The sequence below is a fragment of the Rhinatrema bivittatum genome, chromosome 2 (assembly GCF_901001135.1).
Source record: "Rhinatrema bivittatum chromosome 2, aRhiBiv1.1, whole genome shotgun sequence".
Lineage (NCBI taxonomy): Eukaryota > Metazoa > Chordata > Amphibia > Gymnophiona > Rhinatrematidae > Rhinatrema > Rhinatrema bivittatum.
Genome location: NC_042616.1, coordinates 248,715,628 through 249,156,635, shown reverse-complemented (window position 1 = coordinate 249,156,635; position 441,008 = coordinate 248,715,628). Strand labels below are relative to the sequence as shown.

Below are 441,008 nucleotides of genomic sequence, written 5' to 3'. Positions count from 1 at the left end.
ATGAAAAATGTATCTATTACAGAAAGTTTGCTTCCTCCTATATCAAAAGCTTATTATATCCTGGTAAATTGAAAAGATACTCAAGTGAGAGAAGATCCTGTTGTTGCTGGTCCATTAGATTCTTCACATCTCTCTTCATTTCTTGAAAGATCTGTGGATGGAGAAGTTGAATCCTCTACTTTACTTGTTACATTTGCTTTAGATTCTGATCGAGACTTTATTCTGAAGCTGTTTTTCCATAAGAGATATATTCCTTTTTTTAGAATTTAAATTTCGTATGTTTCCAGATGTAGCTAAGGTGACCCAATCTAAGGGAAACATTTTCTACTGTTGCTGTTTTGAACTTGGGGGTTTTGTTTTGTTTGTACTTCCCTTGTTAAGTATGTTGTTAAATTTCAGGGAGTTAAATATGTTTTTCCAGCTAAATGTTTTCCTTAATGATAGATGCAGGCAGGATGCTGTACCCTTAGCAGCTAGTCAATAGCCTCCACGACATAGGGTGCTCAAATAATATGAAGATTCTCTCCCTCAGTGTTCGGCTGATTTAGTTTATTGCAATATATTTCCTCTCTCATTCTGTATTGGATTTCCCACTTTGTAGTTTAACAAAGTACTTGAGATCTTATATTTCTTCAAATGTATTTTCTTATTTTATATTTTGATCTCTATGTACTATTTCTCATCAAGTTTGATTAACTTAACATTTAACAAATTGCATCAATAAAGACAGAAAAAAAAAAGAAAGAAAGGCAGTCAGAAGTGGTATAGTGAAACTGAAAGATAAGGAACAATGTGTAGAGAGTAACAAAGAAATGGCAGAAATATTAAACAAATACTTCAGTTTGGTATTCAATAAAGACAACCCTGGAGAACCAGCAACGGTCCTGGAGAAGGACCGTTGCTGGTTAAAAAGACTGTAGATGGGGATGGAGTAGACGAAAAGAATATATGGAAGGAGCTAGGCAAACAAAGTGGACAAGACCATGGGACTGGATGAGATACACCCCAGAATACTGAGAGAGCTCAAAGATGTGCTGACAGATCCCCTGAAGGACATGTCAATAGATCCCTGGAAATGGGAGTGGTGCCGTGGGATTGGAGAAGAGCGATGGTGGTCCTGCTTCACAAGTGTGGTAGCAGAGAAGAGGTCAGAAACTACAGACCTGTTAGCCTCACCTCGGTGGTGGGAAAAAATGGAGACTCTGCTGAAGGAAAGGATAGTGAACTATTTACAATCTGGTGGGTTGCTGGACCTGAGGTAGCATGGAGTCACCAGGGGAAGGTCCTGTCAGACAAATCTGATTTTTTTGATTGGGTGAGTAGAGAATTGGATCTAGGAAGAGCATTCCATGTGATCTACTTGGATTTTAGCAAAGCTTTTGATACGGTCCAACATAGGAGGCTTGTGAATAAAATAAGCTTGGAGTGAGCACCAAGGTGGTGGCGTGGATTACAAACTGGCTGACTGATAGGAGACAATGTAATGGTAAATGGAACCTACTCTAAAGAAAAAACCACAGGGTTCGGTTTTGGGATCCATTTTGTTCACTATCCTTTGTGAGCAACATTGCGGAAGGGATAGAAGGTAAAATTTGTCTATTTGCAGATGATACTAAGATCTGCAATAGAGTGGACATGCCTGAAGGAGTAGAGAGAATGAAATGGGTTTTAAGAAAGCTGGAACAGGGATCGAAGATTTGACAGCTGGGATTCAAAGCCAAGAAGTGCAGAGTCATGCATCTGGAGTACAGTAATCCAAAAGAGCTGTATGTGATGGGGGATGAAAAATTGATATGCACGGACCAAGAGGGGGATCTTGGGGTAATAGTATCTGGAAATCTGAAGATGGCAAAGCAATTTAACAAGGTGATAGCTAAAGCCAGAAGAATTCTGGGCTGCGTAGAGAGAGGAATAACCAGTAAGAAAAAGGAGGTGATAATGTCTTTGTATAGGTCCTTGGTGTGGCCTCACTTGGAGTACTGTGTTCAATTCTAGAGTCCATATCTCATAAGGGACAAAGTCAGGATGGAGGCAGTCCAGAGAAGAGCAACCAAAATGGTGTGGAGTCTATGAATAGACCTATGAGGAAAGACTGAAGGCTCTGAATATGTATACCCTGGAAGAGAGGAGGTGCAGGGGAGATATGAAACAGACCTTTAGATACCTGAAAGGTTTTAAAGATGCATATTCTACAAACCTTTTCTATTGGAAAGAAATCAGTAGAACTAGGGGGAAATGAAACTCCAGGAAAGATGATTCAGAACAAACATCAGGAAATATTTCTTCACAGAAAGGGTGGTGGATGCCTAAAATGCCCTTCTAGAAGAGGTGAAGATGAAAACAGTGAAAGAATTCAAAGGGGCATGGGATCAACATTGTGGATCCCTAAATGCTACAGGATGGAAATGCAGAAAAGAATACATGGGGGTAACTTGCTGGTGCGGCAGTTACTACTCAACCAATAAGCCTTCATATTCTTGATGCAACTCCATCATGGCTCTGTGCTTCAACAGTAGGAGGAAAGGGGGAATTGGATTTGAACAGCAACCAATGTGGGCTCAGACTTTCTTGGTCTGGGGAAACAAGTATGGGAGGTAACTTGCTGATACAGCAGTTACTACCCTTAGGGGCGGATTTTAAAAGGAGCGCGAATAGCCTACTTTTGTTTGCGCTCCAGGCGCAAACAAAAGTACGCTGGATTTTAGTAGATATGCGCGGAGCCGCGCGTATCTGCTAAAAACCTGGATCGGCGCGCGCAAGGCTATGGATTTTGTATAGCCGGCGCATGCCGAGCCGCGCAGCCTACCCCCGTTCCCTCCAAGGCTGCTCCGAAATCGGAGCGGCCTCGGAGGGAACTTTCCTTTGCCCTCCCCTCACCTTCCTCTCCCTTCCCCTACCTAACCCACCCGCCCGGCCCTGTCTAAACCCCCCCCTTACCTTTGTCGGGGGATTTACGCCTCCCAGAGGGAGGCGTAAATCCCCGCGCGTCAGCGGGCCTCCTGCGCGCCGGGACGCGACCTGGGGGCGGGTCTGGAGGGCGCGGCCACGCCCCCGGGCCCGCCCCCGGAACGCTCCTGACACGCCCTGAAAACGCCGCGCGGTTCGGGCCCGCCCCCCGACACGCCCCCTCCGAAAACCCCGGGACTTACGCGAGTCCCGGGGCTCTGCGCGCGCCAGTAGGCCTATGTAAAATAGGCTTACCGGCGCGCAGGGCCCTGCTCACCTAAATCCGCCCGGTTTTGGGCAGATTTAGGCGAGCAGGGCTCTGAAAATCCACCCCTCAACCAATAAGCCTGATACTTTGATGCAACTCCAACTTTGCTCTTTGCTTGAACGGCAAGATGTAATGGGGAATTGGATTCAAAGAGCAACCAACAAGGGCTCTGATTTGTACAGTCTGCAAAACTGATAAGCAAGGGGGTTTACCTATATGGCACAGCAGATACTACCATAAGCTGGTTGGGCAGACTGGATGGACTATTTGTTTGTTTTCTGTTGTCATTTCTATGTTTCATCAATGGTTAAACACAAAAGATGAATATAAAATTCATGAATAAATATAATCATGATAGGGTATTCTTTTTTCGGACATTTATGTTTGAAAACCAGACAAATAATTTGTTGAAATTTTATAGTGTTCACTCAATGTAGTTGAAGAGGAGTTTACCCATGTTATTTCTAAGGATCTGACATATCTTCAGATGATATGAATTTAAGATAGAGGCGCATGGTGTAGGCTCGTTATTTGGCTATGAGTTATCCGTTACAATGTGTAAGGAGGGCATTTTTTGAGACCTCTGTTTTCCATTAAAGCTCTACTTTTACAGCTATCATCTAGACAGAAGAATTCTAAACCAGGAGTAGTCAACGTCAGTCAGGTAAACTTGGATATCTTTAAAGAATATACATGAGATGCATTTGTATACAGTGGAGGCCACAAATACAAATGCATCTTTAGCAAATTCAATGTTGATATCTTAAAAAACTGACACATGCAGTACTCAAGACCTGTATTTATCAATAGTCCTTATTTTCTCACCCAGCAAATTATACAGACACAAGCAAGGTTGGAAAATTACTTTATTTTTATAATATAAAAGATGGACATGTTTTCTAAATTGCTTCATAATTTTCTAAGTCTTGCCACATAATCTATCTCTGAAGTGCTATAGGAAACTGTGGCCCGTGCCTTAGACCTTCTACTCTCTATTATCTGACCCTACTGGGGGGGGCCACACACATCAGCACCATTAACATCTAGGAGGGACAAAATCCTAAATCCGTCATTGGCAGCGATGAAAGAGTTGCCTATCTCAAGTCTAGACAGATGTGTGTCTCATAGTATTTGATACTCACCCCAATATTATCAGAAGGTATTTGTCGAGTTGGGTATTTATAATTTTGCACAGGGTCCCTTGTATAGCCTTTTCAAGGGGCAGTAATGTTAAGGAGAGCTTCAAGGACTGTTCAGATCACCATGTCTACCAACTGGGATACTGCTCTGAAGGGATATTTTAAAAGTGGCAGTTGCTGTTTCAGACCCTTAGAGATACAGACTAATCATTCTGTAAATCAATCCACAGATAAAAAGGTATGATTTTTTTTTTTTTTTAACATTGCAAATCCACTTTTGTAGTGCATTTGATCACTTGTCATGTGGATTGGATGATGTTGACAATGGTGTGCATCAGGTTGACAGAACATTGCAACTGTCTTCATATGAAGAAAGTCGAGGCTCCGGTTGATGGCTGTGCTGCAAACAAAGTTCAACTATTTGAGGATTTCTGTTTGTCAGGTTTGGATCAAGCGCATCTAGAATGGAGAAGTGGTAATTGTGAGCCATTATTGAGCACAATGGAATAATAATGGATACTCCATCTTCAGATGCTGGCTCCACATAGATTAAATGTTGACAGTGAAAGACATTTTTAATTTTTGTTTGCACTTCTTGGGTCTCAAAGAGTATGATATAAAGAATAAACTTCATTCCTTTTTTGAATTTAATTTTTGGTTGTGTAGTTATGTTGGTTTAGCCTTTTCCTGTGGCTGTGAAATGCATCACTCAAATGTTTTATAAAGAACCAATCATAATTAACCTGATGACATTTTGAAGTTGGTGTGATGATCAGGGAGAGGATAGAGAGGAGGTATCCACTCAGGAGGAAGCTGACCTCCACAATCCACAAGAATTTTTTTCTTTGAGCTATAATACAGATTCAATTTAGCTTTTGTTAATTTTGCAGGGCATGACTGTCTTTTTAGTTTTGTATTTTTTATGATTCTATTTTCTTATTCGATTGATTTATTATGTATGTTTGTTGTGAACCTTTTTGATTAATTTTTGAATTGTAAAGGCGGTATATAAACATTTTTAAATAAATAAATAAAATAAAAATCAATCCCAGGAGCGTATAGGCAGAGCAGAAAAAAAAGATTAGAAGTCCCAGGAAGCCCCTTAAAACACGGAGTACTAGATTTTTCAGGAGGCTGAGCTCCATTGAGGAGTACTGGGAGCCTAAACAGGAAGCAAGGGGAGGCGGTACTCGGGCTTCAATGTCCCATCTGTAAAGCAAACTCGTCTCAGTGAAACAAGGTATCGTGCCTTCCCATGAAGTCTGAAATTACACACTTAGGGATGTTGCAAATTAATAAGACTGACTCTTTATGTAGTGGAAACTCTCTTTACTGATTTTTTCTGCATTTATGTAACAATGATTATTTAACTGTCCTGAAAAAAAAGTTCTTCTGCCAACTAAACTTACTGAAAAAGCCAGACTTTTCCAGCCCACTTCATGTTCTCTTTTAGCCATTTTAAAGCAGCAAAATGGTCCAAAATATAGACTTGCTCCATAGCAGCATTCACTGTCATGTGCTTAATGAAGAGCTTAGGGGTTGATATCCGGACAGCTAGCATCAGCCTCTCTGTTGCCGCACGATAATCATCTTTACTCCGCAATTTATCTTCTTCACATCTGCAAGTACAAAAAGAAAAGCAGTGAAAAGCACTGTATACATCTGTCCCTCTGTAAACTGTAGATCACCTAAGCATAGAGACCTTATCTTCCTTTACTACTATTACGATTTGACAAATAAAGGATAACATATAGTACCATAAGTGGTTCTGAATGACACAGAGGACAGGTTTATTGAAATATTGCCACAATTCTTCTAAAATTGTGTTGAATTAGAAATATTTATGGCTAAAAATGCCAACCATACTCTAAAATGAAATATAAATTGTGAACAGGGACTAGGACAATGGAATGAATGGCTGACCTTAAAAAGAGAATACCAGGAAGACATAGTTGGGAAAAGGCATGGAGATTATGCGCAAGAAAAAAAGATCAGCAGTAAGAAAGGAAGAAAACCTCAGATTCATAAGAACATAATATATGACATGCTGGGTTAGATTATTGAGCCCAGCATCACTTTGTGATTTGGATCCAAAATGCATCTTGAGTTCCTCCTTTCAACCAAGAAACAGGTTTGACTGTATTTGAGCATGGAAACTAGTAGTCAGGACTTCCACTCCTTGAAAGTCCTGGACTTCATGGAAAGCATTATAGAAAAATTTGGCCTTATCTGGTAATTTTCTTTTCTTGAGGGTTACGCTCCCCTACCAGCAGATGGAAACAGAACTAGAATACTATTATTTCTCCTTTTAGAGACCTGTGCATCTTGCAGCCTTCCACTCTTTCTATATCAAGCAAACAATTAACTTTCCCACTCTCTCCTAAATGAGCAAGCGGTACATAAACTCTGACATGAATCCCCAAACAACTGGAGAGATTTTTCTGTCCAGAAGTTTTTATCAGTTGAATGGATATAGTATATACTGGGTGGGTTCCTGGACTGGTTTGATAGAATTCAGGGAAAAAAATTACTAGGTAAGACCAATTTTTTCCTTCCTTATTGTCCCACTGACCAGTTCAAATGCATGGAATATACCCAAGCAACCCTCAGACTGGCCAGGACTCTGCTAAGGTTGCCCTTAAGATGCCATCACTAAAGATTACAGAGTCCCTAGCATAAATGTCTAAGTGGTAATGTCTTGAGAAAGGATACAAGGAGGACCATCTTGCAAATTTCCCTTGATGGAATAAAATTATGTTCTCCCCAGGAAGTTACTTAAGCATTAAAATTTCATCTTTTGAAGCAGAAGAAATACTGGAAGGCTGCAGATTGCATAGGTTCCTATAAGGGGGGGGGGGGGGGATGACAATAATCTATTGGCAAGTAACTTAAACACAATTTTGCAATCCACTGTGGAAAATTTCAACTGGAATTAGACCTACATGACTATTGCAAGAATACATTATCGTAAATAAATGCCATTATATTTGTATACCCCCCTTAGTCCCGTCCCTCCCCTGAGAGGTTGACAGCTTGTACAGACACTAGAGTTGGTATGGAGTATAAAAGATAGATCATAGCAATAATGCATGCCTGCCAAACAGTCCGAAGGCAGTAGTGAGCCACCTAATATATCTGGGTTCACTGCAAAATATAGGATCTAGTTCAGGACACTGAGATAGGTTAGAGCACCAGAAGAACGCACCCCCGAGTTAACCAGTATTAGTTTGTAACCATTGTTCATAGCGCCCCCATACTTTATGAAAATTATGGATCGATTTATTCTTATAAGCAGTGATTCGACCAAGAGTATGCATGTTCATGACTGAGGCTTACATGATTTGCAATGTGGGTACCCGTATGTCTTTCCAACTACGTGCTATTGCACATCTCATCGCACTTAATAAAATAATTCTGAAATTTCGATCTGTCTTTAAGTTCATCGTTCAGCAATGCTTGTGACGAAGTGAGTAATATGCGAGCACCCAGTATTGTTGAAATCCAGGCAGAGATTGAACTCCAAAGCTGTTGGATTTTGGGGCACAACCACCATAAATGGAAAAAAGTTCCCCTTTCCTGACATAATTTCCAGCACAATCCTGTGGTGCTCGGCAAAATATGTAAATATGTACCAGCTAAAACAAGTCATATCAGAAGCCCACCAATGCTATGCCAGTAGATTTTGGTAATCTGCAATCAATATCAACTTTTGGATCCTATGTATATGCTTATGTATGAAGTACTGATTAAGAAAAGACTTTGGACTTATACATTCACTACTGTTCAAGCAAACTTCACCCTCATGAACTTTCCAACTGAGACTATTCACAAAGCTCAAGCCTAAGCTTCAAAACTGGCCTCTCTGCTCAGCCCAGTCCTCTTCCATTAACTTTGAAGTATTTGCCAATCTCATCCTTGCCTAAGCCTTTGGAAGCCAAGTCAATCTGTGCTCCTGGTCCCCTGCCTGCATAGCTCACAGAGGTTTCTCTACCCTTTTGGTCTGCTGCCCTGAGATGGTAGTGTTAACCTATCGTTTGCCTGCCAGAGGTCCAGCTGGCTGGCATCCAAGATAAGACAGGACCCTGATTCTCCAAAAAGGATGACCTGACTGCAGCAAAGAGTAAGAGAGCCTGAGTCTGTCCCTGAGACATCTTCATGCATTCTTTATCAGCATAAGACTACCTGGCTAAATTACTACTTTAGGCTTGGTAGTTTGCTGGCAATGCATTTGAAATGTGCAAGTTAATTTTGAGCTAGATGTAGGGGATTTCATAACTTTGTGACAAAAATGATTTACTCTGTTAAACCATAAACCATAAAACAACATCTACATTATATATAAAACCATTGTATATTTTGTGCTACTATAATAAAGGAGCCAACTCACTCTATCTCAGGGGGAGGCCACATCTGGCACAGGTGCTCCACCTCTGGAGCAAGGGAGGAGGCAGAAGCTGGGTGGCTGGCTGGCAAGCCTGATTTAAAGGAGCTTCAGCCCACCCACCAGCCTCTTCTTTCAGCATGTTTGCAGGTAAGGTCTTCCTTCCTATGTACCCATTCTCTTCTACCAGGGATCACCCTCTATTGGGCCTGCCATTACCAGAGTAGAGGACCTTGCTCCAAGGGACTAAATGGTGAACAGTGCACCTGTTTAGATTCTGTGGTGGTCCTCTGTTCACTCAAGCATGCTTTCCCTTGACAGAGCATGAGTTATCATTGGTAGCATGTACCCCTTCTCCCGCCTCAATCCCCACAGTAGCTCCGGGCACCCTGCAGTGCTTCCCTGTGGGGGAGATCACTGCCTTGAATGGGCTGCTTACTTACATGCTCTTGGCCTCTTCCTGGCTTTTGGTTCGCGGCTTGATTGCAGCCCATGGTCGACCTGATTTCAGGTCATGCAGAGATGGACCTCCACAGCAGTGCAGCAAAAAGAATGGCAGAAGAAGTAGGATTTGATGTCCTGGCTGGCATGACATCCAACCGTGGCAGGCCTCAGTCTGGGTGGAAGGTTGGGCGTACATCAGTGGAGAGAGGGGTGCAATGGGACATGCAGCCAGCTCTGTGAGAATCTCATACTACCCATAGCATCAGGAAAAGGGGTTGCTTGCAAATCATCTCAAGATGAATCATACCTGTCCCATCTCCTGCGGCAGCTATGAGGCTGGTGGTCAATGGTGTCAGGGGGAATAAAGCAGCAGGATGGCGTCCAGGTTATATTTGAGCCAGAGTCGATCAGCCCCTGCGGTTCTGGCAAAACTTGCACTCAAAGATGGACCCATCATTATCCATTTATCTTTAAGGTCTCCTTAGCGCATGAATTTCTGCATGAGTTCACTTTAGTCCCTTAGCGACATGTGTTACTCAGCTAAATTGGTAGAAGTGTGCTTGGTGAATCCCTTATGGGTCAGGCAATTCAGAATACCATATTCCCTTTGATTATTACTGCATGCAGCGCATCTGTGTAATATATACCCCTTGAGTTTCGGGATAGAGCTTGGACAGGTATGGAGCAATATACAGCATTTCCTAGCATTCCAGAATGGAGGAAATAGCATATCTTGGTAATAATCTGCAATTTTCCTCCTTTGGTTGCTGAGGCTCTGTGCTATCTCTGCAGTAGTATGGCAATGTTGTTACTATTCTTGAATGACAATTGCATACGTTGGCACAAATTCGCAGTTTCCTCCTTTAGTTTTCCATCTCAACAGCAATATGCAGCTGCAGCAGTCTTCTGGCTTCCCAAGTTGTTGACCATGAGCCTTGTTGGACCTTACAGCTTAGACAGCATTACACATGTTCATGACATGCCACAGCTAGGTTTTTGGGTTTCCCATGGCAAGTGAGGTATCACTACTGAGGGGCTTGTGGCAGGGTTGACCCCATCCTCTGGTACATGGCATATGCAATGTTTGAAAGGTGGCTGGGCAGAAAATACCAGACAAAGTGATATTCTGCTTATACGTTGCATCGGTGGGTAGGAGCGAGACAAGTTGCATGTTGAGTCTTCGGCTTTGACGGGCGGGATTGGCCTGTGTACCAACCTAAAATTTTGTTGGCAAGCTAAATGAACAACTCTTGCTCTTTTACGGACCAGGGCCTTGTTTCACTGCAGAGAACTTCGTTGGTGATCAAGGATCAAAGAGCAGGATAGCCTGAGGGGCAAGGCTTTGATGGCCCTGCATCCCTAACAGCACTACACTGCTGTAGCATGATACTGTGGGGCATATGTAAAATTGGGTGAGGCTTTGACAGCCCTGTCCTCCCGATGGCATTACATTACTGTAACATGAGCCTATGGAATATTTGGCAAATTGAAATTTAGCTGGCAAGGGCGTGGTCTTCCTAGGGATTGAGAATGTTAGCTATTGGTAATTGATGTTTTGTAATTGAATGGTTGTATGCAATTAAGTTGTATCTATTGACCTATGCTGCAGCCATATCCATCCAATAAAGGTCTTCTTTGCGAATACTGGTGGGACAGCTATCTCTTACAAACACTGTAGGAGCAGTTGGGGTTGGGGGGATGGGGGTGGTGGTAAATTAATGGGTAGGCAAAAGTCATCCACACCTGGGACGGTTGAGTTATTATCTACCTCTAAAATGTGTAGACATTTTGCTTCCTTACATGAACTTGAGACGCAATCTATCTTGTTTAAATAAGTCAGGTAATCTGTAACTGTAGGAAAACCCTTAAAATATCCACAATAAATATGCATCAGATATAGCTGCATACAATGGAAGCAGCAAACTACTTTTGTGCGAAGTCCACAGGTATTTTTCTAATTGGAGAACTTTGCACCAAATTTCAAACGGAATGTACACGCACACTCTCTTTGAAACTTATTACAGGTACAAAGAACCCATGAGGGTATAATTTGTAGGGAAAATAACATGCATAGACTTGTTCCTGCCCAAAATATATCCAGAGGAATGCCGCTGCTACGCATGGTCAACACTACATGCACTGTAGCACACTGGATGAGAGAAAGCAAATGTTGCTTACCTATAACAGGTGTTCTCACAGGACAGCAGGATGTTAGTCCTCACACATGGGTGACATCATCAGGATGGAGCCCAATCACGGAAAACTTCTGTCAACGTTTCCAGAACTTTGACTGGCCACTACTGGGCATGCCCAGCATGGCACTAACCCTGCAGCCAGCAGGGGTCCCCCTTCAGTCTTATTTGAAAGCTACAGGCAGTGCCGAAAAATAAAACAACAAAACGTTACGAACCCAACACTGCGGGGCGGCGGGCGGGTTTTGTGAGGACTAACATCATGCTGTCCTGTGAGAACACCTGTTACAGGTAAGCAACATTTGCTTTCTCACAGGACAAGCAGGATGGTAGTCCTCACATATGGGTGAGTACCGAGCTGAGGATGTCAGAACATGCACCAAATGTACCCAAAGACGTGCCACAGGCACAACAACTGGGGTGGGATTTGGTAGAGGGCATCCTGAACCCCACCGGGCAGGCAGAAGGGTGTTGGTACGTCACGTTGTAAATAGGTTACGAAGGACAGACTGGCCAAAGATGGAATCTTGTCTTCCGGCTTTGTCCAAGCAATAGTGGGCTGCAAAAGTGTGGAGGGAACTCCAGGTGGCAGCCCTGCAGATGTCAGGAAGCGGCACCGATCGTAGGTGTGCTACTGAAGTCGCCATGGCCCTCACAGAGTGTGCTTTAACACGGTCTTGAAATGGAATGCCCGCTTGCTGGTAGCAAAAGAATATGCAGTCTGCCAACCAGGAGGAGAGAGTCTGCTTACCCACAGGCTTCCCTAACTTGTTTGGGTGGAAACAGACAAACAATTGAGTGTTTTCCCTGTGGGTCACTGTACGGTCTAGGTAAAACGCTAGAGCTCGTTTACAGTCAAGGGTATGCAGAGCCTGTTCTCCTGGGTTGGCATGGGGCCTGGGAAAAAAGGTAGGTAGTATGATGGAATGATTTAGATGAAAATCCAGAACTACCTTAGGTAAGAATTTCGGGTGAGTGCGGAGTACTGCCCGGTCCTGCAGAAGTTTAGTGCAAGGCGGAGAGGTAACTAGGGCCTGCAATTCACTAACTCTGTGAGCTGAAGTGATAGCCAAAAGGAAAATCACTTTCCATGTGAGATATCGAAGTTCACAAGAGTGAAGAGGCTCGAATGGTGGTTTAATGAGCCGACCCAGAACTAGATTAAGGTCCCAAGAAGGGGCCGGAGAACGCAACAGGGGCTTGATGTGGAGCAAGCCCTTCATAAAACGTGTTACAAGGGGGTGTACGGATATAGATATATCTCTGCTACCTTTATGGAAGGCGGCTACCACATTGACATGCATTCTAATGGAGAAGTCTTAAGACCTGACTCTGATAGTTGCCAGAGATAGTCCAGAAATTTCAGAATTGGACAGGAAAAGGGGTCAAGGGACTGAGAAGAGCACCATGACGTGAACCTTTTCCATTTGTAAAAGTAAGCTTTTCTCGTGGAAGGCTTCCATGAAGCAATCAAGACACGGGAAACTGGCTCAGAAAGGTTAAGTGGTTGAAGGATTAACCTTTCAACATCCATACCGTCAGGGACAAGGCTTGAAGATTGGGATGTCGTAGGCACCCGTCGTTTTGAGTGATCAGAAGCGGGTCCTTTCCCAATGGAATGTACCTGCGGATGGAGAGGTCCTGAAGTATTGGAAATCACACTTGGTGTGGCCAGTGAGGAACTATCAGGATCATGGTTCCCTTGTCCTGACGTAGTTTCACGAGAGTCTTCGAGAGAAGAGGAAGTGGAGGGAATGCGTAAAGCAGACCGGTTGCCCAAGAGAGGGAGAATGCGTCTCTGGGTTGAGAGTGTTTGCTGCGAATGAGACAGCAGTAGTTCTCTACTTTGTGGTTTTGTGGGGACGCAAAGAGGTCTATCCGAGGATATCCCCATTGTTGGAAGATAGAGTTCGCTACCGAGGGGTTGAGAGACCACTTGTGCAGTTGAAAGACGCGACTCCCGTTAACCAGGTGGCCCTGAGGGACATTGAATGGGAGAGAGCTTCCTCCCAAATCTGCGGAGCTTCCTGACACAGAAGGAAGGGAGCCTGTGTTTCCCTGTTTGTTGATGTACCACATGGCCACCTGGTTGTCCGTCTGAATCAGGATGACTTGATTTGAGAGGCAATCCTGAAAGGCCCTGAGAGCATATCTGACTGCTTGAAGTTCTAGGAAATTTATTTGGTGTTTGGCTTCCTCTGGAGACCAAGAGCCTTGTGTCTGCAGATTGGCTACATGGGCTCCCCACCCGAGGTTGGAAGCGTCGGTGGTGGGAATGATTTGAGGATTTGCAGCCTGGAAGGGCAATCCCTGGAGGAGATTGCTCTGATTTTTCCACCAGGCGAGAGACAGACAGAGTGAGTCGGTTATGCGGACAATGGCTGAATAGCTTGAGTCCACTGAGACCTCAGAGTCCAGTGCATGAGTCTCATGGCCAAGCGAGCCATTGGTGTGACATGGACTGAGGACACCATGTGTCCGAGGAGAACAAGAAATTGGCGTGCAGTCGCGGAGTGCTGAGACTGCAGCTGGTGAGCAAGGGATGCAAGAGTCAATGCTCGTTGTCGAGGTAGGAAAGCCTTTGCCTGTAAGGTTCCAAGTCTGCCCTAATGAATGATAAGGTTTGAGATGGGACTAAGTAGGATTTGTCGTAATTGACGAGAAATCCTAGCGAAATTAGTGTGTAAGGTTAGATTGAGGGACAACAGAGCAGATTGCTGATTGGGAGCCCTGATTAACCAATTGTCCAGGTAGGGGTAGCCGTGAACACCTTGGGTTCTGAGGAAGGCTGCGACAACTACAAGGCATTTGGTAAAGATTTGTGGCTCAGACGCTAGGCCGAATGGGAGCACTCGATATTGATAGTGCTTGGGGCCTATTAGAAACCTCAGGTACTTGCTATGTGCTGGAGTTATCGCAATGTGGGTGTATGCGTCCTGGAGGTCCAGAAAGCAGAGCCAGTCTCCTCTTTGTAGAAGAGGTAGAAGCGATCCCAAGGTGACCATCTTGAACTTTTCTCGTTTAAGGTACTTGTTGAGGGCCCGTAGGTCTAAAATAGGACGAACATCTCCCGATTTTTTGGGGATTAGGAAGTAGCGGGAATGGAACCCTAGGACTCACTGAGAGTATGGAATGGGTTCTATTGTTCTTGACTGGAGAAGGAGGGAAACCTCTTGATCCAGAAGAATGGAGTGGTCGGACGTTCTCCACGTCTGTAGAGGTGGGAAGTCCAGTGGCAGGGCGAGAATGTTCAGATGGTAACCCTGAGCAATGATTGCCAATACCCATTGGTCGGATGTGATTGGATGCCACATGTTGTGGAAGTGGCACAATCGACCTCCCACTGGTATGTGCGACAGAGGAATGTGGCTGCTGCTCTTTAAGTGGAAGTCAAAAACCTGAAGCAGGTCCTGGTTGAGGAGCTGCTTGTGGTTTTTGTTTACGGGCTTGACGAGACTGCAGTTTTTGATAAGGTCTCGTGGCATGGGATCTGGATGGTGGCGGGTAAGACTTCTTTGGACGGAAGAACGACTTCTTAGAGTCCTTTCTGAAGGGCTGTTTTGAGGAGAAGTCAGAAGGCATCAAAGAGAGCTGTCTTAGGGTCTCATGATGGTCTTTTAATTCTGCTACCGTCTGTTGACTCTGCTCACCAAACACATTATCTCCGACACAAGGCAGGTCGGATAACCGGTCTTGTACTTCCGGGCGAAGGTCAGAGGATTTGAGCCAGGCCCACCGCCTCGCCGAGATGGCAGCTGCAGACACTCTGGTAGAAGTGTCAAAAATGTCATAAAATGTTCTAATTTCATGCTTGCCTGCCTCAAAACCCTTGTTGACTAGGGTTTGTAATTGTTCTTGAAATTGTTGAGGCAGGGAGTCTGAGAAGTCCTGTATCTGCTTAAAAATGACCGTTATATTGGGTCATATAAAGCTGATAGGCAGCAATTCGGGAGATGAGCATGGCCCCTTGGAATACTCGGCGACCAATGTTGTCTAGGAACTTCTGTTCCTTTCCAGGAGGAACAGATGAGTGAGGCTTTGACCTCTTTGCCCTTTTTTGTGCAGACTTTACAACGACCGAGTGGTGATGAAGCTGAGATTTTTGAAAACCTGGGGCTGATTGTACCAAATAGGTAGTGTCAGCTTTCCTGTGTACTGGAGCAACTGATCCAGGATGTTCCCAGTTCTTCTTGAGGAGATCAAGAAGGACCTGATGGATGGGTATAGATGTGATTACCTTGGGGGCATCCAGGAATTGGAGCAATTCCATCATCTGGTGCCTATCATCCTGTTCAGTCTGCAATTGGAAGGGGACCAATTCAGACATTTCCTTCACAAAGTTTATAAAGGAGAGGTCCTCTGGAGGGGAACGCTTCCTACTCTTAGTGTGTGAAGGTGGTGAAGGTAAATCATCGGTGTCTGATGAAGTGTCATCATCCCAAGTGTCATAAGGATCAGCACCTGCTCCTCTAGGAACTAGAGGGGGTCAGAGTGGTTGTAAACCTGAAGGTCCCAGTCTAGGCTCCGAGGGAATTGGAGGAATTATCGGAGGTACCGATGATGGCTTCAAAGGCACCGGTGCAGGCATCGATGGATGACTCGGTGGCGCTGATGGACGTATCGGCATCGATGGATGGGTCGGTGGCAAGGGACGTATTGGCATAGATGGCTGAGGCAGAACTCCCGATGGAGATAAACGGAACGGTGTTTCTCCTCCCGATGACACAGTCAATGGGGAGGGCATCGGAGCCCCGGGAACCATCAGAGGAAAAGTACTCATAAGCACTTCCATCCTGGATAGCAGCGGTGCCAGTGCTGCCGGAATCGGGTCGATGATCGGTTCCACAGATAGTGCCGGTGTAGGAGGAACCTGAAGACGTTGCATCGCCTTGTCGATGGCCTCCTGAACCATACGGTCCAGTTCTTCTTGGAGACCTGGAGCAATCAACCCCGGCTCCGGACAGAAGAAGGAGGCAGAGGCACAGCCGGAGGGACCACCGTTAAAGGCGGAGTCGCGGCTCCCGATGCCCGATCAGGTGAGGGTTGCCTCAGGGACTCTGTCACAGGAATGGTCGGTGCCTTTCCTGGATGGGGTCTCTTCGACAGCGGCTCAGACGATGGCGAGGTCGATGATTTCGCTCCCTCGATGGTCCAAGTCTTACGGTGTTGATGGCGATGTTTCTCCCTGCGATCCCCTCGATCCTGAGGGGGAGTGGAGGGTGTCGATGGCCGAGAAGTCATCGATGGCGGTCTGTCACCGGGAGGTGGTTGATGCTGGCGCGAAGTTGACGTGCCGGTTGCGACGACGTCAATGCGATAGATGGAGTCGGGGTTTGAGCATGGAAGAGAAGTTCCATCTTCTCCATTCTGCCTTGCGACTCTTTGGTGTCATTAAGGCACATTTGGTGCAGGTCAAGACATCATGCTCACGTCCTAGGCACATTACACAGACTTTATGGGGGTCTGTGATAGGCATGGTGTGGGTACAGTCCAGGCACAGACGAAATCCCAACGCCATGGCAAAAAATCGAGCCGCGGTATGGTCGACAGCCAGTAGGCCGCGAGGGTCAAACTCGACAGTAATCGATGGAAAAACAGGTATAAACTTACCGGAGTACCGCGGACTGAGAAAATTTAGAGGGGGGACCCCTGTGGGGCAATTAACTTTTAGTAATTCCGTGCTGGCTGCAGGGTTAGTGCCATGCTGGGCATGCTCAGAAGGGGCAGTCAAAGTTCTGGAAACTTTGACGGAAGTTTTTCGTGATTGGGCTACATCCTGATGTCACCCATTTGTGAGGATTACCATCCTGCTTGTCCTGTGAGAAGCCAGTTTTCAAATAGCTATTTATCTACATAAATGGTTTTGAAAGTTGTACTCCAAGTAGCTTGCCTTCCTTAGAGACTAAATTTGAAGAGCATATTAAAACAGAAATGAGTCCTCAAAGGATGAAGGAATATATTCTGAAACAAATCATAGAATCTGAGTCAGGAATTAAACAATTCTAGTAGAGGTAGCATCTGTTTCAGTAGAATCAATTATAACTAAGAAATGCCTACTGTATGTATCCTCAGACCATCTTGAATCAGAAGGCATAAAGAAACATATCCAAAAACAGAACTATCAGCCAGGACAAATGCACACAAAAGCTTTCTTCTCATTAAAAAAATAAGCAGCAAACATCTATACAAATACACATCTGGATGAATGCAAATTTATGAAAAACAATATACAAAGATCTCACACTAACCTTTTCAGAACAATTTGAAATGTCTGACTGGAACCACCAGGACTCTGTATATTACTTGCATTTGAAACCATGAAAATTTCAGTTGCCAGCAGCATCTCAATCTCAGACATGTAAGAAGGAATATGTAAAATTTTACGGTACAAATTTCCCTCCAGTGGTGGATAGATTCCCAATGATAGAGCACCTGAAAGAAAATCAGGTAAAGTGCACTGACTAAATGAGTTTGCTTTTTAAATTATGACCCTCACAAATAGCAAATATAGAACATTAACATGATGGAAAGTTAAACCATTCCATGTAGGATTCCAACCCATCTTTTTCTATGACTTTCCTTTTCTCCTCCCCAATAACCCCATGCTATAGGCGCCCAGAACTGCACTTGACAGAGCTAAAACAACTTCATCCAAGAATGTAGCAACATTCCACACTTAGCCACTGAAAAATGTAGAATATTAATGTAGACTGCATTATTTCCTCCCAATCATCAAACTTATCTACCATCTTGACATTCCATGAGGCAATTTCCAAAACTGCGTTTTGATGCAAAGCAGGCTTTGCACCAGTTTTCAATGGAAAAGTAGGAATATTATCTCTCTTTGAAGACTGTCCTGGGAGAAAGTACTCACAACCATCTGCACCTGCCTTTACTGAAAAAAACATACACAGAGTTTTGAAAATGCAAAAACTATGCATGATGATGCATTCCCGCCTGATTCCTGCCATAGGGCAATACATCCACTCAATGCAGACAAAAGTAAATGTATTGAGGAACAATGTGCATACTTTTATCTAGGTGAACCGTTTTTGTAAATTGCTCCAATAATTAATAGATTCCAAACAATTAAGGAACATTCTGTTCCTCCTTTGGTTACATGTGGAAGAGGTTTAATGGTACAGACAGGACTATTACAGCATTCCTTAAAGGATTTATTTATTCTTTTATTAAGTTGTTTTTTTTTTTAGACTTGATTTCTGCATTGCAGTCAGACTCTCAAGGTAGGTATAATACATGTGTAATAAATCTGCTGTTAGTTAGGCTGCTGAGTTAGCAATCTGTAGTGAAAGCTCCGTGAGGAGTAGCAATCTGTTATATATGTTAAGAAAGCTGGGCGTAGATGGGAAGAGCAATCTGAATGAATGGCTCCTAAGAAGAAGGAGTCAGCTATCTTGTAGTGTCTCAGATTCTGTTATATTCCGCTATGCTGGTAGTTAGCAAACTGTTATGAATCTGAGATAGTAGTGGTGAATCCCTGGGCCGGTGGCAGATGACCACGCCCCCGGGAGGATATCCCGAGAGGGACCACCGGCTAGGCTTGAGTATGGAGACAGACACACATTAGTTATTTTATTAAACAGGTTTTGGAAACCACCAGAGGTGGCAGTAGTGAGCTGATGTGCCCGGCAGGGCTGCAGGCCCTCAGGCACTGGAACCGCGATCCAGGATGGCTGAGCTGTTGAGAAACTGTAGAAAGTGAGTAGGTAGAGTAGACAAGGTTCATGAATAGAACTAGATGACAAAACTCACATAAGGTCTCAAGGAAGCTCAGGAGCTGGAAAGGTTTAGGCCCTCAAGGAGCGAGTACCTGTTTCCAGGAAAAGCTCCGAGAGAGCGATGGTAACTCACAATTGTTTATAGCAGCGATAGCTTCCAGGCAGTAGAGAATCTTCAGAATGTCCAGGAACATGGGCCCTCGAGGAGCGAGTACCAGTTCCTATCTGTAATCTGAAAGTAAAGAAAAGTGCGAGGCCCCTGAGGAGCGGGTACCTCTGGTAAGTCCAAGGAGGCAGAGTAGCTTGGGAGTAAAGCCAAAGCAATCCCCTTGCTAACTCGATTAGATAGTGATTTAGAGACCTTTAAATATTGGAAGCGGGTGACGTCATCTTAGGGGGACGCCCCTGAGGTTTGCGCCTTTGCTGGTACTTAAGAACATAAGAACATAAGAAAATGCCATACTGGGTCAGACCAAGGGTCCATGAAGCCCAGCATCCTGTTTCCAACAGTGGCCAATCCAGGCCATAAGAACCTGGCAAGTACCCAAAAACTAAGTCTATTCCATGTAACCATTGCTAATGGCAGTGGCTATTCTCTAAGTGAACTTAAGAGCAGGTAATGGACTTCTCCTCCAAGAACTTATCCAATCCTTTTTTAAACACCGCTATACTAACTGCACTAACCACATCCTCTGGCAACAAATTCCAGAGTTTAATTGTGCGTTAAGTAAAAAAGAACTTTCTCTGATTAGTTTTAAATGTGCCCCATGCTAACTTCATGGAGTGCCCCCTAGGTCATCAGGCAACATGGCGGATCTGCAACATTGATCCGGTCCGGGGACGCCGGAGGGAAACGGCATGGAGAAGCCGCGGCAGCCAGCCGTCCATAAGACCCGGAGGGAGTCGCCACAGAGGTAAAGAGGGCGGAGTGAGGGCGTCGAGCAGCGACGGACGCAGCATGCTTTGATGCCTCTTGTTTCACTTTTAATCCTTCATAATTTGGCTCATCTGCCTCATTAAGTGAACCATGGTATAAAGTATTTCATGTTTCTTCTACATCTTCTCATTTATATATCTATTAAGGAATGTACTGAACATTTGATGAAGAGGATGTTCTTTGACTACGCACTGGATTTTGCAGCATGAGCTGTTATTGGCTTCAGAAGGAATGCTACTTTTTTAGCAGGTCTGTCTCGATTTGTATCATCAATCTCACAACTCTCCACCAACTAGGAGTGTTATCTGAATTACAAAAAACTTACTCCACGCCCCTCAACTTTAAAAATCTTGAAAATATTAAAGAAAAAAAGTTTAAAGCAGAAGGTGGTAGTTTCATACACTGCCCAAATCAGTACCATCCAGGTTACTGTGGCTTTCACACTAATAAACCACCAACCACCTACTTTCAAACAGTTAAATTTTATGTATTTTTGAGGAAAAACTTTGAGAGGTTTTTTTTAGAGAAAAAATTGTTATGCATATTAAAATATACTTGATAGGGGTCGAGAGGGGAGGACTGCCTATCACATTTGCCGGGGTAAGAGAAGCCTCAGTGCCCCGAAGCTTTTCTTCAGTCACGTGACCTTCCTGATGCTGAGGGCAGACCCGGAAACAGCCCTATAACATCGGGCTGTTAACACTCTCCCTATGGGTCGAGAGGGGAGGACTGCCTATTACATTTGCCGGGGTAAGAGGAGCCTCAGTGCCCCGAAGCTTTTCTTCAGTCACGTGACCTTCCTGACGCTGAGGGCAGACCCGGAAACAGCCCTATAACATCGGGCTGTTTGCGGCGCGCAGCCGACGCCGGCGCGTGCCTAAGGGGCGCGCGGTTTTCAGGCTTTGCCGGGCTTCGCAGGGAATCCAGGAACATTTCTTTTGTTGATAAAAGGCTCTTTATCCTCAAAGACCCCACGTGAGGAAACAGGAGAGACGATCAACTCAGCTAAGTCCCCTCCTTTTTTCCTTTTGATTGTCTTCTTTAATTATTATGCCCCACTCCGCCCAGAAACGAAGGGCGAGAGAGAGAATTGTTACTGAAGGGGAACTAGCTAGTCCGATACTGGGCCCTATGGATACCCATATCAGAAGGATTCCCTTAATTCCGGGTGGATTATCGCTTGAGGGAATGCAAGAAGGCAATGCAAACCTTCGTGACCTTGAAATCTCTTTATCCCCGGATTGTAGAGTACCTCCCGAAAACCCTGCTACTTCAAGATCTGAATCTACAGAGAACTCTATGTTATTCATGAGAAAGTGTGACGACGTAAAGGTTACTCTGTAAACATCTGAGGTTCCCGTAGCAGAAGAAACTAGGAACTCTAGTGGGTTAGAAGAAGCAGCTATGAGAGGGGAGTTATCTCAAGAATCTGTTTTTGAAAGTGAGAAATTTGAAATGATACCTATTGTGAGACCACAAACATTTTCATTAGAGGTCATATGGGAAACGCTTGTTGTCCTAGATAAAAATGTTTCTCTCCAACTAAAACCAATAGTTAAAAATATGGAAAAGATAGAAATAAAAGTGAATAAAATAATCAGTGATGATAAAAAGAGAGATTTAGTAATTGGAAGGAATTTTCAAGAAATAAAAAAATTAACCAATCAAAATGGGTTAATAATGAAAGAAAATCAATTCTTGACGAGAAAAATGGAGAACTTGGAAAACCAATTAAGGAGTAACAATTTAAGATTGATAAATTTTCCTAAATTGGCAAGTTTGTCAGCTAAGGAAATGTGGAACAAATTTGCATTAGAGTTTTTAAAAATTCCACAACAAGCGTTACCCCCATTATCTCAAGTATATTATTTACCTTCTATGAAAAAATCACCTGTAAAAGAAGATCATTATCAATCTTTGAAACCGTTGAATATTACTGATATTCTTGAATCTACTGGTGTAGAAGAAGCTCAACCTGCTACTATGATATTATCTTTTTTATTGAAAACGGATAAAGAGTGGGTTCAGAAACTCTTTTTTCGTAATATTAAAGAAAACTTTTGCCAGATGGAAGTGAGAATGTTTCCTGATGTAACAAAGGAAACTCAGAATAGGAGGAAGGAATTTCTCACATTTAAGTTAAGGTAACCATGTAAGTGTGATATTTTATATAATAAGGTGAAATATTGTTTTTTTCAACCATCCCACTTGCATAGATTTATAATGGAAAAACAAGTTACAGAAACTAATGATGGCTCCCCAAGTGAAATAGCTGAAACTCTAAACAATAATTAATAGGGTTATCCTGGTTGATCGTCTGTTATTACTTAGTTCTATTATATGTGTTAGATTGAAATGCCTTCAATATGTATAAACCTTTCCTCACGTTTTGTGGACTTAGAATTGGCTGTTGCCAGTATTTCTATCAAGGATTGAAAATTTCGAAAAATTAAAAATTAAAAAAAAAAAAAATACTTGACAACGCCATCATTAGTTGCTTCCCAAATATAAAGGCAATCAAGTTCATGCATAATCCCTTGCCAACATATAAAAAAATACTTAAGTGAAAATTTCTTGCGCTGTCCCATTCATGAATGAGATAACATGTTCACATATTGTCCCCGCTCATGCTGGAGTGATTTGCACTCGCCATTGATAATCAAGGAGTTTTCCCCTGATAAAGGATTTATTTTTGAAATATGGCCATGTTGGGATTCACTTTTGTGAGCAGGACAATAATGTTTGCGTGTGATTATGCGTGAACCTGATTGCCTTTAAAATTGGGAAGCAACTTATAATGGTGTCAAGTATATTTTAATATGCATAACAAATTTTTTTTCTCTAAAAGAATTGCAAAATTTGTCTTCAAAAATATATAAAAATTAACTGTTTGAAAGAAGGTGGTTGGTTGGTGGTTAATTAGTGTGAAAGCCACAGTAACATGGATGGTACTGATTTGGGTGGTGTATGAAACTACCACCTTCTACTTTAAAAATATTTTCATTCAGTTAATGTTTTCAAGATTTTTAAAGCTGAGGGTGTGGAGTAAGTGTCTTTTTGATTTGTATTATAACTAGTAACCCATAAAATAACTGCTGTGAAAACTAATTACTAATACACATAGACGGTAGTTTTCAGATCTGCTTGCATGTGCAAGTAGATTTACTTTTGAAAATCATATGCACGGAAATATCCACTCCTCTTTCTAGTGCACATAAAAGTATGCATCTGCATGTACTTTTACACGCATAACTCCATAGACAATTTTCCCTAGTCCATTTACATACATAAAATTGAGTTTTATATTTGTAAATCCTTTTGAAAACCTAGCCCATAAGAGGTCATGTTTATTATTTCATGCACTCAATACAAGCAAAAGGACATGTGTTGTTCAACAGAGTTCATAATTTTACCTGCATTACTCTGTGGCATTCACGGGGGGGGGGGGGAGGGGGTGTTTCTGGGGACGGAAACAACCCATGGACTTTTGTATAATCAAAACTTACATGTGGTTTCCAAATGAAAAATTACCTGCAGAGAAAGCAGGTATATAAATCTCTGTGGGTAAGTTTTCAATAAGTCATAATGAAAACAAACTACGCACATATTTAGTTTTGCTTTTTGTTACTGGGGCAAACTGTGGATTAAAATTATCCATGGCATTTGGAAGACATAGCAGAAATCAATTATTGGCCTCAAAATGATTTCTGAAATAGTATAAAAAAATGTCTAGGGTATATACGAGTAGAACCGATGCAAGTATTTCCTTAAGATGTCTTAGTTCATTCATTCATTAGCTGTAAAAAAAAAATATCCATTTGCCTTTTATAATTTGGAGCATTAGACATAAAATAATAATTGGGGAACACTTGTCATTTATACAGTACCTTTCTGGAACACTGCAGCTGTAAGAATACAAACGCTGAGTAGTTTTTGTGGAAGCAGGACTTTGTAAATATTAAATAGTGTCAGTTAGGCACAAAGGACTTTTTATGCACTTGAAATGATAGGTTCAGTTACAGCCCTTTCCTACCCTCTACTTGGGCATTAGCTACCGAATGTGTCTGCATGGAAAATCAAAGGCATATAACACAAAGGATAAACCCAGTCTTTCTGGAGGGGAGTGTCATTCTTGGTTTATGTCATTTAAAAGCAGCAAAAAAGCAGCAAAAGTGTACCTTATCATAAAGAAAAAAAATCAATGAGAGAGACTTTTATGGACATTTTAAATATTTGTGAACATTTTTTTAAATCAAATTTATGTACAGAGCTAGAGTTACTAAGGGCCTTATATACTAAGCATTTTCCCCATAGCCATAAAAATGGGAAAAAAACTTTAGTTTACAGGTAGGGTGACCAACTGCCTGATTTTTGACCGGACAGCCCGGTTTTCCAGCCTGTTGTACAGTATCCGATTACAACAGTAACTGGGTACTGTAAAACTCGGTCAGGAAAGGCCAGGGGCCAATCAGTGGTGGCAGCAGTGGCGTACTGGGGGGGGGGGGGGGGGGGCGCCGGGCTAAGAGGTGACGCAGCAGCTCCCAGTCTTCTCCAATCTCCATGTATAATTGTAAGCCAGAAGCTTAAGATATTATTCTTGCTCTGACTAGCAAAGGTGAATTACATTGCAAAGGGGAGAACCATAAAGGCAAATGGTGACATGTGAATTTCTTGGCAGTACCTTTGTTGGTCAAGACAGAGAGGGGCCAATGCAAATTCTTTCCTGTGAAGCCTACAGAAGTCCTTCTCACCTATTCTCATGTTAAATTACCCTCTGGCTCCACTACAAGGGCGGGGTGGGGGTGGGGGGGAGGAGGGTGGTGTGCCATGTCTGGAAGCCAGTGGTATTACCCCTGAACTGCAGTGACACCAAATGGACCTGGCTACAACTGCTAGGATTAAATGGATATTTCTGTAGAAGGAACATTTTGAGTTGAATGGACCTATGGCAGTTCTTGGAATCAGAACTTGGGGTGTAATCCCAGACCAGAGCCAATGAGGAGCAAGGGATAGAAAGCTAATGAAATTTTTAAATTAGGTATAAAATACTATTAGGCAAAAGGAGAGACAATGGCGTAAGGACCCGACCTCGCAAAGACCCAAAAGACCCCTCCAACTTCCGCCCCATCTCTAACCTCCCTTTCATTGCCAAGCTATTGGAAAGAGTTGTTAACTCACAACTCATGGACTATCTCGAAAATCATGCGATCCTCCATGCCTCTCAATTTGGTTTCCGGAAACATTTCAATACCGAATCGCTACTCCTCTCCCTATCCGACCACCTCCTCAGAGGCATGGGCCAAGGCCACAGCTACCTCCTTGCCCTCCTTGATATCTCAGCAGCTTTTGACACCATTAGCCACCAGCACCTACTGACACGCCTGGAAAGCATCGGCATCTCAGGCCTTGCCTTTGCCTGGTTCAAATCCTTCCTCTCAAACAGAAAGTTCTCCATTAAAATTGGTATCTCCACATCCGCCCCACAGCCCTTACAGCAAGGAGTCCCTCAAGGCTCATCACTCTCTTCCACCCTCTTCAACGTCTACATCACCCCACTCTGCCAACTCCTCTCGGATCTCAAACTTAAGTTCTATCTCTACGCTGATGTCCAGATCATCATCCCCATACACAACTCTATCTCAGATGCCCTAGAGAACTGGGAAAATTGCCTCACAGCCATCAATTCCCTGCTCACCGACCTCCATCTTGCCCTCAATACAAACAAAACGGAACTCCTACTTATCTACCCCCATTCTTCCCCCTCCCTCTCACTGTCTAACAACCCCAAGCTCAACCTTCTCTCAACGCAACCTTTTGTGAAGGACCTTGGAGTGCTCCTCGACCACCAATTAAGCATGAAGAATTATGTTAACTCTATACTTAAAGCTGGCTTCTTTAAACTCAAGTACTTAAACTCAGACCCCTCCTACACACCCAAGACTTCCGTACAGTGATCCAAGCCACCATCTCTTCCAAATTTGATTACTGCAATGCTCTCCTCCTAAGGCTCCCACACTCCACGATAAAACCACTACAAATGTTACAAAATGCCACAGCAAGACTTATTGCAAATTCCCGTAACATGAACACATCACTCCCATCCTCAGAGACCTCCACTGGCTCCCCATACCCTCCCGCATACACTACAAAACCCTTACCATAGTACATAAAGCCATTCACACCCACAACTCCAAATGGTTAGACCTTCCTTTCACTGCTCCCCAGTCCACTTGGCCTACCAGAACTGCCAACAAAGGCACCCTTCTAGTGCCTTCACTTAAAATAGCCCATCTCTCCTCTGCACGCGACCGTGCCCTCTCGATCGCTGGTCCCGCTCTTTGGAACACCCTGCGCCTTGAACCATGTGTGATCAAATTCAAAAAGAAATTAAAAACTCTGTTATTTAAACAAGCTTATCCAGAATAGACGGCCCTCAAACCTGTCATCCTATGTACCACCACATGGTGTTTATGCCTTCCTCATATTGAGGACCCAGCTGTTTTGTTAATCTTTTTCTTCATAGCTGCTTCTTGTTACCCCCCCCCCCCCCCAGTTCTGTCTTCCTTGTTAACATGTAATTTCCAAACCTAATTCGTTCAATGTAAACCGGTATGATGTCCAAAACTAATACCGGTATATAAAAATGTTTAAATAAATAAATAAAGGCTATCTTTAGTGTACAGTCAGATAGGCAGAGCAAGGAAAAACAGAAGGACATAGCAATGAGGTGAGGTTACTACCCCAGCCACATGGCTGATCCACAAAGGAAAGAGCAGTTGCAAATAGATGGTAGCATTCCTCATAGCTATACTCTCTAGAATAGTAAGTATATAGCAGTGCCGAGAAAGCAGTGGTTTGTTATTTTGTAGTAAGGAAAATAGTGTGATTTTCAAGTATTTCCTGACCTTGTTTCATTTATAGCTAGAACGACAGTATTTAGAATAGTAACTATCTGCAAACATTCAGTATCAGGTTGACTTAGTTGCAGGGAAATTCAGAAGATTTGTCATGATTTTATATACATTAGAGAGGGAATTTATGTTTTTTGTGAGAACCGGGACTTCCAATCTCCTGCGACTATGTGAGAGAGAGAGGATAAGGTTTGTGCATTTCCCCCTAATCCTCATCAATCTCAGGGTGACTGTAAATCAAGATTTCCCAAGTATGGACAGAAGGGGCTTTTTTTTTTTTTTAATCCTTATTAGTTTTAATTATTGGATGTTATTTGATATATGTGCTGTTTTGAAATATTTTATGGTGCTTGGGAATTTAAAAAAAATGTATATGATTTTAATTAATAGAAGTTATTCTATTTGTCACTAGTTTTAAAATATTTTTTTTATTAATATGGTTTTATTATTATAATTGCTGTTTTGTGTTAATTGTATTTGTTTTTTGAGGAATGGTGGATCTGTTTTTCCATTGTTTCACTCAGACAGGCTTCTTGGGGTTTCCATTTCAGTTTTTGTCCGCATATTGCTGGTTCTAATTTGTCATCCTTTATTCTGTATTTGGTGAGGGTATGTCTCTGCTCTGTGTGTGTGACCAAGGGGAGAGATTCTGCTAGTGTGTAGTGTCTGTGTAGGGATCAATAGCAATTGGGTTTGTTTTGTTTCCTCAGTAGGTGGTGTATTGGTATTCTGGGACTAGTATAATATTTACCTGTGCTTTTTTACAGGTAGTGTTCTTGTTGTTTGAGCCCTTGGTATTACTATTTTTGCATTATGATAGGCTTGCTGTATAGATTTTGATTTGTGGGGTTTTGTATTCACATGTCTGGCAGTAGAAGATGTTTGTGCTGCTATTATTGTGACATGATACCAGAATTTGAAGATACTTTTTTGTATGATAAGCTGTAAGGGAAACATCCAAGCTCTATTGTTGGGGGGAATTTCTGTGAATGCATAGAACTGGAGGAACAGGATTTATATTGACATTCTTTCCCTTCCTGTATACACTCCAGACTTCATTCTCATAGCCATGTATAATTAGTTGAATGAAGTTATCAAATAATTTTAATAGTAGTTTTACTAGAAGTGTGAAACTAGTCAGGTTTTTAAAATTATGCAGAAGACCTTTTAGACTTTCTTATTGAGACTTTTTAATAGCCAATTTAAAAGCAGGGGGCCATGCTATGGAGGTGGGTGTGATATGAAGAAATGTCATTTTGGCTCCCCCCAAATTCTTCTGTCTAGAGATGCCACTGATTTTCTGTGACCTTAAGCATTAGTACAAGGATTGGGGGGGGCGGGGGGCACGCGCTGGAGAGGCACACAAATGTATTGACCCCTGGGCGCTGGAGACCCTCGGTATGCCACCGGGTGGCAGCCTGCCTGTTTTCGGGGCTTGGTTTGACTCTCCTTCTCCTCTGCTGCTCCCACATCTGTGCCATACTTGTTGCTGCTTCGCGCTGTTCTTCGGTGAGTCGCAGAGGAAGAAGAGAGTCGAACCTCAGCCCGAAAGACAAGCAGGCAGAATCCGCCTAGGAAAAAATAAATGTTCCATTTGAAAGGGAAAAAGGGGGGGGGGGGGCTGCTGCCACCCCCCCCCCCCCAAGTCTCTGGTCCTGTTGCATGGAAAAGTTGGAAACCCTATTTACAGAGCCCTTACCTAGATTAACAGTGACCACATTATTTTTATCCAGTAACTTTAGCACTTACTTTTGTAATGTGACCTTGCTCTGAGCCAAAAACAGCTTCTTCCCAATGCTGTTATCAGTCCCCTGAAGAATGAAAAGTTGATAGGGATATTCTTTAAAATCATGAAGTCCACCACAGACGAGGACATACCTAAGCTATTGTTCTCAATACAGGAATCTAAAAGTTGGTTGAAAAGTGCACTGTACTGAGAAACATCAAGGGCATCTGAAATGAAATAAATTTTAAAGATTTTAAAAACTATAAAAATTATTAGCTTTTCTAATTAAAGAAGATGGCAGTAAACAACAGTGAATTTTCTTTCTGGTCTTTAATTTCCCCAAACAAAATATGTTTCTGAAGTCTCTGAAAAACTCCCTTATTTTATCAGTCCTATTGCAGAGCTAATTGTGCTAAAAAGATCAGTTATCCTTTCCCGGTTGCCTGTGGCAGATTTTTCAAGATTGTGAGACAACAGTTAGCAAATTCTGTGGCATATTTTAAAAATTCAGTGGTAATTGTAAATTTGCATAAAACGTCACACCTCTGATTATGCAAAAAAAATTGTTTTGAATATAAAACCAATCATTTTTAAACATTTAAACCTTATGTAATACAAAATTTATCAGGTACAAAAATCAATAATTTATCAAGACATGTAAGTTATAAACTTAACTGTGATATGTCACTTTTGTTTTGAACTGAAATAATGCAACCATCATTTTATATTCTCTTGAAAATTCCTTACTATTTTTACAATAATGAGCTTCTGTTTGCTAAAATCTCCTCAAAATCAGCAGTTTGTCAGGCACAAAAAACTACATACACGAATATTGGGCACATGGTACCAGACCTGAAAATGGGTTGAATTAACACAAGTCTGAAACTTGTTAGCAGTTGTGTCAGTTATCAAGGCTTCTATGAATTGAAATTAACACCCACTCTTATCAGCTGTGGGACATCAGTAGTTGCAGACTTCCAAAAATACACCCAGGTCTTTGAAAATAGTGCATGATTGGCCACACAGGCAGGTGCAAGAACCTTTGTATAAAGATGAAATTCTTCTAAAGGGATATCACTCCATCCCAGAATGATATAAAAATCATCTATGGTCTAATTTAAGAGATATTTGAGGGATCAAACAGTCAGACTACTTTCTCTGTCCACTCAACCTTCATCCTCCCCTCTTATTCCCCTCAAGACAAGAGTAAAGGGGTGAGGAACAACAGAAAGAGAGAGGCTGGATTAGGAAGCAGTGACTCTTTTTTTTATATGCTTTGTCAGCTCTATCCTCACTCTTACTCCCATCCTGTTCCCTGCAGGCTATTTACAAGAGAAAGGGCAGACAGCAGAGACAGTCCCAAGACTGAAGGCAGCAGGCACCCTGTAACTTTTTTCAAAAAACAGAATTAAGAGATGGGAAAGCTTCAGGAATGTTGATTGAGTGGCAGGTTATAAATTATGTATTTTCTTCAGTGACATTTCATAGTTAAAAGTTGTTGATTTTTGTACTTGGTAAATTTTGTATTTGTATATAATTTAAATATTTAAAAATATTAGTATATAACTAAAATAGTTCTTTTTAATAAAAAGAGTATTTTTCATGATCAACTGTGTGAATCTTTATGCAAAATTATGCAAATTATGCATAGGAGCCTAGGGGTACTTGTTATATTTTACGGTCAATTAGAGGTGAAGTTACTTGCTAGTGTGTGGAAATAACTTACTATTTCCTCTTGAGCTGAACAGCACAAGTCATAATACAATGATCTTCACAGGGAAGATAAATATTTGAAACTCTCCATCTCCTGAAATCATTGCACTGATACAGCTGATATATGTATGGGCACAAGGAGCAGTAGAGGTGGATGAGATCAAGCTGGATAAAAGATGGTCACAGTAGGGCTATGGACATCCACCATCACACCATTTTACATTTTTTTTACTTCTTACCCTATTGTCCTCAATCTATGATTTCTATCAAGATGTCATAACATCTACAACAGTATTACTTATATATATTTTTATAAAATATTTGTGTTGCAATATTATTCTAATTGCACTCATCCTATTTACAAACACATACACAGTACATATCTATATACTGTATATCTATTTGTAAATGTGTATGTATGCATATACATATATACAAACACAGCAATTTCTATGTTTTCATTTGCGTTCACTGTTTTATTTCTCTCTTTTGTCTTTTTCCTGGCTTTCTAAACATGAAATATTTTTTTATAACATCTAAAATATTTTAATTTAAATACTAAATGCTGAAAACAATATATATTGGCTTACATATGTCCTGAATCTACCCTAAATAGGGTAGAAACAGCAAATATAACCAAGCAACTAACTGAAAACACTGGGCTATACCAATAAAATATCACTACTTCCAAAGAAGCATAGTCTCTTAAACCAGCACATTTGCCATTTAGGCTTGCCTTGAGGTTCTTGTAATCCTGGTAAATTCTGTAGAACTTCAAACGCCTGCCTGTATAAACTTTTTTTCAGTGCTTCACTTGCAATTGTGCAGAGCAGATTGTGTCGATTAAGGACATCCATTCTGTCACAAGGCCACAGGGAAGTGTTTATTATCCATTCTGATTCTAAACAGAAGAGGAAAAGACAATTAAAGTCATAGTTAATTAGCATGAAAAAAAATACAGGTTTTGATGTCTTCCTTTTAGCCATACCCAGAATTCTGCTTCCCTTAAACATAACATAGGCCAAACTGGGTCAGACCAAGGGTCCATTCAAGCCCAGTATCCTGTTTCCAACAGTGGCCAATCCAAGTCACAAGTACGTGGCAAGTACCCAAACATTAAATAAATCTCAAGCTACTATTGCTTATTAATTAATAGCAGTTTATGGATTTTTCCTCTAGGAACTTATCCAAACCTTTTTTAAACCCAGTTACACTAACTGATGTAACCGTATCCTCTGGCAACGAATTCCAGAACTTAACTATGTGCTAAGTGAAAAATAATTTTCTCCTATTTGTTTTAAATGAGCTAGTTGCTAACTTCATGGAGTGCCTCCTAGTCTATTATCAAAGAGAGTAAATAAAATTGTTCAAGTCCTTTCATGATTTTGTAGATCTATATCATATCCCCCCCTCAGCCATCTCTTCTCCAAACCAAACAGTCCTAACTTCCTTAGCCTTTCCTCATAGGGCAGCCATTCCATGCTACTTATTTTGGTCACTCTTCTCTGCACTTTATCCAGTGCAACTATAAGCTGAGACAACCAAAATTGCACACAGTATTCGGTCGCAACAGAGGCATTATGACATACATCGGTTTTTTTGCCATTCCCTTCTTAATAATTCATAGAATTCTGTTTGATTTTTTGATCGCCACAGCACACTGAGCCAATGATTTCAATGTATTATCCACTATGATGCCTAGATCTCTTTCCTGGGTGGTAACTCCTAAGACAGAACTTAACATTGTGTAATTACAGCAAGGGTTATTTTTCCCTAAAGGCATCACTTTGCACTTGTCCATGTTAAATTTCATCTGCCATTTAGAAGCCCAATCTTCCAGTCTTGCAAGGTCCTCCTGTAATGTATCACAATCTGCTTGAGATTTAAACTACTCTGAATAATTTTGTGTCATTCACAAATTTGATCACCTCACTCGTCGTACCCCTTTCCAGATCATTTATAAATATATTAAAAAGCACCAGTACAAGTAGAGATCCCTGAGGCTCTCCACTGTTTACCTTTTTCCACTGTGAAAATAGACCATTTAATCCTACTCTCTGTTTCCTGTCTTTTAACCAGTTTGCAATCCACAAAAGGACATGGCCTCCTATCCCATGACTTTCTAGGTTTTTTTTAGATGCCTCTTCATGAGGGACTTTGTTGAACGCCTTCTGAAAATCCAAATATACCACATCTACCAGTTCACCTTTATCTACATGTTTATTCACCCCTTCAATTACAGTGTGCATTACCTTGGGAATTTAGAATATTTATTTAGCACTATGATGGAACAAAAGTGAGGTTCAAGATACATTTGTATTTATTTTTTAATTTGGCTCATGTCTTTTCGTGGGTAGCTCTAGATGAGTTGCATTCAGGTACTGTAGCTATTTCCCTCCCCCCCCACCCCGAAGTCTGTACTTGAGGTAATGGAAAGAAGTGAGTTGCTCAAGGTCACAAGGAACAGCAGCAAGATTCAAACCCTGGCTTCCCTAGCTCTCAGCCTGCTGCTCTAACCACTAGGCTACTCCTCATGGGGACAACAGTTTATGCATAGAGACTATAGGAAAATTAGTTCTTACCTGATAATTTTCGTTCCTGTAGTACTACGGATCAGTCCAGACTGCTGGGTTTTGCCTCCCTTCCAGCAGATGGAGAGAGAGAAAAACTTGTAAAGCACCCCCTCTTAATCTGGTGTTCTGCCTGCATCTCCTCAGTATAATCACTATCAAAGCAGATAACATGTAGGAAAGTGGCAAAAAATAGCATCAAAAATTGCAGATCATGCAAAAAACCAACCCAAGAACTGTCAAATTGAACAATAACACAGAATAACCCTGTAGCCTTCTTTTGGTTTCTTCAGCAAAAACTTCAACATCAAAGCAGACTCTCACCAGAAATCTCACAAGGGAGGGCATCTGGACTGATCCGTAGTACTACAGGAACGAAAATTATCAGGTAAGAACTAATTTTCCTTTCCCTGTATGTACCTGGATCAGTCCAGACTGCTGGGATGTACCAAAGCTTCCCTATACTGGGTGGGACGTAGAAAGCCCCGCCTGAAGAACACCACTGCTGAAACTACCATCCCCTGGAGTCTGAACATCCAAACAGTAGTGATGAGCAAAAGTATGCAATGTTTTCCAGGTTGCCGCCCTGCAAATCTCTTGTGGAGACACCAAAAAGCAGCCTGAGAGCATAGCGAATGAGCTTTCAATCCCTCAGGAATAGGCCAGCCCCGACACAAGTAAGCCGACGAGATAGCTTCTTTTAACCATTGTGCTATAGTCGTCTTGGACGCCTGTTGACCTTTCTGAGCTCCATTCCACAATACAAACAAATGATCCGAAACCCGGAAAGAATTTGTGACCTCCAAATAGTGCAGGAAAGCCCTCCAGACATCCAAACGCTTCAATTCCTTAGCATGCAGTGTGTCTGAATCGATGTGAGAAAAGGCAAGAAGTTCCACACACTGATTCAAATGGAACGACGAGACCACCTTCGGCAAGAAAGAGGGAACGGTTCTAAGAGAGACCCCCCCCCCCCCCCCCCCCCCCCGAATCTGAAATACGTAAAAAGGGTTCCCTACAAGAAAGGGCTTGAAGTTCTGATACCCTGCGAGCCGAGCAAATGGCCACCAAAAACACAGTCTTAAGAGAGAGGTCCTTTAAGGTAGACCGTTTAAGAGGCTCAAAATGAGCATCACACAAGGCCTTAAGCACCAAATTCAGGTTCCAAGACGGGCAGAGCGGATGGATTAGAGGATTCAAATGCTTCGCCCCATGCAAAAAACGGACAACATCCGGATGGGATGCGAGAGAACTACCATCCAGCTTTCCCAAAAAACATCCCAAGGCTTCCACCTGAACTCGAAGGGAATTAAAGGACAAGCCTTTAGCCAAGCCTTTCTGCAAAAACGCAAGAATCTGCGGCACTGAAGAGCGGTGAGGAAGGACTCCCTGCCCCTTGCACCATACCTTGAACATCTTCCATACTCTAACATATGTCAACGAGGTAGAAGGTTTGCGTGCTTGTTGAAGGGTAGTAATAACATCCTCCTGATAACCCTTCTTTCTCAGTCGCCTCCTTTCAAAAGCCAAGCCGCTAGACAAAAGCGATCCGCCTTATCGAAAAATAAGGGCCTTGACGAAGAAGATGAGGAAGCTGACCCAACCTCAGGGGACCGTCCACTGCGAGACTGACTAGGTCCGTGAACCACGGGCACCATAGCCATTCCGGAGCCACCAGGATTACTCTGCCTGGGTGAACCTCTATGTGATGGAGAATTTTCCCGACGAGAGGCCACGGCGGAAAAACAGAGGAGCACCATGTCCAGCCACGGAAGAACCAACGCATCTACCCCTTCCGCTCTGAGCGACTGAAGAAGCGAGGAGCCTTGGCATTCCTTTGAGTTGCCATCAAATCCAGATGAGGAACTCCCCACCTGCGAATGATGATGTCCATCGCCTCTTTGGAGAGTTCCCACTCTCCGGGATCGATGCATTGTCGACTCAAGTAATTGGCTTGTACGTTGTCTGTGCCCACAATGTGCGATGCTGCCAGAATGGCGAGATGCTTTTCCGCCCAAACCATGAGTTGCTCCGCTTCTGCGGCCACCAGCTGGCTTTTGGTGCCGCCCTGGCGGTTGATGTAAGCCACTGTGGTTGCATTGTCAGACAGGACCCGAACCGCCCAACTGTGCACCATCAGGAGGAAGAGCTACAGCGCTAAACGAACTGCTTTTGCCTCTATGCGATTGATGGACCATTGGCTCTCCTCCGGCGTCCAGAGATCTTGAACTACCCGGGATTGGCAAACGGCCCCCCCAACCAGAGAAGCTGGCGTTCATGGTGACTACCACCCACTGGGGAACCTCAACATCAACTCCGCGACTCAGATGCTCTGGAATCAGCCACCAGCCAAGAATGGATTTGGCAGACTCTGTGAGCGGTAACAGGATTTGGAACTCCTCCGACTTCGGATCCAAACGAGAAAGCAATGCTCTCTGTAACAGTCTCATATGAGCAAACGCCCAAGGGACCAACTCCAGAGTTGAGGCCATGGAACCAAGGACCTGCAAGTAATCCCATATCTTGGGCAGAGGAAGAGACGACAGCTGGCAGATTTGCCTCATCAACTTGGAGATCCGATCCGCTTGGAGGAATACCTTCCCCATCTGGGTATCGAAGCGGGCTCCCAAGAAGTCCAGAACCTGGGACAGATGAAGATTACTCTTCACCTGATTGACCACCCATCCCAGAGACTCTAGGAGACCCACAACCCTGCTGTTCACTGCCTCACAAAGTACCTTCGACTTTGCCCGGATGAGCCAGTCGTCCAGATACGGGTGGACTAGCATTCCCTCTTTCCGAAGAGCTGCTGCGACTACTATCATGACCTTGGTGAAACTGAGAGGCGCCATCGCCAAACCGAACGGCAGGGCACAAAACTGGAAATGGTTGCAGAGGATTTGAATCAAAGGAACCTCTGATGATCCCTGTGAATGGTTATGTGTAGATATGCCTCGGTCAAATCCAGGGAAGCCAAGAACTCGCCCCTGAGGACCGCCGCTATGACGAAGCGCAAGGTCTCCATCTGGAATCCTGAGGGCTTTGTTCACCTTCTTTAAGTTGAGAATCAGCCAAAAAGACCCCTCCTTCTTGGGGACGATGTAATAAATGGAATAGCATCCCTTTGTGCACTCCGCCGGAGGGACTGGTACTATGGCCCCCAGGGCCAAAAGCCGGTTGAGAGTCTGTTGTACCGCGCGCCCCTTTGTGCGGGATCTACAAGGGGAGACTAGAAAGAGGTCTCAGATGGGCCGAGCAAATTCCAATGCATAGCCGTGACTTATCACCTCTGAGAACCCACTGGTCGGAGGTTATCTTGACCCATTCCTCGTAAAAACTGGACAGCCATCCTCCCACCCGGGGAACCGAGGAATGGGCCAACCGTATCTCATTGAGTGGACTTGGATCCCTGCTGCGCGGCCCCGACCCCCTCTCTGGCAGGCCAGCGGCCACGAAAGGAATGAGACCATGGTTGAGCCCAGTCCTGGGGCTGACCCTGGGGCGCCACCGATGCCCTACTCTGACGGAACCTCCTTTGGCCCCGAAACCCGGTACGAGAAGCAGTAAACCTCTGCAAGGGTCTGGGCCTGTCCTCTGGGAGCCGGTGCACCTTGTTTTCACCCAGTAACTTGATCAGTTGCTCCAAATCCTCTCCAAATAGGAATTTTCCCTTGAAAGGCAAAGAGTTCAACTGGGCCTTAGAAGAAGCATCAGCAGCCCAATTGCATAACCAGAGGGGTCTCCTGGCCAAGACTGCTGACGCCATCGTCCTAGAAGAAGTCCGTAGAAGATCATATATGGCATCCACGCCATATGCCACCGCAGCCTCCAGATGCTCTGCCTGCACCGCTTCTTGAGGTGGGAGCTCTTGAGAAGTTAACAACTGTTGAACCCAGTAAGCGTAAGCTCGCTCGGAGCATAAAGCTACTGCATACAGCCGCCCGAATACCCATGGCGGAAAACCTCAAAACTCCTCTTCAGCAGCACTTCAAGCTTTCTATCCTGAAGGTCCTTCAGTGCCGCTGCTCCAGCCACTGGTATCGTAGTCCTTTTAGTGACCGCCGATACTGAAGCGTCCACCTTGGGAAACCGCAGGAGTTCTAAGACCTCTTCAGGCAATGGATACAATTTCTCCATCACTCGCCCCACTCTGAGGCCTGCCTCAGGGACGTCCCACTCCCGTGTCATTAACTGCTAGTGCATGGGGTGAAGAGGAAAAGTCCTAGATGGACCCCTCAGTCCCACGAGGACCAGGTCTACCGAACCCTGGGGCAGAACTTCATGAGGAAGGTCCACCCTGAGCTCCGCCAGGACCCACGGGATAAGAGGGTCCAATTCCAAGGGGGACGCCTTGTTGGAGTCGTCCTCCAGATCTCCTCCTGAGAGAGGTGTAGGAGTTACCAAGGTGTCGGCTGGACCAGCACCCTCTGCGTCGGGTACTGGGGCACCCACCCCCGGAAGGGAAGAGATGTGCAGCTTTTTAATGTGCAAAGAGCCCTGGGCCTCATGACTCCTCGGGACCTTGCTTGGGGGCCCCCTCAGGCCATCCCTGCACCAAAGTCCCCGTTTGATGAACCTAGGTGGCCAGAAAAGCTTTGTGCATTAAAAGCACAAAGTCCAGTTAAAAGGCTTCAGGCCCCCCCCCCCCCCGCAGGCAGGGGGTAGTTATCTCCATCTGAGCCCTCCCTGGGCCACTCCTGCCAGTCCTCAGGGCTGCTGGGATGGGAGAGAGATTGGGCGGGAGATCCCCTCCCCCCAAGGCTCTCGCCTGTGCCTCGGCGAAAGTATTCAAAATGGCCGCTGTTCCCGCGCTCAGCGGAAATGGATCGGCCCGACTGCTCGAAATAGCCTGTCTCTTGCGAAAGCGAGGCAGCAACACCGAATACACAGGCCTGAGCGGGAAAGCGACGAGTCGGACTCCCCACAGGCTGTACATCCAGACGGTAGCGGCATTGAAGGGCCGGGGGGGGGGGGGGGGGGGATAAAGGAGCAGCCGGTCTAGCCCAGCACTGTTTTCAGGCGTTTAAATTACAGACGCTTCCCTGGGCATCCCTCTTTCTGCCGCGATCCTTTCTCAATCTCTCTCCTCCTCCACTGCAGGGGCTTGTGCGGTCGGCACAGCCCAGTCGGGGCAAGAGCCCGCTCACCCCTCCCTTCTGTGAGCCAGCAGTGAACAGTGAACCGGGAAATTAAGAGAAAAAAAGGGAGAAGAGGGCTCAGAAACCTGAAAAATAAAGAGAAGCAGCAGGACCACGTGGTGAGTGATACTGCTCCCACCCCCAACCCAGCCGGTCTAGCCCAGCACTGTTTTCAGCCCCTTAAATTACAGACTCTCCCTGGGGCGTCGCGCGCCCGATGGAGCGCGACCTAAGGGGCCTGCCCCTTAGTGCGCCCCTTCATGCAGACCCAGAGGGCAGACTATATATTTTTTTTCCTGACAAGATTTTCCATCCTAATCCAGCATTCAGAAAACATTCAGCTGATTAAGTCCCGCACTCTTCCCGCTTGCTTCCAATCAGCGGACCAATTGCCCACACTTCGACCACTGTGCACCCACCCGCTCGTACAGCCTCTAAGGGCCCCACTCAGCTTAACTAATCACTTTCCCTCAGAGACAACTATACATAACCTCCATCCTCAATATTTTTTGGGACCTCAGCCATGCTCATGTTCCCTATTCCAATCATCAAAAACCTCTACAACAACCGGAAAAAACGAGCCGACCCTACTACAGCCCTCCAACACAAACGTCTGATACCAATAATGACAACCCCACTCACTCAATTCCTCAGACTATCCTTATTCTCACTAACACTCTTTAACGCTCAATCAATCTCGAAAAAAACACACATAATCAACGACTATCTCCAGGACACCCAACCGGATATATGTGCTATGACGGAAACCTGGTTGAAACCCACAGACCTAGCTCTAATCAACCAACTACTCCTTCACATCTACGACATCTATTCTATACCCAGACCCAAAAAAAGAGGGGGCGGACTCTGCTTAGCTGCAAAGAAGGAGCTGAGACTATCCCTACAGACCACTATTCACTCCTCTCGACTGGAATTTGCTCTCTTCAGCTCAAAACAACTCCAAATTTGTTTATTATATGCTCCGCCCGGTCTCCTGGATTTGGATCCATCACCACTCATTGAACTCATCGCCAAACACCTAAAAAATGACACCCCAGCAGTCATCCTAGGAGACTTTAACCTTCACATGGACGTGATCCCATTATCCGCCAATTGCGATATGCTACTATCCTCCTTCAAGGATATGGGCTTCTCCCAAATTGTTAAAAGTCCCACGCACAAAGCAGGGCACACTCTGGACCTTATATTCATAAACTCGGGCCTTTCACAATCTTCCCCACCACAATGCTCCCCTATCCCATGGTCAGACCACCTGATTATCACAACTAATCTCTGTATCAAGGACAACCCTGTATCACCTATCACTAAAACCACAATTCATTACAGGAACTCCTGCTCTAGAGAGGACCTCTCCTCTCTCTTATCTTCGGAACTCGCTAATCTTGACCTTTCAGGCGCAGAAGCAGCTATCTCGTCATGGCACAACATCACGAACAAGGTGGCAGAAAAACTTTGCCCCCAAAAAACCAAAGAGATCAACCCATCCTGCAAAAACAAAAAACCATGGTTCACGCAGGAACTAAAAACCATCAAATTAGAATTGAGAAAAAAAGAACACGCATGGCGGAAGAATCCATCCAACGCTACACTAAATGAGTACAAAACCCTCATGCACAGTTACAGAAACAACATCCTTCGCACAAAGAGAGATTTTTATGCCCACAAAATTCACAATTTTTCCTTTGATCCTAAAGCGCTGTTCTCATATGTCTCAGAGCTCACAAAACCCACCTCACCAGCTATCCCAGATGACCAAGCACAATCCAGATGCACAGAACTTGCTCAATTTTTTGAAAACAAAATCCTCAATCTAATGGCTCCTCTGGCAACCAGTAACACAGTACCTCCTTCTATCCACACTCCTTCATGCAACCAGAATACAAACCTAGACTCATTCGAACCTATTTCCTCACTCGAAATCAAAATGACTCTCAAAAAGATGAAACCTTCCACTCATCCGATAGATTCCATCCCATCTAAACTCCTACTCACCATCCCGAACATCATAGCGAAGCCCTTAGCAGAGATCATCAATCGCTCGCTAACCCAAGGCCTAGTACCAGACACACTGAAACTAGCCACCCTCAAACCTCTCCTCAAAAAACCCAACTTGAACCCTGCAGACCCGGCTAATTTTCGCCCCATTGCTAACCTACCATTTGTAGCCAAACTTATGGAGAGGATAGTCAACAAACAGTTATCTGAATACCTAGAAGATCACAAGATCCTCACAACAGCCCAATTCGGATTCCGCAAATCCCTTAGTACGGAATCCCTCCTAACCTCTCTGACAGAGTCCTCGCAGGTCTGGAGAAAAAGACCCCATACCTCCTGATTCTTCTCGACCTATCAGCTGCGTTTGATACCGTAAAACACTCTATCTTAATCGACCGGCTCTCAGACATAGGCATCTCAGGATCAGCCCTGGGATGGTTCAGATCTTTCCTTCATAATAGGACATTCAAGGTCAGAATCAGCAACAAGGATTCCCTCCCGGTCAAGTCCACTTTCGGAGTTCCTCAAGGATCCTCCCTCTCCCCTACCCTTTTTAACATCTATCTTCTCCCCTTATGTCACCTACTCTCAAGTCTTAAGGTCACACACTACATATACGCAGACGATGTCCAGATTCTGCTGCCAATCACTGACTCCATCTCCAGCACCATCAACTTCTGGAACAATTGTCTACAGTCCATAAACTCACTCCTCTCTAGCCTTAACCTAGTACTTAATACGTCAAAAACGGAACTTTTGCTAATCACTCCAGATGAGAACCTTCAGCCTACCAACAACCTAACCACACCTCCAATGATCAATTCCACTCAAGTAAGAGACCTTGGGGTTACCTTAGACAATGGGCTGAACCTCAAAGAATCTGTCAAGAACAACACAAAAGAATGCTATTACAAACTACACATTCTGAAAAAGTTGAAACCTCTCCTACATTTTCAGGACTTTAGAACAGTCCTCCAAACAATTCTATTTTCTAAAATCGATTACTGCAACTCTCTGCTTATAGGCCTTCCAGCCATCACCACCAAACCTCTACAAATGTTGCAGAACTCCGCTGCCAGGATTCTTACTAACACCAGCAGAGGTGAACACATAACACCCATACTAAAAAACTTACACTGGCTCCCTATCAGATCCAGAATCATTTTCAAAGTGCTAACTATAACACACAAGACCATCCATTCCCAAACATCGCTTGATCTAAGCTGTCCACTTCGTCCACATGCATCATCAAGACCAATCAGAACCAGTTACTTAGGCACCTTACACGTACCTTCAGCCAAGTCCTCACTCAAGAAACGTGCATTCTTGACTGCCAGCCCCCTCCATTGGAATGCCCTCCCCACGGACATTCGTCTTGAAACCTGTACTCGAACATTCAAAAAGAAACTCAAAACCTGGCTCTTTACAAAAGCCTTCACTTAAAGTTTTCGCTCAGAGCCACGTCCCAGAACTAGACTCATTCACGCATTTCATAATCACGTTAACCAGATGTCTGCCGCAACTCTTAATTGTATTTCTTGGTCTCATATTCCCAATCGTTAAATTTACAGCATGCTACACCAATACCTTTTAAGTCAGATGTAACCTCAGCTTTGAAGTCTACAAACCTTGAAGATGTAACCGTTAGTTCTTGTAGATTTAAACATTATTCTGAAGATGTAAACTTAGATTTTGAAGACTGTAATCTGTAAGCATTTGTATTCATTGTAAGAATTTGTATTTATTATTTAGCTATTTACATTGATCTGTTACCACTTGGTCCTGTTCTCTCCTTTACCTCAAGTTCTAAGTTCCTACAAAGTTAGCCTTGTTATTTTATACCCACTTGGTTTGATGTAATTTTCCAATATTGGTTCTGTGTAAACCGAAGTGGTATGTACTAGTACATGAACTCCGGTATATAAAAGCCTTTACATAAAATAAATAAATAAAATGGTGCGTGAGCCGCGGCAGCAGCTTACAGAAGCATGCGCCCTGCAACCCCTGCGCTCCCGCAGGAAAGCGCCTTACCCTACTACCCCCAGAACGGACTCAAAGCAAAAATGAGCGGCAGCCCGAAACCAAAAGAAGACAAGAAAGGTTCCCTTTTTTTTTTTTTTGCTTTGATCTGACCGGGACTGAGGAGGAGGAAGGGACCGGACTACCGGTAATCCCCCCTCTGCCTTACCGTCAAAGGAGCCTCGCGGGATCACCAACCCCAGCTTCTAAATGCTACAACCAGGGGGGATAGTCCCACTGAGACCTGCTGACCCCCTGGGAGGCTTCTCTGCTTGATCTGGTATCCTTTTTTTTTTCCCCCAACTTTCCTGGTACTTAGCTTAAATAGCTACTCTTTCTAAAACCTTGTCTTATTTATTTATTTTTAAAGGAGAACTGTATACACCGCAACCAAAAGTGCAGACCGCAGATTTTGCGCCACCTCCATCTGCTGGAGACCGAGAAATACTGAGAAGATGCAGGCAGCACATCAGGTTAAGAGGGGATGCTTTACAAGCTTTTTCTCTGTCTCCATCTGCTGGAAGGGAGGCAAAACTCAGCAGTCTGGACTGATCCGGGTATGTACAGGGAACAAACAATTTGCTTAAACAGACACTAGGGTTGGAACAATGGAAAAATACCAAAAGAAGTTAAACTGGTATCCTACAGTTTTATTTCATTTATAATTTCAGTGAAGCCTTTTTGCCAGCTGTTCTTGATATATGAAGAAATGATAACTTTGCTGAGCCCGTGCTGCAGAGGCTATTTGCTTACAGTTTTAAGATATTAATGGAGATTTATTTATTTATTATGATGGTCAACCATGGAGTGTATGTGTGTGTGTGTATATATATATATATATATATATATATATATATATAGACATACACATATATAATACACACACACTACAGGCAGCATCCCTGCTCGCTTTGCTCACCAATCATGCCAGAGGGCTCTCTGCTCTAGATTCTGTGGTCATGTCTGGGCAGAAAATGCAAGCTAGGTAAGGAAAGTGACTTTAATGAAAGGAAGGACAGGAAGAGAGCTATAAAGTTCTCCACCCCACCCTATTTTTCCTGCTTGACTGTGTATAGATGTTAAGGGAACCCCCAAAAAAGTGTGTGATAATTGCATGGCAATGTCAAAAATTGAGTTTTATGACTCCAACTGGATGTGCATATTATTGGTGTCATGTACTTGCTCTATTGGGGGTGGAGGAATGGGGAAAGGTGTCCGTGTGTGTGGGGAGAGTTCAATGAGGAAAGGTATAGGTCAGAAGGTTTGCAGAGGGTGTGAGGATGCAGGTAGTGGTGGTGGGGTGCAGGTGAGGTATATGGTGATGGATAAGGTGCATGAAAGTGGTAGTATAGGTGATATTGGTGTTGGGGTGGTGTGGGGGGACTTTGGGGTGTGTGGTGCCTGGGCAATATTTCCCCTTGCACTTTCCACATTCTTCCCCTATTCCTCTCCTCCCTAACTGTCTGGGAATGGTATTTAAGTGTTGCGGTTGTGAGTGGTGGATGTGTAAATGCTATCAGGAGGTGAGTGGAAAGTGTGTGTGTGTGTGTGTGTATGTGTGTGTGTGTGTGTGGGTGGGTGGAGGAATCCATCCCCATTTTCTACTCCCTCTTTCTTCCACCCTCTCCTCAGCTGTGTGAATGACCATGTGTACGTTCTACCTTTCCCCCCACTGCATTCCCCATTCCCCCCATATTCCCCCATGTATGTATGTTGTGGGAAGGTGAACATGAGGGTGTGTGTGTTTATGGATGGACCCATTCCTCCTTGCAGTCTCCACAGACTCTTCCTGCGCCCCGTGTGTGTGAGGAGGATGAGAGGGTGCGTGTGTGAATGTTATGGGGCTGGTGTGACTAGTATTAGGGATGAACTGGGTATGTGTGCACTTCTAGGGGAGCAGTGAGTTAGGTGGGTGTATATGCACTCATACCCTCACAAATTTGCCTCTCTATCCCCTCCCTCCCCAAAGTACGTAGGAAGTTGGTGTGACTGGTGAGGGTTGGAGAATAACTGAAGGTGTGCATTGGAGAGTGGCTTGGCATGTATGGAGTTGAGGGGTCTGTGGGGATGCATGAGTGGAGGGGAATTGGGGCTGCAGGTGTGGGTGAATGCATGTGTAGGGTGCATGAGAGTGTAGGGAGGGATGTGTGTGTGCATGTGTGGGGGCAAGTGGGCATGTGTGGAGTGGGGTAGGCTGTGCATGTGAGTGGGGCGGGGGCATACATAGGGGCATGTGAGAGGTGCATTGAGGATGGGGGGGGCATGAGTAAGGGGTAGGGATACATATGAAGGGGGGGGGGGGTTCGTGAGTGCGCGTTTGTGGGGTAGACTGTGCATGTGTGGTGGTTTGTGAGCATGAGTGGAAGCTCCCGCACACTTGCCTTGTGCAAGCCTCCTCTGTCTTTTCACCAGCTGAGCTTCAACTCTAAGGGAAGGAGTATGGGATTGTGTGGCTGATTTGTCCTACTGTTTATAGCAAACCCTATAACAGGTAAGCAACTTCATTTTCTCTGTGGACAAGCAAAACAAAATTCAGCCACACAAGTGGAGACTCCCAAGTTGAGGATTGAATGAAAAGTTTTTGGTTTTCTTATAAGGAATATGCAACCCACTGGAAAGTGGAAGGTGGGAGATTTGAAGCTATTTAAAGAGGTTTTTAAATACTGATTGGCCAAAGGCCATATTCTTGTTCCAGACAATGTTTGACAAAGGTGTGAAGAGAGGACCAAGCAGCTGCTTTACAGATGTCTTGGATGCAGATGGAACAGAGAAAAGTTACTGAAGTTGCAGTTGCTTGAATTTGATGAGTTTTGACTATTAGGAAGTTCTATGAGCTTTATTCTTTCCAAGTAAAAAAAACCCAAAAAAACAACAAACAACACAGTTCCCTTCTACATTCCAAGGTGTGGAGTGTTTATTCTGCTTTGTTTACACGAAGTCTTGAGAAAAAAGAAATGTGACGGCTGAAAAGCAAGTCTACTTACCGTAAACGTTTTCCGCAGATAGTGGGATGAATTAGCCATGACATGTGGATGATGTCATAAGAACATAAGAAAATGCCATGCTGGGTCAGACTAAGGGTCCATCAAGAACAGCATCCTGTTTCCAACAGAGGCCAAAACCAGGCCACAAGAACCTGGCAATTACCCAAACACTAAGAAGATCCCATGCTACTGATGCAATTAATAGCTGTGGCTATTCCCTAAGTAAAATTGATTAATAGCCATTAATGGACTTCTCCTCCAAGAACTTATCCAAACCTTTTTTGAACCCAGCTACACTAACTGCACTAACCACATCCTCTGGCAACAAATTCCAGAGCTTTATTGTGCGTTGAGTGAAAAAGAATTTTCTCCGATTAGTCTTAAATGTGCTACTTGCTAACTTCATGGAATGCGCCCTAGTCCTTCTATTATTCGAAAGTGAAAATAACCGAGTCACATCTACTCGTTCAAGACCTCTCATGATCTTAAAGACCTCTATCATATCCCCCCTCAGCCGTCTCTTCTCCAAGCTGAGCAGCCCTAATCTCTTCAGTCTATCCTCATAGGGAAGCTGTTCCATCCCCTTTATCATTTTGGTTGCCCTTCTCTGTACCTTCTCCATCACAACTATATCTTTTTTGAGATGTGGCGACCAGAAATTGTACACAGTATTCAAGGTGTGGTCTCACCATGGAGCGATATAGAGGCATTATGACATTTTCCGTTCTATTAACCATTCCCTTCCTAATAATTCCTAACATTCTATTTGCTTTTTTGACTGCTGCAGCAGACTGAGCTGACTATTTTAAAGTATTATCCACTATGATGCCTAGATCTTTTTCCTGGGTGGTAGCTCCTAATATGGAACCTAACATTTATTTATTTCGGTGCTTTTTTTTTTTTTTACATCGTGTAACTACAGCAACGGTTATTTTTCCCTATAAGCAACACTTTGCACTTGTCCACATTAAATTTCATCTGCCATTTGGATGCCCAATCTTCAAGTCTTGCAATGTATCAGTCTGCTTGTGATTTAACTACTCTAAATAATATTGTATCATCTGCACATTTGATAACCTCACTCGTCGTATTCCTTCCCAGATCATTTATATATATATTGAAAAGCACCGGTCCAAGTACAGATCCCTGAGGCACTCCACTGTTTACCCTTTTCCACTGAGAAAATTGACCATTTAATCTTACTCTCTGTTTCCTGTCTTTTAACCAGCTTGTAATCCATGAAAGGACATCGCCTCCTATCCCATGACTTTTTAGTTTACGTAGAAGCCTCTCATGAGGGACTTTATCAAACGCCTTCTGAAAATCCAAATACACTACATCTACCGGTTCAACTTTATCCACATGTTTATTAACCCCTTCAAAAAAATGAAGCAGATTTGTTAGGCAAGACTTCCCTTGGGTAAATCCATGTTGACTATGTTCCATTAAATCATGTCTTTCTATATGCTTTACAATTTTGTTCTTGAGAATAGTTTCCACTATTTTTCCCGGCACTGAAATCAGGCTCACTGGTCTATAGTTACCTGGATCGCCCCTGGAGCCTTTTTTAAATATTGGGGTTACATTGGCCACCCTCCAGTCTTCAGGTACAATGGATGATTTTAATGATAGGTTACAAATTTTAACTAATAGATTAGAAATTTCATTTTTGAGTTCCTTCAGAACCCTAGGATGCATACCATCCAGTCCAGGTGATTTGCTACTCTTTAGTTTGTCAATCTGGCCTACTACATCTTCCAGGTTCACAGTGATTTCGTTCAGTTTGTCTGACTCATCACCCCTGAAAACCATCTCAGGAACTGGTATCTCCCCAACATCCTCATTTGTAAACACGGAGGCAAAGAATTCATTTAGTCTTTCTGCAATGGCCTTATCTTCCCTAAGAACCCCTTTAACCCCTCTGTCATCTAATGGTCCAACCGACTCCCTCACAGGTTTCTTGCTTTGGATATATTTAAAAAAGTTTTTATTATGAGTTTTTGCCTCTATGGCCAATTTCATTTCAAATTCTCTCTTTGCCTGTCTTATCAATGTTTTACACTTAGCTTGACAATGCTTATGTTTTATCCTATTTTCTTCAGATGGATCCTTCTTCCAGTTTTTGAAGGATTTTTTTTGGCTAAAATAGCTTCTTTCACCTCACCTTTTAACCATGACGGTAATCGTTTTTCCTTCCTTCCACCTTTCTTAATGCGCGGAATACATATGGACTGCGCATCTAGAATTGTATTTTTAAACAATGTCCATGCCTGTTGAACACTTTTAACCTTTGCAGCTGCACCTTTCAGTTTTTTTCTAACTATTTTTCTCATTTTATCAAAGTTTCACTTTTTAAAATTTAGTGTTAGAGCTGCAGATTTACTTATTGTCCCCCTTCCAGTTATTAGTTTAAATTTGATTATGTTATGATCACTGTTGCCAAGTGGCCCCACCACCGTTACTTCTCTCACCAAATCTTGCTTTCCACTAAGAATTAAATCTAAAATAGCTCCCTCTCATGTTGGTTCCTGAACCAATTGCTCCATGAAGCAATCATTTATTACATCCAGGAACTTTATGTCTCTAGCAAGTCCTGATGTTACATTTACCCAGTCAATATTGGGGTAATCCGGTGGCACTGAACATACTTGTCTTTCCTAGCTAGTAGAGCTTTTAGCATGTACGAGAGATCCCATACAAGCATTGCCTCGTGAGTCTCCTCAGACGATAAAACAATCTAGATTGGTAGCAGACCCTCCAAGGAAGTAGGCAGGTATTTAGCATGGCTAATTCATCCTGTTATCTATGGAAAACACTGTTTGCGGTAAGCAAACTTACTTTTTCCATCGATAAGTAGGCTGAATTAGCTGTGACATATAGGGAGTCCCAAGTTGAAAATTGCAACAACCCAGAACAGGTTATAAGATATTGTCTAGTCAGTAATGGGACATAAAGATGTGAACAGATGATGGTGTTGCAGCTTTGCAGATGACTTCGTGAGATACTTCTCACAAATGGACAACAGAAGAGGCCATAGCTCTCACTCAATGAGCTTTGGCAGAGTCTGAAATTTGCAAGTCTGCTGAAAAGTAGTACTGCTGATTGCATTCCATATCCAGTTTGACAATGTATAGCTTGTGACTGCTATTCCAGGACTCTTAGGAATGTATGAAATAAAGGACTGTGAAGTTTGGTGATGTGGCCTAGTTCTCTTCTTGTAATAGGCCAGAATTCTTTTGCAATCTAAAGTATGAAGGAAGGGCCTTCTTAACATTCATGTGCATGTAGACATGGAAACAAGGTAGATAATATGATGGACTGATTGATATGGAAGGCCAACACCACTTTTGGAAGAAACTTAGGGTAAGTGGGGAAGAACTGGTAACTGTATGTTGGTGCGAAAGCCAGTGCAGTGGGGAAAAAATGATTTTATTATATTGGAGGAACACTGAGGCGCCGTCCTTTTGACATTGGAGGAATCTTTTACATAAAATGATGCAGTTGAATAATTTTTCATCCAGTCATTCCTTCAAAAGCCAGAAGAATTTTATGTCGACATTGGGACCTTATATTTATTCTCTTTCTCACAGATCACATAGCTAATATTAATTGGGTAGTTTATTAAGTTTGGGTTAACCTGTTGTGAGTGAGGCTAGAGACTTTTAGGGGGAAGAGCAAGGTATTGTTATTTTTTTCTTCTTGTATTTTGTGACTTCCATTTTTGGGATAATGATTGATGTCTTCTGTATTGCCTGGTATGCCTAAGAGTCCCAGGTATGCCAAGTGTTTTGTCTTTGCATCTTGTGTCAATAAAAGTGTTAAACAATAATTAAACAAACCACCACCTTGCCCCCCCTCCCTTTTTTATTTCTAAAATATAAACAATCCCATCATAAAATCCAAACTTTCATTCCACACTCAAACTCCAAAATACACCATCCCAATCATGCCACCCCACTTTTCTCAACTCCTATTTCTTACATAAACGTACAAGAAACAAACCAATACTTTGTGACAGTAGACAAATCTATAAAAATTTAGAAAAGCAATCTCTTATAATGCACCAAAATGTAGTATCAGAAAATCTTATAAATCACATATGCATCTCCTAGTCACGAACCATGCTCTCATAAAACAGTTCATAAATAATATTGTGCATGACTGCCCATTCACTGGGGACCCACAGTTCTGTCTAACAGTCTTCAGGAGCCTTTTATAAAGGGTTACACTACTGTTCTTGGCAAGGCACCAAAGCCCTTAATCAATCCCGCTGATTATATATTTACCAAATTTTAATGTTCAAAACTTTAGCGAGTCAATACTCCACATGGTGTAGGCTCCTGAAGACTACTGACAGAACTGTGGATCCCTAGTGAATGGACAGTCATACACAATATTATTTATGAACTGTTTTATGAGAGCGTGGTTCGTGTCTAGGAGGCACATATGTGATTTATAAGATTTTCTGACATTACATTCTGATGCATTTTGAGAGCTTGCTTTTTCTAAATTGTTTTATAGATTTGCCTACTGTCACAAAGCATTGGTTTATGTTTCTTGTACATGTTTATGTAAGAAATAGGAGTGGAGAAAGAAGTGGGATAGCATGATTGGGACAGTGTGTTTTGGAGTTTGAATGAGTGCGGAATGAAAGTTAGGATGTTACGGTGGGATGATTTATATGTTAAATATAAAAAAAGGGCAGGGAGTAGTCTGTTTAAATTATATAAAATAAGGATTTTTTTCCTCAAAGAATTAAATTTTCCTCAAATAATTAAATTTTGTATATTTATGGAGGGTGTGTAATTTTGTTACTGTTCTGTTTATAGGTTGGGATCTCTACTCTTCCCCCTTGTCCAACCCTTCTCTGCTCTCTCTTCCTCCCCCAGGCCTAACCCCTTCCTTCTTTTCTCTCTCATGCCAGACATCTTCATTTCCCTCAGACCAGAACCCTCTACATTTTCTCTCCCCTAGGCTTGACTCCTCCATTCTCTCTACTTATTCCCCATCCTAAATTGAATGCCTCTACATTCCAAAGTTTAACCTCATCAACCTCCATTCTGGTAGATGATGACCCCTACTCCTTCACCCTAGCCCTTGTAGATTAGTGATGCAGTCCTGACACTTCCTTTGGTCCACACAGGTCAATGGTGAAGCCACTGTTTGTTGTCCTCAATATCACTTTCCCTTAGAATAAAATTCTGTGTGTTAAGTTTAGAATTCTGCACAAATTCTGTATTTCATAGTTTCATAGAATTCCCACAAGAGTTTAAATGCTTTGATTGATACTTCACCTGAGCCTGTGACTTTTCTGTTCTTCAAGGTTTTCATTGCTTCTTTCTTAGTTTCTTGACTGCCATATCATTTTTGGGGTGTCCTTTTGGTAGTAAATCTTGAGGATTCTCCTCATTCAACAGCTTTTCAAAGCATTTTTGCCTCCTTTCTTTTACTTTTTTTCATCCTGGAATAGTAGCCTTCATTATTCTCAAATTTCATCTGGTCAAAATCTCTTCTTTTTCTTCTAGTTCTTGTTCTGTACACCATCTTCTCTCTTCCCTGACATTCAACTTATAATACAATTCTGAATATGTCACAGCTTTGGTTTTACTAGGTTCTCTTTTTGGCCGTCTCGTCACTATTATGTACTCATGCAAGTAATTCCTTCCTTATTTTATTCAACATCTCTATTTCTTATCTTCTTTCTCCTTTGAGACATCCAACATACCTCTAGCCACTACTAGTAATTTTACATTTCAGTCAAAATTTCAATAGCAGAGCCTTAATATCTTTGTGAAAGATTTTTGCCAATCATCTGGTGAACTTTTTTTTTATATCCTGGAGATGCCATCGCTTTATTTATCTTAGTTTCTCTATACTGCAGTCCATTACCAGCAAGTGATGTTGTTCAGTCAGGTATTCACTCATTATCATCAAATGGTTCTTTACTCTGGTCAGCAGTCTGCTCATAGGATGTAGTTTTAATTACACAGGATCTGGTCAAAACATTTTAAAAAGGAGAGCTTAAGTGACACCACAAATTAGATAATGGAAATTGAACAGATTAAGGAACAAATGAAGCAATATAAGTTGATTAAACAGTACAAGGGTCATCAAGAAGAACAAGGTAAACCGTTGTGATGGTGAAACCGAACGACAGTATATAAAACTCGATAAATAAATAAAGGTGAAAAAAACTGAAGAAACGTCCTCATTATAGGTAATTCATAGTAAATTTAATATGGATTTGATGAAATCTGAAATATTCTTAACAAACCATTCTTTAGAACATAAGAACATAAGAAAATGCCATACTGGGTCAGACCAAGGGTCCATCAAGCCCAGCATCCTGCTTCCAACAGTGGCCAATCCAGGCCACAAGAACCTGGCAAGTACCCAAAAACTAAGTCTATTCCATGTTACCATTGCTAATGGCAGTGGCTATTCTCTAGGTGAACTTAATAGCAGGTAATGGACTTCTCCTCCAAGAACTTATCCAATCCTTTTTTAAACACAGCTATACTAACTGCACTAACCACATCCTCTGGCAACAAATTCCAGAGTTTAATTGTGCGGGGGGAAGAGTGCACATACTGTCACCACCCTCAGCTTCCTGCACCCACCGCCTTACAGCTGTTTAATTCAATTAAGTTCACGCTGGCTGTAGATCCAGCTACCGGACCAAGGCATTCATCTGAAGGACCATGGAAATCACCTCAGGAATTCTCAACTGGGGGAGGAACCATTTGATATCACCACAGGAAAGCGAGGCAACTCAAATCTCCAATTAATTCTCCTCTAAATTTTGAAACAATCCCCAGTAGGGAAATGCACATCCACCATCTGCTGGAGATGGAGAATACTGGCAGGCTGATGTCACTGCCGGAGTATATATACTGTCACATCAGTTTGCTCCATCTCCTGATAGAGAGATGCATAATCCACTGGTCCTGAATCCACCTGTTTAGATGCTAGAAAATTGGAGAATACTTTGTATGCCTTGCAAAGATCTTCATGTGCACTGGATCCTTGCCCAGTTGGGGCATTAATAACTGGTAAAGGAAAATTAGTTCTTACCTGTTAATTTTCGTTCCTGTAGTACCACGGATCAGTCCAGATTGTGGGTTGAGCCTCCTTTCCAGCAGGTAGAGACAGACTAAAACTGAAAGGGTATCCTATATGAGGACAGAGCCTATCCTGTAACCCTTCAGTATAACCATTGTCAAAGCAGAAAACAACAAAACCAGAATAGGATTCAGGCAAGTAACCAGAAAGCTCAATGGAGCAGATGTAGAACAATGTAATAGATATGGTATGACTAACCGCTCTTGCATATACTTGGTGCTTGAGCAACCAAGGCTTCCGGTGTATTTGCTCAGTATTCTTGCACAAAAAAGATGTGTGGAAATCTAAGAATCTGCAAGAGAAACAAGCTTCAAGAGGACAGAAGAAAGACAAACAGGGAAGGGCGTCTGGACTGATCCGTGGTACTACAGGAACGAAAATTAACAGGTAAGAACTAATTTTCCTTTCCCTGTACGTACCCGGATCAGTCCAGACTGTGGGATGTACCAAAGCTTCCCTAAATCGGGTGGGACCAAGACAGTCCCGCTCGAAGCACTTGTAGCCCAAAAGAACCAAGAAGCGGAGCATGCACATCCAGGCGGTAGTGTCGAGCAAAAGTATGCAATGACGTCCAAGTGGCGGCACTGCAAATCTCCTGTGGAGAGACAGATTGACTGTCCGCCCAGGAAGTAGCTTGAGAATGCAGTGAATGAGCCGTTAGGCCCTGGGGAACCGCTCGACCTCGACAAAGAGAGGCCGAGGAGATCGCTTCCTTCAACCACCGAGCTATAGTGGTTTTAGAAGTCGGCTTACACCGACTGGGCCCACTCCAGAGGACAAAAGATGGACCGAGACCCGAAAGCCATGGGTAACCTGGAGATAGCGAAGTAGAACTCGTAGGGTATCAAGTTTACGAAGATCGTCCCCAGTCGCAGGGGAAAACGCAGGGAGTTCCGCCGACAGGTAGACATGGAGGTTAGAAGAACCTTCACTAAGAAGGAAGGGCCCATCACGAGGGGTACCCCGGAATCGGAAAATCGCAAAAAAGGTTCCCGACAGGACAGTGCGTGGACCTCCGAGATCCAACGAGCAGAAGAGATAGAGACCAGAAAGACAGTCTAAAGGTAGCACGACGGAGAGGTTCGAACAAAGCCGGACAGAGGGCCCGAAAGACCAGATTAAAATTCCACGATGGGCAAGCGTCGAAGGTGGACGGAGATGCTTGACGCCCTTCAAGCACCAAACACATCCGGGTGGCCCGCTCAGTGATGACATTCCATCCGACCCAGGAGAGAGCCGAGAGGGGAGAAGACCTTCTTGGAGAAGAAAGGACCAACGAGATCGGGGCGGAGAGCGCTGAGATACCAGACTCCGCACAAACAGAATCAAACACGTTACAGATACGCGCATACGCCAGGGAAGTCGACTGTTTCCGGGCCCGCAGCAAGGTGGAGATGACCTCCTCCTAATAGCCCTTGCGCCTTAGGCGTCGCCTTTCAAAAACCAGGCCGCTAGACAGGAGCGATCGGCCTGGTCGAAAAATACAGGTCCTTGACGAAGGAGCCGAGGAAGATGGCATAGCCGCAGAGGTCCGTCCGGGGCTAGGTTGAGAAAAATCCGCGAACCACAGCTTGCGCGGCCAGTCTGGTGCTACCAGAACCAAGGGACCCCGGTGGAGTTCTATTCTTCTGAGAACTTTCCCGACCAGGGGCCACGGGGGGAACACGTACAGAAGGACGTACGCTGGCCAAGGGAGAGCCATAGCATCTACGCCCTCCGAGCTGTGTTCCCTCCAGCGGCGGAAGAACCAATTTGCCTTGGCATTGCGAAGGGTCGCCATGAGTCCTAAGTGGGGGGGGACCACCTGTCGACGATGAGATTCATGGCTGCATCAGAGAGTTCCCACTCCCCCAGGATCGAGCGACTGATGACTGAGAAAATCGGCCTGAACATTCCCTTTGCCCACGATGTGGGAGGCCGCCAGGCACTGTAGATGTTGCTCGGCCCAGGCGAAGAGATGGCTGGTTTCCAGGGCCATCAGCAGACTGCGGGTGCCTCCTCGGCGATTGATGTAAGCCACGATGGATGAGTTGTCGGACAAGACCCGTATCGCCTTGCCGCAGATGAGGGGGAGAAACTTCAGAAGAGCTAGGAACACCGCCCGAGCCTCTAACCGAATGATGTACCCGCGAGACTGAGCTGCCGGTCAGATCCCCTGGGCATACTGGGAGAGGCAGACCGCACCCCAGCCCGAGAGACTGGCATCCGTGGTTACTATCGTCCACTGAGGGACTTGGAGAGGCATTCCTGAAGCAAATGAGGAAGGGAAAGCCACCACTGCAAGTCGGCGACGGTAGAGCCCAAAGACGGGAGGACTGTGAGAAAATGTTCCACCACTGGCTGCCAACGGGACAGCAAAGCTTTCTAGAACGGTCGCATATGAACAAAATCCCAAGGGACTAGGTCGATGGTAGAAGCCAAGGAGCCCGAGACCTGCAGGTAGCCACAAGCTGTCGGAGAAGGCAGCAAGAACAGACTCTGAAACCGGCCGATCAACTTCAGAGTCCGTGCGCGAGGCAAGAAGACCTTGCCCACCCGGGTGTCAAAGTGGACTCCCAGGAACCCTAACTCCTAGGAGGGCTGAAGGTAGCTGTTGGAGAAATTCAGTATGCACCCGAGAGACGCGAGAAGAGCTAACACGCGATCCACTGCCTGCCGGCAAAGAGCCTCCGCCTTGGCCCTGACGAGCCAGACGTTTAGGTAGGGGTGAACAAGGTTCCCTTCCCGGCGGAGAGCTGCCACCACCACCACCATGACTTTGGTGAAGGCGCGAGGTGCCGTCACGAGACCAAAGGTAAGCTCCCTGAACTGGAAGTCCCGGTGGAGGATGTGAACGTGAAGAGACTACGGTAGCCACGATGAATCAGAATATGGAAATATGCCCCTGTCAAATCGAGTGAGACGAGGAACTCTCCGGGGCGAAACGGCACGAGGACCGCTCGCAGAGATTTCATGCGGAAAAGCGGGATCTTGAAAACCTGGTTGACTCTTCTGAAGCCTAAGATCAGACGAAGACCCGTCCTGTTAGGGAACGACGAAGTTCGCAGTCTGGAGCCGGGACCACCGCACCCAGACACAGGAGCCTGGCGGGGGTTTGCCCCACCGCTTGCCGCTGGGACCAACCGCATGGGGAAAATAGAAAAAGATCCCGAAAAACCCAAGCAAAGCGAAGGCGCACCCGTCTCTGAGAACGTCGAGGACCCACTGGTCCGACATGATTTTGACCTATTCCACAAAAAAATAAGGAAAGGCGACCGCCTAGGAAGGGGACAGAGGAATGAGTCAAGTGAACTTCATTGTGTGGCAGGCGTAGGGATGGAGCGTGTGGGTTGGTCCTCGCGAAAGGAACGGTGCCCACGAGAAGGCTGCGACCAAGACTGCGATTAAGAAGGAAAAAACCCCCTGAGGAGTCACCCTGCCCATGTGGGTTAAACCGTCTCCGGCCCTGAAAACGTGGACGAGAGGGTGTAAAGGAACGGGATTGGCTTCGGACGGTCCTCCGGAAGCTTATGGACCTTACTTTCCCCTAAGGAATCCATAGTTTCTCAAGGTCCTTGCCAAAGAGCAGCTTACCTTTGAACAGCAACGTGCCCAGTGGAGGACGGATCGGCCGACCAATGGCGCAGCCAGAGGAGCTGTGTGGGGACATCGCCGAGGCCATCGCCTTTGCACGGACGTGGAGAAGGTCGTATGCGCAGCCTCTGCCCACGGGAGGTCCCGGGTGCAGAGTAATTGTTGAACCCACCTGACACCTGCCCGCAGCATGAGACTGCTGCAAATAGTCGCACGTACCCCCAGCGCCAGGACACAAAAAATGCGCTTCACATGAGCCTCGAGCATGCGGACGTGGGCGGCTTTTAAAGCCGGGAAACCCTCCTGTATCGTGACTGCATAGGTAGTCCACGGAGGGATTATTGTCTTTTTTTTTTTTAAACTAAGCATACCTCGGGGGGAGGGGGGGGAGCTTGTCCAGGGCACGGCCCACCCGGAGTCCCGGCTCGGGAGCGTTCCATTCCCGCAGGCGCAACAACTTGTGCATGGGATGAAAGGGGAAGGCGCTTGCCGGATCCCTGATTCCTGCCAGGACCGGGTCCATAGCCTTGGGCAAAGAGGCCGTAAGGGAGTCCGTAAGACCCTGGGGTCGTCCTCCTCCAGGGGTGGAAGGGTATCCTCCGCATCCGGAATGGCGGCAGGATCCGTGGGTACTGGATCCACCGGGAGGTCGGGGGGGAGGGGTCACCCCCGGGACCACCCGCACCCCAAGGGACCCCGGGGGCTCCGCAGCCGGTCTCTTCGTCAACGGCGCGGGGACATTTTTTTTTTTGGCCGGGGGGGGGGGGCAAAGGGGGGGACCTTCCTCCTCTTCCTGCAGGCTCGCTAACTAAAATCTACGCAGGAGGAGGGCAAATTCAGATAGAAACAGAGCCCTGGGAGTCCTGGGTGGGGGAGGGGGAAGGCGAGAGGGTGTCAGAAAACCCATCCTGGGGGGCCACGGGGCTCAAATCGGGGGGGGGGGGGGGTAGCTGCAAAATAATTGGCCCCCCAGCCCCAGGGAGCTCCGAAAACGGAGCCGATAAAAAATCCAAAATGGCCACCGTTCCCGGGCTTTCCCGACCCGGGAACGGCCTGGCCAAGCTCTGGGGAGTCGATCCCTGGGCTAAATTTGCCTGCCCTGCCGAGGAGGGGCCTTCCTCACCCAGCAGGGAGGCAGAGAAGAGGCAGGCTGCCTGCCGAGGCAAAAAGAGCCGCACTGAAGAGAAAAAAAACTGCAGAAAAAGATTTGAGTGACAGCCGGGAGGCCCAGAGTGAAGCAGGGGGGAACCCTGCTGACTCCTGCCTGTCTGGCTGCCGGTTCAAGCCCAGGTGTGAAACAAAGACACAGAATATTGGTCTGCTGCTGTAGGTTTGTAATAAAAGTACTGGAAATACTTTTAAACTTACACCTGTTTCTGTGCCTCTGGTTTTTTTTTTTTTTTTTTTTAAATAGACTAAGCACAGCAGCGTAAATTTAAGACCCTTCAGCCTGGGGGGGGAGACGATAACTGGACTACCAGACTCGGTCCCCACACCTGGAAGCGGTAACGGACACAGGCTATGCACTGCACAAGGTGCAAAGCCCCCCTGAGTCCGGCAAGAGCCAGGAGACGGAGCCGTCTCCTGAAGAAAAATTGTACAACTTCCTGACTAACCTTTTAATTTTATTTTAACAGGAAGAAAAAAACCATAAAATCCCTAAGGAATAAGTACTTGCTTGACCCCAGAAAGAAGGAAGAAAAAGAAGGCTGACTAGCCTAGATCAGGAGACCGAAGGGAGACCTGCTGCATCTGCTGGGAGACAGACAAATACTGAAGGGTTATAGGATAGGCTCTGTCCTCATATAGGATATCCTTTCAGTTTTAGTCTGTCTCCACCTGCTGGAAAGGAGGCTCAACCCACAGTCTGGACTGATCCGGGTTTGTACAGGGAAAGAGCAATTTTTAGGTACTATTGTTAAACTTGTGGACTGATCATTTCAGGAGGGTGCTTTCCCTGCAGCCTTTACAAGGGCTATTGTTCACCCTTTTAAAGGGCAAGGTTCTAGTGATATTTATAATATACATCCGGTTTCTAATTCACCAGTTTTAGGTAAGGTTTTAGAAAAGCTTGCTTTAAAACAACTAACTTTGAATTTGCAAAAACATAAAGTGTTTAATCCCCATCAATGTGGCTTCCGAAGTGGACATAGACCCTTTTAGTTTGGCTGATTTTGTGCTTCTGGAGATGGATGCAAAACAGCCAGTGAAGCTATATTTTCAGATTTATCTTCAGCATTAGACACTCAATGCTTATAATTACAGAGCTTGGTTGATTCAGGTATTCATGGAAAGGTCATTGAGTGGTTTTCTTTTTTAGACAACAGCATGTTTCAAGTTAGAGTTGATCAGCAACAATCAGTAGTTGGTATCCTTCAAAGATCCATACTATTAGCCACATTATTTAACATTTATCTCTGTCCTTTGTCCCAGATCTTAACAGTATTTTACTTTTTATAAATTATATGGTGACGATGGGAGCCGATGGCTTAGACCAGACCTGGGCAAGGGGCGGCCCGCGGGCTGAATCCGGCCCGCCTACGGTCTGTGACCAGCCTGCCCACTGCTGAGAGCAGACGGGGAATGAGGCACTGCTGCCTTCCCTTGCAGAGGGAAGGCAGCAGTTCATTCTCCGCTCCCTCGCTCCCCGATTGGCCGGCCAATCGGGGAGCGAGGGAGCGGAGAATGAACTGGTTTTTTTTTTTTTACAGCGTCCGGTGGGGGGGAGTGAGTGACTCAAGCGAAGGCACGCTGCCCGATTGGCCGGTGCTGGGCAAGGCTTGCCCAGCACCGGCCAATCGGACAGCGTGCCTTCGCTCAAGTTTCTTTCCTACATATGTCACAGTTCCGCCTTTCGTGGTCTTTTTTCAGGGGTCCGCAACCACCGGTCCGCGGCGCGCGCTCCCAGTCTCTCCCGCTGCCGTTGCCGCTGGGCTGTCAGCACGTTCAAGCCCAGTGGTAACGGCAGCGGTGTTAGAAGACGGCGTAGCCACGGGAAGGCCTGGGTGGGCAGGTGCCCACCCAGGCCCACCCAACTGGCAAAGGAACTGCAAGGCTGTTGCGGGATCCCATCCCCGCGACAGCGAACAAGAGAACCCACGCCTCGCGCGCCATCACGGCACACATGGGGAAGCGCTGCTGCGGCCGTATGGCCAACCGGTCTTCCTGTTGAGGGGGGGGGGGGGGAGCGGAAGCGCCGCATGCAGCTTCCGCTTCCTCCCCCCAATGCAGGAAGATCAGCTGGCCTCTCCTGCTGCCACCCGTTCTCCTGCTATCTTCGGGCCCGCCGAACTTCCTGTTTGGGGGTGGGGAGCGGAAGCGCCGCGCACGGCTTCCGCTTTCTCCCCCAAAACAGGAAGATCAGCTGGCCTCTCCTGTTGCCACCGGCCTCCTGCTATCTTCGGGCGTCGGGCCCTATGGCCCGCCGATCTTCCTGCTTGGGGGGGGAGGGAAGAAGCGGACGTTGTGCGCTGTGCTTCCGCTCCCCCCCCCCCCCGACAGGAAGTTCGGCGGGCCATACCGCCCGACGCCCGAAGATAGCAGGAGTCCGGTGGCAGCAGGAGAGGCAGCTGATCTTCCTGCTTTGGGGGGAGGAAGCGGAAGCTGTGCACGTGCTTGAATGTGTATGTGTGGATGAGAATGGGAGTGTGTGTGGGTGAAAACTGGAGCCTGGGTGTGTATGTGGGTGAGAATGGAAGCTTGAATATGTGGGTGAATGGGAGCTTGAATGTGTGTATGTGTGGGTGGGTGAGAATGGAAGCTTGAATATGTGGATAAGAATGGGTGCTTGAATGTGTGTATGTGTGGGTGAGAATAGGACCTTAAATGTGTATATGTATGGATGAGAATGGGAGCTTGAATATGTGTGGGTGAGACTGGGAGCATGGGTTTGTGGGTGAGAATGGGAGTCTGGGTTTATGTGTGTGGGTGAGAATGGGTGCCTGGATGTGCGTCTGTGTGTGCATAAGAATATAAGCCTGGGGAGGGGTGAGAAAGTGAGAACTTGTATGTGTGTCTGCAGAGAATGTGAGCTTGGGGGGGGGGGAGAGCATATGAGAGTGAGAGCTTGAGTGTGTGAGAGGGAGTCTGTGAGAGAAAGTGTGTGTGTGTGTGGAAGGGAAGAAGACAGTAATAGAAGAAAGACACTGAAAAGGAATTAGGAAATGAGCTATAAGGGAAAAAATGGGAAAAAGAGACCAGGACCAACTGATTAGAAACATACAAAGATCAGACAACAAAGGTAAAAATATATATCTATATTTTGAGATGTTAGCAATTTAAATATAAGCAACACAACCGCTCTCTCAAAATTTATGGACAGGTAGGAGCCGTGTATAAAATCGTAATAATAAGAAGGCTAAAGTACCACAAATCACCGTGAATTATGTTTGTATCATTAAGTAAACCTCATACTTAGGCGTAGATGTGAATGCTATGCTGCATAATTTGGCATTATTTATCAGTAAAAAAACAACTAGTAGACCTGCATGCCTACAGCCCACCCATGTTAACCTTGTGCCCACCCAAAAAATCAATTCTGGCTACACCACTGATGTGAAGAGAGTGAGCATGAGAGTGAGAAACCTGGGTGTGTGTGAGACACAGCATGGGAGGGAGAAGTCTGTATATCTGAAAGAGAACTTGGGAGTGGGAAGCCTGTGTGTGTGTATGCATGAGTGAGATCAGGTGACTGGTGTGTGTGTGTGTGTGTGTAAGAGAGAGAAAGAAAGTGATTATGGGAATGAGAAGCCTGTGCATGTGGAGAGAACAAGCATGGGAGTGAGAGACTGGTGAGTGAGTGTGTGTGTGAGAGAGAGAGACAGAGAAAGTGATTATGAGAGTGAGAAGCCCATATATGTAAGTAGAACACGGGAGTGGGAAGCCTGTGTGTATGTGTGTGTGTATGGCATGAGAGAAACTGTTCAGGAAGGTGACTGGTGTGTGTGTGCCAAAGACTGTTTGGGAGATGATTGGTGTGTGAGAGACAGAAACTGGTCATGGGGGCATGGCTGGTATGGTGTGTGTGTGTGAGAGACATGGGCACTAAGGAAGAGGACCATAAGTATAGAATTTAGCTTCTACTGCTGCTTCTGGTGTGTGCCACGGCCTGCAGGGAAGGGGAGTGGGAGAGCTGCTGGAGGGGGTAAGTAAAGGTGGCTTTAAGTTTATTTTTCTTGACTGCCATTTTAATTGTGTGATGTCTGCTTTTTTGAAATATTTTATTGGTGTTTGGAGAATGTTTAATAGTTTTTATGAGTTTTTAATTGTTGGATGTTATTCTGTTCATAGCTGTTTTTGAAACATTTATTCTGCTTATTAGTATAGTTTTACAATTATTTCTGTGTGGGGATCTATAGTGCTTGCTAGTTCTGTTTTCCTAATAAGAGGTGTATTGGTTTTTAGTACCTGATTTAATATTTGTAGTGTTGCCTTTTCATAGATAGGGTTGCTCCTGTTTGAGTGTATTCCATAATACAGGTGTAACTGTGTGCGGATTAGTTTATGTGCATTACTACAGATCCTGGGAGTATGTTAGGTCGGTTCTGTGTCTGTTACCGAGATGAGATATTTTGCTAGCATGTAAGCGTTTGTATCGGTCTTATTTGTTGTGTTTTCTCAGAGGACATGCATTGGTGGTAAACTGCTGTCTTTTCATAAGTAGGGCTATTGAGAACTGAGTTAATTATATTAGTCCGGCCCTCTAAAACCATCCCAATTTCTCATGCGGCCCCATGGGAAAATTAATTGCCCACCCCTGGCTTAGACTATTGTCAATGGTACTATGTCCAATCCCTTTTCTATTCACAGAGGGACGAGGCAAGGATGCCCCCTTTCTCCATTGCTTTTCATCTTAACCTTAGAGCCCTTTCTGCAATCCATACAGGCGCATAAGGAGATTAGGGGAATTAAGTATCAGGATACCATCTTCAAATACGCAGCATTTGCAGATGATATTTTGGTCTTTCTGACAGAACCCAGGTGCTCGCTGCCCCCGCTGTTACAGTTGTTTACTACTTTTGGCGCTTTTTCTAGCTTGAGGATAAATTGGGATAAATCTGAAGCTCTAATTGCCCCCGAGGAGTTAAAAAATGCATGGGATGGGGATTTCCCTCTGCAGTGGGCTAAATAGTCCATTCGATATCTGGGGATCTATATAATCAACTAATCTGACCCAGCCCTACTGCTTCAATATCCCCCAGATCTTAGACTATACGGTGAGCAAATTGCAGGCGTGGCAGGCCCTGCTGCTTTCTTAAGCGGGGTGCATCAACCTCTTTAAAATGACCCTCCTCCCCAAGTGGTTATATCTAATCTGAAATTTGCCCTTTTATTTCAAATATAGGGACTTGGCGACCCTAAAAAAGATGTTGCGTGCCTTCATCTGGAGGGGGAAGAAAGCCCGTATCCCTTTGCTATGGCTAAAGGAGAGATGGGGGCGGGGTGGTATGGGAGTCCCGGATCTAGCTAGTTATAACTTAGTAGGGAATTTATGGATCATTAGAAACTGGATACTGGGGCAATTCGCATATGTAAACATTTCCACGGAACAAGCGCTAGTGGCTCTCTTAGATCTGCGATTTGTCCTACAGGCTCCCACTCCAGCTCTGCCCGAATCCCTACAAAAGCACGTGCTCTTAGAGACGATCCGCCGCACGTGGTTTCAAGTAACGAAATTATTGGGGATTCCCCACGTGTGCGCCCATTTATTGCCCATAAGAGGTAACCTGGCATTTACCCCTGGATTGCACTCTTGGGCGACTAAGGATATTCTCCAATTGGGACATGTGCTAGATGGGGAGGGTGCGATCTTAATGTTTCCGGCTTTGAGGGAACTATACGACCTTACTAGTTCGCAGGTTTTTCCCTATTTACAGATCCGTTATTATATCCACGCCCTTTCCCTAGCGGAGCGCCAGCCGGCCGTGTTTAAGGCCCTTGACACACTTTTTTTTGCTAGACGGAACTAGTGCAATCTCCTTATTGGCCTACTATAAAGGCCTCAGGAAATTAGTGCGTGTAGACATTGGCCCCATCCTGGCAGAACGATGGAATAAAGATGGGCTGTTGACCCTTGCTTCTTCCACTCTGCAGGCCTGTTTCAGGCACTTGTCCGCAGTGACCACCAATATGTACTACCGGGAAATACAGTTTAAATTTCTGTATAGAGCTTTTATCTCCCCTCATGCTATGTTCCTAGCCAAATTGTCCCCAACGGCATTGTGTGCTACATGTAAGGTGGCCCCGGGGACTTTATTTAATTTATTCTGGGACTGCCCCCACATTTGGCATTTCTGGGGCCGTATTACACAATATCTAGCTGACTTTCTGGATATGAATATATTGGTCTCTCCTGAGGCGATATTATTTGATCATGTCTCTCCCTCCACTGTCCGGGGCGCAGCACTGCTTTTGTTGATTTGAAAGGCTGGACTGGTGGGGAAACGCCTCATTCTACAGCTCTGGAGGGATTCAGAGGCTCCCACCTTTTGGATGTGGAGGAACAGCCTACATCGTCTGATGCACATGGAGCATATGGCGTCTGCAGCCTCTCCTATTCTCAGGCAAAGGTTCTTGCGGATTTGGGACTGCTATCTTCAATCTCTGCCACATCGCTCCCATAGTCTCATTCTGAATGTCTGACTCTCAGTCGTATTTTACGACACACTGTACCGTACTATTTGCTGACTTCATTATTGATGTGTGTGAGTAGGGAGGGAGGGTCCGGGGGGGGGGGGGGGGGGGGGTTCTGGGAGGGTAAGTACTGTTATTGACTAGTATGCATATAAAAAGTACTCTTTGTATGGTTGCCCCCTGCGGAGTTGCACAGTGAATGCTCCGCAGGGATTGTTATGTTTCTTTTGCACAAATAAAAATTGTTTAAATTAAATTATACGATGACGACAACCAATTATGTTTTCCAGTATATACTGATTTAGCTTCTACCTTAAATTCAGCAATGCTTAGATTAAATAAAAGGCTGGCTGTTTTTAAATTAATTGGTTCTGAATATAAAGGAAGCCGAAGCCATGTGGCTTTCTTATAGCACTCATCCAAATTGTCTTGGTGCTACAACTGATGGTTCTCAGATATCTTTCGCTGATATGTTACAAAATCTGGGATTTCAATTCGATGTCTGTCTTGTGTGGCCCATATTAGGTTACTTCTACGAAATGGTTTTTATAAGCTTAGATTTTTGCGGCATTTACCTTATTTATTATCACAAAATGATTTTAGAATTGTAATTCAGCCTTTTCTATGTACAGTCGATTATGGCAAGGCTTTGCTTGCTGGCCTCCTGAAATAGCGGCTTAAGGCTATTCAGCTACTTCAGAATGCTGCAGCTTGTCTTGTATGCGGAAAAATAATATATCATATAACTCCTATACTTATTCAGATTTATTGGCTGCCCATCATTCAATGCATTAAAATTAAGATATTAATGCTTGTTTTTAAGGCAATGGAGAAGGTCCCTCGGCTTGGCTGCACATTTTACTTTCTGTATCCCGTGCGCATACCTAATAGGGCCATCAACATGAATTTGCATGTTGAGGGCGCTATTAGGTGCCGCGGGTTGGACGCGCGTTTTCCTCCCCTTACTGAATAAGGGGTAAGGGAAAACGCGCGTCCAAGAGCAGGCTAACAGTGCGCTCCATCGGAGCGCACTGTACTGTATAGGCCTGTAAGGAAGTTAAAGGCCAACCCTTTAACCAAGCCTTTCTGTAAAAAAAAAAAAAAAAAGTTAAAATATGTGCAACTGAAGAATGCTCGTACGGGCAAATTTTCTCAGCTGGCAGCGGCCAGACTTCGGAAAGTGGGAACTGGCAAAGGAGGCAATGCGCCTCGTTTGGGGATAATGGGACATGCCCCAAATGGACTTGATGGCATCTTGAGAGAACATCAAGGCACCTCGGTTTTACAGTTGCAGGTTAGAATATGGGGCAGAAGGTGTTGATGCCCTGGTCCTACCCTGGCCTCAGGGGATTCTACTTTGTTTCCTCCATGGCCACTGGTGGGCAAAGTACTGCGACGGATAAAGAAATATCCGAGCAAGGTGATCCTTATGGCCCCAGAGTGGCCACGTCAACCATGGTTTGCGGACCTGGTTAATTTTGCAGTTGACGGGCTGTTGAGGTTCAGTCATCTGCCAAAGCTTCTTCATCAGGGTCTAAATTTTTTGAATCAGGCAGCTTGCTTTTGTCTTGCGGCTGGAAGGGGTATTCTGAGGATGTCATGCCCACTTTGCTGTAGGCAAGAAGACCATCCACTTCCTTAGCGTATGTGACGATTTGTGGAGGGTTTTCGAGTCGTGGTATACCAGTCAGGAAGTGAAACCTACTCATTCTTCAGATGCACATATTTTAACCAGATGCTGCTCCGCCCAGCAAAGCAACTCCTGGGATTCCTAAGTCACTGCTCGACTCTTGGTTCTTCCCTGCCAGTTGATGCAAGCCACTGTTGTCACATTCTCTGACAGGATCTGTACTGGCTGGCCACGTAACCATGGCAGAAAGGCAAGTAATGCAAAACATACTGCCCTCGTCTCTAACAGACTGATAAACCATGAAGCATCTTCCTTTGACCACTGGCCCTGGGCCGACTGATCTTGGCACACTGCTCCCCAACCGGAGAGACTGGCATCAATGGTCTGTACCACCCAATTCGGAATCTCCAACTCCACTCCACTCCACTCCCAAGACTCAGATGGGCCCGATCTAGCCACCACAAAACCTGGACCTGGTGACACCCCCATGTGGAAGTGGAAAATGAAACTGCTCTATCAATGGATTCCAACGGGAAAGGAGATACCTCTGCAGAGGCCACATATGAGCAAATGCCCAAGGGACCAGCTGCAGGTCAAAGCCAAAGAGCCTAGAATCTGTAGGTAGTCCCAGACCTTGGGAAGCGAAAGCCCTAAAAGGCAGCGAACCTGAGTCTGCAGCTTCAGCATGCTATCCCCAGTGAGAAACATCTTACTTACCCTGGTGTGAAAGTGGGCTCCTAAGTATTCCAAAACTTGAGAAGGTGTGAGATGGCTTTTCGCTAGATTTACCACCCAGCCCAGGGATCTCAATTTCTGCAGAACCTGTTGCACTGACTGCTGACAGAGGATCTCCAACTTTGCCCAAATGAGCCAGTTGTCTAGATATGGGTGGACTAGTATGCCCTCTTTTTGGAGAGCTGCTGCTGCTACCACCACCATCACCTTGGTGAAAGTACGCAGAACCGTTGCCGATACAAAGGGAAGGACACAAACCTAAAAATGCTTCCGAGAACCATGAACCACAGAAACCATTGGTGATCTGGTCGGATTGCTATGTGCAGATATGCTTCCGTCAAATCTAGGGATGCCAGAAACTTTCAGTCATTGCGGCCATGCGCAAAGGAGCGCAGAATATCTCCTACGAAAATGGGGAACCTTTAGAGCCACATTTACCGTCTTTAAATCCAAACTCAGATGGAAGGTCCCTTCCTTTTTTGGCACCATGAAATTAATGGAATACCTCCCTGTTCCCCTATAGGAATGGGAACAATGGCCCCAGGCACTGCAAAAAGTCTATGATCCCTTGCACTGCCACCATCTTAGTGAGTAGAGCGCAAGGGGACACCATGAACGCGTCTCCAAGTGAATGAGAAAATCCTAATGCGTAGCCTTCTCTTTTCACACTTAGGACCCACTGGTCCATTGAAAGTTTGGCCCACATCTCGTAAAAGAGAGTTAGATGACTCCTGATAGCCAGAACAGAGGAGTGGAACAGCCTCACCTCATTGCGAGGACTTAGCTCTACCAGATCCCTGCCCAGAGTTGTCCCAAGTTGGCTTCCTTCCTCCATGAAAGGACTGGCCCTGGAGTCAGCCCCAGGACTGCAGTCTACCGAATCTCTGCCTCTGAGTACCCGCAGGGGGCCTATTTTGCAGAAATCTCCTATTATCTTGGAAATGGGGGCCGCACAGGTTAAAACCTCTTTCCTCCCTTCGGTTTGTCCTCTGGCAATCTAGGTCCTTTGGTCTCTCCCAGATGCTTTACCAGCTCTTACAAGTCTTCTTTAAACAGAAGCTTGCCCTTGAAAGGCAAAGCCCTCAAGTGCAACCTGGACTACACATCTGCCAACCAATTCCTTAACCAAAGGAGTCGCCTGGTTGACACAGCTGACATCATAATCTTTGAAGAAGTTCTGATGAGATCATATAAAGCATTTGCAACATAAGCCACCACAGCCTCCAGAAGGTCCACCTGCTTTTCTGCTGATAGACATGGGCTCTGCAGTCTGCAATTGTTGGACCCAGAGTAGGCAAGCTCTCTGCATAAAGCTACTGCAAACTGCAGCTCAAATACCTAAACGCAGACACCTCAAAAATCTTCTTGAGATGACCCCCAACTCCTGGTCCTGTACAACTTTCACTGCAGCTGAACCAGCCACTGGAATATTGGTCTTCTTAGTCACCTCCGACACAGAAGCATTAAAAGCTTGTCTTCTGGGTTGTCTTCTGGCAACAGATACAACCTGGCCATAGCCCTGCCAACCTTCAGGCTAGTCTCTGGATTGTCCCACTCCCTGACCACCAACCTGGTCACTGATTTGTGAAAAGAAAAAGCCTTCACTGAACCCTTTAAGCTGTACTTTACCAGGTTCTTGCCTTCCAGTCAGATTTCTCCTGAGGAATCTTAATCCCCAGCTTCTTCAGAACATGGGGTATCAAGGGCCACAGTTCCTCCTTGCAGAAGAGATGCACCACATTATGATCATCCCCTTCAGTGACAGGCACCTCTTCAAGGTCCTCATCTGGATCCGAAAAGTCAGGAATGGCACAAGTGCCAGGACAGTCATCCGCTGGCGGAACAGAGTCCGCTCCAGGGCTATTTGGGTGAGCTGTCAGCCCCATGACTCTGAATACACGCAGATCCCTTCCTCTGCGAAACCTTGGGCCTCTTCGTGAGACATGATCCAAGGAGCCCCTCAGACCAAGACTTCTTAAGCCCCCCCCCCCGCTTTTCTGGCCAAATAAGCTTTGTACACAAGGAGCACAAAGTCTGAAGAGAAAGTGCAGGAATCCTTTAGAATCCTCCTCCAGGAGGTCCTCCTGTCCCTCAGAAGCAGCTTCCTGCCCTCCTTCAGGATCCTGAATGGCAGGAGACAATGGCGGAAGGGAATCCTCCAACTTCCCAGAAGATCCTGCTGCTGTTGACACTGTTTCTGTGCTGACAGGAAACCATCCGCTGCCACCCCGGACGCTCCTGCCCCTAGTTTGGGCTACCGCTGTATCTTGTGTGCCGAAGGAGCCTGCCCCCTCCCAGAGATGTAGTTACAGAGGCTTGCGTGCGAATTGCTACAAGACTGGCAACTGCTGCTGTATGCCATTCTCTTTGCAGGCCGGACTGTGTGGTCAAAGCCATGTGCCGCAGTAAGCATCTCGCCGGGACTCCCGGACGCCACTGCTGCACCAGCACCATAGAGCAAGACTCCCGTCCCCCACTCAGACTGCTGCAGTTCTTAACACCTGTGTTTTGTTTTTTTTAAACAAACTTTAAAAAACAAAAATGGCTACTTCCCTGAAGATAAAGCAAGAAGCTCTGCAGCTGAAGAAATGCAACAGGATCCAACGGGTCCTCCTGGGGAGAGGGAACTGAAGCCACCAGCTTTCAACTCCCACAGAGAAAGGATCGAACCAACTCAAGGGTCACCAACCCCCTGCGGCCCCATCAGGACCTAGCAACCCCCTGGGAGGAAATCCTTTTTCTTCTTTTTTCTTCTTTTTTTTTTCCAGACTACATGTTTTACACCTCTACCATCTGTTAGAGAGAGAAATACTGAGGGACTGCAAGTGGCACACTAGGTTACAGGGCAGTGTCAGTGAAACCTTTTTTCTCTGTCTCCATCTGCTGGAAGAGATGCAAAATCCAGGAGTCTGGAATGATCTGGGTATGAACAGGAACTCTGCATTACAGATACGATACAAACAAATGTGTACTTGGAGAAGACTCAATTACCTTCTTTTTAACAATTCATGGGTCTACCTTTTGTGCACAACTTAAAACAGCACAGAAAAACTAAATTCATACAACATATAAAAAAACATTTGACTGAGTGACACATTCTGTACTTATAAAAAGATTACCTTTTAGTACCCAGATTGCTCCATCTAGACTGCCGCTTTCAAGAAAGATTTCTACAGCAACATTAACCACTTGGCATCTTGGTGCCAAGCTCTCTGATCCAGCCAATCCCTTCAGTGTAGTGAAGTCTATTTGCATCTTGTGTAGTTTATCCAGAACTTTCTTGCCCTGATAGAAAAAAAGCAAAACAAAATCCAGAGCAAAATGGTCTGACAGTTATATCATTCAATGCAATAATTTATAGGACCATTAACTCAAATGCAAGTGATAATTATAGTGTTACTGCAAATTGTGGTCATAATTTAACTTAATATTCCCTAAAATCTGCCTTTGAAATGAAATTGCATCCAAGCAGCTGAGCACCTTTCAAACAGTATCATTAAGTACTTTGTAAATACTCCAGTTGGCAGTTAAAAACAAAATCATTAAGAGCATTATTTTCAATTCTCATTTTTCTCATCTCTGAGAACATACTAGTGTTTAAAGTTTTGAAAGCTCTTCCTACGCACTCACTCTTACATCAGGACTAAGTAAATCAAAGCACTGCTGTGTACTGATAGTGATGGGAACCCCATGCCTACACCATACTTATGCCTACAAGGTATGAATGCAACACACACTGCTAGAGTGGGCTCCTTGAAGAGTTTTTTTTAATTTTTTTTTTTAAGAAACAAAAGAGAAAGTAAGGTAGGTGTAAAAACATCCCTACCTAACTATATCACTTTCCAGCATAATTTAGCCATGGCATTGAGACCAACAGTACATTAACACAATGTATAATAATGTTAGAAATATTTTATCATCTTTAAGGTGAATTTTAAGAGTCCTACTTGCTCCAAAAACAGATATGTGCACAAGTTGGGCCAGTGCACGCCAAGCAGATTTTAAATAGTGGCCACATACATGCGTACTTGCCACCATGCGTAAAATTACATTTTCCCAAAAAAGGGGCACAGCGTGGTCTGGGTGGGGCATGGGCATTCCTGGATTTCACAAAAACTAGCATGTGCATACTTATGCGTACAAGCGTGTGCCAGGGTCCCCTACCATGTAACTTTACTTCTGCTATGGATGGCGTGCAAGTCAGAAAAAAAAAATAGAGGTGAGAGGGTTTTAAAGGTCAGGGTTAACAGGGTAAAAGGGAAGCTAATAAACTAGGAGGATTTGGAAGTCCTATCCCTTGCCTAGGCGATCTGGGAATGAACTGGGAAAAATGGTAATTATGTCTGTGCGCGCCTACTAAAATCCCCCTACTTACATGATAGAACGGCATTTGTGCGCTTACTTAAAATTGCATGCACATGTGTGCGCATTCAGCCTATTTTATACCATGTGCGCATATACGCACATATGTTATAAAATGGCCGCATCCCTGGGCATGAACTGGCAAATGCGCGCACATGTGTGCCCACGCACCTGTTTAAAAGTTTCCATCTGGGGGGGGGGGATCCAAGATGGCAGATCTGACTGGACGAATTTGATGTGGCTTCGTACAACCTGTTTTTTAAAATTTTTTATAATGCCACATTCACTGAGGAAGCGCTGCGCCAAGGAGCGTGATTTAACATCTTCTGCCTCCTCAGCACAACTCTTTGGTCCGATGGTCGCTCATTTATTCCGGGAGGCTGTGGCACCGGGAGGAAATTCACAGCGGGTTAACTGGGAGGAAGCAGAACTCACCACTCTGCAGGAACTGCAGACATCTTTGTTCCCTGAAGATCGTAGGGCCCCGGAGAACCCGGCTGAGGCACGCTGCTCCAAACAACTTCGCAGCTTGGAACAGAGCAGCTTGTTGGAAGACACTGCCCTGCGCCTGGAAGCCGTGAGCGATATTGGAGCTGCTTTGGAGCTCCCAGGGGCCTCCGCCGGAGCCAGGGAGGCCGCAAGCAATGTGGAACCTCGACAGTTGGAGAGTGGAGTATTATCTTGTTCTATACAGAAGTTTCAACTGGTAAGACCGGACTGCATTACACTGGATTCTATTTAGGAAGTGACTCAGTCTTTAAATGAGAATTTGTTTCTTCATATTAATCCTTTAGTGGTTTCTCTCCATAATGTGGAGCAGCATTTGGAATTAGTTGAAAAATCAGTAGAAGAGAATAAAGCTTCTTGTTGATAATCTCTCTGGTGTTTATCAAAATATTAAGGAAAATCAATCCCTTTCCTATAAAATGGAACAATTGGAGAACCAAATATGTGGGAGAAATCTACGCATGATAAATTTTCCTAAAGATCCGTTGGTTCCCCCTAAAGACGTCGAAGAAATATATAATCCAGATTCTGAAAATTCCTGAACAAGTTCTACCTATTGTTTCTAGGGCTTATTATATTCCCCCTTTTAAGAAAGAATCCTCGAATCAACAAGATAAACAGGTCCTTACTCCAGTGTTTCCTGCTTTAGATATAACTAATGTCCTGGAAACTACTCAGAAAGATTCAGTTATGCCTTCCACCTTAATTGTTTCCTTTTTGTTGGAGTCTGACAAGGAATGGATATTGAAGCTATTTTTTCGTCATTGTCTAGAGACATTCTTGGGTCTCAAGATCAGTGCTTATCCTGATCTATCCAGATCCACTCAGAAAAAGCCTTTTTGTTTTCCTTTTTCGTCATTTTCACTTTTCCTTTAGCCCAGTGGTTCCCAAACCTGTTCTGCCTCCACTGCATGAAAATTTATCTCATGCATATTCATTGTGGATATCCTGAAAATCTAACTGGATGGAGCTCCTCCAAGATAGGTTTGGTAATTGCTGCTCTAGTGTATTATGTTTTTTCCAGTATTTTATTTTCCATTAGCAATTTTATTGAAGATTATATTGTACAACAAGATGAGAAGTGCCGTCCCTTTAGGGACACATCATTTCTTATTTCAACACTCTACCAACATTTTCCAGAACTTGGACCCAAACTTTACCCCCCTCCCCCCACCCCAAAGTGTTATAGAAAGTTCCATCCATGGCTGACATATTCTGAACAAAGGAATACATGTTGATCCCGCATTAATAATAAAAGTTAATTAGTAATAGAAAATTATAACGTACTTGAGATAAAGTAAAATACTTGAGTTAAGAAAGTGTGCTGATTCTCCAGCAGCAGCCTTGGCATAACTCTTGAGAATGTAATATGATAAAGTATTGAGATGTTGTCCCTCTAAGCGTCTTTTGCCTTTCATCTCACTTACGGTGCCCAAGTTTTTTCAAATCTGATGATAAGATTGTGCTTATGTGCATGTATTTTCCCCATACAATAAAGAAAATACATTTTCATAATAAAAATAGAGAAAGTTGGGACTTGTGCCGATCTCCAATACCTAGCTAGAACATTTCTAGACGCCACTGTTGCCTGTTGTACAAATCTCTGTTGAATACAATCATCCACAGAGATCGGCATATTGAGCAAACATTCAGAGGTTGCAAAATAAATGAGAGGAAAAGTATATCATTCAACCTACCTGATATTTTCTGCCAAAATACCTGAATTTGAGGGCATTCCCACCACATGTGGTAATATGAACCTATTTCTAAGCATCCCTTCCAACATAAATCTTTAGTGACTGGAGAAAAGCAGTGAATGCTAACTGGAGTATGATACCATCTTAATAAAAATTTGTAGCCTGTTTCTATCAAAGAAGCAGAGATAAGGCCCAAAAAGATGGCCCTCCAATCCTCATCTGTCAGGGTACAGCCTAGATCTTGTTCCCATTGCTTTAGGTGCTTAGGTTTAGAAGGGGGATCCCGATTTAGCAAAATATAAATTTTGAATAGAACTTTCCCCATTTTGTCGGCACTCCGGCACATGGATTCAAACTGGGATACCCCCTGTTTCAAGTTAGCAATAATGATTGAATCTTGCAGGATGTGCCTAACTTGAGTACAGTATAAGCATATATCGCCTCATGTGGGAGGTTATAAATTCGTTGTAGGTCCATAAAATCTAGAAAACCTTGTGGCCTCCATAAGTGTCAAACTTAGTTATCCCTTTCCGCTTCCAGAGTTAGAACAAGGGAGAATCCACGGCAGGGAAAGAACTAAAGTGGTAAATCCTGTCACCTATCAAAGTGAAACTCCAAGTTTTCCAGAGCTGTAATGTGGAGGCCACTGAAGGAGGAACGAGTTCTAAGGCTCTCCACGTCTGTCTGGGCTGCCATAGCATGTCATGCAAGGGCACTGGTCCAAGCAAGGATTGCTCTAGGTTGACCCAGGGTGTTGGGAGACCTTTTTATGCCAATCTATAATGCTTCGTAAGCAGGTGGCAGCATACCACCATGTGAGATTGGGGACTCCCAGGCTCCCCTGCCCTCTACAGAGATAAAGGATGCGCCAGGTGATTCTTGGTGGTTTCCCCTGCCAAATACCCACTATCCGCTTTTGCCAGTTCTTGAGATGATATGTAGGAACCGAGATAGGAAGGGTCTGGAAAAGGTAAAGTAATCTGGGCAGCACGTTCATTTTAATGGACGCTATCTTGCCTAGCCAGGAAATGCTGTACCGGTTCCATTCCTCTAACGCTTTATATATTTTAGCTAACAGGGGAGGATAGTTTAATTGATAAAGATCTTGGGTATCAACTAAATAGATCTCCAGGTATTTGATCTTGTGTTTGGGCCATTTGAATGGGTATAAGAATCGTAGTAGTGATGCCTGAGATTCATTGACTGTGAAATTAAGAATTTCCGACTTATCCCAATTTATAGTAAAACTGGAAACAGCGCTGAAATTGGTCATTTCTTTCACTGTTTCTTGGATTGAGGTGACGGGGTTAAAGTGAATAAGACATCATCATCAAACAAACATTTTGGAAGAAAATATCCCTACAGTTACTCCTTTAATATCTTTGTTAGCCCTCACTCTAGTAGCAAATGGCTCTAAAAATATAGCGAAGCGGAGGGCCGAAAGGAGACAACCATGTCTTGTACCCTGTCCTACCGTGAAAAGGTTTGAATATCCCCCATTTACTTTTACACACGGCTGGGGCGAGTCATAGAGTTTGCTAATTCAGTGAATGAAGGTATGACCAAACTGCATTTTTTCTAAAGTTTTGAATAAGAATGGTCAATGAACGAGATCAAATCCTTTTCAGCATCAACTGAGAGCAATAGAAAAGGATTCCCTCATTTCTTTATCCACCAGATCAGATCTGCGATCTTTCGCATGATGTCTGCAGTGTGCTAATAAAATTTATTAGGGGCATCTGTTTAGTGGAAATTTACCAGAAGGGTTCCAGGAGGCACTGCTAGTCTCTGAAACTGTCTCACGTTTAGATAACAGAAAAAATAATGTATCTCTTTGGATTTTTAGGCAACACAATGAAGAGTTATAAAATCAAGGTTAGTTAAGAGTTCTCAGGACACTTACACTTAGGAATGTTAATGTCAGAAAATGTTTTCCATTTTGTGATCTTAAATCAAAGGAGGGTTGTACTAATCTCCTGGGCAAAAGTGTATTTAAGTACAGTCAATTGGATATCTGATTAAATCAGTCTCTCAAACTTAGGAGCTGACTTCCTTATGTGCATAAGAAATAAAAGCTTTTGATCATGAGAAATACACTGTCGATGTTATCCTCTGTGTCCTTGGTAAACTTTTTCATTGCAGATGGTGCATTGTTCCAGGAATCGAAGAGGGGATGCTGGCCTGAAGCAGAGCAGTTGGGAAGAGGACGCCTGCTGACCTGAAGCAGGACAGCACAGCCCTTGAGCCCCTCTCTCGATTCGAAAGGAATACAGGACACAAAATCCCTGAAGGTATTTTTAATCTTTTTCTCTTTGCTCTACCATTTGTATTGCACTAACACTGAGACCTTTAAGGGAAATGTGCTTACTAACTGTTTTTGCACTATTATGTGGAGACTAGTGTGTTCCTATGAATTACAAAGCAGTCAGAATCACAAAGTAATGATCTGACATAGCCGGCGGATTAATACGGGGAGCAGGGCTCCAGAAAATGAATTTAGGGAGTTGGACTCCTAGGAAAAATACCGGGCCCGGTGGAATACAGGGAGGTGAAATCTATGGGTATACAATCTAAGGTAAATAGGCTGGGGCAGTCTAGATGGACCAAAATCAGAGAGACGAATTCTCTGGGAAAGTCTTGGACTGGTATACAGGGAGACGAATTCCCTGGGAATATAGCCTAGGAAAAGGCTAGGATAAGTATGGGAAGTGCACCCCTGCTTATGGTATAAAAACAGAAAAATAAAAAAAGAGAAAAAGGGGGACAAAAAGACAATAAAACTACAACATAAAAAGTAAACGCTAGAATAGACAAGGGAATGCCAGATTTCTTCGGAAATCTTGAATACACGGAGTATTTGACACGAAAGGAGAGTGTCTGTAATCCGACAAAGAATCGCTGCTTGAAAAAATAAAAAAAAATTAAAAAATGGGAGATTTACCCAGTAAGGAAATACCAGAACCACCATTAAAAACCCCTGCCCATTATATGTGGAAAAATTATGGACCAGAATCAGTCCGATATATGTTTGAATGTCATCATGCTACTAAGGGGGTATTTCCAGCTGAAGGTACCTTTAATTTAGAAAAGTTACAGCAATTAAAAGAAATTTTTAGTTTTGAATAAAAAAGGTTCCCTTACAATTTCTGCTATGGTAGATTGGTTCGTCAAAGCAGATAAGAGAAAGTTACACTCTGCACACTGTTACAAAATCCACTTTCGCCGAAAAAGCTGTAACAATCAAGAGGTTTTTTTTCTATTAGATGGTTTGTTCAATCTCTGCATTAGCTACAGCTTTATATATCAATTATGAAAGTGTTATGCCTGTAAATAAACTAGTAGTTGAAGAATAAAGTGAAATATGTTTCATCTATTAGAAATTCTAGAGTTGCTTCTGCAGTAAGAAAGCGTTTTTACTATTTGCCTTTAATCTGGATATTATCTATTGGCATTCCTGCTTCCTGCTCTGCACTATTTAATTGTGACCGTACTAAAATATAAGACCCAATATCTACAACATGATACTTAATACAGAAAATCAATACATGTTAGATATAGAGATGATGAAGATGATAGAGTGTACCTTCATACGATGCAAACCTATAAGGTTCTGCTATCGTGTCTGTGAGCCACTAACCGGCTTCTAATCATTAGGTACCTCTATAGAATGGTTAAATTTTGTTATAATCCACGAGTATTGCACTTATCTCATGCTCCCACAGTCCGTCTCGAACCGCCGACACCGGGGTGTTTCGGAGCGAAGCTCCTTCTTCAAGGGCAGTGCTTGTGCTGGGAGAGACTGCTAAGACATTGTGAAGATCTACATAACATAAAAAACATACCATAGCATTCATCCTTAAATTATTGACTGTTTGTGTCACTTAATGCGGTCACTGTGAAGCTGGAAAGATACATACTTGCAATCGCGGCAGTTTCTGTGTTGTGGACTTGACGTTAGTAGTGCGATCAGTAATGCTCCGTATATTTTTTGACGGCTGTCTCTGAGCGGCTCCTTTTACTAACGCGGAAAGCCGCTCTGATGCCGCCATATTTAAAGGGGGTTCCTCCGAATCAAAATCGTGACGTTTGGGGCGGTGCTTCTGACGTCAGAGCTCCAGTTACATTATTGTTGTGGCTGAATCAAATCATTGTGAGCCACTCTATTTATCATTGAGCCCATCTGGTTCCAAGGTATTGAGGCGATGTATCCATTCATTTTCTTTTCTGTTGAGGATATTGACACGATCCCCGCCTCTCCACGATGCGCGGACGTGCTCCAGTACAGACCATTTCAAATCACCAAATGTATGTCCCATGCCGGCATGGGACATACATTTGGTGATTTGAAATGGTCTGTACTGGAGCACGTCCGCGCATCGTGGAGAGGCGGGGATCGTGTCAATATCCTCAACAGAAAAGAAAATGAATGGATACATCGCCTCAATACCTTGGAACCAGATGGGCTCAATGATAAAATAGAGTGGCTCACAATGATTTGATTCAGCCACAACAATAATGTAACTGGAGCTCTGACGTCAGAAGCACCGCCCCAAATGTATGTCCCATGCCGGCATGGGACATACATTTGGTGATTTGAAATGGTCTGTACTGGAGCACGTCCGCGCATCGTGGAGAGGCGGGGATCGTGTCAATATCCTCAACAGAAAAGAAAATGAATGGATACATCGCCTCAATACCTTGGAACCAGATGGGCTCAATGATAAAATAGAGTGGCTCACAATGATTTGATTCAGCCACAACAATAATGTAACTGGAGCTCTGACGTCAGAAGCACCGCCCCAAACGTCACGATTTTGATTCGGAGGAACCCCCTTTAAATATGGCGGCATCAGAGCGGCTTTCCGCGTTAGTAAAAGGAGCCGCTCAGAGACAGCCGTCAAAAAATATACGGAGCATTACTGATCGCACTACTAACGTCAAGTCCACAACACAGAAACTGCCGCGATTGCAAGTATGTATCTTTCCAGCTTCACAGTGACCGCATTAAGTGACACAAACAGTCAATAATTTAAGGATGAATGCTATGGTATGTTTTTTATGTTATGTAGATCTTCACAATGTCTTAGCAGTCTCTCCCAGCACAAGCACTGCCCTTGAAGAAGGAGCTTCGCTCCGAAACACCCCGGTGTCGGCGGTTCGAGACGGACTGTGGGAGCATGAGATAAGTGCAATACTCGTGGATTATAACAAAATTTAACCATTCTATAGAGGTACCTAATGATTAGAAGCCGGTTAGTGGCTCACAGACACGATAGCAGAACCTTATAGGTTTGCATCGTATGAAGGTACACTCTATCATCTTCATCATCTCTATATCTAACATGTATTGATTTTCTCTATTTAATTGTGAGGCATGTTTGTGCAAAATGTGCTCATTTGAAGCTATTTTCATATAACAATTAGATTTAGAAAGGCTATGAGTATTTAATTTATCAGAAAAGGATATATTGCTTTTCCTTGTTTCAGATTTAAAAAGAATTCCTATGAGAGTTAATGGTTGATTGTTTTCTAGAGTTATTAACATATTCAGAAAGTGTGACCAGGCTTTGATAACATGTCTGACTGGCCTAGTTACTAACAGTTTAATGTTCCAGCACAGTTACTGAACCAAATAAACACTGTAGATTTAAGGGAACTTATAGCATTAATATAAAATTCTGATTTGATTTCAGAGATTGTTAACTGTCTTTTCCAGAGAAGGGTGGCAAATGTCAGGAACAGTTTGGGGAACATGGGGGCTCCTCTATTGGAAATATTGACAATTTGATTGCTGAAAAAGCAATTACTAGTGTTAAAGTTTAAAACTTAAAAGGACAAGGCACTTAAGGGGTTAGCAGCAGACAGAAAGGGGGGGCGAGTGGTTGATGCAGGAAAGTGTTTCTCAGGCGAAGACACAAATGGAGGAGAAAACTCCATTCAATGAATTAATCTTTCAGTTTAAAATCAGATTGGTGAGGAATTAAAAGATATTAAGAAATAATAACAACCTTGATTTAGCTAGAATGTTTAATTGTGTTTACAGTGAATAGAAATCTGTATCTTGTCAGTACAGGGAATACAGAATTGAATGAGCTTTTCCTTTTTGGAAAGAGTTTTGTTTGTTTGAACACGGCGTTACTATTGTAAGTTTCTGAAGGTGCGAGTAAGTGTAACTGATGGAGTAATAAGATATGGCATGGTAATGTTAATTATATATATATATATATATATATATATATATATATATATATATATATCTTCAATGCTAAAGTATTTGTCAATTAAAAATTATGTCATATCTTAATGATACCAGATGCATCACACCCCTGTTTTTCTAAGTGTCTGTAATTAGAGTTAACCACACGAAAATAAATCCAGGCCAGTATTAAATCTAAGGATTCAGAATTAACCATGACTTATAGCATTTATAGTTTCATGCATTCTACCTCACCTGACAGTTATCCCAAAGAGTTAAGATACTTTAGTATGTTAATGATCTTCTTGTATTGTCTCACCTAGTTTTGCTAGGCAATACTGAAGTAGAGCTGTGCTTCCTGCATTCATTAAGTCTTAAGGTATTAAAAGGTAAACTTCAAATGTGTCAATTATAAATGAACTATTTAGGTCTCTCGCTATCTAGAAAAAAAAAAAAGAATGACTACTGAGAGAACTGAGACTGTTTTGAAGGAACAGGTCCCTGGGACATTGAAAAAGTTACGAGCATTCCTTGGCATGGTAAATTTTTTTAGAATGTGGATTCCTGATTTTACTTCTCTGACTAAACTATTGTACCAAATACTTAAGGGCAAGGACAGGTTACAAGGACATATACATGCTTCAGAATGAACTAGCAAGGTAGAAAAATCATTCCAGTCTCTGAAAGCCGCCTTATCTAATGCTCCAGCATTAGGGTTAATTCTGTACCACCCTTTGCATCTCTGTTTACCACATGCTTTGTTCACAGTTTTAAACAATGCAAAGACCCAGGTAATCACTTTGGAACGCATGACGAGGTATGAACTCCTTTTACAATCAGGAAATATTATCTTTCATCACTGTTCTGCTCTCACCCCTGCTACTTTGCTACCAAAAATAATTGACTTAGAAACTCCGGACCATGATTGTGCAATGCTAATGGAATGTCAACTGCAGCCCAGGGAAGGTTTAAAAGATATCCCTCTTTCTAATGCTGACGCAATTTATTTTGTAGATGGCTCCGCTCTCCATGATGATACAGGTTCACTGAAGGTTGGATATGCTGTATGTACCCCGGGGCAAGTGATATGAAGCTGGACCTCTCACTCATGCACGTTCAGCACAGACTGCAGAATTGGTAGCCCTTACTCGGGCTTGCTTTAGAGGAAAGGGATTGCGACTCACTGTTTACACTGATTCTCATTATGCCTTTGGGGTGGTCCATGATTACGGGGCATTGTGGAAAATGAGAGGGGTTTTTTTTTTTAACAGCTAATGGAGAAATGATTAAGAATGGGTCATTTGTTAAAGCATTGCTAGAAGCTATCTTGTTGCCTTTTGAGCTGGTAGTAGTTAAATGTGCTGGACATAGCAAAGAAGATTTAATTGTAGCCAAAGGGAATAACTTGGCAGATCAGGCAGCCAAACATGCAGCTCTGACCAACAATACTGTGGGGATTGCAGGATGCCATAAATTCTGGAAAGAATTGTCAACAAACAACTTTCTGACTTCCTTGACAATAACATCCTCCTCTCCCCGGCGCAACTTGGTTTCCGCAAGTCCCGCAGCACCAAAACACTTCTTTTATCACTGTCAGACAACATCCTCATGAATCTAGAAAAAAAACAGACCTGCTTGCTCATCCTCCTCGACTTATCGGCCGCCTTTGACACAGTCAACCATGAGTGTCTCATCGAAAGATTATCTGAGATCGGCATCAAAAACACAGCCCTTAAAACTGGTTCAAATCTTTCCCCCAGAACAGATACTACAAAGTCAAGATCAACAGCAAAGAGTCTCCACCGTTCAGTTCCAACCTAGGAGTCCCTCAAGGATCATCGTTATCCCCAACTTTATTCAACATCTACCTTCTCCCGCTTTGTCATCTCCTTGCTGAGCTTAAGCTAACCTATTATTTATATGCAGACGACGTCCAAATCCTCATACCGATTACAGATTCACTGCACAAGACTGTACTCTTTTGGAACTCCTGCCTACTATCCATTAATAGCCTCCTTTCAAACCTCAACTTGATTCTCAACACGGACAAGACAGAATTCCTTCTGATTACACAGGACGGCAATCTTCCACTAAACAGCTCACACCTTTCAGCGCTCCCAACTTTTCCCCCCCAGGTCAGAAACCTCGGGGTCGTCATGGATAATCAACTGAGCTACACAGGCTTCATCAATAACACGGTAAAAGAGTGCTACTACAAACTCCAAGTTTTAAAAAGGCTAAGGCCCCTCCTCCATTTCTATGATTTCAGGACAGTGTTACAAACTATCATTTTCTCAAAAATTGATTATTGTAATTCACTTCTACACGGCCTTCCAGACAACTCCCTAAAGCCTCTCCAGTTGTTACAAAATGCATCTGCAAGGATTCTCACAAAGTCCAACAAAAGGGACCATTTAACTCCGATTCTAAAGAAGCTTCACTGGCTCCCAGTCAAATTTAGAATCCTCTACAAACTATTATCCATCATCCACAAAGCCATTCACAACAACACACCACTGGACCTCAGAATTCCTCTTCAACTTCACACCTCCTCCCGTCTGCTAAGATTAGCACAGAGAGGCACTCTGAAGGTACCTCCTATCAAAACATCTTTAAGAAAAAGATCACCCTCCACCGCGGGCCCCAAGCAGTGGAATTCTCTCCCACCTGAGCTCAGGCTGGAACACTGCACAATCACATTCAAAAAAAAGACTCAAGACTTTGCTATTCAGCCAAGCTTTCCCTTAATTTCAAATTGCTTCACAGCTTCCACAAACTGTCCCCATACAGGGCTCATTCTCATGTTTAATCATCCTTATTTTCTTTTCCTTCTCTTCCTCCATTAGTCAACTTCCCCTTATGGATTGAATCCCCTCTAGTCCTCCTCTTTCTACCTCTACACATTGGGGTAGATTTTAAAAGAAGCGCGATCAGCCTACTTTTGCTTGCGCATCAGACTCAAGCAAAAGTACGCTGGATTTTAGTAGATACGCGCGGAGCCGCGCGTATCCACTAAAATCCCTGGATCGGCGCGCGCAAGGCTATTGATTTTGTATAGCCGGCGTGCGCCGAGCCGCGCTGCCTAACCCGTTTCCTCCAAGGCCGCTCCGAAATCGGAGCGGCCTCGGAGGGAACTTTCCTTTGCCCTCCCCTCACCTTCCCCTCCCTTCCCCTACCTAACCCACCCGCCCGGCCCTGTCTAAACCATCCCCTTACCTTTGTCGGGGGATTTACGCCTCCCGGAGGGAGACGTAAATCCCCGCGCGCCAGCGGGCCTCCTGCGCGCCGGGCCGCGACCTGGGGGCGGGTACGGAGGGCGCGGCCACGCCCCCGGACCGCCCCGGGCCGTAGCCACGCCCCCGTACCCGCCCCCAAAACGCCGCGACGACCGGGCCCGCCCCGACACGCCCCCGACACGCCCCCCTCCGAAAACCCCGGGACGTACGCGAGTCCCGGGGTCTGCGCGCGCCGGTAGGCCTATGTAAAATAGACTTACCGGCGCGCAGGGCCCTGCTCGCGTAAATCCGGGCGGATTTACGCGAGCAGGGCTCTTAAAATCCGCCCCATTGTTTCTTTCCTAGTTATGTTTATTCCAAGTTGTTCTCCTCCTCGTTCTTTGTAAGACATATTTTGTCATTATTTATTGCCTGTTGGAATGTAAACCGGAGTAATAAGTAACTCTGTTACCTGAACCTCGGTATAAAAAAGTTATAAATAAATAAATAAATAAATTTGCTAACACAAAGACTTTAGTATTAAAAATCTGATTCAGTGGCAGGCGCAGGATAAGGAAAATTGGAAGCTGTGGGCAAAAGGAGAGGCCACTATCCAAAATCAGGGACAAGGTCAAGTATGGTTTGGCCCAAATGGCGAAGTAGTGGCCCCCCCAACATATACTACCCCATATCTTACTTTCTATACTTTCTATACACCATGCAGCCCCTGGTCATGTTATCTATCACTAGTGGGGGTTGGTCTCAGTAGTCAGGACTCTGGCTATTACTATATGTTCTCAGTGTATGCAATGTAATTTGTACAAAGCATCCAAAGGCTTGGTCATCACACCCGCACACCTGAAATGCCGCCTAGGTCCTTTTTTGCAAATCCAAATTGATTTTATCAATTTGCCTCTATGTCAAAATTACAAGTATGCACTAACAATGTTTTTGCTGTTTCTCAGGGTGGGGGGAGGCTTTCTCAGTAGTGAAGGCAGACACAATCTCTATAGCTAAGATTTTGCTGAGAAAATTTATTCCAAGATATGGAACTCCAGAATCAATTGATAGTGATCAAGGGACACACTTTGTGAATGACATAGTAGTGTCGCTAAGTAAGGCTTGCCAGGTCCCACACACCTTAACAGACTCCAAGCCTCTGCCCTTATAGAAAACTTCAATGGCAGGCTAAAAACTAAGCTGGGTATTATTCTAGCTGCAACACATTTAACTTGGCTACAGGCTCTCCCTTTAGCATTAATGGCCCTGCGTGCAACACCTCATTCCAAGACAGGGCTTACCCCATTTGAGATAGTCACTAGACAACCAATGGCTATTGGTCCAATACCAAAACCCTCCACTGCTCTCATATTTTCCCAGAAAGAATATTTAACCCATTATTTGTTTATGTTGCAGAAAGTTTTGACTTCACACTGGCAGAAAAGTACAAGCATCTTTTCCTCCAGTGGACCCTGTGTCTACTGAGAGTGTGCAACAAGGTGATTTGTTTTTCTGAGGATTCTCCGACGAAAGAACTCCTTGGCCTCCAGGTGAAGGGGCCCCTATCAGGTACTTTTAACCTCACATTCTGCACTAAAATTAGAAGGACACCCTACCTGGGTACACCTTTCTCACTGTAAAAAGGCCTACAGTACTACAACAGCAAGAAGCTCCGGGATATAGAACTCTCTCACGAGGCTACTGGAACAGACATCCTGCTTTTGCTTCTGATTCATTTGCACTCCGCAGAGGCATGGCCCTATCTGGGGCCCCATGTACAGACTTATCTGGCCTATACTAAAACACTGCAGAAATCCTGGAATCTTTCAGATTGCTGGCTATGTTATCATCTACAGCCGGATGGCTCTGGGTTTGTTCCTGTACCTTTTAATGAATCCTCCATCCTCAATCGGGATACTTATATTGCACCTACTGCGGTCTCTCTTACCCCACGCTAACCGTATGCCCTACCCCTGCACACCAAACAAGCAGTGTGGTGTTTTCAGCCGGAGGGTGTCACACCTTGGGCAAACTGTATTGGTACTATGACCGTCACCTATAAAAAGGGTTACTGCTGTGTGGTGAAATATCGTTTGTCTGCATGAGCTTTGTGCATGAATGCTTCAACAGGACTTTACCTCGTTGTGACTACAGCAGAAGCAGCTAGTCAGTCCATGCGATTCACCAGCTGTGCCCTATGGAGGCTGAGAAAAGGATCCAGGGGACCTGCCCTACTGGTTATGGACGCAACCTCAGGTGTACTGGGAACTATACACATAATGAGTACATCCTTTCTTCCATGTTTCTGCTTGCCAAGGCTTATATTGACGCACAAGGCTGTTCTGTGTTGGGCCTTCCTATTGTTACCGGAGGGAACAATGACAGCAGGCTATCAGTCTATAATACCTCAGGACTATGATTCTTTGCACCGTGGGGAGCAATAAAGACTATTTCCTTTAATACTACTGCACAGTTCTCATTTGGATACATTGTACCATTATTTTCTCTCAAAAAAAACATCAGAACTGGTTTGCCCGCAAGAGAAGGCGCAGGTCACTATTTGATTTCCAGTTGGACAGTGATCCCTTTCATCGTGTTTTGAGGACTTTTTCCCCCTGGTTTAGGAGTTTTTGAACTTGAAAGTACTTTAAAAAAAAAAAATCTTTCTGCCATTGTGGAAGTCACAATGAATGAGACAATGAAGATTATGGGACTAATGCAACAAGAGATCAAGTCTCTTAAAAAAATAGTTTTAGATAATCGTATGGCGCTAGGTTATTAATAATACTTAATACTTATAACAATAATAGTATTTCTTATTTTATGTGAATCTGTTCAATGCATTATGTTATGTAAAAAAAAGTATTCCTAAAATAATGGTCTCAGCCACACTTGCAGCACCCCAGAATGTATCTTCACATGAAGACTTTAATAAGTTATGCGCTATGAGTGAAAATATAGTAGACATTTAAGACAAGCATTGCCCCCAGACCAAAAGGAAGGACTTTGATAATAAAATTTATTAGGAGCATCTGTTTAGTGGAAATTTACCAGAAGGGTTCCAGGAGGCACTGTTAGTCTCTGAAACTGTCTCACGTTTAGATAACAGAAGAAATAATGTATCTCTTTGTATTTTTAGGCAACACAATGAAGAGTAATAAAATAAAAGTTAGAGTTCTCAGGACACTTACACTTAGGAATGTTAATGTCAGCAAATGTTTTCCACCTTGTGATCTTAAATCAAAGGAGAGTTGTACTAATCTCCTGGGCAAAAGTGTATTTAAGTATAGTCAATTGGATATCTAATTAAGTCAGTCTCTCAAACTTAGGAGCTGACTTCCTTATGCGCATAAGAAATAAAAGCTTTTGATCATGAGAAATACACTGTCTATGTTGTCCTCTGTGTCCTTGGTAAACTTTTTCATTGCAGCAGCCATACAACCTGAGACAAAGCCGGCTTGATTCGGGTGGATAATAGAAGGAATGATTGAATTTAATCTGTATGCTAGAATTTTTGCAAAGATTTTTAAGTCAATAATTAGGGATATAGGGCGGTACGAACCACAAACCGTTGGATCTCGGCCAGGCTTGGCTATGATGGTGATACCAGCGATATTAGAGTTAGGTGAGAAAGATTAATTGCCGTGCAGGAAATTAAATATTTTTGTTAGGATAGGGACTATTTGTATAGAAAGGTTTTGGTAGAATCTAGCTGTGTAGCTGTCAAGGCCGGAAGACTTTCCGGTCTTGAGATTTTGGATAGCATATTGCACTTCCATCGGGGTAATTTATTTTTCCAATAAAGAACATTGCTGCTCTGTGAGAGTTGGAAGAGTCACACTGTTCAAATATGCATCTATTTTCGCTGAGCAAATAGAATTTTTGCTATACAGTTGGGCATAAAATTCTAAAAATCAATGCCTGATATCTTGGCTGGTCGTTAATATGTTACCTGAGCCATCTTTTAGCTTAGTAATGTTATTTTGGGATATTTTCCGTTTTAGTCTGTGGGCCAATAGTTTGCCTGCTTTATTACTGCTTTGTCAATTCCAGGATATGAGCTATAGCTGCATTATCTAAATCTATTTGAGGTCTGTACTTTTGCAGTTTACGCAGGTCACTAGCGGTGTGATGTTGCTTATGGGATTATTCGTATACAATCAATTGGTCTAAGAGCTTTTGGCGATCTGCGGATTGCAACTTTTTCTTATAAGAGGCGTGGGAAATAAAATGACCCCTTAATACCACTTTCAAGCAGTCTCATATTGATACTGGGGAAATTTCAGGTGTTTCATTTAACTCCAGATAGTTCTGTATGATTTCTTTCACTTTGTCAACGAAAGTAGTGTTCTCTAGCAAACTATCATTTACTTTCCAATAAACACAGCCATTATTATGGCCGGTTAATTGAAATGTGCATCAGATGGGAGCGTGATCTGACCAATTTATAGGCTCTATGTCTGTGCACGAGGCTCTCTTTTATAAGAAGGGTGTCTATTAACAATAAGTCAATGCGTGAATACTTTTGATGGGGGCGAGAATAAAAAGTGTAGTTCCTGGATCTTGGGAAGCATGACCTCCATACATCAATGAGGTTGTGATGTTCAATAAAGCAAAATTGCTTACCTTGTAATAGGTGTTATCCCAGGACAGCAGGATGTAGTCCTCACATATGGGTGACATCATCAGATTGAGCCCTGGTACAGAAAACTTCTGTCAAGAGTTTCTAGAAACCTTTGGCTGGCTCTGGGGGCCTACTGAGCATGCCCAGCATGCCATAATATTCTCAGCCACAGGGGTCTCCCTTCAGTCTCTTTTTTTCCGCCTTGCTGTAGCAAAGCAGTTCAGGAGCTCTGGAAAAAGATTTTCCTCACATTTTCTCAGAGAAGAAAACTTTTTCTTTTCACATTTTCAGTCACAATTTTCTCATAATTGGGTCTCCCTTCGACATAGTCTCGGTGAGTACATTTTTCAGATAGTTTTTGATCAATTCTGATCATTCTACTGTCGATTCCCGCCGGTCATTGACCTTCATTAAGCCATAACTTTATCATGGCATCAGGGTTTAAAAAATGTCCGGATTGCAACCGGATTATGTCCATAACAGACCCAATTATGTATGTGTTCTCTGCCTGGGATCAGGCCATGACGTCCAGGCTTGCTCAACCTGTGCCCAGATGACACCGAAGGGCAGGCGTGCTCGGTTGGATAAGATGGAAGAATTATTCAAAAAGATTCCATTGACGTCGTGTCAGATTCACAGGTAGAGGCCAATTGTAGCACAATATCTCATCTGTGTAAACTTGAAGCTTCCATAGCACAGGGGTTGAATACTTATGCAATCAGCATTTTTTAGTTTTTAATTTTATTTTATAAAAAATGCAGAGAAATAATGAATTGTGACTTTGAAAATTTACTTTAAGAGCATACTGGCTTGCAATAAACATGCTGTCTGGAACAATCTGTCTCTCGTTTGTAATCAATACAAATCTGCTGACATTTTAGGGGGTTGAATACTTTTGCAAGCCACTGTAGATATATATTTAAATATATATTAAAAAAATGACAAAAAAAATTGACACAAAATAAAAATACTAATCTGTAATAGTAATACTTTAGTATATTATTAATATTGTTACCATTCAAAAACTGGAAAACTTGGTTTACAGAGCAGTGAGCTGAGAACCAGGGACCCTAGGGTTCAAATTCCATTGATATTCCTTGTGACCTTAAGCATGTCAGTTCACCCTCCCTTGCCTCAGGTACAAACTTAGAGCTAGATTCATCAAATTATCTCATGCGATAGGAAGAGGGGCATGTTTATCGCAATGTGCGCTTAGTGCTTCGTATAGGTATTACCACAGAGTGAGAGAGAGAGAGACTAGCTATATGGCCCTTCTAGTAGTTAGGTATTTAGACCTCTACAGGAGCCCACCTAGTAACTCGAGGTGAGGTTTAGGTAGTAGTGTAGGGGTTAGGGGCCACTTTGACATGCTGAGTGAGAAGCATGTCAAAGTGGCCCCCTAACCCCTACACTACCCCTAACCTCTCTCTCCCTCCCTCTCTCCCCTCAAAATACCCAAAATGCTATTTGCGAAAAGATCGCAAAGTGCGATCTTGCCATATTGCACAGCTTACTGCCAATGAAAAAAGTGTAGTTATTTCCGGTGTTAAAACTGTGCGGTATGGCCAGCCCACTGACAGAAATTCTGCCCCAAACTTCTCCCCCTTTTCCATATTAGCATCACACCATGCGTTATGGTCTTTTTCGCATGCGTTAAGGTGTTTTTTGCCTTAGAGACTTATTTACTAAAGGTTTTCTCCCATTTTGTGTCTATTGGAAAAATGCTTGGTAAATAAGGTCCTTAGGCCTACATTCATTAAGCCGCTATGTTTTTTGCAGGAGTCGTCCCATTATTGCGGGAGAGGGTGTCGCCGTGATAATGTGGCCCCTCCCCTTAAAAAGATATCACGGCTCGATAGTGCATTCTTTTGTGTCACGCCCAAACACAGTGACAAAAAAAATGCTGCGAGCAGCCCTTTAACATGATGGTGGCCCCAAACTCACTGGACCCCATTGTCTTAAAAGGCCGCTGGCCTACCCAAAGAACACCGCAGCCAAACAGGGAGTTTGAGCAGGAGTCAGTACTGACCCCCATTTCAAACCAGGGCTGCCAGTTGAGGTGTCCCAATTCCCCAAAATAAAAATAAAAAATGTTTAAATTATGCCCGTGGCAGCAGCCCCCCCCCCCCCCGAAGCTCAAGCCCCCCAATACCAACCCTGCTCCTCCTCCAGAATCCCCCCCTTTACCTTATCTTGGAACCCGCGTTATGGACAGGTGCACCCTCACACCTGTCCCGGTCAGCGCCATTTGCCAAAATGGTGCCAACCTGACCATACCCCAGTCACGTAAAGGTGGGGGCTTGAGTGTGTGTGTGTGGGGGGGGTTGGGGAAAGAGAGATCTTGTTGTAGGGGGCCAAGGGGAGGGTGATTTCACATCAGGGGCCAGGGGATCTTGTGTTTGGAGGGGACGGGGAGGTGGTTGGATCTTGTTGGGGGGGGGGGGGGGTGCTTGGACCTCGAGTGGGGGCTTGCCGCATGCATAATTTAAATTTTTAAAAACGTTTTTTTGGGGGTCTGGGCCACCTCGACTGGCGGTCCTCAGTTAAAACAGGTGTCAGCACTGACCCCTGCTCAACCTCCCCATTTGCCTGCATTTTTTTTTCACAACTGTTTTAAATGTGAAGCAGGAGCCTCAGAACCTGCGTTAGGGTCCCAGGCCTCCTGCCTCACATCTAACACTTACCAAAGAAGTGTTATTTTATCATGGCTGACCACCTTCTTGTTCGGCCGTGATAAAATATTTGCATCGTTTTGACTAGTAATTAATTTCTTTGCATGCATTTGTTTTATTCATGCATGAAATCGCATGTAAAGAAGGTCATTATAATAGGGGAAGGTATCTGGACGGGAGATGGAAAATATTGTGTATATCGCTCGATGTACACGATATAATGCGCGTTAGAGCCCCTAAAGCAGCTTGATGAATGAACCACTTAGACTGTAAGCCCTTTGAGGACAGGGAAATACTTACTGTATCTGAATGTAACTTGCCCTGAACTACTAAGGAAAAAAATCACATGCTTAAAAATAAAAGTAATTAAAAATCTCTCTCTATATATAACATCTAAATACTTAATATAATGAAACTTTAAAAGCAGATAAAAATACTTTAACATACCATTAACGTGGCCACCTCTCATATAGTCACATGTTTATTGCCTTTTATTCATCTCAAAGTAGTATTATTAGCTGGTAGGCAACTTGCCCCTACTTGTGGCACTAGAAACGTTTATGGAAGCATACTGTGAAAAAAGTAAAAATGTATAAAGAATAAATTGTTCTAAAAACATAATGGTGCCAGCCTTGGATTGACTGGTGGCCATTTTGGAATCCTGGAGCAGTGACTGGGTATCAACCACTCCTGCCCCAAAACAACCCAGACCTGCTATGGGGGGTAAGGGCTGGGGTGGAAGGAGGACTGGGTCAACTGGACCCACAATGGATTAAAGGTTGGGGCTTGGTGGGTTGGAGGGCCCTGGGAACTGGCAAGGTCATTGTTTAAGTGGGCAGGGGGAGGGATGGAAGCAGGACCCAGATTTATTTTGTTTTATGGGATCTGTATGTTGGGGACTGTGTGGAGTGCATGTGTACTGGATTTCACATGCACAACCCACCAGACAGACAGCATACACCTAAGCACATATATATATATATATATATATATATATAATACATAATAAAAGGAATTTTTAAAGGAATTTTTATAAAATTAAAGCATTAAAAGTTAACAGAAAAACAAGAAAATAGAAACAATCACCATAAAGAGTAAAAGGAGAGACAGTAAATTAAAAATGGGGACCATAAGCCAGCCACCATAGGCTGATAAAAATAAAATCCCAGTCATAAAAATACAGATTTAGCTGAAGAGTATTAAGGTAAAAAATCAATTGCTGTTTTCTAAAAAGGTAAATCTCTACACTCCCAAAGTAAAATCGCAACTTTTAAAACACAAAATTTGAAATCTGCAAATATATGTTTCTGTGCCATGCAATGTTCCACCACAGGACCTTCCATATCACCTCTCTTAATATAACTTTTGTGTTCTAAAAGTTTAACTCTCAATTTTTTTTGTGTCTTTCCTATGTATAGTAATTTATAAGGGCGTTGGACTACACAGAAAACATTGATAGAATTGCAGCAAGAAAAATGTTTGGGATGTTTTCAGCCTATAGTAGATGTATGAGACATTTGGTTTTGATTGCCTAGGGACAAACAAAGAAAACACCGTTTACATACAAAATGTCTTTCTGGTTTGACAATTATTCTCTGATTTGAACACTGATGCAACTAATTTGCCTCTAAGGTTCTCACCCCTAGTAAAAGCAACTGTGAAATTCTTCTTTTTAAAACAATGTAGATCTTGGACTATGTGTCACTGGTTCCTCAAAATCTTATTAGTGACTAAACTGGAAAACCATAAAGGACAAACCAACTTCTGATCAATATTCCTATGAGATCCCTGTCTGATTCTCTTGCTCTAAGGTAACCCTGTATAACATTTTTTAGGGGTATGGAAAGTGTGAATCAGGGGGGTCAAGGTGAGCCTGGTGGAATTTAACCCAAGTTCGTTTTAACTAAGATGTCTGACTGGCTGTCTTTTGAAAAAAAAAAAAGTGTTGGATATGCAATTTTCTATCAAACTTAAAAGAAATCTGCTCTAGTTTGAAAAGGAGAAATTACTTCTTACCTGATAATTTCATTTTCTTTAATTAGGACAGGTGGTTAAAAAACCAGTGGGTTATGCACCTCTACCAGCAGAGGAGACTGAGCAAAACTGACATCACGGTATACATACCCCTGCACTGACATCAGCCCACCAGTATTCTCTGCAAAAGCCAACTGTGGACAAACTAACAAAACCTGATTATTAACAGATAACCATTCCAGCACTTAGTCAACAGGAACATACTGAGCTCAGACAAAGAGTGTAATAACACTTGGAACGCTCAGCCATGCAGGAGGACAAAAGCACAACCTTCCGGCAGCCAAGGGCTGCCGGAAGGTGGATCCACCTGTATTAATTGAAGGAAAGGAAATTATCAGGTAAGTAATAATTTCTCCTTTCTTAGCAAACGGACAGGTGGATCCAAAACAGTTGGGATGAAACAAAGCTACTCCTGCACAGGGCGGGAGGCTGCCCGAGATCCACTCAACACTGTACATGCAAAGGTTGTGTCCTCCCGGGCCTGCACATCCAGGCAGTAATGCCTGGAAAAGGTGTGTAAGGAAGACTATGTCGCGGCTCTGCAAATGTCAATGAGAAACAGCAATCTAACCTCTGTCCATGATGCTGCCTGAGCCGTAACCTAACTAGGCAATGGCTGCTTAGCATTCACAGCCATGACTACCTCTTTAAACCTGTGGGCCCGCAATGCTGGCTCGCCCTGTTTACTTCCACTGTGAAGAACAAACAGGCAATTTATCTTCCTGGGAGGTTTAGAAACCTCGAAACACCTCAAGATATGCCTCTTGACATCCAAGGGCTGTAACAGGTGATATTCCTCCATATCTCTTTCCCTGTCCAGAGTTGGCAGGGAAATTGACTGATTTAAGTGAAAATCTGAGACCACTTTTGGCTAAAAAGAAGAAACAGGGAAGGTGTGGGCGCACATTCGTTCCATTTTGGGGCTGTCTGTCCATGTCTCCACTCAATTCCCGTTAGCCAGCCTTATTGATATTTTCCCCCTTCCTCCTAAAGCGTTTCAGCTTTCTATTTCCACTGGATGGCTTTTGGGGGAATTTTGGCTGCCTCAAATGGGGCACTTTCGTTCCTTTCAGCAGTGTCAGGAACAATTGGGTATGCGACCACACTATTTTCTATTGTATGGGAATCTTAGAGCAGCTTATGGTACTGTGATAAAGGGAAATACGGGCTGTATTGATTCTCCTCAATTTTCAGATTTGATTAATTGTTTTCGTACTAAATCTGCTTCATTATCTTGTTTATATGCTTATTTGTGTGCTCACCATGATTATGGCATATATTCCTCTTTGCTTTCTAAATGGTCGATTGACTGTGGGGAGGACCTGACTGCCACGATGCTCAAGGATGCCTATGCTTCTATTCCCAAAATGGTCACAAATGTTACACTCCGGGAACTACAGCAACGGGTTTTTCACAGGACCATTATTTCAGCGGCGAGAGCCAAGATTCTGGGAATTGTGGAATCCGATACCTGTCTTAAATGTCAGCAACCAGGAGCCACTCTGATTCATTGTCTATGGACCTGCCATATTATACAAGCTTTCTGGGAAGAACTGCGGAGTTCTCTATCTACAACCTTGGGATCTGCTCTCACTTGGTCGTGCTCGTTTTGTCTTCTCAATGTTGAAGTCGGGGACACTAGTGTTTCCGTGGATAATGTCCTTTTTGTCTCCAAGGCTTGTCTTATTGCCAAGAAATGTATTCTACTCAAATGGATTGAAGCCTCGGCACCTACCAGACATCAGTGGTCTCGTCTTATGATGGAATTATTCCAAATGGAATATGGATCTCTTTACAAAAAATACTCGTCTAGCAAAAAGAGACATTTTCGGGACATATGGCAGGCGTACTATGTCCTTCTTCCAGAAGACGTTCAGCGCTTATCTCCACTTGATCTTGACCTTCCAGTCACTAGTAGGCCGAGTGTTTGAATGTGGATGATCTGTTCCTTTGCATTTCCTTCTTGGAGGAGAGGGCTCTGCAGCTCCTTTGATCTGCCTCTTTGCATAAGCTATGTACCCCAGGTATTGAATATCAGCTCTTCAGTCTCCACATTGGACATTGTTATGTTCAGCGTGTTTTATAGCCAGTTCATATAGTGTCTATCAGTCTTCCAACTTTCATGTTTTATTTGGGGAGGTGGGAGGGGGGTAGGGAGGGTGGGTAAATGGGTTCTGCGGTTTTAGGGTGAAAACTGAAAATCGAAATGTTGAGAGATTTTTGTTTTCTTTGTATTTAGCTTGTTGTACTGGTTGCTTTTTCTCAATAAAAACTACTTTAAAAAAAAAAAGAAAAAAAAAGAAGAAACAGTACACAGCTGTATTGCCCCCGGAATCACCTGTAAAAAAGGCTCCTGACAAACATCTACAAAAAAGCTCCTGACAAACATCTACATGCAGAACAAGTGCCACAAGAAACACACCACAAGGTAAGGATACGCATTGGTCAAAAGGTGGGGGCCTGCTAAAAAATCCAAACCTAGAATTAAGACTCCACAAAGGTAGCAGTAAGCGCAAGGGAGGACGAAGATGCTTCACTGCTTTTAAGAATCAGGCCACGTCTGGATGAGCTGACAAGGGTCCACCATTCACCTAACCTTGAAAACAGGTAAGAGCCGACACCTGTACCTTTATTTAATCCATCCTGCAAAAACTCCAAAACGAGTGGAATCTTAACCAAACAAGGAGGAACCCCTCAATGTTCACATCAAGCCTCAAACACTCACAAAAACTGCACATAGGCTAAGGATGCAGAGAATTTTCTAACTTGGAGTAAGGTGGCAATCACTGCAGTAAAATATCCATGCTTCAGCAACTGAGACCTCTCAAGGGTCATACAGTAAGACAAAATCGAGTCAGATTTTTGTGAAGAACAGGCCCCTTCTGAGGCAGATCCCTGTGAGATGGAAACCAGAGGGGAGAGTCCACCAGGAGCCTTCGCAAATCTGCATACCACGGTCTTCTGGGCCAATCCGGTGCCATGAGAAGCACCATCCCCGTGTGACTGTTGATTCTCCGAATCATTCTGCCTAACATGGGTCATGGGGGAAAAGGCAAATAATAGCTTGCCCTCTGGCCAATCTTGCACAAGGGCATCGATGCCCAAGGACTTCTGATCTCTCCTGTGACTGAAGAAGCAAAGAACCTTCGGTATTGCGAGAAGTCGCCAGCAGGTCAAGAAATGGAAGGCTCCAGAGATCCACTACTAGCTGAAACTCCTCGTTTGACAATTCCCATTCTCGTGGATCCAGACTCTGTCTGCTGAGAAAGTCGGCTCTTACATTGTCTTTTACTGCAATGTGCGATGCTGAGATCTCCTGAAGATGCACTTCCGCCCATTCCATAAGTTGGGCTATTTCCTGCGAACTTGCTAGCTCTTGGTTTCTCTCTGCCGATTGATGTAAGCCACTGTCATTGCATTGTCCGACATTATCTGGACTGCCTGACCCTGCAATTGGTTGCTGAATTGCAAGCATACCAACCGGACTGCATGGGCTTCCAGCCGATTGATTCTCCAGAGAGAGACTCTTCTGTACTCCAGTGACCTTGCGCTATTAGCTCCTGACACCGAGCTCTCCAACCCTAGAAGCTTGCATCTGTTGCGAGTACTAGCCAGTCTAGTGATCTTAGGGAAACGCCCTTTCTTAGATGATCCTCTTGTAACCACCACTGCAGGTGTTTGCAGACCTCCATTGGTAGGTGAAGCCAAATCGAACAGTCTTGAGACTGGGATCCAACAAGTCAACAGAGTGAGCTGAAAAGGATGCATATGCATCCTCGCCCACAGCATCACCTCCAGGGTCGCTGCCATCAATTCAAGTACCTGTATATAAGATCACACTGTCTGACATACTGTGTTCGTCAATAGACGCACCTCCGCCATCAGCTTCTGAATATGGCCCTCTGGAGGGAACAGCATCCTCTGCTTCGTGTCGAACTGAACACCGAGATATTCTAGTGACTGTGATGGCTGAAGATTGCTCGTCAACATCCAAGGAGATGCAAATAAAGTAATTCAGTCCCAAACTTCAAAATAGCTTCCTTCATGAGCTATTTCACAGTGTACCTTGGGACGTTTCATGGTGTCTCCCTGCAACTCTACACAGAGCTTGACAGTGTACATTGTCAAGATTCCTCAGCTTGCGAGCTAGGGTTCCAGTGCCCATGTCTCAAGAAAATACAGACTGATATTCCATTTATTTCATTGTGCCCAAGAAGGAAGGCTCTTTTCGCCCCATTCTAGATCTCAAGGGGGTCAACCGTCATTTGCTGGTGACTCATTTTTGCATGGAAGCCTTGCTTTCAGTGATAATGGCAGTACAATTGTGGGAGTTTCTGATGTCTCTGGACTTGTCCGAGGTGTACCTGCATATTCCCTTCCGGCTAGAGCATCAACGATTTCTGCGTTTTGCGGTGTTGGGGCATCATCAGTTTCGAGCGCAGCCTTTTGATTTGGCCACCACACCCAGGACTTTTTCCAAAGTTAGGGTGGTGGTGGCGGCAGCAGAGTTGAGAGAAGATGGGATTCAAGGATGGGTACTTAGACGACTGGCTGATTCAGGCCAAGAGTCTGGAGGAGAGCCTTCAGGTCTCACGCTAGGTGATCTCTTTGTTATAGGAGCTAGACTGGTGGTGAATCTGGCCAAGAGCAATCTTCAAAACACAAACGATGGAGCAAAGAATTGCACTCCAAATATTCAATCATCGACATCCAAGGAGATGCAAATAAAGAAATTCAGTCCCAAACTTCAAAATAGCTCATGAAGGAAGCTATCTACAAATTCATTGGGAAGCTCGGGGGGGGGGGGGGGGGGGGTAGTGCTCCACTAACAGAGCCTGTGCCCCGTCTGGGCTGCCTGAGACGAAAGGACTGAGACCTATCCAAAGGTCAAGCCCTCTGAAAGGCCACTCCTTTATAATGTTGAAAATGTTTGGATCACCTAGTACCACCTCTCACACTGAAGGAGTGTGGAGTCTGTTTTTTATCCTCTGGCAACCGAGGAATCTGGGACTCGCCCCACTTATTTAATTTTCTCCAGCTCACTCCCAAACAAAAGCAAGCCATTAAAAGGCAACTTCGTAAGGTTAGACTTCGAAGTTGTATTGGCTAACCAATTTCTGAGTGATAACTGACACTTGGCCACTGTTACTGAAGCCACCCCTCTGGTCAAACTGCAGTCTGCTTCTGCCAAAAAGGCGGCTGCTGGCTCCATCACTGTCCTGGAATTCACATCAGGTTCATCGACCTCCTGAGACAGAAGTAAACAAGAGCAAGCCACCAGGGAACAAAAAGCTATCTACAAATTCATTGCCATTGCTTCAAAAGCCTGCTTAAGGATGGCCTCAATTCTCCTATCCTGTGCATTCTTTAAGGCAGCTTCCCCTTCTACAGGGATAGTCGCCCGCTTGATAACGGCACACACAAGTGCATCCACTTTTGGAAAGCGCAATTTCTCTCTCACAGCTGGATCCAGGGGGCACAGTCCTTCCAAGGCTCATCTCCCTTTGAAATTAGCTTCTGGGGTACTCCACTCAAGATCAATTAATTCTTGAATGTCTTCCTTAATAGGGAAGAAACAAGGCTTTACGCAAAGAAATAAAAATGGGAGCTATGTTTGGTGCAGACATGGATTCAGCCCCCGGTACTCCCAGCATCTTCAATGTCTGGGAAATTAGAGCAGGTAACCTCTCTATGAAAGAACTGCAACATAGTTCTCTATTGCTCCAATCTTGGAGGAATTTCCCCATCCTCCTGGGATGTAAAGATCGGTTTCATTACCGGGGAGACCCGCAGCAGATTTAGGCGTATCACAATGCTTACCCATAGCACCAGGCATGTGGGATTCCGCTGCTTGTGATCCTGACCTGTTAAGATTGGCCAAGGCTGAGGACTGCGCCTGAAGAAAAGACCGCAGGTCTTGAAAAAAAAATTCTACATTTTATTTTGCTTAAAATTTATTTTATGTATATTTGTCCCTTTTGTAAAACACTGTGAATGTATGTGTAATCCGCCCTGAATGTAAGAAGGGCAGAATAGAAATATTTTAAAACAAATAAATACCCAAGAAAAAAAAGGCAGAGGGATCCATGCCAAAACCAGGTGGCATCTGTCCTGTGCCTACTGAACTACTTTCCCTGCTGATGAACCAGTTAGAGGAGCTCCAAAATCAGGCGACCCCTCTGGCAGCTCTTTTCTCATTCCCGCATCAGGAAATCAGACGAAGGCAATTCACCCTGAGTCTCCAAACAGCACTGACACAAGTTAGAGGGAACACCAGGCTGGGATGCCTGAAAATGACAAACAGCACAGAGGGTAAGGTGCTTAGACTTCTTTGCTATAGGTGCCATAAGTCTGTCAGTATGCTTTAACAGGCGTCTGATAAGAGTGCGCCCAGTTGTGTTCACACTGTAAAAAACTAGACGTCCAACATTTAGGAGCTCAACATTGTGCCTCGAGAGCACACAGAAACCGAGCTTCCACCAAGCTGCTCAGATAGCATGCATAAACTATGCACCCAACCAGGTGCCCAACTAGGTGCACAACCACGAACCAATGGAACTGAAGAGGACAGCCTTATGCGCAGGAAAAATGTGTGAAAAATGCCACTGTGGCCTACTACACGATCAACAAGAAAAGCCTGAGAGTGGGGCCTAACCAAAAGGCTGCTCACGACCTCTAAGCTCCCACGAAGGTGGGAACGAACGTCGGATCGGTGCACTGAGCATAGAAGAGAGGAATTCCTATAAAACCCCCTTCTCTCTCTCTTTTTTTTTTTTTTTTTTTTACTGTTTACCTGAGCTCAGCCCATCCTGGCTGAGTACAAAGCTGGTCTCTGGCTGCAGGGAGAGAGGGCAAGGACCTTCACCTTCATGCTCTGCTTTTTGCACCCGCTTGCCTTTCAGCTTTTTTTTTTTTTTTTTTTTACAGCTAAGACCATGGCAGCTAAAAAAAACAGCTACCAGACCAAGTCACCCATCTGAGGGAGGAATCCAAAGATATCACCTCAGGAGTTCTCAATCGAGGGAGGGACCATAAGGTATCACCACAATTTCCGTAATAAATCTCCTCCTCCTTTTCTCCTTTGAAAGTATTTTTAAGCAATCCCCAGTAGGGAGATGCACATCTACCATCTTCTGGAAACGGAGAATACTGGTGGGCTGATGTCAGTGCAGGGGTATATATACCGTGATGTTAGCTTTGCTCCATCTTCATCTGTTGGTAGAGGTGCATAATAATCCAATGGTTTTGGATCCACCTGTCCGTATGCTAAGAAAGCATTGTAATTTGCTGTAGGAACATACAAAAGTCCTTTGTTAAGAAGATTCATTTCTGGTGTCAAGTGTGTTGTGTTAGACAAATTGATAATTTATGGCCCTGCCAAAAGAGTGGTCTCACATGTTAGCTTGAACTGTCCATAAAATATCTGCGTTTCTTGCCCAGAACCTGTCTGATAAAAAAAAAAAAGATTTAAAGTAGACTGGCAGGATGTGGAGAAGGAAGGGGTCTGAATGGATGTGTCAGGAGGAGGAGGAAAGTTATCTAAATTATTCCTTGCAGGTTTACTACTTTTTTCTTCCTGTAATATATCAGCAGCTTTGTCCCAATTTTCTAAGAAACTACTTATCCTCTATATTCTGGAAGCATACCCTCTTGTTGTTATGTCTAAATGGTATGGATTTAGTCCATGGATAGACTTTTTATAATCAGTATTTTGTTTTAAATTTGTAAATGCTCTTTGCCCTAGGTGATCAAGACCAAATGTTTCACATATCCTACTACAGGCTGGGAACATTATCTCAATTCCAGTTCCATGAATGTTTACCATGTAGTCCAATGCATTGGTAAGATGATATACATTTAGAACATTTAGTTGTATTAAGAGAGCTATCCTGGAAGCCCCTATGGTGGAACACTGCATGACAGAGAAACATATTTGGAGATCTCAAATTTTTTTTTATAAGTGGTGACATTAGTGTGGGGCTGTAAAGTGTTCCCTTGTGAGAGAAGAAAAACAAATAATTTTTTTACCTTAACACTATTCAACCATATGGACTTAAGAGTTACAACTGTCTATATTTATATGACAGAAATTTTCATTTTATCATCCTACAATGGCTGGCTTGTGGTCCCTATTTCTAACTTACTGTCCCTCGTTTCTACTCTCTATAGTTTTCTATTTATTATTCATTTGATCTTTTTTATTTTTTTTTGGTCTTGCTTTTCTTTTTATTAGTTTAAATAGCTTTCAATTTATAAAAATAATTTTAAAATTCCTTTTCTACATGTTTTTATTTATATTTACAGTTGTGCTCATAAGTTTACATACCTCTAGCAGAATTTGTCTGATGTGTAGCATTTTAAGAAAACATGAGTGATCAGTCAAAACGCATGTCTGTTATTTTTAATGTGATTCAAATTAAATCATTATGCATCACAGAATAGCACAATCATTAAACAAATCATAAGCAGTAAGGGAAATTATAAAATGGTCCTGTTCAAAAGTTTACATACCCTTAGTTCTCAATATCATGTATTGCCCCCTTTTGCATCAATGACAGCTTGCAGTTTTTTGTGATAGTGGTGAATGAGGCCTTTTATTTTCTCATGAGGTAAAGCTGCCCATTCTTCATGGCAAAAAGCCTCCAGATCCTGTCAGTTGTTTGGTTGTCTAGAATGAACTGCATGTTTGAGTTCTCCCCAAAGTGGCTCACAGATGCTGAAGTCGAGAAATTGTGATGGCCACTTCAGAACCCTCACTTTCTTCTGCTGCAGCCACTGAAGGGTTGACTTGGCCTTATGTTTCAGATCATTGTCATGTTGGGAAGTCCCTGTGCTGCTGTAGCGGACACTCCTCCAAATCAGCAGAGATCAACCTCCATGCTTCACAATAGGAATGGTTTTTATTCCTCTCCAAACACAGCATTTATGGTTGTGACCAGAGAGTTCAATTTTGGTCTCATCTCTCTAAATTATTTTGTTCAAGTATCTCCTTAATATGCATGTTGAAACACCCACACCACTTTGTTTTAGAGCATATAGAAAGACATGATTTAATGGAACACAGTCAACACGGATTTACCCAAGGGAAGTCTTGCCTAACAAATCTGCTTCATTTTTTTGAAGGGGTTAATAAACATGTGGATAAAGGTGAACCGGTAGATGTAGTGTATTTGGATTTTCAGAAGGTGTTTGACAAAGTCCCTCATGAGAGGCTTCTACGAAAACTAAAAAGTCATGGGATAGGAGGCGATGTCCTTTCGTGGATTACAAACTGGTTAAAAGACAGGAAACAGAGAGTAGGATTAAATGGTCAATTTTCTCAGTGGAAAAGGGTAAACAGTGGAGTGCCTCAGGGATCTGTACTTGGAACAGTGCTTTTCGATATATAAATGATCTGGAAAGGAATACGACGAGTGAGGTTATCAAATTTGCGGATGGTACAAAATTATTCAGAGTAGTTAAATCACAAGCAGACTGTGATACATTACAGGAGGACCTTGCAAGACTGGAAGATTGGGCATCCAAATGGCAGATGAAATTTAATGTGGACAAGTGCAAGGTGTTGCATATAGGGAAAAATAACCCTTTTTGTAGTTACACGATGTTAAGTTCTATATTAGGAGCTACCACCCAAGAAAAAGATCTAGGCATCATAGTGGATAATACTTTAAAATCGTCGGCTCAGTGTGCTGCAGCAGTCAAAAAAGCAAACAGAATGTTAGGAATTATTAACTAAGGGAATGGTTAATAAAACGGAAAATGTCATAATGCCTCTATATCACTCCATGGTGAGACCACATCTTGAATACTGTGTACAATTCTGTTCGCCACATCTCAAAAAAGATATAGTTGCGATGGAGAAGGTACAGAGAAGGGCAACCAAAATGATAAAGGGGATGGAACAGCTCCTCTATGAGGAAAGGCTGAAGAGGTTAGGGCTGTTCAGCTTGCAGAAGAGACAGCTGAGGGGGGGATATGATAGAGGTGTTTAAGATCATGAGAGGTCTTGAACGAGTAGATGTGACTCGGTTATTTACACTTTCGAATAATAGAAGGACTAGGGGGCATTCCATGAAGTTAGCAAGTAGCACATTTAAGACTATTCGGAGAAAATTCTTTTTCACTCAACGCACAATAAAGCTCTGGAATTTGTTGCCAGAGGATGTGGTTAGTGCAGTTAGTGTAGCTGGGTTCAAAAAAGGTTTGGATAAGTTCTTGGAGGAGAAATCCATTAATGGCTATTAATCAAGTTTACTTAGGGAATAGCCACTGCTATTAATTGCATCAGTAGCATGGGATCTTCTTAGTGTTTGGATAATTGCCAGGTTCTTGTGGCCTGGTTTGGCCTCTGTTATAAACAAGATGCTGGGCTTGATGGACCCTTGGTCTGACCCAGCATGGCAATTTCTTATGTTCTTATGTAAGTCTGTATTTCAGTAGAAGCTGCTTGTGGGATTTTCTTTGCATCCCGACAAATTTTCCTGGCAGTTGTGTCTGAAATCTCTATCTTGGTATTAATAACATCCATAATTTTCCACTTCTTGATCAGAATTTGAACAGTACTAATTGGCATTTTCAAATGTTTGGATATCTTTTTTTTTATCCTTTTCTGATTTATAAAGTTTAACCTCTTTTGCACGCAGATTCTTTGACAATTCTTTTGCTTGCTTTCCCCATGTTTCAGTAACCACCAAAATCAGTGCAACCCTGGACGAAATGCACAAGATTTCTCAAGAGCTAAGGAAACTCATTGATTATTTATACACAAAGACTAATTACAATCAAACAAGGCACAGGTGTGGATACCTACCCTTCATTGTCATTTCAACCTGTATGTGTCAACTTGAGTGTATATTTTCAGCCCACACATTCACAGGTTTGCAAATTTTGAAACTTACCATTTTATTATTTCTCTTATTACTATGGTTTGTTTAATGATTGTGCTATTCTGTGATGAACAATAGTTTAATTTGAAACATATGAAAAACAACAGACTTAATCTGATCAATGTTTTCTTACAGGCCGATTCAATATAAAGTGCGGGAGAGCCGGCGCTCCATGCTGAGCACCCGCTCTCCCGATGCGTGCCCAGGCACCTCTCCTGGGCGCGCGATTCTCTATTTAAATTAGGGCCCGCGCTAATAAGGAGGCGCTAGGGACAATAGCGTGCCCCTAGCACCTCCTTATTAGCGGAAGCAGCAGCTGTCAGTGGGTCCGACAACCGACGTGTAATTTTACTGGCGTCTGGTTTCGAACTCGCTGACCAGCAGACAAAATTTTTTTTTTTTAAGTTTTTTTTTTGGGACCTCAGACTTAATATCACTATGATATTAAGTCAGAGGTTGTACAGAAAAGCAGTTTTTTCTGCTTTTCTGTACACTTTCCTGGTGCTGTCTATGATTAACGCCTGCCTTTGGACAGGCATTAATTTTTGAGAGTAAAATGTGCGGCTTGGCCACATTTTACTTTCAGTATCCCGGGCAACTAACTAATAGGCTCATCAACATGCATTTGCATTGATGAACACTATTAGTTTTTGCAAGTTTGGCCGCATGTTTTCAAGGCGCTATTACCCCTTATACTGTAAGGGGTAATAGACGCAGGTCGAAAACGGGTGCTAAACGTACTGAATTGGCCTGTTAAAATGTTACACATCTTACAAATTCTGCCAGATGTATGTAAACTTATAAGCACAACTGCATACACTTTAAAAATATTTTCTTTATAATTTTTTTTTTAAAACCATATCTTTTTTTCCCATTTTTCATACTGATCTCAACATAGTTGTTGAGAATTTATATCAACTACTGGTTTTATAACATCTTACATACTTTGTATAGTTTTTGTCTTATTTTATGACCTTTTTTTTCTATTACATATATTTTATTATTTATTTATTTATTAACATTACTGTATAAGTAAAGCTCTACAAACTTGGAGAGAGAGCTCCTCCACTGTGATGCTGGATGACTTCACCCAGAAAGCATGGCTAAATCATTCTGCTATTTACGGAAAACACTGTTTATGGTAAGCAAACTTACTTTTTTGTCATTTTCTTTCTATTTTTCCCTTCTATTATTCACGGGGCACACTTCTATCCATTCTGGTCGCCCCTACATGCAAATCTTATCTGTCAAGCATGCCAAGATGCTAAGCAATATGGTATGAAAAAGTACTTTCAATTTTTACACTCAGCATTTTTGGGAGTGGCGACTCACTTGTTTAACAAAATTACTTTCCTTAATGAAAGGTAAAGCAAAGAGGTACATTGTCTAATTATTTTGTGCATTTTTAACATTTGTCTATCGTTATTGTATCTTCTTGCGGTTCAGTTTATTTTGCTGCCTGTCATTTCATAGTTATGCAATTGCTTTTGTCTTAGTGCCATCCTGTCCTAAATTAATGCCATTGTTTTTATAAAAATATGTAACTTAAAAATATATTATGCAATTGTTTTTACTTTAGTCCCGTCATGGATTTTCAATATAAGACAAGGTATAGAAGTATATATTTTTCCCTTTCCCTTCCAAATATGAACTTTTAGTTGGAACAATTTACTATATGCATTTTTATATTCTTCACAATAAACTTCCATAGAAGTTTCAAGTGCCACTAGTAGGAGCAAGTTGCTTACCAGCTGATAGTACTACTTTGTATGAATAAAAGGCAAAACAAGCACATGAATATTTGAGTGGTGGCCACATTTCTGATATGTTAAAGTACTTTTATCAGCTTTTACAGTTACATTTTATTATTTAGATTTTTTAATGTGTAATTTTAATTATTTTTAAGCAATTGATTTTTGAGTGGTGTCTATATGAATATGTTTAAGCATTATTCTTAGAGAATTTTATTTTTTAGTTCTTTCATATATGAATTAATGTATTTTTATTATACCTTATAGTGGAGATTATTTTAAAAAGGATTTTTTAAATAAAAAATAAGGATATTTTCAAAAGCTTTTGAAAATATAATGAAATTTCAAAGGAGTTAACGCGTAAAAATAGCAATTTAAAGAAGTTAATCTATGTGGATTGTTTAAGAAGAATGTAAGTGTTTGGATTTGGATAAATCTGGCTTTAAGAAGCTATGGGGAACTGAAACTTTGTTAGTTTCATTGTTGGATGACATCTTTAGAAGCCTTGATAGGAAGCATACAGTCATATTGGTCCAACTGGTTGTGGCTTTTTCCTTTGATACAGTGTCACATGTGATGCTATCAGCAAACTTACAGGGTCATTCATCAAACTGTGATAGGGCTCTAACGTAGGTTGAATCGCATATATCACAGCGATAGTGCACTATTGTGGATATATTGCATGATATACATGATATTTTGCATCTCCCCACCCAGATATCCTCCCCTATTACAATGACCTCCTTGGCATGCATGAATAATGCAAATGCATGCAAAGGTCATTTCTAGTCTATTCAATACACATATTTTATCGCGGCTGACTGAGACAATGGTCAGCCACGATAAAACACCACCACCTCCTTGGTAAGCGTTAGATGTGCAGCGGGAGGTCCGGGACCCTAATACTGGTCCCGAGGCTCCTGCGTACATTTAAAACTTCCAGGAAAACATCGACTGGTGGCCCCGGTTTGAAATGGGGGTCAGCACTGATCCCCGCTCAACCTCCATGTTTGGCCACGATTTTTATTCTTTGGGGTCAGCGGTCCTTTAAGACGATGGCGGTCCCATGAGATTGAGGCTGCCATTGCATTAAAGGACCACTCACCACGTTCTTTTGTGTCACGTGTTTGGCCGTTACATAAAAGAACGCATCGTTGAGCTGCAATGTGTTTTCGGGGGAGGGGCCCCACTATTGCGGCGAATTCCCCCCCCCCCCCCGATAGTGGGATCCAGACTGTGAAACATAGCAGTTTAATGAATCTAGGCCTTAAGGAGGATAAGGATCAGGGGAAATGTCTTAAAAAAAAAAAAAAAGAGGTGAACCATTTTAACAAATAGGAGACAAAAGGTTGTTTTTATAGGTCAGGAATCTGTGTGGTATGATATGCTGACTGGGGTGCCACAGGCTCTGTCCTTTCGGTGACACTTTTTAGTGGTTTTTAAAAAAAAACATTTTTATAACTACTGGGAGTATTGATGAGCGAATTAGGGCTAGTATGTAGAATATATGCAGACAAGTAAAATTTTTTATTTCTTGTGAGAAAATTGGAATTTTCCCAGAATATAAATATTTAGAATGCTGCAAAGTCATAATTTTCCCGGAATCAACTATGTCTGAATGAAGATAAAATGACTATCTTATGGGTAGAACAATTGGAATTCCCTATAACAATATTAGGATCTGGACACCAGCTAGGCATTCATGTGTTAGATGAAGTAAAAAATAAAACTGTGATAATGGAAGGGAAATTAACATTTAAGAAGTGAAGAATGTGTTGAAAGTGGCATTTTTTTAACTTACACAGAATGAGGCTATTATGGAATTATTTATTTCCCATGGAGTTTCATTTAGTAGTGTAAGCATTAGTCTTGAGCATGGTTGATTATTGCAATGTGTTGTATATAGGATTGCCTAGGTATCTTTTAAAAGTTCTCTAGTGCAAAATGCAGCAGTTAGGATGATTTTTAAACTCCAATGGGGTATTCAGGTAAAGCCTTACATAAAAGATTTACATTGGCTCTCAGTTACACAAAGTGCTGAGTTTAAATTATTAACTTTAGTACACACAGCAATGTATAAGGAAGATCACTGCTTATTGGGGAGGATAGAAGAGTACATACTGGGGCATTCTTTACATTCCCAAACTCAAAGGTTGTGTGTTCCATCAAGCAAAGAATTTAAGTTGCAAAAGACCAAACTGAATGTATTTCTAATTATAGGGCCAGCTAAATGAAATAAAATGCCTGTGGAGTTAAGACTTGAAAGGTATCCAAAAATATTTCGGAAGAAATTAAAGGCTTACTTGTTTAGACAAGCTTATGGCGACTGATTGGATGAGAAAGTGCAGTGGAAGGGTATTGTTTAATTTTGAAGGAATGTTTTGTTTATTTTAATGTGATGTTAGTTACGTAATGTTTTAATTATCTTATGTATGTATGAGTGTTATCCGTATTGAACATTATTATTATTTATAGCTTTTATATACCGACATTCAATGAATATCACATCGGTTCACATACAACATGTTAGGATTTGCGTATTATAAGATTTTTCAAATAAATAAATGTGCGTAATATTGGGTTTTATACTTGTAAATCCTTTTGACAATTACCTCCAATATCTTTTACCTATCATAACAAATTTTCCTGTTTTAGATTTTATTTTATTCTTCTTCCCTATTGACCAGAAGTACAAGTTGTTTTTTTGCCATAGATCTCTGTCTTGTGTTAGCAGTCTTCATGTTATAGATATGTGGTTATTCAGTGTTCCCCACAGTTTTGAAATTCATCTATTTCCTCTTTTTTTATTCTATTCATGCTCTTTTTAATTGTGAATGAGTTGGATTAATCTTTACACCAGACATAGGCATATGTGCTGAAACATGGTGAAGATGGTTTATATTTAATGTTCATTTCTACTGATGTGTATTTACAATTGTTTTTAATTTGTATTGATGTGTGTATCTTTTGGGTTTGATGATTGCTCCTATATCGCTTCTTTGATTGTGGTGGGATTGCCTCTCTTAGATTTACTTCAACACACACACGTGCAAAGCCCACTCATCCTTAGAAGTTTTCAGATTTATTTACATACACACCAGAATCTAAATTACTTGTGAAAACTTTTAGGAGGTAATTTAACCTAGCGCATAAGTTGCACCAATTTTCAAAGTGGACTTACGTGCATAAGTCTGCATTGATAATATTGCACCAAATCTATTTGCACGTTATACTTGATAAATAGTCTGCACAAATTTTTTGTGAATGTCCACATCCCTCCATTCCATCTGGGGAAACTTATGCGCACCATAACATATGTGCTAAGAATACCCGCATAACATTCAGGCAATATTGTAAAATGGCATAAAACACTATTTTACTCACAGAAGTCCCTTTCAAAATTATCCTCTTTAAGAACCAACAATTTGTTGTACTGCATAAGCTTTCGAGTCCTTACAGGTCCTATCTTCAGATGTGGACCATCAGGGCAAGTGAAATAAGCCAGTGATCTCAGCTCAGCTTCAGGGGCTATAGCACAAATGTTCACATCACAACTCCAGTCAAGACTCCTATGATTCTGGGAATTCTACTGCACACCTGATCACAGACTTGTGATAGGACATGACAGAGAGAAGACTCCAGTTTTCAACAGGACCAAAATGGCTACTAGAAGTGCAATGTTATATGCATTGTTAGCCTCCTTCCAGTCACTTTAACATACATTGATCCTGGATACTTGCCTTTAACATATACATTCACCTTTCTCAAAAAGTCCCTTGTGCTTTTAGCAAACTAACATTTCATTTCAAGATATTTTCTTCTGAAGGATTATGGTCAGGGCTGGATTTAAGTTTTGGTGCTCATAGGCAGAACTGGAGGATGAGGGCAGGGGTTCTCCATTACAGTTCAGAGAACAGTGAGTTTACCCCTGGAGACTGGAAAGCAGAGGACAAGTTGTTGGATCACAGTGCTATGGTGGTGCCTTTTTCAAGTGAAAGCATTGCATGGCCTTAAAGCAAGAAGGTTCCTTTTCGGCCTAGATATTTGGTACCTTAGGCAGTTGCCTACGCCTAAATCTGGGCCTTATATATCATATTTTAATTCTATACACCAACAGAGTACATATCAACCTGGTCAGCAGTTTCAGTAACATGCCAGCAGTTAAGTTTACAACTAATATCAATTATGGAGGATGGAGCTATTAAACAGTAGAGATGTGCATTCATTTTAGACAAATTAGATAATTTCAACAAAATTGTCTAATTTGTACTGTTTTGGGAGCACCCCGAAACAAACAATAATTTGCTGAAATTTGGCGAACTATGAAAATGTTAGCGCACACTAGTGAAATACGAATAAAACCCCAAAACGTGGAAAAAAACAAAGTTAACTGAGGGAAAAATGAAGTACGAACCAATATGATATATAAAAATGATACACATCTCTATTAAACAGAATTCTTATGTTTTGTAAATAAAAAAAACAAAACCAACTTATGTCAAGTTGTTCTTCCTTAACTAATAAAGACCTCTGCGTCACACTTTTGAAATTAGAGATGATGTAGCACACTCTACCCCAAACCGTGTTTAAAGATAAGTTACCTTCATCCACTGCTTGTATTTGTGGTACGAAAATATTACAGAGATTCCAATTCGTCCCAGTAAATTTTTGTCTACTCCATTATGATTTGGATCTTGGCCAACTAATAAAAAACAAAAAGGCAGAATATTAATAAGCTATATATTTTAATTTCCAAATGCTGGGGAAAGGAGTGTGTGAGAAAATAAAATAGAGGGCTAAAAAAATTGGCTAGGGCAAGGATTCTGGAAAGAGCCAGAAAAAAGAAGACTTTTTCTTTAGCACAAGACAATACATTCAACAGTCCTGGTAGATGGAGGGAATTCACATGGCAGCTGCAGCATGCAAACTTCAATGCTTAAGGAGTGAAAAGCTTTTGCTTTCTCAGAGACCTGTGGAAGATTCTATTTGGCACCGAGCACAGCCACATGAGCGACACAGGTGAACTGCTCGTCCTTACAGAAATATATCGACTAAATGATGGCTAAAGGGACAAAGAGGTGGAGTAAATCTTGATAGTCCTTTATAGCAAAGACAAATATCTAGCAATTGCTCAAAGCCATTATACAAATAACAATAAAAACAAAATGTTTCTTACAAAAAACAAAATCATGTCTTGCACATGCGTTTTCATTTGGGTTTCTTAATCACATATGGAAAATTCTAATAGCAGATTCTGTTGACATTTGAATACTAGCTCAAATAAAACAGAAATTTGAGTTGAGATATGATTTTGTGCTTTTTTTTTATAAACATTTTATTTTGATTATGTGTATGATGATTTTAGCAATTGCTAAATATTTGACTTAGCTATAATTATGAGTATATTGTATATTTAGTAAAAATGTAATTAAACATATTTGAATAAAAACAATATTAAGACTGAAATATTAGTACTCCATTTTGTAGTTTTACTGTATGTATACAGGAACACTTGAAATTGGAGATTGTGCTTCTTTTGCATTTCTACTATATATATATATATTTTTTTTTTAAATTTATTTAAACTAACAGTACTCATGTTTGAAATAAGCCATTTCACAATGTAGAAATGTCATATACTGCTTTGTTTCACTTGCAAACTGTAGGGGAGGAAATGACAAAATTCACTTGTGTACCAACACTGGCTAACTTATTCAAGGGATGAGACTATATATTTGCCTCCAGGTTTTTCTGATAGATTCATAGATGGGTTGAAATAACAGGAAGAAAAGATGAGGGGATCATGAAGGCACTACTACATTTAGGCTTGGCATCTCTGAACCTCACACTAATCGACACTGCAGGTAAGCACAGCAGAAATAATTTGATGGTGGTTTCTAGATTGCAACGGCCCAGTCTACTGTGCAGCGTAGCGGTTCAGCATGAATCATTTTTTGAATTCATGAAGATATCATGCAATAAGTCCTTTTGACTAATTAAAAAAAAATTAAAATTCATAAAATATTGGTTGGTTTTGAACCCATGATTAAAATAACTAGGCAAGCTCAAATCTAGCCTGCCGGATTCTGAGGTCTTTTCCTCCTTTTTCATAAAAAGTGTATTTCAGCAAGAAGTAAATGAGTTAATTTTTAGAGATTTCTGTTGGAAGCCCCCCACCCCTTTTTTTATTGTGGATTTCTGGATTGCAACAGCCCAGTCTACTGTGCTGGCAATTTTCATCTCATGGCTTAATACTAGCGGTGTGCACAGAAAATAATTCCTGGTTTGTTTTCTTGTTTTGTACAAATCGGCAGCTCATTTGTTTCATTTGTGTTATTCATTTCCATTAAAATCTATAAAGGAGAAAGGCATCCTATTTTTGACTAATGATGAAATTACTTACCTGATAATTTGTTTTCCTTAGTGTAGACAGATGGACTTAGGACCAGTGGGTTAATGCTCCCCTGCCAGCAGATGAAGACAGAGCAAGATGACATCACAGTATATATAACCCTGCCGTGACCCCAGCCTGCCAGTATTCTCTTCAAAAGCAACTGTGAACAGACTAGCAAAAAACTTGATTAAAAACATGATTAAAAACAGATAACCAGAATGTACTCAACCAACCATAAACACTGTACACATAAGATTCTAGGTAACCCAAGCCAGGGATTGGATGAATGCTTACCTGTAATTCCTTGGGATCCAGAGCCCCACAGGAGGACAACTGACACACTCATGCGGCAGCCGAGGGTGGGAAACTGAGTCCATATGTCTACACTAAGGAAAATAAAATTATCAAGTAATTTCTCCATTTCCTAGCGTGTAGACAGATGGACTCAGGACCAGTGGGATGTACCAAAGCTACTCCCCAACAGGGTGGGAGGCTGCCCGTGGTCCAGTCAATACTGCACGTGCAAAGGCTGCATCCTCCAGGGCTTGCACATCCGGATGATAAAATCTGGAAAAAGTGTGTAAGGACCACCACATCACAGCTTGGCAGATATCAAAGGGAGACAACAGATTAACCTCCACCCATGACACTGCCTGAGCCCTAGTGGAATAAGGCCTAACCTGCGTATGTAACTGCTTTCCAGTATCCATATACACAGCCATGAACACCTCCTTAATCCAACAAGCTATGGTAGCCCGCAAAGCCGGAGTGCCCTGCTTACTCCTGCCATGGAGAACAAACAGGCGATCAGTCTTTCAAAAAGACTCAGAGACCTCCAGATACCGCACAAGACGCTTAACATCCAAAGAGCGCAAAAGGTGAAACTCCTCCGCATCCCTGACCTTATCCAGGGCTGGCAAGGAGATGGACTGATTCAAATGAAAGTTCGAGACTATCTTCTGCAAGGAGGATGGAACAGTACACAGCTGTAACGCTCCCGGAGTCACGTAAATGAACTGCTCCCCCGGCAAAGAAAAGGCCTGCATCTCAGAAATCCGACACACAGAACATACAGCCACCAGGAACACAATCTTCAAAGTCAACAACCGTAAGGAAAGGTTACGCAATGGTCAGAATGTAGGGCCCACCAAAAGGTACAGCACCAAATTAAGACTCCACAATGGAACTGGTAACCTCAAGGGAGGCCCTAAGGTGCTTTACTCCCTTCAAAAAACAGGCCATATCAGGATGAGACAACAAGGAAACACCATTCACCAGGCCTCTGAAACAGGCAAGAGAAGTAACCTGCACCTTCAAGGAATTAAGAACCAAGCCTTTATTCAATCCATCATGCAAGAAATCCAGAATGAGAGGGATCTTAACAGAACAAGAAAGAACACCCCGATCCTCACACCAGGCCTCAAAAACTCTCCAAACACCTACATAAACCAAGGAAGTAGAGAACCTGCGAGCGCGAAGTAAAGTGGCAATCACCACAGAGGAATAACCACGCTTTAACAGTCGAGCCCTCTCAAGGGCCAAACCGTAGGACAGAATAGAGTCGGATCCTAGTGAAGAACCGGTCCCTGCTGAAGCAGATCCATGTGCGGAAGACAAAAGGGGGGCTCTACCAGGAGTTTTCGCACATCTGCATACCATGGTTGCCTGGGCCTGTCCAGAAAGGGCCATGGAGGAAAGGAATAAAGCAATCTGTCTTCCGGCCAGACCTGTATGAGAGTCTCTATTCCCAGGGACCACAGATCTCTCCTTCGCATTTTGAGAAGTCGCCAGCAGGTCTAGGAACAGAAGACCCCAGTGATCCACAATCAGCTGAAATGCCTCGGTTGACAATACCCACTCTCCTGGGTCTAGACTCTCCCTGCTGAGAAAGTCCACTCTTACAGTGTCTTCTCCTGCAATGTGAGAGGCTGAAATCATCTGCAGATGACCTTCCGCCCATTCCATTAGCTTATCTATTTCCAGCAACACTTGCTGGCTCTTGGCTCCTCCCTGGAGATTGATATAGGCCACTTCGTCGCGATGTCCAACATCACGCGAACTGCCTGATTCTGCAGCCTGCGGCTGAACGGCAAGCATGCCAGCCGTACCGTCCATGCCTCCAGGCGATTGATGTTCCAGCAGGACTCTTCAGCATTCCAGTGCCCCTGGGCAGTAAACTCCAGTGAGCCCCCCAACTGTGGAGATTTGCATCTGTTATGAGTACCAATCAGGCCAGAGAGACAAAGGAACTTCCTTTCTCAGATGATCCTCCCGCAACCACCACTGGAGGGGGGAGCTGATTTCCATCAGCAAGTGGAGCCAAACCGCATAATCCTGGGACTGCAGGTTCCAACGAGATAGCAGAGAGCGCTGAAGAGGACATATATGCGCCTTTGCCCATGGCACCATTTCCAGGGTAGCTGTCATCAAGCGGAGTACCTGTAGGTTGGACCACACCATCGGGCGTATGGTGTTCATCAACTGATGCACTCAATACATCAATCTCTGGATCCGAACTTCCGGTAAGAAAACTGTCCTGTACCATGTCAAACCGGACCCCTAGATACTCAAACAACTGGGATGGTTGAAGATTGCTCTTGGTCAGGTTCACCACCCAACTGAGCTCCTGCAAAACGGAGATCACCTTGTATGTCACCAGGTGGCTCTCTTCCTGAGACTTGACTCTAATTAGCCAGTCGTCCAAATACGGACACACCAGTATTCCTTCCTTTCGCAAGGCCGCTGCTACTACCACCAAAACCTTGGTAAATGTTCTAGGAGCAGTGGCTAGACCAAAAGGCAGCACTCAAAACTGATAATAGCGCCCCAACACCACAAAGTGTAGAAACAATTGGTGTTCCAATCGGATGGGAATATGAAGGTAAGCTTCTGACAGATCCAAGGAGGTCAGAAATTCCCCCAACTGCATCGCCAATATTACAGAGCAAGTGACTGTTGACACTCGAGATCCAGGATAGGACAAAAAGAGCCCTCCTTCTTGGGCACAGCAAAATAAATCCTCTGGCCGATATACGGTCCAAATCACAGCCTGTGTCTGCTAAAAAGGCAGCAGCAAGCTCCATAACTACTCTGAAATTCCCTCCAGACTCAACCTTCTGAGAGAGAAGCAGATAAGATCTTGCTACTAGGGCACAACAGGAGGCAATCTAAATTCATCGGTACTGCCTCAAAGGCTTACTTAAGAATAGCCTCAATCCTTCTATCATTTACACTCTTCAAGGCCATTCGTCCCTCTGCAGGGATAGTCTTCTGCTTAGACACGGCACATACCACAGCATCCACTTTGGGAAAATGCAAACATTCACTCACAGTCGGATCCAGGGTGTACAGGCTTTCCAATGTCCGACCCCCTTTAAAATTTGCCTCTGGGCATCCTATTCCAGATCAATCAATTCCTGGATGGCATCCATCACAGGAAAAAACAAGAGGCTTTACATAAGGAAACCAAAATGGGATTCTTCCTCAGCTCTGACATAACATCCGAACCAGGAACATCCAGCTGTTTAAAGGTCTGGGAAATCAGGGCTGGCAGTTCATCTCTATGAAAGAACCACAATATGGTTCGATACAGTTCCAGCCCTGGGGGAATTTCCCCATCTTCCAGGGAATCAGGATCAACATCATCAGTGCCATCTCGCAGGGAGCCGAGGCAAGCCCCGGTGCTTAAGCATAGTACTGGAAGAGGGAGGAGCCGCAGGCCAAGGGTCTGACCAGACAGAAATGGGGGAAGCGGAGGCCTGCACCTGAAGAAAGGCTTGTAAGCCTTGAAAAAATTCCACCCAAGAAAAAGCAACCAGGTCCAGACAAAGCCCAGAAGGAACTGGAGCTGGTCCCACAGAACTGCCCTCACCAGCAGAGGAGCCAGTCAAGGGAGAACCAAGATCTGGGGTCCCTCCAATCAAGGCCATGACCAAGCCATCATCAGAATGGGAAGAGCCAAACTTAGCAAAATCCAAGGAAGACAACTCTCCCTAAGATTCTGAGCAGTGCTGACACAGGTTAGAAGCCAGGGCAGGCTGAGAAGCCCTAATATGACAGGCAACACAAATAGGAAGACGCTTCGGCTTCTTGCTTACTGGCGCCATTGCTGTGGTAAACGTGCGTCAGAACAGCTCGCACTCAAAAATGAAATGCGTCCAAAAAATAAGTGCTTAGAAGAAAGCGTGGCAAGGCACACGTACAATCTGTGCACCATGTTAGGCGCGTAAAAGTGTGTGCGCGTAAAAAGCATGCCCAAAAACCGAGCACACAACACGCGAGCAGAGCCGAAACACTGCGCACACAGACAGCCTACAGAGGGCATCAGAGCACGCACAAGAACATGCGAAAATGGCCACCGTGGCCTACCACACGGCCAGGGGCGGATTGGCCTATCAGGCTTCCCCCGGTGGGCTGGTCGCCCCCATCATGTGATTTTTTTTTTTTTTAAACTTACCGGCCAAAGACAAGAAGAGGGTCTGCTGGCGCTGTGGCCCAAGAGAAACCTGCGGGCAGGGCCTGTGGAAGCACTAGGCCTGGGCCTGGGGCGCCGCGAGCAGTGGTGTCCCGAGGGGAGCCAATGCCCCCGGTGTAGGGAGGCTCAAGCGGTGCTGCGACAGGCAGATCGGCAGGGCCGTGGTGAGGCTCACGTCACCACGGCCCGAAGAAAAAGATCGCATTTAAACGCGCTGATGCTCCTCCTCCTTCTTGCCTGTGCAGCCCCGGAAGTAAAAGTTGCCAGAGCCGCGTGGGCAGGAAGGAGGAGGAGCATCAGCGCGTGCAGAAGAGGAACAGCGCTTACGGGCTGCCGCGGCCCGAGAAGATCAGGGCCACTGCAGAGCCCGTCCTGTGGCGACCCGCGAAGAGGAGGCCCAGAGGTGAGAGAGAGGCTGAGGGTCTGTCGAGGGTGTGTGTGTGTGCCTGTATGAGATGAGTTGAGAGATTGTGTGTGAGAGTGAGGACCTGAATGTTTGCGGAGACAGCATGTGAGAGCCTGTGTGTGTGAGAGAGACAGCATGTGACAGGGAGAGCCTGTGCTTGAGCAAGACAGCATATGGGAGTGAGAGAGAGCCTGTGTGTGTGAGAGTCAGACAGCATGTGCCAGTGAGAGACTGTGTGTATGAATGATTTCATATGAGAGCGCATGTGACAGTGAGGGCCTGTGTGTGTGTGAGAGAGAGAAATGCATGTGAGAATGAGAACCTGACTGTGTGTTTGAGGGAAGAAGATGGAGAGAAAAGAAACAGAAAAAGAGACAATATAAAAGGAATTGGCAAAAAAATAAGAAAGGGAAGGTGGAAAAAAAAAGCCTGTGACCAACCAATTAGAAAACTAAGATCAGACAGCAAAGGTTAAAAGAATAGTACTTTCTCTATGTGGATCTCACAATGTATGAGATCAGCATGGAGAAAGTGGAAGCCCACGGGGCCTGCACAGAGGCGGCAGCAGAATGGGCTTCAGTGTCAGTAGCAGTAATCGGCACCTCCCCAATAGCCATGTGGCAGCAGTGACGGTGGCAGCAGAGGAATGAGAGAGGTTCCGAGGTTGCTGGCAAAAGAGAGGGGGGGTCTGCCTTTAGTGTGTGCATGTGTATGAATGGGACTCTGCCCAGGGGTGTATGTGTGTGAATGCATGGGTGCCTGCCTGGGGGTCAGTGTGTGTGAGAAAATCCAAGAGAGTAAGAGTTTGTGTGTGTGTGTGGGGGGGGGGGGGGGTGGAGGGGGAGAGAGTGTCTTAGAGCCTGAGAGTGTGTCAGTGTCAGTGAGAGCGAGAGGTTATGGTGGATATAAGAGCATGAATGTGTATGTATGTGACAGTGTATGTGTGAGAGAGAATGGACATGTGAGTATGTGTGAGGGAGAGAGGATAACCTCCTAATCCTCGACAATATCAGGGTAACTGGAAATCAAGAGCTCCCACAGAAGGGGATAGCAAGGGCTTTTTAAAATCCTTATTAGTTTTAATTGAAGATTTAGCCAATGAAATTCAGCAACAAAAAAGTCACTTAGCAGGTAAGGTAAAGAATTATTTGTTTTTGCTTTATTAATAAATACAGTACATATATTAAATTTATAACTTTTTGCTATTAATTAGAGCTACAAATATCACAAAATTATGGATTTTTCTAGAAGTGACACACCACCCGAGTTATGCTCAGTTTTTTTATGAATTTTGACACACTGAGCTCAAAAGGTTGGCCATCACTGGTATATAACATTAACACATGTATGTAGATATATGCTAATTGGCTCTTGCCCTACCATAAGTCCACAATAGCCCTCTTGTCCTACCACACCCATAACTCTGCCCCTCCCAAAGGTCCTCATTCCCCACCCTTTAAAAGTCCCTCAAATGCCCAACCTCCATACCTTCACCTAACACCCCCATCCCACTCCATATATGCCATCACAAACCCCCCAAACTACCCACCACATCCCTACTGCCATCCAAAATTTCCTCTTGCCCCCTAACACTCCTCACCCTCATCCCCAACCCCCACTGACCTTCCTAATTCCCCCAATTTACCTGTCCCTTGGGGATAGGAAGTCAAATATACCTGGCCTGCAGCTCCCTCCAGGCCTGCCTCATATGCCTATTTTGTCATCCTGACTCCTTGGATGGGGAAGGGCTGATCTTCATTACTCACCATCAGGGACACCAGAGTATGTATGTCCCTGGTGGTGAAGTTCAGCTGCCTTGCTGGGTGGGAGGCCATCTTGGAATGAGCCCACCCTTGAAGAATTAGAAGTTTGCACAGGTATGGAAAAATATGCGCATACATTCACGATTTAGCGAAAATGTGTGTGTGTATGAGTTCACTTATGTGCAAACATTTGTGCAAATAATCCATACATGTGCATTTATGTTATATAATAAATGTGCATATCTTATAGTCTGCATAGCTATATGTGCACATATGGAACTGTGTGCTGTTTTTTTAACGTTATCTTCAGTGCTCTTAGTTTCACTTTCAGCTAAAAAAAATGATGAAGCTGCTAACTGGGGTACAATGGTTGAAAAAAAGCTGAAACATGATTGGTCCTGCTCCTTTCCTTGTCTCATCCCCAACTGGCTCCAATCCGTCTGCCTTTGCTTCCCCCATAGACTTTAATGTGACCAAACTGAATGAGCCAAAAAGATTCCGAATTTTTCCAGGACCAAGCCTATTTGGATCAGATTTGCCAAACAGAACATTGGCTCATTTGTTGCATTTTTAATTTTCAGATCATCTGAATACACATTCCTAACTTCTACTACTACTTCTAGGAAAAAAGCATAAAATACAGCAGTTATATTAGTGTAGCTTAAAAAATATGTTCTTGTTGGGCGTTCATTGGCTCTCTCCAGAGAATTCTCTTTTGAAATAGAAATTATACATATGACCTTGATTTTACCTGTTTCAGCAAATTCACAGAAAGGTACCACTGATCTCTCATCCTTGGAATCTTTCGTTAATGCATCAGCAACACAAGTTGAAAACCTCTTGAGATCCGTTAAGTTTTCACAACCCATTCTTATATTAATGTACAAAGTCCCCAGTTTGATCCAATCTGCTCTTTCCTTACAATGCTGTAAAGTCAAACAATTCTTAATTAGGTCAGTAATGATAATTTAAATTTATTTTTTATTGAATAGAAAATCTTAAACATGACACTCCACAATCTGTAACGTTACACCCGAGAACAACTGTATGTATTAACACTTCCATGAATACAACTAAATCCATCATAAACCGATGATATCCATATTTCCAGTTTAGATTCCTAATTATCCCAGAGTATCTTCCCAGAATCTGAAAACTGATGACGCCTCCAATCATATGGAGGAAATGGCAGACCTAAGGTGTTTAGGCAGGCTTTGAACTGGGGTCTGCTGGACCAGAGACAGGTGGTCCTGTGCTTATATAGACTGACTGCTTAGAGCCACAAACTGGCTCTTATTCACCAACTCCTCCTAAAGCTTAAATTACTTAAGGAACTAAACGACATCCATCACAAACAACTTTTCTTTGACAAGCAGTTTTATAGGGCTGGAAGATGGTATATGTAACTGCTACTCAAGTAAAAAAAGGGCCATCATGCAGCCTCAAGAAAAAAAAAAAAAGACACACACTGGAAGAGAACATTCAGAGCTTCAGCTCAAAATGCAGACCTCCGATTCCAGCAGATACCTCCCGGTCAACTGGGTGATGCTGCATTCGCAGAAAAAGAATGATATATAAAAGCATCCCAGATAGCAAGGTATATTGTTAGAGCTATGGAGGTAAAGCATGACCTTAAAAAAGGCCTTAACCTGAGGAACCATGAAGGCAGCAGTATTAGTTACTGGAATATCACTTTTGCATGCCAACAGGTAAAGGATAACATTTAGGAGACTCTCCTCTCAATCAAGCAAGCCTTCCATATCAAAATGCCAAGGGATGGTTTTGAATCAATATATGGAATTCATACTGAAGCCTCCTACACCAAAAAGAAAGGGACACGAATCCTCACCTCCAGAGAAGACTGCCAATAAAAGAACAGTTTCCCCTTGTAAGATGGACAGATAGATAACACTGGCATTTTCACCCTTGGTAGACAGCTCCCCTATTTCCACCAATTTTCAGCTGTCCAGCAAGGATTCAGTTGAGACGCCAGAAGAATATTACAGGAAATATTGGCACTGACCCGATCCAATGGCAACTTGGTCTGCATAACTGCCACCTGGAATATGGCAGAGCAGCCTGGTAGACAGCCTTACACTGCATGAAAGAACAGTTCCTCCCTCCTCACCAGGCCCATAGACAGCCTTAAACTCATGTAAAGCAAATGTTGCTTACCTGTAACAGGTGTTCTCACAGGACAGCAGGATGTTAGTCCTCACATATGGGTGACATCACAGGATGGAGCCCAATCACGGAACACTTTTGTCAAAGTTTCCAGAACTTTGACTGGCCCCTAATGGGCATGCCCAGCATGGCACTAACCCTGCAGCCAGCAGGGGTCCCTCTTCAGTCTTGTTTAAAAGCTACAGGTAGTGCTGAAAAATAAAATAAGAAAACGTTACAAACCCAAGACCGCAGGGCGGCAGGCGGGTTTCATGAGGACTAACATCCTGCTGTCCTGTGAGAACACCTGTTACAGGTAAGCAACATTTGCTTTCTCACAGGACAAGCAGGATGGTAGTCCTCACATATGGGTGAGTACCGAGCTGAGGATATCCGATAAATGCACCAAATGTACCCAGGTGTGCAAGGCACTAGGACTGGGATAAAAATTTGGCCGAGGGCATCCTGAACCCTAATGGGCAGGTGGAAGGGTGTTGGTACATCACGTTGTAAATAGGTTACGAAGGACAGACTGGCCAAAGATGGAATCCTGTCTTCCAGCCTTGTCCAAGCAATAGTGGGCTGCAAAGGTGTGGAGAGAACTCCAGGTGGCAGCCCTGCAAATGTCAGGAAGTGGCACCAATCATAGGTGTGCTACTGAAGTTGCCATGGCCCTCACAGTGTGTGCTTTAATACGGTCTTGAAATGGAATGCCCGCTTGCTGATAGCAAAAGGATATGCAGTCCGCCAACCAGGAGGAGAGAGTCTGCTTACCCACAGGCTGCCCTAACTTGTTAGGATGGAAAGAGACAAACAGTTGAGTGCTTTCCCTGTGGGCAGCTGTACGGTCTAGGTAGAATGCTAGAGCCTGTTTACAGTCAAGGGTATGCAGAGCCTGTTCTCCTGGACTGGACTGGGACCTGGGTAAAAAGGTAGGTAGTATAATGGATTGATTGAGATGAAAGTCCAAAACTAACAGGAAAAATTTTACGGTGAGTGCGGAGTACTGCCCGGTCCTGCAGACGTTTAGTGTAAGGCGGATAGGTAACTAGAGCCTGTAATTCACTAACTCTGCGAGCCGAAGTGATTGCCAGAAGGAAAATCACTTTCCATGTGAGATAGCGAAGATCACAGGATTGAAGAGGCTCAAATGGTGATTTCATGAGGTGACCCAAAACCTGATTGAGGTTCCAAGAAGGGGCCGGAGGACGCAGTGGAGGCTTGAGGTGAAGCAAGCCCTTCAGAAAACGTGTTACAAGGGGTTGTACTGATATGGGTACATCCCCGACACCTTTATGGAAGGAGGCTACCGCACTGGCATACATTCTGATAGAAGAGGTGTTTAGACCTGACTCTGATAAGTGCCAGAGATAGTCCAAAAAAATTGTGATAGGACAGGTAAAGGGGTCAAGAGACTGAGAAGAGCACTATGATGTAAACCTGTTCCATTTGTAAGAGTAAGATTTTCTCGTGGAAGGCTTCCATGAAGCAATCAGGACACGGGAAACTGGTTCAGAAAGGTTAAATGGCTGAAGGATTAGCCTTTCAACATCCATGCTGTCAGGGACAAGGCTTGAAGATTGGGGTGGCAGAGGCACCCGTCGTTTTGAGTGATCAGAAGCGGGTCCTTTCCTAAGATCCTGAAGTATTGGAAACCACACTTGGCGTGGCCAGTGAGGTGCTATCAGGATCATGGTTCCCTTGTCCTGACGAAACTTCACGAGAGTCTTCGAGAGAAGAGGAAGTGGAGGGAATGCATAAAGTAGACCGGTTGCCCACGAGAGGGAGAATACGTCTCTGGGTTGAGAGTGTTTGCTGCGAATGAGAGAGCAGAAGTTCTCTACTTTGCGGTTTTGAGGAGACGCAAAGAGGTCTATCTGAGGATATCCCCATTGTTGGAAGATGGCGTTTGCTAGTGAGGGGTTGAGAGAACACTCGTGTGGTTGAAAGATGAGACTCAGCTTGACTGCCAACACATTGTCCACTCCCGGCAAGTAGGTGGCCCTGAGGTACATCGAATGGGAGAGAGCTTCTGCCCGTATCTGTGCAGCTTCCTGACACATAAGGAAGGAGCCCGTGCCTCCCTGTTTGTTGATGTACCACATGGCCATCTGGTTGTCCGTCTGGATCAGGATAACTTGATTTGAGAGGTGATCCTGAAATGCCCTGAGAGCATATCTGATTGCTCGAAGCTCCAGGAAATTTATTTGGTGTTTGGCTTCCCTCTGGAGACCAAACATCCTTGTGTCTGCAGATTGGCCACATGGACTCCCCAACCGAGGTTGGAAGCATCGGTGGTGAGAGTTAATTGAGGGTCTGGAACCTTAAAGGGCAAGCCTTGGAGGAGATTGATCTGATTTTTCCACCAGGCAAGAGACTGACAGAGTGAGTCGGTCACGTGGACAATTGTCAACAGGGGCTGAATGCTTTGAATCCATTGAGACCTTAACGTCCACTGCATGACTCTCATGGCCAAACGGGCCCATTGGTGTGACCTGAACTGAGGACACCATGTGTCCCAGGAGGATGAGAAAGTGGTGTGCAGTCGCGGAGTGCTGAGAATGCAGCTGGTGTGCAAGAGACACGAGGGTGAGAGCTCGCTGTTGAGGCAGAAAAGCCTTTGCCTGCAAGGTGTCCAAGTCTGCCCCAATGAACGACAAGGTATGAGATGGGACTAAGTAGGATTTGTCGTAGTTGTCGAGAAATCCTAATGAAATTAGAGTGTGTAAGGTTAGATTGAGGGACGACAGAGCAGCTTGCTGAGTGGGAGCCCTGATTAACCAATCGTCTAGATAGGGGTAGACGTGAACACCTTGAGTCCTGAGGAAGGCTGCAATTACTACGAGACATTTTGTGAAGACTCGTGGCGCAGTCGCTAGGCCGAATGGAAGCACTCGGTACTGATAGTGCTTGGGGCCTACTAGAAACCTCAGGTATTTGCGATGAGATGGAGTTATCGCAATATGAGTGTATGCGTCCTGGAGGTCCAGAGAGCAGAGCCAGTCTTCTCTTTGTAGAAGAGGAAGAAGCGAGCCTAAGGTTACCATTTTGAATTTCTCTTGCTGGAGTACTTGTTGAGGGCCCATAGGTCCAGAATAGGATGAACGCTTCTCCATTTTTTGGGGATTAGAAAGTACCGGGAATAGAATCCTAGGGCATGCTGAGAGTAGGGTACGGGTTTTATTGCCTTGGACTGGAGAAGGAGGGAGACACTCCTGATCCAGAAGGATGGAGTGATCGGATGTTCTCCACGTCACTAGAGGTGGGGAGTCCGGTGGCATGGAAAGAAAGTTCAGGGTTGCCATCTGAACTTTCTTTCCGTGGATGCATCCTTCCAAGGATCAATGCTCATCTCCCGAACTGCCGCTTATCAGCTCTATATGACCCAATATAATAGGGTCAGTTTTAAGCAGATACAAGATTTCACAGACTCCCTGCCTCAGCAATTTCAAGATCCGCTCCAAACCCTAGTAAACACGGGTTTTGAGGCAGGCAAGCATGAGATCAGATCATCTTACGATATCTTTGACACTGCTACTAGGGTATCTGCAGCAGCTATTTCGGCTAGGAGATGGGCCTGGCTCAAGTCTTCCGACCTTCGCCCTGAGGTACAAGACAGGTTATCCGACCTACCCTGTGTAGGAGATAATCTGTTTGGCGAACAGATTCAACGGACAGTGGCGGAACTTAAGGACCATCATGAGACCCAGAGACAGCTCTCTCTGATGCCTTCTGACTACTCTTCAAAACAGCCCTTCCAAAAGGACTCTAAGAAGTCATTCTTCCGCCCGAAGAATTCCTACTCAATCCGTGCCACCAGACCCCCCCACCTCTACCGACGTGGAGAACATCCGATCACTCCATCTTTCTGGATTAGGATTCAATTATCGCCAGTACCCATTGGTCTGAGGTGATTGAGTGCCATATGTTGTTGACGTGGCACAGTCTACCTCCCACTGGTATGTGAGGCAATGGAAACTGGCTGCTGCTCTCTAGGTAGAAGTCAAAATCCTGAAGCAGGACCTGGTTGAGGAGCTGCTTGCGGTTTTTGTTTCCGTGTCTGACGAGACTGGGCTTTTTGAAAAGGTCTCGTGGAATGGGATCTGGTTGGGATGGAATGGGATCTGATTTCACAGACTCAGGGAGTCTGTGAAATCTTGTATCTGCTTAAAACTGACCCTATTATATTGGGTCATATAGAGCTGATAAGCGGCAGTTCGGGAGATGAGCATTGATCCTTGGAAGACATGGCGACCAATGGCATCTAGAAACCTCTGTTCCTTGCCAGGGGGAAAAGAAGGGATCAGCACCTACCCCTCTAGGAACTAGAGGAGGACGGGGTGGTGGGATACCCGAGGTTCCTGGTCTAGGCTCTGAAGGAATCGAAGGAATAATTGGAGGCACCGATGAAGGCATCAAAGGCACCGGCACAGGCATCGAGTGCATTGATGGATGGCTCGGTGGCGCCAACGGGCATATCGGCACCAATGGTTGGACCGGTGGCGATGGACGTATCGGTATCGATGGCTGAGGTAGAACTCCTGATGGAGGGATGCGGAACGGTGTTTCTCCTCCCAATGACAAAGTAAGTGGGGAGGGCACCGGAGCCATCGGTGGAAAAACGGCAATGAGCGCTTCCATTCTGGAGAGCAGCGGTGCCAATGCTGCCGGAATCTGGTTGGTGGGCAGTTCCACAATCAGTACCGGTGTCGGTGCAGGAGGAACCTGGAGTCGTTGCATCGCCTTGTCGATGGCCTCCTGAACCATCCGGTCCAGTTCTTCTCGGAGACTTGGAGCAAGCAGCCCCGGCTCTGGAACAGAAGAAGGAGGCAGAGGCATTGCCGGAGGGAACACCGTTAAAGGCGGAGTCGCAGCTCCCGATACCCTGTCGGGTAAGGGTTGCCTCGGTGACCCAGTCACCGAAAAGGTCGGTGCCTTTTCTGAACGGGGTTTCTTTGACAGCGGCTTGGACGATGGCGAGGTCGATGATTTTGCTCCCTCGATGGTCCGAGACTTTCGATGGCGATGTTTGTCTCTACGATCCCCTCGGTCCTGAGGGGGAGTAGAGGGTGTCGAAGGCCGAGATGTCGTCGATGCCGGACGGTCACCGGCCGGTGGTCGAATCTGGCGTGAAGTTGATGGAGCCGGTTCTGACGACGTCGATGCAATGGACGGAGTCGGGGTTTGAGCATGGATTAGAAGTTCCATCTTCTCCATTCTAGCCTTGCGACCTTTTGGTGTCATTAGGGCACATTTGGTGTAGGTCAAGACATCGTGCTCTCGTCCAAGACACATTACACAGACTTTATGGGGGTATGTGATGGACATGGTGCGATTACAGTCCGGAACCCCGACGCCATGGCAAAAATTGAGCTGCGGTATGGTCGATGGCTAGTAGGCCACGAGGGCCAAACTCGACGGTAATCGATGGAGAACGGGTAAAAAACTTACTGGAGTACTGCGGCTTGAAAAAGTTGAAGGAGGGTCCCCTGTAGGGCAAATTAACTTTTACTAATTCCGTGAGGAAAATTCCTGTCAGGAATCTCTGCAGAGCTCCTTAACCGCGAGGCTACTGCTGCACGGAAAGAAGAAGACTGAAGGGGGACCCCTGCTAGATGCAGGGTTAGTGCCATGCTGGGCATGCCCAGTAGGGGCCAGTCAAAGTTCTTGAAACTTTGACAAAAGTGTTCCGTGATTGGGTTCCACCCTGTGATGTCACCCATATGTGAGGACTACCATCCTGTTTGTCCTGTGAGAAACAGAAAAACATTTCCAGAGAAGAAATCCAGAGCCTGCAATTGAAACAGAGAATAATTCACAGAATCTCCCAAGGGAAATGCCAATAGGGGTCCCCTCCTGGGCCTGCAGGTGAAAGCAGGAAAACTGCACTAAAGGAAAACCTGGCTCTTCATAAAAGAATACGATTTAACATATCAATAAGCAGAGAACTATAACATTAAAAAAAACATACAGGCTGATTCTGTAAAGTGTGCTCAGCTGTGTGCACTGTTTAACATGGGTTTGGCTGCATGTTTTCAAGGGGAGTCTATTACCCTTTATACTGTAAGCGGTTTAATGTCTCGAAAACGCGTGGCTAAACCCCCTGAAAACTAATAGCGCTCATCATATGTAAATGCATGTTGATGAAGTTATTAGTTAGTCGCCCGGGTGTTCAATCCAACCCGGAAAAGTGTACAGAAAAGCAGAAAATACTGCTTTTCTGTACATTCTCCGACTCAATATCCTAGTGATATTAAGTCAGAGGAACCAAAAATATAAAAAATAAACAAATAAATTGTGCCAGCCGGTCTGGTTAGGAGAATGGATGCTCAATTTTACCAGTGTCTGTTTTCCTAACTGATCGCTGTCAGCGGGTTCGGAAAACCAATGCTCATAAAATTGAGGGTCGGTTTTCTGAACCCGCTGACAGGCCAAGGAGGCGCTAGGGGCGCGTAATCATCCCTAGCACCCTTTTAGCATGACCCCTCATTTAAATATAGGATCGCTGTCCAGGAGAGGTGGCTGGTGATGCATTGGGAGAGCAGGCACTCAACACACACAGGAGTGCCCGTTCTCCCGTGTTTCTTACAGAATCGGCCTGATAGTTAATGTAAAAAGAATGAATGATAAGGATTGAGTGAAATAACTACTATATATATATATATATATATATATATATATATATAAAAGTTTTGAAACGTAAATTATGTAGCTCAATGTACTATACAAACCCTAGTATTAAATGTCTTGAGGACCTATAATATGAATGTGGATTTTGTAAAGCGTTGTGATCTTTTGGAATGACAGTATATGGAATGACTAAAATAAATAAATAAATAAAATTAAGATAAGAATGGTGCCCGATTGCACCAAAAAATTAAGCCTCGAAGGAGGACAGTCAGCACGGTACTTCAAACTATTTTGAAAGCAGAGGGCCCCATTAATTCTGCCTGACCTATACCTCTGAGACAAAATCAGGCTTCCTAGGCACGGCAATGCTTGCCTTGCAGAGAGGTAGGAGCCAATGGTTGTGGGTTCCCACAGTGCAGCAGTGCCAAGCGCAATCAGCCACACTAAATTAATGGCCCTGAGAGCAGCAGAGAACCAGGAGAGCAAGTCCTGAGGCTGACTTGGGGATCAGGACCCAGACAGCCCAAAGTTTTCCCCCCAACACAGTGCTGAAACTTAAGCATAGTAAAGTAATCTCACAGCAAACAGAGGCTGTCTGAAAGTTTATGCTCTCCTGTTCTCTTTTTTTTTTTCCTGTTTTTAGCTTTAATATCCTTCACTGAGCAGCAAGCTTGAGGCAGATTACAAGGGAGGGGAGAAGTGGGAAAGATAAAAGGATCTCAAAAGAATCCTCACAAGCCCAAAAGCTCTTCCTCTGCTCTACCAAGTCCCTTCTGGGACTAGGAGTCTCAATCCCTGGGCTCAGTAAACTGGTAAAAACCAGCAGCCTGGCAGTATAAACTATAATGGCTGCCAATAGTCTACTCCAGTCGCTCTCAACCTTTTTTCGACTGGGACACACCTGACAGATGGTTCTCACATGTGTGACACACTGAACATGTGACCGTCACGGGGCTAAATGTAAACATACACTCTGCATCCACAGGAACCCCCTCGACCCCCAACAATGGGTGCAGAGCAGAACTAGAGCATTACCCATTGAACTCACCATGCAAAAAAAATATTCTGGTTCTGATGACATCTCAGTAAAAGCAAAACAAAGTCTCTTTACTACAGGCACAATAATAGCCCTCCTTATGAAAAGGCAATAATTTACCACTAATGCATATCCTATTGAGAAAACACAACACATAAGGTTGATACAAATGCCTACATGCTAGTAAAATACCTCACCTCGGTCACACACCCTTCACCAAGTACAGAAAAACCACAAATTATAAATATGGAGTCAAACTTTAAAGGAAAACAAAAAAAAGCCTCTCTGCATGCAGTGTGAACCTGGATAAATGGAAAGAGAAATATAGCACCTAACAGTCCCAGGATCTGCAATAATGTACAGAAATTAATCTGCACAAAGTTACACCTGCATTATCTATGAAAAGGCAACACTATAAAAATGAAATCAGGTCCTAAACACTAATACACCTCCTATTAGGAAAACAGAACAAGCCAAGCTGCTATAGATCCACATACAGAAATAATTGTAAAACTATATTAATAAATGTTTCAAAACAGCTGATGAACAGAATAAGATCAAACAATTAAAACTCATAAAAATTATTAAAAATTGTCCAAATATCAATAAAATATTTCAAAACAGCAGACACATCACATAATACTCAATAATTAAAATGGCAGTCAATCAAGAAAAATAAACTTAAAATGCCACCTTTACTTACCCTCTCCAGCAACTCTCCTACTCCTTTCCCTTGAAAGCACATAACAGGAGCAGCAGCAGCTGCTGAAGCTCTGTCCTCACGGTCCTCTTCTTTAAGGACCACAAGTCAGTCACTCACACACACCACCCAATTAAACCCTACAAACAGTCTCTCTCTCTCTCACACACACCCCAGTCACCTCCCTGCTCAGTCTCTCTCTCTCACACACACCCCAGTCACCTCCCTGCTCAGTCTCTCTCTCTCTCCAACCCAGTCACCTCCCTGCCTAGTCTCTCTCTCTCACACACACCCCCAGTCACCTCCCTGCCCAGACTCTGTCTTTCACAAACACTTTGCTTAGAGCCCCAATGCTGTGTTCCCCTTTAATTTCGCAGTGGCAGATTTCCCAGGGCTGCCGCTGCCTTCTCAGCCGCAATGAAGCAGCAAACATTTATTTTAGAAAACTATGCCACAGCACTCAAGCCTTTCTTCTGGCTGTTGGGATATCCCTAGGCTCCCACGGCCCCCCATCTGCCTACTTTTAAGGCCGCTGGGAGCTCCAAGTGCCCCATCTGTAATCAGTGGCTGAGCGCCACTTTTACTTTAATCTCGGCTTTGCCGTGCTCACTGTTGCATCGGGGGGGGGGGGGGGGGGGGGAGGGGGGAATCCCTGGAGCAACCGGCCTTTTCAGGCTTGCAACTCACTGCCGCTTTGGGGAATCCCTACTCTAGCGCAGTTCCCTGCCGCTTTGGAAGCGGGAAATCATGGTGCGGCTGGCCTTTTTTCTTTGTGGCTCTCCGCTGTGTTTAATTTCAGCACTTCCAGCCCGAGGCAGTCACAGGGTCGAGCTTCTTCGCCGCCACGGGCCTGGACAATGCCACTCCTCCCAGCCCCCCTCAAACCACCCCACCCCTGGGCTGTGAGATGCCCCCCTTCTTCCTGCCCCACCGGCCAATCAGCAGCTTCCTCCTCCCATGGCAGGAAAAGGGAGGAGGGCTTCTGATTGGCTCATGGGGGTAGGAAGAACGGAGGAGGCTTCTGATTGGCCCGGGAGGCAGGAAGAAGGGAGAAGGCTTCTCACTGGCCCGCGGGAGCAGGAAAAAAGGTAAAGGGAAGTATAACTGGGGCTTTGGGACACTGGAGCCGTGACACACTAGCTGGTGCTTGGCGACACATTGGTGTGTCGCGACACAGAACCGCTGCTCTAGACCATATTTTAGAAGTGTAGGTAAGGAAGCCAATTGGATTTTTAAAGCAGTTATAATTTAACCACTCTGTACCGCCTATAAATACAAGTGATCCACAGTATTCCATGCTTCTACATACCTCAATTTCAGCAATTGCCAAATCTAAATCATAGAGCCAGTTCTTTTTTGATTCCTGTGAATGAAGTCTTTAGAAGGAAGAACAATGCAATTAAAAACAAAAAATAAAAAGGTAAACAATGTATATAAGGAATGTTTGGGAACATGAAACTGTTCAAACAATTCTTGTAGACAAATGATATAGACTGGATGTTTAACTGAAGGATAAGACCATAATAATGATGTACCAAGTTCAAGCATGACTTTTGCATATAATTCAATATGAACATTGGCAGAAAAAAGGTTTAAGAAAACATCAGTAAGTCTATTATTAAATATCTCCCAAATTTGGATCTTGAAAATCTTAAAATTAAAACAAAATCTACAATTTAATCCACCCCTCCCCAAAAAACAGTATCTCTGTTCTCAAGTTTCCCATACTACATTGCAGAGCACCGTATAATTAAATCAATGGGTTTTAAAATAGAATATACTTTCATGATGAATTTTATATCAAACTTGATTTCTAGTTAGTATAGTCTATATTCAAGAGAAAACACTTATTTTATCTATAGCCAGCAATTATTAACAAACCAAATTTAATTTTTTTGTAAAGGAATCTGTCATTTTATCCTAAAAAGCTCCTACAGTAATAGAAAGCAGAGTTGCTTACCTGTAACAGGTGTTCTCACAGGACAGCAGGATGTTAGTCCTCACATATGGGTGACATCATCAGGATGGAGCCCAATCACAGAACACTTTTGTCAAAGTTTCTAGAACTTTGACTGGTACCACTGATCATGCCCAGCATGGTACCAACCCTGCATCCAGCAGGGGTCTCCCTTCAGTCTCGTGTATAGTAAAAAGTACGTGCGAAAAATAAAAATCAATCGCAAGCATACCCAACTCCGCGGGGTGGTGGATGGATTTCGTGGACTAACATCCTGCTGTTCTGTGAGAACACCTGTTACAGGTAAGCAACTCTGCTTTCTCACAGGACAAGCAGGATGGTAGTCCTCACATATGGGTGAATAGCGAGCTGAGGTTGCCCGAGCAATGTACCAAAAGCACCCAAAGACGTGCAACAGGCACAATAACAGGGGTCATTTTGGATAACGGGTAGCCTGAAATTCCCAGCAGGCTGTTGGAAGGAAGTTGGGTATTAAGCTGAGAATAAATTGCGCAGAACAGACTGGCGAAAGATAGAATCTTGTGTGCCAGCTTTGTCCAGGCAATAATGGGCTGCAAAGATATGGAGAGAACTCCATGTAGCAGCCCTGCAGATGTCAGCAAGAGGTACAGATTGAAGGTGTGCTACTGATGTTGCCATTGCGCCAATAGAGTGCGCTTTAACACATCCCTGTAGCAGAAGGCCTGCTTGTTGGTAGCAGAAGGAAATACAGTCCGCCAGCCAGGAGGACAGGGTCTGCTTTCCCACCGGGATTCCCAGTTTAATTTTATCAAAGGAGACAAATAGCTGGGTGGACTTGTTATGGCCTGCAGTGCATTCTAAATAAAAGGCTAGCGCACGCTTGCAGTTCAATGAATGCAGAGCCCGCTCACCTGAATGTGAGTGGGGTTTTGGAAAGAAAGTAGGCAAAACTATAGATTGATTTAAATGGAACTCAGAGACTACTTTCGGCAGAAATTTAGGATGAGTGCGAAGGACCACCCGATCATGAAGAAATTTTGTGTAAGGGGGGTAAGTAACCAATGCCCGCAGCTCTCTGATTCTGCGAGCAGAGGTCAAAGCAAGAAGGAAAGCACCTTCCATGTGAGATGCCGTAACTCGCAGGAATGCAGAGGCTCAAACGGAAGCTTCATGAGTCGCGCTAAAACCACATTAAGGTCCCAAGCAGGGGCTGGGGGAAGGAGAGCTGGCATAGCTTCACAAGAGTCTTGCTGATGACAGGAAGTGGTGGGTAGGCATACAGGAGATCTGTTGCCCAAGAGAGGGCGAAGGCGTCCGTCGGTGGAGTTTTGTGACTGCGATGTAGGGAGCAGAAGTTTTCCACCTTGCGATTGTGAATCAATGCAAAGAGATCAATGCTCAGATACCTCCACTTCTGAAATATCTGATCCGCCACCGCGGGGTGTAGGGACCACTCATGGGGCTGAAATGTATGACTGAGTTTTCTCTGCTAAAACATTGTCCATGCCTGCTAGGTAGGTTGCTCTCAGTTGCATGGAATGAGAGAGAGCTAAAGCCCAAATCTGCACTACTTCCTGACATGGGAGGTAGGAACTGGTCCCCCCCTACTTGTTGATGTACCACATCGCTACTTGATTGTCTGTCTGGATTAGGATTGTTTTGTTGGATAAGCAATCCTTGAAGGCTAGAAGAGCATATCTGATCGCCCTGAGCTCCAGAAAGTTTATCTGATGTTGCGCTTCTGCTGCAGACCAGGTTCCCTGAGTTTGCAGGAGTTTGCATGTGCTCCCCAACCTAGAGTGGAAGCATCGATTGACAGAATTATTTGAGGTTCTGGAGCCTGAAACGGTAGCCCTTTGAGCAGGTGGGGCTCTTGGATCCACCAACCCAGTGAGAGAAGAAGCTGCCTGGTGACATGGACAATGTTGGACATTGAATGGTGGGCCTGGGACCACTGGGATTTTAATGTCCACTGCGTTACTCGCATGGCAAGTTGAGCCATAGGGGTAACATGGACCGAGGCCGCCATATGTCCCAACAAGACGAGGACATGAGCAGTCGTGGTTCGGCGAGATTGTACAGTGCGCGTAAGCACTGCCAATGTATGAGCTCGGTCCCCGGGAAGGAAAGCTTTCACTTGGATTGTGTCGAGATCCACTCCAATAAAGGAGAGGGATTGAGACGGAATCAGATTGGACTTCTGATAACTGATTAGAAATCCCAAGGACAGTAGGAGCCGCATGGTGAGATGGAGGGAGTGAAGAATCGCCTCCGGAGACTGAGCACTCAGTAACCAGTCGTCTAGTAAGGATAGATGTGAGTGCCTAGTTGTCTTAAGTATGCGGCTACTACTGCCAGGCATTTCGTGAAGACACGAGGGGCCGATGCCAGGCCGAACGGAAGAACTCGGTACTGGAAGTGCTGGTTTCCGACGAGGAACCGGAGGTACTTTCTGTGAGACATGGTAATTGCTATGTGCATGTACATGTCTTTTAGATCCAAAGAGCAAAGCCAATCCCCCTGTTGGAGAAGAGGGAGTAGAGAGCCTAAGGTTACCATTCTGAACTTCTCCTTTCGAAGATGTTTGTTTAGGGCACGAAGATCTAATAAGGGACGAATGCCTCACGTCTTTTTTGGTATTAAGAAGTAACGGGAGTAGAAGCCCTGTCCCCTTTGAAAGGAGGAACTGGCTGTATGGCGTTGGCCTGCAGGAGGGAAGCTATCTCTCCTTGTAGGAGTTGAAAGTGATCGGAGGAAGTCCACCCCGGCCGAGGTGGCGAGTCCAACGGTATGGAGAGGAAGTTTAGATGGTAAACTTGAGCTATGACCGACTGGACTGACTGGTCTGTGGTGACCTTGAGCCACATAGTGGTGAAGTGGCAGAGCCGGCCGCCGACCGGTAGGGATGGCAGAGGGGGAAGATGACAATCGCTCTCTAGCGGGTAGTCAAAACCCCGTGGCAGGACCAAGTTGTGCAGGTGGCTGTGCCTTCTGAGGCCTGGGTTGTCGAGGTGGAGGCTTTTGATAGGGTCTAGATGGACGAGACCGAGCTGGTGGAGGGTAGTATCTTCGTGCTTTGTAAGCAGTTCTTTTCGCCTCGCTCCTGAACGGCCGTTTAGAAGAGGTAGAGAAGTCAGCATGTACAGAGGAAAGCTGCCGCAGCGTTTCATTAGGATCCTTCAGCTGTGTGACAGTTTCTTGGATCTTCTTGCCAAACAGGTTGTCCCCCGTACAGGGGAGGTCTGCTAAGCGCTCTTGTACCTCTGAGCGCAAATCTGAGGATTTCAGCCAGGCCCACCTCCTTGCACTTATTCCGGCCGCTGATAACCTGGAAGCCATATCAAAGATGTCGTAAGCTGATCTAACCTCATGCTTACCTGCATCGAAGCCCTAATTCACAATGTTGGACCTGATCTGGGAAAGACTCAGAAAATTCCTGTAATTGCTTGAATAAATTCCTGTTGAATTGGGTCATATAAAGTTGATATGCCGCAATACATAGAAACATATGAAACATAGAAAATAGAAATGATGGCAGAAGACGACCAAACGGCCCATCCAGTCTGCCCAGCAAGCTTTCCCACTTATTTTTTTCTCATACATATCTGTTACACTTGGCCCTTAGTAACTTTTTGGTTCTATTTCACTTCCACCCCCGCCATTGCTGTAGAGAGTAGTGCTGGAGCTGCATCTAAGTGAAGTATCTTGCTTAATTGGTTAGGGGTAGTAACTGCCGCAATAAGCAAGCTACTCCCACACTTATTTGTTTACCCAGCCTGTGCAATTCAGTTCTTGTTGGTTGTCTGAGTATAATTCCACTTTACTTCATTCCCCCCTGCCGCTGAAGCAGTGAGCTGCTCTGGTTATGTATTCCAAGTGAAGTATCATGCTTAATTGATTTGGGGTAGTAACCGCTGTAACAAGCAAGCTATACCCATGCTTATTTGCTTATCCAGACTATGTAATTCAGTCCTTGTTGCTTGTTGTCTGAATATAAATCATCTTTTCTTCATTCTCCCCTGCCATTGAAGCAGTGAGCTATGCTGGATATGCAGTGAAAGTGAAATATCAGGCATTATTTGGTTTGGAGTAGTAACCACCATAACAAGCAAGCTACTCCCCTCTTTTTTGTGAATGCAAATCCTATTTTGCACGTTTCTTCTTGCCATTGGAGCACAGAGCAATGTTGTAGTCGCATTAACCGTGTGTATGTTTATTGAATAAAGGTTTTATCTCCAGGTAGTGGCCGTCATTCCCGCAAGCCACCCCCATGCCTCTTCTCTTCATTCACATTGTCTAGACTTTATGGATCCACAGTGTTTATCCCACGCCCCTTTGAAATCCTTCACAGTTTTAGACTTCACCACTTCCTCCGGAAGGGCATGCCAGGCATTGACCATCATCTCCGTGAAGAAATACTTCCTGACATTGGTTCTCAGTCTTCCTCCCTGGAGTTTTAAATCGTGACCCCGAGAGATTAACATTGAGCCATGGAAAACTCTCCGCCCAAAAGCATCGAGGAATTTTCGTTCCTTCCCAGGAGGTGCCGAAGAATGAGGCCATGGTCTTCTGGTCTTTTTCTGGGCAGACTCTACCACCACTGAATGATGGACCAATTGCGTTTTTTTGAAACCAGACGCCGACTGGACTAAATAGGTAGCATCAGTCTTACGGTTGACCGGAGGGACTGTACCTGGGTGCTCCCAGTTGTGCTGCAGAAGATCAAGCAGGAACATCATAAACTGGGATGGACATTATTTCCTTCGGTGCATCGACGAACTAAAGGACTTCCAGCATTTTGTGCCTGGAGTCTTCTTCAATTTGAAGGGCAAAAGGTATAGTCTCCGACATTTCCTTAATAAAATTAATGAAGGAGAGGTCCTCGGGTGGAGATTTGCTTCTTTCTTCAGGTGGAGAAGGCTCATACGGGATATCACCAGTGTCTTGGGAATTGGAAGAGTCATCGGACCATGGTTGGTAAGGTCGATCCCCAGCACCCAACGGTGGCTCAGATGGTAGAAAAAGACCTTCTCCGGCCGGAGGAGGTCAGGGCACCGAGGGTATCGGTGCCGGCATAGGTGGCCTCGGGGCTGGCATCGGTGAAGGACGAAGAGGCACCGAAGGCGTCGGTGACCTTGGTGGATGCCTCAGTGGAAACCCTCCAGAAGGCCCTGGAACTGGATCCGGCATCAATGGACCCTCGTCTGAAGAGAGATGAATGGGCATTGAAGGACTAAGTGATATCGGTGCTTTCCCCGGTGCCGATGGCAGATGAGGACATCCAGCCTGTCGAGAAGCGGAGCAAGCAATGGTGGCATCGGTTCCGGAGTTGGTGCGGGAACCGGTATCAGTTTTGATGGCTTCGGAAGGCCATGGGGGGCCTGCACCACTAAGTCCGGAGTAGGAGGTATGGAAGGCATTGCCGGAGGGTCCACCGGTCCCAGTGGAGTCTTGGTTTCCACGCCCACGGAAGGCGGGGAACGCCTCGGTGTACCCGGCTCAGAGGAGGTTGGGGGCTCCTCAGCAGGGGCCTTTTTCTTCGGTGGCTCGATGGATTTGGAAGATGAAGCCACCGGTGCACCTGGCGCAGATAGCACGGATTTTTGATGCCTATGCCGATGCTACTCTCGGTGCTCGGCTTTACCTGTGGTCGACACTAAGGACGATGACGCAGTAGTCTTCGACGTAGACCTTGAGTCATTGGTGTCCGACCGATAGTGCGACTTGGCTGGCGACTGTGCCGATGACGCGGAAGCCTGGGATGGTGGGCGCTGCTTTGTATGGAATAACAATGCCATTTTCTCCAACCGAGCCTGGCGGCCCTTCGGGGTCATTTGGGCACAGTTGGTACATGAGTCTACGTTATGGGTCGGACCCAGACAAAGAAGACAGACCTGGTGAGGGTCTGTGATAGACATTGTCTTAGGACAATCAGGGCACAAAAACCCGTCACTATCATTGCCGTCGAAAATTTAGGCCACGCGTGCGGTCGGTGCCTGTCAGGCCTATACCGGTAACCTATGGGAACGACCGAAAAACGGGGTGAAACCTACCGTACGGACGCAGTTATCGGCGGCGAAGAAGGGAGACCCTGGAGTGAAAACTTTTGCAAATTAGCAAAGAAATTCCTGAAGAAAAAATTCCTGTTAGGAACGTGTGATAGAGCTCCTAAGTTCGCGTGGCAAAAGCTGCGCGGAAAAAAAGAGACTGAAGGGAGACCTCTGCTGGATGCAGGGTTGGTACCATGCTGGGCATGCTCAGTGGTACCAGTCAAAGTTCTAGAAACTTTGACAAAAGTGTTCCGTGATTGGGCTCCATCCTGATGATGTCACCCATTTATGAGGACTACCATCCTGCTTGTCCTGTGAGAAAGGTTATATTTGGATATATAAGCATTCAATATACAAATACTATTAAGTAAACATAGTATTACAACTTAAACATTTTTCCCCAATTAGTTAATTAACTTACCTGGTTTTCATGGCCAAAATGACACTGATTTCCGATTCTGAAGCCTGCATGTCATTCAGCAGTTTAATTATATAGTCGACGTGCTGAGGCTGAAGAATCATGCCAGCTTCAACAAGCTACAGAATTATAAAACAAAACCAGTAAATGAGTGGACTAAATAGTATATTCATGTGTTTAAGAGGAATATTTCTACCTATCTATAATCGATTTATATAAATAACCTTTCAAAATAGTATTGCCATAATTCTGAGATCAATAATGAAAATAAGGGGCAAGGGAGCCAGGCATTCTGGGTTAATCATTAAGGCCCTGATTTTCAAAAGCATTTATATGCTTAAAACTGGATTTTACATGTGTAAATGCACTTTACCCATATAAATGGGCTTTTCAAAATTGCTACAACATATGCCCTTGAATTGTCAATAGTTTTTACCTGTATTAAGTACACTTAACAAGGGTAAATGGCTTTTGAAAAGTGCTACATTAGTATTGGAGAGATTACTTACCTGATAATCTCGTTTTCCTTAGTGTAGGCAGATGGACTCAGAACAAATGGGTATAGTGTGCTCGTGCTAGCAGTTGGAGACGGATCTGACGTCAGCACGTAGTACATATACCCCTGCAGGAAGTGCAGAAGCTCAGAAATCTTCCTTGCAAAAGCATTATGGATATATGTGTGACTGACCAATTGATTAACAGAACATGATTAACCTGACCGATTGAAAGTAGCTGGAGACCGCCAGTGTTCTCAACCGGAAGGCGTCGACACCCGGCAGGGTGGATGCCCTATATAAGAAAACATGGCTTACCTTGAATCGTGAATCCCCATGTATATCGGCAGCCGGGCGGGATGCTGAGTCCATCTGCCTACACTAAGGAAAATGAGATTATCAGGTAAGTAATCTCTCCATTTCCTAGCGTGTAGGTTGATGTATGCCACCGTGGTGGCATTGTCCGACATCACTCTGACTGCTCTGTTTCGAAGTCTGTGGGCAAATCGCAGGCATGCTAACCTGACTGCCCGTGCCTCTAGTCGGTTGATGTTCCACCCCGACTCTTCTCTGTTCCACCGCCCTTGGGCGGTTAGTTCTTCGCAGTGTGCTCCCCAGCCGCTCAGGCTGGCATCTGTAGTGAGCAGGGTCCAGGTTGGAGAGGACATTTTGGACCCCCGGCTCGAGTGGCCGGGCTGCAGCCACCACCGTATCTGATTCCGCACTCTGGCTGGTAGAGGTAGGTGTACGGTGTAGTTCTGTGATCGTGGGCTCCACCGAGATAGGAGGGCGCGTTGTAATGGTCTCATATGAGCCCGCGCCCATGGTATCACCTCCAGCGTGGATGCCATAAGGCCGAGGACCTGTAGGTAATCCCAAGCTGTGGGCCGGGTGGCGCTCAGCAGGGTCTGTAAACGATTCCGGAGTTTTGATTTCCTCTTGGAGGTCAGGCTGACTTTGTCTCCCTGGGTGTCGAATCGGACTCCTAGGTATTCCAGCGACTGCGAAGGCTGTAGGGAACTCTTGTTTGTGTTGACTACCCATCCTAGGCTTTCCAGAAGAGATATAACTCTGTTGGTTGCCCAGTGGCTCTCCTCCGGTGACTTTGCCCTGATCAGCCAATCATCTAGGTAGGGATGGACGAGAATTCCTTCCTTCCTGAGTGACGCTGCCACCACTACTATTACCTTGGTAAAGGTCCGCGGCGCGGTGGCTAACGCAAAGGGTAGAGCCCGGAACTGAAAGTGTTGTTTCAGGACTTTGAAGCGTAAGTAGCGCTGGTGATCCCGATGGATTGGGATATGCAAGTAAGCCTCTGACAGATCCAGGGATGTGAGATACCCCCCTGGCTGTATTGCGCTTCGGACTGACCGCAGAGTTTCCATGTGAAATCCTGGGACCCTCAAGTGCCGGTTGACTGACTTGAGGTCCAGGATGGATCTGAAGGTGCCCCCCTTCTTGGGTACGATGAAATAAATGGAGTAATGCCCAGAATTTATCTCCCATGCAGGCACTGGGATTATGGCTTTTAGGGACAGGAGCCTCCCCAAGGTAGCTTCCAGTGCCGCCCTCTTGAGGGGCGGACAAGGAGATTCCACAAACTTGTCTGGAGGGAGACGAAGGAAGTCCAGGTAATACCCTTCTCGGACAATGGCGAGGACCCACTGGTCCGAAGTAATCTCGACCCATCTGCGGTAGAATAGGGTTAGCCTGCCCCCTATGGCCTCTTCCCCCAGATGGGTCGGCTGATTCTCATTGAGGGGTGCGGCCGGGACCCGAACCCGAGCTGGTTCCCCTCTTGTTGTCACTGGTCCAAAAGGACTGGTTCCTGGTCTGAGAACGAGGTGCTTGGTAGCGAGTCCTGTAAGGGTTGAAGCGTTGGGAGTTTCTACCTCTGGATGGCCTAGGAAAAGGGTGCTGGTTCCTCCTTGACTTGTCTTCTGGTAGACAGGGTAATGGAGAGGTGCCCCATTTGTTAGCCAGTTTCTCAAGGTCGCTGCCAAACAGGAGGGATCCCTTAAAGGGCATTCTTGTAAGGCGCGTCTTGGAGGAGGAGTCTGCCAACCAATTTCATAGCCAGAGCTGTCTCCTGGCTGCCACTGAGGATGACACTTCCTTGGCTGCCATATGGACTAGGTCGGAGGAGCGTCAGTGAGGAACGATAGAGCTGATTCCATTTCTTCTCCCGGGGTGGTGTTCCTGGCTTATGATAAACAGGAACGCGTCACCACGGTGCAGCAGGTCGTGATTCGTAGGGACATGGCTGCCACCTCAAAGGCTTGTTTCAGAATGGCGTCTAGGCGCCGGTCATGTGCATCCTTGAGGGCCGCCCCTCCCGCCACTGGAATGGTGGTGCGCTTCACAATTGCGCAAACTATGGCGTCCACCTTAGGGCACGCCAGCAGCTCCTTGGTTGCCGGGTCCAGGGGGTACATGCTGGACAAGGCCCGACCCCCTTTGAATGAGGCCTCCGGCGCATTCCACTCCAAATCGATTAGCTGCTGTGCTGCTTTGTAGGAGGGGAAAATGGTGAGCCGTTTGACGAAGGCCCTCTAGCAGGGGGTTCATTCTAGGTTCCCCTGGTGTGCCTTGGCCCGGGATAGCGAGCTCCGACAGGCATTGAGAGACCAGGTCTGGGAGATCCTCCTTAAGAAAGAAGCGTCTCATGGTTCGATACGGCTCTATCACCGAGGGAAGTTCTCCCTCCTCGGGGAGCTCCCCTTCTTCCTCAGAGCAATCTGAATCCCCATAAGTGGGGCTTCCGGGTGGCGGGTGGCCGTGCCTAGGTCTTGAGGGTCCAGGGGCAGGGTCATCCGGTACGTATGGGTCCATTCGGGGATCAGACTGCATCTTGACAAAGGCGTGAATCCCCTTGAATAATTCCACCCAGGAGAGCGAAGCAGGTTCTAGCCTTAGGGGCACCAGGTCTCTAGGGTTCCCCGGCTGCTCACCTCGGCCTGCTAGGTCCGGGGTGTTCCCTGAGGAACTGGCAATTAAGCTGGGCTGGGACCGGCCCTGGTCTGGAACTCCCAGGGCCTCCTCACATTGGGCACATAGGGAGTCTGCTTCCTCGCTCTGTGTGGCTCTGAGGTGGCATGCTGAGCAGAGGCCTAGAGCTCTTATGCCTGATTCTGGAGGTGCCGTTTCTGTGGATGCATGGGCTCTCATATGCTCCATGGCGTCTGTTATCTCTATGCGCCGGTGCGCTTCCAGCCGAAGTATGCGCCTTGTAATATGGGCGACCGATATGCGCCTATTAATGTGCGGCTACCAACGGGTGCCTATCAATGTGCGCCTATCAACGTGCGCCTAGCAACGTGCGCCTATCAACGTGCCCGTTGCCTGTGCGCTTAGCCCGGTCTGAGCGCTAAAGCGAGGCGGCGAACCAGGGCAGATGGCGACGGCGAGCAGGCAGGCAAAATGGCGACCTCCTTGGCGGGCTGCCACGTAGGCAGACCCCGCTAATCCTCGCTCCTCGGAGACCAGCAAAGTAAAGATGTACGCCTTACCTGATCTTCGGTGCTTCCCGGCTGCGACCCGGGCGGTCTCCGGCTGCGGGGGGAGAGGGTGATTACCGTCACCGCCGCGCTCGAGGAAGTGCACCCGCTGCCTCTAGGCCGCGCCCGAACTCGTCTCGCTCGGGGGCCAAGTCCTCACCGCGAACGGATCGGGACTGAGGCTGCCTCTATGCCGCGCCCGAGCCCTTCTCACTCGGGGGCTAGGTCCCTGCCGCAATTCGGCCACCGGACCGAGGCTCGTACCTCCGAGGGACCACAGAAATCACCTCGGGAAACTCAACTGGGAGAGGGACCCGAGGGTATCACCGCAGGAGTGCGGGGCTCGTGTTCAGGTAGGATTCGTCTATGAATTTAGTCGTTAGAATTTGGAAAAACGCTCAGCGAGCGTGAGGTAGCTCCAAACTGCTTTGGAGACGGAAATTACTGAGCTTCTGCACTTCCAGCAGGGGTATATGTACTTCGTGCTGACGTCAGATCCGTCTCCAACTGCTAGCACGAGCACACTATACCCATTTGTTCTGAGTCCATCTGCTACACGCTAGGAAAGTTACATTTACATGAATTCCTTTGATAATGTACCTACTAGGAAGGTTTTTTGTTCGTAAATGGGCTTTTGAAAGTTGCTACTTTTCCAATTGTAACTCCTTTGAAATTTCAATGAATCAAGATGAATTAGACACATAAATAGGGTTTTGAAAATTGCTATGATACATGCTCTTATGCTTGTAAATCCTTTTGAAAATGATCTCCTAAATTTAGCAGTGCTCCCAGATCTCAAGAAATGGGATTTCATGCATTATTCTTATCTGACGGATGCTGCCAAGGGTAATCCACTCAACATAAAAATTCCTATGGAGCGTTAATTTACACAAAACACGAATTGGGGATTCTTTAAAAACCCATGACTTGTGCCTCTAGATCAGGGATTCTCAATGCATCTAACCAGTTAATTATTTAAGGATATTCACAATGAATATACATGAGATAGATCTGCAGACAAGAGGCAGAATATGCAAATCTCTTATGTATAATCACTGTGCATATTCTAAAAATGTGACTGGTTAGATGTGTCCCGAAGATATGGTTGAAAAAGCAAAATTGCTTACCTTGTAATAGGTTTTATCCCAGGACAGCAGGATATAGTCCTCACATATGGGTGATGACATTGATGGAGCCCTATTGCGGAAAACTTTCTGTCAAAGTTTCTATAAATTATTGACTGGCACTCTGAGCCCACTGAGCATACCCAGCATGCCATGATATTCTCAGCCACGGGGGTCTCCCTTCAGTCTCGTATGTAGCTAAAATAAAATAATAAAACGTATGGGACCCAACTCCGTGGGGTGGCAGGTGGGTTTCGTGAGGACTACATCCTGGGATAATGCCTGCTATCCTAGGATAATGCCTATTACAAGGTAAGCAATTTTGCTTTATCCCAGGACAAGCAGAATGCTAGTCCTCACATATGGGTGATTAGCAAGCTAGAGGCTGAGTCATTTTGTAGTGAAGCATCACTGAAGTATTGTTGGTGAAAATGAGGCAGCCGAAGAACACAGCAGGTTGGATGTAGAAGGACTTGGGATTATACTGGAAACAAGTTCTTTAAGACAGATTGTCCGTAGGCTGAATCTTGTCGTCCTTCTTTGTCCAAACAGTAATGAGCTGCAAAGGTATGAAGAGAACTCCATGTTGCTGCTTTACATATGTCAAGAACTGGCACTGAACGAGAGTGTGCTACTGAGGTTGACATAGCTGTTACTGAATGCGCCTTTACTTGCCCTTGGAGAGGAAGGCCTGCTTTTACATAGCAAACCCGTATGCAATCTGCTAGCCAATTGGAGAGAGTATGTTTGCCCACTGCTTTACCCGGTTTGTTTGGATCAAAAGATACAAAGAATTGAGTGGATTTCCTGTGGACTGCAGTGCGGTCTAAGTAATATGCTAGCGCATGCTTACAGTCCAAGGTATGTAAGGCCCGTTCTCCTTGGTGAGAATGAGGACTTGGAAAGAATGTGGGCAAAACTATGGATTGGTTCAAGTGGAATTCCATAACTACCTTGGGGAGGAATTTTGGATGTGTCCGGAGAGCCACTCTGTCATGTAGGAATTTTGTATAGGGTGAGTACGTGACAAGTGCTTGTAACTCACCAACCCTTCTAGCTGATGTAATGGCTATAGGGAAGATGGTCTTCCATGTGAGAAATTTAGGATCACATGATGTCATGGGTTCAAAAGGAGAACGCATGAGCCTTGTTAAAACCAGATTATGGTCCCATTCTGTGACTGGTGGCCAAATTAGTGGTTTGAGTTAAACCTCTCATAAACCTGCTGACAAGAGGTTGTATGGATATTGGTGCATCTCCCATCTTGTTATGGTAAGCTGAGATTGCACTTAGGTGTACTCTGACAGATGAATTCTGGAGACCAGAGTCTGAAAGATGGCATAAATAGTCTAGTAGAGAAGTTGTGGGGCAGGAGAAAGGGTCAATGTTCTTTTGCGTGCACCACAAAGTAAACCTTTTCCATTTCGAAGAATAATTCTTTCGTGTTGAAGGTTTACGTGAAGCTATAAGCACTTGAGAGACATTGGATGAAAGACTGAGTGGTTGTAAGATCAAGCTTTCAACATCCACGCTGTCAGAGATAGGGATTGAAGGTTGGGATGGCGCAACCGACCCTGATCCTGGGTTATGAGAGTGGGAGCTACACCCAGTTGAACTGGTTCTCTGATCGAGAGGTCTAGAAGTATGGGAAACCATACTTGTCAAGGCCAATATGGGGCTCTGAGTATCATGGACCCTTTGTCCTGTTGTAGCTTCACTAGAGTTTTGGTTATGAGCGGTATTGGAGGATACGCGTATAGAAGGCCTGAGTTCCAAGGGCGAGCAAAGGCGTCCTTGGCTGGCTGGTGTTTCTGTCTGTGCAGAGCGCAGAATTTGTCCACTTTGTGATTCAGGCGTGATGCAGAGATTTATTGTTGGTTGCCCCCAACGTTGAAATATCCTGGTCGCTACTAAGGGATCCAGGGACCACTCGTGTGGTTGGAACTGACAACTGAGGCGATCTGCAAATACGTTGTGGATGCCCGCTAGATAAGTGGCTCAGAGAAACATGGAATATGCCAGGGCCCAGTCCCAAATTTGTGCGGCTTCTTGACAAAGGAGATACAAGCCCGTACCTCCTTGTGTGTTCACGGACCACATGGCTACTGTGTTGTCCGTTTGAATCAAAACAGTCTTGTGTGAAAGGCAGTCTTTTAACGCATGCAGCGCATAACGTATAGCTCGAAGTTCCAGGAAATTGATTTGAAATGTTGCTTCGAGTTTTGTCCAAGTACCCTGGGTTTGGAGATTGTCTATGTGAGCTCCCCAAACCAAGGTGGACGCATCTGTAGTTAAAGTTATCTGTGGAACTGGTTGTTGGAAGAGTAGGCCCTTGCGCAAGTTATCCTTGTTCACCCACCAGAGTAGAGATAAACGTGGTTGGTGGGTTACTTGAATTGTAGAGTACAGTGGTTGAATGGCTTGGATCCATTGTGACTTTAAAGTCCATTGGGTTATTCTCATGGCTAGTCTTGCCATAGGAATGACATGATCTGTGGAGGCCATGTGGCCTAGTAAGGTTAGAAACTGATGAGCTGTTGCTTATTTCTTCGAGTGTAGTGAGTTTGCCACTAGGGAAAGTGTGTCTGCCCGATCCTCGGATAGAAAAGCTTTTGAAAGGATGGTGTTCAATTCTACTCCAATGAATTGAAGCAGGTGAGACGGAATTAGATGGGACTTTTGATAATTGATGAGAAAGCCCATGGAGTGAAGTAAAGCAATTGTTCGACTGAGAGAAGCTAGAGCTCCTTGTTGAGATTGACTTCTGATGAACCAGTCGTCTAGATAAGGGAAGACATGGAGACTTTCCTTGTGTAAGTGTGCTGCTATTACTGCCAGGCATTTTGTGAATGCTCTCGGAGCTGAGGCGAGTCCGAATGGTAGTACTCTGTACTGGAAATGCTGATGACCCATCAGGAAACGCAGATATTTGCGAACAGGAGGGAATATTGGAATGTGAGCGTAAGCATTTTGTAGATCCAGAGAACAAAGCCAATCTCCTGTTTGAAGAAGTGGAAGCATGGTGCCTAAAGAAACCATACTGAACTTTTCTTTCTTCAGAAATTTGTTGAGATTTCTGAGGTCTAGGATGGGACGTAGGCCTCCGGTTTTCTTTGGAATGAGGAAATAACGCAAGTAGAATCCTCTGCCCAGCTGAGTCTGGGGCACCGGCTCTACGGCTCTGGCTCTCAGAAGGGTGGATAATTCTGCTTGTAGATGAATTATGTGATTTTCGCTTAGTGAAAGAGGTTTTGGAGGAGAATCTCTCGGAATTGAGAGAAAATTGAGTTGGTAACCTCGAGATATTATTGAGGGTACCCATTGGTCTGTTGTTATCTGTACCCAATGGTTGTAAAAGGAGGAAACTTGGCCTCCTACTGGCAGATCCGGTTTTGGGTTGTGGAGATGGCTTTGGTTTCTGGTGGTGGCCTCAAAAGCCTGCAGCCGGTCCCGACTGCGGTGGAGGTTGAGGCCTAGCAGCTCTAAGTTGTCTGGGCTGAGATCTTTGCTGCGGACGAGAAGATCTGCCCTTTGATGCTGGAGGGTAATAACGCCTCTGCCTGTAGAAAGGCTTTCGAGATTCCTTCCTTGGAGGACGGCAAGATGATGATGCAGCAGAATCTTGCGGAACTGACGACAGTTGGCGCAAGGTTTCCGTATGTTCTTTCAATTGGGCCACAGTATCCTGTACCTTTGACCAAAAGAGGTTGTAGTTTTTCCTGTACCTCAGGCCTGAGGTCAGAGGCCTTCAACCATGCCCAGCGGCGTGCACTGATGCCTGAGGCCGCAACTCTGGAAGCTGTTTCAAAGTTGTTGTAAGCGGCTCGGACTTCGTGCTTCCCAGCTTCAAGTCCTTTGTGTATTATGGCTTGAGCTGCTTCTTGGTACTGCTGAGGTAGGGAGTTGGAAAGTTCCTGCATCTGTTTCCAAAGATTCCTCTGGTATTGTGTCATATATAGCTGATATGACGCAATCCTTGAATTGAGCATGGCTCCCTGGTACACTTTCCTGCCCAAAGAGTCCAGGAATCTGTGGTCCTTTCCCAGGAGGAATGGAGGAATGAGGTCTTATTCTCTTAGATTTCTTCTGTGCAGACTCAACAACAACTGATTGATGTGGCAGTTGTGATTTTTGGTATCCAGGAACATTTTGGACTAGATAAGTGATGTCCACTCTCTTGTTAATAGATGGAACTGAGCATGGATGTTCCCAGAGTCTATGCTGTAACTCCAACAGTACTTAGTGGACAGGGATGGCCAGGACTTCTTTTGGAGGGTCCACGAACTGTAGAACTTCCAAAGTTTGCTGTCTTGTGTCAGATACCAAGTTAAATGGTATTGTGTCTGCCATGTCCTTAACAAAATTAGTGAAGGACAAGTCCTCTGGTGGGGATTTCTTCCTTCCGGAGGAGGAGAAGGGTCAGACATAAAACTCTCAGAGCAAGTATCCGTATGTTTCTCCTCCCAGGAATCTATGGGTCTTCTCTACAAGGAGAAGCGGGAGAAGACCTTAGTGGTCGAAAAAGCCCTGAAGGACCTGTTGTGGATCATCAAACGGTGTCCGTCCAAGGACTTCTTCATGTGGTTTGGCTGGAATTGATTTCAGTGGTAGAGCACAGACAATTGCGTCAAATCTATTCATGAGGAGTTGAAACTACGCTAATTCTGGTTGCCCTGGGGCTCCAGGCACTGGCATCGGTATTGTCGGAACTGGTTCCGGCATTGGTCCGGGCATCGGCGATGGTAGAGGCATCAGCGTCGATGGATGCTTTGGTACCGGTGCAGGCAGTGGCTTCGGTATTGGTACCAGCATCGGTGCAGGCGCCAGCATCGGTGTGGGCACCGGTATTGACGTCAGTGAGGGCATTGATGGTCAATGATCCTGTAACGCTTGGAGCACCGCTTGACAGATAAATCCCGTCAACTCCTCCGTGATAGCTGGTGCAGAGCAGCTACACGTGGTGGCGGTGGAGGTGGAGGTGTTATTGGTCTTTCCACAGGGCCCTGTGGAGGTTCGATGGTCGGTACATCGAGAGGAGGTGAACGCCTCGGCGTCGAAGGCCTCGGAATTTCCTGAAGACGAGGCCGTTTTGCGGTCGATTTCTCTGGGGAGAATAGCACCTCCAGGATCAATGGGTGGCGATGCCGATGCTTCGGTCAATGTCCCGCCGCTGACCTCATCGATGCCACGGATGGGGGTCGGCGATGAACGATCCCCCAAGCCTTCCGGACGATGTTTTTTTGAGGATTAGACGTTTTGAAACTCCGGCCGGAGATGATTGAGTGGATGTCGATGAGGAAGGCAAAAGTTGTAGATGGAATAAGTGTTTCATCTTCTCTTGTCGGGCCTTTCGACCCTTCGCGGTCATTTCAGCACACTTTGGACAAGATGTTACATTGTGTGTTTGACCTAAACAAAGAACACACTCGAGGTGTGGATCTGTAATGGACATGGTCCGATTACAGTTGGGACATTTTTTGAATCCCGTGGCCATATTTCCCTTGACAACAGTCGATGAAAATGAGAAGAAAATATTTTTTACTCAAAAGAGTGAGATGAGACAAAAATTACTCACCGGCCGGTGGTAACACGGGAGACCCCGATATGGGAGAGAAATAACTGTTTTTAAATCTGATTTTTAGTCAGAAAGTATGTGAGAAAACTCACACAGGCTCCTGCTCCACGATGCCAAAAGCAGCGCGGAAAAACGAAGACTGAAGGGAGACCCCTGTGGCTGAGAATATCATGGCTTGCTGGGCATGCTCAGTGGGCTCAGAGTGCCAGTCAAAAGTTTCTAGAAACTTTGACAGAAAGATTTCCGCAATAGGGCTCCATCAATGACTTCACCCATATGTAAGGACTAGCATCCTGCTTGTCCTGGGGCAATGACTGCTTTCTATCACAAGTAACAGAGCTGCTGCAATATTGCTAGCCCAAGAAATGAGGAAAAAAATAAAGGTAACAGAAATCCTAAGATTATAATTAATGGTCCAAGTGCATTTCACTTTTGACCCTTCCCTCCGTCTTAGAGCAGAACAGCAGGACTAGGACAGGTTTCATGGAGATCCAAAAGAAAACAGGAGAGAAATTATTTCATTATATTCTTATTAATATGTTTGTAAATTGTTTTGGACAGTCCCACTAGATTTGATAAAATGAAATACATGTCCATACAATCAGGCCAATCCAATAATGGGCACATGATGGAATATTTAAATGAGGGGGTCGCACTGCCAAGGAGGTGCTAGGGACAAATGTGTGCCCCTAGCACTTCCTTGGCAGCGGGCGCCTAGGAGAGATGGCTGTCAGCTGGTTAGGAAAAAGTATGCTCAAGTTTACGAGTGTCCCTTTTCCTAATGTGACTGCTGGCACTTTTTTTTTTTTTTTTTAATTATACCTTTTGGTTCCTCTGACTTAATATCGCCACGATATTAAGTCAGAGGATGTACAGAAAAAGTGGGTTGGGCGCACTGGTTTTTTTGGATCTGGGGAGAATAGCTAATAACCTCATCAACACGCATTTGCATGTGATGAGCACTATTAGTTTTGTGGGGGGGCTGGACACACGTTTAATCCCCTGATGGTATTAGGGGTTGTGGATGCATGTTAAACAGTGCGCTCAGCTGAACGCACTGTTTTAGATGGGCCTGAAAAAGAATATTGAGAATTTAGGTTTGATTTAGCTAATTGGCGGAGTGAGAAAACATGTTACTGGAAAAGGATATTTTCAGATGTATACCGTTTTAATATATGATTAGAGTAACTGGAAAAGAAAGTTACATACTGTAAGCAATTTAATTGTATTCATGTATTTTTGTTTGTATAGTTTTCAATGTATGTAAACATGCTTAGGTTCTTTTCTTTTTTTTTTGGAAAGGCATCTAAAAACCCAAATGTCTCTATTGTAATATGTAATGCTATTTTTTTTACATCTGGATTATTTTTAATAACAAGTGACAAAAGAACAAATACAAAACAGGAATGGGAAAAAACAAAAGCTGAGTAATACATTAAGCAAATGTTGTTTACCTGTAACAGGTGTTCTCACAGGACAGCAGGATGTTAGTCCTCACATATGGGTGACATCACAGGATGGAGCCCAATCACGGAACACTTCTGTCAAAGTTTCCAGAACTTTGACTGGCCCCTAACTGGGCATGCCCAGCATGGCACTAACCCTGCAGCCAGCAGAGGTCCCCCTTCAGTCTTGTTAAAAAGCTACAGGTAGTGCCGAAAATAAAATAAGAAAACGTTACGAACCCAACACTGCAGGGCGGTGGGCGGGTTTCATGAGGACTAACATCCTGCTGTCCTGTGAGAACACCTGTTACAGGTAAGCAACATTTGCTTTCTCACAGGACAAGCACAATGGTAGTCCTCACATATGGGTGAGTTCCGAGCTGAGGATGTCAAGAATATGCACCAAATGTACTCAGGCGTGCAAGGCACTAGGCCTGGGATGAAAGTTGGCTGAGGGCATCATGAACCCTACCGGGCAGGCGGAAGGGTGTTGGTACGTCACGTTGTAAATAGGTTGCGCAAGACAGACTGGCCGAAGATGGAATCTTGTCTTCTGGCTTTGTCCAAGCAATAGTGGGCTGTAAAAGTATGGAGAGAACTCCAGGTGGCAGCCCTGCAAATGTCAGGAAGCGGCACCGATCATAGGTGTGCAACTGAAGTTGCTATGGCCCTCACAGAGTGTGCTTTAACTCGGTCTTGAAGTGGAATGCCTGCTTGCTGATAGCAAAAGGATAAGCAGTCTGCCAACCAGGAAGAGAGTGTCTGTTTAATCACCAGCTGCCCCAATTTGATAGGATGGAAAGAGACAAATAATTGAGTGCCTTTCCTGGGGGCAGCTGTACGGTCTAGGTAGAACGCTAGAGCCCGTTTGCAGTCAAGGGTATGCAGAGCCTGCTCTCCTGGATTGGAATGGGGCCTGGGAAAAAAGGTAGGTAGTATGATGGATTGATTGAGATGAAACTCCGAAACTACCTTAGGTAAGAATATAGGATGAATGCCGAGTACTGCCCGGTCCTGCAGACGTTTAGGGTAAGGCGGGTAGGTAATTAGAGCCTGTAATTCACTAACTCTACGAGCGGAAGTGATTGCCAAAAGGAAAATCACTTTCCATGTGAGATATCGAAGGTCACAGGATTGAAGATGCTCGAATGGTGGTTTCATGAGCCGACCCAAAACTAGGTTGAGGTCTCAAGAAGGGGCCGGAGGACGCAGAAGAGGCTTGAGGTGAAGCAGCCCTTCAAAAAACGTGTAACAAGGGGTTGTACTAATATGGGAACATCCCCGACACCTTTATGGAAGGCGGCTACCGCACTGACATGCATCCTGATGGAGGAAGATTTTAGACCTGACTCTGACAAGTGCCACAGATAGTCCAGAAACTTTGTGATTGGACAGGTAAAGGGGTCAAGGGACTGAGAAGAGCACCATGACGTAAACCTATTCCATTTGTAAGAATATGATTTTCTCGTGGAAGGCTTGCGTGAAGCAATCAGGACACGGGAAACTGGTTCAGAAAGGTTAAGTGGCTGAAGGATTATCCTTTCAACATCCATGCTGTCAGGGACAAGGCTTGAAGACTTGGGTGGCGGAGGCACCCATCGTTTTGAGTGATTAAAAGCGGGTCCTTTCCCAAGGGAATGTGCCTGCGAATGGAGAGATCCTGAGGTACTGGAAACCACACTTGGCGCAGCCAGTGGGGTGCTATCAGGATCACGGTTCCCTTGTCCTGACATAACTTCACAAGAGTCTTTGAGAGAAGTGGAAGTGGAGGGAATGCATATAGGAGACCGGTTGCCCATGATAGGGAGAATGCGTCTCTTGGCTGGCAGTGTTGGCTGCGAGTGAGAGAGCAGAAGTTGTCTACTTTGCAATTTTGAGGTGATGCAAAGAGGTCTATTTGAGGATATCCCTATTGGTAGAAGATCGAGTTCGCTACTGAGGGGTTGAGAGACCACTTGTGCGATTGAAAGGTGCGACTGAGCTTGTCTGCCAACACATTGTCCACTCCCGGCAAGTAGGTGGCCCTGAGGTACATTAAGTGGGAGAGGGCCTCCGCCCATATCTGTGCAGCTTCCTGACACAGAAGGTAGGAGCCCATCCCTCCCTGCTTGCTGATGTACCACATGGCCACCTGGTTGTCCGTCTGGACAAGGATGACTCGATTGGAGAGGCGATCCTGAAATACCCTGAGAGCATATCTGATTGCTCGCAGCTCCAGGAAATTTATTTGGTGTTTGGCTTCTTCTGGAGACCAAGATCCTTGTGTCTGCAGATCGGCCACGTGGGCTCCCAAGCCGAGGTTGGAAGCATCGGTGGTGAGAGTTATTTGAGGGTTTGGAGCCTGGAAGGGCAAGCCTTGGAGGAGATTTCTCCACCAGGCGAGAGACTGACGGAGTGAGTCGGTTACGTGGACAATGGTCGACAGGGGCTGAATGGACTGAGTCCATTGTGACCTTAACGTCCACTGCATGACTCTCATGGCCAAGCGGGCCATTGGGGTGACCTGAACTGAGGACGCCATGTGTCCTAGGAGGATGAGAAAGTGGTGTGAAGTCGTGGCGTGCCAAGACTGCAGCTGGTATGCAAGAGACACGAGCGTGAGAGTTCGTTGTCGAGGCAGAAAAGCCTTTGCCTGCAAGGTATCCAAGCCGGCCCCAATGAACGATAAGGTTTGAGATGGGACTAAGTAGGATTTGTCGTAGTTGACGAGAAATCCGAGTGAAGTTAGAGTGTGTAAAGTAAGATGTAGGGACGACAGAGCAGCTTGCTGAGTGGGAGCCCTGATTAACCAATCGTCTAGATAGGGATAGATGTGGACACCCTGAGTCCTGAGGAAGGCTGCAACTATGACGAGGCATTTTGTGCAGACCAAGGCCGAATGGAAGCACTCGGTACTGATAGTGCTTGGGGCCTACTAGAAACCTCAGGTATTTGCTATGATATGGAAATATCGCGATATGAGTGTATGCGTCCTGGAGGTCTAGAGAGCAGAGCCAGTCTCCTCTTTATAGAAGAGGAAGAAGAGAGCTCAAGGTTACCATTTTGAACTTCTTTCGCTGGAGGTACTTGTTGAGGGCACGTAGATCAAAAATTGGACGAACGCCTCCCGATTTTTGGGGGATTAGAAAGTACCAGGAATAGAACCCTAGGCCATGCTGAGAGTAGGGTACTAGTTCTATTGCCTTGGACTGGAGGAGGAGGGAGACCACCTGTTCCAGAAGGATGGAGTGATCGGATGTTCTCCACATCGGTAGAGGTGGGGAGTCCGGTGGAATGGAGAGAAAGTTCAGACGATAACCTTGAGCAATTATCGCTAGGACCCACTGGTCTGAGGTGATTGAGTGCCACCTGTTGTTGAAATGGCACAATCGACCTCCCACTGGTATGTGGGGCAATGGAAGCTGGCTGCTGCTCTCTATGCAGGAGTCAAAAACCGGAAGCAGGGCCCGGCTGAGGAGCTGCTTGCGGTTTTTGCTTTTGTGTCTGACGAGACTGGGCTATTTAAAATGGTCTCGTAGAACGGGTTCTAGTTGGTGGCGGGTAGGACTTCTTCGGGCGGCAGAATGACTTCTTAGAGTCCTTCCGAAAGGGCTGTTGAGGAGTGCTCAGAAGGCATCACAGAGAGCTGTCTTAGGGTCTCATGATGATCCTTGAGTTCCGCCACGGTCCGTTGAATCTGCTCGCCAAACAGATTGTCTCCTACACAGGGCAGGTCAGACAATCTGTCCTGAACTTCAGGGTGAAGATCGGAAGACTTGAGCCAGGCTCATCGTCTTGCTGAGATAGCCGCTGCAGATACCCTGGTAGCAGTGTCAAAGATATCGTAAGATCTGATCTCATGCTTGCCTGCCTCAAAACCCTTGTTTACTAGGGTTTGGAGTTGCTCTTGAAATTGTTGAGGCAGGGAATCTTAAGTCTTGTATCTGCTTAAATAAGACCCTATTATATTGGGTCATACAGAGCTGATAAGAGGCAATTCTGGAGATGAGCATTGATCCCTGGAAGACTCTGCGACCAATGGCATCTAGAAATTTCTGTTCCTTGCCTGGGGGAAAGGAAGTATGAGGTTTTGATCTCCTTGCTCTTTTCTGGGCAGATTCGACAATCACAGATTGGTGATCCAATTGAGGTTTGCGAAAGCCTGGAGTTGATTGAACGAGATAAGTGGTGTAAGCTTTCCTGTGGACTGGAGCCACAGAGCCAGGATGTTCCCAGTTCTTTTTGAGGAGATCCAGAAGAACCTGGTGGATAGGGATGGAGGTTATTTCCTTGGAAGCATCCAGGAATTGTAACAGCTCCATCATTTGATACCTGTTATCTTGTTCAGTCTGTAATTGGAAGGGAACCAATTCAGACATCTCCTTCATAAAATTTATGAAGGAAAGGTCCTCTGGAGGAAAACGCTTTCTGCTTTCAGTAGGTGAAAGTGGTGAAGGCAAATCGTCGGTGTCTGGTGAAGAATCATCAGTCCAGGTGTCGTAGGGATCAGCACCTGCTCCTCTAGGGACTAGAGGAGGAAGGGGCGGTGGGATCCCTGAAGGTCCTGGTCGAGGCTCCGAAGGATTCGAAGGAATAACTGGAGGCACCGATGAAGGCACTGAAGGCACCGGTGCAGGCATCGAGGGCATCGATGGATGGCTCGATGGTGCTGATGGACGTGTCTGCACCGATGGGTGGATCGGTGGCACCGACGGACATATGGGCATCGACAGCTGAGGCATCGGCAGAACTCCCGATGGAGGGATGCGGAACAGTGTTTCTCCTCCCAATGACAACGCAAGCGGGGAGGGCACCGGAGCCATCGGTGACCTGGAGACCATCGGTGGAAAAGTGGCCATAAGCACTTCCATCCTCAAGAGCAGCGGTGCCAACGCTGCTGGAATCGGGTCAGTGGTCAGTTCCACAATCGGTACCGGTGTTGGTGCCGGAGGAACCTGGAGTCGATGCATCGCCTTGTCGATGGCCTCCTGAACCATCCGGTCCAGTTCTTCTCGGAGACCTGGAGCAAGCAGCCCTGGCTCCGGAACAGAAGAAAGAGGCAGGGGCATAGCCGGAGGGACCACCGTTAAAGGCGAAGTCGCGGCTCCCGATATCCTGTCGGGTGAGGGTTGCCTCGGTGACTCGGTCGCCGAAAAGGTCGGTGCCTTTTCTGGATGGGGTTTCTTTGACGGCGGCTTGGACGATGGTGAGGTCGATGATTTCGCTCCCTTGATGGTCCGAGACTTTCGATGCCGGTGGCGATGTTTATCTCTATGATCCCCTCGGTCCTGAGGGGGAGTAGAGGGTGTCGAAGGCCGAGAAGTCGTCGATGCTGGACGCTCACTGGCTGGAGGTCGATGCTGGCGTTAAGTCAACGGTGCCGGTTCGACGACGTCTATGCAATTGACGGCATCGGGGTTTGAGCACGGAAGAGAAGTTCCATTTTCTCCATTCTAGCCTTGCGACCTTTTGGTGTGATAAGGGCACATTTGGTGCAGGTTAGGACATCGTGCTCACATCCGAGACACATTACACAGACCTTGTGAGGGCCTGTGATAGACATGGTGCAATTACAGTCCGGGCACCGACGGAATCCCGACGCCATGGCCATGAAAAAATTGAGCCGCGGTACGGTCGACGGCCAGTAGGCCACGAGGGACAAACAACGGTAATCGATGGAAAACAGGTAAAAAACTTACCGGAGTATTGCGGCTTGAAAAAGTTGAAGGAGGGACCCCTGTGGGGTAAATTAAATTTTAGTAATTCCGTGAGGAAAATTCCTGTCAGGAATCTCTGCAGAGCTCCTTAACCGCGTGGCTACTGCTGCGTGTAAAAAAGAAGACTGAAGGGGGGACCCCTGCTGGCTGTAGGGTTAGTGCCATGCTGGGCATGCCCAGTAGGGGCCAGTCAAAGTTCTGGAAACTTTGACAGAAGTGTTCCGTGATTGGGCTCCATCCTGTGATGTCACCCATATGTGAGGACTACCATCCTGCTTGTCCTGTGAGAAACAATTAAACAAAGAAAATAAGCCGTGTTGTAAGAAAACAATTTAATGCTCTTAAAAAAAACATGAAACCATAACCTTTAGCAAAATATTCACTTTTTGTGAAACTGCAAAGTATTAGAAAACAGACTGATAATTTTCAAAAACATACCTTGCAAAAGATATCTACTAAATTGGGCACTGCTTTCTTTAGGCCTGTTGTTGCCACACACTCAAACACTTTGACGAATATTTCTACAGAAGGCTGAAAAAAAATCTGCATAAGTTGGTTATCCACTATTTTCATTCATTTTCTTTCCACAAAGTTACTTCCTCATAATTTTCATTTAAAAGTAGCACAAACAATGTGTAATGAAAAGAAACCTAGTAGTTTCTAAGGGCTTTGCTGCCCTAGTTTAACCTCCCTTCTTTCTTTCTTTTGCCATCTCTCCTTCTCCCTCCTGCAGTCTATCCTACCATCACTGCTGACCATATTCACATGTATTTATTTACAATAGTGTGCAGAATGACAGTTCATTCTTAATACTGTAGGACAAAACTTTTTCACAGTTTTTAAGTCTTTTTTTTTTTTTTTTAGTAGTACCAAAAATTGCACACCTCCTCCCTCTTCTTCCCTAATTTCTATCCTGCAGACTTTCCAGGGGCAGAACTGCATTCTTCCTTGCCCCTAATTGATTGCAAGGATAATATTTTCTAGCATGTTGGCTTAGCGCTAGCCCTTTACCCCTCCTGAGGTAAAGAATTATATAATTTATGAGATCAAATTAAAGGGGTCTTACAATTTTGTGTGCTTCTGTTGCCCTGAGACCCTTAACACTGTTAGAACACAGTGGTAAAAATAAACAATCAAGCTGCAAGCGACAACTTTTCACTGGACTAAATACATTTATCATTAGCTTTCAAGAGTTCTGCCCCATTCATCATGTGGTGGTCAGTTTTGGTTTTGCTACATTACGGTATATATTGCATGGGACAAGGTTTCAGATACAATTCTATAGCCTGAATAAGGAACTCGTGTTAACATGCTAACTTCTGTGAACCAAGATGGAAAATTACAAAATGGGGGTGTGCACAGAAAAAAAATGTTCATTTTGGTTTGGATTTTTGGTTCAGTTTCTTGACTTATTCTGTCTGGATCAGAATCTCATTTGTTTCAATTAAAGTCAATGTGGGAAGGAATGCATCCTATTTTTCACTCTAGTTATAGGGTTTTTCATTCAAGTGCTATGAAACTTGCTGGCAAGTTATCAGAAGCAAAGGCAACAGCACCCCAAGACACCAAGAGTGGCATGCACCTAAAAAGGCAAAGGGAACTGAAATTGGCATGAACAGCCCTGTCACCATGAGAAAGAAATTCCAACACAATCAGTGGCATGAGCACCCCAACAGGGGAAAAAGCACCAACTGTGGAATCAACTCCCTAAGAAGGAACAGAGTAAGGGCTATGGCAGTAAATCCAGTGGAATGAAGGCCCCAAGGCAATGAGTGCACACAAGAATTAGTACACTATACTGTCACATTAATTCTTTTACAGAGAGAAAGCAAGAAGTTGCCGCTAAATCACTTCAGTGTGCAAAGACTTCACAGGCTACAAGAAACAATCTGTGTAACTTTCCTGCAGCCACTGGCAGTCTAGTAACCCTTGATGATATACACAGTAACCCTTTCACAGAGAGTATAGAGACTTTCTCCTGCTACTAGATAATAAGTTATTGCTAAGCATGGTGTCAGTGACTCTTAAAGCACACACACTGCACTCTCCTGGAAATGAAATCTTTTTCCCAATCTTTCACTAAGTTTTCAAGCAAGGAGCTTCAGAATGTCTTCTATCACTGAGCTCCAACAAAGGAATGACTGAGCAAAATGGTCACTGGATGCTCGAAGTGCTCTTTGATTCACTTTCACCTAAAAAAATGAAGTTAATCCATGCAGTTGCCAGCTGGGATAGTACTGTTGAATTACCGGTCCTGCTTCTTTCTTGTACCATCTCCAAATACCTCCGCTCTGTTTGGCTTGAAGTAAGAAACAAAATGCATTACTTTTTCCCCTTTAATGGGACCAAACTGAATGAGTTGAAAAGGATTAAGATTTTTCGAAGGGGCAGCACCCCTTTGATTCAGATGACCTGAACATTGCTTCATTCAGATCAATTTTCACATTTGTATCATCCAAACGCACATCCCTAATGAAAAAGCCAAAATCAACATATTTGCTGAAGCTGCAACAATTTCCAAGTCTATCCAGAGTGCACATAACATGACCCACGATTGACAAAGATGACATTACCTGTGACTGTCAGAAACACACTGCCAAAAGATACAAACAATTAAACACCACAAAAGAACCTCAAATTTGTCGTCACCATTATGAAGCAAGTTCAGGTACAGACCACCTGACCTCTCTGCCCATCTGAACTACAAGAAGCAGTTTGGGTCAAACTCCAAGTCTTATTATATACTATTGCAAAAATAATCTAGCAGAACCTTACTCTGTTTACAAATTCTCTGAGATACTAAGTACATGCAACTATTGAAATTTCCATATATATACATGCTATAATCTGATTGGTATTAAAATTGTAGTAATTATAATAAACCGTTAGTTTATTTCAGTGACTTTCTGGTCTTCAAAAATTTGTTTTAATTGTAAGCCTTGTTTATTTTGACATTATTGCCACTGTTATTGCTAATTTCCATATACAAACCAGTAACAATTACTTTGCAGAGAACAGTGAGTAAGAGAATATTGTTTAAAGAAAGTAATACTAATTAGTAAACAGTATAATTTTTCGCAGTAATGGTTTTGTTTTGGGGTGTTTTTTGAGCTTGTAAACTTGAGCATCAAGCAGTGTTCTTGATTAGAACCTGAGAACTATAGAAATGCAAATGCAGAAATTATTTTTTTTAAGTATTCATATTGGTTGATAAGGATCCATATTCAGTGTTCAGATAAAGAAGCTCTCAGTTTAGGTTGGTAAATATGTTCACAAGTTCTAGCTTCAATTGTTCATAGCCTGCCTTAAATAGCACAGAGCTTTCAATGTTGAGTTGCTCTATAAAAAGCATGCCTGGGTAATATAGTACTACCAGGCGTAGTTTGTTTCTTAAGTTCTATAAAAATTCAAAGTTAATTTATCAGTACCATAAGCATCAATGAAACTATTCTAATTCTTTAAGTCCTCTAAAAAGGGAAAATAGTACCATAGTTCTCTGCTGGTTGGTACTCTGCAAACAATCTGGCTGATTCACTTTCTATGCCTATCAAGCCAGAAAACTAATTCCAGATTTTCTTCGATCCTGTTTCATTTTTTTCCCCGTCTCTGCCTTCTCGTATCTCTGAGATATTTTTTTACCAACCTATGTACATCTACAGCCTAAACTTATCCAAATAAGTGCAATATGTATTCACATGGCTTTTTTTTTTTAACTTGCGCATGCATGTTGCAAGGTACAGTGGGAGTGGACAGTGGAGTGCCTCAGGGATCTGTATTGGGACTCTTACATTTCAATATATTTATAAATGATCTGGAAAGAAATACGAGTGAGATAATCAAATTTGCAGATGACACAAAATTGTTCAGAGTAGTTAAATCACAAGCAGATTGTGATAAATTGCAGGAAGACCTTGTGAGACTGGAAAATTGGGCATCCAAATGGCAGATGAAATTTAATGTGGAGAAGTGCAAGGTGATGCATATAGGGAAAAATAACCCATGCTATAATTACACAATGTTGGGTTCCATTTTAGGTGCTACAACCCAAGAAAGAGATCTAGATGTCATAGTGGATAACACATTGAAATTGTCTGTTCCGTGAGCTGCGGCAGTCAAAAAAACAAACAGAATGTTGGGAATTATTAGAAAGGGAATGGTGAATACAATGGAAAATGTCACAATGCCTCTGTATCACTCCATGGTGAGACCGCACCTTGAATACTGTGTACAATTCTGGTCGCCGCATCTCAAAAAAGATATAATTGCGATGGAGAAGGTACAGAGAAGGGCTACCAAAATGATAAGGGGAATGGAACAACTCCCCTATGAGGAAAGACTAAAGAGGTTAGGACTTTTCAGCTTGGAGAAGAGACGACTGAGGGGGGATATGATAGAGGTGTTTAAAATCATGAGAGGTCTAGAACGGGTAGATCTGAATCGGTTATTTACTCTTTCGGATAGTAGAAAGATTAGGGGGCACTCCATGAAGTTAGCATGGGGCACATTTAAAACTAATCAGAGAAAGTTCTTTTTTACTCAAAGCACAATTAAACTCTGGAATTTGTTGCTTCTCCCCTCCTCCCCTCCGGGAGGAGGGGAGAAGAGATGACCGCGGCGAAGCGAAAAAACCAAAAGGGGACCCGACCCGACCCACTTTTGCAGCCGTCCGGCATCACTGCTCCCCCGCCTCGTCCGGCATCGTTGCTCCCCTGCCTCGTCCGGGACGATGGCTGCCAGCACGGGGGAAAGCGGCCCCTGTGCATTCAATTGGCTGCCGTGACGCCAAATGTTGTGACGTCACGTCTTGAGCAGCCAATTGAATGCACAGGGGCCGCTTTCCCCCGTGCTGGCAGCCATCTTCCCGGACGAGGCAGGGGAGCAACGATGCCGGACGGCTGCAAAAGTAAGTCGGGTTGGGTCGGGTCGGGTCCCCTTTTGTTTTTTTCGCTTTGCCGCTGTCATCTCTTCTCCCCTCCTCCCGGAGCAGGGCGCGAAAAGCAGTCTTGCTCCGGGAGGAGGGGGGACACTGACAGCGAAGCAACTTACTTTTAGCTTTTTGAAAAAAAAAACCCAAAATTGCTTTTGGTTTTTTTTCACTTCGCCGCTGTCAGTGTCTATTCTTCCCTCCTCCCGGAGCAAGACTGAAAAAGCAGCTCCGGGAGGAGGGAAGAACTGAAGCGGCGAAGCAACTTACTTGCACGGGGGAAGCGGTCTCCGTGGCAGCCCCAGTCCTCTCCCCTCTTCCCGAAGCCAAAAAAAAAGCGAAAAAAACGTTGCTGCAACGTTTTTTTTTTTTTGGCTTTAGGACGCGGTAGGAGTAGGTTAAAGGGGATTCGGGATCGCAGGAAGGGCTAACGCGGCCGGAATGTGAGTAAAAAGCGGCTTAGGAGCAGGGTAAACGCAGCCGCACTTTACAGGATAGGCCTGTTAGAGAATAGCCACTGCCATTAGCAATGGTAACATGGAATAGACTTAGTTTTTGGGTACTTGCCAGGTTCTTATGGCCTGGATTGGCCACTGTTGGAAACAGGATACTGGGCTTGATGGACCCTTGGTCTGACCCAGTATGGCATTTTCTTATGTTCTTATGTACATTTATGCGTATTTTATAACCTGCGTGTATCATATGCACAGGTTATAAAATATAGAGGTAGATTTTCTCGTGCCCATATAGGTTCATGTGCAGCTGTTTGAAAGTTATCCTTCCTCTGTGAAGACAGATCTTGCATTAATTATTATATAAGCTTTTGGAACAGATCTGTATCAAAATCCATTTTGATTTTACTTTTTTTTTATATAAACCCTAAGAATTCCTTTGCACAAACTGCAGCACCAAATAACCTTGGGTTACCATTATATATTTTTTAGAGCCACAATGGTGGTTTTCATGAATGTGTGATTTTGTATTTTGTTTTGTCTGTATGACTTGTATTTTTCAAATAATTTTATTTGTGAATGTTCTCAATCATATTAGCATCTTAAATTTCCATTTTTAAGCAAAAAACAAGAAAAAATATTCAAAATAAAGTTCTGCTGATGTTTGAAGAAAAAAGATTAAACTGTGAATGCCATGTCTAATTTTGAGAGGTGGTGCCTTTTGTTCATTAAATTTAATTTTGAGATAACAGAAATACAGAGTAGAAATGTAATACATGATAGCTACTTAAGCCAGTTACAGAGAAAAAAAAGGGGGGGGGCAGAGTTTTATAATCACAGTCATGCCAAGAATAATCATCCTACCCTGCTTAATAATCACCCTACCCTGGGTTGTCTGTACATATAATTCCAAAGAAAAATATATTGAAGAACAGGTACATCTGTACATCCTGCACTGCCAGTCACTCTTCCAGCAGGTACCTCAGAAAAAGGGCTGGGGAAGGACTTGCTGGGATGGCCAAATGATTTTGCTGTTTGGAGCAGGTCTCCCTTCATCAATTCTCTGATGGCAAAAGGCATAGTCTAGCTGCCTACCTGCACAGGAAAGAGGCCACTATGTTGCTATCCAACTTCAGAATCTTGTGCTCTGGCCTTCTTCATACCCTATTACCAATGTACATTCAGCCATTCACTTTACAGGAATTATCTGGTCCAAATTAGGTTCAGAGCTGATAATGGGGGCATATTGCATAAACTTCCCTTCCAGGCTTTTCAATCAGATGATATGGTCACCCCCTCCCAGTGGTACCAAACAGCAAGCCTGGAAAGTTTAGACTAATTCACAACCTCTCATACCCTAGACGGTTAGTGGTGAAAGATTTCATGCCACCAGAGCAGTATACATCATCTGACAGTACCTTCAACATGCTCATAGACTGCAGCACAGGTGCTCTGATGACCAAGCTGGACACAGAATCAGGTTTCTGGCTACTCTCTGTAAACCCTGACAGTTTTCCACTGCTAGGCTTTCATTTTGAGGGCAATTATTCCGACAAGTGCATGCCGAGGTGCTACTCTATACCTTGTGCTTATTTCAAAATCTTTAGAATCTTTCTGAACTGGTAGGCAGCCAGAAGCCCAGGGGTACCCAACATCATGCACTACCTGGACAACTTCCTTGCACTACTATCTGTAAGGATCTCTTTCTTTAATCGCAGACTGCAGCCCACAACTTCGGGGTACCCTAGCTGTAAGAAAATGTAGAGGTCCTGTTAAGCACCTCACCTTTCTAGATATTGAGCTAGACTCTGACTTAATGGTATCAAGCCTGCACTCTGACAAACTACTTCTTCCAGGAGACAGTTGCAGCAAAAAAAAAAAAAAAAAAGGTTGCCCTTACACATGCTCCTTCATTGGATTCCTGGCATTTGTATACAGGGTAATCCTATGGGTCAAACATTCCTGCACAGGCTCACACTGGTATACATGATGACAATCACAGAATCAGGGTCTCCACTGATAATCTGGCAATCTGGGAAGCTCTTCCTCTCTGACTTTAATGGAGCTTATGTTTGGCGCCCATCTTCAATGTTGATCTGAGGCTGTGAACAGATGTTTCTGGTGGCATTGGTTACAGATTTCTGGTAGAGAAGCTTGGTGCACAGCTCCATAACCATGAAAGTGGGTGGAGTCAGGCATCACACGTAATACCACCTTCCTCGACCTCTTTCCAATTGTGATGACCCTTCAGACATGGAACGTCCAGCTGAGCGACAAAAGGGTAATATTCTAGTGTGACAATGCAGCAGTAATGGAAACAATTTAATCACCAGTCAGCAAAGTGATCCATGGTGTTTGAGCTGTTGAGGGAATTTGTCCTAATTATCTGTATCTTAATGTTGTTGTCGAGCTAGGCGTATCCCAGGAGAAAAGAATGAGACTGCAGACTCTTTCATAAGGAGTGGAGGAGTAGCCTAGAGATTAGAGCAGTAGGCTATGAACCAGGAGGCCAGGGTTTAAGTCCCACTGTCGCTCCTTGTTACCTTGGGCAAATCACTTTACCCTCCACTGCCTCAGGTACAAATTTAGATTGTAAGCCCTCTGGGAATAGGGAAATACCTACAGTACCTGAATGTAATCCACTTTGAAGGGCTGAAAAAAGTGCAAAAAGCGGAATATAAATCTAAATAAATACAATAGAAATGAATGCAATTGGAACCCTTGTCCCAGATCACATGAAAATCTGGAATGTGAAGATATGGAGCCTGCTATGGGGATCTATTGCTCCATCAATCTGGAGGCCCTAAGTCTGGGGGTATGAGTACATGATGTCCTTCTGCAGCAGTAGGAATTGAAATCAGAGTCCAGCAGTCAAACAGTTGGTAAGGGTTACATTGTGCATGCCAGATAGCTCAGAATTTCCAGAGGGATGGCTCACACCCAATTAAGCAGGTGTGATATTCTTCTGGGAGGCCCAATCTAGTCAATAGCTTTTCAATTAGAAGGATGGTGGTGGGATGGGCCCATGAGATGGTTCCCAGCTTTGACACTAGCCTCTCTGTCATTTATGATCGTTTGTCACTGCAACATCTCCCTGCTTGCTTTTGAGATGCCATTTTTCAGAGCAGCATTCTTGCTAGCATTTTTAACTGCACTACATCTGAGTTAGTAGTTGCAGTCTGTAACCTGGAAATGAGATCAGGCCTTCGCATAATAGGGTAATGCTGTCAGAAGGCAACCTCATGCTCTTTATTCAGCAAACCAAAACAGATCAGCTGAATAGAGGTGAGGCTATTGTTTCGGCAGAAGTCCCATGGTTACTTACATACCCAGTCAAGAACACACAACCACAGAGTAAGCATACATTCTTGGTACAATCTGTTGGTCTCCCATTGAGCAGATTCCAATTCACAGCCATGCTGAAAAGAACCCTCACAATGACAGGGCTGCAATCTAGTCTATACAGCACTCATCTTTTGAACCTGGGCAGTTTCCAGCGTGGTAACATCTGGACTTCCTGCATCCATTATTCAACAGATATGCAGATCATGTTCTTCGGCTTATGCATCTTATATAAGATGGCTAGACAATACTCCCAGTGCTGTCTAACACTAACCCTCTTTCCCATTTCTCCTTTTCCTTCTTCCCACAGACTGCTCATGAGGATGAACAGTGTGGATCATCAGACACTCATTTGTATAATAAGCAGGAACATTTATAAGCTCCTCCAGATTTGGCGCCCATTTGTGCTTGGTAGCTCAAGATGTGTGGGTGCATTAGATGAGCCACAGAGGTATGCGCTGGGATGAGCTTGTTCATTTTCCTTGCTACTGACTAAACTACCTTGCCCTACCCTGATGAAGTATCTCTGCATTTGAGGAGTAATGATATGATCGGCTTGTTGGTTGGTAGTTACTGAATGTAATCCAGAATGACATTCTCTTTATCCTTTTGGTTTCTGGGCTCTCAAGTCATCTGGTCCTAGATTATTTCTTTTCACCAGTGGATCTACTTCCACTCCCTCATGTGTGGTTATTGCCAAGATTAACAGGGAGGTGGAGCATTTGTGTCCTTCAACATGGTAGGAGGGAGGCACATCTGGCATGCCTGGGCCTCAATGGACTTATTCCGGGCTGACTATGTCCATCTTTCATGCGCCTTAAAGAAGGGTTTGGTGAAGACACTGCATATCAAGGTAGATACACTCTTGTGAACGGGGCTCCCCAAAGAAGTCATTAAGGCCGCTGCCTAGTGAGGGGTCCAGACAAATCCCTTACTGGGTTTGGCTGGGATGCATGGTGAGTTTATCTGAGCCCACTTGACAGGGTATTGGGGGCAGTAGGGCACATTTTACGCAGAAGTAGCTGTTGAAGGGGCACAATAACTATTGGGAGCATCTGTCACTGGATGATATGTCACAATAGTGGCAGGCCAGAAGCTCCCCATTATAGTCATGCCACACACTCAGCTTGCATGGGACAGGCTATTCAGTAAATCCATAGACTCACTCACAACTTTCATGGTCTTGCTTGGTAATGGGCAGAACCTGAGGACCTAAAAGGGGATCTTACAAATCAGTGGGCTTGAAGGTGACCAATATAAGGCTCGGATACATTGATATAGCTTGTTAGTATCAAATATTAATAAAGCTGTAGCCTTTTAATTTCACTTGATCCTTGAGCAAGTGTTTTATTTAAATAAGGAAGGTGTTGATCCAGGAGTCTGATTGAGTTGAGGTTCTCCAGTCATACCTTATTATAATTTAAAGTGCTTTGTAAAAGTCTTCACATTTTCGATTTTTTACATTGTCATCTAAAAAATACAAATCAAAATGCACCAACGTAGGAATTAATTTCACTGATCTACACAATTATTGAAATATTCCAAAAGTAATTAAGAATAAAAACAAGAAGTCTTGATTGGATGAGCCTTCACACCCTTTGTTATAGCAAACCTAGTTCTGGTTCAAAAAACTATCTTAAAGTCCATAATAAATTAAATGGAGTCCACCTGTATTCAATCACAGTAATTCAGCTGTTTGAATACTCCTGGATAAAGAATCCAGCTATTTCTGTTGTATGAAGTGAATTTGAAGCAAAGGTCAAAACATGCTAAACAAGTAGCTGCTGAAAGAACTCTGGGATAACTTTATTCAAAAGGTACAGATCAGGGAAAGGCTATAAGAAAATTTCCATGTATTTGAATATCCCTTGGGGTACAGTCAGGTCCATCACTATAACGTGGAAGCAGTTTGGCATCACCAAGAGACATTTATTTATTTTATTTTATTTATTTGCCATTTTTATATACCGACATCCGTTTTAACATCATATCGGTTTACAATTAACTTGGAACTTATAGGCAAGGCCTTTACATGGAACAGTAACTATAATTAAAAGAGAAACAAGAAACAAATTTACAAAAAAGGAAAACAAATTTACAAAAATTACAAAAAATAATCAGTGACTGTATCACAGAGATTTTAGATATCAATCATATGTGGTGGGATTAGAAGACGGGTAGGCCTGTAGAAAAAGCCAAAATCAGGCTGACCCTCCAAAGTCAGTAGCCATAGGTTAAGAATGTGATTTCCATCTGTCTCCTGAAGGCATACATATCCAGTCAGGCTTTCAAGGCTGCCACATTTTAAAGTTTACTCAAAAAATATAGTCTATATGGGAGTGTGGCTGAAAAAAAGCCATATATGCCACACAGTATCTGCAAAGTAACACTTAGGGAACATCGCATGCATGTTAGAGGTTTATGGTTTGATGAGACCAAAGTGGAACTTTCTGTTCTTGATGTTAAGTGATATACTGTGTGTGCCATAAAACAAAAACAGCACATCGCCCTAACACACAGGCCAATACAGTAAGGAGCGGTAGGAGGTGGTGCGTTAGTGCCAGGTGCACCCGCGTTTGCCGCACGCACAGTCCGGATCACCTACCGCTCGATACTGTATTAAAATTGCATGCAAATACTAGCCGCGTCCAACGCGCATCCATGAAGCACAATCCATTTTACTGTATAGGCGCTTATACAGCGCCTATACAGTATCCTGGGTGTGCTGGTACCTGTCATTTCAAATGACATTTGAAATGACAGGTACCAGGAAGTGGATACAGGAGAAGGGCTTGCTGACCCCCTAACTCCTCCCCCTCCAGGACTCCTTCCTTTCAACAGGCCAGGCCATCCTCCCCCTGAGCCCCAGCCACTCCCTGACTCCCCCCCGAACTCCCCCCAAACTTTCCGCCAGCCCCCGCTCACCTGCCCTGGCCGCGTCCATCTCCCGCGCTGACAGCTCCGGAGCAGCCCCAGTCCTCTCTCCCATCCTCCCAGGGGCAGCCGGCAGCGGTGAGAGAGGCTTCGGCAGCCCGGGGCGGATCGGGCGCTCCCCATGGCTCCCTATTCTCTAAAAGGTAATGCGTGCATGCTGTGATCTCGGACGTCGCACGCCGTGACCTGAGCGCCCGGCTGGACGTCCGAGGTCACGGCGTGCACGCATTACCTTTTAGAGAATCAGGAGCCATGGGGAGCGCCCGATACGCCCCGGGCTGCCGAAGCCGCTCTCGCCGCCAGCTGCCCCCGGGAGGAGGGGAGAGAGGACTGGGGCTGCTCCGGAGCTGTCAGCGCGGGAGATGGACGTGGCCAGGGCAGGTGAGCGGGGGCTGGCGGAAAGTTTGGGGGGAGTTCGGGGGGGGGGGGGGGGGGGGAGTCAGGGGGAGGATGGCCTGGCCTGTTGAGAGGAAGGAGTCCTGGAGGGGGAGGAGTTAGGGGGTCAGTCAGCCCCTGGGGCTGCTCAGGAGCTGTCAGCGCGGGAGATCGGCATCCATGGACGTGGCCAGGGCAGGTGAGCGGGGGCTGGCGGAAAGTTTACTTGGTCTTGTCCCGGGGAGTTAGGGGGTCAGGCAGTGAAGCGGACCTGGCTGGGGCTGCTCCGGAGCTGTCAGCGCGGGAGATGGATGCGGCCAGGGCAGGTGAGCGGGAGCTGGCGGAAAGTTTGCTCGGTCTTGTCCCGGGGAGTTAGGGGGTCAGGCAGTGAAGAGGGGCTGGCTGGGGCTGCTCCGTGGCCCGTGAAATTTCATCTCGGCTTGCCTGACGCTCCACACTAACGCAGGGGTAGGGGTAGGCAAAACTGCAGGTTTAAAAAGCGATAATCGGGCCGCGCGTTACTGTATGGGAGGGAATAGCTAATCTGATCGTTTACATCTCATATACATGCTGCGGGCGAAAAGGGTTACCCGTTGATTTAAAGAGGCGGTAAGGATGGGTTAAAGGGGATAGTGAATCGCAGGTTGGACTAACGCGGCCAAATTGTGAGTAGAAAGTGGGGTAGAAGCAGGGTAACTGCAGCCGCACTTTACTGCATTGGCCTGATTGTTACTACAGTAAAGCATGGTGGTTGGCAGCATTATATTGTGGGAATGCTTTACAGTAGTGGGGACAAGGAGATTTGTGAAAATGGAGGGAAAGATAGATGGTGGTGCAAAATGTAGACAGATCCTGGAAGAAAACCTGTTCCAGTCTGCCACAGACAGGGAAGAAGATTCACCTTTCAGCAAGACAATGATGCTAAGCATAAAGAAAAAGCAACACTGGAGTGGCTCAACAAGAAGAAAGTGAATGCCCATGTGACCCAGTCAAAGCCCAGACCTGAATCCAATACAAAATCTGTGGCAAGACTAACATTGCTCTCAACAGACAATTCTGCCAAGAACAAGCAAAAACTATTTCATCCCACTGCGCAAAGTTGGTAGTAACTTATCCTAATTGATTCATGGTTATTATTGCTGCAAATCAAGATTCCACCATGGACGGAGTCAAAGGGTGTGAAGACTTATGCAATCAAGACTTTTTCTTTTTATTCTTAATTACTTTAGGAATATTTCTATAATTGTTCTTTCATAATGAAAGTGCAGGGTATGTTGTGTAGATTAGTGAAACTCCTACTTTAATATATTTTGATTTGTATTTTTTAGACAGCAAATTATGAATAATGTACAAGGGTAAAGACTTCTGCAAGGCACTGTAAGTTCACACATACTTAGTTCTTAGCAGATAGTCATGTAATATTCTGAAAGATTTTACTTGATTCAACCTGATTATATAATTGTTTTCCATGCCTAATTTACTGTTTTCATGCATAGTTACATAATTATTTTGCATCTATATTTAACTTATGCATATCTGATTTGTAAACACCTATACGTACAATTGCAATTGACTCTCATATTGTTTTATTAGCGAAAAGTGCTCGTTGTTTGGGTTGTCTGATCCATAACAGATATAAATTTTAAAAGCAAAGAAAACTGACAACAATGTTGGGATTACTACCTGATAATCCCCTTTTCCTTAGTGTAGACAGATGGACTCAGAACAAATGGGATAGTATCCGCGTGCTAGCAGTTGGAGACGGATCTGACGTCAGCACGGGGGCGTATATATCCCCACAGGAAGCGTAGCTATTCAGTAATCTTCCTTGCAAAAGCTGTTATAGATGTGTGTACTGACGCTCAGTTAAAAAGTGAAACAGGATTCCCCTGACCGATTGACATTCGCTGGAGACCGCCAGCATTCCCAACCGGAAGGCGTGGACACCTGGTAGAGTGTACGCTCTTATGGAAACAGAGGACATGGCTTACCGTGAATCGGTGATACCCATGTACGCAGGCAGCTGGGCGGGATGCTGAGTCCATCTGTCTACACTAAGGAAAAGGGGATTATCAGGTAGTAATCCCAACATTTCCTGGCGTGTAGCCAGATGGACTCAGAACAAATGGGATGTACAAAAGCTTTACTCCCAGCCTGGGCGGGAGGCTGCCTGAGGCCCATGTAGTACCGCCCTCGCAAATGCCGAGTCCTCCCCGGCCTGAACATCCAGACGATAGAACCTGGAGAAGGTATGGAGGGAAGACCAAGTCGCCGCTTTACAGATTTCCGCAGGCGATAGCATCCTGGATTCTGCCCAAGATGCCGCTTGTGCTCTGGTAGAATGAGCCTTGACCTGTAGAGGCGGAGACTTCCCGGCCTCTACGTACGCTGCTCTGACAACTTCTTTAATCCAGCGGGCGATGGTGGGCCGCGAGGCCGCTTCACCTAGCTTCTTCCCGCTGTACAGGACGAACAGATGGTCCGTCTTTCGTAGGTCTTGTGTAAGTTCCAAATATCTGGGCAGCAATCTGCCAATGTCGAGATGGCGTAACAAACGCCCTTCTTCAGATTTCTTCAGACCCGCCGTGGTAGGCAAGGATATGGTTTGATTAAGATGAAACTGTGAAACCACCTTAGGTAGAAAGGAGGGAACCGTACGAAGATGGATAGCCTCTGGAGTGATTCGGAGAAAGGGATCACGGCAGGACAATGCTTGTAGTTCTGAGATGCGGCGGGCTGAACATACAGCCAGCAAGAATACCATCTTCAAAGTGAGGGAACGAAGAGACAGGCCCCGAAGGGGTCTGAAGGTGGATCCCGCAAGGAAATCCAAAACAAGGTTGAGGTTCCACAAAGGTACAGGCCACTTCAGTGGCGGACAAATATGCTTGACTCCCTGCAGGAAGCGAGAAACATCCTGGTGCTTGGCGATGGTCTTGCCACCCCTCCTGGGACCATAGCAAGACAGCGCAGCCACCTGAACCTTGATGGAGCTGAGGGAGAGACCCTTCTGAAGGCCATCCTGCAGGAAATCCAACACAATAGGGATTGTGGCTGCATGAGGATTGGTGCCGTGAGTATCGCACCATGCTTCAAACACTCTCCAGATCCGGATGTGTGAGGGATGTGGAAAACTTGCGAGCTCGGAGGAGGGTACCAATCACGGGCTCCGAGTAACCCCTCTTCTTCAATCTAGCCCTCTCAAGGGCCATACTGTAAGAGAGAATTGAGCCGGATCCCCGTGAAGAATGGGACCTTGATGTAGAAGGTCCCGGAGAGGAGGCAGGGGAAGGGGCTCCCCTGCCAGTAGTCTTCTCATGTCCGCGTACCAGGGTCGTCTTGGCCAGTCTGGCGCCACTAGAAGGACTAGGCCCCGGTGTCTCTGAATTTTGCGGATGACAGCGCCTAGCAGAGGCCACGGAGGAAAGGGGTACAGTAGAGTCCCTGGAGGCCACGGCTGAACCAGGGCATCGATTCCGTGTGAGCACGGGTCGCGCTTGCGGCTGAAGTATCTGGGTACTTGAGCATTGGACTTGTCTGCCAGTAAATCCATGTCCGGAAACCCCCAATGATCCACAATCATCTGGAAGGCCGTGGGTGAGAGCTGCCACTCTCCCGGATTTAGGTTTTCCCTGCTGAGGAAGTCTGCTGTGGTATTGTCCTTCCCGGCGATGTGGACGGCGGAGATGTCCTGAAGATTCACCTCTGCCCAAGTCATCAGAGGGGCGATCTCCAGAGATACCTGTCGGCTTCTGGTTCCGCCCTGACGATTGATGTATGCCACCGTGGTGGCGTTGTCGGACATCACTCTGACTGCTCTGTTCTGCAGTCTGTGGGCAAATTGAAGGCATGCCAATCGGACAGCCCGGGCCTCTAGACGGTTGATGTTCCACGCCGACTCTTCTCTGTTCCACCGCCCTTGCGCGGTGAGTTCTTCGCAGTGTGCGCCCCAGCCACTTAGGCTAGCATCTGTGGTGAGCAAAATCCACGTGGGTGAGGACATCTTCGATCCCCTGCTCATGTGGTTGGACTGCAACCACCACCGTAACTGGGTCCGCACTCGGGCTGGTAGAGGTAGGTGCGTGGAGTACTTCCGTAGACGGGGGCTCCAGCGAGAGAGCAGGGCGTGTTGGAGAGGTCTCATATGGGCCCGCGCCCAGGGCACCACTTCCAGGGTGGATGCCATGAGACCAAGAACCTGCAGATAATCCCAGGCGGTGGGTCGACTGGCTCCCATCAAATACTGGATACGCTGCTGAAGTTTCAACGTCCTCTTGGTGGTGAGACTGACCGTGTCTGCCCGGGTGTCGAACTGTACTCCCAGGTATTCCAGTGACTGGGAAGGCTGTAGGCAGCTCTTGCCGAGGTTGATAACCCAGCCCAGGCTTTCCAGAAGGGCTATCACTCTGTCGGTGGTCCGAAGGCTCTCCTCTCGAGACTTTGCCCTGATCAGCCAGTCGTCTAGGTAGGGATGGACCAGAATTCCTTCCCGCCTGAGCGCCGCCGCTACCACTACTACTACCTTGGTGAATGTCCGTGGCGATGTCGCCAACCCAAAGGGCAGAGCCCGAAACTGGAAGTGGCGGCCTAGAACCTTGAAGCGTGGTAGCGCTGATGATCCGGATGGATCGGGATATGCAGGTATGCCTCCGACAGGTCTAATGCCGTGAGGAATTCCCCTGGCTGTACTGCGGCCTTGACGGAGCGTAGAGTTTCCATGCGAAACCTCGGGACCCGTAAGTATCGATTGACAGACTTGAGGTCCAGGACAGGCCGAAAGGTACCCCCTTTCTTGGGTACCATGAAATAGATGGAATAATGGCCAGAATTCACTTCCCAGGCAGGTACTGGGAAGATGGCTTCCAAGGACAGGAGCCTTGCCAGGGTAGCTTCCAATGCTGCCTTCTTGTATATGGGACACGAAGATTCCACAAACTTGTCCGGAGGGAGATGATGAAAGTCCAGATAATATCCCTCCCGGATAACGGCGAGAACCCACTGGTCCGATGTAATCTCGACCCATCTGGGGTAGAAGAGGGTCAACCTGCCCCCTATGGCTCAGTCCCCCAGATGAATCGGCGGATTCTCATTGGGAGGCGCGGCCGGGACCCGAGCCCGGGCCCGCTCCCCTCTTGCGCTGCTTGGTCCGAAAGGACTGATTCCTGGCCGGAGGACGTGGTGCCTGGTAACGACCCCTGTAAGGAACGAAACGCTGGGAACTCCTGCCCCTGGAGGGCCTTGGAAAGGCGCGCTGGCCCCTTCGGAACCGATCTTCCGGCAATCTGGGCACTGGAGAGGCGCCCCATGCACTGGCCAGTTTATCAAGGTCGCTGCCAAATAGAAAACAGCCCTTGAAGGGCAATCTGGTGAGGCGGGTTTTAGAAGGCGCATCAGCCGACCATCTTCGGATCCAGAGCTGCCTCCTGGCGGCTACGGAGGATGAAATCCCCTTAGCTGTTGTCCGGACCAGGTCAGATGCCGCATCCGTAAGGAACTAAAGAGCGGATTCCATGTCTGCCGCTGGAGCGTTGTTTCTAACCTGTGACAAACAGGCACGCGTCACCACCGTGCAGCAGGTGGCGATCCGTAAAGATAAAGCTGCCACCTCAAAGGCCTGACGCAGAATGGCGTCCAGTCGCCGATCATGCGGCTCCCTGAGGGCCGTCCCCCCTTCAACTGGAATGGTAGTGCGCTTGACCACAGCGCTAATCAAGGCGTCCACCTGAGGGCATGCCAGCAGATCCTGGATAGCCGGTGCCAATGGGTACATGCTCGTCAGAGGCCGACCCCCTTTGAAGGCAGCCGCTGGAGCCGCCCATTCCAAATCGATCAGTTGTTGCGCCGCCTGTAAGAATGGAAAATGGCGGGCCGTAGGACGAAGACCTTCCAGCAGGGGGTTCTGCGCAGAAGGTACCGAAGCACTGGGACCTGTAATATCCAATTCTGCCAGACACTGAGACACCAGGTCGGAGAGATCCTCCTTAGGGAAGAACCGCCTCATGGTTCGATATGGCTCAGTCCCTGGAGGGAGGTCTCCCTCGTCCGGGAGTTCGGACTCGTCCTGTGAGACCTCCTGGTCCGACTGATCTGGGCTATCCATCGGTGGGAAGTCCCGCTCGCGATAAGGTTGTGATGGACCAGGAACCGGATCCGCAGGAGCCGCTACCAGAGCAGCCGCCGCAGGCGCAGCCACCGCGGGAACAACAGGAACAGCAGGAACCGCAGGGCCTGGATGGGCAGCCGTTTGCATCTGTACAAAAGCATGAATTCCCTTAAAGAGATCCACCCAGGAAATGGAAGCAGCCTCTAATCGCCGGGGTACAAGCTCCCCCGGGATGCCTGATTGGTCGAGACTGCCCCCTAACTCCAGGGTAGCCCCTGGGGAACTGTCCACAAACCGTGGTTGAGACAGGTCCTGGCCCGAGGGTCGCACGGCCCCCTCACATTGGGCACACAGAGAATCCGGCTCATCCCTGCGCGTGGCCCTAAGGTGGCATGCTGAGCAGAGGCCAAGGGCTGCAATGCCTGAAGCAGGCGGCGCCGTCGCTGAAGACTCTGCAGCTTTCTGATCCATTGAACAACAGGCGCTCAAGAATAATATGCGGTAGCAATAGGCGCTCAATACAACAGGCGCTCAATAATAATAAGTGGCAGCAATAGGCGCGTAATACAACAGGCAATAAGCGCTGAATGTGCCCTCAATAGGCTTTCAGCAATAAGCGACCAGCAATATGCTCGCAATAGGCATTCAATAAGCATTCAGTAATAAGCGGTCAGCAATATGCTCTTAATAGGCATTCAATAAGCTTTCAGTAATAAGCGGCCAGCAATATGCTCTCAATAGGCATTCAATAAGCTTTCAGTAATAATCGGTCAGCAATATGCTCTCAATAGGCATTCAATAAGCTTTCAGTAATAAGCGGTCAGCAATATGCTCTCAATAGGCATTCAATAAGCTTTCAGTAATAAGCGGTCAGCAATATGCTCTCAATAGGCATTCAAGAAGCTTTCAGCAATAAGTGGTCAGCAATATGCTCTCAATAGGCATTCAATAAGCTGTCAGTAATAAGCGGCCAGCAATATGCTCTCAATAGGCATTCAATAAGCATTCAGTAATAAGCGGCTAGCAATATGCTCTCAATAAGCATTCAATAAGCTTTCAGTAATAAGCGGTCAGCAATATGCTCTCAATAGGCATTCAATAAGCTTTCAGTAATAAGCGGTCAGCAATATGCTCGCAATAGGCATTCAATAAGCATTCAGTAATAAGCGGGCAGCAATATGCTCGCAATAGGCATTCAATAAGCTTTCAGTAATAAGCGGTCAGCCATATGCACTCAATAGGCATTCAATAAGCTTTCAGTAAGGAGGAAGAAAGCCGCGCCTATTACGGGCGCGGAGTACCTGAGCAAGGCCCAACCAGGGCGTCCTCCACGGCGTGCCACGCCGCCGATCCTCTGCGCTTCGGAGACCCGTAGGAAGAGACGTACTCCTTACCAGCTTCGGCGCTTCCTGGCTGGAACACAGGCGGTCTCCGGCTGCGGGGGAAGGGAGCACCTCGCCACCACAATTGAGGGAATGCACCTGCTACCTCGTCCACGCCGGGACCGAGGGCCTCGTATACCTCACGCGGACTGCGTCACTGCCGTGCTTCGGCAGGACCGAGGACTTTCCCACCGGGGGAGCACAGCAATCACCCCGGGAGCTCGCTGCGGGAGGAACCCTTGGGTATCTACCGCAGGAGCGCGGGGCTCTAAGTCGAATAGACAGCAAAACGAAGTAGAATCTAGAATGATAAGAAAAGAGAAAAATTAAAGTAGTCTTGGAAAGCACGCTCAACTAGCGTGCAGGCACTCCAAACTGCTTTGGAGACGGAAATTACTGAATAGCTACGCTTCCTGTGGGGATATATACGCCCCCGTGCTGACGTCAGATCCGTCTCCAACTGCTAGCACGCGGATACTATCCCATTTGTTCTGAGTCCATCTGGCTACACGCCAGGAAATATACATTGTTTCATTTGAGTAATTAATAGAAAGCATATAGAAACTTAGAGAACCTCTCTATAAACTACATTAACAGTATATTAGAAGTTTCCCATTGCCAGTGGCAACTGAAGAGGCCTGCAGGATGGCCACTGTGGATCCCATCTCGCCGGAACCAAAGGAGGAGAGGGCTGCCAAGGGACCTTATCCTGCAACAACTAAAGGAGAGGGCTGCCGCAGACCCCACCCTGCATTGGATGAAAAAAGGGTCTGGCAGTGATTGAAGAGGCACTGTGAGTGTACGTGTGAGCAGGCGCCTTTGTGGGTGTACATATGTACAGTATGTGGGAGAATGCTTTGTGGTCCGATGAGATCACATTGGAATATTTTGGTCTCCATGCTATGTGTGGCATAAAACAAATCACAGCATGTGTATTTGTGTGAGCCTAACAGAGAGGGCTTTGCAGACAGAGCATGTGTTATTTGAACAGTGCAGCTTCCACTGTTGCAGGCGCTACCTGGTGAACACACACAGACACGAAAGTGTGACTGACTGACCAACATAAACCTTTTCATCAAACTTCAGGACACTTAGATACTGAAGCTCGTCTGCATTTATCTGACTGCTGTTAGGAATTGGCTTTCATTCAATATACTTGCTCTGAACATGGATAAAACTAACTTCATTTTAATTCTTTCAATTTCATCTAGAGGTTCTGCATATTGATATGGCGTTTCCTCTACTCCCTTGCATTAAAGGTTTAGGCGTCTGGATTGATTCTAATTTGTCATTTTGGATGCATATTAAAGCTGTAATTTGTACTAGCTTTTACAAATTATGGGTTTTTCGTAGGATGAGACAACTTCTAGACATATCAATTTTCGCATTCTTGTTCAAGCTTCAATCTTGCCCTTAATAAATTTTCTATCTTGGTTTACCTTCTACTGTCACATGACCTTTACAACTGCTGGAAAAACTCTGCAGCACATCTTATTTCTGTGAATAAGAGGAAGCACCTTACCCCAATTCTTATTGACCTTCACTGGCTCCTAGTACAGCAACGAGTTCAATATAAAATTACCACCATGGTTTTTAAATTGTTGCATTTTGAAATGGTACCTTGGGCTAATGCTATTTCGCGGGTATATCAGCCCAGTTACAATTTGAAATCTGCAACTAAAAGGTTTATTTATTTATTTTAAGATGTTCCCTCCATGAAACAAGCTTGTTTAGTGTCAACACATGAATCCTCTTTTTCTGTAGCAGCACCACTGGTTTTGGAAAACCTTGCCTCAAGCTTTGGGTCTAGAAGAGAATTTCAAAACATATAAAACAGCTCTTAAGACATACCTTATTTTTAATCTGCACATGTCATTTTATTTCCTAGTTTTAAGCCGCTCATTTTTATCTAATTTTATTGGTATATTTTGTATATATTTATTGATTTTATGATTTGATAATTATGTTTTCGTGTTATTTTTTTTATGTTTTATTGGCTATGTAAGTCATTATAAATTGCTTAGAACCTTATGGTGTAATTTATTAATAAATCCCAATAAAGATAAAGATATATATATAGATTTCAACTGGACATTTTTGATAACTTGATCATTCCAATATTTTATTTATTACTCAAATTCCTGCTGAATTTTACATTTACATACAAAACTATTATGGTGGACTTCAGAATTTCATTTTACCATTGGACTGAGGGGATAATTTTCAAAATGATTTCTAAACATAAACTCTGGTTTTATGCATGCAAATGACCTTTTGGAAATTGCCTGGTAGAGGCTATGTGCATAATGTAATTGCATTCATGTGTATTTTTCCACACACCTCAAAGAAGCATTTGGGAGGAGGGATAAGGACAGAGTTTGTGTGTATACACTTTTGATGGAGTTAGGTTCTAAATCTCAAATAAACCATTTAAGACAAATTGACCAAACCTACTGTACCATCAGAAGTCCCAATCCAAACAATGGTGATATATAAAAGTGAGGACTTAACTCCAAGTCACAGCCTTGCAAATTTCTTCTATGGAGGATGATCTTAGGTGGGCCACTGATATAGCCACAGTTCTGATATGGCCCTCCAGAGTCCAGCTTAAGACCAGGAAATATCTTTAGGTCAGTGTAAGCTTCCTTTCAATCTAAGCAGCACATCCAGTTCCCTTTTTTGTAGGAAAAGGATTAGAATGACCAGGGAAATCATCTTAAACCTTCCTTTCACTATAAATTTACTCAAGGCCCTTTGGTCTAGGATGGGACAGAATCCTTCAGTCTTCTTTGTAATCAGGATGTATTTGGAATAAAATTCCTACCCTGTTTCCCCTGGTGGAAAGGTCTCAACCACTCTATCCTCTAAGAGAGAGGAAAGCTCCTTGGATAGTAATTCCTGAAGTTAAGAGGCAGGCGAAAAGACTCTCAGGAGCAATCTTGTTGCATCTTAAATAAAGTCTATATCCATTCCCAAATCTGCTGAGAACCCAGCTGTCCAAGGTTACTCTGGACCACGAGTTAATATAAACGTCAGCACTCCTACCACAGGTAGGTTCTCTAGAATGAACATTAACTATGTTCTCTTGGATCTAGTCAAAATGCTGGCCTAGATTTTAAATGAGGACGGGCTTGTGGCTTAGGTTTCCTCTCTAGTATGAGAACAAGACCCCTATTGTTGACAGGGATGAGTGGGCAGAGGATAATGCTTCCTTGTCAGCCTATTTGGAAACTTCTTAAATGATGTGCAGAGTGGGTCTGAAGCATGGCAGAGTGATCCTTTATTTGATCCACCATTTCCTTGATCTTATTTCCAAAGAGATTTCCTTCATTGAAGGGCATATCAAGCAGCCTACCCTGCATATCCTGACAGAGATCTGAAGCTTGCATCCATAAGTTTGTGTGCACCAATTCCAATGGCAGAAGCTCTTAATGAGGTTTGAAATCTTAAATTAATCTGACCTGTTTCTGCACTCCTGTTTCTTATCCACTAATGGCACCAGCTCATCAAGCTTCTCCTGAGGGAGATCACTTGACAGGGCCTTCACCTTTTGCAGAATGTCTTGCATGTATTGGCCCATTAAGAGTGTTAGGACACTATATAGGAAGTAAGCATAGTGTTCTGATAAACACTTCTTCAAACTAAGGCAAGGATTCATGTAGGGCTGGTGGAAGCATTAGGCGGATTAGGCGACTAACTATGGCGCCGGAAATTCAGGAGTGATGTTGCGATATTAGCGGTAACAACTGGCTGGGCTCCTTGATGTTGTTTCGGTGCCAAGTGGCTGGGGAGAAAGAAACTTCTGCCTAGGGCGCCACAGACCCTTGCACCAGCCCTGGGTTCATGGCTCATGCCCAGAGAATATAGAGTCCTTGTCCTTTTGATCTTCTTGAGAGCAGATTCTATTACAGACTGGTAATACAGTTGTTTTTCCAAATCCAGGAACCTTCTGGACAGAATACATTGTGACCACCTTTCTACTGACTGGAGGTATGGGAGATTTCCCACATTTTCCTGCCACATCATCCTTAGGAGGATTCAGAAACCAGAATATGTCCATCTATGCCCTGTGCTTAATATCCTTTTCCAATGCATAAGAATCACATTATGCCAGAAACCTACTGACTGCCACACATACCTAGATACCTCCAGCTTCCACCCATTTGTAATGGGTCCATTGTGTATAGCCAAGCCCTACGGTACAATCTCATTTGTTCTAACCCCTGGCAGAGGTACTCCCATCTAGAGAAATTACAACAGACATTTATGGATTTACAGTACCCACCCAATGAGGTAAGAAAACAGATCAACAGAGCCAGAACACTCTGCTACATAATCATCTCAAAAAAGAAAACAGAACACCTCTGGTTGTTACCTATAGCTCCTAGTTAAAACCACTGAAACATACATAATTAAATGTTATTTAACTTATTCAAAGTTTATTCGGTGTTTCATGTTCTATGTAACGCTCTCATGCGAGTTTATTGTTTCACTGTAAACCGGTTTGATTCGTATCCCATGCAAGAAGATCGGTATATAAAAGTTAAAAATAAATAAATAAATACCATCTACAATCTACAACTCATCCTAGATAATGATGCCACCCTCTCACAGGCCATGGGTGGCAAGCCTATCCTGGCCTATTGACAGCCCCCTCAACCTCAAACAGATATTCACCAGCAACCACAAATTGTACAACAATGACACCAACTCAGGAACCAGACCCTGCCGGAAATCCAGATGCCAACTCTATACACTATTAACCCAAGCAATACCATCACAGGACCCAACATCAACTATAACATCTGGGTCTCATTCACCTGTTCTTCTTTCAATGCAATATATACCATCACCTGCCAGCAATGTTCCTCTGCTATCTACAAACAGGTCAATCCCTAAGAAAATGAATAAATGGAAATAAATCTGACATTAATCTGGCAAAATAAATATGGCAAAATAAATCTGGCAAAATTCAGAAACCAGTAGGAGAACATTTCAACCTTCCAGTATATTCTCTATCTGACCATAAAGTTGCCATACTCCTAAAAAGGAACACTCCAGCAAGAAACTGCTGATTTGGAACTCATCAAAAAACCTAACAGCATCACCCTAAGCCTGGACAGAGATAATGGCTTCTTGGCACATTACAACTCTCTATCGGGCCGATTCAGTAAAGTGCGCTTTGGTGGAGCGCACCATTAGCCCGGGTTTGGACACTCGTTTTCGACGCGCTAGCTTTACCCCTTATACAGTAAGGGGTAATAGCGCATCGAAAACGCGTGGCCAACCCCCCCGAAACTAATAGCGCCTGCAACATGCAAATGAATGTTGATGGCCTATTAGTCATTCCTGTGCGATAACAGAAAGCAAAATGTGCAGCGAAGCCACACATTTTACTTTCAGAAATTAAAGCCTGCCCAAAGGCAGGTGCTAATTTCGGCCAGCACCGGGAAGTGTACAGAAAAGCAGAAAAAACTGCTTTTCTGTACGCCCTCTGACTTAATATCACAGCGATATTAAGTCGGAGGCCCCAAAAATTAAAAATGAAAAAAAAATAAAAAAATTAAAATGTGCCCGCGGGTTGGAAGACGGACGCTCAATTATGCCGGCGTCCGTTTTCCGAACCCGTAGCTGTCAGCGGGCTCGAGAACAGTCGCTGGAAAAATTGCGAGTCGGCTGTCAAACCCGCTGACAGCCGCTGCTTCTGTCAAAAAGGAGGCACTAGGGACGCGCTAGTGACCTTAGCGCCTCCTTTTTTTACCGCGGGCCCTCATTTACATATTTTTTTTTCTGTATCACGCGCCCAGGAGAGTGGCCTGGGCACGTGCTGGGAGAGCGGGCGCTTAGCCGGCTCTCCTGCGGATTTTTCTGCTTCGGCCCGTATGTTCTCAGATCATTCTGTCTTTTCACACTTACCTCAGTTATCAGTAGGCTGGACTATAATACTATTAACACTGTTTCCACACCCTGCCTGCCTAAGTCAGTGCCTTCATTTTGTTCTATATCCTCCCCTTTCCCCGATCCCCATATATTTCATGCACCTCCTGTACTACACTTAATGCATTTCATGAAATGGATTCTGTTCTTGAAAGCTCATGCTTCCATAAATTGGTTAGTCTATATAGTCATTTTTGAATTAAAATGTAAATCAGTCTTTGCATAGATAGCTTTTCAGAAATGACCACCATGTGTCTCAGATCTAGTTACCAAACTGCAGTTCATGTCTGAAATAACTGTTATGACATTTGGTCAAAGGTTAAACTTATCAAGTTACAAATATGGATGATGTGATTACATTTAAAAGCAATTGAAACCAGCTACAATCATATTTGCTACACTGCATTTTTGCTCTGGTGAAAGTGCCACCCTGCTACTGAAAGCATAACAGATTAAAATCTGATCTTGTTTGAAGTGTAATTTGCACAGCCTGAATTGTTTTAAAAATAAATGTTTCATTCATAACTATCCAACAGATGTTGATCTTGTGATTTTTATATAGCACTTACCAGTATTTTGACAATTGCACCGATGTTCAACACAAGAAATACGTCTTGCAGCAAAGGACGATTGAGCAAGGAAAGCAGCAGGGTCCTCTGCACTTCAGGATCATAGTGAATGCCAGGTGGAACCCTTCTGTAGTAGTTTGTAAATATTTGTACTAAAGATAATTATAACATATTCAGAAATCTATATATTTCACCATATTGTTCGCTTAATATTGCATGCCAACCCTCTGTGCTGCTTGCCCAAAATTATTTCTTTACATCTGTAATGCATTATCTGAGGAAAAAAAAGTCTATATACCATCAGAGAACTCATGTTTGCATCTTATCAACATATACTGCATTCTGAATAAAAACTCAGTAATATATATGCATACATAGTTCAGAAGGGAGAAATTCTGAACAGCCTGCGTACTCTGGAGCTAATTTGGAAAGGAAAACTACTAAGGTAGCTTCTCTTTGAACATTAGCTAGGGTAAAGTATGAGCATTAAAAGTGACAGCATACTTTGCACCTATTTGTGCGGTTGGCCAAAGAGGAGTAAAATAATGCGCATATGAGAATTTCATGATTATCCTTTCCCAATCTAAACACACCCTCACCCCTCCTCCTGGAAATGCTCCCTTTTTAACCCAGTTAAAAGTATGAGCTCTATGGGATCCCACACATACATTTAACTGCTCTGAGAGCCATTTTCAGCCAGGCTAATATACATATACAGACACGTGTATCAAGAGAAAAATTCCTAAGTCAGGCACTATTCATACTATTTACACAGTTATGATCCGCCTCCTTTTAACAAGAACTGCACTGCTCCTTCCATTGTACAGTGCAGTATTTGAGGCAGCGTAGAGATAAAAGGCATGAAATAAATGGTCTCCCTCTGATGATCTTGTTATGAAAACCAGAAGACCAAATCCAAGCCCACTAATTGACTATAGGAAGTTTACATTTTCTTTTTCTAAATGCAACTTTTATTCATGGTATCACTGGCTTATGCCAAATTCAAAGCAGTTCACTTCAGGGTTCACATAAACAGCAGGCACTGAGCAGCAGATGTGACTGTTAAATTAATTAGGTACTAGTAACAGGGAAGATGGGTTCTAGGTTTCAATTACCAGGTAAACAAGAATGGCTAATACCTTTTAAATATGGGAAACTGTCTTCCACGATCACTGATTTATCAGTGGAATTTTGCCACCAGCACAGAATGGGAGGAAGCCTGTGGTAAATCAGGCCCTTTAATACTTCAATATCGATTGAAACAGCAACACAACTATATCCTTTCTCACGCCACAAACATTCAGAGCAATACTACCCCCCTGGAAAAACACTTATATCCAAACCATGCATGAGCTGTGTGCTATACTTCGATGTCCTTAGATTATTCTGGATCATTTTAAATCAACTAATGATAGACAAGCTGGATCTGATTGGATCCAAAGCCCCAATGAGCTTGGAGAGGCTCTAAAATGAGTCACAGTCCAATTCAACCCAAGGTGGCTCAGGTTGAACTTTGACTTCCATGATCTGGCTTGATAAAATGGGAATCAATTGTGACTTGGCTCACTCAGAGCCCGATGTAATAAGTCATGAATAAAAAATATGAGCTGGGAGATCACGTGATGCCTTGACATGCTCCGGCATGGGTATCCCTCGCTGCGGGCCCCCTGCTGCTCATCCGCCCTCATCTGCTGTGTTTACGGCTGAAATTCGCCTCCTCCTCGCGGGGAGATTACAGCTGACAAGAGTTGGAGCATTTTGAGTGGGCTCATGGCGACCCGACTCACGAAAAAGAACGGGAGAGGCCTAAACCGGTGGACCCGATGCAGGGAGAGGAGGCGGGGCCACCCGATCCGATGCCGACTGGAACGCTGGCTGAAATTAAAGCAGCGATTCAAGCCACCCTGAAGCCAGAACTTACCACCATCTCCAACAAGCTTATGGAGCTGACTGCTGCAATCACGGGGTTTGAGCAGCATTTCACTGATATTGAGAACAGAGAGTCTCTGACCTTCAAGATGGCCACCGTGACTCGAAGGCAGACGTACAACAGCTGAAAGCTAAGCTGGTTAAGCAAGAAGAGAGGCTTGAAGACCTGGAAAACAGGTCCAGGCGCTCCAACATACGGCTGGTAGGTCTGCCCGAGTCCCTGACAGAGAGAGACTTTGCCCAGACACTGGAAAACTGGCTCACCCACAAGCTGGCCCTCACGCTGCAGTCAGGGCCGCTCCATATTGAAAGAGCGCACAGATTGGGGCCACGAAAGGACAATTTATCTAGACCCAGGGTGGTCATAGCTAAACTCCTTAATTACGCCCACAAAGGATACATTTTGCAGGCATTGTGGGCGGGGAAAGAGCTTCAGTACGAGAACCAGAGGATCTTGGTGTTCCCGGCCCGCATCCGTGTGACAACAGAGCATGGCCCAACAATTTCTAAGTACCCAGGAGGTTAGTGGCAAGAAAGTGAGATCACAGACACTGCCTGCAGCACCCCCCTGAGGAGCAGCACTTGGTCCGGAAGCCTTATGCCAGTTAAAGGTTATATCGTTTATAAACGCTGCTCCACTTTCACTGGAGCTACCAACGAGCAGCTGATGAAGCCTCACAGCATTCTGTCATTGTTTCCACAGAAGGCTAAGTTACACCCCTGCAATGGACTGCTATCAGTAGTTACTGACACCGGGAACCACTGCTAACTTTCTAATTCTGCAGGCATATTTCAGGATCCTAATGTAGTATCTCCGTTGCTAAACAGGTTTATGGTTCAAAGTTAAGCAATGAAGCATTGTGTTCGGGGGGGGGGGGGGGGGGGGGGGGGAGTCGGGAGGAGACGTCCACGTCTATGATCTCCTGTTAGCTGATAGCTAAGTGGGTATTAAGGAGGGGAAAGAAAACAGGGTGGGGCGGGTCAGTTTGGTATAGATTAAGACACCACTGTAAATCTAGATCATTCAGATCGTTTGTAGAGATCCTTAGGCAAAGATATGACTTCGGCTATAAGTGTGGAAGTCTTAGCTGGGACGGCCTCCATACTTCCTAAATTGATGAAAATTTTTCAGTATGGGCTTACTCCTAGAAAAATGGCTAAGAGTGGATATCGAGTGATTACCTGGAACTTAAGTGGCATAAATTCCCCAATTAAGCGAACTAAAATCCTCACTTCGTTAAAAAAGCAATCTGCAGATTATATATAATCTGCAGGAGATGCATCTGAATGATCAAGAGCATTTGAAATTGTGTCAGCGATGGGTTGGCAAGGTGTATTTTGCTTCTGCTACTACCCATTCCGCCGGGGTTGCAATCCTTCTCAATAAGCGACTGCCCCTACAGGTGACTAAAGAAATAAAAGACCCTAAGGGGAGGTATATTATTTTAGTCCCAATATACAAAGGTGTTACAACCGTGTATTGCAATGTCTATGCCCCGAATAGTCCAGATCTAGCCTTCTTCAGGGCCATCTACACACAACTCCTCCCATACTTGGACCACACCATAATCCTGGGGGGCGACTTAAATGCCTTGAGAGACCCAAAGTTGGATAAACAATCGGCAAGCTATGCTCGTCCTCCCCTTGATAATGGGATCCTTTTTCTGGAGTGCATGCTTCACCTGATGCCTGGCGCACATTACATACCATGGAGCGGGAATACACACACAAATCCAGGACCCATGACTCCCAGACCCGGCTGGATAATATTTAAATTAATACTCATCACTTCCCTAAGCTTCGGGAGACTGGAATAGACATGATCCACATCTCAGATCATGCCCCAGTCTGGGCTGAATTTGCCACTTCTTTAGCCCCACCAACTCAGTTTATGTGGCGCTATCCATACTATTTAGTTGATGATGCCAATTTTTAATCCTACTTGAGAGATAAGTGAACTGAATATCAGGAATATAATCGGAGCCATATTGAGGACCCTATTCTTTCCTGGTACACGGCAAAGGCGGTCCTATGAGGAGAGATTATTGCCTATGTAGCTAAAAGGCGGAAATTATTGGATAGGAATCTACTTCGCCTGACTGCAATATTGAACCAGGCAAAGAGGGTCCTAGCGGGCTCGAACACTTGTACAAACAAGGAAGCCTTCTTCATTTTATAGGGTGAGGTGAACTCCTTGCTTCATCAAAAGGCCAAAAAAGGTCTCCTTTATTATCAATATAAACTCTGTCAATATGATAATAAACCAGGCAAGTTGCTCTCCAATTTAATCAGAGTTCAGAGGGCACCCCGCCATGTACTGGCAATGCGCTCCCCTTCAGGGCAGATGGTAACGGAAACCCCAGAAATACTGTAGTTATTCCGAGCTTACTATCAGGGCCTATATACAGTTGGGAGTTCAGACATCCTTGCTAGCGAGAACTTCTCAGCCCAATTAGATCCCCTGCGCTTGTCCTTAGATCAGCAAGCATGGTTGAGTAGTCCTATAACAGAGGAGGAGGAGGTACGGGTAACTATCTGAACTATGAAGCAATAAGGCTCCCAGCCTGGATGGATACATAGCGGAATTCTACAAAAGCCTCAGTGATAATCTGACCCCTCCCTTGACCCGAGCCTAAAATGCCTTGGGTTCAGGTAGGACATTTTCCTAATCATGCCAACGTGGCCCATATCACACTCATTCCTAAGCCTGGGAAGGATCTGATGTTGGTATCATCATATAGGCCCATTTCACTTTTAAATGTAGACCAGAAATTGTTGGCAAAAATATTAGCCGACCGGTTAGCTTCCCTACTCCCACAATTAATACAGTGGGGGCAGGTAGGATTTGTAAAGAAACGCTATGGTCTCACTAGTATCAGGAAAATTCTCATGGCCATTGCCCTTTGTGGTCACATGGGGGAACCCCACATGGCAGTCAGCTTTGATGCTGAAAAAGCCTTTGACAGGGTGGAGTGGAATCATCTTTTTTCCGTACTACGTCAGGCGGGGATAATAGGGGTGGGGTTTTTTTTAGACGCTGTACATCTTCTATACTGTAACCCGGAGGCGATCATCCTGGCCAATGGCAATCAGTCCAAGCCCTTTGTAGTTCAGCGAGGCATGAGGCAGGGTTGCCCCTTGTCCCCTCTCCTATTTTTGCTCCAATTGGAACCCTTGCTGCGTGCTATTCAGCTCAATAAAATGCATAAAAGGACTGCACTTTCAACAGGAGACGTTTAAGTACATTACATTCGCAGACGATATTTTGTTTTTTTTAACGGACCCTCCCCGGTCAATATCGGCCCTTTTGCAAGTATTTGGAGACTTTGGGTCTTTCTCGGGCTTGAAATTAAACCCTGAAAAATCTGAAGCCTTGGGGTTCCCTGACACACTGAAGGATAGATGGGATGGCTCATTTCAATTGGCTTGGCGGACGGGAAAATTAAATATTTGAGGCTGTATATTCCTACGGATCTATCACATTTGATGATTATAATATCACTCCTCTGCTACATCAGACGCAGGATAAACTGAGAGCACGGGAACACCTGCCCCTGTCGCTTAATGGGAGAAATAATCTGTTTAAGATGGTCCTGCTCCCAAAATGGCTGTATATATCTTTCAGAATCTCCCCCTGCTTCTTAAGCATCGGGATTTAAATAGATGGAGACAGCGTTGCGACGCTTCCTCTGGCAAAACAAAAAGGCTCGTATCTCCCTCACTCAACTACAAGATGGGGAGGCTGGGGTTTGAGTGTCCCAGACTTAGGTATCTATAATCTGGCCTGAAATATGTGGATTACTAGAGAGTGGCTGGTGGGGGAATCTTATTTTGTTAATTTCCCTGCTGAAAATACGCTAGTGGAATCACTGGATCTTCGTTATGTGTTACAATGCACCAATGACAATTACTCTCCCCTACCGGGGCTCACGGTACTCGTGTCCCCTATTAGACGAATGTGGGCTAGAATTATGAAGGCCCTGTCCTTGCCACTTATATGTGCTTACTTACTGCCGCTCAGAGGTAACTCAGATTTTATTCCAGGGACACAGTCATTAGGTTTTAAAATTTGGAGGGCTAAGGGTGTGTTCCAGCTGGGACAGGTCCTAGATGCGACTGGCAATGTGCTGCCGCTTACAGATCTTGTTTCTCTGCATGGTCTAAGACAACCTCAACATTTCCCATACTATCAATTGCAGCACTATATAAAATCCCTGCCGGCAGTGTCCCTTCAACGGCAAGTCTTTACCACATTAGAGGCTTTGTTCTGGTTGGGCAAAGAACATCCACCATCACTTTCCTATTACTACAAGCAGTTGAAGGGTCGTACCCGATGTGACCCTCTCCCTTGGTTGGTTGAGAAATGGAATAGTGAGGGAACTTTTGAGCTCTCTGTTCCTATGTTAAAGGCTAGTTTTCATAAGATAGCGTCAACCTCGCCAAACATGTATTTCAGGGAAATGCAACATAAGTTCCTCTGGAGGGCGCACACGTCTACAGTAGTCTCCTTTCATTTTCACATTATAGCCTCTCCCCTCTGTGTGAAATGTAAACAGGAAGATGGGTCCCTTACTCATTTATTTTGGGCTTGCTTATCTATTAAAAGATTTTGGGCTAAAATTATCAGATACTTGAATGACTTGGTGAATGCTCATCTTCCACTCTCGTCAAAGTGGATATTGTTTGATGCCATCCCAAGCAGGCTGCTCCGGAACCCGGGGACTCGCCTCTTGGTCCGAAAGGCATGTTATGTGAGGAAGAAGTTAATTCTGTTGCATTGGCGGAGCCCGAACCCTCCTTATTGGGCATGGTGCAACCATTTCCATAAAATGATGTTAATGGACAAAATGGCGTCACGGACTACACCTAACCATAAACGGCGTTTTCTGAAGATGTGGAATCCGTACATTCAGTCACTTCCAACGAACTCCAGGAATCTATTCTTGAAGGACTCTAGCCGAGGACAGATATCCTGATTGATCTTACCAGGATTACAGTATCATTTTCTTAATACTTAAACATTAGGGATGTGAATCGTTTTTTGACGATTTAAAAAAATCGTCCGATATTTTTTAAATCGTCAAAAATCAGTACAGTGCGCAATACAATAGAAATTTTCACAATTTATCGTGAAAAATCATTACTCCCGTTAGTGTCCACTAACGGGAGTTATTTGGGGGGAGGGCGGGAAAACCGGCACACCAAAACCACCCCTAAACCCACCCTGACCCTATAAAACTAATTCCTTACCTTCCCCCACCCCCCCCGAACCACCCCAAAACTTTTTACGAGTACCTGGTGGTCCAGTGGGGGCGTGGGGACCGATCTCCCGCTCTTGGGCCATCGGCGCCATTTTGGCTGCCACTCAAAAATGGCACCAATGGCCCGATTAAAAAACAACCCACCCGACCCTTTAAAGATGACCCCTTAGCTTCTCTCACCCTCCCGATCCCCCCAAAACATTTTTAAATTACCTGGTGCTCTAGTGGTGGTCCCGGGAGCGATCTCCCGTTCTCGGGCTGTCGGCTGCCAATCATAAAAATGGCGCCGATGGCCCTTTGCCCTTACTATGTGACAGGGTATCCGTGGCATTGGCCGGCCCCTGTCACATGGTAGGAGCACTGGCTGGCCGGCGCCATCTTTAAAGATGGCGCCATTTTGACTGCCACTCAAAAATGGCGCTGATGGCCCGATTAAAAAAAAACCCACCCGACCCTTTAAAGATGACCCCTTAACTTCTCCCACACGCCTCCGCCATCGTAAAGATGGTGCCAGCCATCCAGCGCTCCTACCATGTGACAGGGGCCGGCCAATGCCACGGATACCCTGTCACATGGTAAGGGCAAAGGGCCATCGGCGCCATCTTTATGAGTGGCAGCCGACGGCCCGAGAACGGGAGATCGCTCCCGGAACCACCTCTAGAGCACCAGGTAATTTAAAAATGTTTTGGGGGGATCGGGAGGGTGGGAGAAGTTAAGGGGTCATCTTTAAAGGGTCGGGTGGGGTTTTTAATTTTAATCGAGCCATCGGCGCCATTTTTGAGTGGCAGTCAAAATGGCGCCGATGGCCCGAGAGCGGGAGATTGGTCCCCGCGCCCCCACTGGACCACCAGGTACTCGTAAAAAGTTTTGGGGGGGTGGGGGAAGGTAAGGGGTCAATTTTAAAGGGTCGGGCCTCACTAAAAAAAAATTAACGATGTGTTCACATCTCCAGCGATCAGATTTTTTTCTCCCTCCAGCCAAACCCGATTGTTAAGACGATCGGGCACACGATTCACATCTCTATTAAACATTGCATTTAACCCAGAACTGGGAAGAGGGGGAGTACCGGGGGATCAAAACTGAGAAGATAACTGCACATCTAATGCTGTGGCATATTCGTACACTGGGGTACCCCAGCAAACTGTTTCTATGTCAAAGTTGTTTAACTCATTGTACCTTTATTTGTTCTTAATAAAAAATGTTGAACAAAAAAAAAATATGAGCTGAACTTCAGTATTCATTCTTTATTCAGGCACTAAAAAGAATTAACTCCTGATGCAGTAAGCTAATGGTATGCTAATGCATTGGGAGTTAGAAAAAAAAAGCATGCCAACATAAAAATGTACACACAAAATATGCTAAACACGCATAAATGTTTTATGATCAGGTAACATGATTTGTACACAATCTATGCACATAAATCCAGAGTTTAGAAGCCCCACACCATGAACTCCAGGTTCATCCTCATAGACTAACACTAGCTCCAGAAAATTTACTCCACCTCTGACCAGAAGTTATGTTTCCAGCATTAAGAAAACACAAGTTAAGCCTATGCACTTCTCTGAGGTAAGAATTAAGATAATTCCTTAATTAACATGGAATTTGCATGGAGAAGTGCTAATTTGTGTATAAATTTTTTTTCAAGTTTCAGCACACATTTTTGGTGTGCTTAACTCCTGGTTACACTGGGAGTGAAGTATTCACAAAAACATTCAACAAGCAAGCACACTGGCCTAGTCAAAAAATCACAAGCAAACTGCTGTAACAAGGGTGGCCCTGCACTGGATACTTGCCTGGCAGACTACAACGTGAAACTGCAGTACAAAGTCATAGTTCAACTGGGGACATTTTATATTATTACAACTCCTGTCTCTTCTCTACACTATCACTAGGTAAATTAAACAATCTCAGTTAAATGGACTTGAAAATGGGAGTATGCATGCTTAAAATAATTCAGAGTCCAGTCCAGCAAATCCAGATTACTCTTAAAACTATATTAAAAAAAATCCAAGTTAGGATAAGCCTATATATAGAAGCTTTGATTATTAGAACAGTACTTATATGGCACCACAATACAGCAGCAGGTTGCTAATATGCTCATGAATGATGAAGAAAGAAAAGCCCTGCACTGCATGAGAGGGCACTGAAGGGTCTAGTTGCAAAAGCCGCTTTCTTACCAGCCCCTGAGCAGCTGGGAATCTCTCCTTCAGTCCCCACCCCACAAATCTTCCTGATCCATTCCAAGAAGAAATACAGCATTGATAACTGAAAATAGCACTTGTGAGACGATATTTTAAAAAAAACCCAGAAATGAACATATTCAAAAGTCATACTAGGTTTTACACACATACATCCAAAAAAGGCACAGTCTAACACAGAAGCCACACTATTTTCTTAAAAAAAAAAAAAAGTGAATAAGAACAATAATAGAGGAAACAAAGAAACAAAGAAATAAAAGTTTAAATTTTGAAGAGCTTTCAAAAAAGTTGTACTGTGCAGCAGAATAGCAAGTGTTGCTTACCTGTAACAGGTGTTCTCACAGGACAGCAGGATGTTAGTCCTCACATATGGGTGACATCATCAGGATGGAGCCCAATCACGGAAAACTTCTGTCAAAGTTTCCAGAACCTTGACTGGCCCCTACTGGGCATGCCCAGCATGGAACTAACCCTGCAGCCAGCAGAGGTCACCCCTTCAGTCTTATTTGATAGCTACAGGCAGTGCCGAAAAAATAAAACAACAAAACGTTACGAACCCAACACCGCGGGGCAGCGGGCGGGTTTCGTGAGGACTAACATCCTGTGAGAACACCTGTTACAGGTAAGCAACACTTGCTTTCTCACAGGACAAGCAGGATGGTAGTCCTCACATATGGGTGAGTACCGAGCTGAGGATGTCCGAACATGCACCAAATGTACCCAACGGCGTGCAACATGCACAACAACTGGGGTGGAATTTGGTAGAGGGCATCCTGAACCCCACCGGGCAGGCGGAAGGGTGTTGGTACGTTACGTTGGAAATAGGTTAAGCAGGACAGATTGGCCGAAGATGGAATCCTGTCTTCCGGCTTTGACCAAGCAATAGTGGGCTGTGAAAGTGTGGAGAGAGCTCCAGGTGGCAGCCCTGCAAATGTCAGGAAGCGGCACCGATCGTAGGTGTGCTACTGAAGTTGCCATGGCCCTCACAGAGTGTGCTTTAACACGGTCTTAGAAAGGAATGCCTGCTTGCTGATAGCAAAAAGATATGCAGTCCGCCAACCAGGAGGAGAGAGTCTGCTTACCCACAAGGTTGCCCTAATTTGTTGGGATGGAAAGAGACGAATAACTGAGTGCTCTTCCTGTGGGCAACTGTACGGTTTAGGTAGAACGCTAGAGCCCGTTTACAGTCGAGGGTATGCAGAGCCTGTTCCCCTGGGTTGGAGTGGGGCCTGGGAAAGAAGACAGGTAGTATGATGGATTGATTAATGTGAAACTCCGAAACTACCTTAGGCAAAAACTTAGGGTGAGTGCGGAGTACCACCCGGTCCTGCAGGAGTTTAGTGTAAGGCGGATAAGTAACTAGGGCCTGTAACTCACTAACCCTGCGAGCTGAAGTGATAGCCAAAAGGAAAATCACTTTCCATGTGAGATATTTTAGATCACAGGAGTGAAGAGGTTTGAACGGTGGTTTCATGAGCCGCCCGAGAACCAGATTAAGGTCCCAAGAAGGGGCCGGAGGACGTAAAGGTGGCTTGATATGGAGCAAGCCTTTAAGAAAACGTGTTACGAGGGGTTGTACCGATATAGGGACATCCCCGACACCTTTATGGAAGGCGGCTACCGCACTGACATGCAGTCTCTGATGGAAGAGGTCTTTAGACCTGATTCCGATAAATACCAGAGATAGTCCAAAAACCTTGGGATTGGACAGGAAAAGGGATCAAGGGATTGCGAAGAACACCATGATGTATACCTATTCCATTTATAGGAATAAGACTTTCTTGTGGAAGGCTTCCGTGAAGCAATCAGGACATGAGAAACCGAATCTGAAAGGTTAAGTGGTTGAAGGATTAACCTTTCAACATCCATGCCGTCAGGGACAAGGCCTGAAGATTGGGATGGCGTAAACATCCGTCGTTCTGAGTGATCAGAAGTGGGTGTGTTCCCAAGGGAATGTGCCTGCGGATGGAGAGATCCTGGAGTATGTGAAACCATACTTGGCGTGGCCAGTGAGGTGCTATCAGGATCATGGTTCCCTTGTCCTGACGGAGCTTCACGAGAGTCTTCGAGAGAAGAGGAAGTGGAGGGAATGCATAAAGCAGACCGGCTGCCCACTAGAGGGAGAATGCATCTCTGGGCTGAGAGCGCACGCTCCGAATGAGGGAGCAGTAATTGTCCACTTTGTGGTTCTGAGGGGACGCAAAGAGGTCTATTTGGGGATGACCCCATTGCTGGAAGAGAGAGGTCGCTACAGAGGGATTGAGAGACCACTCGTGCGGTTGGAAGACACGACTCAGTTTGTCTGCCAAGACATTGTGCACTCCCGGCAAATAGGTGGCCCTGAGGTACATCGAGTGGGAGAGCGCTTCCGCCCAAATCTGCGCAGCTTCCTGACACAGAAGGAAGGAGCCTGTGCCTCCCTGCTTGTTGATGTACCACATGGCCACCTGGGTGTCCGTCTGAATCAGAATGACATGATTTGATAGGCAATCCTGAAAAGCTCTAAGAGCATATCGCATTGCTCGAAGTTCCAGGAAATTTATCTGGTGTTTGGCTTCCTCTGGAGACCAAAATCCTTGTGACTGTAGATCGTTCACATGAGCTCCCCAACCGACGTTGGAAGCATCGGTGGTGAGAATGAGTTGAGGATCTGGCAGGTGAAAAGGCAGTCCCTGGAGGAGATTGTTCTGATCTTTCCACCAGGCGAGAGACAGACGGAGTGTGTCGGTGATGTGGACAATGGTTGACAGAGGCTGAGTCGCTTGAATCCATTGTGACCTCAGAGTCCAATGCATGACTCTCATGGCCAGGCGGGCTATTGGTGCGAGATGGACTGAGGACGCCATGTGTCCGAGAAGGAAAAGGAATTGCTGAGCTGTTGCTGTATACTGAGACTGCAACTGATGAGCGAGGGACACGAGGGTTTGCACTCGTTGTTGAGGTAGAAAGGCTTTTGCCTATAAGGTGTCCAAGTCTGCCCCAATGAACGATAAGGTTTGAGATGGGACTAAATAGGATTTCTCGTAATTGACGAGAAATCCTAGAGAAATTAGAGTGTGTAGGGTCAAATCCAGGGACGATCAAGTGACTTGCTGGGTTGGGGCCCAGATTAACCAGTCGTCTAGATAGGGGTAGACGTGAACACCTTCTTTCCTGAGAAAGGCTGCGACAACCATGAGACATTTGGTAAAGACTTGTGGTGCCGATGCTAGGCCGAATGGAAGCACCCGGTATTGATAGTGCTTTGGGCCTACTAAAAACCTGAGGTACTTGCGATGAGCTGGAGCTATCGCAATGTGGGTGTACGCGTCCTGGAGGTCCAGAGAGCTGGAGCTATCGCAATGTGGGTGTACGCGTCCTGGAGGTCCAGAGAGCAGAGCCAGTCTCCTCTTTGTAGAAGAGGTAGAAGCGAGCCCAAGGTTACCATCTTGAACTTTTCCCACTGGAGGTACTTGCTGAGGGCACGTAGGTCCAGAATTGAACGAAGCCCCCCAGATTTTTTGGGGATCAAAAAGTACCGGGAATAGAACCCTAGGCCTTTTTGCGAAAGAGGAACGGGTTCTATTGCTCTTAACTGGAGAAGAAGGGAAACCTCCTGCTCCAGAAGGACAGAGTGGTCGGTTACTCTCCACACTTGTAGAGGTGGTGATTCCGGTGGAAGAGCAAGAAAGTTCAGGTGGTAACCCTGAGCAATGATTGCTAGCACCCATTGGTCGGTTGTGATTGATTGCCACATGCTGTGAAAGTGGCACAATCGACCTCCCACTGGTATGCCTGGCAGAGGAATCAGGCTGCTGCTCTCCAAGGGAAAGTCAAAAACCTGAAGCAGGCCCCGGCTGGGGAGCTGCTTGTGGCTTTTGCTTCCGGGGCTGGCGAGGCTGAGATTTTTGATAAGGCCTCGTAACTCGGGACCTTGTTGGTGGAGCACTTCCTTGGGCGGAAGAATGACTTCTTAGAGTCCTTCTTGAAGGGCTGTCAGAAGGTATCGATGAGAGCTGTTTGAGGGTCTCATGATGGTCCTTTAATTCAGCCACTATTTGCTGAATCTGTTCACCGAACAGATTATCTCCCATACAGGGCAGGTCAGACAGCCTGTCTTGTACTTCTGGGCGAAGGTCAGAAGACTTGAGCCAGGCCCAGCGACTTGCTGAAATGGCAGTTGCAGACACTCTAGTGGAGGTGTCGAAGATATCGTAAGCTGTTCTTATCTCATGCTTTCCTACCTCAAACCCCTTGTTGACAAGGGTTTGAAGATGTTCTTGAAATTGGTCATAAACCCAAACAAATCTTAGAGAGACAACTTATTTAACGTATATATTTATTGAAAATACCCACATATATACCTATATAGACAATTAAAACTAAGCTAGCACACTCACACATTCATACCACCAAATAAAAACAATGATTGTTCTTTTGAGATGTTAAATTGAAGTTAACATATACTACTTCCACAATGTGAATACTTATTAAATCAGAAGTTATACACTTAATACAAAGTTTGAAACTTCTATGATATCAAATCACAATGATAAATACTTGTCTATTTGTTCAATTTCATGCTTGTCTGTTTATTCAATGCTTATCTGTTCAATTTCATATACTCTTATAAGTTGTCACTGTGATGTATCAATTAATCATCACGATATATCAAATATCTCCACATTCATTTGGTCAGGATCTTCTGCTCATTATGTCCAATTAGACAATATAGACAATTACTTTTAATTGTCTATATAGGTATATATGTGGGTATTTTCAATAAATATCGTATAAGTTAAATACGTTGTCTCTCTAAGATTTGTTTGGGTTTATGACATGATTACAGAGAGTTGTATCTTAAGGATTACCCTTTGTGTTATTATACCTTGAAATTGGTCAGGCAGGGTTTCAGAGAAGTCCTGTATTTGCTTGAAAATGACCCTGTTGTATTGGGTCATGTACAGCTGGTAAGAAGCAATCCTGGAGATGAGCATGGCCCCTTGGAACACTTGTCGGCCAGTATTGTCTAGGAACTTGTGTTCCTTGACAGGAGGGGTAGAGGAGTGAGGCTTCGTCCTTTTTGCTTTCTTTTGAGCTGATTCTACCAGAACTGAGTGGTGGTCAAGCTGAGATTTTTGAAAGCCAGGGGCTGACTGTACTAGATAGGTTGTGTTAGCCTTTTTGTGTACTGGGGCAATGGATCCAGGATTTTCCCAGTTCTTTTTGAGGTCGTCAAGAAGAACTTGATGAATGGGAATAGAAGTGATGACTTTAGGGGCATCCCAGGAACTGGAGAAGCTCCATCATCTGGTGCCTATCATCTTGCTCCGTCTGAAGCTGAAAAGGGATCAATTCCGACATTCCCTTCACAAAATTAATGAAAGAAAGGTCCTCTGGAGGAGAACGCTTTCTATTTTCAGTAGGAGAGGGAGGTGAAGGTAAGTCATCGGTGTCTGTGGAAGTATCATCACCCCAGGAGTCATAAGGATCAGCAGGCTGACCTGTAGGACAAGAAGGGGGATGGATACCCGAAGGGCCTGGCTGAGGCTCCGAGAAAATCGAAGGAATCACCGGGGGCACCGTGGACGCCTTGGGGGGCATCGGTGCCGGCATCGAAGGCGCCGATGTGCGTATCGCCCCCGATGAATGAATCGGTGGTGAGGGATAACATGGCATCGATGGCTGAGGCAGTACCCCCGAAGGAGGAATGCGGAACGGTGTTTCTCCTCCCGATGAAGCTGTCATCGGGGAGCGCACCGGAGCCATCGGGGACCCGGGAATCACTGGTGGAAGGGCAGTCATGAGCGCCTCCATCCGGGATAGCAGCGGTGCCAGCGCTGCTGGAATCGGGTCGGTGACCGGTTCCACTCTCGGTGCCGGTGTCGGAGGAACCTGGAGTCGTTGCATCGCCTTGTCGATGGCCTCCTGGACCAGCCGGTCCAGTTCTTCCCGGAGACCTGGGGCAATCAGCCCCGGCTCCGTGACGGAAGAGGGAGGCTGAGGTACAGTTGGAGGGACCACCTTTACAGGCGGAATCTCGACTCCCAAACCCCGATCGGGTGAGGGTGGCCTCGATGTCCCGGTCGCAGGAGTGGTCGGTGCCGTTCCTGGACGGGGCTTCTTCGATGGTGGCTCGGACAGTGGCTCGGTCGATGATTTCGCTCCCTTGACAGTCCGAGACTTAAGATGCCGCTGGCGATGTTTCTCCCTACGATCCCCTCGATCTTGAGGGGGTGAAACGGGAGTCGATGGCCGTGAAGACGTCGATGGCGGGCGGTCACCAGACGGTTGTCGATGCTGGTGCGACTTCGACGGTGCCGGTTCCGATGACGTCGATGCGATGGACAGCGTCGGGGTGTGAGCACGAAAAGGAGTCCCATCTTCTCCATTCTGGATTTGCGACCTTTTGGTGTCATGAGGGCACATTTGGTGCAAGTCAGGACATCATGCTCACGGCGTAAACACATTACACAGACTCCATGAGGGTCTGTGATAGACATGGTGCGAGTGCAGTCCGGGCACCGACGCCATGGCCATAGAAAAAATCGAGCTGCAGTACGGTCGACGGCCAGTAGGCCGCGAGGGCCAAACTAGACGGGATTCGACGAAAAACGGTGAAAAACTTACCGGAGTACCGCGGCCTGAGAAAAGTTAGAGGAGGGACCCCTGTGGGGCAATCTAATTTTAATTAACTCCGTGAGGAAAATTCCTGTCAGGAATCTCTTCAGAGCTCCTAAACCGCGAGGCTACTGCTGCGCGGAAAAAAGAAGACTGAAGGGAGACCCCTGCTGGCTGCAGGGTTAGTGCCATGCTGGGCATGCCCAGTAGGGGACAGTCAAAGTTCTGGAAACTTTGACAGAAGTTTTCCGTGATTGGGCTTCATCCTGATGATGTCACCCACATGTGAGGACTACCATCCTGCTTGTCCTGTGAGAAATATCATTTTAAAATTGTATGGACAGAATCAAGGAAGGCCTCCCTAAGCAACCAACAGAAATCATGACATAGTACCATAGACCCTGGTTGGTTTAAGTTCTATTCTGGGGCAGAGCACACTTGATACACATTAAAAACACAACTTTATACATAAAAAACAGAATTTTAAAGCAATGTGAAAACTACCGTTGACCTCTATTTACAGAATACGATTATAAAACTAAACCCCCAAAACAATACATCTCATACCTGCACGCTGTAGCAAGTTTATGTTGACTGTGCTGACCAACTTCTGAATTATTTCCATACAAAACTAGAAAAGTAAAAATATTCAAGGTGAAACAAACATATTTAAAATGAAAGCACAATATAATATGAAACATTCTGAAACATGGCAGCTTTCATTAGCATTAATGGCATAAAACTGGCTGAGGTTAAACATTTCCTTGACAAAAAAAGCAAAAGCTGCTCACCTGTAACAGGTGTTCTCTACAGATATAGCAGGATAAATCAGTCACACAAGCGGGTGTTGTCATCCAAAAGCACCAAGTACACTTTCTCGGAGCTCAGAAAGACAGAGGTGGTCTTTCTGAGCATTCGCAGACCTTCCCATTCAGTCACCCACCACGTGAGTCTCCTCAGTCTTACTAAAAAGCTAAAATTCAACTCTAGGAGAGGCAGGTGGGACTGTGGTTCATTTATCCTGCTGTCTACCGAAAACACATGTTACAGGTGAGCAACTTAGCTTTCTCTGTGGACAAGCATTATAAAGTCAACTACACAAGTAGGAATTCCAAAGCTAAGGGCTACATATGATTGTTTTATTATTTTGCCTTTTAGAAGGCCAATGCAACTTGTGTTTACAGCCAGAGGATGGAGGGTTAAAAGATGAAGAAATGAATTAAATAAGCTTCAAAAAACCGCTTGACGAAAACTGTCACACTGGGATGCATTTTCTGGGGCAGTAATGAGCAGCAAATGTATGCATGGAAGACCAAGTGGCAACCCTGCAAATATTTTTGATGGAAGCAGAGTGAAGATGTGTTAAGAAAGCTGTTGTAGTCGTAACCTAATGGGTGTTCACCTTATTTTAAAGATACTGACTTGACTGTAGCAGTAAGAGATGCTATCAGAGATCCAATTTGAAAGTCTTCTTTGTAAATGAAAAATCTCTCTTAACTGGGTTAAAAGAATTGAACAGTTGTGAGGATTTCCTGTAGGATTTTGTGGTTTCTAAATAGAAGAGTAAAGCAGAGTTGCTTACCTGTAACAGGTGTTCTCACAGGACAGCAGGATGTTAGTTCTCACATATGGGTGACATCATCAGGATGGATCCCAATCACGGAATACTTTTGTCAAAGTTTCTAGAACTTTGACTGGCACCTACTGGGCATGCCCAGCATGGCACTAACGCTGCATCCAGCAGGGGTCCCCCTTCAGTCTAATGCAGTGGTTCTCAACCTTTTTTTGGCCGGGACACACCTGACAAATGGTTCTCATATGCGTGACACACTGAACATGTGACCATCACGGGGCTAAGTGTAAACATGCACTCTGCATCCACAGGACTCCCCTCAACCCTCAGCAATGAGTGCAGAGCAGATCTAGGGCATAACCCGTACAACTCACCATACAAAAAAAAGATATTCTGGTTCTGATGACATCTCAGTAAAAGCAAAACAAACTCCCTTTACTACCAGGCACAATAGCCTTCCTTATGAAAAGAGAGTAATTTACCACTAATGCATATACTATTGAGAAAACACATCAAATAAGATTGATACAAATGCCTACATGCTAGTAAAACACCTCACTTTGGTCACACACCCAGAACTGACCTTCACCAAGTACAGAAAAAACACAAATTATAAATATGGAGACAGAAACTGGAACGGAAAACCAAAAAAGCCACTTTGCATACAGTGCGAACCTGGAGAAATGGAAAGAGAAATATAGCACCTAACAGACTCAGGATTTGCAATAATGCACACAAACTAACCTGCACAAAGATACACCTGTATTACGGAACACACACAAACAGTAACAACCCTATCTAAGAAATACAACTATTAAACCAGGCCCTAAACACTAAAACATTTCCTATTGGGAAAACAGAATAAGCCAAGCTGCTACAGAGCCCCACACAGAAATCATTGTAAAGTTATACCAAAAATGTTACAAAGCAGCTGCTGAACAGAATAATATTCAATTAAATACTCATAAAAATTATTAAAACATGTCCAAATATCAATAAAATATTTCAAAACAGCAGACATCGCATAATACCCAATAATTAAAATGGCAGTCAATCAAGAAAAATAAATTTAAAAAGCCACCTTTACTTACTTCTCCAGCAACTCTCCTATTCCTTTCCCTTCCAGGCCAATAGCACTAACCAGAAGCAGCAAGGGCTGCTGAAGCTCTGTCCTCAATCTTCTTCCTTAGCACCCACAACCAGTCACTCACAACACACCCCCCCCCAAATAGACCCCACGACCAGTCTCGGTCTCTTTCACACCAGTCATCTTCCTGACCAGTTTCTCTCTCTCACACAGAAACACATCACCTCCCTGACCAGTCTCGCTCTCTCAATCACACTCATGTTCTCTTATATACAAGCTCTCAATCACACACAAAAGCTCTTACACCCATTCACACCAGCTCTCACCCAGGCTTCCATTCACACCCCTACACACAAGCTCTCACCCAAGCACCCATTCACACCCAATGACACAAGCTCTCACCCAGGTACCCATTCACACCCACAGACACAGGCTCTCACCCAAGTACCCATTCACACCCTCCGACACAAGCTCTCCCCCAGGCACCCATTCACACCCACAGACACAAGCTCTCACCCAGGCACCCATTCACACCCACAGACACAAGCTCTCACCCAGATATCCATTCACACCCACAGACACAAGCTCTCACCCAGGCACCCATTCACACCCTCAGACACAAGCTCTCACCCAGGCACCCATTCACACCCATAAACACAAGCTCTCACCCAGGCATCCATTCACACCCACAGACACAAGCTCTCACCCAGACATCCATTCACACCCACAGACACAAGCTCTCACCCAGACATCCATTCACACCCACAGACACAAGCTCTCACCCAGGCATCCATTCACACCCACAGACACAAGCTCTCACCCAGACATCCATTCACACCCACAGACACAAGCTCTCACTCAGACATCCATTCACACCCACAGACACAAGCTTTCACCCAGGCATTCATTCACACCCTCAGACACAAGCTCTCACCCAGACATCCATTCACACCCACAGACACAAGCTTTCACCCAGGCACCCATTCACACCCACAGACACAAGCTCTCACCCAGACATCCATTCACACCCTCAGACACAAGCTCTCACCCAGGCATCCATTCACACCCTCAGACACAAGCTTTCACCCAGGCATCCAATCACACCCATAGACACAAGCTCTCACCCAGGCATTCATTCACACCCTCAGACACAAGCTCTCACCCAGGCCCCCATTCACACACAAGCTCTCACCCAGACATCCATTCACACCCACAGACACAAGCTTTCACCCAGTCATTCATTCACACCCTCAGACACAAGCTCTCACCCAGACATCCATTCACACCCACAGACACAAGCTTTCACCCAGGCACCCATTCACACCCACAGACACAAGCTTTCACCCAGGCACCCATTCACACCCACAGACACAAGCTCTCACCCAGACATCCATTCACACCCTCAGACACAAGCTCTCACCCAGGCATTCATTCACACCCTCAGACACAAGCTTTCACCCAGGCATCCAATCACACCCATAGACACAAGCTCTCACCCAGGCATTCATTCACACCCTCAGACACAAGCTCTAACCCAGGCATTCATTCACACCCTCAGACACAAGCTCTCACCCAGGCCCCCATTCACACACAAGCTCTCACCCAGGCCCCCATTCACACACAGACACACCAGCTCTCACAAAAAATAACTTCTTCCTTCATTGCAGGGATAGGCTCCGGTTCCGCCGTGGCTTTAATCCGGCGGGCCTTCTTTTTTCGGCTACACGGGGATGGGCGCCTCAGTCAGAGGTCGGGTTTCCTCTTCGTCGCTAGGGGTCGGGTTTTCCTCTTCACCGCTACGGGGCTGGGCTCCGTAGCGGCCTTGCACCATCGGGGTTGGGTTTTCTCTTCACCGCTACGGGGATGGGCTCCCGTAGTGGCCTTGCACCGTTGGGGTTGGGTTTTCTCTTCACCGCTACGGGGATGGGCTCCCGTAGCGGCCTTGCACCATCGGGGTTGGGTTTTCTCTTCACCGCTATGGGGATGGGCTCCCGTAGTGGCCTTGCACCGTTGGGGTTGGGTTTTCTCTTCACCGCTACGGGGATGGGCTCCCGTAGCGGCCTTGCACCATCGGGGTTGGGTTTTCTCTTCACCGCTACGGGGCTGGGCTCCCGTAGCGGCCTTGCACCGTTGGGGTTGGGTTTTCTCTTCACCGCTACGGGGATGGGCTCCCGTAGCGGCCTTGCACCGTCGGGGTCGGGTTTTCTCTTCACCGCTACGGGGATGGGCTCCCGTAGCGGCCTTGCACCGTCGGGGTCGGGTTTTCTCTTCACCGCTACGGGGATGGGCTCCCGTAGCGGCCTTGCTTCGTCGGGGTCCTACACTGCTATTCCTCCCACCCCACTCCCGGACAGTGCCATGCCTGCCTCACTGGCCAATCAAAGGCTTCCTCCCTTCTTCCTACTACCACTGGCAGGTGGCAGGGAGGAGGCTTCCGATTGGCCTGCGCGGGGGAAGGCAAAATGAAGGAGGCTTCCCATTGGGCAGTGGGGGTAGGAAGAAAGGAAGCTTTCAATTGGACCGCAGGGGCTGGAAAAAGGGAGAAGGAAAGTACAATGGGGCAGTGGGACACCGGGAGACGCGACACACCTGGCGGTGTTTGGCGACACACTAGTGTGTCGCGACACACCGGTTGAGAAGCGCTGGTCTAGTGTATAGTAAGAAGCATGTGCGAAAAAATAAAATAAATCGCAAGCGAACCCAACTCCGCGGGGTGGCGGGCAGGTTTCGTGAGGACTAACATCCTGCTGTCCTGTGAGAACACCTGTAACAGGTAAGCAACTCTGCTTTCTCACAGGACAAGCAGGATGGTAGTCCTCACATATGGGTGAGTAGCGAGCTGAGGATGCCCGAGCAATGCACCAAATGCCCCCAAAGACGTGCAACAGGCACAACAACAGGGGAGGATTTGGATAGGAGGGCATCCTGAACACCCTGAATGGGTCGCTGGTAGGACGTTGGGTAGTTAAGCTGAGAATAAATTGCGTACAACAGACTGGCCAAAGACAGAATCTTGCCGGCCGGCCTTATCTAAGCAATAATGGGCTGCGAAGGTATGGAGAGAGCTCCAGGTCACAGCCTTACAAATATCAACAAGTGGCACCAAACAAAGGTGTGCCACAGAGGATGCCACGCCCCTAACAGAGTGTACTTTCACATGGTCTTGTAGCAGAATGCCTGCTTGCTGGTAGCAAAAGGAGATACAGTCCGCCAACCAGGAAGAAAGGGCCTGTTTTCCCACTGGATTTCCCAATTTGATGTTATCGAAAGAAACAAGTAATTGCGTGGACTTTCTGTGGGCTGACGTGCCCTCCAGATAAAAGGCTAGGGCACATTTGCAGTCCAAGGAATGTAGAGCCTTTTCTCCTGGGTTTGAATGGGGCCTTGGGAAGAAAGTAGGTAAAATGATGGATTCATTAAGATGGTAAAAACTTAGGGTGTGTACGGAGAACTACTCTGTCATGTAGAAACTTAGTGTAAGGCAGGTAGGTGACTAATGCCTGTAATTCACTAACTCTACGAGCAGATGTTATAGCAAGAAAAAAAATTATTTTCCAGGTGAGATAGCGGAGATCACAGGAGTGGAGAGGCTCGAACTAAGACCACGTTAAGGTTCCAAGCGGGAGCCGGAGGGCGCAATGGAGGTTTCAAGTGGAGCAACCCTCTCATGAAGCATGTGACTAAGGGCTGTGTCAAAATAGAGACATCTCCTACTCCGTTGTGGATAGATGTTATCGCACTGACATGCACTGTTATAGAGGAAGTTTTCAGGCCTGATTCTGACAGATGCCAGAGATAGTCCAGAAACTTCGCAGTGGAACAGGTGAAGGGGTCTATGTACATGGATATGCACCAGACCATAAACCTTTTCCACTTGGAATGATAAGATAGTCTCGTGGAAGGCTTTTGTGAAGCTTCCAGGACTCGGGATACCGACTCTGAAAGGTTAAGGGGTTGAAGTATTTACCTTTCAACATCCAGGTTGTCAGCGACAGGGCCTGGAGGTTGGGGTGGCATTCTGAGTTATCAGAAGCGGGTCCTTCCCTAGAGTGATGTGCCGGCGAACTGATAGATCCTTGAGGATTGGGAACCAGGCTTGGCGTGGCCAGAATCACTAAGCCCTTGTCTCTTTGTAACTTCATGAGAGTCTTTGATATGAGTGGATGTGGGGGGTACGCGTAAAGGAGACCACTGGACCACGAGAGGGCGAAAGCGTCCCTTGGCTGTGAGTGGTGGCTGCGAGTGAGCGAGCAGAAGTTGTCTACTTTGCAGTTGTGGAAGGACGCAAAGAGGTCTATCTGTGGATACCCCAACATTGGAAGATTGTGTCCGCTACTGCAGGGTTGAGAGACCCTTCGTGCGGATAGAAAGTCCAGCTCAAGCAATCCACCAGAACATTGTCCACGCCCACCAAGTAGGTCGCTCTGGGGTACATCGAGTGGGAAAGAGCCCACGTCCATATCTGTGCAGCTTCCTGACACAGAAGGTAGGAGCTTGTTTCCCCTTGCTTGTTGATGTAGCACATCGCTACCTGTTGTCTGTTTGAATCAGGATGGTCTTGTTTGAGAGGCAATCCTGAAAGACTCTGAGAGCATATCTGATCACTCTAAGTTCCAAGAAATGTGTCTGATGTTTGGCTTCCTCTGGAGACCAGGGACCCTGAGTCTGTAGGTTGTTGACATGAGCACCCCAACCTAGATTGGAGGCGTCTGTCGTGAGGACAATTTGAGGCTCTGAGACCTGAAAGGGAAGGCCTTGAAGGAGGTTGGAGAGCTGAACCCACCAGGCCAGCGATAGGCAGAGTTGCTTGGTAACGTGGACAATGCTGGATATTGGCTGGTAAGCCTGAGTCCACTGGGACTGCAGAGTCCACTGCATGACTCTCATGGCGAGGCGTGTCATTGGAGTGGCATGTACAGCGGACGCCATGTGACCCAGCAAAATGAGAAAATGACGAGCTGTCGAATAACACCGATTCTGGAGGCATTGTGCGAGAGATATTAGAGTACGAGCTCGATCCTGAGGGAGGAATGCTTTTGCCTGTATGGTGTCCAGGTCGGCTCCTATGAAGGATAGGGCTTGAGATGGAACTAGGCTGGACTTGGGGTAGTTGATCAGAAACCAGAGAGACAGTAACGTTTGGATTGTTAGACGTAAGGAGGCTAACGCATCCCTCTGAGTCGAGGCCATTATCAGCCAATCATCGAGATAAAGGTAGACATGGACGCCCTGACATCTCAGGTAGGCCGCCACCACTACAAGGCACTTGGTGAAGACTCGAGGAGCGGATGATAGGCTGAACGGCAGTACCCGTTACTGAAAATGCCGGGGTCCAACCAGGAAACGAAGGAATTTGCGATTGGACGGAGTGATCGAGATGTGTGTATACGCATCTTGTAGATCTAGAGAGCAAAGCCAATCTCCTCTTTGTAGAAGAGGCAGTAGAGAACCCAAGGTTAAAATCCTGAACCTTTCCCTCTGAAGATATTTGTTAAGGCACGCAGGTCCAATATTGGACGAAATCCGCCTGACTTTTTTGGGATAAGGAAATACCTGGAATAGAACCCCTGCCCCTGCTGAGAGAGGGCACTGGTTCTATTGCCTGGGATTTCAGGAGGGTTGATACCTCCTCTTCCAGAAGAGAGGAGTGGTTGGATGAAGCCCACATCGGCCGAGGTGGGGGGTCTGCTGGTACCGACAGGAAGTTGAGGTGGTAGCCCTGGGTCAATACCGCAAGTACCCACTAGTCTGAAGTGATCGTGTGCCATATGTTGGCAAAATGGCACAGTCGACCTCCAATTGGTACGGACGGTAGAGGAGGTTGGCTTATTCTCTCCAGCAAAGAGTCAAGTTCCAGCAGCTGGGCCTGGTTGAGGGACTGGCTGGGTCTTCTGGGGTCAGGCTTGCCTGGGCTGAACCTTCTGGTAGGGCCTGGAAGGACGACCTCAAGCGGCAGGAGGATAATATCTCCGTGGCTTGAAAGACAGTCGCTTAGAGTCCCTTCGGAATGTCCTCTTAGAAGTGGATAGGAAAGCTGGTGCAGTGTTTCATGGTGGTCCTTTAGCTGTGCCACTGTTTCCTGGATTTTGTCCCCGAAGAGATTATCTCCAGCGCAGGATAGGTCTGCTAACCGGTCCTGCACCTCTGGTCTTAGGTCTGAGGACTTCAGCCAGGCCCACCTTCTTGCACTAATCCCCGCTGCAGACACTCTGGAGGCAGTGTCAAAAATATCATAGGCAGCACGGACCTCATGCTTGCCAGCATCTAGGCCTTTCTGAGCCAGAGCGTTAAGTGGATCCTGGAATTGTTCTGGTAAAGATTCAGAGAAATCTTGGATCTTCTTGAACAGGTCTCTGTTATACTGAGTCATGTATAACTGGTAGGAAGCAATGCGAGAAATGAGCATTGAGCCATGGAAGACATGCCTGCCAAAAGCATCCAGGGACCTCTGTTCCTTCCCTGGAGGTATGGAGGAATGAGGTTTAGAGCATCATGCTTTCTTCTGGGCTGATTCCACAACCACAGAATGGCGATCCAACTGTGTTCTTTGAAACCCAGGGGCTGTCTGGACAAGGTAGGTGGCATCTGTCTTTCGGTTGACAGGTGGTACCGAGCCTGGGTGTTCCCAATTCCTTTTCAGCAGGTCAATTAGGATTTCATGAATAGGAATAGACGATTTCCTTTGGGGCATCAAGAAACTGGAGTACTTCCAGCATCTTGTGCCTTGAGTCCTCTTCCGTCTGGAGCTGAAATGGAATTGTCTCAGACATTTCTTTAATAAAATTAATAAAAGACAGGTCCTCTGGAGAGAATGTCTTCTCTCCTCAGGTGGAGATGGCTCTGAAGGTAAGTCATTAGTATCCTGGGAAGAATCATCGGTCCAAGGATCATAAGGTTGATCACCAGCTCCCATAGGATCTCCAGAGGAGAGTAATGGTGCTATTCCCGTTGGACCAGGCCTAGGCATCAACGGCATCAGAGGAGGCACCGACGGCATCGATGGAGGCACTGACGGCATTGATGGTGGTAACAATGGAGGCATAGGCACCGATGGAACGGCGACATCAATGGATGAGTCGCTGGCAAGATCCCAGATGGCGGTATGGATATCTGTGTTTCTTCGTCCTCTGATGACAGTGGTATCCGTGTGGAAGGCTGTGGACATACCGGTGTCCTCAGTTCCAGCGGCGGAAGGGCATCGATCAACGCATCCAGCCTGCCGAGCAGCGGTGTGAATGCCGTGGGAATTGGGTCGGTGGCTGGGGCTGGCATCGATGGAGGTTGAAAGCCCTGCAGTGCCTTACCGATGGCCTCTTGTATCTTCAGATCCAATTCCTCGCGGAAGCCTGGGGCGTGGAACCCCGGCTCTGGAGAAGGAGACAACACTGGCAGTAGCCAGAGGGTCCACCGGTGAAAGTGGAATTGCGGCTCCCGGCACCAATGAAGGTGGGGGAACGCCTCGGTGACCCAGTCGCAGAGGAGGATGGGGCCTTCTCAGGACGGGATTTCTTTATCGGTGGCTCTATCAACACCGATGCCGAGGGCTTGCCTGGATCAGCGGACTGAGCCTTCCGATGACAGTGTCGACGCATTTTCACGATGTTCTCCTCTATCCTTCTCCTGAGGCGATGCGGAAGAGGTCGACACCTTTGGAATAGTCAATGCCAGTCAGACAGCACCGGTGTCCTGCTGCTGGCGAGAGGTCGATAGCACCAGCTCAGACGAAGTCGAAGCGGTCGATTGAGTCGGGGATTTTGACTGAAAAAGAAACTCCATTTTTTCCGAGCAGGCCTTACGGCCCTTCAGTGTCATTTGGGCACATTTGGTGCAAGTTAGCATGTCATGGTCGGACCCCAACACAATACACAAACCCTATGCGGGTCTGTGATGGACATTGTCCGAGGACAATCGGGGCACTGACAAAAACCCGACGCCATGGCTTCAACAAAAATTTAGCCGTGGTGCGGTCGATGGCCGGTAGGCCCCAAAGGGAAAACTCGACGGGAATAAACCGCAACGAGGGTAAAACCTTACCTTTCGACCGCGGAGTACTGTTATCGATAGAGGGACCCCTATGAGGTAGAAATTTTTGAAATTTTTAAAAGAATTTTCGTGAGGAAAATTCCTGTCAGGAATCTCTAGAGAGCTCCTTAACCCGTGTGGCTACTGCTGCGTGGAAAAGAAAAGAGACTGAAGGGGGACCCCTGCTGGATGCAGGGTTAGTGCCATGCTGGGCATGCCCAGTAGGTGCCAGTCAAAGTTCTAGAAACTTTGACAAAAGTGTTCTGTGATTGGGCTCCATTCTGATGATGTCACGCATATGTGAGGACTACCATCCTGCTTATCCTGTGAGAATGCTCTTCTGCAGTCCAGTGCGTGAAGAGACTGCTCATCCTTATGAGTGTGTGGTATCAGAAAAAAATGTTGGTAATGCAATGATTAAATGAAATTGCATAACCACTTCTGTGAGAAATTTAGGATGAGTTTTCAAAACTACTTTTTGGTGAAAAAACTGAATATAAGGAGAGTACGAGACTAGGGCTTACACTTCACTTATTACTCGTGCAGAAGTAATTGCTATTAAAAATAAAACGTTCCAAGAAAGGAATTTTAGTTCTGCTGTTGCCAGTGCATTAAATGATGGGATTCATGAGCTGATCAAGAACTACATTTAGATCCTAGAGACCACTAGAGACCGCGCTTTCTCCATAGCTGGAATTAACTTATGGAACAAGATGCCCACTGACCTGCGTCTGGAACACTGCCATAAAAAATTCAAGCAAGGACTGAAAACGTGGTTGTTTGAACAAGCCTTCACACTATGATATCTGATTAATCCGAATTGACAATTAATATTCTACCCACTTTAACTCCCTGCTCCTTGTCCCAACGACCCTATATTTTTCCCCAAAATTTAATCCTCCCCCTGTTCTCCCGCTCTATCCATGATTAGGATCCTTCAATTAGTTTCAAAATAATAGAATATTCCTTTGTTCAATTTACGTCCTGTGGCTTCTACCAGCTCTATTATTGAATATTATGCTCTAAAGTTGTTGTATTAGTTCATAAATGATTTTAGTTTCTTCCGAAATCATTTTATTTGTATGTAAAACATTATATTTTATGGTTTACTATCTGTACTGCCGGTTATCATATATACCTGTTATCTGTAAAGCCTGTTGCTAATTTTTGTTAATTGTAAACCGCGGTGATGTATCTTTTTACGTACTGCGGTATATAAAAACCTCTGACTGAATAAATAAATAAATAACTAAATCCTAAGGAAAGGGGGACCCTTTACTGGAAGCTCCAGATGTGCAAGGCCTTTCATGAATTTGCTAACTATAGGTTGCTGGAAGATAACAGCATATCCTGATGTGGAAAACCTTTATGTTCATCAGTTCGAAATAATGTGGTTACCTCGCATTCCATTTCAATTTTCCATCATGATATGGAGACAAATTCATAGATGATATTTTTGTGGTATGGATTGGAGACAATGTGTTGTTTCCTAAACTGACTGAATTACTGAATTCAATGTAAAAAGGAATTTACATTTTACTTGTGCTATTAATGAAGCAGGCTTTCCATTTTTGGATATTTACATCAGTATTAAGCAGAGCAAAACTGAATTCTCTATATATAAAAAGTCAAAGGATAGAAATACTTTGTAGAAGTACAGTAGCTGCCACCCAAAGAATTTATGTAATAACCTGCTCAATGGTCAGTTATTACATTTGAGAAGCTTATGTTCCACAACAGAAGAATATAAAAAGAGCTGTGGAAATGTGTGATGCTTTTGCTGAGAGGTTACCCACAATCAGTGATACGAAAGGCTTACAAATGTGCTAGGTAGTTAAATTGAGATCTCTTATTACGTCCTAAGCTACATTCATCAGAATTGATTTTCGTTTCTGTACTACCTTCTGCGGTGGCAAGTGGCTTAGGTCCAACAAAGCATGTGGAAGCATTGGTGAGTGCTACAATTACATTTGAAATTCAAAGTTTCCATTTCTTTGCTTTTAGTAGGGTCATAACATCAGTGATGTAGTGGTACAGTCAGAATTCAGAGAGAGCATTGTCAGCAAACCGGTTTCGGGGCACTGGAGGTCATATCAGGTACAAACTTAGATTGTAAGCCCTCTGGGGATAGGGAAATACCTACAGTACCTGAATGAAATCCACTATGAAGCGCTGAAAAAAGTGTGAAAAGTGGAATATATATATATAAATAAATAAATATAATTGTTCCTTTGGACATTATTTCATTTGAGCTCAGCGTGTCAAAGGAGAGGTGTAGCCTTTTGAGAGCCTTCAGACATCATTTGAGAGCTCTACTACTTTCGAGACATGAGGAGTAGTATACATTATGTAGTATACATATAAATTACTTTACATTGGGAAAACCAGAAGGGCTTTAAGAACACGAATGATTGAACACAAGAGTGCAATCACTTACTGTAAAATGGATGCATCAATAGTAGAGCATTGTGTTTTTAAACATACTTTTGAAAATTTTACCTTCTCTGTTTTAGATAAACCCGTAATGGGATCCTGAGGGGATAATTACGATTTGGCATTGTTATGTAGAGAACAGTGGATATATAATTTAAACACAGTTCAACCTTATGGTCTAAACAAGGAAGTGGAATGAGCAGTATGTTCCCGGCCTGGGATGTATGTATGATTTTAAATGTCTGTGGAGATGGACAGTGATTGGTTGGTGTCTGTGTCAGATCTTAGATGCCATTTTAAACTAGAAAGATAAGTGGGGACAATTGTAGGTAATGAGAAAACATGCTTTAAAGGTTGATTTTAAAATTTGTTATGAGTGATTTTTTTTCTTTTGTTGTAGAATGTAATATTGACTGCTGAAGAAGGTAGTTGGATCTGCTGAAACAAGGGCCTGTGCCAAATGTTGAAAGAATGAGATTATGTGAAATTTCATTCATATTACAAGGAAGATGAGCAAATGTCAATTCATTTGTTTTGCATACCAACGATTAATGATTAAAAGATAAGTATTTTTCTTCATTGGGGAATTTGAAGAGTTTAAGTCTTGGATTTATTCTATTGAACTGGTATATGATAATATAGTGCATGCTTGTGTTTGAAAATGCTTATAGCCCATTACAAGGCAAAAGGCATCAGAGTAATGTATCCAAACATTTATATTCTGATATTTAATGAAATATCAAAGTGATTTAAAAGTGTTACATTACACCTCATTTCTACTGTTGTTGGCATTGTCATAGGGAAGATAATAGCACCATCATAATCGTAATGGTATGAAGCTATACATTAATGTGAACGCCAACCAAATTGGTTTTAAATAAGGAGTTAGGTTTAGCATATACTGGAGTAAAAAAAGGGATCAGACAGTAAAAAATGTTCTGACCAAAACAAACGCTAGATAGAAAATCATTTCCATTTAAAGCTATGAGCTTACTGGTAGAATTTTTCATTGAAGCCAAAAGAACTTTCTTTACTTAAGAGAGCAACTGCACAGCTGATACTAGTTGGCCATCAGAACCAAAGAAAGTTGGGATGTAGAAGATTGAACTGTGCAAGGAGAGATGGAAATCTCCACAATGCTATTAGTTATGAATTGATAGGTGCTGAAGCTACAGAATCTGGATCTCATGAGGCCAAAAGGAGGCTAGCATATTATAGCACTGTTGCAATGCCTACACTGGTTAGCAGTCATATAGCTAATAAAATTTAAAATTGTTTTGATATATGAATCACTTTTGTTGATGTACCAGTTTCTTTATCAAAGTTGTTTAAGGAATATACCCCCACTAGATCATTACGATCTGCTGGTTGTCATTACCTTGAGGTTCCTAGAATGAAGTTTATCTATTGCTGGACCTGTTTAATGGACAATTTGCCAGAAGAGTTTAGGACTATGACGGATTTTAAATTGTTTTGAAGGAAGCTGAAGGCCCTCTTATTTCAGGAAGTCTTTTCGTCTGCTTCTGTTTAAACCTTAAGCAGACTGATTCTTGTATATGCAAGAACTGTGTTTTGAGTTTATGTGATGTTTATAATTTGTGTATTTTATGTTATTGTTGCTGTAATCTGCCTAGCATGACCTGGTTATTATAGTCAGACTATAAATATTTTAAACAAATAAAATTTGCCCTCCCTCTCTTCTTAGCCTTCAAATTCTTCTGGATATAAACAGAATTGGCAGAAATGCATATAATAATCAATTCCATGGAATTGAGAATGCATCCACAGGCACTCTGTCCCTTCTGTAACAGTATGTGGGGAGCTTGTTGAGTGATGTGGCAAAAAGGTCTATTTACAGAGTTTCTCAAAGTCATGTAGCAACCATTCATACAATTGTCGCCAGTGATTTAAGCTGTTTGCTATTTGATTCTGGTTTCCTGAAAAATAGCTTGAAGAAAAATCCCATTGGAAATTGCCCATTTCCAAATCATGTAGATTGAATAACCTATTCTCCACCTTGCTTAACATAAAATATTATTACTCAATTGTGTTTGGATGAACACCATCTTGTACTTCAACCGCAGAATGAACACGATGAAATGAGCACAAGTAAGTGATGTACATAGACATTTGGGATCTGTGTGACGTGAACAGGGCAATTTGTAATCTCATCACAGCATTAAGGCTACGAGAAAACAGTTTGTGGAAGGACCCTGGCGGGGAGGTCTTTCTGATGAAACTTTCAAATTTCATAGTTTCAATTTGAACATTTATTTCTGTTGAAATATGCCTAGCATGATAATCTGTACTTTAAATATTAATGGTTTACATTCTCTGATAAAAAGAAAAAAAAAATTGCTTTGAGCATTTAGCTACCTGAGATAGCCTTTGTTCAAGAAATTCATTTGATCAATCAGACACTGAAGTGAGAGTGGGTAGGAATGTGCTTTTATTCTCCTTTTTCATTAAAGCAAAGAGCAGCAATTTTGATTAACAAGAATAATGTGGCACCAGGCCGATGCACAGACGCTGCCAGTAAACAGGCACCACATCTAAAGCAGGGGGAGGAATGCATGCAAATAACCACCGGCTAATCCTAAGCTTCCATGCATTGTCGGTGTGGTGCACTGGGGTGGACTTGGCCAAGGAAGGGGCGTTGCTTCAAGGAGGGGGGGGGGGGGGGGAGGGATCGATACTGGGCAGGATGGTGAGCTCCCAATGAGCCCTTTGGGAGATCTGAAAACTAACTCGCCATTATAAGAACATAATTCATAGAGGGTGGGTGGGATGCAAAGAAGGCAGCAGCGTGGATGAGCTAACCTCTGGAGCATGGCCCACAGCCATCCCCTTTTGCTCCTGCTTCCCACTTTGCTGCCTTCTTTACATCCCACCCACCCTCTATGAATTATGATCTTATAATGGCGAGTTAGTTTTCACTGTTATTGAGTTGCCTTCCAATGTAATGTTATTGTTCATATGTCGCAGCTGGGGGGGGGGGGGGGGGGGGAGGTTTCCAATGGGAGAGAGTAAGTAGCTTGTTGGATCGCTATCAAGTGTACGTTGGGCACTGTCCTGATGTCCCCGCCTTTTGGGCATTCACCTTGTTTATATGAGATGGGAGGACTAGAAATGTCCATAAGGAACACCTCTCGAAGGACAGGGCCTTGGCTCATCTGCGGTGGGCCCAGTCCTGAGATAGCACACTGCCTGCCTACCACAAAGGCGATTGGTAGTATGACCTGTGATGGCTCGGGTACTTAGGTCTTTATTTTTTCATCTGTTTCTTGTAATAAAGCTGTGGCTAATTTGCACCAGTTTGGATTTAGTTTGTATTTTGTGTAACGTAGGTGGGTGTGTACTGTTGTCAGCTCCTCTCCCTTTGGTTGCAGCTACCCAGGTTATTCCCCTTTTGAGATGGAAAAAAATTAAAGATAATAGCAGATTTATTATTGTTTTAGGAAAATGATATGATCAAAAAATAGTGTTGTGCATCCTCTATGGATCCAAGCAATATTTACAGAGTTTCTTTAGCTCTATATTGGCAAAATTGATGCTATGGGATGAGTATCAACTTGTGATAGATGGAGACTTTAATGTAACATATTGATTGTAAACTATCAAAAACGCCAAGGAAAAATAAAATGAGTCTTAACTACAGAATTCCAGGTCTTTGATGCATGAAGGCTTAAACATTTAACCTAAAAATGTATGTACTTTATTATGCAGTAGTGAGGGTTCAGATTATGGTTTTTTTTAAAAAAGGTACATGGTGAAAAAACTTGTGGAATGAACCCAACATTGTTTAATGAACAAAACTTTAATCAGTAGCACAGATGCAAGGAAAGATTATAAACCGCACATTAAATTCACTGAAATAAGATGCACAAATTTTTTGGAATGCAGTTAAAGCGGTATTAAGGGGGAAAATGATTGTATATCAAGCCTCTCAGGGTAAGAAATAATAAAATAGTGGCTCTGTATAAGACAACAGGAACTGAAGCATATTCATGTACAGCACTTATCGAGTGACACAAAAAGATAACTGGAAAAGTGGACAATAATTAAACATTAGTTAACTTCTTACTAAATCTTAAGGCACCTGCAATTTTTAAAATATAAATTACATCAACAGGATAGCAAAGCAAGAACATTTCTGACTAGACTGGTGAAAAATGAAAGCTTTATAAATCAAACATTTTATCTAGGTCAGCATTTGAACTCAACCCCACAGATAGCCAGGGCATTAGAAGAGTATAAAAGGCCCATATTTTTCAAGGGGCTTATGATTCCTAAACTGACTGAACATCAATGCCTGATACTGGATGCCTCCACAGACAATTGGAAATAAAAATGGTTAGTACCAGGTCAGTTACAGCTGACAAAATCTCCTAGACCTGATGGATTTGGCCCAGAGTTCTACAAAATTTTATATTTTATATGACCTTGTTTGAAAGAATGCTCTGGGAGGCAAGGAATGTAGATGATTTTGCCGAAGGCCAAATTTAGCAACTATTGTTTTAATACCTAAGAGATGCCATTGATGTAAGCCCAGGTCTACCTCCTCAGCAGAGACATCTCAGAAACTTGGCATAAAAAAAACATGTGGGCTACAAAACATCCCAATTGTAAGAAATATTTGTTATTGTAGGAAATGCTGGCTACCTCTTCTTAAAATTACTACTATTCATATTTGAGATCCCAAAGAATATACAGCACCTTGTGAAGTTTTCATATCTTTGTACATTTTTCACATTCTGTCTAAAAAACGCAAATCAAAATGCTTTAAGTTAGGAATTTGTTTCACTAAGCTACACAACACATTCTACATTTTCATCGTGAAGTACAAGTATGGAAATATTAAAAAAAACAATTTTATTTATATTCTACCTCAGCACTTCAAAGCAAATTACATTCAGGTACTGTAGGTATCTCCCTTTCCCCCAAAGGGCTTACAATCTAATAGCTGGATTTACTAAGCTGCGATAAAACAATAATCACAAGTTAAACAACATGTAATGCAAGTTAAATTCTATTTATCGCAAGTTATACCTAAAGATTTCCTTCAGCTGAGGAAATGTTGAGATTACTTACCTGATAATCTCGTTTTCCTTAGTGTAGACAGATGGACTCAGAACAAATGGGTATAGTATGCTCGTGCTAGCAGTTGGAGACGGATCTGACGTCAGCACGGGTGTATATATACCCCCACAGGAAGCGTAGCAACTTAGTAATCTTCCTTGCAAAAGCTGTTATGGATGTGTGTACTGACGCTCAGTGAAAAGTGAAACAGGATTCCCCTGACCGATTGATAGTAGCTGGAGACCGCCAGCATTCCCAACCGGAAGGCGTTGACACCTGGTAGAGTGTACGCTTTTATGGAAACAGATGACATGGCTTACCTTGAATCGGTGAAACCCATGTACACAGGCAGCTGGGCGGGATGCTGAGTCCATCTGTCTACACTAAGGAAAACGAGATTATCAGGTAAGTAATCTCAACATTTCCTGTCGTGTAGCCAGATGGACTCAGAACAAATGGGATGTACAAAAGCTTTACTCCCAGCCTGGGCGGGAGGCTGCCTGAGGACCATGTAGGACCGCCCTCGCAAATCCTGTGTCTTCCCTGGCCTGGACATCCAGACGGTAGAACCTGGAGAAGGTATGGAGGGAGGACCACGTCGCCGCTTTACAGATTTCTGCAGGCGACAGCATCCTGAATTCTGCCCAAGATGCCGCTTGTGCTCTAGTAGAATGAGCCTTGACTTGTAGAGTCGGAGACTTCCCGGCCTCCACGTAAGCTGCCCTGATAACTTCTTTAATCCAGCGGGCGATGGTGGGCCGAGAGGCCGCTTCCCCTTGTCGTTTCCCGCTGTGCAGGACGAACAGATGGTCTGTCTTTCGTACGTCTTCTGTCATTTCCAGATATCTGGGCAGCATTCTGCTGATGTCGAGATGGCGTAGCAAACACCCTTCTGTAGATTTCTTCAAACCCGCCGTAGTAGGCAAGGATATGGTTTGGTTAAAATGAAACTGCGAAACCACTTTAGGTAGAAAGGAGGGAACCGTGCGAAGATGGATAGCCTCTGGAGTGATTCTGAGAAAGGGATCACAGCAGGACAGTGCTTGTAGCTCTGAGACGCGGCGTGCTGAGCAGACCGCCAATAAGAACACCATCTTCAAGGTTAAGAATGGAGAGACAGGCCCTGAAGGAGTCTGAAGGTGGATCCCGTGAGGAAATCCAAAACAAGGTTGAGGTTCCACAAAGGCACTGGCCACTTCAGTGGTGGACGAATGTGCTTGACTCCTTTCAGGAAGCGAGACACATCTGGATGCGTGGCAATGGTCTTGCCATCCCTCCTGGGACCATAGCAAGACAGTGCAGCCACCTGAACTTTGATGGAGCTGAGGGAGAGACCCTTCTGAAGTCCATCTTGCAGGAAATCCAACACAATAGGGATTGTGGTCGCATGTGGATTGGTGCCCTGAGTGTCGCACCATGCTTCAAATACTCTCCAGATCCTTACGTAGGTGAGGGATGTGGAAAACCTGCGAGCTCGGAGGAGTGTATCTATCACGGGCTCGGAGCAACCTCTTTTCTTCAGTCTAGCTCTCTCAATGGCCAGACCGTAAGAGAGAATTGAGCCGGATCCTCGTGGAGGATGGGACCTTGACGTAGAAGGTCCCGGAGAGGAGGCAGGGGAAGGGGCTCCCCTGCCAGTAGTCTTCTCATGTCCGCGTACCAGGGTCTTCTTGGCCAGTCTGGTGCCACTAGAAGAACTAGGCCCCGGTGTTTCTGAATCTTGTGGATGATGGCGCCCAGCAGAGGCCACAGAGGAAAGGCGTATAGCAGAGTCCCTGGAGGCCATGGATGAACCAGGGCATCGATTCCGTGTGAGAATGGGGTGCGCTTGTGGCTGAAGTATCTGGGTACTTGAGCATTGGACTTGTCCGCCAGTAAATCCATGTCCGGAATCCCCCAGTGATCCACAATCATCTGGAATGCTGTGGGTGACAGCTGCCACTCTCCCGGATTTAGGCTTTCTCTGCTGAGGAAGTCTGCCGTGGTGTTGTCCTTCCCGGCAATGTGGACGATGGAGATGTCCTGAAGATTCGCCTCTGCCCAAGCCATCAGTGGGGCGATCTCCAGAGATACTTGTCGGCTTCTGGTTCCGCCCTGACGGTTGATGTATGCCACCGTGGTGGCGTTGTCGGACATCACTCTGACTGCTCTGTTCTTCAGTCTGTGAGCAAATCGAAGGCATGCCAATCGGACTGCCCGAGCCTCTAGACGGTTGATGTTCCATGCTGACTCTTCTCTGTTCCCCCGCCCTTGTGCGGTAAGTCCTTCGCAGTGTGCACCCCAGCCGCTCAGGCTGGCATCTGTGGTGAGCAGAGTCCACGTGGGGGAGGACATCTTCGACCCCCTGCTCATGTGGTTGGACTGCAACCACCACCGTAATTGGGTCCGTACTCTGGCAGGCAGAGGTAGGTGCGTGGAATAGTTCCGTAGACGGGGGCTCCAGCAAGAGAGCAGGGAGTGTTGTAGAGGTCTCATATGGGCCCTTGCCCAAGATACCACTTCCAGGGTGGATGCCATGAGACCGAGAACCTGCAGATAATCCCAAGCTATGGGCCGACTGGCTCCCATCAAGTACTGGATACGCGTCTGGAGTTTTAACCTTCTCTTGGTAGTGAGACTGACTGTGTCTGCCTGGGTGTCGAACTGTACTCCCAGGTATTCCAGCGACTGGGAAGGCTGTAGGCAACTCTTACTGAGGTTGATTACCCAGCCCAAGCTTTCCAGAAGGGCGATCATTCTGTCTGTTGTCCGATGGCTCTCCTCTCGCGATTTCGCCCTGATCAGCCAGTCGTCTAGGTAGGGATGGACCAGGATTCCTTCCTGTCTGAGTGCCGCCGCTACCACTACGACCACCTTGGTGAAGGTCCGCGGTGACGTGGCCAACCCGAAGGGCAAAGCCCGGAATTGGAAGTGGCGGCCTAGAACCTTGAAGCGTAGGTAGCGCTGATGATCCGGATGGATCGGGATATGCAGGTAGGCTTCCGACAAGTCTAAGGCCGTGAGGAATTCTCCTGGCTGTACTGCGGTCTTGACGGAGCGCAGAGTTTCCATGCAAAACCTCGGGACCCTTAAGTATCGATTGACTGACTTGAGGTCCAGTACAGGCCAAAAGGTGCCCCCTTTCTTGGGTACCATGAAATAAATGGAATAGTGTCCAGAATTCACTTCCCAGGCCGGTACTGGGATGATGGCTTTCAAGGACAGGAGCCTCGCCAGAGTAGCTTCCAAGGCTGCCTTCTTGTGTATGGGACATGAAGATTCCACAAACTTGTCCGGAGGGATATGAGGAAAATCCAGATAATATCCCTCTCGGATAATGGCGAGGACCCACTGGTCCGACGTAATCTCGACCCATCTGGGGTAGAAGAGGGTTAACCTGCCCCCTATGGCTCCGTCCCCCAGATGAATCGGCGGATTCTCATTGTGAGGCGCGGCCAGGACCTGAGCCCGGGCCTGCTCCCCTCTTGCGCTGCTTGGTCCGAAAGGACTGATTCCTGGCCTGAGGACGAGGCGCCTGGTAGCGACTCCTGTAGGGAGTGAAGCGCTGTGAGCTTCTGCCCCTGGAGGGCCTTGGAAAGGCACGCTGGTTCCTTCTGAACCGATCTTCCGGCAGTCGAGGTACTGGAGAGGCACCCCATGTGCTGGCCAGTCTATCAAGGTCGCTACCGAACAGGAAAGAGCCAGTAAAGGGCAATCTGGTGAGGAGTGTCTTCGAAGGAGCATCAGCTGACCATTTCCGGATCCAGAGCTGCCTCCTGGCGGCTACGGAGGATGAGATCCCCTTGGCTGTTGTCCGGACTAGGTCTGATGCGGCATCCGTGAGGAACGAGAGAGCCGACTCCATGTCTGCTGCTGGAGCATTGTTCCTGACCTGTGACAAACAGGAACGCGTCACCACCGTGCAGCAGGTTGCAATCCGCAAAGATAGAGCTGCCACCTCAAAAGTCTGTTTCAGAATGGCGTCCAATCGCCGGTCATGAGGCTCCTTGAGGGCCGCCCCCCCCTTCAACTGGAATGGTAGTGCACTTGACCACAGCGCTAATCAAGGCGTCCACCTGGGGGCATGCCAGCAGTTCCTGAATAGCCGGTGCCAGGGGGTACATGCCTGTCAGGGCCCGACCCCCTTTGAATGAGGCCGCTGGTGCAGCCCATTCTAAATCTATCAGTTGTTGTGCCGCTTGCAAGAATGGAAAATGGCGGGCTGAAGGACGAAGACCTTCCAGCAGGAGGTTCTGCGCGGAGGGTACCGAAGCACTGGGACCCGTAATATCCAACTCCGCCAGGCACTGAGACACCAGGTCGGAGAGATCTTCTTTAGGGAAGAACCGCCTCATGGTTCTATATGGCTCAATCCCTGAGGGAAGTTCCCCCTCGTCCGGGAGTTCGGATTCGTCTGGTGAAACATCCGGGTCCGACTGATCCGGACTGTCTGGAGGCGGGAGGTCCGGCACATGATAAGGGCGTGAAGATCCCGGAACAGGATCTGCTGGAGCTGTAACCGCAGCGGCAGCCGCAGCCGGACCAGCAGAAACAGCAGGAACAGCAGGGCCTGGACGGGAAGCTGTTTGCATCTGTACAAAGGCATGAATCCCCTTAAAGAGATCCACCCAGGAAATGGAGGCGGTCTCTAATCGCCGGGGTACGAGATCCCCCGGGATTCCAGGTTGGTCGAGACAGCCCACTAAATCCGGGGTAGCCCCTGGGGAACTGTCAGCGAATCGTGGCTGAGACGGGTCCTGACCCGAGGCTCCCACGGCCTCCTCACATTGGGCACATAGAGAATCTGGCACTTCACTGTGCGTGGCTCTAAGCAGGCATGCAGAGCAGAGGCCGAGGGCTTTAATGCCGGAGGCAAGAGGTGCCCCTGCTGAAGCCGCTGAGGCGTTCTGTTCCATTGAAAAATATGCGCTTAATAATAAGTGGCAGCAATATACGCTTTAATACAACAGGCACTCAATAATATGCGGCAGGAATATACGCTGTAATACAATAGGCGCTTACTAATAATAAGCGGCAGCAACATACGTTTAGTACAACATACGCTCAATACAACAGGCGCTCAATAATATGCGGCAGCAACATACACTTAGTACAACATACGCTCAATACAACAGGTGCTTAATAATATGCGGCAGTAATATATACTCAGTGATATCCAATATGCGCTCAGCAATAGGTGGCTAGCAATATACGTTCAATGATATGCAATGTGCTTTCAGCAATATGCAGCTAGCAATATACGCTCAATGGTATGCAATATGCTCTCAGCAATATGCGGCTTAGCAATGTACGCTGAACAATATGCAATGTGCTCTCAGCAATATGCGGCTTAGCAATGTACACTCAATGATATGCAATATGCTCTCAGCAATACGCGGCTTAGCAATGTACGCTGAACAATATGCAATGTGCTCTCAGCAATATGCGGCTTAGCCATAGACCTGCGCCTATCATGGGCACTCAATACCTGAGTAAGGCCACAAAATGGCGCCCGTCCACGGCGTGCCGCCCACAGGCCTACGCCGCCGATCCTCGTTCCTCGGAGACCAAGAGTAAGAGATATACGCCATACCTGATCCTCGGCGCTTCCCGGCTGGAACCCGGGCGGTCTCCGGCTGCAGGGGGAGAGGGCAAGTACTGTCACCGCTGCGCTTTGAGGAAATGCACCCGCTGCCTCATCCACGCCGGGACAGAGGCGCCTCGTTCGCCCCACCCGAGGCTCGCCCAGGGGCTACGTCCCTGCCGCGAATCGGCCACCGGACCGAGGACTTAAACCTCCGGGGGATCACGGAAATCACCCCGGGAAACTCAACTGGGGGAGGGACCTTAGGGTATCACCGCAGGAGTGCGGGGCTCGATGGTGCTGTAGAAGTTTTAGTAAAAAGAAAGTAGAAAGTAGATTTGGAAAACATGCTCAGCGAGCGTGCAGGCTCTCCAAACTGCTTTGGAGACGGAAATTACTAAGTTGCTACGCTTCCTGTGGGGGTATATATACACCCGTGCTGACGTCAGATCCGTCTCCAACTGCTAGCACGAGCATACTATACCCATTTGTTCTGAGTCCATCTGGCTACACAACAGGAAAATTGCTTTGCATGTATAAAATTTTCTAATGCATGCAAAGCAGCTTATGCATAGGAAATCCAATGTAATTAAAACAACATATCATCATAAGAACATAAGAAATTGCCATACTGGGTCAGACCAAGGATCCATCAAGCCCAGCATCCTGTTTCCAACAGTGGCCAATCCAGGCCACAAGTACTTGGCAAGTACCCAAACACTAAGTAGATCCCATGGAACTTGATGCCAGTAATAGCAGTGGCTATTCCCTAAGTCAACTTGGTTAATAGCAGTTAATAGACTTCTCCTCCAAGATTTTATCCAAACCTTTTTTAAACCCAGCTACACTAACTGCCCTAACCACATCCTTGGCAACAAATTCCAGAGCTTAATTGTGTGTTGAGTGAAAAAGAATTTTCTTCAATTAGTTTTAATTGTGTTACTTGTAAACATCATGGAGTGCCCCCTAATCCTTCTATTATTCGAAAGAGTAATTAACCAATTCACATTTACCTGTTCTAGACCTCTCATGATTTTAAAGACCTCTATCATATTCCCCATCAACCATATCTTTTCCAAGCTGAACAGCTCTAAACTCTTTATCCCGCGTTATTTTAGCGTGTTTCAGGGAAGGGTAGATATTTCCTCTGTCAAATGATGGGGGGCAAGGTCATGTTGATGCAATTTTGAAAAATGGTGTTGAAGGGCTCAGAGCTAGGGGGTGCTCCAGGCCCCCACTAAATACCAACGATTGATTTTAGAGGTACTGGAGGGGGGAATAGGGGTAGAGGTTGGAGTCCACGTGCCTCCTTCAGACCAACCAGTCATTTTTGGGGGGATAGTAATCTGTAGGAACACTAGACCCCAGGGATGTTTATTTGGAGAAGGGGGAATGGATGGGGATTTTGGGGATGTGTCTTTAAGCCTAAGGGGGCATTTTTTGTTTGTTAGGGAGAAGGGTGAGGGAAGGGAGTAGGCCATTAAAGGATTTTTATTTTTTAATTTTGGGGGCGGGAGATCACCAATGATCCCTGGGGTGCTTTTTTGCTATTTGAGAGGGGGGCTAGCTTAAGAGCGGAAGATGCTTTAAATGATGGCAGCCCTGGCCAAGGTGGGCTGCCGTTAAATAGGAAGACCTATATTGCAGTGCAATTTTTTTGTCATGCATTTGTGCCTCGATAAAAAGCCATGCTGTAGTACTGCTGTAATAATTTGTTGGAGATGGGGCCAAATATTGCAAGGGGGGCCCACAATATTTGTCCCCTTCTGTGAAAAAACTATCGTGGCTTAGTAAATCTCCCTGTAAATTTGTACCTGAGGCAATGGAGTGCAAAGTGACTTGCACAAGGTCCAAAGGAGCATCAGTGGGGTTTGAAGCCTGGCTTCCTAATTTGTTACCCGCTGCTCTAACCACCAAGCTATTCCTTGAAAAAAATCCTGATTGCATAAGTCTTCACATCTCTTAAATCAATGCTTGGTGGAAAGCCCTTTTGCAGCAATGACTGCCATGAATCATTTAGGATAACTATCTACCATCTTTGAATAGCAGAATGGGGCAGTTTTTGCCCATTCTTCTTGGCAGAATTGCTTAATCTCTTTCGATTTTGGCTGGGGATCATCTGTGAACTGCAATCTTCAAGTTTAGCAACAGATTTTTTTTTTAATTGGATTCAGATCTAGGCTTTGACTGGGCTACTCAAGGACATTCACTTTCTTCTTGCTGAACCACTCCATTGCTGCTTTTTCTTTGTGCTTAGGATCATTGTCCTGCTGAAAGATGAATCTTCTCACCAGTCTCAGTTCTATGACAGATTAGGACAGATTTTCTTCTGGATCTGCCAGTACTTTGCACCATCCTTCTTTCCCTAGATCTTCATATACCTCCCTTTCCTGGCTGCTGCAAAGCATCCCACAACATAATGCTACCACCACCATGCTTTTCTGTAGGGATGGTTTTAGCAGGGTGATGATATGCTATGGTTTGTTTTAGACCACACAGACTGAGACCAAGAAGTTCCAATGTGGTCTCATCAGACCACAAAGCATTCTCCCACATACATACATGCAGTGTCCCTTAAGTATTTATTTGCAAATGCTATGCGGTATATCTTTAGCAGTGGCTTCTTCTTGCCACTCTCCCATAAAAGCCATGCTTATAGAATAAGCTTTAATTGTTAAACAGTCAATATTTTCCCCAGTTTCAGCCACAGACCTCTGTTATTCTTTTAAAGTACGTTTAGACCTCACAGAGAACTTCCACAGCAGTTTTCTCAACCCATGGTTATTGATTTTTGAGGGACGACCTTTACCATGGCAATGTCTTAGTGACAAACTGTTTCCACTTTACGACAACACCCCAAGGGATAGTGAAACATTTTTTCTTACAGTCTTCCCCTAATTTGTACCTCTGAATAACGTTATCCCAAAGTTCTTTGGGATAACGTTAACCTCTTTGGCATATTTTGACCTTTGCTTCAAATTCACTTCATGCAAGAAACAGCTCAAGTCTTCATCCAGGAGTATTTGAATCAGCTCAACTATTGTGAAGACACACAGGTGGGCTCTATTTATTTTATTATGGGCCTTGTTAAATTGATTAGTTTTATTGTGAAAAAAATATGCAAAGTATTTTTAGCGACCTTCATTTTTAGTTTTTATTTTATTTTTCATGGGAATTTCAATGACTTTTCCACTGATTTTTTTTCTGCTTCTTATAATGAAGACATTTTTCTACTGATTTATTTTTGTTATAACAATGAAATTCCCAGGGAAAATAAAATAAAAAATGAACGTCTCTAAGTATATTATGTAGATCAGTGAATCAAACTCCTACTTTAATGCATTTTTATTTATTTTTTTCTAACACAGAATATGAAAATGTGCAAAGTTGCAAAGACGCCATACATCACAACACTGGGAATCCTATGTTTTGCATATCATTTTAATATATAAAGTCATCTGCCTTCCTGAAGAGATCACCTGAACAGATTTCTCCAATCCCTTGCCAGAATAGCAATTGCACATCCAGAGTATACATTTTGTCAGTTATACTGCTCATGGGTCAAAAGCAGCAGTAGTACATTTCACCAGGACCACCAGAATTTGAGCTGGATCAAAAAAAAATTTACCTAGCAGTCATCAAGGATTTTGGCAGGACTTCCCAAATTGTGGGTTGGAACTGCAAATAAGGTCACAAAACCTTCAGGTGGAGGTCACAAGGGCCTCAAACGGAAACATGCTTCAGATGCCCAGCTGCAGCAGCATTAGAAGTGGAAGTCAATGAGGGGCCTGTAAGCTAGCACTCACACAGGCCCTGCAGTGGCACTGCACTTGCATGAGTTTCTGCAGTAAAAGGAAGCCTAGCACAAGGGCAAGATCATGCCTGCTGGGCCCATGAGCATGCACTACCCACAACTCACATGCTGACTTTCATTAGCGCTGCTGCTGCTTGCAGATCACCGTTAGGCTTGGGACCAGCTATGAGGGGAGGGGAGGAACGGGTATGTGGGCATGGGTTGGTGGAGATTGCCATGGGTTCTCTCTCCTTACACACCACTGAAACTATCCAAGAGAAAAATATTGCCCATGTCATCAGCCTGCCCTCTGTTTCCATCAGAGCTGTAGCCAGGCAATGTGGTGTCTATGGCCAAGTGCAAAACTGCACCCTCACACATTATACAACACATGACACCACGAGTTGGGAGACTTTGTTAAATGTTTGTACAGCAATGCCCATGGTCTGTGCAAGGATATTAGGTGCCCTAAGAAAATCTTACAGCCCTGCACCCCCCCCCCCCCCCCACCCCATCATACCCTCCTCACACACAATTTAAAATGCGCTTATAATAGATTTTACATGAAAAATGGCATTCAAGGAACAGTCTTCTGAGGTAAAAATATCACTTACAATATGAATATTATATTTCCATACATTGCTATTTTGCCATCCAGAAAATTCTGCAAAAAAGCAAGAGACATCTGGAACTCATATGGTATTAAGCCTACTGTAATGTTTCTTGGGCATGAGCCTCAGATAACCATAAGGAAACAGAATTACAATGAAATAAGCTTCTATATCAAAACAACACTAACTGCCAGCACTCAAACAGCAAGAACTCTAATTATTAAAGTTAACACTGCAAATATTATACCAGACCTAAAACACCAATACACCACCTATTAGCAAAACAGAACAAGCCAAGTTACTATTAGTACTGAGGGAATTCTACGCTACTGCGGAGCACAGAATTGCCAAATTCTGCGCAGAAAATGGCAGAGGAGACCCTGTTATACTGTGAACGGAGCAACCACCGTTCGCGACGAAGAGGAAGGCCGCCAAGGGATACACTCCGCTAGCAGCTAAGAAGGCAGCCCTGGTGTGCCGCGAACGGAGCTCGCGCCGTTTGCGGCAAAGGGGAAGGCCCCAGTGAGAGTGAATGTGTGTAGAGAGGTGTGTGTGAGGGGCGGGAGGAGGGGGTGAGAGAGCAGGGGGATGAGCAGAAGCATGTGAGAAAGAGGAAAAACTGATCCATGACCCCAGTGATGAAAAAGATGACTGGGGAAGAGAACACGGTCACTTTGAATGAGAAATATATTGAGGGGATGCTGACCTAGTTGAATCTCCCTCGTCCTGTGACTCAGGACACACTCCTTAGCCACAAGGTGAAGGCTTGCCCGAATGTTGAGGGCTAATGACCATGGTTGGCAATTCTTGTATAGAGCTATACTATGGAATGGAGTTGGTGTTTGCTCCAGTTTGAGGGAATGCCTCACCCATATTTATTTATTGATAGATTTTTATATACCGATGTTCAAGTACACACATCACATCGGTTTACAATTGCTATCAAATGTACAATTAAGAATATTTGCATTTCCAAAAAATAAGAAGATAGTCATAAATACATAAAATTAATAAAAGTATAAACAGTAAAATATAAAATTCTAAAGAATATTTAAAATTACCAGAAATACATAAAAGTTATAAGAGAGATTCGTGCTATCCAGTTATTGAAAGGCTTGTTGAAATAGCCATGTTTTAACGCCTTTCTTAAATTTCTTAATGTTTGTTTCAAGCCTTAAGTTTTGCGGCAGGGAGTTAGGGAGTTCCACAGTTGTGGCCCATTGATGGATAGGGCTCTTTCTCTGACTGAGTTTAGATGGGCTGATTTTGGGGATGGAATTGGAAGCGTCCCATTAACTGCTGATCTTGTTGTTCTTTGCGGGGTGTGAAAATGTAAAGCCGCAGTAAGCCATTCAACTTTATCATTATACAGAGTCTTGTGTATTAAGGATAAGGCTTTAAATTGATTACGAAATGTGATAGGTAGCCAATACAGGTCTTTCAGGATCAGTGTTATATGTTCTGTCTTTCTAGTGTTAATTAAAATTCTCGCCACTGAATTTTGAAGAACTTGGAGCGGTCTGGTGGAGGAGGCAGGCAGTCCCAAAAATAAGGCATTACAGTAGCCAGTCTGGAAAAAATAAGGGCTTGTAAAACTGTTCTAAAATCATTTCTATGTAAAAGGGGTCTCAATCTTTTTAAAACGTTTAATTTAAAATATCCATCTTTAATTATACTATTTATCCATCTTTTTAAATTAATTTCACTATCGAGCTGAATTCCAAGGTCTCTGACTTCAGAAGAGATAAGGTAATTTTTGGGGGCATGGAGTATCTCTAATTCTCTTTGTTCATTTTATGACAGATATAGATGTCAGAAAAAGTGTTTCTCTGTCAGAAAATGTGTCAGAAAACGTGAAAATGTGTTTCTTTGTAATCATGCGTGTACGGTGTAGTCAGTTAAATCACATTTATACTGAAGAATATGAAATGCAATTTTTAATATTACTTAGATGAGGGCCTCTTTTGAGATGCCTTCCAACTTCAGACACCTGTGTCCTTGGAGGCTTAAAAAAAAAGTATAAGAAACTTTACTTCTTATCTTTGTTCTTGGGGAGTTAGAAAATGAGAGCCCCCACCTGGCTACCCTTGTTGGAGGGGGGGGGCAAAAAAGTTAACTTTCCTCAATTGGGACGCCTTCCAACTTTCTTATCTTTGTCCTTGGGTCAAATGGTGTCAAAAGTATGACTAGCAGGCTTCATATTTCTTATGACAATATCTCCTCAACTGAGATCGAGGTTATCAAATGCTGACCATGAAATTTCTGGATTTGTTGGAAGTGATATCTGACTGGGGTCCTGCAAGAATGTGTTTTTTTAGTAGGTTTAGGGGTACATTTTAAAAAATAGCACGCACACGAACAAAAGTATGCCGGATTTTATAAGATACGCGCGTAGCCGTGCGTATCTTATAAAATCCGGGGTCGGCGCGCGCAAGGAGGTGCACATTTGTGCAACTTGCGCGCGCCGAGCCCTGTGTACGCTGCCTGTTTCCTCCCACCCCCCCCCCCCTGCACCTTCCCCTCCCTAACCCCCACCCCTACCTTTATCACACAAGTTACGCCTGCTCGAAGCAGGTGTAACTCGCGCGTGCCGATGGCCCGCTACCGTGCCATCACCCGACCCGGGGGCTGGTCCGGAGGCCTCGGTCACACCCCCTGGAACACCCCCGGGCCGGCACCACGCCCCCCGGAGCGCCCCGAATGTCGCGCCGCCCCCTGACACGCCCCCCCCCTAGCAAAGCCCAGGGACTTAGGCTCTGCGCACGCATGGGGTTTTTTAAGGGCTACACGCTTAACTTAAGCGCGTAACCCTTTTAAAATCCGGCCCTTAGTGTTTTGTCTTTGAAGAAATTCGCAATTTGATAGAGAGACTCCAAGCATGTCAAAGAAATTCTTCACCAGCTTGGTGATTTGGTATAATGACTGCTGTGGTCTTTGGACCAAAGTTGGAGAAGAGATATCCTCTTCTGTCGGCTATAGAAGTGCTTAGCTCTAATGAATGGGGAGGACTTAGGCACTCTGTGCCAATTTAGACAGGCTTTGCTGTTGAGACTTGGGCCTCTAAGCTGCTAGGATAATCTTTGTCTGAATACCACAGGGGATATGCACTGGCATTTCCCGAATCTGCACTGACAGTAAGGTGGAATGCATGCTCCATGCCGAAGCCACCAATGGAGCTCTGGATGCTCATGGATCTGGGAAGAAAAGGTGTGCCAGCACTATCGGGGAGGGTCTTCAAAACTATAAATGATGATGGACTTGTGGCATTGTGCAGACCTAAACCAGCACTGATGAAGACACCCCAGTCATAGCACCATAATGTTTCTTTCCTTTCAGCTCCAAAGAGCTCTGCCTTGAGGATGAGGTCACTTAGACACAGATGATTACGACTCTTCCAGTGCCTCTCTCGATCTCAAGTCTGCAGAGACAGAAGGGGAGCTTCTATCGTGGAGCAATGACAGGAGAAATCCTTGTTCGACTCCACACACCAAGAGCTTGTGGAGACCCTGCGCCAAGAGGTGCAGCTCCTATGATCAGACTCGTGGGCATGCTCTTAAGTGCCCTCCTGAGATCCTGCATTTTCCAGACCTGCAATTGCTAGGCCCTGATAGTTATCCTACAAAAACTGCAGCAGTTTGCCTTGTCAAGGTCCAAGCCCAAACATCTATAGCAGATTTTATGGGTATCTGTGATGCTTGCAGATACACAACTTGAAGCCACTGATTACTAACTACTTCTTGGGCCTCTCCCCAGACATCTGACTCTGACAATTTAATGTTTTATTTTGTTTTTTCAAGGGGTAGCACTTATTTATTTAAAAATTTAAATACTGCAAATCAAATTACTAAGCAGTTTACAAGAAACATTCATAAAAACAAATAATAAAACAGACATTTAAAAAAATAAAATACCTTACTTTGACTACATTAATAGTCATTTAATTTAGAATCAGTACTACACCTCTGGTTTTTTGCTTTTTTTTTTTTTTTAATTCTCTTTATTGGGTCAAAGAAACAAAACAGACCTGAGGGCGAACTTGTAACAGCTATGAGATGAATCCAAGAAAAATGCCACAATATTGGTTATACTCAGAACATAATGACCCAAATTTTTTCAAATAATTCCTCCCAAAACATAGGTATCAACCTATGAAAACAAACAATTACACCTCATTCACGCCTACATTCTCACATATTCACACGTCCATCGAAGACACCACACATCAAGAACTGAACAGGACAAGAAGGATAAAAGAAAAAAAAGGAAAAAAAAAAAGCAATTAGAAAATCATATAAAGTCCTGAAGCACTTAGTGCCAACAAAGAAAATAACCTTTCAAGGTTCTGAATGCCTTGTAAGATGCCAGCTCCCTTCTCCGAAAAGATTCCATGCGCATAGTATGGGACATCAATACTTTCCATTGTGTAAAAGAGGATACCTCATCCAACTTCTAGTTAGCGAGGATGACCTTTTTAACCAAAAGGATAGCTACTGCAAGAAATTTTCTACCCCCCTGTGGAATGAGGTCCTGCTTATCCCACAAGCATAAGAAAAAGAACTTCCCCGACCAAGTGATGAGGCAACCAAGTAACCTGTCCAGATAGGTGGTAACATAGCGCCAAAAGGGCTGCAATTTACAAAAACCAGTAACATATGACAAAGATCTGCCAGGGCCATCTGAATCTCAGTTTCATTAGAAGGCTTCAAACCCTAGTGATATAGATTCTATGTAAAAGTTTGAACTGAATTTCCCGCATGGAAGCTGCAAGATAGTGCTGATATATCAATTTAAAAGCACAGGACAATAAGTGCGATGAAATCTCAGTGTCTAGATCCACACTCCAATTAGCAGCAAGGCAGGCCAAGCATGGAGCAGGCAGATCAGAAAGGAGATAGATATCTGCCCCATACTGCAAATTTATTGAATTTGGTTGAGGCATCTAAAATATCATCTTCGGAAATAGTGGGGGTAACAAGGGAGATGTCATTTTGGCTAATAGCAAGGCAATAGTGGTGAGAGTCTGGGGATAGGTAAAAAAATGCCTTGGAATCTCCCACTCCTCTCGTAATTGTTCGAAGAAAAAAAGGCAGTTTGGCTCATTCAACTGACTCGGAATCTAACAGTGTTATCCATTTGCGCGCCCACTCCAGAAATACAGTGGAGTGGCAAACCAGGTAAAGAATTTGAATTACCCACAAGATGCAAAAAGGGTGAGACAGCTACATTCCAGCCCATCATCCCCCTCCATCACCTCCAGGCTTTGCGCATTGCAGTGAGATAGAATCCAGAAACCCTCAAGGAGCACATTCTGCCAGAGCTGAGATGAACCAAGTTAATCGGAGAATAGAGTATGGTCCAATCAGCCAATAGGCCCTTAGATTGAACTTTGGCCAATGCAATACCCCTCTTGTATATAGCAGAGCAGGCACACTACTTAATAGATTTGTAAGTCAGGGAGGGCAACCCCATCCCACTCTCGTGTCAACCAGAGAATGTCGTAGCTCACTCGAGCTGGGCGATTGTACCATATAAATGACCCCACCATAGATCTAAAATGCATGTATGGTAGAGAGTTTGAGCCAGAGCAGCAACATTTGTAGCGGGTATAGAAGTTTGGGGAGAATAATCATTTTAACTAAAGCACAGCGACTGGAGACAGAGAGAGGGAGGGCTTTCCATTTCTGTAAAAAAGTCTTAATATATTTCAAGGCAGAGTCAATGTTTAAAACATGAATCCCCAATTATCAGAAAGAAGAGCTAGCTCAGACTAGCAGAAAAGGGCCGACCCAATTGTATGGCGAGCAGGGGGATATGGGAAATGCCAATGATATATTGTAATTGATTAAGAGACCAGAAAAGGACCCAAACTGACTGATGGTCACTAAGCACTCTTCAGGGTTTCCCAAATACAGCAGCATACCGTCCGCAAAGAGACTCACTTTGACCCGTTTTCTATAAAATTTGATGCCAGAAAAAGGATGAAGAGCCCGCAATTTAAGGGCGAGAGGCTCTAGGGTGAGGTCAAACAACAAAGGGGACAGGGAGCACCCCTGTCACGTGCCCCGACCCAGGACAAAGGACTCTGAAAGGGTCCCATTAACCAAGAGCTGTGCTTGTGGCTGGTTGTACAGCAGTTTAACCTAAGATAAAAATGAAGCCCCGAAATTATAGCCCTCTAAGATCCGATACAGATAGGGCCATTCCACACGATCAAAATCCTTCTCAATGTCTAGACTAACTAGGAGGTTATTACTATCTGCTGTGTTAGGAAAAAGGGCTGCCAACACGGATTTTAAAAGATTAGAATTGGAGAGCCTTCCCTTGATAAACCCAGTTTGGTCTGAAACTACAATTTCCTGGATGATAGAAATAACACATTGTGCTAAAATAGCTGCTAAATGTTTAGGGGCAGATTTTTAAAAAATGTGCGTGCGAACAAAAATACGCTGGATTTTAAAAGATACGCGCATAGCTGCGCGTATCTTTTAAAATCTGAGGTCGGCGCGCACAAGGCTGCACAAAATCGGCAGCCTGCGCGCACCGAGCGGCCTCGGAGAGAACTTTTTTTTTTGTCCCCCCCACCTTTCCCTCCCTTCCCCCATCTAACTCATCCCCCAGCCCTAACTTATTTCGTTGAGTTACGCCTGCCTCTGGCAGGTGTAACTTGCACGCATCTCCGGCCGCTGTGCCGGAGGCACTCGACCCCGCCCCCAGACTGCCGCCATGCCCCCCCAGACACGCCCCTGAACGCTGCACCGCCCCCGACACGCCTCCCCAAGCAAAGCCCCGGGCCTTTGCGCGAGCTGGCACGCATGTGCCCTGCGCGCGTAACTCCTGCAGGACTTACGCTCGCAGGGCTTTAAAAATCTACCCCTTAATATCTTGGTTGAAAAGAGAAATGGGTCTGTAAGATGAAATGAGAGTGGTATCTTTTCCGGGCTTGGGGAGGAGTACAATTGTAGCAAGATTCTGGCCTCTCTCAAATTCACCCCGGTCCCGCACCGCAAGAAACATATCTCTCCATGGTATAAGGGTAAGAAGTAATTTATAAAACTCTGGCCCAAGGCCGTCTGGGCCCAGGCATTTTTAAAAGCTTCAGGTTGTGGATTGCAGCGTGAATTTCATCCTCTTTTAGGGCATCGAGAGTATTTCCCGCGCTTGGTCACGCAGCCCCCGCACACGTAACTCCTGAAAAAAAAGACTGATATGCTTGCTCATTCTCAGGCTCAGCCGTGTAAAGCGATTTATAGAAGCCAACAAAAGCATCTGATAGAGCTGAAGTAGTAGTGAGATTCATAGATTCAGTCTGGATGCGAGAAATGAGCCTCTTGGAGCAGCCAGTAGATGTCCCCAATCTAGCCAGCAATTTCCCAGATTTATTACCCCATTAGTATAACTTGTACTTGAGGAATTGTATATTCTGATGGGCTTTAGCATAAAGGTAAGAATTACGTTTTCTCCGGGCTTCTTCCAATTGAGCCCTAGATGCTTGGCTGAGATCCTTTATGTGAGCCCGGCGCAGTTCCATAATTTATTTTGTAAGAGTTAACATGGCTGAATTCCTGTCACGCTTGAGGCAAGTATGATAAGCTAAGATATGGCCCCTTATGACTGCTTTAGCTGCATTCCAAAAAAGGATGGGATCAATTCCAGGAGTTGAGTTAAATTCAGCATATTCCTTCCATTTATCTTGCAGATAGACAGCAAAGCGCTTATCCTAGTAGAGATAAGGAGATAGACCAGCACATTGGGCCAGGGGAAGTGGGGGTCAATTCAAGCATGACAAGGACCACAGCGTGATCTGAAAAGAGGACATTGTGAATCTCACTAGCTACTAACTTGTTAAACAGAGTTTCAGAAATAAGAATATAATCCAAGAGAGAATATACATTGTGTACATGAGAATAAAAGGTGTACTCCCGATCCTCTAGGTGTAACGTGGGCCATGTATCAATGAGACGCAGTACCTGGAATAGGAAGCCTACCATCAAATCAGCTTGATTTTTCTTTGGGTGTTTTTATTTTTTCTAAATTTTATTTTTATTGAATATTCAACAATAATAACATCTGAAACAATGTTCTCAGAAAAATACAGAGAAAAAAAAGAAAAGAAATTAACAATTCACATTAAATCCATGTTCAGAATAGAAATTATGTGTCTCTTCAAGCCAATACTAGTTTACCTTCACCTCAAATAATCCAACGCAGTGGTAGAACATCCATAGTTGCAACTACGATGATGCCTATTATGAAGGTCATTATAATATGAATGCTTATGGATGTTCTACCACTGCGTTGGATTATTTGAGGTGAAGGTAAACTAGTATTGGCTTGAAGAGACACGCTGGGTTTTCCGATACAGTTTGAAACAAAATTATTGTATCCTCACTTTGATTACATTAGAGCTACAGAATAGAAATTATACATCTCTGAATATCATAAGATGGAGAGGAGTCAAGATGTTAAAGAAGCAGATATTTTAAAGGAAATACTAATATTAAACAGATACACATAATATTCCCACTGTTATCTCTATACTAGCCTATCCCCCCCCTGGAGAAATTTACTAGGAGTGTGAGTTTAGATACTCACGTAGATGCATTGGTTCTGCAAAGATATATTTAGATTTTGAAAGACAATGATGCATTTACATGGGAAACGTAAGTTAAATTTTGCTCCCCTATTCACTACCTCATTTCTCATACCAAGAAATTTCTCTCTTCTCTCCTGAGTTGTTTTCACAATATCTGGGAAGACTCGCACTACCTGGCCATGAAATTGCTGAGCAGAGTTTCGAAAGAAAAGTCTGAGTACTGAGTCTCTTTCAGATATAAAAGTAAAAGTCACCAGGAGACTTGCTCTGGTCTCAATAGGCATTTCGAATGACTTTTCCAACATCTTGGATAAATTTAAAGAAGAAGCCTCCTCTAATCCTTGTGCCCCAGTTTCCTTGCTATCCTTAGGCGATGGTATGTAATAAATTTTTGATATTGCAGGAATATCAGTCTCTGGAATTTTCAAAATATTTGTCAGGTAGCTTTTAAACAAATCTTTACGTGGTATCAGTCGGGACTTGGGGAAATTCAGAAACCTTAAATTAGGCCTCCTCATCACATTTTCCAATGCCTCCATTTTATTTGACTGTAAAGTTTCTGATTTGATTAAGTTAACCTGAACGTCTTTAACATTCTTTATTTCAGACTCCATTTCTTTCATGGATGTTTCCATTGATGTTATTTTATTATCAAGGCACTGGATTTTACTGACATTTTCTTTTAACATCACTGTAAGTGTATTAATAGATTTATCCATGGTTAATAAAAGTTTCCAAATCTCTTCCAAAGTTATTTCTGCTGGTATGCTCATCTTATACACCTCACAGGTATCCAAAACTTTTCCTCCTATCTCCAGGAGGTCTCTCCTGCCAGCGTCTGGATTTCTTTCCCATTGATCCTCGTCTCTCCGGCTCGCAGAGCCCTGCAATGGGCTTTCTGAATTGCTCAGCATTTCGCTGCCAATTCTCGTGGCAACTGAGGTCAGTGAGGTAACTGGGGTAGCTGGCCTTCCCAGAAGTTCCTCCGTTCTTTTGGGAGGTCCAAACAGCGGGCTGGGAGTTCTAGGCGCCCCAGAGCTGAGGGATGTTTCCTCAGCCAGGGCGGTCGGCGTCTGCCCCTCGTCGACTACGTCAGGGGCTCCTCCCTCCGGTCTTGATGCAACGGCCCTCGCAAATGCCTCCTCAATCCGCAGTTGCCTTCCATCAGATGTAGGAGTCTAGATAAAAATCTCATGAACCTGTGCCTTTCTTTTTATGTGAGGCATGTTTATAAAAAGAAATTTCCAAATAGGCTGCAGAAATAAGAAAGAACTCGGAACAAAATTTCACCATGGAGCTGAGTAGTCTGCGTGGACTTATGCAGGTGCCATCTTGACTGGACTCTTCTTTGGAGTTTTAGCCGGTTTACACTCTACGAGAGGGTTATCAACAACACTGAAATCCCCGCCCACTATTAGGTTGTAACCATCCTAGGCTGCGAGTTTAGCAAGGAGATTAGAAAAAAAAGCATGAGAGTATACATTAGGAGCATAAAGATTTACCAAAACTATTTTGAGCCCATCACAGTAACAAAACAACCACTGGGGTCGGAATAGCACTTTTCTTTCTGGAAAAAAAACAGATTTGTGGATAAGGATAGCCACACCTCTCTGTCATAAGGAGGAGGAGGAGAAAAAACAATGTCCAACCCACTCATGCTGTAGTTTCTTGTGTTCTGTCATCTAGATGTGTCTCCTGAAGAAATGCCATGTGAGTTCCTTGCAAAGGTCAGTGAGGAGCTTTTCCTTTTGATCAGAGAGTGAAGTCCAGCAACATTAATGGAAGAAAATATAAGATTAGACATAAAAAGCAGCAATGACATACAACCAAGACAAGAGATGATAGAACCTGGAGGGAGGGATCCCCGAGCATAGATCCACTCCCCCCTTCTTGCAGCATAGGCCCATATGAAAAACCATGATGCTTTGCTTGACTAAGCCCACATTCATACATATCTAATCACATCCATTCATACACAAACACTTAACATACCAGTAAAACCCCATTATGAAGAACTCTCAAACTCTCTAACCCCAACCCAGGTGGGGGCACTCCCCTACTATGTCAACAAAGGAGTGGTTAATTCCTCCCTTGCCGGCAGAGGCACCCACACCTGGCAGAGGTCTCCCGGGCCTGACAAGATTCCCCGCAACTACAACCCAATAGTACACTGGGTACCTAGAGAAAGGTAATAAAGGGGAAAGGAGAAGGAAAAAAAGGGGTGGGGGATGACAAAACTAAAACAAATGGATCTGAGATATACCCTCTGATGGTTGTATGAAGAATGGTGCATGGATGTGACAGCATCCTTGGCCTTGCTAAGAGACATGAACCGAGTAATCAGAGCAAAGGCATTGGGGATTAGAGCTTGCGTCAAAATAAAGACAAATGTTTCCAGCATCATGCAACCCCACGACTGTATGGAAAAAGGCGCATAGATGTGACAATACTTTTTGCCTTGCCAGAATTCAGGATCCGCATGTCCAGAGCAAAGAAATCAGTGAGACAGAGAGCATCAAAACAAAAGGAGATGGTCCCAGTGTCATGCAGCTCAATGGCTAGGTTGAATATGGTACATGGCTGTGATAACGCTGTTGACCTGTTAAAATTTGAGATCCAACTGACCAGAGTGGAAGTATCAATACATCATTTTAACCCGGGAGGTGGTCCAGGTATTCCTTGGCTTCCTGGACTGATGAAAGTAATTTAGATGTGCCCTGGTGAAATACCTTTTAGCGAGCTGGGAATAGAAGAGAAAATCTAAGAACAAGGGTCCATCAAGCCCAGCATCCTGTTTCCAACAGAGGCCAAACCAGGCCACAAGAACCTGGCAATTACCCAAACACTAAGAAGATCCTATGCTACTGATGCAATTAATAGCAGTGGCTATTCCCTAAGTAAACTTGATTAATAGCAGTTAATGGACTTCTCCTCCAAGAACTTATCCAAACCTTTTTTGAACCCAGCTACACTAACTCCACTAACCACATCCTCTGGCAACAAATTCCAGAGCTTTATTGTGCATTGAGTGAAAAAGATTTTTCTCTGATTAGTCTAACTTTTAACTTCATGGAATGCCCCCTAGTCCTTCTATTATTCGAAAGTGTAAATAACGATTCACATCTACTCGTTCAAGACCTCTCATGATCTTAAAGACCTCTATCATATCCCCCCTCAGCCGTCTCTTCTCCAAGCTGAACAGCCCTAACCTCTTCAGCCTTTCCTCATAAGGGAGCTGTTCCATCCACTTTATCATTTTGGTCACCCTTCTCTGTACCTTCTCCATCGCAACTATGTCTTTTTTGAGATGCGGTGACCAGAACTGAACACAGAATTCAAGGTGCGGTCTCACCATGAAGAGATACAGAGGCTTTATGATATTTTCCATTTTATTAACCATTCCCTTCCTAATAATTCCTAATATTCTGTTTGCTTTTTTGACTGCTGCAGCACACTAAGCAGACGATTTTAAAGTATTATTCACTATGATGCCTAGATCTTTTTCCTAGGTCTTAGCTCCTAATAAGGAACCTAACATCGTGTAACTACAGCAAGGGTTATTTTTCCCTATATGCAACACCTTGTACTTGTCCACATTAAGTTTCATCTACCATTTGGATGCCCAATCTTCCAGTCTTGCAAGGTCCTCCTGTAATGTATCACAATCCACTTGTGATTTAACTACTCTGATTCCTTTCTGGTGCAGCCAAGTGCAATACGGTGAAAATTTGCACTTCGCTGCCTGCATCTTGCTACAGAAATCAGGAAAAATCAACAGCTTTGCCTCTCGGAATATCAGCTCCTTTTCGGCTTGATATGCCTGCAGGATTCTTGTTTTATCGGTGTAGTTAAGAAATGTCGCAATCACCTGCTGGGGTAGTTTCATGTTCGGACATCCAGGCCCAAGATGATGCACCCTTTCAATTAGGATAGGGCAAAGGTGAAGATCAAGGTGCAAAAGCTACGGGATTGGCTGCTCAAAAAGGCACATTAACTCCTCACCAGACATCTCCTCAGGAACCCCAATGATGCACAGATTGTTTCGTCTGCTCCGATTTTCTAGGTTGTCCAACATTTCCTCGATAAGCTGGCAGTGTTTTCCCAGCTCGCCCACATGGGAGTCCAGACCTGTCAGCCGCTCTGTGTGTTCATCTAATGTGGCTTGTGCAACGGTCAGGGCCGAGGCAAAATTCTCCATTTTATTGCGGATTTCATCCATAGATGACTGAATCAGCTGAAGCTAATCCAAGAGGGCAGCAGAGACAGCACGGGCCAGCTCTTTGATCACGGTTTTGGCAAGGCCTTCCGCTCTGGGGCCTTCAGCTACCATTTTGTGCTGCCGAGTCTCTCGGGCGCGGCTCGTCATCCCAGTCGGGCAAGGAAGAGTAAGAAAAGAAAAAAAGACGCGCATGCCGTTCAGCACCCCGCTGCAATAAGTTAAAAAGATCACGGTTAGGTTTAAGTGGGGGAACCTGGCTGAGTCCTAGGGAGCTCAAGAAAAAAAACATGCACTCATGCCGCCGCCATGGACATGCCCCATGCCCTCTGATCTTATACATTAGTGCATATCAAAGTCTACTCCCTGCTGCATTCACATTAAGCATGAGCCTGAGAAAATAGAAAGGTTTTTAAGAGTTTCCTAAATTTTAGCAGAGAAGACGCTTCCTTAAGACTTTGACAGAGAGTTCCACAAAACAGGGCCCTGGACATAAAAAAAAAAGTCTCTCCTGAGTGCTGAGGGGCTGCCAAGACAGTGGAAAAAACTGTAAATGGATAATACTTTGAAATAATCGGCTCAATGTGCTGCAGCAGACAAAAAAGCAAACAGATTGTTAGGAATTAGGAAGGGAATGGTTAATAAAACGGAAAATATCATAATGCCTCTATATCGCTCCATGGTGAGACCACACCTTGAATTCTGTGTACAATTCTGGTCGCTGCATCTCAAAAAAGATATAGTTGTGATGGAGAGGGTACAGAGAAGGGTGACCAAAATGATAAAGTGGATGGAACAGCTCCCCTATGAGGAAAGGCTGAAGAGTTTAGGTCTGTTCAGCTTGGAGAAGAGATGGCTGAGGGGGTTATAATAGAGGTATTTAAAAATCTTGAGAGGTCTTGATCGTGTAGATGTGAATCAGTTATTTACACTTCTGGATAATAGAAGGACTAGGGGGCACTCCATGAAGTTAGCAAGTAGCACATTTAAGACTAAACGGAGAAAATTCTTTTTCACTCAACGCACAATTAAGCTCTGGAATTTGTTGCCAGAGGATGTGGTTAAGGCAGTTAGTGTAGCTGGGTTTAAGAAAGGTTTGGAGAAGTTCTTGGAGAAGTCCATTAACTGCTATTAATCAAGTTGACTCTGCTATTACTGGCATCAGTAGCATGGGATCTTCATAAGAGTTTGGGTACGTGCCAGGTTCTTGTGGCCTGGTTTGGCCCCTGTTGGAAACAGGATACTGGGCTTGATGGACCTTGGTCTGACCCAGCATGGCAATTTCTTATGTTCTTAAGGCAGAGAAGAAAATACAGAAAAATATCAACAGGGTCATATATACATGCAGAAGCCTGGACAAAACACTGACCGAGGCAGCACATGTGTAGGAATCATTGCACATGTTCAAACTTTTACTGAGCTCGGAGAGATGGGTCTGTTTGTTACTATCAGATGTCACCCTCATGTGTTATGACTAATTCAGCCCTACTTTTTGATGGAGAAACAGAATCCCCTTGTGCTGTGTCTATTTTCCAAATACTGTGAAGTCGAGAAAGAGAAGGTAGAACTGCCTTAATTTTTCCAGCACTTGCAAGTTTTCTCTAGCCCACTGGTCCTAGGCACAGAGAGAAAAGCAATGGCTGGCATAAGATGGAAACAAGAGAAATTTTGCACGGCAATTCTCTCTCCCTCCACCATGATATACAGAATATATATCATAAACAACACTCTAAAAACAGAGTGGGATAAAAGCACTCTCTTCCTTTTCTAATTGATTTCTATACACATCCACCAACGTGATTCCTATACACATCCACCAACGTGACTTATCACACAGCTTTTATTTCAATGATATAATATTTATTTAACATTCACAAAAATGTAAAAAATATTTCTTTTAATGTAGAAAATCTTTAACTCATTTATTAAATAAATCTTTTTCTATCAAAAGTTAATATTTATAATAACCCTTTTCAAAAAACCCCATCTATCCCATAAAACACACCCTGTTTATACCTCAATCAACCCTCACTCAACCATTCATACACATCCATACATCATTCACCTTATATTATAAACTACCCTTCCCTCACTATCCCATCCTCTAAAATATACCTAGCCAATCCTATTATATGCTAGTTAGCCCTTTCCTATTCAATAACTTGATTCATGCATACACAAGTCAGTTATTTAACACCCTTATTGAACAGGAAAGGGCTAACTAGCATATAATAGGGTTGGCTAGGTATATTTGAGGATGGGATAGTGAGGGAAGTAACTAAGTTTTATGTATTGAGACAGGTCCCTTGCCCTTGAGGGGGAAATATTTCACAGATTTTGCGACAATATGAACAAAGGTTCATTTTTCAATGGAACACGTTAATACTGCGGGGGCTTAATTCAATGATAGAATGGGAAGCGTATCTGTAGGTTGAAATGAAGAGAGACTGAGGAAGGTAAGAGATGTTGTGCCCGACGCCCTCTCTCTGCCCTCCTTACCTCCTTGGCCCCTCCCTCTCCGTCCGCGGGAAGATTGGCTACTGCGGCGTCCATTTGCCAAGGACCCTCGGGCGTTCCTGGACTGGCCCAATGCTGCAATCGCCATGTTTCCTGGAGGCCTAGGGGCGGGTGCGCGCGCGGCCCCGATTGAAGTACCGGCATTGGCGCGAACCTCGGGGGCGTCCCCCAAAGATGAAGTCACCCGCGAAGGATATTTAAGGTCTTGGAATTTGCTAACACATCGAGTTAGCAAGGGTTTCGCTACCTAAGCTACTCTGCCTCCCCGAACTTACCAGAGGCACCCACTCCTCGGGGGCCTCGCTCTCTCCTTGTTTTTTCAGGTGACAGTCTGGAACCAGTACTCACTCCTCGAGGGCCCTGATCCCGGCAGGAGATCGACTGCAGGTCGTTCAGCGGGGGTTCCGGACCGCCGCTGAACGACCTCCTGCAGTCGATCTCCTGCCGGCGCCATTTTGAGTACGGAAAACGATTCGCGGCAGGAGATCGTTTTCCGGACCCCCGCTGGACCCCCAGGGACTTTTGGCCAGCTTGGGGGGGCCTCCTGACCCCCACAAGACTTGCCAAAAGTCCAGCGGGGGTCCGGAACGACCTCCTGCAGTCGAATCGTGTTGGTCTATGGCCGCCGCCATTTTGCGCCGCCATTTTGAAAAATGGCGCCGGCTGAAGACAACACGATTCAATTGCAGGAGGCCATTCCGGACCGCCGCCGTTCCGGACCGCCGCTGGACCCCCAGGTAATTTAAGGCATTTGGGGGGGGGGTTCGGGAGAGTGGGGGATTTAATTTAAAGGGTCGGGGGTGGGTTTTAGGGGGTTTTAGTGTGCCGGCTCACGATTTTCACAATACTTTAAACACCCAAACGGCAACAATACGATTCCCTCCCCCTCCCAGCCGAAATCGATCGTTAAGACGATCGAGGACACGATTCACATCTCTATTATTTATATATATATATTCATGGACAGTACAACACTTGCATGTTTTTCTTTAATGTCAGACTGGTATGTGAAATGTACCAAAAACATGAAAAAATCAAAAGAACTTTACAGAATATTACCGAACCAAACAGAAAAGATTTTCCCTACTGTAGTAGAAAGAGGTAAATAAAGAGGCTAAATATTGCATGTTTCAGGATTTTTTTTTTACCTTTTCATCTCCTTGCTTTGGAACATGGAGATACCAGCAATTTCGCCTCCAGCAGCCTCGTACAGTGTTGAAATAAATATTGCAGTATCCTGTGGGGAGCGCAGTCTTTGATACTGGCAAATAGGACTGATGGAGGAAGAATGCAGTATTTCCCAAAAACAAAAACACAAGGGTTACTACAAAGCATATCTACCATTTTTTCTTTCTATAAAAGGAGCTACTTTATAACTGCTTTTTAAATTATTTATTTTAACTCAAGGTTCTTTAAAAATGCATGCCCCCACAAATGGACTACCCTGCTGTACAGAGCTTTGGTTCTCAATGTTAGTAAACAGGATGTGACTGAATTGTACCATATGCATAAGAAAAGCCTGCACTGTAGAAATCAAAGTTAAAATATCATATTGTGGGAACTAGTCCAATAGCTTGACAGCATGCTGAAAAACTTGGTTTGATTCCTGAGCCAGGCTTTTGTTCCTTGGGACAGCCAGAGTAAGGTATGCTGGAGAGGTGGTGTTTACAACATGGGAAGTGGATGGGCATGGAGAGAAAGCAGAGTTGCTTACCTATAGCAGATGTTCTGTGAGAACAGCAGGATGTCAGCCCTCAAACATGGGTGATATCAACAGATAGATCCTAGCAAGGAAATTTGATTCCAAAGTTTCTAGAAAGTTTAAACATACCCTACTGGGCATGTACAGCATGCTATACTGCCACACATCCACATGGAGGCCCCTTCAGTTTATAATTTAGCTTAGACTTGGAAACTCCAAAGACAGGTGGGTGGGTTTTGGAGGACTTACTTTCTGCTTTCCTTGCAGGACACCTATTACAAGTAAGCAACTCTTTCTCAGAGGACAAGCAGACATATGGGTGATGTTATCCAACAGTGCTGAATGAGCCATTCTTTCCTAGCTTAGAGCTTTTGCTCTACTGATCATGTGCAGGGGTTTCCACATTCATGCCACCTTGTGGGCCTCACAGATTGTAGAGTTTAGCTTTAGCTAGATAGTTGACTCTCCAGAGACAGGCATGTATTAAGCATGGCTAATTCATACTGCTCTTCCTCACAACACTCAGTTTAAAATTCCTCCCATGTCATGGCTAATTCAGCCCTACTTGTTTTCTCCATCGACAACCAGAGCTGAATTAGCAATGACACGTGGGGAGTCACAAACTGATGGTTGTGAGGTGGAGCCCTTATTGAAAAAGCAACAGGGACCCCATTCCCTCTGATGAAGAATGGACTACTGGGAGAACAGACTGCACCAAACTGCATATCCAAAGTTACTATCACTTCTCGATAGACTGTCTAGATAGTAATGGGCTAATAAGGTGTGAACGGACAACCAGATTAAAGCTTTGCGGATGTATTCAATGAGGACAGCTCTTAGGTGAGCCACTGAGGTACCCATGGCTCTTAGTTGATGAGCCTTGACAGACTGATCTAGAGGCTAGCCAGAGAATAGCAAATATATGATATAATCTGTGTTAAGCCCCTCACCTCTGATCTGAAGCAACTCTGGCATAGACTCCCACAGCATGCTGTTCCAAGGTCCCAAGATAGAACTTCCTGCAAATGTGGACTTCCTTTATGGGTCCCCTAGCTTTGACTTCCTGTGGCTCTGGCTGATGACATCACACTCCATGAGTATATAAGGAATTCTTTTGTAACCAGCCAGCACCTCATCAATAGATCTCCTGGTGCCCTTGTGTTCCAGTGCGTGATGCTATCCTGGTCTCATTCATGCCTTATGCTTTGCTCTGTGTTCCTTGTCTTGTTCTAACCTCCACTGTGCTCTGTTCCTTGTCTGGTTCCTTGCCTGTCTGTCCTCGTTCCTGGTCCTACTTTTTCCCTTCCTTGCTTGTCCTGACTACCTGGATCCTGACCCCAACCTTCCGTTGTCTGCTGCCTGCCTCAACTTTTGGCTTGTTACCCATTTTGCTGTCTGCCTTGACCTCTGGCCTGTTACCTGTTCTGCTGTCTGCCACGAACCTTGCTCATATCGGACCTTCACTTAGATTAGCCTTAAGGACCCACCTAAGTCCTGCCAGCCACATGAACCCAAGGGATCAACCTGCATGGGAGGTGGCTGGTATAGGTGAAGCTCCCGACAATCCTGCCTATGGGATTCTCTGCCAGCTGCCAGCGTAGGCCTACCCAGATTGCTCAGTAGGTGGCACCAACCACATCACAGCCACAAGGGTCACTTCGACAGTGTTATAGTCTGCTAACCAATTGGACAATGTACACTTGGCAACAGTTATTCCCAGACTATTAGGATTGTAAGAGAGGAAATTTGAGATGCTTGGATGATATGTGAGTTCTCTTTAGATAGGCCAAAGTCCTTTTAGACTCCAGTGAATGGAAGGCCTTTTCCCCCTTTTGTACATAAGTTCTGGGAAAGAACATAGAAAACACACTTTTTGACTGAGATGAAAGGCCAAAACTATTTTTGGTAGAAACCTGTGGTGAGTGCGAAGTACTACTATGTTGTGGAAAAATTGTAGGTTTGTAGAGTAATGAAACAGTAACTGTAGTTTACAGACTAGACTATTCTAGCCAACTTGACAGTGACTATCACCACCATCACTTTCCAGGTGAGGAACTTTAAGAAAGCAGACTAAGTTATGCCAAGATCCCAGGACACTGGAGGACTTTCATGAGCCTCTCATGAACTTTGACATCAGAGGATATATGGAAATTGGCTTGCTATCCACTAGAACATGGTAAGCTGCAATTTAATTTATTTATATTCCGCAGATCTTTGACTTTCTTTGTGGATTACAACATACATAGTTTTGCATAGACAATATAGAAACATATCAAAATGCAACATGTAAAAAACATTTCCATAAATACTATGATACTACATAAACATTTTACATCTGATATGATTACAAACAATTCACTCAATAAAAATTAGTTAAAAAGAAATGCTGTAAGTTTCTTCCTAAACTTCCCAAGATCAAGTTTACCTCTTACTTCCAATGGAATACTAATTCAAAGCTGTGGGCTTTTCAAAGAAAATGCTCTATTCTAAATCTTTGTAATTGACAATCCAAAACTGAAGGAATATACATCATCCGTGAAGACCGTAAAGTACAGGCTAGCAATGACACTGAGATGCACCTTAATCAATGACTTACTGAGAGAGAGAATAAGTATAAAAGCAAATCCTTTGGCGCACAGGCAAATGGGATCAGGCTACCTTCTTAACACCAAGATGAAAATATTTTCCATTTAACAGTGAATGCTCTTCTGAGGGATGGCATCCTAGCCAAAATCACATCAACAACTTACTTGGACAGTGATGACTTTAACAAACGCTCAATATCTATGCTGTCAAATTGAGAGAAGGGAGGTTCAGATGACCCTCCTTTCTCGTTAGCAAAGTTGGATTAGAACCCAGAGGGATCAGAGGACTAAGTGAAAACCTGATGAGATAAGAGAAGCATACTTGCCTGGACCATGCTACAGCAATGAGGATAAAGCATGTCCAATCCTTGAGTGTCTTCTGCACTATTCTCGCTATCAATGGAAGCAGAGGAAAGGCATACAGAAGATCTCATGACTTGCAGATCTGAACTTGCTTTGAAGAATGTAGCAAATTTTTCGACTTTCCTATTCTCTGATGTGAACAAGTTGATTCATTGGTGACCCCAGAGGTTGAACAACCTGTCTGAAACTCATTGGTCTAGAGACCACTCATGTGGGAAAAAAAACTGCTGAGACAGTGTACCATCATGTTGGAGAACCCAGGAAGGTAGGCTGCTTATAGTAAGGCTCTGTGGCTGGAAACCGATGCCGAAATTTTCAGAGATTCTGGGCAGAGGGTCCATGACCATGTACCCCCTTGTTTGTTCATGTAAAACATCATTACTTTGTCAGTTTGGATCAGAATTCTCTTTCCCAAAAGGAGATGTGCAAAAAAGGTTTTCAGCACATGTCTGATAGGTCATTGCTCCAGGAGGCTGATCTGAAACAAATGTTCCATCGCCAACCAGATCCCTTCTGTTCGGAAGAAACCATTATGTGCCCCCACCTCCTGGTGGACACATCTGTTGCTAACATCACCTGATGAAATAGAAGCCAAAGAGAACCACTTATTTCCAGAACCTTTGGGTTTAGCCAACCCAGATGACCCTCTCAGGATCAAACAATGGCTGAAGCAATCAATCCCACTGGGCATGGAGGCTCCACTGGAGAATTTGCATAGGAACTACATTTATTTATTTTATGCATTTATAACCTGCAAAATCCGAAGTACTTGGCGGATAACAGTTTTATATACATAATACATATAAAACGAGAGATGTTTTATGTATTTGTTTTTCTAATGAGATAAAAATATATTAAAGTCTACAAAACAAAAAACAAATGCTTAAGACTAAAAATCTAATACAATAAAAACCACATTCGGATCTACAGAAAATAAAATTACTGCAATCAATATTCCACATTCTTCTTCCATAACCAAAAGCCATTGCTTACTTTTAGCATGTCCTGCTATTATAAGCCTGTATAAAATAGAGAGTTTTCATTTGATTTCTAAAATAGGTATAGCTTTGCATATTCATCTGGCAAACTGTTCCACAATGTAGGGCCTGCTATAAAGAACATCCTTTCTCTGGTTTCAGCAAGGCATGCATATCAGATAGGGGAATTACTCACAGATTTCAATCTACTGACCTTAGATTTTATTGGGACTTATATAGCTTAAGGAGAGAACTGACACTTGCTGGAATGTCACTACTCAGTGCAAGATGAATTAGCATTACAATCTTGAATTGGATTCTCCACTGTATGGGAAGCCAGTATAGAATATGTAACACTGGAGTGATATGGTCAGATATTTTAGCCCCTGTCAGCAATCTTGAACAGCATTTTGTACTACTTGTAAACATTTTAGCATGTACACAAGCAAACCCACAAAGAGCAAGCTACAACAGTCTAATTTGGAAATTACCAAAGTACTGAAAGTCAGTATTTGTGATAGGGTTTTAACCCTCATAATGCACACAACTTAATGAAAGCACCTGTTCGACAGATCTCATTTGTTCTTTTAATAAGTCAGGTTTAAGTTGTATCCCCAAATGTTTAATTTTTTTTTTTTTTTTATTGTGGATGAACATTTTATTATCCAATCTTCAAACTAAAAGGATAAGGGGAAGCCATCAGATGGGAATCTGCTTAGTATCATTACATTTGTTTTGCCAATATTCAGGGCTAATTTATTAGCATACATACATTCTCAAACCAGTTTTAAGCAGTGACCCACAAAGTTTCACGCACTGTCAATCGTTGAGGATAAGAGGAGAGAAACATCATATGCAGTATGTAGCCCACTCCTAAATTACTGAGTAAGCTACAAACCAGATAAATGTTAAAGAGAATCACAATAAGTGCAGACCCACTTGAGGAATTCCAATAGATATAGGATAATTATCAACTTTCACTTGGTAGGTTCTAATAGATTAAAAAAAAAAAAGTGAACCATTGCAATACTTGTCCAGCAATACAGGCACTTCTGCTGCCATGTCACCCAAGAAAACCAAGACTTTTCAGTCTCAAGTTTGATACTGCTGTAGTAGGCTCTGGACCAAGCTTTCTCCTCCAGGGAATCTATCAATGGCCCAATGAAATTCACATTTTGGTGGAAGTCACTTCAGCCTTCAGAGTCAGTGAGCTCCAAGCCATAGTTATTTATCCACTTTACATCAGTTTCTTTCATAATAGATTGGTTCTGCGCACACATCTTAAGATCTTAGTCAGCAAGCAGGGTTGAATTAGGCATGAATGAAGACGTGAATGAAGAGTGGGTGGCTCACGGGAATGACGGCTACTACCTGGAGATAATACCCTTATTCAATAAACATACACACGGTTAATGTGACTCCAATATTGCTCTAAGCTTCAATGGCAAGAGGAAATGTGGAAAAAAGGATTTGCATTCACAAAAAAGCGGGGAGTAGCTTGCCTGTTACAGCGGCTACTACCCCAAACCAAATAAGCCTGATACTTCACTTTCAATGCATATCCAGCATAACTCTCTGCTTCAACGGCAGAGGAGAAAGACTGATACTTCAAGCATATCCAGCATAGCTCTCTGCTTCAACGGCAGGGGAGAAAGACTGATACTTCACTTTCAATGCATATCCAGCATAACTCTCTGCTTCAATGGCAGGGGGAATGAAGAAAGGTGGATATATATACAGACAACAACCAACAAGGACTGAATTATTTAGTCTGGGTGGGCAGGTGGGCGAGGGTGTGGCTTGCTTATTGCGGCAGTTGCTTCCCCTAATTGGGCTAGATATTTCACTTAGATGCAGTTCCAACACTGCTCTCTCATTAATGGTGGGGGTGGAAGAGAAATAGAACTAAAAGGCTACTAAGAGCCAAGAGTAACATAAGTATGAGAAAAAAAAAAGTGCGAAACTTGCTGGGCAGACTGGATGGACCATTTGGTCTTCTTCTGCTGTCAATTCTATGTTTCTATGACATGTGAGTGACTTGGCAGTACTGAATAGATCTTTCTCTCGTAGATTATACAGGTTTGCTCTACTGAGCATGCATGGGAGTTCTCACCCATGCACTATAAGAACATAAGAAATTGCCATGCTGGGTCAGATTAAGGGTCCATCAAGCCCAGAATCCTGTTTCCACAGAGGCCAAACCAGGCCACAAGAACCTGGCAATTACCCAAACACTAAGAAGATCCCATGCTACTGATGCAATTAATAGCAGCGGCTATTCCCTAAGTAAACTTGATTAATAGCAGTTAATGAACTTCTCCTCCAAGAACTTATCCAAACCTTTTTTGAACCCAGCTACACTAACTGCACTAACCACATACTCTGACAACAAATTCCAGAGCTTTATTGTGCATTGAGTGAAAAAGAATTTTCTCCGATTAGTCTTAAATGTACTACTTGCTAACTTCATGGAATGCCCCCCTAGTCCTATTATTCGAAAGTGTAAATAATCGATTCACATCTACTCGTTCAAGACCTCTCATGATCTTAAAGACCTCTATCATATCCCCCCTCAGCTGTCTCATCTCCAAGCTGAACAGCCCTAACCTCTTCAGCCTTTCCTCATAGGGGAGTTTTTCCATCCCCTTTATCATTTTGGTTGCCCTTCTCTGTACCTTCTCCATCGCAACTGTATCTTTTTTGAGATGTGGCGACCAGAATTGTACACAGAATTCAAGGTGCAGTCTTCACCATGGAGAGATATAGAGGCATTATGACATTTTCCGTTTTATTAACCATTCCCTTCCTAATAATTCCTAACATTCTGTTTGCTTTTTTGACTGCTGCAGCACACTGAGCCGACGATTTTAAAGTATTATCCACTATGATGCCTAGATCTTTTTCCTGGGTGGTAGCTCCTAATATGGAACCTAACATTGTGTAACTACTGCAAGGGTTATTTTTCCCTGTATGCAACACCTTGCACTTTTCCACATTAAATTTCATCTGCCATTTGGATGCCCAATCTTCCAGACTTGCAATGTCCTCCTGTAATATATCACAATTCGCTTGTGATTTAACTACTCTGAATAATTTTGTATCATCCGCAAATTTGATAAACTCACTCGTCGTATTCCTTTCCAGATCATATATCAATATATCGATCATATACCAATATATCGAAATATATACCAATATATCGAAAAGCACCGGTCCAAGTACAGATCCCTGAGGCACTCCACTGTTTACCCTTTTCCACTGAGAAAATTGACCATTTAATCCTACTCTCTGTTTCCTGTCTTTTAAGCAGTTTGTAATCCACGAAAGGACATCGCCTCCTATCTCATGACTTTTTAGTTTTCTTAGAAGCCTCTCATGAGGGACTTTGTCAAACGTCTTCTGAAAATCCAAATACACTACATCTACCGGTTTACCTTTATCCACATGTTTATTAACCCCTTCAAAAAAATGAAGCTGATTTGTTAGGCAAGACTTCCTTTGGGTAAATCCATGTTGACTGTGTTCCATTGAACCATGTCTTTCTATATGCTCTACGATTTTAATCTTGAGAATAGTTTCCACTATTTTTCCCGGCACTGAAGTCAGGCTCACTGGCATATAGTTACCGGATCGCCCCTGGAGCCTTTTTTAAATATTGGGGTTACATTGGCCACCCTCCAGTCTTCAGGTACAATGGAAGATTTTAATGATAGGTTACAAATTTTAACTAATAGATCAGAAATTTCATTTTTGAGTTCCTTCAGTACCCCCTAGGATTCATACCATACGGTCCAGGTGATTTACTACTCTTTAGTTTGTCAATCTGGTCTACTACATCTTCCAGGTTCACAGTGATTTCGTTCAGTTCGTCTGACTCATCACCCTTGAAAACCATCTCCGGAACTGGTATCTCCCCAACATCCTCATTAGTAAACACAGAAGCAAAGAATTAATTTAGTCTTTCTGCAATGGCCTTATCTTCCCTAAGAGCCCCTTTAACCCCTCGGTCATCTAATGGTTCAACAGACTCCATCACAGGTTTCTTCCTTCGGATATATTTTTAAAAGTTTTTATTATGAGTTTTTGCCTCTATGGCCAACTTCATTTCTCTTCGCCTGTCTTATCAATGTTTTACACTTAATTTGACAATGCTTGTGTTTTATCCTATTTTCTTCAGATGGATCCTTCTTCCAATTTTTTAAGGATTTTTTTTGGCTAAGATAGCCTCTTTCACCTCACCTTTTAACCATGACGGTAATCGTTTTGCCTTCCTTCCACCTTTCTTAATGTGTGGAATACATATGGACTTTGCCTCTAGGATTGTATTTTTAAACAATATCCATGCCTGTTGAACACTTTTAACCTTTGCAGCTGCACCTTTCAGTTTTTTTCTAACTATTTTCCTCATTTTATCAAAGTTTCCCTTTTGAAAGTTTAGTGTTAGAGCTGCAGATTTACTTATTGTCCCCCTTCTAGTTATTAGTTTAAATTTGATCATGTTATGATCACTGTTGCCAAGTGGCCCCACCACCGTTACCCTCTCTCACCAAATCCTGCGTTCCAGTAAGAATTAAATCTAAAATAGCTCCCTCTCTTGTTGGTTCCTAACCAATTGCTCCATGAAGCAGTCATTTATTACATCCAGGAACTTTATGTCTCTAGCAAGTCCTGATGTTACATTTACCCAGTCAATATTGGGGTAACTGAAATCTCCCATTATTATTGCACTGCCAAATTGGTTAGCTTCCCTGATTTCTCTTAGCATTTTATCTGTCTGACCATTTTGTCTAGGTGGACGGTAGTATACTCCTGTCACTATACTCTTACCCAACACACATGGGATTTCTACCCATATAGATTCTAATGAGCATTTAGTCTCTTGTATGATCTTTATCCTGTTAGACTCTATACCCTCCCGGACATAAAGTGCCACACCCCCACCAAGTTGATCCTCCCTATCATTCCGTTATAATTTGTACCCTGATATAGCACTGTCCCATTGGTTATCCTCCTTCCACCAAGTCAGTGATGCCAATTATGTCAATCTCATCATTTGCTGCTATACACTCTAACTCCCCTATCTTACTTCTTAGACTTCTGGCATTGGCATATAGACATTTCAAAGTGTGTTTTTTGTTTATATTAACAACCTGCTTTTCAGTTGTTAGGGATAATTTGGAAATAATTAGCTTCGGTGATTTTTTACATATAGGCACATGGACTACGTTTGCTTTTATTGGAACCTCTCTGTATCTTGTGTTCACCTCAGGTGTTTTTTTTGTCCAAGCCTCCACACCCTTTTTATCTGTTTTGGTATTCTATAGTTTGGTTTTTGTTTTTTTTTACGTTTTCCTTCAAATTCACTTCAAGGTGCTTCACTGCCTCAACAGTCTCTCAATAGCACTTTTCAATGCTACAAAAAAAAAAAAAAAAAAATTACAATAAGTATAAAGACTGTCCAGCTCCAAGGAAGCCACATCAGCTGGCTTCAAGAAATGTGTGTGTGGCTGTAATATCCACTGCTGATGGCCATGATATTTGTTACTAATGCCTAGGGTCAGACCAGGGCATAGCTAACTGCTATGACTGTGGCTGGATGTCACCAAGGTCCCAGGGAAAAAGGCCCTGAAGATGGAAGAATTTCACAGATCTATGATAAGGTGGAGTTATTCCTCATCTCAGAACAGAGCCTCCTTGGACTCCTTCTGAGCCGAGCTTAGCAGGAGCTCCTCAAGCACAGCTTCCCATTCTGTGGTGCCAGTATCCAGATCTGCTGCAGTGCCGAGGTTGAGAAAGGTGTAAAAGCATTGTGATCAGAGATCAGCAGGTTATTAATGTATACCCTGCAGGGTTTGTCAGCACACAAGAAAAAGCCATGCATCGGAGCCAGTGGTGCAGCTGCTGCCACCAAAAACTTATGTCAGTATCAGTCCCATCAATGCACCAAGCCCTAACACCATTATTGCATCGGCTCTTGATTAAGCTAACAGCTATTCTCTCCAGTGTATCAGGTCTCTGAATCATCGATGTACTACGCCCCATGCAATCAGCACCAGTCCCTGGCCCAATAATGCTCTCAAGGCAAGAACAGTCATTGAGAGGGCCCTAAAGGTGATTCGCTGCATTTACTTCCCTTCATGTTGACATCCTTATCTCTGTCCCACTTCCTAGATTGAGGACTTAATTTGGAGACTCTGGATCCAATATGCTCCATTGTGCCTCTGGTCTCTCATCCCAGTGACAAGATCTAATCCCAACCATTCCTCTGTGCGGATGAAACTAGCCATTCTGAGGAAGGAGTATAGGGCATCACTGTCAGGAACATGCCTCGGGAATATTCCCCTCCGAGATGACGAACAACTCCATCCCGATAGTCTTCATCATCATTGGGGTCATAGGATAGTGTCCCTTTGCCTCTCAGTTCTAAGGGACTATGGGGATTCACACAGATCCCCTATCTGATCCGTTACAGCATTCTTTACCACCAAAAGACCTCTCATACTCCAAATTCCTGGACAAGCTTGGCAAGGCAATAGGAATCAACATCCATAAGGACAAAGACCCCTGCACCAAGGTCTTCAGGCTGCTTTGGAGTCTAGAAATGCCTTCCAAGCCTGCAGCGATCCTTGTTTATTTGATCATGTTGATTTGCCAACAAGAATCTGTCTTTCTGTTCCCCAGTAGCCAGAAAACTGGACCTGAATAACAGAGTACAGTTGGAGTAGTACAACTACCATACTAGTCAGCAGTGATAGGTCAGCATTAAAATGTGCTAAAACACTAAAATCTTCTCCAGCATTCATTTGGGTAAGAATCCTATATTGTTGGGCAGTTTTGGGAAGAAGTTCTTCCAGAACTCGATGCTGAATGCCTGCTTCACAGCCCACCAATTCCTCTTAATCCAGCCAGACCAGCCCAAATACATGAGTTATGTCCTCTAATCAGCAAATGGAGACAGGGATTAACAGGCTTGCTAATGTTACCTTACATAGGATCCCATGCTGCCTTCAGTCTGCCAGTATTCTCAGTCTCCAGCAGTTGGTAGGACAGCATGTCCCATGCTCTGAGATAAGGCCTAGTTAGGCTGTTTGAAAAGAATTGGATTGGAAAAGCAACCTCTGTGTTGAAAGCCTTGTGCTCCCTCCTCCAGTTAAGTATGGCCTTAGATTAGGGTTCGGGCTTCACATGTCATTCTTTGTTTCCTCCCATTTCCCTTCTGCCCCCACCCTTTTCCTTCTGCTCTCTGATGACCTCCTCAAAAACAAAAAAAGGAAAAACATGAAAAATCTGGGTTGGTTTCTGATTCTCCTCCTGCCTTGTCAATTTTCATAAAGTAAGAAAAAAAAAAAAAAAAGCAAGATTTCTGCTCAGGACAACATTTCTTTTCGTGAGGTTCAGCGTTCAAGTAGTATAAAATATCCAAGCAACTGAATTGCAAGGGACATGGGATAGAGAAGAAGCATTAAGGACAGTCCTAAAAAAAAGATGGTGCTTCCATTTTTACTGGTGTGGTCTACAGGCCTCAGACTCAAACAGAAGAACTAGATGGAGATCTGGCTGAAGACATCTAAAAAGGTAAAAGAAGGGAGAACTGTTGTTGGAAATTTTAATCTGCCGGATGTAGATTGGCGAATCCCTTCTGCAGAATCTTCAGGAAGTAGAGAGATAGTGGATGTCCTGAAAGGGGCTCTGTTCAAACAAATGGTAATAGAACCCACAAGGAAGGGATTTATACTCGACTTAGTGCTCATTAATGGGGATGTCGTCTCTAAAGTCTGGGTGGGTGCCCACTTGAGCATCAAATGGTATAGTCTGATATCACAAATAGGATATAGAGAGGTCACACGAAGACCCTGAGTATTGAATTTCAAAAATGCTGACCGTCAAAATGGGGACATACCTGGAGGCAGAACTAGAAGACTGGGAGAAAACAAGAGAGGTGGAACAGTGAGCCAAACTAAATGGAGCAATTACAAAGGCAACAAATCTATATGTTAGAAAAGTAAACAAAAGTAAGAGGAATAAGAAACCGATCTGGCTCTCAAATGAGGTGGCTGAAAAAAATAAAGGCAAAAAAGCAAGTATGCTTACCGTAAACGGTGTTTCCGTAGATAGCAGGATGAATTAGCCATGCTGTCATGGGAACTGTCAATCAGGGCCCAGGAAGCAGAGCTTCCAAAGAGAACGAGAGAGCTTTGCTCTGTGCGGCTGAGCGTGAGTTCCGGCGCAGGAAATAGATCTCTCCTCAGTCTGTGATTAAGCAGTAGATGAATGTAAGGTACGTCATGTCGACTATCCAGGGAGGTGGGTGGTTCAGCATGGCTAATTCATCCTATCTACGGAAACACCGTTTACGGTAAGCAAACTTGCTTTTTCCCATTGATAGCAGGGCTGAATTAGCCATGCTGTCATGAGAATCCATAGCTCCCTATCACGCCATGTGCATTTTTTTTTGTGATGATATTGTAGTGGAAAGTCGACTAGGTATTAAGATGTTCCAGAATGAAGTATTGCTTTACCCATCCTGGCATCGTCTAATGGTTGCTGGTCTAGGCAATCATGGGACGTGAAGGTATGAAGGAAGGACCAGGTAGCCGCTTTGCAAATGTCAATGGGCTGTATATTCCTCAGATGAGCTATGGAGGTTGCCATTGCTTGTACCTGATGAGCACTTGGGTCCGATGCAAGAGAGGTATTCCATTTGTCGTAGCAGAACTGAATACATTGTGCTATCCAGCTGGAAATGGTTTGTTTAGCTACCGGGGTTCCCGGAGCATTAGGATTGAAAGAGACAAATAACTGTGAAGCTCTTGTTTGTGAATGTGACCTCTCCTTATAATGTGCTAAGGCACGTTTACAGTCTAATGTGTGCAGAGCACGTTCTCTCTCATGATGTGGTTGAGGAAAGAACGTTGGAAGTTCTATTGACTGATTAAGGTGGAATTGCGAAACTACTTTTGGAAGGGACGATGGATGAGGTCGTAGGACAGCTTTAAAGTGATAAAATTGCAGATAGGGGCTATAATGCACCAAGGCTTGTAACTCACTAACTCTGCGTGCTGAGGTCACTGCTACCAGGAAGACTACTTTCCATGTGAGGTATTTAATGTGGGCTGAGTCCAGTGGTTCGAATGGTGATAACATAAGTTGTTCCAATATAAAAACATGCCATACTGGGTCAGACCAAGGGTACATCAAGCCCAGCATCCTGTTTCCAACAGTGGCCAATCCAGGCCATAAGAACCTGGCAAGTCTATTCCATGCTACCGCTGCTAGAAAATAGCCACTGCTATTACTAAGTCAACTTAATTAATAGCAGGTAATGGACTTCTCCTCCAAGTGGTCCTGCATACTCATCCCAAGTTCCTGCCTCCAAGAACTTATCCAATCGTTTTTTTAAACACAGCTACACTAACTCCACTAACCACATCCTCTCGCAACAAATTCCAGAGTTTAATTGTGCGTTGAGTAAAAAAGAACTTTCTCCGAACTTTCTCCAATTAGTTTTTTTTTTTAATATATTTCTTTATTGACTTTTTAACATTATTAACAGGAATACCGTATTCAATGACATATGGAGGGCATATAATGAGCAAATGATTATAAAACAGAGAACGTGAACCTACAGTAAATGCTCAATTACAAACAAAGGTGATATTCCCCTTCCCTCCCCCCTTCCCCCTCTCTCTCTCCTCTGGACTGGTTCTCTATGTCCTGTATCCTTTGAGACACAAGAAAAGGTCGATTCATCATATTCCTTTCGCGCTAGCACTTGGAGATCTAGAAGATGCCTCGTAGTGTAGGTCTAAACGTCTGTTAACAAAGTCCTTCTTGGAATCTGGGAGTGACTTTACATATCTGCGCCAAATATCCGAGCATTTCTGTTGGGCTTGAATAGTTTTGGTCTTAGCAGTCATGTGTTCAAATAAAAACAGCGTGAAGACACGTGCTTTCCAATGTTCAAGTGTCGGTCGATATCCATTGAGTTGTGATCACTTGAAGCGATACCACCAAGACTTTTTCCAGGAATAACCTGTCTGAAACCGAAACAGGCGTCCGGATGGCATCCGTATTGCGAAATAGACAAAGGGTCGGGTCTCTAGGCAATTTCCTTGTTAATATCTGATCTAAGTCCGACAAAACTTCTTCCCAGTATCGACGTATCTGGGTGCAGTCCCACACACTGTGAAAGAATGTTCCCTTTTCCGTAGAACACTTCAAACAACGATCTGAATCACAGAGTTTAGCAGCATATACACACACACGGGGCATATACATACAGTGAAGCATTTTAAACCCCACTTCCTGTAATAAGACATTTTCCGAAACAGTAATACAACACTTAAGAATGCGTGTGATCTCTGCAGAAGATAATGTAATACCTGCCTGCTTGAACCATTTGTTTTGTATAGTAAGCATTACACTGTTATTTGGAAAGCTCTTTAGCTCCACAGAGAACCTAGAACAAGAATTAGATTTAGAACCTTTAGGCTGCAAAACCCCCTTCAATCTGTGAAATTTCTGGCAATCCTGGGCCTTGATCAGGATAGATTGAGCATAATGCCTTGCCTGTAGGTATGCATAGAAATCAGTAACCGGTAATTGATACTGTGTTTGAAGGTCAGCAAAGCTTTTTATGACAGTGGTTCCATCCTCCAGGAACTGTGCCATACATCGTAAGCCCCCTTGGGCCCATCTGGTAAAAATTGGCGAGTCTAGGCCACCTGTAAAACCTGGGTTACCCCTTAGAGATAGGAAAGGTGTAAGCATTCCCCTCACCTGTAATTTCCCCTTGCAAAGATAGGACCATGCCAATCTTCCCGAGTTCAATAGAAGGCTCTGTCGGAACTTATATGGGATATCGCCCTTTGGAATTTGCATCAGGTTTTCTGGTCTATAGGGGCGCATCCACTCCAAAATAAATGGAAGGGGAGTAGAGAACTGCGTGTCATTGACCCAGTCATATATGTGCCGGAGAATACACGCGAGATTGTAATCTCGCCAATTTGGGCACGAGAGCCCCCCATAGATTCGATCTGCCATCAGAGTAGAAAGCGGTAATCTGGCTTTACGTTTGCCCCATATAAAGGTACAGATTGCTCGATTTATTCTAGCCAGATCCTTTTTTGTTAACCAAATCGGGAGTTGGTGCATGACGTAAAGCCAGCGGGGCAATTCCATCATCTTAAGTAAAAATATTCTGCCTATTAAGGACAACGGCAAGGATACCCAAGCTTGTAATTTATGTTCCATATTCTTAAGCAAATGCTCTATATTTACTCTGTACAAGGTGGATATATCCTTAGGAATCCTGACTCCTAGATAGCACATGTCCTTGGTTACCCATCTTAATGGGAAGGTGCCTTTCCATTCTTTTTGTAATGATACACACAGTGGCAAGGCTTCTGACTTGTCAGTATTAATCTTAAGGCCCGCAAATTCTCCAAATGCGACTTGGTGATGTAAAACTCTAGGAAGGGACTTTTGGGGATCTAGCAAAAACACCAAAACATCATCAGCAAATGCTGAAACCTTAAAACTCTGCTTCCCCCAGGTGAATCCCTGTATCATAGGGTCCGACTCTAGTTTACGTAATAAAGGGTCTATAGATAGTATATAGAGTAACGGGGATAACGGGCAACCCTGTCTAGTCCCCCTGAACAGGGGAAAGTCCTCTGATACTTGGCCGTTCGCTAGAATCGCGGATATAGGGCTATGATAGAGCATAGAGATATTCTTAACAATGTCCCCATGAAAACCATATCTCTCCAAAGCTGAAAATAAATACTGCCAGGAGACCCTATCAAATGCCTTTTCCGAGTCAAAGGCCACCACCATAGCCTTCTGACCAGATCTTTGACATTCTTCCATGGAGATAATCAATTTAGTCATATTCGTGCTGATAGCCCTCCCTTTGACGAACCCAACTTGAGTGCTCGTTATTATGTCAGGAAACACCCTTCCTAATCGGTCTGCCAGAATTTTTGCAAACAGTTTTGCCTCAAAATTTAATAATGAGATCGGTCTATATGCTGCTGGGGAAGCCAGGTCTTTACCAGGCTTCTCTAGTACAGTAATGAAGGCTCTGGTGAATGCTACCGGGAAACTCCCCTTTTGCTGAGCCTGCTGATAAAAACGAAGCAGATCCTTCGAGGCCTGGTTTATCAGAATTTTATAATATTCTGCGCTCATACCATCCGGCCCAGGTGCCTTACTTAATTTACTTCCTCTAATAGTATAGAGGATCTCCGCCAGGGTGATCGGAGCGTTCAACCTTTCTAATTGTTCCCCCGAAATGGATGGGATGTGCAGGTCCCTAAAAAATTCCTCTTCCTGCTTAGCCCCTCCAGCCCTATCCTCTGTGTACAGAGATTGATAGAATTTGCGAAATACTGCACATATATCCTTGCTATCAGTAAGAGGTCGACCTTGCGCATCCTTCAATTTGTCAATGTATATTTTACCCCTCTGCATCTTCACCATATTTGCCAACAACCGTCCCGCCTTGTTACCAAAACGGAAAAGTCTATGTGCACCCTTCTGCAGAGCCTGTTGAGCTCGTACATGTAACAAAGAATTTAGAGATTGTAATATGTCTTTATACAGCCTTTGATTCTGACTCGAATTACATTGGGCAAGCTGCACTTTTGCTTGGCTTAATTGGGCCTCTAATGCAACAATGTTTTTATGCATGGTTCTGGATTGTGCTATTAGGTACGATGTGATTTCCCCTCGCATGACCGCTTTGCTAGTCTCCCAATATAATTGTGGGTCTATTTTATGCTGTTGGTTATGAGCTTCAAATTCCTTCCATCTGTCCTGCAGAAAGGCAATAAAGTGTTTATTTGCTGACAAGTGGCTTGGAAATCTCCATAAGGGAGGCACATGTGCTGCAGGCCCCATCTTGACATCCACCCAAATGGGAGCATGATCTGATATTTGAATGGTACCTATTTCTGCCAGCTGTATTCTAGGAAAGAGGCTATCTGCCACCAATATGTAATCTATCCTTGACATGGTGGAGTGCGCCCGGGAGACGTGAGTATAGTCTCGCTCAGTAGGGTGCAATCGCCTCCATATGTCTACCAGATGGAGTTCCCTACAGAGATAAGCAATTCCCCTGTCTCCTAATCCACCGATCATAGGTGAGGCGTTTGATTTATCCTGGCTAGGATCGTGTACGCAGTTAAAGTCCCCAAGCAATATAAGAGACCCCCGCATAATAGGAAGGAGCATGGTGACAATCCGTTGGAAGAATGAAGGAGTGTAGGCGTTGGGAGCATACGCTGAACAAATAGTAACCTCCTTACCCTGCAAGGTGCCCACAAGTATAAGAATTCTCCCCTCCATATCTGAGAGCTGTTGGGTCAGCGTGAAGCTAAGCCGTTTGTGGAGAAGAATGGCAGTACTGGCCTTCCGTCCCACTGCTGGGTTATAAAAACATTTTCCCACCCAACTACGTTTAAGCTTCTGGCTTTCGGTCTCTGATAAGTGCGTTTCCTGCATCCCCACGACATCCGCCCAGCATCTGCGCAATGCACTTAATATCTTTTGCCTTTTAATTGGGGAACCTAGCCCCCCCACATTCCATGAACAATACCTTATGGAAGTCATAAGTGTAAGACCACTGGCTTGGTCTGCACAATAGTTCTGTGAAAATGGTGACTGCAGCCCCCCAGCCTGGGCCCCAGCCACTGGCATCTCCATTCTACCTGGAACGAGCGAATAACCCCGTGAGCCATAGTAAGATCCACATAACTGTGAGAGAGAGCAACAATCAGAAACGTACCCCCCACCCCTCTAAAACCCCCTGTCCCCCAACCCTCCTGAAAAAACCCCCTCCTCTCCCCAGTATGAATTCCCCAACTTTCCATACTCCCCCAATACCACATAACCAACTTACAAAGAAGTATAACAAAACCCCCTAGAATGGGGTGAGAAGTCATGTTTAGATGCGTTCAGGAGCTGCCTCCCACAATTTTGCAGTCCAGCGAAATCAGAGACAACACAAGAGAGAAAAGGAGAAGAAAAAAAAAAAATCTTTCACCTTCTCCCCCCCTGTTTAAGGACACAAATAAGGCTGTCAGAGTATTTTTCCCTTTGTTTCTCCTTCTCCTTAAGGGCCCGCATTCTGGCCATCCTTGACTAAGCCGCACAATGCCATTTACTTTGTCAGCGGTGGGGCTCTATTGTGGCAATCCAGTGCACGGCTTTATCCGGAGCATCAAAAGTAAGGATCTTGCCATCCTTCCAAATTTTCAGAGTCGCTGGAAACTGCAGTGCGAATCTAATGTTTTTATTAAACAGCTCATTACATGCAGGAGAAAATTGCTTCCTTTTAGCCGCCACAGACGCTGAGAAATCCTGAAAAATTACAATTTTTTGGTTCTGATATTTAAAGTCCTTAGTTTTTCTGAAAGCCGCCAGAATCAGCGAGCGCTGAGCCCAGTCCAGGAATCTCGCTATCACTAAACGAGGGCGACGTTCAGCCTCTCTCCGTGGGCCTAGTCTGTGAGCCCGCTCTATTATTAATTTGCCCTGCAGCTCTGGGAGGTGTAAGTCTTTTGGCAGCCATTCCTCCAGTAACGGTTTCAGTTCAGACTCCGAAATTGCTTCTGGTAAGCCAAGAAATTTAAGATTATTGCGGCGTGCCCGGTTTTCAAGGTCTTCTACCTTATTTTCGGCCAAACGCAGCGATTTCTCCACCTCCGACAGCCGCCCGCTTAGAGCCACGTGGTCTTCCTCTACAGCTGAAATCCGCCCCTCAGCTATGTCGATTCGGCGACCAATATCACTTAGGGATTCTTTGAGAGCGGCAAAGTTATCATTAAGATTAGAAAATTTAGGCTCTAAGCCCGTAAGAACCGCCTCAGTCAAGCACGATACCGCCGCTTCATCTAGCCCTCTCCTCCTTCTGGGCTCCCCTTGCCGTCGGCCATCTTAGGATCCGGGTCTGCCGCTTTAGGTTTCTCTTTTCTCACCAGTTTTGAAGTCATGGTGATCTGTGGGATCCTCAAAATTCAGTCTGGGCTTAACCAGCCTTCCTATGGCCACAAAATTCTGCGTTTTTCGCTGCTTTTAGCACCGGTATTTAGGCTTTAGTGTGAGGCAGCTCCCGGAGCTCCGTAAAGCACGTCTGCCACGGGTCACCGCATCACGTGACTCTTCTCCAATTAGTTTTAAATGTGCCACATGCTAACTTCATGGAGTGCCCCCTAGTCTATTATCCGAAAGAGTAAATAACCGATTCACATCTACCCATTCTAAAACTCTCATGATTTTAAACACCTCTATCATATCCCCCCCCTCAGCCGTCTCTTCTCCAAGCTGAAAAGTCCTAACCTCTTTAGTCTTTCCTCATAGGGGAGCTGTTCCATTCCCCTCATCATTTTGGTAGCCCTTTCTCTGTACCTTCTCCATCGCAATTATATCTTTTTTGAGATGCGGCGACCAAAACTGTACACAGTATTCAAGGTGCGGTCTCACCATGGAGCAATAAAGAAACATTAAGACATTTTCCGTTTTATTCACAATTCCCTTTCTAATAATTCCCAAGATTCTGTTTGCTTTTTTGACTGCCGCAGCACACTGAACTGACGATTTCAATGTGTTATCCACTATGATGCCTAGATCTCTTTCTTGGGTTGTAGCACCTAATATGGAACCTAACATTGTGTAACTATAGCATGGGTTATTTTTCCCTATATGCATCACCTTGCACTTATCCACATTAAATTTCATCTGCTATTTTGATGCCCAATTTTCCAGTCTCACAAGGTCTTCCTGCAATTTATCACAATCTGCTTGTGATTTAACTACTCTGAACAATTTTGTGTCATTTGCAAATTTGATTATCTCACTCGTCGTATTTCTTTCCAGATCATTTATAAATATATTGAAAAGTAAGGGTCCCAATACTGATCCCTGAGGCACTCCACTGCCCACTCCCTTCCACTGAGAAAATTGTCCATTTAATCCTACTCTCTGTTTCCTGTCTTTTAGCCAGTTTGCAATCCATGAAAGGACATCGCCACCTATTCCATGACTTTTTACCTTTCCTAGAAGCCTCTCATGAGGAACTTTGTCAAACGCCTTCTGAAAATCTAAGTATATTACATCTACCGGTTCACCTTTATCCTCATGTTTATTAACTCCTTCAAAAAAGTGAGGCAGATTTGTGAGGCAAGACTTGCCTTGGGTAAAGCTATGCTGACTTTGTTCCATTAAACCATGTCTTTCTATATGTTCTGTGATTTTGATGTTTAGAACACTTTCCACTATTTTTCCTGGCACTGAAGACAGGCTAACCGGTCTCTAGTTTCCTGGATCGCCCCTGGAGCCTTTTTTAAATATTGGGGTTACATTAGCAATCCTCCAGTCTTCAGGTAAATGGATGATTTTAATGATAGGTTACAACTTTTTACTATTAGGTCTGAAATTTCATTTTTTAGTTCCTTCAGAACTCTGGAGTGTATTTACTACTCTTCATTTTGTCAATCAGGTCTACCACATCTTCTAGGTTCACAGTGATTTGATACAGTCCATCTGAATCATTACCCATGAAAACCTTCTCCAGTACAGGTACCTCCCCAACATCCTCTTCAGTAAACACCGAAGCAAAGAAATCATTTAATCTTTCCGCGATGGCCTTATCATCTCTAACTGCACGATATAAAACTGCTGTTGGTGAATGCGTGCTGATAACATCACTGATTGGAATGTTTTCCTTGCAAATTCATCTAGTGAGCGATGATCTTTCCCTGGGGGTGCAGAGGCATGTAGTTTAGGATTTTTAGCTCTCTGCATGGCTGATTCCACCACGATGGAAGTGTGTGGAAATGAGTAAAGTGGTGATTGTTTCATATGGAACTTTAAATCCGTCTTGGGGGACACTGGTGCCTCAGTGTATGGGGTTTCCCATGACTTCTCTAAGACTGAGTCGAGGACCTTGTGGGAGGGCAATGAAACAGGCTCTGCTGGTAAGTAAAAAGATCTTTAGAAGATCTAGAGTTTCAGCCCTGGGGTCCAGCACTTTTTGAACATCCAAGTGCAAAATGGAGCCCACCTTTTCCAGAAATTTGGGGCATGACAAGTCCTCCGGTGGTGAGTATGGCTCTGGAGGCTCGTCTGGTGCATCGGAAGGATAACCCGTTGACGTATCCAGAGACGAATAAGGGGAGCCTGGTTGGACAGGAGAAGGTATTATAGGAGCCAGTGGCTTGGGACTGGGTGGCTGGATGATCGGAGCAGGCTCCAGGGTTGGCTCCCGTGACGAAGGAGTAGAGTGTGGTGAATTCTCCTCCGGGGACGGCGGGAGGGTGAACTTATTTTGTAGTGTGTTAAAGAATCTGGACAGTTCTTCTGAGAGTTGAGAGTAGGCTTGTTGTGTGCTGGGGGCATTGGAGGTTTTGTTAACCCTTGTCCGTGTCTTGGGGAGATAACCGCAGTCAGGATGTCTGCGCTCTCTCTACCCCTTGGATGTTTTTGTGGTCATAAGTCGTGGATTATCTTACGTTTTTTGGTCAATGGTTCCATAAAACCTGGGTCCTTTGTCTGTGGATACGGATGATATATCAGAGTATACTTGTGATTCCGGAGAAGGTGAAGCAGGGTGAGAGTGTACATCTATTAGTTCATCGTCTGATATCAGACGATGAGCTGGGGTATGTTCCTCCAGCGGTGATCTCGAAGGCCTAGAAGTCTGAGGGCTCGGTGTGGATGAGCTGTGCTGTCTTGGAACCTTAGATTTAGGTACAGAGGCCTGTTTACGTTCTCTGGAAAGAGGTCTTTTGGTCTCTTGTGGTAGACTGGTCCCAGTCCCCATCGATTCTGAGCCAACGTGTTTAGTTGTTGCTTTTAGAGTCAATTGCTTTGACTTGACAGACTTGTGCATCGGGATGGATGTTGGATGTGTCAAAGATGTTTGTGAATGCGTCGATGATGCTCGATGATGTGCCTTTTCGGCGCCTTGTTTCGTTTTTGGCATCCATCTGGTGCCTAGTAGGGAGTGAGGCTTCGGTGGCGCACCGTGTGTCAAAGATTGCTTCGATCCTGCTTCGTGCCTCGATGCGTGCACCGGTGGAGGTGTGTCGTGGTTTGATGGCAGAATCGGGTCGGCGCCATGGTTCCTCTTCTGTGTCTTGGAAGTCTGTACCGACTCAGGCATCGATGGTGTTTGCGTCGACGAACATGGTTTCAACCCCGGCGCATCTGAAGCATCGGAACGGCTATGGCTCCGCGACGGCTCAACTTTTCCAGTTCTCTGCCTTGGATGTTTGGAAAAGCCCCGGCTAGACCCCGATCGATCCAGATGGGGTGCAGATGCCATTTTGTGGGGGTCTCAACCCCTGTGCGCCTTTCCTTCGTCTACTCCAAGCCTGGAGGATGGCAAATCAATAGACGAGGCCCTCCTTACCTTTAGGCCTTTAGGTTTTGACGGGCCTGGGGAAGAATGAGATTCCGATGGTGGGGCATATGTGCCGATGGTGCGAATCTTGAGCTCTTCAATCTTTTGGGCTCTTTGCCTCTGGGCGACATGCAGCCGCAGTGCTCGCATTCGCGCTGACTGTGATCAGGGCCCAGGCATCGGTGATGGACATGATCTTTCTACAACTACAGGGCTTAAAGCCCGACGACATCGGGGCTGATTTTTTTGACATTAACTTTCTAATTTTTGTTACTCAGGTGAGGAGAAAAGCTCCGCGTGCATTCCCACACGCAGAAAGAAAGAGACTGAGGAGATATCTATTTCCTGTGCGGGAACACACATGCAGCCGCACAGAGCAAAGCTCTGTCTTTCTCTTTGGAAGCTCCACCTACTGAGCCCTGATTGACAGTTCCCATGATAGCATGGATAATTCAGCCCTGCTATCAAAGGGAAAAGAACAGCATTCAAGAAGTATAAAGGATCCCAAAAAGAGGAACACAGGGAGGGATATCTAGTGAAACTGTGGGAGATGAAGAAAGCAAGAAAGCAAAAGGTCAGATGGAAGAAAGGATTGCCAAAGAGGTAAAGAGATGACAAAACATGTTTCAGATATATCAGAGAAAAGTCCAAAGTGGTATAGTGAAATTGAAAGGAGACAAAGAAATGGCAGAAATATTAAACAAATACTTCAGTTCGGTGTTCACTAAAGACGACCCTGGAGAAGGACCGTTGCTGGTTGACAAGACCATAGATGGGGGTGAAGTAGACGAAACTCCATTTACAGAAGAGAATGTAGGGGAAGAGATAGGAAAACTGAAAGGGGACAAGGCCATGGGACCAGATGAGGTACATCCCAGGGCACTGAGGGAGCTCAGAAATGTGCTGGCAGGTCCACTGAAAGACCTGTTCAATAGATCCCTGGAAATGGGAGTGGTGCCACAAGACTGGAGAAGAGTGGTGGTGGTCTCACTTTACAAGAGTAGGAGCAGAGGCTGGAAACTACAGGCCAGTTAGTCTCACCTCAGTGGTGGGAAAAAATGGACACTCTCCTGCAGGAAAGTATAGTGAATTATCTACAATCCGGTGGTTTGCTCAACTCAAGGCAGCATGGATTCAACCAAGGGAAGGTCCTGTCAGACAAATCTGATTGACTTTTTTGATTGAGTGACTAGAGAATTGGATCATGCTCAATGTGATTTACTTGGATTTTAGTAAAGCTTTTAATATAGTCCAACATAGGAGGCTCGAGAACAAAAGAAGCAGCTTGGGAGTGAGTGCCAAGGTGGTGGTGGCGTGGATTGCAAACTGGTTGATTGATAGAAGACAGGGTGTAATGGTAAATGGAACTTACTCTGAAGAGAAAGCAGAGTTGCTTACCTGTAACAGGTGTTCTCCTAGAACAGCAGGATCTTAGTCCATGTGGAGTCCTTCTTCAGTCTCGTAACAAAGTAGTACGAAAAATAAAACACACATATGAGAAACCCAACTCCTCGGGGTGGTGGGCGGGTTTCCTGAGGACTATCAAGCAGGATGGTAGCCCTCAGATGTGAGTGAATAACAAGCTACAGGCTGCACCCGGCAACAACGACCAGACACCTGAGTGCCAACGGGAACATAAAAAAAAAAACCCAAAAAAAAACACCCACAGTGCTGCTGGCAACAGAGGGAGATAACCTGAAACCAAACAAAGGGTCCTAGGCAGGAAGAGTTGGGTTTATAGCTGAAAGATTTCGAAGGACAGATTGGCCAAAGCTACTGCATGTCAGCCATCCTTATCCAAACAGGAATGAGCAGCGAATGTGTGGATAGAACTCCACGTAGCAGCCTTGCAGATTTTGGCAACAGGAACCACTCGCAAGTGAGCTACCGAAGCCACCATGGCTCTCTCAGAGTGAGCCTTGACACGACCTCCAAGCTGAAGGCCCACCTGCGCATTGCAGAAGGAAATACAATCCACCAGCCAGTTTGACAGAGTTTGCTTGTTCACCACAACTCCCAATCTCTTATCAACAGATATGAAGAGTTGTGTGGACTGCCGGTGAGCCACTGTGCGCTCGAGATAGAAAACTAAGGCCCTCTTGTAATGCAAACTGTGCACAGCCTGTTCACCCTGGTATGAATGAGGCCTAGTAAAGAAGGTGGGCAGAATGACTGATTGAGATAGAAATCAGTCACCACGTTAGGCAGGAACTTGGGGTGAGTATGCAGGACCACTATCGCGAAATAATTTTGTGTAGGGTGTATGTATCACCAATGCCCAAAGCTCACTAACCCTGCACGCCAAGGTGACCGCAACCAGGAAAAGAACTTTCCATGTCAGGTACCTCAGATTACAGAGGCTCGAAAGGATCACATATGAGCCGAACCAATAAAACATTGAAGTCCCACAACGGGATGCCGCAAGGTAGGCTTCCGCTAAAGCAAGCCCCGCATAAACCGCCCCACTAAAGGCTGCACAGAGATGGACGTACCGCTAACTCCCTGAAGGTAATCACAGATAGCACTCAGGTATACCCTGATTGAGAAGGTCTTCAATCCAGCCTCTGAAAGGTGCCACAAATAGTCCACCAACTTCAGAGTGGAGCAGGCAAACAGATCCAAGCTGTGATCCGTACACTAGATGGAAAACCTCTTCCACTTCAGTCTGTAAGACTTTCTGGTGGAAGGCTTCCTGGAAGCTACCAGTACCTGAGACACGTCAGAGAGGCCCAGGGGCAGAACTAGCCTCTCAAAATCCAGGCCATCAAGGCTAATGCCCTGAGGTTCAGATGGCATAGCCTGCCCTTATCCTGTGTGATCAGGTGGGGGGAGGTCCCCAGACTGATCAGTTCTCTGACAGACAGGTCCTTCAGGAGCAGGAACCAGGCCTGTCTTGACCAACAAGGGGCCACAAGAATCATAGTCCCCTTGTCCTGCTGGAGCTTCAAGAGAGACTTCATCACCAGTGGTAGCGGAGGATACAAGTACAGAAGGCCTTTGCCCCAATGGTGGGCAAAGGCGTCCAAGGCTGATGTTCCATCTGATATGAACAGGAAGCAGAAGTGGCTCATTTTGCTGTTCCACGGCGAAAAGGTCCAAATCCAGGGTCCCCCACAGGAGGAAGATGCAATCCGCCACTATTGGATTCAGGACCATTCATGTGGCTGTGGAGTGCCAGAATCAAGTGGTCTACCACCACATTCTCTGTCCCAGCTAGGTACATTGCTTGCAGGAGCATGCTTTGTGACAGAGCCCAGGACCAAATCTGCATCGCTTCCTGACAGAAGATGAACAACCCAGTGCCTCTCTGTTTGCTGATGTACCACAGTGTCACCTGATTGTCCATTTGGATGAGAACTGAACAGTTGGACAAGCGATCTCGGAAACCCAAAGAGCTTAGCGGATTGCTTGCGGCTCCAGGAAGTTGATCTGGAATCGAGATTCCTGAGCCATCCATCGACCTTGCGTATAGAGGTTGTCCACATGTGCACCCCAACCCAGAGTTTATGCATCTGTGGTAAGCATAACCTGAGATGGGGGAGCCTGGAAAGAAACCCCCTGCTCCAAATTAGAAAGATCTTCTCACGAAGAAAGGGAGATCTGAAGAGGCTGTGTAATGCGGATGCGCGAACTGAGGTCTTCTGTTGCCTGCCGCCACTGTGACCGCAGTGTCCATTGCACCCTGTGCATGCACAAGCATGCCGGGGGGGGGGGTAACATGGACCAACGCAGCCATGTGGCCGAGAAGATGAAGCAGAAGGCAGGCAGAAACCTTCCGGCTTCGGTGGATCAAACTCACAAGCGACGACAGGGCAAGCACCTGATCGCAGGGTAGGAAGGCCTGCTTCGTGTCTAGACCGGGCCCCGATGAAGCCCAGATATGGAGACGGGCTGAGGTGGGACTTCAGGTAATTGATGACAAACCCGAGAGACTGTAGCACCTAAATGGTCAACTTCAGAGAATGAAGCATCCCCTCCTGGGTGGCGCTCTTGACCAGCTAGTCGTCCAAGTAGGGGAAGATGTCTCCCTGACAACAGAGATGCACTCCCACTACTGTCAGGTACTTGGAGAAGACTGGCAGCCCTGGTGCTGCCTTGGAGGAAGGTAGTCTCATGATTGGAGAGCATCAACCTGGTGCAGCAGGAAAGGATCCTGTAGCAAGGACCTGGTCTCCAAGTGATACATTGTCCTTTCGCACCGAAGATATCTCCCCAAGGCCCACTGCCCAGGAGGGAAGGGTTAGGTCGGCCGTCATAGTTGGTGATTCAATTATTAGGAATGTAGACAGCTCGGTGGCTGGTGGGCGTGAGGATCGCCTGGCAACATGCCTACCTGGTGTGAAGGTGGCGGACCTCACACGTCACCTAGATAGGATTTTAGACAGTGCTGGAGAGGAGCCGGCTGTCGTGGTACATGAGGGCACCAATGACATAGGAAAATGTGGGAGGGAGGTTCTGGAAGCCAAATGTAGGCTCTTAGGTGGAAAGCTTAAATCCAGAACCTCCAGGGTAGCATTCTCTGAAATGCTCCCTATTCCAGGCGCAGGTCACCAGTCTGATACAGACCTGTATGAAGCCTGGGGGTCCGTTGCTGCCGAGAACGGCCCCAGGAGCTGGTGCGCGGCATGCGTACCCGTGAGGCAGGAGGATAATGCTTCCTCTCGCAATAGAGCCCTGACATGAGGATTTCCTGACCGAAGACGGAGGTCAGAAGTGCTGGCCGAAAGATGCTGCAGATTCTCATGGTGATCCTTCAGTTGGGCCACAGCATCCCTGACCTTATCTCCGAAGAGATTTTCACAAGTACAGGGCAGGTCTGCGAGTTTCTCTTGGACCTCCGGCGGGAGGTCTGAAGCACTGAGCCAGGCCATTCTGTGGGCGCCAATGCCCGCCACAGCCACCCTCACCGCTGTCTCAAAAACTTCATAGATGGACCTCACCTCGTGTTTTTCAGCCTCCAGGACCTGTTGTACCACTGTCAAAAAGGCATCCTGCTGTTGTTGGAACAGGTGCTCCGATAGCTCCTGAACCTGTTCCACAGGTTCTGGTTGTTTTGGGTCATGTAAAACTGGTATGAAGCAATACGGACAATCAGTACGGCGCCCTGATATACCTTCCTTCCCAAGGCATACAACGATCTATGCTCCCTACCCAGAGGAGCCGAGGCCTGGGTGCAAAAACGCTTGGCGTTTTGAGGGCAGACTCCACTATCACAGATTGATGTGGGAGTGATGTCTCTCAAACCCCAAGGCTTGCTGTACTAGGTAGATGGCATCCACCTTCCGATTCACCAGAGGGAAGGACACAAGATGTTCCAAGATCCTATGGACATCATGGATTAAAGACATCTTGGAGACATCATGGATTGGAATAGCCACTACCTCCTTTGGGCAGTCCACAAACTGGAGGCCTTCCAGTATCTTATGCTGAGCATCCTCCTCCATGAGTAGATGAAACGGGATTAGCTTCTGCCATAGCCTGGACCTGCGCCTCTCATCTGGGGGAGATGGGTCTAAAAGTAGGCCCCCCTCAGTCATCCGAGGACGAGTCAGAGGAATCATCCCCACCATGGATCATATGGGACATCCTTGTTTAGGTCCCCTGGGGGTCGAAGTGGAGGGTCCATGCCCATGGCTCTCGGTTTGGGCACTGAGGGCATCAAAGTCACCAAGGCCCATGATGGCCCAGGAACCGGACCAGGGAATATTGGTCGTGGGATCAATGGCCCTGACGGCCACACCGCTTCTACCTCCTCGGAGAACTCAACGATGGGAATCACTCCAGAGGGGGGCATTGGTGGTCGCTGGGGAACCGGCGGTCCCCCGGGCACCAGCTGCGCCAGTAATATGCCCAGGATGTCCAGATGCTCTAGCAGGGGCACCAACCAAGAAGGCGCTGGCTCTGGCACAGGTATGCAGACTGATGCTGGGGACAGTTCGATACGCCACAGGGCTCGGAACACCGCCGACTGCACTCTGCAATCCAGCTCCTCCTGAAAATCCATAGAAGTCAAGATGGATTGAGGAGGAGGAGAAGGCATCAGAGTCCACTCGGTGCTCCGAGGAGGCTCAGTGCCCAACACTGTCATCAGTGGGAATGCCTGGAACTCCCGGGTTTGATGGAGGGCGATGCCTCCTCCTCACAGGGTCACTTCAGTGGCAGCACGACGACCGCCAGCACCGAACCAAGCCTGGTGCTGTGTACTGACATCGATGGGTGTCGATGCTTGCGAGACTTCCCTTGATGCTCGCCCAGTCTTTCCCCGGTGCAAAGAACGTAGAAAAGCTCGATATCTTTGATTGATAAACCAGTGAAGGCCTATCCCCAGCTCCTCTCTCCCTTGAAGTTCCCGATGGAGGTGTGATCACGGATGGCTTGTCCAATGGTTCCCTGCAGCCTCCAGGTGTCGACGCTCCCAAAGCTGGAGTTGATGGATCAGACGTTTTAGCGCCAAAAAGCTTCTCCATCTTGCCCAGACGGGCGCGACGGCTATTGGGGGTCATTTGATCGCAAAAACGACATCCCTGGATGTCATGCGATGCCCCCAGGCAGAGGATACAGACCCCATGTGGATCAGTAAGAGACATGGTCCACGGGCACTGGGAGCATTGGCAGAAACCAGATGACTTCATGGGATGGAACAGCTCCCCTATGAGGAAAGGCTGAAGAGATTAGGGCTGTTCAGCTTGGAGAAGAGACAGCTGAGGGGGGATATGATAGAGGTCTTTAAGATCATGAGAGGTCTTGAACGAGTAGATGTGAATCGGTTATTTACACTTTCGAATAATTGAAGGACTAGGGGGCATTCCATGAAGTTAGCAAGTAGCACATTTAAGACTAATTGGAGAAAATTCTTTCACTCAACGCACAACTAAGCGCTGGAATTTGTTGCCAGAGGATGTGGTTAGTGCAGTTAGTGTAGCTAGGTTCAAAAAAGGTTTAGATAAGTTCTTGGAGGAGAAGTCCATTAACGGCTATTAATCAAGTTTACTTAGGGAATAGCCACTTCTATTAATTGCATCAGTAGCATGGAAACTTCTTAGTGTTTGGGTAATTGCCAGGTTCTTGTGGCCTGGTTTGGCCTCTGTTGGAAACAGGATGCTGGGCTTGATGGACCCTTGGTCTGACCCAGCATGGCAATTTCTTATGTTCTTATGTGTTTTATGAAGAATTATTAACTCCCCATTCCTTGTGGGTATAAACAATTTGTGAAAAAACAATTGAAGAAGGTTCCGAGACCTCAGAAGATCCCATTTTGACTATTATTTGGATGCAAGTGAGGGTTTTCTGTTGCTCGGGTCAGTTAAGGATTTTTTTTGTTTTCCATCAACAAGCAGGCTGAATTAGCCATTACATGTAGAATGTCGTCATCTAGCAGCATTGGACTCATCTCTCTGAACTAGTAGAGCTTTGAGCTCTACTGAGCATGTGTGGGAGTTGCCTCGAGCTTACTCAATCATTTTTTGTTCATGTATAAGCACAGACATGTACTCAAGTCTCCCCTCATAATTTTTTCTCTAAAACTATTGAATTTGATATTTTTCCTCAGAAAAATCTTTTCTAGTTGCCTCACTGCCTCTGCAGCACCCACAAAAGCACTTTTCAGTGCTACTAAAAAAAAAAAATTCTTCCAAAGACCGTGCTTCTTCAACATGTCGTGTCGGAAGAAAAGGTCAATAGTAAGCGGATTCAAAAACTGCATCTGTGGCAAGGTAATATCCTTCACTGACAGCCATGAGCTGTGCTATTGGTGCTGCAAGCTGGAATATGATCAAAAGAACTGTTATGTCTGCAGACAGATATCCCAACACTCCCAACATTCCAGAGAGATTCAAATTAAGATGCTGCTAAATTTCTCTGGAGTTGAAGCAAATCCTTTTCCCGCAGTGCGGGTAGTCTGCCTCACTGGGAAAAGAATTCAAGCAGGAGTTCTTCAAGGAGTACTCCACTGGCTCACGCCGAAGCTGAGGGACTGAGCACATCGATAAAGCAGCATCAGTTGATGGAACCATCAGAGCCTGCGTTGAAGAAGCATAAGCACTCGAAGCGCCCATTATTGGCACTATCATCAGCACAAGGTATGTCGTTGTACCAGACGCACAATGCATCAGGATGACTGATGTTCATCTTGCTGGTACACTCAATGCATGCTGCACCAATGCACCCAATGCTTGATACACTGGCATTTGTGGTGTGCTTGGCTCACACCTCATTGATGCACCTCAAGGTTTACATACTTTGGCCGCATTTGGTCCTCTAATTCAAAATCCTGTGATGCACAGTGCAAGAACACACAGCACACTTCCGATGCAGTCGACTCAACATCCTTGCTCTGAACCAGATTCCTCGATGTGACTCACTAAAGTTCCATGGAAGCAATCAGTCACTTTCTTCTAGAGCATCCAGGCATTCCATGCCATTGAAGCAACTGACACATCAAGCCCAACACTCAGCTTATCAGGCTGCTCTACCGACTCAACTATATAAGGCCCATACTAGATCTGTGGCAGAAAAGGTCAATTACCTCTGCTTCCTCCAATAACAAGAGTCCTCACTCCATGTAGATTATTGTTGGAGGGTCGTTTGGAAACATCAGAGCCAGTATATTCCATAGTTGCACTCATCTCCAACAAACTTCCTATTCAAATGCAGGTGCCTATCCTGGTCTGCAAAAATGATCCATTATTCACACCAGGTCAGAGGACATACCACTTATTTGACTAGATTGCAGCTTTGGTGAGAGATTTACCTCTGACAAGGAGACAAAGAACTCTCTAGCTTCTCCATCATTACTTCAGCGATTCTTCAGAGTCCCAATTTCACTTATAGGGTAACATCATCCCACTCTCTTTTACAGGAGTCCAGTCAGTTAGAGGTGATGGACCAGGGACAACCAGAAGAACCTCCCCATCATTGGAGTCCTGGATAAGTGAGCCCATGCCTTAGATTCACAGGTATACCTTCTGACCTGCTTCCGGATCCCCTAGATGACTTGACATATTCCAAGTCTGTTCAAAAGAAGGGATCAACATTTAGTACCCATGTCCATAAAGACAAAGACCCTTGGCTCAGAACTCCTCAGTCTTCTTCAAATTCTGGACACCCCTTTCGGAACCAGTGGCCTTTCCAGGCCACAACATTCTCAACATATTACAAATGAGAATGTGGGAAACAGCTATTTCAAGCATTTTTACAGCTAGGAAGCTTGACCTCAAATACAGAGTTTAACCATCTCTAGGGTTGGTATCATTCAGCTGCCACACCAGTCTGCAGAGTTTGAATCTGCTATGAAAAACGTAAGAAAAAAAAAGACAAATTCTGAAATTATACTCCAGGGAAAGACCACAGACTGGCAAGACGGTCTTTTGAAGTTCCATGCTCACTGCTCACATTTCTATCCACCAATTCTACATGGTGCATTATCTGCACGATTGCATCAGATGCTAAAGCCTTTTCTACAACTATGTATGGTCAATAGTTATCCCCAACTGCTTTTAGATGCAGAAAACAGTATCCATCACCTTGTGTGATCTGTCTATGGGTCATTTGTTTCTACTTCACTTATCTTCCCTCAGCTCCAATCGGGGCTCAATAAATGGCATGGCTTAGAGCAAGCTGCATTGGTGAAGATGTCCACAAAAAGTTGGAAGACCTCCCTTGTTTAGGAAACAATCTATTTGGGGAGAAGCTCAATGAAACAGGCGCTCAGCAAAAAAAAAATAATGTAGCAGTACAATCTCTCTTGATGGTTTCCGAATTGCTCTCTGTAAAGACTTTTCTTCTTCGCTAACAACCGTACTTCCTCAGACATCCATGCCAATCTTTTCAACACCATCTGCCACCTCAACTGGCCCAGTTTCAGCAGCTGCTTCTGGACAAACCTTGATAAAGAATGCCATCAACCTAAATCCATGCAACAGACCCAACCCAAACTTGGGCCCTGTTTTTGATCCCCCTGAATAGTCCATATCTCTCTGTTCAAGTAGGGGGAAGAATCCAGATTTCCTTCTAAATCTGGCGTTAGATAACCAAGGATCTCTTAAAATCATGCAGTCTGGTTACAATTTGTATTTCTCCCTGCTTCTATCCTTTCCACACTGACTCTCAATCCAGCTCTGTCTCACCTGGCACAGCTTCACCTACAAGTCCAATTGCTTCTTCAACACTGAGTGACAGAATCATTCCTAGTGTCCCAATATAGACTGGGCTTCTATTCACGATATTTCCTCATCCTCAAGAAATCAGGGGGATTGCGGCCCATTCTGGACTTGAGACACCTGAACAAACATCTATGCCAAGAGAAATTCAAACTGCATTCCTTCAGCATGATTCTCCTTTACATACACATGGACAAATGAATGTGTGCAATGTACCTAAAGGATGCATATGCTCACATATCCATTCACCCTTTGCATTGGTGCTAACTTCACTTCAAAATAGATTCTTCCCACCACCAGTACAAATTACTCCCATTTAGCCTGAGAATCTTTATAAAATGTCTCGCAGTGATAGTGGCACTACTATGTCACCAAGGAGTACAGGTTTTCCTGTACCTGGACAGCTAGTCACGGTGAGCACTCGGGAAGAAGTGCTCCCTTCTCTGGACAAGGTGATTTGCTTTCCACAGCGCTTGGCATTTCCGGTCAATTCTGAAAAATCAATCTTGTAGCCACTCACTGGCTCAAATTCACTGGGACTTGGATAGACTCACTATAAGAGAGAACATTTCTACCTTCACACTGAGTGAATATGCACTTTTATTAATGTTTGGCATCCCTATCTGCAAAAATTATCCCCAAAGGCCAGAAGCGAAGTGATTAACTACCCATGAACATACCAGATAACAGATCTTTCATTTAAGTCCTCTTTCTAGCTGTCAGATATGGGAGGGTGGGGGGTGGGGAATGGGGAAAGGTATTACAACATGTAATTGTTTCATTGTTTACTAGTAACATGTAGGATGTATCAGAAACAAATGTGCCTTACTATTTTCTTTATTGTTAATGACTTTTTTGATCAATAAAACATTTGAAATTAAAAAAAAAAAAAAAAAAGAAGATTGCTCATCTAGAAGCTACTGTTCTCCATGCTTGTCAGCCAGAACGCTTCTGGTGGATCCTAGGTCATGTGGCGGTGGCCATCCAAGTTGTCCTGCTGACCCACCTTCATATCTACTACCTTTAATGGGATCAGCTAACTCAACCACTGTCAACTGTGGTACAGGTTACGGTAGACATGAAGGGAGAGTTGCAGTGGTGGTTACACCCCCAAGTTCTCTAAGAAGAAGCTCTTCTTTGCACACTTCCCCATCAAGTAATACTGGCAACAGATGACTCCAAAGGATGGGGCACTTAGTCTCTTGAGAAAAGCCATTTCTCAAATCAATCAGCTGAAGTTAAGGGCAATAAGGTACACTGTCAGCATTTGTGCACCTTCTTCATGGCAGACGCATCCTGATTCAAACTGACTACCAAGTTGCCATGTTTTATGACAATAAATAGGGAGGCATAGGATCATGGCCTCTCTGCCAGGAAGTACTTAAGATTTGCAATTTGACAACCAGGAAATGAGCTGTCCTACGGGCCACCTATTTTCCAGGCATCTCCAACACACTGGCAGATCAACTCAGCAGCGTATTCTGTCCAACCAAGTGGTCTCTACATCAATCAGTGGCTAACAAACTATTTGACTTAGGGGGTCTATTGTTGGACTTATTTGCACCAAAACAGAACAGAAAATTAAACCAATTTTGCTCATTTCTGCCCAGCGATGTCAGACTAGCTCAGGACACTTTCATCCTCAATTGGTGGACAAGCCTCATTTACGTTTTCTGCAGATACCACACACTGACAACACAGTGCAGAAGCATCTCCTAGATCATGCTCATCTGATCTTCATAGCCCCAAAATGACCCAGATGTAGTATGCGTTTCTCTTACAGCTTTCCAGCGGTCCTTCCATATATCTGGGGACAGACCCTACATTAACAACTCAAGACAACGGGATGCTTTATCATTCTAACCTCTCAGCCCAGTCTGCCATACTAGGTCAGACCAAGGATCCATCAAAACCAGTATCTTCTCTCCATCAGTGGCCAATCCAGGACAAAAGTACTCGGCAAAATCCCATATTGCTAATGATCAGCAATTAGTAGTGGCTTTCCACAAGTCCACCTGGTCAATAATTTATGGACTTTAGAACTTGTCCAAACCGTTTTTAAACCCGGTTACTCTAACTGCCTTAACCTCATCCTCTGGCAATGAATTCCAGAGCTTAATGGGATGCTGAGTGAATAAGAATTTTCTCCTAATTGTTTTAAATATGCTACTTGCTAACTGCATGAAGTCTCTCCTAGTCTTTGTATTTTTTGAAAGATTAAACAACCAATTCACATTTACTCATTCTAATCCACTCATGATTTTATAGACATCTATCATAACCCCCCCCTCAGCCATCTCTTCTCTAAACTGAACAGCCCTAACTTCTTTAATCCTTCCACATAGGAGAGCTGTTTCATCCCTTTTATCATCCCTCACCTCTCTGACAGACTATATCATAATGGGCCTCGACAAAGGTCAATCATTCCTACTAATCCTGTTAGACCTATCCGCAGCATTCGACACGGTCAATCACGCCATCCTCCTAAACCAACTATCGTCCATAGGAAACTGCGGCACCGTACTATCATGGTTCAAAACCTCTCTCATCAACAGAGGTTACAAAGTTAAACTACAAAACAAGGAATCTTCAAGATTTGACTCTACCATAGGAGTCCCACAAGGTTCATCACTATCCCCAACTCTCTTCAATATTTACCTTCTTCCTCTTTGCCATCTTCTCACCAACCTCAACCTAAAGTATTTTCTATACGCAGATGATATTCAAATTATCATCCCCATCAAGGACACATACTCTAAAACTCTTGAATACTGGGAATCTTGCCATCAAAAAATCAAACAACTACTCAACAACCTAAACCTCATCCTAAATTCCTCCCAAGACTGAAATCCTACTCATCTCGCCTGAGAATAGCATTCCTAACAATAATCTTCCTACCAACCTACCCACCACACAAGTTAGAGACTTAGGAGTGATCATAGACAACCGGCTGAACTTCAAGGCTCACATCAACAAAACAACCAAAGACTGTTTCTTCAAACTCCAGGTACTAAAAAGAATTAGACCCCTTTTCCATGCTCACGACTTCAGAACGATCATCCAAGCAATCATTTTCTCGAAACTAGATTATTGCAATTCTCTATTGCTAGGTCTTCCTTCATCCTACTCCAAACCGTTGCAGATGGTTCAAAACTCAGCAGCCAGACTACTAACAGGCGCCAGGAGAAGAGATCATATATCGCCCATACTGAAAGAGCTTCACTGGCTACCCGTACACTTCCGAATTTTGTACAAAGCCATATCCATCATATTCAAAACAATACATCAACTCACCACCCTTGATCTGCAAATCCCAATCCAAATTTACAACTCGTCAAGACCAACCAGAGACGCTTACAGAGGCTCACTCCTAGCACCCCCTGCGAAAACGACCAGACACGCTACCCTAAGAGATCGTGCCACTTCCACAGCTGGTCCCCTCATTTGGAACTCCATTCCTTCAGATCTCAGACAGGAGCCCTGCCTCCTAACTTTTAGAAACAAACTTAAGACTTGGCTTTTCAAGCAAGCGTTCCCGGACACAATCTAACGACCCCACTATCACCTCCTCAAAACTACCAGTCTTCAACCATGCATTGTATATAGCACTTAATTTGTATATTGTTTAACCGCTACTATTCTATCCTTTCTCTTCCTCCTTCTCCCAGTTCTGCTACCCCTGTTATATGTAACTGCACCTTCTGACACACAGTTCCAGTTTGATGTATATACTGCACCCCTGTTTTATGTAAACCAGCAAGATATGTTGTCATGATTGCCGGTATATAAAAACCTTAAATAAATAAAATAAAAATAAAATTTTGGTCACCCTTTTCTGGACCTTCTCCAGTTCAAATCTATCTTTTTTTTTTAAATGTAACTAGAACTGCACACAGTACAATAAAGAGGTAATATGACATTCTCTGTTTTATTCTCCATTTCTAATGATTCCAAACATACTGAGCCGAGGATTTCAAAGTATTGTCTATGACTCCCAGATTCTTTTCCTTGGTGGCAATTCCTAATATGGAACCCAATGTCATATAACTATAATGTGTGAGTTTGTTGTACATAAGTAAAAGTCTTTGCACTTATCCACATTAAATTTCATCCTCCATTTGAATGCCAAGTCTTTCAGTCTCACAAGGTACTCATGCAATTTCTCACAATCTGCTTGTGATTAAAAACAAAATATTTTTGTTTGTAAATTTGATCACCTTGCTAGTCCATTCCTCTTTCCAGATCATTTATAAATATATTAAAAAGCACAGTTCCATTATTGACAGAATGTTCACCTTTCTCCACTGAGAAAACTAACCATTCAGTCCTACTCTGTTTCCTATCTTTTAACCAGTTTGCTATCCACAAGACATTGCCTCCTATCCCATGCCTTTTTAATTTTTTCAGTCTCTTATAGAGCACTTTGTCTAATGCCTTCTGAAAATAAAAATACACTACTTCCATCAGCTCATTATTATCCAATGCTTATTAATCCCTTCAAAAAATGTATCAGAATGGTGAGGCAAGACTCCCCCTGTATAAATCCATGCTGGCTGAGTACCATAAAACCATGTCTTTCTATATGTTCTGTGATTTTGCTCTTTAGAATAGTTTTCATGAATTTTCTCTGCACTGAAGTCAGACTCAGCAGTCTATAATTTGCCGGATCACCCCTGGAGGCCTTTATAAAGATCGGGGTTACATTGGCCACCCTCCAATCTTCGGGTATAATGGACAATTTTAATGATACATTACAAATTGCTAGTAACAGATCTGCAATTTCATTTTTTAGTTCTTTCAGAATTCTGGGAATGTATACAATCTGGTCCAGGTGATTTGATACTCTTTTAGTTTGTCAATCTGTCCTATTAAATCTTCTAGGTTCACCGTGATTTGTTACAGGTCTTCTGAATCATCATCATTAAATACTGTTTCTGGCACGGGTATGTCCTCAACATTCTCTTCAGTAAACACCGAAGCAAAGAATTAATTTAGTCTTTCTGCGATGGCTTTATCCTCCCTAAGTGCCTCTAACTCATCGATCATTTAATAGTCCAACAGACTCCCTCACTGGCTTTCTACTTCATATATTATTTTTAAAAGTTTTTATTGTGAATTTTTGCCTCTATCGCCAGCTTTTCTCTTAGCTTGCCTTATCAATGTTTTACATCTAACTTGCCAATGCTTATGCTTTTTCCTATTTTCTACATATGAATCATTTTTCCATCTTTGAAAGAAGATTTTTTTTTTTGGCTAAAATAGCCTCTTTAACCTCACCCTTTAACCATGCAGTCATTTTACCTTCCGCCTCTTTTTTTTTGTGTGTTGAATGCATCTGGTCTGGGCTTCCAAAATGTTATTTTTAAACAATATCCATGACTGATGTAAACTCATAACCTTAGTAGCAGCACTTTTTAGGATTTTCTTTTCTATTTTCCTCATTTTATCAAAGGCTCCCTTTTCAAAGTGTAATGCTAGAGCTGTAAATGTACTTCTCTCCAGTCATTATGGCAAATCTGATTGTATTATGATCACTGTTATAAGCAGCCCTACCATCTTTACCTCTTGTACCCAATCCTGAATTCCACTAAGAATTAGTTTCAAAATGGATCCCTTTCATGTCTGTTCCCTTAACAACTGCTCTATAAAGTAGTTTCTGATTCAGTTCTTGCCACCTCTTCAGTGGGAGTACATCTCAACACCATAGCAGCATTCCATGTTCTGGTGGACAGTAAACCAATTTCTATTCAACTGCTGATATCTAGATCCAAGAAAAGTCTATCACATGTCAGGCTTCCTGTACAAAAATCACCTGTTCCATGAGACTTGAAATAATGAAGTCTCCCTTTGAGCCATTGGAGTCAGCCTCACTTAAGTTTTTGACCTGGAAAATACTATTCCTGGTAGCAGTGACATCAGCTAGAAAAGTCAGTGAACTCCCAAGCTTTCGTTCACTATTCACCATATATGCAAATTTTTTTATTTTTTTTTTTAACATGATGGTCCTCCATACTAACCTGAAGTTTCTACCGAAAGTTGCCTCAGACTTTCATATTGATCAGTCCACTGTATTGCCTACTTTCAGTCCCAGATTGCATGCACATGAAGGAGAAAAAAAACACTTCATACATTAGACTGTAAAAGAGCCTTAACCTATTAGAAGAAACAAACTCAGTCACATCACCAAACTTCCCAGCTGTTTGTGTCATATGACTAACAGACTAGGCATAGCAGTCACCAAGATTACTTTAACTGATTGACTGCATTCAGTGCTGCTACACATTAGCTTGCAAGTCACGGACTCTTGTGAAAGCTCATCAAATGAGAGCTATAGCTTCTTCCATAGTCACATAGTAATGATGACAGAAAAAGACTAAATGGTCCATCCAGTCTGCCCAGCATGCTTCTTATAGTAATAACTGCTGCTGTGCAGGTTACCCCCATGATTCTAAGGGTACTAACTGCCGCTCCATGCAGGTTACCCTCAACCATTATATTAAGGGTTGTAATATTAAAACTCAAAACCAAGCAACAGCCAAGCCCACAACAAAATTACTGCTAGCAGAGTGAGCAGCCTTCTTGATAATTCATAAAATGCTGCTGCTTGAATGTGCTTTGCTTTTGGACCTGGCCATAGACGCAGTCCTGAGTTTTTCCCATAATATCTGCATATCAGTACCCTAGTCCATGAAACTCAGGGCCCAGTGGAGGTAGTTGTCTGAATCCAATTCCACTTTTCTCACCTCCCAGCCAAAGTGGAGAGCGATGCTGTTGTGTTAAAAGCATGTCTCCTAATTGGTTAAGGGTAGTAATCCCCATGCCTTCTATTAGAGGTGGAAGCTGCCGCTCCATGCTGGTTATCCCCAGGCATGCTTTTCTTAATTTTCAACTCTAGCCTTTAGGGAACCACAGTGTTTATCCCATGCCTTTTTATTCGATTATTGCTTTTGTCTTCACCACCTCTTCCAGAAGGGCATTCCAGGCATCCATCACTATTTCGTGAAGAAAATTTTCTTGACATTGGTTCTAAGGCATCCCCCCTGAAGTTTCATATCTTTTCACCTAGTTCTACTGCTTGCTTTCCACAGGAAAATATTTGGGGAACACGCATCATTAAAACCATTCAGGTATCTGACAGGAGACAGCGTGTAATGGTAAATGGAACATACTCTGAAGAGAGAAACATGTTAAGTAGAGTGTCACAGGGATCAGTTTTGGGAAAGGTTCTGTTCAATATCTTTGAGAACTACCTACCAAGGATATCTGCAAAGCTGCAATCTGGTCATCAGTTCATACCTTTATGTCCCATTATTCTCTAGACCAGTGGTTCTCAACCTTTTTCCCATCGTGACACATCTGACAGACCACGCTCACATGACACTGCTCATTACAATTTACGGTGGAAATAAAAAATAAAGGTCCAGTATTATTTTTATTGTTAAGAATGACACAAGGAAAGATACATATTCTGTCTGAACAAAAATTGCATAAACAGTAAACATCCCACACCAAAACAGCACCAATTTCCAGCACTTAAACAGTAACCACCGTACCTAAGAAAAGGCAACACTGAAAATAATACAGCAGGCCTTAAGATACCAATACATCTCCTATTAGGAAAATGGACCAAGTCAGGCTGCTATAGAGCCCTACCCAGAAACTACACGCCAGCAGAAAACCTCACCTAAATCACATGTGCTGACCCTCACCTAACAAAGAATAAAGAGACCAAACGCATAACTAGAAGCATGCAGACAAAAACTGAATTGGAAACCGCAATAAGCCAGAGTCTCTGTGTGCAGTGCAACAAAGGAAAAAAAGAAACATCACCCATCCTTATAAAACAAATCAAGAGATATAAAATCAGTAGCAGTAAAACCATACTAACAAAAAGAACAGATTATTTCAAAACAGCGGATGAATGGAATATCCAATAATTAAAAACTCATATAAAACATTTCTAGATACCAATAAAATATTTCAAAATAGCAGACACAAAGACCAAGTAATGAAAAATAATAAGGATACAAAAAATGTTTTGCTCTGCATATCTGGGAATGTTTGATATCCAGGTGCCCTGAGATTGTTTTGAATTAGCAGAAGGAAGGATGGTTTATTTGCAATTTTCCTCTCTCTCTCTCTCTCTCACACTGGCTCTCAGTCGCTCACATATACACATGCTTTTTCTCTCTCACTTATATAGGCTCTTAATTACACATTTACACACATGCTGTCTATCTTTTCACGCTTACATACACAGGCTTTCAATCACACACATACATGCTTGTCTTTTTCTCTCACACACAGACTCTCATTCACATGCTTACAAACATGCTCTCTCTTTCTCTCATTTACACACAGGCTCTCAATCACATACTCACATGCTCCCTTACCTAAACCAGCTCTCAATCACACACAGACACACATGCTGTCTTTCTCTCACTTTCACACATGCTCTCAATCACATACTCCCTCACCTAAACCAGCTCTCAATCACACACAGACACACATGCTGTCTTTCTCTCACTTTCACACATGCTCTCAATCACATACTCACATTCTCCCTCACCTAAACCAGCTCTCAATCACACAGACACACGTTCTCTCACTTTCACGCATGCTCTCAGATACTCACATGCTCCCTCACCTAAACCAGCTGTCACACACAGACATGCATGCTCTCTTCTCTCACACATGCTCGCAATCACATACTCCCTCACCTAAACCAGCTCTCAATCACACACATACTTTCTTTCACATGTACAGGCTCTTAATCATTTACATACATGCTATCTCACTCATACACACAGGATCTCAAACACACATGCCTGCTCATTCACTCACTTCCCCCCTCCCCCGAACTAGCAGCAGCAGCCTCCTCCACTTCTAGCCCTAAAGGCAGCAGCAACCTGCTTCATTTTCAGCCCTCGCAGAGAAAGGAGTCCCATCGGCCGCGGGGGTTGACGACGTTCTTCATTTGTCTCCAAGCCGCGCTGCTCATTCCTCAGGCTGCGCCTCTCTTCTCTTCTTCGGGTCGATGCTGCCCGCACTAGCATGGTCTCTTCTTCCCGTGCACGCACCCGCTGCTCACCACTTCCTCTTCCGGGCCGTGGGGAGCGGGAAGAAGAGAGAATGCCGGTGCCGCTGACTCCAGCTGTCCTGCCGTGTTCCGCCCAGGCTATCAGCATTTTAAGCCCGGGCGGAGGACCTATTTCACTTGGATAGGGGGAGCAGCTGGGTCAGCGGGGGACCGAGAAGTGTGGCTACACACCTGCATGTTTCTTGGCGAAACACTGGTGTGTCGCGACACACCGGTTGAGAACCACTGCACTAGACAACCTCTCAAGGACTGGCTGTAAATTTGGTCAAGCAGTTTTATGTAACATGTTCTCACTGTAGTCTATTCTTCACAGTGGAGTCCGGGTTACTTACTCAGTAAATATTCTGATGCAACCCTCAGCTTGGGACACCCCCTATTTAATGGCTAATTCAGCCTGCTGGAAAAGCAATTTTGCTTACCATACAGTATTTTTCATAGATAGCAGGATACATTAGCCATAGAATATGCACCCACCTCTCTGGAAAGTCGACTACATAGCTGAAAGTAGCTTCGATATAAACTGAGGAGGTTTATGAGGCAACACTCATGCAGAACTCCCACACATGACAGTCGTGCTCAAAGTTCTACTAGCTAGGAGAGAAGTCCATTTCATGCCACCGGATGATGTCACTCTACATGTAATGGCTAATTCATCATGCTATCTATGGGAAACACCATTTTATAGAAAGCAAACTTGCTTTTCTGTGGAAGATGGCACAGCACAGGATGGAAAAGAATAGAGGCAGTTCTCAAGGATTATGTTTCTTCAAATGGCAGCATGTAACTATGTTGTAACTAAAGTTGGTTTGCATTCATGTCATATGTAGGAGACTTTGCAGGAAAGCAATGTTTCAAACCTGGAGAAGACAGCACAGCTAGAACTGTGGGACAGCCTTTAGGCAGATGCATCTTTGATTAGCTCATACCTAGACTAGGAGCATGGCTGCTTGTATACCAGCCAGGCATTTGTGTGTCTGCAGAGTTGGTCCGCGGATTCAATTGTGACTAAGCTTCCCTTCAAGGGCAGGTTTCTATTAAGTGAGATCTAGAGAAGAGTGCCATAGCCTGGGGAGAAGCTAAAGGTCCCAGGCTCCCAGAGAATGAACAGCAAGGATCATCCAGTCAGTTGCTGTCTAGAAGCCTTCAGGATGTCAAAAGTCTGGCTCATATGCTAGATTTCAGTCCTTTCAGAGTTCTAAGAGAGAGGAAAATCATTGAGAGTTCAGTATTTTCTCTATTTCTATAACCCACTTCTATGGTTTTAACCACTGCAGAGCCAGTCTTCATCAGGGGATTACAGATCATAGCTTCCTCCAGAGAATCCCTTCCCTTGGACTATGAATGCTGCCTCTACATCATCCTCAGCCCTAGTCAACCCAAGGAACAGCAGCCAGGTGTAAGAACTGAACCAGTCTCCTGCTTGGTCACTGGACCAGTTCTGAACGCACAAGTTTAGCAAATAATTTCAAAGAAATCTGTCACAGTGTTTCAGTCAAAGCAACCAAATTATAATTTCTTTTTGGCGGTGACCCCTCTCTCCTTTTTCCATGTGTATGTCGAGAGTTATTTGCATATTCTTTAAAATGATCAAACACTTCAATATTTACCTGTTCATTGTAAGACATTTACTTGTCATTGTTGTTATTGTTTAAAATGTAAACCGAATTGATCAATAATTTTGTTATTGGAAAGTCGGTATAGAAAAATGCTAAATAAATAAATAAATAAATATTAACATAAAAGGATTTTACAGGCACTTGGGATTTTTAAAATTCAATGCCAGACAATTCTCTCTCTCTCACACCTTATCACTAACACATCAAAACTGTCCCCCACCTTTAAACCATCACTGGAATATAATTTATTATTTACTTGTATGTCCAGGCAATGATATCTTTTGCTCTGACCCTCCTCATTCTGTTTTGACCCGAGAATGGGAATGGTAGCTTCAAAAGTTAGTTGAATTAAGTTAGTGCAATAAAAAGGTATGACTAATCATTTTTTTGTTAATTCATTTTATTTCCATGTAGACTTACTAATGAATTCCTTTCCATTTTCCATTCTTTATGAGCAGTAGAATTCAAGGGTAAGTGTGCTGAGGGTTTATCTGTAACTTTGAAATCTGTGTGAATAGAAAATGGCAACAAGAAAAACATTAAAAAGTAATCATATAAAAATAGTTAAAAACAAAACTCTGCTACAAGTGTTCACTGTTTTATTACAGACCAAATTCTGCAGAAAAATTGATCTTGTGTCATGATAAGAAAATTACTTCTTACCTGCTAATTTTCGATCCTGTAGTGCCAAGGATCAGTCCAGATGGTGGGTTATGTCCCCCGTCCAGCAGATGGAGTCAGACAAGGCTTCGAATGGTGCTGACATAAGTACGTGTGCACCCTCTGCAGGAGTTCAGTATAGAGAATATCAAAGCCAACACAACCACGTACCAAGGATGGATCAAGTGTTACAATCATAAAGAATATCACAACTAAGGCAACTGGTGCCAGAACTGAAACTTGCAGAACGAACTAAATAACAGACTCGTGAGTTGAACAGGCTCTAGAAGACGAGCATAACTAAAACAAGAAGAAACAGAGTGCAGTGAATAGATCGAGCAGGGAAGAAAGAACCCCAGAAAAGCCCCATAACCGAGAGGGGGGCGTCTAGACTGATCCTTGGTACTACAGGAACAAAAATTAGCAGGTAAGAAGTAATTTTATTTTCCCTGTACATACCAGGATCAGTCCAGACGGTGGGACGTACCAAAGCTTCCCTACACCGGGTGGGCCCTTGAAAGCCCTGCTCGAATGACTTGGTCACCAAAATATCCAGAGGACGATGACGGTAGATGCAATCGGTAATGTCGTGCAAAGGTATGAAGAGACTTCCAAGTCGCCGCCCAGCAGATTTCTTGGGAGGAAACAGACTGTACTTCGGCCCAGGATGCAGCCTGAGAACGGACAGAGTGCGCTTTAACACCCAGCGGAGGATTCCGACCCGTACCTATGTACGCTGTGACTACTGCTTCCTTAAGCCATCTTGCAATCGTCGACTTTGAGGCCTGGGAACCCTTCCTCGGTCCCGACCACAACACAAACAAGTGGTCTGAGGCTCGAAAATCATTAGTGACCTCCAAATAGCGAATGAGAACACGCTTGACATCCAGAGAACGAAGGTGACCCGATTCCCCCGCTGACAAGGACGGCTCGACCATCTGATTCAGGTGAAAAGACAAGACGACACTGGGTAGAAAGGAGGGCACTGTGCGTAGCGAAACCCCTGAATCCATGAACCAGAGATAGGGTTCTCTGCAGGAGAGCGCTTGAAGTTCCGAGATGCGGCGTGCGGAACTTATGGCCACCAGGAAGACAGTCTTGAGCGTGATATCTTTAATGGTGGCGTTGCTTTGAGGCTCGAAAGGAGGGTCCACCAGAGACCGGAATACCAAATTAAGACTCCAAGAAGGGAACGGATCCCTGACCGGGGGCCATAGATGTTTCGCCCCTTTGAGGAAACGGGCGATATCCAGCTGTCCCAAGAGAGAGGAATGGTCTGTGTACTGAAGGAGCGAGCCCAGGGCAGAGACCTGAACTCTCAAGGAATTGTAGGCGAGTCCTTTATCCAAACCGTCTTGTAGAAACGCCAGAATCTGAGGAACCGAGGCCCTTGAGGTATGGGTATCATGCGCTGTGCACCAAGCCTCAAAAACCTTCCAGACCCGCACAAAGGCAGCCGAAGTCGAGGTTTTCCGGGCCTTGAGGAGAGTTGAGACTACTGCATCAGGGTATCCTTTGCGTGTTCAAAAGCCAGGCCGCAAGACAGAAGCGTTCTGCCTGGTCGAAAAATACTGGCCCCTGATGAAGCAAATCGCGGAAGATGGCCCAACCGGATCGGGCCGTCCACTGCCAGATGGAGCAGATCTGCAAACCAAGGGTACCGTAGCCACCAGAATGACGGGACCCCGATGAAGCTCTATTCTCCGAATGACCTTGCCCACGAGAGGCCAGGGGGGAAGAGCGTAGAGTAGAACGTGGTCCAGCCAGGGGAGCACTAGAGCGACTACTCCTTCTACCCCGCGCTCTCGCCGGCGGCTAAAGAACAGAGCTGCTTTGGTGTTGAGGGATGTCGCCATGAGGTCCAGTCGTGGGGTCCCCCAGCGATGCCGGAGGAGATGCATGGCTTCGGGGAGGGACCACTCCCCGGGGTCCAGTTGCTGACTCATCGCGCTGTCCAACAGGATCCTCACCACTCGATTCCGCACCAAGGGTAAGAAATGCATGAGAGCCAGACGCACCGCCCTTGTTTCCAGGCAATTGATCGGCCAGGTCGCTTGCTCCTTCGTCCACAGCCCCTGTGCTGAACTCCGGTGGCATACTGTCCCCCAGCCGGATAGACTGGCATTGGTGGTGACCACCACCCAATCCGATGTCTCGAGAGAAACGCCTTGGGCCAGATGACGCGGTTCCAGCCACCAGTCCAGGCTGTCCTTGGCAGACTGAGGGAGAGGAAGCACCAGCTGGTAATCCTGAGAGACTGGTTTCCAGCGAGAGAACAGGGCCGCTTGCAAGGGGCGGAGGTGCGCAAAGGCCTATGGGACGAGATCGATCATGGAGGCCATGGAACCAAAGAGCTGCAGATAGTCTCAGGACGTGGGATCTGGTAAGACAGAAAAATGCTGTATCTGCTCCCGAAGGGATTGGGCCTTGTCCGGGCATAGGAAGACCTTGCCCTGAAGCGTATCGAAGTGTGCTCCCAAAAAAGCCAAGTGCTGCAAGAGGGTGAGGGAGCTCTTGGCAAAGTTCACCACCCAGCCAAGGGACCGGAGAAGCTGGACGACCCTGGAGAACGCCGACTGTCCCTGGGAGAAAAAAATTTTGCTCGAATGAGCCAGTCGCCCAGGTAGGGGTAGACTAGGATCCCCTCCCATCTCAGAGCGGCCGTAACCACCACCATGATCTTTGTGAACGTCCGTGGTGCGGTCGCCAGCCCGAAGGGGAGGGCTTGGAACTGAAAGTGCCGGTTCAGAATCTTGAAGCGAAGAAACCTCTGATATGCCTTGAAAATGGGGACGTGGAGATAGGCCTCTGTCAGGTCGAGAGAGGCAAGGAATTCCCCTTGATGTACTGCCGCAATCACGGAACGCAGGGTCTCCATGCGGAACCAGAGGACCCTTAAGGACTTGTTGACCTCCTTGAGATCCAGTATTGGGCGGAAGGAGCCGTCCTTTTTGGGCACGACGAAGTAGATTGAATAATGGCCCGAGCCCACCTCTCCGAAGGGGTCGGGAGCGATGGCCCCGAGGCTCAGAAGTCTGTCCAAGGTCTGTTGCACTGCCAGTCTCTTGAGGCTCGATCCGCAAGGCGAGAAGAGAAACCTGTCCCTTGGGCAGCAGGCAAACTCCAAAGCGTAGCCGTTCTTTAAGATGTCTAGGACCCACTGGTCCGAAGTGATGCGAACCCACTCCTCGTAAAAGCGAGAGATCCGTCCTCCGATCCGCGGAGTCAAGGAGTGGGTGGGCTCGGCATCATTGAGCAGGCTTGGACGAGACCCCCTGTCTCATCCCCTCCCGAGCGGGCCTGCGACCGCGAAAGGAACGGGCCCAGGACTGTGATCTGGAAGACGGAGTCCGGGGCCCCTGCTGTTTGTAGCCACGGTAGTGACGCTGCGCCCGGAAGCGGGATCTGGAGGGAGTGAAAGGCCTGAAGTTTCACTGGTGGTCCTCCGGCAGCCTGTGAACCGAATTCTCCCCCAAGGACTTGATGATCTGGTCGAGATCTTCACCGAAGAGAAACTTGCCCTTGAAAGGAAGAGACCCTAGACTGGACTTGGAGGAGGTATCTGCCAACCAGTTGCGAAGCCATAGGAGGCACCGTGCGGACACCACAGAGACCATGGATCTCGCCAGGACGCGGAACAAATCATACAAAGCGTCCGCCCCATAAGCAATGGCGGACTCTAGACGGTCTGCCTGTCGCACTTCCTCGGGTGGTAAGTCCTGCGAGGTGAGTAGCTGTTGCACCCAGCAAAGGCTCGCCCTCTGCGCCAGGGAGCTACAGATGGTGGCGCGAATCCCCAAGGCTGAGGCCTCAAAGACCAGCTTGAGGTAGACTTCCAGATTTCTATCCTGTGTATCCCGCAGAGCTGTGCCACCCGTCACCGATATGGTCAACCTCTTGGTCACTGCCGACATTGCCGAGTCCACTTTCGGGACCTTAATCAACTCCAAGAAGTCCTCCGGGAGAGGATAAAGTTTTTCCATGGCGCGTCCGACCTTAAGGGAGGTCTTGGGGGTATCCCACTCCCTGGCTAATAATGGTAGAAAGGTGGGATGGGTGGGAAAGGCCCGGGATAGAGGGCGCAAGCCGGCTAAGAGTGGATCCCCCTTCCTGGCGGACGAGTTGACAACTGGAACCGGGGGTGCTAGCGGGTCGGGTGGAATAAGGTCCTCAAGAGTGGAATAAGGTCCTCAAGCTCTTCCCTCCTAAAGATGTGGAGGACCCGCGGGTCATCGCACTCTAGTTGTGCCTCCGAAATCGGATCGTCCGGATGAGACGGGGGATCCCGCCCCCCCCCCCCCCCCGCGCTGAGTTCTGGGTCCCCTGCGGAACCTCCGCTAACCGGGATGCCTTGGCAGGAGGCGGGTCCGGAATGGATGCCCTGGGAACCTCCAGGCGCTGCAGATAAGCATTGTGCATCAGCACAATGAACTCCGGGGGAAAAGGTGGGGGACCCGTAGGGGGGGCGATGGGTGAGACATCTGGGGGGCCCTGGGCCCCTGAGGCACCAATCGGAGTGAGAATCCTCTCCTTCCTCCCCTGATGGTTGCTGAAACTGATCGGAAGAATTCAAAATGGCCGCCGTTCCCGCCGACAGCGGCGAAGGGGCCGGCCCCCGATGCCCAGATTGCGCTGAGGCGTGGGGAAGAAGGAGGTCCAGCGGCCCGGAGGTGCCCTCCCCACCAGGGAGGCACCTAGAACAGACTCCCTTCTCTTGAGATCCTCGACCCCGGCTCGCCACAGGCTGAGCAGCGGGACGGCCGCGGCATGCTGACAGGCAGCCGGGAGAGGGGTGAGCCGTGGGGGGTCCAACGAGGAGGAAAAATCACCACGGGAAGCGGGGAAGAGGACCTGCGCTCCCCCGAGTGCCCTCGGATCAGCAGCAGAGGAATGTCCCCTCTCTGCTGCGGGGAATGAAACGTCTCGGGGCCGCGGGACAACCTGCGGCAACGAGGGGAAAGAGGCTGGCACCACCAGCTTTCCCCAACAAAAGGCAACTTCCACGCTGAAAAGGAGAAATTCACAAAAAAAAAAACCCAAAACACTTACCCGACAGCAGAGAAGAGAGGAGGGAGAGAAGGGGAGGGAGACTGAAACCAGCCCTGCCTGCAAGCTCCGGGGAAGGGAATTTTCCTCGTTCCTCCCTCTTTTTTTTTTTTTTAAACAAACTTTTTAACAAACTTTAACAACCACCTTGATCCAGCCTAAGCATAAAACCACTAACGAAAGGAAAAATCCTTCATGGATGGGAAGCACCAGGTTCCCCTACTCCTATCTGCTGGAGTCAGAGATATACTGGGCTCCTGCAGAGGGTGCACACATACTTATGTCAGCACCCTTCGAAGCCTTGTCTGACTCCATCTGCTGGACGGGGGACATAACCCACCGTCTGGGCTGATCCTGGTACGTACAGGGAACTAACCTCCATTTCTCTAGTTTGAGATTTCTATTCCACATTTTTGTGGTTTGACAGTTACTTCAAAGTTAAATCAAGTTACATATATTACATGTGCAAGTTTACAGTGTAGTAAGTTAAGGTGCTGTATAACATGGTTGGTATAAGGTGCCCTTATTACTTTATTATGGTTCACAAAATCTTCGTCTTCTAGTCCCTGGGTATCACAGTACATGGTCTATTTTCTCATTTATTAAATAAGATTCAGATATAACTAACAGATTCAGATCTTACTCTAGCTTTCATAAAATTCAGACTTTACACTAGTTATCTTGATTATCAGCAGCATAAATCTGCTGGCCAAAGAGCCATGATTTTAGCTGGCGTCAAAAGCCCATGTAGTTATAGATATTTTGAAAACAGGGGAAGCAGTGAGTTCCATCTGTCTAGTGCCACACCCCTGAATGCTCTGGATCTTATTTTTTAAGTCACAGTGTTTTGATAGGCAGCATGGTCAGCTGCTTTTGGCTTGATCACAGATTTATCTATTGAGCAGGGAGGGGATGATCACCTTTCACTTTCATAATCAGATACAGAGAGCCAATGGTCTTTAATGACTTGAATATGAGGGACAGGATTTTAAATTTGACACAAAGGGCAACTGGAAGGCAATGTAGGGTGATTAAAATAAGGGAGACCTTCTTCCATTTTCTGTTGACTGTGATTGCTTTGATGTCAGTGTTTGAGTAGCTATTTGCTCATGGTCTTTTTAGGAAGCCCCATATATGTAGATGGGGTTACAATAATCCAAGTGTGCAAGAATCATTTATTGTGTGACTTTTTAGGTCAGCTGCTTGTAGAAAGGAGCTTAATCGTGGCATCATTTAGAAAAGCCAAAATGTTTCATTACAGCTGATACTTGGCTCTCCATGGTTAGCACAGAGTAAAGAATGACTCCTAAGCTTTAGATTTCATGTTGTAGGATGAGTGTCATATCATCTAACATAAGTATGTTGGGGAAGGGAGGCATTATCTGATCGTGGTGATTTACTTACCCAATAGGACCTTTGTTTTGTCTCAGTTTATCCACAGTCAGTTGTTGATCATCCAATTTGTTACTGCCTCCACTGTTCCTTCTCATGTGTCTACTGTTAGTAGGGGGATCTGAATATCACTGGTATAAGAAGTGAACTCTGAGTCCAAATTTACTTACTATTGCTGCAAAGAATATGAAGTATACATTGAACAGGTTGGGGAATCTTAGTGGGTAACCTTATGGTACACTACTCAACTCAAGGGCCATAATTCAGAGGATATTCCATCCCATGTTATTTTCTGAGCTCTGTTCATTAGAAAAGACTGGACACTTTTTTTGCATTCTTTTGGATACTTATATTTGATAACTAGTCAGCAAAATTTGGTGATCAACTGTCAAATGTAGCTGACAGGTCTAGGAGAATCAATAATCCTGATTTACCTTGATCCATCAGTAGTTGCATATGAGTTAGAGATACCAGTACTGTTCCAGTGCTGTACCTTGTGCAGAATCCAGATTGGGCTTTTACTTTCTTCAAGGAAGTCTCAGTTATCTGATGACCATGGTTTCTAAAGTTTGGCTAATGTAGGAGGAGTTTGAAACTAGGCAATACAAGCCCATTTTGAGGTATCTAGTGAGGGTTGGGGTTTTTTTTCATTTTTTTTTAAACATAGATCTAATGTTTATAGACTTTAGTTGGTTGAGGTAGTGTCCCTGCTGGAGGGAAGCATCTAACATTTTTACTGGATAGTGCAGTATTGAATCTGGTATCTTCAGACAAGACAGGCAGGGCATGCAACAGTTGTGCATCCTCCATTTCCTAGTCATGATATGAGTTTCTTAATCTCCTCAAGGCCTATATTATACAACTGTTTGAGAATATCTGTAACTATTACTGCTCTCTCTAGTGCAGTGGCAACATTTGTTTCCTGTCTCAGTAATAGCGATAGTGAAAGCTATCTTGAGTGAAGTGAAGAGCAAGTTTGCTTACCGTAAACAGTGTTTTCCATAGATAGCAGATGAATTAACCATGCTGTCTGGGTACGTCTTGTGTGCCACTAGGTGGCGGAGCTCTCTAACATCAGTAAAGTCTTTCAGCTAGGTGCTCCCTCTTGTATCTTCTCGCGTTTGCCTGAGGTTCCTCAGTCCGTTTCAAAGCAAATTAATATGCCATAACAGAACTGTCCGGGGAGGAGGGCGGGTCAGCATGGCTAATTCATCTGCTATCTACGGAAAATACTGTTTATGGTAAGCAAACTTGCTCTTTTCACATAGATAAGCAGCTGAATTAGCCATGCTGTCTGGAAGTCCCCAGCTGTCGTATTGAGCATATTGAAATGAGCATAGTCTGTTTATTTTTCGCTCAATATGGGAATTATAGGCGGACAGTTCTTATGTAGTCATTTTAAGTTGAACATGTGCTCATTTTTAGTATAGTACGCCCCATTTGTGCATCATCCACAGCATATTTGTCTAAACAGTAATGGGATGTGAAAGTATGTAGGGATGACCACGTTGCTGCTTTACAGATGTCTATGAGAGGCATTTCATGGAGGTGGGCAACTGAAGCAGCCATTGCACGACCCTGATGCGCTTTTGGTGTCGGAGATAGTTGTTCTGAACGCTTTTGGTAGCAGAATTGTATACAGTTGAAAATCCAGGAAAATAAAGTTCTTTTTGTAACTGGACATCTTGGCGCGTTTGGGTTGAAGGAGAGGAAGAGTTGTGAGGGTCTGTTGGGTGAATGGGTGCGCTTTTTGTAATATGCAAGTGCACGCTTACAATCTAGGGTGTGAAGTTTCCGCTCATTGTCACTGGTGTGAAGTTTTGGATGAAAAGTGGGTAATGTGATGGTTTGGTTAATGTGAAAACTCAAAATCACCTTTGGCAGAAAATTTGGGTATGTGCGCAATGTCACTTTGTCATGGTAAAATTGTAGATAAAGAGGGTAGTGAACTAAGGCTTGAAGCTCACTAACCTGTCCAGCCTCAACATGACTCAAATTATAAACAATCCTACTCACAAAGCGGGTAATACCCTAGATCTAATTTTCACCAACCATTACTTCTATAATCCTACTACATCTATCAAACCCGTCCCATGGTCTGATCACTACCTCATTAAATGTAGTGCTCAAATTATCTCAAACAACTCAACCGAATATAATACACCTACATCTTTCAAATACAGACCCCCTTTCCAACTCAACTCCCTCAAACAAGAATTGGGAAAACAACTCTCAAATTTAGACTTATCCAGTATCCATAATGCTACCCAGTCCTGGTTTTATCTACCAAAACAAACTGCAAATAACATAAATCCAGAGAAAACAAAAATTATAAAACATAACAGAACAAAAAACAATCCTTGGTTCAACTCTGAACTCTCAAATTTAAAATCTAACCTCAGAAAGTTAGAAAAAGAATGGCGCAAATCCAAATGCCAAATTACCACTCAAAGATATCGCTCAAAACTTGCTGAATACAAGAAAGCAATCCTAAATGCCAAACGTGATTATTAAGGCATAAAGATCAAAAACGCCACAAATAAATAAAATTCCCTCTTCAACATAGTAAAGAACCTTATAGAAAGTAACAACACTAGCAAACAAACCTCCAACACTAACAATCTGAGCCAAGACCTAGCAAAGTTCTTTAAAAACAAAATTGACAAAATCTCAGACTCCTTTAACAACTCTCCTTTTTTTTAAGATCCCTCACAATACTTCTCCACCAACTTCCTGGTCGAAGTTTGAGCCAATTTCCAGCATTAAATTAGAAAAGATACTTCAAAAAATAAACCCTGCTCGACATGAACTAGATTCTATTCCTACCCGAATTCTAAAGGAAATTTCAAATATTATTTCTCCTATACTTGCCTCAATTATAAACAAATCACTTGAAGAAGGTCTTCTCCCATCCAATCTGAAAACTGCAACTATTACTCCTATTCCAAAGAAAAAGAACATAGATCCCAATGATCTAAATAACTATCGTCCAATCTCAAACCTTCCTTTACTTGCTAAATTGATCGAGAAAACTGCTTTACTTCAACTAAATGAACATCTTGAAACCAACAACATACTTCACCCCGCTCAACATGGCTTCAGAAAGAACCGCAGCACTGAAACCCTTCTGTTAAACCTAACTAACAAATTAATAAGAGGCTTTGATAACAATCTGAACCATTTACTAATTATGCTCGATCTATCTGCTGCCTTCGATACAGTGGATCACAATTTACTAATATCAAGCCTTGCCAACATAGGCCTTACTGGAAATACCCTTGATTGGTTTACTTCATTTCTAAAAGGCAGGTTTTTCAAAGTCACCTTTAATAACATCTCATCTGATCCCTACCCTCTAAATACAGGAGTACGACAAGGATCTGCATTATCTGCCATCCTTTTCAATATTTATCTTCTACCACTCTGTAATTTCATCTCCAATCTTGGCATCACCTTCTTTCTTTATGCTGATGATATTCAACTACTCATCCCCATAACATCTACCATTGAAGAAGCTATATATCTCACAGTAAAATACCTCAACTCAATCAAAACTTTCCTCAACCAACTAAAACTATGTTTAAATATGAACAAAACCGAATGGATCTTAATAAAAAGAAACTTCTCTACTCAAACCTCTCAAATTCCATACATCCAAATCGACAACTCCAAAATACAAATGAAAAATCCAATAAAGGATCTTGGCATTTGGATTGATTATGACCTGAGCCTTAAGAATTGCATTGCCATAAAAACGAGAGAAGGCTTTCATAAACTCCAGATCCTAAAACATCTCAAACCATTACTGTACCCGAATGACTTCAGAACAATTCTTCAGACCCTCATTTTCTCAAGTCTAGATTATTGCAACGCAATTTTCTTAGGACTACCTAAATCCTCCCTAAAACCACTAAAATTACTTCAAAATGCTGCTGCACGAGTACTAACCGGAAAAAAGAAGTTTGATCACATCTCTCCAACCCTAAAAAACCTTCACTGGTTACCTATTTCACAAAGAATAAGATACAAATCCTTAACCATCCTACATAACGAAATTTACAAAGACAACAACTCATCCCTGGACAACATGATTACAATTCACAAATCACCCCGCTCTTCAAGATCTTCTGACAAATTACAGCTATTCATTCCTCCTCTCTCTTCTGCAAAACTATCCTCTACTAGACATAGAGCCTTCTCTATAGCTGGACCAAAAGAATGGAACTCTATCCCAGGATACCTAAGTTCCATCAAAGATTCCAAAAACTTCAAAAAAGAACTAAAAACATGGTTGTTTAGACAATCATACACAGAATGATATGATCTATTTATACCATTCCCAACCAACATCTAAAACCCAAATACTTCGTTAATAAGTTAATAAGTTTTATACAAAATTAAACCTATATTGTCTCATGCTAACATGTTATAATCTGCTTTTGCTGAGATGTTATATATTTATTTTTATTTATTTATTTGTATTTTTCTATACCGGCATTCACGGAGTTCGTATCATGTCGGTTTACATAAAACAAGGGGTGAGAAATACATTATAACGTAAATAACTAATAACATAAGAGTATACATTAAAAAGTAAAACAAGTGCATATATATATATATATATATATATATTCTCTCTTTGTTTTGTGTTATATTTATAATTTATAACTGTTCATTGTATGAATTTGTTACACTGTAAACCGGAATGAAGGCTCTCTGCTATATTTCGGTATAAAAAAAGAATATAAATAAATAAATAAATAAATAAACAAACATGTCTTGCTGATGTGAGGGCAGTTACGAAGAGTACTTTCCAGGAGCGGTATCGTAGATGACAAGTGCCCAATGGTTCAAAAGGCAGCAGCATGAGTGTTGGTGTTTCAGGTAGTTGTGGGTGGATCCTTGGGCCGGTGGCAGATGACCACGCCCCCAGGGGAAGATCCCGAGAGGGACCACCGGTCAGGCTCAGAGTATGGAGACAGACACACACTAGTGCTTTTAATAAACAGTATATTGAACCACCAGCCAACCTTCCACTTAAGCAAGAGGGAGTTGCCAAAGAGGTGAGGAGGGCGGAGTGGAGACGTCGAGCAGCGACGGTCACAACAATGAGTTGCTCGAGGACTATATTGATATCCCATGGCATGGTGGTTTTCTTGTCGGAGGACGTAAGCGCAAGACCCCTTTCATGAATCTGGATACAAGAGAATGACATGATATAGGTTCCTCGTTTAGGGGACTATGGTAAGCTGCTATGGTGCTTAAATGCACTTGGAGTGAGGCCGTAGCTAGGCCTTCGCTGTAGAGTAGATGGAGGTAGTTTAGAAGGCGTTCAGGTGGGCAGGTGAGTGGGTCTATACACCTGCAGTTGTGCACCAGGAGGCGTAACGTGACCACTTTCTTTGGTAGTTGAGTCTGGTCAATGGTTTTCTCGAGGATAAGCAATGTTTAAGTGTTGGAACATGAGCTTTTCAATCTCCATGCCATGAAGTGCAGGAAGGAATGGAGAGGATGAAGTAGCGATCCGTTCTCCTGGGTAAGTAGCTGAGGGCGGTTGCCTTGGGGAATTGGTTTATGTATTGACAGTTGTATCAGGTAGCTGTACCATGGTTGTCTTGGCCACGCTGGCACGATTATCATCAAATCCACCTGGTCTTCTATGCATCTTTGGACTGTGCAAGAGATGAGTGGTATCGGAGAGAACGCATACAGAAGATCCTGAGACCAATTTATGAGGAACGCCTCCTGAGCTAGCGGGAGTGGGCTTGGATACACTGAGCAAATGTTCCTCACTTTCCTGTTGCACTCTGTTGCGAACAGATCGATGGAAGGAAGGCCCCAAGTGGAGAAAATGCGATGCACTACCTCTTGATGTAGTTCCCATTCGTGGGGGTGAAATATTCTACTTAGTTTGCCTGCTTTGGAATTGCTGATTCCGGGTAAGTAAGTCGCTTGTAGAGAGATGGACCTGTTGTGAGCCCATTCCAGGATCTGGACTGTTTCCTTGCAGAGGTTTCAAGAACCTGACCCTCCTTCCTTGTTTATGTAGAACATTGTGACTTGGTTGTCAGTGTGAATCATCACCGTTTTCCCTTGCAGGGATTTTTTGAAGGCTCGAAGGGCGTTTCGTACCACTTGAAGTTCCAGAAGGTTTATGTGTAGCCTGCGTTCCGTCGTGGACCATAGTCCCTGAGTTTGAAGATGGTCTAGGTGAGCCCCCCATCCCTTGGGAGAAGCGTCTGTGGTGAGTATTATCTGATGTCGAGGGGGTCGTAGAGGTGATCCTGTCATTAATGTTGATGGGAGTAGACACCAACTCAGGTCTGTTTTCATGCTGGTGGTTAGGGTGATGGGTGTTGACAGTGGATGAAGGAACTGGGTCCATTGATTTTTTTAGATCCCATTGTAAACCGCATGTGTAGTCGTGTGTGGGGGACTACAAAGATAGATGCTGCCATGTGTCCCAGAACTGTTAGGTTTTGGCGGGCCGGAACAGTAGTACTGTGCAGTAGAACTGAAGACAGTGTGGAGAATGCTAGTGCTCACGGGTGCAGCAGGAATGCCTTGTCTTGAATCGTGTCGATATAGACCCCCGATGAATTGTAAGGTTTGTATTATGAAGCGCTAGGAGAGAGGTTCCACTTTCCAGGGGTTTGTGGGTTCTTGGACACGGCTCGACCCCAGAGGAACTCCGAAGAGGTGCCGAGGCAGGCGAGGCATGCCCGAGCATGGGCTGGACAGGAGCAAAGCTGGACTGAAGACAGACAATGGAATCAGGAACAGGAACAGGCTGGAGCATAGATAAGGATGACTGAAGGTACTGACCCCTCCACCGGACCTGCACGCTTCAGGAAGACCAACAATGCAATGGTGGTCTTTTGAACGGTCCTCCGACCGTTCCAAGCCCTTTCGGACCAGCCGCTGGGTAACGGCAAGAAGCGACAGGCTGGACAGAGGCCAGGAACAAGGAAGACTCAGGCGGAGACGTAGGTACTTGAACGAAGACGAAGGATCAAGGGACTGTAGATGAGGAGTCAGGGGCAAGGTTCAGTAGACGAGGAGTCAGGGGCGAGGTTCAATAGACGAGGAGTCAGGAGCGAGGTTCAATAGACGAGGAGTCAGGATCAAGAGCTGTGTTGAGACTGCGATGCAGCGCACCTTACACAGTCCACCCGCGGGGCTGGTCGCAGCCCACGCTGGAACCAACGTAGACTCTAGGTGAGACAGTGGAGTAATGAGAGGAACATGTCCCAGAAACCGAAGAAACTTGCACTGGGGCATGCCCTCCACAGCTGCCAGTGGCTGGTCGCGGACCACGCTAGCACGGCACAGATTCTGGCAGAGTCTTTGAAATGGACGGTGCAGGAGCAAGGAACTCCGTAGATGCATGTAATTTAACTAAAAAACATCAGAATATACAGAGCCACAAAGACAAAGACAAAAGATACTAATCGAATCACGAAGAATAAATCAAACAAGAAAATGAAAGATTCTCAAAACAACCCACTGACTTAAGATGTGAAAACTATCATTTCAATTTAATGACCCGTACACTTTGCCTTACATACTAGATCAATTACTAATATGTACTAGAAAATTTCACTTGATAATGGAGAAACTACTTACCTGATAATTTCGTTTTCCTTAGTGTAGACAGATGGACTCAGGACCAATGGATATAGTGTACTCCTGATAGCAGATGGGAGACGGAGTCAGATTTCAAAGCTGACATCAGCCTACATATACCCGAGCAGGAAGCTCTGCTCTTCAGTATTCTCCTCGAAAAGCAATTGTGGATATAGGTGTGCTTTAATAACTTGATTAACTTGGTTATCTTGATTAACTAGGACTGGTTCAACTGATTTCCAATTGGAGACCACCAGTGCACTCAATCGGATAACGCCGATACCCGGCAACTATGGGTGCCTTGAACTAGGGGTAACACCTGGCTTACCTGTGCTTGTCTTGTTCTCGGGGCTTGTCACCCAAGGTTACTGGATTCTGGGGCAGCCATGAGCGGGGTGCTGAGTCCATCTGTCTACACTAAGGAAAACGAAATTATCAGGTAAGTAATTTCTCCATTTCCTAGCGTGTAAGCCAGATGGACTCAGGACCAATGGGATGTACAAAGGCTACTCCCGAACAGGGTGGGAGGCTGCCCGTGGCCCACTTAGTACTGCCCTAGCAAAGGTTGTGTCCTTCCAGGCCTGGACATCCAGGCGTAGAACCTGGAGAAGGTGTGTATAGAGGACCACGTTGCCGCCCAACAGATCTCGGCAGGCGACAGCATCTTGGTTTCCACCCAGGACACTGCCTGGGCCCTTGTTGAATGGGCCTTGACTTGCAGAGGTGGGCGCTTCCCTGCCTCTACATAGGCCACCTTAATTACTTATTTGATCCAGTGGGCTATGGTTGCCCGTGAGGCCACTTCCCCCTGTTTCTTCCCGCTGTGAAGAACGAATAGGTGGTCCGTCTTTCGCACAAATTCCGATCTTTCCAGGTATCGGACTAGGAGTCTGCCGACGTTTAGATGGTGAAGAAGGCATGAGTCTTCCGAGTCCTCATGTTCGTCTGGAGATGGCAGTGAGATGGTTTGGTTTAGATGAAACTGAGAAACCACCTTCGGTAGAAAGGTGGGGACAGTGCGTAGCTGTATGGCTCCCGGTGTGAACCTGAGGAACGGTTCCCGACAGGATAGTGCTTGAAGCTCGGAGATGCGACAGGCTAAACATATTGCCACTAGGAATGCAGTCTTCAAGGTCAGGAGCCATAGAGACAGGCCAGGCCGCGTGTTGGTCTGAAGGAAGTCCCCGCTAGGAAGTCTAGTACTAGGTTGAGATTCCATAGGGGCACCGGCCACTTTAGTGGTGGTCAGATTTGTTTGACCCCTTCTTAGGAAGCGGGAAACATCTGGATGGGTTGATAGACTGATGCCGTCCAGTCTGGCTCTGAAGCAGGCCAGCACAGCCAACTGAACCTTGAGGGAGTTGAAAGACAACCCCTTCTTTAAGCCGTCCTGCAGAAATTCCAGGATCATGGGAAATGTTACTGTCTGCGGAAGGATCTTGCGGTCCTCATACCAGGCTTTGAATACTCTCCATATTCGTATGTAAGCTAGGGATGTGGCAAACGTGCGTGCTCGGAGCAAGGTGTCAATCATTGCCTTCGAGTATCCGCTTTTCTTCAGGCGAGTCCTCTCAAGGGCCAGACCATAAGAGAGACTCGAGCTGGATCTTCGTGGAGGATTGGTCCTTGCCGGAGAAGGTCCCCTGTGTGGAGGTAGGCACAGAGGGTTCCCTGCAAGAAGTCTTCGCATGTCTGCGTACCATGGCCTTTTTGGCCAGTCCGGGGCCACTAGGAGTACTAGTCCCCTGTGGCATTCTATCTTGCGGATGATCCTGCCCAGTAGTGGCCATGGGGGAAAAGTGTACAGCAGGTCTTCCTGTGGCCAGGTCTGGATGAGGGCGTTGATTCCCCGGGATTGCGGTTCTCGTCTGCGGCTGAAGAATTTGGGAACTTGGGTGTTGAACCGGGTTGCCAGTAGATCCATGGCTGGGGTTCCCCAGTGGTTTACTATCAACTGGAAGGCTGTGGTCGACAGCGTCCATTCCTCTGAATCTAGGCTCTCTCTGCTGAGGTAGTCTACAGAGACGTTGTCCTTTCCCGCGATGTGGGAGGCTGAGATCCCTTGCAGGTTTGTTTCCACCCACGCCATGAGGGCGTCTATCTCCAGGGACACCTGTTGGCTCCTGGTTCCTCCCTGGTGGTTGATGTAGGCAACTGTTGTGGCGTTGTCCGACATGACTGACAGACTCACCCTGGAGTCTGTGGCCAAATTGTAGACAGGCTAGTTGGACTGCTTGGGCTTCCAGCCGGTTTATGTTCCATTGTCCCTGGGCCATCAGTTCCTGACAGTGGGCTCCCCATCCTCATAGGCTCACATCCGTGGTGAGCAAAATCCAGTTTGGTGAGGATAGTCTTATTCCCTTGATCAGGTGGTCTTCCTGTAGCCACCACTGGAGCAGTGTCCGAGCCTCTGCTGGTAGCTGGAGGTGAATGGAGTAGTTCTGGAATGTCGGGTCCCATCGTGACAGTAGGGAACGTTGTAGTGGGCACATGTGGGACCTTGCCCATAGAACGACTTCCAGGGCTGATGTCATGAGACTGAGGACTTGGAGGTAGTCCCATACCTTGGGGCGAGCATAGTTCAACAATTTTCACAGTTGACCCATCAGTTTCCTTCTTCTTGGAGGGGGGAGGACAACCTTATCTTGCTTGGTGTCTAACCAGACTCCCAGGTACTCTAGCGATTGGGAGAGCTGCAGGCAGCTCTTGGCTGTGTTGATGACCCACGCGAGATTCTGCAGTAGATTCTTGACTCTCGTGGTCGCCTGGTGACTTTCCTCTGGAGATTTTGCCTGATCAGCCAATCATCCAGGTAAGGATGTACGAGGATTCCTTCCTTCCTCAGTGTTGCCACCACTACCACAATGATTTTGGTGAAGGTTCGAGGGGGCGGTAGCTAGTCCGGTAGCGCCCGGAACTGGTAATGATGGTCCAGTACCGCAAAGCGTAGGAAGCGCTGATGGTCGTGATGGACCGGGACGTGGAGATAGGCTTCGGATAGATCCAGTGAAGTCAGGAATTCTCCCAGCTGTGGTACCCGTGCCTGGAATGGCCGGTGTTTTGAGGGTCAGGGACACGAGAGCTGGTAACTCGTCTTTGGAGTAGAATCGCAGCATAGTTCGGTATGGTTCCATCCCTGGAGGGATTTCCCGTTCCTCCAGGGAGTCAGTCTCGTCCCCGGTGTCTGTATCCCCTGTAGGGAGACTCTTGCTTAGGTGGGGCACGTCTCGAGAGGTCTGAGAGGTGCTTGGAAGATCTTGTGCTTCTGGTGGAGACTGGGACTGTCGCAGGCGGTACAGATTGCGCCTGGACAAAGGTTTGCAGCCCTTTGAAGAATTCCACCCAGGAAAAGGTCCCTGGGTCCATACTGAATCCCAGCAGGTTTATGGTAGAGGCCCCCGAGGTGCCTTCCTGTGTAGGCGCCGAGTCGGAGATACAGAGGTGCAGGGTACTATCGTTGGTGGATCCAGATACCTCTACTGGCTGTGGGGGGCCTTGATTAGGTTCCCCCTGAGCCTCTTCGCACTGCTGGCATAGGACGGAGGCCACTTCAGGTTGCGCTACTCTCAGGTGGCAGACTGGGCAGAGGGCTTGTCCCTCTTGGCTGGCGGTGCCATGATTTGTGAGCGTGGAGTGACTCAAAACTCGTCTGTGCGCATTGGTATGCGTGCCGGGAGGCTTAGTTAGCACCGATGATGTGCGTGCTGGATGCGCACGCAGGCTACTAATTTGAGCTCCTGGTCGAGATGTGCGCACTGCTGTGCGCATGGCACTATTTGTACAGGCCTCTATGCACCCGGCACCATAATGCGCGTCGCTGTGCGCACGGCACAATTGTGCGCGCTGCTGTGCACACAAGCCAGTTGTGCGCATGGGCTCAGTTGAGCGGGCAATACAGCGGTCAAGGGAAGGAAATGGTGCTGACGACCACACGGGCAAGATGGCGCCCCCTCCCCAAAGGGTCTCCACGTGTGTGAACCCTTGCACCTGATTTTACAGACGCCGGAAGGGACAAACTGTGCAGCAATTCGAGCCTCAGAGACCGGAGACTTAGAAGAAGGTTTCTGCCTTACCTGGTCTCGGCGTTTCCCGGTCTCGTGCCAGGCGGTCTCTGGCTGCTGGGGGAGGGGGAATTACCTTCACCGCCGTGCTCAATTCAACACCCACTGCCTCTAAGCCACCATGGGGGCTAAGTCCACGCCGGGAACCGGCTACCAGACCGAGGCTTACCTCTGAGGGATCTCGGAAATCACCTCAGGAATTCTCGACTGGGGGAGGGACCCTTAGGTATCACCGCAGGAGAGCGAGGCTTGTCTTCTTGAGGTAAATTTTCTTTCTTTGTTTTAGAATTGCTAACACTATTTTAGTGTGTGGATGTGTCCCTATCTGCTTTAGGAGATGGAGAAATACTGAAGGGCAGAGCTTCCTGCATGGGTATATGTAGGCTGACGTCAGCTTTGAAATCTGACTCCGTCTCCCATCTGCTATCAGGAGTACACTATACCCATTGGTCCTGAGTCCATCTGGCTACAAGCTAGGAAAGATAATGCCTGCCTATGAATACCACTGCTATAACCAATCTTTGTTGACTTATATTTATGAATGTCACTTTGTAAACTGTTGTGATCTATACATGGAACGACAGTATATAAAATGTCTAAATAAATATGAGAGGACTGCCTCTTCAGGGCAGTAGCTGGGCATTTTAGCATGCGGTGAAGGCAAGCATATTTGTGTCCATGCCCCCTACCCTGATCATTGCTCGCTCTCTCTCCACCCACTCCATTCCCCAGTCCTCTTTACCTCACCCCAGATAGTAGGAAGAGAGTGACACTTCCTGGTTTTTCATCCACAACCATGCCACACTTGCATTTTAGTCAGTTTCCCACCTCCTAAGGCTTTGCACCCTGTGCAGCTGCCTCTCTTGCCCAGCCTAAGATATGACCATATGCCTCTTTCACTTTCCAGTATATGGCTACTTCAACATTTTGTGTTAAGCCATCAGACAAAAAAAAAAGTCCAAGCCATCACACGACAGTGACACCAGAGGGAACCACAGTCCGTGCCTCTCAGCTACAGGAATGTTGCTGTAATAGCTGGACTAGACAGGAGAGGGGAGAATAGAAATTGTGCAGAAAAAAACCCATAGGTAAGCTGTGAACAAAGGCTCATGGTGCCACTGCCTAGTTAGGGCAGGTTTCAGCTGATCTAGAAGCTCAAAAGGATCAGGAGGAAGGAAGTGAGCAAAAAGCAGAGCAAAATAGAAAAAGAAAATTACTGAGAGGTACTGTGTTGGAAAAAAAAATTATACAATTGGCAATTTGTTTTACTCTCTCAAATATATAATCTTTCTGATATCATCTATAAACAGAAGAGTGCATGCTTTCTTGTGAGCACCCTCCCCCCCAACCACACACATACACAGCACACTGTATACACATACGAAAAATCAATCTTCTTCTGGTATCCCATTGTTTAAAAAAATGCTCAATCAGAAACAAACTAACAGGAAATATTCTACTAACATAAGAAATGTGTGAATAATGCACTCCTCAACTACATAAGAAACAGTGTATTTTGTGTCCTTTTCCTTAAGAGTAATATATCCCAATCATGTTGATATTATTTTGTGAGTCCCACAGCAATCACTGTAGCAGACATCTTTAGAAAATGGTGCACAGTATGTACATATGACTCAGCAGCTAATGCCTGCCTCTAAAGAAGGTGGTCTTAGTCTGACAGCCTTTTCAACAAAGACATTGCAGCACTGGTCAGGAGTTAGTGTTGGAGGGAAGGAGTGGTGGGAAGCTAAATACAACACTTGTATGAACTGTGGCAGCATACAGTTTTAACAATGTTCTCTTCCCCCTCCGCTTCCATACTGTGTGTAAAATTTTAAAAGGGAAAGTTCCATCAGTTACAAAAAAAAACATCCTTTGTCTCTCTCATGTAATTTGGTTATTTTTGGACACTACGTTTGACAAAAATTTAACACTGAAAGAGCAATAAAATACAGGAAGACAACCATCTCAATTTTCTAGGATCCTGAACTTCCAGAGTGCATTGCAGGTGATGTACAATGTTGGAGAAAGCATACATAAATGTGAGGTACAGAGATAATATAAAGGTATTAGAGCAATAATTGAAATTTAAAAGGCTGAAATTATAAACAATGGATGGTAGACTTGGCTTTTTGAGAAAAGATTCTGTACAGCAGAAAAAATACATTGCAATATTGTACAAGGCTCCTCTAGTCAAACAAGCTCCACATAATTATGACACATGAAAAGCAGTTGATAACACTGCACAGATTAAAATGATCCCATTACCAACAATGCTCTGGAGGACAGCAATTCTTTTTGAAATGGAGGCAAGCGTGATTTGATGATGAAACATGGCTATCAGAGATACCATCGCTCCTTTTTTATCCTCTTTGATAAACCTCTGTCTGTCTGAAAGGTTTCTTCCTGACATACTAAAATGTGCTGTAGTTAGACCACTATTAAAGAAGTCCACCTAGACTCAACTGATCTAGCCAATTATAGACTGATCTCGTCGCTGTCTTTCATATCTAAAGTAGTAAAACATGTGGTGCTAAAGCAATTATCTGACCACTGAAGATCACCAAATTTTGCACCCATTTCGATTCGGTTTCAGAAAGTCTTTAAGCACAGAGATTTTGCTTCTTTTGCTTTTTGATTCCATTCGAAGAGAGCTAGACAGCCATCAAAGTTTTGCTCTCATGTTGGATATCTCATCCGCATTCAATATAGTTGATTATAAGATCTTGCTGTATTGGCTCAAAGAAGGAGGTATTACTCGCATTGTCCTTAATTCTTGAGGACAGGAAACAGCAGGTTGTGATTATAGATTCAGTATCTAACTGGTACCCCATACAGTTGGGGATGCACATGTGTCAGCCCTATCGGTGCTCTTGTTTAATTTCTATTTAGCACTGCTATGTAAACTTTTGACTGACCTCTATGGTGGCTTCTGACTGTATGCGGACATCCAATTTTATATCCTGCTGAGTCATGATCAGAAACCACTGCTACAATTGCCTTGTGTATTTCTTTTATAAGTCTGTGGCTTCACCATAATAAATTTGCATTAAATCTTGCAAAAACTGAAGTTGTTGTCATTCAGAGTAGAGAAAGCCTGACAAACCCTCTAACCATTAAGATCGAAGATGAATGAGCTTAAAATTGTGACTCATGCAAAGAGCCTAGGTGTAATAATTGATTCTAAGTTAACCATGGTCCCTCTATGACAAATCTGTGATTAAATCTGGCTTTTACAAACTTTGTCTCTTGCATGGTATTAAATCTTTATTACAACCTGCTGATTTCCAGACAGTTGTCCAAGCTTTGTTACTACGTTTGCTGGATTACTGTAACTCGCTCTATTTAGGAATTCCTTCATCTTTTACAGAATGCAGCTGCACATCTGATTTCTGGTCTCTCCATAAGGGACCATAACACACCAGTGTTGGCCAGCCTCCACTGGTTGCCTATCCACACAGGTTCACAGACTGCTGGTTCTTAATAACCTACCATGGGCAATGCACTTCTATGGATCTATAATCCTGGTAGGTCCCTTCGCTCTTTGCAAAGGAGCCTTCTTGTCGTTCCCTCGATCCGCCATGAGAGACTGATGGACACTAGAGAGCGGGTATTTCTGTTGCCGCCCCCATCTTGTCCCTACCGCTGGAATTATGGCTTGCTAAATGCATTAAATCCTTCAAGGCCTTGGCTAAGACATTTTTCTTTAGGCAAGCTTTTCTTTCAACATAATGGCTGCTGAGCTCTGTTATGTCCTACTTTGAGTTATGCTTTTCTGTAGTTTTATTCTTAATTTCCTCTTATGTTTTTTGTTTTATTGATTTAATGTATGTTCTATTGTACACTGCCTAGGGACTCGGCTTAGGCAGCCAATAAATAAAATAAATATACGTCTTTGTATCCACTGAGATCACAAGAGAAGCACCTATTGATCCTTCCAACTGTGAAGATAGTATATCTCCAGGCTGCATTGAAGCGTATGTTTTCTGTTAGTGGTCCAACCTTATGTAATTCGCTTCCAGAAAATGCGCATGCTATTTCTGATTACAAAACTTTTAGAAAGCAGGAGAAGACTCATAATGAACTGGCATTTAAATTTTTTGCCCTAAATATTAGTAGTATTGCACTCTTGTATCGGCTAATATCTTACATTTTAACATTTTACTTTTTAATATCTACCTTATAACTAGGGACCTTCGTTTTCAGTTTTTATTTTGCCTGGGAATTTCAATGTTAGAACAAAACAAATCTGTGGAAAATGATAAGATATATAAATAACAGGAGAAAAATCAGTGGTAAAGTCATGTTTCCAGATTTCTTTTTTATTCTAACATTGAAATTCCCAGGCAAAATAAAATAAAAACTGAAAAATATCCCTATATGTAACATTTTTATGATGTGATGTTTGTGAATATTCTATGTTTTTATTATATATGTTGACTTTGTTATCCACTCAGAACGAGTTTCATCATTTATTGCTGGCTATAAGTATTTTAAATAAACAAACATGAACTAACAAAAGAGACAGACTGCTGGCTTAGCAGCAGCGTTGCATTCTGCCATGTGGAGGACCTGAATTGGGCTTTTCACTCTCTGGACTGGCTGTGGATGCTATGCTCACAGCCCTTGGAAGTAAGAATGGGAGTACTAGTCACTGTGACACACACTAAGCCCTTTGTGCCAAACTTAGGATTCACAATGGCAAGGTGCCAGAGGGAGTCCCGGTGCCTATCCCCATCCAAGAATTATCATTGCAGTCCCTGGGGCCTAATTGAAAAAGAGTTATAAAGTAGGGGAAAAGCCCTATATAGAATCAAATGCCACCTAATAATAAAATTAATAGATATCAGTTCCCAATAAGATGAAAGCTTAAGGAGGATTAGTAAACTGCCAAGTCAAAAGATGATAAAAAAAGCAGTGAAGTGGGAGAAAGACCAGCCAAATAAAGGTTGATCAAACAGAAAAGCCCTAACATTTTTCTGGTATTTCTATTTTCAAGGAAACTCTGCTGCAGATTAGCATCATTTTAAATTGTCTGTATTTATATTTCATTTCTGAAAGGAAAGATTTGTGTAAATCTATGGTTAACATTGGGATGAAAAGAAATATGAGGATCTCAGGCAAGAAAACTTTCTTAAACTTAAACTTTCTTAAACTTAAACCCAGTTGAATGTTTCATGCAAATGTTCCGGAGGAATATAACTTGCAGATTGATACAGTATTTATCCCTCAAACCTTGGTTCAAACAAACAAAAATATTAACCAAGTGAACCTGTTAAATTCAAAATATTTTACCATTCCTCCAAGGTTGTGGTAGCTTGCAGTTTTCATCAGGATGTCCTTTCAAAGATGGCAATGGCATGCTAGATTCTACCAGAGTACTGCTCAACAACCCCAAATATTTAGAATTCTCTCTGAAATGTTGAAAATAAAATACCAACATAATTACAAATTTAGCAAAACAAAATTATTTTAAGAAGCTAATAGTTTACTGAAGCTCCTAAAAACATGTTCATTCAGGAGACACATTTACCTAGGTAGGAACATATGAAACTGCTAAATGGTTGAGATGATCAATTGTACACCCATGTGAGGTATATAAAAAATTCAGCTTCTTTCCTAACAAAGGCAAAACCATTTTTTTTCTTAGAGATATTTGATTTGATATTCTCCATATGGAGTTGAAGGAAATTCTTGTAATGGGTTCTGGAATAAGACTTTGATAGATCATGACCCAGAGCACCTAATAAGGAAAAAGGGATTGTTGAAATTTCTTAAAGGTCAAATAGCTGAACAGGAACTGGTGGATATTTAACAGTTGATACATGGGACCGAGATATGCAAGTCTTAACTTTTGGTTACTCATTCAGTACAGTCTACACCAATACTTGGTTGTTTTCTAGATTAGATGTAGGGAGAATTATTATGACATCACACAGCCTGTGCCCCTTTCAAAATACTGATGCAGATGGAGAGAAAGGTGTGCCTAGTAAGAACTGATATATCTAGAAATAGAGAGTTCCAAGGCAGCTATAGCCAGGACTACTGCAATGGGTACACAAGAAGGGCGACCACTTCCACAAGAAGCTGGAAAAAGATTGGGGGGGGGGAGGGGGGCGTGGATATGATATATCACCTTTTTGAATTAATGTGAGTCTGTAAATACGTAAGCCCAAAATGGAAGGAGATACCGAAAACAATTCTTGCTTGGGATAGTGTTTTGTCCAGCAACTGCCCTAGGTATACCTATAGTTGATCAAATATAATTCTGGTCTAAGTTGCTTCTCCACAAAGGGACCATTCCTCAGGGAGCAATAGAGAAGCTATGAAAAAGAGAATCTATCCTAGGTCCAGATTCAGACCATGGGATAAATCCAGCACAGATAGAATACTCAGTGCATAAGTGCTACCTACAGGTCCCACTGCGATTTACCCACTCTTCCAGGAAGTCTCTAACACTATTATTCTTACTGAGCTTTATGATCGTGCAGTCACTGTTTGCCCCTTTCACTTGTGCTAACTTGCACCTCTTGTGGTCTGGATGATGCAGGAACAGTATTGCTAATCTTCATGACAGCTGGCTCAGGATGTGGCAATCACACCCTGACATTGCGCAAAATTGGAGAAATTACTTACCTGATAATTTCGTTTTCCTTAGTGTAGACAGATGGACTCAGGACCAATGGGTATAGTGTACTGTTAGCAGTTGGAGACGGATCAGATTTCAATCTGATGTCAGCCCCTAGTACATATACCCCTGCAGGAAGTGCAGTGCTTCAGTATTCTTCCTTGAAAAGCATTGTGGATATATGTGTGACTGACTGATTGATTAACTTAATATGGATAACTTAAATAACTTTGTTAGAACGTTAAAAACTTGATTAACTTGAACTGGTTGATTGACTATAGCTGGAGACCGCCAGTGTACTCAACCGGAAAGCGTCGACACCCGGAGACCGCCAGTGTACTCAACCGGAAAGCGTCGACACCCGGCAGGGTGGATGCCCTAGGTAAATGAAAACATGGCTTACCCTTGATTCGTTGAAAAACCATGCATAATGGCAGCCGAGGGTGGGATGCTGAGTCCATCTGTCTACACTAAGGAAAACGAAATTATCAGGTAAGTAATTTCTCCATTTCCTAGCGTGTAGCAGATGGACTCAGGACCAATGGGATGTATAAAAGCTACTCCCGAACTGGGTGGGAGGCTGCCCGTGGCCCACTTAGGATTGCCCTTGCAAATGTTGTGTCCTCCCGAGCCTGCACATCCAGACGGTAGAATCTGGAGAAGGAATGGATGGAGGACCATGTTGCCGCCCTGCAGAACTCGGCAGGTGACAGCATTCTAGTTTCTGCCCAGGAAACCGCCTGGGCTCTGGTAGAATGGGCCTTGACCTGTAGAGGTGGTGGTTTTCCCGCTTCTACGTAGGCCGCCTTGATGACTTCCTTGATCCAGCGGGCAATGGTTGCCCGTGAGGCCGCTTCCCCTTGCCTCTTCCCGCTGTGAAGGGCGAAAAGGTGGTCAGTCTTTCGTACTGGTTCCGACATTTCCAGGTATCTGGATAGGAGCCTGCCGATGTTGATATGGCGTAGACTACGGGCTTCTTCCGACTTCTTCAAACCGTCCATCGTAGGTAGTGAGATGGTTTGGTTAAGGTGGAAGTGTGAGACCACTTTGGGGAGGAAGGAGGGAACCGTGCGTAGCTGAATGGTCCCCGGGGTGAGTCTGAGGAACGGCTCACGGCAGGACAGTGCCTGTAGCTCTGAGATGCGGCGGGCCGAACACACGGCCAGCAAGAACACAGTCTTCAAGGTTAACAGACAGAGGGACAGGCCTCGGAGGGGTCTGAAGGCGGATCCCGCTAGGAACTCCAAGACGAGGTTGAGGTTCCACAGGGGCACTGGCCACTTTAGTGGTTGGCAAATGTGTTTGACTCCTTTCAGGAAGCGTGATACATCTGGGTGCGAGGCTATGCTGTCGTCCTCGCTCCTGGAGCCGTAGCATGACAATGCGGCTACCTGTACCTTGATGGAGTTGAGGGACAGACCCTTCTGTAGTCCATTCTGTAGGAATTCCAGAATCACGGGAACTTTAGAGGAGCGTGGTTTGACGTTGTGGTCTTCGCACCAGGCCTCAAAGACTCTCCAGATCCTTATGTATGTTAGAGATGTGGAGAATTTGCCTGCTCGGAGGAGAGTATCTATTACTGCCCCCGAGTATCCCCTTTTTCTCAGGCGGGCCCTCTCAATGGCCAGACCGTAAGAGAGAATTGAGCTGGATCCTCGTGGAGGATGGGACCTTGTTGTAGCAGGTCTCTGTGTGGGGGCAGGGGTAGTGGATTCCCTGCCAGTAGTCTTCTCATGTCTGCATACCAGGGTCTTCTTGGCCAGTCCGGGGCCACCAGAAGAACCAGCCCTCTGTGCCGCTGGATCTTGTGAATGATTGCACCCAGCAAGGGCCACGGAGGGAAGGCGTATAGCAGGGTCCCCGGTGGCCAGGCCTGTACCAGGGCTATTAACAGGAGGTACTCAGATCCTCAGCAGCAACTACCTAAAGATCTCATGAGCCATGAACACCACGATCTCTTTAGGGGCCTCCACAAACTGGACGATTTCCAGCATCTTATGCCTGGCATTCTCCTCCATCATTAACTGAAAAGGGATGGCCTCCGCCATAGTCAATAGAAAACCTGCGAAGGTCGGATCTTCTGGAGGAGACCTCTTTTGCTCATCTGGAGGAGACTGTTCCGAAGGGAGACTCTCCGAGTCTTTGGAGGAGGATTCCACAGTGTCATCCCCCAGAGGTCATATGGGCCTCATCCTCACTGTACTCTACAGGGGATGGGGCCCTGGGTGCTCAGCCTTTGTCCAGAGGCATGGGCATCAGTAGCACTGGTGCAGGCCCCAGCAAAGCTGGATGGGGAGCTGCAGGCTTTGGTGTCTCTGCTGGCTTTGATGGAGTTTTCTCAAAGGAGGAACTGGCAACGAGCACCGTATTGGTCGGGGGAAGCATTGGTGCCCCACTAGGTATCGATGGCCTCTGGGGAACTGGCGGCAACTGGGTCGGTAACACACAGATAAGCACGTTGAGCTGTTCCAGCAGGGTATCGGCACTGGCACAGTCTGTGCTGCCGGTTCGATGCCCTGCAACGCCTGCTGGACCGCCACCTGGACCCTGCGCTCCACCTCCTCCCTTGAAAGTTGCTGAAGCCAATATAGACTGGGAGGCAGGAGGGATGGACAAATCTTCCTCGGATCCCAGAAGTGGATCAGCGACTGGCACCAGGACTGGTGGAGACAGTTGCGGACCCCCAGCACCAATGGAGGATGGGCACTCCTCGCCACGAGGTTGCTTTGGGGGCATCACGGCATTATCCAGTGCCTTCCTGAGCCTGGCATCATGCATCAAGGGTGACTGATGCCGATGCTTCCTTGGCTGCCTTCGGTGCTCAGCTCAGTCTTTCCCTGGCGACGATGAACCAAACATCCTTGACTTGGAAGAGACCAATATTGGCCAGTCCTCGGCACCCCTATCCACCAACGGTGCAAAAAGATACGATGGCTCTGCCAATGCCAATGGCTTGGTGTCCATCGGCGCAGATCCCAGGTCAATCGGTGCAGATGCCACTGATGCCTCAAACTTCCTTGACCCGAAGAGCTTCTCCATCTTGTCTCCCAAGCACGACTTCCCTTAGGGGTAATCTGGACGCACGTGGCAACCCTGACGTCATGCGATGCCCCCAGGCACAGGACACATACCTTGTGGGGGTCCCTGATGCACATGATCCTCGGACTCTGAGGGCACCGATGGAAACTGAAATCCTTGACAAATGAAAGAAAAGGGAAAAAACGAGACACTTGACGGTGGGCAGTTAACGCCAGCGGGCACTGAGGTACCGCTGCCATGGGGGGGAGGGGGGGGACAGAAGCAAAATAAGACTTACCGAACTGCCGAAAAACCTGACTGGGGAAACTAGAGGGAACAGAAAGGGATCCACGTTCGATGAATTCATGCGAAAATCCAAACAGGATGGTGGGAAAGTTTTCTATGGCAATTTCAAGACAAAAGCCATGAGCTCACTCTACTGTGAGGCAAAAGCTCCGCGGATAGAGAGAGACTGAAGAGGGAACCCGCATGGACTAGGGCATGCTCAGTCAAAGTTCCAGAAACTTTGACATAAGTTTTCTATATCAGGCTCCAATCAATGATGTCATTCACATGAGGACTACCATCCTGCTTGTCCTAGGAGAAGCTTAAAGTTAATCCTCAGAAATCAGAGGTATTATGGATTTTAAGGAAAAGTAATCTCACTAATATCCATCCTCAAATGGCTGATATTAACATTCTGCTGAGAGACAGGATACAAATTCAGTGTTAAATTTGATAATAGGGTGGTCAGATTACAGCACTGGTGAGAACTCTTATTTGCAATATGTAAGACATTTGTGACTATTTTTAAAGAAATGACCTGCAAGCTAATATTCACTCTCTAATTTGTAGTCATTTAGGACTATTGTAATGGATTATTAATGTGTTTACTAGTATCTTCTATTAGAAGGTGATAAATTGTTCAAATTACTGCTGCCAAAATTATTTATGGTTTAAAGAAATATAATCACATAACACCTTGTTTAAAAAAATTCATTGGTTTCCTATTGTATATCAAGTACATTTTAGGACTTTTTTTTTTATTTTAAAGGCCATTGATAAGGGGATCACTGGGATATATGGCAGATCTTCTAGTACCTTATTGCTGTTCCAGAGGCAGCAAGATCTGTTAAATTTACTTGGTTCTACAATAATTAGGTTGGAATGTACAAAAGAGGTTGCTCTGAGCTATCAAGGTCCTTTTTGTGGAACGCCTTAACCACAGGTATTCATAAAGAACTAAACTATACTAAATTTCAGAATGATATAGCTTTTCGAGCAGACCTTCACTTAACACTTTGTTAAGTTGATCTGGAGGAATTGCATTTATGTTGCTTTTATTAGGATAATAATTTTAAAGTATTTTGTGGAATGTTTTAATTGTAGATATTTGCAAGAACTATGCTAGATAGCTACAAGATGTTGCTTTTTTAATAGACCATCATTTACTCTCTGCCGAAATGCATTTACTGTATTTTTTATTTTTTTTTATTAGAATTGTTTTTATAGTATTAGGACTTTTACCATGTTAGCGATATTATTTTTATCTACATTGTTGTGTTCTATTCTCAATGTATTTGATCGTAAACTGCTTTGATGTTATTTGGAAAGGCAGTATAACGAAATAATGAAACAAATACAAATTATGAACTTTTCTCACTTATTTTTGAAGATAAATATATTCTACATTCAGCAGAATCAGTACTGGTGTAAAAGAGGCTATCAGACATACCTTTTTTTAATTTCACAAATATTTGTTTTTTCTTCTTTTACATCAACTTTTTCAGGAAACCTGCACTGTGAAAGGATATTTATAGTTAAGTACAAAGTTTAACATACAGATCACACTTTAGAATATTCAACTATTACTGGATTTATTTACTGCATGATTCCACGATACTGCTAAGCATGTAACTTTTCATTTACTTGGAAAAAGCTTCTGATAACTGGGAGAGTTCAGTCTGATAAGCGATAAAGTGAGTTCCACAGAAATATAAGATGCAACCTTTGGATTTTACAGAATAAAAAGTTAGGCCATCTACTTGATACTACCACCATTAGGCAGAAATCATGTCAGAATACAACAAACTCTTAATACCACAAGCAACAACAACAAAAAAAACAACTAAAACTAAAAAACAACACCCAAAACAATGACTAATTCATGGCCACCCCACAATCTTGAAGAAAATTATGTCTGGTCTGTGTTCATACACTAATTCAGGAATTGGAAGGAAAGAGTATTTTTGTAATACCTCTGCAGCCACGTCAAAATGGTGGTCTTCAGACTCTGTTAGTTGTCCTTCCTCAAAAGACTCTTCAGTATATCCTCCTACAGATTCACTTCCAAATGAGGAACTGTGCTTTATCTGATTTCCTGAAAGGAATAGTAAACATTCAGTAAATCTCTGTGTCAGACGATTAAGATAAGTCATTTAAAACAATGGTGCATTGTAGATACTTAGGGTCCTTCATTATTGGTTTAAACAGATTTTCACCCAAATTTTACATAAACTGAAGTGTTGCAGATGCAGCATTTCAACAGCTTCTGGATACCAGTGCAAATAGAAGAGCCTGCAGCATTTGTCTTGGGTTCATACCGTCAGGTAGTACTGGACGAGGGTATTAACTACAAGGTGTACCCTTCACAGGTCACTCATTCTCTCCAGGAGCTCATGCCGTATAAGTATAATAAATCATTGCTCCTAAGAGTTAATATATTAGTGTGAGAGCAATAAATATTTATAAGTACAAAGCAAATCAGTAAGCAGACAAAAGAATATTCAGTAAAAGAATATGATTATATATGCGTAAATTGCTCATATATTCTTTATGAGTAAAAATGACGACATCTTTTAAAAAATGGATACAGAAAAAAGAAAGTGGCTAACTCACCCATAACTGTTAAATGACAGGTCTCGGACTGCTATCCTCTGACACATCAGAGATAAGACAGAAGCCATGGACTTACAATTCATCTTGTATTTATACTCTATTTTGGTTTAAATGTATAGACTTATGGGCTTATACAATAGAATGTTTACATTCAGTGGCATGTTTATCTTTGCTGGCTTAAGACCAAATTTTCAAAGGCCTACGATGCCTATACTGGGAGATAAGCACATGGCTAGGACATATGTGTGCACCACGCAGATTTTCAAATGCCCGCAGCCATGCGTGTATCTCCCAGTGCGCACAGAAGAAAGGGTTTCCAAAAAAGGGGCGGGCCGGGACAGTGCATTAATGGCACTGTCCCGCTGAAGCACCACTGGGAACGACAGACTGTCGCAGGTTGCTGCTACTCCGGACTGCTGGTAAGTTTAAAAAAAAAAAAAAAAAAGCAAGTGGAGTCAGTGGGTTATTAGGAGTCAGGGCGAATAGGCTAAAAGGGAGGCAGGTTAGCTAGGAGATTTAGGAAGTTCCCTCCTAGTCCGCTTCTTTACTGGAGCGGACTGGGAGGGAACTGAGGAAAAGGCCTATTGCTTTGCCACGTGTATCTACTAAATTTCCCCCACTTATTATGTTTCTAGTGCTCTAGCTAGAACGTTTATCTAACCTATATTATAGAAGGCAGCTTGGGAAATGCACAATTGCATAATCATTATCAAAAGATGTCTATAGGGTCTACTGTTTCAGCCTTCCATCCATTACATATAGGTGTCCTCTCGCCAATACTATTGCTATTTACAATTTTCCCACTCTGTCAAGTTCTCTCGAACCTAGGAGTAGGCTATAAACTATGCATATGATATTCAGTTTTATTTTTCTATCACCTCTTCTATAGAGGATGGTTTGAAGATGTTCTCTCACTGCTTGTCTTCTATCAAAATTTGGCTGACTTGTAATAAATTAGCCTTGAATTTGAAGTTGACAGATCATGTTGCTGGCCAATTTTCCTGTATCAGATACAATTATATTACTTAAATTTGATGGCTTTAAAATACCAGCTCAACAACAGGTCTGGAATTTGGGTGTTCTCACTGATTCTGGTCTATCACTCCATCCTCAAATAAAGACTGTAGTCAATAATTCCTTTACTAAATTGCATATTTTGCAAAACAAACTACTCCTTAATGAGTCTGATTTTCAGACTGTAGTGTATGTATTCGTTTCATCCATTGATTATTAAAATTCTTTGTAGTTAAGTCTTCCCTACTCAGCCACAAAAGTGCTGCAGTTAATACAAAATACAGCTTCTTGCTTGGTAGCCAGCACTCTTTTGTAAGATCACATTACCCGAATTTTGTTTAAATTGCATTGGTTTCCAATGTAGAAGAGGGTGAAATTTCAATTACAAAGCAGTTTATGGCTTGGCTCTGCGTAGCTTGACTATCACACTCTTCGTTCATCTCAATATAATTTATTAGGTGTACCGTTAGTCAAGCTTAAAAGATTAGCTAAAACTCAAACCCCCATTTTTTGCATAGCTGGTCTCCAACTCTGGAATGCTCTGCCTAAGACAAGTAAAGTAGCCTCTAATATTGGGCATTTTAGTAAGCTCCTGAATACACATCTTTTTACTCTGGTCTTTTATGATTTTTGATATTTTGTGTTTGATTACCAGATAGGATTTTACTAGTGAGTTTGATTGAAGAGATGGGCTTTATTCAGAAGGAGTAGTAGAGGGGAGGCAAATGCACCAAGCTGGGTTGTCACAAAGAGGTGAGGCAATTAATTAGCATGACTTGCTCGACAGGAATGTTATTGTTGATCATTGTGTATGTTTAATCAACTAATGAATTAACAGCTTTGGAGTATAGTGGGGGGGTTTTTTGTGTGTATTGTATTTTTGTATTGAGATTTTAGAGTTTCTTTTTATGAATGTTTATGTTACCAACCTAAAACTGGCAATAAAGCAGGATAGAAATACTTTTCTTTGACATTCACACTAGATGGAGAAAGTGATGGAACCAAAATAAAGGGAAAAAATACATAAAGGCACTGTGGAGTTAAACACTTTACAGTTTACTAGGAAAGTAGTAATCAAGATACTGGCACACACTTGAAAGAAAACAAGGCTCTGAGACCTGATGGAGTACAACTCTGGATGTTCAAAGAATTAAAACACGGGAGGGGCGTTGTTCAGGAACCGATGTGTGCAGATGTATGACCGCTGGGCTCCGTTCACCCCGAGCCCTAAAACCCACGAAATCAGCGCTAGTGTGCTTAATTTTGGCAGCTTAAACTGGAGAACAAGGTACTAATATTCAGCGGCGGCCACAGATGGCTGCAAAAAGGAAAACGAGTGATCTGCGGCAGTTTTCTTACGGGAAGCTACAGCCGGAGCCCAACCAAGATGGCACCGAGCATGAGGGCCTCAATCCGGTGGAATCCACGATCGCGGAGGACACGCAGGAACCCAACCCTGGACAACCAGCAATGGCATCGGCAGCTCTTCTAACTAGCGAGGAAGCTCGGCAATGGTTCATGGATTTGCGGGCGGACCAGAAACAACACAAAATGGACATAATGGCCTCCATAGCTGATCTTAAGGAAGACATGGCCGCGTTGGGTACCCGGGTGGATGAAGTAGAGAACCGGGTTGATAGCCAAGGGGAAGCTATCAATCACCTGAATAATCAGTATATAACCTCACAAGCAGAAGGTTGAGGACTTGGAAAATAGGAGTCAGTGGAGCAATCTGCGCATCAGGGGCGTACCGGATACCACGGAATTTGCTGATGCACAGTCAGTAGCCTTACAAATCTGTACCCATATCCTCACCTTGGACAATGGAAACATGGAGGAATCCATGACAGCTACCCCTGTGATCCGCTTTGAACGAGCGCATAGGGCTCTGGGACCTAGAAGAGATCAGAGACCTAGAGATATTGTGCTCTGTTTTCACAGTTATGCACTAAAGGAACGGATTTATGCTATCTCCAGGAAGAAAAAAAAGATATAAAGTGGCACAACCATGCTATTTCTGTATACCAGGACCTAGCTCCCATCACACTAAAGAAAATATTTGACCTCCGTGAAGTCACTGCGAATCTAAGGGCTCACAAACTGAGATACCATTGGACATACCCGTTTGGTTTGTCATTTCAGGTCCAGGGAGTGACATACCTGGTCAAAACTGTTGCGGAGGCATATGAGGCATTCACTAAGGCTCAGCTGACTACCTCCTTTCAAGCCCCCAAGATGGCGGCCACAGCATCGAAACTGGACTCCGCACCATGCTGGCAGCGAGCAGATAAAGGAGGGGAAAAGACAGAGGAGACAGCCAGACAATCCACGTTCTCAGCAAACGGATCCAGGGTAATGTGCCAGGACAGATGGTAAAGCTGAGAATACTACCTTTTTAACTAGCAGCATAAAGTTGGTTGCTGCCAAAGATTTGCATCAGTTCCACAAACAGTTAATATAATTCTAAGCAACTTTTCTGGTTTTTCATATATATTATAGCTCTTGTTATCACCTCTCTTCTCCTGATTCAGGACATTGGTGAGGTGTTTGTTTATATTTGTTGTTCCTAGAATGGGTTTCTGTAAGTTCATCTATTACTACAGTATGATATATGGGGCTTGGGGGGGTGGGGATGAAGGGGGATGTTTTCACGGTTCGGGTTAACAGCAACCCCCTTACATATAGTACCCCACTAGTGGATAGTGGTGTGCTCCAGGACCTACAGGGGACGCGACATGACACACAGTTTTATGCACACAGAATGGGAGGGAAGGGAGAGAGAACTCTTGGAGGAGAGGGGTGAGCTTTGGCCTCTGGGAGGAGCAGATACCATGTTGGGCAATCACTTAGGTGCAGGTTTGTTGTCCTAGGACCATAAGCTCCACAATTCATAGTTAAGACATGATGGCGACTAATATAGTATCACTGAATGTCAAAGGATTGAACACTCGTAGAAAACGGTTACTCCTAAAGCGGGAAATGCAAAGACAGAATGCAGGGATTGTGTTTATCCAGGAGACACATGTTCGCAGACATGTGTCTTGAACTTCCCACAATATCCAGTACACTACTGGGCAGCTAGTACCAAACAAAATCGGTACACTGGGGTGGGAATTTTATTCTCTCCTAATTTTGTATGTGAGGAACTCCTCCAAGTGCTAGACCCACAAGGCAGGTACATATTACTACGAGTTAGAGTGGGTAAGTGTGTCATGATACTATTGAATGTTTATTTTCCAAACACTAATCAAAAAGCATTTTACTCTCGACAAATTATTGCAGCAGTATCTAGAGGGAGACCTCATTTTAGGGGGTGACTTCAATGCTATACTGGACCCTCACAGATTCTAATGCTCGAAAGGTGGCTCCATCTGGCCTACGGCAGCCGTGGCATATCTTTCTGGAACAGTGGGGCCTCATTGATATCTGGAGAAAGTGATACCCTCACTCCAGCTCATATACATTTTACTCTAACCCCCATGGCACCTATACTAGAATAGATTATTTCTTTTTCTCGGCTCAACTACAACCCCAAATACAATGGGTGGGAATTGATAATATTACTTGGTCCGATCACACCCCGATATGGGCGGCCTTTAACCTTAGAGATATTGGTATAGGTTATCGCCCATGGAGGCTTAATGACAGTCTTTTGAAAGACTCTGCCTTTGCCACCCAGATGGAGACCCATATGACACACTACTTTAGAGAGAACCAAACAGACGATATGTCCCCTTTAACTGTCTGGGAATGCTCAAAGGCAGTAATGAGAGGAGTATGTATTGCTCAAGCTACATATTGCAATAAAGAAAGACAGACAACGCAACTCTCTGCTGCAGGAGTTAGCTTCACTAACACAGCAACATAGCTCTTCGCGCTCAGAGCCCATATATAGGAAACTGTTGAGAATTAAAGATCAGAGTCGCTCTCTAGAGGATACCGCCATTAGCCATCATCTTACTTTATTAAAACAAAACTTTTTTGAGGTGGGCAACAAAGCAGGTAGATACCTAGCCCAGAAATTGAGGGCAGCCCGGGCGCAAACTGTAGTGGCAAAAATATATAACACTCAAGGGCAGTTAACATCCACCCTGGCAGACATACGAGATTCTTTCACTGAATTTTACTCCCAATTATACTCGCAAAACTCCTCGATAGCTGACGAGGCTATTGATGACTACTTGTAGTCAGTCCCACTCCCAACTCTCACTCCAGCACAAAGGGAATTCTTAGACAAGCCTAGTGAAGTCACCGAAGTGCTTACCGCTATAAAGAACCTCAAACCCGGTAAAGCACCAGGTCTGGACGGATTCACCAGTACTTATTATAGACGGTTTGCTAAGACGGTGGTAGGCCCATTAACAAATATGTTCAACTCCTTACTAGGAGCTGCAGCCATTTCTCGAGACTCCAACACAGCTGGAATTATGGTTTTGGTTAAACCTGGTAGGGACCCCACCAGATGTGGTTCATACAGGCCTATCTCTCTAATTAATAATGATTTAAAAATATTGGCCAGGGTGCTAGCTGCTAGACTTAACGGGGTGCTGCCGAGACTAGTCCACAGTGACCAGGTGGGTTTTGTCCCAGGCCGGATGGCGGCAGACAATGTTAGGAGGATAGTCAACATTATTGACTTAGTCCATAGTGAACGCACTCCTGCCATTCTTCTCTTCCTAGATGCTGAAAAAGCATTTGCCCTTGTTCATTGGTCTTTCTTATTTAAGACATTGAGAAGCTTGTCCTTTGGAGATCCCTTTTTGACCTGGCTTGGAAAGCTGTATGACCACCCTCTGGCTAAGGTTAAAGCGAATGGCAGTTATGGTGACCCCTTTGATATCCAGAGAGGAACATGCCAAGGGTGTCCGCTATCTCCCTTGTTGTTTGCCCTCTTTCTCAAACCTTTCACCACTAGGGTCCGGGCAGCACCTCATATTCAAGGGATAAGAAGGGGGAATCATCACTTCAAGATATTTCTCTTTGCAGATGATGTCATGTTCACACTCACGGACCCAGAGTCCTCCCTGCAAGGGGTGATGAGGGAATTAATTGGGTTCACGTCATTTTCGGTATGAAGGTCAATTATGATAAATCAGTTACTTAACTCTACCCACATTCACTGTCCAAGCTTAGCGTCAGAAATTTCCATTTAAATGGGCAACTTCATCTCTGAAATATTTAAAGGTCCATTTGGGTTCTCACAACAGCCAGTTATTTCAGTTAAATTACAACCCACTCTTCACCTCCATCCAGACAGATTTAACAAAATGGCACCAACCCCACCATTCATGGCTGGGGAGAATGGCCATAATTAAAATGAACATTCTACCCAGTTTTCTCTATTTTTTCACCACCATGCCCATCTGTATACCCTCCTCTATGCTTAAAAAGTGGCAACAGACCTTATGCAATTTCATTTGGCGAAGGCGCCCACCACAGGTTGCTAGGTCCACGCTATACAAAACTAAGGATAGGGGTGGCATACAAATTCCTAATTTGTATTGGTACTTCTGTGCTGCCCAACTCTGGGCACTAGTGGTTCTCCACCGCACAGCTGATATTCCGCAATGGGTGCTGTTAGAGCAATCGTTGTTGGGGGCTTTCCCAATAGAGGCCTTTCTGTGGCAACCTACCAAGACGTGGGCACACACTCAACACTTCCTATACGCATTACAAACTACCATCAAGGTGTGGCACCAGTGGAAAACGGTTCTGGTGGGGAAGGAACACTATTTTCCTTTGTCCAATTTGTTTTCAAACACTGTTTACTCTGGTACAGCTTTATCCCAGACTTCAAAGCAATGGATCCAGGCTGGTATTACCAGACTGGAACATGTGCTCCATCAAGGAACCCCTATGTCTTTAGCACAAATCTGTGATAGGTACTCACTGGTGGGGGCTGACTTCTTACACTATGCCAAACTTTATCATTTCATACAGCGAGGCCTCCGTCGAGGCACTGTAAAAGTGATAGGCACATTATTTGGAAATTTTTGTAAGCACGCTGAGACACTCAGGGGAGTGATATCTAAAATATATAAACCTTCTTATCGGACAGCCCACTTCTAAACCCAGGCACCATACTCTCTGGGAAACGGATTTTCACTCCACCCTAGATGAGAGAGACTGGGCAGTAATATATCTCACGGATAGGTAATGCTCCATGTCCACTGGGTTACAGGAAAATTGCTATAAATTAATATATCGCTGGCATTACACTCCAGTAACATTGCACAGATTCAATCCAGCCCTCCCAGACAGTTGCTGGAGAGAGTGTGGACAAATTGGTACCTATTACCACATATGGTGGGAATGTCCTAAAATAGCACAACTATGGCAACTTCCCTTTACATGGCTCTCCTGAGTACTACAGGTGCAGGTAGTATTTATTTATTTAAAGCTTTTCTATACCGTCATTTAGTAGTGCACCATCACAAGAGTTTACAGTTAGGCACAAATATGTGGTTTCTAAATTATCCATGGCATGTACTGTTGGGTCTTCCCATACAGGGGCATAAAAAAGAACACTTTATGCTTCATGTTTTTATTGCAGCCAGGACAGAAATTGCATTACATTGGAAAAATACCACCACTACCAGCTGAGTAGACTAACTGCTCTACATCACGACAGATTAAAGGGGGTCCTACACACATGGGGGCTCATATATTACATGATTGGAGGAGCAATTATAGTGCTCAATATACTTTTCCTGGTTTTGAACCATGGCCTGGAGACGTATGCCTATTAGAGTCCTTGTTTTTATACTATTATTTTTAGGCTGTTTGATGAGATAACACAATCTTTGCACTTCCTTTGATATCCTGACCACTTTCTGTACTGGCACCAGTACCCACACCATGGTGTTCCTTCTTATGTGAAACTCCCAGTTGGTCTTGCTCCAGATGGCTTACTCACTTACCTTATATATAATACTCTGATATTTGCTACTGAATTACTCTTTCCCTTTCATATATTTATTCATGATCTGTGCGTATAATTATTCATTTCACAACTGTATTACATACTCTATGTGGTCATGGTTGTGTGGGAGGATGGGGGGTGGAGGGGTTGAGGGGCTGAGGTGTAAGCAATGATAAAAAGACAATTCTTTTCAGCTGTTTGACATTGTGGGTGATGCCATTGTATTCATCTGTTTTATACTCTATATGTTATACTTACCATGTCATATTTTTGTTTGCATTTTCTCTGGATTGACAATAAAATTGTTTAAACACAAAGAATTAAGCATGATGCTGACTGCACCCCTTTACAGCCCTGTTAAAATCATCAATTGAAACAGGATAGGCTCCACAAGGGTGGAACAGGGAGGAAGCAGAAAACCTATTAGGTTAACATCAGTGGTGAGCAAGGTAATGGCAGCACTAATGAAGGAAAATAATATTTACTCCTGGGGAATTCTGCACAAAAAAATTTTAAATTCTACACATAAAAACAAAATTCTGCAAAATTATGTATATTGTCAAAATGATAAGTAATTTAAAATGTAATTCAGAAAAAAAATATTACTTAAAGATGCAGAGTTTTAAATATTTTCAGCACAATTTCCCTAGAAGTTCACTGTAAGAGTGTCTCTTCCACCCTATTCCCCTGGCCAGTCTCCTTTCACTTTGCCCTATGAGGCCCCAATTCCTCCACCTGCCACTATCTTTTCCCTCCCCCTCTTAAAAATCTCAAAAGGAGAAAGTAAACAAGTGTAAGGGAAATTAACTAAATGCAATTTATTTTGATCTTATCAAATTTTCAACATTTTCCATTTCAGTATGGAGTAATAGACTATCCTTAATGGGCATATTCTCAGCATTTTGCATCAGTTGGACTCTAAAATTCAATGTTGAAACATATACTTCTAATTCAGAGATTTTCTTACTATGTTGTTCAATCAAGGAACTATTAGTATTAACTAAGGAGGAGAGATGAGCATTTATTTGAGAGAGATATTGGAATTTAACCTAGCTAGCACACTTCACAAATCTGTGAGTGTAACATTAGTAGGCTCCTCCGAGTGTTGTTGTACTATATCCATATTAGTTGATAAAACAAGTTCACTCACAATTCCACAATGTTAATTTGGAGAAATCCCTACAGATTGAGAAGTCTCAAATGGGGGCTCAAATTCATTCCGGTGAGAGTTCAACAACTCTTCTGATTGGTTGTCTTCACCGGATAAGCCTCCAATGGGTTGTTGAGGAGGAAGACCGATGCCAGAACTCAGGCACTAGAAGTGGAAACTATTCTAAAGATCAAAATCACAGAGCTTATAGAAAGACATGGTTTAATGGAACACAGCATGGATTTACCCAAGGGAAGTCTTGCTTCACTAATCTGCTTCATTTTTTTGAAGGGGTTAATAAACATGTGGATAAAGGTGACCCGGTAGATGTAGTGTATTTGGATTTTCAGAAGGCGTTTGACAAAGTCCCTCATGAGAGGCTTCTAAGAAAACTGAAAAGTCATGGGATAGGAGGCTATGTCTTTTTGTGGTTTACAAACTGGTTAAAACACAGGAAACAGAGTGTAGGATTAAATGGCCAATTTTTTTTAGTGGAAAAGGGTAAACAGTGGAGTGCCTCAGGGATCTGTATTTGGACCACTGCTTTTCAATATATTGATAAATGATCTGGAAAGGCGTACAAGGAGTGAGGTAATCAAATTTGCAGATGAAACAAAATTATTCAGAGAAGTTAAATCACAAGCATATTGTGATAAATTGTAGAAGGACCTTGCGAAATTGGAAGATTGGGCATCCAAATGGCAGATGAAATTTAATGTGGACAAGTGCAAGGTGTTGCACATAGGGAAAAATAATCTATGCTGTAGTTACATGATATTAAGTTCCATATTAGGAGCTATCACCCAGGAAAAAGTTCCAGGAGTCATAGTGGATAATACATTGAAATCATCGGCTCAGTGTGCTGTAGCAGTCAAAAAAGCAAACAGAATGTTAGGAATTATATGGAAGGGAATGGTGAATAAAACAGAAAATGTCATAATGCCTCTGTATTGCTCCATGGTGAGACCGCACTTTGAGTACAGTGTACAATTCTGGTCACCATATCTCAAAAAAGATATAGTTGCACTGGAAAAGGTACAGAGAAAGGCGACCAAAATGACAAAGGGAATGGAATGGCTCCCCTATCATGAAAGGCTAAAGAGGTTAGGGCTGTTCAGCTTAGAGAATAGATGGCTGAGGGGGGGATATGACAGAGGTCTTTAAAATCATGAGAGGTCTAGTACAGGTAAATGTGAATTGGTTATTTACTCTTGTGGATATAGAAAGATTAGAAGAACTCCATGAAGTTAGCAAGTAACATATTTAAAACTAATCTGAGAAAATTATTTTTCACTCAATGCACATTTAAGCTCTGGAATTTGTTGCCAGAGGATGTGGTTAGTGCAGTTAGTGTAGCTGGGTTTAAAAAAGGTTTGGATAAGTTCTTGGAGGAGAAGTCCATTAACTGCTATTAATCAAGTTGATTTAGGGAATAGCCACTGCTATTACTGGCATCAGTAGCATGGGTACCTCTTGGTGTTTGGGTACTTGCCAGGTTCTTGTGGCCTGGTTTGGCCTCTGTTGAAAACAGGATACTGGGCTTGATGGACCCTTGGTCTGACCCAGTATGGCACTTTCTTATGTTCTTAAAGCAAAAAAAGGATCTGAACGCCAATGCTAGTGACCTTATGATAACACAACAGAAACCAACAAACAGCCAATAAATGAAGCTCCTTTGCATGCAGTGCCTCTAATGTCAAATGCAGAAACTCAGGAAACTCCACCGAGATGAAACGAGAAGACGACCTTCAGTAAAAAGGAAGGAACCATACGCAATGAAATCCCATCGTCTATAATCAGAAGGAAGGGATCTCTATACAACAAAGCTTGAAGCTCCGAAATCTATGTGCACGAACAAATCACCACCAAGAAGAAAGTCTTCAGAGTGAGATCCTTCAAAGATACCTGTCTCAATGGTTGAAACGAAGGTAAACACAACACCTGAACAACAAAATTAAGGTCCACGACAGACACATCCTTCGGACCAGTGGACACAAATACTTCACCCCCTTCAGAAAACGAATGACATCTGGATGGGAGACCAATAGCAACCTCTGAAGCTTACCTCAAAGACATCCTATGGCTGCCACCTGCTCTGAGAGAATTGTAGGCCAGCCCCATTGCTAAGCCACTTTCCAAAAAGGCTAAGACCTGAGAAACTTCTACCCACGGAGGCTCCAGACCTTCCTCCATACACCACAAGTCAAACACTCCCCACACTCGGATGTAAGCAAGAAGTGGATGGTCTCCTAGCCTGTAGCAAAGTAGCAATATCTGGCACCAAATACCCTTTCAAGCATTACCGCCGCCTCTCAAAAGCCAAGCCGTGAGACAAAAGCAATCCACCCGATCAGAAAAGATGGGCTCTTGCCAAAGTAACCCATGCAGATGAGCTAATCTCATGGGGCCATCTATTGCGAGATGAACCAGATCCGCAAACCACATAGGACACAGACACTCCAGCGCTAAAAGAACCACCCTTCCTGGGTGTTGATCAAGGCATCGCAACACTTGGCCTACGAGAGGCCATGGGGAAAACATTTTCAGCAAGATGTCCATTGGTCAAGGATGGACCAGAGTGTCAATCTCCTCGGACAGACCCCTCTCCTGCGGCTAAAGAACCGATCCACCTTAGCATTATAAAAGCTCTAAATAAATAAATAAATAAACAAACAAACAAACAAACAAACACACACCATCAGGTCCAGCTGGGGACTGCTCCACCTGGCTCAAATGAGGGCTATGGCCTCTGCGGACAACTCCCATTCTCCCGGATCCAACTGCTGCCAGCTGAGATAGTCCTCCTGCACATTGTCCAATCCAGCCACCTAAGACGCCACTAAGCCTGCCAGATGTGGCTCCACCCAAACAAAAAGTTCCTGAGTCTGAGCCACAAATAGACTCTTCGTCCCATCCTGACAATTAATATACACTATTATTGCATTGTCTGAGAAAACTTGCAATGAACGCCCTCGGACCTCCAAAAGAAAGGCAAGTAATTCCCTGCAAACAACCCTCTTTTCAAACAACTGACAGACCAGGACGCTTCCATTGCTGACCGCCAACCTTGCATCATCTGTCCTTGACAAACAGCCCCCAACCTTTGAGGCTGGCATTAGTGGTCACCACTACCCAGCCCAGAATCTCCAGCTCCACCCCTCTCTCTAAATTGGGAGGAGATAGCCACCATGAGAGATTGGACCCGGAACACCCACTCCCCCTGCTGAAGTGGTAAAGGAAGATGAAATTCCTCCGACTGCGATTCCAATGGGACAAAAGCACCCTCTGGAGTGGCCACAAGTGAGCAAACACCTCCAACATAGATGCCATAGAATCCTGGACCTGTAAATAATCCCAAACCCTTGGCACAGACAGCTGCAGTAGCCAAATAAACTAAGACTAACTACCATTCTCTATGAGGTAAGAACATCTTGCCTATATAGGTATCGAACCGCGGTCTTAGGTACTCCAACTACTGGGATGGCACCAGATGGCTCTTTGCCAGGTTTACTACCCAGACCAAAGACTGCAACATCTCCAAGACATGCTGAATAGACGGACGACACTCCAACTTCACTTGGATGAACCAGTTGTCCAAGTAAGGGTGAACTAAAATCTCTTCCCTTCTTAGTGCTGCCACCACCACCATCACCTTTTGTGAAAGTCCATGGCGCGTTGCCAACCTGAAAGGCAGAGCTCAAAATTGATAATGCTCTCCTAGCACTATGAACCGCAGAACTTCTGATGGTCTGAACGTATGGGAATGTGCAAATAAGGCTCTGTTAAATCCAAAAAAGTCAGAAAATCCCCTTGGCGAACCACTGCTATCACTGCCCGCAATGTTTCCATATGAAAATGCGGAACCTGCAGCAACACATTGACCTTCTGGAGATCCAGAATGGGAACCATGAAGTAAATTGAATATCTTCCTTGGCCCTGCTCCTTCAGGGGGGACTGGAACAATTGCGTCCAGGTGCTGCAGCCACTGCAACATATTCCAAACTGCTTCTCATTTGACGCAGGATGTGAAGTGGGACACTATGTAGGCTTCTCTGACAGGTTGAGAAAATTCTAAAGCGTAGCCATCTTATTTCTAGAACCTATTGATCTGACATGATCTTGGTCCACTCCTTGTAAAAGCGGGTTAATTTCCCCCCACCCCACCCCCCCCGATGGCATGCAAGGAAGAGTGGACCAGTTTCACTTCATTATGAGGCCTTACTTCCTCCAGCTCCTTGACCGGAATTTTCCCGGGCAGGTCTACATATCCTCCAAAAGGACTGCTGCCTTCTCAAACCTTGCTTCTGCAATGAAGCTGAAGAATTCCTGTTAGAATGAAATTTCCTCATATCTTGAAAGCGAGACCGCAGCAGGAAAATCTTCTTGCCACTCTTATCATCCTTGGGCAACTTATTCCTGTTAGACTACCCCAATGTCACATCAACTTTTCAGGATCTTCCCTGAACAGTTTTCCTTTAAAAGGGATATTACACAGCTGAGATTTGGACCACACATCTGCTGACCAATTACGCAACCATAGAAGTCTCCTTGCTGTCACCGCTGAGACCATGTCCCTGGCAGATGTCCTAACCAAACCATACAACACATCTGCCACATTGGCTATCCCTGCTTCCAACCAGGCTGCCTGCTTGGAATTAGCTGAAGGGGCAGACACCTTCTCCTGTGTCTCCTGCATCCAGCGCAAACAGGCTCGCTGCATAAGGCTACTACAGATGGCCACCCGAAGGCTCGAGGCCAAGATCTCAAATATCCTCTTCAACTTGAAATGGGATGTGCCCCTTGTGACAATATCTAGGGTCCCCCATACCTCTAAGAAATAGAAAGATGAAGCAAATAACCTCTGAACCAGTGTTCCTGTTTAAAAACATTAAACATGACTTGTACTGAGTATTTTTTTTCTTCTTTACTGACCACTTGCAGCTGTCAAACTGGGAAGTTAGCCAAAGCTTTAATAAGACAGTAGAAGGCAGATAAGAGCTTAAGCATTAGCGTAGTCTAGCTTGTCAGAGCTCCCAGAGCTTAGGTCATCATTGGTTCCAGAGTCCAGATAAAAAAAATAGAAGCTTTTACTTTTAAAAACTCTCCTACAGACAAATGCTTACAGCAAACAGTATTTACACATCTAGTCATTAGAAGTTTAAATGCTAAATGCCTATAACATAAGACATTTCTTTACTTATGCTTTGAAGCTAGAAATACGCAATTAAGTGCTTTTCTGCTAATTAGAGAAAAATGCTTCTAATTATATATCTAATTATATATAATTATATATAATTACGCACATTAAAATGTTTTGGGGAAAAGGGGTGGGATGTGGGCAGGGTCTGGGTGGGGGCATGGGCAGGCCTGGACTGCACCATCAAGTCAGTTCTGCGCACAAGCACAGGCCGGGATCCCACAACCGCGTAACTTCTGCTTTGGACTGCGTGTAAGTAGTGCAATAAAAAAAAAAAATAGGGTAGTCACTGGTGTTAGGGGTCGGGGCTAGCAGGATAAAAGAGAGAGGCAAGTCCGCTACTTTAGCCTATTGCATCGCCAGGCATACCTAATAAATCCCCCCCCCTTACGCGTTCCACACGGCATTCGTGCACAGATGCATGCATAAATTATAAAATTGTGCGTGCATGTACGCTCGAGTTGCTGATTTTAAAACATGTGCATATGTTATAAAATCGGCGTGTCCATGTGCGTGCGCCGGTCAATTTGAAAGTTACCGTCAAAATGAGCAAGGGTCAGTTGAGTGTCATGATAATTGGGGAAGGAGAATTAAAATAAATAAATAAATAAAAGACATAGTTACAAGGGCTTCTGTTTTTCCAAGTAATTTAGAATAAAAATTAAATAGTCACCAGCAAGAGTTGGTAGCTCACTATGAAGCCATCAAAATTGTATTGTGAGAGCCCTTACCTTAGCTACCCATTATTAATGGTTTTCCTTTTCCCTGCTCACTTCTTGGCTTTTCCTATTGCTTATCCTGCACATCCTTTTTGCCCATAGATGATGCGTACTGTTACTCATCTCTCTCTCTCCTCTTTATTTCCCCAAACTCCTCCCCATTTCCTCAACCCTTGCATGCAAACCTCTTTTCTTCCCACAACCCATTTCCACGTTGATACACAGAATTCATGAATGAGCATGCAAGGCAATGCTCATTGTTTGCAATGCTCATTGTTCGCTCCCTGTTTGATGTAACTTTTTACCTTCTACAATGGTTTATTGTTATTGTTCCATGTTCTATGTAAAAAAACCCAGGTCTAACTTCCCAGACCAGGGCAACCTCTTTCGTTACTTGTAAACCGGACTGATTTGTATTGCATACAGGAATTCTGGTATATAAAAATTTAAAATAAATAAATAAAATAAATAATTAGTTGAATAGTAATAAAGCAAAACAAAGCATTCGGCTAGCTAGACTAAGCATATATGATGCAAACTATTATGAAATTATATTCATATAGCTGAGGTCAATGAACTTTTATAGCTAAATCCTCCTGGCCATGTAACCGCCTGGGCTCCCTTTATGCTTTGCTTTCTGCCATGTGGACGCAAAATGGCTGCTGCCCCCTTAGCACCACCAGAGGCCTCCTTAACAGACCCTGCTGACCAGGTGACTTGCTTGCTGTCTGCTGTTGCCATGGAAGTTTCCTACCCTCCAGAGACACAGTGTGTGCATAACATGGCTGCATTGAGATGCGATATTCTCACACTGCAGGCCCTGACAGACCTTCCCTGCTCAGCAGCTAGCGCCATTGATCCTGCGTTCCTGACGCGATTGCATTGGAGCCTCCAGCGTGGTGCAAGTCACCCCCTTCAAAGCTGCCCTGCACCCCCGTGCTGCTGCCGCATCGCATTTGAGTTTCTCACCCCTGTGCCTAGCTTTGTTCGGCCCCTGACCCATATACAATCGGTCCTATTTTTTTTTTTGTTTGTTTTTTAAAGGAACACCACAATTAATGGAGCAAGAAATAAAAATATACTTTCTTGCTTCTGGCTGCTGTGTACAAGTGAGAAGACCTCTGTGGAAGCAAGGGAACCAGGATCCCTGGCCTTCAATCCCACTGGGTGCTGCGGACCAGGCCAGAGATATCCAACCCCCACCTCTTTCTGACAAAGGAACCTAATACCTCAGGGATCACATCCTCTTTTTAGTTGACTACCAATCTATTTCTTTTTTTCCTCAAATTCCATACTGCAGGTTTTGCACCTTTGCCATGTGTTGGAGGCAGAGAAATATTGAGGGACTGCAGGTGGCACTCTCGATTATGTAGCAGTGCCTGAAAAGTTTTTATTTTCTGCCTCAATGTACTGGTAGGGATGCAAAACCCACTTGTTTGGACTGATCTGGGGGTATGAACAGGAAATCATTTTTAAATATATAAAAATAGATAAGTAGGCTGTATCTGCAGCCTATCTAGCTAAAATATTTAAAGAGTTAGTCTGTGAAAAATGAATAGAATGGCTCACAGCAAATCATTCCAATTCAAGCCTCAATTATTGAACTCAACCACAATAGCATGGAATGTATATGTAGAATACATAGTTAACTGTAAAGCAGAGTTGCTTACCTGCAACAGGTATTCCCCTAGGTTAGCAAGATGTTAGTCCTCACACATGAGTGACATCAGATGGAGCCCGATGCGGAAAACTTATGTCAAAGTTTCTAGAAACTGACTAGGCACACTGCGCATGCCCTATACTGATACTGACTAGGCACACTGCGCATGCCCTATACCATGCGTCCACGCGGGTCCCTCTTCAGTCTCGCAACATAGAATTACAATAAAATAAAAAATAGGAGAAACCCAACTTCACCAGGTGGTAGGCAGGTTTTGTGAAGACTAACATCCTGCTGTCACATGTAAGCAATTCTGCTTTCTCAGAGGACAAACAGGATGGTAGCCCTCACACATAGGTGAATCCCTAGCTACAGGCTGCTCCCCAACTCAGAAATGGGCCAGACACCTAACCAGGTGCCAATGGGCAAAACAACAATGGTGCTGTTGGTTACAGATGTGGGGAGACAGCCTGAACCCAAAATGGGCCATAGGTTGGGAGATTTGGGTTTGACACCTCAAACAGGTTCTGGAGGACAGACTGGCCGAACCTACTGTCATGTCGGCCATCCCTATCCAGATAGTAGTGAGATGCGATATGTGGAAAGAACGCCACGTCACAGCCTTACAGAAGTGCTCGCAAGTGGGCCACCGACGTTGCCTGAGCTATGACAGAATGAGCCCTGACATGACCCCCAATATGCAGTCCCACCTGGGCATAACAGAAGGAGATGCAGTCTACCAGACAACTGGAAAATGTCTGCTTGGCAACAGCTATTCCCAACTTATTCTTATCAAAAGAAACAAAAGTTTGGGTGGACTGTCTATGGGCTTCTGTTCGTTCAGGATAGAAAGCTAAGGCTCTCTTGCAGTCCAAAATGTGTAGTACTCGTTCGCCTTGGTGTGAATGGGATCTGGGAAAGGATACTGGCAGGACGACTGACTGGTTAAGATGAAAATCCGTCGCCTCCTTAGGCATGTCATGATAAAACTCAGTATAAGATGGATAAGTCACTAAGGTCTGGAGCTCACTGACCCTGCGCACTGAAGTGACCGCCACCAAAAATATATATGAACTTCCAAGTCAGGTACTTCAGGTCACAGGTGTGCAGCTGAGTTAACACCACACTGAGGTCCCAAGACACAGCGGGAGGCCTTAGGGAAGGCTTCAAATGAAGCAGGACCGCATGAACCATATAACTATAGGCTTTACTGAGTTGGGCACACCATCTACACCTTGGTGGTATGTGCCAACTGCACTGAGATTAACTGACAGATTTGGTTTTTAAGCCAGCCTCCAAAAGGTGTAGAAGGTAATCAGCCAGTTTTTGTGTGGCGCAGAATGGATGTAGGGCCTTCTGCTCACACCACACAGAAAACCTCCTCTACTTCAATCCATAGGAATTTCTAGTAGAAAGCTTTCTGGAAGCCAACAGGACCCAAGACACACCTTCAGAAAGATCAAGCGGTTGCAGGATTAACCTCTCAACACCCAGGCTCTGAGTGACAGGGCCTGGAAGTTGGGATGCCGCAGTCTGCCTTGATATTGCATGATGAGATCTGGGGAAGACCCCAGACTGATCTGTTTCCGGATGGACAACTTCCGCAGGAGCAGAAACCAGACTAGTCTTGGGCAATAAGGGGCTATGAGGATCATGGTCCTTCTGTCCTTGCAAAGCTTCAAGAGAGTCTTCTTCACTAAGGGAATCGGAGGATATGCGTACAGAAGAACCTTGCTCCAATGACAGGACAGGGCATCTGAGGCTGGTTTGCCATCTATCCTGGACAGGGAGCAGAACCGAAGTACCTTCCTGTTGCAAGCAGATGCGAACAGATCTACATCCAGGCTCCCTAAGAGGAGACTATCTGATTCACTACCTCCTGGGTTCAGGGACCACTCGTGGGGTCTGAAGGCTCAACTCAGCCTGTCCACCACATTCTCCATCCCAGCGAGGAACATAGCCTTGAGCACCATCCCGTGAGACAGGACCCACGACCAGATCTGGACTACTTCCTGACACAGGAGATATGATCCTATGCCTCCCTGCTTGTTGACATACCACATGACTGCTTGGTTGTCCATCTGGGTCAGGACAACTTTGTTGAACAGCCAATCTCTGAAAGCCCACAGCACATATCTGATTGCCCGAGCACCAGGAAATTGATTTAACAAGAACATTCCTGAGCGGACCACAGACCCTGGGTGCTGAGCCCTTTTACATGAGCTCCCCACCCAAGGGTAGATGCATCCGTGGTCAGCCCAATTTAGGTAGGGAGACTCAAAGGAAATCCCCCATTTCAGATTGGAAAGTACCCACCATCAGGACAAGGAGTCCCTGAGAGATGAGGTGACTCAGGTGCAATCCTGGAGGCCCTGAGTAGTTTGGTGCCACTGAGACCTTAGGGTCCACTGGGCTCTGATCATGTGCAAGCGTACCAAGGGAGAGACAACAATGGTCACAGCCATGTTATCCAATAGCCTCAATATGTGCCAAGATGATACCTGCCCTCTGGCGCAGTAGAAAGGCCTTAACCTAAGCCATGTCTAACAGGGCTCCGATGAAGCCCAATTGGGTAGTTGAAAACGAACCCTAGTGACTCTAAAACCTGGATGGTCAAGCGCATGGACCTGGAGGCCCCTGCCTGAGACGTGCTCTTGACCAGCCAATCATCCAGATATGGGAAACCATGCATTCCCAACCTGCGGAGGTGAGCAGCCACCACGGCCAGGTATTGTGTGAAAATCCATGAGGTAGACGCGAGCCCAAATGGCAACACCCGGTATTAGAAGTGCTGTGCTCCCCACACAAATCAGAGATACTTCCTGTGACCGGGGAAGAGCTTGATATGAATGTATGAGTCCTTAAGGTCAAGGGAGCATTTCCAGACCTCTCTTTGTAAAAGGGGAATCAAGGTGTACAGGGAAACCATCATGAACTTTTCTTAGAAACTTTTTCAAGGCCCTCAAGGTCAAGGATGGGGCGGAGTCCTCCTGTTCTCTTTGGAATCAGGAAGTACCTGGAGTAGAATCCCCGCCCTCTTTTCTCTGGTGGTACAGGCTCAACAGCTCTGGCTGTTAAGAGGGAGGAAAACTCCGTTTGTAGTATCTCCAGATGCACTACCAACCCCCAATAAGGGCACGGAGGGCAATTTGGCAGGACACCCAATAGATTTAATTGGTACCCCTGGTAGATGATGGACAAAACCCACTGGTCCAAGGTTACACTGAGCCACCTCTTGCAAAGAACTGCAGCCTGTTTCCGACCGGAGGGTCCGTTGTTACGGGTACGGGCAACTGGCTTATGCGCCCTACAGCCCAGTCAAAATCCCATCCCCAGAGTTCACTGAAGAGCCGGCTGGGGCTTGGGAGCTCTCTGCTGCCTGGGACGGCCACGGGAGCTCCGATGCTGCTGACTGGATCGAGGAAGTGGAGGATAGTACTTTCTTTGGCAAAAGATTTCCTTGGCCCTGGTCTCGCTGGTCTCCTGGAGGAGGACGACAGGTCAAGTACTGGCAGAGAGGAGTTGGATGGTTTAATGATGGTCCCAGAGTTGGGCCACAGCATCCCTCACCCTATCTCTGAAGAGATTCTCCCCAGTACACGGCACATCAGCGAGTCATTCCTGTACCTCTGGTCAGAGATCTGAGACCCGCAGCCATGCCATTCTGTGGGCACTGATTCCCGCTGCAGAGACCCTCAATGCCATCTCAAAAACATTGTAGGATGCACAGATCTCGTGTTTCCCGCACTCCAGACCCATGTGCACCAGTGACATGAGGGTGTCTTGCTGCTGTTAAGACAGCTGCTCAGCCATCTCCTGCACCTCCTTCCCGATGTCCTGCGAATATTGGCTCATGTAAAGTTGGTAGGCAGCAATGAGGGCATAAGCATGGCACCTTGGAACACCTTCCTACCAAAAGCATCTATCACTCTGTGGTCCTTCTCTGGGGGCACCGAGGAATGAGTCCAAGTGCACTTGCCCTCTTCTTGAAGGCAGATTCGACCACCACTGACTGGTGGGGCAGGTGACGGCTTATCAAATCCGGCAGTCTTCTGGACAAGGTAAACCCTGTCCTCCTTCTAGTTAACGGGAGGCACTGTTCCTAAATCTAACGGGACTGCCACAATCTCCTTAGGAGGCTCCACAAACTGGAGAATCGCAAGCATTTTGTGCCTGGCATCCTCCTCTGTCAAAAGCAAGAATGGGGGGGGGGGGGGGGGGGTGTGACATCACGGATGAGGATGGAAGCCTAAACCACGAGCTCCCGCCACTGCCCCACCAATCCATCTGCATCTAAGCTGAATATGTCTCCATTTTCATCAGGCTATATTCGTCAGCACGACTAAACACTCTGACATGGCCTCAAAGAAAAAAAAATGTGGATTTTCAGCGATTCTCCTACAATAAGGAGGGGAAACATTCTACTGAGGATCGGGAAGATGGCACAGGTGACATCCAAGATGGCGCAGATTCGATTGACCCGAGACCCGGAGCAGATACAATGAATATGGACCCCTCGAACCAGCTAAACTCCGAATACCTGAGGGCCGAATTTCCCGAGTGGTTCGCCAGCCTGAGGACCGACATAAAATCTTACCAGCAAGAGATGCTATCTCATATGGAGGAAATGAGAGAGGAGCTGACCATGATGGGTCACAGAATAGATGAGCTGGACACGAAACTCGAATGCCAAGCTGAACTATCCAAATATAATAAATAAGCGTGCGAAGAACGTCAATCGGATAACCTACAATTGAAACTGAAACTTGACGATTTAGAAAACAGAGCTAGACTGAGCAACTTAAGCTTCCACAGTTTTTCTGAGGCCTCAGGTAATGAAAACTGCAAACTTATTGCACGATTCTGCCAGCAACTACTAACCGTGTCCCATTCAGAAGCAGACTACATACCTCCTGCTATAAAACTAGACAGAGCCCACAGAGCTCTGCGAGCTCCTATGCTTAACCAGAGCCGGGACATAGTGGCCTATTTTCATGATTTCACCATCAAAGAGCAGATTGCACAGGCTGCTAAAGCACAAAATATCTGGAGGTGGGAAGAGCAAGATATCTCCGTTTATGCGGACCTATCTCAAGCAACATTGCAAAACAGGCACTCACTTCGGGAGATAACAGTTTTTCTCTGAAAAGACAACATAAAATACAGTTGGCTTCACCCTTTTGGACTTTCCTTCTACCTGGAGGGCACTTCGCACAAAATCTGCTCCCCTTCCGAAGCACTTCCTATACGTTCGCTGCGAGAATTCACCAGCGCTTTGACTCACACCAAACCGCCCAAGCTCTCCTCCTCAAGCTCATCTTTCCCAACTTGCAAAAGAGTAAGGAAGAGAAATAGCAGGCTATGCAGACATTCTGGGGGATCTCAGCACAGCCAAAGATCAACATGAATGGTGATCCCCGAAGCAATGGCTATGTAATCACACCGAAGACTACCAACAAATATAACGAAACTCCAATCGCATTTTTCTCTTCTAATGGTTTCTGACTTCCTGTTGTTTATCTAAGGAGGTTTTATATTGTACTTTACTAGTTATCTTGCAATAATTTAAGGTTTTGTATTGGGGTGGTGGGGAGAACTCTTCTTCATCTAGGATGGTAACCCCCCCCCAGGAAGTGCGTATTAATAGCCTGCAAGGGCAGTAATGCAAGTGTACATCAGTCAAAAGGGGACAAAGGTAGTTCCCATGGGTACCATACTGCATACTGGTTTGGTAACATGTTTCTTTTGAATAATATCTTTCTGTCTACAGGTGTCACCATTGAATGTTTCCTATTTCTTTTAGTGAACTCCATAAAAACCGAAGTTTACTGCTTGCCTCTGATAATTTCTATCCCCATTATTATTACTCCTCACTAGTTTTGCTGCTATTATAATATGACTCCCAAGGCAGAACTGTTGCCTGGTTTCCTTTATCTCCCAAGCTATAATCTTATAACAGAAAAGTGTCTAGACTTCGTATTATATCTATAAATGTTAAAGATCTTAATTCTCCACAAAAGAGTTTTCTATTTAGGGAACTCAACCTGAATATGCCTGAGACAGCATTCATTCAAGAGACACATCTTTCAAGGAGATATGAACCCCTTATGTGTTCGCCCAAATTTAGCCGGCAGTATTATGCCCCTAATAATAAATCCGCAAAATATACTGGGGTTGGTATCTTGTTCTCAAAAAAAATTTATATTTGAATGCTCTTTTTGTCTTACAGATCCCATGGGTAGGTATCTCCTATTACGGATTAAGGTGAATGGGATTACTTATACTTTGGTTAATATTTACGCCCCCAATAGGGAACAGGCTTTTTTCAATAAACTTCACCAAATCATATTGCAACATAGTGTAGGATTATTGATTGTGGGAGGCGATTTCAACATAGCCCTTTCCTAGTCCCTAGATTCTTCTAAAGGCCACTCATATATAGTCAAATCGCATGGTAATGCCCTCAAAGCCCTTATGGACGATTTACAACTAGTGGACCCATGGCGAATTAAATATCCACACTCACGATCCTATACTTATTATTCTAAGGTACATGATTCATACTCAAGAACAGACTACCTCCTGGTGGATAAATCACTATATCACCTTATCCAGAAACCAGAGGTGGATATTATCTCCTAGTCTGACAATGCCCCTATACACCTAGATATCCGCCTTCAGGGCAATGAGGGGGGTAAACACTTTTGGAGGCTCAATGACTCCATACTGCATGATCCATCATACACTAAAGATATCTCCCAGGTTATTCAAGATTTCTTCCACACAAATGTCAATTCTGTTAATTAACCTGTTATGGTCTGGTATTGCTTCAAAGTATTCATAAGAGGCCTTTTCATTTCTTGCTCCTCATTCTTGAAGAAAAAAGAGAAAGCAACCTGTTCTTAATTAAGAAACAACATACTCTCCTCATCAAAGCAACACTTCCACAGTGGGTCCCCGATTATACTGACCCGTCTTAACAAAGCTAGAGAGAGAAACTCCATAGACGAAGTAGAGCGCATAGCACATTCCAGGGAATTGACTCGCCAAGATTATTATGAAGGAGGAGAAAAAGCAGAGAAATTACTTGCTAATAAATTTTATAAAAAGTCACCTACCAAAATCATATTCTAAAAATAAAAAATGAGGCTGGCCAGATACTGTCCACCAATTCGGCAATTAGTCAGCAATTTCTTAAATTTTACCAAGCCCATTATAAAGCGGACTCCCTGATTACCCCGGAGGAGATTCACACTTACCTAGGTTCTATTTCTCTACCCCATCTATCTATGGAAATATGTGAACTACTTAATGCTGAAATATCCTCTTCAGAGCTATTATTGGCCATTAAAAATCTCAAGGTGGGAAAAGCTCCCGGTCCGGATGGGCTCACAGCAAAATTTTATAAGTTATTTGCCCCCCAGTTAGTATCACATTTGCAAAAGTTATTTAATCACTTGCGGACAGGGGGTTCCATTGCTCCCCGATTCCAACCTGGCGGGTATCACAATTATTGCCAAGCTAAGTCGTGACCCAACCATTTGTGGTTCATATAGACCCATTTCTTTGATTAATCTGGATTTGAAATTATTGGCCAAAGTTCTAGCTGACCTCTTAAATTGTTTCATTGCCCAAATTAATCATCCGGACCAGGCTGGCTTTATCCCGGGAAGGATGGCTAGCGACAACGTTCAAAAAATCCTAAATATAATTTGGGGGACACACAAACAACAAATACCAGCCCTCCTCTTTGCCATATATGTCGAAAAGGCATTCGATATGGTCATTGGCCCTTCCTATTTGCCACCCTGAAGGCCATGAACTTTGGCACCTTTTTCCAAAATTGGATACATGCTCTATATCGCAATCCTAAAGCATGTTTAAAAATCAATGGGGGATATTCTGACACCTTTAATGTACAGTGGGGCACTAGACAGGGTGCCCTCTATCACCTATCTTATTTGCTATATTCCTGGACCCCTAGCTATCACTATACGTAACAATCCCCTTATCGATGGCTTTGCATTGGAATATGAGACCTATAAACTATCGCTATTTGCGGATGATATTCACTTTACTGTTAGTAATCCACATACATCTTTGCAAGCTATTGAGTCCGACCTCGCCTCCTTTAGCGCAGTCTCCAGCTTTAAAATTAGTTGGAAAAAGTATGAGATCCTGAATATATCTTGTGACCTCCAACTTGAATTATCCCTGAAGTCCCACCATCCCTTTAAGTGGGCTTCGTCCAAGATTAAATAAATACCTAGGGGTGAACATAGGTAAATATTTTTCAGATCTTTTCCAACTGAATTACACCCCCTCTATTTCAAAAAATTGACAAGATCTCGGCAAGTGGGATCGCCTCTCATTCACATGGCTCGGCAGGATTGCCATAATAAAAATGAACACTCTCCCAAGGCTACTTTATTTCAAACTCTCCCAATTCCAATAAATAATTTTATCTTAAAAAGGTGGCAGAGGAAACTGCTTTGATTTATCTGGAGACATAGACCTCCAAGAGTGGCTAGGTCTGTCCTATATCAATTCAAGGTAGATGGGGGAAAGGGGCTACCAAATCTCACTTGGTATTATGTATCAGCCCAGCTGTGCCCAATTATTGATTGGCACTGCACCTCAGCAGTAAAACATTGGATGCAAATTGAGCAGGCCTGGGTAAACGACATGTCACTACAAGCTATGGTATGTCAACCTCACCGATCCTGTGACCTTCCCAGATGTAGTCCTCACCACTAGACACGCCCTGAATGTCTGGTCCTTCTGGAAGCATAAGTTGGTAGCCCCGCTTCTTACTTTTACTCAATCTCTCTTTTTAATAATGTAAGTTTCCCTCCATATATACCTGCCCACTCTTTTTCAGAGCGGAAAACTAGAGGTATCTCTCAAGTAGATCAAATTTATATAAATAGTAAACAGATACCATTTGCTACTCTCCATACTAAATATGGACTTCCTTATACTGAATTTTTCTCATATTTTCAGATTCAGCACTTTTTAGCTACCATAAGGAAGAAATCTCTTATATCCCGAGAGGTCCGTCTTCGAGGGGTACTGCTCCCACCCTCATATCGTGAAGGGCTTGATCTAAAAAATCTATAAGCTGCTAAATACTCACGCAAAGAATAAGCCTTCACACATAATCGCCTGGGAACAGGATCTTGGTATACATCTCTCCAACGAGGAGTGGTCTTTGATATTTTTGAAGATCAAGTCTGTTTCAATTTCTTCCTCCATAATTGAGAATAGTGATAAATTACTATATAGATGGCATTATATACCTCTCCAGTTAAATAAGTTCTATCCTATGATCAGCATGCTATGCTAGCGCAATGCTCTCTACCAGGATTCTACATTCATATGTGGTGGGACTGTATTTATACCCAGGCCACATGGCAGCTATTATCCACCTTGCTTTCAGAAATATTAAAGAACCCTGTTCATCTTACTAAAGAAATGGCACTCCTCAACATTCAAGATGATTCGCATCCATCTAAGGCTCAAACCTTAATCCAACAGTTCTGCACAGCCATGAGGATGGAGATTGCCGTTTCATGGAAAAAACCTCGCTCTCCAACTACAAATGAAGTTCTGCGTCACACAGATAAAACATGCACTATGTATAAAATAACTGTGGCGAAGCATCATAGACTGGGCAAGTTCAACTTATCTGGACACCATATTTGACCTGGAGACAAGCCCATCAAGCCTATACTACTCCATGAGTACCTAATTTAGTCCTCTAGTGATTGCCTCTCTCAGACATGTTAATAATTCACCTAAGTTTATTATTGGTGAACACCTCTGTATACTGATGTTTAATTTATTTATATCAAGATGTTAGATTTTGCAGTATGAGGGGGGAGGGAGGGAAGGGGGTCTACTTAAAAAATTGAAATGCTGTCCTTGAAATCTGTTGGTTTACAATGCTTGGAGTATTGTTGCACCTGTTTTTCTCTGTTTTGGACTGCAATAAAAATTACTAATTAAAAAAAAAAAAAAAAAAAGCAGGAATGGGATGGCCTCTGCCATCACCCTCACAAACCCTGCGAAGTTTAAGTCCTCAGGCGGAGACTTACTTCGCTCATCTGGAAGAGAAGGGCATGATGGGAGACCATCCAAATCCTCGCCTGATCATCCCCCCAGGGATCCTCATCCTCACTGTATGCCATAGGGGATGGGGACCTAGGTGTTCTGCCTATGTCAAAAGCTGCAGGCACCAATATAACTGAATGGGGGACTATAGGCCTCGGTGTTTCCGCCGGCCTCGGCAGAGCTTCCTCCCGGCGACAACCACCGTATCGGTATGGGTAGGCCTCTGTGCCCAGCCAGGGGCCAGTGCCATCCCAGGAACTGACATCAACTGGGTCGGTAATGCACCGATAAGCACACTGAGCTTCTCCAGAAGCGGTATGAGGACGGGCAGTACCGGCTCCGGTGCCACAAAACAGAAGCCCAGCAGCGCCTGCTCCATTGCCAACTGGATTCGAAGCTCTAGCTCCTCCTCGAATGCTGCTGATGCCAACACTGATTGGGAGGAAAGAGGGGTGGACAGATCTTCCTCGGACCCACAAGGTAAAGCGGAGATTAGCACCAGGACCGGTTGAGATTGTCATGGACCTCAGGCATCAATGGAAGATGGACGCTCCTCGCCAAGGGGGGTCCATTTGGGGGCATTGTGGCAAAAGCCGGTGCATCCCCGTGACTGGCATTCTGCTTCAACTGGGACTGATGCCAATGCTTCTGAGGCTTCCCTCGATGCTCAGTCTGGTCTTTTCCCAGTGCCGAGGTCGAGGCTGACGGACCCAGCATCCCCGCCCTGGAGATGATAGACAGTGGTCAGACTCCAGAGCTCCTATCCACTGGTGACCTTGACAGAACAGACGGTACCGCCGATATCCTGGTGTTCACTGGTACAGCTCCGAGGTCCTTCAATGCTGACAGCTCAGACTTCCTCGACCCAAAGAACTGATCCATCTTGTTGATGCGAAGCAGAAATCCTTTCTGGGTCATCTGGGCGCACAAGCAGCAACCACGGGCATCATGCGACACCCCCATGCAGAAGATGCATACTTCATGATGATCAGTAATCAACATGGTACTCGGGCAATGAGGTTATTGGCAAAAGCCGGATGTAGCCATGATGGGGCGAAACAAAAAGGTAGGACGACGGAAAGATGGTGGTGAGCATCAAGGCACTGCCACCATGGAGGGAACTGACCACAAAAAGAAACCTACCCAAAACGCTGAAAACCCTGACTCTGGACACTACAGGAAGGCACTGAAAGGGATCTGGCGACAGACCAAAGAAAAAGATTACGAAAAACCATGAAAAAATTAAGTTTTTCACAAGGCAAAAACCAAGTTTTTAGAGCTCAATCAAACCGTGACACTCACAGCTCCGCAGGAAAAAAAAAAAAAAAGAAAGAGACTGAAGAGGGACCCCCAAGTGGATGCGTGGTATAGGGCATGACATGTTTTCTGCATTGGGCTCTGATGTCACCCATGTGTGAGGACTACCATCCTGCTTGTACTCTGAGAAAACAATTTAATTTAACATATAATACCTTTGGAGAAGGATCTATATGACTTTCTTAAATCCTGAGTTCTTGTCTACCAAAAATTGTTTACTCCACAGTAGAACATCAATATGGAACAAAGGTGTACATATAAAAGTAAAGTCAAGGGGTGTAGCAATAATGGTAAAGAAAATCCACCAGTAAAGGATCTAATTCAAAGAGATTAATTTATTGAAAAGTACACAAAAGTTATCAAAATATAGCAAAAGCCTTAATTTATAAAAGTGAAGGCTGCCAAGTTACATAGCGGAAGCAAAATCCCAGACCCCGACATGAGCTGTGTTTCAACATATGGCAATCTCAAGGGTGTCAGGGGTGAGTAACTATATACTCGACCACATCTTGTCTTTGGGAAGTTCCATCCTCACAGCAAATGTAATACATCCATTTCAGATGCTTGCAGGCCAGCAACAAATTTGGAGTTGCAACAACTTTTGAAAGAGGGTTTTCCCTTTTTGATCAAGACGAATTGGCATTTTTGTATGCCCCTTAGTACAGCTTTTCTACACTGCATACCTGTTGCTGGTTTCTGTCATTATGTGTGTGTATATACATGTGCTGTGACAGTTTCATTTGGAGGTTTATCCTCTCTGCATGTAATAGAAAGACATCCCCTGTTCAGTGACTGTCAAGTAGCTACAAACTGGATATGTTAACTCTATACGTGTATTTCACCTGTGCACTCTACCTTTTCATGGTTATGCTATGCACATATGCAGGGTGTGGAAAAATCCTAAGTGACAAATTTCATGCCTGGCACCTAAATAGACCATATTGAGGATATACTGCTCTAACCTGTCTGCACTGAGGATGTGTTACTATGAGTCATCAGAAAAAGATGTCAGCACAGCACCTGTTAGGGTGCACTGAATACTATATGCCACTGTGGCTAAGAACAGGATTCTAGGAAAGTAAATATGCTGCTGTGTCATTGGCTGTCATGTACCTGGAGGGGGCCTAGGTCCACAGCGAAGATCTAGGTCTCAAGACAACCTCAGGTGGAGTTAGGCAGGTCCTTGTAAGTAGTAGTTGATGGGTAGGACCTGTCGTAGCAGGAAGCGGATGTCAGGCAGGCTGACATCAGCGCAAGCAGCATTCATACACAGGAGAGTATCAACCAGAGGTCAGGGAAGGCAGCATTCTGGCACAGGGAAGAGTCAATCTAAGGTCAGAGCAGGCAGCATTCTGGCACAGGGAAGAGTCCATCTAAGGTCAGAGCAGGAGGTGTGTAATACAAGGCCAGGTCACAAGGAGTAGAAAGAGCAGGAAGAGCGAAAAAATTCAAGAGCAGGAAGCAAGACCTGTTGCTAAAGTACCTGGTGAGCAAAATGGCCTTTTATACAGACAGATAAATCTGTAAATATAGAAAGAGCTATATGTATCTCTATATCTCTCTATATATATATACACACACACACACATATATATGCGCGTGTATATATATGGAAGGCCATTAGAGATAGATAAAGATAAATATATATATATATCTGGATACAAAGAGATATAAACAGATAGAACTATATATACATAGAGATATATTCAGATATAAATATATAGAGATATAAATCTATCTAGATTTATAATTTATATATATATATATATATATATATATATACATATATATATATATACACACACACACACACAAGAGTAGTGCTGACATCATCAGCCGGTGCCACAGGAAGTTAGGCCTATAAAAATCCTTAGAGTGGGATGTAGAGCAGAAGCCACATGCCATGCTGGAGGACCTCAACAGGCTGCAGGTTTTGACAGCAGGACCTGGATCGCGAGGCAGGGGCACATAGGGAAGATAAGGCCATTGCCAAAAGACTAAATGAATACATTGCTTCGGTGTTTACAAATAAAGATGTTGAGGCAATATCCCTTTCTGGAGCCATTTCATCCTTCTTATCATTATGGTCACCCTTCTCTGTATCTTTTTCATTACAACTATATATTTTTTGAGATGCAGAGACTAGAACGGCTTCATCATGGCTTCACCATTGTTCCATGGTGAAGCCACATTCCTCTTTCCAGATCAATAATAAATATATTAAAAAGTACTGGTTCCAGTATAAATCTCCGAGGCACTCCAATGTTTACCCTTCTCCACTCACAAAATTGACCATTTACTCCTACTCTCTATTAACCAGTTAATCCACAATCGGATACTGCTCCTGTCCCATGACTTTTTAATTTTCTCAGGAGTTGCTCTAGGGGGCCTCATCTTTATCCAGGTTTATTAATCCCTACATCTCTTCACAAACTTCATTCCTATTTGTGCATCCCTAATTTTCATGAGTTTCAAAATTAGTCAAAGAACAGTATAAGATTGTGTGTTTTTACCTGATAAAGCCAATACACATTTAACCTTCAACATTCTACTTTTTTAGTTTATTTACACATTGCTGAACCATCTTGCATATTGCTCCTCTAACAAGAAGTTCTCCACCTGCCAAAAAAATGTTCTTGCCTCACTCCCCTTTCAAGGGCCTTTCCTATAGAGATTTCCCCTCAAGATCCTCTCCTTCAAGTCTCCCAGTTTACTTCTAAATCAGATTTTTAAAACTGCAACTTCACTGGTTAGGCAATTAATTTGTCAATAGTTACTGCAAACAGATTTTTCAGTTAGCCTATAAACACTACCTTCACCTGCACACTTGGCTGATTCTTCCATGGTATTTCTTGCTCAGCGAAGTACAGCCATCTCTCTAGATTAGTTTAGATCTACATAATGCACACATGTGTTAGACACACATCTCTGCATCAATATACACACAACATGTTCTTTTGTAGCTTTATTAGTTCTCACACAGGAACAATAATGACAGGGGTAACATAAAAGGAATGACAGTTACTACCCTTAGCAGAGGGAATGGGGATTACCTTCCTTAACCAATTAGCCTTAATTTTTTCTTTGCTTCAACAGTGTGTGTGTGGGGGGGGAGGGGGGGGGGGGGAATTGGTTTCAAATGACAGCCAATGCTGGGCTCCGACTATTACGATCCAGAATACTGATATGCAGACATTATAAAAAAAAGCACAGGGCTGCTTTTATGGCCAAGTCCAAAAGCAAAGCATGTTCAAGCAGCCTTGTCTGAATTATTAAGAAGGCTGCTCACCCTGTTTTGACTATAAAATATCACTCCCCTTAACCTAAGGCTTGGGAGTAACCTGCATGGCGTGGTAGTTACTATCCTTAACAGAAATATGCAGATACCCTGCATGGAGCGGCAGTTACTATAGGGATGGCCAACTCCAATCCTTGGGAACCACAAACAGACCAGGTTTAAAGGATATCCACAATGACTATGCATGAGATAGATTTCCATGTACTCCCTCCAAGCGGTTTTAAGTGGTGTACCGCAAGGATCGGTGTTGGGACCGGTCCTGTTCAATATCTTTGTGAGCGACATTGCGGACGGGATAGAAGGTAAGGTTTGTCTTTTTGCGGATGACACTAAGATCTGCAACAGAGTGGACACGCCGGAAGGAGTGGAGAGAATGAGACGGGATCTAAGGAAACTGGAAGAGTGGTCGATGATATGGCAGCTGAGATTCAATGCCAAGAAGTGCAAAGTCATGCATATGGGGAGTGGAAATCCAAATGAACTGTATTCAATGGGGGGGGAAAGGCTGATGTGCACGGAGCAGGAGAGGGACCTTGGGGTGATGGTGTCTAATGATCTGAAGTCGGCGAAACAATGCGACAAGGCGATAGCTAAAGCCAGAAGAATGCTGGGCTGCATAGAGAGAGGAATATCGAGTAAGAAAAGGGAAGTGATTATTCCCTTGTACAGGTCCTTGGTGAGGCCTCACCTGGAGTACTGTGTTCAGTTCTGGAGACCGTACCTTCAAAAAGACAAAGACAAGATGGAGGCGGTACAGAGAAGGGCGACCAGGAAGGTGGAGGATCTTCATCGGATGACGTACGAGGAGAGATTGAAGAATCTAAATATGTACACCCTGGAGGAAAGGAGGAGCAGAGGTGATATGATACAGACTTTCAGATACTTGAAAGGTGTTAATGATCAAAAGACAACGACAAACCTTTTCCTAAGGAAAAAAATCAGCAGAACCAGGGGTCACGATTTGAAGCTCCAGGGAGGAAGATTCAGAACCAATGTCAGGAAGTATTTCTTCACGGAGAGGGTGGTGGATGCCTGGAATGCCCTTCCGGAGGATGTGGTGAAGACCAGAACTGTGAAGGACTTCAAAGGGGCGTGGGATAAACACTGTGGATCCATAAAGTCAAGAGGCTGCCAATGAAGAGTGGGTGACTCGCCAGAATGATGGCTACTGCCTGGAGTCAATACCCTTATTAAATAAACATACACAGGCGTGACTCCAACATCGCTCTAAGCTTCAACAGCAAGAGGAAATGTGGAAAAAAGGATTCACACTCACAAAGAGGGGAGTAGCTGGCTTGTTACGGCGGTTACTACCCCAAATCAAATAAGCCTGATACTTCACTTTCAATGCATATGCATATACAGCATAGTTCTCTGATTCAACGGCAGGGGAGAAGAAAAGAGGGTTCGCACTCACAAAGCGGGGAGTAGCTGGCTTGTTACGGCGGTTACTACCCCAAACCAAATGGGCCTGATACTTCACTTTCGATGCACATCCAGCATGGCTCTCTGCTTCAACGGCATGGGAGAAGACTTATACGTCACGCATATCCAGCATAGCTCCCTGCTTCAACGGCAGGGGAGAAGAAAAACAACCAATAAGGGCTAATAACATAGTCTGGGTAAAACAAATAAGCATGGGTGCAGCTTGCTTATTGCGGCGGCTACTACCCCAAACTAATCAAGCTAGATATTTCACTTGGATGCAGCTCCATCACTGCTCTCTACATTAAAGGTGGGGATGGAAGGGAAATAGAACCAAGAGCTAAGAGAAACAGATAAGTATGAGAGAAAATATGTGTGAAGCTTGCTGGGCAGACTAGATGGGCCATTTGGTCTTCTTCTGCCGTCATTTCTATGTTTCTATATGTTTCTATGTTTCTATCATGCATAGTCATTGTGGATATCCTAAAAATCTACCTTGTTTGTAGCTATTGAGGACCAGAGTTGGCCACCCCTGTACTACTATAAGAAACTTCCTCGGCAGACTGGATGGGCTATTTGGTCTTTTTCTGCCACCATTTCTATGTTACTATGAATAAGAACATACTGATGACTAACATACTACTTGAAAATAATATAGCAGAAATAACTTATTAAAAATAAGATTAAATTTGGGAGGTACATTTTGCCCTATTGGCCTGCAGTTAAAAAAAAAAAAAAAAAGTAATTCTACAAAGAATGGCTCTTTGGAACCCTGATGCCAGTATACCAAGACCCCAAACTCAAGAAACAAGACTTCAGCAACTTTAAAGTGCATCATCTTAAAATTAGCAATTTAGAAAATACATTAAGAACCGTGACACCTCCATGTGCCATCCCACCTCCTGATAAATTCTATAATCTTTCCAGTTTGGAAATCACAAAAACAGTGGACTAAACTGTCACGCACACTATTTTTTCTGCCTCAGATTCAGGTTAAAATCTTAGCAAACGCTGCAGATAATAATAAATACAGAAGAAAACTACAAATGAATTTTTCCCAATCCCTATTCGCTAGTAAAGTCTTCAGTTTTTACCTGTGATCATCGAACCACCATAATTTCGATTAAGATCCGCTGCCCCTCCACGTTGGTGTTTAACAGGAAGGTCTAGGCTGCAATAATAAAAATGATTTTTAAACTGTTTTCTTCAACATACTCAAAAGTAAGGTCAGGGTGCGTAAACACAGAAAGACAGTTTTGTGACATGGCAGAACACTACAGATTAGAAACGATTTTGCAAAATATCAGTTTGTCTGTTTCTATGCTCTACCAATTCTTTTACCAGTCTTTTATCCGCATGTCAATTTTTTTTTTCCATCATTTTTAATTTAAAATAATTTGGAGTACATTTTGCACTTTATTTTAATAGCCATGCATGATTTTTTCTAAATTTTCTTTCCTGAATTCACCATTCAATTGCTCATGCTTTCACAACAGTGTGAAGCCTGCAGGCGTTCTGATAGGGATCAGCAGAACACCACCAGCACCTGGATTAATTTACATTTAAAGAGGTGGGAGTAGATAAACAGGAAGAGCTTTAACAAACTTTAAACACTAGTATCTCCTCTGGGTTTGAATACAAGAACAGAGAGCAGCATTAATGTTTTTCTTTGTTATAACTGCAAACTGATTTTTTTGAAGTTATTTAAAGGAATTGGAAAATCTCACTAAAAATAAAAAAGTTTAATAAAGCCCAATAAACTACAGTGTTACCACTATTCTGTGCATGTGAAAAAAATTGTTCTGAATAATTTGGCTTTTCATATCGCTAATGTCCTGAAACATGGCCATACACAAACTTTGAAAAGGCCCTAATGAGGGCTGCAGTGCAGAACACACAGCGCCCCATATACACTACCAAAAAAGTGCTTTACAAAATCTCCTCAAGTAACAAAGGTAGCTTATAGTTCCCCCCCACTCCCCTTTTTTTTTTTTTTTTTTGAGGGGTAGGGGAGGGTGGAAAAGTGTTTTCTTTTCTTCTGGCCTTGTTAATACAGGAACCAGATAAACTTCATAACTCCAGGAGAGCCTTCCTTCTGTAAAGCAAAATTGCTTACCTTGTAATAGGTGTTATCCCAGGACAGCAGGATCTAGTCCTCACATATGGGTCACATCATTGATGGAGCCCTATTGTGGAAAACTTTCTGTCAAAGTTTCTAGAAACCTTTGACTGGCACTCTGGGCCCACTGAGCATGCCATGATATTTTCTGCCACACGGGTCTCCCTTCAGTCTTGGATTGCAAACTGGTTGATAGACAGAAGACAATGTGTGATGATAAATGGAACTTACTCTGAAGAGAGAGCGGTGTTAAGCGGAGTACCGCAAGGATCAGTGTTGGACTGGTCCTGTTCAATATCTATGTGAGCGACATAGCGGACGGGATAGAAGGTAAGATTTGTCTTTTTGCGGATAACACTAAGATCTGCAACAGAGTGGACACACCGGAAGGAGTGGAGAGAATGAGACGGGATTTAAAGAAGCTGGAAGAGTGGTCGAAGATATGGCAGCTGAGATTCAATGCCAAGAAGTGCAGAGTCATGCAAATGGGGTGTGGAAATCCGGAAGAACTGTAATCGATGGGGAGTGAAGGGCTGATGTGCACGGAGCAGGAGAGAGACCTTGGGATGATAGCGTCTAACGATCTGAAGTCGGCGAAACAATGTGGCAAGGCGATAGCTAAAGCCAGAAGAATGCTGGGCTGCATAGAGAGAGGAATATCGAGTAAGAAAAGGGAAGTGATGATCCCCTTGTACAGGTCCTTGGTGAGGCCTCACCTGGAGTACTGCGCTCAGTTCTAGAGACCGTATCTCCGAAGAGACATAGACAGGATGGAGGCGGTCCAGAGAAGGGCGACCAAAAAGGTGGAGGGTCTTAATCGAATGACTTATGAGAGAGATTGAAGAATCTAAATATGTACACCCTGGAGGAAAGGAGGAGCAGAGGTGATATGATACAGACTTTCAGATACTTGAAAGGTTTTAATGATCCAAAGATAACGACAAACCTTTTCCGTTGGAAAAAAATCAGCAGAACCAGGAGTCATGATTTAAAACTCCAGGGAGGAAGACTAAGAACCAATGTCAGGAAGTATTTCTTCATGGAGAGGATGGTGGATGCCTGAAATGATCTTCTGGAGGAAGTGGTGAAGACCAAAACTGTAAAGGACTTCAAAGGGGCATGGGATAAACTCTGTGGATCCATAAAGTATAGAGGATGTGAATGAAGAGTGGGTGGCTCACGGGAATGATGGCTACTACCTGGTGATAAAACCCTTATTCAATAAACATACACACGGTTAATGCGACTCCAACACTGCTCTAAGCTTCAGTGGCAATGAGGAAATGTGGAAAAAAGGATTTGCATTCACAAAAAAGCGGGGAGTAGCTTGCTTATTATGGCGGTTGCTACCCCAAACCAAATAAGCTAATACTTCACTTTCTATGCATGATACTTCACTTTCAATGCATATCCAGCATAGCTCTCTGCTTCAACGGCAGGGGAGAAAGTCTGACACTTCATGCATATCCAGCATAGCCCTCTGCTTCAACGGCAGGGGAGCAAAACTGATACTTCATTTTCAATGCAAAGCCAGCATGGCTCTCTGCTTCAACGGCAGGGGGGAATGAAGAAAGGTGGATCTATATTCAGGCAACAATCAACAAGGACTGAATTACATAGTCTGGATAAACAGATAAGCATGGGTGTAGCTTGCTTATTGCGCTGGTTAATATCTCTAATTAAGCTATTTCACTTAGATGCAGTTCCAACATTGCTCTCTACATTAATGGCGGGGGTGGAAGGGAAATAGAATAAAAAAGGTTACTAAGAGCCAAGAGAAACATAAGTATGTGAAAGAAAAAAAAAGTGCAAAAGCTTGCTGGGCAGACTGGATGGGCCGTTTGGCCTTCTTCTGCCGTCATTTCTATGTTCTAAGTTTCTATGTAATAAGCTTTAGCAAAAAATAAATAAGAAAAACGTATCGGACCCAACTCCGCAAAGTGGCGGGTGGGTTTCGTGAGGACTACATCCTGCTGTCCTGGGATAACACCTATTTCAAGGTAAGCAATTTTGCTTTATCCCAGGACAAGCAGGATGCTAGTCCTCACATATGGGTGATTAGCAAGCTAGAGGCTGAGACATTTTGTAGTGAAGCAATACTGAAGTATTGTTGGTGAAAATGAGGCAGCCGAAAATCACAGCAGGTTGGATGTAGAAGGAGTTGGGATTATACTGGAAACAAGTTCTTTAAGACAGATTGTCCGTAGGCTGAATGTTGTCTTCCTTCTTTGTCCAAACAGTAATGAGCTGCAAAGGTGTGAAGAGAACTCCATGTTGCTGCTTTATATATTTCAAGAATTGGCACTGCACGATAGCGTGCCACTGAGGTTGACATTGCTCTTACTGAATGCGCCTTTTCTCGCCCTTGGAGAGGAAGGCCTGCTTTTTCATAGCAGAACTGTATACAATCTGCTAGCCAGTTGGAGAGAGTGTTTACGCCTACTGCTTTATCCGGTTTGTTTGGATCAAAGGAAACAAAGAGTTGAGTGGATTTCCTGTGAACTGCAGTGCGATCTAAGTAGTATGCTAGCTCACATTTACAGTCCAAGGTATGTAAGGCCCGTTCATCACCTTGGTGAGAATGAGGCCTTGGAAAGAATGTGGGCAAAACTATGGATTGGTTCAAGTGGAATTCCGTAACTACTTTGGGAAGGAATTTTGGATGTGTACGGAGAACCACTCGGTCATGTAGGAATTTTGTATAGGGTGAGTACGTGACAAGTGCTTGTAACTCACTAACCCTTCTAGCCGACCAGAGATTGATTCCTATTATGATCTCCCCCATCTCTCAAATGCTAGGATTATCACTATTCACACTCACACTATTCAACGCCCAATCGATCACAAAAAAACTCCACCTTCTCAATGACCACCTGACGAACAACAACCCCAATATTTGCGCCATTACTGAAACATGGCTGAAACCCACAGACACAGTTCTATTAAACCAGCTCCCCAACCACCTCTATGACTTACATTCAATCCCCAGAATCAAAAAAAGGGGTGGAGGGATCCTGCTAGCCACAAAAAAGGGCCTTGGGCTCTCACCACAACCATCTACTACAATAAACAATACCGAAATTGCCTTTTTCAATTCGGACCATCTACAAATAGCCTTAGTCTACTCACCACCAGGAACCTTAGATACAGACCCCTCACCATTAATTGAATTCACAACCAAACATTTTAAGCAGGACAAACCAGCTATTTTGATGTGAGACTTTAACCTACATGTAAACAGCACTCGTCTAACCAACAACTGCGAGATCCTTCTCACAGCACTCAATCACCTAGGCTTCAATCAGATTGTCAAAGATCCCACGCACAAAGCGGGACACACCTTAGACCTGATCTTTCTCAACGACGGCATAACCTCGACCAATAACCCTATTTGCGCCCCGGTCCCATGGTCTGACCATCACCTCATCTATGCCGAACTTCAAATTAAAGACCAGCCTCGTCCCATCTACCCGGCAACCACTATACGATACAGGAAACCCTGCTCCATAGACAGTCTCAGTAATCTGCTCACCAAAGAACTCGACCGACTGGATCTCACAGACGCTTCCCTCAGCTATCAACTCCTGGTTCAAGATAACAAACGAGGTCGCAGATCTATCCTGTCCCTCCATCATCAAATCTTTGAAACCACCCCAAGCCAATAGACATCCGTGGTACACTCCAACACTTAAAATCCTTAAACAAGAACTTCGGAAAAAAGAAAACAGTTGGCGCAAATCTCCTTCCACCATCACAACCCTAAACTACAAATCCCACCTCAACACATACAGACTAGCCATCCTCAAGGCCAAAAAAGATTTCTTTGCAAAAAAAATCCACAACTTCGCATTTGACTCCAAAGCCTTATTCTCATTTGTATCATCCCTAACAAAACCCTCTCCACCTATCATCCCGGACGAACAAGCAGCCAACAAAGCCTCAGAACTAGCAATCTACTTTGATAAAAAGATCACCAACCTCCTTAAGCCAATCTCCACCCAACAGCCGACAGCAACGCCCCCTAGCACCTCATCACAAAACAAAGAATGCAGCTTATCATCGTTCGAGACCCCATCATCATTGGAAATCGAAATCATTCTCAATAAGCTTAAACCTTCCCCTCATACACTGGATACCATACCCTCTAATCTTCTGTTATCGACTCCTAACTCCATTTCCAAAGCATTAGCAGACATCATCAACTGCTCTTTAACTCAAGGAAAGGTCCCAGATCAACTCAAAATAGCCATCCTGAAACCCTTACTAAAAAAACCTAACCTTTCAACGGCTAACCCTGCAAACTTCCGCCCTTCCCCTGATCTCAAGAGTGATGGAAAGATTCGTCAATTGTCATACTGGGTCAGACCAAGGGTCCATCAAGCCCAGCATCCTATTTCCAACAGTGGCCAATCCAGGCTACAATTACTTGGCAAGTATCCAAACACTAAGCAGATCCCATGCTACCGATGCCAGTAATAGTGTCTGTGCCTCATGCCTGATAGGTTTCAGTCATTTTGTATGAGTATTATGGTAAGCGAGAGTGCGTGTTCTGCTCTTTAGTATCATCCTTTCACCTGTGCTCTTTGAAGCATTAGCTTTCCTTCCCCTTTTTGCTGTATAGTCGATGCTACTGATTAGAATGGTGCCACTTTTAGAAATCCTTCCTTCATGGCTAGTTTGCTCCACATTCTGCAGTTTAGAGATGTCAGAGCACCCTATCCTAGGAGGGGTGAGGTGCAAGACAATATATTCTAGCTGTGCAGAACAGAAATGTGTCACTTGAGAAGGGAATAGCCCTCAATGTGCAGTGCTGTTATGAAGAGAGTAAGGACAAAGCAAAGCATGCAGTAGGAAATCTGGGTGAAATGAGAGTAACAAAAATGCAAATAAATTTAAGCCTTAAAATGAATGTTCTGGAGATTTTGAAAATTAGGCTGATTTGGTAATCTCTAGAACAGGAAGTGAAAAGTCCTGATATAAAACATGTACAATAAATCACAATAAATCACCTTTAATCTATACATTAAATTTGCACCACTGGTGAATATTTTGCCTCATAAATCACAAATACAGAATATATTAGAAGACTTACATAAATCAATTTAAATAAGGTGTTATGCAGCACAAAAACACAATTCACAAGAAGGTAATATATAATAGCTACATATGAGAAAAGGCTTTATTCTTACTAATCATGACAGTGATTTCTTTGTTAACCACTGCGAAAACGTATTTATAGAAAACCCTCCACGCACAAGAAAACTGTAAAAATAAATCCTCTTTACAACTAATATGCACTGTCTGTGATTAATATGAAAGCCATTTTGTTCAAAAAGATGCAAAAGTATCTCTAAACAGCAGCTGTTCTAAGGCAATTTTGGTCTATCTGCCCCTTGGATGTCCCTGAGCATTGTGAAAGAAACCCCCTCACATTAATCATATCGGACTGGGCCAAAGGTAATCAATTTCAGAACACAGCTTGTGGCTCATATACAAAAAATACTGTAATGCTTCCTAGAAAAGTATTTAATATTTGTACAAAGATTTTTTGTGATGGTTGAGCTCCATATACCTACATCTGTAAAGTTAGTGAAAAAACAGCAGCTCAAACAAATCAAGTGTTCATATTAGAAACCTAAAAAGAACACACATGCTATAAGATAGCCACATAACCAGTATACTGACAATGCCTATAATTTTGGTTTCTGAATGTTCAAGAATACAGAAGGAAAGCAGAGCTTTATCTAGTTTCAAATATGAAACCAGTGATAAAATCATGACTGTGAAGCTGTGAATTTACGATAAGAATTCTTTATTGGAAATTCATATTGAACATTCTAGACAAAAGTAACTAAGATTAAAACTACAATGACAGTGAAGATGTGAATTCATGATATGAATATTTTCATTTGAAATTTCTGCTTTTGACCTGTGTCCTACCATCTTGATCTCTTCCTCCTGATAAACAGCTCGATCCAGTATCGTCCGCTCGAGGATTGCCCGTCTGTAACGTGCTCGTAGCGCACAATTCGGGCGCGCAAGGCAGTTCGGCGATACAGTGTCCAGTTTCACGCGTCCGTATCGCTTCTGAAAACAGACGCATAACCCTTTCCGCACCCGGCATATAAATGAACGAAAAAGCTGTATAATGAAGGAATTAGCTATTCCCCTGCGATACTGTAACGGGCGCTGATATTATCTCCTCCGTAACCCGCTGTTCTGCCGCGGCCTTAACCTGCTAGTTTACCGCCTCCCCCTAGTAGGAGTTAGTGTAGTGTAGTGTAGGGTAAAAACATTGCTTACCCGCCCTGGTCCCGTCCGGTCTCCTGCAGCCCCGTCCGGACCGGACGGGGCTGCAGGAGACCGGACGGGACCAGGGCAAAAAAAAACAAACGAAAAAGTAGCAAGGCTCGGGCCTGCTATGGTAAGTTTAAAAAGTGTAAAAAACAAAAAACCTGTGTGCTATATAAAAAAATAAAACAATTTTAAATACCTGTCGGAGGGCCGTGGGTCCAGGCGGCCGGTGGGCGGCGGGCAGCCATCAGCGGCATCCGGTAGTCCCTTCTCCCTTCCTCCCTCCCTCCCCTGCCTGGATGAGCGCCAAAATCGCACGGGCGGGTCGGCAGCGGGGGGGGGGGGGGGGGGGGGCGGCAGCAGGATCCGGGAGCGGCGGGTAGGCAGCAGCGGGGTCCGGGGGTGGCAGCGAGATCCGGGGAGCCAGCAGCGGCAGCATGTTCGATCGCGCAGGCAGGTAGGTGGCAAAGTAAAGATGGCCGCCTGCACGGGAAAATCGTGCAATTGGCCGCTGAAGACGTGACGTCACGACGTTTGGCGTCACGGGGTGTGACGTCACGTCTTCAGCGGCCAATTGCACGATTTTCCCGTGCAGGCGGCCATCTTTACTTTGCCACCTACCTGCCTGCGCGATCGAACATGCTGCCGCTGCTGGCTCCCCGGATCTCGCTGCCACCCCCGGACCCCGCTGCTGCCTACCCGCCGCTCCCGGATCCTGCTGCCGCCCCCCTGCTGCTGCCCCCCCCCCCCCCCGCTGCCGCTGCCCCTGCCCCCCCGGACCCCGCTGCTGCCTACCCGCCGCTCCCGGATCCTGCTGCCGCCCCCCCCCCCCCCCCCCGCTGCCGACCCGCCCGTGCGATTTTGGCGCTCATCCAGGCAGGGGAGGGAGGGAGGAAGGGAGAAGGGACTACCGGATGCCGCTGATGGCTGCCCGCCGCCCACCGGCCGCCTGGACCCACGGCCCTCCGACAGGTATTTAAAATTGTTTTATTTTTTTATATAACACACAGGTTTTTTGTTTTTTACACTTTTTAAACTTTTTTACACTTCCTGGTGCCTGTCATTTCAAATGTCATTTGAAATGACAGGTACCAGCGCACCCAGGTTACTGTATAGGCGCTGTTACAGCGCCTATACAGTAAAATGGGTTGCGCGGGCATAACCCTTCCCTAACGCTTCACAGCCGCGGCATGCATTTGCATGCGATTAGAGGAGAGTATCGGGGAGTTAGTGAAGAGAACTGTGCGTGCGGGGGGGAAGGGTGCGCCTGACACTACCTCACTGTTTTTACCGCGGCCTTACTGGATCGAGCTGAAAGTCAGCTATCAGTGAAACAAAGGCCCTTGACAAGAAAAGCAAGTTTGCTTACCGTAAACGGTGTTTCCTTAGATAGCAGGATGAATTAGCCATTCTGTCATGGGAATTGTCCATCAGAGCCCGAGAGGCGGAGCTTCCTAAGCAGAGGTTAGAGTTTTGTGTCCTCTGCAGCTGTGCACGTGTTCCTGCACAGGAAAGTAACAGATTCTCCTCAGTCTGTAATTAAGCTTAGTCATGGCAGTAGAAGAAAAAATAGTCGACTAACAGGGAGGAGGGGAGGTCAGCATGGCTAATTCATCCTATCTACGGAAACACTGTTTACGGTAAGCAAACTTGCTTTTTCCCATTGATAGCAGGGCTGAATTAGCCATGCTATCATGGGAGTCCCAAGCTCCGATCACGCTATCCAACTGGAGACCTTCCTGTGCGTGATCATAAAGAAGTGGTAGTCGACCTCCTATAGTATTGTGTAATTATTCTTTCCCCCTTTTTTTTTTTTTTAAGAGGAAAAAGACTGAGTACAGCTCAACCTAGTTTTGCATCAGTCATTGCTTGTTGGTCTAAGCAATAATGCGATGTGAATGTGTGAAGAGATGACCACGTTGCCGCTTTGCAGATGTCTAAAAGTTGAACATGTCGGAGGTGTGCTATGGATGTCACCATAGCTCTAACTTGAAAAGATGCCAGGGTTAGATTTTTCTTGTTATAGCAAAATTGGATACATTGTGCTATCCAACTGGAAATGGTATATTTAATTACCGGAAGTCCTGGTGCATTAGGATTGAACGAGACAAAAAGTTGAGAAGAACGGGAATCAGAATGCATTCTATCTTTGTAGTATGCTAATGCACGTTTGCAATCAAGCGTGTGGAGCATCCGCTCCCTGTCGTTTGAATGGGGCTTGGGAAAGAACGTTGGTAATTCTATCATTTGATTTAAGTGGAATTGCGATACCAATTTTGGAAGAAAGTTTGGATGAGTTCGAAGAACTGCTTTCTGGTGGTAAAATTGCAGATATGGAGCATAGTGGACTAATACTTGTAACTCACTGACTCGTCTTACAGATGTGACTGCTACTAAGAATACCACTTTCCAAGTTAAATATTTTATGTGAGCAGAATCCATGGATTCGAATGGTGGCAACATCAATTGTTCCAATACTACGTTTAGATTCCACAGAACTGGTGGTTTAGCGATTGGAGGACGAAGATGTAAGAGGCCTCTGATGAAACGAGACACGAAGGGGTGATTCAAGATAGGTTGATTGATAAAACTCTTATCAAAGAAATCACTAGGCCAGAAGTATATAACGTATAAAGGTAGTCTACGAGCAGCTCTGGAGAACAGTCTAGCTGGGAGATTCCATTAGATGTGCACCATTTGGAATAGCGTTTCCATTTGAAACTGTAATTCCGTCTAGTTTGTTGTTTCCTAGACTTTAATAAGGCCTGTGGGGTGGTTGCGGAAATGCCCTGTTCTTCTAATAAGAACCGCTCAATCTCCACGCTGTCAAGTGAAGAGAGGCGTGAAGTGGATGAAGAAGTGTGCCTTATTGTTGGATCAACAGATCTGGTTGACTTGGTAAACGAATTGGGTCTGTGATGGAAAGGAGTAGGAGATAACTGTACCATGGTTGCCTGGGCCAAGCAGGTGCTATGAGGATCAGTTGTGCCTCGTCTGCCATACATTTGTGAATAGTCCTTGTGATGAGCAGAATGGGTGGAAAAGCGTACATTAAGCTCCCTTTCCAAGGAATCAGGAACGCGTCCTGCAACACTCTGTTGGGAGTTGGCCAAAGTGAGCAGAAACGAGGAAGTTGGATGTTCATTTCTTTTGCAAAGAGATCTATTGTTGGGATCCCCCATTGTAGAAACAGACCTTGAGCTAGCTATGTTTGGGTTGAGAATCCACTCATGAGGATAAAACACTCGACTCAGTCTGTCTGCTCTGGTATTGGTTATTCCTGGCAAGTACGTTGCTTGCAGATGAATGGCATGTTGGTGGGCTAGTTGGAAGATCAGCAGGGCTTCCTGGCATAGGGACCACGAACTGGATCCTCCTTGTTTGTTTATGTAAAACATTGCCACTTGGTTGTCTGTGTAAACCATCACTCTGCGTCCCCGCAGATGGGATTGGAATGCTTGGAGAGCGTTTCATATTGCTCGGAGTTCCAATAGGTTTATTTGCAAGTTTTGTTCTTGTGGAGACCATAGGCCTTGTGTTTCTAGAAAGTCCAAATGGGCTCACCATCCCTTGCGAGATGCATCCGTAGTCAGGACTGCATTGTGAGGAGGTGGGTTGAACAATGCTCCTTTGGAGAGCATGGATTTCTTGAGCCACCAACTGATGTCCGTTGCCATCGCCGAGGTGAGTAGTAGGCGTTTTGTCAATGGTTGCGAGTATTGTCTCCATTGATGCTTCAATCCCCACTGTAGAAGACGCATGTGGAGTCTGGTGTTGGGGACTGTGAAGATGGCTGCTGCCATGTGACCCAAGACAGTCAAGATCAGTCTTGCTGTTTGTTTGTGTGCGCGGATGAGAATTCGCAGGAGATGACACATTTCGTGTCTCCTGTCTTCCGGTAGGAATGCTCTGTTGCATATATATACTGTCTAGTCGAGCACCAATGAATTGTAGAATTTGAGTTGGGTTAAAGTTCGATTTGCGGTAATTGATTATCAGTCCCAGGCCGTTCAAGCAGTCTATTAATTGTTGAAGTTGCTCGAGTAACTTCTGTGGGTTCGAAGCTACTATGAGTCAATCGTCCAAATGTGGGAAGATTGTCATTCCTTTCTGACGTAAGTGAGCCACCACTACTATCATACACTTGGTGAAAACTGTGGGCGCTGCTGAGAGTCCAAAGGGAAGAACCTTGTATTGGTAATGTTGATGCTTGTACTGAAAGCAGAGGTAATGCCACGAGGACGGATGGATGGGAATATGTGTATAGGCATCCTTCAAGTCTATTGAACACATCCAATCGTTTGGTTGTAGAAGGGGAAGAATGGATTTGAGGGATACAATTTTGAATTTCTCTTTGATTAGATACTTGTTCAAGTCCCGGAGATCCAGGATTGGATAGAGGCCTCCCGACTTCTTGGGAATGAGGAAATATGACGAATAAAACCCTGTGTTTTGGGCGGAACAACTTGGATTGCTTGTTACTGCAGAAGCATGACCTCTTGTCCGAGTTGAGGGTGATACTTTTTTGTTGATCGAATCTGTAGATGAGGGAGAAGGGGTTTTGTTGTAAATTGAAGTTGATAACCTTGTTGCACTATATCAAGAACCCAGCGGTCTGAAGTTAATCGCTTCCCACGCAGGGAGGTGTTGTGTAATTCTTCCCAGGGGTGCTTGATGTAGTAGTGGTGGCTGTACTCTTAAAAAGATTGTGATGACTTTAGAGGGGCTGCAGGTTGCTGCTCCTGTTGTCTTTGGGTCCGTGGTTTGGCCCTTCTATTTTGTGATGGTTGTTGTTGAGTTTGTGGCATTTGATACGGTTGGTATGAAGGGTGTCTATAAGGTTGGAAAGAATAGTAAGGCCGCCTTGAAAAGGGTTGGCGCCAATTATTTGCAAAGTATTGTTGCGAGGACGAAAATGAAGATGGTGTCGTCAACGATTGGACTGCTACAGCTTGTTCCTTCAGTTGGGTGTCAGTGTCATGGAACCTCTCTCCAAACAAATTGTCTCCAGTACAGGGTAGATTAGCGAGCTTGTCATGAAGGTCTTCCCTAATAGCACTAGCTCTGAGCCATGCTAACCTCCGAGCTGTGACCGCCGTAGCTGAAGCTCTAGAAGAATTTTCGAAGCCTTCATAAACTGCCCGCAGTAGGTGTCGTGAGCATTCCTCCATGTCCTGGAGAGGAGGCGGGATTGGTTCCGCAGTAGAGGTCAGCAGACCTTTAGTTGCTTGGATACATTCATACATGTATTGTATCATGTAGAATTGGTGAGTGTGAATTCAAGCAGCCAACATGGAATTTTGGTAGATTTTCTTACCAAACTCATCCAGTGTACGACTGTCCCTTCCTGGAGGATAGGAGGCATGTGTCTTTGATCTTTTAGACTGCTGCATAGCAGATTCTACCACTACAGACGTATGTGGTAGTTGTGGTACAGTATAGTGGGATGATTTTGGCATATGGAATTTTAGATCGATTTTCCGTGATACTGCAGAGAGTGCGTGTGGGGTTTCCCACGATTTTCGAAGGACAGTATCCAGTACCTCTTGTGGAGGAAGTGATGTCGGCTCCCCTGGAGTATCGAAAATCTTCAGAAGGCCAAGTGTTTCTGACCTTGGGTCAGGTAGCTTTTGGACATCTAAATGTAAGATAGTTCCAAGATTTTCCAAAAACTTTGGGTAGGATAAATCTTCAGGAGGAGAGTACGGCTCCTGTAGTGGTTCTGGTGGATCTGAAGGATATCCGGTAGATGAAAAGTGTGATGAGTGAGTAGAAGGTGAATCACCTGGTGATGGAGGCTCGTGAATAGGCGAGTCATGTACAGACAGTTTTGGTGAGTGCAATGGCTGCATAGGAATCTCTTCCCGATCCTGTGGTTCAGGAGAACTGGGAGAGGATACATTTGGTAATTGGAAGGAGGATTGAAGGGAGTCGAAGAACCCTGATAATGCCTCTGATAAATTAGAAAAAGTCTTTTGAGCCAATGGAGGCATCCCTGGCAGTGAAACATGAGCTGGAGATGGAGTGTCTCCTAAGTCAGGGTTTGAAGGCAGTACTTTAGAACCCGGAACCTGACTTCAGTGTTCCTCTGCTACCTTCTTTGTTGGTGGCTGAAGAGTATTTTCATATCAAGGGCATGCATACACTTGTGACGATGTTCCTGAATAGGAAGAAGATGATGTCAGAAAAGGAGGAATTTTTACTACATCCCCTTCTAAGCCAGAGGTTAGTTTTGAGGCCTTTGTATGGTGAGACAAAGTAGAATCCGAAATATCCTGTTCGGATGCGTGGCCTCTTTTATGTTTGTGGGTTTGTTTATGAGTCGAATGATGGTGATGACTCCTTGTGGAAGTAGCATGTTTCCTATAATGACCTGAGGAAACAAAAAGAAATAGATGCCCAAGAAAGTCTTTTTCAAATCTTTTATTGGTGGAGACGTGTAGTACTTGTTAAATGCCTGACTCAGGCCAAGTTTCGCCATATTCCAGTGGCTACCTCAGGGGCTTAAATATGGATACACTGAAAAAAAAAAAAAATCACAATGCGATTCAGAAAACCATCCGCAATACAGACGTATCTTGAATTAAGTACGTTGTGCTTAATCATCTATCAGTTCCATTCGCTAATGCTGCCGTATACGTATACTTGCAGGACAGCACAGATAGTCTCCACTTGTATCAGTGTAAGGAGGCTACTTACACTGATACAAGTGGAGATGATCTGGAATGTGGCGAAACTCGGCCTGAGTCAGGCATTTAACAAGTACTACACGTCTCCACCAATAAAAGATTTGAAAAAGACTTTCTTGGGCATCTATTTCTTTTTGTTTCCTCACGGCTTTGTTAGATCGCCTGCCTTGCTGTTTTCTGGGTCCGTCCGCTATGATGACCTGAGGCCTCACTGGAGGATTTGAGTCTACGTTTCATCCCTGAGGAGTTAGACCTATGAGTTTGCATTGGCGTCGATTCCAGTGATGTTAAATGCTTGGAAGAATGCCTACGCTTACGCTTCGAATGCATCGCATTGATGTTTCTGTAGATTGCATCATCTTCTGCGCCTATGGCGTCCGTCTCGACGCAGGTGGCGTCGGTCTCGACGCAGGTGGCGGTCTCGATGCATGCTTCTGCTTAGATATCGATTGTGGTCGACTGAGTGAGCAAACTCCGATCCCCTTTGCCTGTCAATCCCTTGAACTCTCCAGGCCTGGAGAATTTCAGGTCCAGGGACGATGCTCTCCTCGCGGTTGGGGCCTGGATTTTTGATGGGCCTGGCGAGGAGTGACCTTTGGAGGGAGGGGCATATGAGCCACCTTTCACCGCTTGTAAGTCTTGAATCTTCTGGGCCCGTTGACACCCGGCCCGCGGAGACATTCGGCCGCAGTTCTCGCAGTTGGGCTGAATGTGGTCAGGCCTGAGGCACTGGTAACATTTATCATATCCGTCTGTCACGCACATTATCTTACCGCATGGGCACAGCTTGAATCCCGGTTGATGGCTCTGTTTTTTTTAGACATTTTTATTTCAAAGTGAAATTGCTGAAGAGAAAGAAAGCTCCGTGTGCGATCCCGCACGCGGAAAAAAAACAGACTGAGGGGAATCTGTTAATTTCCTGCGCAGGAACACACACGCAGCCGCAGAGGACACAAACTTCTAACCTCTGCTTAGGAAGCTCCACCTCCCGGGCCCTGATGGACAGTTCCCGTGACAGCATGGCTAATTCATCCCTGCTATCAACGGGAAAATGATCAAGACTGAGTTCTATGAAACATTTTTTAGAAATATCTTTATTTGGGGAATGAGCAAGATTGATTTCTTTTAAGATTTATTCATCAACATCACCACTGTGGACATTATAAATATTTCAACTAACAATCAAAAATCATCCATTGTACCTGAAGACCGGAGGATAGCAAATGTAGCCCCAATATTTAAAAAGGGCTCCGGGGGCGATCCGGGAAACTACAGACCGGTTAGCCTGACTTCAGTGCCAGGAAAAATAGTGGAAAGTGTTCTAAACCTAAAAATCACAGAACATATAGAAAGACATGGTTTAATGGAACAAAGTCAGCATGGCTTCACCCAGGGCAAGTCTTGCCTCACAAATCTGCTTCACTTTTTTGAAGGAGTTAATAAACATGTGGATAAAGGTGAACCGGTAGATATAGTATACTTGGATTTTCAGAAGGCGTTTGACAAAGTTCCTCATGAGAGGCTTCTAGGAAAAGTAAAAAGTCATGGGATAGGTGGCGATGTCCTTTCATGGATTGCAAACTGGCTAAAAGACAGGAAACAGAGAGTAGGATTAAATGGACAATTTTCTCAATGGAAGGGAGTAGACAGTGGAGTGCCTCAGGAATCTGTATTGGGACCCTTACTTTTCAATATATTTATAAATGATCTGGAAAGAAATACGACGAGTGAGATAATCAAATTTGCAGATGACTCAAAATTGTTCAGAGTAGTTAAATCACAAGCAGATTGTGATAAATTGCAGGAAGACCTTGTGAGACTGGAAAATTGGGCATCCAAATGGCAGATGAAATTTAATGTGGATAAGTGCAAGGTGATGCATATAGGGAAAAATAACCCATGCTATAATTACACAATGTCGGGTTCCATATTAGGTGCTACAACCCAAGAAAGAGATCTAGGTATCATAGTGGATAACACATTGAAATAGTCGGTTCAGTGTGCTGCGGCAGTCAAAAAAGCAAACAGAATTTTGGGAATTATTAGAAAGGGAATGGTGAATAAAACGGAAAATGTCATAATGCCTCTGTATCGCTCCATGGTGAGACCGCACCTTGAATACTGTGTACAATTCTGGTCGCCGCATCTCAAAAAAGATATAATTGCGATGGAGAAGGTACAGAGAAGGGCTACCAAAATGATAAGGGGATTGGAACAATTCCCCTATGAGGAAAGACTAAAGAGGTTAGGACTTTTCAGCTTGGAGAAGAGACGACTGAGGGGGGATATGATAGAGGTGTTTAAAATCATGAGAGGTCTAGAACGGGTAGATGTGAATCGGTTATTTACTCTTTCGGATAGTAGAAAGACTAGGGGCACTTCATGAAGTTAGCATGGGGTACATTTAAAACTAATCGGAGAAAGTTATTTTTTATTCAACGCACAATTAAACTCTGGAATTTGTTGCCAGAGGATGTGGTTAGTGCAGTTAGTATAGCTGTGTTTAAAAAAAGATTGGATAAGTTCTTGGAGGAGAAGTCCATTACCTGCTATTAAGTTCACTTAGAGCAGTGGTTCTCAACCTTTTTTGTCGGGACACACCTGACAGATGGTTCTCACATGCGTGACACACTGACCCATGATCGTCACAGGGCTAGATGTAAAAGTACAGTTTGCATCCACGGGAACCTCCCTGACCCACAATAATGGATGTAAAGAAGAATTATGACATTCCCCATACAACTCACCCTACAAAAAAAGATGTTCTGGTGTCATCTCAATAACAGCAGCTCAAACTCCTACTTCCAGGCTCAATAGCCCTACTTACGAAAAGACAGCAGTTTACCACCAATGCATGTCCTCTTGAGAAAACACAACAAATAAGACTGATACAAACACTTACATGCTAGTAAAATATCTCACCTCAGTAACACACACAGAACCAACCTAACATACTCCCAGAATCTGCAGTAATGCACATAAACTAATCCGCACACACCTGTATTATGGAATACACTCAAACAGGAGCAACCCTATCTATGAAAAGGCAACACTATAAATATTAAATCAGGCCCTAAAAACCAATACACCTCTTATTAGGAAAATAGAACTAGCAAGCAGCTATAGATCCCCACACAGAAATAATTGTAAAACTATACTAATAAGCAGAATAAATGTTTCACAACAACTATGAACAGAATAACATCCAACAATTAAAAACTCATAAAAACTATTAAAAATTCTCCAAACACCAATAAAATATTCAAAGAAAGCAGACATCACATAATATTAAATAATTAAAATGGCAGTGAATCCAGAAAAATAAAATTAAAAAGCCGCCTTTACTTACCCCCTCCAGCAGCTCTCCTACTCCTCTTCCATGCAGGCTGTAGCACACACCAGAAGCAGCAGTAGTGGCTAAGCTCTATACTCATGGTCTTCTTCTTACTCCCATGCTTTTTCTCTCTCTCACACACACACACACTCACACATCCCTGACTGTCTCACACTCTCACATACACATCAGTCATCTCCTTGAGCAGTCACTTTCATTGTCTCTCACATATACACATACATCATCTCTGACCAGTTTCTCTCAATCACACACATGCTCTCGATCAAATACATTCTCTCACTTACAGACAGGCTCTCAATCACACACACATTCTCTCATACACTTGCTGGCTAGCTGCTTCTCTCTCTTTCTCTCACTCACTTCCTCTCTCTCCCCCCCGAGCACAAATGGTAGCTGCAGCAGCCTCCTCCTCCAGCCCCCGCAGGCCAAGAAGGAAGACTCCCATCGGCCGCGGGAGGCTCATGCTGCTGTCTCCTTTCTCGATTACTGGCTGCTTCGATTGCTTGGGGGCCGATGCTGCAGCCGCCGCTGCTACTTAATAATGCGGCACGGCTCTTTCTTCTTCCCGTGCATCACGTATCACTTCCTGTTCCGGGTCACGGGGGGGGGGGGGGGGGGCAGGTGCGGGAAGAAAAGGCCAGCCGCAGGTGCCACAGCTTCTTTTAGCACTGCTGTCGTTCCCACTGGGCTTGAACGTGCTGATAGCCCGGCGGCAACGGCAGCAGGGAAGAAAGAGCAGCGGGAGAGACCGGGAGCACGCGACACACCAGCCGGTGCTTGGCGACACACCGGTTGAGAACCGCTGACTTAGGGAATAGCCACTGCCATTAGCAATGGTAACATGGAATAGACTTAGTTTTTGGGTACTTGCCAGGTTCTTTTGGCCTGGATTGGCCATTGTTGGAAACAGGATGCTGGGCTTGATGGACCCTTGGTCTGACCCAGTATGGCATTTTCTTATGTTCCATAAGTGATTTAAACAATTATCATGAATTCTTTACATATAAGATTGTATTTTCACACCATTTAACAAGTGGAAAATGGTAATGAGTTTTATTGATGACAGATATGTAAAGATAAGTTACACTGATGTGAGTTTTATTGATATTAGAATAAAATTGTCAATTTAAAATTATAGGCAGTCAGTAAATTGGTTATGTGGTTCTCTTACAGCATAAGTGTTCTTTTTAGATTTCTAAAATTGTCCCACTGATGTTAGGGTATATTCAACAATGCCTTTTAGACAATATGCTATGAGATTTGTGGAATATAGTGCTATGGTGGTTTTTATTTATTTATTTTTTTAGTGTAGAATGATTGGTGTGCCTTAGGTATGAATGGTTTAAGTGTTTGAATAACTTTAGGATGTGTATTGGGGGGGGTTAATAGTGGAGGTGTTTTAATTATTGATAACATGAAATTAATAAAGTGTAAGGATATTTTTATTACATTTTTATACCCTTTAGTAGGGTGAGTGCCAATACATATATATATATATATATATATATATATATACATACACACACACATATATATATATATTTTTTTTACTATAGATATATATATATCTCCACACTCAATCCCCTTCATATATTCCTCCCCACCCATCAAATTCAATTTGCAAACATCTCTGGTTATTTAAGGTCTACTTTAAACTAAAGACTTGATTTATAAAAGGTTTTTCCTATATGCACAGCATGGGTGAAACCTCTTACTAAAGCAGGTCCAAGTGTTATAGGTCCAGAAATTTAATTTTACTTGTATCCTTTAAAAAGAGACATATTATACCCTGATTTATAATTAATCATTTTGTTCCTAATTAGAAAGTAAAGGATTTTATCTATGCTGCTTGTAACTGGCTTGTATCTCCACATGTAATTATAGTACATCTTGAGAATCATATGCAAAAGGCAAGTGATCAGACCATTAATACATTTGACCTTTTCTAGATACTTTACATATGCATTAATAAATAAATGCATAGCTTACCATATGTTATGATCCCCATTCCAAATCTCTTTTAAAAGCTATGTATAAATATTCATAGCATGCAAAATCGGCATACCTATCATCATCAAAATTAGACACCTCCAGCTCAAATTCATGTGATTTAGGCAGCACCACCTCATTTTTTCCATGGATATCTTTTAAATCACTAGCCATCTGAGAATTAGTAGACTCTGCCTGAGAGCTTGATTCATCACAGGGGCTTCCAAAGAGATCAGGGTCATCCTGAATAACATCCAGCACAAGTACATCATCTTCATAAGCTTCATAGATATCTGCAAAATTCTTGCTTTTCTTCTGTGCAAAATCTGCTGACTTACCACTAACTATTTTGTATGAAAAAGAATCCTGAAAACATGTGTCTCCAGAAAAAACAGGTTGAAAACTTTCTCCTTGACTAGGGATAAACAAAGAGGCAGCCATATTCTTATCAATGGACGGTAAACATTCTGGCTCACAAGAAGTGTGTCCAGGAGGTAAAAAATCAGGTTTTACTGGTGTGCATTCTACTTGCTCTGAATGACTTTTAGAAACAGTTCTTCTGAAGTTCTCATGAAAGGATTGGTCCATATTGTCTTGCAATAAGATTGCATCTCCATCACATGTCTTAGCATTGCAAAACTGAGAACATGAATTCAATCCAGTGGGACTTTGCTCATTTCGGCTATTCTGTACCTCTGTTACAGCAGACAAATTCCTACAGACTTCCACAGCACTGTGTTCTCCATGGTCTAAATCTTTGCCATTTAGCAAAGTTCTTGGTTCACTTTTTTTAAGTAAAGGAATCTTGAAATCTGGCAGCTTAGCTGTATTTAGAATTTTATCAAGAGCTGGAATCATATGTTTATCTTTGACAACTGATTTACCAATATCCCCAGTATTTGTTTTTATTTTTTTTATATTGTTATCTGGGGGCCTAACAATTTGTTGATCAGCAGCTGTAGTGAAAGTGCTCTCTTTATCATACTCTGAATTTTCTTCTCCTCTGAAAATCATCATTTTGGTTATGTGGGCATGTTCAGGAACATGAGGAACAGTGCTCAGAACTGGAGAATGTTCGCTTCCTGCTAAATTCACTGCTGGCTTTACTTGCTTATTCTTATGGAGCACTCCATCTTCACATTCCATTTTGCTATCTAATTTTATTTTTCTGGGTTCAGAGTGTGTGTCCATTTCTGGGAACCATGTTAACAAATCTTGTCTTTGTAAGTCTTCAGCTTGAATAGTACTTGCATGTTTATAGTTATTTTCATGAGAGTTATCTTGAGAATGAACTGGTGAACAATTTGTGCTTTGGAAGAGGGATATAGCACGTTTAGGAAAAGACCACTGACAAGTTCTAGCACAAGAATGACTTCTCCAAATATTTTTGCCAATCATTGGAATTATCCTCCGACAGCTAATTATATAAAATTCCTTTTCCTTTTTACATTTTAAGTCTTTGGTGGATGTTTTATCTAGTTCTTTGTTTCTAACAGAATCATTAGCATGATCTGCCATGGTCACAGTCACTGGGTCATCAAAACTCTCAAGAGGTTCTTTGCTCTCAGGTTCCAAAATCTTAGCATCAAGCCTTCTCTTCTTTCTTTGCTCTTTAGTTTCTAGCAATTCAGGTATCTTCTCAAAGATCTCACCATTAAGGTGGTCAACTCCTACTTCTACATTAGAAAAGGCAGAATGCTCATTCTGTTTAATTTTTTGAGGTGTTAATGTATCATGTTCAATTGAACTTGCACATATACTTTCACGACTGTTTGACACTCCCAGTGAAATGTCTGATGCCATTTGGTCTTTTAACATGTCAGAACATTTGTCTTTTCTATTTTTATGCAGCTGTCTTACTTTATCTGGCAATTCCATTTCATTATGTTTTTCCCCCATCTCACTGACTACTTCTAGAACAAGGGATTTTTCAGTTATTTCACACAAAGCTACCATTCGTTTTATAGATTTCCTACCAGTGTTACGCTTCAATTTTGTTAAGTGTTTGTGTTGTCTGTTTTCACTGCATAATATCAAGTTATTTCCATTTTCACATTGTCTTTCCATATTTCCTTCATAATCTGGTTTATCTGCTGTTGTGGAACCTTCAGCAGTTTGTGCCACTGGAGGCCTCATAATCACATCACTCTCCATAGTCCTATCAAAACAAATTGCATCTTTCCTTTTCTGTACATGTAAGTTTTCTGATGCATGCCTAAATTCACTACATATTTTATAACTGCTGCTACTGAGGTCATATTCTGAACACTTTAGGAATTTTTCCAAAGAACTGCAGTTATGTAACGTCACAACTGGCCTCTTCTCCATTGCATAAGGAAAGCTGACAGAAGAACATTTTGCAGTTTTACTGCATTGTCTTTCTTTATATTCCAATGTACTCTGCTCTTTTTTATTATATGTTTCTGGAACTGAACTTAAACATTTAGTTTTTAAAATTCCAATTGTATTCCTTTTATTTACTGAACCTTCACTTGCTGACTGGTTGATGTGAGCCTCGGCTAATGAATTCTTCATGTTGCAGTCTCCTGATGCAGTCAAGCTTGTTCCGGCTTGATTCGTCACCTGTTCATCTGAGTCGTGTTCAGCACGTGTCCATTTCCTCTTTGCTAATTAACAAGAGAAAAAAACATAGATTACCACGAATTTTGTAAATCTCAAAACCAAAATAATGGCTCTAGAAAATTTATTGTTGCAATAGTCCAACTTCTGCAGACATGACAGACTACCAAGTCTAATCAATATACATAATTAGTTAAATCATTAACACACCAAGTTACAGTGTTGACTCAAGTTTAAAAACTAAAAAGGACACACTACATGAAATCACACATGTCATCGCTACAGGCCTGTAGTGAACTCTTTTCAGTAGGGAAGGTATTATTACATTTCTGTCTCCATTCTTTTCAAGCAGTGATACTCTTCTTTGGAATAATGTCAGAATTGTTGGCATACATGATCTTTTAAAGTTCACATAGATCCCTTCTTTAAAACATCCAGTTTTATCTAGAACTTTTTAGGGACCAGCAAAAGTCATTTTGTGGGGATGTGCAAAAACTCTATAAAGGAATATTTGCTAGGAATTGCTGGTAATTCTAAAGCTATTCTGCTGAGAGGAAGTTATGGTAAGTAGTAAAGCCCACTCACTCCAGAGACTTTTTTCCTTATATAGATAGCCTCCCAGGAGGCAGAGGTTGGACAATTCATTGATTAGTATCAATTGTGGTAATTAAATTAAGAGGTTAATCCTACAAAACATTAAATACAACCAAATCTTCTTATATCACTTGGCCTGAAAAAAAATGCTCATAAAACAAAATCAAAGAAGGATATCACAAACTACTAACAATAAGATGTCTGAAACCATTTCTTAACCCTTATGACTTCAGAACTGTACTACAGCTACTCATATTCTCAACCATCGACTACTGCAACTACTAATCGGAATACCGGCTCCCCAACCTTTGTTTGAGGCATCTGTGGTCAGAGTGATCTGATGAGGAGGTAAGCGGAATGGGGCTCCCAAGGAAAGCTTTTTGGGAAGGAGCCACCAGCAAATGTGTTGTAGAGCTGCTCCTCCAGAGGGAAGGAGTTAGTAATCTGTTATAATTCTGCTGCTCGGAGTTAGCAAATCTATTATTGAGCTTCTCCTGTAGGGTAAGGAGTTAGTAGTCTGATATGGATCTCCTCCTGGAGAGGGAGGAGTTAACAATCTTATCAATCATAAGAACATAAGAACATAAGAAAATGCCATACTGGGTCAGACCAAGGGTCCATCAAGCCCAGCATCCTGTTTCCAACAGTGGCCAATTCAGGCCACAAGAACCTGGCAAGTACCCAAAAACTAAGTCTATTCCATGTAACCATTGCTAATGGCAGTGGCTATTCTCTAAGTGAACTTAATAGCAGGTAATGGACTTCTCCTCCAAGAACTTATCCAATCCTTTCTTAAACACAGCTATACTAACTGCATGAACCACATTCTCTGGCAACAAATTCCAGAGTTTAATTGTGCGTTGAGTAAAAAAGAACTTTCTCCGATTAGTTTTAAATGTGCCCCATGCTAACTTCATGGAGTGTCCCCTAGTCTTTCTACTATCCGAAAGAGTAAATAACCGATTCACATCTACCCGTTCTAGACCTCTCATGATTTTAAACACCTCCATCATATCCCCCCTCAGTCGTCTCTTCTCCAAGCTGAAAAGTCCCAACCTCTTTAGTCTTTCCCCATAGGGGAGTTGTTCCATTCCCCTTATCATTTTGGTAGCCCTTCTCTGTACCTTCTCCATCGCAATTATATCTTTTTTGAGATGCGGCGACCAGAACTGTACACAGTATTCAAGGTGCGGTCTCACCATGGAGCGATACAGAGGCATTATGACATTTTCCGTTTTATTCATCATTCCTTTTCTAATAATTCCCAACATTCTGTTTGCTTTTTTGACTGCCGCAGCACACTGAACCGACGATTTCAATGTGTTATCCACTATGACACCTAGATCTCTTTCTTGGGTTGTAGCACCTAATATGGAACTCAACATCGTGTAATTATAGCATGGGTTATTTTTCCCTATATGCATCACCTTGCACTTATCCACATTAAATTTCATCTGCCATTTGGATGCCCAATTTTCCAGTCTCACAAGGTCTTCCTGGAATTTATCACAATCTGCTTGTGATTTAACTACTCTGAACAATTTTGTGTCATCTGCAAATTTGATTATCTCACTCGTCGTATTTCTTTCCAGATCATTTATAAATATATTGAACAGTAAGGGTCCCAATACAGATCCCTGAGGCACTCCACTGTCCACTCCCTTCCACTGAGAAAATTGCCCATTTAATCCTACTCTCTGTTTCCTGTCTTTTAGCCAGTTTGCAATCCACGAAAGGACCTCGCCACCTATCCCATGACTTTTTACTTTTCCTAGAAGCCTCTCATGAGGAACTTTGTCAAACGCCTTCTGAAAATCCAAGTATACTATATCTACCGGTTCACCTTTATCCACATGTTTATTAACTCCTTCAAAAAAGTGAAGCAGATTTGTGAGGCAAGACTTGCCCTGGGTAAAGCCATGCTGACTTTGTTCCATTAAACCATGTCTTTCTATATGTTCTGTGATTTTGATGTTTAGAACACTTTCCACTATTTTTCCTGGCACTGAAGTCAGGCTAACCGGTCTGTAGTTTCCCGGATCGCCCCTGGAGCCCTTTTTAAATATTGGGGTTACATTTGCTATTCTCCAGTCTTCAGGTACAATGGATGATTTTAATGATAAGTTACAAATTTTTACTAATAGGTTTGTTAGGAGTAGCAATCTGTTATAAGTCCGCCAGGGAGTTAGCAATCGGTTATGAATCACCCTGCCAAGGGGAAGAGCTAACAATTGTAATACTCCGTAGGCGGAGTTAATGATCTGTGGTGGGTTGACTTCCCACAGAGTGGCAGTCGTATAATACCGCTCTAGTAGTGTAAGGAATGACACTTGAGGTAACTGGTGAATCCCTGGGCCGATGGCAGCGCCCCCAGGAGGATATCCTGAGAGGGACCACCAGCTAGGCTGGAATATGGAGACAAACATAGATAGTTCTTTATTAGACAGGAAGTAAAACCACCAGAGGTGGCAGTAGTGAGCTGATATGCCCGGCAGTGCTGAAGTCCTTCAGATACTGGAATTGCGGTCTCTGGGTAGCTGAGTTGTAGAGAGAGACTATAGGTAGTGAGTAGACAGGGTATGCTGGATACATAACCAGTAGTAGATGATACACTCACATTTGTAGAGATCTGTAATGGCTTCTATGCAACAGAGCCTTCAGTATGTTCAGGAACTGGAGCCATAGGCAAGTGCTGGTTCCTATATGCAGTCTGGAACAAGAACTCACAATATCTGTGTATGAGATGGCTTATAGAATAGAAGAAAGTCTTTGGAGGGTTTTAGGAACATGGGCCCTCGTGGAGCGAGTACCGGTTCCTATCTGCAATCTACAATAATGACTCACGATCTCCGTACCTGCGATAACGTCTTAGACAGAAGGGAGTCTTCAGAGATTAGGAACATAGGCCTTCATGGAGCGAGTACCAGTTCCTATCTGTAGTAGAACTCGCTGTGTTCACGTCTGCGATCACTTCCAGGTAGTTAGGAGTCTTCTGCGCATTCAGGGACGTAGGCCCTCGTGGAGCGAGTACCGGATCCCGTCTTAGCAATCTGAAATCAAGAGGAGAGCGGGGCCACCGAGGAGTAGGTACCCCTAGGTAAGATGGTGGAGGCAGAGCAGCGGAGAAAGAATTCCCCTTGCTAACTCGATTCGTAGTAGCAAGCAAAGACCTTTTAAAGTGGAAGCGGATGACGTCACTACGGTGGAACGCCCCCAAGGTTCGCTCCCTTGCCGGTGCAAACTCTAGAGCATGCGCGCCCTTACATCATCAGGAACATGGTGGATCCGCAGCGTCAGGCCAGCCCGGGGATTCCGGGAAGTACGGCGAGGAGAAGCCGCGGCAGCATCTGTCCGTCAGACCTAAAGGGAGTCGCTACCAAGGTAGAGAAGGTGAAGCGAGGGCGAGAACAGGCACGAACGCAACAGAATGTCCTCCTTCATTGCGTTCGTAATTTGAATCCTGCAGTTTGAGTGGTTGTAGTTATTGAGACCACTGAGTTTTTAAACCCCATTGTAAGCGGCGCATGTGAAGTCTGGTGTGGGGAACCACGTAGATTGCTGCCGCCATGTGACCCAGAAGTTGGAGAACCTGACATGCTGATGACCGGTTTTTGTGGAGAAGGCTGTGAGCCAATGATTGTAGGTTCTGCATTCTGTCTGGAGAAAGGTACGCTCTCTATTCCACCGTATTTATGAGAGCGCCTTTGAATTTAAGTAGTTGAGTAGGTTGCAGGTGAGACTTCTTGTAACTGATAAGAAATCCCAACTTCTGAAGGCATTCGATCGTGCGTAAGTGTAGACTGATCCGACGCTACTATTAATCAGTCATCCAGATAAGGAAAATTTTGAATCAAAAGTTTCCTGAGGTGAGCCACCACCACTGCTAGACATTTGGTGAATACCCTTGGGGCTGAAGATAGGCCAAATGGGAGAACCTTGTATTGGTAATGTATATTTTGAACTTGAAAACATAGGTAACACCAAGAAGAAGGGTGAATTGGTATTTATTTATTTATTTATTTATTTAATTTTATATACCGGCAACCGTTTGCACATCGTGCCGGTTTACAAGTAACTTGCAACAAAAGATATATAGGCGTAGCCTTTACAGAGAACGGTGTATAACATAAACGCAGTAACAGAATAACTAACTAAATAACTAATAAATAACTAAATAACTAAAGGGAGGGATGGAGGGGGGTAGTCGAGACAAATGGGGGGGCAGGGGGAGGGTGCAAAAAGACACAGGGATAAGATATGAGTTGGGATTCGAGGGAGAAATATGTACACTTGTTATATACAAAATTGTATGAGTCATTAGAAGGGGAGGGTATTGGGTGTAGGACCTGAACGGGGGATGTTGGAGAGAGATGAGGGTTGGGCTAGCATGTTAGTTGGTGGAGCTGATGAGGAAAGGGGGTAAGCTTGGAGGAAAAGCCAGGTTTTGAGTTTCTTTTTGAAAGTAGGTGTGGAGGTTTCGGTACGTAGGTCAAGAGGCATAGAGTTCCAGAGGGAGGGGCCTGCAAGGGAAAGGGCTCTATTGGTGGTGGAGATTAGTCTAGTGGATTTTATGGAGGGAGGGATAAGGGTTCCACGGAGGGAAGCACGGGTGGGTCTTGTGGAGGTACGAGGGAGGAAGGGTGGATTTAGCCAGTTGTAGTGTTCGTTAGTAATACTTTTGTGGATGAGGGTGAGGGTCTTGTAAATAATTCGTGAGTGAATGGGAAGCCAGTGGAGTTCAATGAGGGTGGGAGTGATGTGGTCTCTCTTATTGACATTGGTGAGGATGCGAGCAGTAGCGTTTTGGAGGAGTTGTAGAGATTTGATGTGGGTAGAAGGGAGTCCAAGTAGGAGAGCATTACAGTAGTCAATCTTTGAAAAAATTATGGATTGGAGTACTGTACGGAAATCGGAAAAGTAGAGAAGGGGTTTGAGTTTTTTGAGGGTAATATGTATCCTTTGAGGGTAATATGTATCCTTCAGGTCGATGGAACATAGCCAATCGTTGGGTTGAATCAGCGGTAAGATAGTTTTGACAGAAGTCATTTTGAATTTCTCCCTCTGTATGTGTTGAGTAGTCGTAGATCCAGAATGGGTCGTAAACCTCCTGACTTCTTTGGAATAAGGAAGTATTGGGAATAAAATCCCTGATGATGTTGATGAAGAGGGATGATCTGTATGGATTGTTGAAGTTGTAGGTTGTTCAATTCCGCTGTGAGGGATGTGGACTGGGATTGTATCATCCTCTTCGGAGGAATATGAGGAAGAGAAGGAGTGGAGTGAAAGTTTAGAGGGTAACCGTCTTTTATGATGTTTAGTACCCACTGGCCTGAGGTGATGGATTCCCAAATGTGAAGAAAAAATTGAAGGCGTCCTCCTATGAATACTGGTAGTGGTGGTGGCTGTATTAATTTCAAAAAGATGAAGGTTGCTTTTGTTGAGGAGCCGGCGTTTGCTTTAATTGCCTCTGTTGTCTGGCACGACCCCTAGAAACAGGTGGAGCTGTGTTCCTGGGTGGGACATATGGTTGAGACCTATACTGGGAATAGGGTCTATTGTAAGGTCTTGCGTAATACCGACGACGGTAAGGATAAAAACGATGTTGAGTTTTATGAGTCTCTGCAGGTGTTGTAAGAGAAAGTACAGCTGCATTTTGTGCCTTCAAATGGGAGACTGTCTCCGAATTTATCTTCAAAGGGATTGTCTCCTGTGCATGGAATATCGGCGAGTTTCTCATGGACGTCAGGACAAATTGCGCTGGCTCTGAGCCAAGCGATATGTCTGGCCACTATAGCAGAAGCGGACGCCCTTGCTGATGACTCGAATGACTCATAAATGGACCGTAGTAAATGTCTAAGACCTTCTTCAATATCCAAGAAAGACTGTGGAAGTGTGTTGTCTTCTGATAAACAAAGTGGACGCAGCTTTTGGAGTGATTCAAAGAGGTACTGCGTAGTATAGAATTGATGATGCTGTATTCTATGTGAGCATGGAGGAGTGGTACACTTTCTTCCCAATGTCATCCAGACATTTATTCTCTCGGCCCGGTGGTGCATTCGAATGTAGTTTAGTACGCTTAGGGGTAGATTTTCAAACCGCGCGAATTGGCGTACTTTTGCTGGCGCATCAGGCGCCAGCGGGCCGCTAGCGCGCCGGGACGCGACCTGGGGGCGGGTATGGAGGGCGCGGCCACGCCCCCAGACCGCCCCGGGCCGTAACCACGCCCCGGGCCTGCCCCCAAAACGCTGCTGACATGCCCCCAAAACGCCGCGCTGACCGGGCCCGTCCCCCCGACACGCCCCCCCTTGCCGAACCCCGGGACTTACGCGAGTCCTGGGGTCTGCGCGCGCCGGTAGGCCTATTGAACATAGGCGCACCGGCGCTCAGGGCCCTGCTCGCCTAAATCCGCCCGGATTTAGGCGGATTTAGGCGAGCAGGGCTCTGAAAATCCGCCCCTTAGCTTTGGATAAGGCCGATTCAACCACAACAGATTGATGGGAGAGTTGGGCAGTCTCATAAATTATGGAATTACGCATCTTATACTTAATATCAATTTTTCTGGAGGTAGCCGTTGTTGAGAATGGAGTTTTCCATATTTTGAACAGAACATTTTCTAACACCGAATGTGGGGGAAGTGCAGTCGGCTCGGGAGGAGATTTGAATATTTTTAGGATCCCTAGCATTTCAGCCCTGGGATCAGGTACTCTTCCAGTTTCTACCTGAAGAATACTGTTTATTTATTTAAAATCTTTTCTATACCGTCGTTCAGTATATTACCGTCACAATGGTTTACATAGAGGCACATATAGTAAATTGTACATGTATCTGTTCATATTAGTAGTGGAGGTGCCTCATAAGCTGGTAACATAGTTTCATAATAAAGGCTATAAGTTCAGTGTTGTTTAATCTGACCTGTGACTACAATAAGGACTGTTAATTTATACATTCAATTAAGGGTGTAGTAAACAAACCATGACGTACATACATATAAATGTGCTAGTGCTGTATAAAGATTTTGTGTGTACAGCTTTCAGCGTTTCTCTCTTTCTCGCTCTCTTTGTGAAAAGGCTTCTCTAAAGAGCCATGTCTTTAGGCTCTTTTTGAAAGTCTTGAAATCTCTCTGTAATCTTACCTCTGTGGGCATGGTGTTCCATAGTATCGGCCCGGCCAATGATAGTGCTCTTTCTCTGACTTGTGTTAGTTTTGCAGTTTTTACTGAGGGGATGGTTAGGAGGGCTTTGTTGGCAGATCTCAGGTTCCTGTGTGGGACATGGACGCGGAGTGCTGTGTTTAGCCATTCAGCTTTCTCGTCATGGATTAGCTTATGTATAGTGCAAAGGGTTTTATATTTTACCCTGTATTCAATTGGCAGCCAGTGTAGTTCAGCCAGTGTTTCAGTGATATGATCTCTTTTTCTTTTGCCTGTTAAAATTCTTGCGGCCGGGTTTTGGAGTATTTGGAATGGTCTTATTGTCGTGTATGGTAATCCTAATAGTAGGGCATTACAGCAGTTGGTGCTGGCAAATATTAAAGCTTGTAGGACAGTTCGGAAGTTAGTTTGATTTAGTAACGGTTTAAGTTTTCTGAGGACCATTAGTTTGGCATATCCTTCTTTGACTTTTAATGATATGTGTTGTTTGAGGCTGAGTTCAGTGTCTATTATTACACCGAGATTCCGTACTTTCTTGGCTATTTCAATTTTCTGATTGTTTTTTAGTAGTATCGGAGATTGGATGACTGTCATGTTTTTTCGTTCAAGATGGAGGAATTCGGTTTTTTCTATGTTAATGACTAGCTCCATTTGATTTAGTAGTTGTTTAATGATGTCAAGGTACATGATTGCTAGGTTTAGTGTTTTTTCTAGTGAGTCTTCGATTGGTAGTAATATTTGAATATCATCCGCGTATAAGTAGTGTATGATACCCATACCCGCTAGCAGATGGCATAGTGGAAGTAGGTAGATATTAAAGAGTGTGGCGGATACTGCCTACTTCCTCAATGAATTTTGCATAAGTCAAGTCTTCCGGAGGAGAATAAGGCTCAGGTAGGCCTTCCCGTTGAAGAGTTCAAAGAGTGAACTGATTCTGAAGAACCTGGGCTAAGCGGTTGAATTGGTGTATGTTCCGTGTCCGGTTCCAAAGGTTCAACATATAAAGGTGAAGCAGGTGAACTGTGAGGGGAGTCCTGTGGTGGTATTTGTTGAGCTTGTTCCAGTTCTTGGAAAAAAGAGCTTAGGATGTCCGAGATTTTAGCCATAGTAGATGCCGCAAGAGTGCCCTGTGGAGAAACGTGTAATCTTTATTTAGGGGCTTTTGTTGGAATTGCCGCTAGCAAAATGTCCTCAGGTGATGTTCCCTTTTGTTGGTCCTGAGGAGGAATAATTGGAGACGGGCGAACACGTTTTGATAACGGGATCTGTAGGGGAAGGCGAGTGTCTCAGCTCTAGATGCGGATGAGAGACTAGCCAAAGAACTTTCACTGAGTGGAGTCTGACCTGAGGATAGAGAGTCAGGGGCAGATAAATTTTCAACATCCACGTCAGAGTTGATACTGAAGATTTTTTGTGAATCTCAAGAGTGCTGTCTCTTTGTTTTCTCTTTTGCCGTGTGCTTCGATGAACATGAATGATGTGATTTATGATGATGCTTGCCAGTTACATTGCAGTCTGGTGATTCCACCTGCATCCTTTTTGCACCATGCTCCTTAGGTGCGTCGTGCAATGGTCTCTGCACCGTGCGCACTGTCATGCGTCAAAGATGCGCCGTGCGTCGATCCGTGCAATTTGTATGCGCCGTGCATCGTTCGTGCGTCATAGGTCTTTTGTGCGTCGTGCTTTCTTTTTATCGAAGCTGAAGGCACAGATTTTGACGACACATTCCCCGTTTCCTTTGATCTGAGTACCACTGCCGGATCCCCGGCTTTACTGAGTGGCCTTGAGGGTGTTTGAGATCCTGGCCTGGTACTGGGGTCGACTCTTCCGAATTTGGCTGGTCCCAACGAGGATGCCCGTTTCGAGTGGGACTTACCAGATTTTGTCGGTCCCAGCGAGGAATGAACGGAGGATGGTGGGGCCGAAGTGCCTGTCCGAAGCCTTTCCATCCTTGCTGCCCGCTGCCGCTGGGCTCGCAGTGACATTCTACCGCAGTCCCGACACGACTTTTGGTCGTGGTCCGGGCCTAAGCAGATATAGCAATAATTATGTCCATCCGTGACCCGCGTGCGAACGGCTCGCGGAAAAAAATAAATTGAAGAGGTGAGGGAACCGCGCGGGAACACTACCGCGCAGACGCACAGAGTCAAAACTCTGTGGTTAGCTGAGGAAACTCCGCCTACTCAGGATCGCAACACTCTCCCAGACAGCATGGCTAATTCAGCCGCTATCAACGGGAAAATAATAATGCATTATGACACAGCTACTAAAGCTTATTTATATATAAGAATTTAAGAACTTTGCTATTGCAGTCCCTCTCAGAATACAGACATTTTAGTTTCTATACACAGGATCAACAAATCAAGTTAGACACTCTGCCTTCTGTCATGCATGCAGTGTGTGTGTGTTTTAGCAATTTGCAAACATAAAGGAGTGGCCTAGTAGCTAGAGCAATGGACTGGAAACCGGGGTTCAAATCCCACATCCACATCATCACTTCTTGTGACCATGGGCAAATTACTGTATCCCTTCCTACCTCAGTTATCCACAAACTGTAAGCTCTTTTGAGCGACTTACTGTACCTTAACACTAATATAACACTCTAAGCTGCATTGAACAATAAAGGCACGTTAAATATATATAGATAGATATAAAACAAAGATCAGAGAATCTAACCTAGATGTAATTTTAAAATGAATTAATTGGATTTTCTTACAGAACTACTATAATTAAATAAAAATTAATCTAAAGATGTCTTGCTCAAATTCAACAGAAGTTGCTCTCATAAAGTTCATGCAGGCATTTATAAAACAAAATATTATTCCATCTGATTAAGTCTGAAATTCATTGTTGGTACCAACTAAGCTACAAAATATATAATTACAGTTCTTTGACCATCCCTGCAGTGCATACTGGGTCAAAATTAATTTATTAAAGATTCAGTGAAACTGAATTAAGGAGATAATTCAGATGAATTCATCAATGCAGGAAACCAAAATAATTAATCATTGCCATCTTTTCAGACATCATCTTGAGTTCATATGACTACTTTAAGGAAGACCCAACTAAGTAGAATGAGGGATTCATTCAATAGGTTGAAGTACTTTTTATTGCTAATCAAATGTCAATGTAAAATTGGGATTTGAAAGAAGTAACTGTCACCTAGCAGAGAGTACATGTTATAAATCTAACTCACCCTTAGTGAAATGCCAACTTCCAATTCTGTTCAATTGCAATCGAATGAAAAACCAACCAGTTATTACACAAGGTGATGTGCTTACTAACCAGGTTCTTTTCCCATAACTTGAGACTACTTAAAAGCAATAAAAAGATTGTGGACAACTCAGTATGTCATTCAACTATGACTGAAACCGATTATGCATCACCAAAAATGGAGCTTAACCCCAAGCGTTCTATTATTGTATAGTTTAACAAGAGAAAATCAATGGGGAAAACATCACCTCCTTTTAGGTAGCATGTTGTATTGACAAGAGTTTCATCATGTACTTCATAACACCTCCTGCAGCATTCTAGAATATTTAGTGCCCCCAAGCTCTGAAAAACAATGGGCCTGGATTGGAAAAAAAAAAAAGACTATTTCCTCACTCTGTGCCCATGGAAAAAAAAATCTTTATTAAGGCCCATTATCTACCAATATAAATAGTGTTAATGTACAAGCCAACTATAGGGCCTATTTATTAAAGCACAGAAAAAATGTGCATTGTTGATGCAGTGCATTCAAATCACTGCTCACTAAAGCAAGGGTTATCAACCCAGTCCTCAGGATGCACCTAGCCACTGAGGTTTTCAGGATGTTTACAATAAGCATGAAATAGATTTGCATGCACAGCCTCCAATATTTACAAATCTATTTCATGTATAATCATTGTACATATTCTGAAAACCTAACTGGCTAGGTGTCTCCTGGATTGAGAATCCTTCGCTAAAGGGCAGAAATCCTTTAGTTCGGTAGGTAGATCTCTGCCTCAGACAGCTTACAATTAGAGCACAGTGGGTAACTAGCCTTGATGGGGGCTTCTCCTCCCTGCACCCCAAGAATTTAGCAAGGGACTCTATACTCTAAGGACTTTCCCACCAATCTACTTCATGTGAATGCTCCATCTCTCCTATTCAGGCCAGGAGAGAGTCCCCATTCCCTCCTACCCAGCTCACTTTGCTGAGAAAATGCTGCTGGCTGACCCATTTTCCTTTTACCTGTGCACAAAGTCAGCTGATGCATTTTCTCAGCAGAAATATTTTCAGATGTTTTGATTACAATAATATATTTTCTCCCAAGAAAATACTGATTTTGAAGATCCAAAATTTTATAGCATACTCATGTGACAATTAGCCCTAATTTCAATGCATAATGATGATGGGCCAAATGTTAATATTCTAAATCAAACCTTTAAGATTATAATTAAACAACTTAAAATACATCTTACTTGAGCTTCTGAGCTTCATTGTGAGGTTAGAAGTTGTAGCCACTTTTCTTTCCTCTGTACCACATTCAGCATTCCTATTACCAAGATCATCTGACAAGAAAGTCTCTTTCTTCCTCGCATCCTGCTCCCTTTGCTGTGACCCACATCTGGTGGATTTAATTCTTTTTTCAGACTCCGAAACTATTACAGTCTTCTTTATTCTAACATGTAATGTGCGTGTTTGTTTCAAATGAGCTGAAGATTTTATTGCTCTGTCTTCTATTTTCTCACTCTCTGCTGTGATTTTCTCTTTATTCAACTGCTTCTTCGTATCTTTTTTTCTCCCTCTTCTCTTTACTGTCCCTTCCTCCTTTAACTGCTCTTCACCAGTCACCACGTTCTCCTTGAATTTATTTGTTTCTTTTTTCTCACCAACTGCATTTAACTTTGGAAGATTCAGTCCAGCAAAACCACTAGCACCACATGTACTCTCTTCTGCTTTATTCCCTTGTTTGCTTGACTCAGAAATTCTCACCCCTCGCCGTCCAGATTTGCTGTCTACAGATGTGGTACCTACTCTCACCATCTTTTTACATCCCAGACATTCAGAGTTATCAGCATTCTGTACAAACTTGCGTCTTTTCATGCCAAGCCCTCTCCCCTTCTTCTCTTTACTTCTTTCCTTTAATATGTCACATTCCGAAACAGGCAACATTGGAGTTACGCAAGAGCGTGAATACACTATTATATTTTTCACCTCGGTATTATCCTGTTCAGTGGTTTCTTGAGACCTATCGCCTGTAGACCCTTCATTTGAAGACACAAGATTTCTGTTCAATATTACTTTTCTAGACCTCAAATGAATCATTTGTGAGGTCACTTTAATTTTCGAAAACCAAATTTAAAGACGCATTCCCCTATTGTCTCAGCACAAAATATATACTCGTTTAGGAAAACAAAGCAAACTGTATATACACATACCTAAAATATAATTTGAGCCGTCCCCAATTCTTACTCTTTACTACTTCATTTATTATATGGAACCAAAGTTCACAACCCAGAAGCAACAAGCCTATAGTTTACAACCACACGCTAAAATAAAATCTCAAAGTTTCTTTCACGCTACAAAAATTTAACGTAATTTGCAGTTCTACCAGTTTATCACACTGACAGCCCAGCTAACTTGATCGAGATTTTCGTTTGTTTGGGGAGAGGGAAGGCGGGCTGCCCACAAAAAAAATTACACAATTTAATTTGAAGGTTTAGACTATATACACAGCTCCAAGGCGAGAAAACTAGAAAAACAAAATCACGCTACGAAACAAAAAAAGGGGCCTACAAAAACCGCCACCCCTGCGTAGCGAACATCACACGCTTCACGCCGCCTACAGCGCACCAACCCAAAACCCTGCCGCCCACCATCCAGCGCGTGCTCCCACTATAGCGCACGCGCAGCCCAAGTCGCTGAATAGGGGCCGGAAGTGACGTAAACCAGCGGAACGGCATGAATGGGACCCAGCGCTCTGATCTGATTGAGAAGTGTGGTGTGTAGAGTCAAAGTTGTGTTTTGTGGAAAGTAAAGATAATAAAAAATGACGCAGAATTAGTCTTAGAGTGACGCTCACCTAAAGTTCTCTTATTATACGAGGGCCCTGCAAATAAAATGCTGTACTTCTATCGTTGCTACGTTACCAACCCAGGAATTGTTGAATCCAAACTTTTATTTCGTTATTTGCATGTCTTTAGTGCCTTACTGTCTGAGACCCCGAAATAGACACGGATTGTTGTGTACGCGAAAAGTCTGACCTCAGTGTAATGGAAGTTGGCGGTTTTTGACATGCAACCAGGTGGTGTTCCTGCACTGCACCCCCTAGTACCTAAGGGTGAATATAAAGTACTGGGTAACAATACGACAGCTTAATGTGCTTCAGATATTTTTAAATGCTTGAAGAAGAAGTGGATGTAAGGAGGTCCATATTCAAAGGGGTTTGTGCAGGTTATTTTTTAGTTACCCAGGTAAACCCCAAAGATTACATTTCTGGGCCCTCTACTCAGATACATTTTATTTGGGTAAGTCGGAGGCATTCTGGGGTGAAGTTATTTGGCTAACTGATATTCAGATAAATTACTTGGCTAAGCCTGGACATGTCTGGGATGCTGGTTGTGTAGCCAGATAATTTTTATCTTAACCAGCTATATATCCTCCTGTTCGATGTAATTGCACTCTGTCTTGCTTGTTTAATGTTATAATGTAAACCGAATTGATATGTAACTTTTGCTACATGAATTTCGGTATATAAAAATGTTAAATAAATAAATAAATAAATAAATAAATAAATATATTCCTTATCCAAACTAGCCAGTTAAGTCAGGAAAAAAAAAATCCTTTAAGACTAGCAGGCCTAATCCCCCACCATCATCCCTGCAAAATCACTGAAAATGATTGGCATAGTACCCGAACCCCTCTCTTTACCTAAGCAATGGAAAATACCTTGCAGGTCATATTAGCCTACAGAGCCTCTGTACAACGCCAAAGTTGCAAAAAACATTCATCAGAAGTTTTGGACAGCAATGCTGGTTGCCACCAGGAGCAGTTGTGGAGCATGAGGATTCAGATTGGGGTTGTGGGTGGGGGAATAGGGGCTAGGAGGGGCTCCCGAGCCTTTATGGTTTTTGCATACGTGGGGTGGGGGCTGGGGAGGCTTCTTAGGCTAATATGGCCTGCAACGTTTTTTCATTTCTTTGTGTAGGGTGGGGGAGAGGGGGAGGCAGGAAGAACTGGGCACTATTCGAACATTTTTTGAGACTTTGCAGGGTGAAGGACCAGGCCTGGTTTGCAATAAGGATTAAAACATTTTTTTGCTACTTAATAGGTTCATTCATCAAAATGCGATATGCTGTTAGTGCACGCGTTACGGCGTTATAGCTTGCAATAACGGCCTATCGCAAAATGCATATGCAGTTAATTTTATATTCAAGTGGAAGGAGTTTGGGCGGAGTTCATGTAAGGCAGGGGTTGGTAGCTTGCTGCACGATAATGATCACATAATATCACGGGTTGTTAACGCAGCTAATAACTACAGCTTTTTTCTGGGCAGTACGGACTTATCGTGGGCGCTATTGCATTTCACAGTATTATCGCGGCACGTATCGCGTGAGATAAACACTGCAATCTATACAAACATACCTACCAAGCATTCCTGGACCAATCAAAACTGCTGTTTTTAGCAGGTCTAGTTTCCTGACTGCTTTTGGTGAGTGCCAATAGTAGCAGTACGTGCATTCTTCATGCCTGGCCAGCCTCGCCGCACACGACAAAATGTACATGAAGAACCAAAACAGGACCCAAGGCCACTACCAAGACATCCCAGGGAAGTACTAGCAGCGAATGGAGAGGCTGTGCAGCGAAGGGGTCTGGGTCCTAGCCAGCAACGTCCACATGCCCAGCCATGTGCAGGGAGATGAAGGGAGCGTATTTTTCCACCATGAATATCCTTGCTGGGCATGCCTGAGGATGTAACCACATCAGGTATCGTCTCAGCTCTCAGGCAATCCTGGAGTTATATGAATACCTCTGAGGGGATCTGGATCCTGTCACGGCAAGGTCCCGCACTGTCCCCGGCCTCACCAAACTGTTGGCCGTCCTCCATTTCACGGCATGTGGTTCCTTCCAAACCACTGTAGGAGTAACCTAGTAATGACGGCAGAAAAAGACCAAAATGGTTCATCCAGTCTGCCCAGCAAGCTTCACCAGGTATTAACTGCTGCTACATGCAGGTTACACCCATGTTTCTCTTAAGGGTCCAGACAAATGGGTTTTATTCATCCCTACCAGCAGATGGAGGTCATTGAGGAAAACCACCCGGCACCCTGGCAGGCTTCCCCTTGCTGCAAATCTGCCATCTCTTTTTTTTTTAAACAGAAACATTAAAACAACAGATGCAGAAACCGGTGCAAAACATTGTAAGTCACCTGCATACAATTTGTAGTTGACACTGAGACCAGAGAGCAGACAACATAAAGGAGTTAAATAAATATTGAAAAGAGCAGTGAACAGAGCAGAGCCCTGTGGCACTACAGTTGTAATTAGGTGGAAGTCTGAGGTGTTAGCAGTGATCTTTACCCACTGTGAATGACCACTCAGGTAAGAAGTGAACCAATCCAAAATTTTACCTCAGTGAAAGAAGAATCTGATGTTTGACCATGACAAAGGCGGAAAATATATCTAGTAAGGTCAGACATATTGCATATCCACATTGAAACCACATATAATATCAGTGTTCAATATCAATGATATTTCCGTGCTATAGTTCTTCCTAAAGCTGAACCATCAAAAATGGAATAATCATCATTAAAGTCAATCAGCTGTTACAAAACTACAGACTCAATGATCTTAACCTTACATGACAAAGATAAGATGGGACAGTAGTTAGCCATTATTGTTACGCACCCTGTCTGCGCACGGGCCTGCTCACCTCCCTGGTTCCCCGGCAGGTTCTGGGTCGGCCTCCCTAGCGGCAGCTGCGAGCTCATGCAGGCCTTCTTGTCCTGCGGCGGTGGTCGCCGGGCCTTCCACTATGCATCAGGCCTCACGTCGGAACTTGGCATCCTCGGTGGCATTGGCCATGCCCCTACGCACGCAGACCGCCCGTCCTTTTGTAGGGCCGGGGCAGGTCCTAGCTCCGCAGCGCATCCTGATTGATTCCCTGATATAAGGAAGTCCCTGCTTGTACTTCCTTGCCTTGGCAATTGGGTTAGTGTCTTGCTAGATTGTCACTGCATCTGAACCTTGTTCCAGTCTTGTTCCATGTCTCGTTCCAGGATTCTTCTGTTCCAGTCTTGTTCCTGCCTTGTTCCTGCATCCTAGTACTCCAGTGTCCTCCTGTTCCTGTTCGTCTGTTCATCTCCCCAGATAGTACCTCCGGACTGTCTTACTGGTACTGACCTCTGTCTGCTCCTCTACCTGCCTGCCTGCTGCCTGCCTTCTGACCTTAGCCTGTTCCTCGACCTACCTGCCTGCCTGCCTGCTGCCTGCTTTCTGACGTCAGCCTGTTCCTCGACTTCTTCTTGCGTTTCCTGACATCAAGCACCTCTCGGACCTGATAGGTGGGGTCATCCTTGGAGGAGGGAGGCTGTGGTTCAGGTGGCACTCTGGTTGGCCATCATAACACCAGTGGTTTTAAGAGGGACACATGGAAGGTGTTGTGGATTTTAAGTGATGAAGGGAATTGAAGCTGATAAGCCACGGAGCCGAAACGGTGGAGTATCGGAAATGGACCGATGAAACGAGGAGTAAGCCACATCGATGGTAGCTTCAGGCGAATGAACTGCATACTTAACCATACCTTCTGGCCAGGTCTAAGAGGTGGACTCGGTCTTCGATGACGACCCACAAATTTTTGGCTGTCTGGTTAGCCTTGAGCAAGGTTTGCTGAGTGAAGGTCCAAAGGCGATGCAACTCCTCAGCGGATAGCTGAGCCGCCGGTGAAGGGATGGTCATGGGAACAGGCAGAGGTGGAAGAGGTTGCTTGCCATATACCAGTTGGAAGGGCGAGGAACCGGTGGCGGCGGAAGGGTGTGAATTGAGGGCAAATTCCGCCCAAGGAAGCAGATCCGCCCAATCGTCCTGTCTGTTATTCACGTAAATTCGTAGAAATTGTTTGAGAGTCCGGTTAGTTCTCTCCGCCAGGCCGTTAGTTTGCGGATAAGCTGATGTGTTTGCCAGGTTGACATCAAACTTTCGACAGAGGGATTTCCAAAATTTGACGGTGAACTGAGGTCCCCGGTCAGACAGGATGACTTTGGGTAGACCGTGCAGCCTGAAGACGTGATGGATGAATACCTGGGCTAGTTGAGGTGCAGAAGGTAATCCCAGTAGTGCACAAAATGGGCCATTTTCGAGAAATGGTCCACGATGACCCAGATGGTGGTGTTGCCCTTAGACAGTGGTAAATCAACGATAAAGTCCGTTGAGATGTAGGTTCACGGTTCATTGGGGACAGGCAGAGGATGGAGCAGGCCCCGTGGTAACCCAGTGGGATTCTTGTGCCGGGCACACATATGGCAAGATTTCAACATAGGATCAAACATCCTTAGCCATCCCAGGCCACCAGTAAAACCGACGGAGGGCGACCAGAGTTCTGTGTTGTCCTGGATGTCCGGAGCTGCGAGAGTCGTGAGTCCAGGTCAAGACCGGACTTCAGAGGCGTGGCAGTACAAAGGTTTTCCCTGGTGGAATCGGCATAGTGGCAGACAGCATTACCCGGGAAGGGCCAATTATTATTATTATTTATTTCTTTTGTATACCGACATTCGATCGAGATATCACATCGGTTTCCAGATAACAGGTTGAATAGAGCCGGAACTGCCCTATTTTTACATTGTAACAAGATAACAGTTGATTAAACAATATAAGGAACATTGTAACATATGGATAAAATTAAAATTAAATATTAAATGTGGGTATATAGAAGTGGCATATAGCCTATATACAATATGTACAATATGACTTGGTTACGAGTAGGGTGGGGGACAGGGAAAAAGGGAGGATAGAGAGGGGGAGGAGGGGTTATGAGTTCGTGCAGGGTAGAAGTTATGCGGTAAGGCTTTCAAGAGCGTTTATTTTGGGATGTTGGGGTTCAGGAGGGAATGCTTTCAAGAACAGCCATGTTTTGAGCTGTTTTTTAAAGACTTGCGGTGAGGGTTCGTTTCTGAGCTGAGGGGGGAGGGAGTTCCACAGGGTAGGGCCAGCTATTGTAATGGCTCATTTGCGTGTTGTATTGAGGTGAGCATTTTTTAGAGTTGGGATGGAGAGGAGACCTGAGTTGGAGGATCTGAGATTTCTTTGTGTGATATATGGTTGGATGGTGTTGTTTAGCCAGACCATTCTGTTGTTGTTTATTTTTTTGTGAAGAAGGGTGAGGGTTTTATACTGGATTCTTTGTGTGATGGGCAGCCAGTGGAGGTCTTTGAGAGTAGGTGTGATGTGGGAGGATTTTCTGAGATTGGTGATAATTCTGGCAGCGGCGTTTTGTAGTATTTGGAGGGGCTTGATGTGGATTTCAGGAAGTCCAAGGAGGAGGGAGTTGCAGTAGTCGAGTTTTGAGAAAATAATTGATTGCAGTACTGTTCGGAAATCATGCGGTTGGAGGAGAGGTTTGAGTTTTTTAAGTGTTTGAAGTTTGAAAAATCCATCTTTGATTATATTGGAGATGTGTCGTTTAAAGTTGAGTTGGCTGTCGATGGTTACTCCTAGGTTTTTTGTGGATGGTGTGAGTGAGGTTCTTGATAAGTTTGGCATCCCAGTGTTGTTTGCGCTTCCTGGGTTGTTTGAGAGGGTGCTCTCGAGGGGGGAAGAGGGGAAGAATGATAAAGCTGGGGGGCTCTGGCATATCATTGGTGTCGAAGGCACTTATCCACATTAAATTTCATCTGCCATTTGGATGCCCAATTTTCCAGTCTCACAAGGTCTTCCTGCAATTTATCACAATCTGAACAATTTAGTGTCATCTGCAAATTTGATTATCTCACTCGTCGTATTTCTTTCCAGATCATTTATAAATATATTGAAAAGTAAGGGTCCCAATACAGATCCCTGAGGCACTCCACTGTCCACTGTCTTCCACTGAGAAAATTGTCCATTTAATCCTACTCTCTGTTTCCTGTCTTTTAGCCAGTTTGCAATCCACGAAAGGACATTGCCACCTATCCCATGACTTTTTACTTTTCCTAGAAGCCTCTCATGAGGAACTTTGTCAAACGCCAACTTTAATGTGTCCAGCATGGTTTGTGTTTGTTCACGAATCTCCTGGCCCACAATTCGAGATTGACTGACTATCAAAAGCATCAAATCCATAGAGCATTTATTGAGAATGAATGACCATTTCTCCAGAAAGTCAGGGTACTCTGTATATAATTTTGGTACTTTCTTTTGGTACTTACTTTTGGTACCAGCGCATTCCTCGTGGCCTCCGGATGGTCAAAGTACCAAAATTATATACAGAGTACCCTGACTTTCTGGAGAAATGGTCATTCATTCTCAATAAATGCTCTATGGATTTGATGCTTTTGATAGTCAGTCAATCTCGAATTGTGGGCCAGGAGATTCGTGAACAAACACAAACCATGCTGGACACATTAAAGTTGGAATCGGCATTGGACACATTTGACACGAGTCTACAAGAATTTAAAACAAACACCGAAAAATTTCGAGCTGAAATCAAAGTGATGAAGGTCAATAAGTTTCATCGCGACGAGGGAGATTACAAACAGGGCACGGTCTATCCATGGCTGAACCGAGACTACAAACCTAGACAGGTTACCTTTAACACCACGGAGAGTTCTTCGGGTAGTGATGAGGATCGACCATCGGGGGACTACCCACGTCCTGCACAAAACAGGGGTCAGAATACGCGAGGCAAAAGACGGGGATACAGAGGTCAACAAAACACCGATTGGAACCGCCCAAAAACCAGGTCTCAATACACAGGGAACAAATACCCGCCCCAGGGGGGGCAGAGAGACTGGACATAGAATCTGCGGTCATTAATTTATCCAAACATCTTTTGACACCATTGCAACAAAAAGTTTTGGATAAGGGACTAAACTTTGTAGTATCACAAAGACATGACCCTTTTAATTTTAGATGTGATTTTCAAAAATTTATTCGACACCTACAGCGAACTGTATTCCTGTCCCAGCAGCCCTTTGAACCACCACCAACACAAGAATCTCTGGTGAAACTAAAATCTAGATGGAGTCCACCTCCACCGGGGGATCCCATAGTTAACACCTTTAAAGAATTGGTTTTACACGACGTTGAAATCTTGGAAAATACAAAAAAACATATTTTTTATAATATGACCAAACAAGAATCCGAGGCTTTACATCAGCTCCAAGAAAATGATGAGCTGGTTATAAAGCCTGCGGACAAAGGAGGTGCCGTTGTTATAATGGAAAAATCTGCATATCTTAAAGAAGTCAACCGACAACTTTCCAACACAGACTTCTACCAACGTCTGGAAAAAGACCCTACACAGGAGATTCTCTCTGAAATTAAAGAGATTGTAGAGAGGGGCTTTGATGGTGGGTATCTAACAAGTTCAGAACGTCGTTTTCTAATCAATGAGAACCCCAGGATACCCGTTCTATACATACTACCTAAAATCCATAAAACACTCTGTAACCCTCCGGGACGTCCAATCGTCTCAGCGAATGAATCAGTGTTGGAACCGATCTCAATTTTCTTGGACAAAATTTTACAACCTTGTGTGTCAAAATCTACTTCATATGTGAAAGATAGCACAAGCATGTTACAATATCTTGACACTGTACGCTTACCACAAGATTGCTGGTTAGTTACGTTTGACATCGAGTCTCTCTATACAGTTATTCCCCAGGATCAGGCACTGGTTGCAGTCTCAGAAGCATTAAAAGCACAGTCACATCCAAAGAGGATTCCAATCATTTACATTATCGAACTTCTTGAATTTACGTTAAGTAAGAATTATTTCATGTTTGATGGGGATTTTTACCTACAAATTCGAGGAACTGCCATGGGAGCCGCCATGGCTCCGGATGTGGCAAACATTTTTGTGGCCAGGTTTGAGACCCTGCATATAGAAAACTGCCAATGGAGATCTCAATTGAAATGTTGGAAACGTTACATTGATGACGTCTTTGTCATATGGGAAGGATCCCTATCAACGTTACAAGAGTTCCATTCATGGTTGAACAGTCTTGATCCCTGTTTAAAATTCACTATGGAGCATCATCAAAACCAAATCTCCTATCTAGACATTTTGATTAAGAAAAAGGATGCCGTTCTGGTCACCAGTATATTCCGTAAGCCAAATGATCGCAACAATCTTTTGAGATACGACAGTTTCCACCCTACCAGCTTTAAATCCAATCTTCCTGTGGGCCAGTTCCTCAGATTGAGAAGATTATGTGCAGATCAAGAGGACTTTAAAACTCAAGCAAAAGACATGGCTAACCGCTTTTTACAACGCGGCTATCCGACACACTGCGTCAAAAAAGCTTACCGGCGAGCGCTTATTCGAACAGAGACTATTTGTTTTTGCCAAAAAATCCTGAGCCAGGATCGAACCCGCACACTGTGGTGCTGAAACATACCCTTCTGTCGGCCCCAATCAGCAGAGCTATGAGGGAACACTGGAAGATCATTCAACGAATTCATCCTTTATTGAATCAACCTTTGAGGATTGCGTATTCCCGTGGTAAAAACATTCGGGACCATGTTGTACGCTCAAATTGTTCTAAGCCTATACAGAACAAGGAACCTGTTCAAACATGTGACAAATGCAAATTCTGCCCTCTAAGGTCCCCTCAGACCCAAATTGTCACGGCATTGGGGAAAACCGTTCCACTACCTGATTTCTCTTGTCACTCAACCCATGCAGTCTATGCCATCTTTTGTCCGTGCCCATTAACTTATGTAGGCATGACAAAAAGAAAGGTTAAGATTCGTCTTACTGAACACAAATGCTGCATCAATACCAATCGAGTTGAGGAACCCCTAGTTGCTCACTTCAAAGAATTTAAACATGAGTTTGATGATATTAAATGGACCGTGTTAGAAATCATTAATCAGCATTGGAGGGGTGGAAATCGTGTACAGACTTGAGACAATGCGAACAGAAGTGGATTTTTCAATTAAAATCAGTGACTCCTGGTGGCTTGAACAAAGATATCGAATGGTTTCACTTCTGGTGATTGCGCGCCATAATCAAGAATCATCTGACTGTCAGGTGGATACCAGACGCTATTGTATTTAAATTTAGACCGACCCAAGCCGCTCTACCGCTAAGAACTTTGAGCGGAGAGACGGCGTTGGGTTCGGTAAGTTTATCTGCTTTTCCCTCTGCTAGTATACATCGTTAAAACATTTTGTTACAAAAATTAATATCGCTGAATTTGACTTAGGCTTCTAATGTTTTTTAGAAAAATTTGATGGACCTTTTACACCACTGAAGTTCTTTTTGCAAGAATTCTACTAATGCTCAAAGATCTGTTTATATCCCCCGTTGAAACAAGGGGAGCGCTGGATCAGGAGAATCTGAATATACGTCTCTGAAGCAGCTACTTTGGCGAAACGCGCGCGTCGGACGAGTATCTCCGACAGCTATGGAAAAATGACCCTGACAACGGATGAATAAGGGAAGTTTTTCATCTTTTTTAAAAAAATTTATTATTTAAAAAAATTTATAAAAATTGAGTCGAGCTATATGGACCAATTGATTAAAAGTGACCCGTATGAAGTGCATGAAATGCAAGTCTGACTTGTGAGCACTGGGTGGTATGATGGTCCTTATATTCCTAAAGTAATATTTTGACATGTACAGCGTGAAAGTTTTCTCTAATACTTTAAAAACACCACGTATTTCTATTTAGTTCATTGCCCTCGTGGGGTTATTCATTAAGAGATTTTTTGGAATTTGGTAAATGAAATCTACCATTATTATTGCACTGCCAAATTGGTTAGCTTTCTTGATCTCTTTTAGCATTTCATCATCTGTTTGATCATTTTGGCCAGGTGAATGGTAGTATACTCCTATCACTATACTCTTACCCAACACACATGGGATTTCTACCCATATAGATTCTATTGAGCATTTAGCCTCTTGTATGATTTTTATCCTGTTGGACTCTGTACCCTCCCAGACATAAAGTGCTACACCTCCACCAAGTTGATCCTCCCTATCATTGTGATGTAATTTGTACCCTGATATAGCACTGTCCCATTGGTTATCCTCTTTCCACCAAGTCTCTGAGATGCCAATTGTGTCTTTCTCATCATTCAGTGCAATCCATTCTAACTCTCCCATCTTCTTAGAATTCTGGCATTGGCATACAGATATTTCAAACTATGCTTTTTGTTTGTATTAACAACCTGCTTTTCACTTGATATGGATAATTTGAAATTCTTTAGCTCAGGTGACTCTTTACCTATAGGCACATTGACTACTTTTGCTTTTATTGGAACCTCTCTGTTGGGATGCCCTAACTCTCCAGTTTCATTAGTATCCTTCAAAGATACATTCCTCCGAACCATGCACTGCTGAGTGACTGTCAGCTTTCCCCCTTGTTCCAGTTTAAAAGCTGCTCTATCTCCTTTTTGAAAGTTAGCGCCAGAAGCCTGGTTCCACTCTGGTTAAGGTGGAGTCCTTCCTTTCAGAAAAGTCTCCCCCTTCCCCAAAAGGTTGTCTAGTTCCTTACAAAACTGAATCCCTCTTCCCTGTACCATTATCTCATCCACACATTGAGACTCCTGAGCTCTGCCTGCCTCTAGGGACCTGCATGTGGAAGAGGGAGCATTTCAGAGAATGCTACCCTGGGGGTTCTGGATTTCAGCTTCCTACCTAAAATCCTAAATTTGGCTTCCAGAACCCACCTCCCACATTTTCCTTTGTCGTTGGTGCCCACATGTACCACGACAGCTGGCTCCTCCCCAGCACTGTCTATAATCCTATCTAGGTGATGCGTGAGGTCTGCCACCTTCGCACCAGGCAGGCAAGTTTCCAGGTGCTCACGTCCACCAGCCACCCAGCTATCTACATTTCTAATAATCAAATCACCAACTATGATGGCTGACCTAATCCTTTCTTCCTGGGCAGTAGCCCAGGGAGACTTGTCCTCAGAGCGAGAGGACAACGCATCAACTGGAGAGCAGGTCCTTGCTACAGGATCACTTCCTGCTACATCAGGGTGATGGTCTCCAACCGGGAGACCTTTCTGATCCAAAGCAACATCGGGGCTGCCAGACTGGATTTGGGACTTAGCTACTATGTCCCTGAAGGTCTCATCAATGTACCTCTGTCTGCCTCAGCTCCTCCAGAGATCTGATTTATTCTCTGAGAGCCAAAAGCTCTTTGCACTGGGTGCACACATACAATCTCTCACCGGGGGGAGGGGGGGGGTGTAAAAATCCTTCTCCTACTAATTTACAGAAGAGATTTTTATGCCTGATACACTTTTGGGGTGAAAGGGCTCTCACCAGAGAGCCCACTCTAAACCCTAGGGGAGCAAGCACCAGTGATGAATCCTGCTGCGAGAGACAGTGAGGGCCGAAGATTTATCTAGTTTAAACTTTAGAAGTAATTTTTGGATCTGAACAGTGTGGGGAGGTTTTTGGATCCCCCTTCCCCATTAGGATTGCAGTGCTGAGGTTGTCTGATCCCACTTGACTGGCCTCCAGACCAGCCCCCGGACCCGAACATGGCGCGCGGCAGCCGGCACGCACAAAGTTACGCCTGCTTCAAGCAGGCGTAACTTCTGCGACAGAGGTAGGGGGGTTTTAGATAGGGCCGGGGAGGTGGGTTAGGTAGGGGAAGGGAAGGTGGGGGGAGGCGGAAGGAAAGTTCCCTCCGAGGCCACTCCGATTTCAGAGCGGCCTCGGAGGGAATGGGCAGCGTGCGCAGGGCTCGGCACGCACAAGTTGCACAAATGTGCACCCCCTTGCGCGCGCCGACCCCAGATTTTATAAGATACGCGCGGCTACATGCGTATCTTATAAAATCCAGCGTATTGTTTCTTAAAATTTACCCCTATGTTTTTTATTCAACAATTTTTCTTATTTATCTTTTTTCTTTTTTAATTATATTCCATAAAAAGAACAGAGTTTTGCCAGATATATGCAATTCAGCTCAATTTCGTGAGTACTTAATTTTTACCATCAATAGTGGATTTGTTGAAATTGCACTATATTGGATTTTTAAGTTGTAATTAATGTTTTTCAGAAGTGACTTGAATGGAACAATACTGAAATGATAATGTGCCCTGATGCAGACATTGCGAAAGATTGCCACAGTCAGCGTCTGTTGGAATGAAAACGGAGGCAGAGACTAAGCAACTTGAAAAGAACTGGTCATATAAAGATAAGTGTATTGACCAGATGCTGGTGTAAAGAAATAGCCTAACCGTTTTCTAGTTGCATACAAATTGATAAGCTCTGCTGAATGTATTGATGGTAAAAATTAGGTACTCATGAAATTGAGTTGAACTGCATATATCAGGCAAATATCTGCTCTTCATTTTCAGAGATATCCAGGCTGATCACATGGCTGGATCTCCTCCTCAGAGACTTTGCACAGAGAGTTTCTTAGCAGAGGAGTGAGAGAGTTTATTTCCTTGCCTTTTGTCACAAATTCAGTATCTCATCTTAACTGCTTCGGTCTTTCGGCCAAAGTCACACATAAATCCTTGCTGGCAGGTACTAGGTTAGAAAAAACTGGTGGACCTTGGTCTTTCTATTAGAGACTAAAACCAGGGTTGCTTTCTCTTTAGTAGCAAGTAAACCATTTGGGGAAGATCCCCAGGAAAGAGAGACCTTCTACACTGCAGTGTTCATCTATTTAGTTTGTCATTGTTAGGGTTTCGGGTGGTAGCCAGGTGAGATGAACACCACCTTCAAGAGTGGCACAGGACATAAGGACTAGAGCAAGTGTGGATGGTCTGGGGAGGCTGGGGTAGAGTCTTTGGAGCAAGGTGCAGGCTGAGCTGAGTCTCCGGAGCAAGGTGCATGGAGGTAAGGGTGAACTTCAGGAACAATGGAACAGAGTGGGTATGTGTGGAAGTGGGTACGGGTAAACATGGAGCTAGAGCACTGGATCTGGGTGCAGCTATGGGTGTAATCAGAACATAGACTGCAGGTAAGCGTGGTACTGGATGCGGGTAAGCATGAAATTGGAGAAGGGGAACTGGAACAAGGAAGACAGACTATGACAAGACAGGACAAACCAGGACAAGGACTACACTGAACATGAAACACAGAATGCCCAAAGGCGGCAAGGCAAGAGAAGCCGCAAGGGAAAGTAGGGGCAAGCAGACAGAGCAAGAAGGTTAGCTTCAAGGGGGAGACTAAGAAGATTCAGGATGGGTAAGGGGACAAGAAGGCTAGGATAGGCCAGAAGGCAAGGAGGGAACCAGAGGAGCCAGAGGCCATAGAACAAGGCAAGCAAAGAACCAGGAGGCCTACAGGCCACAGAGCAAGGCAAGCAGGGAACCAGAAGGCCTGTAGGCATACAAAGTGAGGCAAGGAACGGATGGCTAGAGCAGAGAGCCCAAAGGAACTCAATGCTGAAGAACAGATGCATGGGCTAGGCATGGAGTCTGGGTATAGGATAGGTAGGCAAGGAAGGCTCGTGGAGGACCTCTGGTGGTGAGGAGGTTGCACAACAGCCAAAATCGTAACAGTCATCTAGCCCAGTGGTTCTCAACCTTTTTTCTGTCGTGACACAACTTACAGATGGTTCTCACATGCGTGACACACTCAACATGTGACCATCATAGGGCTAAATGTAAAAGTGCAGTTTGCATCTACTGGAACCCCTCGACCCACAATTATGGATGTAAAGCAGAATTATGACATTCTCCGTACAACTCACCTTACAAAAAATATATTCTGGTTCTAGTGTCATCTCAGTAACAGTAACACAAACGCCAACTACCAAGTTCTATAGCCCTACTTATGAAAAGACAACAGTTTATCACTAATGCATGTCCTCTTGAGAAAATACAACAAATAAGACTGATACAGTAAAATACCTCACCTCGGTCACATACACAGAACCGACCTAACATACTCCCAGGATCTGCAGTAATGCACATAAACTAATCCGCACACAGTTACACTTGTATTATGGAATGCACTCAAACAGTAACAACCCTACCTATGAAAAGGCAACACTACAAATATTAAAATCAGGCCCTACACACCAATACACCTCCTATTAGGAACACAGAACTAGCCAAGCAGCTATAGATCCCAACACAGAAATAATTGTATAACTATACTAATAAGCAGAATAAATGTTTCACAACAACTGTGAACAGAATAATATCCAACAATTAAAAACTCATCAAAATTATTTAAAATTCTCCAAACACCAATAAAATATTTCAAAACAGCAGACACATCACATAATATTCAGTAATTAAAATGGCAGTCAATCAAGAAAAATAAACTTAAAAAGCCACCTTTTCTAACCCCCTCCAGCAGCTCTCCTACTCCTCTTCCATACAGGCCAGTAGCACACACCAGAAGCAGTAGTGGCTGAAGTGTGTACTCATGGTCCTCTTCCTTAGTATCTACGACCAGTCTCTCTGTTTCTCACACACACACATACCAGTTACACCCCCATGACCAGTTTCTGTCTTTCACACACCAGTCATCTCCCGACCAGTCTCTCTCTTACATACACACCAGTCACCTCAATCAGTGTCTCTCTCTCATGCACACACACACACACACACACACAGGCTTCCCACTCCCTTGTTCTATCTTACATACACAGGCGTCTCACTCCCATGCTGTGTCTCACATACACCCATGTTTCTCACTCCTGTGCTAGCTCTCTCCACATGCACAGGCTTCTCATTCCCATAATCACTTTCTCTCTCACACACACACACTCCAGTCATCTCCCTGACCAGTAACTTCCATTGTCTCTCCTATATACACACACATCACACACTTTTACATAGATTATCTTAATCAAATGCTCTCACTTACACACAGGCTCTCAGTCACAGTTACACATGCACACTCTCAATCACACATACATTCTCTCACTTACAGACAGGCTGTCTCTCTCATTTCCTGCACCCCCCCCCCCCCCCCCCCCCCCCCCCCCCCCCCCCCCCCCCCCGAGCACAAATGGTAGCTGCAGCAGCCTCTTCCTCTAGCCCCCGCAGGCCAAGAAAGAAGAATCCCATCGGCCACGGGAGGCTAATTCTGCTGTCTCCTGTGCAGATTTCTGGCTGCTTCTGATTTTGCTTCGGGCCCACGTTACTGCTCGGGGCTGCTGCTGCCGATGCTACTTTTTCGTGCAGCATGGCTCTTTCTTCTACCCGCGCACCCCACTGCACATCACTTCCTGTTCCGGGTCAGGGTGGGGGCAGGTGCGGGAAGAAGAAAAGGCCCAGCTGCAGTTGCCAGCCTCCACTAACACTGCTGCCGTTCCCATCCAGGCTTGAACATGCTGATAGCCCGGGCGGCAACGGCAGCAGCGGAAGATAGACTGCCTCTCGCTCGGTGAAGGAAAAGGGGAGAAGAGCAGCGGGAGACCGGCAGCACGCGACATAGCTGCCGCTGCTTGGTGACACACCAGTTGAGAAGCGCAGCTCTAACTAGCTCCACCATCAAGAGGGATTTCTTCATTTTCTTGATTGGTTTTTTTTTCCACACTATTTTGTGTTTAGGACAGGGTGCACCCTTTACAAACTGGTAACATTGGGGCTGATCTCTTCCCCCCACACCCTTTTTGAGTGCTCAGGAGTAAAGACAATTTTTAATAGCTATGTACTTCACTGCTTTTCCCCCAAACCTTTCTATTAGTGTTCCTTTCTTTTTTACTATCCATACGAGTATGTTGGTTGTCCTGGCTAACAGGTCATACCCAGGGTTATTTTTGCATCGCTTTATTTAAAATAAAAAAAACTTCACGTTTATATTATTCTTCACTGTTGTACTTTTCCCCATTTAATATTCTGATTGGATTTACTGCCTATTTACATAAGAATAGTAAAAGGATTAATTACTGTTTTATTCTGATGTGATGATTTTATCTGGTCTGTGGTGCCACAAGTGAGAGGTTGTTTGGGAAGGTCACAGAACTGATGTATCGAGGTGACTGGGACTTTGTCTCATTAGTCTATGAACCTGAGATAAATCATGTTAGTGAATATAATTTCTCATGTGGTACTCCCCATCCTAAGCATAGGGGCAATTCATAGTCCGGACCAAGGGAGGTGGCCACACGAGAATAAATCTTTTGAAATAAATAAACAAACAATGTTTATACCTCAGTCCAAGGCTAACAGCATTTTTCATTTTTTTTAGTATAGGTTTAGTAGTGTCCTGTTCTCTGTTTCTCCTGATTTTTTTTCTAGTTCTCAAGAAACCTCTTATTTAATCTCTTACACACACTTGGGCTTCCACCTACACACCCAAAATGGAATCCCAGTTCCTCAAAACACTTGGAGGTAAGTTGTACCAGTTTTACACTCACCCAGTTTCTCTCACATTCACTTGCCTGAATTCTAGTAGATAGAAAGTGGCTTTCTCACACCTGGTCTTTCTGCCTCTTGTCTCCCATTTTTCATTGATTCTTCTGCTCAAGGGATCTTGGGCAGCCTGCTACTCTCTCTCCTCTGTTTCTCTCTGATTCCCTCTCCACTCAGCATGCACGCTTCCCACCTCAGCCTCTCCAGACCCTCTCCACAAGGCTCTCTCTCCGGCATCTCACTCTCCTCAGCACAAGCTATGTGGGGGGTTTTTTTCGTGTTTGTGCTGCTGGTACACATAGACATCTCTCCCCTAATTGGACAGGAACCACTTTCCCAACTTCTGTTCTACTATAGGGTCCATTTGGTCAACACACCAGCTCCAGAGTTCCCTCTAGGGTAGCCAGTGCTCCTCTTCCAGTGCTCTTCTAGCCTTCCCTCAGTAACTAGAGTCAATTCAGGGCTCCTGCTGCTTTTTCTCCTCCTGCTGGCATCTGACGGGAGGTGTCAGATGCACTCCCACCTGCTGTTAGCACAACCTCCACTCTGCTTCCCTCCTGCCCTTCCCCTCCAGCAGGTCGATACAGCAAGGCCGTGTTAGAAAGAGTGCGGCAGTGCCGGGCGCACCCTCGTTCCCCGCACGCACAGTCCTGCTCACATACCGCTCGATACTCTATTCAAATTGCTTGCAAATGGATGCCGCGTCTGCGAAGCATTAGGCGAAGGGTTAGGCCCTCGCAACCCATTTTACTGTATAGGCGCTTAATACAGTGCCTATACAGTACCCTGGGTGCGCAGGTACCAGGAAATGGATGGATCCCCCCCCTCCCGGGAGCCGGCGGGCGCGCGTTTATCCAGGCGGCGGCGGTGGGAGCCGGCGGGCGCGCATTTATCCAGGTGGCGGCGGTGGGAGCGCGTTCATCCGGCGGGCTGTCATCGAGGCGGGAGCCGGCAGGCGGGTGATTGTCAGCCCTCTTCCCTCCTCCTGAAGCAGTGTAAAGCGGCGAAGTGGCGAAGCGACTTACTTTTTGCAGCGCCCTCCGGACATCGGACGACCTCTCCTGCCTCCAGCTGCTCGCGAAGATGGATGCCTGCACGGCCGCTGAAGACGTGACGTCACACCGTTTGGCGTCACGGCATGTGATGTCACGTCTTCAGCGGCCGTGCAGGCATCCATCTTCGCGAGCAGCTGGAGGCAGGAGAGGTCGTTCAATGTCCGGAGGGGGCTGCCAAAAGTAAGTTGCTTCGCCGCTTTACACTGCCAGTCCCTTCTTCCCTCCTCCCGGAGCAAGGCTGCTTTTTGCACCCTGCTTCGGGAGGAGGGGAGAGGGGACTGGCACGGGGGAAGCCACGATGTCTGGAGGGGGGCTGCAAAAGTAAGTCGCCGAGCGTAGGATTGCCCGTCCTCTCCCCTCTCTCTCTTGCAACTTTTTTTTTCGCTTTTTTTTTGCTTCGGGAGGAGGGGGAGAGGACTGGGGCTGCCCCGGAGACAGCATCCATGGACGCGGCTAGGGCAGGTGAACGGGGGCTGGGGGAAAGCTTGCCGCCTACCCTTACCCCTGCCTTTAACGCAGGGGTAAGGGTAGGCGGTAAGTTAGCAGGTTAAACGCGTGGCAAAACGGCAGGTTAAAATAGCGATAGTCGGGGCGCGGGTTACTGGATGCTAGGGAATAGCTAATTCGCTCATTTACATGCAATATACATGCCGCGTGCGGAAGGGGTTGCCTGGGGATTTTAGGACGCGGTAGGAGTAGGTTAAAGGGGATAGTGTATCGCAGGAAGGGCTAACGCGGCCGGAAAGTGAGTAGAATGCGAGTTAGGAGTGGGGTAAACGCAGCCGCACTTGACAGTATTGAGCTGCAAGTTCAGTATTCTACATTGGGCCAGCAGCATGGCGCTGACAGTCTGCACCTCACTTTCTCTTCCTTCCTCACAGCTCTCATGACAGCGGATTGAGCCACATGATAAAAAACCCCCATCAAGCTGCCATTAACAACCCTTGGCCTCCAAAGAGTGAGGTAAGTGACAACTACCCCTGCATACAACATCTAGATTTTCTAATAGACATTTTTATTTTCATGATTTCTCATGAATGTATACATCTTTCTGATTTTCCAATGGAAAAATTGCTCCAGATGTATCATGGAAAGTGCCCCAGTATTTTCAATGTGGAACACTATGTTCAAAATTTGATCAAATTTTCTTTGCACTGGACTAAACCTGTGATAAATCCTCCCCTTTAGTCTTCATTGCTGCTGAAGTACAGCTTGAATAACTAGAAATGGCTATTTTTGCTATGTTTCAGTGCAAAATAGAACCAAATAGGATCCTATCCATGCTTGAGATTTGCAAATTGGACTACCAGCCATCTGCCCATCATGAATTGTTCTTGGATCAGCATCTTCTGAAAGCCCTGGATCAGATTTTTTAAAACTCCAAAACTGCCATTTTTAAGGCCCCCGAGAATGAATAGGCTGTTGACCTGAGTATTAAATCGTTTTGCTGGGTCAGTTGGAAAGTTTATCATTGTACAGTTTACATGACAGCTTATTGTATCATTCATGGGAAAAAGAAAAAGAAAAATCAATAGAAACCACGATGACGAGACTTTTTTTTTTTTTTATTCTCTGGAGTTATGCAGGGAACTAGAAAGCGGTCCTGGAATCATTTGTTAATCAAATAGGAAAGTCAGGAGTCTGAATGGAGTCTGTGCGCAGACTGAGTGGTGCTTTAGTAAAGAATAAAAGATTTTAAAAGGCATAGGAAGCCTGTTTTAGAGAGCAGGGGCAAAACACCACAACACAGAAATCCTGGGGAATGGAAAGAAAGGGAGTCTTTGCCTATTGTTTTGCAAATTCTCATTTACCAAGTTTCTCCACAGAAGCAGAAAATCATTAAAAATGGCTCTGGCAACTACAATGAATACAAACTAAAATTGGAAGTGCTCTTATTTACTTTGGAGATCACTTAGAATGATTTAGTATCCCTTTTTTTGTGTGGTAGATTTCTTTCTGCCCTTGAGCTTCCATCTCATTTGGACTCTGGCCTAATTGGGCTCTGGTGCCATGAGCCTTCATTTTACAGCTGGGTTGAAATTTTCCCCTCTCTGTCACCCCCCCCCCCCCCCTTTTTTTTTCCCATCTAGCTCAGTCGTGGGTGGCAGCAACAGTTCTCTGGCTGAGGTTCATGGACCACAGTTCTCTCCGCAACATGGATTGTAAGTGCGGCCTGGAGCAGTTCCAGGACCAGTTTTTTCCTGCGCCTGGGGCAGATATTCAGAATTTACACCCCCATTGCCCCTGCTGTTTTCCTTTGAGCTTGCTTTTAGTTGTGGACAACGTGGTTTATCATGCATTACGCACAACACAGTAAGTCTACAATAATACCAAGATTACTAATATAATGTCATAGTAATGTGTAAATATTGTAAGAGAAAAAGATTTACTCCGGCAAAGAGGAAAAACAGCAATCTTTATTTGTTTCGAAAAATGTGACAATTACAAAACTCAGTATCACAGGAACAGAGCCAAAATAATCTACTGACTTAATCATATTACACAAATAATTGTGGACACAATTGTGAATCCAATTTGATATCAAAGAAACAATAAATCAAACACTCATATATGTAGCAACATTTGAATGCAATTGTTGGCCCATGTTTTTTCAACTATAGAGATGTAATGCAGTGTCCCAAATTAATTCTATGTATACGAAAAAAATGTCAATGAAGTTCTTTTCTTAAAAGTATTTATCATAAAAAGTTAATTCTGGATAGAACAACATAAATATGACAACGCTTTTCTTGAGTTAAAATCCCGACACTTTTTTGAGTGACAAGGCAGTGACTAGGGCCAGAAAGATATTAAGCTGCATAGAGAGAGGCATAACTGTAACTAACAAGAAAAAGGAGATGATAATGCCACTGTACAGGTGAGGTCACATCTGCAGTACTGTGTTCAGTTCTGGAGGTTGTATCTAAAAAATGATAGGGAAGAAGATAGAAGCGGTCTGGAGACAAGCAACCAGAATGGTGCAGGATCTAAAAAAAAGTTTCTGTCTCTTGCCATATTCATTATGGATATCCTGAAAACCTGACTGGCTAGGTATGCCCCGAGGACTGGGTTGAGTAGCACTGCCCTAGAGGAGAGATGAGGGAGATATGATACAGACTTTCAAATATCTAAAAGGTATTAGAATGCACAATAGACAAACCTTTTCCAGTGGATAGGAAGTTGTAGAATTAGGAGTCATGTCATAAAACTCCAGGACAGCAGACTGAAGATCATCTGGAAATATTTTTTCACAAAAAGGGTGGTGGAATACCCTCCTAGAGGAAAACAAAAATGGTAATGGAATTCAAAAGAGTGTGGAATAAACACAAAAGATCTCTAGTGGATAGAAATGAAGCACTGGGGTAGCATTTGGTAACTTTTCTGAATGGAAATTACCCAAACGAGTGGCATGTATAACTTTGAACAAAGTAGCTAGCATGAAGCAGCAATTACAATCCTGAACATCTTGCTGGTCAGATTGAATGGATCATTGGAGAGTTAGAGTGTATAGCAGCAAATGGTGAGATTGACATAATTGGCATCACAGAGACTTGGTAGAAGGAGGATAACCAATGGGACAGTGCTATATCAGAGTACAAATTATATCGCAATGATAGGGAGGATCAACTTGGTGGGGGTGTAGCACTTTATGTCCGGGAGGGTATAGAGTCCAACAGGATAAAGATCATACAAGAGACTAAATGCTCAGTAGAATCTATATGGGTAGAAATCCCACACGTGTTGGGTAAAAGTATAGTGATAGGAGTATACTACCATCCACCTGGACAAAATGGTCAGACAGATGATGAAATGCTAAGAGAAATCAGGGAAGCTAACCAATTTGGCAGTGCAATAATAATGGGAGATTTCAATTACCCCAATATTGACTGGGTAAATGTAACATCAGGACATGCTAGAGACATAATGTTCCTGGAGGTAATAAATGACTGCTTCATGGAGCAATTGGTTCAGGAACCAATGAGAGAGGGAGCTATTTTAGATTTAATTCTTATTGGCATGCAGGATTTGGTGAGAGAGGTAATGGTGGTGGGGCCACTTGGCAACAGTGATCATAACATGATCAAATTTAAACTAATAACTGGAAGGGGGACAATAGGTAAATCTGCAGCTCTAACACTAAACTTTCAAAAGGGAAACTTTAATAAAATGAGGAAAATAGGAACAAACTGAAAGGTGCAGCTGCAAAGGTTAAAAGTGTTCAACAGGCATGGACATTGTTTAAAAATACAAAGCTAGAGGCGCAGTCGATATGTATTCCACACATTAAGAAAGGTGGGAGGAAGGCAAAACGATTACAGTCATGGTTAAACGGTGAGGTGAAAGAGGCTATTTTAGTAAAAAAAAAAAATCCTAAAAAAATTGGAAGAAGGATCCATCTGAAGAAAATAGGATACAACATAAGCATTGTCAAGTTAAGTGTAAAATGTTGATAAGACAGGCAAAGAGAGAATTTGAAACGAAGTTGGCCATAGAGGCAAAAACTCAAAATAAAAACTTTTTAAAATATATCCGAAGCAAGAAACCTGTGAGGGAGTCGGTTGGACCATTAGATGACCGAGGGGTTAAAGGGGCTCTTAGGGAAGATAAGGCCATAGCAGAAAGACTAAATTCATTCTTTGCTTCCATGTTTACTAATGAGGATGTTGGGAAGATACCAGTTCCGGAGATGGTTTTCAGGGGTGATGAGTCAGACGAACAGAACAAAATCACTGTGAACCTGGAAGATGTAATAGGCCAGATTGACAAAATAAAGAGTAGCAAATCACCTGGACTAGATGGTATGCATCCTAGGGTACTGAAGGAACTTAAAAATGAAATTTCTGATCTATTTCTTAAAATTTGTAACCTATCATTAAAATCATCCATTGTACTTGAAGACTGGAGGGTGGTCAATGTAACCCCAATATTTAAAAAAGGCTCCAGGGGCGATCAGGGTAACTATAGACCAGTGAGCCTGACTTCAGTGCCGGGAAAAATAGTGGAAACTATTCTCAAGATCAAAATTGTAGAGCATATAGAAAGACATGGTTTAATGGAACACAATCAACATGGATTTACCCAAGGAAAGTCTTGCCTAACAAATCTACTTCATTTATTTGAAGGGATTAATAAACATGTGGATAAAGGTGAACCAATAGATGTAGTGTATTTGGATTTTCAGAAGGCGTTTGACAATGTCCCTTATGAGAGGCTTCTAAGGAAACTAAAAAGTATTGGGCTAGGAGGCGATGTCCTTTCATGGATTACAAACTGGTTAAAAGACAGGAAACAAAGAGTAGGATTAAATGGTCAATTTTCTCAGTGGAAAAGGGTAAACAGTGGACTGCCTCAGGGATCTGTACTTGGACCAGTGCTTTTCAATATATATATAAATGATCTGGAAAGGAATACGATGAATGAGGTTATCAAATTTGCGAATGATACAAAATTATTCAGCGTAGTTAAATCACAAGCGGATTGTGATACATTACAGGAGGACCTTGTAAGACTGGAAGATTGGGCATCCAAATGGCAGATGAAATTTAATGTGGACAAGTGCAAGGTGTTGCATTATAGGGAAAAATAACCTTTGCTGTAGTTACACGATGTTAGGTTCCATATTAGGAGCTACCACCCAGGAAAAAGATCTAGGCATCATAGTGGATAATACTTTAAAATCGTCGCTCAGTGTGCTGTAGCAGTCAAAAAAGCAAACAGAATATTAGGAATTAAAAGGAAGGAAATGGTTAATAAAACGGAAAATGTCATAATGCCTCCATATTGCTCCATAGTGAGACTGCACCTTGAATTCTCTGTACAATTCTGGCCACCATATCTCAAAAAATATATAGTTGCGATGGAGAAGGTACAGAGAAGGGCAACCAAAATGATGAAGGGGATGGAACAGCTCCCCTATGAGGAAAGACTAAAGAGGTTAGGGCTGTTCAGCTTGGAGAAGAGACCGTTGAGGGGGGATATGATAGAGGTCTTTAAGATCATGAGAGGTCTTGAATGAGTAGATGTGAATCGGTTATTTACACTTTCGAATAATAGAAGGACTAGGGGGCATTCCATGAAGTTAGAAAGTAGCACATTTAAGACTAATCAGAGAAAATTCTTTTTCATTCAACACACAATAAAGCTCTGGAATTTGTTGCCAGAGGATCTGGTTAGTGCAGTTAGTGTAGCTGGGTTCAAAAAAGGTTTGGATAAGTTCTTGAAGGAGAAGTCCATTAACGGCTATTAATCAAGTTTACTTAGGGAATAGCCACTGCTATTAATTGCATCAGTAGCATAGGATCTTCTTAGTGTTTGGGTAATTGCCAGGTTCTTGTGGCCTGGTTTAGCCTCTGTTGGAAACAGGATGCTGGGCTTGATGGATCCTTGGTCGACCCAGCATGGCAATTTCTTATGTTCTTATGTTCTTAAACCTGGGGCCCCCCGAGACAATATCTCCCTTGAGGTGGGGGTTGATGCTGTTTGTTATTACTGACCGGGGGAGAGGCACCCGCACGCTCCCAGTGGATTCTCCAAAGGAGGGTATGACACCCTTGTTTCTATAGTTATTAAAGGGGGGCGAGGGAAGAGGTGGGGGGAGGGGAGGGGGAGTGAAACAACGAGCAGAAGTTACACAAAAAAGGGGCAAGCAATTTATAACAAAAACACTTAGATTCCCAAGAAACCGTCCAAAGGTAAATTGGCTAGGGATACATTGCAGTGCTTATATTGATCTTAAGGAGCAGCTGCGAATGGAAGGCCCGGAAAGGATGTGCAGCCTTTCATATTCAGTAGGTGCCAGGTATACTCTCCTTAAAACTAATAGGGATGTCTGAAGGGGTGAAATATATTTCATGGAATGTAGCAGCTTGGGAACTCCAGTAAAGAGGGAAAAAGTCTTGTGCAACATTCACAGGTTAAAAGGCACGGTCATATTTATGCAGGAGACGCATATGAAAGTCAATGCCCATTTAAAACTCAAAAAGAAAGGATTTAATCAGATCTTTACAGCCCAAGGGACGTCCCACAGTAGAGGTGTAGCTGTTCTGATTCACAAATCTGTCTCATTCCAACAAACAAGGACCTTAGCGGATCCTAACGGAAGGTATGTCATTGTAGAGGGACTCAAATTTGGTAAAGCTGTTAACCTAGCAATGGTTTATGGTTCAAATCAATATGATCATCTTCTTTTCTCTGACATTGTGTCCAAATTTATGTCCCTGCCTCGTGCACCAAGCGTAATGGGAGGCGACTTTAACTGGGTAGCTGATCCCACTTTGGATCGATCATCCAACACCCAAGGGAGACCACTAGGCCCCAATAGAGGCATTTGTTTTTTATGCAACTCCTTACAGTTACTAGATTCTTGGCAGATATTAAATCCGGGAGCCAAGGACTTTATGCATCAGGTGGGGGCATCAGACACTTGGTCTAGACTAGATTACATTCTGATTTCTGAATCCCTTTTTCCACAACTCCAGAGCTCTGGCATTGAACCTTTGGTAATCTTAGACCATAGCCCAGTGTCCTGTGTAATGTGTAAGGGGGGGGGGGGGAGTATAGAGACCCAGCGGCGTGGAAAATGCCGGTTTGGTTGGTTCAAGATAATAAATTCCTGGAATTTCTGTCTGAAAAATGGAAGGTATTTTTAATAATGAGATTTAATGAGATCCACCAAAATACTCCAATTTTATTTTGGGAAACCGCTAAAGCGGTATTACGGAGCAATATTATTGAATATTCTATCCGCCGTAAGAAAGACATGGACAGACAAATATTAGCACTGACGGCGAAACTTAGCCAAGCCAAAAGCGCCCTTTTAAAGTCTGCTTCTGGGATTGCACAAACTGATTTTAACTTAATCCGGTCCGAACTTAATGAGGTGCTACATAAACGGGCGACCTCGTCTCTGTTTTCTCTAAAACACCAGCTATATCTGTATGGCAGTAAGTGGGAAGGATGCTGTCAAACCTTATCAGGGGAGAGCGGAAAGCCACATACATCACACAACTTACTGACACATCAGGCAACCAGGTTACCAAGGCAGAAGAAATTAGGGATGTGAATCGTTTTTTGACGATTTAAAATATCGTCCGATATATTTTAAATCGTCAAAAATCGTTAGAAGCGATATTTAATAGGAATTCCCCCGATTTATCGTCAAAAATCGTAAATCGGGGGGAGGGGAAGGGGGAGGGTGGGAAAACCGGCACATTAAAACATCCCTAAAACCCACCCCGACCCTTTAAAATAAATCCCCCACCCTCCCGAACCCCCCCAAAATGTCTTAAATTACCTGGGGTCCAGTGGGGGGGGGGTCCCGTTGTGATCTTCCACTCTCGGGCCACGGGTGCGTTGATAGAAATGGCGCCGGTGCCATTTTGCTTCCTGTCCCCCGACGTCACGAGCGTAGGAGATCGCTCCCGGACCCCCGCTGGACCCCCAGGGACTTTTGGCCAGCTTGGGGGGGCCTCCTGACCCCCACAAGACTTGCCAAAAGTCCAGCGGGGGTCCGGGAACGACCTCCTGCACTCGAATCGTGTTGCCGTACGGCCGGTGCCATTTTGCCGTATGGCAAAAAATGGCGCCGGCCATATGGCCGGCGCCATTTTTCATTACGGCAACACGATTCGAGTGCAGGAGGTCGTTCCCGGACCCCCGCTGGACTTTTGTTTTAGTGTGCCGGTTTTCCCGCCCTCCCCCGATTTACGATTTACACGATATTTTAAAAAACAAAACCGCGATGATCCGATTCCCTCCCCCCCCAGCCGAAATCGATCGTTAAGACGATCGATCACACGATACACATCTCTAGAAGAAATTGCTGCCCAATTACATAAATATTATAAAGTGTTGTATTGTGCAGATTGAAAGGATTCCATGCAGAGAGGGTTTTTTGCAGTCCATCACCTTACCTAGCCTTACCAGTGAGCAGATGTCCCAGCTAAATTGTCCAATGCAGGAAGGGGAAATCCAATTGGTAATCCAGAGCCTTCAGAGACTCAAGGCCCCTGGTCCGGATGGACTTTCTCCTTTCTTTTATAAAACTCTCAATCCGGAGATTTGCACTAGTCTATCGGCCCTGTTCAATACCATGGTACTTCAAGGCAAGATGCCGGATTCCCTGCATATGGCCACTATTATAGTTCTTCCTAAACTGGGTCAGCCCCCAGAGTTCCCCACATCATATCGACCAATTTCCCTGTTAAATGTAGACATCAAAATCTATGCCAAAGTCCTGGCCAATAGACTGGCGGACATCCTACCAGCGTTGGTGTCACCTGGTCAGGCGGGCTTTGTGAAAGGCCGGAGAGCCAGCATAAACATATGAAGATTGGCACAACTGCTGCATCTCTGTCAACAACAGATATTTGCAGACCCGGTGCTGGTGGGATTTGATGCCGAAAAGGCCTTTGACAGGGTGTCGTGGTCCTTTCTCCAACACACCCTGACAAAGATGGGATTTGAAGGCTTTTATTACCAGGCTATACAAGTGCTTTATTCTAATCCTGGGGCACATGTTATGGCGAATGGTTGTCTGTCACAGCCCTTCTCACTAACCAGTGGTACACACCAGGGATGTCCAATGTCACCGCTGCTGTTTATACTCTCCTTGGAACCCCTAGTGCAGAGGATACAGCAGATCCTAGACAGACACACTCAGAGGGCGGGACAGGTGCTGCCTCACACTTTTCTCTTTGCTGATGATATCCTGCTATTTGTTCCGCAAGCACCTACCCTTTTCCCATCCGTCTTGAATGTGTTTGCAGATTTTGGATCCTTCTCGGGTCTTAAACTGTATCTGGATAAATCCGAGGTGTTGGACATCTGGGGACACTTGCAAGCTGAATGGCCGGACATCCCTCTTCGGTGGGTGGGAAATTCTCTTAAATATCTAGGGATTTACATAACGGGGAACCCTGCTCACTGGTATGCCATTAATATCCCCCCAATTCTGGACAAGTTAAAGAAACTGATGCTGAGCTGGATGGAGCTGCCTCTCTCTCTCATGGGCCGGATAGCACTGTTTAAGATGGCGCTGCTCCCTAAACTACTCTGTGTGTTACAAACCCTGCCACTAGTTATTTCCACAACTGATATGCGCAACTTTAATTGAATCTGCACCGCCTTTTTATGGCGCAAACGCAAAGCCCAAGTAGCATTCAGGAAATTGATATGCCCGACTACTCAGGGAGGATGGGGCTTTCCTAATATCACCCTTTATAATATGGCTTGTGCAAACCGCACCATCGGAGACTGGCTCTATGGAAGTGCCTGTTTTTCAGATTTTACATTAGACTGTCATCTGGCGAGCCCTCTCGATTTGAGATATGTGTTCCATGCTACCCCCAAAGAATTACTCTTGGTGAGCTATGGCAGATACGGTTAGCGAGCCATGAGAGTGTGAATACAACTATCATGGAAGTCTTCGCTAATGCTACCCATATGTGAGACTCCTCAATTTCTCCCAGGTCAAGGGGGCCACATATCTCAAAAAATGCAGACCCGGGGCATGGGAACTTTTGCTGACTTTATAGACCCTCAAACCCAAAAAATTTACTCATTTGTGCAATGCCAGGAACAGTTTCGCTGGACACCTCAGGACTTTCTCTTTTATCTGCAGGTGTCGAGTTTAAAAACTTTAGAAATTTGAGGGCAGGCGAGAGAGCAGGCCCCTTTCAAAGACTGTTGCTGATATTCAAGGCGCGGAAACAATCTCTAGCATCTCTCTATAAACTGCTCCAAGAGGCTGTGCCCAGTAGAATACTTGGGGTGTTGCTAGAGCTCTGGAATCGAGACCTAGGTGTCAAGATTGATGCGAATGACCTATTAGAGGCGATCCAATTATTTTACAAAGCTATGCCTACGGCTGCGGGTCGGGAACAGTTTCTTTATATTGTACAGAGTCACAATCTCACCGTTGAGAGCATATCAAATGCATATAGCCTCCAGTCCAGCATGTCCAAAATGTGCTGAAGCATCGGCAACACTAGCACACAGTCTTTGGTCTTGCCCTCAAATACAGGCATTTTGGACAAAAGTGTCTTTTCATGAGACCCGGATGGTGGGGGGACACGCACCCATTACTGCAGGCATGGCCATTCTAGGAGTGGGCGAGGACTGGCGAAAGCGGAATGGACTGCTGGTCTGCAAAGCTGTGGGGCAAGTGAGGAAATGTATACTTACCCATTGGATACAACAAACTATGCCGACAATAGACTCCTGGCACTTTGAGATGTTCATATTGCTACAGTTGGATTATCGCACTTTGCTATCTTCACCCCATCGATCAGGGGCCTTCAGGAGGACTTGGGGTCCTTTTATACAACAATTACCCAAAGAAAGGCAAGAGCAGTTCCAGGACCTCTCCAGTTAAGAGCATCCATGACAATCCTCCTGAGGTACACAAGACGTGACTATATTGTGTGTTATCATTTAAATGATCCTGTATGAGTAACCAGCAGATGCGTAACCTCGATAGTTGGAGAGGGGGGGCATAGGGGAAGGGTAGGAATAGGGGGAGGGGATAGGAGTCTTGGGGTGGAGATCATAACTCATTGACCTACAATGATGTGTGCATATGGTTGTGTTAAGATTGTTTGAATGTTACTCAGCTATGATATGATGTTTATTTGGTTAAACTTAATAAATAGAATGATATAAATAAATAAATAAATAAAGGGGTCACTTTGGTCTTGAGGGCTGTGAAAGGCTTGTGTATGTGTCCTGATTTCAATGCATGGAATTTTGAGAACTTTAGGCCGTCAGGAGGAAATCATTACTTGATACATGCTGATTTAAAACCATTAACTACTAGGAAGAGTCCACCAATGTTTCAGGCTTGTTCAGTGAATGTTGTTCTTTGTGTCATTGTTGTGTGAAAAGCAATAAAAATTATATAAATCTTAAAATCATTAATTAGGTATTAGTTTGAGATGGTCTTGAAGAAAGTTTTAGGGACAGTTGGTTTGGCTGCGGGATGGTACGGAATGCATTCTTTCAGGATTGGTGTTATGACTTCAGCAGTAGTTTTGGAATTTTCAGATGCTGTTATACAGCGGATCGGCAGGAGAAAGTCTGATGCTTTTGAGTCATATGTAAGACCATGTGTGGGGAATATGTAGATGCTATCACTTTAATGTTATTTCTTTTTCTTTAGATCGCTGCTAGTGGGGCCGAAATGTTAAGATCTTAGGGCATTCTTATGTGGCTTGGACTCATAAGTATGCTTGTTGGAATTCCTGTGGATCTCATTTGAGCTTGGCAGTGCACGGCATAGTAGTGCATTGATTAGGTTGTCATGGAATGCACTGGAACCAACTGTTATGTTACATGCATTGGCTGAATTTAAAAGCATGACCTGAGGTTTTGGTGATACACCGCGGAGGAAATGATTTGGGTAAGTGGTCCTGCCGTCAGCTTGTTGAAGCTATTTGAAAGGACTTGGCTATTATTTTGGCATGGTTGCCTAATAAAATGGTTTCTTGGTCTGATATAATTCTGTGACAGATTAAGTTATTTGGGAGTGCAGTCGGGCTAAAGTGAACCATTAAATTGACTTGTGGCTGTGTTTGCAAGGGGGGTGGCATATTAAGCATACTTGGGCGTGGGACATTTGTAGTGGTCTCTATCAGTCAGACCCTGCCTCACTTGTAGTGGTTGCAGCATAAGAACATGCCATACTGGGTCAGACCAAGAGTTCATCAAGCCCAGCATCCTGTTTCCAACAGTGACCAATCCAGGCCATAAGAACCTGGCAAGTACCCCAAAACTAAGTCTATTCCATGCTACTGTTGCTAGTAATAGCAGTGGCTATTTTCTAAGTCAACAATTAATAGCAGGTAATGGACTTCTACTCCAAGCTTTATCTAATCCTTTTTTTAAACACAGCTATACTACCTGCACTAACCTCATCCTCTGGCAACAAATTTCAGAGTTTAATTGTGTGTTGAGTGAAAAAGAACTTTCTCCGATTAATTTTAAATGTGCCACATGCTAACTTCATGAAGTGCCCCTAGTCTTTCTACTATCTGTTCCATTCCCTTTATCATTTTGGTCGCCCTTCTCTATACCTTCTCCATCGCAACTATATCTTTTTTGAGATGCGGCGACCAGAATTGTACACAGTATTCAAGGTGCGATCTCACCATGGAGCGATACAGAGGCATTATGACATTTTCCGTTTTATTCACCATTCCCTTTCTAATAATTCCCAACATTCTGTTTGCTTTTTTGACTGCCGCAGCACATTGAACCGACGATTTCAATGTGTTATCCACTATGACACCTAGATCTCTTTCTTGGGTGGTAACTCCTAATATGGAACCTAACATTGTGTAATTATAGCATGCGTTATTTTTCCATACATGCATCACCTTGCACTTATCCACATTAAATTTCATCTGCCATTTGGATGCCCAATTTTCCAGTCTCAGAAGGTCTTCCTGCAGTTTATCACAATCCGCTTGTGATTTAACTACTATGAACAATCTTGTATCATCTGCAAATTTGATTACATCACTTGTCGTATTTCTTTCCAGATCATTTATAAATATATTGAAAAGTAAGGGTCCCAATACAGATCCCTGAGGCACTCCACTGCCCACTCCTTTCCACTGAGAAAATTGTTCATTTAATCCTACCCTCTGTTTCCTGTCTTTTAGCCAGTTTGTAATCCATGAAAGGACATCACCACCTATCCCATGACTTTTTACTTTTCCTAGAAGCCTCTCATGAGGAACTTTGTCAAATGCCTTCCGAAAATCCAAATATACTACATCTACCGGTTCACCTTTATCTACATGTTTATTAACTCCTTCAAAAAAGTGAAGCAGATTTGTGAGGCAAGTCTTGCCTTGGGTAAATCCATGCTGACTTTGTTCCATTAAACCATGCCTTTCTATATGTTCTGTGATTTTGATATTTAGAACACTTTCCACTATTTTTCCTGGCACTGAAGTCAGGCTAACTGGTCTGTAGTTTCCCAGATTACCCCTGGAGCCCTTTTTAAATATTGGGGTTACATTAGCCACCCTTCAGTCTTCAGGTACAATGGATGATTTTAATGATAGGTTACAAATTTTTACTAATAGGTCTGAAATTTCATTTTTGAGATCCTTCAGAATCCTGGGATGTATACCATCCGGTCCAGGTGATTTACTACTCTTCAGTTTGTCAATCAGGTCTACCACATCTTCTAGGTGCATTGTGATTTGGTTCAGTAGGCCCTGTCAGGAGTGGGAGGGGGATTGTTTGTCCATTGTTCTTCTGTGGGTTTGAACCAAACAATTTGTGAACTGGATTATGGATGGTTTGAACACTACAGGGGAGCAAGGGAGAGGGAGGAGCCAATTGTATTAAGAGCTGGTATTTTTATTTCTTTCTGCTCTTTTCCCTCTGTCTGAAGACTGCATCCCCCTTCCCCCACCCTCTATTGATGTTATATCTTATTTGTTTTGTGGCTGTTGCAGTTGTTGTGTGGGAGTGGGGAGGGGTTTATTCAAGCTTGGTCAATTTTACAGGTTTGTGTTGATGCGCCAGCAGGGTTGGCTGGATGGTAAGTAATGGGAACCCTTGATTGTTGGGAGCAATTGGGTGCAGTCAGTCTGGAGGTAGCTCCTTGCTGAGCTGTGGCGGGGCTACACTTTGAGGTGGTATGGACCTGCTGGAGGCCAGCAGACTAAGAGGCCTGGGGATGGGCACATCTTGCTGGGGTGTGGCAGATGACCACCAGGGCTTTGGTATGTAATGTTTATGAGATTGGGTAATGATGGCTATGTTGTATGTTAATAAAGCTGTAACTTGTTGATTCCCAAGCATTGTATTGGTCAGTTAATGTGTTTGGTGTTATGTTTGTAAAGAGGACGGCTGAGGGGAGAGGCTGAGGTCCTGGCCGACCATGTTCTCTGTAAATATAAAACAATAAATGTCTACAATTAAACAGGAACTGAATATTTGATTTGATTTCAAGGTAAAAAGGAACTTAACAATTTTTGCAATATACGGTAAGTTGTATCAATGGGGCAGAAAAGCAGGCATATTGTTGGCAAGATTAGTTATGAATGAAAAGAAAAATAATTGAATTATTCAAAGACAGAGTGAGAAGACATTTTCTGGGATTGGAAAAGCATTCAAACAACATTATAGGTCATTATATTCTGAGGGCACACATTCTGCCACTTCATATGAGGAGGTTTTTTTAAAGATCTGTTGCTTCCTCAATTTTCAGTTCTTTAACATGAAGGGTTGGAGACTCCTATAAGAGAAGCAAAGATATGCATGGTTAATAGACTGCTGAATCTGACAAAATCTCAAGATCCTGATGGATTTGGCCTAAAATTTTCAAGATCTTCGAGATTCTGTTTTGTATTCCTTGAAAAATGTTTCAGGAAGCAAGTGAAATAAGTAGTTTTGAAGAGGTCCAAAATTTAGCTACTGTTTTGATTCTCAGCTGGGGAAGGATCCAGGTACCCTGAATCTTACAGAGCTATTTCTCTGTTGAATCAGAATATCAAGATACTTTCTGCAGTTTTAGCTTATAGATTAAATACTATTGTTTTACAGATTGTCCATAATGATCATAATGGTTTTGTCAAAAGGTGATACACTGTCTCCAGTATTCTGAAGTTATTAACTGCTATACAGATTTCTAATAAAGAAATGAGAAAGCGTTTATTGGCCATGTGAAGAAATGGCTCTACTTCTCCTTTAACCTGTGCTGGACCAGGCATTTAGCCTGGTCCACCTTAAATCCTACAGGGAGAGAGAGCTCTGTGGGCGGGATCCTACTAGGGCAGGATAAGAGTGTGAGCCCAGCAGGGATCAGGGTGCCCCACATCTCCAGGAGTAGGAGCTCCTGATCTTCTCTGAAAGAAGGTATTGTAAAGTACATTGCTAAGAAGGTAGGCAGTTTACTGATGTTTGTATTTGAATGTAACACTGGGCAACAATGAAAGTGTTACTGACCTAAAAATGTCCTACTCTGTAGTATCTTGATGTGCTGAACACAAATATGACCATGAAAAGTTTTTATTGGCTCTCGTTTTCAAGATATTTAATATAGTTTGCTTTCTATGTTTAGTCATGTAAATTTATCCAGTAGGACTGTAAATAAGCCTAGAACGATGTAATATTGCATAATACCATCATGCACACATCATCCAGAGTTTATTACATCATTTTCTGATGCAATGCAGTTCTACTGCCATGCTGCTGCTGAGTAAGCTGACGTCAGCAGTGTACTATATGAAGCCCAATCAGAAAGGGTGAGCATTTGAAATATTCATGCTGGCTGACTACTGTTGGACACTCCGCAGAGATGCTCCCGAACAGGTGTACAAGAGACAAGCAAAGAAATCTAAGACATAGTCTATTACTTCATTTTTCAAACGGTATTAACCGTAGGTCTCCTACTATTGGCATACAGTTCAAGATGTAATTATATTATTTATTTATTTATTTTTAGTTTTTATATACCGATCTTCCTGTATAATATACAAATCACACCGGTTTACAAGGAAGTAAAACCTGTCGCCTCGTGGGCGGCTTACATTGAAACAATTGTCAAATAACATAAAGGAGCATAAGGAACTTAGAGGTGCTTACAGAGAACTATCATGACTAATTAAATTGCGATACCGAACTATTCAGAAACTTATGTACAGAGGCGGATGGGGTCAGGGAGCTATACTGATATTGTAAATCTTCCTGCTCTTAGCTCTCCGGGAATGCTTGTGCGAAAAACCAAGTCTTTAGTTTCTTTTTGAATGTACTATGGCATGGTTCAAGGCGAAGGTCCGGAGGGAGCGAATTCCAGAGTGTGGGACCCGCTGTGGATAGTGCACATTTCCTCAGGGAAGTTTTTGCCGGCTGGGTGCGTAGCCTGTTCATGTATGCACTTCTTGTCGGTTTCTTGGAGTTGTGTAGCTGGAGTTGAAAAGTTAGGTTGAGAGGAGAGATGTTATGTAGATCCTTGTGTATCATCATACTGGTTTTGAAGTGAATCCTGTATTTAATCGGTAGCCAATGAAGGTGCTGGAGGATAGGGGTGATATGATCCCTTTTTTTGGTGTTTGTGAGAATTCTGGCCGTAGCGTTCAGGACCATCTGAAGTGGTTTGGTGGTGCAAGCGGGAAGGCCCAGAAGGAGAGAGTTGCAGTAGTCCAGTTTCGGGAGTATGATGGATTGTAGAACCAGGCGGAAGTCTCTGTAGAGTAGTAGTGGTTTTAGTTTCTTTAATACTTGCAATTTAAAGAAGCATTCTTTTGTGGTGTTATTTATGAACTTGTTGAGGCTGAGTCTGTTGTCTAGAAGTACACCCAGGTCTCTTACTTGTGGTGAAGTGAGGTCCATGGAGGTGACCGGACATTGGCTATCAGTTGGAGTGATGGGTGGGACATAATTTTCCGGCGCTATAAGGAGAATTTCCGTTTGTTATTCCAGTATGACATAGTTTTGTGTAGAGATTCCGCTATAGGGATGAGAATTTGTATGTCATCCGCGTATAGGAAGTGTATAAGTTTGAGGTTGGTAAGTAGGTGACAGAGCGGGAGAAGATAGATATTGAATAGAGTGGGTGAGAGGGATGATCCTTGCGGTACCCCCATCTTGGATTCAATGGGGTGAGACTCTTTGTTATTTATCTTGACCTTGTAGAACCTGTTTTCAAGAAACGATTTGAACCAGTTGAACGCTGATCCTGTGATGCCAATGTCGGTTAGCCGCTGAAGGAGGCACGAGTGGTTCACGGTATCAAACGCTGAGGAGAGATCCAGAAATGCGAGGAGGCAAGGTTGACCTTTTTCCAGATTAAAGAGAATAGTCTGATAGTGATGCTAGTAGCGATTCGGTGTTCCGGGTCTTACGGAAGCCGAATTGGTTTGTGGTGAGGATGTTGTTTTCGTCAAGGAATTCTGAAAGTTGTCTGTTTACAATTTTCTCCATAATTTTGGCAATCATTGGAAGGTTTGCTATGGGTCTGAAGTTAGCTGGGTCTGCGGTGGGAAGGTTGGGTTTTTTGAGGAGAGGCTTGAGCATTGCCAACTTGAGTTGGTTGGGGACTTGGCCTTGAGCGAGAGAGCAGTTAATGATGTCTGCAATGGGTTTGGCAATATTAGGGATGGAGCTCAGCAGATTGGAAGGAATGTGATCTAAAGGATGGGACGATGGTTTTATCTTCTTAAGGATGTTCTCTATTTCTAAGGTGGACGTGGGCTCGAAGTTATCGAGGGCCACTGGGGTTGTGTTAGGTTGTTGGGGGGTTGGGTGCGCTGATAGAGAACTGTAGGTGTTTGAGTAATTTGGGTGCGGAGATGGCCCCTTGAGGGGGGCGACGAGTGTGGTGATTTTTTTGTCAAAGAAGTCTGCCAGTTAGTTGGCTTTATTGAAGGCTTGTTCATCTGGTATGATGGGCGTGGATGGTTTAGTGAGGGCTGATACATAAGAGAACAGCGCTCTTGAGTCGAATATGAAGTGGTGTATCTTTTTGGAGAAGAATTCTTTCTTGGTTTTGTTGATGTTGTTTCTATATGAGTTTAGGCACGATTTGTAGGTAAGGAGAGTTGTTGTAGATGGGCTTTTCCGGCATTTGTGTTCCTTGCCTCTGAGCTCCTGTTTGCGCGACTTCAGCTCCGGGGTGAACCAAGGTTTCCTGTTGTTTTTGTCTGGATTAAGAGATTTTGTTGTCAAGGGGCACGCTTGATCTGCGACCTTGATGGTGATGTTGATCCATGATGACATGGCCGAGTTGGCGTCCGATAGGTCCAGATGCACTAGTTCCTTGGCAAGGTGTTTGCTGAGTCGATCTCCGGTGCACGGTTTCCTGACGGATATTGTAATTGATTGTGTTGTTTGCGGAGGGTGCTCCTTGATCTCTAGAACTGAGGAAATGATTCGGTGGTCTGTCCACGGTACCGGTAAGCAGGATGGGATGGTGTGGGGCGATATTCCTTCGTTTATGAAGATAAGGTCTAACGTGTGACCTGCTTTGTGGGTGGGCTCTTTCACAATTTGTCTAAAGCCCATATGGCTGAGAGAGGAGAGAAGAGTTTTGCAGTTGGTAGAGTGAGGTTGGACATCCACGTGCAGGTTGAAGTCTCCCATCAGATGGCTGGTTTTCTGGTATTAAGGTATTTTGCTGCTAGTTCAATGATAGGGGATGGGTCTGCTTCCAGTAATCCAGGAGGAGCGTAAATTAATCCGATTGCCAGATGTTTTGAATTTAATAGAGCAAATTCGATGTTGGCTAGGTTGTTGGAAGTCTGCAGGGTCAGACCTAGCCCTTTTTTGGCTGCAAGGAGGAGCCCTCCTCCTCTTTTTTTGAGTCTGGGAATAGAGAGGAAGTCGTAGGCCTGAATGGGAAGCTGATTTATTAGGACGGTGTCGGAGGCTTTTAACCAGGTTTCTGTGATGGCACAGATGTCAGATTTTGAATCGGAAAGGAAATCGTTGAGTATATGAGTTTTCTTGGAGATGGATTGGGTGACGGGTGTCAGCAGGATGGGCATGAGCCTCTGTTGGTGGTTATGAGTGGGAGTGGGGGGTTTAGGTGCTCTCCTCAAGTGGTTGTGGATAATAGGGATTGTGAGGGAGTGCATGGCAGCAGGTAGGGAAGGCAGATAGCAGCGGAGGGATCGGTAGCTTCTCTTGGTTGGTGGTATCCTGATGTAAGTGGTGGTCAGCGGCGTGGGCCTTACCCTGGTGGGTAATAGTGTCAGGTGTGCAGGCCTGAAGAGTGTGGAAGATTTGTTTTTGGGCCTGTGGGTCACTGTTAGAGGGCGGAAGACTAGGGCTCTGGGATATGAGGGGCAGAAGCAGTGCTGGACCTACCTCAATAGGCAGCTCAGGATCAAAATTCAAGAGTAGGGGCTGCCCTGCTGGGCTGCACTAAGGGGCGCACAAAGGGGCAGGCCCCTTTGTCGCGCTCCTTCGGTGCGCGGCACCGTCCGGCTGAAGATTTAAAGGCCTCGGGGGCCGCGTTTGATTGGCTGGCGGTGCGGCAGGCTGATAGGCTGGTCCCCGGAGGGACTGTCTGGAGGCGGGGTTACCGGCGGTGCTGACGGCGGCGGATGGCCTCGCGATCGGCCTGTGGACCTACCGAGGGTAAGTGTGCAATTTAGAGGCCTTACCCCGATGGGTCTGCGGTGCCGATTGCGCAGGCCTGCCCTCGAGATAAACGCCGCGAAGAGGAGGAAAATCGCCATCCGGCTGAAGATTTAAAGGCCTCGGGGGCCGCGTTTGATTGGCTGGCGGTGCGGCAGGCTGATAGGCTGGTCCCCGGAGGGACTGTCTGGAGGCGGGGTTACCGGCGGTGCTGCGGTGGTGCTGACGGCGGCGGATGGCCTTGCGATCGGCCTGTGGACCTACCGAGGGTAAGTGTGCAGTTTAGAGGCCTTACCCCAATGGGTCTGCGGCGCCGATTGCGCAGGCCTGCCCTCGAGGTAAAAATGATTGCATATTACAAAAAAACTAGAGCTAATTTTGCATTTTCACAGTCACATTCGTGTTTAGCACATGGAAATGTATAAGAATTGCCTAATTTCATTTCTGTAACATGACTTTTGTGAAAATTTGTTGCCCATAATAATATAGTTTAAGTTACATGAAGAAAGGCTGGCGTCAGCGTAGTTCCTGCTCCAGCTTGTGAAGATTTGCTCGGCTATCCTACAGGTCAGTCTAGAAGTAGAAAAAACATCTGACAGCATAACATGGGAATATTTAACATGGGTTTTGGCAAAGTATAATCTTGGGGACATATTTATAAACTGGATTAAATTGTTATAAAATAACACCATGTGAGATTGCTAAATAATGGAAAACTGATCCAGGGGTTTGTTTTGTATAGAGGAACTTGGCAAGGTAGCCCTTTGTCCCACTTGTTGTTTATTCTTGCTTTAAAATCATTGGCAGTCAAGTTAAGAGGTCTGATAAATGTTGAAAATATCAAAACAGAGGGAAAGGAACTTAAATTAAGTGTCTTTGCTGATGATATGCTTTTTTATATAGCTAATCCTCAACAATCATTGGTTATTATTATAGTGATAGAATCTTTAGGTGCTTTTCCAGGACTCAAAATTAACTATGATTTACCTGAAGCACTCCCTATGGATAGTAGATTAAAAGAGAATTGGCAAAGCACCTTCCCCTAAAAAATGGGCTATAGATAATATGAAGTATTTAGTAATAAGAATTGGAAGGAATATAGGTGATGTGTTCCTTAAATATTCAAAGAGTTCAGGAAAGTGTTAAAATGCTTTTGGACAAATGGAAAACATTGCCTCTGCCATTAATGGGAAGGTGCTCTTGTACAGATAATAATTTTGTCTTTGTGGTTGAAAAGAAAAGATGTACAGTTTTTCAGGTCTCATATTACCACTTTTATATAGCAGAATTAAAAGGCAAGAGTTAGTTATGACATTTTAGTGGGTAATAAGGATAATGGTGGTTTGCCTTTAACACTTGTTTGTTAAGATAGTGAATGAATGGGTGACTCTGGGGTATCCTTCAGAACTCTGGGGTATACACCTATTAGTAAACATTTGTAACTTATCATTAAAATCATCCATTGTACCTGAAGACTGGAGGATAAGCAAATGTAACCCCAATATCTAAAAAGGGCTCCAGGGGCAATCCGGGAAACTACAGACCGGTTAGCCTGACTTCAGTGCCAGGAAAAATAGTGGAAAGTGTTCTAAACATCAAAATCACAGAACATATAGAAAGACATGGTTTAATGGAACAAAGTCAGCATGGCTTTACCCAGGGCAAGTCTTGCCTCACAAATCTGCTTCACTTTTTTGAAGGAGTTAATAAACATGTGGATAAAGGTGAACCAGTAGATATAGTATACTTGGATTTTCAGAAGGCGTTTGACAAAGTTCCTCATGAGAGGCTTCTAGGAAAAATAAAAAGTCATGGGATAGGTGGCGATGTCCTTTCGAGGATTACAAACTGGTTAAAAGACAGGAAACAGAGAGTAGGATTAAATGGACAATTTTCTCAGTGGAAGGGAGTGGACAGTGGAGTGCCTCAGGGATCTGTATTGGGACCCTTACTTTTCAATATATTTATAAATGATCTGGAAAGAAATACGATGAGTGAGATAATCAAATTTGCAGATGACACAAAATTGTTCAGAGTAGTTAAATCACAAGCAGATTGTGATGAATTGCAGGAAGACCTTGTGAGACTGGAAAATTGGGCATCCAAATGGCAGATGACATTTAATGTGGATAAGTGCAAGGTGATGCATATAGGGAAAAATAACCCATGCTATAATTACACAATGTTGGGTTCCATATTAGGTGCTACAACCCAAGAAAGAGATCTAGGTGTCATAGTGAATAACACATTGAAATCGTCGGTTCAGTGTGCTGCGGCAGTCAAAAAAGCAAACAGAATGTTGGGAATTATTAGAAAGGGAATGGTGAATAAAACGGAAAATGTCATAATGCCTCTGTATCGCTCCATGGTGAGACCGCACCTAGAATACTGTGTACAATTCTGGTCGCCATATCTCAAAAAAAGATATAATTGTGATGGAGAAGGTACAGAGAAGGGCTACCAAAATGATAAGGGGCATGGAACAGCTCCCCTATGAGGAAAGACTAAAGAGGTTAGGACTTTTCAGCTTGGAGAAGAGACGGCTGAGGGGGGATATGAGAGAGGTGTTTAAAATCATGAGAGGTCTAGAACGGGTAAATGTGAATCGGTTATTTACTCTTTCGGATAGTAGAAAGACTAGGGGACACTCCATGAAATTAGCATGGGGCACATTTAAAACTAATTGGAGAAAGTTCTTTTTTACTCAACGCACAATTAAACTCTGGAATTTGTTGCCAGAGGATGTGGTTAGTGCAGTTATGTGTTTAAAAAAGGATTGGATAAGTTCTTGGAGGCTATTCTCTAAGTTCACTTAGAGAATAGCCACTGCCATTAGCAACGGTAACATGGAATAGACTTAGTTTTTGGGTACTTGCCAGGTTCTTATGGCCTGGATTGGCCACTGTTGGAAACAGGATGCTGGGCTTGATGGACCCTTGGTCTGACCCAGTATGGCATGTTCTTATGTTCTTAGTATGAGACACATTGGGTACAAGAAGAGGGCCATTTACAGAGCCTAGTGGGAGAATAAAGTATCAGTAACATAGGCAAAAAGTAAGCAAGACCCCAATTATCAATGGATGCAGTCAGAGAAATGGCAAGTTGATGGGGGAAGGAATCTTCTAAGTGTCTAAGGGGAAGGCAATAAATTAATACAAGGTCAAAGGAGACTCAGAATTTACAATTGAGGTCCAAAAAGTGAGTTATCGAATAATACAGGAAGAAATAAGGAGCTTAACATTTACAATAATTGAATATAGATGGGAATCGGTTAAACCTAAGTATATAGGTAAACCTAGGGATAGGCCCCAATTTACAACCATGGGGTTTAACAAAGAAGTAATGAGAAGAGAAGTTACTATTAGAGAATCTAAGAAAATGCCTGGCTGAATGTCCAATCTTTGCATTTCTTGCAGCAACTGAGATAAGACATTTCCATGCATAGCTTTTGTGAAATTTTATTCCATAGTTTTGGTACAAAGCAGCACTTGAAGATGAAGTGTAGAGATTTAGAGCAAGGGTGGCCAACTCTGGTCCTCAAGAGCCACAATCATGTCTGGTTTTCAGGATATCCAATGGAGATATTTAGGCTTCATCACTTATTTACCCCAAGGGGTAATTAGGGCTCTCCATTTATTTAACACCTAGGGTAATTAGGCTTCACCATATATTTATTCTGTCCACCTTCCCTCTTTATAAACCAGGGGTAGACAACTCTGGTCCTCGAGTGCCACAAATAGGTCTTGTTTTCAGAATATCCACAATAAATGTATATGAGATAAATTTGCAAACAATAGAGGCAATGTTCCACTATTAGCTCTACTAACCGCCATCAACTCTTAATGACTACTTTAAAATTTTCACTGAAAAGCTACACAGATACAAAGTAGACATAAAAACCACAAGCCATCAAAGCATTCACTTACAAATCACTGACGTGAGTGAAGTCCTCCATAATATGGTAAACAGAACAATATCAACAAATGCAGAATCAATCACAATGATGCAAAGTCTCCTTTTACAGGGTGTTGATCATTAATTTATGTGCATATTAGCAGTATGGAATAAAGATTCTTGATCAAGTTGATTGCACCAATCAAGCTGTGCAAGCCAAAAGCTTGAGTCAAACAAACCAAATGCTTTATAAGAAATGCACAAGTGTGAAATAAAAGACTTTTGTGTATGCTACTCATGAAAAGATGGAAATACCTACATTTCCAGGAAAGAAGGAAAAAGAGAACTTTGCAAATCAGCTGATGAAGACTCACTTTTATCTGCAGAGTAACACTTACATAATTCACATTGTTTAGGATATCCTAATAGCTGAGGTCGATCGTTGATATGAAAAAATAAATTTAATCAGACTTGAGTTTTGTATCTGGCATTTCACTTAAAGGAATGAATTCATCGGACTTATAAAAGGCAACTTCTGATCTAGCATTAAGATATTAGCACCTACAAAGGTGCTTCTGGCAGTTACCACACGGTTCCAACCGGGAAGACTGTGGTACATCTCGCTCTTTGGAAGAAGATCCTCAGATGGGCCCATGATTCTCTACTTGCCGGTCACCCTGGACAGTCTAGAACCCTCATCACCTTACAGATGTATTACTGGTGGCCTTCTATGAAGGAAGAAGTACGGGCCTTTGGAGAGTCATGTCCTACATGCGCAAGACAGAAACCTCCAGCCAGCTGTCCCTGGGGACTCCTACAACCATTGCCCACTCCAAGTGAACACATTGCAACGGACTTTGTCTTTGATTTGCCATTATCCAAAGGAAACAACACCATCTGGGTCACCATTGACCGCTTCTCTAAAATGGCACATTTTGTGGCACTGCCCAGCTTACTATCTGCTCCAGAGCTAGCAAGGCTCTTCATCAAGCACATCTTCAATCTACATGGCATGCCTACGCATATCCTTTCAGATAGAGGAGTCCAGTTTACCACTAAGTTCTGGCGATCGCTATGTAAGAAATTTGATATCTCATTAGATCTTACATCAGCTTACCACCCGCAAGCCAACGGACAAATGGAGAGAACGAACCGCACTTTAAAACAATTCATCCACGCTAATGTCAACTCCAGACAAAGTGACTGGTCAGAATTGCTCCCATGGGCCGAATTCGCTCTGAACTCACATCAGTCCACCTCAACAGCTATCACCTGCTGAGATCTTTGTGTGGCACTTGTTGCAGGCCCTAAGTGATGGGCCAACTAAACTTTGGCAGTCGGGCCCTGAAACACCAAGATTATCTAGCAGTCACCCTTCACAAGAGTGAATGAGAGCCTCACCTTTCAGAGTCTCCGGGATGCCAAAGATATGAAGATTGTTTTGCTTGCTGCAGTTCTCCAAGTCATCCGTTTTATTTTTCAGGTCTTGGTAGCTTTTATGCAGGCGGCTCATTGCACCCTTCACAATACCCAAGCGTTCCACATGCTGGGCCATTTTAAATCAAGTGCTGCAAAGGCCTGCTGATTATTTTAAAAACTTTTGAGTAATTCATCCATCGATGAAGCTTTTGTAACTGATTGTTCAAGGCAGCTGAAACTGCCTGTGTCAGCTCACATACCAGCGCCTCCGACAGTCTCTACAGATGAAGAGGCCTCCAGTGCTATTTTGTCCTCCAGCAAGACTGATTTCTCCGGCATAATTCTCTTTTGCCTGCTCATCTACAAGTAATTTATTCCAGCAAGTATGCTCTGTACTTAAGATCTTCCTATTACTATTTATCTTAGGTGCATGTAAAAAAACCCAGCAGATTAGATGGGATACTTGATGACTCCTGAGGAACTTGTCGGAGTGAATTCTGCTCAGCACTGCCTCATCGCTGGAAGTCTTCTTCATTGCCTTTCTTACTCCATTCATTCCAGCATTCACAGTTTTTACCAAAATTATTTTTTAAAATACTCTTTATCCTAAAACAGTCCTGAATCTATGCCATGTCTGAAAGCAAGGACCTTCTACAAGGCAGAGCACAGCACTGCCCCAGAGTTACCACGCTGGTCCTAAGGTAGGATCTTCCTTCCTGGATGACAGAAATGTTTAATATTTTTTAAATATCGAAGCATTATGAACTTCAGATTCCAAGCTGTCACAAAGTTCTCTTTCCTCTTTTTCCCTTTTGTATTTTTGTTTTATTTTATTTTATTTATTTTTTTGTATGATATTAGTGTTCACAAGAGGTGCTGATTGATAGCAGTGGATACCAAAATCGTACTTATATCCACCGAAGAGAAATAACATGAACAGCAGCAGTGCAAGCTTCTCCTCACTGCTCTAGGGTAAGAGGATGAGTCTTGGCCTGTTTACCGAAATTGGCAAAAAGAGTGGCCAATCATGATTTGCTTAACGTGATATGAATGCTTGTCTACTGGGAACCAAACTGGAACACCCAACTCATTCCACATAAAAACTGGTGGGCTAATGACTTCTGTGTACTAAATATCTGAGCCAGATTTGAACAAGAGGTCCAAAGGTGAAACATCTGTAATCCTGGGCCAATATACTGGACCATCCAGTTTCCCCTACCCTCACTTTCCATTGATACCCAACAATCTTCTTCTATTGTGTTACCTTTTGGCAATTATAACTAAAGTACAATAATTAATTCATTTTTTATTAAAGTTCTAAAATTGAGTATTTAAACTATGGAACCAAATGCCAGGGTTACACAAAATAGATTTATCTTCCTAAGCATTGCATTAAAGTACAAAAGTTCATGTAACATTATTATTCATTTGAAAGAACATGTTCTGTTCCTCAGACTGAGCAACATGTCACATGATAGTTGTTATAGCAACTAGTGGATTTTTGTTCCTTTTGGAATAAATCATGCAAAATCACTCTTAACTAGATAGAGCAACTATATTCTCTTATGCCAAATTCTGCAGTTTTAGGGGCCAATTTTCAAAGGGTTTATACTCTTAACTTTTTGAGTTAGGCTTCTAAATTTCTCCTTTTGAAAATTTACTAGAATTGAATTCCTAAATTTAGGCTCCAAGTTTCACTGGATTTTTTAATTTAGGAGCCTAATAAGTGAGTGGCTATAGGGGCAGAGTGAGGGCTGGGAAATAAAGTTAGGAGTTTAGCACTGGTTCACAGCACTAGGTGCCTAACTTACAGGATTATTCATCAAATTGCTTTAGGGCTTTATGGCGCAATAATAGGCTCTATTGCGCATTATATCGTGTGATGTTTTGCATGACCCCACCCAGATACCTTCCCCTATTATGACCTTCTTTGCATGCAATTTGCATGCATGAATAATGTAAGCGCATGCAGAGAAGGTCATTACTAGGCAATTCTATGCGAATATTTTATCGCAGCGACCGAGAAGGTGGTCAGCTGCGATAAAATAACACCACCTCCCTGGCATGCACTAGATGTGTGGCAGGAGGTCTGGGACCCTAATGTGGGTCCTGAGGCTCCTGCTACACATTTAATGTGGCAGGAAACAAAAGATAAAAACATGACCAAATGGAGAGGTTGGGTGGAGGGTCATTACTGACCTCCATTTCAACCTGAGGCCGCTGGCTGAGGCAGCCCGACTCCCCGAAAAGAAAAATAAAGTTGACAGTAAGCGTGTGGTGGCAGCCTCCCCCCCCCCCCCCCCCCCCCCCCGATAGCCATAAAAATCCCCCCTTCCCCGTCTTTTTTTATTGATCTGCACATCTTTATTAGTGTCAGAGAACAGCACAAACACATCAGCACCATAATCCATACATATTTGCTGGATCAAACGTCATAATGCAGGAAATCCAACTTTAAAACACTGGAAAACTTCCACCATTTCTCATCTTATGAAGATATTTTGTCTTTATGCACAGCACAATATCCTCAGTCTTGTAGAAACCAAACATTGTACTTTTAACAAAAGAACATAGAGGGGAACAAAGCTCTAACATTTGAAAAATCAATCAGCTGTTTAAATTTCAGTACTTTAAGCTTTAAATCTTCATTCTATATCTTGGTTTTAGTGCTAGAAATCATAAAGAAGAGAGGATGAGCATGAAAATGTTATGCCTCAGAAATTGCTTTATCGTATCTAAATTATAAAAACAAAACAGCCAGAATACATTTATGATGGGGTAAGAATACAAAAAAAAGTAGGTAGAAATACATACAGTACTTTTCTATTACAAAAGGTAATGCAAAAAATAGAGAACTCAAGCACAAATTACATTTTATAGCATCCTGTAAGGTTTATTTGTCCCGACTTTTGTACAGTTCATTCACAGCCGAAGTAATGGACAGTCAAATTAATTGTTTTCCATATGATACTATTTTACAAATGGATTGTGAAGGTCATGAGAAAAATGTCAAACTGCTTTCAAAATCCATCTGTATAAGAGACTCATTATTACATGCTAGGGGTGTGCAGCCAAAGAATTTTCTTCTTTGTTTGCTTTCACTTTTGTTTCAGTTTTTGATTTAATGCACACTAAAACAAAACAAAATGAAAAGCACAACCCTACTACATAGGTATTATATACCCACTTTGACCTCAGATCAGATTAGCTTGACAAACAATGGTCCCTGGTTGCAACATAGTCAAATGGCAGTGATGATGAACATTGTCAAGTCCTGCTATCTGCTACTCTTTTGTGTTACTATTCCCTTCCTCTCCTTATCTGTACATGTGGTGTTAAAGATGGGATCTGTAGGAAGTTAAAAAGGGTTTAAATACATATTCCTTTATTTTATCTGCCTTCTGTTGCAGCCACAGGATTCCTCAGGTTTCAGTAAAAGCAGGAGGAGACAAAAGTAGTCCTGCATTGCTCCCAATGTGTGGCAGCTAAGGAAGGGGAGGGACCCAGGCACCATCCACCAGGCATCCCCTCAGCCAAAAGGTTAAGGGTGGATTTATATTTATTTTGTATTTGTTCTATTTCTAATGTGCAGCTCCAGCCCCTGTACAATTTGCCTTGTCGCGTGCTACCTGACTGAGAAGTTACTTGACAAACTGACTGTAAGCTGAGCCTCCATATATGAGGTATGAAGGAAGTTTGTAATACGGCCTGAATACATTCACTTGTATGATGAAGAACTGATTGTATATAATAATGGGTGAATTTTAAAAGCCCTGCACGCGGAAAAGCCGGGAGCAGCCAGGCCAGCGTGCACCACGCATATTTTTAAAAAGCACGTGCATGCGCACGTTTTTCCGGGTACACGAGCAAAAATGTTTTTGACGAAAAAGGGGCGAGACATGGGCATGGTCAGAGCAGGGAACGGGCGTTGCAGGATTTCTCAATGAATCCAGCGCGTAAATATGCGCATAAGCACGCACCGTGGTCCCTTACTTTACTTCTTCTATGGATGGCATGTAAGTCAGAAAACAAAAAAAAACTAAAGAGGTGAATGTGGATTTAAGGGCTGGGCTGACAGGATAAAAGGGGGACTAATTAACAGAGGAGGGGGGGGGTTATGAAGTCTGATCCCTTTACTCAGCAAACGGGGAACGAATTGATTTAATTGGTAATTGCATGGGCGTGCATGTCTACTAAAATCTCCCCACTTACACGGTCCAGGCAGCACATTCTCCATAGCAGAAGGAAAGTTATGTGACGGGGACCCCGGTGCATCCTTGTGTGCATAAGTATTTATACGCTAATTTCAAGCTGAAATTCAGGAACGCCCATGCCCCGCCCAGCCCATAGCCAAGCCCCAAACCTTTTTTGGAACTTTTCATTTGTGTACGTTTCGGGAGATATTGCATAGACAGCTTTTAAAATCTGCTCAGTGTGCATTGACCCAACTTGTGCACATATCTCCCAGTTTTGGCGCACGCCGGACATTTAAAATTTGTCTTTTATATTCTACATTACATTAATCTCTTACAGCTTCACCATCATCCTCGATATTATAATGAGAAGCAAAGGAGAAGAGCTACATTTAAGCAGAGCATTTATTCATGCTGATCTAAAATAATTAAAAAAAATAGAAATATGAAGGCAGAAAAAGATCAAATGCCCATCCATCTAATTTATCTAGCCCTTATAATTCCCATCAATCCCTCAGAGATCTCCTGTATTTATCCCATGCTTGGAGTGGCTGCATCTCTAGGAAAATGACTTGTTTATTAGTACAGAATCTGCCACCATGAGATGTTTTGATAAAGGTACCACTTCGAAGAAGCAACATTGTATTTCTAATATTAATAGATTTATTATTAAATATTTCAATAAGTTACATGTTAAGCAGTAATATGGCAAAAACAGCTGGTAACTGTGATTACAGAATTACAATGGAAAAAACTTTCAAGGTCTTAGAAACCTGCACATTCCATCCTGGAAATAGTTTAATTTGGTGCCAAAGCTCTGGAATGATCTCCCATTTAAGCTGAAACTACAGGAAAATCAATTGCAAATTTATATGAAAGTAAAATCCCGGCTTTAAGGGATTTGCAGCCAGAAAATATTAATTTTGATTATCCTTTTGTTTTATTTTTATTTAGTTTGTTTTTGTTTTAGTGTGCACTAAATCAAATTAGTACATATATCGAGTGAGTGCACACTAAAATGTATTAGTAACTCAGTTTATTGCATACTAAAACAAAAATGTAAAAAACATGCATATCCCTGCTGGCTTTTTTCAGAGACATTATTCTGTACATTTCTCTCAGGATGATTCACCAGTTTCTGGAAATCATTCATTTGGATAGGAACCACAAGTGCTGGGAAGTGTTTTTATATCTACTGTCCAAATAGAATCCTTATTATGGATTCTTTTAGGCTGGCATGAAGGTAGGGTATAAAGAATAGGGGCTGTGTTTTAATAGGCTCTGGTTTTAAGTTTGGTTTTAAGTCCCAAAATATCTGTTAACAGGGTCATTCATCAAAATGCGTTATGGCGTTAATGCATGCGATAATAGCAATAGTGCATGGCGCAAATGCAAATTTTGGGAAGGGGCGGGATTAGGGAGGAGTTTGGGTGGGATTTATGAAAACGAGGGGCAATATAGCATAATGCAGTGATGGCGAACTCCAGTCTTCGAGTGCCACAAACAGGCCAAGTTTTCAGGATATCCACAATGAATATGCATGAGAGAGATTTGCATGCACTGCCTCCATTATATGCAAATCTCTCTCATGCATATTCATTGTGAATATCCTGAAAACCTGGCCTGTTTGTGGCACTCGAGGACTGGAGTTCGCCATCACTGGCATAACGCATGCTATCACATGGTTTTAACTACACCTTTTTTCCTGGTGTTAAGCTGGGCGATATGCCAGAAATAGCCATAACACAATTTACAATAAATTTTTGGCCATTTTTGGGTAAGAGAGAGAGACAGACAAACGCTGAGAGAGAGAGACTATCTATAAGGCCTTCACAGTAAGCAACTATTTATATGCCTATAGGAGGGGCAGCTAATAGCTCGAGGTGAGGTGTTGGTGGTGGTTTAGGGGCCAGTTTTCATGCATAGTGAGACGTACGAACAGCACAGTACACCTCAGTGAAGATTTGACGTCATTTGGAGTGAGGAAAGTCTCACAAAGTTGAAATTTTGTACTATGCTTTCTCGTCCTAGCTTGATGGTACCCTGTTATAGAGTCCATCAAGCTAGTAGAAATCTCATCTTTGTGAGACTTTCCTGACTCCAAATGATGTCAAATCTTCACTGAGGTCTACTGTGCTGTTCGTACGTCTCACTATGTTCGTTCATCTGACTATGTTCGTTCGTTTCCCTATGCATGAAAACTGGCCCCTAAGCCCTAAACCACCACCTAACCTCGAGCTATTAGCAGCCCCTTCTATAGAGATATAAATAATTTACTACTATGAGGCCCTTATAGATTCTCTCTCTCTCTCTCTTTCTTTCTCTCTCCATGAGATGCAAAATAGGAAGTATCATGGGGCACAAAAAGTTTACCATATGGTGCAGTAACTGTAAACATTACATTAAACACACCCCTTTTCCTTATTGGGGGCGTAAGGTGTGATATTGTAGCATTTTGATGAATCTAGTGGTAATTTTGGTACATCTCAATTTTCTTTTTGGACCCAGCAGTTTTCTGCTGTTCCTTTGAACTAGAAATAAAAACCAGAGCCAGCCTTTACTTGCAACTACTTGGGAATTTTCCCTCTTGTTTTATAACCCCTTCCAATTTATGTTTAATCCAGCCATTGCAGCGATAGTCCTGGGGCAGGGGGGGCATGCACCAAGGTTCCTTCTGGAACCCTGCAGTCCTGGGCCATGAATCCAGCCACGAGGTGTCACTCTTAGGCAATGTTCATTCCCCCCCCCCACCCCATCCCCCCTGGGCTGTGAATGCTGCCTCCGTAGCATCTCCAACCCTGGACGACCAGGGTAGTGGAAGAAACATTCTTCAAACAATGAAAAAAAAAAGAAAATGAAGTCTGCAATAATATTATATAGTAGGGCTCACAAGTGATGCCTTCACACCTATGGAGGGCTTCTGGAGTTATAGTTGAGATTTTTAAGGACTTTTGCTGAAGATAAAGTCATTAAGCGGGAATCTTTCTAAAGGAAACTTTGAAAAAGTTGCAGATGCCAGGAAAAAATAATGCAAAAAAAAATGTAGGGAACCTTTGACATTGCACCAGGCAGTTTACTTAAGTCTGTTTTATGAAGAAGGTACTGCTGCGGTGGTAGCTTTGGTTTATCAATATATTATCCTACCCCTAGAGGTCTAAATCTTATGCCCATAGATACGGGATTAGTTGATTGTAACTTAGAGCTAAAATGACAAATTGTTCAACTGTAAACTTGAGTGGTTCATCTGCGATATTTTTAACTCATGGAATCCTCTTGTATTCGCACCTTGGGAATTGCGCACACACCTGCAATGCATGATTAATATTATAAGAAAATGAGGGATTACACTGACAAAACAACAAATGTGACCTTTTATATATGAAAAAAATAAGATGACATCGTTTACTTTAAACTGAATCTTACTTAATTCTATTTTCAAGATTCCAAATTTAAGGGTTACATGGGAAATAGCCTGACCTAGACAGTTGAATTTGTGGATGTTTAATAAGGCTATCTTCCTTTTACTTCTTACTTGCTAAGGGGGTGTTCAATCAGTTTTTGTGACATCGTATCTTGTTCCTTTGTTGCAGGAATGCGCAGGAGCCTGTTGATAGTGGTAGAGTGCGACCCTGGTGTTGTGAAGTAGCCGTTTTTGATTGGTGACGGCCTGATTCACAACACCAGCTGCTACACCGTACCAGATACATTAGTGTGCTCATTGCTCCAAGATCACGTGTTCATCTGTCGCATAATCTTTTCTCCCAACTAGTACGCATTCTTTGACATTGTACTCTGGAAAACACAACAAAAAGAAGAATGCCATGTTATATCACAAATAAAAACAGAAAAAAATATTTTATTGTTGTTATACTTAGAATACTGGTAAACATGATATGCACTTCTGAAATACTCTTTTCCATGTGCCTTCTATTAAGTTTATTTATTTTATTTAAAAATATTAATATCCTACTCACTCCATGGTTTGTGATGGGTTATAGTAAACATACATAATTATCACAGATCACATATGGCACATAACCAATATAACATAATACAAATAATACATAAAATCTATTAAATAAACATAAAACAAACTATTTCACAAATTATCAATCTATAGAATATATTGGAAACATTAAGACGGTAACTTTCAAATTGGGTGCACAGGCGCACATGTGCACATGTTTGTCGGCCCACACCCATGGACATGGCTGTTTTATAACATACACGCGTATATGCGTGAATGTTATAAAATAGCCTGGCTTTGCACATGTGTGTGCTGCATTTTAAGTGGGCGTATGCCAGAGCACGCAAATCCTGCTTCTTTTGCGTTAAGTTGGGAAATTTTAAAAGGGATGCACACCAATGCCATTGCCTGCTTTACCAGTTCCTCCCCAGTTCACCCAGTTACCAGCTGGTTCCTCCAAACGCCCCTGGTTTGATAGCCTGTATACCACCCAGTTACCCCAGAACCTTTACACCCCTCCGAAATGGCTCGTTATTGTTTAGTTTTTACTTACACGTCATCCATAGCAGAAGTAAAGTTACGCAGCAGGGGACCTCAGCGCACATCGGTTAGCATAAGTATTCACATGCAAATTTCCGGTTAGAGCCCCAAATTGCCCATGTGCTGTCCATGCCCAGCCAAGACCATGCTTACGTCCCACCCCTTTTAGAGAAGCTCCAAGATGTAAGCTCAGCGGCATTGACATGCGTATCCGGGTGGCTTTTAAAATCTGCTCGATATACGTGAGCCAAACATATTTACACATCCCCTAAGTCAGTGGTCCCCAAACCTGTCCTGGGGGCCCACCAGCCAGTTGGGTTTTCAGGATATCCATAATGAATATGCATGAGAGAAAATTTGCATGTTATGGAGGCCGTGCATGCAAATTTTCTCTCATGCATATTCAGTGTGGATATCCTGAAAACCCGACTGGCTGGTGGGCCCCCAAGACAGGCTTGGGGACCACTGCCCTAAGTAATGTGCACGTTAGGCTTTTTAAATTGAATTTAAAATGCCCAAATCAGATACGGAACTAAATAGTCAGGACTTAACAGCTTTTCTGAAATCTTTCACAGCAGTTAACAGGCACACATGTTCAGGCAAGAGATTCCACAATACTAGCCCACCTACAAACAGCATCCTAACTCGTGTTTTCTCTAGGCATGCCATCTTAGGTGAGGGAATGTCTAGTAGATCTTTATTCATAGATCTCAGAAATAGATGTGTAGCACTAATGAAATCCAAGATAAAGAAACATTATTGAGCAATTTATGGATCAACACCAATACTTTGTATTGAATCCTATTCTGAATAGGCAGCCAATGTAGTGAACACAACACGGATGTAATATGATCCCTTCTCGGGGGTCCCTGTTAATATACACGTGGCTGCATTTTGAAGTAACTATAAGGATTTTAGTGAACAGGCTGGATGACCCAATAAAAGAGACTTACAGTAATCTATCACTGAAAAAATTAAAACGTAGATTAGTACAAAAATATTCCAGTTCAAATAGTGGTTTAACCTTCACAATATGCATAATTTACCTACTCTACCTTCTTTTTAAAACCCCCAGTTATCCCCAATTCCATGGCAATTGGGCTCTTCCCATCGCATTTGTCTGCTGCCACAGAATTATGGGAGACTGTCCAGCTGTTCCTTAAAAGCCTTTCTCAGCTGGGTTTGTATCTCCTCACTGTGCCTTCCTCCACTGGTGGATAAACTTGCTGCTGCTGCTGCCGCCAGCTAAGCTGAGCGGTGCTGCCAGTGTCCACGGTGGTGAGTGAGGGACGACAGTGGCTGAGTGTGTTTCAACGCGAAAACTGAAAAAGAGGGCGAGGAGTGAGGGGAGGCGCTGGAGAGAATGGAGAGAAACTGGAGGAGAGGGAGGAGAAGAATGACTGGAGTATATGGAGGAATGGACAGAAAAGATACAAGGGGAGGGGAGGAATGATTGTTGCTGAAAGGGACCCAAAGCGAAACACAAACGAGAGGAGGTGGAGCGTGGAAAGGGCTTGTGAGAAGTAACAGGTGAATTTTCAAAGGAGTTACGCGCATAAATGTAACATACTATCATAGCAATTTTCAAAAGCCATTTACTCGAGTAAAACTGAGATTTACATCCTTATTAAATCAGGGAAACAGAGGGCAATAGGATCCTGGGTAAGTCAAATCTCTGTTTTTATTCGGAGAAAAAGCAAAAGTTGTCAAACTAACATGAGTGGAGAAACAGCCCCTTTCCAAAACCAAATTAAACATATGACCAGAAATGTATTTCCTCAGTAATTTGTAATGTTTGGCTCCAAATCCATCCAGAGAAGGATCATTTGCAAGTGGATGGCCAGATATTACTAACACCTCCAATGAGGGCCAGCCTAACAGGTTCAAGCTAAGGCAAAGAAATATCAGCAAATATTCCTCACACTTCCTTAAATCTTAGGGAAATGCACCATATAACATTTACTGATGATCTTAGGATCATGCTGCAATGGAGAAATTACTTACCTGATAATTTTGTTTTCCTTAGTGTAGACAGATGGACTCAGGACCAATGGGTATTGTGCTCTCCTGATAGCAGATGGGAGACGGAGTCAGATTTCAAAGCTGACGTCATCCTACATATACCTGTGCAGCACTCAGCTCTTCAGTATTCTCATTGAAAAGCCAGAGTGGATATATGTTGCTTAATACTTGATCACACTTGATTAACCTTGAACTGGTTCAACTGATTATATATATATATATATATATATATATATAAAATAATTTTTATTTTTATTTTTTTGAAACTGGAGACCACCAGTGCACTCAAACAATAAATGCCAACACCAGACAAACTGAGGGTGTCTTGAACTAGTGGTAGGCCGTGGCTTACCCGTATTTGCTTAGTCTCGAGATTTTTGTTATCCAAGGTTCTCGATTTCTGGGCTGATTCTGGGATGCTGAGTCCATCTGTCTACATTAAGGAAAACAAAATTATCAGGTAAGTAATTTCTCCATTTCCTAGCGTGTAGCCAGATGGACTCAGGACCAATGGGATGTACAAAAGCTACTCCCCTACAGGGTGGGAGGATGCCCGTGGCCCACTTAGTACTGCCCTTGCGAAAGCTGTATCCTCCCTGGCCTGAACATCCAGGTGGTAGAACATGGAGAAGGTGTGTAGGGAGGACCATGGCGCCGCCCGACAGATCTCGGCTGGTGACAGCAGCTTTGTTTCAGCCCAGGAGACTGCCTGGGCCCTTGTGGAATGAGCCTTGACCTGTAGAGGTAATAGCTTTCCTGCCTCTATGTAGGCGGCCTTGATTACTTCTTTGATCCAACGGGCTATGGTCGCCCGCGATGCCGCTTCCCCTTGTTTCTTCCCGCTGTGAAGAACAAACAGGTGATCTGTTTTGCGTAAGGGTTCCGATCTTTTCAGGTATCGGACTAGGATTCTGCCGACATTCAGGTGGCGAAGGAGGCGTGAGTCTTCCGAGTCCTTGTGCTCCTCTGGAGATGGTAAGGATATGGTTTGGTTCATGTGGAACTGGGAAACCACTTTCGGTAGGAAGGATGGTACAGTACGCAGCTGTATGGTGTCTGTGGTGAACCTGAGGAACTGTTCCCGACAGGATAGTGCTTGAAATTCAAAGAGGTACCGAGCTGAGCATATTGGACCAAAAAGGCTGTCTTTAAGGTCAGGAGACTTAGGGACAGACCGCGTGTTGGTCTGAAGGAGTCCTCTGCTAGGAAGTCTAGTACTAGATTGAAGTTCCATAGCGGCACTGGCCACTTTAGGGGTGGTCGGAGTTGCTTAACTCCTTTCAGGAAGCGAGTCAAATCAGGATGAGTTGAAAGTCTGGAGCCGTCCACTTCGGACCTGAAGCAGGCCAGTGGTTGAGAGACAACCCCTTCTTCATGCCATCCTGTAGGAATTCCAGGATCGTGGGAATCTTAGCTGTCCTTGGGAGGAGAGCTTTCAATACTCTCCAGATCCGTATGTAAAACAGAGATGTGGAGAACTTGCGCGCCTAGAGCAGGGTGTCAATCACGGCTTTTGAGTAGCCGCGCTTCTTCAGGCTAGTCCTCTCATGGGCCATACCGTAAGAGAGAATCGAGCCGGGTCTTCGTGTGAGATCGGTCCTTGCTGAAAAGGTCCCTGTATGGGGGTAGACGCAGAGGGTTTCCCGCAAGTAGTTTTTGCATGTCCGCGTACCATGGCCGTCTTGGCCAGTCCAGGGGGACTAGTAGAACTAGTCCTCTGTGGTGCTCTATCTTGTGGATGATCCGGCCCAGTAGTGGCCAGGGTGGGAATGTTGCGGTCTCCGCCGCTTTCCCCTCCCTGGGGCCGTGCCGGACCTACCTCCGTGGCTGGGGACGCCGCGTCCCACGTGGTCGGGGTCCCGGTGGCGCGGGCCGCTCCACGCGGCGACCGGTATGGCTGCCCTCTCTCCTTCTGGCTTCGCGCGCAGGAACACTCTCCTTGAGCATCTAGTACCCGGAAAGCAGGCCCCGCCTACCCTGATGACGTCATGCCTCCAGGACTTCATAACCGGCGTCCGGACGTCTCTTCGGGGCCTTGCAACGAGGTTCGCTACTGTTTGTAGTCCTTAGTTGCGCTGCTGCTGTTCTACGTTCCGGCTGACCTCTGCTCGTCCCTGACTCCGCTTCTGCCTGCCGCCAGCCACTGACCTCTGCTCGTTCCTGACTCCGCTTCTGCCTGCCGCCTGCCATTGACTTCAGCCTGTGCCTGACTCTGCTCCTGACTGCTGCCTGCCTCTGACCCTGCCTTTTCCTGAGTCTCTTCTTCGGGCTGCCCGGCCGGACCAGGGTTCGCCTCTGGTTCTGCTTCAGCCCTGCTGCACGCTACAGACTCCAGTCTTGCTCGCCTCAGGGTCTACTCTTCACCTGCTTCAGCTCTGCTGCACCCTACAGACTTCAGTCTTGCTTCCAGCTGGTTCCAGTATCCATTACGTTACAGACTGTGCTCCTGTTAACCCGCTGTTCCACTCCACAGTTTACTTCAGACCTTGGCCTGTTC

General features: G+C 44.4%; 1 protein-coding gene and 2 long non-coding RNA genes across 5 annotated transcripts; 2 read left to right on the top strand and 1 right to left on the bottom strand.

Moving 5' to 3' along the window:
• Positions 1–5,673: 5,673 nt before the first annotated feature.
• Positions 5,674–384,822, bottom strand: TOPAZ1 (testis and ovary specific PAZ domain containing 1). Of its 3 annotated transcripts, none has more exons than XM_029589384.1 (20): positions 383,322–384,822; positions 368,629–371,179; positions 349,201–349,277; positions 314,652–314,773; positions 314,129–314,193; positions 308,043–308,161; positions 284,383–284,468; positions 240,205–240,330; positions 196,137–196,200; positions 179,582–179,733; positions 154,002–154,106; positions 135,736–135,851; positions 128,635–128,701; positions 117,548–117,722; positions 108,361–108,461; positions 68,935–69,100; positions 31,133–31,297; positions 28,707–28,910; positions 17,619–17,802; positions 5,674–5,972 (listed from the first exon to the last, which is right to left on the bottom strand). In XM_029589384.1, the coding sequence occupies exons 1-20, from the start codon at positions 384,166–384,168 to the stop codon at positions 5,759–5,761; spliced, it is 5,706 nt and encodes a 1,901-aa protein (XP_029445244.1). In that variant the 5' UTR covers positions 384,169–384,822; the 3' UTR covers positions 5,674–5,758. The 3 variants fall into 3 exon arrangements, with proteins under 3 accessions (XP_029445244.1, XP_029445245.1, XP_029445247.1); XM_029589385.1 differs by having other exon boundaries at positions 154,002–154,094; XM_029589387.1 differs by lacking the exon at positions 368,629–371,179 and having other exon boundaries at positions 384,282–384,822.
• On the top strand, positions 384,696–404,931 carry LOC115084472. The gene is made up of 3 exons (XR_003854571.1): positions 384,696–384,844; positions 403,261–403,342; positions 404,470–404,931. It is a non-coding gene; the product is annotated as an uncharacterized LOC115084472 (long non-coding RNA).
• Positions 404,932–428,648: 23,717 nt separating this feature from the next.
• On the top strand, positions 428,649–435,806 carry LOC115084470. The gene is made up of 3 exons (XR_003854570.1): positions 428,649–428,761; positions 431,382–431,472; positions 435,573–435,806. It is a non-coding gene; the product is annotated as an uncharacterized LOC115084470 (long non-coding RNA).
• The last annotated feature ends 5,202 nt before the right edge of the window (positions 435,807–441,008 follow it).

Bases quoted from the DNA above. Each gene is read 5' to 3' on its own strand.
- TOPAZ1 (XM_029589384.1), bottom strand. From the start codon at position 384,168: ATGATTCATTTGAGGTCTAGAAAAGTAATATTGAACAGAAATCTTGTG. The intron at 284,469-308,042 runs GTAAAATATTTT...CTATTCACACAG, and splicing joins ACCACAACCTTGGAGGAATG to ATTTCAAAGTTACAGATAAA. The intron at 28,911-31,132 runs GCAAGCCTAAAT...ATTTCATTTCAG, and splicing joins AGGATTACAAGAACCTCAAG to ATGCCCTTGATGTTTCTCAG.